The sequence below is a fragment of the Schistocerca nitens genome, chromosome 3, assembly GCF_023898315.1.
Source record: "Schistocerca nitens isolate TAMUIC-IGC-003100 chromosome 3, iqSchNite1.1, whole genome shotgun sequence".
Taxonomy (NCBI): domain Eukaryota; kingdom Metazoa; phylum Arthropoda; class Insecta; order Orthoptera; family Acrididae; genus Schistocerca; species Schistocerca nitens.
In genome coordinates this window covers 886,010,475-886,556,518 of record NC_064616.1, presented here as the reverse complement: position 1 = coordinate 886,556,518, position 546,044 = coordinate 886,010,475, and the positions used below count along the sequence as shown (strand labels likewise).

Sequence of the window (546,044 nt, the reverse complement as noted above, 5' to 3'; positions counted from 1 at the left end):
ATGTGCAGAAAGGAGCTCATTGGGAAGGCATAGCTCCAACAGATTACATACACAATGTGATGAAAAATATCCGGACACCCCCAAAAACATACGCTTTTCATATTAGGTGAATTGTGCTGCCACCTACTGCCAGGTACTGCATATCAGCGACCTCAGTAGCCGTTAGACATTGTGAGAGAGCAGAATGGGGCGCTCCGCTCCGCAGAACTAACGGACTTCGAACGTGGTTCGGTGACTGGGTGTGACTTGTGTCATACGTCTGTAGGCGTTATTTCCACACTCCTAAACATCTCTGGGCCCACTGTTTCCGATGTGATAGTGAAGTGGCAACGTGAAGGGACACATACAGCACAGAAGCGTACAGGTCGACATCGTCTGTTGACTGACAGAGACCACCGACTGTTGAAGAGGGTCTAACGTGTATTAGGCAGACATCTATCAAGACCATTACACAGGAATTCCACTGCAAATACTATGAGAGTTAGGCCGGAGGTGCGAAAACTTGGATTTCATGGTCAAGCGGCTGCTCATAACCCACACATCACGCCGGTAAATGCCAAACGAGGCCTCGCTTGGTGTAAGGAGCATAAACATTGGACGATTGAACAGTGGAAAAACTTTGTGTGGAGTGACGAATCACGGTACACAGTGCGGCGGTCCGATGGCAGAGAGTGAGTATGGCGAAAGCCCGGTGAACGTCATCTGCCAGTGTGTGTAGTGCCAACAGTAAAATTTGGAGGCGTTGGTGTTATGCTGTGGTTGTGTTGTTCATGGGACTTGCACCCCTTGTTCTTTTGCTTGGCACTATCATAGCACAGGCCTACATTGATGTTTTAAGCACCTTCTTGCTTCACCAATTCGGTGATGGCTATTGCATCTTTCAACACGATCGATCACCTCTTCATAATGAACGGCCTGTGGCGGAGTGGTTACATGACAATAACATCCCTGTAATGGACTGGCTTGCACAGAGTCCTAACCTGAATCCTATAGAACACCTTTGGGATGTTTTGGGACGCCGACTTCGTGCCAGGCCTCGCCGACTGACGTTGATACCTCTCCTCAGTGCAGCACTGTGTGAAGAATGGGCTGCCATTCCCCAAGAAACCTTCCAGCACCTGATTGAACATGCCTGCGAGAGAGGAAGTTATCATAAAGGCTAAGGGTGAGTTAACACCATACTGAATTCCAGCATTATCGATGGAGGACGCCACGTATTTGTAAGTCATTTTCCGACAGGTGTCCGGATACTTTTGATCACATAGTGTATCTGATAGGATGTTTGTTGAAAAGAACATTTATATTTCAAGTGGGTTGTCGTACCTGTTCCATAACTTTCATTTTCTTTTTAGGTCCTCACGAATTACCCAAAACTGAGAGTTAGGGATGCAATGCCATCAGATCGTGACATATCATCATCCGATGATTCTGATGAAGACTACAACGTCGAAGAAGGACACATACTTTCCGATTACACTACCCACTCTGTATCAGATTGTTATAAAGAAACACTCAACGCAACGGTGACCAAAATTGAGAAGGAATCACCTGTTAAGAAATCAAGAAGAATGCAAAACAGTCAACTACTCGTTACAAAAATACTGGTCTGAAAAAGGTACATAACTCAAGTAGCGAGAATGGTTCAAGGAAGAAGAGTTCCTGAGCAGCTTCCTAGTCGTTAGTCACAATTTCGTCCTCTGGAGACACCTTCCAATACGTCTTCGTGCCATCCAAACGCGAGCTAGTGCCAAAGACGGGATTGGCCTGTCTCGTATGAGTTTCATGTTCTTCCCTGCAGATGTTTTGTAGTAGGAATGGCTCGTTGAAAGAAACAGAGAATAGAAAACGTATTGAGGTTACGAATATCTTTGAACGGTGCCCGAAACAAAAGGAAGAGGAATTTCACACCTCCTTCAGCAGTCCCCAAGGCGGGTCAGAGAGCCACATCCCAATACAGCTCTCTCAGGCTAAAAAAAAGGGCCGCATTTGCAGAGACTGCAGCAATAAGCTGAGAAGAATGACGAAACTCAACTGCGTAACGTGTGATGCACCTGTGTGCGGGGAACATCACAAGACTGTGTGCAATATGTGCCATCAGCAACACTCATGAAGACTAAGAAATTCACATTGTCGGCTGAGCCCGCATCTCGTGGTCGTGCGGTAGCGTTCTCGCTTCCCACGCCCGGGTTCCCGGGTTCGATTCCCGGCGGGGTCAGGGATTTTCTCTGCCTCGTGATGGTTGGGTGTTGTGTGCTGTCCTTAGGTTAGTTAGGTTTAAGTAGTTCTAAGTTCTAGGGGACTGATGACCATAGATGTTAAGTCCCATAGTGTTCAGAGCCATTTGAACAATTGTCGGTTGAGTTACGCGTTTCCCAGAGGATTTTCTTTTGAAGCCGATTTTGTAAGTTCCTCAATGCAACATTTGTAGTAAAGAGGCCATTTGCGATATATAGCCACATTCTTTAATCAAGGGAAGCTTTGGTTTATTTTTTATCTTTTCTCGGATGTTGCATTCGTTTTTACGTCAGCTCTTCTGATTATTTCGTTGGGTATATGTACTTTCTATGTTTGTTTCCACATTTTTGTCAAGTTACTTTTGATTCATTAGATAAACTGATCAAGTATTTTTCTTCTTCTGTTGTTTGTGTAACTACTGTTTGTATTCATTACTCTTGGCACGCGATTATTGGCACTCAGATTATTGTGCAAGAGTTTTCTTTTGGATACGTATTCCATCGTGTCGAGCTGGATGAAAAATATATACCAACGGTGCCTGTTTTTGTGATTTATTGCAATGGAAAGACCGTGTAAACCTTGAAATGTATTTTTCTTCAACTTTCCTTCAATAAAGGGTTTAAAGTTCTACCGTTGCGTCCCTTTTAACCATTTTACAGGCCAAACGTAGGTGTGGTAGTCGAATCGACGATGGTATAGGTATGGAAGGGTTTGAAATCGGTATAGTATTTTCGGGTTATGCACAGACATCTGACAGAATGTGTGTGTCCTCCACACTGTTTTAGGTGGTCTGCTTTACATGCACACAAGTTCCTGTATACATCAACATACATGTAAAGCATCACATCTTACAACTGTGACTGCAGCAAGGAAATAAGATCATTGGGAAGGCACACTACTGAAAGATTAAGTGTGAAATTCAGACAGAAGCTTCGTGGCTTCCACACTACTTTAGGCGGTGGAGTCTGTTTTCATGCTAGTTCATATACACGGTGGTCCACTGATCGTGACCCGTCCAAATATCTCACGAAATAAGCGTCAAACGAAAAAACTACAAAGAACGAAACTTGTCTAGCTTGAAGGGGAAAACCAGATGGCGCTATGGTTGGCCCGCTAGATGGCGCTGCCATAGGTCAAACGGATATCAACTGCGTTTTTTTAAATAGGAACTCCCATTTTTATTGCATATTCGTGTAGCACGTAAAGAAAAATGAATGTTTTAGTTAGATCACTTTTTCGCTTTGTGATAGATGGCGCTGTAATAGTCACAAACATATGGCTCACAATTTTAGACGAACAGTTGGTAATAGGTAGGTTTTTTAAATTAAAATACAGAACGTAGGTACGTTTGAACATATTATTTCGGTTGTTCCAATGTGATACCTGTACCTTTGTGAAGTTATCATTTCTGAAAACGCATGCTGTTACAGAGTGATTACCTGTAAATACCACATTAATGAAATAAATGCTCAGAATGATATCCGTCAACCTCAATGCATTTGGCAATACGCGTAACGCCATTCCTCTCAACAGCGAGTAGTTCGCCTTCCGTAATGTTCGCACATGCATTGACAATGCGCTGACGCATGTTGTCAGGCGTTGTCGGTGGATCACGGTAGCAAATATCCTTCAACTTCCCACACAGAAAGAAATCCGGAGACGTCAGATCCGGTGAACGTGCGGGACATGGTATGGTGCTTCGACGACCAATACATCTGTCATACCCGGGTTCCCGGGTTCGATTCCCGGCAGGGTCAGGGATTTTCTCTGCCTCGTGATGACTGGCTGTTGTGTTGAAATGGTACAGTACCGCACGACATTGAAAATAGGTGAAACATACTTCATTATTTTTGTCAGAACAACACATTTTTTTTGTAAAATAACTCAATTTCAATTAATACAGCGAAGCCGGATACCAGTGTGGGAAAGAATGACAATTTATTTATTTAATTGATCACATGTGCACTCCCACAAAATAAATCCCTACATCCAGTTTGGTGAGATCTGTGAAATGAATGAATGTATGGTCGTCTGCTAACCGCAGATAGTGAATGTGGATATATGATCATCTTTGAGTCGATCCTTTGGCCACCTTTGGTGGGTCCAAAGAGATGAAATTTACCTGAGCTTTGAGCGCCTGAATTGTGGCTGACCAATAAGGTAGCAAGGTGCTTCTCCCACTTCGACAGAGGTGCGAGAGAACCTGAATACGGCCATGTTTCAGCACTCTGCCGCTGGATCTTGTGCTGTTAAGACCTGTTTTAGTTGTGCTCCGTAATGACGAAAGAGTGGAGACATGGTATGCATGTGGAATATTTAAGAGTAGTTTGAAATAATAATTTCTCTATCTCAGGAACTTTTATGGGGAGAATTAAATGTCAGGCAGGTAATATTAATGGGATTGTAGTAATCTTCGGAAGTGACCAACGGTCACAATGAAACCACGTGTAGCTATAAGTTGAAATACTTCCGTGTGCTTAAGTTAAGATGAATTACTAGCGTGAGTACAATAAGTTGAAATATTTAAGAAATAGCGTGTGTACCATAAGCTGAAATATTTAAGAAATGGCGTGTGCAGGACTTGAAATTAGAGACGAGTACTTCCACGTGGTGAGTACTGTGTGAGTCTCAATCTGTGTATGAGACAAAGGATAAAGAGAAGTACTCGTCCATGGTATCAGTTGAGGACTCGCGTGTGTGATGATTATGTTCTTAATGATAAACTGCGTGATATGATTCCGTGTGACGCTAGATTTAAACTCTGAGAGAGAATCAAGGTGAGTCGGCCGTCTATCCAGCAACGCCACTTGGCTTGCATTGCACAGGAAGACGTGCATATATCTCCAGAGTTCACAGTAGGAAAGTAGAATTACAAAGTGGGGCAGTGTCGTGTGAAACTGGGATAAATATTAATTGAAGTGGGAAAGCTGAAAGTGATAATGTTGTAACCATTCTCTGTGTAGTATTTCTTATTGCAGCGTGATGTGTGTCATGTAATTTGGGTATGTGTGGTTTGCATGGGAGAGTAGCAAGGTAGTTTCAAAAGATTTGTGGGTTATGCTTGTTCCTTCTGTATCACTCGATCTGGAGGAAAGTTTCGTGATGATGATTGTGAGAGTCGAAGCGTGAGATATAATAAAAGATCCACCATCCTATCCAGAAAATGCACTGTAGAGTTAAATAGTTACGAGACCATGATATAGAGATTCACCATTGTAAAGCCATGCCCACTGGGCGGAATTTCTCATGTGTTATTGTTGTAGGTTATAGAATTTGTGTGTTTAGGTTAGAGAATTTATCGGAATAAATAAGATAGTGAAAAGAAATAGATTGTTGGACTTTTCCTTCGAATTGTATGTTGTCATGATGTCCCAAATTTATAATGTGTGCGCCATTCATATTCAGTGCGGTGGCCACGTGTTGACAAAAGCCGTTAAATAAAAGACAAAAAGAAAATGTGGTATTGCCAGTGCGTAGTGTACAGTCAGATTTCTGTAAATTACTGATAGTCAGATGCGTGTTTCCGTTGCGTATTAATCATACAGGAGGATAATTTGTAACTGAATTGTGAGTATGAGAGTTAATGTTACTCGATAAATTAAGAATGAATCCACTCGCTTGGCAGACCACTCATCTTGCAGGCCTGACTGCTTGATGCCACAGTATGAGCAAGGCATGTGGGTGCCTCTCATAATTTCGACCCTGCCAGGATATTTTTCTGCCAGGATATTTTTTTTCCAGGATATTTTGCTGTTAGGGTTTGCTGTTAAATTTTTTTTTATTTTGATGGAATATATTGTGATAGCGCTAAGAAGTAAAATTTTTTTTTGTTTGCAATTTCTTTCTGGATTGGTGAGGATCTTTTATTTTTTGTGTAATTAATTGCTATATCGCCCAAGGCTGGAAGATCGTTGTATAATTTTTTTGCGTAATGTCCGTGGTAACTAGGTCGGAGTCGAAAAGTGTAGTCATCATGGAGAATAGCGATTCTGGCGTGAACGTAGCAGTGCAGCAGGAAGTAGCTGTTGACCATGGGTTAATGAGCGAGAAAGACAAACACTCCGAAGGGGCTGAATTGTTCAGTGGACCGCTGCTGGGTGATCCTTTATGCGGCGGGCTTTGTCCACAAATGCGGGCTTTTCCTGACGACGCGGGCGAGCCAGGAGTAGGTCAGGTATGCAGTGAAAGTGCAGCTACCCTTAGCGAAGCTACGGTTTCTCAGGCGAACGAGGTGAGCGCGTCGAAAGTAGCAAATGACAATGTGATACTGCAGTTTTTACAGAGGATGGATAGAGAGAATAAGGAGAGAGATAGGGAGAATAAGGAAAGATTTGAAGCAACTAAGGAAAGATTGGAAGCGATGGATAGAGATAATAAGGAGAGAGATAGGGAGACTAAGGAGAGAGATAGGGAGATTAAGGAAATATTGGAAGCCATGGATAAAGGTAAGAAGGAAAGATGGGAAGCGATGTATAAAGATAGTAAGGAAAGTATGGAGACATTGGATAAGGGAAGTAAAGAGGCAATGAGCAAGCTACACACAGTTATCGATGAGCGTCTGCCCGCAGTTAATAATCGGTTAGATGAGGGGGAGAAGAATCTGGGTGCGTTGATGCAAGTATGTGACGCCGTGAAAGAAAAGGCTAATAATTTGGAGGTACAAGTATTTGCAATAGAGAGTGACACTACTGAACGTAGGGACGTGTTGCCGGATGACCGAATCAAAGAGGTAGTGGTCAGAATGAATACGATTAGTGCAGAGGCAGAAAAGATCAGTACAAGAGGCGAGACAGGTTCTGACAGTACGCAGCGAGAGGTTTATGCCGACCAGGAGGAGATACAATCACCATTACAATTAGAAATAAGTAGGAAACATAGTGAAGAACTAGCACAGTTGCAGTTAGCGTGCAGTAGCGAAGGTGACACACCACCAGGTAGATTGCAGAGGGAGAGTGAGATAAACTCAAAAAGCGAAAATAGGCAGAAAGAGGAAGACGAATTCAGAGAGTCAGAAGAACGGTTGTGTCGGATAAAACAGGTGACAAACCCAACTGGGTATAGTCCAAGGCTGTCTCAATTTCAAGATTCATTACCTTCATCGTTGGGACTGCTCCTCAGAACGAAGTTGGTGTATAACCATTTGAGGGACGAGGGTAGAGCGAAAATGCAGGAAGACATTAAAGACTGTAGTAGCTATTTAAATGAATTCTGGTCGAAAAGTAAGCAGGACCAGCTTAAGCAAAGCATATTGATGATGCCAAATCGTAACGAAGGTGGTATAAGGGATTCAGTGTCGTGCTCTCAGAAAATGTTCAGACGAAGCAGGTATTTGGATGTGACATACGAACCTGGGGAGTTCATTAGGGTCTGTATAACGAAGTTGCCAGTGAAATTGCGCAGAGGTATAGTGATGGCAGGCAGAGGCTTAGACGATTCTGCGTCATTTCAGCACTTGTTACAGGAACTGGGTAATGAGAGCAACATTGTGAACGGCGACATGACTCATAGGTCAGACAGAGTTGAGGATAGGAACGGCAGAAACTATGAGAATGAGAGGAGAGCATGGAATCCAGGCATTTCATTCTTGTCATAATGGATTGAAGGATACGAGAAACTAATCCAACATATCAGCCCTTAGCATCTTACCTTAAAACACATGCAGCTGGCACTGAAAATTGTCTATGTAGCAGACAAACTCTACTAATATGTAGGAATGCAAATACCATACTTCTGATCAGAGAATAAAACACCAGTAATGGCATCTGTTAGGCTGGTCTCTCAGAGCTAAATTTGCAAATTTTGCTAAAAATGTTACGTAATAATGCCAATGAATCCGGTTTAATTAGTGTGATTTGACTATTGCAGGTACTTAACACGTAATGTAAAAAAGTAAACGTTGTGATCTGTATGGAATAGGGTACGTTAATACTGCTGTTACAGGTAACATCTGTAATGTGATCGAAGTTTTTTTAAATTAGATGCCATCTGATGTCATTGTCGTGGTGACAGTTATAATGAAGTGCTGTGTATGGTTGTTCGGAATCTGGTGTTAGTGAAAGAGGCCACTAGCACCTAAGTTTCTAACACTTGGGCTGCCCATTTCTCCCAGCTTGTATATTCTCTGCGCACATTTAATTTTCATGTAAGCTCAGATTCCTAACTAGCAAATTCTTTACTGTGTATAGTGGACCATTCAGAGTGAGGCGGATTGTCCATGAAAATGCTGCACTGATTGAGACGATCAAGGGAAAACAATCGTGTGGGCTTCATCACATTTCTAACATCAAATTATGGAAAAGTTAAGGATAGATCGAAAGTAGGCAATTTATGGTAGATAGTCAGTGTATTTATTTGTGGTGTGTAACGTTGTGCAGGGGCAAATCGAACATAAGAATTTTCAGGCGGGATGTCAGGAAGTATGACGGAATAGACTGGTCGAATGAGTCATGAACAGGAGTCGACAGAGTGGTGTATGTACGTATTTTTTGTCATATGAATAAGGATCAAGCAAAAACGACGTGATGATTAATGAGTGGATAAAGATGGTAGATAGAGAAGCGACGTGATAAATAGTAGCGGATAAAGGGGATATTTAGGGAGAGAAGCGACGTGAAGCAGTGTGATTAATAAAGAGAGATTCGACGTGATGAAACAGTGGTAAATAAAGGTGAGTAGAATTAATAATGTGGAGATGTCTTAGATGTATGTTACAGAGAGGCCTGTGTATGCTGCAATAGTGATTGATGCCAATGGCGAAGGAAGACCAGGAAATGATGGAGTAATGGACGGACGGAGAGCCGAAATACGAATGAAGAGATGAGGACAACTGCACAATGTGAAAGGACATAAAGGGAGTATGAGACCCAGATGGTGAACGTTGTGGAATACTGACGTAAGATGTAATAGAAGTGTAGATCTAATTCTTAGCATAACATTTGCGATTTGGCAAAAATAATATTTTTTGTTGTTGTTGAAGCCTGGTACCAGTATAACTAATCAAAACGGTACCAATAATGTGTACAGTTATTATGCAGGATGAATAATTTGTGTATTTTTTGTTCTTAGATGAAATGTCGCAATTCTAATTTGACATTTAGGAGGATGAATAATCAGTAAAGTGAATGCAGAGGTAAGCCGATAGAGAGAGGTGTCAGAGTGAAAGGACGAACTCGGAGACTGGAATACTATCTCCGAAACAGCTTCATGTGTTATGTGGTTGAGTATAAGGGAGCAAAGGTATGGTATGTTGTCGTGAGTGTGGTGGTGTTATGAGTATAAGGGAGCAGAGGTATGGTATGTTGTCGTGAGTGTGATGGTGTTATGAGTATAAGGGAGCAAAGGTATGGTATGTTGTCGTGAGTGTGGTGGTGTTAAGGTTAGCTGACTTCTAGACCTATTCTGTTAGTGTATTAATGGATTGAATGAGAAGGAAAATGTGATGTCTGGTGAGTGAGAGTCGTAGAGTAGTGTGATCAATGCGCACACTCCTGTAAAGGGGATGCTACCGATCTGTAACTAAAACATTATTATGTATTGTTTGATTGGGATGAACCTCGATGGCAGGTCAGGATCTGACATCATGTGGATGGTTCATACATGTCCTAGAAATATATATAATAAAAAGGTAAAATATATAGAAAGATACTAATTTCAGTCTGTCACAAGCACAAAGGTGCATTGTATGTTGTAGATTTAGAGTCACCAGTTTCTAAAATGTTTATTGTGTTAGGATGTTAAAGTAGTTCAATATTTAATAACATGTGGTAGGTAATAGTGAGCTGTGTAGATTATTTTCTCATTTTTTGTTAGAACACTTTCAAGGGGTTTTAATTTCAGCCTGTCACAAGCACAAAGGTTCATTGTATATTGTAGCTTTAGAATAAACAGTTTCTAATATTTTCACTGTGATAGGATGTTAGAGTAGTTTACTATTTTATATTGTAATTATGAGTTGTATAGATTGTTTCTTATTCCTTTTGTTTTTTATTTTACACTTTCATATTTTGTATGAGGGACGACAGGTACAATCAATAGCACAAGTGTGGGCTGTATATAGAAAAGAGATAAATGTTGATAATGTATGTGTAGAAAACTAGGGTGTATAATTTTATGTTTCTTAGAACAAAGATTCTTTTATTACCAATGTATCTAATAGATCATACATGCAATCAATGAGTATTTAAATACTGTAAGAATATCCTTTTGTCTGTAATGTTGCGAGATGCACGGAAGGGTCTGACTGATTGGGTGTCGTAACGCCCATACCGCTAGCGGGCCGAGCTGACGTCGCCATGGCGACGGGCGACAGAGCCGCGGCACTCCCCACTCCACTGCCGGTCGGAGTACACTCCACGCGCCCGCTACAGCAGGTCAACGGCCTGGGGCGACACGCGCGTACCACTGGCCATTCATAAGTTCCGCCACCCTTACGACTGGGGAAAGTATCCCGCGGAGGCAACAGCGGGTGGTTTCTTCTGCTCAACGGCGCGCGCAGCTGCGCCACGGCAGAATGGACGACGCGCGGCAGAGCCCGACGGGCATTTTTTACCAGCAACTATTAACTAGTACTGGACTGTGGAACCGTGAAACAAGATGACTGCTCGTTACGTCTCCATAAGGTGGAAAGTGAAGGACTGGTGTTCCCACGTTGTGAGTGGTGGAAAAGATTTTGTCTTTAGCAGACAGGACGATCGTTTTGTTTTGTCTTGACCACTGAACGGTGGGATCCATAAACTTTTGGCAGTGACTTGTTAAGTGTGCTTTGTGAATTGCATGTGGGACGCTTGGTATTCTTGAAGAGGACAGTTGTCGTTTGGTGACTAATTATTGTATGAACGCAAGAAACTAGAGTGGGACATTGACATTTGCGTCTGTAGTAGGAGACATTTCTTGAATTGGTGCGGGAATAAGTGCTGTTTGTTGGACCTTACGACTTTTAATTACACCATGAACTGAAAGGACAGAACCGTGGGTAATAGTAGTTGTAGGGCCATTTCTGGACGACCAGATTCGTGTGGATGGTACGCTGAGTGTGACTATGACATTTGTGTTTAATGTGAGATACAGTTTACTGTTCAGTGCATGTTCAAAATGCTGATTTGAGTGGCTTAAAGACTTTCGTCCGGATAACCATGGGAGAGCTTTGACACCGAGACAGTGTTTCTAGGCAACCTGTCAGCAATTTTTTGACCCCAAGAAAATCACAGAATGAAATGTTTCCGTGTGACTCGCAAGATAGGGAATAATGTATTTGTAATTGTGTAAATTTTTTTTATATGTTTCATTCCTGAAGGGACAGCAAGTGTAATTCTATTTTCATTAACATTTGTGTTTAGAATAGTTAGTGTTTGTTTTTTGTTTGTTCTGGGTTATCAAGTTCACGTAGCATGTTTATTAGAATATTTGGTACAATGATGCTTTAATTATTAGCCAGTGGCGTAATACTAACATAGCGGCTCTTGTTGCATAGGTCAGTAAGGTTGTCACAGGGGACAAGAGTTTGCATTGCACAACAAATATCGGAATTAACTGATGTAGTTTGATGTCGTGGACAGTAATGATCTTGTTGGTGTATTGACTGAAGCCACTTATTTTCATTATCGCAGTGGTGATATTTCACATTAAAGTGTAACGAAGGCTAGTCGAAATGCAAGTTCTTGTCGTCCAAATGTGTAACAACAAAGAAATGAGCAGTAGAGTAAGATACGAGAGCTACTGGTGGATTCAAGCACTTATTGCTAACTATTTATTGCGTGTATTGATATGGAGCCTGACTTCTACGTGCAACTAGTATACGAAATTTTTTTCTTTTGTTGATTTTGCTTTGTATTTAGACATTGCCGTGTAAAGATTATTACAACGCAATTTATGAATGTCAGATAACTTGTTCTGTGTTTCGACGGTGAGATATTTAAAATTTCACGAGTACAATTAGTATTTTCTTTTATTTGTCATAGAATTAGTGAAGTTTGGATTACTCATAAAAATAATGGAGATCCCGGTAACTAAGCAATTTTTTATCTCACCATTATTTTTTATTTGTATGATGTAATGTTTTATTTGTCATGTGGATTGTTGTAAATTTGTATGTGTACGTTACTCCGCATTCTGGAGAGTACAATAATGCAACAACTGTGTCAATAATTTGGTAAAGTAACAACATTTGGTCGTCTATTTGAGGTCACCAGGGGCTAAGGTCTCCTCCTGGTTATTATGATGACTTACTAAGTTCGTTCTAATACAGCTTTCTTAAAAAAATGTTCGGGACTACCCTCGCATTGCAAGGATAATACCGTGCCATTTTTTTCTGCATGGGTAGCCGGTGGTGAAAGGGTACAGTACCGCACGACATTGAAAATAGGTACAACATACTTCATTATTTTTGTCAGAACAACACATTTTTTTTGTAAAATAACTCAATTTCAATTAATACAGCGAAGCCGGATACCAGTGTGGGAAAGAATGACAATTTATTTATTTAATTGATCACATGTGCACTCCCACACAATAAATCCCTACATCCAGTTTGGTGAGATCTGTGAAATGAATGAATGTATGGTCGTCTGCTAACCGCAGATAGTGAATGTGGATATATGATCATCTTTGAGTCGATCCTTTGGCCACCTTTGGTGGGTCCAAAGAGATGAAATTTACCTGAGCTTTGAGCGCCTGAAGTGTGGCTGACCAATAAGGTAGCAAGGTGCTTCTCCCACTTCGACAGAGGTGCGAGAGAACCTGAATACGGCCATGTTTCAGCACTCTGCCGCTGGATCTTGTGCTGTTAAGACCTGTTTTAGTTGTGCTCCGTAATGACGAAAGAGTGGAGACATGGTATGCATGTGGAATATTTAAGAGTAGTTTGAAATAATAATTTCTTTATCTCAGGAACTTTTATGGGGAGAATTAAATGTCAGGCAGGTAATATTAATGGGATTGTAGTAATCTTCGGAAGTGACCAACGGTCACAATGAAACCACGTGTAGCTATAAGTTGAAATACTTCCGTGTGCTTAAGTTAAGCTGAATTACTAGCATGTGTACAATAAGTTGAAATATTTAAGAAATAGCGTGTGTACCATAAGCTGAAATATTTAAGAAATGGCGTGTGCAGGACTTGAAATTAGAGACGAGTACTTCCACGTGGTGAGTACTGTGTGAGTCTCAATCTGTGTATGAGACAAAGGATAAAGAGAAGTACTCGTCCATGGTATCAGTTGAGGACTCGAGTGTGTGATGATTATGTTATTAATGTTAAACTGCGTGATATGATTCCGTGTGACGCTAGATTTAAACTCTGAGAGAGAATCAAGGTGAGTCGGCCGTCTATCCAGCAACGCCACTTGGGTTGCATTGCACAGGAAGACGTGCATATATCTCCAGAGTTCACAGTAGGAAAGTAGAATTACAAAGTGGGGCAGTGTCGTGTGTAACTGGGATAAATATTAATTGAAGTGGGAAAGCTGAAAGTGATAATGTTGTAACCATTCTCTGTGTAGTATTTCTTATTGCAGTGTGATGTGTGTCATGTAATTTGGGTATGTGTGGTTTGCATGAGAGAGTAGCAAGGTAGTTTCAAAAGATTTGTGGGTTATGCTTGTTCCTTCTGTATCGCTCGATCTGGAGGAAAGTTTCGTGATGATGATTGTGAGAGTCGAAGCGTGAGATATAATAAAAGATCCACCATCCTATCCAGAAAATGCACTGTAGAGTTAAATAATTACGAGACCATAATATAGAGATTCACCATTGTAAAGCCATGCCCACTGGGCGGAATTTCTCATGTGTTACTGTTGTAGGTTATAGAATTTGTGTGTTTTGGTTAGAGAATTTATCGGAATAAATAAGATAGTGAAAAGAAATAGATTGTTGGACTTTTCCTTCGAATTGTATGTTGTCATGATGTCCCGAATTTATAATGTGTGCGCCATTCATATTCAGTGCGGTGGCCACGTGTTGACAAAAGCCGTTAAATAAAAGACAAAAAGAAAATGTGGTATTGCCAGTGCGTAGTGTACAGTCAGATTTCTGAAAATTGCTGATAGTCAGATGCGTGTTTCCGTTGCGTATTAATCATACAGGAGGATAATTTGTAACTAAATTGTGAGTACGAGAGTTCATGTTACTCGATAAATTAAGAATGAATCCACTCGCTTGGCAGACCACTCATCTTGCAGGCCAGACTGCTTGATGCCACAGTATGAGCAAGGCATGTGGGTGCCTCTCAGGGTGATGTCCTTAGGTTAGTTAGGTTTAATTAGTTCTAAGTTCTAGGGGACTGATCACGATAGATGTTAAGTCCCATAGGGCTCAGAGCCATTTGAACCATTTTGAACCTGTCATGAAATATGCTATTCAATACCACTTCAACCGCACGCGAGCTATGTGCCGGACATCCATCATGTTGGAAGTACATCGTCATTCTGTCATGCAGTGAAACATCTTGTAGTAACTTCGGTAGAACATTACGTAGGAAATCAGCATACACTGCACCATTTAGATTGCCATCGATAAAATGGGGGCCAATTATCCTTCCTCCCATAATGCCACACCATACATTAACCCGCCAAGGCCGCTGATGTTCCACTTGTCGCAGCCATCGTGGATTTTCCGTTGCCCAATAGTGCATATTATACCGGTTAACGTTCCCGCTGTTGGTGAATGACGCTTCGTCGCTAAATAGAAGAGTGCAAAAAATCTGTCATTGTCCCGTAATTTCTCTTGTGCCCAGTGGCAGAACTGTACACGACGTTCAAAGTCGTCGCCATGTAATTCCTGGTGCATAGAAAATATGGTATGGGTTCAATCGATGTTAATGTAGCATTCTCAACACCGACGTTTTTGAGATTCCCGATTCTCGCGCAATTTGTCTGCTCCTGATGTGCAGATTAGGCGCGAAGCAGCTAAAACATCTACTTGGGCACCATCATTTCTTGCAGGTTGTGGTTGACGTTTCACATCCGCCTGAACACTTCCTGTTTCCTTAAATAACGTAACTATCCGGCGAACAGTCCGGACACTTGGATGATGTCGTCCAGGATACCGAGAAGCATACATACCACGCACCCGTTGGGCATTTTGACCACAATAGCCATACATCAACACGATATCGACCTTTTCTGCAATTGGTAAACGGTCCATTTTAATACGGGTAATGTATCACGAAGTAAATACCGTCCGCACTGGCGGAATATTACGTGATACCACGTACTTATACGTTTGTGACTATTACAGCGCCGGCCGCTGGTGGCCGAGCGGTTCTGGCGCTACAGTCTGGAACCGCGCGACCGCTACGGTCGCAGGTTCGAATCCTGCCTCGGGCATGGATGTGTGTGTTGTCCTTAGGTTAGTTAGGTTTAAGTAGTTCTAAGTTCTAGGGGACTTATGACCTCAGCAGTTGAGTCCCATAGTGCTCAGAGCCATTTGAACTATTACAGCGCCATCTATCACAAATCGGAAAAAAGTGGTCCAACTAAAACATTCATATTTCCTTACACACTACACGAATATGTAATAAAAATGGGGTTCGTATTAAAAAAAAAAACGCAGTTGATATCTGTTTGACCTATGGCAGCGCCATCTAGCGGGCCAACGATAGCGCCATCTGGTTTCCCCCTTCAAGCTAGACGAGTTTCGTTCTTTGTAGTTTTTTCGTTTGATTCGTATTTCGTGAGATATTTGGCCCGTTCACTATCAATGGACCACCCTGTATACGTCAGGGTACATGTAAACCACCACACTTAAACAACAGTGACTGCAGCAGGTACAATGATCGATAATTCGAACATTTGTAGGGTATGAACCAAGTGTTACCCATGTATATTTCAAGAAACATATCCACTAAGGATTTTATCAGGAGAGCAAACCACTGAAAGTTTAAGTACAGAAATCAGACACAATATCAATGGCCTAAACACAGTTTCATGCTGTGTGCTTTAAATGTAAGCTAGTATGTACATATATCGGCTTACATGTAAAGCATCATGTCTTACAACAGCGACAGAATCGGTTAGAATAATCGAGACATCAAACACTTGTGAGATACCTACCATGCGTTACAAATGCATGTTTCCAGAATATGTTCACCAAGGTGGTCGATGGGACAGCATACCACCCAAAGATTAAGTATGGACATTCCACACTGCTTTACACTATGTATTTTACTTTTACGCTAATTCATGTATATATCAGCATACCGGTAAAGCATCTCCTTTTATAATAATGAATGCAACATGGGGAATAATCGATTCATCAAACACACCATGTGTTATCCATGTATACTTAGAGACACATATCCAGTAGTAGCTCGTCGGGAAGGCATATCCCTGTGTGATAACTACACAGAATCTCAAAGGCCTCCTCACTTCTTTAGGTGTTGTATTTTAAATGCATGCAATTTTATGTATGCATCAGCATACGTGTAAAGCATCGCTGCTAACAAACGCAACAACAACAGGGACAATAATCAAGACACTGCACACCTATGAAATATATACCACCTGTTATCTATGTATGTTTGCAGAACAAATCCAGTAAGTACTTCAGTGGGACCACAAGATTAAGTACATTGATCAGACAGAATCTCAGTGCTATCCATAATTATTTTGGTCGTGTACATTTCATGCACGCCACTTCCTATATTTATCAGCATACACATAAAGCATCGCCACATACAACAGTGACAGAAACAGCTACAATGATCGACACAAAGAACACTTGTGAGGTACATACCAAGTGTTATCCATGCCTATTTCAGGAAAAGTGTCCACAAAAGGTTTCACAGGAACAGCATACCACCGTAAACTTAAGTAAGGACTTCAGACAGAATTTCACTTGTCTCCACACTGCTTTGGGTGGTGTACTTTACAAGCACACTAGTTCTAGTGTATATCACCACTTACAAGTGTCAGGAACAGACAAATAAGGCGTTGATCGGAGAGGCATACAACCGAAAGATGATATACAGACATCGAAAAGATTCTCTATAGCCTTCACACTGCTTTAAGTGGTGTACCTTACATGCACACTGGTTCATTACATCAAAGTACAGTTGGTGACAGAATTCGCGAGACCCCTCGCTTATTCGTTATGCTCAACTGCAAATTTTTGCTGTCCGGTTCAGAGCATAACGGGCTGGAGGCAAACGCTACCAATATTGTCAATTACATCTAGATCTATTGTATTTTTCATGAAACAAAAGATGAGAGGAAAATAGTTATTTTCGATCGTCACAGCCAGCAGTAAAAATTCGTACGCTTTTTTCTGCGACATGAGGTTGGTATTTCAGACTGGTTTTAAAAACTGCATTGCGTTTTTTCCCAAAATGTTTTAAACTATTTAACGTCAATACATTCTTTTCTCCATCCCTTTGATCATAGCTTCAGTGAACTAAGGCAGCAATAAGAATTAAGATTGGGACTTAATACTAACATACGATAATTTCAAATGAAATAAATGATGTTTGTTAAAAGATAAGCTTATTTATTGAACCTCAAATCACTGGTCTGCAAGTGATGGTTCGAGTACTGTCTTTTTCACATTTTCTTGCATTTTGGCATATTTCTCATATTTTTCCTCGTCGCAAAAACAAACGCATATAAAATTTTAATAATAATAAGTTTCGCAAACATTATGACTAAATTACTGTTGGAATTCAGTCTTGTTCCAAAACCCTGAAAAATCTGGATAGTAAGAAAAAATGTGGGAAACGAAGAATTGGGACACACCAAAGGAATTTCTCGAGGCCATTGTATCGAAACACGTAATCATGTTTTTTTTTCCGTATTTTTCAATAATGACACAAAAGCTACATTTTGAGTATAAGCAGCATTAAGAATTTTAAATAGCCGAGACATCCGCCTCTGTCATGGTCTAATATAATCCGATTTCACTACAATCGGCAGTGGGAGGACATCAAGTTTGACTAGAATTCCAAGTAACGGCTGGCCCGGCGTTCCTCTCTTGGCACTGACAAAGACGAAGGACGTCGTTTGGTATGAGTGAAAATTATTGTCGGTGGTGAACATCGAACACTAGACCATTTGTACCGTAATAAGTAAAAATTCGAGCCTTTAGATTCGAATTTTGAAGTTTGTTCTTCGTAGCAGCAGTCGTACTGTGTCAAAATAAGGGGAAAAACCGGGCAAGTGCGAGTAAGAATTGTGCTCTGACGGTTAAGTAAAGGCTTGATTATATATACTGATAATAATGTGTAATAATTTCTTGTGGCTCAATGTCTTGGTATTCCTATGATACCCTATTACCCAACTGGGGAAGAGGATCCATAGTATACGAACCACGCGTCGTTTCTGGCAACTCTTCACATCACTGAGAGGTGAAAGCTTGGCTAAAGCAGGGACTAAAAATTTCCGTGGGTCGATAAAGACTAATTCCAGTGACCTCTCAAATTCCAGACACGCCCTTTGCCGCTAGATATCCAGGACCGACATCCTCCGAGGATGAGAATCTGTAGGTTTTGAAAGATGAATATGAGAGTGTAAATATATATGTGACGTATTTGGTCGTATCCTTCGGTTGCATTGCCTTAGAAGATTAAATTATTTACCTTGCCAATGGACCGTAGACCTTAGTATTTTACATAAACTTTAATTTGATACTTCTGTCTGTTCCTAAGAGAAAGGGATTTTAACAGACGAAAAGATAGAGAGACTGACAATAAATGTAAAACATATTTTTCATGTGGTATAATTACAGATTAACAGGTTTCGGACTTTTCCTGTTATTTGTACTGTGAAAACTTACTCCTCATCAAATTTCCATGGTTGCAGGCCACTTGGCAGCATCCAACAGGTCTTGAATGAATTTACGAGTATGGAAAATATGTGACATAAATGGCCCCTTATTTTGACTGCATTGGCTTTGATGTGTACGTAGTTCCGCGTAGTCAGCGCGTGCCGGCCGCGGTGGCCGAACGGTTCTGGCGCTGCAGTCCGGAACCGCGGGACTGCTACGGTCGCAAGTTCGAATCCTGCCTCGGGCATGGGTGTGTGTGATGTCCTTAGGTTAGTTAGGTTTAAGTAGTTCTAAGTTCTAAGGGACTTATGACCTAAGATGTTGAGTCCCATAGTGCTCAGAGCCAGAGTCAGCGCGTACACAACTTTCCCAATAGAGCGCGCCCCGCTAAGCACAACAGCGCAGGCGCAGCGCTCGTCCGTCTCCGTACTACGAGATGGCGCTGTCTTAGAGACGGACCATATTCTGCTTCCGCCGATCCGCGTATTAATATCTCTCGCAGCCAATAAGAATGTAGAACCGTTTCTCCTCGCAGATCACACTCGCGCAATGATACCTGAACGCGCGAGGTATTATAACGAGTGTACAGACCTCCGATTAGTCAGTCTGCATTTGTCTGCATTAGTCTGTAGTCAAGTTTCAATCTGCGCCTAGTAAGATTATCATATTCCTGTACATAGCCATGAAGATAAATGACTAGACACTTTGTCAAGTATCAGAGATATGTGAGAATAAGATTAACGTACCAAGACCAAAGGAACTTCAGACTGTCAATTGTAAACAGCATCCACAATCATGTTACGTAATATCTATGCCTTTTTATTATTTTAATAAATGTGTGTGAAAATTAATCAAGTTCTGTTTAAAGTTGGTCACCGTCAATTTGCTGCTCTAAGCGTGCAAGTGGTATTTCTATCGTCTGGCCTAACGGCAGAAAATAAACACGCCACGATAAGACCACGAGACATATTGCTGACACTCGCCTACTTCGTTAGAGCGACAAGTCAACTAATCTGATGGTGTGTGTACCGAAAGTCTTACAGTACGCACACCACAGGCTTAGAAGCTTAAATTTCTCATGCCGCCAAGGGACCTTAGACCTCATGATGTCAAATAAATCTTAACATGTTACCTATACCTGTTGCTGAACAAAACGTGTCTTAAGAATCAGACAGGCAGGCAGGCAGGCAGGCAGGCAGGTAGACGGACAACAAAGTGATCCTATAAAGCATCCGTTTTCACTGAGTGACGTGCGAAACACTAAAAATTAAAAAAAATGAGAGGGTTAAGCCGACACTAATTCTGCTACGAGCACAGATGAAGCAGGAGAGCACTATTCTGCGGTAAGGCACAGTTAGTAGCTAGAAATGTAGACTGCGGCCTCCTGTCTGTGATGAAAGGGTGTGTGGTTCGCAGATGGCGTCTGCCACTTCCTCATAAATACTATGTTCTTGCAGAAAATCGAAAATCGGTAATGCTTTTGCTGACCAAATGCCCCTGCATATCCGCATCGTGTGACGCCTGTGGGATGAGGATGACACGGCGGCCGGTCGGTACCGTTGGGCCTTCCAAGGCCTGTTCGGACAGAGTTCAGTTTTTCTTCTTACAGGAGTAGGGTAGTAAGATTTCTCACCCATTCGATCTATTTTTAAAAATAAATCAAGTTTACGACGTAGACTAAAAATAGACAGAAGGGTAAAATGTCATTTACAGCCAATCTCGAGTAAATCACATTCAAAAATTATCGATGCTTTTCGTAATACATAATACTTTTGGATTATCTTTGGGGATTGGTGGCGCAGGTGTAAACACGATGATGCGTAAAACGAGGTCCTAGGATCGAAACAGTCTCCCAGCTGGTTGATTTTTTAATGTGTACCCTCGTATCTCATATAATATCTAAAAATCTGAAATCTCCCCTCAATCATTTCATAACATGACTCACACAGTCACTGTGAGAACTGTTGGACGAGTAACCAAAACATACTTTTCAGCCGCTGCATAAGCTTGTGTTCTTACTTCACTCCCCACTGCCAATGGAAAATGTGATTGTGCACAGATGTTCTGAGCAGATCGTCACTGCTACCGAAAAAAAGTAACATAGATACTATGAATCATAATGTGATTGTGTTCCATGGACACATCATATTTCTACGTAAAGAATGTTCTTTAACAGAATCTACAGGGCACATTCATTAATATCAAACACAATAGTAGATATAATTTATTATGTCAGAGAAGTGCATATTGAAAGTGCAGGCTAATGTGACCTCACAACGTCGACATCGCATGCACAGGTAGAATGCTTACCACCGAGCCTCTACAGTTCCAGAACGAAAAGCACTTATTCGAATTGGACGTCACAGACATGAATTTTACAGAAGCTGACGGAAAGTTCGCATCCCTCTGCACCCCTCCTTATTAATGAAAATTCAATGGGTGAAAAGCTCATCGTGCAGGGTCCTCTGACTGAGAGGTGTTGGGAATGTGAAATCCAGGGTCCTCTTACTTCCGCAGCCTTAACCAAATAACTGTGGAAAAACTATGAATGGAGATATCTCTCGCTTTAAATTCGTATTATGCTGTTCCTACGAACGTTGAAACGACGAAACAGGTACGAATCAAAATTTTTAACATGGACTTGTTTCTCACAGTATTCTGTCGGGTTGATGACAATCTATCTATAGTCGAAAGGCACATGAGTTAACAGCAGAAGAACGTTGCGCACAACTTAGGACAAAAAGTATATACCTATACAGGCGAACTGGGTTTCTAAATACCCACAAAAAGATATTACTTAGTATGACGAGGAGTCCATTCTACACTACTGACCATTAAAATTGCTACACCAAGAAGAAATGCAGATGATAAGCGGGTATTCATTGGACACATATATTATACTAGAACTGACATGTGATTATATTTTCACGCAATTTCGGAGCATAGATCCTGAGAAATCAGTACCCAGAACAACGATCTCTGGCCGTAATAACGGCCATGATACGCCTGGGGATTGAGTCAAACAGAGCTTGGATGGCGTGTACAGGTAAAGCTGCCCATGCAGCTTCAACACGATACCACAGTTCATCAAGAGTAGTGACTGGGGTACTGTGACGAGCGAGTTGCTCGGCCACCATTGACCAGACGTTTTCAATTGGTGAGAGATTTGAGAATGTGCTGGCCAGGGCAGCAGTCGAACATTTTCTGTATCCAGAAAGGCCCGTACAGGACCTGCAACACGCGGTCGTGCATTATCCTGCTGAAATGCAGGGTTTCACGGGGATCGAATGAAGGGTAGAGCTACGGGTCGTAACACATATGAAATGTAGCGTCCACTGTTCAGAGTGCCGTCAATACGAACAAGAGGTGACCGAGACGAATAACCAATGGCACCCCATACCATCCAGCTGGGTTATACGCCAGTATGGCGATGACGAATACATGCTTCCAATGTGCGCTCACCGCGATGTCGCCAAAACACGGATGCGACCATCATGATGCTGTAAACGGACCCTGGATTTATCCGAAAAAAATGTTGTTTTACCATTCGTGCACCCAGGTTCGTCGTTGAGTACACCATCGCAGGCGCTCCTGTCTGTGATGCAGTGTCAAGGGTAACCGCAGCCATGGTCTCCGAGCTGATGGTCAATGCTTCTGCAAACGTCGTCGAACTGTTCGTGCAGATGGTTGTTGTCTTGCAAACGTCCCCATCTGTTGACTCAGGAATCGAGACGTGGCTGCACGATCCGTTACAGCCATGAGTATAAGATGCCTGTCATCTCGACTGCTAGTGATACGAGGCCATTAGGATCTAGCACGGCGTTCCGTCTTACCCCACTGAACCCACCGATTCCATATTCTGCTAATAGTCATTGGATCTCGACCAACGCGAGCAGCAATGTCGCGATACGATAAACCGCAATCGCGATAGGCTACAATTCGACCTTTATCAAAGTCGGAAACGTGATGGTACGCATTTCTCCTCCTTACACGAGGCATCAAAACAACGTTTCACCAGGCAACGCCGGTCAACTGCTGTTTGTGTGTGAGAAATCGGTTGGAAACTTTCCTCATGTCAGCACGTTGTAGGTGTCGCCACCGGCGCCAACCTTGTGTGAATGCTCTGAAAAGCTAATCATTTGCATATCACAGCATCTTCTTCCTGATGGTTAAATTTCGCGTCTGTAGCACGTGATCTTCGTGGTGTAGCAATTTTAATGGCCAGTAGTGTACTATAACTGAGTATTACACTTTCCCTAACTGCAATGTCATCGAGAAATCTATTTGTTCAAAAAAAAATCTGTTAAGTTCACAAGAACATTTTTATACACTGAAGCGCCAATGTAATTGGTAGAGGTAAAGGTGGATAAATGGGCCCCCACTCTGTTTTTTTTTATATAACACCTTTTATTTTTAGTATAATCACCTGAAATTAACATAAAACATTTCTCTAGTATGTCCTGCAATAGTTACGACATGTTTTGGTCCAACTTTTTAATATTTAAAAAAATTTAATTTTTTTCCTGATACTCTGCATTTTGTTGCGTCAAGAATTTGTGCTGGTAATATGGGCCCCTAGGTAGTTTGAAATAGAAAGAAACAAAAATTTGAAAAATATAATTTTATTTAATTTTTCTGTATAATGAAAGAAGTATTCACTCTGAACATTGTTAATTAGTCTGCTAGTGGAATGATTTTGACTGCCTGCGCCTATCCTATGTACAATAGTCACACACTTAAGGTTCTTTTTCGCATCCAGCACATTCGTTTTGAGCCCACAACTCACAGGCTATACACTGGACCGAAAGTTCACCTTTTGTGTACTTTGAAAAAATCCCTTCACAAAATAGACATACAGCGTCGTCAACATCAGGGACAGAAACACCAACTTTTTATTTCTTGTGCAAAGCTGGTAGGCCATGCGCCTGACGTCATTTCTGGTAAGGCCGTAGAATTTGGATTCCATAATGAGAAGATATTTAACCAGTTCGTCCTCAAGTCCCTGTGGTAAAACCGGTGGAAAACCTTTGGAGCGCAGAACGAGGGACAGAGTACACTTTACCGGTTTTTTCAACCCCATTTTTTTCTCTTTAATAGCTACAATAGCATTTGCCATATTTTCTTTGTCCCACGATTGCCGTTTCGATTTTTTTGGGGGTACAAGATGTGTTCGAGGCATCTGAAACATAAAGAGTAGCAATATCTGATTGATTTTACGGGGCCCATAATACCAGCAGCAAAAGGGGCCCATATATCCACCCTCGCCATCTTGGGAAAAACGATCTTGCCTCCGGTTAGTTTGGTTCGCAACCGACGTTAATTAACGTAAAACGGTATCCCAACAGCAAGCCAAATACGTACCTTACCTTAGTTATACTAATAATATGTTAGAAATTTGAGTTTTATTCAAGTAAACACTAACCTTTCAAACTTTTGATGACAGCGAAAAAATTCACAGCACAACTACTCACAAACCATGACAGCTACTACGTCTGCGCACGGTACAGTGAAGTTTGGCAACTAGTTTTAGTAGTTCATGTGCTCTCCGCTAGAATTCGTGGCCTGTGCTTCCAAATATGTAGGGGGCCCATAATACCAGCAGGGGCCCATTTTTCCACGCCGTGCTAGATCCTAATGGCCTCGTATCACTAGCAGTCGAGATGACAGGCATCATCCAGAAGCAAGTTTAGTCGAAAGAACATTCAGAGAATTGAATAAGTTCCTTAGAATTTACATTGGAAACCGGCACACAAAATGGCATGAATTGATATCTAAATTTGTCGAAATACACAATTTAACACCCCATTCAAGTACAGGATAACCACCGGTAGATATATTGAAAGGGGTTGATGAGACACAGAATGAATGGCTCACGCCTCTCCCGAGACTACCAACCAGGGCAGAAACAAGGGAGGAAAAGATAAAAAAGGTATGGGACAACTTAACCAGTTGTGCCGCCAAGAGGAAAAAGATGTACGACCGAGGTGTAACCAACAAACAGAAATACAATGTAGGGGACATGGTGCTTATTCGTAACCACCCCAAATCCTCAGCGACCCTAAAGCAAAATAGTAAGTTGCAATTGATATATTCAGGGTCCTTTGAAGTAATAAAGGTGCCACACGAATGTAGCTATTTGTTAGCACACGCCCAGACGGGGAAAATAAAAGGGTTGTACCCACGTAAAGATGTGAAATTATTTATTCAATGACCTGTCAGATGTAAATAGTAGCAGTAAGAAGATTTCAATTGTGATTTAGAGTATAAGTATGTTAGCTTTACGAAAGAATTTGTGTGTATTTAAAATTTTTAGAAAGCAAAACATTTAAAAGATAAGCATAGCATGAAAGTAGAATCAGTAAACTGGGCAATAGCATGCAAACTGAAGATTTTGTTTACAGACAATTAGTGTCAGTAAAATACTATATGCTCATCAAGCAATGAGCAACTTTTTTTGTTGACAAAGTAATGAATAATTTCTTGAATCATTTTTCATTTGTAGTGAGTATGTACTGTACAATTAATTATGAGTTTTCATATAGTAATGTAATTGGTGTAATTGTGTTAGAATTAAGGAACCCTGAGAGAGTCTCTACTGGACAAAAAATGACTTTGTAGTACAAAATAATTATGTGGAGTAATGTTACTGCCAATAGTGATCTGACAACGACACTGGAGCAGAATTCAATCAAAAACACACCCGTTCCGAGTAACCTACACTTGGTTAAGTATCGATGCTTCAAGGACGTGTACTTGGTACTAAATGAAGTATTTATTGAGCAATATGCCCAAGTCCAGCTGTCATGCACATGGTAAAATCTGTTTGCTAGATGGGTGATAACCTGGCAAGCTACACCGTAAAAGGAAAAGAAAACTATGTACCAAAAATCAAACACCTTTAAATAATACAAAAAAGCCATATATTCCTAGTAAAAATACTAAAAGTGTGTAATGAACAGCCGGCCGGTGTGGCCCAGCGGTTCTAGGCGCTTCAGTCTGGAACCGCACACCGCTACGGTCGCAGGTTCGATTCCTGCCTCGGGCATGGATGCGTGTGATGTCCTTAGGTTAGTTACGTTTAAGTAGTTCTAAGTTCTAGGGGACTGATGACCTCAGATGTTAAGTCCCATAGTGCTCAGAGCCATTTGACTGGGGTACTGTGACGAGCCAGTTGCTCGGCCACCATTGACCAGATGTTTTCAATTGGTGAGAGATCTGGAGAATGTGCTGGCTGTATCCAGAAAGGCCCGTACAGGACCTGGAACACGCGGTCGTGCATTATCCTACTGAAATGTAGGGTTTCGCACATCTGAAATGTAACGTCCACTGTTCAAACTGCCGGCAATACGAACAAGAGGTGACCGAGATGTGTAACCAATGGCACCCCATACCATTAGGCCGGGTGACGAATACACGCTTCCAATGTGCGTTCACCACGATGTCGCCAAACACGGATGTGACCATCATGATGCTGTAAACGGACCCTGGATTTATCCGAAAAAAATGTTGTTTTACCATTCGTGCACCCAGGTTCGTCGTTGAGTACACCATCGCAGGCGCTCCTGTCTGTGATGCAGTGTCAAGGGTAACCGCAGCCATGGTCTCCGAGCTGATGGTCAATGCTTCTGCAAACGTCGTCGAACTGTTCGTGCAGATGGTTGTTGTCTTGCAAACGTCCCCATCTGTTGACTCAGGAATCGAGACGTGGCTGCACGATCCGTTACAGCCATGAGTATAAGATGCCTGTCATCTCGACTGCTAGTGATACGAGGCCATTAGGATCTAGCACGGCGTTCCGTCTTACCCCACTGAACCCACCGATTCCATATTCTGCTAATAGTCATTGGATCTCGACCAACGCGAGCAGCAATGTCGCGATACGATAAACCGCAATCGCGATAGGCTACAATTCGACCTTTATCAAAGTCGGAAACGTGATGGTACGCATTTCTCCTCCTTACACGAGGCATCAAAACAACGTTTCACCAGGCAACGCCGGTCAACTGCTGTTTGTGTGTGAGAAATCGGTTGGAAACTTTCCTCATGTCAGCACGTTGTAGGTGTCGCCACCGGCGCCAACCTTGTGTGAATGCTCTGAAAAGCTAATCATTTGCATATCACAGCATCTTCTTCCTGATGGTTAAATTTCGCGTCTGTAGCACGTGATCTTCGTGGTGTAGCAATTTTAATGGCCAGTAGTGTACTATAACTGAGTATTACACTTTCCCTAACTGCAATGTCATCGAGAAATCTATTTGTTCAAAAAAAAATCTGTTAAGTTCACAAGAACATTTTTATACACTGAAGCGCCAATGTAATTGGTAGAGGTAAAGGTGGATAAATGGGCCCCCACTCTGTTTTTTTTATATAACACCTTTTATTTTTAGTATAATCACCTGAAATTAACATAAAACATTTCTCTAGTATGTCCTGCAATAGTTACGACATGTTTTGGTCCAACTTTTTAATATTTAAAAAAATTTAATTTTTTTCCTGATACTCTGCATTTTGTTGCGTCAAGAATTTGTGCTGGTAATATGGGCCCCTAGGTAGTTTGAAATAGAAAGAAACAAAAATTTGAAAAATATAATTTTATTTAATTTTTCTGTATAATGAAAGAAGTATTCACTCTGAACATTGTTAATTAGTCTGCTAGTGGAATGATTTTGACTGCCTGCGCCTATCCTATGTACAATAGTCACACACTTAAGGTTCTTTTTCGCATCCAGCACATTCGTTTTGAGCCCACAACTCACAGGCTATACACTGGACCGAAAGTTCACCTTTTGTGTACTTTGAAAAAATCCCTTCACAAAATAGACATACAGCGTCGTCAACATCAGGGACAGAAACACCAACTTTTTATTTCTTGTGCAAAGCTGGTAGGCCATGCGCCTGACGTCATTTCTGGTAAGGCCGTAGAATTTGGATTCCATAATGAGAAGATATTTAACCAGTTCGTCCTCAAGTCCCTGTGGTAAAACCGGTGGAAAACCTTTGGAGCGCAGAACGAGGGACAGAGTACACTTTACCGGTTTTTTCAACCCCATTTTTTTCTCTTTAATAGCTACAATAGCATTTGCCATATTTTCTTTGTCCCACGATTGCCGTTTCGATTTTTTTGGGGGTACAAGATGTGTTCGAGGCATCTGAAACATAAAGAGTAGCAATATCTGATTGATTTTACGGGGCCCATAATACCAGCAGCAAAAGGGGCCCATATATCCACCCTCGCCATCTTGGGAAAAACGATCTTGCCTCCGGTTAGTTTGGTTCGCAACCGACGTTAATTAACGTAAAACGGTATCCCAACAGCAAGCCAAATACGTACCTTACCTTAGTTATACTAATAATATGTTAGAAATTTGAGTTTTATTCAAGTAAACACTAACCTTTCAAACTTTTGATGACAGCGAAAAAATTCACAGCACAACTACTCACAAACCATGACAGCTACTACGTCTGCGCACGGTACAGTGAAGTTTGGCAACTAGTTTTAGTAGTTCATGTGCTCTCCGCTAGAATTCGTGGCCTGTGCTTCCAAATATGTAGGGGGCCCATAATACCAGCAGGGGCCCATTTTTCCACCTTTGCCTCTATAGGCACGCATATTCAGATACAAAATATGTAAACAGGCAGAACATGGCGCTGCGGTCGGCAGCGCCTCGAAACATCTCCTGGCAAAACACATTTGTGGTAAAAAAAGAAAAAAAAATAATTGAACTGGATAATTGTAATTTTATTTCTGCATGGACAATGATTGTGTGAACTTCATGTAACAAAGAGAAACCATTATGTGTCATGTTTTATACTTGTATAGAATTATGTACCGATGTCTTGTTAAAGATAATATCTGTGTCGGCGAGTACTGAAACCGCCACAGACGATACTTATTAAATATCGAAAAAGATGAGAATATGTCACAACAAGTATAAATAGTAGTGACCGAGCATTAATTTCTCTGTCGTCTTCTTGGAGTTATGTCAGCAGGAAGAGCCTGTGACGCTATATTGTATTCTTGTGTAGCATTCTTTTGTCAAGATTGAGAGAAGGACGCCATTAGGTGTTGATTTGTAAAGGTGTGTAAGATTTTAATCTGTCTAAATATTTTGAATAGAGTTACTTAGTGAAAACTTGAATGATGATTTGTAATAAGCTTGCTTGGTATTTTATCCCATCCTTTTAAGACATTTTCAGCTATTTAAATATTATTCGTGGCGCAGAGCAGCGCTACGAACGAACGAGCCGGTACCGCGGCGCATTCAAACCGCATTAAATGAAACCAATCATACCGCAAAGAGGCGGACAGACAATAGTGAACTAAGTGTATTTCTTTCAGCTTTCGGATTTGCAGGGCAGAGCAGCAGATTGTATGATGTGTTTTACAGGTGGACGCGGGCTGCGGATGATATATTATTAACAGTGCAAAAAGATAATTTACCTTCATAACATAAAAGAAATCTTGCTGTGCGTAGCTCTGGTCTGACAAACATTATAGTAAAAACATCCTTTTCTCTGATAATAGTCTCGTGTTCCCGTGTTAGTCGTGGTGCTTATTGGTGTTTTACTGTTAACAAAAATCCACTGCAAAATTTTGATGTTGAACAAACATTGCGTACTGTAACATCAGTACTGATAACGAAATAATTTTCAGTAACCTTTTCAATAACTGTAAAGTAAGGAAGATATGTTGAACTTTATAGCGAGTTACAGCATCAAAACAATGTTCCTTTAATAGAAAGCCAGATCCAGAATAATAAGCACGTAATATATTTTGCTTTGTCGAAAATGAATGATCCAGAGAAAGTCACAGCACAGCACGCCTAAAAAGTATTTCAGTGCTCTTTTCGTAGCAACATATTTTATCTCATATATTAGTTGTTACGCGAGCAATAACAAAGCAGAGAGAGAAAACTGTCGCCCTAAAGCGTGAGGCAGAATTTGCAGTGGCCACGAAAAGAATTACTGTTTTATGTGTTTTCTTTCATTGTCTACTGTTATATATATGTATGTATTTAGTGATAATTGTATGTATGTGTCTCATGATTAATGCCATGTATTAATGAATGTACAAAAATTCTTTCAGGAAAAAAACGCACCACTGCAAGCGAGTCTGATGAAAAGATCCTGATACTACTAAGAAACTGTAAGAGCTACATAATCCGGGGGCAGCCGAACCCCGAAATCAGATAAACTAAAGGTAAGACTACAATTTAGTTGTCCTGTTGGTAGAAGCTTAACTCCAGTGAATTGATATCATAACGCTAGTGGTGTGCGTAGTTTGAAGTTATTATTTACGACAGGGAAAAATTGAGTGTAGATAGTAATTTTTAGTGTGCAGTGTATTGTAGATAAATTACCATATTTTGTGTGCAAGTGGCAAAACTGACAGATCCTATGTTGGAGTAGGTAATTTATGAATATCAATGATGTTGCAGTCAATATAATCATTAAAGGCCTGCAAGATGAGTGGTCTGCCAAGCGAGTGGATTCATTCTTATTTATCGAGTAACATTAACTCTCGTACTCACAATTAAGTTACAAATTATCCTCCTATATGAATAATACGCAACGGAAACGCACATCTGACTATCAGCAATTTACAGAACTCTGACTGTTCACTACGCACTGGCAGTACCACATTTTCTTTTTTTTTTTATTTAACGCCTTTTATCAACACGTGGCCATCGTACTGAATATGAGTGGCACACACATTATAAATTCTGGATATCATGACAAGATACAATTCGAAGGAAAAGGCCACCAATCTTTTTCTTTTCACTATCTTATTTATTCCGATAAATTCTATAACCTAAACACACAAATTCTATAACCTACAACAATAACACATGAGAAATTCCGCCCAGTGGGCATGGCTTTACATTGGTGATTCTCTACCTTATGGTCTCGTAATTATCTAACGCTACAGTGCACTTTCTGGACAGGATGGTGGATCTTTTATTATATCTCACACTTCGACTCTCACAATCATCATCACGAAACTTTCCTCCAGACCGAGCGGTACAAAAGGAACACGTATATCCCACTACCTCTGAAGCAACCTTGCTACTCTGCCATGCAAACCACACATACTTAAATTACATGACATACACCACACTGCAACATGAAATACAAGACAGGGAATGGTCACAACATTATCACTTTCAGCTTTCCCACTTCAATTAATATTTATCCCAGTTTCACACGACACTGCCCCACTTCGTAATACTACTTTCCTACTATGAACTCTGGAGATATATGCACGTCTTCCTGTGCAATGCAAGCCAAGTGGCGTTGCTGGATAGACGGCTGACTCACCTTCTTTCTCTCTCAGAGTGTTATAGTTTGAATCAAGCGTCACACGGAAACATATCTCGCAAAGTAATATTAAGAACATATTCATCACACACATGAGTCCTCAACTGATACCATGGACGAGTACTTCTCTTTATCCTTTGTCTCATACACAGATTGAGACTCACACAGTACTCACCACGTGGAAGTACTCGCCTCTAATTTCAAGTCCTGCACATGCTATTTCTTAAATATTTCAACTTATTGTACATACGCTAGTAATTCAGCTTAACTTAAGCACACGGAAGTATTTCAACTTATTGCTGCACGTGGTTTCATTGTGACCGTTGGTCACTTCCGAAGATTACTACGATCCCATTAATATTACCTGCCTGACATTTAATTCTCCCCACAAAAGTTCCTAAAATAGAGAAATTATTATTTCAAACTACTCTTAAATATTCCACATGCATACCATGTCTCCACTCTTTTGTCTTTATGGAGCACAACTAAGACAGGTCCTAACAGCACAAAATCCAGCGGTATAGTGATGAAACATGGGCGTTCTTCAGGTCATCTCGCACCTCTGTCGAGGTGGGGGAAGACCATGCTACCGTATTGGTCAGCCACATTTCAGGCGCTCAAAGCTCAGGTAAATTTCATCTCTTTGGTCCCACCAAAGGTGGCCAAAGGATCGTCTCAAAGATGATCATTTATTCACATTCACTATCTGCGGTTAGCAGACGACCATACATTCATTCATTTCACAGTTCTCACCAAACTGGGTGTGGGGATTTATTTTGTGGGAGAGCACATGTGATAAATTAAATAAATAAATTAACATTCTTTCCCACACTGGTATCCGGCTTCGCTGTATTAATTGAAATTGAGTTATTTTACAAAAAAATGTGTTGTTCTGACAAGAATAATGAAGTATGTTGTACCTATTTTCAATGTCGGGCGGTACTGTACCCTTTCACTAGGAGTAGATTTTTTCCGTGAGAGGGACGCAGTGATCGACCTCTCCTCGGGAAAACTAAGCATAGTTAATAAAGGTAGGAGGATTGAGTTGTCTATGATGAAATCGAAGGAGGTACTTGTGCCATGTTGCAACCGAATTAATATCAAATGTAGGAACCCCTGTGTACCACACCTAGATGATTATTCACATGTGACAGATCTTTATTATCCTAGTATGGAAGATAGAAATTTTGAAACAAATGTTGAGGCATTTCAAACCAAAGTACAGGAATCTGAATGTTTAAGCAACGTCCAAAAGCAACAGTTAACGCAGCTGCTCTCGGAATATATCATGGTATTTACCGACCGACCAGGAATAATCAAGGGGTACCACTATCACATAGAGGTGATGCCCCACAAAACGTACTGTCGCGCATCTTACTCCATCCCTTGGTCGAGGAGGGAAGAAGTGGCTAAAGAGATTGGTAAGCTGTTAGAGTGGGATATCATTGAGCCCTCTCTCTCCCCATACAGTAGTTCTCTTGTAGCAACGGCGAAAGCCAACGGAAAAATCCGGCTAGTACTAGATGCACGGGACATTAATGAAATTATTATACCTGTCAGAACTCGTCCATAAAATTTAGATGAGCAGATACAAAAATTCCACGGAGTGCAGTACTTGACCTCAGTCGATCTTAAAAGTTCGTACTGGCAAATCCCACTTACGCCAGAATCAAGGAAGTACACAGCCTTCATATTCGGAGGGCGAAGTTATAAATTCAAGGTACTTCCCTTCGGGTTGAATGTAAGTGCTGGAGTATTTATTACTGCTCTAGACACGGTACTGGGTCCAGACTTGTTAGAAAAAATCACAGTATATGTTGATGACCCGGTAATCGCTACTGCTACTTGGGACGAACATATGGAATTGCTGCATAGAGTATTAGAGAAATTTAAACAGGCAGGCGTGACAGAAAATTTAGAAAAGTCAAAATTTGGACGCAATAAAATTATATTTCTGGGACACTTTATCACGCCGCTTGGTATCAGCCCAGACAACAAAAAAATAGAGGCGATCCGAGAATTTCCGAGCCCATGAACTAAGAGACAATTAAAAGCGTTCATTGGACTTACGTCTTTTTTCAGGTTTGTGCCTAATCAGTTGTTAAATGACGAGTCATTGTTAAATCTACTGCGAAAAAATGTGCAGTGTGTTTGGACTGACAAGTGTCAGCAAGCTTTTGAAGCAATTAAAACCGCCCTGTTGGATGCAAATATTTTGCAGCACCGGAACCCATCAAAAAAATTTTGTCTTGCGACGGACTCGTGTTCCTATGGCTTGGGAGCGTGCCTGTTCCAGTGGGAGGAAGGCAACGACCCGGCAACAACAAAGATTATCGGCGTTGCCAGCAGGACTCTAACTAGCTGCGAGAGAGCCTACTCGTCAACCGAACTGGAAGTGCTCGCCGTAGTCTGGGCTGTGAAAAAGTTTAATTACTATTTGTATGGGAAAGAGATTAAGGCGTTAAGTTTTTTGATGTCATGCAAGCTGTTCCATGCCCGACTAAGGAGATGGATGCTTCCCTTACAAGAATACCGAATAAAAATTATGCATATAAAAGGCCAAGATAACATAGTAGCGGATGCTTTGTCGCGACTGCCGGTGGGATTACCGGAGTTAGCAGAAATGCTAGAACAATCCGCCGAGTATAAAGTGCTTTTAGTTCGAGACAATGCGTACAGGAAGGATTTTCTATATATGTGTAAAAATATGTCTGAACTACAGAGATCAGATCCGATGAGGGCAAAAATCATTAGTAATATTGAAAATGGTGCCAACAATAGAGATGAGCAAGGTTTTAAAATTGTGGAAACCTTTTGTACCATAAACGTAGCACAAAAGAAGACTGCTGGGCAGTATGCATACCCAACTAGTCCGTCAAATTCGTAATATGGCACACGCACTTGGCATGAGGCCATGCAGGGATTGGGAAGCGCGCAGAACTCAATGCGAGATACTGCTACTTTCCCCGAATGAAACACCAAATTCAAGTAACAGTTAGGACTAGCGCTATATGGCAGAAAGCAAAACACTATAATAGGTCCACAAAATTTGAACTTCATCCCATAGTTCCACTCCGGCCGCTTCAACTAGTATCTTTGGACATAGCAGGTCACTATCCCATTGCCAGGGGAGGTATGAAATATATACTGGCAGTGTACGATATTTCTTCCAAATACTTGACAATTTATTGTATAAAATCAGCTACTGCCAAAAGCCTAGTCAGACGGATCAATCAAGAATACTTGCATCAAATGGGGAAACCTGAAGCCGTAACATCTGACAATGCCACTTATTTCACGGGTCACACTTGGGAAAATTATCTACAGGAACAAGGTATACAGCATATTCTGGTATCCCGGTTTCATCCAGAAGCAAGTTTAGTCGAAAGAACATTCAGAGAATTGAATAAGTTCCTTAGAATTTACATTGGAAACCGGCACACAAAATGGCATGAATTGATATCTAAATTTGTCGAAATACACAATTTAACACCCCATTCAAGTACAGGATAACCACCGGTAGATATATTGAAAGGGGTTGATGAGACACAGAATGAATGGCTCACGCCTCTCCCGAGACTACCAACCAGGGCAGAAACTAGGGAGGAAAAGATAAAAAAGGTATGGGACAACTTAACCAGTTGTGCCGCCAAGAGGAAAAAGATGTACGACCGAGGTGTAACCAACAAACAGAAATACAATGTAGGGGACATGGTGCTTATTCGTAACCACCCCAAATCCTCAGCGACCCTAAGGCAAAATAGTAAGTTGCAATTGATATATTCAGGGTCCTTTGAAGTAATAAAGGTGCCACACGAATGTAGCTATTTGTTAGCACACGCCCAGACGGGGAAAATAAAAGGGTTGTACCCACGTAAAGATGTGAAATTATTTATTCAATGACCTGTCAGATGTAAATAGTAGCAGTAAGAAGATTTCAATTGTGATTTAGAGTATAAGTATGTTAGCTTTACGAAAGAATTTGTGTGTATTTAAAATTTTTAGAAAGCAAAACATTTAAAAGATAAGCATAGCATGAAAGTAGAATCAGTAAACTGGGCAATAGCATGCAAACTGAAGATTTTGTTTACAGACAATTAGTGTCAGTAAAATACTATATGCTCATCAAGCAATGAGCAACTTTTTTTGTTGACAAAGTAATGAATAATTTCTTGAATCATTTTTCATTTGTAGTGAGTATGTACTGTACAATTAATTATGAGTTTTCATATAGTAATGTAATTGGTGTAATTGTGTTAGAATTAAGGAACCCTGAGAGAGTCTCTACTGGACAAAAAATGACTTTGTAGTACAAAATAATTATGTGGAGTAATGTTACTGCCAATAGTGATCTGACAACGACACTGGAGCAGAATTCAATCAAAAACACACCCGTTCCGAGTAACCTACACTTGGTTAAGTATCGATGCTTCAAGGACGTGTACTTGGTACTAAATGAAGTATTTATTGAGCAATATGCCCAAGTCCAGCTGTCATGCACATGGTAAAATCTGTTTGCTAGATGGGTGATAACCTGGCAAGCTACACCGTAAAAGGAAAAGAAAACTATGTACCAAAAATCAAACACCTTTAAATAATACAAAAAAGCCATATATTCCTAGTAAAAATACTAAAAGTGTGTAATGAACAGCCGGCCGGTGTGGCCCAGCGGTTCTAGGCGCTTCAGTCTGGAACCGCACGACCGCTACGGTCGCAGGTTCGATTCCTGCCTCGGGCATGGATGCGTGTGATGTCCTTAGGTTAGTTACGTTTAAGTAGTTCTAAGTTCTAGGGGACTGATGACCTCAGATGTTAAGTCCCATAGTGCTCAGTGCCATTTGACTGGGGTACTGTGACGAGCCAGTTGCTCGGCCACCATTGACCAGATGTTTTCAATTGGTGAGAGATCTGGAGAATGTGCTGGCTGTATCCAGAAAGGCCCGTACAGGACCTGCAACACGCGGTCGTGCATTATCCTACTGAAATGTAGGGTTTCGCACATCTGAAATGTAACGTCCACTGTTCAAACTGCCGGCAATACGAACAAGAGGTGACCGAGATGTGTAACCAATGGCACCCCATACCATTAGGCCGGGTGACGAATACACGCTTCCAATGTGCGTTCACCACGATGTCGCCAAACACGGATGTGACCATCATGATGCTGTAAACGGACCCTGGATTTATCCGAAAAAAATGTTGTTTTACCATTCGTGCACCCAGGTTCGTCGTTGAGTACACCATCGCAGGCGCTCCTGTCTGTGATGCAGCCTCAAGGGTAACCGCAGCCATGATCTCCGAACTGTAGTCCATGCTGCTGCAAACGTCGTCGAACTGTTCGTGCAGATGGTTGTTGTCTTGCAAACGTCCTCATCTGTTGACTCAGGGATCGAGACGTGGCTGCACGTTCCGTTAGAGCCATGTGGATAAGATGCCTGTCATCTCAACTGCTAGTGATACGAGGCCGTTGGGATCCAGCATCGCGTTCCGTATTACCTCCTGGACCCACCGATTCCATATTCTGCTAACAGTCATTGGATCTCGACCAACGCGAGCAGCAAAGTCGCGATACGATAAACCGCAATCGCGATAGGCTACAATTCGACCCTTATCAAAGTCGGAAACGTGATGGTACGCATTTCGCCTCCTTACACGAGACATTACAACAACGTTTCACCAGGCAACGCCGGTCAACTGCTGTTTGTGTATGAGAAATCGGTTGGAAACTTTCCTCATGTCAGCACGTTGTAGGTGTCACCACCTGCGTCAACCTTGTGCCAATGCTCTGAAAAGCTAATCATTTGCGTATCACAGGATCTTCTTCCTGTCGGTTAAATTTCGCGTCTGTAGCACGTGATCTTCGTGGTGTAGCAATTTTAATGGCCAGTGGTGTATTAGTTGTTACGCGAGCAATAACAAAGCAGAAACAGTGAAAGCCTACATACCTACATATGATAACGAGAGTCTGGCGCAGTTGTTAGATCGGTTACTGCTGCTACATTGACAGATTATCAAGATTTAAGTGAGTCTGAAGGTGGTATTATAGTCGGCGCACGAGCGATGGGACACAGTACCTCCGAGGTAGCGATGAAGTGGGGATTTTCCCGTACGACCATTTCATGAGAGTACCGTGAATATCAGAAATCCTGTAAAACATCAAATCTCCGACATCACTGAGTCCGGAAAAAACCCTGGAAGAACGGGACCAACAACGACTGAAGAGAATCGTTCAACGTGACAGATGTGCTACTCTCCCGCAAATTGCTGCAGATTTCAATGCTGGGCCATCAACAATCGTCAGCGAGCGAACCATTCAACAAAACATAATCTATATGGGCTTTCGGCGCCGAAGGTCCACTCGTGTACCCTTGATGACTGCACGATACAAAGCTTTACGTGTCACCTGGGCCCGTCAATACCGACACTGGACTGTTGATGACTGGAAACATGGTGCCTGGTCGGACGAGTCTCGTTTCAAATTGCATCGAGCGGACAGGCGAGTACGGGTATGGAGACAACCTCATGAATCCATGGACCAAGCATGTCAGCAGCGGACTTTTCAAGCTGGTGGAGGCTCTGTAATGGTGTGGGGCGTGTGCAGGTGGATTGATTTGGGACCCCTGATACGTCTAAATACGACTCTGACAGGTGACACGGACGTAAGCATTCTGTCTGATCACCTGCCTGCATTCATGTCAATTGTACATTCCGACGGACGTAAGCAATTCCAGCAGGACAATGCGACACCCCACACGTCCAGAATTGCTACAGAGTGGCTCCAGAAACACTTCTGAATTTAAACTCTTCCACTGGCCACGAAACTCCCCAGACATGAACGTTATTGAGAATACCTGGGATGCCTTGCAACGTGCTGTTCAGAAGAAATCTCCACCTCCTCGTATTCGTACAGATTAATGGACAGTCCTGCAGGATTCATGGTGCCAATTTTCTCCAGCACTACTTCAGACATTAGTCGAGACCATGCCACGTCGTGTTCCGGCACTTCTACGTGCTCAAGGGGGCACTACACGATATTAGGCAGGTGTACCAGTTTCTTTGGCTCTTCAGTATGTTATGACACCGTGAGTTATCATTTTGCAATTTTACACTAACATATTACCAGTACAGCTAACGAGAAGCATTTCTAAAATCGTTGAGGTATACTAAAGAACATTCCATGAATTTTAGGTGCTGGAGGTTGTCGTGTAAGAACGAAATCTTGTTTATCGCAGCTTGCCGTGTTGCATGTTGGAGTTTGTCCTTAAAGCCCGCGTAGTACGTTTAAGTGTCAAAAGTGGCCAACAACGCACGGTGTCTGGGTGTGTGACAAGCCGCAGCTTCCGGCAATACCCTCGGATGTCCTGTGTGCGAGCGGTGATCTTGCCGTGCAAGATGGCTACTATAGCCGACCAGCTTTTTCTATAAAACGGCGCCCATAAATCGTAATATATTTTAGTTAAAGAGTAAGGCAACAAAATTAGCCTTAGTTAGGAAAGTAAGTCGATAAAAGAGTTCTGAGCATGAAATTTAAAAAGGGGGTTCAAATGGTTCAAATGACTCTGAGCACTATGGGACTTAACATCAATGGTCATCAGTCCCCTAGAACTTAGAACTACTTAAACCTAACTAACCTAAGGACATCACACAACACCCAGTCATCACGAGGCAGAGAAAATCCCTGACCCTTAAAAAGGGGGGAATGTTGGCAGGTTGCTTTGGGGGAGTGTACCAAACAGCGAAGTCATCAGTTGCATCGGGTGATGGAAGGATTGGGAAGGAATTCGGCCGTGCTCTTTGGAAGGAATCGTCGCTGGATTTGCTTGAAGCGATTTAGGGAAATCACGGAAAACCGAAATCAGAAAGGCCGGACGCGCGTTTAAACCGTCGTTCTTCCGAGTGCGAGTCCACTGCGCTACCACTGCGCCACCTCGCTCGGTGGGAGGAATGTTCAGGGAAAGTTTCACAATGATTTATAACATCAGCGGCGAAGGTCGCCATACAAATTACTGGAATATACGGGATGAGCAGAGATACATTCGAGTGTCTTATCAATAAATTATAGACGAGTGTTTGTTATCTGACTAAAAACTTTCAATAGCCGATAAGTGCGGAAGAATAGGTAACCAATGATAAACAATTAGTAATATGTCATAGTAGGTATTTGTGGTGTAACGGTATCATCTGAAATTAGTAATTGCGCTCGGCAATGGTCCTGGGTACGATCCCCGGTCGTCGTTGTACACTACAGCCAATTAAAATTGCTACACCACGAAGATGATGTGCTACAGAAAGGAAATTTAACCAACAGGAAGAAGATGCTGTGATATGCAAGTGATTAGCTTTTCAGAGCATTCACACAAGGTTGGCGTCGGTGGCGACACCTACAACGTGCTGACATGAGGAAAGTTACCAACCGATTTCTCATACACAAACAGCAGTTGACCGGCGTTGGCTGGTGAAACGTTGTTGTGATGCCTCGTGTAAGGAGGAGAAATGCGTACCATCACGTTTCACACTTTGATAAAGGTCGAATTGTAGCCTATCGCGATTGCGGTTTATCGTATCGTGACATTGCTGCTCGCGTTGGTCGAGATCCAATGACTGTTAGTAGAATATGGAATCGGTGGGTTTTGGAGGGTAATACGGAACGCCGTGCTGGATCCAAACGGCCTCGTATCAGTAGCAGTCTAGATGACAGGCATCTTATCCGCATGGCTGTAACGGATGGTGCAGCCACGTCTCGACGACGTTTGCAGCAGCCTGGTGTATCAGCTATGAGACCATGGCTGCCGTTACCCTTGACGCTGCATCACAGACAGGAGCGCCTGCGATGATGCACTCAACGACGGACCTGGGTGCACGAATGAGAAAACGGTTTTTTTTTTTCAGATGAATCTAGGTTCTGTTTACAGCATCAAGATGGTCGCATCCGTGTTTGGCGACATCACGGTGAACGCACATTGGAAGCGTGTATTCGTCATCGCCATACTGGCGTATGACCCAGCGTCATGGAATGCGGTGCCATTGGTTACACGTCTCGGTCACCTCTTGTTCGCATTGACGGCACTTTGAACAGTGGACGTTACATTTCAGATGTGTTACGACCCGTGGCTCTACCCTTCATTCGATCCCTGCGAAACCCTACATTTCAGCAGGATAACGCACGACCGCGTGTTGCAGGTCCTGTACGGGCCTTTTTGGATACAGAAAATGTTCGACTGCTGCCCTGACAACCACATTCTCCAGATCTCACACCAATTGAAAACGTCTGGTCAATGGTGGCCGAGCAACTGGCTCGTCACAATAATCCAGTCACTACTCTTGATGAACTGTATTATCGTGTTGAAGCTGCATGGGCAGCTTTACCTGTACACGCCATCCAAGCTCTGTTTGACTCAATGCCCAGGCGTATCAAGGCCGTTATTACGGCCAGAGGTCGTTGTTCTGGGTACTGATTTCTCAGGATCTATGCTCCGAAATTGCGTGAAAATGTAATCACATGTCAGTTCTAGTGTAATATATGTGTCCAATGAATACCCGCTTATCATCTGTATTTCTTCTTGGTGTAGCAATTTTAATGGCCAGTAGTTTAGTTTAACTGACTGAAATATAATCCTATCACCTGCTACGTTTGGTATGTTTTATCGACAATCTGAAAGTACATTTAGAAGGACTTGCGGAAATACTTGAAGTGTAGACACACCAATGAAATTTCTAATAAAACACAAGATAATAAATTTGATTCAGTTATTGTAAATAGTCGATCTGTGTTTACAACATTCACATACAATATGTACTGTTCTGGACGTATTATGGCATTATGTTTCTATGGAGAAGGTATTGACATTTGCTAAACTCATAGAAATTTGTGAAATTATTTGCTTATAATTACGAAATAAAACATTTTAGAGAAACATGTGCAGCAAATGAGGTGCATGAAATGTATCAAAGTATTCGTTGCGGATTTATAGTTGACTCTTCTAAGTTAGAAAGGTAGTATTTTTGGTGATTTGTTTGCATGTGGTGAATGAGCTTTTATTTTTCGGCGGAATTAGGGGAATTTGTGCTTTTTGATTCCTTTTGCTATTTACTATTTCATTGATGTGGGCACTGATAAACACTGAACACAACAACACTGCACTCAACGTTGATTCAACGAAGCACTCGACGGTTTTGCTGGGGCGGCTGTTGGGCGTGGCCGGGGCTGCAGCGGTGGCCGTGGGCGGGGAGGGCGTGGCCGCGGTCCGCCGCCCTTCCTCAGCTGGGCTCCGTTCACGGGGGTCGGGCAAGCGGTGACGTCAGGAGGGTGGCATAACTCGATAGAAGACTACTTAGAGGGCCATTTTCAGGAAGTTCGAGAATTGTCTTTTTTACTTTTTATCTCTTATGGCGTCATTGTTTTCCTCCCATAAGTATGAAAGGTATTCCATAACGTCTTTGTGGTTATGATCTGTTCCTTCATGGACGATTTGGCCTAAAATCCAGGTGGTGGTTTGTCTCTTTGATGTGGGAATGGTTTTATGTCCGTGACGTCAATAGTTCGATGTTTATTCTTTCTGTTATGTGCTTCTGTTTATGAGTACCAGCATAGTTTTGCGAGTCTCCCATATTTGTTTCGTTTCTCCACATTGGAAACAATGTTCGAAGGTGTCGTTTGCATTATAAGTCTGGCATTTTACTGATAGTCTTAGGTCGACTGCTAATAACCTTTCATTTGTGGGTAGTGTTGTTGGTTGCCTTGTACCATGTTGATTTGACTTTCGTACTGAGTGCGCCTTCGTATACGTTGAGACACACCTGCTTCCTATTGTAATCGGGTTTCTTTGATTCCATTTAGTTCCGTTGTGCCTCTCCTCTAAATTCCGCTTAGAGGTTATTGGTCGTCCTCGTTCTTGGGTCCTCTCCTGTGTCTAAGACGTACCCTTTTTGTACAAAGTGTTCTCTCAGGTATTTGAGTTTGTAATGTATACCCACTACGTTTACTGGTGCGCATTTCTCAGGGCGACTGTCAGTCTGTTTTGGGCTGCTCTCTGTTATGGGGTTCAGACGGTGTATTAGCAGTGCGGCCCATTTTCTAAGGACGTTGGTGAGGCCTACTCCTCCTTTGTGGATGCTTAGCATGCACGTGGAGCGCTGCACTTTCAATATTTCACGACGCCAGATGGGGTAATGTATTGCTCCTTCAATGGCTACTGCTATTTCCTTTGGTGGGTAGGACACCTGTGCGAGGCACCATACTAGACAGAGTTGATCGTTGGTAAGCCTCGCCTTCTGAAATAGGTCTAGCTCTCTGTTGCCAGCCGGCCGCTGTAGCCGAGCAGCTCTAGCCGCTTCAGTCAGGAACCGCGGTGCTGCTATAGTCGCAAATTCGAATTCTGCCTCGGGCATGGATGTCTGTGATGTCTTTAGGTTAGTTAGGTTTAAGTAGTCTAAGTCTAGTGGACTGATGACCTCAGATGTTAAGTCCGATAGTGCTTAGAGCCATTTGAACCATTTCTCCGTTGCCATTCGTTCTGGCGAGACCTCTGCGCTATCATTTTCATCGGACACGAGTACAGTTTCAGCTCTACGCACTTGTGCGTTTCGACAACGTTGTATCAAATGCTTCTTTCGTGTAGCTGTTTACTGCCAGTCGGTAATAGAGCAGCTATGTTGGTGTTTATTTTGGTTCCTGCTGCTTGTGCCAATGTTTGAAGTACTTCGTTTATTCTGTTGAGTTTCTCTTCGTCTCTCACGAAGAAATCAACGCCGCCAGGATAATCTTAGCACTTGATTGTAGTGCCAAGTAACGCGAGCCCTACCACGCTGACGTCCATTTTTCTCAGCAGAGGGTGCAGTACAATAGCGTACTACCTCAACGAGAGGGGACATCCTTGTGCAACCGATCTCTTTATTTTTATGGGTTCGTATTTCGGCCATTTACTGACGCCTGGGATATGGCACCACTTGGGATGTTTTTAACTATTCTGATAAAGGATTCGCCGAGTCCGAATTTTTCCATAGTTTTATGAAAGTCTATCAACACAATCACTGTTTCTGATTTATTCACAGCTGTAATGCCGATGACTTCCCTGTATTCGGCTATAGCATCGAATATTGTCCTCCTCGGTACGGGTCATGTCTGGTGAATGCTTATAATTTTTTCCATGACCGTTTTTACATAGTTTGTCCGCCACGCATCGCGCTGCTATTTTGTAATCTACGTTTCGCAGTGAGATGGGGCGGCACCTTTTTCTTCGGGATCAGTATTACGTTTCCCATCGTGAACACTTATGGCAGTTGTTCTCAGATGACGGTTCAAATGGCTGTAAGCACTATGATGACTGAGGTCATCAGTCCCATAGTCTTAGAACTATACTACTGGCCATTAAAATTGCTACACCACGAAGATCACGTGCTACAGACGTGAAATTTAACCGACAGCAAGAAGATGCTGTGATATGCAAATGATTAGCTTTTCGGAGCATTCACACAAGGTTGGCGCCGGTGGCGACACCTGCAACGTGCTGACATGAGGAAAGTTTCCAACCGATTTTCATACACAAACAGCAGCTGACCGGCGTTGCCAGGTGAAACGTTGTTGTGATGCCTCGTGCAAGGAGGAGAAATGCGTATCATCACGTTTTTGACTTTGAAAAAGGTCGGATTGTAGCCTATCGCGCGTTGGTCGAGATCGAATGACTGTTAGCAGAATATGGAATCGGTGGGTTCAGGAAGGTAATACGGAACGCCGTGCTGGATCCCAGCGGCCTCGTATCGCTAGCAGTCGAGATGACAGGCATCTTATCCTAAAAAAATGGTTCAAATGGCTCTGAGCACTATGGGACTCAACTGCTGTGGTTATCAGTCCCCTAGAACTTAGAACTACTTAAACCTAACTAACCTAAGGACATCACACACATCCATGCCCGAGGCAGGATTCGAACCTGCGACCGTAGCAGTCCCACGGTTCCGGACTGCGCGCCTAGAACCGCGAGACCACCGCGGCCGGCGCATCTTATCCGCATGGCTGTAACGGATCGTGCAGCCACGCCTCGATCCCTGAGTCAACAGATGGGGACGTTTACAAGACAACAACCATCTGCACGAACAGTTCGACGTCGTTTGCAGCAGCATGGACTATCAGCTCTCAGACCATGGCTGCGGTTACCCTTGACGCTGCATCACAGACAGCAGCGCCTGCGATGGTGTACTCAACGACGAACCTGGGTGCACGAATGGCAAAACGTCATTTTTTCGGATGAATCCAGGTTCTGTTTACAGCATCATGATGGTCGCATCCGTGTTTGGCGACATCGCGGTGAACGCAGATTGGAAGCGTGTATTCGTCATCGCCATACTGGCGTACCACCCAGCGTGATGCTATGGGGTGCCATTCATTACATGTCTCAGTCACACCTTGTTCGCATTGACGGCACTTTGAACAATGGACGTTACATTTCAGATGTGGCTCTACCCATCGTTCGATCCCTACGAAACCCTGCATTTCAGCAGGATAATGTACGACCGCATGTTGCAGGTCCTGTACGGGCCTTTCTGGATACAGCTAGATGACGGCTAGCACATTCTCCAGATCTCTCACCAATTGAAAGCGTCTGGTCAATGGTGGCCGAGCAACTGGCTCGTCGCAATATGCCAGTCACTACTCTTGATGAACTGTGGTATCGTGTTGAAGTTGCATGGGCAGCTGTACCTGTACAAGCCATCGCTCTGTTTGACTCAATGCCCAGGCGTATCAAGGCCGTTATTGCAGCCAGAGGTGGTTGTTCTGGGTACTGATTTCTCAGGATCTATGCATCCAAATTGCGTGAAAATGTAATCAGAAGTCAGTTCTAGTATAATATATTTGTCGAATGAATACCCGTTTATCATCTGCATTTCTTCTTGGTGTAGCAATTTTAATGTCCAGTAGTGTACATAAACCTTACTAACCTAATTACATCACACACATCCATGCCCAAGGCAGGATTCGAATCTGCGACCGAAGCAGAAGCGCGGTTCCGGACTGAAGCGCCTAGAACCGCTCTTGCACAGTGGCCGGCCAGTTTTCCTCCTTGTATTATCTCGTTGACGTCTTAGGTGACCGTGTCGCCGATTATGTCCCCGTATGTGATGTAGCATTCAGGTGGAATTCCGTCCATCCCTGGGGCTTTTCCAACCGCACTGGACATGAAAAATGCTGTGTACGTCGTCTTTTCCCGTGTTTTCCTCTAGATTTGTCATGTCTGTGGCTGTCAGAGCGTTCGGCAAGTTGGGGAGGAGGGCGTCCGATGCTGCATCGCTCGTTTCTTCTCGCTGGAAGAGTCGGCTGAAGTAATCGTGTGCTTACTTCAGGATCTCTGCTGGCGCTGCTGTGGTGGTTTTGCCTTCTTTCTGAAGTTGTTTTATCTCTTTTTGTCGTGTCCTTCTGATTATTTTGTGTATATGTTATTTAATTTATTGATGAGATAGTGTAACGTATCTCTGATCATCCCCGTATATTAGAACAATATGTGTTATAGCGTTCATAGCTGAAATAAATAATTGTGAAACTCTCCATGAACATACCTCCCTTTGTAAATTTCAAGGCTAATTTTGTTGCTTTGCTCTTGAGTTGCAGTATTTTGCGATTTACGGGCGCCGATTTATAGAAACAGCTGTTCGGATATCCATCTTGTAGTGGGAGATATTTTTAAATATAATTTATTGGCCTTTGGCATTAGCCATAAAAATGAGTAACTACAGATTTGGTATACAATATCATACATACAGAGTACACATTAGGAATTACATTAATTACAGGTAAACTTCATGGTACAGTCTGTACACATTCAGTAGTCGTAGATATTTGCTCGCACGCAACAAGCGTATTGCTCGATGCTGCGGCTTGTCGCACACCCAGATATCGCGTGTGTTGGTCGCTTTTGACGCATACATGGGCCTCGGCTGTATGCCGATCTCTCTCTGGCAGGAAACGCTGACTCAACGGCGCGACATGCGATGCGACTGAGTAGAGAAAAGTATCGCCTTTCCTCGGCTGCTTTTTGACGTTTGTGGATACTGCTCTTCTTATACTGACAGTCTGCTTCATGAGGACTGGTTGTCCTGATAACGGTCTACCAACGGAAAAATTAAGACCCCTACCTTGGTAGCGAATTGTAATGCTTTAAGAAAGGTGAAATGTGCACTAAAATTGAATGCTGTTGAAAGTGTAAATCAAGAAACTCGAAAGTAGCATCAAGCCACAGTCATGTCTTAATCGTGGTTCAAAATGGTTCAAATGGCTCTGAGCACTATGGGACTTAACATCTGAACATCTGAGGTCATCAGTCCCCTAGAACTTAGAACTACTTAAACCTAACTAACCTAAGGACATCACACACATCCATGCCCGAGGCAGAATTCGAACCTGCGATCGTAGCGGTCGCACGGTTCCAGACTGTAGCGCCTAGAACCGCTCGGCCACACAGGCCGGCTCTTAATCGTGAACCATGACGAAATCATGTCTTAAGTGTGACATGTCGGTTACATTTTACTTGAACATCGCCGCTTTTGCTGCTCTTATTGTTTTTTATTTATTGTCTTTAGCTGCAGACAAACAATTTGAGTACGCAGAAGCTTGTACTGAAACAAAGTGTGGTATTGTATGCACACAAATTACAATATGCTTCGAACTACTTGTCAAGGTGTCGCAGTATCTGCCAGACGTGAATACAGCAGACGAATTCAAACAGTAGCTGAATGTAAGCTTATAAAAGTTCCATGATAACAAGATCTGAATTAATGGCGATTACAGCTTATACCGTCATTAGACGGGAAATGTTACGCTTATATGTCAGTGAAAAGGGCGTCGCAGCCAGTTTCGAAAAAAAAAAAACTTTAAAAATTCAGAACTTTCCCTATGACACGAGTACACTTTTCGACATGAAACCTGGCTGTCGGCCGGCCGCCGCAGAAGTCTAAGCGCGCGCCGAACGCAAGGTTGGACAACACACCGGCTGCACTGATAATTCTCTATGTCCGGCTACCTGCACAATCTGGCAACACTGTAGTAGGCTGCGGTATTTCATGGAGGAAGTCTTGTCTTTAGTTCGACGATGATGACGATGATATTTGGTTTGTGGGGCGCTCAACTGCTCGGTTATCAGCGCCCGTACAAATTCCCAACCTTTGCTCAGCCCAACCTCGCCACTTTCATAAATGATGATGAAATTATGACGACAACACAAACACCCAGTCATGTCGAGGCAGGTGATCTTCAGTTCGAGTCGGTTGTGTTGTCGCCACCCGTGATAAAACGTGTGACATGCGAATTCAGGTCGCTCACTCACTCAGCTCAGCAGACAAAATGCATTTCTAAGCCTGTTAACTTGCAGCTGGGCGTGTACGTACAAACGAGAATTGCATCTTCTACTGGAATCTGCTATTATCAAGTCTTACTGATTAAGCCGGTCGCGGTGGTCTTGCGGTTCTAGGCGCTGCAGTCCGGAACCGTGGGACTGCTACGGTCGCAGGTTCGAATCCTGCCTCGGGCATGGATGTGTGTGATGTCCTTAGGTTAGTTAGGTTTAAGTAGTTCTAAGTTCTAGGGGACTGATGACCTAAGATGTTAAATCCCATAGTGCTCAGAGCCATTTGAACCATTTCTTACTGATTAACAGTACTACAACAGAATTTAATTTAAGATCAATACTCGATATAAACGGCATAACGGCTTGTTTATAGCATTTAGTCTCTTCTGCTTAAGAGTCCTCATTTCATACAAGAAGAGGTGCCTTATGCAACTAATAATCATTTTGGCACGATTTTAATTTTATTGTACCCTAGTACAGCCGTAACGAATTATAAGTAGGCCTATGGACTTCCGATCATTGTAGGACTCGTAAGACTCCATAATAGCGGATTCTAGTAAAAGACGCAATTCTCGTTTGTACGTACACACCTAGTTACGAGTTAACAGGTGTAAAAAAGTATTATCTCTGCTGAGTTGAGCGAGCGAGCTCAGGTCTACCTTCGTGACGTACGCTCCGCGGTCTGTCTTTCTCGTAGGCCTCGTCGAAAACACTATGTGGTTACATTTTTTGTTTAGCGCCTTGTCTGAAGGCTGATATCACGAGTGTAATGATAACTCAGCTACAATGTAGTTCATTTTATGACATACCAGTAATAACAGTTCCACCCAGTAATGTTTTTGCAGAATTTCTGGCAGACTGTACCCTCTGAACATCACAGCTAACCGGGCCCCATTTATTGTCTCCCGGCAGCCATTGCAGCAGCGGAACTTCCCTCCCTCGGTCTTGGTGATAGCGACCACTACCACTCATCGCTTTGGATAGCATTAAATGCTTTACTGTTGTTGAGTAATGTTTCACAAAAAAATCTACTATTTGAATTTAACACTTAATAGCAACGAGGGCAGACGACACATTTTAATATGATGATTTTTCTACTGCACTAACATGCAAGACATGAGTATGGCACGAAACTAATTTTATAGTTTCTGATTCAATTAAAATGCCTCACTACGTCATTTGATGTTATTGGTTCAAATGCCTCTGAGCACTATGGGACTTAACTTCTGAGGTCATCAGTCCCCTAGAACTTAGAACTACTTAAACCTAACTAACCTAAGGACATCACACAACACCCAGTGATCACGAGGCTGAGAAAATCCTTGACCCCGCCGGGAATCGAACCCGGGAACCCGGGCGCGGGAAGCGAGAACGCTACTGCACGACCACGAGCTGCGAACCCCCGAGGTAGGGTTCGAACCTGCGACCGTAGCAGTCGCTCTGTTCCGGACTGAAGCGCCTAGAACCGCTCTGCCACCGCGGCAGTCTAGGGTTCTAATTTTCTGCATAATATCCTACTGAGACATATTATATATTGCCGGTCAAATATTAAAGGAAATTCAAATAAAACTTGAGTCTCATTTCACGTAGGTACACCATTCATACAATTATGGTGGTTACTTCAATCTACCATCGATGTGTTGACGAAAATACAGGTTTAAAGTGGAAGGTAGGCATAAAACTTCGTCCGAATAAAATATGAAGCCGCACACTGTGCCTGGTAACCACACAAAGACGCAGGAAATTAAGAAAGTAAACTAGAATCCTCACAGATGACAGAAAATAAAGTCACTCCTGTTTGAAGCTCGTAAATATAACTCGAAAAAAAAGGTGTACTCGCCTTCTGCAGCAATAATGGAAGGCGCTCTCTCTCACTGACGGGCCAAGTCATACTGACCCAGTCCAAGTAAAACAAACAAACATAAGACCGTATGATACGAGGGTCAATCCAAGTGTCGATACAGGTGGGGATAGTTTACACCACACTGTTATTAAAACGAGAGACTGTGGCTAGTAAGCAGTCAGGCACGCAAGAAATGAAGAAAATTAACTAGTATCCTCACAGATAGCTGAAAATAAGTCGCTTCTATTCGAAGTTCATATACATAATTCACAAACAAAGGATATACTCGCCTTATCTGCAGAAACAGCGGAAGGCGCTCTCTCTCACGGACAGTCCAGCCGACACTGATCTAAGTAAAACAAACAATCAGACAAAAACCCATATGATACGAGGGTCGATAAAAGCGCCGATACGCACGATGATACATTACACTACGCTGCTATTAAAGCGAACTGCCTGGTAAGGCACACTAGCAGTGCGCTTTGGAAAACTGTTCATTTGCTATCTGTCTCCAGGTGCGAACTATTTCGAAACAACAATACAGAGTGGATAACTTGGTTCTGACGTGGCTGCTCCCTATTGCAACCACACCACGGTGAGTATTATAAATCGGTACTGCACAAATTGCTCAAAGAAGCCAGTGGAACGCAACAGTCTTGTAAGTAGATGTTTTTTCTGCTAGTTACTCACAAAATGGTGTAAGAGGAGACCTGCATATCTTTCATCAAAAAAGGTGCAGATTATCCTTAACGATATAAAAAGGTGCAAGGTATGTTCCGGCAATGTCCAGGAACCTACACTTGGTCTGTGAAACGTGTGATCCTGTGTCAGTGGACTAAGTGTGGGCAGACAGAATTTCAATGGCCTCTACACTGCTTTAGGAATGTACTTTACATCCATATCTGTCCACATTTATATCAACCTACATGTACAACAACGTTCATTGTATACATGGAAGAAGCCTGGAGATACTAAAAGGTTGCGAGGTGCCGGGGCTAGCAGTGTATTTATCACTAATTTCTACTAGAATCCACATATGTAAATCATGCTCTAAGCCCCCCCTATTCTAACTCCGACTTTTGCTGTTGCACAAGGATAAAAAAATACGCGAACTGACTCTAATCAACCCTGCCAGTGGAGTAGAAGAGAGTTTGGCACCTGCAATAATTTAATTTGATAAATAAGTTAAATAAACAAAGGTTTCATTAGCATAGTGAGGAATGATAGGGTTGCTCTATCGATTAACAGAATGAAAGTTCTGTCCAAAATAACAATATGATTTATTAAGACTAAACACAGAATAGTAAAAGAAACACAGTAAATATTTATAATACATCAAATTGGCTCACATTGGAGATTCATACAAACACTGTAAAGGTGAAGTTGTCCCTAAACTAGATCGTGAGGTTTAAGACGAAGTGGTATGTGGAGCCAATTCCTTGCCACTCAAATCTCAAGAGAGACACACAGCTAACCCAACAGTAATTGCTGCTACTCAAGACAGAACAAAGAAAAAGGCGAACAGGCGCGCTCTGCTGAGCTCTGATTATCACCTAGGAAAATCCCTGTCTGCCGGTGCTGCGGACATACATTACCGTCTTCTTGACTGCCAGGTCACGATCTGGCGTACCGGAGCCGTTGGCTGGTTGCTTCGACGTCCTCGACCGAAAGGCGACTGCCGACTCCCCAGAGCACCCGTACAGGCCGAACACACAACATTCCCGCCCCCACGACAGTGGCCGTGGTTACGTTCAATCAGCAACTCGAAAACCGGCGGAAATTCCACTCCATTGCCGGAGCACTACCATTCCACCAATGGAGATTCTTGGCGCCAATTTCTGTGCTGATTTTGCTACGTCACGGAGCTATGCCCTGAGCAAGCCAATCACAGTTACTATTTTGCAGAAAGCGCGGGAATTTTCCCGCCACAGCTGCCTGGGTACACAAGTCATTCCCACGCCTCGCTGGTAGCCCGCCAGAAAGTGTTTTCGCTAAGTTTCTCCGAAGTAACGGAACCTCTAGCCCAGCCGCTACTTCACACCCCAGCGGGCGTGTCTCTTGACAATGTCGGCGTCTGCAAAGCATTCACTCGACTGCCTCACACACGTCGGCTTAACCCGCCTGTCACCGGACCACGCGGGTGACGAGAGACGCTGCGTGGGAAGTCCGCGTGTGAAGGAATAGCAACTTCCCACCGCATGCAATTAGAGAGGAGAATCGTAAGATAGAAATATGAGAGGGGGCTCATGCCACCTCTCAAGGTATCAGATGGATTATATAATAATAAGACAGTGATTTAGGAACCAGGTTTTAAATTGTAAGACATTTCCAGGGGCATATGTGGATTCTGACCACAATCTATTGGTTATGAAGTGTAGATTAAAACTGAAGAAATTGCAAAAAGGTGGGAATTTAAGGAGATGGGATCTGGATAAACTGACTAAACCAGAGTTTGTACAGAGTTTCAGGGAGAGCATAATGGAACAATTGACAGGAATGGGGGAAAGAAATACAGTAGAAGAAGAATGGGTAGCTCTGAGGGATGAAGTAGTGAAGGCAGCAGAGGATCAAGTAGGGAAAAAGACGAGCGCTAGTAAAAATCCTTGGTAACAGAAGATATATTGAATTTAATTGATGAAAGGTGAAAATATAAAAAATGCAGTAAATGAAGCAGGCAAAAAGGAATACAAACTTCTCAAAAATGAGATCGACAGGAAGTGCAAAAGGGCTAAGCAGGCATGGCTAGAGGACAAATGTAAGGGTGTAGAGGCTTATCTGACTATGGGTAAGATAGATACTGCCTACAGGAAAATTAAGGAGACCTTTGGAGAAAAGAGAACCACTTGTATGAATATCAAGAGCTCAGATGGAAACCCAGTTCTAAGGAAAGAAGGGAAAGCAGAAAGGTGGAAGGAGTATATAGAGGGTCTATACAAGGGCGATGTACTTGTGGACAATATTATGGAAATGGAAGAGGATGTAGTTGAAGATGAAATGGGAGATACGATACCGCGCCAAGAGTTTGACAGAGCACTGAAAGACCTGAGTCGAAACAAGGCCCCGGGAGTAGACAACATTCCATTAGAGCTACTGACGGCCTTGGGAGAGCCAGTCCTGACAAAACTCTACCATCTGGTGAGCAAGATGTACGTGACAGGCGAAATACCCTCAGACTTCAAGAAGAATATAATAATTCCAATCCCAAAGAAAGCAGGTGTTGACACATGTGAAAATTACCGAACTATCAGTTTAATAAGTCATAGCTGCAAAATACTAACGCGAACTCTTTACAGACGAATGGAAAAACTGGCAGAAGCCGACCTCGGGAAATATGAGTTTGGATTCCGAATAAATATTGGAACACGTGAGGCAGTGCTGACCTTACGACTTATCTTAGAAGAAAGATTAAGGAAAAGCAAACCTACGTTTCTAGCATTTGTAGACTTAGAGAAAGCTTTTGACAACGTTAACTGGAATACTCTCTTTCAAATTCTAAAGGTGGCGGGGGTAAAATACAGGGAGCGAAAGGCTATTTACAATTTGTACAGAAACCAGATGGCAGTTATAAGAGTCGAGGGGCATTAAAGGGAAGCAGTGGTTGAGAAGGGAGTGAGACAGGGTTGTAGCCTCTCCCCGATGTTATTCAATCTGTATATTGAGCAAGCAGTAAAGGAAACAAAAGAAAAATTCAGAGTAGGTATTAAAATCCAGGGAGAAGAAATAAAAACTTTAAGGTTCGCCGATGACATTGTAATTCTGTCAGAGACAGCAAAGGACTTGGAAGAACAGTTGAACGGAATGGACAGTGTCTTGAAAGGAGGATATAAGATGAACATCAACAAAAGCAAAACGAGGATAAAGGAATGTAGTCGAATTAAGTCGGATGATGCTGAGGGAATTAGATTGGGAAATGAGACACTTAAAGTAGTAAAGGTGTTTTGCTATTTGGGGAGCAAAATAACTGATGATGTTCGAAGTAGAGAGGATATAAAATGTATACTGGCAGTGGCAAGGAAAGCGTTTCTGAAGAAGAAAAATTTGTTAACATCGAGTATAGATTTAAGTGTCAGAAAGTCGTTTCTGAAAGTATTTGTATGGAGTGTAGCCATGTATGGAAGTGAAACATGGACGATCAATAGTTTGGACAAGAAGAGAATAGAAGCTTTCTAAATGTGGTGTTACAGAAGAATGTTGAAGATTAGGTGGGTAGATCACGTAACTAATGAGGAGGTATTGAATAGGATTGGGGAGAAGAGAAGTTTGTGGCACAACTTGACTAAAAGAAGGGATAGGTTGGTAGGACTTGTTCTGAGGCATCAAGGGATCACAAATTTAGCATTGGAGGGCAGTGTGGAGGGTAAAAATCGTAGAGGGAGACCAAGAGATGAATACACTAAGCAGATTCAGAAGGATGTAGGTTGCCGTAGGTACTGGGAGATGAAGAAGCTTGCACAGGATAGAGTAGCATGGAGAGCTGCATCAAACCAGTCTCAGAACTGAAGACCACAACAACAACAACATGTACAACATCAACGCTTATAACAGCGATGCCAACAGAGATAATTATCGGGAGACCAAATACTTCTGAGGTACATGCCATTTGTTACCCATGTATGCGTCCAGAAACACGTCCAGTAACGAACTTATAGGGAAGGCATACCACTGAAATTCAGATGAAGAAATGTTGGACATTATTTTGGGTAAGAGTGAGGTGGGAGTGAGAGGTAAGCTGGGAGTTAAATATCACCTGTAGAATCATGACATGGGTCTGGAGAATATAGCGCAGTGAATGAAATCTTCAACAGCAGTGCGGGCAAGTGCAAACACGCGCGCAACCCAGCACTAGGATTGCTATCTTGTCCCAAATACCTGAAAAAGTCCTATTAGCGAAGCACTTGCCCAGGGCAGAGACCTGGGTCACCAACTTCCAGTCGGTATGTGTATCGTCGTCTCAGATTTCTATGTGCCATCGGTGACCCGTTGATGCATTCCTTTGCAAAAGGTCTGTAATAGTTACGACTGTACTTATTATGGATGTGCGAAGCTGCTTCAGGGGCGCCATCACATCTTACTATTACATCTACATCGATACTCTGCGAATCACATTTAAGTGCCTGCTCCGTGGAATCCTGCTGTAAGAATAACAGTTTGTATTGTGATATACGCTGACAATGGCCAAGGGGATGATATTAGCTACTTGCTAAATCGTTTATTTCAAGCCGCCCTGTGTGGCCGAGCGGTTCTAGGCGCTTCAGCCTGGAACCGTGCGACCACTACGGTCGCAAGTTCGATTCCTGCCGCGGGCACAGATGTGTGTGATGTCCTTAGGTTAGTTGGGCTTAAGTAGTTCTAAGTTCTAGGGGACTGATGACCTCAGATGTTAAGTCCCATTGTGCTCAGAGCCATTTTTTTGTTTATTTCAAAATAAAAGAATAGCTTACACGGAGAAAGGGCTTCCTTCAAGAAAGATAAAATTCTTCGTTAGATATTGTGAGTGTCTTTTATCAATTATTCTTTTTTTATTAGCGAAGCCTGGTAAAGTTTGCATAGAGACGAGAAATATTAAATAATGTGTCGAACGATTATTTTTCGAGCCTTAGAGATGAATTAAATTTCCCTAAGATTCTTCCAAAGAATATCAGCCAATTTGTCACCTTCTTGTCTACAACTAGTTTTATGTGGTCGTTAACAGAATAAACGAAATCGTCTGCGTATACACTGATGTGATAAAAGTCATGGGATACGCCCTAATATCTTGTCGGACCTCCTTTTGCTCGGTGTAGTGCAGCAACTCGACGTACTAAGGAGTCAACAAATGGTTTGAAGACCCCTGTAGAAATATTGAGCCATGCTGTCCATAATTGCGAAAGTGTTGCCGGTACAGGATTTTGTGCACGAACAGACCTCTCGATTATGCCCCATAAGTGTTGTCTGGAATTCACGTCGGGCGATCCGGGTTGCCAAACCATTCGTTTGAACTGACCAAAATGTTCTTCAGACCAATCGCGAACAATTGTGCCTGGTGGCAATGCGCACTGTCATCCATAAAAATTCCATCGTTGTTTGGGAATATGAATTCCATGAATGGCAGCAAATGGTCAATGATCGGTTTAATTGGACCAGAGGAACCACTCCATTAGATGTAAACACAACCCACACCATTATCGAGCCACCACCAGCTTGCAGAGTGCCTTGTTGACAATTGAGATTCATTTCTTCGTGGGATCTGCGCCACACAGGAGCTCTACCATCCGTTCTTACCAACTGAAATCGGGACTCACCTGACCAGTCGTCTGCAGTGCAACCGATATCGTCAAGAGCCCGTCACAGAAGCAGCAGGCGATGTCGTGCTGTTAGAGAAGTCACTGGTGTCGGTCGCCTGCTGCCATTGTCTATTAACACCAAATTCACCGCATTATCCTTACGGATACATTCGTCGTACGTCCCACATTGATTTCTGCGATTATTTCGAGTAGTGTTGCTTGTCTGTTAGCAGTGACAACTCTACGCAAACGCCGTCCGGCACTGTATGCGAGGTAATGCCTGAAATCTGGTATACTCGGAGCACTCTTGACACTGTGGATCTCGGAATATTGAATTCCCTAAATATTTCAGAAATGGAATGTTCCATCCCTCTAGCTCCAACTACAATTTTCGCGTTCAAAGTCTGTTAATTTTCAACGTGCGACCATAATCATGCCGGAGACTTCTTCACATGGATTACCTGCATTCAAATGACAGCTCCGCCAATGCACTGCCCCTTTATACCTTCTGTACTCAATACTGCTGCCATCTGTACATGTACTTTTTGTCACCTCAGTGCACATACACAAGTAGAAATGCTCTCGCTGCTGCACCAAGTTACTTCAAACATATTGTACTGCCGTCACAGTATTACACTGCTACGTCTTTCTCTCGATTGTAACGAACATCACAAGAGAGAAATGGTTACAATATTAATCGTTTTATCGAATCTGGCAATTAATGGCTGGCAGTTACGTACACTATGTGATCAAAAGTATCCGGACACCTGGCTCAAAATGACTTACAAGTTCGTGGCGCCATCCATCGGTAATGCTGGAATTCAATATGGTATTGGCCCACCCTTAGCCTTGATGACAGCTTCCACTCTCGCAGGCATACGTTCAATCAGGTGCTGGAAGGTTTCTTGGGGAACGGCAGCCCATTCTTCACACAGTGCTGCACTGAGGAGAGGTATCGATGGCGGACGGTGAGACATGGCACGTAGCGTTCCAAAACATCCCAAAGGTGGATTCAGGTTAGGACTCTGTGCAGGCCAGTCCAGTACAGGGATCTTATTGTCGTGTAACCACTCCGCCACAGGCCGTGGATTATGAACAGGTGCTCAATGGTGCTGAAAGATGCAATTGTGATTCCCGAATTGCTCTTCAACAGTGGGATGCAAGAAGGTGCTTACAACATCAGTGTAGGCCTGTGTTGTGATAGTGCCACGCAAAACAAGGGGTGCAAGCCCCCTCCATGCACGACCACACCATAACACCAACGCCTCCGAATTTTACTGGTGGCACTACACACGCTGGCAGATGACGTTCACTGGGCATCCGCCATACCCACACCCTGCCATCGGATCGTCACATTGTGTACCGTGTTTCTTCACTACATACAACGTTTTCCACTGTTGACTCGTCCAATGTTTACGCTCCTTACACCAAGCGATGTGTCGTTTGGCATTTACCGGTGTGATGTGTGGCTTATGAGCAGCCGCTCGACCATGAAATCCAAGTTTTCTCACCTCCCGCCTAACTGTCGTAGTACTTGCAGTGGATCGTGATACAGTTTGGAATTCCTCTGTGATGGCCTGGATAGATGTCTGCCTATTACACATTACGACCCCCATTAACTGTCAGCGGTGTCTGTCAGTCAACAGTCGAGGTCAGCCTGTACTCTTTTATGCTGTACGTGTCCCTTCACGTTTCCACTTCACTATCATATCGTTAACAGTGGACCTATGGATGTTTAGGAGTGTGGAAATCTCACGTACAGACGTATGACATAAGTGACACCCATTCACCTGACCACGTTCGAAGTCCGTGAGTTCCACGGAGCACCCCATTTTGCTCTCTGACGATGTGTAATGACTATTGAGGTCGCTGATATGGAGTACCTGGCAATAGGTGGCAACACAATTCACGTAATATGAAAAACGAAAAACATTTGATTTTGGGGGTGTCCGGATACTTTTGATCACATAGTCTACCAATAACTTGTTCCTCCTAAGTATCACTGGGTAGATAATTGTAAAACATTTCACATTTCACCTTAGTCAGAGCTTCGTGGCTGTCGGCTGTACAAAATAATAACACACTGTGTTCGATTCTGCCAGCGTATATATGGATCACAAACCCAGCAGCTTCCGTATCCCATATTGGTAATGCACGCTACTGACGGTAGCGCACGCCTAAGGCAGCCGCTCGAATCCTCATGGTAAAAGAAATATCACCTAGATTAGGACTGTAAGGGTAAAAGAGGCAGCAGCAAAAGGTTCCTGTCTGCCAGGCGGTAGGCCGATATCCTAGACAAAGTGCCGAACCTCCTCACATCGTCACGTGGGAAAGGTACGAGACATTGTCGATTGCGCTCCTTCCTGAGGATGGGCACTTGGTATTATTCAGGAGAGTAGTCTGTATGCTGGCATCAGTCGCCTCTTTCTTTCGTCACTTTGCACATGCATGCAGAAATAGTCTCTACACACTCAGCAATCACCTGCACCAAACGGAAACAGCCCCGAGCGAAGTAGTGTAACGGTTAAGGCAATGGACATTGTCTCGGGAGGATCGCAGACCACATCGTTGACCGGTGGTTTCCTTAAATCACTGAAAACTCTTGTGAAAAACTTATACCAAAATTTCTGTTCCTTCCTTGTCCAGAAGGTCTCACAAAAACGGCTTTTTTGTTATAATATTGAATACGATCGCTGTGCTTCCTCAAAGCCATCGAAAATTATTACCAATGTATCGCTTAAGGAAAACGCTGGAAAGATTAAAACAGTACGGAAACAGGTAAAACATACGACTGTTTCACGAAGCAATGGAAAGCTGGCTATAAACAAGAACTTCTTTCAAGAGTAAACGACCATTTTATTTCGTCCATGACACAAATAAAGCCAAGAGAAAATAATAGTGGATGCAGTAATATCGTCTGTATCCAACGAGGCACGAAAACCACAACAGGTAGGCTGAACAACACAGCAGATTATGGTACGCACAGTAATTCCATTCTGTACGTTCTACGTCCAGGCTTGTCCTCACAGAGCCGGTACGTAGACGTAAGAGCAACGTTCACTTTAGGGAAAATGTTCAAAGCAACCACACTTCAGCACTCCCTTGATCATACTTAGATTGGCCCAACGCAACACTCCTGCATCCACCATTGCCGAAGTGGGAAGCACGCGAGCTATTAGGTCGTGTACATCCATGTGAGGAGTATTATAAACGTGTTCCTTTAAGTATCTCCCCAAATAAAAATCTAGTGGATTAAGTTCCGGGGCATGTGGATACCAGAACATTGGACCTCTGTGATCAACCCATTTCTCTGGAAAGGCTTCTTTTAAATAGTTACCCATATTCATTCCAAAGTGTGGTGCTGCATTATCATGCTGAAGCCATAGTTGTCGCTGAACACCAAGTGGAACGTTTTCCATTGTGTCAGCAAAGTACTACAAAGAGACGCACGATACAGGGGCGCATTCAATTTGTCCAGCAATATGTAAGGGCTCAAAACACTCCTCCCATTGATTCCAGCCCACAGGTTTATGTCAAAGCGTGCCTGAAAGCCACGTTCACCGGTGACAAGTGCGTGCGTTCCGACCAACACTTGATGTTATGGAGGTTGAAAATACCTTCACAAACGGAGCTAGATTCATCAGTCCATATGAGGTTATTTATAATATGTTCATTATCTTCCACTTGGTGCAAAAGCCATTCACAAAACTCGTCGAATACGGTCTTCTGGCCGCTGGTGTTGAGTTAACGCGTAATGATATGGATGCAGTTCCTTCTCGTACAACACTTCAACAACAAGTCTTCGAGGTATGTGTAACTGCCTTGCTATACCACGGGTACTTCGCCGAGGTGACTGGTGAATCTCGTCCTCTGTTTGTGGAGTACGTCTAGTCACTGGACGACCCTTGTCCATTACCTGTGAACGAAGATTACCGTTTTCCCGAAGGTGTTGCTGCAGGCGACGAAGAACATTCTAATCGGGATGGCGCCTTATAGGGCACCGTGCAGCATACGCACGGGCTGCAGTACCAACTTCGTGATCGTATACACCCAGCACCAAAAGCATGTGGACGTATTCATTGTTTGTGTACTCCATGGGAAAACCGCCCTACATGTAATTCACAGGACCAGTTATGGTTCAGCACTGCGCTATTAGTTGACACATGCTGGCAGTTTAAGGGGAGCCGGAGGTGGTCAAATCCAAAAAAATTGCGATTTTTTTTGCTACCGAAAATTAATTGGAACATTCCTCTTTAATGTAAACTTTTAATTATTGTTCTACTCGCCCTAGAAGTGGAGTTATTACCATTTTCCCCCACGCCTGCAGAGGAAATGGGCGGACGCTGAATGCATCTAACACCCTTCTCGTGACTTCCTGGCGAACTGCTTGGGATTTTCTCGGCCTTTACGCATGCAGCGCCTTATGTTACGCATACAGCGACTGCAAGGGTTGGCTACATTGTTTTCTGTGACAAATGAAGCGCTAAGATCGCGGAACATCGTCTCTTTGCTGTTTACCGTTTCGAATTAGTTCAGTGTTGCGACTGTTGTTGGTAGTATCATACTTCTTGTGTAAAGCGTTGATCTGGTTACGATGCCACGTTTTAGTAACCGTGTATATAAGAAGAGGAAGAACGTAGGGAAAAGAAAATTAACACTAATACCAAGTTACGATACTACAATTACTGAAACAGTGCGTTCTTCTGCTAAGCAACACATGGCCGGCCATAGCCCTGTGACATCTTCTAGCAAGAAGCTGACTGGTGGAAGTGACATTTCGTGAATATGTTAGTGACAGTGATGATATTAACGAAGTCCTGAATATTGGATTATTATCTTCTGTGCTGAAAGAAAGTGTTCTGTGCAAAATGTGTTCAAGTGTAGGAGTGGGACTAGAGATAACACAGCACTTTGGTTTAACTTGTGAGATTAAGATAATCTGTGCATGTTGCAAGTATCAAGTGACTTTCTACAATTCACATGCCAGTCTCTTTGGTGAAAATGGACGATCTAGAGTGTTTGATGTGAATGTTCGACTTGTGTATGGCCTTTGATCCATTGGAAAAGGGTCTGCTGCTGGTAAACTGTTTTGTGGTATTATGAACTTGCCATCGCCTCCAAGCAAATTTGGGTACTACTGTGAACTAGTAGGATACTCTGTTGAAGATGTGGCTTTGAAAACCATGAAGGAAGCAGTGGAGGAATCTGTAGAAATGAACGGTGGTTCTAGGGATTTGGTAGTGGCATTAGATGGTTCCTCGCAAAAGAGGGGTCATAAATCTCTGAATGGGGTTGTAACTGCTACTTGTGGTGATAGTGCAAAAGTGATAGATGTTGCAATATTATCAAAACATTGTAGGTGCAAAAATAAAATCAAAGGAGAGCACAGTGGAACCTGTGAGGCAAATTTTAGTGGATCAAGTGCAGCAATGGAAGTGGATGGAGTGAAACAAATTTTTGAACATTCAGTTCCCAGATACAACGTTAGCTACAAATACTACCTTGGGGATGGTGACTCCAAAGGTTTCAAGACTATAGAGGACCTGAAGACCATATGGAAATGAATTTGTAGTTGAAAAGTTGGAATGCATTGGGCATGTGCAAAAGCGTATGGGTGCACGGCTTCGAAAGCTCAAACAAACTTTGGGTTCAAGTATGCTCAGTGATGGAAAGACAATAGGAAGGAGAGGCAGGCTTACTGATGAGGTGATTGAACGTCTACAGAGATACTATGGGTATGCTATAAGGCAAAATACTAGTAATGTTAGTGACATGCAAAAAGCAGCGTGGGCATTGTTCCTTCATACTGCCTCTTCCAATGAATACCCTCAACACAGCCTGTGCCCAAAAGATTCCTGGTGCAAATATAATGCAAAAAAGGACTATGATCACAAACATGGTTTGCCAGCAGCTGTGATAAATGCAATAAAACCAATTTTTCATGACTTAGCACAGCCAGAATTGTTACACAAATGTCTACACTGAAAGACGCAGAATCCTAATGAGAGCGTAAACAATTTGATTTGGAAAGTGATTCCTAAAAGGGTGTTTGTAGGCATAAAAACACTGCACTTTGGCATTTATGATGCAATAGCAACCTACAACCAAGGGAACAGCGTGAAGTGTGAAGTTCTGAAGGCATTAGGATTTACAGCTGGGGTGAACACTGTACGAGCACTAAGAAATATTGACAGAGAAAGGATAAGAGGAGCAGAAAGAAGAGAAAGGCATATGAAGTATGATGGAACAACAGGCCAGAAAAGAAGACAGAAGAGGAAGCTTTTGGAGGATGAAGAAGAAGACCCTGATAATCCATCCTATAGTGCAGGAATGTATTGAGAAACTTTGATAGCCATTTCCCGTAAATTAGAATTTTTCGAATATAAGGAACATTTTCTCAAAATCCACTCAAGCTAGAGAGATGAAATTTTTATACAGCACTCCTAGTGGTGAAACTTACATTGTAACACAGCCATTTGGCAATATGTTCAGTAGTTTCAGTTCAGTTTAATTATAAAGCAATTATTTGTAAAAAAATTTGGGTCATTAATAAAAAAAAATAATTGGAAGGAAACTAGAAAAGATACTCCAAAATCCCTCTGTCATAACTGCAATAGTTAACCACTCTATATGTAAAAAAAATTCAAATTTTTCTATTTGGTAGTTTATTCATAGATGTTCCTCAAACTTAGTGATTTTAACATGGGCAGCATACGCACCTCCGGCTCCCCTTAATGGATCCCATTGTCATGTGATAAACCATTGTCATGTGACAAAACGCTTTCCTGCTTATAAACGACGAGAAATAGGGAACGGACGTTGAAAAAAAACTGAAAAAAAGGAACCTTACGAGTATTCGAACTATAACTCCGTGGTGGATGTGAATATCATGTCCCACCCCTCTGCTGATCGTGCTATGACGGGTGATACGGTAGCACGGAGCGATACAATTCGTATTCCTCAATATATTCCGATGCACTGTACGATGTGACAGCGTGGCCAGCTCCTCGTTTGTCATACATGTGTTTTCACAATCCACTCTATCTGATTTTGCCTGATAAACTTTTGTTTTGAATCTGGATGATGAATGGCATGCCGATCTCCAGGTGTGGCTATTTTCTTTCTTTTTTTAACTGGATTCTGCCGTTTAATACAAGAGGTCCCAGTAGCAACTTCTCATCAGAGAAGCATGCAAAATACTGCTATAAAAATCACTAATAACACAGAATCGTTGAATGAGTCTAGTGGGCCAACGAGTTGACTACTGCTACAGTAACTCGGCTGCAATAAAAATAAACTTTTGCTAAGCTGCTCACAGCTTTCATGTTAGTTTCTGTTTCCTGTACATTAATAAAATTCCCTACTGCAAGTGAAAACTTCATAGAGTATGTTTACTTAGAACGATATTAAACTTGTCCAGTCATCTTTAGTACGTTCATCTCCTATATAAAGTTTGCGCTGCGATAACGCTCTCTTGGAGAATACTACTGAGTCGTACATATCCAGGTTGTGAAACTCGCATCAAACAATGACTGCAGAGATGGGCAATTAGAGGTGCTGATTGAGTTCCAACATAAATTTGGTTCATGACGACTTTTTCTTACCGATGTCTTGTCATTGGTCGGGAATCCCGCCACCTTTCTGGACATCGTTGCTCTCGATATACATAACGCCCTGACTGTCTACGATACGCTTGCCCCGCTAGGGGAACCAGCTCTCTTTTTAAGTCAACAGTTGTTCCACTTCGGCTCTCTAAGTCCGGCAAACTGTACGGTTTGCTTCGTTCTGCATCGCCCAACATAGTGAAGACAATAACAAGAGACAGGTGCAGGCTACAAACGCTCATTGTGACGTTCATATGAAATTTATGATGAATGGCCATTTCACTCTGGTCGATAATGAATACTCTTATAAGTGTCAAAGGGTAACGTTTTCCGATATACACAGACTTGACTCAGAAAGAAAGAAAGAAATAGAGAGAGAGAGAGAGAGAGAGCATCCATTGCGCGTTTTTTCGCTTTTGGAAAAGATTTCCTCCAGGCACGCGGGGTGCAGTCTATAACTTGTGGTTGAACTTAAATGCATTACACCTTTAACTATTGTAAGTAGGCTGTTTAGGTTTTTTTATTGGTAACGCCACCTCTGTATGAAAATCACTGGCTGTGCTGTGTGCAGTCTGTGCCTGCTTTGCATTGTTGTATTACTCGCCATTGTAGTGTTAGGCAGCTGGCTGTGAACAGCGCGTAGCGTTGCGCAGTTGGAGGTGAGCCGCCAGCAGTGGTGGATGTGGGGAGAGAGATGGCGGAATCTTGAAATTTGTGACTGGATGTCATGACCTGCTATGTATGTTAAGAGTTTTCAACACTATTAAGGTAAATACATTGTTTGTTCTCTATTAAAATCTTTCATTTGCTAACTATGCCTGTCAGTAGTTAGTGCCTTCCGTAGTTTGAATCTTTTATTTAGCTGGCAGTAGTGGCGCTCGCTGTATTGCAGTAGTTCGAGTAACGAAGATTTTTGTGAGGTAAGTGATTTGTGAAAGGTATAGGTTAATGTTAGTCAGGGCCATTCTTTTGTATGTATTTTGAAAGTCAGATTGCGTTGCGCTAAAAATATTGTGTGTCAGGATAAGCACAGTCTCGTGTATAATTGATAAAAAGGGGACGTTTCACTATTATCGATTTAAAACGTATGTAATAGGTCAGATATCCTGAATACATCGTTGCAAACGATAAAAGAGATAATGACTTTAATAATAAGTATAGTATACGGTGAACTGAAAACTATCTCTGGGAAAACAAGACTGCAAGACTCTCATGCTATCAGTTCTTGTAATATAGTCCAGTAGTCATGAATCCGTACAAAGAGTTGTGCACAGGTCAAAATTCTTATAGAAACCCAATAAGTGTCCAGAATCACGTCAAAGGACACTCTCAACCGTCCGTGGAGTTCTGAAACAATTGCCTTACCTTTACATATATTTCGACCAAGAACATATCATTGAACTGTGCTGCAGAGTGAAATTTATCTTTATTTTCCTTGGTGGTGAGAGAGGGGTAAACATTGTTGGCAGCTACAACCACTACTCTCACACCTGCTGCGACTTGGATAAAATAAAAGGAAGATTAGAGTTGATATTCCCTCGGTGACGACATAATGTCATACAGAGCACAAGCTCGGGTGATACAAGGATAGAGAAGGGTATCACAGGTGTTCATTTCAAGAAAATCATCCCTGTATTCACCTTAATGGATTTTGGGTAGCAACGGAATATCAAAATTTGGATAGCCCGAGAAGGATCTGTAACTTGCTGCCCCGAATTAGAGTCCAGTATCTAAAACACTGGGCCATCTATTGACGGAATAAATATTTACGCTTTTGTGAGAAGTCGCTACAACAATCACTGTGGCTTCTAAGGGCAAAAGGAATTTTATACCCAATGAGGAACACAGTAACGAGATTTCATTTGCAGCACGTTAGTTAGTATTTGTTTTGCTGCTGTACCCTGGCAGAATTCAAGTGTTGATCCGATCTTTCGCAGACACTTTCTCTCCTTGTTTGACCCACATTCCGCCCCTGCCACGTCGGCTCAGCTGCCGCCAAAGAGTCGTAAACTCCGGGACGTAAAACTAACCAATCCGAGACGCTGACTTTGACCTGCAATAAAGAAAGGAAGTGAAGACTCCAGTCGGCACCAGTGTAACCCAATTTAATTTGCAGCGTATTCTGTTTTATTACTAGGCCGTGCCAACTACCAAGTGTTGACTCAGGACGTTTATGGCCCCTCTCCTAACTGCATTCTGCCTTGCTACCGCGGCAGCTGAACTTGCAGTCCAAGCGTCGTAAACTCCGGGACGTAAATCCAACAGACCCGCAGTGCCTGCCTCACTCGAGCCTACCTGTAGCTTCCAACAACGAGAAAGAGCAAAGGGTCTCTAACTTCTCAGGAACCTACCTCACGTCACGGCTGCTTGTCTGCTACAGTAATCTGATCTCACACATCCTGACTAGAAGATCGTGTACCGACCTATGCACCAAGTTTGCAGTCATCGCAGTAAAGATTCATGTTGGCCTACATCCAGAAGCATGGGTTAGTCACAGGTTTTGTACGTGCCTCAAACCGTAATAAGTAAATGTCACATTCCTAGATTATTAAGTATGCTGAAAGGTGTTTTAGGTTGTTTTTCCTTCTATTACTTTTGAATATCTAGCTGGTGTCCCATTTCCTTCACGCAAACACTACAAAGCAAACAGTTAATGTACAAAATCACGCGGAATACATAATGCGCAGTTCAGTGAAATACTTAACTTCCACCAAAACAGGAATAGATGAAAGCAGTTTTTGACTACCTGCTTTACAATACTAACTTCATTCTTCTCTAATGGACTGCCAGAAGAAAGAAAGCGAACGGATTTCTCAATATCTTAGTTGATGGCTGCTCGATAATCAAACATTGTATCGAAATGGATGGTGAAACCTCGAATCAGATGTTAGTAAGCAATGCGGTGGTTGCACAGGACAGTTTCCTGTTGTACCAGGAGGGACAGATCATTCTAATTGTGACCCAATGTAGCAAGTTGTGAATGGAGGCACAGTTCAATAAATAATTTGTCTAAAAGGATACACATATAAACTTGCGGTTGTCTGCTGAAGTAATTGTCGCAGTGTTTAAGTCACTTGTATATTACTACTTTTCTGAAGACTCATACGCAGGAATCAACATGGTTTCCGTAAGTACCTATCGGGGGAAACCCAAATTGCTTTGTTCGGTCATGAGTTCTAGAAAGAGTAGATAGCGGTTTTCAGGTGTAGGCTGTGGCTCTTGGCACCGAGCAAGATGTAGATACCGTCGTGCAGTAAGTGCAGTATGTACAGACAGAATACTCGGACAGATATGTGACTGAAATAAATACTTCCACCAGACAGAACTCAGTATGTCGTTCTTTACGGGGAGGCATCATCAGAAACAAAAATATCGTCCGGCGTAGTTCAAGTTTGTGTCCTTGGACCATTTTTGTTCACTGTCGATAGGAACGACCAGGAAGATAACATTTTTAGCTGCATGAGGCTCTTCGCTGCCGACACAGTTGTGTAGAAGTATGTGACATTTTAGACCTTTTTTCCATTTTCTGGGACACTTCCGGACCATCAGTGCCTGATGCAAAGACTTTGAGCTGGCCTCAAACTTAAATAAATGTTATCTATCATCCGACCGATATCGTTTACATAAAGTCTTTGGAATTTGCCGGACTCAAATCAGGAGAATCCAAAGGAAGCGTAATCCACACATAAACTAAATCACTTACGAGAAACTCGTTAGAGAATTTCTTGAGTACTATTGTTCAGCCTGGGACCGTTACTGTGTTGGATTAACGGAAGAGAAAGAAAAAACTTTAAGTAGTAGTGCACGACTCGTTACTGGTTTATTTACTCAGAATAAGTGTCACGGAAATCCTCACAAACTGTAACGAGAGACATTATAACAGAGATGCATCGCGAACACAATCCTGATAATACATGTGACAGACTGGGTCAAGAAACATACTACTTCCACCGACATAAAACTTGCGTTATGATCACGGTACTAAAATTAGAGAAATTCGGGCCACAAGGACAGTGCTGTTAGTCTGTCAGCTGCGAACTAACTGTCACACACATTGTACGCAGTGAAGATGTAGATGTAGGTGACTGGTATTCAGGAGGTGAGTGGTTGTGATCCCACCAAAGTCAGGGAAATTTTATTCAGTAAGGCCTTAACCGATTTATTGTACCATACTTGTCCAGATGAGATAGAGCTACGACGTTAACGACGTCGATTTTGGTGGTATATTAAACTTTAACCTGCCTTGTTTGGTGGAGGCTGTGGCGGAGACCTTTGGGAAGAGCGAGGATACCATTAAGAAGACATTGACGAGACATAGAGAATATACCCCGTTGTTTATGCTTCACTGGACAATCTTCCAATCATCTTAGAAGATAAAGACATACCTCAACGAAGTTACAATATTCATTCACGAAGTACTGAATAAAATCACGTCACTGAGTTGTTTGCCGCGGATCCATGTAATGAATCTATCACACATAACACTGTAACACACTATGGGTCAGCAGGGCGTCCAATCTAGTGGCAACGCGCTATTATATCTGTCGGCATTAATCCGGTACCTGCCAAGGTCGTTCACCGCCTTTGATAAAGCTGACCTCTGACGCCAGTGCGATGTTAGTGAATCTGAAACGCGCATATCGGACTGAAAACTCGAAAATTTGTTGTAAGGATACGTACATTCGACAGACACGAAAACGCGAGTAATTCGATACACGGCAACATTTGAGACGGGCCCAAGGACGCTGGAAACGGTGACAGCTGCGCGACAAAATATTTACGTGTGTTTTGTGGTTAGTGGTATTGATCGCGACATTTGGCAGCGGACGCGGGTTGTAACGATTGTGCGGGGGCCGGCGGTGGCGGCGCGGTGCGGAATGTGCGCGCGCAGCGGCCGCAGTCGCAGACATCGACGGCGCGGCGCGCGCCTGCCGCCGGTGGCGCCGCTATTGATCGCGCCGCTGCGGCGGCCGGCAGCCGCCGCGGCCGCCAGTAGCGAACATGCCCAAGTCCAAGCCGGTCCCGCCCGAGGACCTCCTCATCCCGCCGCAAGACAACCGGATCTGCGGCACGATATGCATGTGCCAGATGACGGCCGTGCTGTCGAGCGTGGCGCTCGTCTACCTCACGGTGGCCGTGTACATCCCCACGCTGCGCGCCTTCCAGTCGGGCATCTCGGAGACGCCCGTCATGTGCACGACGACGCGCGCCTGGCACCGCGAGTCGTGCGAGTGGGGCACGTGCGGTGAGTGGTGCCTGTCCAAGAGCTCGGGCGCCTGCATCCAGATCTACGTCAACCTGCGCCGCAACGGCTCCGACCTGCTGTTCGCTAACTGCTCGCAGACGGCCAACAAGACGTGCTACGGCATCGACCAGGAGAACGCCAAGAAAAGCCGGTGCATCGCGGACGAGTGCCGCAACCTGACCGGCACCTTCAACTGCACCAGCGGCGAGTGCATCAACATTACGGACGCCTTCGAGTGTGTGTTCAAGGAAGTGGGGCCACCTCTCAAGTGCTCGGGGCGGCGCGGCAAAATAAACTGTATCGACATGGCCGGCCTCCAAACGTGCGTGCGCGGGACTTGTAACAAAATACTCACCCCCTACAACTGCGAAAGGCGCTGTCTCGAGATCCCGACGCGCAACAAGAACATGATCTTGCTCAGTGGCGACAAAGTGTACCTGTCCTCGTGCGAGCGGGCTATACACGTGGACACCGGCCGCGAAATTTGGACCGAAGACGACAATACCATTTTGATGGCGTCGTGCTACACGATCGAGAACACGACCCAGGGCGTGGAGGCGGGCGACTGCATCAACGGCACCCTGCTGTCGGAGAATTTCTTCGGCGACCAGACCAACTTCACGTACCTGTCGCACGTGAGCGTGACGAACGTGCGCCTGCTCGACCGCAACCGCACGGTCGCGCCGCCGGAGCAGGACCTGCTCATCGCCAACGAGTCGCACCTCTTCATCAACATGGAGGGCTGCGTGAATACGCTGCGCGACGAGTGCAAAGAGTTCTTGCGCGAATACGGCAAGGACGGCACCGACCACAACGCCCGCGCGCGCTTCCCCTGCTTCTACGCAGACAGCGACACGTCCAAGGTGGTGGCGCGCTTCGACTTGGCCACCACCTACCGACAGTTCCTCGTTGCTTCCATACTGCCGTCCACTCTCTTCGTTGTGTCCTGCTTCATGCTCATATTCTGCCAGAGGACAGTGGAAGTCGGCGACGACGCCAAGATGCGCTTCAAGGGCTGCGCCGCCTCCGACTTCATCGCGCCCGGCGAGAAGGCCGCCTCCGCCAACAACTTGGGCGATGGTGGCGGGGGAGACTCCGTCATGGCGCTCTGAGATCCGTCACGTAAGTACTCGCGCTCCTCGCTAAATCATTGTATCTAAGAGGCGAACGCGAAAAAATTTAAATCTCTCGATAATCTACAAAACGTATGTCACTGTTCTTACTGCAGTCATTTATAACTATTCGAAAAGCATCCTAAGGCCTGTTCAAGGCTGCATATGACAGTGGACGTACTTTCTTCGCCACTTTTTTCTTCCAGTAACAGTGTCCTCCTACTAAGTAATGAAAAACATGAGAACATAGTAGGCAGGCCGTGATAATGACGAAATCTTATCGGAATATTTACATTACACAGTTATTATTGTCGCAAGAAGTCCAGAATAACGTGAAATAAGTCACGAATACAGAGTAATGAAGTTAAGTCTATAACATACGGAAATGAAAACTGATATAATACGTCTACTGTTACGAATTATCCTTAGTTTATTGTAACCTTTATGTCATGTACGACGATAGAACAATGCCTTACATACTCTCCTACTCAGTTCATGCACTTATTTCGTTTTTATTAGTAATTGTGAAAGAGTTTGACGAAATTTTTATAATGCAAGCGCTTAAAAGGACAAATATTAAATCTGTGCTCCTTGTAGGGTAGCTGCCAGAAATATTACTCAGATGTTTGTCTGAATTTTTTTTAACGTTCCATATAAACAAGTCTAACACAGTGGTATACTAGACAACAGCTGCGTAAAAGTTGCAGGTCTATGATTTCATCTTTATGGATCACAGGTAATTCTTCAATAGCAGCGTGTGCTCTGTAAGCATGCACGGAAATCAGTTGTTTTCGCTTACTAACATACGGCCATTCCACATTCTCACAAGATAACGTATGTTTTTCCGCTGACAAACTGCTCCAACCCGCCACCCGAAATTTTAGCTCGGAGCTGCGACTGTAACCTTATACTATTGATCGGGGAAGGGACAGTCAGTGCTCCGTACTAAGTTTCTGCATTGCAGCGTAACGCGCTCACGCACCGCTTTTACCTGTTTAATTGTGTTTTTTTCTATTTTTCCGGATTTTGAGAAAAAAGTCGTATCTGTAACATCACTAGTACAAACATGTACTCCAATTTTTAAAATTTAAAGTTTCAACCAGTTGCATATGCCCAACTATGAAGTACACTGCACGGTCACAGGACAGTACTGTACGCTACGTAATGTAATACTGTCTACCATTTACAGTTTAACATTTTCGGAGGCATATATGTAATCTTCGTTGTCAGTCACGATTTTTACCCCGAACTGTGTGTTTATAAATTATTTGTGTCTGTGTTCCATTCCAAATTATGATGTGTACTGTACCGCGGTATTATCGTTCTCATACAAGAATTTCTACTGCTCTATATTGATGAATCACTATGGTGCATTAATTCCTGAGATTTCACGTAGTGTGTTCACTGTAACATTGGCCTTACCTTTATAAACATAAAGAGAAGTCTGTCAAAACGACTACAGCGAGATATATTAAATGACAATTACCATCATGTGTACTTTTCAATGTTTTTGATTCTCGCTTCTTCATCAGTCTTCATATATTTTACCTCTGTGTATCATATACAGCAAAAAGTATACACACTAAAAGTTGTCAATGATTGTGTCAGTCGTTCACTTTCTAGAAATAACAGCAGAGAAGAAAGAGCAATTATAGTAACAAAGTCACAAATAACAAAACAAAAGGCTTTAAGGACGTAATAAATTTTACATAACCAGTTGTTACTTATGAGTAAACTGATTTTACATAACATGTTCAATAAGATGTTCTATTACAGATAACCTGATGCTGGCTGTATAGCTGAACTAAACCTATAGTTCAAATAAAAAAATAATACTCGTTGCAGCGTAACTGGTTATACAAAATTTGTCATGTCTTTAAACAAAATTTTTTACGCAGCAGGCCCTGATGATTAAAAAAAGAAAAGACGTTGAATCGTATTAACAATTCTGACCGTGACTGAAATTTTAAACAAATGAACACGAGATTCGAAGAAATTAATTAAATGGAATGGTCGTTTCATTCAGCTAGTGCTATGCGGGACGGTGTAGGTTGAGGGGGTGAGTGTAGGGGAAGGGGCACGGAAGTCCTCTAGTGGATAAGTAACGCCTGTTGGACCCTCTGCCATTCATAAATTTGCGAAACAAACGAGAAATAATAAGCACACCTCAGACCATAAATTATCAATTTTCCTGCAGTACAGACCAAAAAGATAGCTGGGACAAGAAGTATGAAACGCACATCCCTCTATTGCTGAAATATGTTAAAAAATCAAAGGCAACGTGTTCTTTAGGTATCATATGCAGCAATATAAGCTGTAGGACCCCTGACTTACTCATGTTTTGTGTTACATATTTTCGTACTAAATAATTATTTTAACAGTGGTGTCCCTTAAACTTCAATGAAAACTGTGCGCATTGAAAGAATTCATAGGGGGTGTAAACACGTAGTGAAGGTAGCTTGTCGCTTACATTCTCTAGCCATACGCGAAGAATCCAAGAGATACAATTCGATCTTAATTGGCTTTGAATATGTTGTAGTCCAGAGCAAAATAAAACACATTTTTATACGTACCGATGTGGCTATTAGGGGCATGAAAGAGTCGCATGAAAAAAAATGAGTTTAGTATTTCTGAATAAATACCGTTGAAAATAGATAAAAACAGACAAAAAGGTTCAAAGAAAAGTTCTATGGATTTTAAAGTACCTTTCAACGGCGTACCAGGGTTTATTGAAAAAGTCATTTTTGCTTTCCATTTCGATATTTGACTAATAGCAAAACTTATATTATTACTAATACCAATTTCAGTCATATATAATGAAGTATTCCAAAGACGCATGTGCTTTTGCTTGTGCTTCGTGAGCAAAATGAAAGTATATTCACCATTTCTTTGACCCAAAAGTTCTGCACTTTCTCATTATTGTACAGATTTACAATAATGTTACAACAATAATCTAAAAACGGTTTCAAATACAACATAATTACATCTGAAATAGGTTACAAATTGTAAAAAAAATGTAAAAAAAAGAGAACACAAATACAATGCAATATGTTTTATATATCACAAAATTAAAATAATATTTCTTTAGAAGATATCTATATATCTATATGTGAAAGACTTATTAAACGACGCAGCATGACAACTGGCAACTGGCACTGAAGTGGACACATATCGGGTGCGAATACAGCGATATAGAGATATTTCTATCTTACTTCTGACAAACGCGTCTGTCGAATACTGCTGGATCATATATGATTGCATTTGGTATTAATGATGCTACAGTTTTTGCTGTTAGTCAAATTTCGAAATGAAAAATAAAATAGTAAGGGGAGGGTCTTTCGAAGAAAAATCTTTTTCGACAATTCAGGGTGCACCGTTGGTACATCAAAAACCATAGAACTTGTATTTGAAGGTGTTTTATATTTGTTACAGTCCAATGGTATTCAATCGGAGAAATTAAACTCAGTTATTTTCAAGGGTGTGTTTCACCCCCCTTAACGACCTTATGGGCACGAATAAAAAATATGTGTCTATTAGTTGCTCTGCATTACAACATATTCAAAGCTGATCAAAATCGATGTGTATCCCTTGGGTAGGCATATTGGTGAGTAATTTAGACGATCGTAGGAGCGCGTGTAATATTCGGTTTCGTGTTTCTTTGTTTTAGTAGCAATGGTAATGGAAAGGAAGGTTGAAGTTTACATCTCGTTGACAGAGATATCATCAAAGCCAGAGCACTAACCCATTTGGAGAAGTGCTTGAGAAACTATCCCAGCAGTCTCTTGAAGTGATTTGAGGAAACTCTCATGACCGACAGGAGGTTATAAGTCCAGTGTCTCAAACGTTTTGCTATTCGCTCCATGAGTGGGACCGAAATAGCAGAAAACGTACCCTTCCCACTAAGCACAAAAGAATTTCATCGAAATAAATGTTTCCATGTAATAAACGGGTCACTATGATTCGTGATATAACGTCAAATATTAACACAGCATCTGTTAATGACTTTCTCCTAATCGTGGTAATTAAATACTGGCAATTAAAATTCTCTTTGCTATTCCACTTTGAATTGTTTGCATTCACATTGATTGCCACACACCACAGAAATTTGACGGATATTACATCTGCTACACACCATCGTATTGCTAGACTATGTTTAGCATGGGGCCCAGTGGTGAAACACTAAAACAGTGATTGGGAGATCGATTTTTTTTCCAATGACTTCCAGAAAAACAACAGCCATTTCGCTCCACCTTCATCACGATGAATTAATGTTCCATTTCTCAGAAAAATCAAAATGGATGTCGATATACGCTACACGGTAGGCATTCGAGGACAAGCTATATATTTCACTGTCTGAAAGTGAGGTCTGCGCTTTTCCCTTTTTTTTAGATAAAAAAGCATTTATTTTCAACTTCATCTTTATTTAAGTCAATCCGCTGTGCCCAATGAATGTGGCGCAGTGGCTAGCACACTGAACTCGCATTGGGAAGGACGACGGTTCAATCCCGCGTCCGGCCATCCTGATTTAGGTTTTCCGTGATTTCCCTAAATCGCTCCAGGCAATTGCCGGGATGATTCCTTTGAAAGGGCACGGCCGACTTCCTTCCCCGTCCTTCCCTAATCCAATGAGACCGATGACACCGCTGTCTGGTCTCCTCCCCCAAACAACCCAACCCAACCCAATGAATGTAATTCATCCCTAATGTGAGACACAGCAAGACATCTATATTCGCTGCGATAACCTCATTAGGCTGAAAATGTTTCCCAGTCACAAGTTTCTTTACCTCTGCTATTATATGGGAGACAGAAAGTGATAAATCTGGTGATTCGGGTCGATGATCCAGCAATTCGTATCTAATAAGTCTCTGGTTCAGAAGGCTTTCGCGGTATTATCTGATGTGTTTTCTCCACAAATTCATCATTTATACGCGCCTCACAGTGTGGCCAAGCGGTTCTAGGCGCTCCAGTCTGGAGCCGCGCGACCGCTACGGTCGCAGGTTCGAATCCTGCCTCGGGCATGGATGTGTGTGATGTCCTTAGGTTAGTTAGGTTTAAGTAGTTCTAAGTTCTAGGGGACTGATGACCTCAGATGTTAAGTCCAATAGTGCTCAGCGCCATTTGAACCTTTTACATGACTCCCATTTTGTACCCCAGGAAACACTAGTCACCATTTTTTCAGCAGGCAAAATCGACTTCGTTTACTTTGTGCAACATCAGCAGCTACTCCCCACTGCTATGATTACTGTTCCACTTCTACAAAACACGATCAGGTGAACATAATGCAATAAAAATCCCAAGCTATATTCCATTCTGCACATTCACAGCTGTTCAAGGGCATGAAGTTCGGAAGAATTCCGCTAACAGCTAGTAAAATTGTTGTTTATTGAAACACAACCACCTAAAGCTGTATCATCAGGTGCAACCTACATGGTAGAGCAATGTACAGTGTCGCCACTTTGTGGAAATTAAAATTAATAAAATATACTCACAACGTCAAAAGGACATAGGTACATCTATCGCTCCTAGTCAAAATTTACTGTTGTTGTTGTTGTTGTTGTGGTCTTCAGTCCAGAGACTGGTTTGTTGCAGCTCTCCATGCTACTCTATCCTGTGCAAGCCTCTTCATCTCCCAGTACTTACTGCAAGCCACATCCTTCTGAATCTGTTTAGTGTATTCATCTCTTGGTCTCCCTGTACGATTTTTACCCTTCACGCTGCCCTCCAATACAAAATTGGTGATCCCTTGATGCCTCAGAATATGCCCTACCAACCGACCCCTTCTTCCAGTCAAGTTGCGCCACAAATTTCTCTTCTCTCCAATTCTATTCAATACCTCCTCATTAGTTATGTGATCTACCCATCTAATCTTCAGCATTCTTCTGTAGCACCACATTTCGAAAGCCTCTATTCTCTTCTTGCCTAAAATAGTTATCGTCCATGTTTCACTTCCATACATGGCTACACTCCATACAAATACTTTCAGAAACGACTTCCTGACACTTAAGTCTATACTCGATGTTAACAAATTTCTCTTCTTCAGAAATGCTTTCTTTGCCATTGCCAGTCTACATTTTATATCCTCTCTAATTCCACTATCATCAGTTAGTTTGCTCCCCAAATAGCAAAACTCATTTACTACTTTAAGCGTGTCATTCCCTAATCTAATTCCCGCAGCATCGCCCGATTTATTTCGACTACATTCCGTTATCCTCGTTTTACTTTTGTTGATGTTCATCTTATATCCTCCTTTCAAGACACTGTCCATTCCGTTCAGCTGCTCTTCCAGATCCTTTGCTGTCTCTGGCAGAATTACAATGTCATCGCCGAACCTCAAAGTTTTTATTTTTTCTCCATAGATTTTCTTTTGTTTCATTTACTGCGTGCTCAATATACAGATTGAATAACATGGGGGCCGGCCGGTGTGGCCGTGCGGTTAAAGGCGCTTCAGTCTGGAACCGCGTGACCGCTACGGTCGCAGGTTCGAATCCTGCCTCGGGCATGGATGCGTGTGATGTCCTTAGGTTAGTTAGGTTTAATTAGTTCTAAGTTCTAGGCGACTGATGACCTCAGAAGTTGAGTCGCATAGTGCTCAGAGCCATTTGAACCATTTGAATAGCATAGGGGATAGGCTAAAACCCTGTCTCACTCCCTTCCCAACCACTGCTTCCCTTTCGTGCCCCTCGACGCTTATAACTGCCACTTGGTTTCTGTACAAATTGTAAATAGCCTGGCCGTGCGGTTAAAGGCGCTGCAGTCTGGAACCGCAAGACCGCTACGGTCGCAGGCTCGAATCCTGCCTCGGGCATGGATGTTTGTGATGTCCTTAGGTTAGTTAGGTTTAACTAGTTCTAAGTTCTAGGGGACTAATGACCTCAGCAGTTGAGTCCCATAGTGCTCAGAGCCATTTGAACCATTTTGTAAATAGCCTTTCGCTCCCTGTATTTTACCCCTGGCACCTTTAGAATTTGAAAGAGAGTATTAGAGTCAACATTGTCAAACGCTTTCTCTAAGTCTACAAATGCTAGAAACGTAGGTTTGCCTTTCCTTAATCTATTTTCTAAGATAAGTCGTAGGGTCAGTATTGCCTCACGTGATCCAACTTTTCTGCGGAATCCAAATTGATCTTCCCCGAGGTCGGCTTCTACCAGTTTTTCCATTCGTCTGTAAAGAATTCGTGTTAGTATTTTGCAGTCGTGGCTTATTATACTGATAATTCGGTAATTTTTACATCTGTCAACACCTGCTTTCTTTGGGATTGGAATTATTATATTCTTCTTGAAATCTGAGGGTATTTCGCCTGTCTCATACATCTTGCTCACCAGATGGTACAGTTTTGTTAGGCCTGGGTCTTCCCAAGACTGTCAGTAGTTGTAATGGAATGTTGTCTACCCCCGGGGCCTTGTTTCGACTTAGCTCTTTCAGTGCTCTGTCAAACTCTTCACGCAGTATGATATCTCCTATTTCATCTCCATCTACATTCTCTTCCATTTCTATATTATTGTCCTCACGAACGTCGCCCTTGTATAGACTCTCTATACACTCCTTCCACCTTTCTGCTTTCCCTTCTTTGCTTAGAACTGGGTTTCCATCTGAGCTCTTGATATTCATACAACTGGTTCTCTTTTTTCCAAAGGTCTCTTTAATTTCCCTGTAGGCAGTATCTATCTTAACCCTGGTGATACGCGCCTCTACATCCTTACATTTGTTCTCTAGCCATCCCTGCTTAGCCATTTTGCACTCCCTGTCGATCTCATTTTTGAGACGTTTGTATTCCTTTTTACCTTCTTCATTTACTGCATTTTTATATTTTCTCCTTTCATCCATTAAATTCAATATCTCTTCTGTTACCCAAGGATTTCTATTAGGCCTCGTCTTTTTACCTAATTGATCCTCTGCTACCTTCACTATTTCATCTCTCAAAGCTACCCATTCTTCTTCTACTGTATTTCTTTCCCCCATTCTTGTCAATCGTTCCCTAATGCTCTCCCTGAAGTATCTACAACCTCTGGTTCTTTCAGTGTATCCACGTCGCATCTCCTCAAATTCCCACCTTTTTGCAGTTTCTTCAGTTTTAATCTACAGTTCATAACCAACAGATTGTGGTCAGAGTCCACATATGCCCCTGGAAATGTCTTACAATTTAAAACCTGGTTCCTAAATCTCTGTCTTACCATTATGTAATCTATCTGAGACCTTCCAGTATCTCCAGGCTTCATCCATGTATACAACCTCATTTTATGAATCTTGAACCAAGTGTTAACTATGATTAAGTTATGCTCTGTGCAAAATTCTACCAGGCGGCTTCCTCTTTCATTTCTTCCTCCCATTCCATATTCACCCACTACGTTTCCTTCTCATCCTTTTCCCACTACCGAGTTCCAGTCACCCATGACTATTAAATTTTCGTCTCCCTTCACTATCTGAATAATTTCTTTTATCTCATCATACTTTTCATCAATCTCTTCATCATCTGCGGAGCTAGTTGGCATATAAACTTGTACTACCGTAGTTGGCGTGGGCTTCGTGTCTATCTTGGCCACAATAATGCGTTCACTATGCTGTTTGTAGCAGCTTACCCGCATTCCTATTTTCCTATTCATTATCAAACCTACTCCTGCATTACCCCTATTTGATTTTCTATTTATAACCCCGTATTCATCTGACCAGAGGTCTTGTTCCTCCTGCCACCGAACTTCACTAATTCCCACTATATCTAGCTTTAACCTATCCATTTCCTTTTTAAATTTTCTAACCTACTTGCCCGATTAAGGGATCTGACATTCCACGCTGCGACCCGCAGAACGCCAGTTTTCTTTCTCCTGATAACAATTTACCTGTGAATACTATGGCGAACGAAAGGTGACGGAGGCATGCTCCATTCATTTAGGACAAATTGCTGGTATGTGAAACTTGCAGTTACAGAGCCATGTTTTAAAATTTGCCTGCATCTAAACACTATGCTTGTATATCCTCTTTTAGAATACTGCTATGCAGTGTGAGAGAACGTCACTGAAATGATGCAGGATTTGAGGTCGACATCATTTTAAAAAAGGCGATTTTCGTTGTGGCAGAATCTTCTCATGAAATTTCACTCACCAACTTTCTCCACCGAATGTGAAAATATTTTATCAACGCCGACCTTCATAGGGAGAAATGACCATCATAAGGGAAATCAGAGCTCGCACGGAATGATCTAGGTGTCCGATTTTTCCGCTCACTGTACAAGATTGGAATAATGGAAAATTATTGTGAAGGTGGTTCGACGAACCCTCTGCCAGGCACTTAAATGTGATTTGCAGAGTATCCATGAAGATGTAGTTGTAGAAAAAAAGAAAAATATTTTTTAGCGAAAGAATGAAAAAAATTTAAAATTTGTCTTCATCTAAACAGAAAAAAGAAAAATGTTTTGTAGTGAGAGGACTCTAAAAACATTTTTATAATAGCACCGAATTGGCGATAAAAAATTGTCACCGCTAACCTAATTAGTCGTGGCACTATGCAAATTACTGTGTGGAATGTAACAGGTGACAGTGTCTTATCAGTGCGATGGCAGGGCAACCTGGTATTGGACAAAGTGAAAGCGACCCGCCCGAACGACTATCAAGGAGAGGTCCCCAGGGGTGGGATAGACTTTTTGAATCCACCTACATGGTTATGTACTTCAAGATCCCACGAATCACATCCTGCAGCCAGTCACCCTGGTGGGCCCTCGCTCGTGAAGAATTGAAAACAAAAAATCGGAATTTTACGTGACGCTTAATAACGCTAAAAACGACAAAGCGCTCCTAGTCGTTAGTACATATCGTCAAACTGTCACATGGATAGCTTCTGTTCCGCCAGCCAACTACTCTCAGTTGTTCGTGTGGGCCGCTTTTACTTTGTCCAACACCAGGTTGCCCTGCCGCTGCACTAAGACACTGCCACCTGATACATTCTACATAGTAATTTGCATTTTGCCGCGACTTATTATGTTATTAGTAATAATTTTTTATTGCCAGTCCGGCCCTTTTAAAAAAGTACACTCCTGGAAATGGAAATAAGAACACCGTGAATTCATTGTCCCAGGAAGGGGAAACTTTATTGACACATTCCTGGGGTCAGATACATCACATGATCACACTGACAGAACCACAGGCACATAGACACAGGCAACAGAGCATGCACAATGTCGGCACTAGTACAGTGTATATCCACCTTTCGCAGCAATGCAGGCTGCTATTCTCCCATGGAGACGATCGTAGAGATTCTGGATGTAGTCCTGTGGAACGGCTTGCCATGCCATTTCCACCTGGCGCCTCAGTTGGACCAGCGTTCGTGCTGGACGTGCAGACCGCGTGAGACGACGCTTCATCCAGTCCCAAACATGCTCAATGGGGGACAGATCCGGAGATCTTGCTGGCCAGGGTAGTTGACTTACACCTTCTAGAGCACGTTGGATGGCACGGGATACATGCGGACGTGCATTGTCCTGTTGGAACAGCAAGTTCCCTTGCCGGTCTAGGAATGGTAGAACGATGGGTTCGATGACGGTTTGGATGTACCGTGCACTATTCAGTGTCCCCTCGACGATCACCAGTGGTGTACGGCCAGTGTAGGAGATCGCTCCCCACACCATGATGCCGGGTGTTGGCCCTGTGTGCCTCGGTCGTATGCAGTCCTGATTGTGGCGCTCAGCTGCACGGCGCCAAACACGCATACGACCATCATTGGCACCAAGGCAGAAGCGACTCTCATCGCTGAAGACGACACGTCTCCATTCGTCCCTCCATTCACGCCTGTCGCGACACCACTGGAGGTGGGCTGCACGATGTTGGGGCGTGAGCGGAAGACGGCCTAACGGTGTGCGGGACCGTAGCCCAGCTTCATGGAGACGGTTGCGAATGGTCCTCGCCGATACCCCAGGAGCAACAGTGTCCCTAATTTGCTGGGAGGTGGCGGTGCGGTCCCCTACGGCACTGCGTAGGATCCTACAGTCTTGGCGTGCATCCGTGCGTCGCTGCGGTCCGGTCCCAGGTCGACGGGCACGTGCACCTTTCGCCGACCACTGGCGACAGCATCGATGTACTGTGGAGACCTCACGCCCCACGTGTTGAGCAATTCGGCGGTACGTCCACCCGGCCTCCCGCATGCCCACTATACGCCCTCGCTCAAAGTCCGTCAACTGCACATACGGTTCACGTCCACGCTGTCGCGGCATGCTACCAGTGTTAAAGACTGCGATGGAGCTCCGTATGCCACGGCAAACGGCTGACACTGACGGCGGCGGTGCACAAATGCTGCGCAGCTAGCGCCATTCGACGGCCAACACCGCGGTTCCTGGTGTGTCCGCTGTGCCGTGCGTGTGATCATGGCTTGTACAGCCCTCTCGCAGTGTCCGGAGCAAGTATGGTGGGTCTGACACACCGGTGTCAATGTGTTCTTTTTTCCATTTCCAGGAGTGTATTTTCATCGTCCTATCACTATAAAATATTTTTCATTTTTCTTTTTAGATGCAGGCAAATTTAAAAAAAAGACTCTGCAACTGCAACTTTCACCTATCAGCAATTTATCCTAAATGAATGGAGCACGTCTTCGTTACCTTTCGTTCGCCATAGTATTGGCAATATTCACTGATTTCTAAATTCTGACTAAGAGTCATGGATATGGCCTTTTAAGTTTGTGAGCATATTTTAGACATTCCTTAATTTTAATATCCACAATATCTTCACCATGTAGGTTGCACCTAATGATGCGGCTTCAGGCTGCAAAACCGGTTGTGTTTCAATAAACAACAATTTTACCAGCTGTTGGTGGAATTCTTCCTATCATTAACAAAAATCCTCTTCAGTTGTAAGTAATTAGTATTTTTTGTTGCAGTCCCGATTTCGGAAGCTTATAGCTCCATCATTAAGTGCCAACCAGCCGTCAACAAGAGGAGGAGGAGCTAGCTTAGAAGAACTGTGGGGCTGCCATTCCATCGATTTTGGATGTCAGCCCCATAGTTCTTGTAAGCCTCCTCCTCTTGTTCACAGCTGGCTGCACCTGATGGTGGAGGCTGAAACTTCCGAAACCGGTCGCGTATTAAAAACGACGTATTAGTCACAACTGAAGTGGATTTTTATTCAGTCAATATGTTTCGCTCTGATGTAAAGTGGCAGACACACGTCTTATACAGAGTAACAACTCGCCGAAAAAGCTAGTTGGATTTTTTTTAACAACACCAACATTACTTGGAAATTTGTTGTTTTGTGACCCATATCCAACAAATGACACACTTAATTTGCACTTAGGTCTCTCATATTCAGTTATACATTTAAAATGTTGTTCACTCTTCCATTTGACATGGCTATAGTGTCAGGTATTCCATACACATACAAGCGGCCGTCGTCCAATAACCTATTGTCTGATTTCCCTGAGATTTCAATTTTATTTGCGTATTTGGGACGTCCCTCACGTGGATCACCTTAACAAGATGTGCAGCTACATTTAATTCAGCAGTCTAATTCTTAACTGAGGTGAGTGAAGAAACAGAGTATTTATAAACCTGCGCCAACTATGAGTGAACTCCTTTTATGATAAACCGTCGAAAGCAAACAAATTTGTAGGGCACGATATTTCGGTTTATACATTTGAACAACCCATAAACAAATAAGTACTTTGAAATGCAATATAACATGTTCATATTCAAACAAAACATAGACAAAATTCCTTCGATATGAACGCCATCTGTGTCAGAACTTATCACCTTGCTCTTATAAGCACGTGGCGTTTGCTTCCGATGAACACTCTCCGTCGAGGATAATGTAGTGTATTCTGTCAGTATTAGCTATTTAATCACATATGTGTGAGTTTACTACGTATGGTAGTATCTGCGATATCAGTAGATCATATGATAAGGTATTGGCTTCCTTATGGAGCTCTAGAATTATGAAATATGTCTTTTCACTTGTGTCAATAATAATCTGTCACCAACGGAAATTCATCTAAAATTGGTGATCGTTTCCCATCAGATCGATAACCTTGAATGTGCCATCTTTGTGTCCCTTGACACTGAGAAAGCATGTGATCGTGTATGGATATTTTCAAACTCCATTAGTGCGCACTTCCAATAAACTATGTCCACATTCTTGCATCCTTTCTCTCCAACCGTTCATCCTACGTAACCATGTTGTTGTTGTTGTGGTCTTCAGTCCTGAGACTGGTTTGATGCAGCTCTCCATGCTACTCTATCCTGTGCAAGCTTCTTCATCTCCCAGTACCATAAACTGCACTTATTCCCTTATCTTCCATGACACATCATTTTTCCCCATGACTCTTTCTTTTCTCTATTCCTGTGTATCCTCCACACTGCAGATCTGCTTAAACCCGCTCCTCCTGTCAATCCATCCAGTACGTGGACTGCACCACTGCACCACTCCCGGAAATGCCAACGACATCTTCAACCCGATTTCAACCAGTTTACCTCTCGGTGCAACTAGTGTCTCCTCGAGATCAAATCTTCCAAGGTCCAGGCTATAATCGCAGGACAAAATTCCCACAGATTCCGTCCCAATGATTTCCACCACGCCATTTACCACTTTCCTATCTAAGTAACTAACACACTAAAATACCTCAGATAAACGCTCAACGGTAAATTAACATGGAAACTGCTACTACTAACCATAAAATAAAAACACCAGAACAGACTAAAACCACTAACCGGCCGAACATGGGAGTTGCATTTCCTCATCATATACCACACCTACAAAACACAGATCCATCAGTCATCTCTTTTGTGAATGTAACCTGAATTTCAGCTCCATCAAAATTTTACCACTCCCTACCGGTCCTCAAACGACATGCACAGAGTCTCCCATTCCGTATCCGTCTACTCTCCCTCATTAGGATCCTGTATGAGGTTAGTAATTTCCGTCCTCTACTGTCCATCAAACATCTTCGTGAGTGGTAGGTTAGGGGCGCCGAGAGCATAGAGTGCATTGTTGCCAGATGTATCCAAGATGGCTGTGATGACATCATCCAAGATAGCAACATGTAGACTTGGTAACAGCGCATGACATCATCCAAGATGGAGGTCGTGACGTCAGCTGATGACGCGAGTACCGTCATCCAAGATGGCGGCGTTTTGCAAGAAAGTGCCACACCCCATACCATGTTGCCCTTGCGGGGAAGTTTGAATTTTGGCGGGAAATTGAATTATCTGCTTCTACAGATTACCTGGCAGTCCCCCACCCCCCTTTCCGACTTTTTGCATGATGGCGCCTTATCCTCTTGGAAAATGGGTGGGAAAATTTGAATTTTGGAGGGAATTTTGCTCTAAGAGCTTACTCCTGCAGCTAAGGGGAGTTAGTATGGTGTTGGCTCCACTAGAAACTGCTCATGATCTCATTCAGTTCGAATATAATCGGTTTAAATTTTTTAAAATTTGTTTAAATTTGTATAAATTTTTATATATTAGTTTAAATTTGTTTAAATATGTTGAAATTTGTTTAAATTTATTATCTACCTACAGCAGTAGTGGCTTAGTGTGGTGTTACCACCACAAGACTCTGAGATATCATTGCTTGTTGAGCTGTCTGTGTGGAAGGGGGCTGTGTTCAATTAGCGAGATGTTGGTACCAGACAGTGGGAGTTTTAACAGCTGTATTACATGCACTCATTCAGCCAAGGAGTGCATCCACAGCTCACTGCATGAAGAATGGAAGTGAGCATTAATGGTTGAACATATGAAGAGGAAGAATACAGTCCTGGAAATAAATGCTTTCCATCGAGATGCATTAAAGGTGCATAACACAATGCATGGAAACATCTATCTGCTGGAACTGTCTATCATTTCTAAAACCTACGTACAACTTCCCACCACACAAGAGACAACTGCCTCCGATCCAACAGACCAAAGTTCTAGACTATGTTCTCGAGTTCACCACTAGAGGGCGCCGCGATAGGTCACATGATCATGAAATTCAGTCAATAGGAGTACAGCATCATGATGACATCACTTGTTTTTCTCAGCTGCACGTGTGCCGGAGCCTCTTTATCCGACCCATGGTCTGGAGGGGAAATATGGCGTGAAAATGACTCAGCCTGTTCTGTGCTGTTGAAGAGAGGAAGGAGTGTATTTTATTTATTTTTGGAACAATTTACTTAAGGACGGATTTCATGTAGTTTATGTATTATTCTGATACAAAACACTCACCCTGATGTGCTTTGGGTCACAATAAACAGTTCACAGACCTGGAAAGTTCTCGTAAATAATGCAGTACACTGATGTGCAGAGATGCAAACAACTTGTAAATTACCAAAATAATCCATTACACAGCATACAGACGTGCAAACTAGTCGTAGATCACCTAAATAATGCATGTGTAACGCTATGCAAACATGCTCACAATACTTAAACACCTAAAAATAATGCAGTGCACAAACACTCAGTGCATGTAAAAAACGCAACGTATTAGCGACTCAAACCCTGATTCTACTGGATGGAAAGCCTAAGTGCACCCCCTAACACATGGAAACTATCCAGATACAGAAGAGGAAGGTTATGTTACTGTACTTTATTTATTTTGATCGGGAAACTGACGCAAATATCGATCCTAATTATGTAATCACAATGATTGGTCCTAATTACACAGCTATATGAATAGCGCTACACAAGGACGGCAAAAAAGCGCACTACGATGCAAAAACTGACAATAGCATACAACTGGTGTTATCCTGCTGGCAAAAATTTCGCAATACCACTTGATACTGGCGCAAAAATCGATCCTAATTACATAATTAATCACAAGGATCAGGCCTAATTACACAACTATATGCATAGCGCTACACAAGGACGGCAAAAAAAGCGCAATACGCCACAAAAACTGACTATACCATACAACTGGTGTTATCCTACTGGGAAAAAATTACGCAATGCCACTCGAAACCACGCTACTCCTACAAGCTGGTGCGACAAAGGCTTGTGTGTAAGGTACTATCTTTATTCTTTTTGGTGGGAAACATATTCAACTGACGAGATGCTGGTGTTGGACAGAGACGAGTTTAAAAAGTATATTAGCTGTAAGAATACAGCATCTATCGCTGTTTGACATCGGAGTTCGATACAGACGCCTACTAAAAATCACCCCACAACCCAGCTAACCAAAGCCAATACACGCCATCACAGCTGATGGAAAAAATGCGTCACAGCTCTAATTACACTTCGGAATTGTCATGAAAAAACCAGAACTTGTAGCAAACGAGTCATAATGCAACATATGTGCTGGGGAAAAGCGTCATCCTAAAAGACTGCAGGGGGGGGGGGGGGGGGGTGGTACAATCACAAACTGCCGAAAATCGAGACCCTCTACCCTCCAACCACCTACAGGATGGATGGACAGAGGGAGGGAGGGAGCTACTCCACCAGCAGCCTCGCGACACGTGCTGGCCGCTGTCCACCATTAGACGATGATCGTTCGCCAACATAAAAGCAGGTATAGTTAACTAAACAATAGCAGATAAAAGAACGGCCGTCCTGAATGCATATTGGTTGCCCGTTAATGGTTAGGGGGCGCAGCTGCGGTGAAGAACTGTCAAAGACTAGACAGGTCCTCAACGTCCGCAATAGGCCTCTCGTTCTGGGATGAAAAACACTTTTGATTAACGTCACATAGGACGCTCTAGCTGGGACCAGGGGAGAGCCGCGGTCTCGTAGAAAACTCGCCCGCTATTCTATGCAGGACTATTCAACATCAACTCGACTCCTATAATGAAGCAACCATTACAAACGGAAATAATAAATGTCCTCTTCCCACGAAAATAGACAAAGTCCATTTATGAGCAAAATCGGTATAGTTTTTTTACGTTTGACTGCACTCGCATCTCATTATGACGTCCAGTGAAGTGTACTGCTACCGATCACAAATGATCAGCAGAGACATACCCACCCTGCGTAAAATCAGGAAAAAATAACTTCCGACTATTTTGATGCGAAAACTACCGATCACTGCAGAATGTCCTCGTTATTTCGAAATTAAGTTGGTCATGAGTCACTTTGTATGGCAATGAATTTTTGTTTTTGTTTTTTCTGTAGTTGGATTACACTCACCAGGTAGGTCAAATGGGAATCCATGGTGGGAACACAATGTTCTTTTTGAGGAACACTGTTCAGAAATGACATCTGAAGCTGACCACAGAGGGATTCTACAGCCCACAACAAACATTTCGTGTATAGACCATGCAATTAAAAACACGATCGTCGCGACTATGTTACTGTCACCGTGCATAAAAAGTGATCTTGACTCTACAGGTACACAAACGAGCCGCTGATAGTGTTACGCTTTCTGGTAGAAATACTGTCAGCGTTTTGGAAAATAGTCTATCCATTCAACCACTTACTTGCGTTGGATGCTGTAGAGATATCTTTTAATGATTACAGCAACTGGTGAATTATATTCGTGGTACTCTCATATCTCCAAGTGTGTCACTTTATGTCTCTCAGGGTGCATTCTTGTCTATCACCCAAACATATGTGGCCAGCCTATTAAATATACAGGTATTGGTTCATTGGAGCCCGTCGTTCGTGATCGAAGTCGCTTCCACAGGCCATTGTAAAGTTTCATCAGCTGTACTGTAGGATGACCGTATCCAACAGACTATCAGTCACACGAGAGGGTTCCTGTGTTGGTCCTTAATAAGCAGTTTAAAACATTGTTTTCTTTTTCGGTTGTAACACGTCCAATCAGTGTACACTGCTATACACTTTGTTTTTTCTACCATGACTTAGGGACTCGTGTCAGCTGCTGCTAAACCGACATTAACATGCTTCAATCCTCTGACTCTCACAGAAATTTGAACATCACGTGGCATAAACTGTGCAGCTACCACATTACAGCCTGGTGGAAATAAAACATAGACGCGATGTTTGTCATTGACAAAGATGTGGAAGACATCGCAACATATGGAAACTGGAAGAGTTTGCGGTATTTTAGAGTGCTTCCAACAACCATTCGAAGGTGCCGTTAATCTCATCTTCCCATCGAAAGTTTAGCGGATGTCTCAGTGCTCCATTTGTTCCTTCATTGTGCAGTCACGTTAATGATTACTGTTCCAGTGTTGACCATCACGGGAAGGTGCTGTTTGTTCACAACATGCGTGAGGTAGCACAAATAAAAAGAGGTACTGTTATCTTATTCGTGAAAAAAATAAAAATAAAAACATGTGTACAGTATCGCAGCATATATGAATAGACGAGTCTGTAGGAATAAGGAGTCCTTCCAAACAATTGTATTAAGGTGATGACCTCTACATTTAATCCCATGTTCCACTGCGACAAGTAGCAGATATCCAGTGTACCGTCAGGGTTCCCTCCGTCTCAACGTGTCAGTCAATCACTATGTGGTAACCAACAGCGTACCAGTGGACAGATGGGGTGGAAAAGATACAATCGATGTGCTGTAATAATAAGCATCACAGTTGATAGTACGAACAATTTAATCAATTTTACAGCAATTTCAACACCGACCAATGATGTGACAGCATGTTTCCCAATTTCCGTATAATCGCTAAAGTCTCCCTCCTCTAATTTGCGAGTGCCATTGCGAAAGTGGATAGAAGACTGTGTAATGCGTCCATTCATTGTAAATTCTCAAACATATACATCATCAAAGTATACCAGACAGCAGTCTACGTATTTCTAGCACCTCGAGCATAGTGCATAATTTACGATATATCTCTATGCGGTTCGCCATCCAAGTGCACAAGATTTCTCCAGACATGCCCATGTCAAGGAGGTTAGCACGCCTTCTCGGTGTATAATCGTAGATTTGAAAGTACTTTTTTTTTTACTTAGTTATACGTGTCCGGAACATAACACATCTGGTGTAATGTTCTGGTGGTGGAAGGATCTGCCACTGGAATTAGTCCCAGTGTCGCTGATGATGACATGTCGTGTCGTATTTACCCGTTTGTTGTGATCTTCGAGGAGACCCCTTCCGTGTACCCTGAAAGTGCTGTGATGAAATAGCCGACGGTTAAGAAGTACAAGAAACGACTGGTTTTTATGCATGATGGAGCTCCAGACAGATGGAGTTCAAAGCATTTCACGTAAGTCAACTACGCTATCAATTTTAAAGTATTGTTCTAGTGTCTGGGATCAGTGCCAAGAGCGTATTGGTAAGAGGGAACATAAACACACACATTCCTGAAGCTACACAGTTCTGCACTTAAAGCAGGCTATAATACTACACTACTGGCCATTAAAATTGCTACACCAAGAAGAAATGGCTCTGAGCACTATGGGACTCAACTGCTGAGGTCATAAGTTCCCTAGAACTTAGAACTACTTAAACCTAACTAACCTAAGGACAACACACACATCCATGCCCGAGGCAGGATTCGAACCTGCGACCGTAGCGGTCGCGCGGTTCCAGACTGTAGCGCCAGAACCGCTCGGCCACCAGCGGCCGGCCCAAGAAGAAATGCAGAGGATAAACGGGTATTCATTGGAACAATATATTATACTAGAAGTGACATGTGATTACATTTTCAAGCAGTTTGGGTGCGTAGATCCTGAGAAATAAGTACCCAGAACAACCTCCTCTGGCCGTAATACGGCCTTGATACGCCTGGGCATTGAGTCAAACAGAGCTTAGATGACGTGTACAGGTACAGCTGCCCATGCAGCTTCAACACGATACCACACAGTTCATCAAAAGTAGTAACTGGCGTATTGTGACGAACCAGTTGTTCGGCCACCATTGACCAGACGTTTTCAGCTGCTGAGAGAAATGGAGAATGTGCTGGCCAGGGCAGCAGTCGAACATTTTCTGCATCCAGAAAGGCCCGTACAGGACCTGCAACATGCGGTCGTGCATTATGCTGTGGAAATGTAGGGTTTCGCAGGGATCAATTGAAGGGTAGAGCCGCGGGTCGTAACACATCTGAAATACAACGTCCGCTGTTCAAAGTGCCGTCAATGCGAACAAGAGGTGACCGAAACGTGTAATCAATGGCACCCCATATCATCACGCCGGGTGATACGCCAATATGGCGATGACGAATACACGCTTCCAATGACCGAGCGAGGTGGCGCAGTGGTTAGACACTGGACTCGCATTCGGGAGGACGACGGTTCAATCCCGCGTCCGGCCATCCTGATTTAGGTTTTCCGTGATTTCCCTAAATCACTCCAGGCAAATGCCGGGATGGTTCCTCTGAAAGGGCACGGCCGAATTCCTTCCCCATCCTTCCCTAATCCGATGAGACCGATGACCTCGCTGTCTGGTCTCCTTCCCCGAAACCAACCAACCAACCAACCAACGCTTCCAATGTGCGTTCACCGCGATGTCGCCAAACACGGATGCGACCATCATGATGCTGTAAACAGAACCTGGATTCATCCGAAAAAATGATGTTTTGCCATTCGTGCACCCAGGTTCGCCGTCGAGTACACCATCGCAGGCGCTCCTGTCTGTGATACAGCGTCAAGGGTAACCGCAGCCATGGTCTCAGAGCTGATACTCCATGCTGCTGCAAACGTCGTCGAACTGTTCGTGCAGATAGTTGTTGTTTTGCAACCATCCCCATCTGTTGACTCAAGAATCGAGACGTGGCTGCACGATCCGTTACAGGCATGCGGATAAGATGCCTGTCATCTCGACTGCTAGTGATACGAGGCCGTTGGGATCCCACATGGCCTTCCGTATTACCTTCCTGAACCCACCGTTTCCATATTCTGCTAACAGTCATTGGATCTCGACCAACGCGAGCAGCAATGTCGCGATACGATAAACCGCAATCGCGATAGGCTACAATCCGACCTTTATCAAAGACGGAAACGTGATGGTACGCATTTCTCCTCCTTACACGAGGAATCACAACAACGTTTCACCAGTCAACGCCAGTCAACTACTGTTTGTGTATGAGACAACGGTTGGAAACTTTCCTCACGTCAGCACGTTGTAGATGTCGCCACCGGCGCCAACCTTGTGTGAATGCTCTGAAAAGCTAATCATTTGCATATCACAGCATCTTCTTCCTGTCGGTTAAATTTCGCGTCTGTAGCACGTCATCTTCGTGGTGTAGCAATTTTAATGGCCAGTAGTATAGATCGCTTCAGTTTCCGACCTATCAGTCATGTGAAATGCAGCGCTGTTATCGTTCTATTGTAGGAAATACATTTCATGATATACATGCTTCCTGCAGGTTTCTCTACGATAAACTATGGTAACAAACTGTAAAATGAAAAAACCACTTCCTTAAAATATCGATTCTGTGTGATACGTGCACAATGTAGCTTACCGGAAATGTATAGCGTCCACTGTTCACATCCGACCATGGTTCAGAAATTATACTATGCTCGCATCAGTCCTATATAAAATGTTCGTTAGTCACGGAGAATACCTCTTATAAGGAAACAGATAAATGCATAGCAGCAGCGTCCGATATGTGAAAAAACACGTCGTGCCACCACTAACTGTGCAAACAGGACATGCGTCAAGCAGATGTATACATGGGGATTGCAATATCTCATAAACACCGATAATTAACTTAAAATCACCTTAGTTATGAAGCTGAAGTATCGATTTTATATGCAAGATGCAACAAGGGAATGCATTACATCGCATAAATCTTCATTTGTTTAGAGAAATGTGTCAAAACAGGATGGTCACGTTTCATAACACATGAGATGGAATTCCTCTGATGACGGAGAGGTTTGCTGTTAATGGACGCAAGTCGACAGTGCTTTAAGTCAAATACATAACACATATATGTATACGAGTCAAATGTAGGCTATGTCATGCGACTGATGTATCCTGACAGAACAGCAGAAAAAATGGTCAAATGACCTCCGTCAACATCTCCCTCTCTCCTATTGACTAAACTGCATGATCACGTCACCTATTGTGGCGCTCTCTAGTGGTGAACTCACGAACTAGCTCAGTTCTTTGGTCTTGTGTGGTGGGATCTTATACATAGGCTTTAGAAGTGACAGGCAGTTCCAGCAGAGACAGATGTTTCCATGCATAGTGTAATGTATCTTTAATGCATCTCGATGCAAAGTATTTATTTCCAGGACCGTCTTCTTCCTTTTCATATGTTCAAGCATTAATGCTAGCTTCCATTCTTCATGCAGTGAGATGTGGATGCACACTTAAGCTGAATGAGTGCATGTAATACGGCTATTAAAACTCCCCCATCTGGCACCAGCACCTCACTAATTGAACATATGCTCCTTCCACACCGATAGCACAACAAGCACTGATATCTCAGCCTCTTGTGGTGGTAACCCCACACTAAGCCACTACTGCTGTAGGTAGATAATAAATTTAAACAAATGTCAAAAAATTTAAACAAAATTAAACAATTTATATTCGAAATGATTGACATATGAGCAGTCTCTAGTAGAGCCAACACCATACTAACTCCTCTCAGCTGCAGGAGTAAGCTCTTAGAGCAAAATTCCCTCCAAAATTCAAATTTTCCCGCCCATTTTCCAAGAGGATAAGGAGCCATCATGCAAAAAGTCAGAAAGGGAGGAGGGACAGGTGACTGCCAATGACTCGTAGAAACACATAATTCAATATCCCGCCAAAATTCAAACTTCCCACCAGAGGGGCGTGGCACGGGCTTGGCATTTTCCCACCAAAAGCCGTCATCTTGGATAAAGGTACTCGTGTCATCAGATGACGTCACGACAGCCATGTTGGATGATGTCATGCGCTGTTGCCAAGTCTACATGCCGCCACCTTGGATGATGTCATCTACATATCCTTCTCCTTACTTCCCTTCCTCCCATTCCAAAAGCTTAGTTCGGCGTCTCTCCTTCTCTGCCCCACACCACCCACCACCCAAACTTCCCCACCCATCGACGTTCCCAAACAATCCTCCCACAAAAAACTATCGCTCATTTCCATTAAATCATCAAGTAAAGTGAAGTGCTTCATTTCGTAAAAAGACTATCGTCGATTTTCAGTTTTTTAAAAGTACAAAATTTTTCTTAAAATCTACAATACGTTCAACTGCTAGTTTTAATAATTTACAAAATACTTGCATTCATTATACTGTTAGTTTTTTTACAAACAAACTTGTTGAGAGGTCGTGTGATATTATTTCAGTGATACACAATCGCACTGAACTCAAAACGAACTGGCAATATGACCACACTTATCAGTGTGACATTGCACCCCCTTTGACGAGCTGATGTGTTTGGGATGGGTGTCATAAAGCCAGTGTACCCTCTCCTGGGCGTGCTGGTTCACAGTTATTTTAACTCGTCCTTGTGTTGACGTCCAGTCTGGTGCCACAAATGTTCTATTGGGGGCATTCCTGGGAATCTTACTGGCCACTGGAGTACCTCAACATCATTCAGACAGTTCATAGACATGTGCCACATCTGGATGGCCGTCGCAGTGGCCGAGCGGTTCTAGGTGCTTCAGTCCGGAACCGCGCTGCTGCTATGGTAACATGTTCGAATCCTGCTTCGGGCTTGCATGTGTGTGATATCCTTAGGTTAGTTGGGTTTAAGTAGTTCTAAGTCTAGGGGACTGATAACCTCAGATGTTAAGTCCCATAGTGCTTAGAGCTATTAATAATAACAATAACAACATCTGGATGCGCATTGTCGTGTTGAAAAATAGCACCACTATACCGTCGTATGAGGGGTAACACAAGAGGCCGTCAGAGTTCCCTCAGTCACTATCAGCCATGACTTGATGTCATACCTGATGGCTCCTTACACAATGAGAGGAGTAACGCGACTGCAACTCTATGGAACCTCTCCCCAGATCGCTGCCATACTACCCGCCAATGGTCAGGTAGTCCATGGTTCCCGGCCACGTCACCATTCCAAACGCAGCCGTTTGTGTCTAGGTGTCAACGGCAGCCTACACATGGGACAGTAATTCCCTTGTCTGGCTGCCGCTGGTGTCCGACCAATGGTGTGGTGTGACACAGATCGTTGCAGGAAGTCCGTTAACTGCCCTCGGATGTTAGGAGCAGATGTGAAGGAATTACGATGTGCTAATTTCACATTACGGCGATTTTCCCTTGTGGTTGTCACACGTGGTCGACCGGAACGTTCCCATGCAGTCGAATGTCGAGCCACTGTCCCATCCAAACGCCCGCTAACCTTGATATTGCACGACTCGACCATGCGGCCAAATCAAGACCCGATTGAGGCGCCTTTCAAACTTTTTCAGGTGTTGAGAGTTCTCTGTCACACGAGTACGCCGTATCGCTCTCTCCTTCAGTGCGGTCACCCAACATCTGACACTGTTCACGGCACTTACATACACTACCAAAACCGGGAAACACTAATGTACTAAAAATGGTTCAAATGGCTCTGAGCACTATGGGACTCAACTGCTGTGGTCATAAGTCCCCTAGAACTTAGAACTACTTAAACCTAACTAACCTAAGGACAGCACACAACACCCAGCCATCACGGGGCAGAGAAAATCCCTGACCCCGCCGGGAATCGAACCCGGGAACCCGGGCGTGGGAAGCGAGAACGCTACCGCACGACCACGAGATGCGGGCGCACTAATGTACTATCTGTCGCAGAGATTTGCAACTCTAACCATTCACATACCACCGATGATGTGAACTTGTACGAAATTACACTGATATCTGACAATGTCTTCTAGTTGCTCACTTTTTGTGTACAGTGGACTCGCATTTGGGAGAACAACGGTTCAAACCCGCGTCCGGTTTTAACACTCCCGTCCGCTACTGCTGTACCATAACCTTAAAGTTGGAGGCAGGTTGTGAAATAAAACTATCTTGTTAAAGTAATTATGGTATAACGCAACAGAGCAGTGTTACCCTCTGAGAGGAATTTTGTTATATTGACCGCGTTGTACCTAATGGAGGTGGCTTATCGGAAGTGAAAGAATTACGTAAATATTCAAACAGTAACAAATAATGTTTTACCTAGCTACACGCGAGGGCAATGAACTCTGACACCTGTATATGTTCACGGTTAAGATTGGAAGCTGACAGAGCAGGACAGACTATTTGCATCAATATAACAGATGACGAAACACACTATTACCTTCAGGGCTTATTCAAACCGAATAAGTTTTATAACATTACTCTTAAGCTTCAGTGCAGAATCATAAATTGGACATAGGTTAAATATTAATTGTCAAACACTTTCCTAGTTGACATAAAATTATAAATATGGTTCACTGCAAAATTATGAGCTGGCCACAGATTAAGTCTCTATCAGTTAAATACTTTACTATTTAAAATGAAAGTTAATTGGAATTCACTAACAGGTTACTTCTCACTGTCTTTTGAATAAAGAAATTATTGTTTTCATAAATAGTGGTCTTCCCGTTACTTGTTACCTAGCATTAGCACAATAGACAAACTGTGGATCCTGTTATACTATTAATATGCATTTCCAATACACAAGAGAGACAAACACTTAGCAAACATGAATATATAACTTTCCACAATTGCAGTTTTCCACTTTTACTACAGTGAAACGCAATGTTGACAAATTTGCAAGAAACTGACTCACCTTTAAAATTTACTACAGGCAGCACTATGATCATTAACTAAGCAAAACTTTATAGGCCTCAGTTTTAAGAACTTTTAATCTTTAAAAGAAACAGCAAATAGTCTTTATTACCACAGTCTTCTACTTTCAAGTAAATGATTAAATAGGTGACTTTGGAACTTCACAAAACTACATTTACTACCTCCCACAACTTCACTAAATCCACAGTAAATCTGAATATTCCCTTCTTACCAAAGATCAAACAACATTATTTAATTAACTATTTGGCTTTGAGGCTTTCATTTTTTCCACAAACTAAGACACTCGGTAATCATAGTTCAAATGGAGAGGATGCTGAAAGGTGTTGTGATAGGGAAAACATCTAGGTAGGTACATAAATTCAGTTATAAGTTACCTTATATTTGTGCACACTAAAACATCCAATAAGCTGATCCTTCACTGTACATTATTATAGTATTCCGTTACAGTGATTGCGCAATGTGGTGGCAACTGCATGTTGGTAGGTGGATTTGCAGGCGGAATTGTTGGACTCTGCCCCTTCTTGGTGGCGATGATAGATACCAATTCCAGAATAGTTCCAGCTATTTATCCATCCATCCGAGGCATTGGTAAGCGGCAGGAAAAGCCTCTCTCAGAACCAGCACTATATACAACTCTTATATGGGCAGTGCACAGTTTGGTAGCTCGTACCCGACTGACTCTTGTTTCCACCTTTTCTGCCTAGCCAACCACAATTTGCTCGCGCTACACAGTTTCATTCCCGAGGGGAGCCACAACAACTTTGACATAAAAATTAGCTAAGAACCCTAAGTGAAGGTCAGCATTTTACATAACAGAGAACAAACATTTAAAATAAAACAGAACCTTTGCACCTATTGACATTTCTAGAAAAAATTGTTTAAATAAATTCCAAATACATACAGTAGGTTTTTGTCTCCCTCCAATTGGGACAAAGAATTTAAATGACAGATACACTACATTGCATAGAATCAAATCATGACATCAAAGTTTTTACAAAGAAAGAAGTATACAATTTTGCGTTATCGATTCAATCAAACAACATTTACAGAAGCTCAGCGATATAACATTAAATGAAACAAAAGCAAAATAAATCAGTAGAGCATTAGAGTTATGGTGTTACACGGTCATCCAGATTTAGATTTTTTGTGAATTCCCTAAATCGCTTCAGGCAAATGCTGGGATGTTTCCTTAAAAGGGCACTGCCCACTTCCTTCTCCATCCTTCCCTAATCCGATGGGACCGATGACCTTGCTGTTTGGTTCCCTCCCCCAAATAAACCAACCAATCAACATTTTGTGTCGGATAGTGTACTTCATTAATGCTCTCCGCTGAAGAACCGCTATGTACCGCTGGCAGATCATCACCTCATTTAAAATAAAACAAAGATGGAATGGTCTATACGGAGTCTGCTGCTTTATTTGTAAGAGTTCAGAAGTAGGCTGTTCAACCCAAACGTGGCCGTCCTATTCTGAAGGTTATTCACGCAAAGATGACGTTTCAAAACAGCACTCCGAGACTATAAAGTCGAGAAACTGCACTGGACTATTGATGATTAAATATTTGTGAAATACCTGATGTCGTAAAATAAATACAGAAAACAGTGTGATTCATTGTACGACAAAAATTAACCGTAATAAATTTCTAAGTAATATGAAGCCGTATTTGTTGAAAGCTGACCAAAAGTAAATGCATGCACATATGACTTTGTTATCAATATTTAGACCGTTTCAGAAGGAATCCATTTGTCACCGTGTGGCGATATTTTACTGTGTTTAAGACGTAGGTCCACTGCTCCATACCAGAAACGAAACACTAGTCAAGTCAGTGGGTAGTTCTCCAAAAAAGACGGAGTCAATGTCATGTGCCGAAAAAGTTATGGCTAGTATTTTATGGGGTCCAGTATGATTTTTCATTTTCATTACCTTATAAAAATTAAAAAACAATGGCGGAATCTGCGCATCTCTTCCGGAGCTGTTGGATGATACAAATATGTCAGATTAAATCCGGATTGCTAGTAAAATTAAGACTCTTCATGAGGACAATCTACCTACCCCGAAAAGTGATTTGGCAAGACACCAAATGGTGTGTGGCGGAGGGTACCTTCGGTACCACTATCTGATCCCTCCAATCCTGTTCCACTCGCGAATGCTGCGTGGGAAGAGTGATTGTCGGTAAGCCTCAGTATTCGCTCTAATTTCTCGAATTTTTTCCTCGTGGTCAATACGTGAGATGTATGCTGGGGACAGTAATATATTGTCTGACTCCTCCTGAAAATTGCTGTCCCGAAATTTCAGTAGTAAATCTCACCGTGATGCACAACGTCTCTCTTGTAACGTCTGCCAAATGGTTCAAATGGCTCTGAGCACTATGGGACTTAACATCTGTGGTCATCAGTCCCCTAGAACTTAGAACTACTTAAACCTAACTAACCTAAGGACATCACACACATCCATGCCCGAGGCAGGATTCGAACCTGTGACCGTAGCAGTCGCGCGGTTCCGGACTGCGCTAACGTCTGCCAGTTTAGTTTGTTTAGCATCTCCGTTACGCCCTCTCGCCAGCTAAACGATCCCGTGACGAAACGCGCCGCACTTCGTTGGATCTTCTCTATCTCCTCTATCAGTCCTATCTGAGAGGGATCCCAGATAGATGAACAATACTCAAGAATCAGGGGAACAAGCGCCTTATAAGCCACTTCTTTCTTGGATGAGTTACATTTCCTTAAGATTCTTTTGATGAATCTGAGTCTTGTCTGCTTTTCCCACTGTCTGTTTTATATGGTCATTCCACTTAAGGTCACTCTGGATAGTTACGCGCCGGCCGCGGTGGTCTCGCGGTTCTAGGCGCGCAGTCCGGAACCACGCGACTGCTACGGTCGCAGGTTCGAATCCTGCCTCGGGCATGGATGTGTGTGATGTCCTTAGGTTAGTTAGGTTTAAGTAGTTCTAAGTTCTAGGGGACTGATGACCTAAGATGTTAAGTCCCATAGTGCTCAGAGCTATTTGATAGTTACGCCTAGAAATTTTACGGCAGACGTTGTCTCCAGCTGTACAGTAGTGGATTTATTTTCCTAAGTATGTGAAATATGTTACATTTATTTATGTTCAGGGTCAACTGCCAGAGTCTGCACCATTCATCAATTCTCTGCAGGTCGTTCTGCAAATTCTTACTATCGTCTGGCGTTGCTACTTTGGTGTAAACAACTGCATCACCTGCGAATAGCCTTAAAGAACATCCGAAGCTTTCTGCTAGATCATTTATATATATTGTGAACAGCAACGGTCCTGTCACACTTGCCTGTGGTACTCCGGATAGTACCGTTACATCTGTCGATTTAGTTCCGTTAAGAGCGACGTGTTGAGTTCTATCTGCAAGAAAGTCTTGAATCCAATCGCAGGTCTGCTCCGATAACCCGTAAGCTCGTACTTTTTTCATTAAACGGGACGGTGTCAAATGCCTTACTGAAATAAAGGAACACGGCATCAGCCTGAGCGCCGTTGTCCACTGCGCTGTGGACCTCATGGGGGGACAGAGCGAGCTGAGTTTCGCAGGATCTCTGTTTGCGGAATTCATGTTGATTTTTATAGAGGAGCTGTTCATTTTCCAAGAACGTCATAATTATTGAGCATAAAGCATGTTCCATAATTCTACAACAGATTGACGTCAACGCTATAGGTCTATAATTGTGTGGATCTGTCTTACGGCAGCCGGCCGAAGTGGCCGTGCGGTTAAAGGCGCTGCAGTCTGGAACCGCAAGACCGCTACGGTCGCAGGTTCGAATCCTGCCTTGGGCATGGATGTTTGTGATGTCCTTAGGTTAGTTAGGTTTAACTAGTTCTAAGTTCTAGGGGACTAACGACCTCAGCAGTTGAGTCCCATAGTGCTCAGAGCCATTTTGTCTTACGGCCTTTCTCAAGAACAGGAATGACCTGCGCTTTTTTTCCAGTCGTTAGGTACCTTTCGTTGCTAAGCGATCTACGATAAATTACTGCTAGAAGGGGAGATAGTTCTTTCGCATAATCTTTATAGGATCTTATAGGCATCTCATCTGACCCTGAAGCCTTTCCACTACTAAGCGATTGTAGCTGCTTTTGAATTCCACGATCGTTTATCTCAGTATCTGCCATTTCGACGTTCGCACGACGATTGAAAGGAGGGACAGTGTTACGATCTTCCGCGGTGAAGCAACTTCGAAAGACCAAATTCAGTATTTCGGCTTCTCTCTGTTATCTTCCATTTCGGTGCCGGCGTGGTCGCTGAGAGAATGAATAGATGATTTTGACTTACTTACTGATTTTACATACGACCAAAATCTCTCAGGGTTTTTACTCAGGTCGGTTGACAACGTCTTTCTTCCGAAATCATTGAACGCTTCTCTCATTGCTCTCCTTAGGCTCATTTTCGCTTCGTTCAGCTTTTGTTTGTCAGCTAGGTTTTTACTTCTCTTGAATCTGAGATGAAGTGTTCTTTGTTTACGTAGCGCTTTTCTAACACGGCTATTAAACCATGGTGGATCTTTCCCATCCCTTAAAACCCTACTCGGAATATACTTGTCTAGGGCATACTGAACGATGCATTTCAATTTATTCCATTTGTTCTCCACATCTTCGTCCTCATCCCCGAATATTTGATGCTGACTGCTGAGATATTCTGAAATTTCTATCCTGTCACCCTTGCTGAGCAAATATATCTTCCTACCTTTCTTAACATTCCCTGTAGGACCCGTTGTCATAGATGCTGTCACAGCCTTATGATTACTGATACCTTCCTCTACGTTAACTGATTCGATAAGTTCAGGTCTGTTTGTTGCCAGGAGGTCTAAGACGTCACCCTCACGAGTTGATTCTGTAACTATCCGATCAAGGTAATTTTCGGACAAGACATCCAGAACAATGCCACACGATTCCCTGTCTCTGGCACCAGTTTCGATGGCATAACACTCACAATCTATACCTGGCAAGTTGAAGTCACCCCGTAATACAACGGCATGATCAGGAAAATTACTAATGATATTCTGCAAGCTCTGTCTGAAGCGCTCTGCAACTAAGATACTGACTCAGGTGGTCTATAAAAGCATCCGATCACCATTTTTGACCGTTCTTTGATACTCAGTTTCATCCAGATTAATTCACATTCAGAATTCGTGATAACCTCGCTAGATTTTATCGAATTTTTACTGCAATAAACACGCCGCCACCATTGGCGACTAACCTATCCTTACGATAAACATTCCCGTCTGAACTTATGATTTCGTTGTCACTGACGTCTGGCTTCGATCAGCTTTCTGTTCCCAATACTATCTGTGCATTATAACCTAGAATAAGCGATACTAATTCTGGGACCTTTCCTTCGACGCTCCTGCAGGTTACTAAACTCATATTAATCTTTTCCATCTCTGATCTGCGAAGACCAAGATTCTCTGAGGTCGCTGTGGCTGATTTAACAGGCAAATCGTGTTTGCTCCCAAGGGAGCGGTCCTCTAACCTAAAAAGGCCCCATGTGCACGCCACACGTACTCCACTACCCTAGTAGCCGCTTCCTGCGTGTAGCGCACGCTTGACTTATTAAGGTGAACCCTACAATTCTGCACCCGATAGCGGAGGTCGAGAAATTCGCATCCGATACCGTCGCAGAGCCGTCTGAGCCTCTGGTTTAGACCTTCCACTCTGTTCCAAACCAGAGGACCGCGATTAAACCTGGGTACGATGCTACAAATAGACAGCTTAGCCTGCACCCCGCGTGTGTTGCTAGTTGCCTTCACCAAATCAGCCAGCCGCCTAAAGGAGCCGAGGATGGCCTCAGAACGCAAGCGGCAGGCGTCATTCGTGCCGATATATGCCACTACATGCAGCCGGTTGCACCCAGTGCGCTCGATAGTCGCCGGCAGGGCCTCCTCCACATCACGGATGAGACCTCCCGGCAACATACCAAATGCACACTGGAATTCTTTCTCGCCTTCCCTGCTATCTCCCTGCGAGGCTTCATCACCCGCCTAACATTGGAGCTCCCAATGACTAGCATACCCACCCTTTGTACTTGTGCCGACTGGACAGGAAAATCGACCGCTGGCCCAACAGTAGAGGCGTCCCCTGCTGGCTCAGAGTTATCATCAACACTGGAAAGCACCTCGTACCTGTTACTAAGACGTAGGGAGCCAGCCGCACGACCTGCTCCCTCTTTCGCCTTCCGCCCAGTGACACGCGAACCCTCCACTGTCTGCCACCCACTCTGGAGTCAGGACGGACCGGTCAGATGTTGCGTATCGGAAGCCGCAGTGACGTCCGGGCCACCAGTGACACCAAAGGTGTCACAGGTCTTTTCACTGGCTCCCCGACGTCACCACAACCTCGAGCATTAGCTAGAAGCTTGACGACGGTAGCCAACGCAGCTTCCAGCTGTTTACGTCAGCCAACTCTCCTTGTATCCGCTCACAACAAGCACAGCCCCTACCCATATCGCACTATGTATGAAATAGATATGAGGTCTCAAATGGCGCTAATGAGTTTGCGATAATATACCAAAGGAGAATAAAGGAACACTAAAAGTTGGTGTGCAGATTTCTCACTGAACTCTGAGACCGTAAGCTATTAAACAGAAATAAATTTCTCTAGACGGAAAATTGACGCTAGAAAGGATTTACACTAGGAAGAATATTGACAAGACTTACGCAGAAACAAAAACTACGATTTTCTAACCACTAGTCTCCACAGTAAAATACACACGTACAGTTCACTTCTTTGCAGAAGTACGTGAACAAAAAACAAAGACTAAATTAATTTGCAGTTTATCACACAAGTGCCGTTGCTGCTGCTCTGCTGCGCGTCCTCTCGGCTCGGCGGCTGCCACAACTACACAAGTTAGAGACTGGAAAATGTTTTCAATCCAATAGCAGCTGCAGAAGCGTATTTACGGAACAATTCAGTCACAATTTAGGCCTGTAATCTACTGACTGGGAAAATGCTAGACAAGGTAAAGGGACCTTAAACGGCAATTTATGGGAAAAGAAGTCTGTTTTTGCCTGAACCTGTCTTTCAATGCTAGGGCGATATCTTTAGTTGGGCCTCATCTTACCGACACATAAAAGCTATCTGACACAGTGTGCGTACCGGATTCAGTATTCGCTGACGATGCAGTTGTATTCGGTTAATTGAGTACACTGGAGGAATTATAGGGAAATTATGAACGCTCTGTACAAAATACCCGCTTCTTGCAAATGAATGACAGGTTGTTCTAAATGTGGGTAAATGCAAGTCAGCAGGATGAAATCGACTGATGTAAAGGTAGCTTGAGGAGTACGCTGAGAAAGCGTTATGGGACTATTACTATTACGTATGAACGAGCTACTGAATAACGAATTACTTCGGAAACTCCATAAGACTCTTACCAGATGATTCCGTTGTCTGTAGGATGGTTGCAACGTCAGATGACTGTTGCGAAATGTAAAAAGATCTGCAGCGGATTGATGATACGTGCATGGACTTTCATTTGAGCCCCAATGAAAGTAAATGTAAAGTACAGCGCATAAGAAAGTAAGCAGATCGATTGCTACCAATAATAAACCACCAGAAATAGTAACAAGTGCCAAATGCGTAGGAGCGACCGTTCTGGGCGATCAAAAGTGGAAACGAAACTAAATGTAGGAAAAGCAGATACAAGGCCGACAATCACTGGAAGAATTCGTCTACGAAAGACGTGGCTTACAAAATACTTGTTCTATGAATTCTTGAGAAATACTCGTCATTATAAGAAGAGCTTCCGTTACTTGTTCGTTTAGTAAGCGGGAGAGCGGTACGGAAATGCTCATCAGGCACCACTGGCCGACGCTACAAGATATGCCTTGTGTATCACGGAGAGGTTTACTGTTAAAATACCAAGAGCATACGTGTCAACAAGGGTCAGACAACATATTAGTTCTTCCAATAAACATTTCGCTAAATAACTACTATGGGAAAATCAGCCGGCCGCGGTGGTCTAGCGGTTCTGGCGCTGCAGTCCGGAACCGCGGGACTGCTACGGTCGCAGGTTCGAATCCTGCCTCGGGCATGGGTGTGTGTGATGTCCTTAGGTTAGTTAGGTTTAAGTAGTTCTAAGTTCTAGGGGACTTATGACCTAAGATGTTGAGTCCCATAGTGCTCAGAGCCATTTGATTTTTGGGAAAATCAGATAAATCGGAGAAATTAGGGCTCATGCGAAAGCTTGGAGACAGTCGTTCTTCCTTTATGCCACTCACCACTAACTAATTAACTAATTAGGATAAGATAGGGAATGTTACTGCTAATAGAGCGTAAGTTGTTCTTTGCCTTTTTTTTGTTGCGTATGTGGGGTGGGGGGAGGGGGGGTCTGCTACGTCGAGCAGTTCGCAGTGAAAAGGTCCAGCGAGTTTCCTTCTTTCCTGGTTGGATGGAAAGAAGATTTGCTTATCTTCTAAAGTTGTTTCGACGTCCCCTGTAGTTTTCTTCTCCGGCTGCCGCAGATCATAACACGTGAGCAGTGAACAGTGAGTAATGGAATGGCAAGTGGGAATATCTCAGTGCCGCTACAATGAAACACTTGAAATAAGGGACGCCACTTGATTTTAATCTCTCAGTCCCAAAACCGGGAAAAAGTCTTACAGCCAGTCTAACAGCAACGTTTTCGTCAAAGATCGCGGATTCTAATATTTGTTTATGGAGCATCACGAAAGTTCACGAAAATATCTAAACACGATTTTGATGATGGCACGAGATCGTACACCAACGTTTCCCGAGATGTTTCTAAACTTTCACTCTTAGCAATAACATATTATCAGCACGAATACGAACGCTAGACTGGTTGATGAGCTAGCCTGTTTCGCACCTGCCCACTCAAGGCGTGCATGTGATTGATGGTTTAGTCCTCCAATGGTTTAGTCCTCCAATGATTTATACTGTTAAATGAAATCTTTAATCAGGTTTTGAGCGTGAATGTGGAGTTACTGAAATCATAATTAGAAAGCCGTCAGTGTGGATAACGTCATCAGAATAGTTGAAACTGCGCATAAACATTTGAACAACAATTACAAATAATCAAAGTTGTGCGTTTCCCGACAAACCAAGTAATTTAATCACCAAACACTCTATACGCTCTACTCATACCACTTACATCACGCTTCATGACCATCTGCCGCTATGAGGACTGGGTACACCTACTGATCTTGACTGCTTGTTAGCAAGCAGGCTGAGCTTTCATAAAACGTGTGACAAAATATGGTTAAAAGTGGGCTGAAATGTGATATAAATGCCACAGCACCATACGTGAATCGAATGGGAAAGGGGAAACCACAATGAAGTACTCTCCACCACACACCGTAAGACGGATTGTGGAATGAAGATCTCGATTCAGATCAAGAAGTCGATCATCCAGCAAACTTATGTATGTGTCCCTGTGCTATAATTTTTACTACATAAATAACTGCGTAATGTTTTATAGCATGGAAGAAACAACTGTCATTTGCCCAAAAGAATTTCAGGTTACCGCGAAAACGCATGCTAAGGGACAGGCATTACTGGAAATTGTACGAGGGTTGCCAAGAAAGTAATACACCGAATTTTTTTCTTCAACAATTCTTTATTGAACATAACGAGAATGACACACACGAAAGGATGGAGTTTTATCTACACATCCTATTTTTCTACGTAATCTCCATTCCGTTCTATGGCCTTCCTCCAGCGCGAAACAAGGGCGTGTATGCCCTGCCGGTACCAATCCTTGTCCTGTTGGTGGAACCAGTGCTGCCCCGTGTGAATCACCTCCTCATCGTCCTCAAAATGTCTTCCACGAATGGCATCCCTTAATGGCCCACACAAGTGGAAGTCTCCGGGGGCTAGGTCAGGTGTGTCAGGTGTGACAGCCGTGGATGGTCTCCCCGACCCCTGCAAATCGTGGAGCTCCACCGAACAGCCTTCTGATGACCTCACGACCCCGTGGACGGCAACTAACTGTACTTCTGTCGACAGCAGATGTTCCATAGACTTTACACAAGCGTTTGTGAATATTCCCCACAGTTTATTTCTCTGCAGTGAGAAATTCAATGACGGCACGTTGCTTGTAACGTACATCACCTACAGACGCCATTGTCAAACTGTCCTGCAGCTACGCTATCTGTCGAAAGTGACGGAAACTCGTCGACCTCACTCTGGAGACTTTAAATAATACACTACTGGCCATTAGAATTGCTACACTACGAAGATGACGTGCTACAGACGCGAAATTTAACCGACAGGAAGAAGATGCTGTGATATGCAAATGATTAGCTTTTCAGAGCTATTACTTTTCATAAAGCGTGTGACAAAATATGGTTAAACGTGGGCTGAAATGTGATATAAATGCCACAACAAGTTTTCAACCGATTTCTCATACACAGACTGCAGTTGACCGTCGTTGCTTGGTGAAACGTTGTTGTGATGCCTCGTGTAAGGAGGAGAAACGCGTACCATCACTTTTCCGACTTTGATACAGGTCGGATTGTAGCCTATCGCGATTGCGGTTTATCGTATTGCGACATTGCTGCTCGCGTTGGTCGAGATCCAATGACGGCTAGCAGAGTATGGAATCGGTGGGTTCAGGAGGGTAATATGGAACACCGTGCTGGAACCCAACGGCTTCCTATCACTAGCAGTCGAGATCATAGGCATCTTATCCGAATGGCTGTAACGGATCATGCAGCCATGTCTCGATCCCTGAGTCAGCAGATGGGGATGTTTGCAAAAAATGGCTCTGAGCACTATGGGACTCAACTGCTGAGGTCATTAGTCCCCTAGAACTTAGAACTAGTTAAACCTAACTAACCTAAGGACATCACAAACATCCATGCCCGAGGCAGGATTCGAACCTGCGACCGTAGCGGTCTTGCGGTTCCAGGCTGCAGCGCCTTTAACCGCACGGCCACTTCGGCCGGCCGGACGTTTGCAAGACAACAACCATTTGCACGAACAGTTCGACGACGTTTGCAGCAGCATGGACTATCAGCTCGGAGACCATGGCTGCGGTTACCCTTGACGCTGCATCACAGACAGGAGCGCCTGCGATGATGTACTCAACGACGAACCTGGGTGCACGAATGGCAAAATGTCATTTTTTCGGATGAATCCAGGTTCTGTTTACAGCATCATGATGGTCGCATCCGTGTTTCGCGACATCGCGGTGAACGCACATTGGAAGCGTGTATTCCTCATCGCCATACTGGCGTATCACCCGGCGTGATGGTATGGGGTGCCATTGGTTACACGTCTCGGTCACCTCTTGTTCGCATTGACGGCACTTTGAACAGTGGACGTTACATTTCAGATGTGTTACGACCCGTGGCTGTACCCTTCATTGGATCCCTGCGAAACCCTACATTTCTACATCTACATCCATACTCCGCAAGCCACCTGACGGTGTGTGGCGGAGGATATTGCACGACCGCATGCTGCAGGTCATGTACGGGCCTTTCTGGACACACAAAATGTTCGACTGCTGCCCTGGTCAGCACATTCTCCAGATCTCTCACCAATTGAAAACGTCTCGTCAGTGGTGGCCGAGCAACTGGCTCGTCACAATACGCAAGTCACTACTCTTGATGAACTGTGGTATCGTGTTGAAGCTGCATGAACAGCTGTACCTACACACGCCATCCAAGCTCTGTTTCACTCAATGCTGATGCGTATCAAGGCCGTTATTACGGCCAATGGTGGTGGTTCTGGGTACTGATTTCTCAGGATCAATGCACCCAAATTGCCTGAAAATGTAATCACATGTCAGTTCTAGTATAACATATTTGTCCAATGAGCTTTCACGCACGGATATGTCCATTGCAGTCATGTTCGCAGAACCGGAACGCCCCTGTAAAGCCTACGTGACAGCACTCCTGTAGTTGGATGCAACACTATCCGCAGGCCGCATCAAGGCAGCGGTCGCCGTGCTGGCAGTCCGTAATCCGCCAGACGTCTTCGCACTGTCGAGTGTGGGTAATTGTGTCGCTGCAAACGAGCCCACTTCCTGACACAGTGTACGTGACGTGTTTGTACGATCCTGTACGGACAAGTGGGCAATATGTCACTATTCGCGTTGGGCCGTTGAGACCCTATGCAGCGTTGAATGTGGGACTCCTGCAGCTATCGAGTCTATGTTCGTATGGCAGTGGTGGAACATAGATAAAGACCAGCAGCAATATCGCCAAACTACAAACCGTAGTCTCCAAAGAAAACGGTCCTGGTAGTGTCGAATTCCGAAATTCCGACACTTTCTGGTAGCGTTTCTCCTTCCTACACGAGGTATAATATGATTTTCTGACAAACAATAACCAATGAAATGAGATTTTCGAATGAAAAACCCACTGCGTTATATTTCCCCATACACAAAATGTAGATGGCTTTAGTCCTATCTACACTACTGGCCATTAAAATTGCTACACCACGAAGATGACGTGCTACAGACGCGAAATTTAACCGACAGGAAGAAGATGCTGTGATATGCAAATGATTAGCTTTTCAGAGCATTCACACAAGGTTGGCGCCGGTGGCGACACCTACAACGTGTTGACATGAGGAAAGTTTCCAAGCGATTTCTCATACACAAACTGCAGTTAACCGACATTGCCTAGTGAAACGTTGTTGTGATTCCTCGTGTAAGGAGGAGAAATACGTGCCATCACGTTTCCGACTTTGACAAAGGCCGGATTGCAGCCTATCGCGATTGCGATTTATCGTACCGCGACATTGCTGCTCGCGTTGGGTGAGATCCAATGACTGTTAGCAGAATATGGAAACGGTGGGTTCAGGAGGGTAATACGGAACGCCGTGCTGGATCCCAACTGCCTCGTAAAATTAGCAGTCCAGATGACAGGCATCTTAATCCGCATAGCTGTAACGGATCGTGCAGCCACGTCTCGATCCCTGAGTCAACAGATGGGAACGTTCGCAAGACAACAACCATCTGCACGAACAGTTCGACGACGTTTGCAGCAGCATAGACTATCAGCTCGGAGACCATGGCTGCAGTTACCCTTGACGCTGCATCACAGACAGGAGCGCCTGTGATGGTGTACTCAACGACGAACCTGGGTGCACGAAGGGAAAAACGTCATTTTTTCGCATGAATCCAGGTTCTGTTTACAGCATCATGATGGTTCCATCCGTGTTTGGCGACATCGCGGTGAACGTACATTGGAAGCGTGTATTCGTCATCGCCATACTGGCGTACCACCCGGCGTGATGGTATGGGGTGCCATTAGTTACACGTCTCGGTCACCTCTTGTTCGCATTGACGGCACTTTGAACAGTGGACGTTACATTTCAGATGTGTTACGACCCGTGGCTGTACCCTTCATTCGATCCCTGCGAAACCCTATATTTCAGCAGGATATTGCACGACCGCATGCTGCAGGTCATGTACGTGCCTTTCTGGACACAGAAAATGTTCGACTGCTGCCCTGGCCAGCACATTCTCCAGATCTCTCACCAATTGAAAACGTCTGGTCAATGGTGGCCGTGCAACTGGCTCGTCACAATACGCAAGTCACTACTCTTGATGAACTGTGGTATCGTGTTGAAGCTGCATGAGCAGCTGTACCTGTACACGCCATCCAAACTCTGTTTGACTCAATGCTGAGGCGTATCATGGCCGTTATTACGGCCAGAGGTGGTTGTTCTGGGTACTGATTTCTCAGGATCAATGCACCCAAATTGCCTGAAAATGTAATCACATGTCAGTTCTAGTGTAACATATTTGTCCAATAAACACCCGTTTATCATGTGCATTTCTTCTTGGTGTAGCAATTTTAATGGCCAATAGTGTACTTTGTGCGGTTGTTCCTAAATTCTAATCATTTGCATATCCAAGTATTTAGTACACTTTTTGTCAGTTTGACGTTTGTCGCGTGCCGTCTTGATGGTGTTGCAATTTTAGTGCCCAGCAGTTTAAATGCTGATAACCGAAGATCCTAATATCTGCAATCTTACGCCGAAACTTTCCGTACTTCTGAATGACGGATCCAGTGGCAAAACATCATGGAAGCCAAAGATACCATTAAAAATGTTTAACAGGTATTCATTTTGTAAAACTGATCTCAGAAAAATGTGAGGTACGAATGAGAAAGTAGCATGATATCGGCTGACAGCGACTGCCGCGCTACCACAGACCTGTTCCGCCGCTATGAGAAACTGCCCATGCACCTCACAAGATTTAGGCCTTTCCGATGGGAAGTTCGCTACATTAACGTGTGCTGAAAACCTTACAGCCCAGCTTCTGGAATTCTATCACAGTAGAGGGGCAGGCCTTAGGAGAGAAAGAAAAATAGTAGTTTTTTAATTTAATCCTATGGTGATGTTGTACACTATACAGTTGATATAAGGCAAATGATTTTATACAATATACATATGATATTAGACAAGATTAAACCTCGAAGTTCGTGTTTTTCAACCAGTTAATTAAGCTGGGTGTGAGAGTGAACAAGTCATCGGGAACTCCAGGGTATGAATGAAGTGGACAGCGTTGGACTAAAAGTTCAGTTGTCTGTTCTTCTTGATTACATTCACACATTGGTGAACTAATCCAGCCAAATTTGTACCTGTAGTACCTACAACAACCATGTCCAGTCCTTGACCTGTTGAGGCGGCACCAAAGGTTCCTCGGTAGGTCAAAACCTTTTGGCTTCTTTGTGGGGTCAAGGTGATGGGCTCTTGTTACCAATGTTTTTGTTGACCATTCATGCTTCCAGCTTACATTTAAATCAAAACCATCCACGATGAGTTGTCCTGCAGTAACACTTGCTGGTCTTCTTGATCACAATCGTCGCTGTGGCGGATGACAGAATTGCTGGTGCAGTGGTACAGAGGGTGATGCAGATATTTTCTTGTTCTTCCTCAGTAGAGCTTGTTCCCGCCTTAAGTGAGGTGGAGGGATGTGGCTCAGTACAGGTAACCAGTGGCATGGGGTTGATTTGATGGAACCAGTAATACAGCGCATTGTGTCGTTAAATTTTGTGTTTACCTTCTTCACATGTACACTTTCCAACCAGACAGGTGCACAGTACTCAGCAGCAGAGTACACAAGACTGATGCCAGTTAAACGCAGACAGTCGACAGAGGTCCCTCGGGTGGTACCACTGAGTATGTTGTTCCTTGCAGCAACTTTATGAGAAAGCTGGGTGATGTGCTCCTTGTAGCTCAGGGTTCTATCTAGAGTGATTCCGAGGTATTTTGGGAAAGGATTGTACCTCAACGTTTGTCCATTGAGCAGAACTCTTGGTTTGTAGTTCGCAGCACGATTCGCTAGATGGAAACAAGAGACTTCAGTTTTTGATGTGCTTGGGATCAATCTCCAGGTCTTAAAGAAAGTTGACATCTTCTCCAGATCCTCCGAAAGAATTCGTTCATGATCTTCGAAATTACTGCTCTGTGCTACCAGTGCGATGTCATCAGCATAGATGAATTTAGCTGATATTGTGGCTGGTGAATCACTAGTGTATAAATTGAATAGCAATGGGGCTAAAAATAGTAGATCTGTAGCACTGCTGCGATCGCATACGAGCAGAATTGTAAGAGGTCGCACTTTTCGTCAAAAAGCTGGCAGGCACTGAGAAAGCGTGCAGGTCGCACTGCGGCACGGTGAAGGCCAGCGCGCGGTCTATTGATCCGCCCCGACAGGTTGGGGTAGGCGTGATATACAGCTGTGGCTGCGCCCCTAAGCCAGGGTAACCGCGCCCGCCTTCCCTCTAGCGCCAAGGCTATGCTCCGAAATTTATGAACTGACATTGTTTTGCAGAAGTTCTAGATACGCTCGTGTACTGTCGGAAGAAACAACGCAATATGCATGACGATTACACTGGAAAGTAGTAATGCAAAACGTTATATCTGAACAAAAGGGATTTTATATGCCCACATTAATTATTAAAAAATCAACTTAACAATACTTGCGTACTGTATGATTTTCGTACACAGGGTTGATGTTGCTAAACGGGACGCAATACAGGAAACGGTCCCTGAGAGGATAGCTATCTGAAAAGGTCGTACGGACATATGGCCGGAAAGGAGGTACACCCACATGAAGGTGCAGATAGGTGTTTGAGAGTGTAGATTTCAGTCATTTCAGCCACACATGAAAACTCACCAGACAGGTGGGAATGTTCGGTCTGTAATAATTTTTTAGCTCCACTCTCAAGATGGAAGTGAGCTGGAACATGTAGTAGCCTCTGTACCACCAAAGACCTTGTCGATAACATCGTAAGTTCACTGAGGCTTTGTTCGGATGATGCTATAGTATATCGAGAGGTTGTAACAATGGAAAATTGTACTGAAATGCAGGAGGATCTGCAACGAATTGACGCATGGGGCAGGGAATGGCAATTGAATCTCAATGTAGACAAGTGTAATGTGCTGCGAATACATTGAAAGAAAGATCCTTTATCATTTAGCTACAATATAGCAGGTCAGCAACTGGAAGCAGTTAATTCCATAAATTATCTGGGAGTAGGCATTAGGAGTGATTTGAAATGGAATGGTCATATAAAGTTGATCGTCGGTAAAGCAGATGCCAGACTGAGATTCATTCGAAGAATCCTAAGGAAATGCAATCCGAAAACAAAGTAAGTAGGTTACAGTACACTTTTTCGCCCACTGCTTGAATATTGCTCACCAGTGTGGGATCCGTTCCAGATAGGGTTGATAGAAGAGAGAGAGAAGATCCAACGGAGAGCAGAGCGCGTCGTTACAGGATCATTTAGTAATCGCGAAAGCGTTACGGAGGTAAACTCCAGTGGAAGACTTTGCAGGAGCTCGGTACGGGCTTTTATTGAAGTTTCGAGAACATTTTTCACCGAGGAGTCAAGCAGTATATTGCTCCCTCCTACGTATATATTGCGAAGAGACCATGAGGATAAAATAAGACAGATTAGAGCCCACACGGAGGAATACCGACAATCTTTCTTTCCACGGACTATACGAGACTGGAATAGAGGGGAGAACCGATAGAGGTACTCAGGGTACCCTCTAGACACGTCTTCCGGCAGGGGAAGCAGGATCACTCGCAGGAAGAGCAGATATGAATCGCTTATGAGGCGTTGTGGAAGGATGACTGATCCCACCAGCCTATCGCCAATAATCCCCGACCACACACTGAGGCTGAACTGCTGCTGACGTTCCGTTTCCACAATAGCAAAAGGGGGTCTTGAATGTTGACGTTACTGCTCCTCGTAAAAGTATCCGCACCTGTGAACAGGGCTGACGACAGAAATCTCTGCGCCAGCCGCTGTGGCTGAGCGGTTGTAGGCGCTACGGTCGCAGGTTCGAATCCTGCCTCGGGCATGGATGTGTGTGATGTCCTTAGGTTAATTATGTTTTAGTAGTTCTAAGTTCTAGGGGACTGATGACCTCCGATGTTAAGTCCCATAGTTCTCAGAGCCATTTGAACAATTTTAGAAATCTCTGCACCGTGGTGGCCAGTGGAACGAACCAGTGAACAGTCACCCCTGAGGCAAGTCATTATGTACTAGGGCCTGCCCACGTAACTGATATGGGTAGCTGCAGTAGTAGAGAATATTCCACACGGTCGCGTGGCTTGACCCATGCTGGCGGGCTACCTGCCTGGTGCTGACACCACGGTCATTGTCAAAGGCCTTTTATATCCATTTTCAAGTGGGTGTAGATCCCTTGCAAATCATTTACAGCTACATGTCCACATCATATTTTTAGGCCCTTATCCTTTCAGGTATATTCTACTACAGTTTGTGGCCATTTAGCAGTATAACCTTGCATATGCAGGGTGTACGGCATCTGTAGTCCATCGATTGCAACAACAACAGTCCTTATATTCGATGTATTTTCATTCCGTGATATATTGTCTAACCTACAATAGGGTTATCGGGAGGACGACGGTTCAATCCCGCGTCCGGCCATCCTGATTTAGGTTTTCCGTGACTTCCCTAAATCGCTCCAGGCAAATGCCGGGATGGTTCCTTTGAAAGGGCACGGCCGACTTCCTTCCCCGTTCTTCCCTAATCCGTTGAGACCGATGACCTCGCTGTTTGGCCTCTTCTCCCAAACAAACCAACCCCAACCTACAATAGGGTTATATCACTGAATTTGTCTCATATCGATCTGATACTATGGTGCAAAAAATAACATGCAGACTTAAGAAATACTTCTGAACGATTTATTTTTATAATATGTCATTAACTGGTAAATGGGTATCTTAAGCATATAGCTCTTTAGGAACACGGCAACTTTTGCCTGAACCACGTTCCTGTCACATCAAAATTAATTTAAGTCCTGCATGTCACGGTTAGGTTGGAAATCCTGGATACGAGTTTGTTCATTATCTTCAATGTTCCTGAAGTTAAGTCATTCTGTAACATTACTGTAGCGGTACAGTACCGGCAACAAGAAGACTATGTATTTCTCCTGTGTTTTCACTGAATCGAATAATAGGCTCGCTTTTTTTTTTTTTTTTTTTTTTTTTTTTTTTTTTTTTTGTAAAGTTCGACCCATATCCTCCCCAGAGTCATCTGATTAACATATCATTCTGTCCTAACGGTCTCAGCGTCGGCTGAACATTAATTCCCTATCAAATAATGGCAGAACTGACCAGTTTTTGTCTGAAGAAAATATTGTAGTAGTTAGATTGTTAATGTCTGGCTTTATATTGGAAATGTAGGCCGATACATCTAACAAAAGCAAAAAAAGGTCGTACTTCGTATTCAGCTTCAGCATTCCCTACAGTGCAAATTTTCTCTTCATACCTGTGAACTAACTCTAACCGAGCGAGGTGGTGCAGTGGTTAGCACACTGGACTCGCATTCGGAAGGACAGTGGTTCAAACCCCCGTCCGGCCATCGAGATTTAGGTTTCCCATGATTTCCCTAAATCGCCACAGGCAAACACCGGGATGGTTCCTTTGAAGGCGTACGGCTGATTTCCTTCCCCCATTCCTGACACAATCCGACCATTTGCTCCGTCTCTAATGAACTCGATGTCGACGGCACGTTAAACTCAATCTTCCTTATTTTCTGTTCAACTCAACCTAATTAGTGTATCTGTTGGAGTGACAATATTTGTCGCTATATTTCGCTGCCGACAAGAGCTATAAATGTTCAGCGAATGGCTATCTCAAAATCACTTGTACCTTCTTAGACACGGTACTCCAGTTTCACTGACGTAATAAATTGTCACATACGTATGTGTTCATGGATGTGCCACAGGCGTTCAAAACCGTATCTGCAGCCGTTCGCTTCCCGCAGATAGAAATGATACCAGCAGTATAACAATGGGGAAAGCTAACACTTTGTTCATCGTCAAAGTCTTCCTGAAATGCTTTCCTATTTTCTTGCACACTCAATCGATGGTAAGTTTTTCTTCTTTATATCCGGTCCTTGTTTCTCACACTTTGTATAGTGTTCCGTGTCGCCCATATGACCTGTACCTGCTCAGTACTGGAGTAGAAATGTTCTGATGCTGTTTTAGCTGAACAGGATTATATGGCTTTCGATGCAACAGCTGTAAATGGATCTGTTACTGCTATTGAACGCTCACAAATGGGCAGTCAGTACTCTCATTCTAGCAAACAGAATCACTTTGCATGAGAGGACAATTCTGTTTCACGTACTATTAGCATTCTGTTGTTCTTGTATTTATGGATGATATCTAAAGTGTAGTGAAGATGACTGTAACCGTACCGGCCGCGTTGGCCGAGGAGTTCTAGGCGCTTCAGTCCGGAACCACGCGACTGCTACGGTCGCAGGTTTGAATCCTGCCCCGGGCATGGATGTGTGTGATGTCCTTAGGTTAGTTAGGTTTAAGTAGTTCTACGTTCTAGGGGACTGATGACCTCAGATGTTAAGTCCCATAGTGCTCAGAGTCATCTGAACCATTTGAACTGTAACCGTTTCTTTTGAGGTGTATGGTGTTTTAGTGCTGTAGCAATCAGGTAACAACTAAAAGAAGGAAGAGGGTAGAAGTTGCTGCTGACATAGACCACTTCCACGTCTACACCTACATATGTACTCTAGAAACCACTGCGATTTGCGTGGCAGACAGAACTTAACAATGCATTATTTTTTACACCTCCTTTCCGTTCCATTCACACGTGGATCACGGGAAGAATGATTGCCTTTAACGCCTCTGTGCGATCTGCAATTAGTTGAATCTTCTTTTCGCGATGTCTACGGAAGCGATATGTACCGTAAGCTGTTGTATTATCTTCCCAGATTTCTCAGCTAAGGCTGGTTCTAGAAACACTGTAAATTTGCTCTCTCGGGGATAACTGACGCACTCCAGTGGGTCAAACAATCCCGTGACCATTAGTGCTGTACTTCTTTGTGCGAGTTCAGCATCCCCCGTTAGTCCTATTGGCATGTGTCCCACACACTGGAGCAATGTTCTGGTATGTGGTCACACGACTGTCTTGTAAACAGTCTCCTTTGTTGACAGATTTCATTTTCCTACTATCCTACTACTGAACCGGAGTCTGGCACCTGATTTGCCTACGACTGAGACTGTGGGACCGTACCATTTCTTATCCATGCAAATCGCTACGCTCAGACATTTGTGTGAGCTGACCGATTTCAATCTCTACACACTGATGTTGTAGTCATAAATTAAAACATTTTTGTTCTGTTTTTTTGAAGTGCGTGGTTCTACATGTAAAGCAATTTCCATGATTTCCACCGCTTTGAAATCTCACCGCGATCTGAATATATGTGCTACCTTTATCAGACAGTAGTTCATTATTGTTAACTGTATTATCTGCAAAAATCAGAGGTTACTGTTAACATTGTTTGCAAGGTCATTACACGATTAACAGCAAGAGTCCCAACACACTCCCTTGAGGCACACCAGAAGTTACTTCTACATCTGTCGATGTCTCTTCATCCATGATAATATATTACGTCCTCCTTGCCAGGGATTCCTTAGTCCAGTCACAAATTTCGCTTGGCACACCATACGATAGTGTATTCGCTAATGACATGTGGTACTGAATCAAATGTATTCTGGAAGTCCAAAATTCTGCATCCAACCGATTGCCTTGACCCAAGTTTTTCTCTCGAATCGCGATCTGATAGACGGCAGATAGTGTCTTTGTGTTCAATTCACAAGACACTACGGATACATTGGGAATTTTTTTCGTTGCTGCATAATCCTCTGCCCTGGAACGGTACACTGCCGCCACCTTTATTCTGTTTGTCAGTCAATATGGAGATGAGCATTAGCAGTCGATCTCTGTTTGCCTGAGAAGAGCGCATCCGTGTAACCTCAACAAACTAAGTTGACCATACATTTAGGGGATGCTCGTAACAAAAAATCCTACAACTAATTTTATGCTTCATACATGGTAGGAAAAGCCGGACTTACAGAGTGATTTGGTGAAACCTGTCATTAAAAACTCCTCCAGCCATCCATACCCCGGCCACCACCCTCCACACCTTTGTCCTGTCAACTCCCGATCCTGAGTTCCTCGACGCTCGTACCCTCATCGTGGAGATACGGAAGTACTTACCTGGTACTCCCGTCTCCCAACTCATTCCCCACAGGGACTCAGTCGTTATCGAGTCCCCGTCCCCATCCTTTCACACAGACCTCCCTAGAAAACTCCCACGAGTTATGTTTGACCCCCACGCCTCTCTGACACCCTTCCTTTCCGCTTCCACTCCTCGTCAGCCCCAGCCTCCCCGTCGCCCCCCCCCCCACCTACACCGCTGTGATCACCGAGCTCAGCCCGGTGATCATGGAGGATGAAGTGTTGGCAGAACTGAACTCCCACCTGGACTTAGAAATCCGCTCTGCCTGCCATATCCACAATACCTCTGGTCCCACCTACCTCATGCGGGTCTTCTCTGAGTCCGCCCCATCCATTGACCATCTCCTCATCCAGGGTGCCCTGATATACCACCGTCGCCACCCTGTCGAATCCTCCAAATCACATCCCCAATCCTACCGTTGCCAGTGGTGCCTGATGTACACTGACCACCTGCAACTGCAAAAACCCTCCCAACTGCAAAAACCCTCCAACCTGTCCCCATTACAAGGCCTCCCAATTTCATAAGAACTGCCCCAACCTCGCTGCTCCTCCGTCCTGTAACACCTGCAATGGCCCCCATCCCACCTATCTTCCACAAGTGTAAAGCTAAACCCCTCCAGCCACCCCTGAGCTTACAGTCCCTGTTTGTCTCGTCGATCCCCCTGTCCATCCAAACAATTCCCTCTGTCCACCCCCCACGGCCGAGGACATCATCCGGTTCCTTACCCTTGTACTCAAAAACATTCACCCTTTTCAGCGCCCCCACACCTTCCACCAAATCTCCCTTGCCGCTTGCTCCGTTTTCCACCTGAACACCTTCGCCACTTACTCCCACAACCAAGCCCACTTTACTTTCACCCGCCTCGACACCCTAGTTTAAGCCTCTTCCCTTAACTCTCTTCCCCCCCTCCCTCCTTCTCGCCATGGCGCGGCATGAGTATCTCATCCTCTTCCAGAACATTTGCTCCTTCCACTCCAACAAATACCTCCTCATGCACACCCTCTCCCACCACCAGGTCGACACCTTTCTCTTGAACGAAACCTTTCTTCAGCCCCCCCATTCTATCCGCACCTCTCCCTATATCCTCCACCTCACTGACGCTCCTGGTCCTCGTGCGCAGGGTGGAGTCGTGATTAGCCACCTTAAGCATATCCCCGTCCGGCCACAATCTGTCCTCAATGACCCCACTGAACACTTTATCCTCAGTGTCTTCTTCCCCTCCCTCACCATTACCTGTGCCACCATCTATGTCTGCTCCACTACTCATCTTCCTTATGACTTCATCTCGCACATTGACCACACCTTCTCCACCTATGTGATTGCCGCCGACCTCAACATCCATAGCCGCACTCCTGCCGCCCTTCGGCGGTGCCATCAGTTCGTCTCCACAATCAAAGGTGACGTTGTTCCCCTTCCCCAGCACACCCGACCAGAAAGTGACACCACCCCCAATGTTGTAATTGCCTCCGCCAACTTCCTTGGGCGTATTGCTGTCGCCGTCCCTGACCCCACAGGTAGCAATCACCTCCCTGTCCTTCTCACCATAATGTCTGCTCACCGCCCCCCTCCGGCTCCACACCCAGCACCCCCTCCCAAGGTCGTCCATGACTATCACCGTGCGAACTGGGATGCCTACCGGGACTCCATCTCCACCCAGGTCGAAAGCCACCCTCTTACCTATCGCCATCCTGATGACATCATCCATGCCTCGTCCTTCCTTCAGAAGGTAATTACTGACGCCGTGGAGGCCCATGTTCCTACTAAAACCATCCACCCACACTGTCCCACTCTCCCTCTGTGGGCTGTCCTCCTCCTCCGTGAATCCCGCCGCCTCTATCGCTCCTTCCTGCCCACTCATGACAGGGATACACTCCAACGCCACCGGCAAATACAGCGACACGTACGGAACCTTATTACAGCAATGAAACGCCGAGACTGGCGCCAGACCTGCACATGACTCAACGCCACCCTCCCTATCAACTCCTCCAAGTACTGGTCCACCTTCCATCGCCTTACTGGTTCCCTTTCTGCTCCCCACTACCCCCTTCTCCATAACGATCGCCCCCTTCCTGACAACCTCAGTAAGGCCAACCACTTCGCTTCCCATCTTTCCGAGGTCTTCTCCATCCCAGATGATCCCCACTTTGATTATTCTCTTTTCCCCACCGTCATGGAAGGTTCCGATACCTCGGTCGCTCCACTTGCTCCTAATCTCCAGTACTTGGGGCAGTTGCCCCCCTCCAACATAAACACTCCCATCACAGCACAAGACATTAAACTTATCCTCTGGTCCAAATGCAACATGGCCCATGGTCACGACTGTGTCACCTACTGCCACCTTCGAGAAAGCCCCTATTCCTTCCTGACTGTCCTCGCCCATCTCTATAATGTCATCCTCTCTACTGGCTTCTACCCTGACCTGTGGAAGACCTCCTGCGTCATCTTATTCATCAAACCCAAAAACCCCCTTCTGCCACCTCTTCCTATCGTCCCATCTGCCCCACCTCCGTCTTCAGTAAGATCTTTGAATCCATCCTCTCCCACCGTATCCATCAGCACCTTACTCAACTCCACCTCCTCCCCCTTACCCAGTGTGGCTTCTGACCCTCCTTCTCTGCTGAAGACCAACTCCTAAACCTCGTTCACCTTCTGTCCCTCCTGCTCTACTCCCGTCGCTCCGCTATTTTTGTTTCCCTTGACCTCCAAAATGCCTATGACCGGGTATGGCATCCCGGTCTCCTCTTTAAACTCCAAACCTACACCCTGCCTATCAATTTTGTCCATCTGGTCACTTCCTTCCTCTCACACTGTCCTTCCTGTCACCCTCCACAACACCAACTCCCGTATCTTTTATCCCACGGCTGGCGTCCCCCAGGGTTCTGTCCTCTCGCCTCTCCTTTATCTCTTGTATATGGCTGATATGCCCAAGCCACCCCCACCAGTCCACCTTCTCGAGTATGCTGATGACACCGCCTTCCTGGCTCTCTATGCTACCCTTCAACGGTCCCTACGTACCCTCCAAACCCACCTTAACCAGTCACCACTTGGTGTAACCAGTGGTTCCTCCGTCTCAACCCCTCCAAAACTCAGGCAATCATCATAGGCTGCACCACTCGCTCCTTTGGCCTCCGTGATTTCTACCTCACCCTTTATGGTCGTCCCATCCTGCTCACCCCCACCCTGAGATACCTTGGCCTCACCCTCGACCGACACCTCACCTGGACCCCTCATCTCCAGACCGTCCAGCAGAAAGCCCATTCCCACCTCCGCCTTCTGAAACTCCTGTCTGGCCGGACATGGGGATTGCATCCTTCTACCATCCTCCACACCTACAAATCCCTCATCTGGCATATCCTCTGTTATGCCAGCGTTGCCTGGATCTCTGCTCCCACCCGCTTTTACAAGGCCCTCCAAATCCTTGAACACCATGGGCTTCACCTTGCCTTTCATATCCGCCTTCCTTCCCCCACACAGCTCCTGTATGAACTGATCCCCTTCCCCCACCACCTCCTGTTCCTCCAACATCTCCGCATCCCTTACATTGTCTGCAGGCTTGATCCCCCCCACCCTCTGGTTTCCTCCTTTCTCTCCACCCCCCACCCATTGCTGCGCCTCTATCGCTGTATCCCTCCCTCTCTCCACCTCCACACCCTCCATCTCCTTCATCAGGGCAATTTCCAGCGCCTTCCCCTCCCGGAAGACGAACTTCGCCGTGACATCTACCCTTCCTTCCAATTATAACCTGGCCTTGTTCCCCCCCTCCCCAGGGCCCCCTTTTTCCTCTCCCCTCCTTCTCCGAGAGAGGATTTTCCTCCTTCCCCCCCTCCCCCCCTCCCCCCTGAGACCCGGCACCCCATACTTGCCTCTTTCCTTCCCACATCCCTCCCTACCTGGCCCTCTCCAGCGCGCCCCCCACCCACCTCCCCCCCTCTCTTCCCCTCCCTCCCTTCTTCCGGTCTCCCTCATCTCCTTGTGCCTGGCAGATCCTCCGTTCTGATCATCGTCAGTGTGCCACGTCAGTGTTGTGTTTAGTGCTGTTTCTCCTGTGCGTCAAGAGGTGTGATTTAAATTGTGTACTGCCTTGAGGTTCGCTGTCAGTGTTTGTTATGTGCTACGCCTTCCGTCGATACTTTTTATGCTACAGTCATATTGTGCCTTGTGTTCTTTTAATTGTCGCAGTGTGTGGCTTTTTGTTTGTGCTACTTTTAAACAGTTTTTATCTCCATTTTACAGTCACCCCTTTTTTAGTCTATTACCTTCCATGTTGTTCCCCATTTTTTATATCTATGTTCACCATATTCTTTCCTTTGTTATTTTTAAACGTCTTCTATTTGTTTGTTCTATGTCTTTCGGCTGAAGAGCAGCGCATATGCTGTTGCCAGCCCGCCCCGATGGGGAATTGAAATACAATAAAGGAAAAAAAAAACCTAGTCCAGTCAGTCTGGTACTCGCTCTGGATTTCGTTTCTATCTCGGCGGTACTGCGTTTTGGTCGTTGCTCGTTGTTCGTTGTTGACATTTGCCTGGCTCCGGTTGTGAGTGGATTTACTGTTGGTGTTTGGTGTTGTGGTTTCCACAAGCCTCCGTTGTTTATCTCTTCCTTGTTGTGTCGGTCATAGTCGGTCGTGGTCGGTTGTTGTCAGTTGTCGTTGGTCTGTCGCCCGACTCGTCCTGTGTTTACCCGGTGGTGCGTGCTCCACCGCCGGCGGCTTCCCCGCCTGGCGGCTCCGATCATCAGCCCAAGGCGTTCCAGCCGTTGGTTTTGGTTACAACACTTTAGTCATAACTCTGCTTTACGAAAGGAAGGATTATTAGGCTTTCACATTCCATCGACGAGGTGATTGGAGACGGTACAAAAGCTTGGATTGGGGAAAGATATCGGCCGTGTCCTTTCAAAGGATCCATCTAGTAATCTAGTTTAAGAGAAAACACAGACTCTAAATGAGGCGAGGTCACCGTGCGTTCTCCCATATGTGATTCTAGCGTGTTAATCACTGCTTCATCTTGTGCGGCACAGCATTACGAAGCGACAAACCATTTTTTCTCTTCTGTATTACAACGAGAGTAACGTTTTGTACAGCCGTAAACAAAGCGGTATTTACTGAACTGAGGACAACGAATCAGTTTCGTTTCACTGTTGCCATCCTTTTAACGCAGAACGATACCAAAAAGGTCCTCCAGAACTCGCTGAAACCCTTGAATACTAATGCCCAACCGTGAAGCGAAGACATGTCTCGGTACTAGAGAGCGGCATCACATAAATAGGCCAATGAAGAGGATCATCCCTGCCCGTCATTCGCATCCCCGTCGCCGTTTGGATGTAAAGCCCGTCGTGACATAGAAAGCTATATGTCACGACCTTCTCCAGAGTAGAGGTCGCTCGAAATCCAAATCTTCCTTCAACGACCGGCCACAAAGGACGTCACTGAAGGTTGCCAGACACTGGGATTTAAAGTGGACTCTAGAGAACTCGTATCATTTGCTTTGGTGAAGTTTTGTTGCCAAATGTTAATCAAATTTATCGTATATGTAGTTGCGCTAAACAAATCATGAACGTTTTGGTCCCATCAGTATTACTGTTGACAACTTAAACACTAATGTCCATTCCGAAAGACATGCTTTTTTGCAGAGCGGCCACTGTCCGTGTAACAAAGATTTAATGGCGCTACAGCTCTGCGAAGACTATGATAACACATTCCAAATGATTTCCTGTAGAGCGCTTTTCCTTCTGTCATTAGCACTGTATAAGTGCAATGCAGCGAGCGCCATGTTAGAGCTTATAAACTAACTCCTTGTCTCTTCGTAATCTACATAAACGTTCACTGTATTAAGAGCTTGGAAAAAAACGAATCACTTCGAACACATATTTCTTGTGTTCGAAAGATGAACGACCATACTCCCGAGTAGGTGGTCATAACGTTCCTCGTTTTAAGTGTAATAACCCCTATGACGGACTCTCGAAATACGGAGGAAAATCCATTGTCGGATATGGGTTGTAATAGGTACCATTATTGTTTCGGAATTCAGAAAGATTTTTTCCGCAGGTGCAACTCCCACTGCATCGGCAGAAAGTTTTTGAGGAGTTTGGAATTAATGGGCAGAAATCTGTAGCTGAAGCTCTTCGATTCAGTCTGTGATGGTCTCTTGGCACAAATTTGTTAATGCACTCCCCGCAAAAGGCAGGTGTCTGGGTTCGATCCTCGGTGAGAAACACAGTTTTAGCTATTTCGATTACCCCTGGCCATTTCTTGCAGTTCCGGTGACAGAAAAGGATGATGGAATTCATCTGTGAAGGGCGCATTAATCTATAGCCCTGGCCGTTTCTTGTAATTCAGATGACTGAAAAGAATGACGGAATTCAACTATGAAAGGAACGTTAATCTACTAATTCATGATATAATCTCCATGCAGCCTCATCCACAACAAAGGGGCTTGTCTTTCCACTGCAGGTTGCGGAACACGGGCTGACGGACGTCTGATACACAAAGCTTTAAAACTCTGTGGACAGTTCGCTTACGCCATCACCCGCCTCAGTAGCCTATGCGCTCAATTATGAGCTAAATCGGGTCGAATGTTGGTGGTGGATGAAATTTTCATCTTGAGTATTTAGCTCGCTAGGGGTAGAGAGGGATGGCGTAAAGTTCGGGTCACCAGTCTTTACGCCGATTCCATTCCTCTCCTCAGCGTCTCAAGAAGTGAGGGCACGTGACACTGTTGGTGGTGATCCGTGCGTCGGATAGGGACGTTAAGCTCGGCAGCTCCCTTGGTGCTATTCCAGAGGAGCAGGCGATATTCGGCACTGGATTTCACCCTCTCCGTTCTCTCATTATCATCATCATCACATCATCATGATCATTATCACACCACACAAACAGAACACTACGCTATACACGCCTCTGTTACACTTAGCTGCACTTGAAAAGTACACATACAACAGCAGTCTGACGTTGCTGCAAGGAAAGGAGCTAACGTGCGCAGAGGAGGAACACCCTTTTCCACAAGATTAAAATTATAAGGGATATTATCAAACGGGGGGCAGGACAGCCAGTCGGTGTAGAAGTTAGCACAACAATCAAACTAAATCGCAATGTTGTGAGTGATAATTCACATGCTGCGAGTACTTTTAACAATCACTTTCTAAATGTAGCAGCAAAAATAGGATTAAATGTTTCAGTTGAAGCAAGAAAATATATTAAAAATGACAGGCCTCAAAACTGTAAGCCACTAGAACTAGACCCAACATCATTCACTGAAATTAGCAGAATTTTAAAAATTCTAAAAACCAAAAGCTCCTGTGATGTTAATGGATATGGGCTCTTTGTTTATACTACGCATACTAATAGTTATTAATTAAAATTCGTCTACAGATTGGAAGAGGTTGTACAGGAGAAACGATTGCAGTATATGCCAGGGTTGGAACTTTAATAGTGGCAACTATTTATTTACAACTCGTAAAAAATAGATACGTGGTTCAAATTTTACTGACCTTCCAAGTAGTCACCAGCATTGTGTATAACCCGTTGCCAGCCATGTGGAAGTCGTAGGATACTCTTAGCAGCGCCAGTTGTGTTGACAGTTCGAGCGGCGCGGTCTATTGCCCGACGAATTTGTAGCAGTTCTGAAGCGAATGCAGTGAAGTGTTTCCTTCAGTTTAGAAATCGAGTTGAACTCACGAGGGTTTAAGTCAGAAGAGTGCGGTAGATAGTATAGCACATAGCAGCCCCATCAGTCAAACAAATCGGTAACAGCTTGCACTGTACGTGCTTGAGTATTGCCCTGCAAAATGATGGCCAGGTCCTGCAGAAAGTGTCATCACTTCTGTCTTTAAGCTGGCCGTAGGTTGTGTTCCAAAAATGAACAGCATAGAGACAGAAGTGATGACACTTTCTGCAGGACCTGACCATCAGTTTCCAGAACAATGCTCAAGCACGTACAGTGCAAGCACGTACAGTGGAAACTGTCACTGATTTGTTTGACTGATGGGGCTGCTAAGTGCTATACCACCTACTGCAGCCGGCCAGTGTGGTCGTAAGGTTCTAGGCGCTTCAGTCTGGAACCGCGTGCCCGCTACGGTCGCAGGTTCGAATCCTGCCTCGGGCATGGATGTGTGTGATGTCCTTAGGTTAGTTAGGTTTAAGTGGTTCTAAGTTCTAGGGGACTGATGACCACAAATGTTAAGTCCCATAGTGCTCAGAGCCATTTGAACCATTTGAGCCTACTGCACTCCCCTAAATTAATCCCTCTTAAGTTCAACTCGATTTCTAGACTGTAGGAAACACTTCACGGCATTCGCTTCAAAACTGCTACACATTCGTCGGGCAATAGACCGCGCCGCTCGAACTGTCAACACAACTGGCACTGCTAAGAGTATCCTACGACTTCCACATCGCTGGAAACGGATTATACACAATGCTGGTGACTACTTTTAAGGTTAGTAAAACTTTGAAACACGTATCTATTTTGTACGAGCTGTAAATAAATAGTTGCCACTATTAATGTTCCAGCCCTTGTATTTAAAATTTTCTCAGGTATCATACCTTGTGCAACTTATCAAAAATCAACGGTTGCATTTGCTGCAATTCATTTCAGTGGTTATACCTGGAAGTAAATCATCCTACCTCTTGGTATTTTCGCCTTCCTCCTACTATGCTTATTTTATATGAAACCCTCCCCATTAGTCTTCCGAATTTTCAGATTCAAAGAATGCGCTATCCTTGGTTTGACTTAAGCTATTTTGTTATGAATTCTATATTTAAATCATTTACGTTTGATTTTTGAGTTCCTTTATCTATGTTTACCTGTGCTAAGTCCTTTTCGTATTTCACTACTTGTTTACCTCATCCATTCTATGTAGCACTTAGGGATTGTTTTTCCTTATATTGCCTGAGTTTGCCACAATCTCATTTTTTTAAATTTATCTGATTTTCTTGTCTGGTCCAGTACCTCTTGTGTCATCCTGGATATGCTCTGGAGCTACAGTGACCCTTTTCTTATTCCCTTCCAGCATACAGTTTCTTGGTTTATGTTGTGCATCTCAGGTCCAAATTCTTCAACTGTGTCTTCATTTTGCCGGCCGCGGTGGTCTAGCGGTTCTAGGCGCTCAGTCAGGAACAGCGCGACTGCTACGGTCGCAGGTTCGAATCCTGCCTCGGGCATGAATGTGTGTGATGTCCTTAGGTTAGTTAGGTTTACGTAGTTCTAAGTTCTAGGGGACTTATGACCACAGATGTTGAGTCCCATAGTGCTCAGAGCCATTTGAACCTTTTTTTTTCGTCTTCATTTTCTAACCTTTCTTAAATCCTAAATCGCTTATTCGCTATAACTATTCAGTGACCACTATAAAAGTGTAAACGTGGGTACGAGTGAACAGATATAATTGGTTCCTAAATTTTTCTTGTATTTCCCTGTGCTTTAGAGGTTTGCCTTCATATGCTAAGATCCTTGTGTTCGTTAAAAGCATTTCATAACGCTCAACGACTACCCATAACGTTCACATCTGTTATTTGTGTCTCCTCATCCAAATTTACAAGCACATTTTTCATTTATGGTGACTGCCCTCCATCCTTTCTTTAACATAATGACATCAGTTTTACGCAAATGAAGATGGAGGGGGGAGAAAGGAAAGGGAAGGAATTAATGATATCAGCTGCGTCGGGACTTTATGCAGAATCAGCAGCAATGAGTGAAAATGTGTGTCGGGTCGGGAGTCGAACACAGTCTAGACAGTTGCATGATTGAAACCAATTCACTCCTTTTTTGCTCTTCGCGAGGGATGCTATTTCTTAGCTCCATTCTGTACATGGTTATTGACAAGTATCTCTAGGTTTTCAGAAGACGTCTGCAGGAAAACTACAAGACATAGACATACAGAAAACAGACACACATCAGTGGATTGAGCATGTCTCCAGTTTTTAACTCGCATTGGAGGTTCTCAATATGGTTACCGTTTACGCAGCAGCAAAGAAATGTACGTTCAGTTGATTGACGTCGCTGGCACACATTGCCTGCTAAGGTGTGACATCAGCCCATTTTGGCAGGCAGTTCATTTGGTTACTTCTCCTCAGCTGTGAACTATTTCGACGCAACAATACGGAGTGGATAACTTGTCTATATGTTGACACGTCTGCTCCCTACTACACCTGCGCCACGGCGCCTGTTATTGATCGGTACTGGGAGAGATGCTCGATATGTGACCTTTTCCTGTTTGTCTTGTGGCTTTCACGTAGTCGTCTTCTGAAATTCCAGAGGTATTTATAGATAACACTGAATAAATTTCTCAAAGAAACCAGAAGAACGTAACAGTCTTTAAGTCGATGTTGTTTTATACTAGTTACTCGCAAAACGGAGGAACGAGGAGACCTGGTATCTGAGGACTTCTGCAAGAGAGGTGGAGTTTATCCTCGATGACATAAAAAGGTACAAGATGTGTTCGTCGCAGTCCAGAAACCTACATTTAGTTTGTGAAATGTGTGAAAATGTGTCAGTAGATTAAGTGCAGACAACGGACAGAATCTCAATGGCTTCCACACTGCTTTGGGTGGTGTACTTTATATGCACGCTAGTCGAGATCTCATATCAGCGTACATGTATAGTATCACCGCTTAGAACAGTGACTGCATCGGTGATAATTTTTTGGGGTGACCAAAGAGCTATGAGGTACGTACCATGTGTTACCCTTGTATATTTCCAGAAACATGTCCAGTAAGGAGCTCATCGGGAAGACATACCTTCGAAATATAGAAGAAGATATGACTGGAGATGATTTGGGTAAGGGATTAACTTAAATTTAAGACATATCTCGGGATACATCCACCATACATCATGTGACAAAAGTATTCTAGGTATGGGTAGGGTACTTTTAAAACTCTTTAAGATATGTGTGTGTTTCCTGTCAATAGCAGGAAAACATTGGCTGTCATACAAAGACCTCTCAAACGTTATGACTAATAGTTATTTCTGCAGCACCGTGCCGAAAATGAGGTGGGAGGAGAGGGAGGAGGGATGGAGTGGAAGCTGCCTCGAAAAATTTAAGCCTTTCTCAGAAAATTCTTTAAAGTTCAGTATTTCTTCTGGAAACTAAACGAAGAAATGCGAAACAAAATGAACGAATTTTCTACTTACTTATTTCAAAAACGTTTGAAAAATGTTGTGACTTTGTCGCTGATTTTGGGTGTTACTGTGAGAAAAGCAGCTCCTGTACAGCAGTATGTGAGGCGAGCAGGCAGACGCAGAGGTGCTGGCCCGCAGTTTCATAAATGAGCCTCTTTACCTACGACAACGCGTCAGGCCGAGTCGCGAGATCTCGGCGACGTCACAGAAAAGCAGTGCGACTACGTACCAGCCTGAGAGGAACTTCCACACCATTGGGACACAAAGATGCTGATCTGTACGTGCCTGGGAGCGACGTACCCTCACAACAGACGTGCCATTTTTAACAGCCCTTTGATTGTGGTACAGTTATGGGCACTCTGGTAGTACCCTCAGAGACCCCAGGGCCGCAGTGCCATGACACGGCCGTCACTCGTCCAGCACGCCGGCACGGGCTTCCGCAGCTGACGCGGCAGCAGCCACACCACGTGTCTGCAGGGGGGCGTCACCTGACCGTGGCGTCGCATCACTTCCATCATTGTACCACAAACCCGAATGAAGATGTTTTAGCTTGTGGCCGAGTGTTCCTAGCCACCACTGGCCAGCATCACTGCATCAACACCCCACGGCTCCACCATCTCTACAATGCGGTGACTCTACTCACCTTGTATTGCTACAGTACCATCGACAAAATTTCGGAGGTTTTTTAGGGAAATTTTCTGAGTATTTTGGCATAAGGTTCGTCGCAGTGAAATAAATTACTATTTTTTTCAGTTTGTTTCCCGAACTACCGCTGTTTCTGTAAAAGAACTGAGTGATCAAAAAGTCAGTATAAATTTGAAAACTTAATAAACCACGGAATAATGTAGATAGAGAGGTGAAAATTGACACACATGCTTAGAATGACATGGGGTTTTATTAGAAAAAAAAAAGTTCACAAAATGTCCGACAGATGGCGCTGGACAGCAAAACGTCAGTGACTGCGCATGACAATCGTGTATAAAAGGAGCTGTAATGAGAGAGAGAATCAGATGCGCTAGCAGTCGCAGCATGTTGACGTTAGCTGAAAAGGCGCTTTTAGTGAAGCTGCATTATCAGAATGGGGAATGTGCTAGTTCATCGTTACGATCCAATCGCCATAGGAAGGGGATTCGAACGGGTAAAGGTCTCATCTACATCTACATGACTACTCTGCAAGTCACATTTAAGTGCTTGGCAGAGGGTTCGTCTAACCACAATCATACTATCTCTCTACCATTCCACTCCCGAACAGCGCGCGGGAAAAACGAACACCTAAACCTTTCTGTTCGAGCTCTGATTTCTCTTATTTTATTTTGATGATCATTCCTACCTATGTATGTTGGGCTCAACAAAATATTTTCGCATTCGGAAGAGAAAGTTGGTGACTGAAATTTCGTAAATAGATCTCGCCGCGACGAAAAACGTCTTTGCTGTAATGACTTCCATCCCAATTTGCGTATCATATCTGCCAGACTCTCTCCCCTACTACGTGATAATACAAAACGAGCTGCCCTTTTTTGCACCCTTTCGATGTCCTCCGTCAATCCCACCTGCTAAGGATCCCACACCGCGCAGCAATATTCTAACAGAGGACGAACGAGTGTAGTGTAAGCTGTCTCTTTAGTGGACTTGTTGCATCTTCTAAGTGTCCTGCCAATGAAACGCAACCTTTGGCTCGCCTTCCCCACAATATTATCTATGTGGTCTTTCCAACTGAAGTTGTTCGTAATTTTAACACCCAGATACTTAGTTGAATTGACAGCCTTGAGAATTGCACTATTTATCGAGTAATCGAATTCCAACGGATTTCTTTTGGAACTCATGTGGATCACCTCACACTTTTTGTTATTTAGCGTCAACTGCCACCTGCCACACCATACAGCAATCTTTCCTAAATCGCTTTGCAACTGATACTGGTCTTCGGATGACCGCTTACAAATGCAGCTGTGGCGAGAACGATTTCGAACTTCGAAGCCACGGGTTGTTTAGACGATAGACCCCGTGGTGGCCGACCGAGCACAAGGCGTAATGCTGCTGAGACAGTTCAGGAAGAAATGGAGACCGTAGCGGGTTCGTCTATGCACGGGGAAGTCAGCGCTCGTGCAGTCGCACGTCGCACCGGCATTCTATGCACCACCGTTTGGTTGGCATTTACGCGTACCCTCCGATGCTATCCCTACTAAATCCATCGGCATCATGAACTGTTACCTGGCGATTTAGTGAAGCGGAGGGCATTTGCGGTGTGGGCGTTTTAAAAGATGGCGGAAGACGACGATTGGTTGAGTAACGTGTTGCGGACCGACGAAGCTCATTTCACGCTCCGAGGGTCTGTCAACGCCCACAACTGCAACATTTGGGCTACCGAAAATCCTAGAACTGTCGTGGATACTCCATTGCACGACGAGAAAGTCACGGTATGGGTTGGATTTACCACATCTACCGTTATCTGGCAGTTTTTCTTCGAGGAAATGCGTGATTCTGGTTTTGTACCGTAACTGCTACCGTGACGGGTGAGAGGTACGCCGATATGTTATAGAATCGCATCATCCTCAGCCTGGCTGATAAACACCTGCTGGAACGTACGATGTTTATGCAGGATGGCGCTCCACCCCATATTGCTAGACGCGTGAAAGATCTCTTGCGCACGTCGTTTGGTGATGATCGTGTGCTCAGCCGCCACTTGCGTCATGCTTGGCCTCCCAGGTCCCCAGACCTCTGTCCGTGCGATTATTGGCTTTGGGGTTACCTGAAGTCGCAAGTGTATCGTGATCGACCGACATCTCTAGGGTTGCTGAAAGACAACATCCGACGCCAATGCCTCACCATAACTCCGGACATGCTTTACAGTGCTGTTCACAACATTATTCCTCGACTACAGCTATTGTCGAGGAATGATGGTGGACATATTGAGCATTTCCTGTAAAGAACATCATCTTTGCTTTCTCTTACTTTATTATGCTAATTATTGCTATTCTGATCAGATGAAGCGCCATCTGTCAGACGTTTCTTGAACTTTTGTATTTTTTTAGTTCTAATAAAACCCCATGTTATTCCAAGCATGTGTGTCAATTTGTACCTCTCTAAGCCGGCCGGTGTGGCCGTGCGGTTCTAGGCGCTTCAGTCTGGAACCGCGTGACCGCTACGGTCGCAGGTTCGAATCCTGCCTCGGGCATGGATGTGTGTGATGTCCTTAGGTTAGTTGGGTTTAAGTAGTTCTAAGTTTAGGGGACTGATGACCATAGATGTGCTCAGAGCCATTGTACCTCTCTATCTACATTATTCCGTGATTTATTCAGTTTACAAATTTATACCGACTTTTTGATCATCCGGTATATTCAAAACAGTAGAAAAACCTTTAACGCACAGTCACCAAAACGAGCAACACAAAACACCGATTAATGTTACAACCCTGAGACGATATAAATGCAGAACTGTTCTCTTAAAGATTTTATTCAAAATGTCGATCACCATACTCACTGCAAAGAGTATAGCGACATACCATCGACTCTCTTACATGCTCGAGAAACAAAGGACTTCAGCGTACGTCTACAGCGCATGTGACAATCCTTGCAATCAGGTCCACGTGTCATGTAAACTAGGGTCTACACGAGCCCCCAGAGCGAGTAGTCCGCCACTGTCATGTGTGGTGACCAAGTAGGATCATTGCGACGAATATATTGTTTTTCAATCTGAATATCATTATGGTTCCTAACACAGAGCGCAAAGGTCGCCGTCCCACCGTCACATTGAAATCATTTAGGCTGACGAATTCTCACCGAAACATCTTCTAGGAATTATGGGAGGACATTTTTAAGAAACGTGTTATAAGCGATTGCATTAAGTATGTCGGGTAAAATGTAAGGTCCAACACATAACCGTCGATAATAACACCCCATATATTCATAACGAACTTATGTTGATGATATCGACACACCACCACGTGTGGATTTTCGTCATTCGATACATGGCTTATCCTACTTTTTAACATACCCTTTCTTGGAAACACTAATACGTCTGTAAACAAGACGAATGCAGAAAATGGTGCTTTTCCACACGTTTCTGTAGGAACCAATTTGAAAACTCCTTTCGACATGGGATGTCCTCTGAATGCAGTCACTGCATCTTCTGTGGATGATATGGGTGCAGCTGTTGTTTATGTAACATCCACAAAACAGATTTTTGCTTGTTTCCGAACCTATATGACGTACCAACTAATGGTGACACGATTATCGCCCATCCCGTGTAACACGTAACACATTCGCTTCCAGATCGGGTGTTCTGGCATTCTACGCACGGCCAGTATCTTCAATTCCAACACAGAAGTATCTAGTTTTTAGTAGACGGCGTTGAGTATTATGACGTTGGTGTCGTCATTGAGGGTACAGTTCAGCATAGCGTCGCTCTGACGACGTTCCGTTGCATTCAGTGAACCCTGATGCAGGGTGCATATCGACCAACTCTTGATCAGTAATCCTATCTTTACTACTTTGTATCACTTTTAACGTACAAGTAACACTGTCAGACAAACAAACCCTAGACAGAACCGATCAGTACTAGATGCAAGCTTCAGAGCGAAGAGTAAAGTGGGAATTACCATTGTCAACACCAAGTACCGTGAGGAATTCAACAAGTTCTTGTCCAAAGAAGACACGTAGCACATATTGTCGATAATTGTGCTGTTATGGAGATATTTTCAGTGCAGTACTGATTTCAAGTTAAATGGGGTAGGAAATTAATCAAAATGCAGTTACTCTGTAATGGTCCATCGGTAACTACGAGTTCTTATACCAAAATATTCAGAAAAATCCCTGAACACGCTGCAAGTTTTTGTCGATGGAGTTAGAGTTCACACCGTCGCTCGGGTTCGTAATCCAAAGGTCGCCGGATCGAATCTCGCGCCATGCAACCTTTTTTTTAGTATTTACAAAAATCTAATTATAAAAAAAATTGCATGGTGCGAGATTCGATCCGGTGACCTTTGGATTACGAACCTCAGCGCTTACCGCTGCGCCACGACGCTGGAGAAAATTATTAATCGTAGAGAGTATATCACCGCAACGGTTTCTTTTAACTGTCGATTTTCTCGACAACTGCTGAGAAGTGCATCTTGGTGCTTTGCCACATTACACCTCTGGCCATGAGCTTTTATTATGCGCAGTATGAATCGAATCTGAATTTCACAATTGGCGGCCTCCCCTTGTAAGATAAAAGGTTTAAGCACTGAATTATGTGCCGGAAAATTTGTGTAACTGAATAAATGAATAAGGAGTAGATGCAGAATTGGAGAAACAGCTCGCCTCTCTCTTTGCCGACGGTAATAGCTAAGACTAGTCTAATCTGGACAGAATAGTGGCCATCTGAAAACGTAACTATTTTTCTTGGACATAAGTAGCCAGACTCAGATTTGCCTCGTGGAATACAATATTCTCTGTCCGGAAACAGAAATCATTAATCTGTGAATACCAACACTGAAGTCCAACTGGATCCACGGAAATGACTTTACAAACCTTTTATGGTCTCTCAGAATATTTTGGAACATTATTTCGGAATGATTTTATGAAAACTTATCAAAGCGCTCCTTTTTATGGGCCTTTCGAGTGATCACAGATATGTATCTTCTTTAGATAAAGGACCTGAGAAAGACATAACGATCAATATCATTCTTCGTGCAGCAAAAAAAAAAAAAAAAAATACATCCATTAGACGATTATTTCTTTCGCTAACTGGAGATTTATATCCGATTAACTCAAACGAAGTCTAAGATGGAATATTTACAATGGAGTGCTTTTTGCCGTTTATAGCCAACATAAGGCAAATTGATTAAAAGTATGTTACTAAATATTTGAGTTAACTAAGTATGGTCCAGCTGAAGAAAAAAGCCCGCATCTCGTGGTCGTGCGGTAGCGTTCTCGCTTCCCACGCCCGGGTTCCCGGGTTCGATTCCCGGCGGGGTCAGGGATTTTCTCTGCATCGTGATGGCTGGGTGTTGTGTGACGTCCTTAGGTTCGATAGGTTTAAGTAGTTCTGAGTTCTAGGGGACTGATGACCATAGATGTTCAGTCCCATAGTGCTCAGAGCCATTTGAACCATTTGAAGAAAGAAGAAAATAGATGAATGCCTCTGCATACCACACGCCAGGAATTATCATGGGTACAAGAACACCGCTAACAGCCCTTCTTGAGCCCCATTGAAGAGCTGCTTGATTGAGAAGTAGTGGCTCAGGTCACGAACGCTGACAACGGCCGTGAGAGCGGTGTGCTGACTACATGCTTCTTTATATTCGCATCCACTGACGCCCGGCATCTGAGGATGACACGGCGGTCGGTCGGCCCCACTAGGCCTTCCGTGGCCTGATCGGACGGAGAGAGCACCCAGCTGTTAATGTACGTTTGTCCTAACAGTGCACACCCGACAACTCTCGGGCCTTGTAATGATTATTGTATATTAATTATGGGTAGTCATAGACCACTATGACCACTTAGTTTCAGTGTTTCTTATGGCTAATCGCCGCTGTCATTAGGGAAAGTAATTGTCACAAGCTACTGGGGAGAGTAAGACTAATTCAGTAGGTTATATACATAAAAGTAATTATGCACGGTCATTGAGGCGTGGATTTTCCATCGCAGAATATAATACACACGTGAGCTACCCTCTATACTGCCACGAATATGAGAAAATTCTGAAGTTGTCATGATCAGATAAATTACTTCCTTTTATCAGTATTTTGAAATATTCAGTGCACGTTAGTTATGCTGTGGCAAACTTAATTACTCTAACTGAAACCTCATTCCGCTCCAGAAAAGGAAGAGAAATAAAATGATCTAACAGTGTATGAAAGATTTATTAATTGATTAGGAGAGCACACGATGGAGGACAAAACAAATTGGGAGTAATACAGGTTCATACACAATTTTTATTTTCACGCGCACAAGGGGCTATCTATTTTACGAAAGAATCGCCACGCTCCGAAGTATGAAATCGCTAAGAGTAAAGATGCACAACTCGCATGTTATACAATAATTAATCAGAATTTCAGAGAAACAGAAGTCTGGTCTGAAGTATTAGCAGCAACGGCCTCCACGGCAACGACAAATCTCTAACAGTATCGTAACAGTGGCAGTGATAAAGGTAGGTAGAAACCAGCAGTAACATTGGTAGGTTAAAAGTTACGAAAATCATACAGTTTTGTGATGGTTGCGTCATTGTTGTTGGAAACACAATGGTAAATCTTATTTGGATTATATTTTGCTTGTACAGCGAATCGCACAAAATTGTTCAATGTAAATCACAGTCACGGTTAATGTTGTTGTTGTTGTGGTCTTCAGTCCTGAGACTGGTTTGATGCAGCTCTCCATGCTATTCTATCCTGTGCAAGCTTCTTCATCTCCCAGTACCTACTGCAACCTACATCCTTCTGAATCTGCTTAGTGTATTCATCTCTTGGCCTCCCCCTACGATTTTTACCCTCCACGCTGCCCTCCAATGCTAAATTTGTGATCCCTTGATGCCTCAAAACATGTCCTACCAACTGATCCCTTCTTCTAGTCAAGTTGTGCCACAAACTTCTCTTCTCCCCAATCCTATTCAATACCTCCTCATTAGTTACGTGATCCACCCACCTTATCTTCAGCATTCTTCTGTAGCACCACATTTCGAAAGCTTCTATTCTCTTCTTGTTCAAACTGGTTATCGTCCATGTTTCACTTCCATACATGGCTACACCCCATACAAATACTTTCAGATACGACTTCCTGACACTTAAATCTATACTCGATGTTAACAAATTTCTCTTCTTCAGAAACGATTTCCTTGCCATTGCCAGTCTACATTTTATAACCTCTCTACTTCGACCATCATCAGTTATTTTGCTCCCTAAATAGCAAAACTCCTTTACTACTTTAAGTGTCTCATTTCCTAATCTAATCCCCTCAGCATCACCCGATTTAATTTGACTACATTCCATTATCCTCGTTTTGCTTTTGTTGATGTTCATCTTATATCCTCCTTTCAAGACACTGTCCATTCCGTTCAACTGCTCTTCCAAGTCCTTTGCTGTCTCAGACAGAATTACAATGTCATCGGCGAAGCTCAAAGTTTTTACTTCTTCTCCATGAATTTTAATACCTACTCCGAATTTTTCTTTTGTTTCCTTTACTGCTTGCTTAATATACAGATTGAATAACATCGGGGAGAGGCTACAACCCTGTCTCACTCCTTTCCCAACCACTGCTTCCCTTTCATGCCCCTCGACTCTTATAACTGCCATCTGGTTTCTGTACAAATTGTAAATAGCCTTTCGCTCCCTGTATTTTACCCCTGCCACCTTCAGAATTTGAAAGAGAGTATTGCAGTTAACTTTGTCAAAAGCTTTCTGTAAGTCTACAAATGCTAGAAACGTAGGTTTGCCTTTTCTTAATCTTTCTTCTAAGATAAGTCGTAAGGTCAGTATTGCCTCACGTGTTCCAGTATTTCTACGGAATCCAAACTGATCTTCCCTGAGGTCCGCTTCTACCAGTTTTTCCATTCGTCTGTAAAGAATTCGCGTTAGTATTTTGCAGCTGTGACTTATTAAACTGATAGTTCGGTAATTTTAACATCTGTCAACACCTGCTTTCTTTGGGATTGGAATTATTATATTCTTCTTGAAGTCTGTGGGTATTTCGCCTGTCTCATACATCTTGCTCACCAGATGGTAGAGTTTTGTCATGACTGGTTCTCCCAAGGCCATCAGTAGTTCTAATGGAATGTTGTCTACTTCCGGGGCCTTGTTTCGACTCAGGTCTTTCAGTGCTCTGTCAAACTCTTCACGCAGTATCTTATCTCCCATTTCATCTTCATCTACATCCACTTCCATTTCCATAATATTGTCCTCAAGTACATCGCCCTTGTATAAACCCTCTATATACTCCTTCCACCTTTCTGCCTTCCCTTCTTTGCTTAGAACTGGGTTGACATCAGAGCTCTTGATATTGATCCAAGTGGTTCTCTTTTCTCCAAAGGTCTCTTTAATTTTCCTGTAGGCAGTATCTATCTTACCCCTAGTGAGACAAGCCTCTACATCCTTACATTTGTCCTCTAGCCATCCCTGCTTAGCCATTTTGCACTTCCTGTCGATCTCATTTTTGAGACGTTTGTATTCCTTTTTGCCTGCTTCATTTACTGCATTTTTGTATTTTCTCCTTTCATCAATTAAATTCAATATTTCTTCTGTTACCCAAGGATTTCTATTATCCCTCGTCTTTTTACCTACTTGATCCTCTGCTGCCTTCACTACTTCATCCCTAAGAGCTACCCATTCTTCTTCTACTGTATTTCTTTCCCCCATTCCTGTCAATTGTTCCCTTATGCTCTCCCTGAAACAATCTACAACCTCTGGTTCTTTCAGTTTATCCGGGGCCCATCTCCTTAAATTCCCACCTTTTTGCAGTTTCTTCAGTTTCAATCTGCAGTTCATAACCAATAGATTGTGGTCAGAATCCACATCTGCCCCTGGAAATGTCTTACAATTCAAAACCTGGTTCCTAAATCTCTGTCTTACCATTATATAATCTATGTGATACCTTTTAGTATCTCCAGGATTCCTCCAGGTATACAACCTTCTTTTATGATTCTTGAACCAACTGTTAGCTATGATTAAGTTATGCTCTGTGCAAAATTCTAACAGACGGCTTCCTCTTTCATTTCTTCCCCCCAATCCATATTCACCTACGGCCGGCCGAAGTGGCCGTGCGGTTAAAGGCGCTGCAGTCTGGAACCGCAAGACCGCTACGGTCGCAGGTTCGAATCCTGCCTCGGGCATGGATGTTTGTGATGTCTTTAGGTTAGTTAGGTTTACCTAGTTCTAAGTTCTAGGGGACTAATGACCTCAGCAGTTGAGTCCCATAGTGCTCAGAGCCATTTGAACCATTTGAACCATATTCACCTACTATGTTTCCTTCTCTCCCTTTTCCTACTGACGAGCTCCAGTCACCCATGACTATTAAATTTTCGTCTCCCTTCACTACCTGAATAATTTCTTTTATCTCGTCATACATTTCATCAATTTCTTCATCATCTGCGGAGCTAGTTGGCATATAAACTTGTACTACTGTAGTAGGCATGGGCTTTGTGTCTATCTTGGCCACAATAATGCGTTCACTATGCTGTTTGTAGTAGCTAACCCGCACTCCTATTTTTTTATTCATTATTAAACCTACTCCTGCATTACCCCTATTTGATTCTGTATTTATAACCCTGTATTCACCTGACCAAAAGTCTTGTTCCTCCTGCCACCGAACTTCACTAATTCCCACTATATCTAACTTTAACCTATCCATTTCCCTTTTTAAATTTTCTAACCTACCTGCCCGATTAAGGGATCTGACATTCCACGCTCCGATCCGTAGAATGCCAGTTTTCTTTCTCCTGATAACGACGTCCTCTTGAGTAGTCCCCGCCCGGAGATCCGAATGGGGGACTATTTTACGTCCGGAACATTTTACCCAAGAGGACGCCATCATCATTTAATCATACAGTAAAGCTGCATGTCCTTGGGAGAAATTACGGCTGTAGTTTCCCCTTGCTTTCAGCCGTTCGCAGTACCAGCACAGCAAGGCCGTTTTGGTTAATGTTACAAGGCCAAATCAGTCAATCATCCAGACTATTGCCCCTGCAACTACTGAAAAGGCTGCTGCCGCTTTTCAGGAACCACATGTTTGTCTGGCCTCTCAACAGATACCCCTCCGTTGTGGTTGCACCTACGGTACGGCCATCTGTATCGCTGAGGCACGCAAGCCTCCCCACCAACGGCAAGGTCCATGGTTCATGGGGGGTCGAGGGGTCACTGTTAATATCCAATACAAAATTCACTCGAATGAATACAGTGTCATTTCTTTAGCTACATACGACAGATCCGAAAGAAGTAATATTACTTGACTATAGTCCGCCATTAGCTGGGTGGTAACGTGCTCGCCTCCCATGCAAGCGGACACGGGTTAGATTCCCGGTCGGGTTGGAGATTTTCTCCTCTCGGTGACTGGGTGTTGTGTTGTACTCATCATCATTTCCTCCTCATCACCGACGCGCAAGACGCCCAATGTGGCGTCGACTGGAATAAGACTTGCATTTGGCGGTTGAACTTCCCCGGACGGGGACTCCCGGCTAACGATGCCATACGTTCATTACATTTCATTTACTAGAATATAAAACAAAAATTATCGTCTCGCTATTCTCAAAAAGTTTTAAGAAGATACAGAAAGTTTCCTACAAATAAAAGACGGGATTGATATTTCTAGATACGCATAGTAGCAACTGAATAGGTGGAACGTTGAGTACCATACAATATATTCGCCATCTTTAAGCTCAGATGTTATTGAGCACAGAAGACAATACTAGGAGGCGGGAGGATTACACTGATACAGTGATTATACCAATACATATTCTCCCTCCGAGAAGGCATCGGAAGGACCAACGAAACCGACCGACCGCCATGTCATCCTCGGCCGAGAGGTGTCAGTAGATACGAATATGGAGGGGCGTGTGGTCAGCACACTGTTGCCGTTATCACTCTTCGTGAGCAGAAATGATATACAGGGTGGTCCATTAATAGTGACCGGGCCAAATATCTCACGAAATAAGCATCAAACGAAAAAACTACAAAGAACGAAACTCGTCTAGCTTGAAGGGGGAAACCAGATGGCGCTATGGTTGGCCCGCTAGATGGCGCTCCCGTAGGTCAAACGGATATCAACTGCGTTTTTTTTAAATAGGAACCCTCATTTTTATTACATATTCGTATAGTACGTAAAGAAATATGAATGTTTTAATTGGACCACATTTTTCGCTTTGTGATAGATGGCGCTGTAATAGTCACAAACGTATAAATCCGTGGTATCACGTAACATTCCGCTAGTGCGGACGGTATTTGCATCGTGATACATTACCCGTGTTAAAGTGGACCATTTATCAATTGCGGAAAAGGTCGATATCGTGTTTATGTATGGCTATTGTGATCAAAATGCCCAACGGGCGTGTGCTATGTATGCTACTCGGTACCCTGGACGACATCATCCAAGTGTCCGGACCGTTGGCCGCATAGTTACGTTATTTACGGAAACAGGAAGTGTTCAGCCACATGTGAAACGACAACCACGACCTGAAACAAATGATGATGCCCAAGCAGGTGTTTTAGCTGCTGTCGCGACTAATCCGCACATCAGTAGCAGACAAATTGCTCGAGAATCGGGAATCAAAATCGTCGGTGTTGAGAATGCTACATCAACATCGATTGCACCCGTACTACATTTATATGCACCAGGAATTGCATGGCGACGACTTTGAACGTCGTGTACAATTCTCTTGTGCCCAGTGGTAGAAATGTACACGACGGGACGATGACAGATTTTTTGCACGCGTTCTATTTAGCGACGAAGCGTCATTCACCAGCAGCGGTAACGTAAACCGGCATAATATGCACTATTGGGCAACGGAAAATCCACGATGGCTGCGACAAGTGGAACATCAGTGACCTTGGCGGGTAAATATATGGTGCGGCATTATTGGAGGAAGGATAATTGGCCCTCATTTTATCGATGGCAATCTAAATGATGCAATGTATGCTGATTTCCTACAGAAAGTTCTACCGATGTTACTACAAGATGTTTCACTGCATGAGAGAATGGCGATGTACTTCCAACATGATGGATGTCCGGCACATAGCTCGGGTGCGGTTGAAGCGGTATTGAATAGCATATTTCATGACAGGTGGATTGGTTGTCGAAGCACCATACCATGGCCCGCACGTTCACCGGATCTGACGTCCCCGGATTTCTTTCTGTGGGGAAATTTGAGGGATATTTGCTATCGTGATCCACCGACAACGCCTGACAACATGCGTCAGCGCATTGTCAATGCATGTGCGAACATTACGGAAGGCGAACTACTCGCTGTTGAGAGGAATGTCGTTACACGTATTGCCAAATGCATTGAGGTTGACGGACGTCATTTTGAGCATTGATTGCATTAATGTGGTATTTACAGGTAATCACGCTGTAACAGTTCTCAAAAATGATAAGTTCACAAAGATACGTGTATCACGTTAGAACAACCGAAAAAAATGTTCAAACGAACCTACGTTCTGTATTTTAATTTAAAAGACCTACCTTTTACCAACTGTTCGTCTAAAATTCTGAGCCATATGTTTGTGACTATTACAGCGCCATCTGTCACAAAGCGAAAAAAGTGGTCCAACTAAAACATTAATATTTCTTTACGTAATACACGAATATGTAATAAAAAAGGAGGGTTCCTATTTGAAAAATCGAAGTTGATATCCGTTTGACCTATGGCAGCGCCATCTAGTGGGCCACCCATAGTGCCATCTGGTTTCCCCCTTCAAGCTAGACAAGTTTCGTTCTTTGTGGTTTTTCCGTTTGACGCTTATTTCGTGAGATATTTGGCCCGGTCACGATCAAAGGACCACCCTGTATAGTGGTTATCCTGAGATCAAATAAGTGTTCCATCCAAAATTCTTGTACTTAACAGCACAAAGAAAAGTACATAAATGCATATTTACAGATTTAAAAGCTCAAGGTGTCAAAGTTTTTTATAGTAAATTTTTAACAAATTGCACTATAAATAAACTGGACAATTTTGTGTTATTAATTCACACTATTTCTTAAATTTGATCATAAGTGATACATAAAAATAAAAATATGGTTGGTACTAAAACCTGCAGACCTTTCCGTATACTCTCAAGGAAATTAACAATCACTTTGAAAACGCAAATGTCTTTATTAAACGAAATAGAAGCTGACTGACGGAGGCATCAATAACTTCAAAAATTCCAATCTTTCGTAATGAAATTTGAGACACGAGAACAAGATGTGGTTTACATCAGCTCCTAACGCAGAATCACACTATGCAGGAGAACCGTAAACGTTGGTTCTATGTAGTTGTAGAGGAGAAGGGGTGTGGTTGAAGTGGAGTCAAATGATGATGGACTTTGCTGATAGGTCCAAATGTGTCCTCGTAAACCACGACCTTGTAGGTATTTGCATATAAACCACCATTCGTTTATTGAGGCACGTTCCACATCTCGCGTCATTGATGCTTTCCGTGGCTCTAGAACTCATGTAAGTGGTCTGTATAAGACAATTTCAGATCGAGGACAGTTTCTATAGACGCAGCTTGCTTCGCTAATATGTCAACCCCTTCATCATACCGGATGCCAGTGTGGGAATCCACCCACAGCAGATGGACTGACTGCCCTGTTCTTTTACTGCGACCGTATCCAGGTGCCAAATCCAGTATTTAACGGTTAGTGGTTTCATTCCATCTTCGGTGTTGAATGTTATTAATGACACTCTGGCAGTCGGACACGATTAATATCTTTAAGAAAGTGATTAGAAGATACAAACCCGAGATTCAAACTCTCCGCCGTAAAAATTTAAGCGCTTTAAGGTAGTTTGAAGGCTTTACTGACTTGGATCTGAATGACATAGAAGAATAAATCCAGTATAGTTCTCCTGGGGAAAATTCTATTCACCTGTATAAATATCGATATAACCAGCCCACTGAGCTTCAACGAAACGATAAAATCGGCAATTTATATTAACTTCCAAGCTTCTCATATTAAAATAAAAGACTGGAATCTGACAACTGAGTGTGTCGATGTCATATTCAAATAAAGGCAAATGAGAGTAATATCTTTTAGAACGCAAGATGGAAGACCAAATTTCAAAGGTGGTACTCACTGCCGGAAATGCGTTTCTTCTTTATTTCTTCTGTTGAAGAATGTCCGTAATTGGTGAATATAGTCCACACTTTTATGGACAGGACTACCCATGAATGCCATGCCTTCAATGGGAACTTTATGGACAGCATTTGACGTCTCATGCCCAAGGGCCTCTCTCCTGCCTCCACTAAAAGGGCGTTTGTCGACATCGAATCATTGACTCCAAAATGGGTACGAACGGATGTGTATTGAAGAGTATCTAGTTTAGTGCGATAAATCTTAGCGCATTGATATATTGTGTACAAACATAGTACAATCTAGATCGCATAATCCCTCTGTACATGACAAGTAGCATACTTCGATGTGCTACCCACGACACAGGGATCAGTGAGCGAGTTACATTTAATACTTCTTCGCACTTATTAACAGTATGTTGTACACTATCTGATCAAAAGTAACCGGACGCCCCAGTGTAATTCGGCATTGATCGCTAGATGTCACGAGGGGCGGATCCGCCACTGTAAAAGGAGGCCGGGAGAGAGTGTTTTGTTTTGACATCATGGAGGCCAACCGAGTGAAAAATCATGTTTCCCGTGAGTGGCAGATTACGCGAAATCCCGCCACCAAGCGGCTGCTCAACCGACTGCGCAGTGCGATTTCGGCGGCCATTGGCCACCACCGCAATCGGGACTGGGCTGGCAAAATAACCACGCTCAGGATCGACGACGGCAGTACCTGGGCGATGACCGAGAGCTTTCTGCGGAAGGGCCAGTGCATACCGCCGCTACAAATTGGTCGTGATGTTGCTGCAGAGCCGAACATCGAGGCCAGCGTGCTCGCAGACACCTTCACGGTGAACTTTACGCCAGTGGACGACGTCGTCGACGACAACATGATCCGGGAGGTGAATCAGCGACTCCCGTGTACTTGAATCAACAGGACGAGGATAGAAGCCACCTCTGAGGAAGAAGTCCAATGCCAACTGACATTCTTACAGCGCAGAAAGGCAGTGGGATGTGGCAAGATTGACAACGCGCTGCTGAAGAAGCTGCTGCAGTGCGCATCGTCACTGCGATCTTCAAAGCCATCCTTCGTACTGGCGTCTACCCCACTGTGTGGAAACACGTGTTTTGGTTGGCAGGAGAGCCAACACCGTGTTACTAGAAGGAGGCCGAAAGGCACGCGTTTTAGCTCACGCAGGCTGGCGTGAGGTCTGGAACAGGACAAGGAAATTAGAATTTAGAAAAACGGACGTAGCTGGTGGAATACTTAACTTTAATCCGTTAATGAAGAACGTCGGTCTTGACGGTACACGATTCATAATATCAATAGTAACTGATAATGGCGCCTTGCTAGGTCGTAGTAAATGACGTAGCTGAAGGCTATGTTAAACTATAGTCTCGGCAAATGAGAGCGTATTTTGTCAGTGAACCATCGCTAGCAAAGTCGGTTGTACAACTGGGGCGAGTGCCAGGAAGTCTCTCTAGACCTGACGTGTGGCGGCGCTCGGTCTGCAATCACTGATAGTGGCGACACGCGGGTCCGACGTATACTAACGGACCGCGGCCGATTTAAAGGCAAGATGGAACGCAAGATGGAAGACCAAATTTCAAAGGTGGTACTCACTGCCGGAAATGCGTTTCTTCTTTATTTCTTCTGTTGAAGAATGTCCGTAATTGGTGAATATAGTCCACACTTTTATGGACAGGACTACCCATGAATGCCATGCCTTGAATGGGAACTTTATGGACAGCATTTGACGTCTCATGCCCAAGGGCCTCTCTCCTGCCTCCACTAAAAGGGCGTTTGTCGACATCGAATCATTGACTCCAAAATGGGTACGAACTGATAAGTGTGGTGTCTGGCGGTGACACCACAACACGCAGAGGTAGTCGCCATCCCGAAGGCCGGAAACGACCCCAGGCTGGCGCAAAACTTCCGCCCGATAATCCCCCTGCCACCCCTCTCGAAAGCCTTCGAAAGGAAATACGCCAAACGGCTGCAGCGCCACGTCAGTGAAGAAGGCAGTTTGGCTTTCGACACGGTCACTCGACACATCAACTTCTAAGACTGGTGGAGCAGGCGATGGGGGCCCTGGAACGTCGCCAGTACATCGAAGGCCTTCGACATCGTGTGGCACAATGGCCTCCTATACAAGCTGCTGGTATTGGGGGAACCCGTGTCGCGCGTCCGCCTTCTTCAGTCCTATCTGCGTGGGCGTACATTCCATGTGCGAGCTGACGGTGGTGTGTCAACAGCGCGCCACATCCGAGCTGGTGTACTGTAGGGGTCATTGCTTGGCCCTCTTTAGACCGCTGACTTCCTGAAGACGACGCCGAGAGTACATTTTGCGCTCTACGCCGATGACAACGCGCTCTACACGCTCAGTATGAGTGCGCAGCTGCTGCGCAGCCGCCTGCGACTCGCCCGCAAGGAGATCGGAGCTTGGGCTACCAAATGGCTGATCAAGTTCTATGCTGGGAAGAGCCAATCTGTGGTGTTTACACGCAGGCGCATTCCGTGGTGTCGCACTGGAAAATACCTCGGCGTCACCTTGGACCGGCACCTGACCTGGGGACCACACATCCGGGAGTTATGAGGCTAAGCGCTCGGAAGGATGCGCTTGCTGTATCGTCTACTCAACCCCACGACTACTCTGCCCGCACACTGCGGCATCTCGTTCTATTTAGAGCTCATCAGGCCGGTGCTCGACTACGCGGCCGTGGTGTGGGGAAACGGGCAGACACCCATCTGCAGACACTGCAAAAAGAGCACAATAAAGCCCTCCGGCTGGCGCTTTATCTGCCAAGAGACTTTGACATGAGGCAGCTTCACGACATCGCGGGAATCCCGACGCTGCAGCACCGCTTCCGCGAGCTCGCCACGAGATTCTACGCGTCAGCCAGGACATCGAGAAACCCGCTGGTCAGTGGACTGGGCAACCAAATTCACAGGTTCCCGGCCCCAAGATGGCCGCACCTGCTCCTGGAATGATCACCTGGCAGCAAGAGAAGAACGCAACCCAGTGACAACTTAGAAGACAAGCCAAACTGAGAAAAGACAACGAATACACTACGATTCACCGAAGCAGGAAGAGTAGGCTCTACTTAACCTGCATCGCCCGTGCATGGCCTGCAGTTGTGTCACGAAGCAAGCAAGTACACTCATGCTCATAAATTAAGGATAATGGTGATACATGGTGAAACAACGCTCTGGTGGGCGAGTTGAGGGTTTAAATCACCTCGGGGTATGATCATGCGGTGCATCTGACCTGCGGTCGTAGCACGGTGGCGCTGGCAGCAGTCCACATACGCAGAGGTGTGTTGGTGCATGTCAGAGTACGGTGCAGCGAGTAAGTGTGCAGACATTTTCAGACGTGCTAATGGTGACTGTGTGTTGAAAATTACTCAAAGAACACATATTGCTGACGTTATGAGGGGTAAAATACTAGGGCGACTGGAGGCTGGTCAAACACAGCAGGTCGTAGCACGGGCCCTCCGTGTGCCAGAAAGTGTGATCTCACGATTATGGCAACGATTCCAGCAGACAGGAAACGTGTCTAGGCGCTACAGTACGGGACATCCACAGTGTGCAACACCACAATATCTCACCATCAGTGTCCGCAGACGGCCACGGAGTACTGCAGGAAGCCTTGCCCGGGACCTTACCGCACCCACTGGAACAGTTATCTCCAGACACACAGTCTACATACGACTGAACAGACATGGTTTATTCGTCCGGAGATCTGCACACAGTACATGGTCATTGAAACAGTGGTCCCAGATTATGTTCACAGACGAGTCCAGGTATAGTCTGAACAGTGATTCTCGCCGGGTTTTCATCTGGAGTGAACTAGGAACCAGATACCAACCCCTTGAAAGAGACGTGTATGGAGGTAGTGGTTTGATGGTGTGGGGTGGCATTATGATTGGTGAACGTACACCCCTGCATGTCTTTGACAGAGGAACTGTAACAGTTCAGGTGTATCGAGACGTCATTTTGTACCAGTATGTCCGACTTTTCAGGGGTGCAGTGGGTCCCACCTTCCTCCTGATGGATGATAACGCACGGCCCCACCGAGCTGCCATCGTGGAGAAATACCTTGAAACAGAAGATATCAGGCGAATGGAGTGGCCTGCCTGTTCTCCAAAACCTAAACCCCATCGAGCACGTCTGGGATGCTCTCGGTCGACGTATCGCTGCACGTCTTCAAACCCCTACGACACTTCAGGAGCTCCGACAGGCACTGGTGCAAGAATGGGAGACTATACCCCAGCAGATGCTCGACCACCTTATCCAGAGTATGCCAACCCGTTGTGCGGCCTGTGTACGTGTGCATGATGATCATATCCCATATTGATGTCGGGGTACATGCGCAGCAAACAGTGGCGTTTTGTAGCAGCACATGTGTTTCGGGACGGTCTTGTCAACTTATCACCAATACCGTGGACTTACAGAGCTGTGTCGTGTGTGTTCCCTGTGTGCCTATGCTATTAGCGCCAGTTTTGTGTAGTGCCACGTTGTGTGGCACCACATTTTGCAATTATCCTTAATTTATGAGCTTGAGTGTATTTTGTTGTCTTTATAGAAGCAGTAGCAGCAGAATGGGCCAGCCAGGAGGCTTCAGTGACTTAAAACGGGGACCTGAGGAACAAATACATTATGAACATTTCAACCCTTGTAAAGATGCCCAAGTCAACTATTGGTGATGTGATTGTGAATTGGAAACGCGAAGGAACAACGACAGCTAAACCAAGAGCAGGCATACCTTATGTATTGACGGACAGCGACCGTCGAGCATTGCGGATGGTGGCTGTAAAAAGTCGCATGAAATCAGGATTCGCTCGGGAGTTCCAAAGTACTACTAGCAGTCCAGTTAGCACAATGACTGTGCGTAGGGAGTTAAACGAATGTAGTCAATGCAAAGCGACGCTCGAGATGGTGTAAAGAGCGAGACCACTGGGCAGTGGAAGACTGGAAACGAGTGATTTGGAGCTATGAATTACGCTATACCATGTGTCATTCCGTTTGGGTTTGGCGAACGCCTGGATAAAGTTACCTGCCATCATGTGTAGTGGCAACAGTTAAGCACGGAAGAGATGGTCTTACAGTATGGGTGTGTTTTTCGTGGTTACGGCGCGGCCCTCTTATTGCGCTAAAGAAAACGCTAAATGCGGAATAATATTAATACATTTTATATTATTGTGTGCTGCGTACGGTTGAGGAACATTTGGGAGGCGAGACGTACCCAATGTTACTGTCCACAAGCAGGTGTTCGGATGTTATTGATCAGGTAGTGCATGTGAAGGGGGCCAGTTTACCCGTGAGATAAATACCTAATATCTGTCAGCGTACTTTCCACACTGCAGGCGGAGAAACTTGTGTCAGCAACATGGGAGAAATCCTCTGAAGTGCTACTTCAAATTTTTATTACAGTTATGGATGAAACGCGTAGTTAGATATTACAGTAACTAAGAGACTGATTCGCAGAATTTAAGGATATTTTCATTTCATACCCATGCTCTAATGCTGACATGACTGAAATAATATGTATAATGAAAAAGAACTAAACTCTATGTCCAGATGTACGACAATTTTCTCTTACGAAGTTCTTATACTGTAACTTATACGAATAATCCCATTTATAAAACGCTTGTCGCAATTACTGTTTCGATAAATGGAGAGAAACAAAAACCATAAAATGAAAAGGAAGAAGATAAGTATAAAAAGTAACAAAACTGTACTGGGCTGTTTGTATAGTAAAAATGTAAAGTTTGTGTAATAAAAATGTAACGGAGCATACTCGGGAAAAGTATTAATGAGTTAGATAAATATTATACAACACCATGAATTGAAAGATGTCAAAAAATCATGGGAATCTACAGATTATAAATACATAAAATATCTAAACACAACATTTCGTGGAGTCTTGATTACTGGCGTTGGCAATCATTGCTCAGGATTCTGTTGGGTACAAACTGCCCGGGGCTGTTAATGATAATACTTGCTGCATTATAGGGAAAACCGATCTATAATGTTCTCGTTTCTTTTACCAAACTTAGCTTCAATGTTCTACGAGCGGCCAAAAATATTGTTACATAAATCTAGGCCATGTTTTAAAAATTTTCCAGAACAGGTGTAGCAATGTGCAAAGACGACTCGTTGCTCCTAGAAAATAGGTGAAAACCTTTTAAAAACTATTACATGAATGATGCGTGACATTATGCATCTATTAAGATGTAGTAACACGAAATAAGACTTAAAAGAATCCTATCGGTTGAAATAGTACAAAGTTATCAGATTCACAGTTATTTTAGTGTCAGTAATGGACGTATTAAGTCCATACCGAACATTATATCCCACACTCGTGCTGTAAATAGACTTAAAAAGATAACAGTATTAGAACTGGAATCATTCGTATAAGTTCAATAATAATTGGTATATCTACAAATGTAAGTGCATCTACTGGGAAACAGGTAATGTCTGTGGATCACATGAACGGGTTTTTGGCCTGCAACTAGAATGCAATCTTTGGCTCGCCGCGGCAGTAGTAGGGAAGATGGCAAGGCAGTCCTCCCTGCCACCTTTTACCCCAGAAAAGATCCCCTCCCTCAATTTGATAGTAGGCTGAGTGTACCTGGGTCCGTCGTGCAGGGACTGCAACGAAGAAAATTCTTCACTCCTTACGGGGATTGAAACAGAGACCTTTATGGTCATAATCTAAAGCTCTGCCCGCAGAACACCGTGGCCATACCTCTACCACGAGTTTACTTTTACTGTTATACTTAGACTACACAAAAAGTGTCATGTATGACAGTAGCGAGGAATTCTACGTATCTGTTCAAAAACACAGTATACCGATTCAAGTAACAGTTTAAAGGAAACTTCAGAATTATAGACCAGTGCCTTCTTCATAATCCAAACAATGAAAGAAACGGCTAATGGCAGTATTACTTTAAAGTGCCCCACATTCATTGCTTTAGAACATTTGGACGTTTCTTGCTCATACGTAAGTTACGGGAAAATATTTGTTAAGACTACGTACCAAGCGATGGCAAACCCAATTTTCATTGTTACTCAGTTTCAAAGTACATTTACTAAAAATCGATTTACAGGCATTACAGAGCGTAAAATTTATGATCTTTATACAAACTAAAGTATTTAATAAATTGCTAACTTCAAACCTGGATATAGCTTTGCTTCATTTACAGAAAATATTTACCTCTCAGTTGTACCAGACAATTATCTTTGGTCGACAGTGATTGCGAGTTAACGACGCAATATCACTGCAGCCACCTTCATACTGCATACATCGTAAAAGACAGAAATTCTTTGGTAACTTCTTTTTCTATGTTATACAAGCTGTGTGATGGTCTACTTACAGTAAGATCACCAAACAAAAATACAAGGGAACGACAGAAACCAAGACAGCAATCCAGAACAGGTGAGTATTTGGCTACATTAAACACAGGTAAGCTTCCTACCGCACGAAACTGATATTTAATAAAATTCAATCCCTCCGGATTGTCTTCCACGTTAGTAGTGGTTTGAAGAGTGCTATGGAGTCCCTTTTCGATCTTCTAGTAATAATAATGTAAGTCACATACAACAAGTAGCTTAGACAATTAAAAAAATATGGTTCGGAGGGTAATAAGACAGCACTGTGTAAGGCGCGACCAAAAAGTTTCCGTTCGAAGGCCACATAAAATTTTTATCTACATGTTGGTACTCATGTACCCTCATCGGAGTCACTCTGGATTGCACATATGCTACGGCAACGCATTCAAACGGAAAATTTTTGATCACCCCTTATAGTTGTGCGGTATTATGTGTTAACCTCATAACATGTAACGCACTCTTGTTGGAGAACGTGCAGTAGTAAGTGCACAGGACACGTAAGTATACTGATTTATCCTAACACATCCTGGATACTTGTTTTTTTAACTCTATCATTATAGCTACGCAGCCAATCAATTTAACCAAAGGAATATTTGCCGGTCCTGTTTTGGGTGGCATACATTATATGTGCGGTTGTTTAGCATTTGATCAACAGCGTACATCTAACGTATTGCCGCCCCGGACAGTAACTACAGATCACGCTTCCTCAGAACCCTTGAAAGTAATTCTTCCAACGTAAGGTAAGTACATTGGCGTGCTAAGAAGAGCTGATCATCTTGTAAATGAAAATACGATGACTGTGCCTGTGTCAGAACATCAGACCACTGCAATAGCATCATACTTATGTTAGTAGCATAACGGGTACGACCTACGTGTACTAACACCATGTTCATAAGTTAAGGGTTCTGAGAGAGAAACAAAATCGTTGCGTCGTGCGCGACACTGTGCAGGCTTGGCTGTATCGGGTCATAATGGAAACACCTATCATCAAGATGTTTGTGTGAAACAGTCAGTGCGGGGGGAGGTATTGCGTACAGTCGTTCCAATTGCGTGTTTCGTTTATGTTAGGCACACAGTTTTCGATGTGTAGAAGATTAGGATGCTACAATGAACACATTTGCACAACCTTACACAAGACGAGACAACTGGAAGATTAGATAGTCAGTATAAGCTGAGGCAGGAGTTAAAGATTACTCTTAACATAATTTCAAGGCTAAAGATAAAAATATAAATGTCACGCGGCATTCTTGTCTGGGAAACCCCGCGGAATTGTTTCAACCGCCTGTCGGAAAGGGTGTTCTTCCTTCGTGCACGTTTACCAGAGAGAATAGAGTAGCATGTGCGTCAGTGGAGTGTAGGTGAGTGCAATGGGTGCGTATATGTTCTAGCGTTATGTTTGTGTTGTATGATGGTTAGAGAAGGGAGAGGGTGAAACCCAGTCCCGGCACATAGGCTACTCCTCACGAATAGCTCAAAGGGAGCTATCGAGCTGAACGTCTTCATCTGCATCTACATCGACATCTATACTCTGCAAACCACTGTGAAGTCCATGGAACAGGGTACGTCCCACTGTACCAGCTATTAGGGTTTTTTCCCGTTAAGGTCATGTATGGAGCGCGGCAAGAATGATTGTCTACATGCCTTTGTGCCTGCTGTAATTAATCTAACCTTTTCCTTATGATCCCTATTTATGGAGTTCTACTATATTCCTAGAGTCATCATTTAAATACGGTTCTTGAAACTTTGTTAGTAGACTTTCTGGGGATAGTTTCTGTTCTCTTCAAGAGTCTACAAGTTCAGTTTCTTCATCATCTCCGTGACACTCTTGCGTGGGTCAAACAAACATGAGACCATTCGTGTCACCCTTCTCCGTTTACGTTCAATATCCCCCGTCAGTCGTGTGTAGTACGGATCCCATGCACTTGAGCAATATTCTAGGATGGGTTGCGCGAGTGACTTTTAAGCAATCTCCTGTGCAGACTGTTTGCATTTCCCTAGTGTTCTGTCGATAAATCGAAGGTAGCACCTGCTTTACCCCTCGCCGGCCAAATACTGGCACGAAAAATTCATCCGCCATCAGGATTCGAAGCGGCGTACATCCAAGTCGAGCGGCACCACAAAGGCGTGTGATAGCATATATTTTTTTAAATTTTTTGGGACTTCTTTCTTTCGATTTGTTTCTTCGTCGTTATGTCGTCAGTGGTTCTTTGAACATTTGAGCAACAACGTTCAAATTCTATCAATGAGATCGTCACTCAGTTTTTTATTACAGATCGTGGCCAGTCACCTGACTGAAGATGCTGAGCTACCGTGCCAGAGATAAAGCTGAGCGCTGCGATTGCTATGCTTCACAAGGATCCGGAGATTTTAGACCAGCAACATACCTGCTCTGCTAAAGACCTAGACATAACCTCTTGATCACATTTCCCTCCAGACTGATATCACCACGCAAAGACACCCCCCTTCCCCCTCGTGGCGATGCTAAGAACAGTGGGGCATGCCCTGTTCACGGCTGAACTGTGTTGGACATTGTAGCAAGTCTAGATTCTTCAGGGGAAGATGGAAGAGATACTACAGCACAGACACAACTTATTAGTAATTTGTAGAAACTTAATCATGGCAAATACGTAACTTTGGAAACAATTATTGTTCTCACGAATGGAATGTATTTCGTACTGTCGCTGACACATATAACATTTAGCATCCAGTTATTGCATAATGATATTTTCACATCTCATAAAGTTCTGAATAAAAGCAATGATTGCAAGTGGTGGCTGATTGCATCGAGACTGAGCCGAGCGGTACAGCATTCGGACATAAATAAATTTCCGGCCGCGCTGGCGTAAGGAAACACATGGGGACGAGTCTACGCCGATGTCTGGTCTTTACTTGTGGTACCATTATGTGCATGAGGCCTCGTTCTGTAGCCTGTAGCCTCGAGCGATCCTCCCATCCTACGATTACTGGACACGTTACAATCCTACCATAACCGTGGAACGGGACTGATATGGTTGCGCCAGCCTTCTTGTCTGGGACGCCCGAATATTACCACATTAGGAGCATGTAGTCCATTGCATCTAAATCTAAGGCCACTAGGCGGTGTATGGCAGAGGGTACATTGTGTGTCAGTTTGAATTCCATTCCCATACTCCCTTTAGTGTTTCATTTACAGATGGTAGACAGGAAGAAATTTTGTCTGTATCACTTCGTGTGGGGCTAAATACCTCTAATTTTAGCGTCGTAGTCATTATGTGAGATGTATGCCGGAGAAAACAAAGTTCCTTGATTGATGTTCGAAATAGGGCGCTCGGAACTTTGTGATATGCATCGCTTCACGTGTAACGTCTGGACTGTAATTTATGGATATTTCCTATGACACTAACACGCTGAGTTAAGAAACCTGTGACGCATCGTCTAGCTTTTTTTCCCCTATGCCTTTCGTTAACTAACTTAGTAATGGTCTCAAGTCGAGGAACAATACTCAGTAATTGGACGAACGAGAGTCATGTAATGTGACCTGCTTCTTATGTACATAGCACTTATCAGGATTCTTTCAGTCAATCTACACATGGGATGTGCTCAGATCCCCTTATTTAAATTTACGTAGTTATTCCACCTTGAAACACTCTGGAGAGAAACTCGTAGATGTTTGAGGGTTGTGACAAATTACAGCGACAGATCGTCCAATGAGAAGTCAAATGATATCGTATCTTTCTGTCATTAGATTTATTTATGTTATGCCAAACTTTGCGCCAGGTGCTGATGATCTAAAAGTGTCTTTGCATTTCGTAACAAGTCTCTAAAGCGGAAATCTAGGCTTGTTCGGCGAATTTCATTTGTGAAGTCTTGTCAAGCTATCTGCCGAGTCTTGGAGTTGTGTTGTGGCAAGGTTTATGCGAATTCCCTGGTCGTCACATTCAAGGGAAGTGTCGGGTTCGTGCGCAGTTCGTGCGTTTATAGCCGCTGAACCGAAGATTCCTATGCAGCGGACCCGTCGAGTGCGCCAGTCGTATGCCTGCGGGAGGGGTCGCTGGCGGTGAGACGCCCGGCGGGGAGGGAGGGGTCCAAGTATCGATCCCGGCGAGGACGGCGGAGGCAGCGGCCGGGTCAGACAGGCAGCAGCAGAGCTTCACACCCACGCCACCGGCCGTGTAATCTTTTCTGGACATCCGCTTCGCCATCGAGGGAAGAGTCTCTGGTCAAGCAGCTACACTGCGCAAAAAAGTATCTCCGTAACTGACTCCCACTGCGACGCATAAGTTTCAAATCTGGCTCAAGGCTGACTACAACCTTCCACTGTAAAGCCCTCTTTACACCATCCACTTTCTTGTCTCAACTGAAGACTCGAGACAAGTGCGTCTACTGCAGCGCCCCTATCGTTTTATTCCTATACTAAGCCTCGTCTGTTTTGAGTGGTCATTCTCGTTTACACGTCAGCGACAAAATGTCCAGTGTTGCGAGAGCTGTCTGCTGCACAGTTTGGCATCAGAATGGTGGAAGTGAGGATATGAGGAACTATCCTTTTTACGGAAAAATCGAAATATATTAACAAAATTTAGGAACAAGCAATGACAATAGAGATTATTAATGACAAAAGCAGAATTCATACTGGAAGTTCTTGTCAAAGGTCATGTGGTAAATTATTCACACTCGTGAGAACTGAAAGAACAGGAACAATGCCATCGAAACATTTCAGAACATATACATTTATTTGCTCGAGAAAATACGTACTTGCCGGCCGCGGTGGTCTCGCGGTTCTAGGCGCGCAGTCCGGAACCATGCGACTGCTACGGTCGCAGGTTCGAATCCTGCCTCTGGCATGGATGTGTGTGATGTCCTTAGGTTAGTTAGGTTTAAGTAGTTCTAAGTTCTAGGGGACTAATGACCACAGCAGTTGAGTCCCATAGTGCTCAGAGCCATTTAAAAAAAAAAAAAAAAAATACGTACTTCCAAACACATCAGACAATTTGTAGAGCGCAGTAAATTGCGCATTTTTGCTTTATCCTTTGAGCTTATTTCTTGCTAATTGCCAAATAATAACGAAAATTATTTTTCTCGTCCAGTAATTTTCATTAAAACACGTTTATCTATTTGCATTCTTATTTATGCGTAGCGAAAGTTTTTCTTTGTAAAAAGTACTTTCTGCTTTCAGATATTTCGTCTCTCTTGCAGGAGAACACTAGCAGGAAAAAATACCAGGATCTTTATAACTTTTCAGTGTGCCACGGAAACAAAGCAAACAACATAAAAAAGGTTAAAAAGACACGAAAGCAAAAAATCCACTTCTATAATAGGACTGAGCTGAACCAGAATAGATTATAATTTCCGATGTTACCAGATGCCGCTGTAGTCCCTTGTCTCGGCCCATGTGCAGCGTGCAGTGTACTCGGCAACTGAGAACTCCACACCCGGCACAATCTATAGATCACTGACGTCATAGACACACTCGCGTCCTGAATGGTTGCTGATTTACACGCAGGCAATAAAGGCGAGCGCATTTCGAGTAGTCGAATGGTTCAAATGGCTCTGAGCACTATGCGACTCAACATCTGAGGTCATCACTCCCCTAGAACTTAAAACTACTTAAACCTAACTAACCTAAAGACATCACACGCATCCATGCCCGAGGCAGGATTCGAACCTGTGACCGTAGCGCCACACCAGCCGGCGAGTAGGCGATTTTGACCAGAAAGTCTCTCATGTAAAACGGGCTTAATGAGGCAGAAGCGTGACTCCCCGCGATGTCGACCCATGCCAGATCAGAAATTCATGGAGTAAGGTGAGTTAATAATGTCACATTGGCACCAAATTTCACCACAATGCTATCCAATGCCATCGTGGACGTGTCTCACGTTGGGAAGGTTGTTACACCCAGTCTAACCCACATTTCTCCCCTTCTTTTGACGCCCGTGCGAAGGAGGTCAGAACTGCCACATCCAGCATTGAAATTACGTTTTGTTATGGGTGGCAGCGGAAAACATTTCAGGCTCACAGCCGTTCATAATCGACACGGAAAGTCCTCTCAAGGTGGTATAAACGGTGTCAATGAAACCATGTCATTTCCTTGAGGCGTTGGTTCCCACACATTTGTCGGCCTAAAATGACGGTTTGCAGTGCGATGTGTAACAGGACAACGTTCGCCGCTGCTGATATCTTGCCAGACGATTAAGCCCAACACTAAGGATATTGCGGGGCTACAACCCCACTTAAAGTGATCTGGCCCTTTCAGAGTGTAGCACGACCGCAATTTTCGTTCTGGTGTACAGGACGGAACTACTAGGACCATTCAAAACCATTCGACGAAATATAAAAGCTATCCAAAGTAGCTAAGGGTGTTTATACTTTTTCAGCCCTCTAGCTTCGCTCCTTCCTGTGGTGTGATCACGAAGAGCTCCAGAACTGACACACAACGGCAAAGGATCCCTCTGAGACCCCCATTTCGGCAACACACTTGGTGCCACCCATGCACCTTTGTCGATCAGGTTAAAAATTTACCAGTCAGAATTTTATATTAGGATAATTTGATCTCGAAACATGTGTCGTTAAATAAATCACACTTTTTGAACAACTGGTGCGTAATAATCTCCATACTATCTTTCAATAGCGCTGGAAACACGTTTCGAACAAAGTCTAGATAACAAGGCCTTGCACAACAGCGCAGTAATACAACAGGCCCAATCAACTGGTTGTCTATCGCACCACTCCACGTCTTTACAAAGAAGCTTCCAGAATGAGATTTTCACTCTCCAGCGGAGTGCGCGCTGATATTCCTCGCAGGAGAGCTTCTGTAAAGTTTGGAAGGTAGGAGACGAGATACTGGCAGAAGTAAAGCTGCGAAGATGGGGCGTGAGTCGTGCTTGGGTAGCTCAGTTGGTAGAGCACTTGCCCGCGGAAGGCAAAGGTCCCGAGTTCGAGTCTCGGTCCGGCACACAGTTTTAATCTGCCAGGAAGTTTTACGAAGAAGCGTTCTTGAAAACTGGGTTCCACAAAGACATACTGATTTTCGCCGGAGCACCGGTGTAATCACGAGTGTTACTGATACCATGACGAGAGGAAGTGACTTCATCAGTAAACAGCGTTAATCGGACTACTCGGCGATTCGTAGTTAACCAACGACAAAATTCAAATCGACTACGTTCATCTTCTGCTCGAAAGTATTGAATCCAATGTAATGTAATTTAGGATAGAGGGCTTTCATGCATAACGTCTGTCATGATCTTCTACGTGGAACACTGATACGTGCAGAAGTTCTCAGAGTGCTTGTTGAATGACTATGTTCTACCAACTGAATACGGTCTTCTCCTTCATCCACATACAGTTCATATTAACGCTCCCATGATATATGACTGCTAAGCACAGCACATTCTCGTGCAGTTTATTGAAAACACGAGTAAAACTCCTGAAGCTGGTACTCTGTGGTTAAGAGATCGTCTACTGTATTCTCCACAACCAAAAGCAGCATCATCAATGTTTCTATTATAAAAACCGTACACAAATAACATACAGCCACACTCAGCATTCGTACATACGTCCGGCATACCTAAATGACACGCCCGCATCTCGTGGTCGTGCGGTAGCGTTCTCGCTTCCCACGCCCGGGTTTCCGGGTTCGATTCCCGGCGGGGTCAGGGATTTTCTCTGCCTCGTGATGGCTGGGTGTTGTGTGCTGTCCTTAGGTTGGTTAGGTTTAAGTAGTTCTAAGTTCTAGGGGACTGATGACCATAGATGTTAAGTCCCATAGTGCTCAGAGCCATTTTTTTTTAACCTAAATGACACAGTAGAACTGACCAAAAAATCACATTCACAGTTGAAAAATTCAACCATATAAACTGAAACACATCTTCACAGCTTGGACTTTAAAAAATTGACAATCGATAAATAAACCCATAGCAACTGGAGTGCCAACACGAAAAATAAAAACTTATCTCTGTAGCCACACGCATCTCTATAACCAATAAGAACTGTCCACATGTTATGCATTGTGGTCTTCAGTCCGAAGACTGGTTTGATACAGCTCTCCACACTGTCCCGGGCAAGCCACTTCATCTTTGAACAACTGCTACAACATACATACATACATACATCTGGACCTGATTATTGTATTCATCTCTTGGTCTCCTCCTAAATTTATTACCCCCCCCCCCCCCACACACACACACACTTCAAAGCCCGTTACTGTCTCTGATATATTTACAACGTCATCGGAAAACCTCAAAGTTTTTATTTCTTCTCAATGGAATTTAATTCCTATTCCAAATTTTTCATTAGTTTCATTTACTACCTGCTCAATATACAAATTGAATAACGTCGGTGATAGGCTGCAACCCTGTATCACTCCCTTCTCAACCAATGCTCCCCTTCCATGCCCCTCGAATCTTATTACTGGGATCTGGTTTCTGTACAAGTTGTACACTAGCTTTCGCTCTGATACCTACAGAATTTCAAAGAAGTTTCCAGTCGACAAAGTCAAAAGATTTCTCGAAATCAACAAAAGCTGTAAACTGATCAGCCAGCACATTATGACCACCGACCTGCTATCGACATAAACCCGTCCAGGCGAAAGCATCGTCACCTGGCGAGGAATCACTGCTAGGCAGAAACATGCATGGTGCTTGTAGTATCAGTGAGCGTGCTATCCGTGTGTAGAAAGGGGAAGGCGCGCGATTTATCTGAGTTTGACCGAGAGTAGACTGTGATGGCCCGGAAGCTCGGCACGAGCATTTTGGAAACTGCGAGAAATGTCGGGTGTGGGAGGAGTCTTGTGGTGAGTGTCTTCAACACGCGGCAAAACCAAGGTGGAACCACGCCCAGGCGTTGTCAGGCTTGGCGTCCACACCTCATTACAGATGTCGGACGTAGTAGGCTGGGCAGACTGGTAAAACAGGACAGGCCATTCCTGCTTAGCCATTTTGCACTTCTTATCAAACTCATTTTTTGACGTTCCTATTCCCTTTAGCCTGCTCCACTTGCTGCATTTTTATATTTTCTCCTTTCGTCAACGAAATTCAATTTCTTCTGCGATATCCAATCATTTCTACAAGGCGTTGTCTTTCTACCTGTTCGATCCTCTGTAGCCTTCATTATTTCGTCTCTAACAAGGGGAAGGCCTCAGACACGGCCCACCGATTCGGCTCAAATTTGGCAGGTCGCTTGTGTACGACCTAAAACAAAATTTTGGGTCAACACCCCCACAATTTTGAGAAAATCACGCCTAAAGGTTATGACGAGCAGTCGACTCAAAATTGGAGGGATCGATAGATAATTGTAAATAGAGCATTTTCATCATCAGGTATGGGGTCCGCAAACGCAAACTTCTCCAGAAATCTAGGAAAGAAACTTTTACAACTGCCGCTTCTGTACCCACATGGTACAGCGCTTGTCCATTATTCAGATTATGCACCTGACAGATGTGAAACAACAAACAATAACTAGTTACTACGGCATAAAGAGACGAGCTAATTACTAAAAACTACATTCAGTACTCGTCATATGTTACTTACGGAAGAACACTGTATTCATTCACAATACGTATTTCATGCGGCGCATTAACGATGGAAAAATCACTACATGTATCCGCGAGGTTCGCGGCAGCCTAATGACGGAAAACAACTCTTTCCCATTGACTTCTATAAGGCTCGTGCTGGACACCTTCACTCTTCCAGGTTCACAACCATGATATGACGAAGAGGCAACCGGGACAACATACCTCTCCCCGCGTGAATTCTGTCCCGTGCCTCGCTGTAAACAAGCGACGCGAGTTTGGCTACCTGTGATCCCTCGGTAGTAATTGGCAGCACTCGGAGTTGTTTTCATGTGACAAGGCTTAAAAGTTTAATACTTTACTAACTCATGGCGTTTGGGAAATTAGTTTACCTAAATTATTAACAGAACAGAACAACATCCACTAGGCTCCTTCGAGTTTCGAACCCAGGTTCTCCCATTCCCAGCCAGTTACCTTCGCCGTTGCGCTGTTTCCCCCCCCCCCCCCCCCTCTCGTTTTGTTCGCTATTGTTCGTTGCATCTGCTCGGGGCGGACGTCGTAAGACATCCGCTTAAGTTCGTTGTTGATCGATTAACTCAGTTTTTTTATTACAGAGGGAGCTAACCCTCTGACCGAACACGCTGAGCTACCGTGCCGGCATAACAGACGCTTTCTCTCAGCTGTCGGTGCTGTCGGCGAAAAGCTATTACCATGTGAGTACAGAAGCCGCAGTTGTAAAGTTTCTTACCTCGATTTCTGGAAAAGTATGCGTTTTCGGACCCCATACCTGATGATGAAAAATGCTCTATTTACAATTATCTGTCGATCCCGCCAATTTTGAGTCGATTGCTGGTCATAATCTTTAGGGCTGATTTTCTCAAAAACGCGGGGGTGTTGACCCAAAATATCTCAGAGTCCTTCGTTTTAGGCTGTACACATGCAACCTGCCAAATCTGAGCCGAATCGGTGGTCCGTGTCTGAGGCCTTCCCCTTGTAAGAGCTACCCATTCGTCTTCTACTGTATTCCTTTCCCATGTTTCAGTGACTCGTTGCCTAATTTTCCCTCGGAAACTCTCAACAACCTGTGGTTATTTCAAATTATCCAGGTCCAATCTCCTTAATTTCCTACCTTTTCTGCAATTTCTTCAGCTCTAATCTACAGTTGATTAGCAATAACTTTTGGTGAGAATCCACATCTGTCGCTAGAAGTGTCTTGCAGTTTAAATTCTGTTTCTGAAATCTCTCTCTTACCGGTATGTAATCATTCTGAAACCTCAGGGTGTCTCCTGGTCTCATCCACGAGTACAACAATCTTTCACTATGCTTACACCAAGTGATAGGGATGCTCTGGGGAAAATTCTACTACGCAGCCATTCCTTTCGTCCTTGTCGATATTCACCTAGTATTTTTCCTTCAATTACTTTTCCTACTAACGAATTCCATCACAATTAAATTTTTCTTTCCTTTAACTATCCGAATAATTACTCTTATCTCATCATGCATTCTTTCAAACGCTTCATAGTTTGTGGCTTTAGTTGGTACATAAACTTGTTTAGCCGCATTCCTATTTTCTTATTCAGTATTAAACCTACTCCAGCATTACTCTTATCTGATTTCGTATTTATAGGTCTGTACCCACTTGACCACAAGTCCTGTTCATCCTGACACCGAACGTCATTAATCCCCACTATACCTAACTTCAATCTATCCATTTTCCTTTACAAATTTTAGAATCTATCTGCACTATTAAGGGCTCTAACTCTCCACGCCTCAACCATAGATTGCGTCTGGTTTTTCCTGATGGCGTCATTATTCCGGAGTTCCGAATGGGAGACTTTTCTGCCTCCGGAATACTTTACCCAGGAGGATGCCATCATCACTTAACCATACAGCAGAGCTGTATGCCCTCGGGATGTAAAGTCTCGCTAAATGCACATACGATATATACTAGGGCAGTTCAGTAAGTAATGCAACACATTTTTTTTCTGAAACAGGGGTTGTTTTATTCAGCATTGAAATACACCAGGTTATTCCCCAATCTTTTAGCTACACAACACTATTTTTCAACGTAATCTCCATTCAATGCTATGGCCTTACGCCACCTTGAAATGAGGGCCTGTATGCCTGCACGGTACCATTCCACTGGTCGATGTCGGAGCCAACGTCGTACTGCATCAATAACTTCTTCATCATCCACGTAGTGCCTCCCACGGATTGCGTCCTTCATTGGGCCAAACATACGGAAATCCGACGGTGCGAGATCGGGGCTGTAGGGTGCATGAGGAAGAACAGTCCACTGAAGTTTTGTGAGCTCCTCTCGGGTGCGAAGACTTGTGTGAGGTCTTGTGCTGTCATGAAGAAGGAGAAGTTCGTTCAGATTTTTGTGCCTACGAACACGCTGAAGTCGTTTCTTCAATTTCTGAAGAGTAGCACAATACACTTCAGAGTTGATCGTTTGACCATGGGAAAGGACATCGAACAGAATAACCCCTTCAGCGTCCCAGAAGACTGTAACCATGACTTTACCGGCTGAGGGTATGGCTTTAAACTTTTTCTTGGTAGGGGAGTGGGTGTGGCGCCACTCCATTGATTGCCGTTTTGTTTCAGGTTCGAAGTGATGAACCCATGTTTCATCGCCTGTAACAATCTTTGACAAGAAATTGTCACCCTCAGCCACATGACGAGCAAGCAATTCCGCACAGATGGTTCTCTTTTGCTCTTTATGGTGTTCGGTTAGACAACGAGGGACCCAGCGGGAACAAACCTTTGAATATCCCAACTGGTGTACAATTGTTACAGCACTACCAACAGAGATGTCAAGTTGAGCACTGAGTTGTTTGATGGTGATCCGTCGATCATCTCGAACGAGTGTGTTCGCACGCTCCGCCATTGCAGGAGTCACAGCTGTGCACGGCCGGCGGCGATGATGACACACGCTTTGCCCAACGACTCACCGTGCTTTTGTCCACTGCCAGATCACTGTAGACATTCTGCAAGCGCCTATGAATATCTGAGATGCCCTGGTTTTCCGCCGAAAGAAACTCGATCACTGCCCGTTGTTTGCAACGCACATCCGTTACAGACGCCATTTTAACAGCTCCGTACAGCGCTGCCACCTATCGGAAGTCAATGAAACTATACGAGACGAAGCGGGAATGTTTGAAAATATTCCACAAGAAATTTCCGGTTTTTTCAACCAAAATTGGCAGAGAAAAGAAATGTGTTGCATTACTTATTGAACTGCCCTCGTAATTTCACTGGTGCCTGTATCATGATGCATATTAACTCACGTTCCAAATGATTGAGGGTGATGCCCGATGAAGCAGGGGTAAATACTTTCAATACGAGGACATCACGCGTCTGTAATGCCCATAGAACATTAATGGGATACTCGGAGCTAAAAGATGGCAACACGAATCGTCGCTGATCTCCAGAAGGTGGCTGTCAGCAGTGGGTGACATTACCACAACCCATGATGCATGGTATGGGGAGCCGTTTGCCATTCTGTATTACCATGAGAAGGCTTATCATCTGATATTCACGCTTTGTGGGTACTGCAAGAGGAGTACTACGCACAGTAAGTGCCCCCACTGTCCAGGACTGTTTTTGCTGTTGTCGTGCTTTATAACATTTGTTACAGAAGTCACCACCCTTGCTTATATTTCTTTTGTGCATCTCGAACACCTATAAAATTATGAAGAGGAGTTTATTAGCACTATTACCTGCAACAAGACAAAAATTCCACTTAAGAACTATCAACTTCCTGCCTTCACGTGCCATTTTAGGATAACATCATAACGATTTTCAAACATTGTATCTAAATTATTTTCATAGCTAATATAAATGACATTAAAGGGAATTAACAATTGACAGTCAAGGACGATTATGACCCTCTCTACACCGACAATAGAGTCGGCCATGTCTGGGAGAGATGGGATTAAAAAATGCTGTTGCTTGAAAGAGATTCGTCATGTATAGAAACATTTTAGAACTAGTGCGTCATTCGCTGTTAAGGTTCAAATGGTTCAAATGTCTCTGAGCACTATGGGACTTAACTTCTGAGGTCATCAGTCCCCTAAAACTTAGAACTATTTAAACCTAACTAACCTAAGGACATCACACACATCCATGCCCGAGGCTGGATTCGAACCTGCGACCGTAGCGGTCACGCGGTTCCAGACTGTAGCGCCTAGAACCGCTCGGCCACTCCGGCCGGCTCGCTGTTAAGAAAAAGTAGTGAAAATGGGTGTTACTGTGTTTAGTATCGTTTGCTCAAAGTAGCTACTAGTATTTTATAAAGTATCAAGTACGTATTGCATTTGATGCGTATTCAAAAGTACATATGAACGATCTGTTTTAATTTATCTCCAAATGAAGGCTGTCGTTTTCGTTATAAACATGACGGCATAGCAGAAAGTTATTATCTAGTGTAGTTCTTTAGTCTGGCACGACTAAAAGACATTTGATGTCTTCTTCGGGAGTGAATAATAGTAAGAGCCGTCATTCTGTGTTTACGGAGGTGAAAATTATAGCCAGTCATATTCGCATAGCTCACGCTACCATCCAGTGACAAGACGGTATTATAGTATTTAGGATTTATCACTGAATAGAGCTGAGAAAGTGAAATGCAGCAGCCGGCCGCTGTGGCCGAACGGTTCTAGGCGCTTCAGTCTGGAACCGCGCGACCGCTACGGTCGCAGGTTCGAATCCTGCCTCGGGCGTGGATGTGTTTGATGTCCTTAGGTTAGTTAGGTTTAAGTAGTTCTAAGTTCTAGGGGACTGATGACCTCAGATGTTAAGTCCCATAGTGCTCAGAGCCATTTGAACAATTTTTTTGAAATGCAGGTAGCAACATTTTAAGGAAGTTCATTCCAACTAAATTGAAACCATTCATCATAGAAAGGACTTCTGGGCCGGTAGGAATTTATTCTATCGAGTCTCGTCTCGCACAGCCTTACTCGAGAAAGTGCACTTCAACCAAATGAAAACTGGAGTTGTATTTATCAACTTTACCCTAGCCTACAATAAGGGGTGGACTACTGGCAAAGATTAGAATAATTTGAAGCAGATTGCCATATAATCTATTAAGAAGTATGCTGATTTCAAGAAAATCCCAAACTGTTGTTAATGAAAAGACCAGTAGCCTAAAGTTAACTATAAGAGTCACCGCCGTCCTTTCTTTCGCTTAACCAGTATACAGCGAACATAGCTGGGAGCTCATAACGTAAACTCGCACACACCTACGACGTGCTCATACCATGCCAGAGGAAAGAGCTGAGCTAATCAATTCACATTCATCGTGGACCAAGACATACCCGAGGTGACAAAACTCATGGGATACTTCGTAGCCGCGCGCGATTAGCCGAGCGGTCTATTGTACTGCAGTCATAGACTGTGCGGCTGGTCCCGGCGGAGGTTCGAGTCCTCCCTCGGGCATGGGTGTGTGTGTTTGTCCTTAGGATAGTTTAGGTTAAGTAGTGTGTAACCTTAGGGACTGATTACCTTAGCAGTTAAGTCCCATAAGATTTCACACACATTTGAACATTTTTTGATACTTCGTAATACCGTGTCGGACCTCCTTTTTCCCGGCGTAGTGCAGCAACTCCACGTGGCATGGACTCAACAAGTCACTGCAAGTCCCCTGCAAAAATATTGAGCCCTGCTGCCTCTGCAGCCGTCTATAATTGCGAAAATGTTGCTGGTTCGAATGGTTCAAATGGCTCTGAGCACTATGGGACTTAACATCTGTGGTCATCAGTCCCCTAGAACTTAGAACTACTTAAACCTAACAAACCTAAGGACATCACACACATCCATGCCAGAGGCTGGATTCGAACCTGCGACCGTAGCAGTCGCGCGATTCCGGACTGAAGCGCCTAGAACCGCTTAGCCACAGTTGGCGGCAAATGTTGCTGGTGCAGGATTTTGTACACGAACTGACTCTCGGATATATTCCATACATGTTCGACAGGATTCATGTCGGGCCATCTGGATGGCCAAATCATTTGCTCGGATTGTCTGCAATGTTCTTCAAACCAGTCGCGAACAATTGTGTCCCGGTGACATGGTGCATTGTCATTCATAAAAATTCCATCGTGGTTTTGGAACATGAAGTCCACGAACGGCTGATAATAGTCTCTGAACATAATCAGGATCCAGTTCATTCCATGTAAACACCGTCCACACCACTATAGAGCCACCACCAGCTTACAGTGTCTTGACAAACTGCCTATTGGCTTCTGTCTCGGGTTCTTCGGCCGACGTTCATCTAATGATTTTTCTGACGTTTCGCCAGCACGAGTGGCTGGCATTGTCAAAGCTTCACCCTCCATTGCCGGTGGTGAACTGGAGCCGAGCTCGCGGCCGCAGACTATATGTACCTGGCGCGCCAACGTCCGAGGGCTTCTCCGCGGTCATTTCCGGTGCGGTTCTCCTCTTGCTACCTGCAACGGTCGTTCGCTGCAGTACGGGAAGCCAGGATCCGTTGACCTTAAGGCTTTCCTCTTTCTTGTTCAAACTGTTCGCGTGTTTTTGTATTTCTACAGCTTCTCTGAACAAGCGCGTGTGATAGTGGTTCTCTACAGCCAGAACTTCCGTGTCGGCGAATTTTATTACGTGGTCGGTCTCATTCAGTGCGTGTTCTGCCACGGCCGATTTCTCCACCTGCCCCAACCTGCAATGTCGCTTATGCTCCTTGATCCTGGTGTTAATGGATCGTCCAGTCATCCCGACATAAACTTTTCCGCATGTGCATGGTATGCGGTATATTCCCGACATTGCAAGTGGGTCTCTTTTCTCCTTCGCCGATCTAAGACACTCTTTGATCTTCCTTGTCGGTTTGAAGATCGTCTTTACGCCATGTTTGCGCAATATACGGCCGATTCTGTCCGTCACTCTGGGAATGTATGGCAGAAAGGCCGTACCCGACATTTCTTTTTCTGGTTCCTTACTTCGCCGAGTGTTTGGCTCAGTTACACTTCTAATATAATTTGTGGAGTACCCATTGCTCCTCAGGACTGTTTCCAGGTGTTGCATTTCTCGTTTGAGGTGTTGCGGCTCACATATTCGTTCTGCTCTCGTTACGAGCGTACTAATCATGCCCCTTTTCTGGCTCGGGTGGTGGTTTGACAGTTTGTGCAGGTATCGGTCCGTGTGAGTCGGTTTTCGATACACGCAGTGTCCCAGGTTTTCGCCGTCCCTTGTGACCAGCACATCTAGAAATGGCAGTTTCTTGTCCAGGTACATATAGTCTGCGGCCGCGAGCTCGGCTCCAGTTCACCACCGGCAATGGAGGGTGAAGCTTTGACAATGCCAGCCACTCGTGCTGGCGAAACGTCAGAAAAATCATTAGATGAACGTCGGCCGAAGAACCCGAGACAGAAGCCAATAGGCAGTTTGTCAACAAGTGGCCACGAAAGCCTCAACAATTTTGTATTACAGTGTCTTGTTGACAACTTAGGTCTATGGCTTCGTTCGTTCTGCACCATAGTCGAACAGTACCATCAGCTCTTATCAACTGAAATCATGATACATTTGACCAGGCCACGGTTTTCCAGTCGTCTCAAGCGCAACCGATATGGTGATGAGCCCAGGAGAGCTGCTACAGACGATGTCTTACTGTTAGCATAGATACTCGCGTCGGTCATCTATTACCGTAGCCCATTAACCACAGATTACACTGCAATGTCCTAACAGATAATTTCGCCGTACGTCCCACATTGATTTCTGCGGCTATTTCACGCAGTGTCGCTTGTTTGCTGAGCACTGACAACTCTACGCAAACGCCGCTGCTCTCGGTCGTTAAGTGAAGGGCGTCGACCATTGGACTGTTCGTGGTGAGAGTTAATGTCTGAAATTGGTATTCTCAGCTCACTCTTGACACTGTGGATCTGGGAATATCGAGTTCTCTAACGATTTCCGAAATGGAGTGTCCCATGAGTCTATATTCAACTACCATACCGCGCTCAAAGTCTGTTAATTCCCGTCGTGCGGCCATATTCACGTCGGAAACCTTTTCACACAAATCACCTGACTTAAAAAAAAAAAAAAAAAAAAAAAAAAAAAGGAGAAAGGAGAAAGGCAAAAAAGGCAGCTCCGCTCATGCACTGCCTTCTTTTTATACCTTCTGTACGCAATACTACCGCCATCTGTATCTGTCTGTGCATGTCGCTATCCTATGACTTTGGTCACCTCGGTGTAGTATATAAACATTACATCAAACGAAACTTGGAGCCTGAGCTAAATAAGAAAGTCAGTTCTGTGATGCACGTAAATAACATGGAGGAAAATAGAAAAGAACATTGGTTTATCAATGCGTAATTCATAAAGCATGAGAAGAGGCCGTAATATCGCGAAGAAAAGAAAAGTTGTATGGAACGATGGTGAGAGTTAAGCTGGAAGGGATGAAGCAGAAATTGAATTCTGACTAAACTAACTTGATTTATTGGGTTGTGGAACAGACATATTAATGTCTCCTCATTTGATACTAGCGAATGGCTCCTGAAGATACGAGAGAATTAGAAACAACAAACGAGTGTAAAAACATGAAGGGCAGACCCGACTTTTTCTGTACACACAGTAGCCCACTCAGATCCCGGCTATGGCAGACAGATGAGACGTGGGAGGAACACGACTCTAGAAAGGCGTGAAACATGATTGGGGCACATTCAGTTTTAACCCTTTCAGACCCTCTGGCTACAATTGTGCACATTAACATTTACAGTCTGTTAGCTGCAACAAAAGTATTTCTTCCCTAAGCGAACCTGAGCTACACACTTGTAAATGTTCAACATTTTCATCACGCTCAAATGCTGCCAACCGTTGGGCATCACTATAAAAAAATCAGCAAGTCAATGTAGCAGTGCGCAGCAACTCGTAACCACCAGAATACATGGTTCGCTATATTCTAGCGTATAACTGAATATTGTTGTTATTTTCCATGGAAATTATTGAATGATCGTTTTACTCTTTATTACAATAGAGAATATTTCATAATTAGTTATTTTAGTCCTTAAAGTGAACCCAAGTGAACAAAGTACGTTTTGGAAACGGGTACATATTTTTGTATAAATCTTGCTCCTAAAATCATTAAAAAATCACCTAAGACCACTACCACATAAAGAAAAATTTTTCTTCCTCCAGAAAAAATTCGGGTCTGAAAGGGTAATAGTAGGACTGACAGCTTCAGCCACACGAGGAAATTATGACGGCTGTTGTACTGAGCGAGCACTATATAGACCGACCATGCAGAACGAAGGCAGTGCGGGACCTATAAGATGACGCCTTATGTAACTATAGCCAGGCGAAATCCATGGAACACCAGCTGGGAACTGGAAACTAACAGAGTTGCACAGTATTGTAACTGCAGCGCTGTGCTATATGGAGAAACAATCGTTCGTCGGTCTTTGGTGCCTTAACCCCAGCCGCGTTTGTAGAATAGGCCAGTTCGATAATTATCTGAAGAAAAATTGTGCAGTAGGGTAGCGTAAGAGAATCTCACTTTGTGTTCTGAATTCTTTTCTTAAGTGATACTGCGGGGAATCAAGAAAATTTTTTTGTTATTATTATTACTGTTATTATTACCACGTCCCGTCAAGAACCAACGAAGACTTCATTTAACGTTTATCAGTACTGAATAAAATATCTGGGAGTTCCATTGGCTTTCCACAGATCATTCCGGTTTAGGACACGCAATTTTTCCTGTTTACTCGTTAACACTTCGACTTGGTAGTCTGTAAGCACCCGTCTGATGGACCCAAAATGACGGAAGAGGCATTTTATGAACGTCCGCTACAGTGAAAATTACTGACTGCTTTACTTTCTTATGGAATTTCTAAAGGAATCTGTGAAACACGACCAGTAGATACTTTAATTAACGATATGGTTCAAATGGCTCTGAGCACGACTTAACGTCTGAGGTCACCAGTCGCCCAGAACTTAGAACTACTTAAACCTAACTAACCTAAGGACATCATACACATCCATGCCCGAGGCAGGATTCGAAGCTGCGACCGTAGCGGTCGCGTTGTTCCAGACTTATGCGCCTAGAACCGCACGGCCACATCGGCCGGCAATTAAAGATGTTCCTCGTGATACCAACTGCGGACGTATTTCACCAACAAGCAGCGGCTTTAAGGTCTACAAAGCCCAGGAGAGTGGCATGCTGGCACCAGTCTTTCCATAACGCATCCCCATGACGCACATGACAGAGGATGACACCGCGGTCGGTCGGTCGGTCGTGATTGACCCGTAAGGACCAGAATACGGAGCTAGAGGTAGAGAGAGAGACATAGAGAGTGAGAGTGACACCTGTGATGACTAATACTAAGAGCCGATATTTTGTGGTAATATTTTATTACGTGTCTTCTGTGATCTCACGTTACTCCAACGCACCTGTGTGGTCGATCTGTCTCTTTACTGATAAACCACCAGACATACTCTCTACATCTCTCTTGAATGTTGAAATACTTGAGAGAGCTTCGAAAGGACGTCATGTATGTCGAGGTACCTCCATTTTCATGTCGATATTCTTCTTCTGTCACTGAAGAGAATGTTGTTACAGTAGCGGAAATACCAGCAGAAGACTGAGAAGTTTCTGTACAACACAAAGAAAAATTCTTGGGTCCACTTGCACTACCAATTCACATCATTCGGGAAGTCCATATTAAAGTTATTTGTGGCTATTAACACGTTCGCCGCCATCGGCCGATACTGGTGCACATGCCGTGGACGCGCCTGCGCGGCGAGAGACTCAGCTGTTGCGAGGCACCACTATTTAGTTGGGCACAGCCATTCGGTGTGGTTTATGTACAAAAACTACCGGATGCGGATTTATTACGAATATTAGAAGAAAGCGATTCGGAAACGAAATTGGCCAGTGGGGAGGACGGATGGGAATCCAGTGAAGAGTCTGACGGAGCCGAGTTTGCTTTAGATGAGACTGTAGAAATGGCTGTGAATCCAAGCGACAGGGAAAGGGCAGAAGGAGTGGTAACGAGTGCTAACGTAGCTGATACAAGTGTTGCATGGGAAAGCGAGCCAGTTGGAATGGTTAACTGCCCGTTTATAAACAATGAGCGACTGCTAATTCAACCAACGGGTAACACTCCCTTCGATTATTTTCGTCTTTTGCTGACGGACGAATTTCTATTGAAAGTTGTAGAAGGAACAAATCGAAACGCAATTGAATTATTCCTTCCTGTGGGACCAAAGTACTATCACGAGCCCGCATCTCGTGGTCGTGCGGTAGCGTTCTCGCTTCCCACGCCCGGGTTCCCGGGTTCGATTCCCGGCGGGGTCAGGGATTTTCTCTGCCTCGTGATGGCTGGGTGTTGTGTGCTGTCCTTAGGTTAGTTAGGTTTAAGTAGTTTTAAGTTCTAGGGGACTTATGACCACAGCAGTTAAGTCCCATAGTGCTCAGAGCCATTTGAACCATTTTGAACTATCACGAATAAATTGTTGGAAATATGTGACAGTTAACGAATTGTCTGTGTTTTTGGGAGTTTTCCTTCACATGGGAAATGTAAAGATGAGGAAGTTGCAGGACTATTGGAAAAAGGACCCTTTTTTCGCGTGAAAGGAATTGCCGATAGTATTTCACGAAATCGTTTTCTTCTAATACTTATTTATCTGAGTGTAATCGTAAAGTTTTTGATTGTATCTTCTCTGAGATTTGGCATACATTGTATTTCAGAAGTTTCTTCAAGATCTTGTGTTTGTTTTTGAATACTGTTTCTACTATATTTTTGTTCAATAAATACACTCCTGGAAATGGAAAAAAGAACACATTGACACCGGTGTGTCAGACCCACCATACTTGCTCCGGACACTGCGAGAGGGCTGTAGAAGCAATGATCACACGCACGGCACAGCGGACACACCAGGAACCGCGGTGTTGGCCGTCGAATGGCGCTAGCTGCGCAGCATTTGTGCACCGCCGCCGTCAGTGTCAGCCAGTTTGCCGTGGCATACGGAGCTCCATCGCAGTCTTTAACACTGGTAGCATGCCGCGACAGCGTGGACATCAACCGTATGTGCAGTTGACGGACTTTGAGCGAGGGCGTGTAGTGGGCATGCGGGAGGCCGGGTGGACGTACCGCCGAATTGCTCAACACGTGGGGCGTGAGGTCTCCACAGCACATCGATGTTGTCGCCAGTGGTCGGCGAAAGGTGCACGTGCCCGTCGACCTGGGACCGGACCGCAGCGACGCACGGATGCACGCCAAGACCGTAGGATCCTACGCAGTGCCGTAGGGGACCGCACCGCCACTTCCCAGCAAATTAGGGACACTGTTTCTCCTGAGGTATCGGCGAGGACCATTCGCAACCGTCTCCATGAAGCTGGGCTACGGTCCCGCACACCGTTAGGCCGTCTTCCGCTCACGCCCCAACATCGTGCAGCCCGCCTCCAGTGGTGTCGCGACAGGCGTGAATGGAGGGACGAATGGAGACGTGTCGTCTTCAGCGATGAGTCGCTTCTGCCTTGGTGCCAATGATGGTCGTATGCGTGTTTGGCGCCGTGCAGGTGAGCGCCACAATCAGGACTGCATACGACTGAGGCACACAGGGCCAACACCCGGCATCATGGTGTGGGAAGCGATCTCCTACACCGGCCGTACACCACTGGTGATCGTCGAGGGGACACTGAATAGTGCACGGTACATCCAAACCGTCATCGAACCCATCGTTCTACCATTCCTAGACCGGCAAGGGAACTTGCTGTTCCAACAGGACAATGCACGTCCGCATGTATCCCGTGCCACCCAACGTGCTCTAGAAGGTGTAAGTCAACTACCCTGGCCAGCAAGATCTCCGGATCTGTCCCCCATTGAGCATGTTTGGGACTGGATGAAGCGTCGTCTCACGCGGTCTGCACGTCCAGCACGAACGCTGGTCCAACTGAGGCGCCAGGTGGAAATGGCACGGCAAGCCGTTCCACAGGACTACATCCAGCATCTCTACGATCGTCTCCATGGGAGAATAGCAGCCTGCATTGCTGCGAAAGGTGGATATACACTGTACTAGTGCCGACATTGTGCATGGTCTGTTGCCTGTGTCTATGTGCCTGTGGTTCTGTCAGTGTGATCATGTGATGTATCTGACCCCAGGAATGTGTCAATAAAGTTTCCCCTTCCTGGGACAATGAATTCACGGTGTTCTTATTTCAATTTCCAGGAGTGTCTGTCGTTTCTCAGCAGAATTTTTCGTTTTATTTTTGAATATAAAATAAAAATGTAGTACTCTAAACTGTCACAGTTTTCAGAAAAAATAAACGAGACGCCCTAGCGCGTCCATGGCCACCCGCTACAGAATATGCCCTGATATGCCACTGATGCCATAGTGCACCTTAAAAAAAAAAAAAAAAAAATGATTCACGAGAGTAAAGTTTATCTTTTACTTATAAAATCAATACTTTTATATTAAGTTTAGCAATACAGTTTGAGATTCTATTAAAAAATAATTGGTTACGTGGCAACGCAAGGCCAATTGCAGTGGCAGCGAACGTGTTAAGCTCCTTGGTGGAGAATCTGTGAAGCACTGAATCTCTTGATACAATGGTATGCTTCAGGAAGCCAATAATGAAGGAGCTAGTAACATGAATAATATTTTTACTTACGGCGAATGTGGGTTTTTACTATTAATCCAACCAAGTTGTAAAATAAAAAGTGAATATTTAGAGATGAGTGTGCGGCTGTGCAGATAACGCCCGCCCCCACACTACCACTAGGACAAGGGCTACGCTTTAGTGATTTGGTTGGGAAATACCGCAACACCCTCCGTACAGCCCGGATCTTCCACCGAGTGATTTTCACATTTTTGGCGACCTGTAGATAGACATGCGTGGACGCCGGTTTCAGTTCGACGAGGAAGTGCAAGAGTGAGTGCGTTTGTGGGTTCGTCAGCGACCCACTGCATTCTACGAAACAGGAATTGATCGTCTCGTTTCCCAGTGGGACACATGTCTTAACTCCAGAGGTAATAGTTTTGAATGGAGCCATCCCGTGGTCTCCTTGTGGCAGGTGTTCAGTTTCCATTTAACTGCCCTCATAGCAGCGGTCCAAAGTACCAGCAGTTAATAAGCTGCCGGTAGCAGCCTTGCGAGATGTCTCACTGCGCTGTGTGCATTGCTACCTCCAGATGTGTGGACATTTAGAATAACCCAATTTGCCATTCGCTTATTTCCCTAAAGTGCCCATTAGGGTTTTAATCTTATGTGACGCTTTTCTCTTCAAATGAATCCATTAAGTAACGCGTATGACTATGATTTTCTTTTGACAGATGTCATCGTCGTATGAAAACAGTTAAACAGACACACAATACACGGGACGATATTCATACCACAAATCTGTCGTGTCTAAGTCAACGTATATCAGGTTCAAGTTGTTACCATCTAAAGATAACCCATACACCAGACTGCATTGTGGGAAAATTACATGATGGCTCTACTGGCTAATACGTACTCTTGCTAAGCACATGCACGCCCGCCCACGTAATCAATGAAAAATGTCAATCCGCACTCCAATATTCAGACCAAAATTAGTATATACTTGGTGTCCAGAAAATTACTGTACTCTGACATGTTTCGAACGGAAGCAAACAGAACTGTTTCCGTGTGCAAGGTAAATGAATAATAAATTGCAAGCTATAAATGTTGTGTTTCAGTTGATTACCCTCTTCAGAGTAGAAGTAGAAGAGAATAAACTGTAAACTCGTGTTGGACACAATGCTTCTAAGATAGGCCCCTAACGGGCCACTGCTCTTCGCTTGGTCGGCGTGCACCAAACTTTCTCCAGTTATTTAATTTCACTGTAGCTTATACTTGCCCCAGATTAAACCTTTTTGCCAATGAGTCCGTGTGCGGCGCTGGTCAGGAACATGTTGAAACAGATGGACAGCAGTTCCTCGACAGCAACCGCCGAACTGGTGTTCAACTCGAACTTGGAATCTTTAGATTCCCTTACCAGCTGTGCCTACACTACATGTTTTCTCTCTGATGACACCCTTCTTGGAGTTGAGGAAAAACTTTCTAGCCGTTCACGGTCTCCGCATTATCAAATACTCGTCAGTCCTGTTGTTTGCCGGTCAGGGTTAAACTCTTACTACCTAGTAAATGATTATTTCTGATGCTGTGCTCTACAAGAATGCCAACGAATTTGTCTTGTATAAACATCCGATTAAGCTTACAGGTTTTTGAAGTTGTTGTTATTCAGTGGTCACACAGCCTACGTCACCCATCAAGTTGAAAACTTAACCTAAGTGTTCAACTTTGAGCATAGCAATGTACGACGAGGCTTAGATGACACGAGAATGGTTGGGTGCTGACATCCTATTGGAAAGTGTTACATGTGAGTACAAAATCTAACAGAATGTAATCATTCCTTGTAAATAAAACTCATTTCAAGCAGTATGGTTATGACACAGGCTAATACTCACCTCGGACAGCTATAATAGGATTCCTGTGCTCCTTACATACACTCGTATATGTGAAAATTTTGCAACACCACATATTGTACAGAGTGTAAGACTTACAAGAATTGTAATAATACACGCTATGTGATACGTTGCCTCGGTGCTCAAGTGCAGAGTACAGGTTTGAAGCTCGATCTTCGATCAGTCCTAGTATTTTAGCTGTCACTTATCAATTGTGTCACCTATTCCAATATTTCTTAACATAAAAGATGCTGGCATCTGTAGTGTTTCGGAGTCTGTCAAACTGTAGTCCCCTTATAACTGGCTGGATCAGTCGTTTCAAAGGTCAGAGAAAAGCAAGAGCGTACCAACCTCACTTGGAGTTAAAACCGACCTTCAACTTGATGACAGCCCTACCGTTTCCTGCATGTGAAGCACTGGCTGAGAACGTCGAACCTCATTGCATCTCTCACTCTCGATATGGGGTTGGACATCATTCTAAAATCAAAGGTATCATTCCATCATTCGACTTCAGGCAAACCAATGGATACATAAATCCAGATGACTCTGAGTTTAACCCATCCTCTCCAAACAGTGGATCCAGACTGCAAATCACCCCAGGGGGCTCACGGCACTTTCGTGAGTTCGTGCGTGGCACACACGGGGCCCCGAGCCATTGCGGCCCTTTCTTCCTACCAGTGTTGCATTCCCTTCCCTTTACACATCCCTCCTCGTCCTCGCTCCTTCCCCTGTGCCCCTCCTACCCCTGTCCCACTTTTCTTCCTTATGTCAACTATCCTATTCTCGTCTCGGTATCCTCGTTTAAGTTGGCCCAGCTATCCTAATAGTTTCTGCTATCCCTTACGGTCTTGTTCCTCTTGAATTTTTTTCACCTTTCTTTTCTAGCGTTATTGGTCCTCCTTTGGGGCTTGATATCCTCTTCAAAATTTTGTCTCCATAGTGTGGGCCAACTCGAGAAGAACACTTTACTTAGCGTCTTCGGCGTGTGGCCTTACTGCTTCTTCAACCTTTTCCTCGATGACAACGTCCTTTTAACGTTATACGAGCAGCATGGTAGCCAGTCCATGTGGTGAGTTCGTTACGTACCCTTTTGGTTAAGGCCTCTGACAAAACAGGGATCACACTTCAGGTATCTGAACTGCTACCTCCCCGTGTATGCCTAGCAGTGATTGCTTGTCATTATGGAGCACCAGAGCACTTGGCAATGACCGCCTTGCTGAATGGCCCATGTAGTGGCTAGGTGACGACTACAGTGAGAGGCCCTGATTTGAGTGGACGATTTATGCATGAAATGTGTTAAGCTCTAAAAAACTGGCCGTTCTTCTACAGCCATCTCTTCATTTCGGAATGGATCCTTTAATACTGCTCCTTAGGACCCTGTGGCCTTCCATACCATGGCTGCCCTGTGAGAGGAGTGCTAGGTTCACCAGCTTGGGGTGAAAATCTTTCCTTCCTACCTGGTCTGAACCAGGACTGACCGCGACACTTTTACTTCCATAAAGCCGTTATTTTTCGTGGCAACGATCGAAGACAAGTTTGACGAAGTCGGATCTGTGAGTAAGATGCGAGCGAGTTCTCTGTTGATAGAAACTTCTTCTGCCGCCCAATCTGCGGGCCTTTACGCCTGTGACCACCATGTCGACATCCCGGTTTTTATTACTCCTCAGCAGTCTCTGAATACGAATCAGTGTGTCATATTTCAGAGGACTCTCGTCTCTCAACTGATCAGGAAATCAGTGCCAATCTGGAACAGCGGAGCATTCATTTTTTTCAGCATTTCCAGAAAGGCCATCAGGACAATAGCAGCAATGCTAGCGTCATTATTCTGCCAAATAAGGGGATACTCTACCAGAGAAGGACAAGTTTATGGTTTATCAGTGTGACGTGATGCCATATATTCTGCCACCGATGGGTGTTTCCGGAGTTTGCGTTTCAGGTACATGTCTTTCTGCTGTACAGCAGACCTTCTGTGTGATGAATGCAGATGCCCACTCTATGAAGGGAGCTCCTGTGTTCCGCTGCCCATGTACATTAACTGTCACTGTCATTATTTTCCATGCACACTGTATTGCCCAGTTTATAAGAAGGAAAAAAGATGCAGGAGGATAAGTCCCTTGATCGTTTTATCCTATTCTAAGGCTCGTCAGTAATATGACCATCTTCACCCCCTATCTATGACATCTAATTTGCGTCTGTTTTGTCCTTTTCCTCTTGTCCCTGCTCCTTACCCCTGTCCTAACCCCCCTCTTCTCTCCCACTCCTGTGCAGCTGCGGTCCCCTCCCCTCCACATGTCGCATCTACTACTTGGCTAGAAAAGTGTCCCCCTCCTTTGGTTTCTGCCAGTGATGGGGCCCCTCCTGGGACTCGTCTGCCCCGGATCTTCCAGACCAGAGATATGCTGCCACACGTCGGCCGTGGGACCTACAGTCCATGCAGAGCAAGGTCGGCTGCTCTCTCATTTCCATAACTCGCTAAAGTCTACTATCTATCTGGGCCCTACCCTCCTTAATCACTAAAAGAGGAGAAGAAGAAGAAGAAGAAGAAGAAGAAGAAACATAAGCCTGAGGACAAGGTCCCTCTGTCCCTCTGGTGCTCCTGGAAGTCTCGACACCCCCCTGGAAACAGAGTCTAACCTCTTGTCTATGGATGTCGCCCTGTCTTTGTTGGAGATGGATGGTGACTTGGTGGCATGACCAACTTTGGCCCATTCGCCTCCTATTTGAATCACCGTTCCATACTTATTCAATGGAGTTGTAACGGATACTACCTTTTGGAGGTGCAATCCCTTATTTTGTTTTACTCCACAGCTTGTGTCATTCTACAGGAATCACATTTTACTGGTGCTCACTCACTAACCCTTTGTGGGTTCCATGCTTTCCCTTTGAACCAGGTCAGCCCTCAGAGGGCTTCTGGTTGCATTTGCACTTTGGTCCATACCGACGTTGTTAGTACATGGCTCTCAGTTCATACCACATTGGAACATTCGAAATGATTGCTGCTGCCTGGGTCCATTTGGACTCTACAGGTACACTTTTCAATCTCTGTTTCCCTCCTTATAGGCCAACTATATCCACTGCCCTAACTGCATTCTTTCAGCAACTCCACCCGCCCTTCATCCTTGTTTGTGATTTTAATGTTCATCACCCTTTTTGGGGCAGTGCTTGCTCATCTAGTTTGGGGTCTCCTCATAGATCAGTTTCTTGCAAACCAAAACCTGTGCCTTCTAAATGATGGTTCCCCAATCCAATTTAATATTGATTATGTCACTTTCTCTGCCACTGACCTTTCTCTCACATCCCCTCTTCGTGACACTGGTCGCCATCCAATTACTTCTACAATGAAGACCGCTTCCCATTGATTCTCTTGTCCCCTTCCTGCCTCCCGATGGCCAGGTTACCCTGTAGGACTTTTCAGTCATGCTGATTGGCCTGTATATATCTCCCAGTTCGTGTTTACCCCTGCTTTTCGGGTTCTACCGATGAAGCTTATGGCTCAGCTGCCTCTTCCACACTGCTCCTCTGGGACAGAATCCACCATCATGGTAACTGTTTGGCTACCGATTTACACAAGCCCTGTCTATAGTCTTCTGGGTGATGCTCGGATTCTTCCCTTTTCGGTTTGATGCTCCCACCTCCTGGTTTCCTGTCATATCGCTATCTGTTGTTTCCCTGCTCACTCTTCCTATCCTATTATTTTCACTTCTTCAGGATGTTGCCAGCCCACTGTCCACCCTCGTGTGGGTTTACTGGTTGGGCTCTGCCTCTTTTCTCTCCACCGAGATTTCCATCTTCCCCTTTTTCCTCGTTCCCACTGTTCTCCCCCAAGAGTGAGCCCTCTTGGTTAGTTCCTCAGCCCTGGATTCAGATGAATTTCTCCAGAGGTCTGAAAGAGGTGTTTCATTGTTTAATCCTCCCCCTTATATAGGAGTTTCTGGGTGCTGTTGTTTTTTGTACCAATGGCTCTAGATCCACTGATCATGTGGGATATGCCTTCATGTCTTCCGTTGGTACGAAATACCGTCTCTTGCTTTCCATGTGTGGGCTGTTTGCTGCGGAACTGATGGTCATTTACTGGGACCTCTGGTTTATTAAATGGTCCTCCCTCACCTGAGGTTTGTTATGCACAGACTCGATGAATGGCCTTCAGGCTATCGCCGATTGGTGTCTGCCATCCACTGCCTTCTTGCCGATCTTGACAATGCTGCTTCGTCAGCACATTTCCTTCAAGTGTCCTGGACAATGAGCTTGCCAGTCATCTGACTAGTGGGGGCAGCTATCTACCTCTGTTATCCGTCGCAGCTCGGGGATGAATTTACGGTTTTACATCAAATTCCTTTTAGCTCAGTCATGGGCCAACTCTTGGGGGGAGGGTGCGAGTGAGCGGCACATTCTGTCTAATAAACTTCATACGATGAAGGAGACTCCTGCCACTTGGCATTCTTTCTTCAGCCTCTGCCTGCAGGCGTCTACCATCCTCTGCCACCTTCATATAGTAGAAACCAAGTTCTCTCATTTTTTTAACTCTGCAACGAACCCACCCTCTCCCCTTTTCAGTTGCTTGTCACCCCTCAAAGTGATCCATATTTTTCTGGACTGCCCCCCCCCCCCTTTTGGCACTTCACACTAAATATGCCCTCCCACACTGATTATCACAGGTGTTAGTCGATGACCCTTGCATGGTTATGTCCATCCTCTGATTTCTTCGTTAAAGTGGTTTGTCCTCCAAGATTTACATTACAGAATTTCCTTCTGAAATTGGAGTCCATTGGTAACAGTTGGTTTGGGAGGCCTTTGGCCTTCCCTCCACGCTTGTCAGGTTGCCTCGCCCCCCCCCCCCCCCATACTCCCAGTTTTCCCTACATGTTGTCTGTACTTCTATGTAGTTTCATTCCTCTTTTCCTTGTATCCTTCTTCTCTGGAGTTGTCCCCATTATGTTGGGATCATGGTATGATGTGGGGATCTGGATGGGTATGTGGCTGTGCCAGCGTCTCATCGCTCACACCGCCTCTGTCACGCCCCTTGCTCTCACCCCCGCCCCTCCCCCTGCCCACCTGTTTTTTACTCTTCCTGCCACCCCAACGTTTCTTCTGCATCTTTTTAATCCTTCTTCCTTTCCCATCAACTGGACTGTGCTGCTGATTTTGTTCCTCCCTTAGTTTCTTCCACCTTGGGTCATGGGACTGATGACTTCACTGTTTGGTAGCCTCTCCCTCCCCGCATCCCCCACAATCAACCAATCAACCGACCAACCACCCAGTTTGCAACTCATTGTGCCCCTTCAGTAGCATAATACGCTCTACTTCATTGTCCAGTCACTAGATTTGGATGTTAAATTTCACATTCTTCTTAATATCATTCACAGGAATATACCATATGGGGTCTCACCTTCTCCATTTGTTCTTGTCCATACTAATGCGAGCAGAATACGACATTTCGACAGAACTTGTTGAAGTCGTCTATAGTTCATACTTATATGCTAGTTAAATCTACTAAACTCTGGAAGAAACAAATAAATGTTTCAAAGGAAGCTATGGCATGTAAACTGTTGAAATTATTACTATGAAATAGATATTAAGCAGACGCTTGAGGTTAAAATCGTTTCAACCACGCCCAGGAATGGACACACAGTGGTTCCTGCTATACACTGTTCGACGTTATTTGTATGTATGCAGCTCTACTGAATTAGGTTTTCGCCTATGATGATATCTAAAATAATTTCTGATTTATAATGTTTTTAAAATTCTGCATTCTTCGTAGCTATTCAGTTATCGCGATAACTGTAGTGCTATGACTGTGCGGTGTCTCTCAATGTGCTGTAACAGTTACTACACCGTCATAATGCTCGTAAAAATCTATTGGTGCCCAATATGACCAATGAACAGCGTGCAGTAACCATCAAGGGCAATTTAATTCCAAACAGAGAGTGTACAATTAATATTATTTTCTCCTCGCTCTTCCCATTATGAACGTAAGTTCTGCACAGGGTTTTAACTACACGCAAGTACTTCTTCAGTGAGCAATGTAATTTAATCAGATAGATTCGCGACTCTTTCCACAAGAAATATGAGCACAATTCAGAAACTATACAGTTACGTACACCTACATAAAACAAAAGTGCAGCTTTTTTACTTGTTTTAGTTAGTATACTGTATATGCTTGGTTATTTAATTATTAATACGGCGTATCTACCACTCCAAATAGTGAATACAGCTTAAATTCCCACAGAAAAATCGAGCTGTTATGAGTTACGGATTACCGTACTGAACTTCACTTTATGGAAATGGTACTTTTGTCGGCAGCAGACAATGAACATTCAAAAGTCTAGAATCACACATATAACTGATTCAAGTACGAATCGGTTCTGCGACCCTTTAATACTCTGCCCATATTTCTGTTCCATTAATCTTGATCTATCAAGAACATTTCTAGAGATTCGGTAAGTCATTATTGATAAACATCATGTTATTAATCGTAATAAAACGTGAGGAAAGCCATAGACACCAAAGATAACCAGTTATATACCCACTTCAAGCGAATGCCAGGATGGAATGTTCATCAAGACCCCAAATGTTCCTGCTGCCGACCTTGCAGGCGACGAAACGTTTAACAAAGAAAATGTGACTATGTGACTAAACGTATCCTCAAGTGGATGTCATTCTCAGCGATACACACTCATCCTTACACACGCATCGTGATTTCTGCAGACGTTAGTACTTTTCGTCGTGAAATGAAATTCTTAGTTCTTAGAAGTTGGAGCCACTCACCAGATGCTTCTGTATTCTGCAGTACTGCTTAACGGAGCGCATTAATTCTTAATTTACTGATAGACCATTAATTCATTCACTCATTCTGTTGGGTAGATTTTAGTGAAGTTTATAAGGCTCCCCTTACTCTGGGTAGCATTATATGTTTTCAACTTTACATTTTATTGGGTTGCTGCAGCTAGCAGTAGTAATTCACTCCCTAAAGCTTGTGTCACTCGAAGCTATTTCTGTCGCTACTATTACTGGCGACGAGTTGTCGTCACTTCGTGTAGCCGCTGCTACCTTGTAACACTGAGCTGTTGGTTTGCAGGCGTAGGTAGTAGTTATTGGACTGCCGTACAGACCTCATTCCTCCTTTATAATGTCGAACAAACCATTTCGTATAGTTTTGAAACGGTGATTCGTTGGCGTTGTGCTGGTTTGGGTAAACATTTCTAAATAAATTTTTTCGAAGAGAAAGAAAATGACTCCGCGATTGGAGTAGTCGGAAAGAAGTTGATGTTTCGGCTTGGAGGACCCACTTTAACACGGAAATATTCTACGGTTAACTGAAGAAAAGTTCGATGCATTTCTTGAATTGGTTACTCCCTACTTACGAAAAGCAATAAAGTGCAATGCCACTTGAGACCAAACTATAAATCGCCTTGCGTTACTTGTCAGGTGGTGACAGCCTTAAATCTTTGCAGTATTTATTCACAGTTCCTGCAAACAATTTATGAGTTTCTGCAATATGTTTACAAAGCTAGTCACAAGACATTGGCGCCATTTATCGAGGTAAGGTTCATTTGTTTACTTTCGTTTATTCTAGGTATATCACGCTAGATGAAATGAAGCCATCCATTTGAATACTAAACATTATTACTGTGATTAAGACTTTTATAAGCTTTACAGTTGAGTTTTCAGATCTACATTAAGAAACGAATAGGCATAATTAAAATGAAATTGGACCATAAAGATATAAAATCACTTAGTAACAATATTATAAAATGTACAAATCGTCTGTTTGATGCGGTTGATAGTCGTTTGACTAAATTGTGTGTGTTCACCAACATCGAGAACAGTACTCTCATCAGTCGTACCCTGGTCAACTTCGTATTGACCAGATGGGCCGGGCTGCCGTGTAGGGGCAGGTGTCTGGCAACCAAAGGTGAAATTATGTCTACACTTTCGTGCTGAGAAAGCAAGGTGCTCAGTCTTGAGGAATGGAGTCTTCGGATTTGGTCCTGAAGCACAATAAAGCTTCTCGTCGGTAGTTTGCTAAGCTGAGATGCAGAGTGCATTTTAGACTGGTCGTATTTATCTTGAGTAGCGTTTTGTGAGGTCATTGCTGCCATTTAGTGAAGTTTTGCAATATATTTATTCAAATTTGCCAGATAACCAGATCGTCCTTCCAACTTTTTTTCGGTAGCTTTGGTGGTGCCGTTAACCGCTCGCTGTTGGCTGTGGAAGAAAAAACTGATGAGACGCTTCAACCATGTTATTTCCTTGAGTGGCAGGTAGGGGACTCTCATTGAGAGGAACTTCATTGCTGTTGGCACGGTCATCTGTCATCGCAGACACATCGACCAGCGAATAAGTAACTACATAGCAGTACAGAATCACTTTTACAGTTATCAGTCGGAATGTTAGTAAGCAGTCGGGAAGGAAGCAGGATCGAAGCATGCTATACCAAGTGGATAGTTAAACTGCCTGAGTCAGATAAAAACATAACTATAGATAATCAATTGTTGACTGTAATATTAGATTATGGTTGTAACCGTTGTGTTTAAGTATTTGAGGTTAACAAACTGCGCGGTTAATTGATTGATTTTTATTTGGTCCTACAAAACTAAATTTTGTTCTAGGATTGTACTCTATTGTAGGGCATGTAAGGAACTGAATAGAATAAAATATGTGCAAAAGAGAAGAAAAACAAACAATACTGTAAACAATTTAATACAAGATAAACAATATTATATCCAAGGTTTCAACAAAAGCAACAGTATTGCAGATAATATACATACAAAAGAGATATACAATATTACAGTTAGGTTTTGAAGGAAAACAACATTACTGGAGACAATTTACATACATGACATAAAATATTATGTACACTGGAATACAAATTACATCTTTCAAAATATAATACATCTACCACAAATCTAATAGCTCCAGAAATTGATTTAAATTATATACAATATGGTTTGTGAGGAATTGTTTCAGTTTGTTCTTGAATACATGAGGGTTGTCAATATAATTTTTATATAAAGTGGGATCTTATTGTAAATTCTCATTCCACCTTGGATAATTCCTTTTTTTAACTATATGAGAGTAGCTGAGTCTTTTTCAAGGCTTTGCTTCCGCCATGTGATATGAATGTGAATATTACAGTTAGCTCGGAAACGTTTTTCGTTGTTGATTACAAATATCATCAGCGAGTAGATGTACTGACTTGCGGTTGTTAGTTTAAATAGATCTAGTAAGAATTTTTATTTGTTTCAGTTTTCTTGACAAAGGCAAGCCGTCCAAAACTCTTTTGAAACGAAACCGGACGTTCTTAATTGCTATGGTGCTTCAGATAGGAAGCATATTTCCATAATGCGTTCCAGAAACAGCACTTCAGTATTTTACAATTACAAATACTTTTACGGCATTGTGGTCTTTGCAGTAGTCGGTGCAGGGTACTGCGTCAGATACACAGACGTCGGAAGCTATGAAAGAACTTCCGACAGTACTCTATTCCGAATGTCTCAGTTTAATATTGCACCTGAGAAGAATTTGCTCAGTTAGCATGAAGGTGCACTGTGTTTTGATGATGACGCTTTTCCTCGTCGAACAAACTTATTGGGACAGCCAGTTTTCATTGAAACAAAAAATTTTTAACTATCGCTTGTCAAGAGCGCGACGAGTCAGTGAAAATGGCTTCGACATACTGGATTCACGATTTCGTATCTTTTGAAGGCCAATTGCTCTGAAAGTTGAGAAAAGATGTGCTCGTAAAGGATGCGTGTGCCCTGCACAACTTGCTACACATGACAGATGCGAGAGATTATTTCCCAAGCAGATTTGTTGATGAAGACGATTTGAATACAGGCGAAATTAACCCAGGACATTGCATGCAGGAGGTGATAAATCCCCTTTCATCAGGTACTCGGACTGTCGTGGGATTTTTATCCAAACACTATTCCAATTACGAAGAATCAGTGAGGAATTGTTAAGCTAGGACCTTCACAACTGTATTATCTGTGCCCTGGCAACAGAAGTCAGAGTAAAATTGTTAACATCATTGTTAATTAATATTTAAGAAATACGAACACTTTCTTGTCAAGAACAGTACATGAATAAAACGATGCCAGTATTGAGGTGAATAAAATAAGGTGCCGCACTTTTGAGTTGACCGATTTCAGAGGGACGTGAGGCGTACAGAGCAAGAATATCATGGCTGCAATGGGATGAGGTGGCGCGTGAGGGAAAATGTTCTAGCGTTTCCCTCCCAGGGTTAGCAGCTTAAAGGTGTGTGCACCTCGGACTGATGAGTTACTAAACTAAAGATTACACACCTAAACAACATGGATTAATCAATGCGAACTGGACCGATGGTGACACTTCTTTATTGCAAGCAATATGTAATTAAAATAATGTTGATGAAATACCACTCAATTAATAGTGTTACGTATGACCGTTGTTGGCAGTAATAGGGCACAGAAAGCAGTCGGCTCGAAGTGTTAGCCCTGTTTCCTGCATGTGAAGATCACTTTGTGGCCGCAATCAACCAACTAAAACTGCGACAGCTATAGAGTATAATTCTTTGTATAATGTATAACTTATGTAATTATAGATTATAGACGCCACATTTTTAGTTGGCCAATGCAGCCCACAAACTGATCGTGATAAGCTGGAACAAGCCGGAACACTTCGAATCGACTGATTTTTGTGCCTCATTGCTGCTAACGTCTGTCATATAACAGTTGAGGCTCTATTAACTGCGTATTATTTCAACAGTCTTATTTTAGTTTCATATTCCTTGCTACACATAAATGTCACATTTGAAGATGACAGTCGGTACAGTGCGCATTGACGAATCCACGTGGCTTACATGTGTAATTTTTGCTATAGCGGCGTATCAGTACGAGGTGCACACGCCAGGAAGTTGTCAGCCCTAGCAGGGAAACGCCAGAACATTTTCCTTCTCGGGTCCCCTCACTCCACCGTAGCTATGCCAATTTTGCTCTATACGCCTCACGCCCCTCTGGAAACCAACTAAAACTGCGGCAGCTATATTTTATTCGTCTCAGTACTACCACTGTTTTATTAATGTACAGTTCTTGACAAGAAAATGTTCGCATTTTTTAAATATAAACTAACAATGATGTTAACAATTTTGCACTTACTTCAGTAGCCACGGCACAGATAATTCAGTTGTGAAGGCTCTAGCATAATGTTTCCTCACTAATTCTGTGTCACTGGAATGCACTCACTCCGTCTTCAGGCCACAAGTGACCCATCGGGATCATCCGACCGCCGTGTCATCCTCAGCTGAGGATGCGGATAGGAGGGGCGTGGAGTCAGCACACCGCTCTCCCTGTCGTTATGATGGTATTCTTTGACCGGAGCCGCAACTATTCGGTCGAGTAGCTCCTCAATTCGCATCAGGAGGCTGAGTGCACCCCGAAAAATGGCAACAGTGTATGGTGGTCAGGATGGTCACCCATCCACGTGCCGGCCACGCCCGACAGCGCTTAACTTCGGTGATCTGACGGGAACCGGTGTATCCACTGCGGCAAGGCCGCTGCCCGTCACTTGAATGGTGGTTAGATAAATATCCCACGACGGTCAGATAAATTTATGAAAGCGGACTTGTTGTTGGTGTTGTTGTTGTTGTGGTCTTCAGTCCTGACACTGGTTTGATGCAGCTCTCCATGCTACTCTATCCTGTGCAGGCTTCTTCATCTCCCAGTACTTACTGCATCCTACATCCTTCTGAATCTACTTAGTGTAGTCATCTCTTGGTCTCCCTCTACGATTTTTACCCTCCACGCTGCCCTCCAATGCTAAATTTGTGATTCCTTGATGCCTCAAAACATGTCCTACCAACCGATCCCTTCTTCTAGTCAAGTTGTGCCACAAACTTTTCTCCCCAATCCTATTCAATACCTCCTCATTAGTTACGTGATCTACCCACCTTATCTTCAGCATTCTTCTGTAGCACCACATTTCGAAAGCTTCTATTCTCTTCTTGTCCAAACTAGTTATCGTCCATGTTTCACTTCCATACATGGCTACACTCCATACAAATACTTTCAGAAACGACTTCCTGACACTTAAATCTATACTCGATGTTAACAAATTTCTCTTCTTCAGAAACGATTTCCTTGCCATTGCCAGTCTACATTTTATGTCCTCTCTACTTCGACCATCATCAGTTATTTTGCTCCCTAAATAGCAAAACTCCTTTACTACTTCAAGTGTCTCATTTCCTAATCTAACTCCCTCAGCATCACCCGATTAAAGCGGACTTATGACTTCCTATCTCAAATGTCCGGGGTTAATTTCGCCTGCATTCAGATCCTGTTCATCAACACATCTGCTTGGGAAATAGTCCCTCACAGCCGTCATGCGCAGCAAGTTGTGCAGGGCACGTGCATCCTTTACGAGTACATCTACTGTCTCAAGTTTCAGATCAATTGGCCTTAGCCAGGACACCAAAGCCATTTTCACTGACTCCACGCGCTCTTGACAAGCGATAATAAAATTTCTGTTCTTCCAACGCAAATTTCCTGTGCCTGTATGAATTTATTTAGGTTGTTCGAGCTGGAACAGAGCACTCTAGTACTGATGGTAGTTCTTCCACAACTTTGGACGTCTATATATCTGAAGCAGTACCCAGCATCCACCACTGTAGAGAGCGCTGTGCTGTAAAACCCTTTGTAATTGCAAATTAAGTATCAGGAAGTCATTTCTGAAAGTATGTGTATGGAATGTAGCCATGTATGGAAGTGAAACGTGGACGATAAAGACAAGAAGAGAATAGAAGCTTTTGAAATGTGGTGCTAAACAAGAATGCTGAAGATTAGGTGGGTAGATCACATAACCAATGAGGAGGTATTGAATAGAACTGGGGAGAAGAGAAATTTTGGGCACAACTTGACTAGAAGCAGGGATCGGTTGGTAGGACATGTCCTGAGGCATCAAGGGATCACCAATTTAGTATTGGAGGGCAGCGTGGAGGGTAAAAATCGTAGAGGGAGACCAAGAGATGAATACACTAAGCAGATTCAGAAGGATGTAGGTTGCAGTAGGTACTGGGAGATGAAGAAGCTTGTACAGGATAGAGTAGAGCTGCATCAAACCAGTCTCTGGACTGAAGACCACAACAACAACAATTGCAAAATGTCGGAGTGCTATTCCTGGGGCGCATTATGACAATATTCTTCCCATCTGAAGCACCACAGCAATTAGGAGAGCTTCATTCATGACTTTTGGGTGGCTTGCCTTTCTTCATCTCTATCAGCAACCTGAAACGAATAGAAATTAATACTAGACTTACGTATCACGCAGTTTGTTCATCTCACGTACCTACATACAACATTTATGACGATGATGTAATATTTCACTCCCTCCCAGGGGACACCGCCTTATCGAAGGCACCTTCAGTGCCGGGCGGGAGGGTTTGCGTGCTCCGACGACGTCAAGGGCTGTGCCGGCGGTAGCTTAGCTACCGGTAGCCGGAGTGGTCTTGACAGAGGAGCCAGACGAAGTGTGTCCCACAACATAGGGAGGAGAAAATTCAGCAATATAATAATAATAATTATTATTATTATAATAGCACACACACCAACAGTGAAAGCAGAAGGAGCAAAGAAAGAACAATTTTATAGAAACCTTGAAAGTTATGAATTGAAAAATAACCGTGCACCTGGCGCAGATGGGACAGTGTCAGAACTTTTAATATTTGGCGGTCATCCTTTAATACGAATAATGCATGTACTAATAAATAACATTGGGAGACAAAGCATGCTGGAGGACGGAAAAGCTGGAATAATGTGCCCTATATATAAGAAAGGAGAAAAGTTAGCTTGTGAAAATTATAGACGCATAACTTCGTTGAACATATCCTACAAGTTATTTTTCAGGGTGCTAAATGAAAGGACAAAGAAGTGCGCTGAAAAATCTTCGGGGAATACCAATATGGCTTCCGGTCAAACAGAGGTACTTATGACTAGTTATTTGTTACTAGAGAAATATTGGAGAAAGTTTATGAGTATGACATAGACCTCCACTTCCTGTTCTTTGATTTCAAACAAGTTTTTGACAGTGTTAACAAGCTAGTACTGTATAAAGTACCAAAAGAATTGGGCATCTGTGACAAACTATGATGGTTACCTGATTTAACAATGAAGGCCAAAAAGGCAAAAGTAAAAGTGTGCAACAAAATGACCGAGAACTTTAACTTCACAGGTGGAGTGATTTAGGGTGATGGTCTCTCTGCAGACCTGTTCAACTTGGCATTGCATACTCTGACTCAAAAAAACAGGTAAGAGGAATCCAGCTAGATATATTCATATACAGGTGATACTGCAGTTGTGGCAAGAGATGTACACACCCCTAAAGAAATGTACGAAATAATGTAAGTAGAAGCAGCAAAAATTGGACTTACTGTAAATGAAAACAAGACCAAATATATGTTGATACCCAATTCTAAGTCAAGAAGAACGCCACATGACCTCAAAGTTGCGAGGTGCCGGGGCTAGCAGTGTATTTGACACTAAATTCTTCTTGAATCTACATATGTAAATGATGCTCTAAGCCCCCCCTATTCTAACTCCGACTTTTGCTGTTGCACAAGGATAAAAAAAAACACGCGAACTGACTCTAATCAACCCTGCCAGTGGAGTAGAAGAGAGTTTGGCACCTGCAATAATTTAATTTGATAAATAAGTTAAATAAACGAAGGTTTCATTAACATAGTGGGAAATGATGGGTTGCTCTACCGATTAACAGAATGAAAGTTCTGTCCAAAATAACAATATGATTTATTAAGACTAAACACAAAATAATAAAAAAAAACACATGAAATATTTATAATACCTCAAATTGGCTCAAATTGGAGACTCATACAAACACTGTTAAGGTGAAGTTGTCCCTAAACTAGATCGTGAGGTTTAAGACGAAGTGGTATGTGGAGCCAATTCCTTGCCACTCAAATCTCAAGAGAGACACACAGCTAACCCAACAGTAATTGCTGCTACTCAAGACAGAACAAAGTTAGAAAAAGACGAACAGGCGCGCTCTGCTGAGCTCTGATTGACTAGGAAAATCCCTATCTGCCGGTGCTGCGGACATACATTACCAAACTGTCTTCTTGACTGCCAGAACACGATCTGGCGTATCGGCGGCGATGGCTGGTTGCTTCGACGTCCTCGACCGAAAGGCGAGAGCCGACTACCTAGAGCACCCATACAGGCCGAACACCGAACATTCCCGCCCCCACGACAGTGGCCGTGGTTAAACGTTCCAATCAGCAACTCGAAAACCGGCGGAAAATTCCACTCCATTGCCGGAGCACTACCATTCCACCAATGGAGATTCTTGGCGCCAATTTATGCGCTGATTTTGCTACGTCACGGAGCTATGCCCTGAGCAAGCCAATCACAGTTACTATTTTGCAGAAAGCGCGGGAATTTTCCCGCCACAACTGCCTGGGTACACAAGTCATTCCCACGCCTCGCTGGTAGCCCGCCAGAAAGTGTTTTCGCTAAGTTTCTCCGAAGTAACGGAACCTCTAGCCCAGCCGCTACTTCAGACCCCAGCGGGCGTGTCTCTTGACAATGTCGGCGTCTGGAAAGCATTCACTCGACTGCCTCACACACGTCGGCTTAACACTCTCGAGATCAGTGGAGCCCGCCTGTCACCGGACCACCTGGGAGACGAGAGACGCTGCGTGGGAAGTCCGCGTGTGAAGGAATAGCAACTTTCCACCGCATGCAATTAGAGAGGAGAATCGTAAGATAGAAATATGAGAGGGGGCTCATGCCACCTCTCAAAGTCTCTCATAATTTTTTTAAAGTTGTCAGTTGATTTCATTATTTAGGTGTTGTCTTACCAAGCGATAACAATATAAGACAATGTATTAGGGAAAGAAGACAAGCTGGAAACAGGACCTGTTATGCAAACTTACAGGTAGTCAAGATTTCTATAATTACAAGATCAACCAAGTTAAGAGTATAGTATTCCCTTGTACGATCAGTTGTCACACATAGATCGGAAATGTGGACAATTACTGAAACAGAGATGAACAACCTAAGGACATTTGAAAGGAAAATCCTGTGAAAAATTTATGGGCCCGTGAGAGAGGCAGAGGGTTGGAGAGTAATGTACAACAAGAGTTTATACTAGGGAAAAATATAATGAAGCCTGTCAAATTTCACAGAATACTCAGGTTGCCCAAACGAATAATGAAAGGCAGATGGTATTCCATCCAAAGGAAGTAGTGGCTAAGAGCTAGATGGTTGGACATGTTAGCTGATCTTGACGGGATGGAGATCCGAGGACGGAAGAGAGAAGCAGAGAACAGAGATGTATGAAGGAAGATTATTGAGGAGGCCAAGGTCTATCAAGGGCTCTAGTGCCGAAGAAGAAGAAGAAGAATATATTTCACTCAACAATAACTTATTTATAGTTATGTTTTTATCAGACTCAAGCAGGTTAACTTTCTTACTGATTGCTTTCTAAGATTTTGTGTATTAACAGAATCTTCCGTCGGTTCTTGGTAGAACAACATTATAATAAATGAAAAGCACCATTTGCTTTTGTTCTACAATATTACTTTTATTATAAACCGGTTTTCGGCTTACAAAGCCATCTTCAGACATTTACTGAGTATTATCAACAAAAATGTGATAATACTCAGTAAATGTCTAAAGATGGCCTTGTAAGCCGAAAACCGGTTTACAATAAAAGTAATATTGTAGAACAAAAGCAAACTGGTGCTTTTCATTTATTAAGATTTTGAGTGATAATTGTAAAGGTGCTTCTATACTGCTATATTGTTATTTATTCACAGGACAACGTGTCTGTGATGCTAGATGACGGTGCCAACAGTGATGAAGTTCCTAACAATTGGGGGTCCCCTACCTGCTACTGCCAATCAAAGAAATACTATAGTTCAAGTGTCTCAGTCAGGTTATTCTTCACCAGTTAACGGCGAGAAGTTAACGGCACCACCAAAGCCACCGAAAAAAAAGTTTAAAAGATAATAGGGTGTCCATGGCAACTCTGAATCAATCTTTTGCAAAAATTCACGAAATCATAGCAATGACATCTCAATATGAATACGACCTTTTTGCAATGGGAACGTTTTCAATACGTTCCGTCTTGCAGCTCTCAAATATTGAAGACAAAACAATATACACAAAATCTGTTGTTTATTTACTGGCTGACCAATTTCGAGATTTGCCCACTTTCGCAAGCAACCTGTTACAGAGAAGAAAATTTGGTGTGAGTGGATGTGTAGCTTGTGGATAATAAAGCCATCAGTGATGAAAATGGTTCATATTGTAACTACGTATGTATTTGTCTTCAGGACATGGTTGGTGTTGACAGTTCAAATGGCTCTGAGCACTATGGGACTCAACTTCTGAGGTCAGTAGTCCCCTAGAACTTAGAACTAGTTAAACCTAACTAACCTAAGAACATCACAAACATCCATGCCCGAGGCAGGATTCGAACCTGCGACCGTAGCGGTCTTGCGGTTGCAGACTGCAGCGCCTTTAACCGCACGGCCACTTCGGCCGGCTTGTTGACAGTTCTGTTTATGTCGGCACACTGAAATGAATCACGTATCTGCATTAAAAATGTCACTGATGTTGTTACACCTTCATTATCGAGCCTGATGTGATCCAACGTGACAACGATAATTGATTCATAGTGGAGAATTTTAATCAAAGTATGACAAAATTATCGTAACACTCACGATAAAAAAAGCCAGCGTGACACAGCGTAATCCAGTAAGGATAGTACCTCCACTGTGTATAAAATATCGTTGTCTAGTGGATGACGTCAGGCACCGCAATTAACAAACACATATAATATTCACATACATTAACATAATGCTGTGAAGTGTAACTACATTTGTGACATCTTTTAATGCAGATATGAGATACATTTAAGTGTGATGACATAAATAGAACTCTCCACACCAGCCTTATGCTGAATACAAATACGAGGGTAGTTACCATGTGAACCATTTTATCACCGATACCTTTACTAACATTCTGTAATGCACTTTGCATCTCAACTCATGAAAATTGCGACAAGAAATCTCGTTGTACCTCAGGACATAATCCAAAATCTCATCACTCAAGAAAGATTGAACACTTTCGTTTGTCCGCACTAAAGCGCACACATAACACCATCTCGATTTACTCGCTTGTCATTAACATGTACTTATATCACTGATTGCCCACCACCTGCCCCTACATGGCAGCCTGTACCACCTGGTCAATTCGAAGATAAACAGTGAAACACTAATGAGACTACTGTTCTCGATGTAGATGAACGCACACAGTCCAGCCAAACAACTATCGAACAAATCCAACAGGCAATCCTGAATATTTTGCAATAATGTTATAAAGTGATTTTATTTGGTCATACCCCAAGTTTAATTATAACTGTTTGTTTCCTAATGCAGACTGAAAACTCAACTATAAAACTTATAACAATGTTAATAAAAGCAATAAAGTTACGTATTCAGATGGACGGCTTCCCTTAACCAAGAGTAATATATCTAGAACAAAGAAAGTAAACAAATAAACCTTACCTTCATAAATGATGTCATGACATTGTAAATGGCTTGATAAACTTCTGGTAGGAAGGTAGATACCAGGCTATCACTACTTGACACGTAAGGCAAGGCGGTTTCTAGTTTGGTCTCTAATGGAATCCCACTTCATCAGTGTATCTTTTTTCATAAGCTGGGGGGGGGGGGGGGGGTATCAATAAAAGTAATTGAGGCAGTGAGAACGGTTAGGGCCTAAAGCACCCTGTCATCAGGCATACATTTAAATGAGTATCAGATAAACCCGTGAGAAAGCTTTTCGTGAATGTTCATGTACACCATGTGGGCCTACAGCACAGATAAACCTGAAACTTCCTGGCAGATTAAAACTGTGTGCCGGACCGAGACTAGAACTCGGGACCTTTGCCTTTCGCGGGCAAGTGCTCTTGGTAGAGCACTTGCCCGCGAAAGGCAAAGGTCCCAAGTTCGAGTTTCGGTCCGACACACAATTTAGTCTGCCAGGAAGTTTCATATCAAAGCACACTCCGCTGCAGAGTGAAAATCTCATTCTGGACAGATAAACCTGACTCATCATAAGATCAAGAGAGGTCAGAAGCGTGAATAAATGCTACAATTTCAGAATCGATGATGATGATGATCTTTGCTCCCGTATGATTCTCAGCGCCCCAGTTCATCAAACTTAACTTCAGTTAACCGTAGACTATTTCTGTAGACAAGTGGATCCTCCAAAGCTACTTCTCTCAGAAACAAATCAGGAACCCCCACGTTTTGTCTTCGACTAATCCAGTACCGAGGCCTTTTTCTTTGGACCAGCGATCTATCACTTTTTTAAAAATATATTAAGGATTAAAAATTCTCGAAATCAAGATCTCAAACAAATCCTATTGTGATTAATAGTTACAGCTATACACGAGCCATATCCATAATATAGAAAGTTATGTAAGTTTTTATGGTCTGAAGGTGGCTCGTGTCCAGCTCACACTAGCAATCACAAGGAAATTTGTTGGTGATCCTGAGTTCTAGGATTTTTAATCTTTAAGTTAAAAAAGACCTATACGAATTGGTTTGTTTGACATACAAACGAGAAATGAGGTTATACGACACTCCGCTAGCTACTACCTGCTTCTTGTACAATCGAACAGCACAGTTTGACCAGATTCTAGCGGCTACATGAGTTGGCACCACTCGCCGCGACTAGTAAAAGCGAAAAACTTGCCCCGTGTGACACAAGCTTTACGCACAACTGCAGAATACAACAGCACTGAGTGAGAAGCTGTTCCTCACAAAGGCATCGATAACGAATGTACCATATTGCGCGGTGGTAGGGGCGTTGATTGTTTTTCTTCTGGATGGGGTTGTCAGTTCTGTTCAAGTACAAGACGTTTATTTCGATCAGCGACCCAAAGTACCAGCAGCTGAAGTGTCGTAAACTGTTTCAACGTTTAGATATGGAACAGAAGTTACATCTACTGAAAATTATGATACAAATTAATGGAAATGGAAGCACTGTAGTAGAAATGTCACAAAACGTTTGATGTTGGTGTAAATCGCTTCGATAATCGAGTGTATTTAGCGTCTATAAACTGCATGTTACGCGACAGTCCACTTCAAATGCTTTCTTTCTCACCATACTTACCCATACAATATACTACTTAATATTTCAAATCACTGTAACTGCTTCTATGAAAAAACGAAGAAATGTCATTTTTCGCAGATGAAGTGGGAAATGGAGAAACGTTAACACAAGCATACCCTTCTTCTGAACTGACTACATGAGATTGATTCCAGTGTTTTTACTTTTCTTTGATGCTTGCAAGAGTTTTTTGAGCTAATGGTTCCGTGATTGTTCCTTAAGGAGTCAACATGTGAAACATTTAGTGTTGAAATGTTGTGACATTGTAGTGCTAAAACAATCAAAAGTACTGGGTGTTAAATAGTCCAGTCAACGAAGGAAAATTAGGGGAAAATTTCGCGTAGTCGCCAATTTTTTTGCACGGTGTTAGGGGAAGTGTTAATCTACATATACATCTACATGGATACTCTGCAAATCACATTCAAGTGCCTGGCAGAGGGTTCATCAAACCACGTTCACAATTTTCTATTATTCCAATCTCGTATAGCGCGGGGAAAGAATGAACACCTATATCTTTCCGTACGAGCTCTGATTTCCCTTATTTTATCGTGGTGATCGTTCCTCCCTATGTAGGTTGGTGTCAACAAAATATTTTCGCATTCGGAGAAGAAAGTTGGTGATCGGAATTTCGTGAGAAGATTCCGTCGCAACGAAAAACGCCTTTCTTTTAATGATTTCCAGCCCAAATCCTGTATCATTTCTGTGACACTGTCTCTCATATTTCGCGATAATACAAAACGTACTGCCTTTCTTGGAACTTCTTCGATGTACTCCGTCAGTCCTATCTGGTAAGATTCCCTACCGGCGCAGCAGTATTCTATGTAAAAGAGGACGGACAATCGTAGTGTAGGCAGTCTTCTTAGTAGGTCTGTTACATTTTCTAAGTGTCCTGCCAATAAAACGCAGTCTTTGGTTAGCCTTCCCCACAACATTTTCTGTGTGTTCCTTGAATTTACGGCTTTTAGATTAGACTGATTTATTGTGTAACCGAAGTTTAACGAATTCCTTTTAGCACTCATGTGGATGACCTCACACTTTTCGTTATTTAGGGTCAACTGCCACTTTTCGCACCATTCAGATATTTTTCCTAAATCGTTTTGCAGTTTGTTTTGATCTTCTGGTGACTTTATTAGTCGATAAACGACAGCGTCATCTACAAACAACCGAAGACGGCTGCTCAGATTGTCTCCCAAATCGTTTATATAGATAAGGAACAGCAAAGGGCCTATAACACTACCACGGGGAACGCCAGAAATCACTTCTGTTTTACTGATGACTTTCCGTCAATTATGAATTAACATACTAAACATCCTGACCGGTCGGGTTTGAGCGTGGGGGTTGGGGCGCGAGGGCGGGGGGACGTATGGACGCCATTTTTCTAAGCTTTTCTTGAATATCACGAAAACCGTTGCATCTAGTGAAAATGTTTCCCTGTGCAAAATTAACCTCATTAGATTGTGTACAAAAATGTTTTATTTTTTTATCTAAGACTACTAGTTCCCGCGTTGCAGTGGATGGAAAAATCGCAGATGATTATAAATAGTGTTTTAATGGTATAAAATTAATGTATAGTGTTAAATAACTGGTGCTAAGAACAGCTGTTAAATGTTTGTACCACATCTAACTGAAGTAGAGGCGGATTAGGGGATAAACTGTGTTCTGGTGGGATAACAAGGTGGTAACAGGGTGGAAAGGTGAGGATCGATGTTAGAAGTGTGAGAGAAGGTAGGTCGTCAGATTGTGGTCATGCACTTCTCTCCTTTCAACATTAAGAAGTAACAGGTAATTTCCCATTCTCTCCACAGAACTACGTCACAAAAAGCAACTACAGGCTGTTATACTGTCCCTTCCGCAGCTAGCCTTATCAATTCTGCACTTCGCTCTACAATGTTGGAGAGAAATTGATTCTTAGTCATCCTGTACAGCGGCTGTAGCGTCCTTCCAGCAAAGGTAACTTCCCCCACCACGAGTGCTGCTTGCTTTTCAGTTTACAGCCAGGCTGTACCTTCTCAGCAATTTCTGTCCAGTTCTCTCACGTGAGTAGACAAAGTCACTGAGCTCATGTTTACACAGGCTAGTCCACTTAAGCATTTCAGCAAAAATATCTCTGGAATAACGATAGATATTGAAAAACGACTTTCATGGGTAAGAATGTAAGGCAGGGGCTCATGAAAGTAAATTCTATCCGACATTCTAAAATGTAAGCAAATATTATTTCTAACGCAAACTTATGATTTTTTTTAATGGACACCTCGTAACCCCGTATTATTTTTTACGCAATCAGTAATATGGAAAACCTCTAAAAGAATGGCGTTGGTTGCATCGCAATATGTCAGTTATATCCCGAGATATTGCAAAGTGAAGTTGACACTTGAAATATACACTACTGGCCATTAAAATTGCTACACCACGAAGATGACGTGCTACAGACGTGACATTTAACCGACAGGAAGAAGATGCTGTGATATGTAAATGATTAGCTTTTCAGAGCATTCACACAACGTTGGCGCCGGTGGCGACACCTACAACGTGCTGACATGAGGAAAGTTTCCAACCGATTTCTCATACACAAACAGCAGTTGACCGGCGTTGCCTGGTGAAACGTTGTTGTGATGCCTCGTGTAAGGAAGAGAAATGCGTACCATCACGTTCCCGACTTTGATAAAGATCGGATTGTAGCCTATCGCGATTGCGGTTTATCGTATCGCGACATTGCTGCTCGCGTTGGTCGAGATCCAATGACTGTTAGCAGAATATGGAATCGGTGGGTTCAGGAGGGTAATACGGAACGCCGTGCTGGATCCCAACGGCCTCGTATCACTAGCAGTCGAGATGACAGGCATCCTATCTGCATGGCAGTAACGGATCGTGCAGCCACGTTTCGATCCCTGAGTCAACAGATGGGGACATTTCCAAGACAACAACCATCTGCACGAACAGTTCGACGACGTTTACAGCAGCATGGACTATCAGCTCGGAGACCATGGCTGCGGTTACCCTCGACGCTGCGTCACAGACCGGAGCACCTGCGATGGTGTACTCAACGACAAATCTGGGTGCACGAATGGCAAAACCTCATTTTTTCGGATGACTCCAGGTTCTATTCACAGCATCATGATGGTCGCATCCGTGTTTGGCGACACCGCGGTGAGCGCATATTGGAAGCGTGTATTCGTCATCGCCATACTGGCGCATCACCCGGCGTGATGGTGTGGGGTGCCATTGGTTACACGTCTCGGTCACCTCTTGTTCGCATTGACGGCACTTTGAACAGTGGACGTTACATTTCAGATGTGTTACGATCCGTGGCTCCACCCTTCATTCCATCCCTGCGAAACCCTACATTTCAGCAGGATAATGCACGACCGCAGGTCCTGTACGGGCCTTTCTGGACACAGAAAATGTTCGCCTGCTGCTCTAGCCAGCACATTCTCCAGATCTCTCACCAACTGAAAACGCCTGGTCAATGATGGCCGACAACTGGCTCGTCACAATACGGCAGTCACTACTCTTGATGAACTGTGGTATCCTGTTGAAGCTGCATGGGCAGCTGTACCTGTACACGCCATCCAAGCTCTGTTTGACTCAATGCCCAGGCGTATCAAGGCCGTTATTACGGCCGAAGGTGATTGTTCTGGGTACTGATTTCTCAGGATCTATGTACCCAAACTGCGTGAAAATATAGTCACATGTCAGTTCTGGTATAATATATTTGTCCAATGAATACCCGTTTATCATCTGCATTTCTTCTTGGTGTAGCAATTTTAATGGCCAGTAGTGTACGAATCGCGCCGCTATTCCACGTCCTGAAATGCTTGAAACCTACGTCGCTCGTAATTGCGATGTGCTTGGCGTACTACGATGTAACAAACGCTGCAGTTATTGCTATTTACACTGTTATGAACTGGACTGGAAACACACAGATACGTACAAATATCATCAACCCCTCCACAGGACCAATTCTCAGCCATTAATTATGTTTACCCTGGCCGGCGATATTCGACTTTTCGTTACCGTTATGTCCATGCTATTACTCTAGTAAAGATCAATAAAGCACAAACGAGCAAACCCTTGCCTTGCTTTTCATTGTGTTGACTGGACATCTCTATCGTTTCCAGTACACTTAATAACAGTGTAAATAACAGAACTACAGCGTTTGTTGCGTTGAAAATATTTGCGTACGTTTTTAAATATCTCTTAGTATTTGCTCTCATGAGCCCCTGCCCTACATTCATACTCGTGAAAGTCGTTTTTCAGTATATGTTGTTGTTCCAGTGATATTTGAGCTGAAACCTTGGAGCGGACCACTCTTTATATTGGAATTATTTCTAGTTTGTTGATTGTTTATTTGCAGTTGTTTAATGAGTTATTATCTAAAAAGCTCAACAGCTGGCGCTGTCAACTGTCTGCTACGCTGAAGAGCCTGCCCAAAGTATAACATTGCGTCAATAATTATTCGTCGATGCCAGTTTCGTTGCCTCAAATATCACTGTCTGGAATACTTTTCACCTTATGAGGGGTATCAAATGCAGCACCCATCCTCAGCTTTCCCAAAATCTGAAGAAGTCTAAAGGCTTAAATTGCTTTCCTCCACAACAGAAGCATGTCACCTAGGTATCACGGAACACAAGTCAAGCCATGCATTACAGCAGATTACTCTTCTAGATCCAAACATGATCAGTCCTATTCTATCGTAAATATTAACACCAATCTTGCAAGTTAATATTGTGGACGTGTAGTAAGTTGCTCCACTCAGTGCAGCCCACTTCACAAGTGCCAGCAGTTCCTGAAAGGAAAAGGTTTATGCATTCTACCAGTAACGCAATGGTGAAACTTTATGTTCATTCATTTATTCTCCCTTTCCCACCAAACAACATAGGTCACAGACAATATCGCACTTCCGAATGAAATAGCTCTCTGCCATTGTGTAGAGCAGGGCCGCACAAGGTGCATGCACCGGTGCATCGCTCAGTGCAGAGTGCAGGAGACGGCTGCGCTATGTTGACGACAGTGCAGACCCCCCACTCCTCGGCTTTGCGCAGCAGCGATGCCTCTCACTTCCTTAACTTGTGTCGCTCGCGCCGGCTGTCTCGACCTTTTTCAAAGCCTTTACCCTGTTGTCTTCGTCGTTGCCAAATACTAATGTACACTAGGTGGAGAGCTTAGTTTGGTGTACCGGTACAAAAGGGATTTATATAATAACTGTAATGGCAACAATTTTAAATTTGGTTTCAACACAAATGTATCTTCCTATGTGCTCTTTTTTTATTTTTCCAATTATGCTACTAAGATCTAAAACAAGAGATTGGCTGACAGCAATTCTGTGAGAATTTTTAAAATTACAATTAGAAATACTCGCACCCAATCTAGTTTTTGTACAAGACAAAACAGAAAAAAACCTTTCACATACACAAGTGGAACCAAACATAGAAATAATCTTCGCTGCTTCTCTGTGTAACTTGGGAAATTCTTCCTTCGGCAAATTCTGGTAGAATTGGAGCAAACCTTTTGTATTGTAAAACAAATCAATTAGTTCGAATTGTAAATCTGAAGGCGCACTTTCAATATCCATCGAAAAAGGTTTCACAAAAACATCGAGAATTGGCTGCAGGTAGGTAATTTCCTTAAACAATAACAAAGCCAATGTTAATAAATGAAAGTAATGTAAGCCGTTGTTTCGAAGTACTAAAATGCGATAGATTTTAATAAACATGTAATGTGTACTATTGGTTTTAATGTAATGTTACACTTGCATATGTAACCCAATCTCCTTTATTTAGCTGTATGTCATATACTGGCACATTACCTGGAATAGGTCGTTAAACGCATTTTCAAGGGATTGTAGCACCTCGACGTATTTTTCAAAGCGCGCTCCTTCCTGCACAGATGCTGTCAAACAAAAACGTAGTACCGTTTTGATTAGAGCGGTTATAAAAATCAGGCTGTTTTAATAAAGGTACAATTTATATCTTGCTTACCTAGTTCTGGGAAGTGTTGCGTATTTTTCTCTGAAAGGTTGTTTTTGAGGAGCTTCAGTTTATACTGGAAAGCGTTTACTTGGCTGATCATATCGTTGATGAGATTGCTTTCTTTTTGAAGTTTCAGACTTAAATCATTTAGGAGAGCCATAATGTCTGCTAAAAATCCTAAATCAGCTACCCATTCAGGATCATGAAAAAGTGGCTCCGGACGTCCTTTGCTCTCCAAAAACTAAGCCACAGTGTGGCGTAGTCGAAAAATTCGGGAAATCACTTTCCCTTTGCTCAGCCAGCGCACCTCAGCGTGGTAGGGAATATCTGGATACTCCTCTTCAAAGGAAATCAAAAATTCTTTGAATTGGCGATGAGTGAGTCCATGAGAACGAATGTAGTTCACGATACGCACCCCTACCTTCATCACGTCTTGAAGACCGATAACTTTCGCACAAAGAGCCTCTTGGTGTGCAAAACAATGAACGGTAGGTAAATTCGGCATGTTAAGTTTTTTACGCAGTAGGCCAATAAACCCTTTTGCTTTACCGCACATTACTGGTGCCCCGTCTGTGGTTACGGAAAACAGCTTCTCCCAAGGGAGTCCTATTCCTTCAGCTGCCATTTCAACAGCTGCTAAAATATCCGCCCCTGTAACAGTGTCCTTCAACGAAATCATATCCAGGAGCTCTTCCGTTACATGTAGGTCGTCGTCCACGCCACGCAAAAATATTCCTAACTGAGCCGTGTCGTTAATATCCGTGGACTCATCAAGTGTGATGGAGTACGCTACGAAATTTTCAATTTTGGCTGCCAGTTGTTCATGCAAATTCTCAGCAATGTCGTCGATTCTCCGATGTATTGTCATTCTGGAAAGTGGTATTCTGCTGTAAGCGGGGGCTAATGTGGGATTCATTGTCTCTACTACGTCCAACATAATGTTTTTTTATTAATGGCCCGTCCATAAATGGCTTCCCAGCTCTTGCTAAACGTAGAGCAACTTTGTAACTAGCTCTGAGAATCCTTTCGCAACACCCCTCACCTTCTTCACCCTAAAGTAGAGAAAAAAAGATATGTTAGAAATAATTTATGCGAAAACGAAAACTAAGGAATCTAAACAAATGTTATTTCGTTTCGTATGACCTTTAACCAAAATATACATGCTAAAGTACTTGCAACAAACCTCGCTTGTAGATACGGAATTCTCTTTTGCAAGAGTTTGCAAGTTCCGTAATTCTTCCTCTCTGGCATCCCCTGTTATATCACAATACTTTTCTGAATGCAGTTTGCTATAGTGACTTTCAATAGACGATTTTCTGACACACGTAATTAGTGTACCGCAAATTAGACATTTAGCTTTATCGTCACAACGCACAAAAAAGTTGGAGAGTTCCCATTCCGGTTTAAATTAACTTTCGGCAATTTTCCCTTTTTTTGGAGCAAATGGTTCCATTATTCCGGTAATTGTCTTGCGCTTACGTATTCCAATGCTGACTAAGCCGTCTGGCAGCGCATTCGGCAGCGCACAGCGTCGGCCTCACCTAGCAAGCCGAGTTGAGGCGAAGTATGCCGAGTTGAACCGATGCACTGTGCAGGCACTTGCTGCACCTCACTTTGCACGCGTGCGGTTTTCCGTGTTTGTGCGGCCCTGGTGTAGAGAAACGTAGCTTACATAAAAGCTCACTCAACAGCCGCAAATAAGTACTCACTTAATAAACAGAAAATGATTCCGCTGCATAAACATGAGCTCAGTGAATGTATTTTGTCTATTTACATAAGACAACTGGACCAGAAATGATAGGGAGATATAGTCTGTCCGTAAACTGAAAAGCAAGCAGTGCTCGTGGTGGAGGAAGTCGCTTTTCCCAGAACAGTGTGCAGAGATTTACGTACAATCTGCCCATACGATTTTCTTGCGTTTCTTTGGTAGCAACCTACAGGTCTACCCAACACTATTCCGAAAATAACAACCCCCATCTCCCCCCCCCCCCCCTCTGGAGTATCTGCGAACTCTGGCGTCAGTGATTCATAAGGGGAGCTGCGGAAGTGTCAGTATAAATACGTAAAACACGCTGTACTTGCTTTTTCTGACATAGTGCAGTAGAGGGAACGGGGAAGCTCCTGCTCGCTTTTAATTTTGCTGACCCACATAGGAATGAAGTGGGTGACCACGATCCGCTGACCTAACTTCCCTCACACTTCACACCTCCCCCCCCCCCCCCCCCCACACACACACACCTTTCTACCCGGTTACATCCCCACGTCAGAATTCTTCCTTCTTCCTGTCCAAACTATTTATTGTCCATGTTTCACTTACATACATGGCTACATTCCATACAAATACTTTCAGAAACGACTTCCTGACACTTAAATCTATACTCGATGTTAACAAAGTTCTCTTCTTCAGAAACGCATCCCTTGCCATTGCCAGTCTACATTTTATATCCTCTCTACTTCGACCATCATCAGTAATTTTGCTCCCCAAATAGCAAAACTACTTTACTACTATAAGTGTCTCATTTCTTAAACTAATTCCCTCAGCATCACCCGACTTAATTCGACTACATTCCATTATCCTCGTTTTGCTTTTGTTGATGTTCATCTTATATCCTCCTTTCAAGACACTGTCCATTCCGTTCAACTGCTCTTCCAAGTCCTTTGCTGTCTCTGACAGAATTACAATGTCATCGGCGAACCTCAAAGTTTTTATTTCTTGTCCATGGATTTTAATACCTACTCCGAATTTTTCTTTTGTTTCCTTTACTACTTGCTCAGTATACAGATTGAATAACATCGGGGAGAGGCTACAACCCTGTCTCACTCCTTTCCCAACCACTGCTTCCCTTTCATGCCCCTCGACTCTTATAACTGCCATCTGGTTTCTGTACAAATTGTAAATAGCCTTTCGGTCCCTGTATTTTACCCCTGCCACCTTTAGAATTTGAAAGAGAGTATCCCAGTCAACATTGTCAAAAGCTTTCTCTAAGTCTACAAATGCTACAAACGTAGGTTTGCCTTTCCTTAATCTTTCTTCTAAGATAAGTCGTAAGGTCAGTATTGCCTCACGTGTTCCAAAATTTCTACGGAATCCAAACTGATCTTCCCCGAGGTCGGCTTCTACCAGTTTTTCCATTCGTCTGCAAAGAATTCGCGTTAGTATTGTCTAGCTGTGACTTATTAAACTGATAGTTCGGTAATTTTCACATCTGTCAACACCTGCTTTCTTTGGGATTGGAGCCGGCCGAAGTGGCCGCGCGGTTCTGGCGCTGCAGTCTGGAACCGCGAGACCGCTACGGTCGCAGGTTCGAATCCTGCCTCGGGCATGGATGTGTGTGGTGTCCTTAGGTTAGTTAGGTTTAACTAGTTCTACGTTCTAGGGGACTAATGACCTCAGCAGTTGAGTCCCATAGTGCTCAGAGCCATTTGAACCATTTGGGATTGGAATTATTATGTTCTTCTTGAAGTCTGAGGGTACTTCGCCTGTCTCATACATCTTGCTCACCAGATGGTAGAGTTTTGTCAGGACTGGCTCTCCCAAGGCCGTCAGTAGTTCTAATGGAATGTTGCCTACTCCCGGGGCCTTGTTTCGACTCAGGTCTTTCAGTGCTCTGTCAAACTCTTCACGCAGTATCGTATCTCTCATTTCACCTTCATCTACATTCTCTGCCATTTCTATAATATTGTCCTCAAGTACATCGCCCTTGTATAGACCCTCTATATACTCCTTCCACCTTTCTGCTTTCCCTTCTTTGGTTAGGACTGGGTTTCCATCTGAGCTCTTGATATTCATACAAGTGGTTCTCTTTTCTCCAAAGGTCTCTTTAATTTTCCTGCAGGCAGTATCTGTCTTACCCCTAGTGAGACAAGCCTCTACATCCTTACATTTGTCCTCTAGCCATCCCTGCTTAGCCATTTTGCACTTCCTGTCGATCTTATTTTTGAGGCGTTTGTATTCCTTTTTGCCTGCTTCATTTACTGCGTTTTTATGTTTCCTCCTAGCATCAATTAAATTCAATATTTCTTCTGTTAGCCAAGGATTTCTACTAGCCCTCGTCTTTTTACCTACTTGATCCTCTGCTGCCTTCACTACTTCATCCCTCAGAGCTACCCATTCTTCTTTCCCCCACTGCTGTCACTTGTTCCCTTACGCTCTCCCTGAAACTCTGCACAACCTCTGGTTTAGTCAGTTTATCCAGGTCCCATCTCCTTAAATTCCCACCTTTTTGCAGTTTCTTCAGTTTTAATCTGCAGTTCATAACCAATAGATTGGGTCGGAGTCCACATCTGCCCCCGGAAATGTCTTACAATTTAAAACCTGGTTCCTAAATCTCTGTCTTACCATTATATAATCTATCTGATACCCTTTAGTATCTCCGGGATTCTTCCATGTATACAACCTTCTTTTATGATTCTTGAACCAACTGTTAGCTATGATTAAGTTATGCTCTGTGCAAAATTCTAACAGACGGCTTCCTCTTTCATTTCTTACCCCCAATCCATATTCACCTACTATGTTTCCTTCTCTCCCTTTTCCTACACTCGAATTCCAGTCACCCATGACTATTAAATTTTCGTCTCCCTTCACTACCTGAATAATTTCTTTTATCTCGTCATACATTTCTTCAATTTCTTCATCATCTGCAGAGCTAGTTGGCATATAAACTTGTACTACTGTAGTAGGCATGGGCTTCGTGTCTATCTTGGCCACAATAATGCGTTCACTATGCTGTTTGTAGTAGCTTACCCGCATTCCTATTTTTTTATTCATTATTAAACCTGCTCCTGAATTACCCCTATTTGATTTTGTATTTATAACCCTGTATTCACCTGACCAAAAGTCTTGTTCCTCCTGCCACCGAACTTCACTAATTCCCACTATATCTAACTTTAACCTATCCATTTCCCTTTTTAAATTTTCTAACCTACCTGCTCGATTAAGCGATCTGACATTCCACGCTCCGATCCGTAGAACGCCAGTTTTCTTTCTCCTGATAACAACGTCCTCTTGAGTAGTCCCCGCCAGGAGATCCGAATGGGGGACTATTTTACCTCCGGAATATTTTACCCAAGAGGACGCCATCATCATTTAACCATACAATAAAGCTGCATGCCCTCGGGAAAAATTACGGCTGTAGTCTCCGCTTGCTTTCAGCCGTTCGCAGTACCATCACAGCAAGGCCGTTTTGGTTATTGTTACAAGGCCAGATCAGTCAATCATCCAGACTGTTGCCCCTGTAACTACTGAAAAGGCTGCTGCCCCTCTTCAGGAACCACACGTTTGTCTGGCCTCTCAACAGATACCCCTCCGTTGTGGTTGCACCTACGGTACGGCCATCTGTATCGCTGTTAACCAACCTTATTTAACAACTTTATACCATTAAAACAATATTTTTAATAATTTGCGATTTTCCACGCCCGTCAACGCAGAAACTATTATTCCTAGAGAAAAAAAAATGAACAGGGCCTTCTTTGTACGAAATTTAATGTAGCGTAATTTTTACAGCTAAATATTTTCGATAGATGCAGCGGTTTTCGAGGTTTTCGAGACAAACCTAAAATAATATTACTTTACATACTCCCACGGCTATAGCCCACCGGTAAGGATTTCTAGTGTGTTGTTCATGACATTCCCCCTGCTGCTGTACAAAAATTTGCGACTACGCGAATTTCTTTCCTCCAGTCGACATTTTTAGGTCTTTGTTGTCTGGGCTGAAAATAATGAAAGTTGTCTAAGTAAGGTGATTTTCTAGAATGTAAGTTTTGTAATGCGTAATGTGAAAACTGTGAAATTACATACAATGAAATATTTAAAAGTTCCACAGACTGACTTTGGTAGTACTCCAGAAGATCGACCCGTTCAAAAAAAGCACATCACCGTATTTTATTTTCATTATAACAAGATATGTGAACCTTTAACTTGATTAGCTACATAGAGTAAATTAAAGAGCGTTACTGGAATGTGGCGAGTTAGGTTTGTATGGCATCCACTTATATTTACAAGTTTTTTTGGTTTAAATTCAAATCTCTGATTGCCGTACCACTATTCACACGTAACACAGGTATTTTTTAATTTTATTTTTTATTTAAAATCAAGAAGCTTACTTATCTCAGTGAAAGTAGTGGACGTGCAAGTTACCATTCCCGTTTCTTTCGCACTCACGTAGCGGGGATCCAGGCAATTAACCCGCGTCGAACCGTAAATGTTGGCATCAGTTTCTTACTTTGTACGCTAGGGGCCGCTGCATTAGCATAACGTGATTCCACAATATAGCTTGTCCAACTTAACGTGAGACAATGCCCCCTAGTACTGCTCGGGATTCGTCGATAGAATTCTGAAGTTTTCGTGACGTTTGCCACCATGCTTGCCAATCTGTACCAGCTGACAGTACGTGGTTCTGCACTAGTCATTACGTGGTGAACTGCTTGACCTTGAGCTGTGGCATTAATTTGATTTCATTTCATGTTCATAGCTATAAACAAGTACAACATGCGAATTTGGACGTCGCTGTAACGAACTTTCACGAACCCTTTTTACTTCCTTGCGTAATTTCCATCACACCAAGTAGTTAGATCGTAGCGCCAGCTGCAAAATGTTGTCAGCACTGCTGGAGGTTTCCTTGCCCAGATTTCCACTGAACAAGCTATACTGCTATTGGCTTATGGCAGAAAGAAAAAGGTTTGTGATACTGGATTTACTCGATGCCGTACTCAACAGTTCCCCACACAATGCTCTCAGTTTTTGATGTTTTCCAGATGAACACAGTTGCTCTCAGAACTGAGTGTTTTAAGACATAATTTGTAGGAGTGTCATATCAAGAAAAGGATCGGAAGCGCCTTTGAACTATTACCGAAATGAAATGGGAATCGAAAGCAAAATTACTTATTTAGGTATATCAGACTATACGTTGACTTTTCGCCTTCTCCCTCTCCCCCACACAGCAGGCCCTGTGAGCATTCAAATTACGCCCCTGTAATTGAGTAACAAAATATTTCCGTTCGTTTACGACCCATTCGTTACAGTACATATAAAGCCATATTTCCACTCTGTCTTTTTTACGCAAGAGCATTACTCTTATTTTTAATACGTTTAAGAGGCCTCTAGAAACAGAAAATTTATGAATTATTTAAGTGGTTACCACGTAACTGTGATATTGAATGGATGTTGTAAGAGTTACATTTATTGTGATGTAAGGTTAGCATAATTAAACTAACGCAAATATTTAGTAACTCTTCACTCTTCCAAAATATAAATAAAACACTCACGGTGAAATATCATTTTAGGTGAACTGGAAAAGCAATACAATCTCAGTCACGCTAAGTACTGTAGCTCCGTTCTTGCTATCAATGCGACGAAACATTTTAAAACTTCATAAACTCTGTTCGTCGTTTAACCCTCATGTAAACAAACAGTCGATGACAGGTCAGTGATCCTATGACACTGCCACCAGGTTTTGTTACGCCGTTGGAAATAGGTCCAACTTCTATATTAGATATACTCAAGATATACTCATGGGGTTCCACAGAAATTTTTACAGGGAGGGGGGGGGGAGGGGGGGGGAACAAGAATTCAAAATTCCAATTTTTTATATAAATGAGTTAGTCAGTTTCGAGACATACCATGGTACCGGAACTTAAATGAATAGGTGACACAAAAAACTTACTATATCACAGACAATTCACGGTTATCCACTTAATATGTGAATAAAATCTCGGTCCTCCAGATTCCAAGGGTCTAAGTGCCCCCTCTTGGCTCCCCTCGCGGACGCCTATGGGTATACTGTTGTTGCATCACAAAGAAAGAAACTCTGAAATGATGCTACTCTAGGCACGTACGTGCAGATAATCAGGAGCTATGATATAAATTACATGCCAGATAAACAAGGTTATGTGAATGCTTATCATAGGGTAGGTCATGTTGAAACACACACAAGTTCGTCCCGCTATTATAATACTACAGCAGTTAATCACTAGAGTAGACAGCAGTCGTAAACGTAAGGTGGTCGACACGAAGCGTACAGACATATACTGATAGCAGATAGGGAGCAAAGCTCAACTTAGCATCGACAACTTAGAGACATTATGCTACTTCTTGCTGCTGCTAAACTTTGCACTCCAACAATCACCAGCAAAATTTAAGCCCATATTCATTACAACTAATTACTGCCATATTTTAGTGTGAGTGACTTTAAACCCACAAAAAAAATTGTGGCGAGGGGTGGAGTGATTTTCGTCCTCCTTCTCTTGCCGCCTATCTACGCCCCTGTCCGGTACTTAGTGGAGTGTGGAAATGTAGGTGAGCCATAAAAAGGGACCTTGTCTGGCAGTCTGTAGTTGGAGATCCGCCAATACTCAGGTGCGATATCTAAAACTTCTCTTTAATAAATATCATTTATTAGAACAAGTTTGTTTGAGTGGCCATCATCCGCAGCATGCACAGAAATATTCGTTTTGTAAATAAAAAATGTATTTTTCTTGCTGCAGTGTTTCTTGTTTGTTCCATACGCGTTGTTGTAGATTAAAAAACAGTTCACGTCTTATTTGTTTCTTAAATATGTGATTACTTACAGTTTTTGGCTGGAATCTGCGTTTCCTGTCATTTGGTCCCATGCTGAAGATCGCACTATCATTTCACTTACGAAACCTAATCATTTTTCACGTTACGAACACTTTTCTTCACAGTTTGCGTGTTCTTTACGCTAACTGTTGTGGAACACTATAGTTCTTCTATCACTTACAGCATATGTTTAACTGAAAACTGTGATTTAAAGTAACTGCTGTGTATTCACTTTATGTCTCTTCCTATTTTGTGTGTTTGTATGCATGTTGCCAACCTAACGAAGTATATGAAACTTCAGGACAGATTAGAACTGTGTGCCAGTTCTGCAAGGGTCGCAGAAGAGCTTCTGTGAAGTTTAGAAGGTAGGAGACGGGGTACTGGTAGAACTGAACCTGTGAGGCCGCCTCGTCAGTCGTGCTAGGGGGGCTCGTCGGTAAAACACTTCCCTGCGAAATGCAAAGGTCTCGAGTTCGAGTCTCGGTCCGGTATTTCACAGTTTTAATCTGCCAGGAAGATTCACATTCGCACACACTCCGCTGCACAGTAAAAATCTCATTCTGGTAACGAAGAATATACTGAAAACTAACGTATCTCCATTTGCGTTCGCTATATCTCTCTCAGTATATATACAGGGTGGTCCACTGATCGTGAATGGGCCAAATATCTCACGAAATAAGCGTCAAACGAAACTTGTCTAGCTTGAAAGGGGAAACCAGATGGCGCTATGGTTGACCCGCTAAATGGCGCTGCCATAGGTCAAACGGATATCAACGGCGTTTTCTAAAATAGGAACCCCCATTTTTATTACATATTCGTGTAGTACGTAAAGAAATATGAATGTCTTAGCTGGACCACTTTTTTCGCTTTGTGATAGATGGCGCTGTAATAGTCATAAACATATGGCTCACAATTTTAGACGAACAGTTGGTAACAGGTAGGTTTTTTTAAATTAAAATATAGAACGTAGGTACGTTTTAACATTTTATTTCGGTTGTTCCAATATGATATATGTACCTTTGTGAACTTACAATTTCTGAGAACGCATGCTGTTACAGCGTGATTACCTGTAAATACCTCATTAATGCAATAAATGCTCAAAATGATGTCCGTCAACCTCAACGCATTTGGCAATAAGTGTAACGACATTCCTCTCAACAACGAATAGTTAGACTTCCGTAATGTTCTCACATGCATTGACAATGCGCTGACGCATGTTGTCAGGCGTTGTGGTGGATCACGATAGCAAATATCCTTCAACTTTCCCTACAGAAAGAAATCCGGGGACGCCAGATCCGGTGAACGTGCGGGCCGTGGTATGGTGCTTCGACGACCAATCCACCTGTCATGAAATATGCTATTCAATACGGCTTCAAACGCACGCGAGCTATGTGTCGGACATCCATCATGTTGAAAATACATTGCCATTCTGTCATGCAGTGAAACATCTTGTAGTGTTTTATGTATTAATGTAAACAATGATTTGTTTGTTATGAATACTGGATCATTCAACAGGGTTTTCTTTTCTGATTTAGTTTCTTTCAGGGTTGGAAGGTTATTTTTATTGTTTATTCTCATTACCTTAATGTCTTCGTCTCTAGAGGTTGGCTTGTGATTGTGTTCTCTTAGGTATTCTGCAAAATATGGTTTGTCCCATACTTCCAGGCTCTCATGTGTTCTGTGCCTCTGACATCAAACGTTCTGACCGTTTGCCCTACGTATCTGCCATCGCAATGTATTACACTGTAATTCATATATGCCTGCATCCTGGTATATATCTTTTGCCAGTTCTGGTTTGTATTTTTGGATATAAAAAAAAATGGCTCTGAGCACTATGGGACTCAACTGCTGAGGTCATAAATCCCCTAGAACTCAGAACTACTTAAACCTAACTAACCTAAGGACAACACACACATCCATGCCCGAGGCAGGATTCGAACCTGCGACCGTAGCGGTCGCGCGGTTCCAGACTGTAGCGCCAGAACCGCTCGGCCACCAGCGGCCGGCTTTTTGGATATAATTGTCTGTTGAATAAGCTATGTCTATGCCCTGTCTTTTGAAAATGTTGGTCATTGTATGTGTGACTTCCTGTTTGTATGTCATCATTTACCATCTTATCTCTTGTCTTATATTTTCCTGATTATACTGTGTAGTTGTAATGGCTTTCAGTGTTTGTGACAGTGTTTGTTTCTGTTGTGTTGTTGTCTCTGGTTTTGTGTATTCTGCTTTTATTTTAATTTAAATGTTCTTGCTTAGCCTTGTGACTACGTTATTATTGTAACCATTGTTTCTGGCTATCTACATCTTTATGTCAAGTTCTTTCTCGAAGTTTTCTTTGTTTAGTGGCACTGTGTTGAGTCTACGGAGAAAGTGTCGAATTGCTTTTTTAAGTGTGGGTAGTTGGAGGGTTGGGGGATGATAATGTGAGCTGCTGTGTGGCTTAACGGCAAATTTCAAACATATGCTTACTGCTTTTTTGTGAAGAAAGAAGTTGGTAATGTGAAAATGTGCTTATGTTCAAATGGTTCAAATGGCTCTGAGCACTATGGGACTTAACATCTATGGTTATCAGTCCCCTAGAACTTAGAACTACTTAAACCTAACTAACCTAAGGACAGCACACAACACCCAGCCATCACGAGGCAGAGAAAATCCCTGACCCCGCCGGGAATCGAACCCGGGAACCCGGGCGTGTGCTTATGTTTCGTAAGTGAATTTATAATGCGACCTCCAGCATGTTACCAGATGAGAGGAAACGCAGATGCCACCCAAAAACTCGTATCACTGTAAGTGATCACCTATTTACGTAAAAAAATGAAACTGCTTGATAATCTACAAATGCCGCATATCGAAACAAATTGCATAACTCTTGATTCCAATGACGATCCTTAAAATTAAATACGAAATGCCTCTGGAACAAATAACATACATTGCTGCAAGAAAAAGACTTTTCTTATTTACAAAACGAATTTAACTATTAGACTGTGGTGCAGTCGATGGTAGGAGGAGCCTAATTGTCGTTAACGGTTAGAGACTACAATACAACTTCGCAGTAAACCCGTTAAACCTGAAAGCAAATGAAAAATTGTTAATATACCAATCACAAGCGAATAGCTACGAAGTTATACGAAGTATGCACGAGATTTCCGCTGCATGCCAGTCTCATCGGTCGGCGATAGGTTGTAACCAAGTCTCTTCTTTGTACTAGTATCTTTAGTAACTTTTGTGGTGAACTGTTTCAACTATTCAACAATAAATTGTTTAACGGTGTTCGTTAATAGTTTCACCATAATGGCATTCCGGGATTTATTTCAAATAGATTAGCTACCCGCACTGACAAATTATAGCCACAAAGACTGCCTGCTTATGTTTCCAAATGAATCCAATATGCTACAAGAACAGCTTTAAGAGACTACTGCAACAAGAGACCTATGGAGAATACGTAAGAGGAAGTCCTAAGTGCCGATTCATTAGGGTAATCCAGGAACAGGTTAACTTTACTTTTGCAGTCTCAAGTGGGGAAGTAACAATCAGATGTACTCCGCTAGCCACCAAGCGGTGTGTGGCGGAGGGCACAATTTGCGCCCAAGTCATATCTCCCCCCCCCCCCCCCCCCCCCTCTGTTCCACTCGCGGACCACGCGAGGGAAAAACGATTGGCTGAACGCCTCAGTACGAGCTCTAATGTCCCTTATCTTTGAATGGTGATAATTGCGCGATATATCGCCTATACTGCTTTCTAAGTACTCGAGGATAAACTGAGAAACATTAATGGAGTTTTGGTACCACGAAGGGCTCTTGCAAGTTTCACCAATTTGTTCCGCAATGTAAGACTGTTTCATATGTTGCTTGACCCTTATTGGGGCGTGCGCTCTCTAGATTTAGCAATCTTACCCAAAGCGTCTCTGTCGCTGGAGACTAATCAACATTTCCCATGCTCTTGCAATGAGTAAACGAATCCTAGAAGAAACATGCAACTCATATTGGAATATTTTCTACATCCTTTATTAATCCTGGCTGGTAAAGCCCATATACGGGCGATAAATACACGACGGTCATTACAACGAGAATGAAGTACGTTGGGAATATTCTGAGGAATTGTATTTGAGTCTGGTTTCCTAAGTTTCACGTTGTTCATTCTCCTTAGATCACTCCCGATGCATACCTAAGGTATTTTAACGTCAGTCTTGAGCCTAGATTTAATGGATGAAAAGTTTGTATTGGTAGTCAGTGCACTTTTCTAGAACGACATAAGATTAAAATACTAAATTTGAAACCTAGTGTTATTCATCAAACTTTTAGAACATAATCAAATTCAATACTATTTATGTGAAAAAGTAACTGAAATTTGTGCAATAGTTAGAAAAGTCAAAATTAAACACCTAAAAATAATGCCACTGGAATGCGAAAGGATAGGTCGTTGGCAAATATAGTCCCTGGTACATATCAAAAAATATATCGCTATATTGTTGTAGTGAAATAAACACTCATTTATTTGATAGTATAGGGTATATAAGAATATTACAGCATGTTCTAAATACATTCTAGTTAAAAATTACTAAAGATAAACAAAAATTATCTTTACTCCTCGAATAAACTGCAATAATCAGCTTTTTTAAAGCACGTGCTGCAGCCTCTTGGGAACGAGCAGAATCGAAAACAAGTGATGCACTGAAAGCACATTGTACAAAGTACGTATTACAAGCAAACATGTTGAGTTTATTTTATTCCCTGAGCCACAAAAAAAAAAATTAGATGTAGCATACATGTATGCTACACTGGGACTGTGTAGGCTAAAAGGCGTATTTGACGATTCATTGCCTATCAAGCAGTGATGGATCATTTTACCTATATTGTATATAGGACAAGGCTGATTCCTTTCACGTCCTTTTCCAGTCTGAGCTAGTGCTCCATCTTTATTGACTAGTCGGCAACGGCACGCTTAACCGTAAACGCCATTCCTTTCTTATATGTTTGTTACAATCTTCTGACATTATAACATCCCAATATACAATACCATATTCCGTGAAGAATATCATGGAGCTTCCGATCTTACGTCAGGTTATTAATATCGGGTCATCGGGTGTTTGAAATTATTTGCATCAAACATCTGCGGCTGATAGAATACATCATGGGGAACAACTTTTGTTAGGGACAAAATGTTCGCTGATGTTTCCCAGCGACAATAAGCGTCCTTTTGTATTGCTTATGTCCCTGAGAGGCTGCAGGGTGAAAGCACACTGGGTATGTTATCTACAGTCCAGTGTTCCTCTCAGTGTAAAAGAGCTAGGCAGAGCCAATAAAAGTTACTGATTCTCTTCTAAAGTATCTTCTTCCGCTTAGACACTCATTCTCAAAGGGTTTTATTGTGAGATATTATTCCATCAATTTACTAGCGTAGGTAGTACTCAGCACGCATACTTAGTAGATCCTGCTCCGTAACTCCGTCCGAACAGACCTCGGAAGGCCCAGCCGTACCGACCGACCACCGTGTCATCCTCAACCGACAGGTGTCACAGAATGCGGATATGGAGGGGTATTTTTCACGAGCGAAGCCGCTACTTCTCAATCTAATAGCTCCTCAATTGGCCTCATAAGGGCTGAGTGCGCCCCACATAACAGCACTCGGCAGCTCCGGACGCTCACTCATCCAAGTGCTAGTCAAGCCCGACAGTGCTTAATGTCGGTGAGTAGATCCTGCTAGTTGGGTGAAATCTCGTTGTTCCTGGGCCAGCGAATACTGAAGTACGCTCAGCGTCGCCGGGAAGTGCAAGCGAACGTTTTGTCTCCGATAAAAGCTGTTTCCATGACTTGATTTATCTCCTCTAGACGTTTAATGCAAAGACTTTGAAACATTCTGTATATACACTGATGAGCCAAAACATTATGACGACCTACTTAGCAGCGCACTGATTCACTTTTGGAACACGATACAGCAGCGATTCATCATAGGCATGGGTTTCACAAATGTTTGGTAATTTCCTGGAGGTAGGTAGCACCAGATGTCTGTGCACAGGCCGCACAGTTCCCGTAAATTAAGGGTCGGTGATTTTTGGGGGCGAAGTGTTCCAGATGTGTTCCATCGAGTTCTAATCAGGTGAATTTCGTGCCCAAGACATCAGCTGAGTTCACTATAATGATTGTCAAACAGCTGTCACACGATTCTGGCTTCACGACTCTCGTCAGGCAAGACATCAGACGTGAAATGATAAAGGCGGTCCTCAATAATGTGGACCTAGCCCAGCACAATGTCCCCTACAGCATAATACTGCCCATACGGTCCGTGGTGCATGTTTCGAACAGCCGTTCGCATAGATAACGACGTATCCGGGCAAGAAATGTGACTCAACCGACATGTTTCCATTGATGCACTGTCCAATCTCGATGGTCCCATACCCACTGCAATCATAATTGACGATGTCGTTGGAACAACACGGGGACACACAGAGATCGTCTGCTGTGGACCTCCATGCTGAACGATCTGCGCTGAACAATATACTCTGATACACTTCTGCGTGCAGCAGCACTGTACTGTACTCAGGTCTCCGACAAACAGCCGCGTATCCTGCTTTACAGAGAGGGTAAGCCTCCGACGTTCACGTTCTGTGAAGAGACGAAGAATTGCAACGCCCTGCGCCTACTCGTTGTTTCGCCGACTTAACCACCGTACATGTTCACACAGTAGCACGCTAATATCCTACCACCTTCATCGTGTCCCAGATGCTCAACCCCATACTCAGGGGCATATCGTATTTACACGAATCTAGTGCGCACTTTTTTTTTAACATACGAAATGCCGGCCGCTGTGGCCGAGCGGTTGTAGGCGCTTCAGTCTTCAACCGCGCGACGGCTACGGTCGCAGGTTCGAATCCTGCCTCGGGCATGGACGTGTGTGATGTCCTTTAGGTTAGTTAGGTTTAAGTAGTTCTAAGTTCTAGGCGACTGATGACCTCAGATGTTAAGTCCCATAGTGCTCAGAGCCATTTGAACCATGCGAAGTACTCAAAATTGGGGTGCGCATAAGATTCGATTGCGCATTAGATTCCAGTGCAAACTTGCATCGTTCACCGGTATTTCTTACGCTATGTGATCTGAAGTAGCAAGACGTTTATTAAACTCTAGCAAGAAAATATAGGTACGGTATGTGTGAATTAAAGGAAGGGGGACGTCAATCGGCTAAAAGGTTATCGAGTTAAAAGAGCTGGTATATATTTACAGTTCTGAATTCCGTTCGCAGGCGTCTGAACAAAATCCATTACTGCCACGAAAGGAAATTTTCTTTAGTCGTCGGTTCAAACAGAATGTGTCTTTTTTCGTTTGTTTTTTATTTGCTCGTTGAAATTTAGGTACTGCCCCGTGCATCACAACGCATTGTTATACTTTTCAACCTCGTTTCATTATTGTTAGCCTACTACAGTACTTCGCATTGTGTTTGCATTAGGTAGTCACGAAATGGAAGGCAAGCAGAGAAGAACATTGTATGAAGCTACTTTCATGCGTAAAGTAATTCTTTATGCTGAAAAATATGGTAACAGAAGGGCAGAAGAGACTTTCAACGTAGCTGAGGGTAACTTTCGTTTGTGGAAGAAACGCACACTCCGCTACAGAGTGAAAACCTCATTCTGGAAACATTCCCCAGGCTGTGGCTAAGCCATGTCTCCGCAATATTCTTTCTTCTGCATGGTTCGCAGAAGAGCTTCTGTGAAGTTTGGAAGGTAGGAGAATTGAAGCTGTGAGGAGGGGTCGTGAGTCGTACTTGGGTAACTCAGTTGGTAGAGCATTTGCCCGCGCCAGGCAAAGGTCCCGAATTCCAGTCTCGATCCGGTACACAGTTTTAATCTGCCAGGAAGTTTCATATCAGCGCACACTCCGCTGCAGAGTGAAAATCTCATTCTGGAAAAATTGAGATTATTTGCAACTATTGCTACTAGAAAGAAATTCACTGTACCTCGCAAAGGAAGACATCCTGACGTTGGTGTAAATGTTTTGGAATTCGTCCGAGAAAGGAGGAAAAATGGGCAGCATGTGACCAGTGACACCATAATAAAAAAAGCAAAAGAGGTGGCTGCAGTTCTTAATATATCGAAGCAAGAGTTTAAGGCTAGCGGGGGAGGGGTTTATCGCTTTATGAAACGAGCGGGCTTATCTCTGCGACGCCGTACAACAATATGCCAAAAGCTTCCACAGGAGTTTGAGAAGAAACTTCAAGAATTTCAGCGATATGTTATCACATTTCGGAAAGAGAAGAATTTTTCGATGGGCCAAATAGGCAACGCTGATGAGACTCCAGCTTGGTTAGATATGCCACGTAATTACACGTTTGACGAGAAGGGAACAAAAGAAGCTACCATTAAAACATCTGGATGTGACAAACAGCGCGTAATAGTGATGCTGGCAACCACAACAGATGCGAACAATCCTCCTCCTTTTTTAATCTTCACGCCATAAACAGGCCCCAAGACTCCAAAAAATGAAAAGCTATTCCCTAATGACGTCATTGTATGGAATCAAGGGAATGAATGGATGACTGAAACTTTGATGCTTGACAGGCTCCGAAACGTGTGAGAACTCCCTCCTGATGGGCTTTCCAAGCAATCATCAATGATTTGTCTCGATGCATTTCGTGCTCATCTCACTGACAATGTGAAAAAGAGGATCCACAGCCTACCCAGTAACCTTGTTATTATTCCTGGAGGAATGACTTCTGTACTACAATCCCTGAACTTTAGTATAAATAAACCATTCAGAGGTTACGCTCAGGAACAGTACAAAAATGGTTTTGTAAACTAAATCGTGAATTGACTCCGACAGGAAAAATTAAACAAGTTCCACCCAACATTATGGCCCACTTGGTTTCGGCTGCCTGGAAACGCATCGAAGCACCGATGATCGTAAAATCATTCAAGAAACGCTGTATTTCAAATACTCTGCATGGAAGTGAAGATAATGTGCTCTGGAACGACACCGAGGGTGGCGGGGAAGGAGGAAATGAATCTACACTCCTGGAAATTGAAATAAGAACACCGTGAATTCATTGTCCCAGGAAGGGGAAACTTTATTGACACATTCCTGGGGTCAGATACATCACATGATCACACTGACAGAACCACAGGCACATAGACACAGGCAACAGAGCATGCACAATGTCGGCACTAGTACAGTGTATATCCACCTTTCGCAGCAATGCAGGCTGCTATTGTCCCATGGAGACGATCGTAGAGATGCTGGATGTAGTCCTGTGGAACGGCTTGCCATGCCATTTCCACCTGGCGCCTCAGTTGGACCAGCGTTCGTGCTGGACGTGCAGACCGCGTGAGACGACGCTTCATCCAGTCCCAAACATGCTCAATGGGGGACAGATCCGGAGATCTTGCTGGCCAGGGTAGTTGACTTACACCTTCTAGAGCACGTTGGGTGGCACGGGATACATGCGGACGTGCATTGTCCTGTTGGAACAGCAAGTTCCCTTGCCGGTCTAGGAATGGTAGAACGATGGGTTCGATGACGGTTTGGATGTACCGTGCACTATTCAGTGTCCTCTCGACGATCACCAGTGGTGTACGGCCAGTGTAGGAGATCGCTCCCCACACCATGATGCCGGGTGTTGGCCCTGTGTGCCTCGGTCGTATGCAGTCCTGATTGTGGCGCTCACCTGCACGGCGGTACGTCCACCCGGCCTCCCGCATGCCCACTATACGCCCTCGCTCAAAGTCCGTCAACTGCACATGCGGTTCACGTCCACGCTGTCGCGGCATGCTACCAGTGTTAAAGACTGCGATGGAGCTCCGTATGCCACGGCAAACTGGCTGACACTGACGGCGGCGGTGCACAAATGCTGCGCAGCTAGCGCCATTCGACGGCCAACACCGCGGTTCCTGGTGTGTCCGCTGTGCCGTGCGTGTGATCATTGCTTGTACAGCCCTCTCGCAGTGTCCGGAGCAAGTATGGTGGGTCTGACACACCGGTGTCAATGTGTTCTTTTTTCCATTTCCAGGAGTGTATTTCTGATGTAGACTCTTCCGAGGATTCCAGTAATGGTGACGTTAGTGAATAATAATGAGTAACGCCTGTAATTTACAGTATGTTTCTTTGTATGTCATGTAGATAATCAAGTTGGGCGTTCTTTTTTAATAATGATTTTTTTATTACAATCCTACTGACCAACTAGGATCACGTTAAGAACTTCAGTTCTTCTTTTTCCTTTGTTGTTGTTTCCTATTTTTCCAGTGTTCCCTGGTTTTCTCCCCATGAAATCTCTTCCTTTCTTCTGCCCATATTGTTCCCGATTTTTTATTTCTTCTGCTTTGAAAGACTTCCAAATTTAGTATTTTATTTTAAAAACAGTCTGTTTCTGGTATTTCTGATTCTTTGATAATGTTCCTTTCTAAATCTTTCCTTACTTCTGTAATCCATGCTGTTGTCGATTTCTTCTTCCAGAAATATAGGAGTATTTGTTTTGTTAGTCTATTTTCGCCGGCCGCGGTGGCCGTGCGGTTCTAGGCGCTGGAGTCCGGAACCGCGGGACTGCTACGGTCGCAGGTTCGAATCCTGCCTCCGGCATGGATGTGTGTGATGTCCTTAGGTTAGTTAGGTTTAAGTAGTTCGAATTTCTAGGGGACTGATGACCTCATAAGTTAAGTCGCATAGTGCTCAGAGCCATTTGACCCATTTTTTTTAGTCTATTTCTATCCATTCGGTAGAGGTGTCCTAAAAAGGTTAATCTTAGTTTGGCCATTACTTACGATATTTTCTCTATACTTTTGTAGATTTCCGTATTACTTCTTACTTTACTACCACCTGCAGTTTTTATTGCACTCATTATTTTTCTAATAATCCTTCTGTTCCAGTACCTCTAGTTTGTCCATCCTTTTTTTTTTTTTTATTAATTTAACTTTTAAAATTGGGGTGTGCACTACATTCGATGGTGCATTAGGTTCGTGTAAATACGGTAACAATCTGCTTCTTGTTCAAATTGGTTATGCCAGTCTACTTCTCTATTTGAGGTCCGTATCGTCGCTAGAACGATTCTGCGTTCGTCTCCACTCAACCTATATAGGGTGGTCCATTGATAGTGACCGGCCCAAATATCTCACGAAATAAGCATCAAACGAAAAAACTACGAAGAACGAAATTCGTCTTGCTTGAAGGGGGAAACCAGATGGCGCTATGGTTGGCCCGCTAGATTGCGCTGCCATAGGTCAAACGAATATCAACTGCGTTTTTTTTAAATAGGAACCCCCATTTTTTATTACATATTCGTGTAGTACGTAAAGAAATATGACTGTTTTAGTTGGACCACTTTTTTCACTTTGTGATAGATGGTGCTGTAATAGTCACAAACATATGAGTACGTGGTATCACGAAACATTCCGCTAGTGTAGACGGTATTTGCTTCGTGATACATTACCCGTGTTAAAATGGACCGTTTACCAATTGCGGAAAAGGTCGATATCGTGTTGATGTATGGCTATTGTGATCAAAATGCCCAACGGCCGTGTGTTGTGTATGCTGCTCGGTATTCTGGATGACCATCCAAGTGCCCGGACCGTTCACCGGTTAGTTACGTTATTTAAGGAAACAGGAAGTGTTCAGGCGGGTGTGAAACGTCAACCACGACCTGCAACAAATTATGATGCCCAAGTAGGTGTTTTAGCTGCTGTCGCGGCTAATCCACACATCAGTATCAGACAAATTGCGCGAGAATCGGGAATCTCAAAAACGTCGGTGATGAGAATGCTACATCAACATCGATTGCACCCGTACCATATTTCTATGCACTAGGAATTGCATGGCGACGACTCTGAACGTCGTGTACAGTTCTGCCACTGGGCAATAGAGAAATTACGGGACGATGACAGATTTTTTGCACGCGTTCTATTTAGCGACGAAGCGTCATTCACCAACAGCGGTAACGTAAACCGGCATTATATGCACTATTGAGCAACGGAAAATCCGCGATGGCTGCGATAAGTGGAACATCAGCGACCTTGGCGGGTTAATGTATCGTGCGGCATTGTGGGAGGAAGGATAATTGGCCCCCATTTTATCGATGGCAATCTAAATGGTGCAGTGTATGCTGATTTCCTACGTAATGTTCTGCCGATGTTACTACAAGATGTTTCACTGCATGACAGAATGGCAATGTACTTCTAACATGATGGATGTCCGGCAGATAGCTCGCGTGCGGTTGAAGTGGTATTGAATAGCAGATTTCATGACAGGTGGACTGGTCGTCGAAGCACCATACCATGGCCCGCCCGTTCACCGGATCTGACGTCTCCGGATTTCTTTCTGTGGGGAAAGTTGAAGGATAGTTGCTATCGTGATCCACCGACAACGCCTGACAACATGCGTCAGCGCATTGTCAATGCATGTGCGAACAATACGGAAGGCGAACTACTCGCTGTTGAGAGGAATGTCGTTACATTTATTGCCAAATGCATTGAGGTTGACGGACATCATTTTGAGCATTTATTGCATTAGTGTTGTATTTACAGGTAGTCACGCTGTAACAGCATGCGTTCACAGAAATGATAAGTTCACATTGGAACAACCTAAATAAAATGTTCAAACGTATCTACGTTCTGTATTTTAATTTTAAAAAACCTACCTGTTACCAACTGTTCGTCTAAAATTGTGAGCCATATGTTTGTGAATATTACAGTGCCATCTATCACAAAGCGAAAAAAGTGGTCCAACTAAAACATTCATATTTCTTGACGAACTACACGAATATGTAATAAAAAATGGGGGTTCCTATTTAAAAAAAAACGCAGTTGGTATCCGTTTGACCTATGGCAGCGCCATCTAGCGGGCCAACCATAGCGCCAGCTGGTTTCCCCCTTCAAGCTAGACAAGTTTCGTTCTTTGCAGTTTTTTCGTTTGACGCTTATTTCGTGAGATATTTGGCCCGGTCACTAATAATGGACCACCCTGTATACACTGTGAAACACTATTAAGGGATCCTTTTCTCGAAACTCCGTAACTGTCTCCCATTGCGACGTAGAAGTTTGAAGTTTGGCACAAAGCTGCCTAAGACCGTCCTCTATAATGGGCAAAAAGATAAAGTCATGTGATGTCACCTTCGGGCTAGGCGACGCTTCAAACAGCAACAGCAAAGTGCCGCCAAAGTAAAAAAAAAAAAAAAGAAATGCCAGGCCGCAGGAGTTCACATGAGGTGTAGGGTTGGTTAATTTTGTCACATGGGCACCAAACTTTACCACTATTCTCCTGAACGCCGCCGTAGACGTGTCATATGATGATAAGGTCGACAAAACCCCTCTTACCCATTTTTCACCTCTTCTTTTGATGCCCTGACGGAGGAGGTCAGAAACGCGGTGCACAGCGTTGAATCATCGGCTTTTCATATGGATGACCGAGGAAACATTTCGTACACACAACCATTCAGAAACGACACGAAAAGGTCTTACGTGTGGCATAAAGAGTGTCAATGGTTAGTTGGTTAGTGTCACATTCCGTGGATCATTTTTACGATAAATCGTAATAATGTGGAACGAGTCAACTTACATTCACATATTCACACCACCTCTTTCCTTGTGGCGCAGTGTGATGAGCTACAGGACGAAGTTCTTGACATTTTTTGACACTGCTGACACCCCCCCCCCCCCCCCCCAAGATTCATCCCTTCTCTAAGGCGATTGTGGGCCATTAACCACAATTAACCACACTGAACGTGAACACACCCAGTGCAGTGTCGTACAACCACAGTTATAACTCTGGTTTACGGGTTGGAACCACTCAATAAAATCTGAACGGAATCCAAAGCGGCAAAGGGTGCTTATGTTTTTTCAACCCTCATGTTTTGCACTCTCCTGTGGCGTAATCATCGGTGAATGCAACATTTTCACATGCGTGAATAAAACCACAAAGGAAACCTGTTACCTCCTTGAGTTCAGTAACACCCTAGGTGCCATTATCCCTATTTGTCGAGCACTTTAGAAATGTACCTGTAGAGAGACAAATTGTTACAAGAGTTCTAACTGCTCAACGAAGGATGGCGGGTGACACCGAGTGTGTTACCAAATTGGGGATCTAAGAGACACACTTGCCATTTTATTCACACATCTGTCAATGTCTCCTCGCACCCCCAGGGGGCTCACGGCTCTTTCGTGAGTTCGTGCGTGGCGCACACGGGGCCCCGAGCTAATGCGGCCCTTTCTTCCTTCCTGGGCTGCATTTCCTTCCCCGTATCCCTCCCTTCCCGTTCTTGCTCCTTCTCCTCTGCCCCCTCATATCCCAGTCTCAGTGTCCTTGCTTACGTCAGCCCTCCTATCCTCCTGGTATCTCCTATCCATTACAGTTTCATACTTCATGTTTTCTTTTCATCTTTTCGGCTTTTTTGACACCTTCTTCTATATTATGTCTCCGTAGTGCTAGATAAGTGGGGAAGAACACCTTATTTAGAACCTTCAGCATGTGAACTTACCGCCTTTTCCATCTTTTGCTCGACGCCATTGTCCTCTTAACGCTATATAGCAAGCACGGTAGCCAGTCCACGTATTGGGGTGATTATGCACCATTTTGGTTGAGCACCCTGGCAACACAGGGATAACACTTCTGATACCTGAGCTGCTAGCTTCCCATGTATGTCTTGGAGTGGTTGTTTGATTCTGGAGCATTGGAACTCCCGGCATCATCAGCTGTTCCAAACTGTCCTTTTCGTGACTGGGTGGAGCACATGGAAATGGTTCAAATGGCTCTGAACACTATGCGACTTAACTTATGAGGTCATCAGTCGCCTAGAACTTAGAACTAATTAAACCTAACTAACCTAAGGGCATCACACACATTCATGCCCGAGGCAGGATTCGAACCTGCGACCGTAGCGGTCGCTCGGCTCCAGACTGTAGCGCCTAGAGCCGCACGGCCACTCCGGCCGGTGAGCACATGGAGAGAGACTATGATCAGAGTGGGTAGTATCAGAGCAAATGCTTTGGGTATAAAACTCATTAACCTAAAAAAAAACTGGCCGTATGATCCTTTAATGCTGCTTCTTATGATACTGCGGCCTTCCCTTCCCCGTTACCCATTGGAGGATGGCCAGGCTCGCCTCCGTGGGGTGAAACCCTTTCCCCACTACCTAGTCTGTACCAGGAGTGATGGGGACGCAAAACCCTTATTTATCATCAAAATTATTGAGGAAAAGATTGACGAAGTGGACTCTCTAAGTAAGATGTGGTCAGGTTCGCTGTTGATCTAAACCTCTTTGGCCACAAAGTCTGCAGCCCTTCAAGCCTTTGACCATCTTCTCGACGTCTCCATGTTTATTACCTCTCACCTGTTTTCCATTATGTTTCAGGGTGTGATTTTTCATAGGGACATCATCGTTCAAACTGATGACAAACTCCGAGCCAATCAGTAATGACGGGGCGTTCATTTTGTTTGGTGTGTTCAGAGAGCTGTAAAGACAATCGCATTGATACCGGCTCTTTTATTCTGGCATTTAATGGGGTACCCTTTTGAAGAAGGTCAAGGTGTGATGTGTAGCCGTATGTCTCGCCACCCATGAGGAGTTTTCGGTGTTGCAGTTTTTGGCACAAGTCTTTCCACTGTACAGCAGACCTTCTCTGTAATGAATGTGGGCACCTGCTTCATGAGGGAAGCTCCTGTGTTCCTCCATCAGCGTGCATTAATTGTCATGACCATCACTCTCTATACTCGCCAGATTGCTTGGATTACAATAAGAAAAAGAAAATAGACAGAAGTACGAGGGGCATTTGAAAAGTCCGTGCAAAGTCCGAGAGGTGGCACCACCAGCGCGTATCGAGGTCATGTTTAGTTAGTAGCATCTTTGGAAAGAACGCACACCAAGTTTCAGCCATATTGGCCTATTTCTGTGTGTTTGGCATTCGTGTGAATCAAGGAAGTCGAGTGATTGTCAAAAAATGGACGAAGAAGAATTTCGTGTGGTGATTGAACTTTATGAAAAGCAAAACGCCTCAGGATACTAAACAGAAGCTTGATAAACATTACGGTGACTCTGCACCTTCGATTAGAACAGTTTATAAGTGGTTTCAGAATTTTCTGAGTGGCCATATGGGCACAAGTTATGCTGAACTTTCTGGACGCCCTGTGGAGGTAACGACTCCAGAAATCATTAGTAAAATCCATGATATGGTGATGGATGACAGAAGAGTTAAGGTGCGTGAGATTGCTAGTGCTGTGGGCATCTTGAATAAATTGGTACATAATATTTTGCATAAACATTTGGACATAAGGAAGCTATCCGCAAGATGGGTTCCGAGATTGCTCACGCTTGACCAAAAACGGAATCGTGTGAAGTGTTGCAAGGATGGTTTGCAGCTGTTCAGAAAGAATCCGCAGGAGTTTAAGCGTCGTTTCGTCATTGTGGATGAAACATGGATACATTACTATACTTCTGAGACCAAACAATCCAAACAATAGGTTACCATGGGAGAATCTGCACCAAAAAAGGCGAAGACCAGTCCTTCGGCCGGAAAGGTTATGGCGACAGTCTTTTGGGATTCGCAAGGGATAATCCTCATGGACTATCAGGAAAAGAGTAAAACTATTACAGGTACATATTATTCATCGTTATTATACCGTTTGAAAACCGAGCTGCAAGAAAAACGCCGGTGATTGGACCGCAAAGAAGTCCTTTTCCATCACGACAATGCACCAAACACACCTCAGCAGTTGTGGTCGCAAAATTAATGGAAATAGGATTCCAACTCGTTTCACATCTCCCCTCTTCTCCAGACTTGCTCCCTCGGACTACTACTTGTTCGCCAATTTGAAGAAATGGCTGGCGGAACAATGATTTTATTCAAACGAGGTGATTGCAGCAAATAATAGCTATTTTGCAGACTTTGACAATTCCTATTATTCGGTAGGGATCAACAAATTAGAACAGTGTTGGATGAGGTGTATAAGTCCAAAAGGAGACTATGCCGAAAAATAAAAAAGGTTTACCCCAAACACGTAAGTAGTTTTTATTTTTGCACGGACTTTTCAAAGTTCATTGCTTGTTTATCCTTACCAGAGGCTCATCAGAATTGTGACCATTTTCACCCTGTGCCTCTGTTACGTTCTTCCGCCCTCCTCCTTATGCAGTCCCACCCCCTTCCTTCTCTCCCACTCCCCTGCGCTGCCATGTGTCAACCATGGGACTCAGGTCCATGCACCCTAACACCGCCTGCTCTCCCTCAGTTCTAGATCTCGTTAAAGCCTGCCTTCTCCGTGCCCTGTCCTTCTCGAACTGCAACAGAGAAGAAACGTAAGTTCTGGACAAGGTCCCTATAGACCCTCTGAGGTGTCAACTCCCCTTCACAGTCTGAGTCTGACCACTTGTTTAGGGATGTTGCTCCATCCCTGTTGGTAACAGATGGTGACCCAGTGGCGTGGCCAAGTTTGGCACTTTCACGTCCCATCTGGATCCCTGTTCCGCGCTTATACAATGGAAATGTATCGAATACTACTGTCACCTTATGAACTTGCAATACCTTATTTCCACTTGCTCCACAGCTTGTGTCGTTCTGCAGGAATATCATTTTACTGATGCTCACTCACCGATCCTTCTTGGGAGCTGCTCTTTGTCTCGGCACTGGGTTGGCCCTTTGGGAGCTTCTGATGGCGTTTGCATCTAGGCCCATACATACATTTTAAGTACATGAATCATCCTTCGTACCACATTCCAAGCAGTTGCTGTCTGGGTCCACGTGGACGGTTTGTAACCTATATTTCCCTCCTGACAGCCCACCTATGCTCACTGCCCTAACCCTCTCCGTTCCTCCTTCCTGGGGATTTTAATCCCCATCACCCGTTGTGGGGCAGTGCTTTTTCATATAGTCAGGGCCTCCTAATACACCATTTCTTGTGGACTACGACCTGTGCCTTCTTAATGATGGCTCCCCTACCCATTTTAGTGCCACTTATGGCACTTTCTCTGCCATTGATCTTTCCCTTACTTCCCCTCCCCCCCTCGTGTCATTACACTGGTCACCACACAATGGCCTCCCCAATAACTACCACTTCCCACTGATTCTCTTATACTTTTACCGCCTCGCGATGACCAGGTTACCCCACTGGTTATCCCATGATGCTGATTGACCTCTAAATGCTTCCCAAGTTATGTTTACACCCTCTTTGTTGGATTTTTTTGAGGAAGTCTTTGTGACCTGTCTGATACAATGATTTGCACTGCCAGCATTGCTGTGACCCGCTCAACAGGTCCCTTTTGTCACCAGCTGGTCCTGTGGTGAAGCATGGCAATTGCCATCGCCATCTGTGATCGCCGTTGACCTATGCAACACCTTAAGCAGCTTCCATCCTTTGCCGGTCTTATCACCTTTATGCGCCTTCACGCTAAAGCACGTTACTTAATCAAACAGAGCAAGGTGGGTGTGTTCGGAACTCTTTGTCTCCTGCCTAGATTCTTCTGTCCCTTCATTACAAGTGTAAGCTACACTCTGTACCCTCCACAATTACCAAATTTACCTTCGATTCCAGGGCTTGCCCTCCTGGGTGGCCTTTGTACAGATCCATCAGTCCTTGCAGAACACCTTGCAACCATTTTGCAACCGCATTGGTGTAGGCCTCGTTTTCAGCCACCACCCTTCTCCGACACAGTGGGCCCATGTCTCCACTTAGGTTTTACCGTAGTCAGGTGGAGTCGTACAATGAAGCTCATACTGAATGGCAACTTTCTCTGGCCCTTATCTCTTTCCACAATCCAGCCCCTGGCCCCAATCCCACTCATCACCAATTGCTTCATCACTTCAGTCCTCCACAACGATAATGTCTCCTCTGGGTGTTTAACTGTATTTGACTCGAAGGTGCTTTTCCCTCTCAGTGGAGGGACTGTATTGTGGTTCCTGTCCTTAAACCCTGTATGAATCTGTCGTCCCTCGATAGTTAACGGCCGCTCGATCTAAACCAAAGCCCCTGCAAATTAACTGAACAGATGACGGCGTGTTGATTCTGTTAGGTTCTCGAATCTTGGAGCCTTTTGTCTCATTACCAGTGTGATTTTTGGGAGGGATGGTCTCCAATCGATCATCTAGTCTGGTTGGAAACTGCAGTTAGACATACCTTTTCCCAGCGCCGCCATCTTGTCGTATTTTTCTTTGATCTTCGTAAGTCTTACGACACTACTCGTCGCAATCACATATTACTTGCACTCCATGAGTAGGGTCACCCTTCCCATTTTTATTTGCAAGGCCCTATCCCATAGGATGTTCCAACTTCGATTTGGTGCCTTTCTCAGCTCCCCCCTGGGAGAATGGCGCTCCACAGGGTTCCGTGTTAAGTGTCCTTCTTTTCCTCATCGCTATCAATGGACTCGTGGCCTCTATCGGGTTGTTGGTCACTCCTACTGTGCTGGTGGATTATTTCTGTATCTGGGCTAGCTCCCACTCGCTGGCCTCTGTGGACCGAGATCTCCAGGGTACCATCCGGCACGCTTCTGCATAGACTCTCTCACATAGTTTTCAATTCTCTCCCCTTGAATTGTGGGCGTTGCATTTCTGTCGCCATACTAGACAGAAAGCACTGATGCTCAGATCGTTATAAGCCGGAGATAAGTTCAGCTGAAATTTTTGGAAGGACTTGACGGTGTCCAGAAAGAATAGGCTAAACACGTTGGCGGTGGCGTGTTTGTTGCTATAGCGAAATTGAAGTAAATAGTTCCTGTGAGTTGATATGGGTAAAGGTCATTCTTCGCAACCGGAATAAAATAACGATTGGATTCTTTTATCGACCTCCCAACTCAGATGATACAGTTGCCGAAAGTTTCAAAGAAAACTTTAGTCTAATTTCAAACATGTACCCGACTCATGCAATTATAGTTGCTGATAACTTTAATTTACCTCGATATGTTGGCGAAAATACATGTTTAAATCCGGAGGTACGTACAAAACATCATCCGAAATTGTCCTAAACGCATTCTCTGAAAGTTATTTCGAGGAGTTAGTTTATCAGCCCACTCAAATAGTAAACGGTTGTGAAAACACACTTGACCTCTTTGCGACAAATAATCCTGAGCTAATAATGAGCATCCAAACGAATACAGGGATTGGTGAACACAGGATTGTCGTAGCGAGACTGAATATTACAAGTCCCATACCTCCAAGAAATAAACGAAAAATATACCTACTCAAAAAGGCAGATGAAAATTCATTTGATGTCTTCGTAAGAGACAATCTCAACTCCTTTCAAATTAACGGCATAAGGGTAGACCACATGTGGTTTGAATTCAAAGAAATAGTATCCACGGCAATTGAGATATATATACCAAATAAAGTAACAAACGACGAAGCTGATCCCCCTTGATACACAAAACGGGTCAGAACACTGGGACTGAAACAACGAAAAAAGTATGCCAGCTTTAAACGAACGAAAAATCTCAAAGACTGGCGATCTGTTACAGAAGCTCGAATTTTAGCGCGGACTTCAATGCGAGATGCTTATAATAGTTTGCACAACGAAACTTTGCTTCTAAACCTGGCAGAAAATCCAAAGAGATTCTGGTCGTATGTAAGACACAATCAGTGCCTCCTCTGCACGATAGGAGTCGAAATACTATCTATGGCAGTGCTGCTAAAACAGAGTCACAGCCTTCCGAAATTCCTTCACCACCGAAGACGAAGAAAATATTTCAGAATCCGAATCAAGAACAGCTGCTAACGTGAGTAACTTAGAAGTAGATCTCCTCGGAGTAGTGAAGCAACTTAAATCCAGACTGTACACCAATTACATTCCTTTCAGAGAATGCGGATACAATAGCTCCATACTTAACAATCAGATACGACCGTCCGCTCGACGAAAGATCCGTACCCAAAGACTGGAAAGTTGCAAAGGTCACACCAATATTCAAGAAAAGTGGTAGGAGTAATCCATTAAATTATAGGCCCATATCATTAACGTCGATATACAGCAAGATTTTGGAACATATATTGTGTTCGAACATTATGAATTAACTCGAAGAGAACGGCCTATTCACACATGGCCAACACGGATTTAGAAAATACCATTCTTGTTAACGACAGCTAGCTCTTTACTCACACGTAGTGTTGGATGCTATTGTCAACGTTTTTCTAGATTTCCACAAGGCTTTTGACACTGTACCTCGCAAGCGGCTTGTAATCAAATTGCATGCTTATGGAATATCGTCTCAGTCATGTGACTGGATTCGTGATTTCCTGTCAGATAGGACACAATTCGTAGTACTTGGCGGAAAGTCATTGAGTAAAATAGAAGTGATTTCTGACGATTTCCAAGGTAGTGTTATAGGCCCTCTGCTGTTCCTTTTATAAGATTTAGGAGACAATCTGAGCGGGCATCTTAGGTTGTTTGCTGATGATGCTGTCGTTTATAGTCTAGTAAAGTTATCAGAAGATCAAAATAAATTGCAAAACGATTTAGGAAAGATATCTGTATGATGCGAAAATTGGCAATTGTCCCTAAATATTGAAAAGTGTGACGTCATCCACATGAGTGCTAGAAGGAATTACATTTCGGTTACACGATAAATCAGCCAAATCTAAAGGCCGTAAAATCAACTAAATAACTAGGAATTATAGTCATGAACAACTTAAATTGGAAATAACTCATAGAAAATGTTGTGGGGAAGGCTAACCAAAGAGTCCATTTTATTGGCAGAAAACTTGGAAGATGCAACAGATCTACTAAAGAGACTGTCTACATTACGCTTGTCCGTCCTCTTTTGGAGTACTGCTGCGAGGTGTATGATCCTTACCAGATAGGATTGACGGAGTACATAGAGAAAATTCGGAGAAGAGCAGCACGTTTTGCATTATCGATAAACAGGGGAGAGAATATCACTGCCATGGTGAAGGATTTGGGGTAGACATAATTAAAACAAAGGCGTTTTTCGTTGCGGCGGAACCTTCTCATTAAATTTTAATCAGCATCTTTCTCCTCCGAATGCGCAAATATTTTTTTCATGCCGACCTACATAGCGAGAAACGATCATTATAATAAAATAAGGGAAATCAGAGCTCTCACGGCAAGATATAGGTGTTCGTTTTCTTCGCGCGCTGTTCGAGATTGCAATAATAGACAATTATTGTGAAGGTAATTCGATGAATCCTCCTCCAGGCATATAAGAGTGATTTACAGAACATGCATGTAGATATACCATGATCCATCCCAATCTGAAGCTCTACCTCGATTCACAAGGTCTGACCATGAATCCCCAGTTCCGGTTGTAGGGTCTTCTTTTTGATAACAAGCTTACTTGTTGTTCCCGTATCTGCCTTCTGAAGATCGTCAGTTTGTGTAAACTTAATGTCGTTCGCTTCCTTGCTCACACTTTTTGATGTGTGGATCGCTCGACTCTTCTTCACTTCTATTACCTTTGTTCTGTCCTATCTGGGCTATGGTTGTCAAGTTTATGGCTAAGATGCCCCTTACACGCTGCTCCTCTTGAACCAGGTCCACCATCGTGATATCCATTTGGCTACCAGGGCCTTTTGCGCTAGCCATGTTGATAGCCTCGTTGTTGACACTGGCATCCCGCCTTTGGTTCAGTGGTCCCAGATTCTGGTTTCCTATGCCACCGCTATCTGCCCTTTCTCCGCTCACCCCCCTACTCCATTTTTTTTGTGACTTTGGGATATCAGTTACATGCTGCCCATCCTCCAGTGAGTATACCGGTTGGGCTCCGCATTGCTTCTCCCCACTGCTTTTTCTGCCTTTCCTCTTTGTCATGTTCCCCATGTTGGCTCCCTAGCTGCCGCCCCTACTTAGTTCCTTGTCCCTGTATGCAGGTGGGTCTCTTGTGAGGTCCAAAAACCTCCATTGCTCCAATGGTTTCTATAGTTTGTACATGAGTTTCTACCAGAGATTTAGCATGCTGTTGTTTTTCATGCTGCTGGTACAATCATGTGGGATATGCCTCCATGTCTACTGTTGGCACAGAACACTCTTGTCTACCTCGTGTGGGGTGTTTTTTGTGGAAACGATGGCCATTTACTGGGCCCTCTGCTTTATTAAGTCATCCTCCTTCACTTGAGTTGTGTGATATACAGGCACAATGGGTGATGTTCAGGCTACTGCCCAGTGTTTACTCTGGCACCCCTCACCGATTTTGATTGCGCTACTTGTTGGGTTGATTTCGTTTTGGTTCCCAGCCACATGAGTATCCAGGGTAATGACCTTGCCTATCATCGTATGCTGGATGGGGAGGAGGGGGGGGGGGAGAGGGGTACAGGAACAGCCACCTACCCCCCATTCTCCATGAACCCTCTGGGGGCAGATTTGCAGCTCCACATAAAATTCCTTTTCTCTCAGTCGTGGGCTGAATCTTGGGGGGGGGGGGGGGGGCACTGCCGTCTTCATATCGGCTCCACTAGTAGGGTCCCTCTCATGCTGATCCATTTTTTGATGAACTGCCCCTGCCTTTTGATCATTTACGCTAAATACGCTCTCCCACTCTCCTGGTCAATATGTTAGTGGATGACTCTCACATGGTTATGTCCATCCTCTGTTTTCTTTGTAAAAGAGGTTGCGCCCCTCCCCCTCAATCAGATTTAAGTACTTGAATCTTCTTACAGAATTGGAGTCCTTCAGTTAGCATTGGCATTGGTTTGGGAGGTCTTCAGCCTTGCCTCCACGCCCACCAAGTTTCTCTCCCATTTTCTCCTACGTTTTGTATGGTCCTCTGTGCAATTTTGTTTCCCCTTTTGTTGTGACATGTTTTCCTGGTATTGTCCCGGTTGTATCACGATCATGGTATGGTGTGCAGATGAGGATGGGTTGGCAGCAGTGCTGGTGCTCCATCGGGCATAGCACCCTTGGGTGCCCCCTGCTCTCGCCTCTCCCACCTCCCCACTCCTGTTCTTTACTCTTTCTGCCACCCCGACATTCCTTCTCCCTCTTTGTCTGTCCGTTATCCCTTCTAATCGACTAGAATGTACTGTTGATGCTGTTCCTCTGTTAGTTTCTGCCAGCTAGGATCATGTGACCAATGACCTCAATAGTTGGTTCCTCTCCCTAGTCCCCCTTCCCATCAACCAACCAACCATTGTCGCAATCCTCCATGATCACGCGATGGAGAGAGCGAAACAGAGAGGCTGAAAAAGCATAAGCACCCATTGCTGATTTGAATGATGTTCATATTTCATCAAATGGTTTTGAATGGTCCATAGTGGCTCCACCCTGTACACCAGAGCTGAAACCGCCGTCGCACTACACTCCAAAGTGGTCAGATCATGTTCAGTTGGTATGCCGTCCCACCATGAACTTAGAGAAGAGGTGAATGGTCAGAAGGTTGCTGGCAGTGTCAAATGTCAAAAACATCGTCCAGTTGCTCATTACACTACGAACTGTCAGTTTAGACAGTAAAATGTGTCTGCAATGTTTTCCTTGACCTGCCAGACGAAAAGAGCTTGATATGAACGCTGGGCGCTGCGGTTCTGACCTCCACCGTGGAGATGGCTAAAGAAGGAGTGAAATATGGGTAAGAGGGGTGTGACACGACCGAGGTGGCAGCGGGCAGAAATGGTGTGAAATTTGATGGAAATTTGACAACATTAACGCACTTTACATCTCACACGAACTTCTCAGCTCTGGCCTTTCTCCTTGCTGTTTGGAGCGTCATCGAGCCCGAGGGTGATTTGACAGGGTGCTACACTTTTGCCCCATTACAGAGGAAGGTCGTAGGCAGCACTGGGCCAAATTCAAAGCTTCTACGTCGCAATGGGAGACAATTACGTCGTTTGGGAAAAGAGATAATTTAATTGTGTTGCGCAACAGATTTTCCTTTCTGCGTCACGTGACCGCAACGCCAGCTGACAGCATCCAGTATCGTGGTTGACAGTGGCCATAATGTTTTGGAGCATCAGCGTATGTTGTGACAGTAACGGCCCTGTACCACTGACTTGGGGTACGCCCGAAGCCACCTTCAGATCCAGCGATTTCTTTCGATTGAGCGATATACCGAATTGTATTTGATAGCAAATCTCAAGTTCAGTCATAAAGCTAGTCCGTTTTTCCGTATCCTCCTATATTGTTTACTAGACGATACCGAGGACCGTATTGAGCGTTTACAAAAAGCCGAGAAACGTGGGTGTCGCTGTCGTCCTCCTAATGAATCTCCAGAAGGAGCAGATCAGCTGACTTTCACTCGAAAGTAGTGTGCAGAATGCACTAATGCCTGCAGAAGAGATTTGCGGCCTGCGGAAGAGTCTTATAACAAAAGAAAAGTACGTGTTCCATTATGAGACAACATATTAACTTCTGCGCTACAGGTCTGTAGCTATGTGTGTATGTTCGACGATTAGTGCTGCGCTCTACCAACGCTATGGTTTGGTAATTTTGGTACAGTACGTAAATCACTTAGTAAATGGTAGGATTACCGGCAGTATTGGTAACATCGGTAGAGAAAGAACTAGTCAATGTGTGAAAGAGACAATGGGAGCCAGTGGTTTCTCGTTGTTTTTTGTTTATTTGTTTGTTTTGCGCTTAATTGGAACCACAGATCGTTCAGAGTTAGTACACTGTGTATTTTATACCCTTAAAAATTTAACTGCATTTTATAAGTAATAAAAATTACTTGATTGCGTAACCTTTGCTCTTTTACGGAACCTTTTGATGCAAGTACAGTTTACATGCACAAACACAAAAAATTCTATATAATTATTGTTGTTATTTTATACTCAACATAACGTTCTTCTCATTCTCAAAGGCAAGAGTTTCCTGTTATTAATGATAAGTTTAAAAGTTATTTATGAATAACAGAAACATGTTTTATGTAAGCTCGTTGAAGTAATGAACCAAATTTTGTTTTTCTTTTTTTTGTTTTGTTTTTCATTTTTTTGAGGAAATTGCATTTTCTAGGACTGTATGATAAATCTGTGTTGCTTTTTTTGTTTTTGCTACAACATCCCTCTGTTTCGCGTTACAAATAAACTATTTTCAAATAGAACCTGAATTAAATTTTGGCAGTTTCAATTTTGCTATATATACCGTGTATTTTTAAGTAACAGACAGGAGGATAAATATGTAGAACAAAAATTTTTCGTAGGTTATTCGGTCCTTTATATATATTCACTCAGTTGCTAGGTGGCTCTACACTTCCTTGTTTGAGTAAGACACTGATCGCATTTGCAAACAAAGCAATCGAAATGAGGTAAGCCTGATAGGTATGCAACACGACTAACGTACAGTTACGAGATTACAGCCGTAACTGACCAAGGCTGCTAGGAAAACTACCGTAGGACACGCTGAGTTACGATACTTTAGAATAGCCTACGGTAGTTTTACAGCTCTGTCGACGACCCTTCTTCAAGATGTAGATGAACTGCACTTTTCTCAAATCGTTTCGCTGCTCCAGTTAAAATCGGTGGTTAGGAGGGAAGGCAGAGAAAATCGTACATTTGACCCATCATGTTCAGTAGCATATCCTCTATTGAGCGACTATTGTTGAATTTTATTTCGTCGATGACTTAGCACCAGAATATTGGCATTTGTGTGACTTTTGAGAGGAAGCACTGTCGAACGATGTTCTTCAGTGAAAAATTGGAAGACAGAATTCAGTAATCCGGCCTTCTCTCGCTATAAATATCCGTTTCGTTGTCAGTATGATCAAAGAGGATTTGGAAGCAATGTCTGGTGTTCAGGAATTTTAACCCACCATCTCTCCGCCCCCTGCAGGACAAGTACCGGTGGTGAAAATTTTTCCCACCACCAAGGTTCGGACCAGCTATCATCGACTCGAACGCTATCATTGTGGCTTGCGATCGCGACCTCGGCTACTAAGGTAGTTCACATACCGAAAATTCTTATTACTCTTAAAATTAATTTCCACTGACGGGTGGATCGAACGTGATCGCCGGCTTCCCTTGCTGCGCAAAACTAGCGTCTGCTGGCAAGCAGTGAAGTCCCATGTTATTACTGTGCCCGACTGTACTGAGCCGTGTTGTGCAGCTGCATTTGATCCTGAAGGTTATTCTAACGAACCGAATTTTCTTATAACTTTTATTGCATAGCCAGGTGTTCAAAAATGGCTCTGAGCACTATGGGACTTAACATCTGTGGTCATCAGTCCCCTAGAACTTAGAACTACTTAAACCTAACTAACCTAAGGATATCACACACATCCATGCCCGAGGCAGGACTCGAACCTGCGACCGTAGCAGTCGCGCGGTTCCAGACTGAGCGCCTAGCCAGGTGTTGATCGAGAAGAATTTTTGGATGTATGCTGATCATTTGCATCTATGTAATCTTATGGCGTATCTTTGGAGCGCTTCGCTAATCATTCTACCGCTTACACATCGATGCAAAATTTTATGAACAGCAGTAGATTGCGAAATGTATTCACTTTATGCTGGACAATACTCGCGAGTCAAGAGAAAACAGCGGGTGCTAATTTAATATGCAGTGAGGCCTGACTCCAATAAAAAAAGTAAAAAAATCTGTTCTTATGCAGACCGGTAGATTAACGCAGGCCCATGTGTTACATGATTTCGCTGCATTGTGCCTCACTGTTTGCATTGCAATATCGAAAAATATATATTACTCCCTTTCGAAAGCTGTACTGGATCTACATAGAGTGGCACGACGGTGTACCCAATCATGTAAATAGTGCGTTCAAGAAATAGGTTTTCCGTCGGCCGCGGTGGCCGAGCGTTTCTAGGCGCTTCAGTCAGGAATCGCGCGACTGCTACGATCGCAGATTCGAATCCTGCCTCTGGCATCGATGTGTGTGATGTCCTTTGGTTAGTTATATTTAAATAGTTCGAAGTTCTAGGGGACTGGAACCTCAGATGTTAAGTCCCATAGCGCTCAGAGCCATTTGAACCATTTGAATTACGTTTTCCGTGATTTCCCTAAATCGCTTAAAACAATTGCTGGCACTACCGATGTTCTTCCACGTTCTTGCCAAATCTGAGCTTGTGCTTCGTCTCTAGTTGCCTCGTCAGCACCTCGTGGTTTCCTGGTTAGTGCGATCATGGGGCCCCGGTTTCGATTCCCAGGTGTGTAGGGGATTTTTCTCACTGGGGACTGGGTGTGTGTGTTGCCCCCACCATCATTTCTACAAGATCAATGCGCAAGTCGTCGAAGTGGTGTCAGGTAAAAACATTTGCACCAGACACCTGAACTCCCCAGAAGGGGTTTTCAGCTAAATATGCCGTACTCACATTTAATTTCTATGTCATCGTTGTCGATGGGACGTTGAACTTTACCCTTCCTCCCCTTTTTTCCATGTTTTATTCAATGTTTTTATGAGTCTAGATCCAAAATGTGATGGCTGGCACCACTGGAGAAGTTCTTTGATGATTTATATTTCCTACTTATATGTTCTCTCAGGCTCTATAGAACCACCTGAGCAAAAGTTACTTCGTCATACAGGGCTACATATATTTCTCAGAATGCTGATAATTAAAACAAAAAGCACGACAAACCACAGTTTTACGCCATAGTATACACACAAAAATAATACGTTAGACGGATATTCTCTAACCTATTCCGAAGAACTCTTGTACGGAATAAAAGGAGTGTGCCACAAAGAATTCTTCTAACTTTAATTTTAAAAAACTGAATTTTACCTGGTAAATTTCTAATTTCTTTTGGATACCTATTTAAATAGAATCTGCGGCGTTCTGCACACTTTTCTGTGTGAAAGTTAATGAACTATTATCCATTTGAGCAACCTCCTTCAATGATTCCTCGATCATTATGAGTTAATCGATCAAGAAAGCATTATTCATAAAACCAATAGCTGTTATCAAAGTCCGAATCAATATCTGGCATAATTTTTAATGAATTCTGTAGTGCCTTTTGACCGAGTTATTTACGAGCAGTAATGCTTGAAAGTATCAATACTGAATTACAATGTTAGATTTCCGAATCGCTTGAATAGCAGCCTAGATGAAGATCGTATGTCGCCGCAACCGTTTTACATGGAAGTTGTGGTTTACACGTGCAGCAGTATATACTGTCAACCTGTTACCTAAATGATTCATCGGAATTGTATGGTAGGACATTCAAGACGCTTTTGTTTCTGGGATTTTATATCGCCGATGAGCTCGGACTCATGCCTCACTATTGGAACCTTTTCGAGACATATATGTCCACGTTATCCGCAGTTCCTTTATAATGCCGCCGATAACATGAACAACAATGACTACATTGTTTTTGCTGAGACATTTTATATCAACACTTGTTCAGTCGACGCGCAACATTTTACACTCCTGGAAATGGAAAAAAGAACACATTGACACCGGTGTGTCAGACCCACCATACTTGCTCCGGACACTGCGAGAGGGCTGTACAAGCAATGATCACACGCACGGCACAGCGGACACACCAGGAACCGCGGTGTTGGCCGTCGAATAGCGCTAGCTGCGCAGCATTTGTGCACCGCCGCCGTCAGTGTCAGCCAGTTTGCCGTGTCATACGGAGCTCCATCGCAGTCTTTAACACTGGTAGCATGCCGCGACAGCGTGGACGTGAACCGTATGTGCAGTTGACGGACTTTGAGCGAGGGCGTATAGTGGGCATGCGGGAGGCCGGGTGGACGTACCGCCGAATTGCTCAACACGTGGGGCGTGAGGTCTCCACAGTACATCGATGTTGTCGCCAGTGGTCGGCGGAAGGTGCACGTGCCCGTCGACCTGGGACCGGACCGCAGCGACGCACGGATGCACGCCAAGACCGTAGGATCCTACGCAGTGCCGTAGGGGACCGCACCGCCACTTCCCAACAAATTAGGGACACTGTTGCTCCTGGGGTATCGGCGAGGACCATTCGCAACCGTCTCCATGAAGCTGGGCTACGGTCCCGCACGCCGTTAGGCCGTCTTCCGCTCACGCCCCAACATCGTGCAGCCCGCCTCCAGTGGTGTCGCGACAGGCGTGAGTGGAGGGACGAATGGAGACGTGTCGTCTTCAGCGATGAGAGTCGCTTCTGCCTTGGTGCCAATGATGGTCGTATGCGTGTTTGGCGCCGTGCAGGTGAGCGCCACAATCAGGACTGCATACGACCGAGGCACACAGGGCCAACACCCGGCATCACGGTGTGGGGAGCGATCTCCTACACTGGCCGTACACCACTGGTGATCGTCGAGGGGACACTGAATAGTGCACGGTACATCCAAACCGTCATCGAACCCATCGTTCTACCATTCCTAGACCAGCAAGGGAACTTGCTGTTCCAACAGGACAATGCATGTCCGCATGTATCCCGTGCCACCCAACGTGCTCTAGAAGGTGTAAGTCAACTACCCTGGCCAGCAAGATCTCCGGATCTGTCCCCCATTGAGCATGTTTGGGACTGGATGAAGCGTCGTCTCACGCGGTCTGCACGTCCAGCACGAACGCTGGTCCAACTGAGGCGCCAGGTGGAAATGGCATGGCAAGCCGTTCCACAGGACTACATCCAGCATCTCTACGATCGTCTCCATGGGAGAATAGCAGCCTGCATTGCTGCGAAAGGTGGATATACACTGTACTAGTGCCGACATTGTGCATGGTCTGTTGCCTGTGTCTATGTGCCTGTGGTTCTGTCAGTGTGATCATGTGATGTATCTGACCCCAGGAATGTGTCAATAAAGTTTCCCCTTCCTGGGACAATGAATTCACGGTGTTCTTATTTCAATTTCCAGGAGTGTATATTTCAAGTCCCTCCTCCCCTAACAGCGGCTGGACGAGAAAACGGTAGTTGTGTCAATGCATCTGTATGTGAAGTTTTTGCCAAACAACAACAGAGACACGTTATTGCACTAGCAGAGAGTTATGCTTAAAGATATAAATACAACTTCATCACTGCAAATATGAATTCAAAGGCGGTATTTGCGCTATTAAATAAAGTATCTGATGTTGCTCAGAAATAACTACCGTCTACTCACTGCTTACGTTACACGATGTTGTTCGAGCAATTTACTCGTTCAGTAGAAACGAAAACTGCCAGTTTCACAATGTTCCGGAGTTGTGCATCAAAATCTTATTACTTTTATGGAGTGTGAGCGTAGGTCCGTTCTACTCTGTGTCTCATGCCCCTGTAAATTATTGTACGTCCAGGTGACAGAGAAAGACGAACTCACACTTGGCGTACTGTTTTTACATACCTAGTTTTCATCCATGGGTTCAGCTAAGCATTTAACTTCATGAAACGTCATCTTGCATCTACTATAACAGAAAATCTCTATTGTATCACGTCTTTGCATAAAAAAAGGTTAGGGCAAGTAACACGGCTGGTATTTTAGAAAATGATACGGAAAATAAACTCATTAAACGTTGACATGTCAACGGTGTAATACGTTTATTGTTGTCTGAAGGGAATGTTACTTAAGTTTCACAAAGTTATCTCTCTGCATCACTGCTTTATACATGCCTTAACGGAGATTTAGTTTCTGGTCAACTTAAACAAGTTAGTTCAGCTGAAAAGAGCTTTCTTCATTATTTGCTTCAGTTTAACTTCTCAACTAGAAGAAGGATGTAGAAGTCAGACAAGGAGTAATACTAGAACCACTTTCAGATGTTGCAAAAGAATATATATTAAACTGGAGATGTGTTCACCCTGAAGCGAATAATAGACTTTCTGTAAATGCTATTGAGTATACCCCTAAAGAAACAAACATATACCAGCCTTTCCCGAGATCGGATGAACCAGTTATGACACAAAACAATTCAATAGGCTTAACCCATGATGTAGATGAGTTTAATGATGTTTAATAAACATAGGTTACGTATTGTACATTATTACGTTTTTGGTAATTTTGATAGTAACTAGATAAAGACTGGCTGTAGTTACGTAAGATTTCTTTTTAAATTTCGCCTTTATATTCATTGTTTCAAAAATAAATGTGTCCTCGTTCCTGTATGTACGCCCATCAGAAATGATAAAGTGAAATATTATTAATGAAACATATGTTTATATGCTCCATCGTCTGCTACATAAACATTATCGAAATGTAGAGTTTCGGTCTATATGGATTATCATTTGATTCTGAACAAAAAGTCGTTTTAACATATCGTTTTCATTTTTGTCTAGTGCCAGAAAATGATCAACGTAGTCGGAAACTTTCCAATAAACTTTATACAGCAGCTGATGATATATATAAACATGTTTACATTAAACATATTGTATATCTGGAGCACCACCTCGCAGGTTGCCAAAAGAAGAAGTCAGTTACTGAAATAATCTATTATTCCTTTATAATTCTGTCGTATTTTATGTCCATTTTCTCAAACAGAATAGTGAAATTTTTTATACAGACAAAACTGAACGCTTTCTGCAAAATATATTTTCTTACTCATAACTGTGGGACAGAACCAGTTTCACCGTTAAAGGTCGTCTGTTTGCAATACACATTTGAAGATCCATATTGGTGTCACACTCGCTTTTAGTATACAATAGCAGTGTTCTGGATAGTGTTAGGCACCGTTTCACGAGACTCATATGTTAATATTTCACTTATTTATGTTCATCATCATGGTTAATAAATATAAGACTATTTTCTTGGTTTTATGGAAATGAACCAGTTCGTCAATAAGAACATAATATGACTGCAGAAACACAAAAAAAATTCGGACTTACGTCATGAAACAATCACTGTCGGATAACGACATCCGCCAGCAAAATTCAGATATATTATTATGTGACTCGAGTTTAGACGTAATATAGACACATTGATTTTTTTTCAGGAGGAATCTTAGATGTGCTCTCCTTCTTATTTCCTTTGCCTCCTAATATTTCCTTTTGCTTGAAATGTTACAAAACAATCTGTTTACTCCGACTTGTGCTATGCTCTCAAATTTGGTTTAACGTAATTATATAGCACACACACACACACACACACACACACACACACACACACACACACACACACACACGCACGCGCGCGCGCGCGCGCGCTAGTTAACGCACCACTAACGGAAATGGGAAGTGTAAAATTCTTCAGACTCTCATGGCAGCAATTCAATGGAAGGCGACCTGGAAAAAAAATTCAAACGCTCTCATACTACTTCGTAAATCATTTCTAGCACTTAAAAGAGATTAATACATCTCAAAGCAAATTAGAAACACGAAGGGACAGCTTTTCAAAACGAGATTATCGATGCGTTTGCGAAAGGAGTCAATAAACTAAAAATAACCCTATTGCCTGACACACAAAAGTCAGTTTAAAAATTATTGAAGCAAACGGTAACTGAGAGAAATGAAAATTATCAAATAGGTACAAGGAATTTTCTTCGACATCGTACGATACATTTTTTATATTTTCTTTAAAATTTGTAGTCATTTGCATGAAACGTAGCCATGGCCTTACGAAAAAATCTGTAAATTTAGCATAAAATAAATCCTAAATTAACGTATCAGCCATGATTTTGTTTATGGTGTGCGCGCAATTAAAAACTAACCTTAAACATTTTTTTTTCTCATTTTCGTGTAAAGGGTAGAGTTTGAAGCCTAATTTCGAAGTACATTGTGAAACTCATTGTTGTATTTAACACCTCGTTTTATCTCTGCTTACACGTTTTCTAGTCTGACAGTCAACTGTTTTTATGTGGAACTTCGATGCTTCCTGCAATGTTTGCGTAAAGACTAATAAATTACAAAAAAAAAAAAAAAGAAAAAGAAGTTTGTAAAGAGGAAATATAGTTCCCGATCACTCGACTCAATTACAGTGAGAAAAAGGCTTGTACATGTGTGTATGTACATGTGTGTGTGTGTGTGTGTGTGTGTGTGTGTTTCGAACGACCTAATTGTTGGTCAGATATTGCACACTAATCTTGTTGTTCACTTTAAGACTGCATCTAAATCCGAGTTGTATTAAACGAAGTGCAATTAAAGCTGTTCTAAACCGGAGGGCTGCTTTGAACGCCATAGAGCTTCAGTAAGTGACATTGTATTGGGGGGTAGTATGCCCTTGCCTCTCATAGACTTCTGAACTGACTTACTCAACCAGTAATACTTGGAGTTACAGGTTAACGTTGACTTCGGACCACGGTGCAATTTTGAAATTTTACCCCAATAAATCAACGCCAGAAGTGAAATGACAGAAAAAATTCTAGGAAACATTGAGAATTGATTCCTAACCTTTGTATACTTGCCCGTAAGTCACCTATGCACACACCAGAGACACATAATCCCCTACCTGTTGACCAGGAGTAGATTGGCATTTTGCGAAGTTATATAACTGTTTATTTATTTGTGCAATTATTTCGCCTGGCAATATATTACAATTTTTATAGTACATGAGAAATATATACTAAATAATAATACTATGTCTGGTAACGAGTATATGGGATTTATTGAAAATTATTTGCAATTATATTAAGCAAATTCATCAGTGTGGTTTTGCCGAATCTAAGTAATAGCATCTAAAAGTATCATATCCTTACAATACAGAAGGAATCAATGTAGATAACATGACTGGTCGGAGGAACAGCGAAAAATAATAGGGCAAGATTAGCAGATGAGGAAGAAGGAAGAAAACAGGAATATAAACGAAAATGGCTGAGAAAAGCATAGATAGTTTACATTGTGACAGAGATACTCGATCCCTGTTAGAGATAAAGAAACAAACTTGGATGTGCTAAGAAGGAAGTTAAGCCTATGACAACAGATAAAGTTTTAATTTCCTCTTGAATGCATAGTGGTTTTGGATAAGGCGCAGATTGCAGGGCGATTTGTTCGAAAGTCTCGTGGCTTAAATGGAGAAAGAGATGGAGAAAGATTTGGTGTAATGTGAGTGTACAGCCAAAGTGCTGAATGTATCCGATCTGGTACTGCAGTTATAGAACGATGATAAGTATATAGTCTTTGTACTAAGATTCTCTCCTGTTGATGCCCTCATTCTGTACTCCTGTTTTGGAATCTCACTCGTGAACATCATCATCATCATCATCATTATTATTATTATTATTATTATTTTAAAAGGTCTGCTTTATATGTACGCTTCAGTAGATAGTAATATTAGTGTACGTGTAAAGCATTGCCGCTCCGAACAACGACTGCATGCAGGATATTCTCTGAATTCCCAAAAGGCTGTTGGTTCTGGTTAGAGTAGTTACGTGACTGCACTGAGCTGTGACTACGATTTCAAGAGAGATTAGAAATAGAAATAGAATAGAGCGTCTGCCATGTAAGCAGGAGATCCCGGGTTCGAGTCCCGGTCGGGGCACACATTTTCAGCTGTCCACATCGAGGTATAACAACAACACCTGTCGGCAGCTGAGATTGTCAATTAGTCATCATTTAGAATGAAGTTCGTTTTAGGCATCTCCACTTCTTTAATTCTACATGAGTTTGGTAAGGGGAGGTGTGTAGTATCTACATCTATATCTATACTCAGCGAACCATCTTGAACGGCACTGTATCAGTTATTAGGGCTTCCTTCCGTTCCATTCACGTATGGAGCACGGGAAGAATGATTGTTTAAATGCCTCTGAGCGTGCTGTAATTAATCATATCCTTTTGATACCTATGGGGGCGATATATAGAAGAGTTGTAGTATATTGCTAGAGTCATCATTTAAAGCCGGTTCTTGAAGCGTGGTTTATTAGACTTCCACGAGATAGCCAGAAACTATCTTCAAGAATCTTCCACTTCAGTTCTTCCAAACAAACCTATGATCATTCGCGCCACCCTTCTCTGAATACGTCCAATATTCCCTGCTAACCCTACCCGGTACGGGTCCCACACACTTGAGCAATATTCTAGTATGGGTCGCACGAGTGACTTTGTAAGCAATCCCCTTTGTAGACTGATTGCGTTTCTTTAGTAACCTGCCAATATTTTGAAGTCTGCTTCCTGCTTTACCCACGGCTGAGCCTTATTTAATCGTTCAATTTCATTTCCCTATTAACGAGGTAACATCACCAATGTGCCCTCATATTTTAAGAAGTAAAAAGTACACTCGTAAGATATTATCCCGAGCAGTCGACACCGCTCGAAAATGTGGGCCATAATTCCGATAGTGCACAGTTATGACCTTCTGAATTTACAGCCTTTAAACTTCGCCCGCACAAATTGTTTCTCACTCGCTCCGCCCCATTGCAGACGTCTAATGCTCGAGAGCGTTGGACTATACAGCGAAGTGACAACCAGATCCCTAATATTCGCGGGAAGTTGAAGGCCGGTGAAGAGGAGGGGGACGGTCAACGCATTTGCCCAAAGTGTTTTGAAATCTTCTTAGAGACAACACGTTTTTCTGCGCGGAAACTGGGTATGTAATATGAGTATGTAATACGTCAACCTCGCACGAAAAGTAGGTAAGTGACCTTACGTACATAAACGTTCAATATTAGTCTGACAATATTTCCTTACCGATATTCTGTCTTGGTATAATTTAATCATAGCAATCACGCTGAAGAGCAAAGCGTCTGCAGCAAACGTACTTCACTTTGTGTCAGCTTGACACTCACTCACTGACTCACTCACAACAGCGATGTTAATAATCAAATAGTGCTTCGCTACTTCTTTAATGGCACGCTCTTTCGTTTCATTAATTTACGCAGCATTTGTGAATCGAAACATAAAAATCTCTGACACCAGCCACACGTTAGAAATTGCGCACTTTGATCAATGAATGAAGTATATTAGTAACGTCAAAACTGTATTACACAAATCTCTTACTCAGGCCAATGTACAGTAGTTCGCACTCAGGTATTATGCGGCTGCAGTGCGGCTGAGCTAGTGACAAACGACGAACGGTGCGCTCGTACATTCAAAAGCTGTACGTTCAGGTCATAACTGCGTAATATCAGAACTATTGCCGAAATTTTCGCTCGAGATCAAGTGACGGGGCTGATACCTTGAGAATGAGCTCCTTTCTCCTTAAAATATGAGGTCATGTTGGAGATGTTTTCTTTTAAGAGTTACGCCCAGGTATATATGCGTTTACCGATTCCAGCTGTAACTCACTGTGTTTCTTCGTTTTGTGAAGTGCACAGTCTTATATTTATGAACATTCAAGTCAAGTTGCCAATTTTTCCACCAATTTGAAATCTTATCAAAGTATTAGTAAATATTTATGCAGCTTCGTTCACACTGTACTTTAGTGTAGATAACTCCATCATATGCAAATAGTCTGAGGTTGCTATTAATATTACCTGTGAGGGCAATATGAACAGAAAGGACCTAACACATTTTCCCATGGTACGCCCTATGTATCTTCTGTTTCTGTTCCCTCCAGGGGGCTCACGATTCTCTCAGGCTTCATTCCCTTCCCCGTGTCCATGCCTCTCAGTGCTCGTTCCTTCCCTCTGCCCCGTCTTTCGCCTCTCCCAGTGTCCTTGCATACGTCGGCCCAGCAATCCTGGTTTATGCTATTTCATATGATTTTGTTCTTCTTGATTTTTCCCCTCACCTTTTTGGTGCCCCTTTGAAGTTTGAGCCTCCCCTTCTAAATTTTGTCACTGTAGTGTGAGCCAGGTGCCACTTATTCGGTTCATTTCCTTTGCATTCCTGGCCACATGTGTATCTCACGTGTCGAGCTTTCCAGTCATCTGGCTGGGGCGCAGCCACCTACTATCCATTCTCCGTGACCTCTCTGGAGTGGATTTGCAGCTGCAGTCAAACTTCCTTCTTTCCGTCATTGGCCGACTCTTGGGGGACCATCTCCCCTATCTAATATACTTTGTGTGATTAAGGGGACTCCCACCACCTGGCATTCTTCCATCCATCTCTCCCACTGAGAATTTACCATCGTCTGCGATCTTCATATCGGCCGTACAAGATAGACCCATGGTTTATTACTCCATAACCAGCCAGCCCCCATTTGTATTTGCGCCCTCCCCCTTATGGTGATCCATATTTTGTTGGACTTTTCCCTCCTTTAGCCCCTTCACACTAAGTACACCCTCGCCCTCGCCTTGTCTCCTTAGAGGATGACTCTCCCATCGTTATATGCGCCCTCAGTTTTCTTTGCAAAAGTGGTTTGTTCTCCCAGATTGAAGTACCTGAATTTCCTTCCAGTATTAGAGTCCCTTGGTCAGCGTTGGCGTTGCTTTGGAGGCCTTTACCCTTGCCTCCATGCCGGCCACGTCCCCCCTCCCAATTTTCCCTACTTTTTTCTGGCCTTTTGTTCCGTCTTGCTTCCCCTTTTCTTGTTTCTTCTTTCCCTGGTGTTGTTCCCATTGTATAGCGATCGTGGTATGGTATAGGGATCGGGATGTGTCAGTGGTGGTGCTGGCACCCTGTTGTACCTAGTGCCCATAGCTTGCCCCCTGCTGTCGCCCCTCACCACCTCCCCCCCCCCCCCAACCCATCGTGTTCTTTACTCTTCCTGCCATTCCGACGTTCCTCCCGCCCCCTTTGTTTGCCTGTTTTCCCATTGACTGGACTGTTCTGCTTGTGCTGCTCCTCCCTCACTTTCTGTCACCTTTGATCATGGGACCAATGACCTCACTGTCTGGTCTCTTCCCCCACCTCTCCATTCAACCAACCAACCATCTGCATCTGTAGCTGCCTATCCATACAAGGTAACCTGCTGCCTCCTTCCTACCAAACATTCCTCAATCCAGTTCTTCCCAGTGTAATCTTTGAGCTAGAAAATCTTGCTACATGGGATCTGTCACACATGCGTATCAATCGCTCAGTATTGTAGTTACACCATTTGGACACCATCTTAATTATATACAGGACGTAAAAAAGAATACTGTGAAACTTCAAGGAGTTGCAGAATTCGTCTTTAGGAACGTATGGAGTACAGGACTCCATATCGTAAAATACCACCCAACGACACTACACAGCATCCAAGTCTGCCACTAAGTAACCCCTTTCGCAAAAAACGAGAGTTGTTTTTTAATTTGCTTTATTTGACCTTATAACACTTACTATACCCCCACAGAACAAATAGTCCTGTCACAGGAAAAGCCAGATATAATGTTAACTGCCAAACAGATAGTACTATAACGGGAAAAGCCAAATATAACACTATACTGCCCTGTTTTTTATACCATATTACCAAATGTGGTATTATGATGCAGCAAATGTTACCCTCTGGGAGGATTTGAGTAAATTGACAGTGAGTTGCCTAATGTGTTTCGATTATCGAACCTGAATGTAATATAACAGTAGAAACCAGAAAGCTAAGGATTGAAATTTGGAAAATATCTTAAGTAACCAAGTTTACTTAAATGAAATAAAATACGGTCGCCAGCCTAATTAGGCATAGTAATATGAACATTACTTTTAAATAATCTGTATAGAATTTTGGTAAAGAAAAGCTACCATTACTTCTTTCCCAAAGAGGCGCAGTGAAAGTGTACTATAATCAGATAAGTGGTACAGTGAATACCAGCAGTTATAAACAGTATGTGCAAGCTCTCACAAAAACAATTGATCCTTTATCTCTTCTCAACAGTAATACTTTGTCATATATAAGTTATCTCATGATCAAATGTTGTGAAAGACACTACTAAACCAAAATTGGACATGGACATAGTCCTGTTTCAATAGTTACTTTTCATACAGTACAAATATAGGATTTTTACACTCTCTATGAAGCACTCTTGTTTTAATTTTTATGAATAAAAGCAATTACAGTAACTTCATCTTTCATAGGCAAAGACTTAGATGGAGGCCCTCAAACGGTCTTTCTAATTGTTACTACCCAAAGCATACAAAACACTAAAATAACTCCATAATGCAGTTAGTATATTCATTATTCAGGTAGGTTTATTCATTTTAAACAACTCAAAATTTGGGAACCCTTAAACCGTCCATTACCATAAAGCAAACTAACACACTTTTCTGAGCAAATTGGAAGATGCAAATTTTGGTATTATTCTTTCACTAATTTCACTCACCTTGCATGGGTTTTAAAACAGTTAATTTTGGCAATTTCCTCTATATAATTTTAAGTATAACTTCAAGTGTATTTACACTCCAACTAACTTCAAAACAACGTGCTGTCTTATTGCCATTAATACAACCGGTAATTTTCACTAACAGCTTTTCGTCATCATTTCATCATCATCATTACGCGACAGCGGTTCGATTGCACTGTGTACAGATTGGGACTTCCCAACTCGGCCGGGAATCGAACACAGGACGGCGTGATTCAGAGGCAGCTACGCTAGCTACTAGACCACGAGCTGCGGACCCGGGCGCTGATGTTCGCGCAGTTGAGAGACCCACAAACCATACATCAATCATCATCGACCTCGCGCAAGTAGTCTGCATACCGAAATTTCAAATCGAGGACAGTGCCTACAGATGCAACTCGCTACGCTCATACATCAAATTCGTCATTATTACTGGTGCCAAAGTGGAAATTCACCCACAGAAAATGTGTTTTCTGCCTCATCCTGTCCCTTCCGTGTACTGCAGAAATATTCCAATGCCAAATTCAGTATAAAGGGTGAGGAACTAAAAACTCTTTGTCGGAATATTTGGCGAAATACACATCGGATTAAAAAAAAGTGGTAATAAACGTTGTTCAACTTGAAGAGCGACATCCATTAACATAATGCTCGACCCCCTGCACCACCCCCGGTGGTGGTAAGGGGGGGGGGGTAACTTTGAGACCTTAAATAGGAACCCCAATTTTATTGCAGATTTTTTGGGCGGGCTGGCAGCAGCATATGCGCTGCTCTTCAGCCGAAAGACAGAACAAACAATAGAAGACACTTAAAAATAAGATAAAGGAGAAAACATGGTGTACATAGATATAAAACAGGGGGAACATCATGGAAGACAATAAACAAGAAAGGGGCGACTGTAAAATGGAGATAAATACCGTAAAAAGTAGCGCACACAAAAAAACCACACACTGGGATAATTAAAAGAACACAAGGCGCAGTATGACCGGAGCGTAAAAGTATCGATGGATGGCGTAGCACATAACAATCACTGACAGTAACACTAAGTACAAGGCCAGCACACATTTAAAATCACACCTCTCGAAGTACAGGAGAACAGCACTAAACACAACACTGACGTGGCACACTGACGATGATCAAGACGGAGGATCTGCCAGGCGCAAGGGGATGAGGGAGAACGGAAGAAGGGGGGGAGGGGAAGAAAGGGGTGGACATGGGTGGCGAACACACCAAAGAGGGCCAGGTAGGGAGGGACATGGGAGGGAAAGAGGTGAGGATGGGGTGCAGGGTCTCGGGGGGGGGGGGGAAGGAGGGGAGAGGAAAAAGGGGGCCCTGGGGAGGAGGGGAACAAGGCCAGATTATGGTTGGAAGGAAGGGTATATGTCACGGCGAAGTTCATCATCCAGGAGGGGAAGGCGCTGCAAATTGCCCTGATGAAGGAGATGGAGGGTGTGGAGGCGGAGAGAGGGAGGGATACAGCGAAAGGGCGCAGCGGCGGACAGGTGGTGGAGAGGAAGGAGGAAACCAGCGGGTGGGGAGGATCAAGCATGCGGACAATGTAAAGGATGTGGAGATGTTGGAGGAACAGGAGGAGGTGGGGGAAGAGGATGAGTTCATACAGGAGCCATGTGGGGAAAGGAAGGCGCATATGGAAGGCAAGGCAGAGCGCATGGCGTTCAAGGATTTGGAGGGCCTTGTAAAAGCAGGTGGGTGCGGAGATCCAGGCAATGCTGGCATAACAGAGGATAGGACGGATGAGGGATTTGTAGGTGTGGAGGATGGTGGAAGGATGCAATCCCCATGTCCAGCCAGACAGGACTTTCAGGAGGCAGAGATGGGAATGGGCTTTCTGCTGGGTGGTCTGGAGGTGAGGGATCCAGGTGAGGTGACGGTCAAGGGTGAGGCCAAGGCATCTCAGGGTGGGGGTGAGCTGGATGGGACGACCATAAAGGGTGAGGTAGAAATAATGGATGATTGCCTGGGTTTTGGAGGGGTTGAGATGGAGGAACCACTGGTTACACCAAGTGGTGAACTGGTTAAGATGGGTTTGGAGGGTGGATTGGGTCTGTTGAAGGGTAGGATATAGAGCCAGGAAGGCGGTGTCATCAGCATACTGGAGAAGGGGGACAGGTGGGGGTGGGTTGGGCATATGAGCCATATACAAGAGATGAAGGAGAGGGGAGAGGACAGAGCCCTGGGGGGGACGCCAGGAGTGGGATAAAAGATGCGGTAGTTGGTGTTGTGGAGGGTGACAAAGGAAGGACGGTGTGAGAGGAAGAAAGTGACCAGACGGACAAAATTGATAGGTAGGGCATAGGTTTGGAGTTTAAAGAGGAGACCAGGATGCCATACACGGTCATAGGCATTTTTGAAGTCGAGGGAAACACAAATGGCAGAGCAACAGGAGATAAGCTGGAGGGAGAGAAGGCGAATGAGGTTAAGGAGTTGGTCTTCAGCAGAGAAGGAGGGTCGGAAGCCACAGTGGGTAAGGGGGAGGAGGTGGTGTTGATTAAGATGCTGATGGATACGGTGGGAGAAGATGGATTCGAAGACCTTACTGAAGGCAGAGGTGAGGCAGATGGGATGATAGGAAGAGGCGACAGAAGGGGGTTTGTTGGGTTTGATGAATAAGAGGACACGGGAAGTCTTCCACAGGTCAGGATAGAAGCCAGTAGAGAGGATGACGTTATAGAGACGGGCGAGGACAGTCAGGAAGGAATAGGGGCTTTCACTAAGGTGGCAGTAGGTGACACAGTCGTGAGAGGGGCCATGTTGTGTTTGGACCAGAGGATAAGTTTAATGTCTTGTGCTGAGATTGGAGTGTTGATGTCGGAGGGGGGCAACTGCCCCAAGTACTGGAGACTAGGAGCAAGTGGAGTGACCGAGGTATCAGCATGTTCCATGAGGGTGAGGAAAAGAAAATAATCAAAGTGGGGATCATCTGGGATGAAGAAGGCCTCGGAAAGGTGGGAAGCAAAGTGATTTGCCTTACTGAGGTTGTCACGAAGGGGGCGGTCATTATGGAGAAGGGGGTAGTGGGGAGTGGAATGGGAACCAGTAAGGCGATGGAAGGCGGACCAGTATTTGGAGGAGATGATAGGGAGGATGGCGTTGAGTTGTGTGCAGGTCTGGCGCCAGTCTCGGCGTTTCGTTGCTGTAATAAGGTTCCGTACATGTCGCTGTATTTGCGGGTGGCGTTGGAGTGTATCCCTGTCACGAGTGTGCAGGAAGGAGCGACAGAGGCGGTGGGATTCAGGGAGGAGGACAGCCAGCGGAGGGAGAGTGGGACGGTGGGGGCGGATGGTTTTAATAGAAACATGGGCCTCCACGGTGTCAGTAATTAGTGGATGATGTCGTCAGGATGGCGATAGGTAAGAGGGTGGCTTTCGACCTGGGTGGCAAGGGATTCCCGGTGAGCATCCCAGTTGGCACGATGGTAGTCATGGACGACCTTGGGGCGGGGTGCAGGGTGGGGAGCCAGAGGGGGTCACTGAGCAGACGTTATTGTGAGAAGGACGGGGAGCTTATCACTACCTGTGGGGTCAAGGATGGCGATGGCGATACACCCAAGGAGGTTGGCGGAGACAATGACAACATCGGGTGTGGTGTCACTTTCGGGTTGGGTGTGCTGGGGAAGGGGAACAAGGTCACCTTGGACCGTGGAAAGGAACTGATGCCACCGCCGAAGGGCGGCAGGAGAGTGGCTATGGATGTTGAGGTCGGCGGCAATCACATAGATGGAGAAGGTGCGGTCAGTGTGCGAGATGAAGTCATAAGGAAGAAGAGCAGTGGAGTGGACATAGATGGTGGCACAGGTAATGGTGAGGGAGGGGAAGAAGACGCTGAGGATAAAGGTGTTCTGTGGGGCCATTGAGGAGAGGTTGTGGCCGGACGGGGATATGCTTAAGGTGGCCAATCACAACTCCACCCTGTGCACGAGGACCAGGAGCATCAATGCAGTGGAGGATATAGGGAGAGGTGCGGATAGAATGGTGGGGCTGGAGAAAGGACGAGATGTGCACAGTTCGAATCAGTGAAGTAACATGCACAGTCTGACCGCAGACTGAGCTATGATCATGGTATGTGCTTCATTCGACTGTATGAGGTGTCACATAATAACACAATCAAAAATATCAAAAAAGTACTTCTATTGTCTTAATCGGATGTGTATTTGTTTGAGATAGTACCGTATTGCAACAATTCTCACCTCGTTTCCATGTTTGCCGATTGCAGCGCCATCTATTCTGAAACGAAAGAAATGTTTCATACAAAAGTTACATATTTTGCACAGAGAATCCAAATCTGCAATAAAAAATAGGGTTTCTTAGTTAAGACTTCAAAGTCAGCCCCCTCCCCTGCCGCCCCCGGGGGTGATGCAAGGGGTTGAGGGTTATGTTAATGGATGTCCCTCTTCGAGGTGAACAACGTTTATTACCACTTTTTTAATCCGATGTGTGTTTCGCCAAATATTCCGACAAACAGTTTAAAGTGCCTCACCCTGTATGACGGTTGGTTATTTTATCCCATCTCTGGTGTTGAATATTTTTAAGGACACTGACAGTCGCAGAAGATGAATACCTTTAATAAGGGATTTGAAGACACAGATTTGAGTGTTTCCAAAATTGCTACTGTTTCCATCGTAGTACGTGAAAAAATTTTAGGTATTGTGGAGGGTTTACCGACTTGGACCTGAGGACATAGAAATGCATGTCCAGTATACTCCCCTTGTGGAAGATTTGTTCTGTCTGTGTATATACAGATGTAACCAGGCCACTGGACTTCAATGAGATGATCAAATATGCATTTTATATTTAATAGTTTCCGAGCTTTTCGTATTAAACCTAACTTGAGTGTAACGTTGACGGACCATCAGCCGCACTCTTCACAATCAGCCTTACAGTTTTCAGGATGTTGGATGATGTGTAACTCATTCATGCCTGCCGCAACATGATGGCAGAGAGCGGTTAAGCGCAGTGGCGGCAGAGGCGTCGACGCTACAATTCTCGTTTGCCGCTAACGGCTTGACCTACCGGCAGGCGGTTTCTGCGTAACTTCTGCTCTGAGGCGTTGGACAACTTTACGGACATGGGATCCACTCTTCAGTATATTTCTGAAGACACCCCTGTAAACCCCGAAGTCTATCGGCATACTTTTGTTGGACCACGTATATTGTATAGATAATGGGCTGCATACACTCAGATAATTATATCTAAGTTGGGCTGTGAATTTGGAGTCTTATCAAAGTTCTCACGATAATTCCGTTCGCAGTATTATAGAAACTTGGATATTGTTTACACTGTAAAATGACCACATTTCGGTGTAGAACCGCTGAAACCCGGGCCTGATGACCAGCTTGTGAAACATACAGCAGTAACCAAACCAGCAAGGTGGAAGACGCTCGTCTTTAGTGTATATGCAAAATATCTCTCTTTTGTATTACAATTAGCTGCTACAAATGGCTGCCACCATTTACGTGCCTAAAGCTGTACTGGAGCATAGAAAATGTAATTACACTATTCATCATTGATGGTTACAGAGCCTGTCTTTATTATCATTATATCCGAAAGGTGTCAAGTGTCGGTTTTAATACGTACGAGTATGCTGTGTAATGCTGTATATATATGTACAACTTTCCCAGTAGTTTATTTCACGTAAATAAAAACGAATCTCGTCCACAGTGAGATGTAAGCCATCAGTAAATAGCCACAATCATCTCAGAAGTTGCCAGTTCCACACGTCATAATTCTGTTGCGTTCTCGAACTGACCAATGCTGTGCTGTTGTCACACTTCTAGCAACACACACCTCCACTCCACTGTCCGCCGGGGGCTCACAGTTCTCTCGTGAGTTCGCGTATGGGGCATACGGGGTTCCAAGCCATTGCAGCCCTTTCTTCCTTCAAGGCCTGCATTCTCTTCCCCTTGATCCCCCCCCCCCCTCTATACGTCGGCCCAGCTTTATTCCTGGGTTATGCTACCCCTTACAACTTTGTTCCCCTTGTTCCTTTCTCACCTTTCCTTTTCGGAGTTTTTGTTCCCCCTTGGAGTTTGACCTCTCCTTCTAAATTTTGTTTCCGCAGTGTGAGCCAACTGGGGAAGAACACCTTACTTAGTCTTCGACGTGTACGTAGGAGCGGTCTGTTGTCATTCTGGAGCACTTTCACTCCTGGGATAGGCTGCCGTGCCAGAAAGCCCTTTCTGTGGCTGAGTGGCGCCCGTGGGGTGAGCCTCTGATAGCTTTAAGCTTTGCGTACGAAATGTATTAAGCTTAAGAAAACTGGCCATTCTTCTAAAACTGTCTCTTTTTTTTTGCAATGGATCTTTTAATACTGCTTCTATGACCCCGTGGCTTTTCCTTCCCTGGCTATAGCCAGGGAGGAGGGCCAGGCACGCCGCCTTGGGGTGAAACATTTTGCCTGCTGTCTCTTCTGCAACAGGATTGACGGGGACACTTCCACTGTCACCAAGTCGTTATTTTCGTGGGAGCTTCAAAGACAAGTTTGGTGAAGTGAACACTGAGTAAGATGCGGTCAGGTTCACTGTTGATCAAAAATTCTTCTGCCAGACCATCTTGGCAACATCCCTGTGTCCATTACACCTCACCAGTTATTGATTATGGTTCAGGTAGTCACATGTTATAGAGGCCTCATCCTTCAAACAGATGAGGAGCTCTGGGCCGGTCTGGAATGGGGGGGGGGGGGGGGCGATCATTTTGTTAGGCGTTTTCAGAAAGAATGTAAGGACAATCACGTCTATACCACCGCCTTAATTCTCCCAGAGGAAATCAAGGTTTCGGTTTGTCAATGTGATGTGAACCTGTACGTCCCGCCACCAATGAAGTGTTTCGGTGTTTTGCGTTTTTGGCACATGTCTTCCAGTTTCACAGACCCTCTATGCGGTGAATGTTGATGACCACTCCATGCTCCATGAGAGGACCAGTGTTAATTCTCACAAACAGCATTTCCTACGCTCTCCAGATATCAGAAATATTACTGTCTTAACCATGTGTCTATGACGTCAGACTTTGTCTGTGTCATGTAATTTCTCCTCCCCCTCCCCCTTATCCCAGTCCTGGCCCGTTCCTCTCCTCTCCCCCATCGGTTCCCACACCCTTTCCTCTGGATGCTGCTCCCCTACGTGGCTGCAGAAGTTTGGCCCTTCTTCAGTGCCTGCCAGCGATGTGATGCACTCCTGAGACCCCTTCCCCAGCATCTCCCTGACTGGAGACATGCTGCCACAAGTTGGCTGCTGGACCCACAGTCCATGTGCCGCAATGTCACCTGCTCTCTGTCAGTGCCATATCTCACTGAAGCCAGTTCTCTCTCCAGGCCCTGCTCTCCTCGACCTATGAAAGAGAAGAAGAAGACAGACGTCAATGGTCAAGGCCTCTCAAGTGCTCCCAGAGGTACCAACTCCCTCCTCACAACCTGAGTATGAGCTCTTGTTTATGGATGTCACCCCGTCGTTGTTGGTGATGGATAGTGACATGGCAGCATGACCAGCTCTGACCCATTTGCCTCCTATTTAGATCCTCATTCTGGGCTTATTCAATGCAATTGTAACAGATACTACCGTCACCTCCTGGAGTTCCAGTCCTTTATATCATTTCACTCCACAGCTTGTGTCATTCTCCAGGAATCTCATTTTACTGATGCCCGCTCACTGACCCTTTATGGGTTTGTACTTTCTGTTGGAAGCAGGTAGTCCCTTTGAGGGCTGCCAGTGGCATTTGCACATTGGTCTACACAGACGTTGTTAGTACATGGACCCACCCTTCATACCACATCAGAAGCAGTTGCTGTCCAGGTGCAGTTTCACTCTGTGGTCATTGTTTGCTAACTCTATCTGCCTCCTGACAGGCTACCTACGCCCCCTGCCCTAACTTTCCTCCTTCAGCAACTCCCCCATCCTTTCCTCCTCCTTGAGGATTTAATGCCCGTCACCACTTGTGGGTTTTTTGTCTAGTTGGGGTGTTCTCATAAACACGTTTCTTGTGGATCATGACCTGTGCTTTCTTAATGTTGGTTCCCCTACCTATTCTGGTGCCACTGATCTTTTCCTCACTTCCACTCCCTTTCGCCCTTCGTTACACTGATCCCTGCATAATGACCTCTGTGATAGAGATTATTTTCTGTTTATTCTCTCGTTCCCTTCCCACCTTCCAATGGCCAGGTTACCCTACTGGGATTTCCATCCTGCTGATTGGCCTTTGTGTACCTCTCAGGTCGTGTTTAACCTCTTTTTCTCAGGTTACTTGTGCGATATGATCATTTGCGCTACTGGTATTGCCGCCCCCAGTCGATGGGCACCTTTCGCCGCCAGCCATTCCCTTGCTGGGGCATGGCGATTAGCGTCAGTCCTTGGAATGGCTTAAGCAGTACCTGTCCTCTACTGGTCTTATTACATTTAAACACCTTCTCGCAAACAGCTGTGTTCGGATTGCTGCGTCTCCTCCCTAGGTTCTTCTGTCCTTCATCACAGGTGTGGGCTATGGTCTGTACCTTCCAAGGATGCCAAGGGCTGTCTTCCATCCTGAGACTTACCCTCCTGGGGGTTCTTTCCAGGAACCCACTGCTGAACACGCCGGTGGCGAAATGGTCCCAATCTAGTGGGAGCAAAAATCCCTGCGCTGCGAATAATCGTGTCAGACACGTCACATCAACCTGATAAATGGGGGAAAACACAACATGGGAGGTACATCGAGGCCAATCAGCATCATGGAAACCCGGTGGGGTATTGCGGCCATCAGGAGGTGGAAAGGGAATGAGAGAACCAATGGAAAGTGCTCGCTATTGCAGAGGTCATCATGTTGTCACCAGCATAATGAAAGGAGGAGAGGGGAAGTGAGTGAAAGATCAATGGCAGAGGAAGTGGCCTAAGCGGTAAGGTTGTCTAGGGGAACCATATTTGAGACTGTACAGTTTGTAGTCCACAGAAACCTGGTCTATGAGAGTTTGTTCTCTCATTTTTGTGACTGTAAAATGTTGTCTGGTAGTCTGTAGCGCAGTTTTCGTTTCTGCTGAACAGCCAGCTTCGCAGCTCATAAGGCATCAGCCTCCATTGGCGGTATGTCAGCAGGTTAACAAGCCGCATACCTAGGTTTCTGACTGTGCATTTATAATCAATTCTTAAGTTAATATTATGGGGATGGGTACAATGTGTGCATGTTGTGTGCGGAAGAAGGAGGAGCTGGCCACAGTTCACGAACAGCAAAACGTGCTTTTGGCTATGGTTAGTCGTCTTCAGGCTGCTGCCTCTGGGTGGCAGAGAACCGGAGTATACGAAGCCTTTGGTGGAGACCCTCTACACTGTACGAGACTAAAGGACCCCAATCGCTGCTGGGAACAATGCTGCAAATTGCGAGCTCCGCTTGTACCCTGCATGAAAAGCCAGCAGCCTTCACCAGCTACGTCAGCCGTCTGTAGACTATGAACTGAGGATGGTCTCAGAACACAAGCGACAGGCGTCGTTGGTGCCGACGTGAGGCACAACTTTCAGACGACTGCACCCTACACGGTCGATAGTCGCACGCAAGACCTGCTCCACATCTCAGATGAAGCGCCTCTGCACATTCACAAAATGCACATTCACTTCCTTTCCGGCCCTGAACGCAGTCTGCCTAAGCGGCTCCATAGCGCGCCTAACATTGGAATTCTCAGTAACTAGTAAATCCTCCCCCCCCCCCCCCCCCCCTGCCGCTATGTTTACCAGCTCGCACTTTGCTGAAGGAGCGGACACCCGCCCACTCACATGGTGGAAAGGCGAGGTCAGACTGCTGGGTACCATATTGGCCCTCCGTCTCCAGCGAGCCGAATGTGTGACCATCTGCCACTCACCCTCCTGTGAGGACAGATCCATCACATCGGGTACGCTGGGAGGTACTCCGACAGCAGAGCCTGTGGGCAAAAAAGCAACACCTGAAGTGTCTCATGCAGAACACCAGACGACTCACTGATATACGAAATCAGACCGCGTTCAGAGTAAAGATGCTTCGACTGTCAAAATTTTATTAGTAAATTGTCGAAGTATTCGTAACAAAGTACTATAATGCACTGCCCTCCAGAAAACTTCTCAACCTCAAATTATTCTCGGGACCGAGAGCTGGCTGAAATCCGAAATAGGAATCTCTGAGGTATTTAAAAATTCATGGAACATATATCCAAAAGACAGATTAAACGCTATAGGAGGGGGTGTATTCATTGCAGTTGGCAAAAATCTTGTCTCTACTGAGATCGAATTTGAGTGTGACAGTGAAGTTATCTAATTCTCGTATAACAGGTCTAGGTGAAACAAGGTAATCGTTGGATATTGTTACCGGCCATCCGATTCCGCTGTGACGGTTTTAGAATCAGTGACAGAAAGACTACGTTTAGTAGTGCGGAAATACCCAAATCATAAATATTACCTGAAGGAGACTTTAACCTACCACGTATAGACTGGGCCGTCTATGGAATCATTGCAGGGTACAGAAAGTCTTGAGACGTTCTTCTGGACACATTTTACGAAAACTGTCTTCAACAGCTATTTCGCCAGTCCACAAGCAATGGAAACATTTTAGACCTTGTAGCTACAAACAGACCTGAGCTAGTCGACAGCGTCAGTATAGAAACAGAGATTAGTGACCGTGATGTAATCATAGCGACTTTGGTTACTAAAGCTAATAAAGCAATCGGAAGTCCACGAGGATATTTCTGCTAGAAAGAGCAGATAGGCAGTTGTTAGCATCACACTTAGACAATCAACTGACATAATTTATGTCCAGGGCGATGAACGTAGAGGAATTATGGGCAAAGGTCAAACGGACTGTAAATCATACTCTTGAGAAGTATGCGCATCGTAAGTGGGTTAAGGACGGAAAAGACTCATCATGGTTTCACAACGAAACTCGAAAAATACTATGGAAGCAAAGGCTGTTGCACGTTCAGTTCGAAAGAGAATGTGCGAATGACCACAGACAAAAGTTAAGAGAAATTCGTGCATCTGGAAAATATCCATGCGTGAAGCTTGCAACAACTACCACCGTCGTACTTCTGCAAAAGATCTTGCCGAGAACCGGAGAAAATTCTTATCCTAAGTAAATTCGCTAACTCGGTCTAAAGCTTCTATCCAGTCACTCGTTGAATAGTCTGGTGTGGCAGCAGAAAATAGTAAATCCGAAGCTTTAAATTTCGCATTTAAGAAATCTTTCACACAGGAGAATCGTGCGAACATACCGTCGTTTGACTATCGAACAGAATCCCGTGCGGAGGACAAAGTAATAAGCGTCACTGTTGTAGAGAAACAACTGAAAGAGTTGAAAGAAAACGAATCGCCAGGTCCTGATGGAGTCCGAGTTCGGTTTTACAAAGGGTACTCAATAGCATTTGCCCCTTACTTAGTTTTTCATTTATGGTGAATCTCTCGCCCAGCATCAAGTCCCAAGCGACTGGATAAAAGTGCAGGTGACTCCTGTTTATAAAAAGCGTAAAAGAACGGACCTGAAAAATCACAAAAAAAAGGATGTGTGTGAAATCTTATGGGACTTAACAGCTAAGGTCATCAGTCCCTAAACTTACACACTACTTAACCTAAATCATCCTAAGGACAAACACACACACCCATGCCCGAGGGAGGACTCGAACCTCCGTCGGGACCAGCCGCACAGTCCATGACTGCAGCGCCTAAGACCGCTCGGCTAATCCCGCGCGGCTGCAAAATTACAGACCAGTATCCTTAACATCGGTGTGCTGCAGAATCCTCGAACATTATCTTAGTTCAAATATAATAAATTTCCTTTAGAGGGAAATTGCTTCGCCCGTGCGAAATTCAGCTTGCACTTTTCTGATATTAGATCCTGTGAACTATGGACGAAGGGCAACAGGGGAATCCACATTTCTAGATTTCCGCAAAGCAATAGACACGATACCACACTGTCGACTAATTAACGAAGGCACAGATATATGGAATAAGTTCCCAGGTATGTGAGTGGTTAAAAAACTTCTTAAGTAGCAGAATCCAGTATGTGGTCCTCGACGACGATTGCTCATCAGAGACAAGGGTATCGTCAGGAGGGCCACAGATAAGTGTGATAGGACCGCTGTCATTTTCTAAATACATAAATGATTTGGCGGACGGGGTAAGCAGCAGTCCGCGGCATTTTGCTGATAATGGGCAGATGTCGTTGTTGAGTGACTCTAGGAGGATACAAGATGACATAGACAAAAATTCTAGTTGGTGTGATGAATGGCAGTTAGCTATAAATGTTGAAAAATGTAAGTTAATACAGATGAGTAGGAAAAACAAACCCAAAATGGTCGAATACAGTATTAGTAGTGTGCTGTTTGACACAACCACGTCGATTACATATGTAAGCATAACGGTTCAAAGCAATATGAAATGGAATCAGCATCTAAGAACTGTAGTAGGAAAGGCGAAAGGTTGCCTTCAGTATTGGGAGACTTTTAGGAAAGAGGGGTTCACCTGTAAAGTAGACCGCATAAAGGGCACTAGTGCCACCCACTGTCGAATGCTTTTCAAGTGTATGGGATCGGCAGCAGGTCGGATTGAAGGAAGACATCGAATATATTCAGAGGCAGGCTGCTAGATTTGTTACACGTAAGTTGAAAAAACATACAAGCATTACGGAGATGCTTCAGGTATTCATATGGGTATCAAAAGAGGGAAGGCGATGTTCTTTTTCGAGAAGCAGTATTGAGGAAATTTAGAGAACTGGCATTTGAGGCTGACTGCAGAACGATTCTGCCGTCAATGTACATTTCGCATGAGGACCATGAAGATAAGAGAGATTAGGGCTCGTACAAAGGCATATAGACAGTCATTTTTCCCTAGTGAGGGGAACAGAAAAGAAAAGACTAGTAGTAGTACAGGGTGCCCTCCGAGACGCATCATATGATGGCTTGCGGAGTATGTATACAGGGCAATTCAAAAAAATGTTTACAAACTGAAAAAAGCGCATCAGACGTTCAACAAGCATCAGTAAATACATAAGAACCGGGGGTCATAAAATCCATCCAGGCCTACTAAATGCCGTTGCAGTTATTTAGTCACATGCTACAAATGAATGTCCACTACAGGAGATCCTCAAAGTTTTGTCCAGATGCCTCAAGACACGCCTGACATCGACGCTGCGTTGTACAGAGCACACTCTCAAAGATACCTGGTGTATCTCAGAGACATCCTGCTGCCGCAACGATCCTGCCTACTCTGTTCTCTGCTGAAAAAACAGGTGTTTCGTACACAAAACCCTTCATATACGCCCACAGGAAAAATTGACTGAGGACAGATCGGGTGACCGTGGTGGTAATGTGCCTCGCCCACTGCCATCAGCCCAGCGGCAGGGAAAAGTTGCCTGCAGATATGCCCTCACCTGTGTGCTGAAATGCAAGGGGGCGCCGACACGCAGAAATCGAATGCGGTGACGAATAGGCATGAGAACGTCATTCAGCATGTCCAGCAGGACCTCTTTCAGGAATACGAGATATGTGCGACCATCAAGTCGGTCCAAGAAAATGCATGAGCCAATTAAACAGTCCCCAGTGATGCCAGCCGACATATGAATAGTAAATCAACATTTTGAGGCATGCACACGTATAGCACGTGGGTTCAAATCCGCTCATGTGTGCAGGTTGTGAACGTTCATCACACCCTTGAGCGAGAATGCATCTTCAGTCAAACAATAGTGGAGAGGACACTCGCTGTGAAGCATAAGTTTTGTGACTGAAGATGGCACCAACAAAGATTGGGCGACATCTATAAAGAAGAGGTCAGATTCATTGTGCAAGTGGGAAATCGGCACATCTGGGTCACTGGATGGATTATGTCCCATGACTTATGTTTCGTCTTCTCTTTCGTAGGTCGACCAGGAAAGGGCCCAAAGAGAGCGTGAGCAGACTCTAGCGAGTTCTTGAACTGAGAAAAGTGGGTGACCTTGGGGCACAGACTGTGGGTCTCACAGCTGATGCTTGCCACCAGGCCTCCAGTCTGTGAGACACCAGGGGCGGGTCTCAGGAGGGGGCCCCAACACTGGCAGACACTGGAGAAGAAGGATTCTTCTGTGGCTGGGAAGTGGGAACGGCACCCAGATGAGAGGGTGTGTGAACTGCAGAGAAGTGGCAGAGGAGAGAGGGGTGGAAGTTGTATGAGGGTTGGAACTTTAATAGGGGCAACTATTGATTTACTGCTTGCAAAAAATAGATACGTGTTTCAAAGTTTTACTGACCTTCAAAGTAGTCACCAGCATTATGTATAACCCGTTTCAAGCTATGTGGAAGTCGTATAATACTGTTAGCAGTGCCAGTTGTGTGGACAGTTCGAGCGGCGCGGTCTACTGCCCGACGAATTTGTAGCACTTCTGAACCGAAATTAGTGAAGTGTTTCCTTCAGTTTAGAAATCGAGTTGAACTCACGAGGGCTTAAGTCAGAAGAGTGCAGTAGGTACTATAGCACTTAGCAGGCCCTATCAGTCAAACAAATCAGAAACAGCTTGCACTGTGCGTGCGTGAGCATTGTCCTGGAAAATGATGTTCAGGTCCTGCTGAAAGCGCCATCACTTCTGTGTCGAAGCTGGTCGTAGGTTGTGTTCCAAAACTGAACAGCACAGAGACAGAAGTGATGACACTCTCTGCAGGACCTGACCATCATTTTCCAGGACAATGCTCAAGCACGCACAGTGCAAGCTGTTTCTGATTTGTTTGACTGACGGGGCTGCTTAGTGCTATAGTACCTACTGCACTCTCCTGACTTAAGCCTTCGTGAGTTCAACTCGATTTCTAAACTGAAGGAAACACTTCACTGCATTCGCTTCAGATCTGCTACAAATTCGTCGGGCAATAGACCGAGCCACTCGAACTGTCGACACAACTGGCACACCTAAGAGTATCCTACGACATCCACATCGCTGGCAACGGATTATACACAATGCTGGTGACTACTCTGAAGATCAGTAAAACTTTGAAACACGTACCTCTTTTGTACGAGCTGTAAATAAATAGTTGCCACTATTAAAGTTCCAACCCTCCTATAAGGAGGAAGGAGGGGGGAGAAAATATGTAAACAGGTAAAGTTAGACGTCATAGACACTGGGCAAAGATGCTCATATTTCTGACGAGCGTCACTGTAGGATAAACAAACAAGTAATGTATATTCCGGTATTTTCTTTTTCCTTCTTATAAACTGGGCAATCTAGTGAGCACAGAAAGTGATGGTTGTGTCCACTAACATACATAAACAGTTGAACAGAGGAGCGTCCCTCATGGAACAGACATCTACATTTACTGCTTAGAGGGAGCGCTGTACACCTCATGGTTAGTAGGACGTATAATTTTCCATCACGCTGATAAACCATAACCTTGACCTTCTCTGGGATCGAATCCCCCTCAATGCAAAAAATAAAGGATCCGCTGTCCCTCGATAGTTACTGCTGATCAGTCTTAGCGACGTCTCCTACAAGTTATCTGAACAGATGGTGGCTTGTCAGCATGATTGGGCCTCGAATCTTGGGACCTTTTGTGTTCTTACCAGTGTGGCGTTCAGGAAGTGTGGTCTCTGAGGAGTCATCTGCTCTGGTTGGAAACTGAAGATCAGCAGACCTTTTCTCAGCACCGCCATCTTGTTGCTGCTTTCTTTGAACTGTGTAAGGCCTATGATCTGGTTTAGTGTCTTCACATCTTACTTACACTCCCTGAGAGGAGTCTTAAGGGCCCCTTCTCCTGTTTTATTCCCCAGTTTCTGTCGCATCAGTCGTTCCAAGTTTGGGTTGGCACCATTCTCAGTTCTCCATGGGTCCTGGAGAGTGGTGTTCCACAGGGTTTTGCATTAAGCGTACTTCTTTTCCTCATTGCTACTGATGGACTCGTGCTCTATGCTGTACTCTTCACTACCCCAGATCTGTACGTGGATAATTTCTGTATCTGAGCTAGTTCCCACCTGGTTGCCTCTGCAGAGCAATGATTACATAGTGCCATCTGGCACACTTATGCACATGGTTCTCAGTTCTTCGCTTAAGTCGTGAGTGATCCATCGTGATCCAGAGCTCTGTCTTGACTCAACACCTGACTGTGGTCCCCTACTTCCATTTATTGGGATTTGTTTCTGTTAACAAGCTTACTTCGTTGCCCCATATCTACCTTCTGAAGATTGGTTGTTTCTGTAAACTCAATGTTCTTCACTTCCTTGCCAACACCTCTTGAGGCATGGATCAAATGACTCTTCTCCACCATTATTGGCCTTAGTTCAGTCCTGTCTGGAGGATGGTTGTCAAGTTTGTGGCTCAGATACCCCTCCCACACAGCTGCTATTGGACCCAGTCAATCGGTGCGGTATATATTTGGTCACAGGTGCCTTTTGCACGAGCCCTGTCAATAGCCTTCTAGTTGTCACTGGAATTCCCCCACCCTCATTCAGTTCATCACTCTCAGCTCCCCGTTTCCGATGCTATCGCCACCCACTCTTTCCCTGCTCACTCCTCTTATTCTATTATTTTTGCGGCTTCTGGGCATCATCCACCAGCTGCCTGCCCTCGAGTGATTTTACTGGTTGGGTTCTGCCTCATTTGTCTCTACCATGATTTCTATTTTCCTCTTTGTCCTGTTCCCCATGATCCCTCCCAAACACAACATCCCACTGGTTAGTTCTTCAGTCCTGGATTCAGATGGATGTTCCTGGGGTCCAAAAGCTTCCATTGCTCTGATGGTGTTCCCTTGTTTGTTCCACTTGCTTTTATGGGAATTTTGGAATGCTCTTCTTTTTACACTGAGGGTTCTAAATCCGCTGATCCTCGGCTATGTTTCCACATCTTGGCATGGAACACCATCTCTTGCCTGCCATACGTGGGGTGTTTGGTGCAGTACTGATGGTCGTTTACTAGGCTCCTTGCTTTGTTAAACGGTCTTACCTCACCCAAGTTATGTTATGTAAGGATTCGATGAGCAGTCTTCAGGCTATCGCCAATCTTGACCGTGATGCATTTTCAGTTGATTTCCTTTGGGTTCATGGCCATATGGATATCCTGGGTAATGGATAATGAGCTTGCTGATCGTCTGGCTGGGGGCAGCCACCTTCTTCCTATTTGATGTGACCTCTCCAAGGCGGATTTTGCTGCTTGATGTCATATTCCTTTTCGCTTAATCGTGGCCCCACTCTTTGTGGCTCACCCTACTGTCTAATAAACTTCATGTGATTAAGGGGAGTCCCACCACACAGCATTCTTCTCTCCACATCTCACAGTGGGAATCTATCAACCTCTGTCATATTTGTATCAGGCATATGAGGCTGATCCATGGTTTTGTACTCAATAATGAGGCGCCCTCCCTTTGTAATTGTGGGGTCCCCCTAACACTGATACGAATTTTGCTGGACTGGCCCCACCTTTTGGCCTTTCGCATTAAATATGCCCTCCCATTCTCCTTGTCTCCTTAATGGATGACCCTTCCATGGTTAAACTTATCCTCAGTTTCCTTCGCCAAAGTGTTTCCACCTTCCAGATGTAAGTACCTGAGTTTCCTTCCAGAATCGACGTCTCTTGGTCAGCATTGGCACAGCTTTGGGAGGCCTTCAGGCTTGCCCCCATGCTGGCCACATTTCCCCATTTTCCCTATGTTTTGTCTGGTCTTTTGTCTTCTTTTGTTTCCTCCTCTTTTATGTCTTCTTCCCCTGGTCATGAGCCCATTGTCACTATCATGGTATGGTGTAGGGATCAGGATGGGCCGGCAGCAGTGCCGGTGTCCTGTCATGTGTAGTGCCTCTGGGGCATCCCTTGTTGTCATCCCTCCACCTCCTCTCCCCTCCTGTTCTTTACTCTTCCTGCCACCCCAGCGTTCCTTCTGACTCTTTGTTTGCCTGTTTTCCTTTCTCATCTACTGGACTGTGATGTTGGTGTTGTTCTTCCTTTAGTTTCTGCTACCTTGGATAATGGACTTGATAATCTCTCCGTTTGGACTCCTTTTCTCCCCTCTCCCCTTCCAATCTACCAATCAACCATCCCCCTACTGCCACCCTCTCCACATCCTCTCTCTACAAAATTTAAATACCCACATTGTCCCAGATCCGGAAAACTACGCTGTGATTACCTCTGCTCTCCATCATATCATTTTACGAACAATTCATTCCGACACAAATTAGTCAATCAGTATCGTTTCTCTTCCCATCAACACCTTAAAACTACTTCTTAAATTACATCTACTATTGTTCTATGCAGCCCTATACGTCCCACACGCCTGTAGATCTCCTTTTTACTATAATCTTTCATTATAGCCGCTGTCATAAGACAGCACTAGTTCTTTTTTGACATCAACTAACTCACCTGAAGAACCAGAAAATATGCATCTGACAAAGAAGTGAAACTTCCAGAAAACATGATTGGATATCAATGTAACTTCGCACATGTACACTCCATTGGTAGGATATAAAAGACCAGTTACAACAATTGTGAGCCAATTTGCCTCTAGAGAGGGTACAACGAATCTATGACACTCTTCCCAACCGAATCAGCGCATGCATCCAGGATCCAGGCCAAAGGACGGTGCAATGTCCTACTGAGTTCTTAGTAAATTTGATTTGATATTTCATTCAAACTCAACCCGTGAAGTTTCATTGCATTTCCTCATTCCCTACTCCTATCACTATCATTCATTTAATAAATCATTATTTTAGCAGAGTAAGTATTAGTAGGCCCCCTTTGTAGGACGTAATTCGTAAAAAAGAGGTGGACGCTGAGAATTTGCTTCTGATAATCTTTTCCATCTGGAAAATTAAATTGCCATCAAAATAGAAAATAATTCTTTACGCCATCAATAGATACCACTCACGAGCAATAACCTATGAGTCGTGTTCTAAAATACCGGGTGATCAAAAAGTCAGTATAAATTTGAAAACATAATAAACCACGGAATAATGTAGATAGAAGGGTAAAAATTGACACACATGCTTGGAATGACATGGGGTTTTATTAGAACAAAGAAAACTGCAAGACGCGTGAAAGATCTCTTGCGCGCATCGTTTGGTGATGATCATGTGCTCAGCCGCCACTATCGTCATGCTTGGCCTCCCAAGTCCCCAGACCTCAGTCCGTGCGATTATTGACTTTGGGGTTACCTGAAGTCGCAAGTGTATCGCGATCGACCGACATCTCTAGGGATGCTGAAAGACAACATCCGACGCCAATGCCTCACCATAACTCCAGACATGCTTTACAGTGCTGTTCACAACATTATTCCTCGACTACAGCTATTGTTGAGGAATGATGGTGGACATATTGAGCATTTTCTGTACAGAATATCATCTTTGCTTTGTCTTACTTTGTTTTGCTAATTATTGCTATTCTACATCTACATCTACATCCATACTCCGCAAGCCACCTGACGGTGTGTGCGGAGGGTACCCTGAGTACCTCTATCGGTTCTCCCTTCTATTCCAGTCTCGTATTGTTCGTGGAAAGAAGGATTGTCTGTATGCTTCTGTGTGGGCTCTAATCTCTCTGATTTTATCCTCATGGTCTCTTCGCGAGATATACGTAGGAGGGAGCGATATACTGCTGGACTCTTCGGTGAAGGTATGTTCTCGAAACTTTAACAAAAGCCCGTACCGAGCTACTGAGCGTCTCTCCTGCAGAGTCTTCCACTGGAGTTTATCTGTCATCTCCGTAACGCTTTCGCGATTACTAAATGATCCTGTAACGAAGCGCGCTGCTCTCCGTTGGATCTTCTCTATCTCTTCTATCAACCCTATCTGGTACGGATCCCACACCGCTGAGCAGTATTCAAGCAGTGGGTGAACAAGCGTACTGTAACCTACTTCCTTTATTTTCGGATTGCATTTGCTTAGGATTCTTCCAATGAATCTCAGTCTGGCATCTGCTTTACCGACGATCAACTTTATATGATCATTCCATTTTAAATCACTCCTAATGCCTACTCCCAGATAATTTATGGAATTAACTGCTTCCAGTTGCTGACCTGCTATTTTGTAGCTAAATGATAAGGGATCTATCTTTCTATGTAATCGCAGCACATTACACTTGTCTACATTGAGATTCAATTGCCATTCCCTGCACCATGCGTCAATTCGCTGCAGATCCTCCTGCATTTCAGTACAATTTTCCATTGTTACAACCCCTCGATACACCACAGCATCATCTGCAAAAAGCCTCAGTGAACTTCCGATGTCATCCACCAGGTCATTTATGTATATTGTGAACAGCAACGGTCCCATGACACTCCCCTGTGGCACACCTGAAATCACTCTTACTTCGGAAGACTTCTCTCCATTGAGAATGACATGCTGCGTTCTGTTATCTAGGAACTCCTCAATCCAATCACACAATTGGTCTGATAGTCCATATGCTCTTACTTTGTTCATTAAACGACTGTGGGGAACTGTATCGAACGCCTTGCGGAAGTCAAGAAACACGGCATGTACCTGTGAACCCGTGTCTATGGCCCTCTGAGTCTCGTGGACGAATAGCGCGAGCTGGGTTTCACACGACCGTCTTTTTCGAAACCCATGCTGATTCCTACAGAGTAGATTTCTAGTCTCCAGGAAAGTCATACTCGAACATAATACGTGTTCCAAAATTCTAAAACTGATCGACGTTAGAGATACAGGTCTCTAGTTCTGCACATCTGTTCGACGTCCCTTCTTGAAAACGGGGATGACCTGTGCCCTTTTCCAATCCTTTGGAACGCTACGCTCTTCTAGAGACCTACTGTACACCGCTGCAATAAGGGGGGCAAGTTCCTTCGCGTACTCTGTGTAAAATAGAACTGGTATCCCATCAGGTCCAGCGGCCTTTCCTCTTTTGAGCGATTTTAATTTTTTCTCTATCCCTCTGTCGTCTATTTCGATATCTACCATTTTGTCATCTGTGCGACAGTCTAGAGAAGGAACTACAGTGCAGTCTTCCTCTGTGAAACAGCTTTGGAAAAAGACATTTGTGTTTCGCCCTTTAGTCTGTCATCCTCTGTTTCAGTACCATTTTGGTCACAGAGTGTCTGGACATTTTGTTTTGATCCACCTACCGCTTTGACATAAAACCAGAATTTCTTAGGATTTTCTGCCAAGTCAGTACATAGAACTTTACTTTCGAATTCATTGAACGCCTCTCGCATAGCCCTCCTCACACTACATTTCGATTCGCGTAATTTTTGTTTGTCTGCAAGGCTTCTGATCAGATGAAGCGCCATCTGTCGGACATTTTGTGAACTTTTGTATTTTTTATTTCTAATAAAACCCCATGTCATTCCAAGCATGTCTGTCAATTTGTACCTCTCTATCTACATTATTCCGTGATTTATTCAGTTTTCAAATTTATACTGACTTTTTGATCACCCGGTACTTTCGAAACTGAGATGTGCCGATCAGAGTCGACAACAAAGAAACTTGAGGTCTGAGACTATTTTCACTTGAGAGCAACTGAACCAAAGACAACCACTTAGTACTGTGCAGCACCCATTTTTGACCAAATGAGGCAGTACGCTGCCATGGCTAGGACACAGAAACGCCGAATATTGGGAATCCATCTAGCTCATATGCAATCCACAACTCAGAGGGACTGGTTAGGTCTGGGTCCAAGGCACACACACCTCGCTCCTTGGCGTCCTAGGTGAGCTTAGCAGGATTGAGGTCACGTGTCGTTGGCGGAGGGGGAGGTGGAGGAATGACACTTACACAATATTGTCATGCCAGTGAAGTGTCTGTCAACCATATCGGCAAAATTCGGGTCAATGATGTGGTGAATTATCTTGCTAAGAGTACAGTTCACCCATGCAATGTTATTGGTGGTCAGGTGGACGCACATCATGAGACTGCTTAGTTATCTGGTGTGAGACCTGTAAACGTCCTGCCCGAGCATACTAACATAACCTGCCCCTGCTGTAAAGTGAGATGCTTAGTAGTGCCTTGCCATCAGTTTGCAGCAACGAGTACCATGGCTCCTCACTACAGGTGAGCTTTTTCCAAACTTCTAGCGTCCATTGATAGCGTTACTGCGCCCGTGCTAATCTCTGCGCACTGTAACGTGCAGTAATCAGATGTACACGTATAGGGCCGTGGTTTTGGGTTGTACAGCTGCTCACTAATAGTTGTCCAGCATTTGAGTGGCAAGTGATTCCTTTGTGCTTCATCTGGACGTTCGTTGTTACAGTCGGTGATATTCACGTACGCCCTTGACATGGAGGCACTTGAAAATTCCAGTGTCCGCCCAGTGTCTGAGATTGAGTGTTCTCTGCGTGTGGTACCAAGAGTCTAACTGGAATCATGCGTGCTAACACTGTGCAGCTTACCAGTCCTGTACTTGACTGTTACGCTGACGGCTAGTTCGAAGTCTAACGACATCAAGTAACTTCACATGTCGAACTACACTCCTGGAAATTGAAATAAGAACACCGTGAATTCATTGTCCCAGGAAGGGGAAACTTTATTGACACATTCCTGGGGTCAGATACATCACATGATCACACTGACAGAACCACAGGCACATAGACACAGGCAACAGACCATGCACAATGTCGGCACTAGTACAGTGTGTATCCACCTTTCGCAGCAATGCAGGCTGCTATTCTCCCATGGAGACGATCGTAGAGATGCTGGATGTAGTCCTGTGGAACGGCTTGCCATGCCATTTCCACCTGGCGCCTCAGTTGGACCAGCGTTCGTGCTGGACGTGCAGACCGCGTGAGACGACGCTTCATCCAGTCCCAAACATGCTCAATGGGGGACAGATCCGGAGATCTTGCTGGCCAGGGTAGTTGACTTACACCTTATAGAGCACGTTGGGTGGCACGGGATACATGCGGACATGCATTGTCCTGTTGGAACAGCAAGTTCCCTTGCCGGTCTAGGAATGGTAGAACGATGGGTTCGATGACGGTTTGGATGTACCGTGCACTATTCAGTGTCCCCTCGACGATCACCAGTGGTGTACGGCCAGTGTAGGAGATCGCTCCCCACACCATGATGCCGGGTGTTGGCCCTGTGTGCCTCGGTCGTATGCAGTCCTGATTGTGGCGCTCACCTGCACGGCGCCAAACACGCATACGACCATCATTGGCACCAAGGCAGAAGCGACTCTCATCGCTGAAGACGACACGTCTCCATTCGTCCCTCCATTCACGCCTGTCGCGACACCACTGGAGGCGGGCTGCACAATGTTGGGGCGTGAGCGGAAGACGGCCTAACGGTGTGCGGGACCGTAGCCCAGCTTCATGGAGACGGTTGCGAATGGTCCTCGCCGATACCCCAGGAGTAACAGTGTCCCTAATTTGCTGGGAAGTGGCGGTGCGGTCCCCTACGGCACTGCGTAGGATCCTACGGTCTTGGCGTGCATCCGTGCGTCGCTGCGGTCCGGTCCCGGGTCGACGGGCACGTGCACCTTCCGCCGACCACTGGCGACAACATCGATGTACTGTGGAGACCTCACGCCCCACGTGTTGAGCAATTCGGCGGTACGTCAACCCGGCCTCCCGCATGCCCACTATACGCCCTCGCTCAAAGTCCGTCAACTGCACATACGGTTCACGTCCACGCTGTCGCGGCATGCTACCAGTGTTAAAGACTGCGATGGAGCTCCGTATGCCACGGCAAACTGGCTGACACTGACGGCGGCGGTGCACAAATGCTGCGCAGCTAGCGCCATTCGACGGCCAACACCGCGGGTCCTGGTGTGTCCGCTGTGCCGTGCGTGTGATCATTGCTTGTACAGCCCCCTCGCAGTGTCCGGAGCAAGTATGGTGGGTCTGACACACCGGTGTCAATGTGTTCTTTTTTCCATTTCCAGGAGTGTATATCATTCACCGTGATTTCAGGAGCAAATTCTATCCAAACCAGCTGCTATCTCTAATTCAGTTGCTCGTGATAGCACATGGCTAGTTTCCTATAGTAACCATAAGTGAACATAAAATTGTCTTTAATTATGTTTAGTAAATATTGATTGTTTTTTATATACAAGTACCCAAGATTAAATACATATTAGTCTAGAGAAGGCTGCAGCCTTTGTTGTTGTTGCAATTATTATTATTATTTCAACAGATATTTCATTTCAAGTACTTTTGCTTCCAGAAGAGCTAAATGTTCTCAGGAAAAATTTCTATGAATCGCGCGTAGTTATAGACCGATCATCTTCAGCGTATTCTCTAGATCAATACTTGCATTCCTGCCTGAGTTACAATTCATTTACCCCCCAGGGGGCTCACGGTTCTTTCGTGAGTTCGTGCGTGGCGCACACGGGGCCCCGAGCTATTTGCAGCCCTTTCTTCCTTCCTCGGCTGCATTCTCTTCCCTCTGCCCTCCTTCCATATCCTTGTTCCTTCCCCTCTGTCCCCTCTTTCCCCTCCCTTGATATCCTTGCTCTCTTCAGCCCAGCTGTCCTCCTGCTTTCTGCTACCCCTTACAGTTTTGTTCCATTTGATATTTTTTTCACCTTCCCTTTTCCGCTATTTTGGTCCCCCTTTGGGGTTTGACCTCCCCTTCTAAATTTTGTCTCTGTAGTATGAGCCAACTAGGGAAGAACACCTCACTTAGCTTCTTCAGCATGTGCCCTTATCATCTCTTCCATCTTTTTCTCGATGACATTTTCCTTTTAATGTTATATAGTGTGGTCAGTACATACGGTGGGGTTGTTATGTACTTGGTGGTACCCTTTTAGTTGAGGCCCCTGACAATACAGGTGTCACACTTCCGATACCTGAGCTGCTACTTTGTGAGGCGTAATCCTACAATGAACAATTTACTGAATAGGAACTTCTTCTGGCCCTCTCATCTTCCCACTATTCAGCCGCTGGCCCCGATTCCATTCATAATCAATTGCTTCAACATCTCAATCTTCCAAAACGACTATATTTCCTGCTGGAATTTAACTTTATTTGACCCAAAGATGTTTCATCTCTCAGTGTGGAAGGGGGTGAAGACAGTATTAAGATTCCAGTCCTTACGCCTGGTAAGGGTCTGTTGTCCCTCTATAGTCACAGGCTGATTAATCTGACCAGCGTCTCCTACCAGATATTTGAATGGATGGTGGCTTTTCGTCTCTGTTGGGTCCTCGAAGCTTGAGACCTTTTGTCTCCTTACCAATGCAACTTTCAGGAAGGACAGTCTTCTTGGTTGGAAACCGCAACTGACCAGGCATTTTCTTAGTACTGGCATCATGTCACTGTTTTCTTCGACCTTCATAAGGCCTGCAACACCGCTTTGTATATTCATACCTTTCTTACCCTCCATAAGTGGGGTCTTCGAGGCCCCCTCCCTATTTTTAATCGCCAGTTCCTGTCCCACCGATCGTTCTGTGTTCAAGTTGGCACCGTTTTCAGCTCTCTGTGGACCCAGGAGAATGGGGTTCCACAGAGTTCTGTATTAAGTGTCCTCCTCTCCTTCATCACTATTAATGAACTCGTGGCGCCCGTCAGACCGTTGATCACACCTGCTGTGAATGCAGATGATTTCTGTGTCTGAACTACACTCGTGCTGATAAATTAAGGATAATGCTGATACATGGTGAAACAATGCTCGGTGGGTGGTTTGCGGGTTTAAATCACCTCGGGGTATGAACATGCAGTGCATTTGACCTGCGGTCGTCGCACTGTGGCGCTGGCAGCCGTCCACATATGCAGAGGTGTGTTGGTGCATGTCAGAGTACGGTGCAACGAGTAAGTGTGCAGACGTTTTCAGACGTGATAATGGTGACTGTGTGTTGAAAATGGCTCAAAGAACACATATTGGTGACGTTATGAGGGGTAGAATACTACAGCGACTGGAGGCTGGTCTAACACAGCAGGTCGTAGCACGGGCCCTTCGTGTGCCACAAATTGTGATCTCAAGATTATGGCAACGATTGCAGCAGATAGGAAACGTGTCCAGGCGCTACAGTACGGGACGTTCACAGTGTACAACACAACAAGAAGACCGATATCTCACCATCAGTGCCCGCAGACGGCCATGGAGTACTGCAGGTAGCCTTGCTCGGGACCTTACCACAGCCACTGGAACAGTTGTCTCCAGACACACAGTCTACAGACGACTGAACAGGCATGGTTTATTCGTCTGGAGACCTGCAAGGTGTATTCCACTGACCCCTGGTCACAGGAGAGCCCGTAAAGCCTGGTGTCAAGAACACAGTACATGGTCATTGGATCAGTCGTCCCAGGTTATGTTCGCAGACGAGTCCAGGTATAATCTGAAAAGTGATTCTTGCCGGGTTTTCATCTGACCTGAACCAGGAACCAGATACCAACTCCTTAATGTTCTTGAAAGGGACCTGTATGGAGGTCGTGTTTTGATGGTGTGAGGTGGGATTATGATTGGCGCACGTACACCACTGCATGTCTTTGAGAGAGGAACTGTAACAGGTCAGATGTATCGGGACGTCATTTTGCACCAGTAAGTCCGCCTTTTCAGGGGTGCAGTGGGTCCCTCCTTCCTCCTGATGGATGATAACGCACAGCCCCACCGAGCTACCACTGTGGAGGAGTAGCTTCAAACAGAATAGATCAGGCGAATGGAGTGGCCTGCCTGTTCTCCAGACCTAAACCCCATTGAGCACGTCTGGGATGTTCTCGGTCGACGTATCGCTGCATGTCTTCAAACCCCTAGGACACTTCAGGAGCTCCGACAGGCACTGGTGTGAGAATGGGAGCCTATACCCCAGCAGCTGCTCGACCACGTGATCCGGAATATGCCAACCCATTGTGCGGCCTGTGTACATGTGCTTGCTCATCATATCCCATATTGATGTCAGGGCTCATGCGCAGGAAACAGTGATGTTTTTAGCGCATTTGTGACGTTTTGTAGCCCATGTGTATCGGTACGGTTTTCCCAACTTATCACCATTACCGTGGACTTACAGAGCTGTGTCGTGTGTGTTCCCTATGTGCCTTTGCTATTAGCGCCAGTTTTGTGTAGTGCCACGTTGTGTGGCACCACATTCTGCAATTATCCTGAGTTTATGAGCATGAGTGTAGTTCCCACTCAATGGTCTCTTCAGAGCCATCCAGTGCACTTCCGCTTGGAATCTCTCACATGGTTTCTAATCTCCCCCTTTAAATCGCAGGTGGCGCATTTCTGTCATTGTATTACTGTCCATTCCCATCCGGGGCACTATCGCAACGCCTTATGCGCGACTGTGGACCCACAGTTCCGTTTCTTGGGTCCACTTCTTGACAACAAGCTTACTTTATTGCCCAATATCCGCCTTCTGAAGACTGACTGTTTCTATATATTCTATATATTCAATCTTGGGGCATGGATCGCTCATTTCTACTGCACCTTTATTGGGCCTTAGTTCTGTCCCACCTGGACTATGGTGGTCAAGTTGATGTCTCAACTGCCCATTCCACTCTACCCTTCTTGTACTCAGTCCACCATCATGGTATCACACTAGCATTGTCGGTGGCCCTCTGGTTAATGCTGGGATCCTCCCCCTGTTTCGGTTCAGCAGTCCCAGCTCCTGGTTTCCTATGCTATCACTATCTGCGCTTTTCCTGCTTATCCCTTCTATTCTATTCACCGAGCGAGGTGGCGCAGTGGTTAGCACACTGGACTCGCATTCGGGAGGACGACGGTTCAATCCCGTCTCCGGCCATCATGATTTAGGTTTTCCGTGATTTCCCTAAATCACTTCAGGCAAATGCCGGGATGGTTCCTTTGAAAGGGCACGGCCGATTTCCTTCCCCATCCTTCCCTCACCCGAGCTTGCGCTCCGTCTCTAATGACCTCGTTGTCGACAGGACGTTAAACACTAATCTCCTCCTCCTCCTCTTTTATTCTATTCTTTTCACAGCTTCAGGAAGTCTCCTGCCCACTGCTCATTCTAAGATGAGTTTGTTGGTTGGGCTCCATTTCACTTCTCTCAGTTGCGATTTCCATCATCCTCTTTTTCCTGTTCCTTATGTTCTCTCTCAAACACACACACATTCATTTGGGTTAGATTCTCGGCCCTGGATTCAAATGGATTTCTCCTTGAGCTCAAAAGCCTTCATCGCTTGTTTGTTCTGCCCCCCTTTATGGAAGTTTCAGGATGCTCTTCTTCTTCTTTTTTTTTTTTTTTTTTTTTTTTTTTTTTACACCGATTGCTCTAGATCCAAGATCACCTGGGATATTCATTGATGTCTTCTGTTGGCACAGGACACCACTTGTTGCCTGTCATGTGTGAGGTATTTGCTGCAAAACTGATAGCTATTTACCAATTCCTCTGCTTTATTAAATGATCCTCCCTCACCCTAGTCTTGTTATGTATGAACTCGATGAGTTGCCTTCATGCTAATGCCCAGTTTTATTTCCACCACCCCTTGATCTCTGCCATCCATGACCTGCTCGCCAATCTTGACCATGCTGCTTGTTCAGTTGATTTCCTTAGGATTCCCAGCCACATGGGTATCCCATGTAATGAGCTTGCCAACTGGCTGGGAGGGCAACCACTTACCCCAAATTCTCCGTGACCCTCTGGGGCCGGATCTGCGGCTTCTTGGCAAATTGCTTTTCACTCAGTCATGGGCCGCCTCTTTGTGGGCCGCCCTGCTGTCTAATGAACTCTGTGTGCTTAAGGCGACTCGCACCATGTGGCGTACTTCCTTCCACCTCTCCTGGTGGGAACCTACCATCCTCTGCCATCTTTATCTTTTTACTGTGTAATGACCCACTGCCCTTTTTGTAGTTACGGGGCCCTCCTCTTGGTGATCCATATTTTGGTTGACTGCCTGTCTTCCTCCTCTGTTGTTGTCCTCATTGTGTCATGACCACAGATGGTGTGGGGATCAAGATGGGTCTACGGCCGTGCTGGTGACCTGTTGAGCATAGTGCCTCTGGGACCTGTTCTCGCTCCTATCCACCTCCGATCACCCTTCTGTTCTTTACTCATCCTGCCACCCCAACATTCATTTTGCCACTTTATTTGTCAAATTTCTTTCCCATTAACTGGACTGTATTGTACGTGTTGTTTGTCTCTTAGCTTCTGCCACCTTAATGGTTCCTATGATCACGCTGTTTGGTACCCTCTTCCCCCTCCAACCAACCAACCAATCAACCATTTATTTAGATTACAACAGTTAATACTATAAAACAGTCCTGTAGCTGGAATGAGATTTTCACTCTGCAGCGGAGTGTGCGCTGATATGAAACTTCCTGGCAGATTAAAACTGTGTGCCGGACTGAGACTCGAACTCGGGACCTTTGCCTTTCCGACACACAGTTTTAATCTTCCAGGAAGTTTCAGTCCTGTAGCTCTCTCTGCGAATTGGTACACCTGTGGCAGCATACACTACCAGTTGTTCCAAACTGCCATGATAAGAACGGGATCTTTCTGGGCCTCAAACCTTGTGTTCTGTTGGTTACAGAAAGGTAGGATCAAGTGTTTGGAATAACTGTTGGGCTAGGGATTTTCTTGTTGTAACCATCCTACAGTACATAGTCAATTTTTTAATATTATACGTTTCCTCCAACTTAGGCAAAAGGAGCAAATCCGTTGATTCTTTTTGCATTAGATGTTGTCTAAGATGCGCCCTAAGGGGCTTATGAAGGCACCATTTTATTCATGGGCGGTTTCCGAGAAAACCCCTAAAAATGCGTCTTTCACCATTTATTCGCCCTTAGCAACAGATATCTAAATAAAAAACAGCAGCAAAGTTCTCAAATTTGTGACGGTATATTCTCTAGGTATTTATCTAGAAGTACCATCTTCCTGTTTCCAAAATCTTAATTCGTTATCGCCTTGCTGCAGTGGTAACACCGGTTCCCGTCAGATCACCGAAGTTAAGAGCTATCGGGCTTGGACAGCACTTCGAGAGGTGACCGTCCAGACTGCCTAGCGCTTTCGGCAAGCGGGGTGCACTCAGCTTTTGTGAGCCCAATTGAAGAGCTACCTGACTGGGAAGTAGCGGCTCCGGTCACGCAAACTGACAACGGCCAGGAGAATGGTATGCTGACCACATGCCCCTCCATATCCGCATTCAGTGACGTTTGTGAGCTGCGGATGACACGGCGGGCGGTCGGTATCATTAAGCCTTCAAGGCCTGTTCAAATCGAGTTTAATTTTATCCATTATCGAGAAAAACCCAAAAAAATGGTTTTTGCGTACCAAAAGCTGGCCGCGGATCTAAGCAAATAGCTGAAATTTTTGGGGTGTTTCTTCATAACGGATATAACTAAACTCAGTTCGAACAAAGATACCTACCGACCACCGTGTCATCCTCAGCGCATCGATCCGGATCTCGAACAACCTTGAAAATTTTCTTGATATCTCTATCAGTTTCCGAGATACAGAGGTTCAAAGTTACACTACTTGTACACATAAAGTACGCATGTAAAATCCGATGTGAGGCTATACAAGTGTCTCCGTCATCAACAGAAGGGTTCTGGAATGCCCAAATTGTAGTACTGAAGCCCATGCAAAGTTTTTGTTTCTCTCTGTCACTGTCTACTGTCTCACAGCCAGTCTCGTTCGTTCTGTCCTACTGCTACTGACTCCTGCCGCGCGGTGTGCGGGGGCGGTCTCAGGCGTCTTGTCACGGTCCGCGCGGCTCCCACCGTTGAGGTTCGAGTCCACCCTCGGTCATGGGCGTGTGTGTCGTCCTTAGCATAAATTAGTTTAAGTTCGATTAAGTAGTGTGTAAGCTTAGGGACCGATGACCTCCATAAGACCTTACCACAAATTGCCAATTTCCAATTACTGTCGCCTCTCCCTGTCACTGTCCACTTGTTGTTCTCTCCTACTGCTACAACTCACTCATTCCTTCCCACTGTTTCTGTCTCTTCTCACTATCACTATCTCTCTTCCTCGTTGTAATTGTCATATGCTCTTTCTCTCATTGTCACTGGATCTCACTTATCTCCACTTTATCCCTCTCTTTATTCCTCCCCTCACTCTTTTCCAAGAACCGTTCTGTCACTGTCAATTATGTGCAACTGCTGCTGGGTCTCTCTCTTTCACTCAGACTGACGTTGTCTCCTTCGCTCCTTCTATACCAAAACCACTGTCTACAATCTTCCAGTATATATTTATTACTTTTCTGTCCCGGTAGCTGAGTGGTCAGCGTGACAGAATGTCAATCCTAAGGGCCCGGGTTCGATTCCCGGTTGGGTCGGAGATTTTCTCCGCTAAGGGACTGGGTGTTGTGTTGTCCTAATCAATATCATTTCATCTCCATCGACGCGCAGGTCGCCGAAGTGGCGTCAACTCGAAAGACCTGCACCAGGCGAACGGTCTACCCGACGGGAGGCCCTAGCCACACGACATTTCATTTCATTACTTTTCTGCCTTTTCCCCACTGCCACCGTCTCCTTCTCTCTCAGCATAAACAAGAGCGAGTATGTTCACGTCCCAAAAGTTTTGGGAAAATTTTTTAAAGTGCTGAGGAAGGTAGAATAAGGCAGGCTGGTACCCCACTTTTAAGTCAGTCATTTAAACAGGAGCATACCTACCTTTCTTTTGTGCTACGACAACAGTATTTTTCCACTGGCTTCCTTCTTTTCTCTGCTACAGCAAAGAATGTCACTCACTTGAGAATAACTTTATGGGGCACTAAAACCGTGATAGTTTGATTATGTGAAATTATATTAACACAAAACCTCTTTAATACTCAACTAACGTACTAATACGCAAAGACAGCGGTCAGGCCAGCATTCAGATTTCTATTCCCTATGAACAGCATTTTCGTCACCAGTCTATGATGTTCAAGTGTCCATACTTTTGTCTCGGGCGTGGTAAGCGTAGGACACCATTGTTATAGACCGACTAAGTATGAACTTAGAAAGCCACAATTTTGGGATTACATCAACCCAATGTGTTTTTGTTCTGTGCAGGTTTTTTTTATCCCATCTCCAAAGACGACAACCATACCGACTGTAAAAGAAGTCATTCTTTTAAAGTTCTTTTTGTACAGGGGTATCTTCGACAGCCTCCGTAGCTGAGTGGTTAGACTGTCTGCCACGTAGAGGGCGTGGTTTATATTCCCGATACTAACAGATATTTTTCCTCCGTATGAGGACTGGAACGAGCGGAGTTGCTTGCGCGATTTTATCTCCGAAACAATCAGCGCTATTTACTGTTGAATAAAATAATGCATAAAATGACTTCACCCAAGAAGACGAAGTACATAATCCACAATCCGAATAGAAAACAACTGCCAACATGAATAACTTAGAAGTAGATGTATCTATGTAGCGAAGCAGCTTAAAGCGTTTAGTAAAGGCAAGTCTTCCGGTACAGATAGCATACCAATAAGGTTCCCTTCAGAGTATTCTGATGCAACAGACCCCCACTTAGCGATCATATACAACCACCTGCTCGACGAAAGATCCGTACCAAAAGACTAGAAAGTTGCACAGGTCACACCAACACAAAAGGAAATAGGGATAATCCGATTAACTACAGATCCATGTCACTGACGTTGTTTTGCAGTAAGAGCTTGGAACATATGCTGTGTTGGAACATTATAAATTACCTCGAAGGTTACGGTCTATTGACACACAGTCAACACGTATTCAGAAAATATCATTCTTACGAAGCACAACTAGCTCTTTATTCACACGAAGTAATGAGTGATATCGACAAGGGACCTTAAATTATCTATATATTTCTACGTTTCCAGAAGGATTGTAGCCGGCCGTTGCGGCCGAGCGGTTCTAAGCGCATCAGTCCGGAACCGTACTGCTGCTACGGTCGCAGGCTCGGACCCTGCCTCGGGCATGGATGTGTGTGATGTCCTCAGGTCAGTTAGGTTTAAGTAGTATTAAGTCTAGGGGACTGATGACCTCAGATGTTAAGTCCCATAGTGCTCACAGCCATTTGAACCATTTTGAACCAGAAGGCTTTTGACACCGTTCCTGACAAGAGACTTCTAATCAAATGGCGTGCCTATGAAGAATTGCTTCAGTAGTTCAACTGAATCAATGATTTCCTCTCAGAAAGGTTACAGTATGTAGTAATCGACAGAAAATCATCGAGTAAAACAGAAGTGAGATACGCATTCCCCAGGGGAGTTTTTTTTAGGTCCTCTGTTGTTCCTAATCTACATGAACGATTTAGGAAATAATCTGAGGATCCTCTTAGATTGTTCGCAGACGATTCTGTCGTTTACCGTCTAGTAAAGTCATCAAAAGATAAAAGCCAATTGCAAAATGACTTCGACACGATATCTGAATGGTGCGAAAAGTGACAATTGTCTCTCAATAAAGAAAACTGTGAGGTCACTCACACGAGTACCAAAAAAAGCGATATCCGTTAAATTTTGATTACACAATAAATCATACAAATGTGAAGGCTGTGATTTCGACCTAATACGTTGGAATTACAGTTAGGAGCAACTTAAATTGGAACAGTCACATAGATAATGTTGTGGGGAAGCCATACCAAGGACTACGTTTTATTGAAAGAACACACAGAAGATGCAACAGTTCTACTTAAGAGACTGCCTACACTACCCTTATCTGTCCTCTGCTAGAGTATTGCTGTGCTATAACGGTTGCTTACCAGAGACGATTGATAGAGAACGTGGAAAAAGTTAAAAAAAAGGGCAACTCGTTCTGTGTTATCGCAGATAGGGGAGAGTGTGTCACGGATGTGATAAGCGAATTGTGATGCCAATCATTAAAACAAAGGCGTTTTTCCTTGAGGCGAGATCTTTTCATGAAATTTCAATTACCAGCTTTCTCCTCTGGATGTAATAATATTTTATAGTCGCCAACATACATTGGCAGAAATGATCATCGTAATAAAATAAAAGAAATAAGAGCGCGTACAGAAACATTTAAGTGTTCATTTTTCCCACACGCTGTTAGAGAGTGGACCAGTAGATAAATAGTCTGAAGGTGGTTCGAATAACCCTCTGCCAGGCAATTAGGTATGAACTGCAAAGTAGTCATGTAGACAGAGCTGTAGATGACTGTTATGATCTGAAAAGTCGCAAAAGATTGGCAGCATTTCTGTGCGGAGTACATTCACTGGGCAAGCGATTCGAGGTCCAATAGGCAGATGGATCGAGTTATTTGGTTAAAGATACTACCTGATATTATCTGTGAATTTATTTTAAGTTTACAAGTACAAGAGACAAAATAGCCGCTACGCTCCCGCTAACAGCATGTAAGACATCCATGAGTCTCGATAACTGTCACGAAAGGCAGTTTCATTGATTGCATCACTTTGTAACACATTACCACTGCACTGTCAAAGACGGCACCGAGCGAGGTCGCGCAGTGGTTAGCACACTCGACTCGCATTCGGGAGGACGACGGTTCAATCCCGTCTCCGGCCATCCTGATTTAGGTTTTCCGTGATTTCCCTAAATCGCTTCAGGCAAATGCCGGGGTGGATCCTTTGAAAGGGCACGGCCGATTTCCTTCCCTAACCCGAGCTTACGCTCCGTCTCTAATGACCTCGTTGTCGACGGGACGTTAAACACTAATCTCCTCCTCCTCCTCAAAGACGGTATTTATTCTGTGTTTGTACCTCACTTTCTGTGTATAACATATTTATCAGTGTTTTTCATCATTATTGTATCCTCTTTGACTACGATAGCCTTGTAAGTCGAAAATCGATTACGGAAATAAGTAAATACTATAAGCCATCCACAATATTGTTATTTTCATTTGTAACTGTTAAGTTGTTATGCCAAGAAGATCATATTTTAAAATATTTCCTTTTTTCAGAAGCGCTTTCTTTGCTATTACCAGTTCACATTTTGTATCCTCTCTACTTTGACAGTCGTAATTTATTTTGCGGCGCAAATAGCAAACCTCAATAGTACTTTTAGTGACTCATTCCCTAATCTAATTGACGGAGTAACACCTGATTGAATTAGATTGCAATCCACTACTCTCATTTTGATTTTGAAAATATTGGTCTTGAACCACTTTCCAAGACACTGTCCATTCCTTCCAACTGATCTTCCCAGCCCTTCAATGTGAAATCGCCGCATACTGCGTCGTGAGCGTATTGGCGTAGCATTCAGCCAAAACTGCTATATTGTTCCCTCTGTTGCTGGGTGCCTTCATATTCCTCACAATGTTGGTGTAGCCATTTATCCAGTGTTCTTAATCACTCATTTAATGTCTCATTAACTCAGGGTGTTTTCCCAGAGAAACTGAAATATCCCATTGTTAGCCCTCTGTGTAAGAAGGGTGACACTACGAATGTTATAAATTACCGCCCAATGTCACTTCTTACATCATTATCTAAAAATTTTTAGGAGACAATTTACTTTACGGTTGCCACCCGCCGGTATAGTAATGGGATACTTAGCTAATCACAGTTTGGATTTTAAAAGGGTCATTCTACTGAATCAGCTATTTATACATTTACTGAGCACATGATAAAAATTTTAAATGATAAATTGTCCCTAACTGGGATTTTCTGTGCTTATCGAAGACATTGGATTGCGTGTCAGTCATAATATTCTATTACAGGAGTTAACTTATTATGGAATACGTAGTTCAGCACATGCCTGGTTTAGTTCTTATTTAATAAACAGAGTGCTGAAAATTACCCTAGGCTGTTTAAGTAATATAAAGGAGGATGCCCACATCATCTGCATGTGGAGAATTACAGTGAGATCACCACAGGGTTCGATCATTGGCCCACCATTGCTCTTACTTTGTGTTAATTACCTACGATTTTGTTTCAATCAGGAAGCAGAATCAGTCCTGTTTGCAAATGATTACAAGCATTGTTGTGAAAGCGATCACAAAGCATCAACAGCGAAAACAGTAATTGAAGTTTTTGAGCAAGTTACGGACCTGGTTCTGCACAAATAGGCTAGATTTAAACTTCGAATGAATACAGCTCATCCAATTTTGTACTGTTAATAGTATACCACTCCCTATTATCCTAGTATACGAAAAGGAAATAATAAAATGTTGCAAGCTCCTAGGTAGACATACTGATGAAAATTTAAACTTGAATAACCATATAGTACGCCAACCAAAACGTTTAGGTTCGAATACTTTTGCCATAAAAATAAGTACCAACTTTGGGGTAGACAGGTCAATAAGATAACATGTTTTGCACATTCTCATTGATCAGTGGGTTATGGGATAATATTCGGGGGTACCTTCTAACTTAGGCAAAAAGTATTCATTGTCCAGAAGAAAGAAATTAGAATTACGTGTGGGTTGCACACATTTACATATTGCAGGAATCTCTTTAGGCAGGTGGAATTATTAACTATAGTCTCACAGAACATGTATTAACTTATGAAATCTGTTGTCAACAATCCATCTGAGTTTGAGAGTTACAGAGACATTCGCAAATACAAAACTACCCTTCAATGAACCTATCTTTTAAACACAGAGGAGTGAAATATGCAGCTATAGAACTCTTTGATAATCTTTTCATGGAAATAAAAAACTGTAACAGATAGCAAAAGTATTTTAAAATATATATTTAAGATGTTTCTCCTTAACTTAATTCCTCAATAAAAATTAGTTATTTTTACAGAACAGAAACCTGTAAAAGACTTTCCTGTAGCCATATGAGTAATTCTGACACACACACACACACACACACACACACACACACACACACACACACACACACACACACAGTTACCCCTTAAGAGAGCTAGTGACCTTTAGCCAGTGACAGCTTCATTTCCTCTTCCTCTTTTCTTTTCTTCCCAAAACGTCTTCATTAATTTGCTGTTTTTTCTTCCTTTCCTCTGGCCACTTTTTTCCTGTTGTTTCTTTCCTTGAGATTTGTAAAGTTTTCTTATTTGTTAATTTGTTGCGACTTTCTTTCCGTCCTTAATTTATTCTTCTGAGATTTTAAATCGTTCCCAGTCGCCTTCTGTTTCTTTCACCCATGTGGTCTTCAATTTTATACACAGTTATAGACAGGTTGTTACAGACCAATACCGACAAACTTCGAAGGGTTGTAGAGGGTGTCGCGAGGAACAAATTGAGGATAGGAACCCGTGTCTGGGAACTACATCCAACGACGCTACGGAGCGTCAACGTTATAGGCGCTTAAGCCTGCTATTAGGCCACCCCTTCGGCAGCAAATGTGACTTTATACGCTGACGGACCATAGGCGGAACGTCTTAAAGTTTTCTTTTTTCTCTAGAACCCTCTAAAACGTCCAGTGCTTTTCGGAATGCAGGAGAAAAGCAAACCGCTGATGGAGACCTATGTCCGAAACCGTCATCCACCGAGGCAACAGAGCGTCACGTTCACATGAGGCAAGGCCTGTCTACGTAGCAGTTAGCTCCATCTTCTCTACTAGCGATCGTGGAAAGCAGTAGCGGTTACTGAATAACAAACAACTTTTTCGAGACGCTCTGCCTATGATCTGTCAGCGTACAAAGTCACATTCCCTTCCAAAGAAGCAGCCTAGTAACAGGTGCCGGCTCCTATAGCTTCGACGCTTTGTAGCGTTTTTGGATGACGTTTAGCCACACAGATTCCTATCCTCACTTTATTCATCACGACACCAATACAACCCCTTGAAGTTTGTCGGTATGGTTTTGTAACCCTCACTATATACAATAGCAAACCTGGCAATGCTTCACAATTGCTAAATACGAGGTGTGGCTAGAAAAAAACCGGACTAGTACTGGTGAAACAATAAAACGAATGCAATAAGGCTGAAAGTCGCGTGGCCTGTCACGTGACTCTCGCTCCGCCTACTGCTCGAGTTTCATCTGCCTCCTGAACTCAGTCCGCCCGTGGCGTCTGTTTTAAGTAGTTGACGTTTTGTCTGTGCGTCGGAAAATGTTGAGTGTACAGAAAGAACAGCGTGTTAACATCAAATTTTGTTTCAAACTAGGAAAATCTGCAAGTGAAACGTTTGTAATGTTACAACAAGTGTACGGCGATGATTGTTTATCGCGAACACAAGTGTTTGAGTGGTTTAAACGATTTAAAGATGGCCGCGAAGACACCAGTGATGACACTCGCACTGGCAGACCATTGTCAGCAAAAACTGATGCAAACATTGAAAAAATCGGTAAACTTGTTCGACAAGATCGCCGTTTAACAATCAGAGCAGTGTCTGAGTTAACAGGAGTTGACAAGGAAAGTGTTAGGCAGATTCTTCATGAAAGTTTCAACATGAACAAAGTGTGTTCAAAAATGGTTCCAAAGTGTCTCACAATTGAACAGAAGGAACGCCGAAGAATGATTTGTTCTGACATCCTGGAAAACATTGAAAGTGATCCCACCTTCTTACAAAATGTTATTACTTGCGATGAATCGTGGTTTTTTACTTACGATCCCGAAACTAAACGCCAATCGATGCATTGGAAAACTCCTGGTTCTCCACGACAAAAAAAAGCACGAATGTCAAAATCGAAATTCAAGGCAATGATGATTGTTTTTTTTTTTTTGACATCAAAGGGATTGTGCACATTGATTGGGTACCAGAGGGACAAACAGTGAATCAGCATTACTACATTAGCGTCCTGGCTACCCTACGTGAGCGAGTACGGAGAAAACGGAACGATTTGTGGAGAAAAAAGTCGTGGATCCTTCACCAAGACAATGCCCCAGCTCACAGTGCGTTGTCAGTGAAGACGTTTTTGGCAAAACACAACATTCCCATCTTAGATCATCCACCCTACTCACCTGATTTGGCCCCCTGTGACTTTTTTCTTTTCCCTAAAGTCAAGTCAGCTTTGAAAGGAACGAGATTTGAGACTGTTGAAGCAGTAAAAGAAAAAGCGACGGAAGTAATGTATGGACTTACCGAAAATGATCTGCAGCATTGCTATGAACAGTGGAAAATTCGTATGGAGCGGTGTAGAGACCGAGGAGGAGAGTACATTGAAGGAGATAACATGAAATTGTAAATAATTGTAAATAAATGTTTTTTCCAGCATCAGTCCGGTTTTTTTCTAGCGGCACCTCGTATGTGTGGGAATTGAATATACATCCTGACCCCCTTCTCACCTGCTCTCGCTCTCTCTATCCCCTCTCTCTTTGTTTATCTCCTCCTCCATCCTGTCCCTTGGTCCATCACCTTCTCCCATTTCTCTGTCCACCCTCTCCTGCCCCCTGTCTGTCTTCACCTCATCTTCTCTCCACTCTCTGTCCACATCCTCCTCCCCACCCTCTCCCCTCTATCCATTTCCCTTTCACCTCTCTCGCCTATCTTGTCTCTTATTTATTCTTATTGCCAATAAAAAGCTGATTGGGAAGTGAAGTTGCATAAAATAAATGTGTAAATCGGTTGGGATCATTTGGTGTACAGAGTACGACAGACCTCTCCTGCTGCTGGACCTACGAGGATAGTAACTTCAGCGACAGTATTTCGCATAATTTTAACCTGCAAACCCGTATGATTTTGAAGTTTCGGACGATTCAGATTCCATAATAGTATTCTAATCACAGGCCCAAAAGCCACAAATACAACTTTCCTGTTTTCTATTAAAATTGCTCGCGAGGAACACCTAAACAGCACATAGGTGTGCATAAAAGTTTAGTTTAAAATTGCATATAAGGACAAAGGAAATATATAGCACAAATAACTTTTGTAATGGTTTTAATGCCCTCCTATCGTAGTTAAAACTGACTGCGAAAAAGAAAACGAAACCGCACATTTTCACAGCACAGCATATTCTTTCTTGCCGTCAGTTATAACAGAAAATCTGTACATTGTTGTTTAAAAAAAATATATAGCCTTTGTCCGTCTGAATGCTTGTTAGAGTATTGTGTAAAAATTTGAAGTAAATCGGTCAAGAACTTTTCGAGATTTATATATATATATATATATATATATATATATATATATATATATATATATATATATATATACTAGCTGAGAAACCCGACATTGCCTGGGTACCTATTTATTCCAATCTTCTATTAATCCATCTCCTTCTCCTCGCTCCTCTCTCTGTCCATCTCCTCCTTCCCAATGTCTCTGTCCACCTACTCCTCTCTCCCCCTCCTTCTACCCATCCCCTTTCTCTTTATCCAGTTCTCCTCCTTCCTGTCACTATCCGTTCCTCATGTCCCTGCCTGTCACCACGACCCGTTCCTCTTTCTGTCCATCTCCTTCACCCCCTTTCTCTGTCTGTCCCTCCACCCCACCCCCCACTTCCTATCCGTCTCCTCCTGCCTCTCTCCCTGTCTATCTCCTCCTCCTCCTCCTCCTCTCGCCGTCAATCTGCTCCTCTCCCCTCTGCCATCAGCTTCTTCCTCTTCTTTCTTCTCCTGCTTCCTCTCATCCCAAATCCTCTCTCCCTCTCTTTCTCATTCTACTGCTCCCCCTCCCTCTGTGCATCTCCTACTCCCTATCTCTCTCTCTCTGTCCACCTCCTTCTCTCTCTCTCCGTGTTCGTCTCCTCCTCTTGCCTTCCTGTGTCCATGTCCTCTCCCCTTTCTCTATCCGTCTCCTCCTCTTCTCTTTCTTTACCCATTTCCCCCTCCCCCTCTGTCTGTTCATCTGCTCCTCCCCCATCTCTCTGCCTGTCTCTTCCTTCCTTTGTCTCTGTTCATCTCCTCCTCTTTCCTTTCTCTGTACATCTCCCCATCTTCCTGTCTGTACCTCCCTCCCCCTTCTCCCTCACTGTCTATTCATCTCCTCGTCCTCCCTTATCTCGTGACGTTATCTCATTGACACCAATAGGAGGCTCGTCGTTCTTACCTCTACAGTATTTCTTTCCAGACTGTAACTAGTATTTCTACCATATTTGACTGAAATCGTTGCAGGGGTTTAAGGATGAGTTTTTCACCCGTGGCTTTGCTCACATACGTACATTTCCAATATATTTTATACACATTTAACAAATTTCATGCGCGTTTGTGCACATATTTCACCTCCATGTCTAGCGAATTTCGTCCTGTAGTTTCATTTTCACACAGCTTAATGTGTATATCGTCGTTTCTCTTGAACTATGTGCTGCACAATGATATAATTTTGCAAGTACACCCCATTCTATGTGTGCCTACCGTCTGCAAAATGTGTTGTAAATAGAGTTAGGAGTAACGAAGTAATAAAACTTCATGCATAATACAGCAGTTTCACATTCATCTCAGTGTTTTGATATCATACTCCTGACTATGTGTCGTAAAATGAATTTTTCCCAGATTACATTCAGAGGCATATGTGGATGCTCTCTGCGAAATATGTTGCGAATAGCGCTAATAACAAAGAAATAATAAATGAAAACATATTGGATGATGTGGCAGTTTCCACACATCTCAGTATTTCATATCATATCTCCTGAACTATGTATCGTACAATCATATACTTATGTAGGTACATTCAGTGGAATATGTAAACACTGTCTGCGACATGTGTTGCGAATAGATTTAGTAGCAAAGAAGTAATAAGTTAAAACGTCATGTTGATGCGTCACATTTTTCTCCATCTCAGTATTTGACGTCATATTTTCTGAGCTATATGTCGTACAATGTTATATTTTTTAGGTACATTCAGCGACAAGTGCGGGTACTGTCTGCGAAAAGCGTTGTGAATAGGGTTAGTAGTAACGGAGTAATAAGTTTACATCTTGAATAATGCGGTAGTTTTTCATACATTCAGTGTTTATGACACTGTACCTCCTGAACTTAGATTAGTACAATAATATAATTTGTCTGGTGCATTCAGTGGTATATGTCAATTCTGTGTGCAAAATTTCTCACGAATACAGTTAGCAGTAAAGGAATATTAAATTAAAATGTCATGTTTCATGTGGCTGTTTTACTGCATTAACGGCAGAAATATAGCAAGCGACAATTTTTTCTTTTGATCATTTTGTGGGAGTAGTCATCGAGAAAAAGTTTCTAAAAGGTTTGAAATTATGTGTAAAGTTTGTTGCAAGTCTTTAAGTGCTTTCATTCCGAAATACTGGATAACTAAAGTATGGGTATTCTCGCGCATCATGGGCTATGCTGCTTTTTCACCCCCATCCAGACCCCTTTGATAGGTGGGTCTTCATACCGCCACTGTGATTTTTTCCGTCCGGTAAATGATATGCGTACCAAGTTTGGTTGAAATCGGTTTAATGGTTTAGAAGAAGATGTAGTACATACACATGAACATCAGATATAATGCGTGTGTGTGTGTGTGTGTGTGTGTGTGTGTGTGTGTGTGTGTGTGTGTGTGTGTATAGACTATGTCTGTCCACGCGTTTGTTAGGGTATCGTTTAAAAATTTGAAGAAAATCGTTCAAGATTTTATGGAGATTTTTTGCTAACATCGTAAACATCGACTTTTCTTTATATAGTAGTATATATTTTAAATATATATTTATATATCACATTTATTTTAAAAATATGTAGCCTGAGTCCGTTTTTTATTAGAGTGTTGTGAAAAAATTTGAAGTAAATCGGTCGAAAACTTTTCGAGATTTTTTGGCGCCAACATTAAACATCGACTTGTCTTTATATAGTAGTGTAGGTTTTAAATATATATTTATACACCACACATATTTAGAAAATTTGTAACCTGTATCTATACCAATGTTTATTAGAGTAACGTGCAAAAATCTGAAATAAATCGGTCAAGAACTTCTCCTGATTTTTGATAATAACCCTGCGCCATTGCGTAATATATACGTACTTATGTATGTTTAAAAGATATGTAATCTCTGTCCATCCGCAAATTTATTATCGAATCGTGTAAAAATTTGAAGTAAATCAGTCAAGCAATTTTCGAAATTTTCGGAAAAATGTTAAACAGCGACTTGTCTTTATACAGAGTGGAGAAAAATTTTATCACGAAATTTTAACCCTGGATAGTTGATGCCAGTACGAACCAAAATTGCTAATGCTGTGTAGGTCGACAACTCACCATTTTTTAACTACGGAAACTTGGCGCCACGCGCTCCGATTGGCCGTGGGATTGCCCTGTTGCCGTTCGTTGGTCGACGGGCAGCGTTATGGTTGTCGGTTCACACATAGAAACGTCCCTCCCCTTGGATACATCGCGATCTCCAGCAGGCAAAGCATTCGCGGTCATCCGCTGTCCAGTGCATCCAGCAAAGGGCAATCCCACGGCCAATCGGAGCGCGTGGCGCCAAGTTTCCGTAGTTTAAAGGTTGTGCGTTGTCGACCTACACAACATTAGTAATTTGGTTCCTTCTGGCACCAGCTATCCAGGGTCAAAATTTCGTGACACAATTTTTCTCCACCCTGAATAGTAGTACAGTTATATAAGGGTGGTCAGAAACTATCTGAAAAGCTTGTGTGGCCGTTGCAGGATGGGTGTGCTGAGAAATAAATGTTAAGGAAACGCTCGATACGTTGGACCGTTTCCGAGTTAACTTGTATTAAAGTTAGCCATGCGGAAATTCAGGCGTCCCGCCAAATACAGTTATTGTCAGTTGCTCTCACAGCGTAGATCACAACGCACGAGACTGCTCATCCTTCAGTTCGGGTCCGATACTCACTAACGTGCCATGTCCAATTCTCGTATGGCAATTTTGTTTGGTTTTAGGAAACCAAACGAAAAACATGTTTTGTAACACTATCTCAGGTGGGTCATTTGAAATTGCGCGCAACGACCTGATTGACTAACTTCAATGTTAATGAGCTCGAAAACGGCGCAGCAGACAGAATTTTTTCCTTAATAATTGTTTCTCAGCACAATGCACCCTGCAACACGCTGACAAGCGTGTCAGACTGTTTCAGACCACTCTCACTGTCCCGACTGACTGGCTCACTCACCGACTTACTATTGCCCAGCCCAAACCGCTAAGAATAGAAACTTGAAATTTGCAGGGGTGCTGATCTTATACCGTAGGCGTCGTTTAAGAAGGAATTTTTTGAAATTCCACCCATAAGAGAGTGAAATAGGGATTTTTTAAAATATGTCGCTATTAGGATAACTTTGTAGCTAGAGGTACGAAAATTTCTATTTGATTTCTCGGTCAGAAAAAAAGAAATAACTGTTTCAGCATTTTTGTTAATTTAGACCCTATGGGGGTGAAATAGCTGGGGAATTTTGTTTCTTGAAAACATGTCATTATTAAAGTACTACTAAAGCATTTTTAAAGCTCCATCTACGAAAATTGATATTTCACTTCTTACATAGAAATAAAAAACAAAGAAATACGTTGGGTTAGATAGAGCAGCAATCAGTCGTAGAATTGGGTTGCTTTAATATGACATTTATAGTCACAACGCAGATCAGATTTCGACCTGTGTCAGGTCATTATCAATGCTAAAACAAATACAAGAGTATATATTACAATGTGATTTACAAAAGTTATAAGTCCATCACATCGTTGTCTTTTAATGTTAACATTACATACCAGAGCAGAATTGTAGCAGTTGTCCGTGCTCAAGTGAATGCTTACATAGTTCAACCATTACTGTCGTAAAATTATATGTTGGCTACTGCTACAATTCCGCACTGGTATGTAATGTTAACATTAAAAGACAACGATGTGATGGACTTATAACTTTTGTAAATCACATTGTAATATATACTCTTGTATTTGTTTTAGCATTCATAATGATCTGAAACAGGTCGAAATCTGATCTGCGTTGTGACTATAAATGTCATATTAAAGCAACCTAATTCTACGACTGATTGCTGCTCTATCTAACCCAATATAACCACAGTCGTTGCGTGCACCCACCCCATGGAGGGCAACCTGATAAAGAAATACGTGTTGCAGTGTTTTTTGGAAATTCAACTCCTAACGGGGTAGATAGCGAATGAAATTTTTTATGAAAACATTTCGTTACATTAAAACATTTCTATGAAAATTTGTATTTGACTTCTAAATAAATACATGTTACCGGATGAAAGTTTCTGTGGACATATCACAACCTGAACTCAAATGGCAGTATTAACAAAGGTCTCTAGCTGCCATAATCGCTCTTAGTTCGGAAGTGAATTCGTAAAAGACGATGCTTCTATGGCCTTAATTAGCGTGCAAAGTTTACTTGTTACAATTTGCGAACAACATAAAAATTCGATTAAAAGAAAACAATAAAGTTCTGTGCGGACTATAAGGTCAATGCGAGCGAAGCAGCTGGCGCTAAGCTTATATATATTACTGTGTGTTCCCTATGTTTGTTCTATTGGCATGTTTGACGTTTACGGAGCAGTTAACGAAGTTTAAGAGGCTGCGTGTTGTGTGTTGCAGGCATCCCCCTCCTACACGAGAGCCCCGCTCACCACCAGCATATGTTCCCGTTGCAAGAGAACTGAGCTGGCCGCCACAGCGACGCACTCCGCTTAGGAAACACCACAGCCACGTCACTCGCTGCCGCCGCTGCCGCTGCTTGCTCCCTTGTTGCATGTACACCGAGGAGGGGGACGCGGGATGCTGAATCACTTGTGACAGCCCAACACGCTGCCACGGACAATTATTTCCATCTTGAATTATCTTCGAGAGTAGTGTTCTTCGAGACGATAATTTTTTAGATGTCTTTACAAGGAGTTTCAGACTAATTAAAGGATTTACGTATTGAGATTATAGAGTATTAAATCTTGAGCAATACATTATCTGCACCTTTGCTCAAAATATTCGAATTGTGACTGCAAAAGTGATACAAAGTGAAGTATTCGTTCACGTTTCCAGACTGCTAACGAGTTTTTTAAACAGTTGCATAACAAATATAACACTTATAGCACTGAAAGTAAGTTAGTTAACACTCTTCGGGTTTGAAAGAGAAGAGCTTATTACGTTGTTGTTATTGTTGTAGAAACTGAAGCTGTTCGTCATTTGATAAATTTATTTGTAGATATCTAGAAGTGTTCCTATCCTTCTTCCCAGGAAGAAAAGTATAGAATTGTAGACTGTTTGCAATATCGTTGCTCAGCTGCAGTAACTCTTACACAACCTGCCAAATTTAAAGTGTATCTTTATAAGATAGCGCAGCTTCCTCGTTAAACTTTGGCCGTAGGATTACCGTTCTCGTCCGTAAGTTACTGAGGTAGCTGGTGTGAGAGGGAGAGTAAGAAACATAAACTAATTTGCTCTGGGAGTGAGTTGTGCCGGAGTCACTCTCTGCCATGGGTTCCCTCAGCAGGGTGTCCAGAGGCGAGGCGCACGAGTCGTCTCTGGTGGAGAAGGCCAAGTTCTACACGTCGCTGTGCCTGGGCACGGTCGCTGTCGTCTCGGTCTTCGTTTTCCTCTTCCTGATCCCGTTCGTCGTCGACCCGGCGGTGTCGACCATCGTGGCGGACTACGACCCGGAGCCGGTGACGTGCGCTACGACGGAGCACGTGTACGCCGAGGGGCTGCACAACTGCTCGTGGGCGTCCTGCCGCGAGGGCTGCACGTCCGCGGCGCCGCGCTGCCACCAGATCCTCGTCAACTACAGCCGCCGCGCGTTCGCTGCCGGCGCAGACCCGCCCGCCGACTGGGACGTGGTCAACACGCGCTTCTTCGTGAACGCAGAAGGCTGCGGATACCCACCCAAGGTAACGCTCTTTCCCGCCTTCTGCGCAAAGGCCACAATAAAAAAGAGGAAAGGAACGAAAGATAAAAATGAACGTCGCTTATTTAATGGTACGGGGAGGGCAAAAGCTGGTTCACACGAGGTTAGTAATTAAGTCGAGTGGTTTAGTAACTAAACGAGTGCGTGCCTACACTATTGGCCATTAAATTTGCTACACCGCGAAGATGACGTTCTACAGACGCGAAATTTAGCCGACAGGAAGAAGATGCTGTGATATCCAAATGATTAGCTCTTCAGAGCATTCACACAAGGTTGGCCGATATGGAATCGGTGGGTTCAGGAGGGTAATACGGAACGCCCTGCTGGATCCCGACGGCCTCGTATCACTAGCAGTCGAGATGACAGGCATCTTATCCGCATGGCTGTAACGGATCGTGGAGCCACGTCTCGATTCCTGAGTCAACAGATGGGGACGTTTGCAAGACAACAACCATATGCACGAACAGTTCGACGACGTTTATGCAGCAGCACGGACTATCAGCTCGGAGGCCATGGCTGCGGTTACCTTTGACGCTGCATCACAGACAGGAGCTCCTGTGATGGTGTACTCAACGACAAACCTGGGTGCACGAATGGCAAAACGTCATTTTTTCGGATCAATCCACGTTCTGTTTACAGCATCAAGATGGTCGCATCCGTGTTTGGCGACATCGCGGTGAACGCACATTGGAAGCGTATATTCGTCATCGCCATACTGGCGTATCACCCGGCATGATGATATGGGGTGCCATTCGTTACACGTCTCGGTCACCTCTTTTTCGCATTGACGGCACTTTGAACAGTGGACGTTACATTTCAGATGTGTTACGATCCGTGGCTCTACCCTTCATTCCATCCCTGCGAAAATCCACATTTCAGCAGGATAATGCACGACCGCATGTTTCAGGTCCAGTACGGGCCTTCCTGGATACAGAAAATGTTCGACTTCTGCCCTGGCCAGCACATTCTCCAGATCTCTCACCAATTGAAAACGTCTGGTCAATGGTGGCCGAGCAATTGGCTCGTCACAATACGCCAGTCACTACTCTTGATGAACTATGGTATCGTGTTGAAGCTGCATAGACAGCTGTACCTGTACACGCCATCCAAGCTCTGTTTGACCCAATGCACAGGCGTATCAAGGCCGTTATTACGGCCAGAGGTGGTTGTTCTGGGTACTGATTTCTCAGGATCTATGCACCCAAACTGCGTGAAAATGTAATCACATGTCAGTTCTAGTATAATATATATTTGTCCAATGAATACCCATTTATCATCGGCATTTCTTTTTGGTGTAGCAATTGTAATGGCCAGTAGTGTAGTTTACGTGACGACACTAGGTTGCATGTAACAGCGCAACGGGCCGCAGTGCGTGAACTGCGCGCTAGGCGAAGCTCGTTGGTGAAATTAAACACAACGAAATAGATTCGCACTTCGCAATTCGGGATTGTTTTCAGATGTTTGTGATAAATGAAAATTTGAGCCGGACGTGAGGTCCTATTCTGTATCGTTCATACCGATCGGTGTAGTAGGTTAGGCTCGGTAGTGACGTCATTCTCGGTTCTTTATCGAAATATCCTATTCAGTAAGCTTCTGGGACGTGTTAACGAACGGTCGTCCCACCGATTTTACAATTGTACCGAGAGGTTTTGTATTTCGGTCTGGCCCTGTCGATCGGTGAGCTATGGTTTATGTACACCTGTAATTTGTTATTTTAAAGATATTTAGCGGTCAGAATGAGATTCCCACTCTGCAGCGGAGTGTGCGCTGATATGAAACTTCCTGGCAGATTAAAACTGTGTGCCGGACCAAGACTCGAACTCGGGACCTTTGCCTTTCGCTGGCAAGTGCTCTACCAACTGAGCTACCCAAGCACGACTCACGGCCCGTCCTCACAGCCTTACTTCTGCCAGTATCTCGTCTCCTACCTTCCAAACTTTACAGAAGCTCTCCTGCGAACCTTGCAGAACTAGCACTCCTGAAAGAAAGGATATTGCGAAGACATGCCTTAGCCACAGCCTGGGGGATGTTCCCAGAATGAGATTTTCACTCTGCAGCGAAGTGTGCGCTGATATGAAACTTCCTGGCAAATTAAAACTGTGTGCCGAACCGAGACTCGAACTCGGGACCTGGTAGAGCACTTGCCCGCGAAAGGCAAAGGTCCCGAGTTCGAGTCTCGGTGCACCACACAGTTTTAATCTGCCAGGAGGTTTCATATCAGCGCACACTTCGCTGCAGAGTGAAAATCTCATTCTGGAAACATACCCCAGGCTGTGGCTAAGCCATGTCTCCACAATATCCTTTCTTTCAGGAGTGCTAGTTCTGCAAGGTTCGCAGGAGAGCTTCTGTAAAGTTTGGAAGGTAGGAGACGAGATACTGGCAGAAGTAAAGCTGTGAGGACGGGCTGTGAGTCGTGCTTGGGTAGCTCAGTTGGTAGAGCACTTGCCTGCGAAAGGCAAAGGTCCCGAGTTCGAGTCTCGGTCGGGCACACAGTTTTAATCTGCCAGGAAGTTTCATATTTAGCGGTTTTAGCTTTGGATTTAGTGATTGCGTTATTAAAGAATCACCAGAGGACGCATCCAGTTGGAAAGTGAGTTCATAATAGACTACTTTCCTTTGTTAGAAATATGGTTATGTTGGGTTGTTCAAATGGCTCTGAGCACTGTAGTTAGGTTGTTACTGTGAATGATAACGTCCAAACTGAAAACGTTTTCGGTCAATATTCTCTCAAAATACGTGTTATTTTAATGCAAATAAGAGTTTAAAGATCATTAAATAGCAAGACATCGGCTCTGCTTACGTATATTACATGAGTGTGAACTGATGTTACTAGTCACTTTGTGTACTTTTTCCCACAAATGGTTTAGTTAGTAATTATCGAAACGTTTCTACAACTTTCAAGTAACAATGGAAAGCAATTATGTGAAGCCTGACACTAGAAACCTTCCAAACTATTACGCATTTCTGACTTACGCCGGCCGGAGTGGCCGTGCGGTTCTAGGCGCTACAGTCCGGAACCGAGCGACCGCTACGGTCGCAGGTTCGAATCCTGCCTCAGGCATGGATGTGTGTGATGTCCTTAGGTTAGTTAGGTTTAATTAGTTCTAAGTTCTAGGCGACTGATGACCTCAGAAGTTAAGTCGCATAGTGCTCAGAGCCATTTGAACTATTTGACTTACGCAGCATCGTGTGGCAACGAGGTCAGCCTACGTTCCTACGCAATAGTACAAGAATACAGCCACGCGTAGTAGTTGATTAGCACAGCAAAGTGGATGCCGGCACGGTATCTCAGTGTGTTCGGTCAGAGGGTTAGCTGCCCTCTGTAATAAAAAAAAAACTGAGTTACTGGATCAACGTCTTACGACGTCCGCACCGAGCAGATACAACGAACAAAAACCAACAAAATGAGATAAAAAAAAGTGGTTAGCACGTGGGATTACTACGTAAGGACATAGGTTCGCGCACAGATGGGTGCAAATTTTTTTTTCCTCTTCATATATACAACACGTTTTGAGACATTGTTATTCGTATAACTTAAGATTTTTCTGCAATATTACTTACATGTAAGAGCGCACTTCCTCAGTAATGATTTCGTGATTTCTGTGTGTTTAAAATTCGAAATATGAAATTGTTGGAGATGAAATTGCTGTGAGTGAAACAACAGACAGTGACCTTTATATTTTTTCTTGTCAGAAATAATTCACCATTTTTTCCGAATATGTAGTGATTTCCGAGTATGCGGTTAGACAGGAATCTAACAGCACAACATAAATTACAGGGAATGTGACTAGCAGCAATCATCTTCATAATTGTGCTTGTCACAAGTCTTTATCTGCAATCAAATCCTCAACGACAGTAGATAGAGATGAAAGACCTCCGCCGTAATATTTTTAGACTGTAGCACCATATACGAAACATTTTCATTCATGAGATGCATGTTATAAACTTCGACGAACTGCAAGAGCTCTCGAAAACGCGTTTTTTCAATTTTATTTTTAAGACGGAAATCGTTGACGTAACATATAGGGAAATGGGCTACTTCATCATTTGGATCCCTAAGAGCGAGTTATAACAACATTCTGTTTATCTTCTTATTATTTTAGCACAGGCTATAAATACTGGCCAAAACTGTTCAATAATAAGTGCCTCTCCATACCCAGGGTTGCCGTTTTTGTTTCAAATAAAATACCCATAAACGACAATCACAATAGCAATCCTAAACACTCTTTCAGTGTCACTGAACTGTGAACCTACCAACCTCATTTTCGTCCGACATTTCCGCTGGTATTTTAGCAACATTTCGTACTGCGAAAACGCAAGTTCGGTGCTGCAAATTATAGCGCGCCTGTGTCGTCTGCTTGCCGCTTTGTGTTCGTGGCGCTGTGCGCGCTGCAGTGCGCATGCGTGGATGTGCGGCCGCTTGCTTTTGATTGGCTTGCGCGACGCGAATCGTCAACAGCGCTTCGGTTCTGTAGACCCGAACGCTATCGCTACCGAAATGCATACTGAATAGAGGTGGGACTCTAATTCGAGTACTAGACCGTTCGGTGCTCTTGAGTACCGAAACGATCGGACTCGAATCCGGATTTTCCACTTTGGCTGTCCACAACACCTCCAGCGCCGAGTCAGACTTCATTATGTCATGGAGTTCACAACCCTTACACTCGCACATTTCGTGAATCACTCACAGGGAGATAAAAATATTTTTATCGTCATTTTAGCCCACCGAGGCATGGATACAACTGTGATCATTACAATGTCTGTGTGCCGAGCGAGGTGGCGCAGTGGTTAGCATGCCGGACTTGCGTCCGGCCATCCTGATTTAGGTTTTCCCTGATATCCGTACATCGCTTCAGGCAAATGCTGGGATGGTTCCTTTGAAAGGGCACAGCCGATTTCCTTCCCCATCCTTCCCTCATCCAATGGGACCGATGACCTCGCCGTTTGGTCGCTTCCTCCAAATCAAACAACCAACCAATGTCTGTATACACACAGTGTCTGTAAGTTCACATTACAATGTCCTTCAGACACGCATGCGTGATACAGACACTTGAGAATGCTAAATCATCATCGATTGCACCCGTACCATATTTCTATGCGCCAGGAATTGCATGGCGACGACTTTGAACATCGTGTACAGTTCAACCACTGGGCACAAGAGAAATTACGGGACGATGACAGATTTTTTGCACGCGTTCTATTTAGTGACGAAGCGTCATTCACCAACAGCGGTAACATAAACCGGTATAATATGCACTATTGGGCAACGGAAAATCCACGATGGTTGCGACAAGTGGAACATCAGCGACCTTGGCAGGTTAATGCATACTGCGGCATTATGGGAGGAAGGATAATTGGCCCCCATTTTATCGATGGAAATCTAAATGGTGTAATGTATGCTGATTTCCTACGTAATGTTCTACCGGTGTCACTACAAGATGTTTCACTGCATGAGAGAATAGCGATGTACTTCCAACATGATGGATGTCCGGCACATAGCTTGCGTGCGGTTGAAGCCGTATTGAGTAGCATCTTTCATTACAGGTGGATTGGTCGTCGAAGCACCATACCATGGCCCGCACGTTCACCGGATCTGACGTCCCAGGATTTCTTTCTGTGGGGAAAGTTGAAGGATATTTGCTATCGTGATCCACCGACAACGCCTGACAACATGCGTCAGCGCATCGTCAATGCATGTGCGAACATTACAGAAGGCGAACTACTCGCTGTTGAGAAGAATGTCGTTACACGTATTGCCAAATGCATTGAGGTTGACGGTCATCATTTTGAGCATTTATTGCATTAATGTGGTATTTACAGGTAATCACGCTGTAACAGCATGCGTTCTCAGAAATGATAAGTTCACAAAGGTACATGTATCACATTGGAACAACCGAAATAAAATGTTCAAAAGTACCTACGTTCTGTATTTTAATTTAAAAAACCTACCTGTTACCAACTGTTCGTCTAAAATTGTGAGCCATATGTTTGTGACTATTACAGCGCCATCTATCTCAAAGAGAAAGAAGTGATCCAACAAAAACATTCATATTTATTTACGTACTACAAGGATATGTAATAAAAAATGTGGGCTCCTATTTAAAAAAAATACAGTTGATATCCGTTTGACCTATGGCAGCGCCGTCTAGCGGGCCAACCATAGCGGCATCTGGTTTCCCCCTTCAAGCTAGACGAGTTTAGTTCTTTGTAGATTTCTCGTTTGACGCTTGGACGATCAGAGAGTCTCATTTTCTTCTACGCACCGATTTTGGAATTTTCGTCACATGATAACTGTTTTACACGTGACTATGTCACAGTCGTTGGTTTGTTGGTTGGTTTGGGGAAGGCTACCAAACAGCGAGGTCATCGGTCCCATTGGATTAGGGAAGGAAGTCTGCGGGATGGTTCCTTTGAAAGGGCACGGCTATTTGCCTGAAGCGATTTACGGAAATCACGGGAAACCTCAATCAGGATGACCGGACGCGGGTTTGAACCATCGTCCTCCCGAACGTGAGTCCAGTGTATTAACCACTGCGCCACCTCACTCGGTATCACAGTCGTGGTTTATGTACACAATACGCAATGTCACTAATGGTGTCTGTTTCCTATCAGCTATAAAAGGCACGTACACACACACTAACACCCCACAGAGCCGGCACCTTTTACCGACTTCCACCCTCTACCACCTAAATCGTTAATGCTTCAGGGTGACAATTACTGAACTATATGAAAAAAAGAAATAGTTACAAGCTACAGCTAGCACACACTTTATTTAACATGTAAAGTCACGACAGATATTCGGATTTAGGTTAAGACATGTTCGATGTGACTGCCATCATTGGCGATGATGTGGCGCAGACGAATAGCGAAATTCTGCATGACCCTCTGAAGTGTCGGAACATCGATGCTGTCCATGACCTCCTGATTGGCTGTTTTCAGCTCAACATGGTTCTGGGGCTATTGCTGTACACTTTGTCTTTAATATAGCCTCACAAAAAGGAGTCGCATGTGTCCAGATCCGGAGAATACGACGGCCAATCGAGGCCCATGCCAGTGGCCTCTGGGTCCCCAGAGCCAGAATGCGGTCCCCAAAGTGCTCCTCCAGGACATCAAACACTCTCTTGCTTCGATGGGCTCGGGCTCTGTCTTGCATGAATCACATATTGTCGAAATCAGGGTCACTTTGGATAATGGGAATGAAATCATCTTCCAAAAACCTTCACGTAGCGTTCGGTAGTCACCGTTCCATTAAGGAATATCCCACCGATTATTCTGTGACTGGAAATTGCACAACACACAGTCTCGCGTTGAGGGTGAAGAGATTTTTCGATCACGAAATGCGGATTCTCAGTCCCCTAAATGCGCCAATTTTGTTTATTGACGAACTCATCCAAATGAGAGTGGACTTCGTCGCTAAACCAGACAATATTCACATCGTACTAATTCCCATAATACCCCGCGGCCAACCGTGCAGTTTGAACGTCCTAACGCAAACAGTTCGGAAGTTACGAGGATTTTATTTCCTATAGTTCAATAACTGTCGCCTGTATGTACTATACTACTGACGTAAAATGCAATACCATTAAACTGCATTCGCCAGTGTACTGGATATCATTTGCGTGTACAGTGTGCGCAACTATTCCAACCGACAATGTTAATTTTCCCACAAATATCCATGTCTTTATACTGATTTCAGCTACTGTATAAACACAGATATTGTAACCATCAATGACTGATCCATGCCTTGACAGGTTAAAATTACCTTAAAAATATTTCTCTTTCCTTGTACGTGAATCGCGAATATTGCGAGCGTAAGGGTCGTGGACTCGGTAACATATCGAAGTTTAGGTCAGTCCTGGAGGGATGCTCGGATAGTCGAAGCAGTGACAGTCTGCCTTCGGCGGTGCTGCAACACGGACGTCCCTGCCGTGGAAGTTTGGTCGTGCGCGGTTGTTTACCTATTCGGCGTACTCGCACGTTTCGACGATTCGATATAGAATGGTTTTCGAATGAATATGCCAGACTGAAAGCCTATCAAATTGAAAGGTTCCTACGCGAGGAAGTTAAACTTGACTACAACGAACTTATTGGAATACGCCTCGCCATAGTGAGCACTGTCGTTTACGTCAAACTGATTAACGATGCAATGTGTGATAGAATCATTGAGATACTAAACATGGACTCAAATTTCGTCACTCTGATGGACATGTTGGAGAAGTAACTATTGATCACGCAAGACTGGGCTTACGAAGCATACGTACTTTCGATCTTCCCTTCGAGGTTCCGTGTGACTTGGTGATTCACGCCTTACGCCCATATGGAAAAGTGCTTAGCCACGTAGAGGAAAAATGGTCTAACTTCACGATTTACCCTGTTCTCAATGGGGTACGTCAAATCAGAATAAAACTGACACGACATGTGCAGTGGTGCTAAAAAGTATTCGAACGACCTGAATTGCATTTCGCCTGATTCGCATACAACCCTCTTAACGCAGCTGTCTAGCAGGTCCCCTAATCGCTCCTCGGTACAGTCGTTTGACTATTGAAAATGGTTCCAACAAATCACAACTAGAAAACACTGCTCTGTATCCCAATAACTCAAGATGTAAAGTAATACCACGATACTACAAATATCAGCGAACACCTTATCACAGGTAAGACTGCCCTTAAGGCTTGTAAGCTCACATTTATTAGAATAAACGACGTACCTGAAATGTTACCACTCTCATTTTTACGTCAGATAGGTAATGCACGTAGTAAGTTCGTCGTATTCAATATTTCCTCTTCAAAGTAACATACCGAACGTATTATTTAACACAAAATGACATTAAAAATTTAAGTTATTCACGAGCTGCTAGTTGAAAATATGTATGAACTTCAAATGACACGACGAACAGTCTCGTTCTGCATATGGATTCAAACCCAGGTCATGCAGACTAAGCAAAGATTTCGTGATTGACGGAAACTGTCATTCCTGACTAGGCATACAGAGAGAGATATACATCGATTGTAGACAGTATCAATTAGGATATATCACTTCAAATTACATAACGTAAACTTTTTTAACGGACGCGAATTCCTACCCAGCATCTATTGTCCCTGTTAACGAATTACGAGAGATGTTAAATATTGCTTCTTCACAAGTAACTTACTTGAAATGCCGTGAGGTAAAGCTTTGTGTTGGACAGGGATTTTCACCCAGAACCTAATCGGATTGTTATCGAATCACGATCAACTGTGACATAGCGGATTTTCTCGGCAGTAGCAAGATGTTTTAACTGAAATGACGAGACGAATCATCAATTTTTTCCCTCCCAGGACACCAACCCGGCATCTATCGCTGTTATATTCTAGAGAAATCGAACGTTAAATATGGGTTTGATACACCAGCAGTGACATGTGAGCATGTTTGAACTAGAAATAATATGACGAAGGTTTCAGTGATGACTGGTAATCGAACCCCACACATATCGTTGTTGACTATACACAAAGAGACGTCAGCTACCGAGACTACACACAAAGAGACGTCAGCTACCGAATTTTTCTCCACCAGCACCTCGGAATAACATCCTTGTACTTACAGTGATCTCGCAAATAGTTCTGTGTCTCACTGAGTCAAAAACGTCAGATATCGTTAGTGTTGACAACGAATGAAAATACACTGAACATCAAAATTATTATGCACCAGCAAGCAGGTGTTCTCATGCTAGAGCTTGATAATACATTTTGAAAACTTTAGTGCCAGGCGAGGATTCGAACCCATTCACACGCAATATGAGGAGATGTTGAGGAATCTGCAGTTTTTACAAACAATAAATTGCAGTCGAGCTGTATTGTCACGAAGTGATCAAATTCCGTGTAAAGGGCGGTCTGAGTTGCATTCCCAGTTCAGAACCAATTTTATCGACATACAGAAGCTCAAATAAAAGATGGAATAAGTGTCCTGTGACATAAAACATGTTTTTGTGTTTCGTCACTAGAAATAAATAACTAGTATAAGAAAGGTTACTGTTGATAGACTTTCTACATGTCGCCACTCCTGACTTTATTGTGGTTCAACCTATTGTCTAGTTGTTAGAGAAGGAATATCGTGTTTAATGTGAACTTCAGACAACAATGCCATTATACCTTCTTCACTTGACGTAGCCAGAAGAGAATAGAATCTGTCTCTACCTATAAAAAATCATCGGCAGAAGTTGGAATCGAACCCAGGCCATGAGTAGATGAATCTATCATCAATCCAACAGACCACCAAATCCTGGTCCCTGTGGCTCATTTTTTATTGTAACGCCATTGCACCGCACTTGATGAGAATTCTGACAAACAGGCTCCCTGTAGTGGTCTGCAGCATGTTCAATACATTCATTTACTTAGTTGACCGAATCGCCATGAACTAGCTGCCTCGGCTACCCAGTGCATACATCGAATTCAATTTTGTAATCACCGAAATAAAATCACGTATCTGCTACCTACACAGAACTGCCAACAGTGTAGGATGCATAAATTTAAATGGGAAGTGTTCCTTTCGACTAGAGCTATTCTGTTGCGCTATCTGTTTGTCGAAAACGTCACGCAGTGCGAAAGAAAAACTGTAACTGTCTGTCTCTCAGACGTCTACACCCGGCCTTATCCATTATTGTTGTTGACTTCTGGAGCTGCTGTAGCTATGGTTCACCTAGCAGTGTAGCGATAAGTGTAGTGCACTGTAGACAAAATGTCGCGAGTTCAAATACGTTCACTGTTACATTTTTTTAAATGCAATTCTGTGTGCTGAAGTTATCACTCTAATGGAACTTTGAACACAATTCCCCTCACTTCTCAACCCAAAATAGTCGCATGTGGAAAAAGGGCCAACTACTGTGGCATTTTGTTCTTTTCAGATTTAATAGACGGCCAGGCTGCAGATGCATCTCGAAACTTTTGTATTATGTATGGGGAGAGCGCATCATGCCAAAATACGTCAGAAAAGTATTTTCTACATTGGCTGTCGTGTGGTAGTGGCATTTTATTCTTCTTCAAACATTGTTTGACAACTTTAACTCAGAACAAGTTTTCTACATGCATGTAATCAATAAACTGCATGTGCATTGTCAGACTGTTATAGATAACATCAGAGAATTCGCATATATCGTTGATGATTAATTTCTCTCTCATGTCTACTATTGTTTAAACAATACTAAAAGAAACCATACGGAAATTGTGCACTGTATTATAAGAAATGAAATAGAACTACCCATGATAACCTTACGACGAAAGTCTGTTTTAATAAAGCTGAGTATTTGTACACAAGCTTGCCTCTGTCGGACCAAATTAGTAAAATACTACTCACTTAGATTTCGTTTAGGTCTGTGTTTAATTGGTATGCTGTGTCATATTCAAGAGGTATGCAAATGTAGCATTTCATAAATAAAGTTATGTATTCCTAGAAACCCAAAATTTGCTTGTCAGCAACGGAAGAGGCATTACCTGTTGTGCAGCATTGTAAGCTTTTCACCATTGCAATATGTGCCGAAAGTGTTTTCTTGCGTTTACCTTATCGATGTTTGATCTGACTGCTTGTAGCTCTTTCACAGAAGGGATAAAAGCGTTCCATTCAGCGAGACTGGAATCACGAACCAGAACAGGTGTTTTTTTTTTTTTTACAAGAAATTATGCCCATTAAGACAGAAACTAAAGTGCAGATGCGGCCACTGTGCAGATCTGCGCTTTTTCGTCTCAGATCTATACAAATATTGCACACTAACCAGCGTATTCATTGATTCATTGCGTTCGTAATGTTTCCCTGTTGTTTAGTCTTATAATGATGATTGGGATCCACACAGCCCGCATCTCGTGGTCGTGCGGTAGCGTTCTCGCCTCCCACGCCCGGGTTCCCGGGTTCGATTCCCGGCGGGGTCAGGGATTTTCTCTGCCTCGTGATGGCTGGGTGTTGTGTGCTGTCCTTAGGTTAGTTAGGTTTAAGTAGTTCTAAGTTCTCGGGGACTGATGACCATAGCTGTTTAGTCCCATAGTGCTCAGAGCCATTTGAACCATTTGGGATCCACACACGAGTCTGATTGTTTCTTTGTATACTTCCATCTACTACCTTTGTGTGTTATTGCTTGGTGTTCAAAAAGCAAACTGTTACGCCTGCTCCTACGAGGTATTAGAACGAGGTCGCAAGAAGGCTAACGAAGTATAATCAAAATACATTGAGACACCAATTTGTCTGTCGCCATGGTGTTAAATCGACAGAAATAGTTGGGTATTATTGCCTGCATCACCGGCATCCCATTGCTGTCTTCTGTTACTGACATTTTCATATTACCCTGAACACAAGACGCCGAGGTAAATGAGTATATATTCCTTGACGAAACATCCCACATTCCAATCATCCTGATCCATTCATTACATGCATTGGCAGCAATGAGTGATAGAAAAGGTGTTGTGAGGTGACGAATGACAGTAACAAAGGTAGTAATAAGAAACCAGTAATCAAGGATGTTTACTGCATTACAGACAATTGTTAACGATTAAAAAAATAACCAAGGAAGGATGAGTGTTTAATTTGCACACTGCATAGGTGTTCTTACCACTTCGTTACTGAATTCTGTTCTGGTTGTTTGCAGAGGGAAAAGAAAGAACCCTGCAGCCATACATATCGCTAGTACAACGAGATATTACCTATCAAATATCCTTGCTGTAAATCACGAGACGAACATGGAAGCATACAAAGAAACAATCACACTCATGGGTGTGGATCCCGTCCATCATTAGAAGACTAAACAAGAGGGAAACATTACGAAAGCAATGAATACGCTGGTTAGTATATATTATTTGTATAGATCTGAAGATGAAAAAGCGCAGATCTGCACAGTGGCCGCATCTGAACTTTAGTTTCTGTCTTAATGGGCATAATTTTTAGTTTCTTCTCTTCTGAATTTTGAAATGAATTGATTATTACGTGGCACAGAATAATTAGTTAACTGTCTTTCTTATAGCTTCCATTCCCACCAACATTTTTCTACATTCTCGTGCAATTCATGAAATTCTACTTGTATGATCACAAGACTGCACATAGATGCAATCGATTTCGAGGTGCAAAGTGTTTGTTATCTTACTTTTCGTGACAGGTGGGCAAAGTTGATTTCCAAAGACCTTTTATTGTACTGAAACAATCTTTTGTCACAAAGTAACAAGGTAAGTTTGTTATTCGTATATATTTTGTGGGAAACTGTAATCGTGATTGAAGTTTATACACCTGTATGTTTGAAACAACTGGTAGGAGATAATAATGCATATTAACCAAACCCCACACCTCCTCTCCGTATCCTCCTATGACACGAGCATGGGATTCTCCTCACATACCGCTACAGATCTGTTCCTAGCACAACCGAGAATTGGCAACATCCTCACAAAAATTTGGCAACACTGTGACAGTGCAGTCACTTCCACGTATGGTACTGAATTGACTCGCTAGATTCACTTGATATTCTCTTTCCATTTGAATGACTCGTGCTATATAACCCCTAGACACTGAGACAGAAAATTCAATTTTTTTGCTAAAGAAATGCTATTCTTCACGTAAGTGACAACTTCTATTATCTTTCATGATGCGTTATGAGGCTGAGCGACCAATAGCATGATGAGAGTGGTGTGCTGGCAACAGTGTGTGCATAGTCCCGTGACACCGCCCATATCTCTTGTCGCAGCGGCTCAGTGAGTCGTCAGTTCTAACCGTGGCAGGGATCAGTGTATGCAAGCATTTTTTACTGATTTATTTTATGGAGCTGCGAATTTCCAGAAAAAATTCTGTAACGAAATCGGAAGAAAACATTTACACATCAAGTCCTCTTGGTAGCTCGACACAACAAGTTGTGATAATGGTCATAGATCTCGGCTTTTTGACTTCCAAGCAGCTTCACCATACAAGCGTTTCTGAAGAAATTCGAACTGACCGTCAACGGTACGAATTTCAATATTGTTCTTTACTTAAGACTCACATGCCAGGGTGATAAGTATGAAGGGAATGAACCTCTTGATTACTATAGGGCCCCTATGCTAAATTTCCACAGTAGCAAACATTTGCTAACAGCAGCTCTAGCAACTTACTTTTTCTCTGGGTAGCTTCAAATATGGGCAATTTTGTCGCCTTAAATCCAATTGAATATTTTAAATATCACTTTTGAACAGCGTTCACCTCTCCATTAATTAATTTATGGACCTCAAAACAAGCAATTTGCCTGGGTAGCTATAGAGCAGGTTCTCAAAGGTATTGACACAATGTTTCACATCCATTTACCTTAGGGAATCAAAGAAAGAAACAAAACTCATTACATTGCATTTACTCTCTCTGCCTTGACTAACACATATGAATCCATGACAAAAATAAATTATTTGAAGAATCTCTTGTGAAAGGAAAAAGAACAGGATGTGATGCTTTAATTATAGCACACTGGATCAGGAACAATGAAATTAATTCTGTGCCACATTGATGTATTTGCATACTAGTGTAATAAAATACTCATCAAATAAAAACGGTTTTGTGCCTCCGTTGCTATCGAGTATGAAACACAAATCGTAGACAGATTTTATGGGTCACCACTCAACAACATTAAAGCATGTTACACCGTCGGGAGAGAGGAGTGGAGCAGACGTTGGCAGAAGGCGAGGCAGCGAGGTGCCTCAGCCCGCGCCGGTAGCCAGCAAACGGGCCCCAGAGAACTCAGACGCATGCGGTGTTCAGAGGCAGATGAGCGGCCCAGAAATCTCTCGCTAAAATAGTGTTCAACCAAACTGTTATTACCAATGGGACAGAAAGCGAAATATATTGTAGATTCGCTTGAATTGCACTCGTAGCTTCAGCATGGAGAGGAAAGGGGCGATAAAAATTTTGTCGACATGTGCTTTCTGTTGCTAGATGTCGTATTAGATAGTCTCGTGTTTTACCTCAAGACTACGGTCGTGGCCAAGACTGATGTACTCAGACTGCAGTCAAGACTTCCTCTGGGAAGTGCTGTAGTCTACAATGTTGCCAGATTGAGCATATTGCCGGACATAGAATTCTGAGGGGAGCATGACTGTATTGCCCACCTTATGTGAACGATTCAGTGGTCAATTTTTTTGTGTAAGACTGTATCTACAACACATATTGCACGCTGAAGACCCAGAAGAATTAAAAAAGCAAAATTAGTTTATGAGAGCAACGTTAACTATAGCGTTCGAAGTATTCATAGTATGGCACACGTGTTTGTAAATGCCTTCCAATGCCCACTCAAGAAAGACAAGGATACATAGTCTAGCTTCAATATTATAAATACGCCTCAGTTTGTGAATGAACTCAGACTTAGATTGATAATCATTTTGAATATTTAGCAGTACTGTACCCATTGGTGTTAAACTCGTTTTCAACCAGTGATTCCCACAGCTACAGGAACACTACTTGTGATACCTCTTGGACAAAATACTTGTGCGGTGCTATCAGACGGAAAGATCAACCTGACACTAACAGTGGGAAGTTTGTTTTACAACCTTCGTACTTGGATAAAGAGCTTTTCCTACTTGAAATATCTGTCAACGTTGCTGCATAAGACGATTTAAAAAGAAACTAAATTCCTTCAGCTACGACAGTGTCTAAAGAAATCGTCTTAACGGCACTAAATCGTAGTTTGTGAATCGTTTACCAGCCGTGCTCTGCCGCATTTCGCTGATTGGAAGGCAAGAAGCTTACTGACAAATTTCACAGAAGGAAAAGGGGGACGAAATGTCTCCAACTGGAAGGTCATGTTGTTTTATTTAAATGATTACAAAATCAATTGATTTTCTAAAACATTCTCTGTCATACAAAACTTGAAACAAGTCACGTCGACCAAAACATATGGAAGAACTGACAGCGACGTATATCGGAAGGCAGTAAGATCCCTTGGCTTTTGGTTTGGCAGTATTCGACATGTAACGCTGCGCTAGTGCACACGATACTCCTTAAAGCCTGTACTATAGTAAGTTCACGGGCTTCACCTTAAGAGAAAGGGTTTTTGTATAGACATTGACCGCGTGTACCTGAATGGAGGCAAATCAGACTTATACCCACTCAGTAATAACAATGATACGTCAAGCAAGTCCGAAATGCAACTACACGTCAGGACGGACAAGAAACAACACAGATGATGTTACCAATTTGTTAATAATACGGTCGCCAGCCTAATTAGGCATTAACTGAGTTTCTTCCCTGTACAAGTTGATGTACGTTCGAGCATAACAACACGTAGTAACACTGCATAATATGGTAAATTTTAGAACCAGAAAATCTACTGAACTGATAATTTCACTTTCAGTACCAATATGGATAAACCATAAATACACAACATTACACTATAATGTTTACTACGAAACTTCGTACTGCCTATTGACCTGATTAAAACCGGGCATACGTTACCCTAGAAATAGCACTTTCGAAACACACACACAATGTCAATTTTGATAAATGTAAAACACTGATAAAATTTGGTTTTTGTATTGGCTTTAACTTTGCTGGTGTAATCAGTTTAGAACACTTCAGAATTCAAATGAATAAGAAAGAGGGGGGGGGGGGGGGGGGGGAGACCCTGAAACTGTTACGATCACTGTATCAAAACAATTAATTTATTGAAATTATTAAGCACTCAAAATTTCCACTATATGAGTTACTACTCTTTTTAGCTTATTTCCTGCTCATTTAATTACCATTATATCTTCCTCAAAATAATTAAACTTCATTACTAAACCAATTTCAAAATTATCTTCCCACTTTGTCAGACCTTTGTTATTTACCTATAGATTCATTAACAAAACAGTTCTTTAAACATCATTCTAACATAGCTAGGTCTGCAAGTAATTATTATTAACATAAACTTTAAATCTTCATCTCGGGACACTCGGATTGCACAACATGTGGAAAGGACCCTGTCTAGGTTAGTTGTGAGGATAATTAAATGATAGGACAGTTCTGGTAAAATTTAAGTTGTTATTGAACAGTATGGAACAAAAGTAACACTGGTCCACACGAATACAGCACTAAAAGTTTCAACCTGTTCGTATAGATGCGGCGGTCGGCAGACAGCGAGATGGCGAGGCACAGGGCACACATACAATCACAGCAATGGCTCTTGATGTATCGGCACTTTGCTTCTTCTTAGCGTCACAATTCTTTTCCATTTAGTGCCTATGGAATTTTGCCATGCTGTATAGGCGTCGGGACGGCACATCCGAGGCTCAATGAAACTACGTCTTCCAGGAGAGCCTCCTCGATCCAGAACGTGTGGCTCAGACCAATGCCCAACTCCGACTACTACTGCTGAGCCCGTTATGCCGTGCAGCGCCCGTGTGCATTTTCCCGCGCTCGCCTGCCATCCACCTTTTACCGCTCCCCTACAGACAGGGTATTCACCAGAGGTTTTGCATTCTACATATCCCAATACATTGCCTACGTATGGACCAGACGCACAATTACAACTTTAACATCTTACAACAGATTCAACGTTTCTTACATTTCCATTCTGTTACAATATTGTTTGACATTTGACATAAACATTAATATTCACATCGAAATTTGTTTACAGTTTTCTTAACACAATGACATGAAAAGAAAAGAAAAGAAATGAAATCAGAATATCGATTACACTAATTTATCGAAAATCAGAAGAAAAAAAATTATATGTGCAATAATACAGCGTTGTTGTTACAGACAGCCATTTCTAGGCGCAACTAAATGAAGAAAGACAGCGCGTTTTTGTTATCAAGTGATGTCTTCATCAATTACTTTAGTTTTAATGTAATCTACGAGTAATTGCTGATGTTTGATATTAACATGAAAAGAATTCCGTAGACAGGGAAAGAACCTGTTCTTCTTGATAATCATTTTGAATATTTAGCAGTACTGTACCCATTGGTGTTAAACTCGTTTTCAACCAATGATTCCCACAGCTACAGGAACACTACTTGTGATACCTCTTGGACAAAATACTTGTGCGGTGCTATCAGACGGAAAGATCAACCTGACACTAACAGTGGGAAGTTTGTTTTACAACCTTCGTACTTGGATAAAGAGCTTTTCCTACTTGAAATATCTGTCAACGTTGCTGCATAAGACGATTTAAAAAGAAACTAAATTCCTTCAGCTACGACAGTGTCTAAAGAAATCGTCTTAACGGCACTAAATCGTAGTTTGTGAATCGTTTACCAGCCGTGCTCTGCCGCATTTCGCTGATTGGAAGGCAAGAAGCTTACTGACAAATTTCACAGAAGGAAAAGGGGGACGAAATGTCTCCAACTGGAAGGTCATGTTGTTTTATTTAAATGATTACAAAATCAATTGATTTTCTAAAACATTCTCTGTCATACAAAACTTGAAACAAGTCACGTCGACCAAAACATATGGAAGAACTGACAGCGACGTATATCGGAAGGCAGTAAGATCCCTTGGCTTTTGGTTTGGCAGTATTCGACATGTAACGCTGCGCTAGTGCACACGATACTCCTTAAAGCCTGTACTATAGTAAGTTCACGGGCTTCACCTTAAGAGAAAGGGTTTTTGTATAGACATTGACCGCGTGTACCTGAATGGAGGCAAATCAGACTTATACCCACTCAGTAATAACAATGATACGTCAAGCAAGTCCGAAATGCAACTACACGTCAGGACGGACAAGAAACAACACAGATGATGTTACCAATTTGTTAATAATACGGTCGCCAGCCTAATTAGGCATTAACTGAGTTTCTTCCCTGTACAAGTTGATGTACGTTCGAGCATAACAACACGTAGTAACACTGCATAATATGGTAAATTTTAGAACCAGAAAATCTACTGAACTGATAATTTCACTTTCAGTACCAATATGGATAAACCATAAATACACAACATTACACTATAATGTTTACTACGAAACTTCGTACTGCCTATTGACCTGATTAAAACCGGGCATACGTTACCCTAGAAATAGCACTTTCGAAACACACACACAATGTCAATTTTGATAAATGTAAAACACTGATAAAATTTGGTTTTTGTATTGGCTTTAACTTTGCTGGTGTAATCAGTTTAGAACACTTCAGAATTCAAATGAATAAGAAAGAGGGGGGGGGGGGGGAGACCCTGAAACTGTTACGATCACTGTATCAAAACAATTAATTTATTGAAATTATTAAGCACTCAAAATTTCCACTATATGAGTTACTACTCTTTTTAGCTTATTTCCTGCTCATTTAATTACCATTATATCTTCCTCAAAATAATTAAACTTCATTACTAAACCAATTTCAAAATTATCTTCCCACTTTGTCAGACCTTTGTTATTTACCTATAGATTCATTAACAAAACAGTTCTTTAAACATCATTCTAACATAGCTAGGTCTGCAAGTAATTATTATTAACATAAACTTTAAATCTTCATCTCGGGACACTCGGATTGCACAACATGTGGAAAGGACCCTGTCTAGGTTAGTTGTGAGGATAATTAAATGATAGGACAGTTCTGGTAAAATTTAAGTTGTTATTGAACAGTATGGAACAAAAGTAACACTGGTCCACACGAATACAGCACTAAAAGTTTCAACCTGTTCGTATAGATGCGGCGGTCGGCAGACAGCGAGATGGCGAGGCACAGGGCACACATACAATTACAGCAATGGCTCTTGATGTATCGGCACTTTGCTTCTTCTTAGCGTCGCAATTCTTTTCCATTTAGTGCCTATGGAATTTTGCCATGCTGTATAGGCGTCGGGACGGCACATCCGAGGCTCAATGAAACTACGTCTTCCAGGAGAGCCTCCTCGATCCAGAACGTGTGGCTCAGACCAATGCCCAACTCCGACTACTACTGCTGAGCCCGTTATGCCGTGCAGCGCCCGTGTGCATTTTCCCGCGCTCGCCTGCCATCCACCTTTTACCGCTCCCCTACAGACAGGGTATTCACCAGAGGTTTTGCATTCTACATATCCCAATACATTGCCTACGTATGGACCAGACGCACAATTACAACTTTAACATCTTACAACAGATTCAACGTTTCTTACATTTCCATTCTGTTACAATATTGTTTGACATTTGACATAAACATTAATATTCACATCGAAATTTGTTTACAGTTTTCTTAACACAATGACATGAAAAGAAAAGAAAAGAAATGAAATCAGAATATCGATTACACTAATTTATCGAAAATCAGAAGAAAAAAAATTATATGTGCAATAATACAGCGTTGTTGTTACAGACAGCCATTTCTAGGCGCAACTAAATGAAGAAAGACAGCGCGTTTTTGTTATCAAGTGATGTCTTCATCAATTACTTTAGTTTTAATGTAATCTACGAGTAATTGCTGATGTTTGATATTAACATGAAAAGAATTCCGTAGACAGGGAAAGAACCTGTTCTTGGGCAACTACTTCTATAATGACCAAAAGGTATTAAATGATTTTCATGCACATGTGTTCCAGCTGCAGTATGAAGAAAATGAGAGTAATAATGACGGTAATAATCGAATTATCCGGTAACTTCACACTTCACAGTGGATTTTCTCGAACTAAGAAATTTGATGAACTAGTGAAGATTTCAAAATGGCTTCACATCGAGGCCATGATGCCTAGAGGAGTCTTTACATCCTGCTGACGTGAGAATAGCATAATCTCCACGTCAGGTTCTTGCTTCTACTTAACCATTTAATAGATTCGTATTTTTTTCCACTGTGACTAATTTTGCAAGCTAAGCATATGATCCGTTACAGCACACTCCTGGGGTGGGAAATGTGGCCACAATGGTCTGGTGGAACGAACTATCACAGGTTCAGTGCGTGGGTTCAGGCATTTACTTCTAAGAGGCACAAACAGATTTACTTTACCTCTGGTAACCTCAAGAAAAAGACTTATACTTCAGAATCCGCATGAAACATCATGTTACTTCATTACCAACTGGGCAGAGCCGGTTTACGTTGGGAAAGGACATAGGCGGGAGTCATGGTAAACGGAAATACTGTCGCCAACGTAAACTTACTTACATTAGAAAGTTTTATTTTATTTGATGAATCGATAGCCATTTAAAGGAACAGGGCTCTTATTTTACTTGTACTTGATTGAACTACAGACGTTGAAAAATTTTGTGCTGGACTGTGATTTGAATTCGTGTCTCCTCTCTCGAGGATCTGAATCTCTCGGAACAGTATAGTCCAATCATTTCGTTCCTTTTCCCAAGACTGCAATCTTCTCTAGGTCTCCTCCAGATGTAAGCATGTGGGTCCGAATACTGATCCAGTACAAAAATATTCATAATTTCATTTCAAGCCCCATCACGTGCACACCGGCCTGCTAGTGAAAATTAACATGCATTTTTAATGTCTGTTCATGTGTTGCCAACATTCGCAATAGATGTCGTTATTTCTGGTCAAACACGCACACATCTTACTGTTGGTGAGTAACCAATTGATACTTAAGCTATATTCGTGGATGATAAAGAAGGACGGTAGGTGTGCGGTTCGATTGTCGCTCAGCCACAGAAAAGTGTATTCTTATTTTAGAATCAAACAGCTAGCAGCTGGTAAGAAAAACCGATACATAACATTTGATTTTACTTAGTCAACAATCCGATTACATGTTGGGTTCGTATCTTCGTCACAGAACTTCACATCATGCGCTTCATCTTTAATTGCATGCACACTTTGTTACTTCTGTATGATGGTATATCAGACATCTTCCGTGGTTAGTTAACAGGGACGAAAGGGTCTTGATAGGAGTCCCGGTTTATTACGAAAACTGTGGTCTTTTATTTTCAAGTTTAGATTTGGTTACTGATATTGGCGAAAATTTCGGTAATTCATGACTCTTCGTGGCTAGTCAGCAATATGATTAGATTAGATTAGATTAAATTTGATTCGATTAGTATTTGTTCCTTAGATCATGAATACGACATTTCGTAATGATGTGGAACGTGTCATTTTAATGAAAGATTTCTTTACATACCATGATGCAATTTCTTTACAACAATTATTTACTCTCTCTCTCATTCTTCTTTATATTTCTCTCTCTCTCTCTCTCATTGTTCTTTATATTTCTCTCTCTCTCTCTCTCTCTCTCTCTCTCTCTCTCCTCACACACACACACACACACACACATACACACACATACACAAACATTGTTTTTTATTTTTATTTGTTTGTTGTGCTCGACTATCGGCCAGGCACGAAAACGTCCGTGAATGAGTTTCTTAGTTTTGAGTACGAAAGAAATATAAAAACAACTATGAGAGTTACTGATTTATGATGCTTAGTTTACAGTCAGTTCTGAGTACTATTAGTAACTACGCTCCAGTCCCTAAACCTAGTTACAGAAATGCGAATCAGACGCCTTACGTATTCTAGGCCGTGCCAGTCGCATCTTTGAGATGCCTGCTATGGTCACTTCCCAGCCCTCTGTAGGAACGCATCGATTCGTCTTCTTCCTACTGGTACTGTAACTGAGATTTGACAACAAGGCAGAGTATGTTTGGCAACTCAGTGATCGACGAGTTACTTCCTGGTGTGCACGGAATTAAGCCTCAAAGTTCACTTGATTTTTCCTATCATTTCCATTTAATAATCTGAGTTGTTATCGCTTGAGATGTAACAAAAGATTGTAAAATTACGGTTGGTTTTCAGCCCAGAAAAGTCGTTGCACGTCGAAATCGCAACTAATCTTGTCCTTTATATAGCGGCTTACACGTTCTAGTCACTATTGGCCTAGTAACAGGAATCCAAGGCACATACCTCTGCGCTAGCTATGTGGTACGTGCTGTCTCGTAAAAAAAAAAAAAAAAAAGTATGTTATGGTTCGTGATTCCAGTCTCGCTACATGGAACGTTTTTATCCCTTCTGTGAAAGAGCTACAAGTAGTCAGATCAAACATCGATAAGGAAAACGCAAGAGAATACTTTCGGCTCATATTGCAATGGTGAAAAACTTACAATACTGCACAACAGGTAATGCCTCTTTCCGTCGCTGACAAGCAAATTTTGGGTTTCTAGGAATACATAACTTTATTTATGAAATGCTACATTTGCATACCTCTTGAATATGACACAGCATACCAATTAAACACAGACCCAATCGAAATCTAAGTGAGTAGTATTTTACTAATTCGGTCCAATAGAGGCAAGCTTGTGTACAAATACTCAGCTTTATTAAAACCGACTTTCGTCGTAAGGTTATCATGGGTAGTTTTATTTCATTTCTTATAATACAGTGCACAATTTCCGTATGGTTTCTTTTAGTGCTGTTTAAACAATAGTAGACATGAGAGAGAAATTAATCATCAACGATATATGCGAATTCTCTGATGTTATCTATAACAGTCTGACAATGCACATGCAGTTTATTGATTACATGCATGTAGAAAACTTTTTCTGAGTTAAAGTTGTCAAACAAGGTATGAAGAAGAATAAAATGCCACTACCACACGACAGCTAATGTGGAAAATACTTTTCTGACGTATTTTGGCATGATGCGCTCTCCCCATACATAATACAAAAGTTTCGAGATGCATCTGCAGCCTGGCCGTCTATTAAACCTGAAAAGAACAAAATGCCGCAGTATTTGGCCCTTTTTCCACATGCAACTGTTTTGGGTTGAGAAGTGAGGGGAATTGTGTTCAACGTTCCATTAGAGTGAAAACTTCAGCAGACAGAATTGCATTTTAAAAAATGTAGCAGTGAATGTATTTGAACTCGTGACATTTTGTCTACAGTGCACTACACTTATCGTTACACTACTAGGTGAACCATAGCTACAGCAGCTCCAGAAGTCAACAACAATTCCTCCAGAACTTCCGCATTCCACAGAGTTGTGAGATAATGGATAAGGCCGGGTGTAGATGTCTGAGAGACAGACAGTTACAGCTTTTCTTTTGCACTGCACTACGTTTTCAACAAACAAATAGTGCAATAGGGTAGCTCAGGTGGAAAGGAACACTTCCTATTTAAATTTATGCATCCTACACTGTCGGCCGGCCGTTGGTGGCCGAGCGATTCTGGCGCTTCAGTCTGGATCCACGTGACAGCTACGGTCGCAGGTTCGAATCCTGCCTCAGGCATGGATATGTGTGAAGTCCTTAGGTTAGTTAGGTTTTAGTAGCCTGGCACTAAAGTTTTCATTATGTATTATCAAGCTCTAGCATGAGAACACCTATTTGCTGGTAGATAATAATTTTGATGTTTAGTGTATTTTCATTCGTTGTCAACACTAACGATATCTGACGTTTTTGGTTCCCAGTGAGATACAGAACTATTTGCGAGATCACTGTAAGTACAAGGATGTTATTCCGAGCTGCTGGTGGAGAAAAATTCGGTAGATGACGTCTCTTTGTGTGTAGTCAACAACGATACGTGTGGGGTTCGATTACCAGTCAGCGCTGAACACTTCGTCATATTATTTCTAGTTCAAACATGCTCACGTGTCGCTGCTGGTGTAACAAACCCATATTTAACGTTCGTTTTCTCTAGAATATAACAGCGATAGGTGCCGGGTTGGAGTCCTGGGAGGGAAAAAATTAATGATTCGTCTCGTCATTTCAGTTAAAACATCTTGCTACTGCCGAGAAAATCCGATATGTCACAGTTGACTGTGATTCGATAACAATCCGATTAGGTTCTGGGTTCAAATCTCTGTCCAACACAAAGCTTTACCTCACGGCATTTCAAGTAAGTTACTTGTGAAGAAGCAATATTTAACATCTCTCGTAATTCGTTAACAGGGACAATAGATGCTGGGTAGGAATTCGCGTCCGTTAAAAATGTTTACGTTATGTAATTTAAAGTTGATATTTCCTAATTAATACTGTCTACAATCGAGGTATATCTCTCTCTGTATGCCTAGCCAGGAATGACAGTTTCCGTCAGTCACGAAATCTTTGCTTAGTCTGCATGACCTGTGTTAGAATCCATATGCAGAACGAGACTGTTCGTCGTGTCATTTGAAGTTCATAGATATTCTCAACTAGCAGCTCGTGAATAACTTAAATTTTTAATGTCATTTTGTTTTAAATAATAAGTACGGTATGTTACTTTGAAGAGGAAATCATAAATACAAAGAACTTACTACGTGCATTGCCTATCTAACGTAATAATGAGAGTGGTAACATTTCAGGTACGTCGTTTATTGTAATAAATGTGAGCTTACAAGCCTTAAGGACAGTCTTATCTGTGATAAGGTGTTCCCTGATATTTGTAGTATCGTGGTATTACTTTACATCTTGAGTTATTGGGATACGGAGCAGTGTTTTCTAGTGGTGATTTGTTGGAACCATTTTCAATAGTCAAATGACTGTACCGAGGAGCGATTAGAGGACCTGCTAGACAGCTGCGTTAAGAGGGATGTATGCGAATCAGGCGAAATGCAATTCAGGTCGTTCGAATACTTTTTAGCACCACTGCACATGTCGTGTCAGTTTTATTCTGATTTGCGGCTAATCCGCATATCAGTTGCAGACCAATTGCGCGAGAATCAGGAATCTCAAAAACATCTGTGTTGAGAATGCTGCATCAACATCGATTGCACCCGTACCATATTTCTATGCACCAGGAACTGCATGGTGACGATTTTGGACGTCGTGTACAGTTCTGCCACTGGGCACAAGAGAAATTACGGGACGATGACAGATTTTTTGCACGCGTTCTATTTAGCGACGAAGCGTCATTCACCAACAGCGATAACGTAAACCGGCATAATATGCACTATTGGGCAACGGAAAATCCAGGACGGCTGCGACAAGTGGAACATCAGCGACCTTGGCAGGTTAATGTATGGGGCGGAATTATGGGACGAAGGATAATTGGCCCCCATTTTATCGATGGCAATGTATGCTGATTTCCTACGTAATGTTCTACCGATGTTGCTACAAGATGTTTCACTGCATGACAGAATGGCGATGTATTTCCAATATGATGGATGTCCGGCACATAGCTTGCGTGCGGTTGAAGCGGTATTGAATAGCATATTTCGTGACAGGTGGATTGGTCGTCGAAGCACCATACCATGTCCCGCACGTTCACCGGATCTGACGTCTCCGGATTTCTTTCTGTGGGGAAAGCTGAAGTACACTCCTGGAAATGGAAAAAAGAACACATTGACACCGGTGTGTCAGACCCACCATACTTGCTCCGGACACTGCGAGAGGGCTGTACAAGCAATGATCACACGCACGGCACAGCGGACACACCAGGAACCGCGGTGTTGGCCGTCGAATGGCGCTAGCTGCGCAGCATTTGTGCACCGCCGCCGTCAGTGTCAGCCAGTTTGCCGTGGCATACGGAGCTCCATCGCAGTCTTTAACACTGGTAGCATGCCGCGACAGCGTGGACGTGAACCGTATGTGCAGTTGACGGACTTTGAGCGAGGGCGTATAGTGGGCATGCGGGAGGCCGGGTGGACGTACCGCCGAATTGCTCAACACGTGGGGCGTGAGGTCTCCACAGTACATCGATGTTGTCGCCAGTGGTCGGCGGAAGGTGCACGTGCCCGTCGACCTGGGACCGGACCGCAGCGACGCACGGATGCACGCCAAGACCGTAGGATCCTACGCAGTGCCGTAGGGGACCACACCGCCACTTCCCAGCAAATTAGGGACACTGTTGCTCCTGGGGTATCGGCGAGGACCATTCGCAACCGTCTCCATGAAGCTGGGCTACGGTCCCGCACACCTTTAGGCCGTCTTCCGCTCACGCCCCAACATCGTGCAGCCCGCCTCCAGTGGTGTCGCGACAGGCGTGAATGGAGGGACGAATGGAGACGTGTCGTCTTCAGCGATGTGAGTCGCTTCTGCCTTGGTGCCAATGATGGTCGTATGCGTGTTTGGCGCCGTGCAGGTGAGCGCCACAATCAGGACTGCATACGACCGAGGCACACAGGGCCAACACCCGGCATCATGGTGTGGGGAGCGATCTCCTACATTGGCCGTACACCACTGGTGATCGACGAGGGGACACTGAATAGTGCACGGTACATCCAAACCGTCATCGAACCCATCGTTCTACCATTCCTAGACCGGCAAGGGAACTTGCTGTTCCAACAGGACAATGCACGTCCGCATGTATCCCGTGCCACCCAACGTGTTCTAGAAGGTGTAAGTCAACTACCCTGGCCAGCAAGATCTCCGGATCTGTCCCCTATTGAGCATGTTTGGGACTGGATGAAGCGTCGTCTCACGCGGTCTGCACGTCCAGCACGAACGCTGGTCCAACTGAGGCGCCAGGTGGAAATGGCATGGCAAGCCGTTCAACAGGACTACATCCAGCATCTCTACGATCGTCTCCATGGGAGAATAGCAGCCTGCATTGCTGCGAAAGGTGGATATACACTGTACTAGTGCCGACACTGTGCATGCTCTGTTGCCTGTGTCTATGTGCCTGTGGTTCTGTCAGTGTGATCATGTGATGTATCTGACCCCAGGAATGTGTCAATAAAGTTTCCCCTTCCTGGGACAATGAATTCACGGTGTTCTTATTTCAATTTCCAGGAGTGTATATTTGCTATAGTGATCCACCGACAACGCCTGACAACATGCGTTAGCGCATTGTCAGTGCATGTGCGAACATTACGGAAGGCGAAGTACTCGCTGTTGAGAGGACAAATGCATTGAGGTTGACGGACATCATTTTGACCATTTATTGCATTAATGTTGTTGGTTCAAATGGCTCTGAGCACTATGGGACTTAACATCTATGGTCATCAGTCCCCTAGAACTTAGAACTACTTAAACCTAACTAACGTAAGGACATCACACAACACCCAGTCATCACGTGGCAGAGAAAATCCCTGACCCCGCCGGGAATCGAACCCGGGAACCCGGGCGTGGGAAGCGAGAACGCTACCGCACGACCACGAGCTGCGGACTCATTAATGTTGTATTTACAGGTAATCACACTGTAACAGCATGCGTTCTCAGAAATGATAAGTTCACAAAGGTACATGTATCACATTGTACCAACCGAAACAAAATGTTCAGACGTACCTACGTTCTGTTTTTTTAATTTGAAAAACCTATCTGTTACCAAGTGTTCGTCTAAAATTGTGAGCCATATGTTTGTGACTATCACAGCGCCATCTTACATAAAGCGAAAAAAGTGGTCCAACTAAAACATTTATATTTCTTTACGAACTACATGAATATGTAATAAAAATGGGGTTCCTATATAAAAAACGCAATTGATATCCATTTGACGTATGGCAGCGCCATATAGCTGGCCAACCCCCTTCAAGCTAGACAAGTTTCATTCTCTGTAGTTTTTTCATTTGACGCCTATTTCGTGACATATTTGTCCCGGTCACGATCAATGGACCACCCTGTATATGCACGGTCTCCCTATGTCGTCAACGAGTGTGGAGGAGTCGCAGTGTTTGGAAAATGAATACAGCCCACCCTAGGGAACCTGAGTGCAGACGCTTAATCGAAGACTCTTGGCACATATGTGAACGACGACGTTGCAGTGGTGGCTGGAATGCGTGAAGCTTGCCTTGCGGCGAGCGTTAATCGCGTACGGAAGAGAGCAGATGATGTAGAGGCACCACACGACGGAAGTTTATTTTACGATGCTCAGCGAACTATCTGTACAAGCGCCTTCACAGTGTCGGAGTGCTGCTATAAAACGAGCGCAGTTCCAAATAATTTCCATAACGCACCGCCGTCTGGAGGGTGACGCAATCCGTGCAAGGGCCTTTGAACGAGCCTGTGGAGAATCACCGTAGACGTATCACGTTATGAGAGAAAAACAACGTAGCCGCAGAACCTTGATACAGACGGTCGTACTGCCGGATGGTCGCCGTATAGCAATGCAAAAAGACATTTCCAACGCCTTTGTGGAACAATACGGTCATCTCTATGGAGAAGCGAAACACGATCAGGCAGCCTTTCATGAGGCCCGACGAACGCTATCCGCGTGCCTCGACGAGACGGCCAGCCGGGAAATCACACTTGACGACGTAATGGAAGCGCTTGATAAGGGAGCGTCGCACAAATCGCTGGGGCCCAAAGGATTTCCGTTAGAGTTTTATCGTCCATTTAAAGAGCTCGTGACTCCGCGATGGACTGCCATGTACCGCGAATTGATGTCTCCCAATGTGCCTCTTCCACCGTCCTTCGTTGAAGGAATGATCACCCCTATCCACAAACCATCCGCCGGCACAGGGATACAGGCTTACCGGCCACAGACCGTTCTTAATAGCGACTATAAGAGCTACACCAGGATACTTGCAGCACGCTTCAAACGCATACTAGTTTAGTTTAGTTATGTCATGTTCCGTAGATCATTTTTACGATTATTTTATCGATATGATGTGGAACAAGTCAGATTAAAAGTTTATATACACACATGAATAGTGCTAATATTAATATTACTGAAATTTTTAGTTCTACACATGCAACTACATTTAGAGGTAAATTTTTTTTTACCAGTTATGAAACAGAAACTCGTCCGTCGAATAGAAGGAGTTGTACAAAAGAAATGATTTTAAGCTAGATTTAAGACTTGATCTGCTACGTGCCAGACACTTTATGTTGTTGGGCAAATGATCAAAGATTTTTGTTGCTGAATAATGTACTCCTTCTTGAGCAACTGACAGCTTCAATAACAGATAGGAAAGGTCATTTTTCCCTCTAGTGTTGTACGTATGAACATTACTGTTCTTCGCGAATTGAGATGGATTATTTATAACGAATTTCATTAGCGAATATATGTACTCTGATGGTGCAGCTAATATACCTAACTCCTTGAATAGGTGCCTACATGACGTCCTTGGGTGAACACCACTAATTATTCTCACTGCTCTCTTTTGTGCAATCAATACTTTATGTCTAAGTGGTGAGTTACCCCAGAAAACTATTCCATAAGACATTATTGAATGGAAATATGCAAAGTACGTTAGGAGGCTGATCTGCTTATTAGCAAGACTAGAGAGTATACGAAGAGCGAAAGAAACTGAACTCAATTGTTTGAGAAGATCAGTAATATGCTTCTTCCAGTTCAAGTTGGCATCAATGTGAACATCCAAAAATGACTGTGTTAACTGAGCCCTGTTCATATGCTACATCAATTGTCCGTATCACTCTATTCGGTGTACAGAACTAGATATAGTAACTTTTTTTCAAAATTAAGGATGTGTCCATTTTCTGAGAACCACTTAATAATTCTTTGAAAGACATCCTTAACAATATCTTCAGTTGCTTTTTCTGGAATGGGATTTATTATAACACTCGTGTCATCTGCAAAAGGTACTAGTTCCGCATACTGAACGTTAAGTGAGAGATCATTCACATGAATAAGGAACAACAGAGGACCCAAAACCATGTGGGACTCCCTTTGTGATAACTCCTCATTCACTAGAATTTACCACCCTCTCAATATAATTTGTGTTGTTCAGCACAACATTTTGATTTCTGTTTGTTAAGTATGATTCAAACCAGCTGTGTGTATAGCCTTCAGTTCCATGAAACCTGAGTTTTCCTAAGAGTGTACATGATCCACACAATCAAATGCCTTTGAGAGATCACAAAAAAATCAGCTGGCGATAAATTGTTATTTAGGGCTTGTACTAGGGTAAATGTGTAGATAGCCTTCTCAGTCGAGTAACCCATCCGGAATCCGAACTGTGACATGCCGAGTAAATTATTTTCACTTAAATGTGAGACTACTCTTGATTACATAACTTTTTCGAATCTTTTAGAAAATGAAGTCAGCAATGATATTGGTCTATTATTATTTAAGTTACTCTTGTCCCCTTTCTTATGAAGAGGTTCGACAACTGCGTATTTCAATCTGTCTGCAAAAATTCCCTGTGGCGCGAAGCATTACATATATCACTAAGGACTCCACTTATTAATTTAGAACAACATTTCAAAATTCTGTTAGACTTCAACAACATCACATGAGCTCTTGTTTTCAGTATATTTATGATTCCCTTAATTTCAGTGTGGGATGTTGGTGCTATTTCTAAAGGCCTAAAGTCCTGGGGAATGACTTTTTAACATATTTTTTTTGCTTCTTTAACGGAACCCTTTAACCATATTTTTGCTGCTACATTCAGAAAGTAATTGTTAAAAATACTTGCAACTTGTGAATTATCACTCACAACATCGTCGTTTAGCTTTATTGCTATGGTATGCTGTGCACTGTCAGGCTGCCCCGTATCCCGTTTGACAATGTTCCCTATAGTTTTAATCTTATTATCCGTATTATTAATTTCTGTCAGAACACATAAGCTCCTCGCCTTTAATGACTTTCTTTAAAATATTACAGTATCTTTTGTAGTAAGCAAGTAACGTCGGATCCTGACTTATTCTGGCCTGTCCATATATTTCCCTCTTCCTCTTACACGATGTCTTAATTCCCTTAGTAATCGATGACTTACTTGACTTTGTAATGGCTTTTTCGTATAACTTTGCAGGAAAGAAACTCTCAAATTTTGATACAGATTTATGGTGGAATAAACTGAATTTGGCATCAGCATCATTTTCTGTGTATACTTCATCCCATTCGACCTCTTCTAGGCTGCTCTTAAGACTCTGTACCCTGTTCGCATCAATAAGACTCCCTGCCTTGTATGAACCTACCTGTAGCCTGTAAGGTGCTATATGTGTTATTTCCATTAACTGTGCATCATGATTAGATAGCCCATTAACAACTGGGTACACATTAATCGTTTCTGCCTGAGCACTATCTATGAAAATGTAATCGATAAGTGACCTACTATCCTGCTGCACACGAGTTGGAAAATTTACAACAAATACTAGATTGAAACAACCAAAGTTTCTTGCTCACTTGTCCTATCCGTATCTTTTAAAAAAATCTACATTAAAATCACCACAAACCACTAACTGTTTCTTTTTGTCTGACAGGTAGCTCAATAATGCCTATAGATTTTTCATGAATAGCTGAAAGTTATCTTGAGGGGATCTGTAGATTGTTACAATTACTATAGAAGTATATTGCAGTAGCAACTCACAAGCACTTGCTTCAATGATCTGATCTACACAAAACCTATTTGTTTCAATATTTTTGGCTTTGTCCCCAGTATTTACATAAGTAGCAACTCCTCCTTTTTCCATGTTGACTCTACATGAATAAGGTGCTAATCTGTAATCCCTTAAATTTAACTTCTCCATCCCTGCGGTTACATGGTGTTCAGAGATACACAAAACATGTATACCTTCAGAACTTACCGCATTTTCTAGGCATACAAGAAGCTCATATATCTTATTTTTCAATCCTCTAATGTTCTGATGAAACAGACAAATTTTATTTCTTTGGATACTGCTAAAGACATTATGGCACTGTTCTGTTTTAATCTCTTCCAACAGTCTCTGTCTGTGACCTGATTCTAACCTAAAAGATGTGTCCCTCTGACTCCAGTAATCACAGGTATTTTGTCTTGTGTGCATGTGGCCCCTCGTAAATTTTCTGCAAGAAGATCAACTAATCTATCCTTCCCCCTCCTGTTTAGATGCAAGTCATGACTAATGTAACCCCACCTCCCAATTGCATCAACAGGCACAGCTCAGATATGAGATTTAGTTTCTGCCAGCAGTAACCCACCCCCAGCTCTCTGTTAACATGGTCGACAGCCGTATTAACCCAGGGCTGATCATGGCGCTGCAAAACATCCACAAACCCCACACGAGTGCGAACTGTTGCTGCTCCTATTACATCCTGGTCACACCTAATACTATAGTCTGAATTTCTAGCCAGGCTGTTTCCTGCTCGTCCTACTATAAGAACATGGTCCGCACCATCAAAATCTTTGCACAAGGCCTCTAGGTTTTCTATAAACTGGCTAAGCTTAGGACTAGGTTTCACAATGCTTGTGACCTGGTACTCGACTCCTAGCCTATCCTGTAGCAACTGGCCTACACCTCTCCCATGACTGCTACCTAACAACAGGACCCTTTCCTTCCTTTCTGCTTGGCTTTACTCCTGACCTAGCATTACAATTGTTACTACGAGTCCGCTGCACCCTACTTTGCTCAAAAGCTGTTTGAGGCTCTTCTACTTCAGGTAACAAATCAAACTGATTGCTCACTGGAATCTGAAAAGTGATACTACGACTTGTTACCTGTTCCCAGCTCCCATTGTCTCTTCAACCTGTCTAATTCGAAGTACACCATTTCTAGTTCAGCCTGAAGGGCACAGATCTTTTTCTCTGTTCCACGATTTTCTTGTCATGGCTACATAATCTACTACTCCATTGGCGAGCCTCATCTGGCACTATAACAGCTTCCCTGCTACAATCACCCCAGTGAAGCACCAACCCACATTCCTGACATTTCACTCCCGTGCTGACTAATCTACGCCAAGTGGTATTACAAGACCAAACCCAGCTAGGAGGGGATAGCAATATACAAACGGCACTCAGCGACTACCGCGATGTTATCGCTCTGGCCACAACATGTCGTCTCCGGGGTACACTGGTATCGGTAGACTTCGATCGTGCCTTTGACAGGGTGAGCCATGGCTGTCTCATGGAAGTGATGACGCAAATGAAGTTTCCAGAAATTTTCGTCACCGTCGTTATGAGACTACTCTATGGCGCCTCATCCAGAGTGCTCATTAATGGCCGCATGGTGGGGCCCCATCACCATCTCACGATCGGTCAGACAAGGGTGCCCGCTGTCGACGATATTGTATGCTATCGCTGTCGGGCCGCTGCTCTGCGGGCTCCGGAATCGACTCCAAGGAATAAGGCACAACAAGTTTATATGCCGAACATACGCAGATGACCTTGTGTTTTTAGCACGGTCGGGTGACGAGGCAAGAGCGGCCTTGCTTTGGATTAATTTGTATGGTATGCCTACGGGAAGTCGTACGAACATGGCAAAGTCGGGAGCGATGAACATCGGGAGTGGACTCCCGACGGGAAGGGTAGCACCATTACAGCCGATCAATAAGATGAAATGCCTAGGAATTATCTTCACTACAGACGTTCGACGGTCGGCGGCACTGAGCTACAGACATCTTCCGCAAACAATTCGTGCGAGTGTCCGAAGTCACGAGTTAAGAGCTCTGGACATCATACAACGGGTCACCTTTGCCAACACTTATCTAGATTATCACATCCCCCATCTGGCACAAGTTCTTCCTATGCTGGTGGTGTTGGCGCGACGATTTCTGGCAGCATTAGGATACTTTGTGAGCTGAGCTCTGCTTTTTAATATCGGTTACCAAACACTCACCCTTCCTAGTAGTTGTGGAGGTCTTGGACTAGTCCACCTACGCGACCGAGGAGTGGCTGTTAGTAGCAGAGCAAGCGTGTCACGACACTCTGCATTGTTGCCAAATTTATTCAAGATGGCATTGCTGACATCATCCAAGATGGCGGCGTGTAGACTTGGCAACGGCGGTTGACGTCATCCAAGATGGCGGCTTTTGGCGGGAAAATAGGCCAATTGTGCTACGTCCACTAACCTAACCCCCAGAAAAAATGGCACGAATTTTGAATTTTGACGGGAAAATAGGTCAATTGGTCTACATCCACTCACCTAACACTCCAGAAGAAATTGGCGCGAAATTCTACATCTACATACATACTCCGCAATTCACCATACGGTGTGTGACAGAGGGTACCTCATACCACAACTAGCATCTTATCTCCCTGTTCCACTCCCAAACAGAACGAGGTAAAAATGACTGTATATATGCCTCTGTATGAGCCCTAATCTCTCTTATCTTATCTTTGTGGCCTTTCCGCGAAATTTAAGTTGGTGGCAGTAAAATTGTACTGCAGTAAGCCTCAAATGCTGGTTCTCTAAATTTCCTCAGTAGCGATTCACGCAAAGAACGTCTCCTTTCCTCTAGAGACTCCCACCCGAAGCATTTCTGTAACACTCGCGTTATGATCAAACCTACCAGTAACAAATCTAGCAGCCCGCCTCTGAATTGCTTCTATGTCCTCCCTCAATCCGACCTGATAGGGATCCCAAACGCTCGAGCAGTACTCAAGAATAGGTCGTATTAGTGATTTATAAGCAGTCTCCTTTACAGATGAAACACATCTTCCCAAAATTCTACCAATGAACCGAAGACGAATATCTGCCTTCCCCACGACTGCCATTACATGCTTGTCCCACTTCATATCGCTCTGCAATGTTACGCCCAAATATTTAATCGACGTGACTGTGTCAAGCGCTACACCACTAATGGAGTATTCAAACATTACGGGATTCTTTTTCCTATTAATTTGCATTAATTTACATTTATCTATATTTAGAGTTAGCTGCCATTCTTTACACCAATCACAAATCCTGTCCAAGTCATCTTGTATCCTCCTACAGTCACTCAACGATGACACCTTCCCGTACACCACAGCATCATCAGCAAACAGCCGCACATTGCTATCCACCCTATCCAAAAGATCATTTATGTAGATAGAAAACAACAGCGGACCTACCACACTTCACTGTGGCACTCCAGATGGTACCCTCACCTCCGATGAACACTCACCATGGAGGACAACATACTGGGTTCTGTTACTTAAGAAGTAATTCCTACAACATACTGCATGCAAAATCGTACTTGTCTTTATTATTATTCACTATTATTCATTATCATTTATTATTATCATTCATTATCGTTCATTATAAATTATTATCATTTATTATTATTATTTATTATTATTATTATTGACCTACCTCCACTAGAAAATTGCGCCAAACTCAAATTCCAACACGATAATGTCTCGAAAACTGTACTTCTGTTTATTATTATCATTTATTATTTATTCAAGATGTCCGATTTCGGTGGGAAGAAAGCCATTTGCGTTACATCCACAACAAAAAATCTGTTACAAGCTCAAATTCCAACACCATAATCTATCACACGTACGAAATAGCCCACATCCTACGAACTTCCGCTGTCATTTATCCTTTCACCGCTAAGCTATGAAAATCGCATCAAATAATAAAGTGCACTTACAGTAACCTAATTCACATTCTTTGATTCTGTGTGGGGAAAAAAGGGCTGATGTCTTTATTTCAAGCAGTACGGTCATCACTTGTTCTCCAACACAGTCAGTACACATCTTCGAGATCCCAGTCCAGTCGCCACGACGTCCACGCTACAAATGAATTAGTTGAAATCGTCCTCACACCTGGACCCGTCTCCCAGTTGCCACGGTCGCCGAGCGAGCGGCCACATAGAGCTGCGCGCTACAGGTAAGGGAGCAGCCACATCGCCCTACGTCACAGACGGTCCAGCGCTCTCGTCAACAACATGTTTTCGTGGACAGGGGAGTCTGCCCCCACCGACCAGTTGGCGCCAAAGCTGTTCGCTGGACGGGTTCAAACTTGTCGATGCCGACCGTTCGCCATCCACCACGTGTCTTAGTGCGAACTAGAACGCCCTGCTACACTTTTGGCGCCAAAGTTTGCTCGACAGTGGAATCCGCCATGACTGTATAACAGCACATTTGGACGCCACGAGACCCCTCGCTAAGTTAATTGACTCTCTCGCGCGCGCACGTTGTAACCGGACACGCGCCGTGCCGCCGCCCCGCTGACGTCCGACTGCTTACGTCACACACACTCGATCGCCCCCTCCATACACGCGATGGACATAGTCTTCTGTAAATATGCTGACACCCACATCGCACATCTAACCTATCAACTACCTAAGTGCTTAATTCCATTTTAATTTTAATCATAGTAAATAATTCAATTCACAATTTCATATACGTATGCAAAGGTGTTGAACTACCTACTTTCAACTACTTTTCGAGGGCGAGACCACCAGGACTTCCTAGGAACCCTCGCCAAGTTTGCATTCTGTCAGCAAAGAAACGTCACTTGCGCTTTCGCTACCAACCTAAGAAAATTGCGCTTAAAGATAGGGCACTTGCACTAACGTCATCCACCCGACCACCACTTCCTCCTAGGATCAGGCGCCAAGTGTGAAGTCTGCCAGGAAACAAAGCTCACTTGCGTCTTCGCTACCAACGTAAGATAACTGCTGAAAACGAAGCGTACCACCACCACCACTTCCTAGGTGGTGGGTGTTAAAAGGACACATCCCGCACTAGGCTGATGCAAGGAGGAAGGAGTGTACTTTATTTATTTGGGAGCAATTTATTTTTGGGATGGAGTATAGAGCACACGCTCTGACATGCCCCCACAGCATACAGACCTGCAAACTACTCCTACATAACTCATGTATAAGGTTCTACACACTCGCTTACTAATTGTAAACCGTCCAAAAAGTCACTGCACAGCCCACAGACATGTGAAGCAAACCTAAATAATTCAAAACATTCACGCCCATAGAACTGAACAACTCTTAATTTCTCTAAATAATAATCCATCTAAAATACTCTGCTCCCTAATCGTCAACTTTTCAAAATCATACATCTGTCTTTATTTAAACAACTAGAGATAGACAACAGCACCACCCTCAGCATTCGCCACTCACTCCACGGTCCAGCTGACTTAGTACACAAGACAACCCCCCTGACGTCAGAATATGTGAATAGTTTCACATATCTATTTGAAACGTTTGCATGTCATAGGTTTCGATATGCAAGGCTGACCTAAAGCAGGTTCTGAACTCCAGTAGTGAACTACACTTGGCAACACAACCACACGCATCAAGATATTCATTCCAATCCAGGCCTGTAACTCCTCTACAGATAAATTTGTCCAGTTATTTGTTGACTCACTCACTGTCTGCCCGGATTGCCGTTTTTGCGCAAAAACCTCTCAGACTGCGCTGTGCTGCTCGGGTAAGTAAGGAAGGACTGCACTCTGTTTATTTCGAACCCTTTTATTTAGTCATTGAGAGTATTTGTCACAAAACACCCGCACTGATCTGTTTGTGGTCATGTGACACAGCCCACAAACACGTAAACAACTCCTAATTTCGCCACACAGTAGCAAACTGCTCTTAAATAATGCAGTACACAATATCCGCAGACGAGCTCTGTACTCTTAAGCTCTCCAAATAACGCACAGCACAGTGCACAGACATGATCGCAAAATAGTGCAACAAACCCGCCTAAACAATCTCACCCAATACCCTGCCCCCAGCTGCCAAACCGACCAAAAGTCTCTGCTCGGCCTCCCCCAAACATGATCTCCTCACCGTCGCATTCGCGCCTAACACAGGAGAAATTCATATCACCTATGCCCCTTAGATTACGCTCCAAGGCAGGACGCGCGCGCGTACGGCTATAGGGAAGGGGTTGGGGGGGGGGGGGATCCAGAGCCTCCAGCCAAGTTCAACTTCCCCGCGCTCGTGACAGCCGACCAGAAAGGGCACTCTCCTCAGACACATTTGAAAGCTGTATTGTTCTTCTCATGTATCCCGCCGGCGACTCAGGTCTGGACCTGCCTTCACGTCTATCTTCAAAATAGCGCATAGCTCGTTGACACGCCACCGTGAAAACACTGCTCGCCTGCAACTGAGATGGTGACGGAAAACCAATCACTCTGATCTGCACTGCAGGGGCGTGTAATGATTGACGCCACTCAATTTATTTTTTCAAACAACTTATTTAACCATACAGTATATCTATCACACTATCACAAAACACCCATCCAGATGGGCCCTGGGCCATGTCGCACAGCCCACAGACACGCACCCAACTCATAATTTCAGTACACACAATAGCAAACTGCTACTAAATAATTCTTCACACTGATCTGTAGATACGCTCAGTACTCGTAAACTATCCAAATAACGCATAGCAGAGCCTGCAGATCCGCTTGCAAAATAACTTAGCAGACGTGCGCAGGTACCCCCCACCGCACCCTGTTCGCGGGATCGTGAAGCCACGCATCCATCTGATGACAGACGGCCGACAGCCCCAACTGCGCATTGCTCCTGACATGACAGTGCACGGCCCTTTAACTAAACAACTACCCACCCATGCTCTTGCCTCGTCGCGTGACCAGCCATCTAAAACCTTCTCAATATTATTCTTACATGACAACATTTTTTAAAAAATAAGATCTAATTTACTCCCCCACCGCACCTAACATCACACCCGTCCCACCATCAACATACACAAACGTCCTCAACCCTATCTTGACGCTCATATAGCACCCCACAAACCATGTGCATCAATCAATTTACCATTCTCATCCCCTTATTTTCGAATTACAAACGTAGCCTCTATCTAAACACCAATCAACTCATCTTTCTCGCAGTTTCAACTGTAAACTTAATTTTACACACACCCCGAAATACCAAACGCAATTAAAGAGTCAATCTTTTATACAGACCATCAACCACATACCACACTCACACCAATTTTCAAAGCCTGGTCCATATTTATCACCTCCAACTTCAATTAATTATTATTACCATTGCCCCAACATTCTGCCAGCGCTCGATTTTGACCTATTATTCCGCTTTTAACTGTCGTCACTAGCGGTCCAATATTACTATCTACAGATTGCATAAATTTCCACATAAAAAATCTCGTCCAATTATCTATGTCATCAAACTGCACCCTCTCACGATAGCGTACAAACTCATCTTCTCTAGTCATTATACAACTTTTATCAGCGACATGCCTCAGTCGCTATCCCCGATAATGAATACTCGACCAGCGTGCATAAGGTCTGTGGAGACATCGCAGACGCGGGTTTGTGTACTGTAATCATCATCACATTTCATTCAACAACAAGGAAAGACGGGGATTCGCTCGTCCTCGATGTTCTAATGTCTCACTCCTCCCATCATGCATTACACTTCATCCATTCAACATACACATTTATTCGCGCCGCCGTTTAGAGACTCCTATATCCGAACACATACCATCATTCAACAACTATCACTTGCTCTTATCTAATAACTCATCCATCAGGTCTGGGGGAAAGGTCATCCCTTTCTTTGAACAGGAGTTAGCAATTTTTACAGTGGTAGCTAAATTGCGCCATCAACTTAACATCACCAATCGCGAAAAATATCTTCAAATATGTAAACACTCTTACTCAGTTACACAGCGTTCCCACTGAGGAGATGACCTTCAATATTACAGTTCTTAATCCAATAACCACCAAAACAAGTAAAAAATGCTCAAACTAATCATATTGCACTTTACAAAGTGAGCGTCCCTGCGCTGCCGGCGGCATGTCAAAGCCACATATCTCTCCATCTAAACAGCCGTCCACTCAGCCCCAGACCAGCATGCTGAAGTGGGCTCTCTCTATACCTGCTCTCCAGCTATTGTCTAACGACATACACTGCACAGATGGATTCCTGATTAGTGCAGATCTCTATCCTCCCCTGCATCTCCAACTCAACATGTAAACAGTGTCTCCCCCATCCAGCGAACCCGATGTTATTCACGCTACGCTGACAATTTCCACTCACAAATCTTAAAGACTTGCATAAATAAAAGCCTATACACTCCTGCCAAAACTCACTTAATAATAAAAAGCATTCTCCCTTTCTAAGCACAGATGAGTATGCATTTAAACAAATAGACAAACATAATTCCAAGCAGAAGTCATACATGTGATTAAAAGAAAAAAAATGACCTCAATTTAGATTATCCGACATTTATTTGCATGTCCTAATGACACAGTCGTAGATGAGTCGTCTCATCCACTAACTCATTCCTTCAACACGCACTTTCACAGAACTTGTTCTAGTTATATGCAACCCACCCTGTTATAATAATTTTGTACAAGCATTTACGCCCCCACACACAACCCAGTTCAGTAGAACATAATAATTCCTTTTTCCACAGGTAATCATATTCGGTAACAATTAAACGTACTAAATTACGCATACATGTAGCCAAATAAGCAAATACTTTTACCGACATACACACCCCTCTCACTGAGGATAGGGCATTTAATATTATATACTTAAATAAAGACCAATGATAACAATATTCCAACGCACACGTTGTCCTTGTAATAAAGATACAATTCATTTTCCTATAATGTACAAAATAACCATTTTACATCAGAGCACCCTCAGTCGACACAAGTCGCTCTCAGAACAGTTCAGCTAATTCGAGAGCCTTTCCCTGTTGGCAGAAACGTGTCAGTCTTTCTGATCAGAGCCTGCTCCCTTTTCTACAGACATCTCCAGACTCGCGTATCAGAAGACCAAAAATATTTTTAATATAATATTATGAAATTCATCTCGTACTCTTCGATATTAAGCACAGTCCTAGTACTTTAGCGTGCCATAGATCTCTGACTAACTATAATTCCTAACCTGCACTGACATTAACACGGACTGATGCATGGGCTCTCACAGGAAACTATACCTTGCACCTTGTAAATCATATTCTTACAGTCGATAGCATAACATTGGATGATTTTAAATAAAGGACAGCCACAACACAAAGAAACTAGAAGAGCCTGGTGAGGTTGTGGCGAGTTTCCAAACTACCCCCTGAAAGTGATTGACGGCCTCTACATTTAAACTCATATGTCGCAATGGCCCACTAGTTGATAATTCTGCATTCCATTTGTAGTGATTGTTCATTTTGCACACAAGTATGGGATCACCGTTTTCGGTGCTAGCAACCCCAGAAGTTGTGGTCCATCAACCAAAATTTGTTCCCCAACTCAAACAAGCATTGTCACTCAATCATTATGTGGTACCCAATACACGGATGGGATGGATAAGATACCACTGATCTACTGTAATATTATCCATCACAGCTGATATCTCGGAAAATTTTACAGTAAGTCCAACACTGGCCAATCATGTGACAGCATGTTTTCCTAATTTCAGTATCATAGCTAAACCATACCCCCTCTACTTTGCAAGTATCATTGCGAGCATTGATAGATGACTGATCAGTACGTCCATTCACACTTATTTCTCGAACACATAAATACGATCAAAGTATACCAGACAACGATATACATATTTCTAAGACCTCGGCTGGAGCGGCCGTGACGTAGGGCGATGCAGCCGCTCCCTTACCTGTGGCGTGCAGGGCTATGTGGCTGCTCGCTCGGCGACCGTGGCAACTGGGAGACAGGGCCAGGTGCGGCGACGATTTCAACTAATTCAGTCGTAGCGTGGACGTCATGGTGACTGCGATCTCAAAGATGTGTACTGATTGTGTTGGAGAATAAGTGATGACCATACTGCTTGAAATAAAGACATCAGCCCTTTTTTCCCACACAAAATCAAAGGATGTAAATTAGGTTACTATAAGTGCACTTTATTATTTTACGCGATTTTCATAGCTTAGCAGTGAAAGGATAAATGAGCGTGAAAGTTCGTAGGATGTGGGCTATTTCGTACGTGTGATAGATTATGGTGTTGGAATTTGAACTTGTGACAGATTTTTTGTTAAGGATGTAACGCAAATGGCTTTCTTCCCATCGAAATCGGACATCTTGAATAAATAATAAATGATAATAATAAATAGAAGTACAGTTTTCGAGACATTATTGTGTTGGAATTTGAATTTGGCGCAATTTTCTAGTGGAGGTAGGCCAATAAAAATAAATAATGATAATAATAATAAATAATAATAATAATAAATGATAATAAATGATGATAATAATAAATGATAATGAATAATAGTGAATAATAATAAAGACAAGTATGATTTTGCATCCATCATCTTGTTGGAATTTGAATTTCGCGCCAATTTCTTCTGGAGGGTTAGGTTAGTGGACATAGATCAATTGACCTATTTTCCCGCCAAAATTCAAATTTCGCGCCATTTTTTCTGGGGGTTAGGTTAGTGGACCTATCACAATTATCCTATTTTCCCGCAAAAAGCCGCCATCTTGGATGACGTCATGCGCTGTTGCCAATTCTACACGCCGCCATCATGGATGATGTCAGCAACGCCATCTGGAATAAATTTGACAGCAATGCAGATTGTCGTGATACGAACCTTGCTCTACTACTGCTGTTTACGTAAGCAGAAAGATATAGCTGTGGACACGTCACCAGACAAGTCTGACGGGCACCTTGATAGACGAACTAGCTCCACCTTCTAGTTTGGCACCGGTAGCAGTGGCTTACATCTTACCATCGCTTTCCCATATGCGAACCTTTTTTGTGGAACACAGACTGCCAGGACGGCAACGGCACGTGATATATATCGCATTCAGACTCGACAACGGCCGTGAAATGCCGTAGAGCGCCGACAATCAACAGTTAGGTCGTCTGTGGTATGGCGTACAGTGCACCACCCGCACCTTGATACGGAAACGCGTGCGCTGTGGTATCAGGTGGTAAATGGGAAATACGTGACTCGTTCCAGGTTGCATACAATTCAAATGGCGGGTGAGCCACTGTGTCCAGAGTGCAATGTTATAGACACAGAGGAACCACGCCTCAAATGCGGGCCTTCGGCGGATGTGTGGTGTTTGGTCCAAAAAAGTAAGAGAACCACGGATACTGCTTTTCCCAGATATGACCTGCTATCCCTGAACGAAGACAAGCGCAGTAACTTGGATTCGGGGTTTGATTGTGCTTTAACTTTTCCGAGACGGCAGTAAGAATATACTTGACTTTTGGGCCTTACTACAAGAACGTCAATCACTGTTTATGAGACAGCCAAGATATCGAACATATCACGCGTAGGACAATGTAATTATTGACTATAAGTATTCAGAACAAGAAAGGACCAGGACAGTGGAGAGGATCCACCACCTCACGTCAAGACGTACCGGGCACCAACGCGAGGTACAACAGGATTGGCGAGGAACGCTCCCAAGAAGAGGGACTTCGTCCATTATTGTTTTGTACTGACAGAGGCAGTTTATGTTTTTTTTAATGTTACATGATTATGTAAAAAAAATCCACTTATTTACGTTTTCCAGAAATATTTTATTTGATACAGGACATTGTCTTATACACAAAAAAACAGATAGAAGCAGTTTATGTTTGTTATCGTTACACCATTATGGAAAACAAAGTCCACTTATTTACGTTTTCTAGAAATATTTTATTTTAGAAAGAACATCGTTTTATATAAAAAACCCTCATCGAAGCAGTATTAAAAAAAAAAGCAGTTAAGGCGACCCCTCGAGACAAGCGAGAAATCCAGGTTCGAGTCCCGGTTCGGCACAAATTTTCATTTGTCACAAAGAGCTGACTTCAGTCGGGATGCGTGAAATACGAATGAATTTCGTAGTATTTACCACAGCTGTAACTGTCAGAACCATGTTTCATGTATGCATGCATGTCTGAAAGACATTCTAATGTGAAGATACGGTCACTGTATAAACAGACATTGTATCCATTGGAAATGGAAATGAGCGTTTGGACTCATTGGCCGGGAGGCCCCTTACGGGATAGGTCCGTCCGCCTCGGTGCAGGTCTTATTACATTCGACGCCACATTGGGCGACCTGCGCTCCGGGTGGGGATGAATTGATGATGAAGACAACACAACATCCAGTCCCTGAGCGGAGAAAATCCCCGACCCAGCCGGGATTCAAATCCGGGCCCCTTAGGACGGCAGTCCGTCACACTGACCATTCAGCTATCGGGGCGGACATTGTATCCATTGACGACTCTAGTTGCACGAGTCTTGAGGTTAGGTGAAGAAGTAGATTATAAACAAACTGAAATATGAAGTGGGAAACGGAGGAAATTGCTCGCCTTTTGGATATCTGTGCTACGCGTAGGTGTTTGTGGGATTTCAGTGATGATGTGTACAAAAACAAGCAGATACGTGTTGCTGCAACTGAGACCGTCGTACGCGATGTGAACACGGATGGGTTGACACTATCTCAGCTGCAGAGCAAAACTCATTCACTTAGGACTCTATGTACAAATGAATTAAGAAAATACAGGTGAGCAAAACATCTGATTATGGAACAGTCCACTTCTACAAGAATAAAACCCCGTGGTTCTAATAGACCGATTCTTTTTTAAGGAAAATTGTTCACAGGAGGAGAGGTTACACAAACCTGGAAAGCTGAATTCTTTACTCAGTATTCATTTGTTTAAAATGTCACAGCAGTACTCCCCATTCGCAAATTGTGGTAGATATTTTAAAACTTGGAAATGTTGCAACGGTACAGATCCATCTTCAAGTAGGTAGTTTCCAAATCGTTCTCTTCTTAATGCGGCCTACATCAATAACTATTGCTGCCGGATTGCTGCTTTGCATCTATCAGCACCTGGCATCTATGGTTCTCCTTGTTGCTGACTGGTTAAATCCTTTATCGACAAGCTCCTGATCTATTAGCCATAGTTGTGAATATTGTTGGGGAGTTTTTCTGCTCTGTCGGTTATGAATCGCACATGTCGGTCTGATAATTTTGTCAACTATTTGTAGGCGTAGTGACATTAGATTTTCATTCGAGCTAAATTTTGGTAATCGTAATTCCAAACGAATTTTCCACAACGCTGCGAACTATATTCTTTCTTTTAACCTCGATAGACCATGCCTTGAAAAACCGTTAATTAAATGTGGTATTAATAGAAATGTGTCATCACCAATTAATACTGCATCTTCTCAGGCTAAGAGTTTTCGAGTGTGTTCCACGCATTGTGATTTGTACCTTCATTTCTGGCAACAATGCTTCACCCGTTACAGTGTCTTTCTTCCTTGCTGAATTATTAATTCTATTTAGAAGAAACGTGATCTGTTCTGGTGGCCTTCTAAGATGATTAAAACAGCTTCTGGCGTCTTCTACTACAGTTTCTTTCAGCAAGGTCGCTAAGCAAACGAGCTGACATGTTTTCTTTATCCAGTCACGAAACCAAACACGTTTCTTATCTCTTTTCTTATGCAACGATTTCATGCAAAGTCATCACCTCCGTCCCACCTCGTGCAGCTGCCAAACTTTCCTTTCAGGCACGACTGCAGCACACACAAAACGACGAGACTTAACTGTACATTGGTGTCGCCGTGTCAACGTTGATGTATGAAAGCATTAGATCGCAACTCGTTCCATGCAATGAGCAGCGCAACCTAATGTCGTCGTGTAAACTAGCTTTTAGCCAAGTAGTTTAGAAAGAAGCTAAAGAGGGCACGACCCAGTAAGTTGGCGAAAAAATTCTTCCGCCCCCCGCTCCAACTAAATTAAATGACGCTTCCGTTCCGTTCTCGGAGCTACTGTGGCTACCGTGGCGTCGCACTGAACAGCCCCTTTCGACTGCTGTCTGAGGAGGAAGAAATAAGTGTTTAACGTCCCGTCGACAACGAGGTCATTAGAGACGAAGCATAAGCTCGAATTAGGGAAAGATGGCGAAGGAAATCGGCCGTGCCCTTTCAAAGGAACCATCCCGTCATTTGCCTGAAGTAATCTAGGGAAATCACGGAAAACCTAAATCAGGATGGCCGGACGCGGGATTGAACCGTCGTCCTCCCGAATGCGAGTCCAGTGTGCTAATCACTGCGCCACCTCGCTCGGTGACTGCGGTCGGAATCCACACACTCTCGGCCGTGTTGGGAGAGCCAGAGTCTGCATATTTACTTGGAAATGTTCTTTGGTGAACTTGGATTTGTCGTCTTCTCTGCTGTACTATTAAATCAGTCTACGGAAGACACCAGCCTTGCTTTGGCTCGCGAGACGGTGGAAAACTTCTAACTAGTCAAAAGTCAATAATTAAAACCCTGTAGCTGTCTAACTAACTACAAGAAAGAATCCAGGATCCGGCTACTGGAGTAGAAAATGACACCGCTACCAGTTTACAGTGTCACCTTCTACTGGCACTAATCAACTTCCACCTATTGTCTCCACAACAACAAAACATGAAATATTTCAAAGTCAACCGGTAAAAGCCACATAAAAACACCACACTTCAAGTTTCCACGGAAAAGAATGTAATTTATTGGTTTCGATTAAGCGTCGCCAAGTCTGTCAGTTAATAGAACACGACCTCCCAGTTAGCTGCTGTCTCCGTGATTTAGCGTGAGATTTCTGCCTGCCGAGCAGTTCCGTGCACGTGAAACCGCAACATTCGCCTAGAAAACCGCCCACGGCAACGCACTTTCGAATTCTTGTACAGGCTGGGCAAAATATGAGACGCAGTCTAATGAAAACCGAACCTCCGCCACAACTGGACCACGGAATTATTCCATTTACAAGTAATCACCATACGCATTAAAACATTTATCCCACTGGGAAACCAGACGATCAATTCCTGTTTTATACACCGCAGTCGACAGCTGACGGATGGGCAACCACACCCACTTCTGCAGTTCGTCGTCCGACTGAAACCTTCATACACGTATATCTTTCTTCAGGTCGCCGAAGATGTGAACATCCCACGACGAAAGATTCCGGCTGTACAGAGGACGTTTCAGTGTTTCCCAAACAAATCGCTGAAGCGTAGCCTTCACCCGTTTGGCAGTGTGTGGGCGGGCGCTACCGTGCAACATAATGATTCCGTCCGACAGCACGAGGGCAAATGGCAAAGCCAAAAGTCGAAGCATCCCACGTCCCCGCTCCAAAGAAATCCAAAGCTGTTCACACAAGTTCCGGTAAGGTCATGACGACCGTCTTCTTAGACTGCAAGGGCTCTCTGCTCGTCAACTTCCTCGATCGTGGAACCACAATCATTGCGCAGTGCTATGGAGACACTTTGCAGAATCTGCGACGCTCTGTAAGGTCAAAGGCTCATGAATGCTATCAGACGGAATCCTCCCGTTGCAAAATAACGCCCGCCCTCTCACAACCAATCGAACGAAGGCTACACTTCAGCAGTTTGGTTGGGAAACACTGCAACATCCTGCGTACAGCCCGAATTTTTTGCCGTGCGATTTTCACATCTTAAGTAACCTCAAGAAAGACATGCGCGGGAGTCGGTTTCAGTCGGACGAGAAAGCTCAAGAATGAATGCGGCTGTGGATCCATCTGCGGCCGACCGCGTTCTACGAAACAGGAATCGATCATCTCGTTTCCCGGCGGCATAAATGTCTTAAAGAGTGTGGTGATTCTTTTTGAATGAAAGCATTCCATGGTGTTGCTGTGGCGGGTGTTGGGTTTTCATTTGACTGTTGCTTATAAAACATGCCGAGAAAAAATTTCATGCACCTTAAGATAGGCAACCCAATTTACACTGTCCGCAAATGCGGAAGATGATGTAAGTTCTGTTGCCTGTAGTAAAGTGCAGGAAATACGCTGGCGTGCCAAATTTAAGAACGAAAGAAACTTACGCGTGATGGTCACTCCCAAGTGACACAGCTCGCTGAAACTTAGACCATACGTACAAACAGCTGATACTGTGTAGCACAGGTGGTACCTGAAAGAAATACACAGTGAGACGAAAAGAAATGACATTTTTTTTCAAAGACAGTAATTACACTGAAGTCACCACGATTTGTGATAGTCCCCTGGACATTACAAAAGGCGTGGAATGGTTCTTAACAGGGTGTGTGTTCACCACAGACAGCAATGGGTCCTCTGCAACGTGTTCCCATACTGGCCACGAAGTTGGTAAGGAGTGTGAGAGCGCTGCATAAGTCTCCCTGACTCATTACATACGTGATCGATGGGATTTAAGTTGAGGGAACGGGAAGGCCAATACAGTCGCCAAATATCCTCTAGTTGCAAGAACTCCTCCACCTGTGCAGTTTAATGTGGGCGCGCATTGTTATGCAGAAAAGTAGAGTCAGGACCGAATGCACCCATGAAAAGTCGCACATAGGGAAGGAATTGACCGCTATGTGCAAAGATTTGGAGGTCAGTATACTCATGCAACATTCTGTCTCCCCCCATCATAACATCTGGACCACCAAAACGATAATTTTTGACATGTTCCTGAGTGCATTGTATTTTCCCATCTCTTGCCGTATGAGGGGTACGTCCAGCATCATGGCGTTGCTCTCCTTCCCCATATGTGTCTTTTCAGGGTTACTTTCGGTCGTGACTTCATTTTTATGGATGGCGATGCACGACCTCATCGAACAGCACCTGTGGACCAGATCTTGGAATATTCAGTGAATTGTCTGGCCAGCCCGCTCCCCCGACTTAAATCCCATCGAGCACATGTGGGATACCTCGGGGAGATATATTGCAGCACGTCACCATGCACCAATGATCATCCACCAGCTGTCAACCGAGCTCGTAGAGGAGTGGAAAATCCTATCACAAAAACTCCTGACCAACTTTGTGGTCAACAGGGCAGCCCGTTGCAGAACGGCCGTCGTGGTGATCACAGATTCTATGGAGAACCATGTCCGTCTTCTTGTAATGTCCAAGGTGTCGTCATAAAAAATGGTTCAAACGGCTCTGAGCACTATGGGACTTAACATCTATGGTCATCAGTCCCCTAGAACTTAGAACTACTTAAACCTAACTAACCTAAGGACAGCACACAACACCCAGCCATCACGAGGCAGAGAAAATCCCTGACCCCGCCGGGAATCGAACCCGGGAACCCGGGCGTGGGAAGCGAGAACGCTACCGCACGACCACGAGATGCGGGCGGTGTCGTCATAGATCAAGGTAAATGCAAATGAGCGTTTGGCAACCTTGGCCGGGAGGCCCCTTGCGGGCAGGTTGAAAATGGTTAAAATGGCTGAGCACTATGGGACTTAACATCTATGGTCAGCAGTCCCATAGAACTTAGAACTACTTAAACCTAACTAACCTAAGGACATCACACAACACCCAGTCATCACGTTGCGGGGCAGGTCTGGCCGCCTTGGTGCACGTCTTATTACATTCGACGCCACATTGGGCGACCTGCGCGCCGGATGGGGATGAAACAATGATGAAGACAACACAACACCCAGTCCCTGAGCGGAGAAAATCCCCGACCCAGCCGGGAATCGAACCCGGGCCCGTAGGACGGCAATCCTTCACGCTGACCACTCAACTATCCGGGCGGACATAGATCATGGTGACTTCAGTGTAATTACTGTCTTTGAATAAATATTTCATTTATGTTCATGTCGTTGCGTATTTCTTCCATTTACCTTCCGTACTATACTGCAGCAGATCTCTCCATCTGTGGTCCAAGCTTCATTGAACTATGTTACTCGGCAGTGAAACATAATGCGAAAACGACTTTCATCCTTAAGTTTGGCACACCAATGTGTTTTTCATGCCGGTTTTATGTTTCCCGCTTTGTAGGTTTCCCGTAGTGAAAAACTGACCTCGTTGATCACAAAGGATCACCAACTTCCCAACCGTTTTAAACACAAACTCGAGCCTAGAGGGCCAAAGACACGCCTCGTACCATTGCGAGAGCCGTCGGCCAACTCCTCGATTTTGCTGGTTCCGAGCTGCTCCTTGAAACTATTTTAACGTTCGGGTCTTTCTGTCAATAGGCTTCAGGTTGCCATTTCCTGCTCCCCGTAAGAGCACATCTGTGAAATGCTACTTCCAGCCAAGAATCTCAGAATTTTGTTTCCAAAGGTTGCTGAAATGCACCATCTGTTGCGGAAAATCAGAAGCCCTTAAAACAGCCTAGTGGGCTGATTTAGAAGGATTAGAGAATGACCAGCTCATCACCTTCAGTCTTTTACAAAGGAAACAGTTCACCATGTACTGCTAATTGGCTCCAGTATCCACAATGGCGAGAAGGACGAGCATATAGGCGCGGTTAGGAAGCGACACATCACACCTTCACAGGAGCGTCACTACTGAGATTCTGAAAACATCAGTTTAAAAAAAGGCGTCACTTGTTTGTCCTCATTCCGTTTTCCCTTTTCAGTCATCTGTTTTTTGTTGATTCGCAATATGGTTGCGACGGTCAAGTTTGTAATTACGCAGAACGGGACTGCTTCTGGAATATGAAAGGTCTCTTGTACAAAAATAATACAGCCAAGTCAACTACAATCACTGAATCGGAAAAGGCGATGAAAATATTGGGATTTAAAGAGAAAGCAACAAACAGGAAATTAAAAGCATAAGGTTGGGAATAAAGAAACAGCCGACTTCCTTGTCGAAACAGTTGTGCCAGGGTTCATAGACTGCACCCAGTAGCTTGAAGCCATAGCACTGCCTCAGATTTTGTTGCTGCAACTATGGCTTCTGGTTAGAATAAAAGTCTATGTCTTGGTCGCACGTTATTTTATTAAAATAGATTACCGGATTCGACTTTGTAGCCATCACCAGATCTAAAATTTGCTGCCGCTGAAAAGTTCGGATCGGATGATAGTTGCAGAGCGAAAACAGGTAATCATTTTTAATAAAGTAACTTATGACAAGACATACCGTAGACTTTTATAGTCTAATCCAATGTAAAGGTCACCAGTCTCCTCAAGAGATCCAAACGCTCTCATTTCGCTGCATGGCTTTCCTTGGACGAGTTTCAGTGCGCTGAAGTCTGCCTCGTACTTTCTGTAATAGAAACTGAAGTAATTTTCCGACATTCTCACATTATCCATGTGAGAAAGTATTCCTTTGAGTCTTCAGCTGCGAGTATTCGCAGAAGCACATTGGGTGCTCCGAGCAAATCCCTTCGACGAATACATTATCGTATCCATTTTCTCCTATCAATATTTTTAATCTTTTCATCTCCCTCTTCCAGGATCAGCTTTGCTGCGAGATGCAGTGCACATTGCTTGATACTTCCTCTCTTTCCGAAGCACCACAGTCTAACATAACAGTCGCAACATTTCGCCTCCATTTTGTTGCCTACTGTGCCAGCAGCGCGCCAAGCGGTCAGGAAGTAAAACTGTTGAGTTCGGCGCGATCGTGAAAGTCAAAGCAAATAGCAGTCGTTTATTTTGGTTTGTATGATGGTTTTTACAAACTTGAGCATCTGTAGCGCAATAAATTGCAGCAACAACAACAAGAAGATATCTATCGTTTTCTAGATTTCCAAAGGACCCTGAGAGGTATATACCATCATGTTACTAAACTGTAACGTTAGGATTCGCTTGCTAATTACAAGTGTATTTATGATCAATGTTGTGTTTTAGGAGCAGAAAATGGCTATTGAATAGCAAACGAGAAGATCTTGTGAAAAAAGACCCTGTTTACCTTCACTTCGAACAAAACCAGGTCGTGAATGCAGACAATAGCAAAATCGTGATGAATGCAATAGAGTGTCACATATGCCTTCTACCAGACAATCGTCGGAGACCTGTTTGGAGAAAACCCAGTCAGGCTGAACGCCTTAGACACAATGTCCAGTGAGTGCACCAAGGTGGAGGTTCACTGTTGTTTTGGGATGGCATTATGTAGGGTCGACATACGCCGCTGGTGGTCATGAAAGGCGTCGTAACGGCTGTACGATATGCGAATGCCATCCTCCACCTGATAGTGCAACCATATCGGCAGCATATTGGCGAGGCATTCATCTTCATGGACGACAATTCGCACCCCCATCATGCACATCTTGTGAATGACTTCCTTCAAAATAACGACATCTCTCGACCAGAGTGGCCAGCATCTTCTCCAGACATGAACCCTATCGAACATGCCTGGTACATGTTGAAAAAGGCTGTTTATGTTTTTATGGACGATGTGACGCCCCGACTACTCAGAGGGATCTACGCTGAATCGCCGTTGAGGAGTGGAACAATCTGGACCAACACCGCCTTGATGAACTTGTGGATAGTATGCCACGACAAATATAGGGATGCATCAATGCAAGAGGACGTGCTACTGGGTATTAGAGGTACCGATGTGTACAGCAATCTTAACCATCACCTCTGAAGGTCACATGCAATGTGTAGTTTTCATGAGCGGAAATGATGTTTATGTTGATCGCTATTCCAATTTTCTGTACAGGTTCCGGAACTTTCGGAACCGAGGTGATGCAAAACTTTTTTTGATGTGTGTATTTCTCCCACTATTTGACAGTTGCTTGTCCCATTTAGAGTAATATAAATGTGAAGGTCGTAGTTGTTGCAATAGGCGACAATGACTAAAACACAGTAGGCCTTCAGAACGACAAATGGGGTGTCTATCCCTTTTGCACGTAGAGGTATATGTCTGGGTTCTTACGTGTGAATCTGTGTGTCTATATTCTTTTGATATCAACATGATAAGCTACATTTGTATTCAACATCACAAGTGTTTCTTCACAAATGTGTGGTAGTTTGCCACTGGATTCATGACTTTTATCCCTACTTGAGCTTATTTTAGAATTATTTTTAGAAACATCTACATCTTCTGATATTACACATACTATTGGAGGCGAAAAATAACTCAAATATTTCGTAAATCACGTATGAAAGGGATGCAAAACAAACATTCTGCTTACGACGCATGTGCCGTTCTCCTTTCCCGCTGCCTGGAGTGCTTGTGTCGCTCCAGCTGTTAGAAGGTAACAACTTTCACAGCAGTGAGTGTCACGGTTGTTACGTTGGACTGTGGAACCACCTTGCGAAGAACACTCCACAACAATCGACACTTGACCATCCACCAATTAAATTAAACCATGTGTGACTGCACACTCGACAACTAGCAGTTTCCTCTTTTACTGTAACTACTAAATTACTCGCCACTTGGAGAAATTACTGGCCTAGTGTGAACCACACTTAAGGATCGTTTAGCTAAATAGTATGACGACCCAGTGAGTTGGCGTACTAGTTAAGACGCTGTACTTCTTTCGAGACAGGTTCATTGGTTTCCATAGACCATTTTGCGGTGATGCTGCGATGTTCAACAACGCTAGAGGCAAAGGTGGAAAAATGGACCCCCTACATATTTGGAAGTACAGGACACGAATTCTAGCGGAGAGCACATGAACTACTAAAACTAGTTGTCAAACTTCACTGTACAGTGCGCAGACGTAGTAGCTGTCATGGTTTGTGAGTAGTTGTGCTGTGAATTTTTTCGCTGTCATCAAAAGTTTGAAAGGTTAGTGTTTACTTGAATAAAACTCAAATTTCTAACATATTATTAGTATAACCAAGGTAAGGTACGTATTTGGCTTGCTGTTGGGATACCGTTTTACGTTCATTAACGTCGGTTGCGAACCAAACTAACCGTAGGCAAAATCGTTTTTCCCAAGATGGCGAGGGTGAATATATGGGCCTCTTTGGCTGCTGGTATTATTGGCCCCGTAAAATCAATCAGATTTTATGGTACCATTTACAAATATTGCTACTCTTTATGTTTCAGATGCCTCGAACACATCTTGTACCTCCCCCCCCCCCCCCAAACCGCAAAAAAAAAAAAAAAATCGAAACGGCAATCGTGGGACAAAGCAAATGTGGCCAATGTTATTGTAGCTATTACAGAGAAAAAATGGGGTTGAAAAAAGCGGTTAAAGTGCACTCTGTCCCTCGTTCTACACTCCGAAGGCTTTCCACCGGTTTTACCACAGGGACTTGAGGACGAACTAGTTAAATATCTTCTCATTATGGAATCCAAATTCTACGGCCTTACCAGGCGCATGGCCTACCAGCTTTGCACAAGAAATAAAAAGTTAGTGTTTCTGTCCCTGATGTTGACGACGCTGTATGTCTATTTTGTGAAGGGATTTTTTCGAAGGACACAAAAGGTGAACTTTGGGTCCAGTGTATAGCCTGTGAGATGTGGGCTCAAAACGAATGCGCTGGATGCGAAAAAGATGCTTATGTGTGTGACTATTGTAAATAGGCTAGGCGTAGGCTGTGAAAATCATCCCACCAGTAGACTAATTAACAATGTTCAGAGTGAATCTTTCTTTCATTATACAGAAAAATTAAATAAAATTATATTTTTCAAATTTTTGTTTCTTTTTATTTCAAACTACATTGGGGCCCATATTACCAGCACAAATTCTTGACGCAACAAAATGCAGAGTATCAGGAAAAAAATAAAATTTTGTTTTAAATATTAAAAAGTTGGACCAAAACATGTCGTAACTATTGCAGGACATACTAGAGAAATGTTTTATGTTAATTTCAGGTGATTATACTAAAAATAAAAGGTGTTATATAAAAAACAGAGTGGGGGCCCATTTATCCACCTTTACCTCTACTACTGATTTCGTTGCTCATAATTATGTAACCGGAACTTATTCTATGTATCAGACACCAACAGATTGAAAAACTAAAGGAATGTTCGGTAAAAAAGTGATCGATTTCATAAATGTTCTGCCACTTACCTCAACAAATTACATTTCATACAGTTATGTACATGGCGGGATATAACTTGAGTTATAAGAACACGACAAATGGGGGAAATGCAATGTATGAAACAGAGCTCTCAGTTTCGGGTGTTCATATTGACTAAGCTTGCATTTAACCTACGTACGGTATTTCAGTTATATTTTTCATGCCTAACTTTAGCTGCATGTGACTGCTGGATCTGGTGATAAGAATAACAAAATGTTAGTTTAATTTGCATATTTTCATTAATTGTCGTAGTACAGAATGATATTTTTAGGGAAATTCTACACACAGGCGTAAATTATTCATCCCACAAAAATTTTTGTGATCGATCTTGCTGCAGACAACTGTTTAATTAATCAGGTACCGCTATATGCTGAGGGAATTAGATTAGGAAATGAGACACTTAAAGTAGTAAAGGAGTTTTGCTATTTGGGGAGCAAAATAACTGATGATGGTCGAAGTAGAGAGGATATAAAATGTAGACTGGCAATGGCAAGGAAAGCGTTTCTGAAGAAGAGAAATTTGTTAACATCGAGTATAGATTTAAGTGTCAGGAACACGTTTCTGAAAGTATTTGTATGCAGTGTAGCCATGTATGGAAGTGAAACATGGACGATAAACAGTATGAACAAGAAGAGAATAGAAGCTTTCGAAATGTGGTGCTATAGAAGAATGCTGAAGATTAGATGGGTAGATCACATAACTAATGAGGAGGTATTGAATAGGATTGGGGAGAAGAGAAGTTTGTGGCACAACTTGACTAGAAGAAGGGATCGGTTGGTCGGACATGTTCTGAGGCATCAAGGGATCACCAATTTAGTATTGGAGGGCAGCGTGGAGGGTAAAAATCGTAGAGGGAGACCAAGAGATGAATACAACAAGCAGATTCAGAAGGATGTAGGTTGCAGTAGGTACTGGGAGATGAAGAAGCTTGCACAGGATAGAGTAGCATGGAGAGCTGCATCAAACCAGTCTCAGGACTGAAGAGCACAACAACAACAACAACCGCTATATTAAAAACACCTTCATAACACCTTTACTTCCTTATGTAGTTCGATGTCAAGCCATAAAGAATTAGAATACAGCAATCTCATTTACAAATACACATTAGCAATAAGAATTATCTCCATCATCCCCATTTTCACCCTTTCGGGCACACAAAAGGGAAAGTTATACAGCAGAGCCGGCCGGTGTGGCCGAGCGGTTCTAGGCGCTTCAGTCTGGAACCGCGCGACCGCTACGGTCGCAGGTTCGAATCCTGCCTCGGGCATGCATGTGTGTGATGTCCTTAGGTTAGTTAGGTTTAAGTAGTTCTAAGTTCTAGGGGACTGATGACCTCAGATGTTAAGTCCCATAGTGCTCAGAGCCATTTCAACCATTTATACAGAAGAAAAAATCGTTCACTCATGTCCATAGCTAATTAAAGGTGATGACAGAAAAAAAGAACAAATTCAATAACAAACTGAAATCAATTGTATATATGCGTGTGTGTGTGTGTGTGTGTGTGTGTGTGTGTGTGGGTGGGTGGGTGGGTGGGTGTGTATGTGTGTGTGCATTAGTCAGATGATGCACACATGAAGTGTCGTGTAATAAAAAATTAAAACTACTCAAGTAACAGTTGTATGTGAAACCAGATTTCACCAGGGCAAATGTGTTGTTTTTGTCATTTCATACTGACGTATTATTAAAATGACCCATAGGAAAAACTAAGTTAATAACCTCCACTACTTAATGTTAAGCTCTTCATTCCCCTTTTTGTCTGATGGCCTTGCCCTTGCATAGCAGAATCCAAAGTCCACAATCAAGGAGGTAATCCTCCTCATACTGTTGTTTTCTCACTTTGGTTCAAATGGCTCTGAGCACTATGGGACTCAACTGCTGGGGTCATTAGTCCCCTAGAACTTAGAACTAGTTAAACCTAACTAACCTAAGGACATCACAAACATCCATGCCCGAGGCAGGATTCGAACCTGCGACCGTAGCGGTCTTGCGGTTCCAGACTGCAGCGCCTTTAACCGCACGGCCACTTGGCCGGCTTTTCTCTCTTTGCGCAACAGCATGTTTACTGGGCTGTGAAAATGAGTAATTCAGCCGTATTGGTATTACGGTCAGTGATTCGATTTCTCAACACCACAGGACATAATGCATCTAAAATTCAATATTAATTGTTAATTTTACCTTAAACAGTGAGTGACTTCAAAGTAAATTTGGAGAAGGTCCTACGCATGAGCACCATGAATACAGGATTAGCCAATACAACGTTTCGACAGAAGATTTTATTCCGCGTAATACTATAAGAAATGTTCCAAAACCATTAGAAAAGAATGATCATGTGGCTTAATTTCCTGGGAGATTCAATCTGGAGTTGTTCAGCCACTAGGTGCAAAAAATGTTCAAATGTGTGTGAAATCTTATGGGACTTAACTGCTAAGGTCATCAGTCCCTACGCTTACACACTACTTAACCTAAATTATCCTAAGGACAAACACACATACCCATGCCCGAGGGAGGACTCGAACCTCCGCCGGGACCAGTCGTACAGTCCATGACTGCAGCGCCTTAGACACTAGGTGCAAATCTTTGTGTTAGCCACCACTTTATACGCGCCAGAAAGTGGGTCAGTTTACATCACAGTGGAATTCAAATCTATGTCTGTAATTATATGTGTCATATTTATTATGTTTGTATCATTTAGCTCTCTCACTGCCCTGGGTTCTTTTATTTGCTCAAGAACTTTGCTTGAGTCCAGTTTTAGAAATATGCCATCATGGTCAGACAGAGTGGGTTGTCATGGTCCTTCTCCTTAATATTTTTGTAAAATTGGGAAACAGCGCAAAGGAAAGTAAGAATGTGGACTCCTGAGCAAGTGCTTTAGTATTATTTTGTCAATTTATGGCGATGTTAGAGAGAAAAGTCTTTTTGGAAATTATCAGAACATTCTAAGACACGCATAACTGTCATTATCAGTGGGCAGAACTGCACGCAGAGGTTCAAAAATTATATAAATATAAGGAACCTTAATAGGGCTGCCGGTACACAGGGTGGTCCATTGATCGTGACCGGGCCAAATATCTCACGAAATAAGCGTTAAACGGAAAAACTACAAAGAACGAAACTTGTCTAGCTTGAAGGGGGAAACCAGATGGCACTATGGTTGGCCCGCTAGGTGGCGCTGCCGTAGGTCAAACGGATATCAACGGCGTTTTTTAAATAGGAACCCCCATTTTTCATTACATACTCGTGTAGTACGTAGGGAAATATGAATGTTTTAGTTGGACCACTTTTTTCGCTTTGTGATAGATGGCGCTGTAATAGTCAAAAACATATGGCTCACAATTTTAGACGAACAGTTGGTAACAGGTACGTTTCTTAAATTAAAATACAGATCGTAGGTACGTTTGAACATTTTATTTTGGTTGTTCCAATGTGATACATGTACCTTTGTGAACTTATCATTTCTGAGAACGAATGCTGTTATAGCGTGATTACCTGTAAATACCACATTAATGCAATAAATGCTCAAAATTATGTCCGTCAACCTCAATGCATTTGGCAATACGTGTAACGACATTCCTCTCAACAGCGAGAAGTTCGCCTTCCAAATTTTCGCACATGCATTAACAATGCGCTGACACATCTTGTCAGATGTTGTCGGTGGATCACGATAGCAAATACCCTTCAACTTTCCCTACAGAAAGAAATCCGGGGACATCAGATCCGGTGAACGTGCGAGCCGTGGTATGGTGCTTCGACGACCAATCCACCTGTCATGAAATATGCTATTCAATACTGCTTCAACCGCACGCAAGCTATGTGCCGGACATCCATCATATTGGAAATACATCGCCATTCTGTCATGCAGTGAAACATCTTGTAGCAACATCGGTAGAACATTACGTAGGAAATCAGCATACATTGCCATCGATAAAATGGGGGCCAATTATCCTTCGTCCCATAATTCCGCCCCATACATTAACCTGCCAAGGTCGCTGATGTTCCACTTCGCAGCCGTCCTGGATTTTCCGTTTCCCAGTAGTGCATATTATGCCGGTTTACGTTATCGCTGTTGGTGAATGACGCTTCGTCGCTAAATAGAACGCGTGCAAAAAATCTGTCATCGTCCCGTAATTTCTCTTGTGCCCAGTGGCAGAACTGTACACGACGTCCAAAGTCGTCACCATGCAGTTCCTGGTGCATAGAAATATGGTACGGGTGCAATCGATGTTGATGCAGCATTCTCAACACAGATGTTTTTGAGATTCCTGATTCTCGCGCAATTGGTCTGCAACTGATATGCGGATTAGCCGCGACAGCAGCTAAAACACCTACTTGAGCATCATCATTTGTTGCAGGTCGTGGTTGACGTTTCACAAGTGGCTGAACACTTCCTGTTTCCTTAAATAACGTAACTATCCGGCGAACGGTCTGGACACTTGGATGATGTCGTCCAGGATACCGAGCAGCATACATAGCACACGCGCGTTGGGCATTTTGATCACAATAGCCATACATCAACACGGTAACGACCTTTTCCGCAATTGGTGAACGGTCCATTTTAACACGGGTAATGTATCACGAAGCAAATACCGTCCGCACTGGCGGAATGTTACGTGATACCACGTACTTATATGTTTGTGACTATTACAGCGCCATCTATCACAGAGCGAAAAAAGTAGTCCAATTTCTTTACGTACTACTAGAATATGTAATAAAAATGGGGATTCCTATTTAAAAGATGCAGTTGATATCCGTTTGACCTATGACAGCGCCATCTAGCGGGCCAACCATAGCGCCATCTGGTTTCCCTCTTCAAGCTAGATGAGTTTCGTTCTTTGTAGTTTTTTCGTTTGATGCTTATTTCGTGAGATATTTGCCCCAGTCACTATCAATGGAACCCCCTGTATATTACAATGGAAACTACCACGAATTGTCTACTATATATTACATAGTGATACGTGACCGCTAGTGATACATGTAGACTGCCCCATCTGGTCATCGAGGCTGCAGCATAGGGTCCTGCAACACAAAGCAGACAACACCACAAAAATTTAAAATAATATAATATTTGTTTTTGCTCCATGTTTCAGCCTCTGATATATTCGTAAAAGAAACAGACATAATTGTTTTTATTGGCATATTTGGCTGAATTTGTCAGTGGATGGCTCTTATGAATTCAGTGAAGATTTACCTCTCAAACCATGGACTCCCTAGTGCCAATTTACAGTGGCAGCATGTTTAACCCATGGGACTTCAATATGACAACATAGTTTTACATGATGACAGTCTTGAATGAATGCTTTGCAGAGTTCTTGCCACATTAGATTAGCATTCAGTCTTAAGCTTTCGAATATCTTCTCCAGTGTCATAATCAGGAGAATTCAGTAAGCCGTTAGGTACTTTATTTTGTTGGCCACATTATATCGTGCAGACACCATGAAGTCATGGATCTTCCATATTGGTCAATCCACATGAAGTGGTCCAATGAGAGTTGCTTGAACATTTTAAAATATTTTGATTTTTCCCATGTGATTGCCCTATAATTAAGAAATCCAAAACAGTTAAAAAAATTACCTTACATTGTTACTAAATGGCTGCCATTTTTATTTGTAAGTGCACCACGGTTTTTGAATTTGGAGACATCATAGTTAATTTGAATATCTCTACAACATTGCAATTGACATTATTGTTTTTAGAAAAGTCACCTCTACAACGTTGTTTATTATCCACGATACCCTAAATTCCAAAATGACCAATCGAAATGACATCCAATGTTTGGTATTGAAAACTTAGGAAATCCACTTTTTAGACCCAAAAATAACAACCAAGGAATGATTTATCATGATGTGTATTTTTTTGTCTAGCTAGATATCATATAGGTTTACAAAATACGCAAAAATCAAATTTTTATTTTCAGTCCCACCAGAGATAACTAGATCTGAACTTTACAAAAAATAAAGATTTTAAAATTTCAAAACTTTATAAAAAATTAAGGAAACAATTGTGAGTGTTCTTGCACTATATGAGCCTAGTATTTTATGATATGTAGCTACAGAAAAAATATACACAGTGATATATCATTCCTTGGTTATTACTTTTGGCTCTAAAAAGTGGATTTCCTAAATTTTCAAAACCAAATTTTGGAGGTCATTTCGACTGGTTATTTTTGAATTTAGGGTATTTTGGGTAATAAACAATGTTGTAGAGGAGAGTTTTATAAAACAAAATGTCAGTTGCAATGTTGTAACTTAACCAAGTGCAGAGATATTCAGATTAACGATAATGACTCCAAATTGAAAATCCGTCATGTGCTAACAAATAAGAATAGCCACCATTCAGTATCAGACCAAGGTAATGTTCTTTTTAAAAACTGTTTTGGATTTCTCTATTATAGAGTCATCACACATAAAAAACCAAAATATTTAAAAATGTGCAAGCAATCAACTTAATTTTTATTGGGTCACTTCACTTGGACTGACCCATACACTACATATAGGTAGTGCTTATTTTTCAAAATTTTAGACGCCAGAACACACCTCTTCACCCATACGACCCCCCTCCCACCACTAAAATCACAAGTTTAGGTTTTTGCATTAACACTTATAACAAAAAAAAAACATTTTTTTACAAAATACAATTTTTAAAACAAAATTTGTTATACTCAATAAAACTGCTAGATTCAGTATAAACAGCAGGTGCTACTCTCTGTCCCTGTAACAGTGTCACTTTGCTCCCTAGATCTGCTTCACACATATCAGCACAAGTCAGTAGTCTTCAAGACTATGTCATTTGACTATGACATCATGTTTTTTAATTGCTGCCAGCCACAACATTGAAACAGTTGCACTGTAGCTGCTCAGTGAATGTGTGTCCAGTATTAATTAATGAAGCATTTAACAATGAATGACGATGAGGTATTCCCTGCCTATCATCGTCAGTTACAATTACATCTTCCTGAAGAGTTAGATGTTAGGTAAATACTTTAAATGTCAGTTTTCTTCTGCTAATTGAACTGTATTACAACTGTGTTGATTTAAGTTCATATTCATTACTACAAATAAGCAAAACTTTGGAACATGAACTTCCCTATAACATGTCTTCACGAAATGTAAATGCACTTGTATGATACTGTTTTAAACTTGTGGTGCTGATTTGTTCCAGCAAGTTCAAAACAAATTCCCTGGGCAATGATAAATGCTGTTTTAGTGTGATTCAGCCAAAATTAAGCCATGCCCATAGGGAGGCAATGGGCATTCAAGGTCAAATTTGGTCTTTGACTTTTGGGTTGCCTACATGACAGGGACAAATGTATGACATCATCAATTGCCCCTTCTGAATTCTGCCAATCATAACCTATTATATCAACAAACATTACAAGTAAGCAGCCAATTCCCATATTGCTGTTAAATTATGTAAGCTACACTTGAATTACACAAAATGGCGCCATGTTCAAAGATATTTGCCAATACTGCAGTACTTCCAAAAAGTATGTATCTGAACTGTGTTAAATTGTGCTACCATTACCAATACAATAATATTAGCAAAAAAATTCCATAAGCATTACTTGAATTGCATAAAAATGATGCTATGTCCAAAGCTATACAGTATATGTAACCTTCACTTAAACTGATGCCATGTTCAAAAACATTACACAAGCATCTTCAGCTGAATTGCATAAACTGTCATCATACTTCTCTCTCTCTCTCTCTCTCTCTCCACCTCTCCCTCCCCCTCTCCTCCCTCTCCCCCCCTCCCTCCCTCCCTCCTTCCCTCCCCCTCCCCCTCCCTCCCTCACTCCTTCCTTCCTTTCCGCGCCCCCACCTTCCCTCCCCCCTTCCCTTTCCCTCTCACACACACACACACACACACACACACACACACACACACACACAAAGTAATCTATGGTTTTTAATGGTAATTCCACATTCAATAAACCATGAGAGAGAGAAGAGAGAGAGAGAGAGAGAGAGAGAGAGAGAGAGCGAGGGAGGAAGGGGGAGTGAGAGAAGATTTACTGAGGCAGTACAGAATTATATGAAAACATATTTTGTGATGTATGAAATTTACTGGTTACAATGATGAAACCGATGTGTAAATACTGTATGTAATTTTTTGATCTTATGTTCATCCATAGGCAGTATAGCATTTGTCACAAACAAAGAGAGAAAGATGAAATATAGAGGTGAAACATTATGGTGTGTGTGTGAGTAACATGAACACTTTTCCATGAGGTAATGCCAATCATCCTGTAATTGAACATCATTGCCCACAAGGGGTGTGGGGGGAGGGGGGGGTAGGTGATGGAATTGTGATCAACCTGCAACTTTACCATTACTGCTCCTCTCCCAGAGGAAATGATGATCACCCTGTAAACTGTGAATTGAATGTTGATTATCCTGTAACTTGTCCACAGGGTGCTCACCCTGTACACTGACGGCCATTGCCCCCTTCCTCAGGGGGGGAATTGTCGTGGCTACCATGTGAACTGACTATCATTGCCGCCCCAACCCCCATGGGGAATGGTTATAACCTTATAAACTGACTATGATTGAATGACAACAGTTCCCTTCTAGGTGGTAATGATGACACATTAGCAGGGCAAACAGCAATTTCCCTGGGGACAATGGTAGTCAGTTTACATCTTGACCACCATTACGCATTCCCAGCCTGGAAATGTGGTCAGCATTTATAACTGACCAACATTGTCTGTGGTGGAAATGGTACTTACCTTCTAAACTGACTGTCATAAATTTTTGATCTTGCGTTAACACATGAGAGCTGAAATTTAATCGTGAGGCAGTACAGTATTTGACATAAACAGAGAGTGAGAGAGAGAGAGATGAAATACAGGGGCATAAAGTTATGCAGAGAGAGAGAGAGAGAGAGAGAGAGAGAGAGAGAGAGAGAGAGTGTCTGAAGAAAAGGAAACAAAGCTTCCATAAAAACTCACAATTCCTGGATTATTTTATAAGAGAGAGAGAGAGAGAGAGAGAGAGAGAGAGAGAGAGAGAGGAAGATGACATTTGTAAGGAGTACAGTATTGGACATGGACATATTCTAAAGTGAAGTATGAAATACAGGCAATTTACGCAAATTAACTGAAGATGATTACATAATTTGTTTTAATGTGGCACCAAATCAAGTGAAAGTTACATAGTTTTTCAACATGGAAATGCTATAGTATTGACAGTTACCTTTGAACATAGTGCCATTTTTAAACATTTTTCAAGCAAAGCTTATGATTTTTTTTTTAAATACTGCAGTATTGCCAAACATGTCTTCACATGGTGCCATTTTGTGCAACTCGGGTGATGGTTAGATAGTTTTTGACATTGGACTACTGTACTATTGGGAAATCTCTTGGAATATGGTGCAAATTAAGGCACTTCAGGTGTAGTTTACAGAATTTCTTTAGGAAATATTGTAGTATTGTCAATATTATTCTGAATATGACACCCTTTTATGCAATTCGGGTGAATCTTATGGGATTGTCATCATTGTCATCAGCTGCTTCATTTTAATGCTCACTAAAATACTAGGCTTTGACTGGCTGCAAAGGGGGTGAAAGGGAATAGCAAGGGGGAGGTATTTTATGATGTCACATGTTCAAAGGCCCTGATGACATCATGAGGTCAAGGTCAAAATGGATTTATGATATATGTTTGCTCCTCACTTGCAGGCAACTCAAAGGTCAAATGTTAAATTTGAGCCCACATGCCTTCCTACTGTTAGCAGAAATTGTATTGATGCAAATGTTTGAAGACCATTAGTAGTGATGCCGATTTCATTAAATTGTGAATTACTCAGATTATCACCTAGTTCTCTTGCAGCATCTAGTGTTCATTTCCATGCAATACTAACAGTACAGCCACTGCCCGAGTTGAAATTATTGCTGCACATTGTGATGTCAATGGCTTCTTTGATAATGGAATCACAGTAGGTAGATGTGTGGGATAAGATTTCCATTTCATAATTGTATGTTTGTTCTTGAAGCCAACACATACTGACATATCTAAGCACACAAAACTTTCATTATTCAGCCCATAAGACAGCAATTTTAAAGATGTTGATAGACAGGGCTAAAACTGTTTGTGGTAAGGAACACCTGGGAGTCCAAGAGCAAATATCTAACGAACATATTCTGAAAGAACAGCTGTAATGATTGATATATTAAATGAGCCATCTCTAATAGGTAAACACCACAGTACTCAGTCTTCAGAAGATGATCAGCCTACAGTATTCCTTATTTCTTTTGGAGTTCCAGGAAATAAAATACATGGAGGCTTTGGCAGACATGATATTCAGTACATATTCTGACCACCCAATAAAATTAAAGATATGCTGCAACCAGTAAAAGACAGCCATGATCCCAGTGTTCCTGGAATTTATAAGATACTTTGTGAATGTAGTAACAGTTAAATTAGTCAGGCAATTACAATGATTTCAGAATGCTGCACAGAGCACTGAAACTACATTAAATACTGTATTGTGATTTCAATAAATATGCTATTGCCAAACACACCCTCATGAACAAACATGTGATTATGTTTGATGACACAGAAATATTATCCTGTGTTTCTGCCAGCTAGGATTCTATCATCAAGCAAGTTGTTCAGATCAGAGTGTGTCACAACTTTAACTAGGACAGTGGCTACACCTTAAGTGATGTGTGGAAATGGTTGAGTGATGCTGAAAGGCTACTGAGAAATAAGCTGAATCATCCACCATACAACAAAATCAGATTTGCTTACAATGTACTTTAGTAACAGACATCGACATAATCTCTGGTAGTACAGTATAAGGAAGTTCTATGGCTTCTTGATGCCTCCATGACATGACTCAGTCAACTAAATGATGTACCTAATGGCTTACTGAAATATCCTGATAGTAATGACAGAGGAATCCATCAAAAGCCTGAGATCAAATAGAAATCTGATACTGAAAGTTCTGTGAAGCATTTATTCGCATGACACTTCAGTTCACAAAACTGCTAATACTATTTGAAAGAATGGTTACCATAATTCTGGCTGTCTGAGGTGATTTGGATTGTTTGGAAAGCCAATTTCTTCCATATCTTATATCATACAAACCAGGACCCATAAAACATGAGTATTTCCCTGATACAAAGAATTATTAAGAATATACCCACTACTTATTAATGCAAACAAAACTGGAAAAAGTACATTTTCAAACCTGAAGTCAGTCAAACCAAGACTTCAACCTTTACCTTAGAACAAAGGCTCAAATTTTGGTTTTTGCTCTATTATAAGTACCTTCATTACAATGGAGTAAGAGTGCAAACAAATTAACCAGTAATACTTTTTAATATTTTCATTTTAAGGTTGACAATTTGGGGAAATATTGTATCTGAATTAAGGGTATACGGAACGCCCTATGCTTACAATGTTAAATTGAGCTAAAAGTTAGGAACATTTTCTCATTTGTTATTTGGACGATACTCTTGATTTTTTCACAGAACGCAGAGATATGTTCTGCTTTTATGCTGCATTATTAATTTTGAAAAAATAATGTATAGTTTTCAGAAATTTTATTTTTTGTAAATGTTAAAAAAAGTTATACATTTTAACAAGTATTTTAAAATTTACATCCATTAATACAAAATAATTCCACATATCTTTTAATTCAGATATATTAGAAGGTCTTAAGGAACGACTACAGAAAATTTCATCTTTCTACTATAAATAGGCCCTGAGAAAATGTACCTTATACACAAAAAAACTAAAGTTACGGGAAATTAGCTTCAAAGTTTTTACTTCAGCACAAGCCTGCTCCATAGCTTGTATCATCAGAATCGTCCAACAGCTTCCTCTTGATGTCTCTGCAATGCTGTCTAGCCATCTTTGAATATACTTTTATGGCATTATCTGAAGACCTGAGCCGTTCCTTGTCCAAACAAAGCATAGCTGCGGCAGTTTGTAGTCCTACACAGAGCCCCAACTTCTGCAGAACTTTGCACTTTGTTATATTGCCCTGATTGAATGATGAAACAGCATCAAAAACGACAAAGTGAAGAGTGTTTATACCCACAAACACAGTTTTAGATAGTCTATTCCATATCACATGGTTCACACACTCATTTGGATTTTGAGTCCGGCCATGAAGACATTTCTTTAGTAGACTAATATCTTTGAGGTCTCGTAATATTGGTTTTATTTCATCCATTATGGCAGGTGGCAGGTGATGAGGGTGATTGTATTGTTTCTTAGTTACCTTGCCTCTGTTGTACTTGCACCAACTATTGTCTCCTTTTGGACATAGCCCATGTTGGGGATTTTCATTGTTTGAAGCTGTATGAAAAAACAGAGCCCAGACTGCTCTTCTCATTAATTCTGCATCTGCTGTATTCTGTCTTATTGCTAGACCATATCACTTCTGAATATGATCTATTGTAGCATCTGTCAGTCTATTTTTCCCATCCAAAGTTTTTCCATCGCTCAATTTCTTGCCTTTCATGCTAGCCTTGAGTCGTTGAAGTCTTGATCCCATCCTTTTCTGAACATGGCCAACACACTCCAGTTTGGAAATTTTCACATCGTTACCATAGGGTCCCAGTTCCTCAATTTCTTTGAAAGCCTTTGAGTCACCATCTCGAAGATAATTTATGTATCTAATGTTGTACCATTTTACTGAGTGTTGATAAATACTTCTTACACCAGCAACTTCCATACCACCACTTGACCCATAGTAATTTGCCATGCACTCCTCTTCATGTTTATTTTTCATTTTCTCCTTGCATCTGCAATGCTTGGAAAGTATTGCCACATCAACTACCTTACCAGTGTCCACACTTGTAGCTGTTACTACGCCATTGAGAGATGTGTGGCCTCTCTTCTGCCAGCTTCCATCAAAAGCTATGGACAAGTCTCTGCTATTATTATTTTCAACAACTGCTTCCTCAACAGCATCTTTCATGTTTTCCTGTGCCACATCTTCTACAGCAGAGCCTATTGCAATTATGTGTTTGTTAAATTTTGAAGGTGGAGGAGGGAGGTTCATCACACCACACAACACCTGCAGCCCTGCCCTTTCCTATACACCATAATCCATAAACCAGTCTAATGTTTATATCATATAGTTTACCTGTATCTGCAGTAACATGTGAGGAATTGAAGAAAGTAACACAGTGTTTGCAATAACTGCACATCAACTCTAATTCACAAGCAAGTCCTACATGTAAGTTTGTTTTCAATGAAACACCACATTTTCCACATTGCAGCACACATTGTTCTCCAAAACGTCTGATAATAAAGAGACGTTAATTACCTCATATTTTGTAGTCCCAGCATTTAGTTTCTTGTATTCTTCTTCAATTCCAGCTAGTTTTCTTCTTGAAGTACTTTCCGGTGTAGTGGCAGCAGCATCACTCAATGTATCACTACCAGTGTTGAGGTTAGTCGCTACTGGGACATCAGATACTGATGAAGATGAATCAGACGAATTTTTAGTACACTTTACTTTCTTGCACCAATGTACATGCTTTCTAAATACCTTCAGACTAAGTCTTTCCCGGGTTCGATTCCCGGCGGGGTCAGGGATTTTCTCTGCCTCGTGATGGCTGGGTGTTGTGTGATGTCCTTAGGTTAGTTAGGTTTAAGTAGTTCTAAGTTATAAGGGACTGATGACCATAGATGTTAAGTCCCATAGTGCTCAGAGCCATTTGAACCATTTTTTTGACTAGGTCTTGGCATGTTGAAGGAAAGAAAACTCAATGACTTCTCCACATACGACTTTCACAACAATGACATGGATGTACTCACAAAGGAAACAATACAAATGGTGCAGAATCTATTGTCAACTGTCTAGCAGTGTAGCCAACAGAAAAGCTAACTCTCTTGTGCTCAATTATATCTCTGGCAAGGCTGTCTATATCAGATATATTTCACGTCTCATATACAAGGTGCGGAATATTGTGTGTCGAAATTATTTTAAAAAATTATTTAAAATAGTTCTATTCACGTCATCCAAATATTTTATACATAGTATTAAACGGGAGAGTCTAAATTTTTCGAAAATGCATTTACCCAAAAATCGATTTTTTCATCGAAAAACTCATTCTGTATATCCTTAAATATATCATATCTAAAATTTGAAATTTGTTTGGTCAGTACATTCCTTTTGTTAGCTTACATTTCCATTACAAATACATAAGCTTATAGTGATAGTATGTTAGTTTTGAAATTAAAACATTTATTTTTCCATGGACACTCATTTCAGCTGTTTATTGTTTTAAAAATACACAGTAGTTAACAGACATGTTAATAAATTGTGCTCAATAAAATGCTTATATCAGGTTTATTCATTATTATTACCTTATCATTTCATGCAGTTGAATAATAAATCTTAAATGCTGCATTACACACTTTTATGATAATAAAGGAAAAACTACAGAGGGGTCCAGAAGAATGTCGACACTCTTTAATAGTTAATATATTTGGAAAGAAATGACATACTGTTGCAAATTTGCATGGTAGTAGAGTCCATTGTTTTCTCAGCAGATCTTGGCATGCATCTTCTGGCAGATGCAATGCAGCAATGAATGAATTAAGAGTGTTGGTTGAGCAATGCAAGTCCATATTGAAGTGGTTCTGAACGTATGGAAACATGATGGAGGTACAACAGTAGTGGTGTATGTGTATGGAACTCAGCCACTAACACATGCAAAAATTTACCATGTTTGGGATAAATTTGAATCTGATGGTACCATTCAGGATAGTCATAAGGAAAGTTCTGGGTGTCCAAAATCATCAAAAAGCCCAGCTTTGAACACTGCTGTGTTGCAACATTTTACTAGGTCACGTCAAAAATCTGTGAAGCAGTGTGCACGTGAAAGTGGCATAAGCTGAGCAAGTGTACAACACATCCTGAAGGCTGCAGAATGGAAAGTTTACAGACTGAGATCACTGCACACTATGAATGACAATAACCAGGATCAAAAGATGGAGTCCTGCAAGTGGTCTGAGGGCATGCTTCACAAGGATGAATAGTTTTCAAGGATGATTAGCAGGTCTGACAAGGCACAATTCAAAATATCAGTACTGTAAACTACCACATCTGTGTGTACTGGCCTCCTGAAAATCCTCACATTCATGAGGACAAACTTCTTAATACACTGGGTGTTAATGTGTGGTGGGTCTTTCATTGCATGGTTTGACTGGCCCATTTTTCTTTGAAGGTACTGAAACTGGTGAGGTGCATCTTCATATGCTGCAAACATCAATTTTACCTGCATCTGAGAGGTATTTAGAAATGAAAGATTTTACCTACAACAAGATGGTGCTCTGTCTCACTACCACAGAGGTGTGAGAGCCTACTTGGATGAAAATCTACCCAGACAATGGGTGGGTCAATAGGAGCTGTTGAGTAGCCACCATGCTGTCCAGTTCTTACACTACTTGACTTCTACCTTTGGGGAATCTTGAAAAATGAAGTTATCAAAAGAAGCCAGCTACAATGAATGAGCTACGAGAAACTTCCAAGGTGTCCTATATGGCTGTGACACCAGAAACACTGAAAGCCATAGCTCGGTCAACAGTTCAGCAGCATCAGCATTATGGGGGGGGGGGGGGGGGGTCAAAAAGTTATTAGCCTAAAAAATAAAGAATGACAGAAATTTGATAATGCCAATTTATTATTCAGTATAATACTGGTGTATACTAATACACTTGAGGGTATGCTCAGATAACTTAAGCAAACCATTCAAATAAAGGGTCTTTGATCTTGAGTCCAACCAAGCGTTCACAGCATCAGTCACTGCATCACCATTGTCAAATCATCATCCCTTGAGATCCTTTTTTAACTTTGGCAATAGGAAAAAGTATGATGGAGCCAAATCTGGAGAATATGGTGGATTACATAACAATTCAAACCTGCATTCATGCAGAGTTTCCAGTGTTGTGAGAGCTTTGTCCACCGGTGTATTGTCCTGATGTGAACGAAATCTGTGTGCCAGTTTTCCACGCCTTTATCTCTTCTCTCAAATGGCAGAGGAGGGTACAATAATATGATGCATTGATAGTTATGCCCTTTTGCAAGTAATCCACCACAATTACCCCTTCTGCATCCCAGAAGACTGATGCCATCACCTTACTGGCTGACTTTCGCACACATAATTTTTTTGAGGTAGTGGATGAAGAATGTTTCCATTGTTGTGACTGTTGTTTTGTCTCAGGATCAAAGTTGTGAACTTAGATTTTATCCATTGTCACATACCTTACATGAAAGCTATCTACATCTACTTCATATTGATGGACAGTTTCTTCACAACACTGCACATGCTCCCGTCTCTGATCTGCATTCAAGTCCTTCAGGACCCACCAACATGAAACTCTCCACATTCCCAAAATTTCCACAACAATCTCATGAGCATGCCCATGGAAGATTCCAAATGTGGTTTCAACCTATAGAAATGGTGTTTGACGATCATGCAAAATCGTATTGTGAATTGCAGTCACTGTTCATCAGTGGCCATGGTTACGCGCTTTCTGCTCCTTGGTGCTTCTTCCATATTAGTTCTTCCACGTTTGAAGCTGGTAATCCAGTTTTTTCCTATTGCATAAGATGGAGCACTGTCCTGAAGTGTATTCCATATGTCCTATGCAATTTCCTTGGGTGTCATACCCTTCAAATGAAGATATTCAATCATAGTATGGTTCTGGAGTCTCTTGATATTCACCATTTTGCTTACACTGTGGTATACAATGCATCCTAGCGGCAAAACTAATGAAGCTGGAGTCGCAAAATTTGACTTACATACCCACTAAGGGTCCCCATAGAAGTAAGTGATGGTGTTTTTGCAAGACATTATGGTAACTACCTGGGGTTATAAACTTTTCAACCATCCCTCATATTTGGCTGTTGATGGGGATCACTTTGTTGTTGTTGTTGTGGTCTTCAGTCCTGAGACTGGTTTGATGCAGCTCTCCATGCTACTCTATCCTGTGCAAGCTTCTTCATCTCCCAGTACCTACTGCAACCTACATCCTTCTGAATCTGCTTAGTGTATTCATCTCTTGGTCTCCCCCTACGATTTTTACCCTCCAAGCTGCCCTCCAATACTAAATTGGTGATCCCTTGATGCCTCAGAACATGTCCTACCAACCGATCCCTTCTTCTGGTCAAGTTGTGCCACAAACTCCTCTTCTCCCCAATCCTATTCAGTACCTAATTAGTTATGTGATCTACCCATCTAATCTTCAGCATTCTTCTGTAGCACCACATTTCGAAAGCTTCTATTCTCTTCTTGTCCAAACTATTTACCGTCCATGTTTCACTTCCATACATGGCTACACTCCATACAAATACTTTCAGAAATGACTTCCTTACACTTAAATCTATACTCAATGTTAACAAATTCCTCTTCTTCAGAAACGCTTTCCTTGCCATTGCCAGTCTACATTTTATATCCTCTCTACTTCAACCATCATCAGTTATTTTGCTCCCCAAATAGCAAAACTCCTTTACCACTTTCAGTGTCTCATTTCCTAATCTAATACCCTCAACATCACCCGACTTAATTCGACTACATTCCATTATCCTCGTTTTGCTTTTGTTGATGTTCATCTTATATCCTCCCTTCAAGACACCATCCATTCCGTTCAACTGCTCTTCCAAGTCCTTTGCTGTCTCTGACAGAATTACAATGTCATCGGCAAACCTCAAAGTTTTTATTTCTTCTCCATGGATTTTAATACCTACTCCAAATTTTTCTTTTGTTTCCTTTACTGCTTGCTCAATATACAGATTTAATAACATCGGGGAGAGGCTACAACCCTGTCTTACTCCCTTCCCAACCACTGCTTCCCTTTCATGTCCCTCAACTCTTATAACTGCCATCTGGTTTCTGTACAAATTGTAAATAGCCTTTCGCTCCCTGTATTTTACCCCTGCCACCTTTAGAATTTGAAAGAGAGTATTCCAGTTAACATTGTCAAAAGCTTTCTCTAAGTCTACAAATGCTAGAAACGTAGGTTTGCCTTTCCTTAATCTTTCTTCTAAGATAAGTCGTAAGGTCAGTATTGCCTCACGTGTTCCAGTATTTCTACAGAATCCGAACTGATCTTCCCCGAGGTCGGCTTCTACCAGTTTTTCCATTTGTCTGTAAAGAATTCGCGTTAGTATTTTGCAGCCGTGGCTTATTAAACTGATAGTTCGGTAATTTTCACATCTGTCAACACCTGCTTTCTTTGGGATTGGAATTATTATATTCTTCTTGAAATCTGAGGGTATTTCGCCTGTTTCATACATCTTGCTCACCAGATGGTAGAGTTTTGTCAGGACTGGCTCTCCCAAGGCCGCCAGTAGTTCCAATGGAATGTTGTCTACTCCGGGGGCCTTGTTTCGATTCAGGTCTTTCAGTGCTCTGTCAAACTCTTCACGCAGTATCGTATCTCCCATTTCATCTTCATCTACATCCTCTTCCATTTCCATAATATTGTCCTCAAGTACATCGCCCTTGTATAGACCCTCTATATACTCCTTCCACCTTTCTGCTTTCCCTTCTTTGCTTAGAACTGGGTTTCCATCTGAGCTCTTGATATTCATACAAGTGGTTCTCTTATCTCCAAAGGTCTCTTTAATTTTCCTGTAGGCAGTATCTATCTTACCCCTAGTAAGATAAGCCTCTACATCCTTACATTTGTCCTCTAGCCATCCCTGCTTAGCCATTTTGCACTTCCTGTCGATCTCATTTTTGAGACGTTTGTATTCCTTTTTGCCTGCTTCATTTACTGCATTTTTATATTTTCTCCTTTCATCAATTAAATTCAATATTTCTTCTGTTACCCAAGGATTTCTACTAGCCCTCGTCTTTTTACCTATTTGATCCTCTGCTGCCTTCTCTACTTCATCCCTCAAAGCTACCCATTCTTCTTCTACTGTATTTCTTTCCCCAATTCCTGTCAATTGTTCCCTTATGCTCTCCCTGAAACTCTGTACAACCTCTGGTTCTTTCAGTTTATCCAGGTCCCATCTCCTTAAATTCCCACCTTTTTGCAGTTTCTTCAGTTTTAATCTACAGGTCATAACCAATAGATTGTGGTCAGAGTCCACATCTGCGCCTGGAAATGTCTTACAATTTAAAACCTGGTTCCTAAATCTCTGTCTTACCATTATATAATTTATCTGATACCTTTTAGTATCTCCAGGGTTCTTCCATGTATACAACCTTCTTTCATGATTCTTAAACCAAGTGTTAGCTATGATTAAGTTGTGCTCTGTGCAAAATTCTACTAGGCGGCTTCCTCTTTCATTTCTTAGCCCCAATCCATATTCACCTACTACGTTTTCTTCTCTCCCTTTTCCTACACTCGAATTCCAGTCACCCATGACTATTAAATTTCCGTCTCCCTTCACTATCTGAATAATTTCTTTTATTTAATCATACATTTCTTCAATTTCTTCGTCATCTGCAGAGCTAGTTGGCATATAAACTTGTACTACTGTAGTAGGTGTGGGCTTCGTATCTATCTTGGCCACAATAATGCGTTCACTAAGCTGTTTGTAGTAGCTTACCCGTGTTCCTATTTTCCTATTCATTATTAAACCTACTCCTGCATTACCCCTATTTGACTTTGTGTTTATAACCCTGTAGTCACCTGACCAGATGTCTTGTTACTCCTGCCACCGAACTTCACTAATTCCCACTATATCTAACTTTAACCTATCCATTTCCCTTTTCAAATTTTCTAACCTACCTGCCCGATTAAGGGACCTGACATTCCACGCTCCGATCCGTAGAACGCCAGTTTTATTTCTCCTGATAACGACATCCTCTTGAGTAGTCCCCGCCCAGAGATCCGAATGGGGGACTATTTTACCTCTGGAATATTTTACCCAAGAGGACGCCATCATGATTTAATCATACAGTAAAGCTGCATGCCCTCGGGAAAAATTACGGCCGTAGTTGCCCCTTGCTTTCAGCCGTTCGCAGTACCAGCACAGCAAGGCCGTTTTGGTTATTGTTACAAGGCCAGATCAGTCAATCATCCGGACTGTTGCCCTTGCAACTACTGAAAAGGCTGCTGCCCCTCTTCAGGAACCACACGTTTGTCTGGCCTCTCAACAGATACCCCTCCGTTGTGGTTGTACCTACGGTACGGCTATCTGTATCACTGAGGCACGCAAGCCTCCCCACCAACGGCAAGGTCCATGGTTCATGGGGGGGGGGGGGGGGGATCACTTTGAACACACAAAATAACCTTCCCCCCTTGCATGAATTGTCACAGTATATCATTTTGTTCCATTAATATTGACTATCAGAGAGTGTCTACATTTTTCTGGACCCTTCTGTATACAATACTCTCTAACATGAGTCTATAATTTCTTGTGAGAGTAATATACATTACATTTTTTTTAAAATTTTTCATTCTGCACCATAATAGTTTTATTTTGTGTTCCCCAATTCATCTCATACAGCTTTCACACATATTAGTTACAAACCTGTCAGCAATATCACAGGCTCCACACAATAAAAAATCTGTAAGGTGAACTACACATTTTATTGTTATTGTTGTGCTGTTAAGCTCATGGTTTCCCTCCACTTTGCACCATAATGGCAGTTTTTGGAGTCTAGATGTAAGTGTAATCTCACAAAATAAGTATCTCCCTTAAGTTATCAATAATTTGGAGGGTGTCCTTACATGCTATTGACACAATTATTACTGAATCTTGCTCAGTTTATAGTCTGAATTGTTCTCTAAAATGAACCATGTTTTGGATTAAAACTGTTTCCCTGATCAACATTTGAATCCCAATGATTATTTCACATATGCAGTGTTTCTCCATCTACATCTTAGAACACATCACTCATACCTTATCTGGTACCGCACGCCACGGAATTTGAATGCGCGCCAGACGTCATGGACGTCAAAGACCCATAGAGGTCTCTGCACCATCACGCTGTAAGCTGTGGCGGCGCGTGCCTCCTGGCCTGCTTTTAGTGTGAGGGTGCCACAGTGAAACACGTGGTCCCAGTGGCCAATAGTGGTGCCCCCAATAGCATACTTAAGTGCCTGTCTCGCACTCAGCCAGCAGTCTAACATCGCGTTGCGTCTCAGGACATATCGTCTCAGACAGCGTATTGGCTTCGTGTTTATATTTCAGTGGACGTGGTTGTCTTGTTTGGTTCATTACTGTGTTGTCTGCTCTTGTTGTGTTATAAGGTCCTCCGCTGGTCATGTCCATCCTCTCCCGTTGTGTTGTTGTTCGCGGGCCGCTCCACAGGTCCCACCGCATTTCCGTCACTACTACCCCGCGACCGTTCCGGTCGTCGTTACAACACCTTATCATATTACTGAGAATTAATAGAATTAATTTACTGACTAGCATTCATATGTTGTATAACATCGATAAATGATATTTTGTCTGCACTGGAAACATACACTTACAGAAGGACCTAGCAAATCTTTGGTCATTATGCCAAATGAGTCCCCAGGTTGATAAGCCACAATTGAGTTTGTGTTTATTTACATCTGTCTGTACATGGAAGGATAGTCTCTAGCTCAGGTTATTCATATAACTTAATTTTGTTCAGCATAATTGATGTTATATGAAAAGCCTGCCACTGTGTTGTTCATGGTTTAAATAATGAAAAACTGCATGGTGAAGCTTTTCATTAATTAAATCAGTACTCATATAAATACTGGTAGGCAATTAGAACCAAGAAGTGGTAGTTTTGAGCGGTTTGTGATACACTTTCCTTGAAGGTCTCAGAATGGATCAGTGTTTTGAAAGAAAATAAAGGTCTTCAGTACTTGAAGAACATTGTTCTTATTGCTCTTCTAACTTCAGATGGTTGAGTACCAAGGATATCCTCTACTCACATTACCCTTAACTGATTATTGAAGAGTATGTTCCTGTGAGCTGAAAACTAATGGTGAAAGGTAGTGGGTAGTCATATCACCAGACAGAGTAATTCTTGTACCTGTCTGCTACACGGCCTTGCCACAGTGGATACACTGGTTCCCGTGAGATCACCGAAGTTAAGCGCTGTCAGACATGGCCAGCACTTGGATGGGTGACCATCCAGCCACCATGCACTGTTGCCATTTTTCGGGGTGCACTCAGCCTCGTGATGCCAATTGAGGAGCTACTCGACCGAACAGTGGCGGCTCCGGTCAAAGAAAACCATCATAACGACCGGGAGAGCAGTGTGCTGACCACACGCCCCTCCTATCCGCATCCTCAGTGAGGATGATACGGCGGTCGGATGGTCCCGATGGGCCACTTGTGGCCTGAAGACGGAGTGCTGTGTCTGCTACACCAGTTTGCTCTATTATGCAAGATCACCATGTAGTCAGTAAGCATGTTCTTCGCAAGTATCTCACTCTTTGACAGAGAAGCAGATTGTACATATAATTTTGTTGGTGAAGGATAATGCTCTCTTGCATAGTTTCCAGGCAATAAAAAATATGTATGTACTGTGATGATATTCAAACTAGATTACAAAAAAAGGGCTGAATGTTTGAAAATAGGGGTGCACCAGTGGCATCTGTCTTTTTAACTGTTAGAGGTGTGGTAAAATACACAGTGCTGAAATATAAATAAACACTTCCTGATAAGTGGTAGATTGATTAAAGCCTTCCTCAAGTTTCAGGAGTACTTAAAAAGCATCTGGTCAAGGTAGCATCATGACAGTTAGTTTTTTCATAACTGCAGTGCTCCAGCATCAGTCACAAATGTAAACTAGCGTTTCTGGTAAAATGACTTCAAAAGTTCTTCTTAAACACCCTCCCTATAGTGAGGGTCTTGTTCCCATGAACAATACAGTGTTCAAAGTAAAGTGATTTTCTCTGGACAGAGAGCTTTTACAAGAATGAAACAATGGACATTCCTAACAGAGAGAAAACACATGAAAACAGTAGTACAGTGTGTTAGTCCATAGCATGAAGAGTTGTATTAAGTAAAAAATAATTAATTTAAAGAACTGAAGGAAAATGGGCTGTCATGCTGAAATTCCTTATTAGCCATTCCATATTAAGCACTCACTGAATTAAATTTATGTAGCATTGCTTTGCAAAAATGTTTAATGTATTTAAAGATAAAATTATATTTTTGCAAGAGAGAAAGGGAATGATTTCTCTAAAAATATATATCATTCTGAATTTTTCAGGTTAACTGTACGGTTTTTGCCAAGCAGTATGGTGAAGTTGGGAAACAACCATTTCCTTGTTACTACAGCCGCACCTATCCAGAGATGGTTGTTGCACAGTACAGTTGGGAAGATAACTTACGTCAGCTAATATTGTCACTTCTCATACCAAATTTGATATTTGGTGTGTCAGTGGGTGTTTTGTGCTACTGGTACTGTCCTGGTTGTGGCAATGGTTGTGGCCAGAGTGCCAATAAATTCCCATGCAAGGAGGAGTGAGTACCTAACATGTACATTCACCATTTGAGAAGTCTAATGTTACATGAATCTAAACTGTTGCTTGTGATAACTTCAACTTGTGCTGATAACTTGATGCTTCTTTTTGTCACTGAATGAAATAAATAATACATTATAAAAATTTTGAAGTCAGGATATTTTTCTTGGATACTGTTGAGATATATTATATTAAATGGCTTTGAATAAATAAGAAAGGACAGTAGTGAACCAACTGCTGATACAGCTTACAGCTCAAGTTATGAGTTCAGGATTAGTACTCGAGCACCCATAAACAATTAAAGAGAAACTTTTGTGCTTGTCTGGCAGTAAATTAGAGAAACGTTTGCTGTTCTTCATGATTCTTTCTTCATATTCTTACAAATTACGTCACTGTTAGCTAGAAATAATTTTTTATACTCTACCTTAAAATTGTTAAAACAATTTTTAAATTATGTTACGTTGCAAGAATAGTATCAGTTCCATTTCTGTATGTATGTAAATGTCCAGACTTTGTACTTCAGAAATGCATGGATAGTTGTGATATGTGCTGTAAGAATGTAAAGTCCCTTATGCAAGTTTATACACAACAGTGCAATTTGGGGAAAACAAGATCTGCACTTATCATTTTAAATTAAATACAGAATGGCAAACAGAATAAAAATAGTCAATAGTATTTTTAGCTTTTAAATTAATAATTTTCTTCTAAAAAGCTAGAAGAGTAATATGATAACACTGCACACCTCCTTCAACTTCAGATACGTTTCAAATTCTATCCTTCATTTCAGTCACTGAGGATAATCTCCTCAGTCCAAAACAATTATTGATTGCTTTTAATGTGTTTGATTTATGATCAGGATTTACAACATTAACAGGAATAAAGATCTGTTTTCCTAAAATTGTGTGTTTCCCATACTGTATTTTCCAATATTAAACACACAAAATATCGCATGTAGTATTTGTCAAAACCTATCCAAATCTTTAAATACAGTGTAACACAAGGTTGTAAAAATAGGATGCTGTGGACTGGTATGTTATCTGTCTACTTGGATCTTGGATGGTGTATAAATGTAAAATTTGCACATTGTAGTAAATGGTGCATGCTCATTTCGTCCCCTCCAGAATTGTAATCATCATTATTTATCATCATTACCACATCAGAAGGTAATAACACTTTTGTAGCAGACAGCTTTCCATTGAAGTGCACAAACTTTCTCTCCTAAGCCTAGAATTACATTTAATTCCTTTTGAAAACTAGATACCAGTATGTTAATTCTCATGTTGTCTCATTTCATGAGATAAAATGACAGAATACAGATGAGGATCCTCATTACTGAACTATTAGGAGAACCAATAAAGTGTTGTAAAATAAGGTGAATGATATAGTGAGTGAGATGATGAGAGGAGTATTTATCTGTGTTATGGAATTTCAGAAATATTGTGTATGAGTATGCAAAAGTATTCAAAAAATTTCAGAAGAAGGAATGAATGTAATAGATGTCACCAGCATAGCTTTAGATAGGCTACCTTACTATTTGTTGTAGGAAAGAACTTACAAGCACTTTACGCATGGCTTATTGATGTAATTATAACCTGATTAAAAAGCTAGAGAAGACAACAATTATCACAAAGGAACACAGATGTTAAAAGACAACACAGTTATAAGGCATTTGGCTTCACTTACTATTTCTGAATTTTTTAAGGAATTTTCCCAGTTATAGATAGAATACATGCTAAAAGAGTGGTGTATTTGTTTCATCAGTTTCTCTTTCACCATCAATTTTTAACATGGAACTGATCAGAATTTTAGCTCCTTGAAACATGTTTCAATTGCTTTAATTATCAAGGAAACAGAATCATAATTAGTGTCAGACACAATGAAAACAGTGATTTTATAAAGCCCTTCACTGAACTCAAGGTCTGTGAGAACATGCTACAACACATATGATGAAATATATCCTTCCCTTTTTAAAGCTTCTTATAATTTTGACGAATATTTAGTGAGTCAACTCTGCACTACCCACATAATATTATTAATTTGTCTAATCAGAATGACTTCAGTGTTATCATAACAACAGTTTTGAGGATGTTTCCAAAGATAAATAAGTTGACTCTTGTTAATGTTTAATTCACATAATTTTTAACCATATATTTAAGCTTCAGGTCATACAAATGATATTATTACCAGTTTTGACTTATTATGTAGTCATTGTTAGATGATTATGTTATATAGTAACTAATCACCTGTTACAACTGAGAAGGCATTCTCAACTGTGACAGTTGATGAGTTACTGTGTAAGGCATCAAAATCATCAGATGATAGCTTGTTAATAAATCACAACTGCTAATGATACCACTTGTCTGACCTAATGCTGAAATATATAATAAACAATTTTACAAGTCATCACTGCATGTTCCTTAAAGCAGCATATAGTTTTAATTTTAATTTTTTTTATGTATTAGTTCCAATATTTCATACACTGATGTGGCTACTTCTGTGGTGGAGCAACTTTTTTATGCTCCATTTCTTTTACATTTGTCATGAAAAAGTCTTTGATATAGGCATTCCATAATGTCAGGGTAACAATGACTATGTCAGGATCAGAAAACAATATTAAGGTAAGGATAAACTCCTACTCACTGCAAATATGATGCTCTGAGTTGCAGACAGGCACAAAAAAAAAAAAAAAACTGTTGCACATTTAGATTTTGACCAAAGTCTTCTTCAGAAAAGAAAGCACACACACTTTCGTTCAAGAAGCACACCTCACACACAGTGACTGACATCTTCAACAGCTCGGACCAGAACTCAGATCAGAAAAATTTGATATGTTTGCTTAATTTATAATTTCCCTTGACAATACTTTACACTCCTTAAAAATATACATACTGCTCCCGTGTCATCTTTATTAGCTTTTGATCATAGTTTGGCCTCTTCTAACTTAATCACAATTTATAACAGTAGTGGTAATAGGCCTTTGGATAATTTTTCAATATTCATTGAAAAGAACAACACAGAGATTACATGTACACAGGCAAGAGGAACATGTTGCTGAACTGGTTTTACTTATTGAGCCACAGTAGATCTACAACTGAAAATGAAAATGATTACACAGTAATGGTGATGATGATGCAATAATGATGATGGCTGCATTGGCATGTAATCTGAAAACGTGAGTATGTTTTTTCTTTACTCCAATGAAACTGTATGCTTTATGATTCCTCCTTTCTGTCCAGCAGTCTCTCACTTAACCTTACTATGATTATTTTGCAAGATCACCTTACAGAAGCTTGTCTATCCCTCGGAAACATATCACCACCCCTAAATGTTTATGAAAACATCTTTCTGTGTTTTGAGCTGAAGAAAAGCATGTAGCAGTTAAATTCCATGTGCATGTGTGATTGTAAACTGTAAACATAAACTAAAATAAAAAATTAAAATGGAAGAATGTCTCTAAAGTATTTGATAATAGCACATTACTGTTATAAGGAATTTTATGAAACATCTATAGTTATGACAAGGTTTTAAATATATTTTGCAGTGACCACGAGCATCATGAGACTTGTTATGAAGAAGAGGATTACTAAATCACAACTATGTTATCATCAATATTTAAACACTTCTGGAGACATTATTCAGTACTCTTTCAATTTTAGTCTTTTTTTCATTCTTCAAACTATGTATTGGATAAGTAAATGTATGATTTTTTGCATATACAAGACCATGGATTCTAGATTTCTTAAATCTGGGTCTGTATCAATTTATTATATTTTTGGGTGTAGTTTGCCACCATCATAAATGGTGCTCCATGTGCTGCACAACATATTCAGTATAATTTATACTGTCCACATTTTTAATAACTGTAAGTAAATGTGAAGTACTTGTTAACTTTTGTGACAATTGATCAATTTATTATATTGTTGTAGTCTTCCTATAATTTGTTCTACAAAAGAGAAACTATAAATGTATATGATAAATATTTTTATTTCATTATCAAAGCATGTTTAATCTTCCTTTTAAAAGGAAAAGTACTAGCAGAACATGCTTAAATAAATTATGATCTGTGAAGACAATACAGATACTGACAAAATGAAGTTATAAAGCTATCATGTTCTTTGCTTCCTATTCATGTGTTTGTCATGGTTGTCCTTCTGTGAGTTTATAAGGATAACTATGGATTCACTTATACTTCAGCTGTTATGTATCACCATATCACCTAACTGAGTTTGGTTTCCATACTTTCCATAGATACAATAAACATCTTTGTGACTACTTTCTCAATGAAGGTAACTTTTTCTGAAAAGTGTAGGAAATATTTATCAGCAAGATTCTGCTCAACTGTATAACTGATTTGTACCTGACAAATTAGCACAGTAATTAACAAACAGTCTAATTTTATTCAAAGCTTCTGTCTCACGAATAATCCATGAAATATGAGAGACTTAGGCTCTATTATGTATATTATAAAAACAGTAATCAGAAAAAAATAGCTGGTATCCTTAGAACAACATATACATTTACCTTATGGTCAGTGTATTAGCTGATTGTTCTCATAGCAGATGTTGGACTAACAATCATTACTGCATCTGTGAAGCTAACATAAAACAGAACTTGGTTTGAAATTTTTCATTCATTTGTAAGTGAGCAGTGATTCATGTTGTGCAAAAATAAAATATTTAGGGAAACTATAATGTTTTCATACAGGTTAAAGATGACAATTTCTTAAAATGTGTCAGTTAGAAAAATTATTCTTTCATGCTGAAAATGCTATAAATGCTATACCACAGTGTTTCCCTAAATAAAAAAAAGTAAGGTAAGAAAATTTGTACTTTGATCATATGAATTATCAGACAAAAGCTTTCTGTACATAATAGTCACATACCAATGGAAATGCTTATAATAACAACAAAATTGTCACCTGGATGTATCTAAATTTTTTGTTGAGAAGATATGGAGTACCATATCTTCTAAATAACTTAGTAGCAGGGAAGACAGCTCACTGAATAATAGAAGCATTGAGCCATCAACAGACAGACAAAAATAATGAAAACTTTGCTAGCTTTCAGATGAGGACAAACACATACATGAATGCACACACTTTTGCGCATGTGTGTGTGCGCGCGCCCACACACACACACACACACGCACACACGCACACATGCACACACGCACACGTGCACACATGCACACGTGCACACACACACACACACACACACACACACACACACACACACACACACACACACACACACACACACACATTGTGACAGCTAAACACATTACTCTGGGACTGCAGTTTGGCAGGTAGACTAGGGGTGAAGGGTTGGGTTGAGTGTGGGGTTTACACAGAGAGAAAACGCAAGAGTGGTAGGGAGGATTGGGGAATGACGGCTGATGGCTCCAAAGTAGGCAACAGGCATGTGGGATAGCAGCACGGGACAGAGACAACAGACACACAGGACAGAAATGCAGCACATGGGCTCTGGAGCTGGTGAGTTAATATAGTGCATTATGACAATGATGTGGAGAAGTGGATCATTAGGTGGTTCAGGACAGAGTAAGGGAAGAATGTTGGGTAGAGGATATGGGAAGTAGTCAGCAGAGTTTGAGGCCAGGAGGATTTTGGAAATGAAGGCTGTGTTGCAAGGATAACTCCCATCTACAGAGTAAATAATTTGGGAGTAAAGGAGGTTTCTCACCAAATAGCAGAAGCATTGAGTCATCAACAGGCACAAGCAAAAAATAAAGAAGCTTTGCTAGCTTTTAGAATCAATCCTTTCTCGAGTATGAACACGCACACAAAACATACATGTGTGCAAACATGGACACACCCCAACATAGTGCTGGCACTATGTAGGGGCATAGACAAGTCAGAGAGGAGAGAGAGAGAGAGAGAGAGAGAGAGAGAGAGAGAGAGAGAGAATGTGCTTGTGTGTGTGCATGTATTGTGTGCGTGGATTTGTATTGTAGCTCAAGAAAGGGTTGGTTCAAAAGCTAGCAAGTTTTCTTTCTCCTTGTGTGTATTGCCTGTTGACAAGTCAACATTTCTGCTAATCGATGAGTGGTCTCTCTTACTCCCAAGTGATTTACATTCTACCAGAACTTTCCTTCTATGCTCATCTCATATGTGTAGTTCAGAAAAGTTGGTGCTGGGGTAAGTATCCAAATGGTATGGATTCTAAAGCAGCCATTGTACACAAGTATGTTGTGATCTGCAGGTTGTTCCTAGACTGGTGAGCTCTGCTACTCTAACTCATTAAAGGATTCATCTAAAAGCTAGAGATGTTTTTGTTCTTTCTGTGTGCATGTTTATGACTCAGTGCTAATTCTATGGGTTGACCTATACTCCTAGAGCCTTCATATTCTGCTGAAACTTTCCCTGACATGTTCATATCCTCTAATTTTCATTTAACTGACAAACATTTGTGAGTAAACTTCAGCCTACTTAATAACTAAACTGTTAAAATGATAATCAATAAGTGACTTCAGCAGCAAACAGTAAGCTTCTAGCACTGGTAGCTGTAGAATTTGAGTGATTAATAATAGAGCTGCAGTCTTCTTACCTGAATCTTAAATAATGGAGCACGTCTATATATTTTCAACTTTCATATTGCCTCATTTACGTTCTTACATTTTGTTGTGCTCTCTCTCTCTCTCTCTCTCTTTTTTTTTTTTTTTTTTTTTTTTTGAGTTCATATTTTGGACTAAGTTCTGGAGGGTATCCCATTACTTTTGTGGCTTCAATTCAGTAATTAATATAATCCATGGCCACTGTGTTTGAAGTTAAGCATTTTCACTATGATTTAAAAGATTCTTGTATGTAATGCAAGAATCCATCACCAGTTTCAAATTCCTTTTTTCCATGCACTTCTCACATTTTCCAATACTAATCCATTGATGATGCACAAGAATTGTATTTTCTCTTAATTTTAGTTAACATGCTTCTCTTTAAGATTTGTTTTCTGTTATCTTTTCACAGAGCTGCACTGATAAAAATCTGTTTCGTTCTGAACCTTAATAGTGCAAAGTGCACCTAGCAGTATTGAAGTTTTGCATTGCTGTTCCTAACAGCACAAATGAACAGTCCACCGGTAACATTCTATACCTCAGTCATTGAGAAAAGCCTATCCTTACTCTTCAAACATAGTGTGTACTACAGAACTGTATAAGGCATACATCAAGTTAATCTATCAATGTCCAAGCTGATTCCAATTAAAAATAACTATGGGTAGCACATTGTATGTAAAATAGGTTATGTTACTCTACTGACACCTTGTTTCAAGCAATCAGAAGTTTCCAATTGTCCATTTGTAATGCTTCATATCCCTCATTTTCACTGGATTAGTCTATTCATGAAACTGTGTCCATACCTATATTTTGGTGATGAAATTCTGAATATGCTAATTATTAATATTACATGTAGTTCAGTCAGTTTAAGATACTATTTTAAAGTATTTTTAATTGACATTAGCCTTTTACTTCAGGTTTTAGTGTGGATTTTATTTTCTTGGTAATAAATTACTTTATATGAACCAAAACATTCACTTTCATAAACTTAACAAAGGCATCTTTGTTTTCTGAAATATCTCACAATATTGTTTGTTTTAAAAATAAATTTATCCAAAGTTATGTTACTTCTCTACTTTTTCAATTCTGTAGAATCCAGTTTATAATATAAAATATTTTATGATATCTATGTAACAGACTGTTCTCCTTTATTACCATTGGATGTTATGTATATTTAATATAATTGAAGGATTGTGCAATGGTGTTTTGATCAAAAAGTTTCTTGGTTTTATAGAAGCAAACAAAAAACCTGGAAGCTTTCATGAAAGGATGGCAGTATTACATTATAAATACGTAAATAAAGCAGCTGTCACTACACCCATGAAAGAAAAATGGTCTTTTCTTTCTTATTTATGTGATATATTCAGTATTATATTGCCTTTGTGATACACATAGCAAGCTGTCAGTCACTGGACACAGTTCTGCAGTTCATTTCGTGGGATTTTTATGTAGCCTACTCAGAAACTATAAGTGGAGAAAACAGTATGTATTGTACCATACCTAATAATAAAGTTATTTTATTATTGCATACTTGTTACTAGAAATGTCAACTTTAGAATCTACAGCTATAGTCATTTACTGGTGAGATGAAGTTGTGATTTGTTGATTTACCTATAGTCCTTAGGCCAACGGATGTGTCAGATACATTATAGAAATAATGTATACAACATAAAAACATAAACAATGTAGGACAGGATTAGGCGAGGATAGGGCAAGAAGTCGGCCATTGCCCATCAAAGGAACCATCCCAGCTTTCACCTAAGCAACTTGAGGAAACCATGGGAAACCCATGTCAAGATGGTTGAGCAGGGAATAAACTCTACTCCTCCTAAATGCAAGTACAGTGCCTTAAGATTGTCATAGTCACCTCTCTCAGTACATGATTCGAAATGGAGTCACAAATACATAGTCTACATTGAGACTGCAATATGCACAAGAAGTAAATCAATCATATAACTGGAACTTCTGAAAATAAAAACACATGAATACATTATATAACACTGTTGTAAAGCATAACATATGAACACACAAAATCTGCTGATTCTTTATCCATCACAACTAACCTAGCACCAGATTGCTTCTCTGAGGAGGTGTATTGCTCTGCATCTGAAACAGAGAAAACAGAAAACCAACAGCAGAAACATTGTTTTGCTAAGAGAAACACAGCACAGAATCAAATGAATTCAACAGTAAATGGTGGCCAAGTATTCCTGTAAGCTAACATATTCACTTACATTGTAGAAACACTTCTCAACAAGAAATGGTTTTAACTCTTCCCTAAAACCATTTCCTTCTCAAACCACTTCATGTCATTTGGCAGTGCATTATAAAGAATGAAACCAAAGTAGCTCACATGTCTTTGAGTATGAGTTTCTTCAATTGTCAAATATGGAGGGACCAGAGTTGTGAGTATTACGACAGTGGTAACTCTGGTTGGTTTGCAGGTCACCAAGTCTAGCTCTTATCATCAGCACACATCTGTGTATGTACAGGGAGGGTACAGTATGCAAACTAGATGTTTTAAGCAGGGGCTTTCAGTGAGACCTAGTAGAGCTATGTGACAATATTCAAATAGGCCTTTTCTGTAAAGTAAAAATTTCTTTTAACTGACTATTAATTTTATCTCAAAAAACTATCCCATAAACTACAAAGACTGGAAGTAATGAAAATAAGTCATTCTAGCACCATCTGAGGAACAAACTATATAAAATCATTCCTCAGAACAGAACATGCAGAACTAAGTCTCTGGGCGTGTTTATTTACTTGGTCTTTCCAGTTTAAGTCCTGATCAACACACATTCCTAAAAGTTTTGTATATCATCCCCTTTGTAACTCATTTCCATCCAGTGCGAGTTGGAAATCTTGGTTTTCATTCCTCTTTCCTAATGGAATATAATTTGTTTTCTTCATATTAATGGATGACATGATCATGTTTGAAAAACTGCAAGTACCATACATATTTCTGCTTCACAAGAGAAAGGATGGGACCAACAGGGGAGTAGCACATACCATTTGGGGATCAGTTTGCAAACCACTGGCTCAAAGACACATTATTAATACTCATCAAGCTTCAAAGTCTGTATCTGTTGTGAAAACTTTGTAAAAATGAACATTCACCTCAGTGATTATAAGAAATATTCTCAAAGATAAACTCATACTTATAAGCAGACCAAAGATTTCATATTTTCATACAGAGAGCTGCCTTATCTCCCAGATATAGAGATCACATAAATGACATCATTAGATGTCCTAGTAAGTGTTTGATATACAAATTAAATCTTTGGTCTCCATAATTTTCTTTTGAAATCTTTTTGTTGGCAACTTAAAAGTCCACTAATCACATAACATACTCATCACATAATACACTGTATCTTACCGCAGTTTGTGCACTTATGAGGGATATTTCTCAGATGTCGGCAGAAATGATGAGGAAGAAAATTAATTTGGTTGTACATAGCAGCAGTAATATCTCTTACTTTTAAAAGTGAGAATGACATTTTGTTTTTTCAGTCTTCTAATCCTTTATCCAGTTCATTAAATGGATACAAACTGGACTTACATCATAAATTGGATATTTTTGTCTCTTGGGACTGAATAACATTGTTACATAATGACTAATGAGGTTCAGAAGTTACTGTGAACCCAAAAATGAAGGTATACTAACTATGGTAAGGAAAATATCTGAAAGCTATGCTAGTGATGTAAACAGCTAACACACCCACATTCACATAATAGTGAGCCAGAATGTGTGTAAGAGTGAGTAAGAATGAGAAATTTGGAATGAGTTAAGGAAACAGAAGAAAATGCTTTTCATGGCATGTTGTATAGGAAAATAAGAAAATTCTTAGTATAATGATGAGTAAACAATATCCATATCACCAAAGATTTAATATAATGAGAAGTAAAATAGAAGCAGCATATTGTGGCTAGAGGATGGCATGATTATGATTGACACAATTGAAAAAAAATGTTGAAGAAGGACAATACTGATGTAGATTGATACAAGATGGCTATAAGAATTGTAAGTGTGTGGGATGAAATGAAATTCCATTTTGGGAACTGAAAGAGCTGGGATGTATGAGAGAGAGTGGTACAATTGGGAGGTTAATTTGTTTGATAATCTTTGGCTGTGGTAGTAGATGCCATGTTGCTGTGTTCTTTCTTACATATGCATTTGTTTTGCTGATAATATCATAACTTCATCTACCATATAAGTGATGCGTTAGTCGATATCATAGATACCAATAATGTGTCTTTCGTTTGATAAAGGCTGTGAATGAGTTACCTGCACATTAAGTAGGTATGAATAGCAATGCTATTCAGAAATAAATAATAAAATCAATCATACCTAATTTATATTTCTGATTGCAACATGATCCTGTTATATTGCAAATTGTAAGATAATTGTTATTATTGTTAGAAGTGTGCAGCAGAGTGTGATATTAGGTAATATTAACACCATGAAAGTATTTGAAAAAATATTGTTTATAAACACTGCCACTTACTTCTGTTGACAGCCTTATTTGCAAATGGCTACCTTTTTATTATAATGAGACTATTACTTGATAGATAACAATTAATTATATTTGTCACACCACATTTTTGAGCAACTTCATTTAATAGTTAAAAATATAAAACACATTGAATGTGTTTGCATAGTTGCAAATACTGTGTTCATAAATATTTTTATAAATTTCATAAGTATACTTATAAGCTTCAGTACTTCTGCACTCGTTCTATTGGGAACAGTTTTAGACAATTAACACCAATAACTGAAATAATAGGTTCAGAATTGTATCATACTACATATTAAAGAGATCAGTCATTTTGAGAGCACAACATTTTCTTCAGTGGCAAATGACAGGAAGGTGTGGTTATTAAAGCTGTAATTATTTTTATTACTGTTGGTCCTATCATCCTACACTAATGTACAAGAAGTAGAATGAATCATTCATACATAAATTTTACAAACATAAAACAATTGCATAAAAGGATGCAGTCTGCCATAGGCATTAAGCATTGCAAAATTAGCTATTTCACTCAAGTAACTGTTAAGTGTATTACACAACATTTGTCCATTCCAACAAGTATCTCTAACTATAATGTTTTTACTTACATTTATAATTTTTGGATTACATGGGAGCATTTGTAACAGAAATGTTTGATAATAAATAAGCAATGTTTTACTGCAACATCAGCTACATATTATGTTTTGTTTCTACATCTAGTTTTGGGTCACACATTTTCCATACCTTCATTGAAATTGATTTTAAAGAATGTATGAAGAATCCATTTAGATTTAATTTTGCAACTGCTACTGTACCACTCATAAACGACATAGTAAACCAGTTCTAATCTATCTTATATGTGTGAGCATTGTCCCAGGTTTGCAATTAGACAAATGCACTTAACCCAAACAGCAGTTATCTGCTATTTCTGCAAAGTTCAACTCTGATTAATATAGCCCATATGTATTAGAGTTAATGAATCTTATTCTTTGCAGTTAAATATTTCATATCAGCCAGATAAGTTTATAAATATATGTATCAGTGTCAGACAGTATCATGTAATCTTAGGTGAGTTTGTTATGAGAATTGGGACATATTGTAACAAATCGGTATTTCCATCCTATCATACTTCCTTCAGCCTAATGCAGCATTACTGAAATTGATGCAAATAAAATTTTGTTCTCAATCCTCTCATGTGCTATATGTACATTTTCATTTAATAGAGATATCTTTAGTGATAAAACTGTATGTAGCATGGGAATCAAATTTAGATTGTGGCCTAAAGCAATGGATTGGGTCTAATCCCAGTCTGAAACATTGTTTCAACCTATCAAGTCTATTTGCAGTACTTATTCTACAACAGAATGATAGTTTTGTTCTGAATCCATTCCAGTGTTTGCATAAACCTGCAGATTAAATCTGGGCAGTAGCCTCACACAATTCAGAGCACATAAAAGTTATTTCATGTTTTTGTACACCACATCACGATTATGCAACATTGATGTTGGCTAGGTACATATGCTGTGGATGATTAGTATGATGTAAGGAGAAAAATATAGATAGATTATTTTTTAAATAATTTCTTCAAAATGGGGTCCACAGAATGTATAAGATTATTAAGTGGCATAATTTTTCGCTTTATTGGGCTGTAATTATTAGATAAACGTCTATGTGCTTAATAATAACCAGTTAATTTGGCCTCTGTGACTATTTTCAAGTTAGAAATGCGTACAAGTAATTCAGAGCTATTTCCTTTATGTGCATTTTTCGGACTTATTTGTACATACTGATAAAATAAATATAACCATAGAGGCCAAAATCAGCTGATGTTATTAGATGTAGAGACTTTTGTCAAATAATCCACTACTTAACAAAGAAAGATAGAAAGACATCACTTAATACAAGAAGATGAACCTAATCAAAATATGTAGATATCCTTTGACATTATTCACTTGTAGTAGGATGTAGTTAATATTCCAGTTATAATATTTCTTTGATTCAGAGCCCATGTTACGCTGTATCTATGCCAATAAATGGCTGGTTAAGTCAATTCAAAGGTATAAGGGAAGCAATGCCATACCACCTTCAGTATAACAATGCTTAGTAAGGGAGTCTGGTGTTAACCCAGTCTTGGAGCTGAGGACGCTTTCAATTAGTCTAATTTACCTTTGTACATACACTTATAATGATCTCAAATTCTGTGAAATATTAAACTCTTTCTGGCCACCGCTGTACCATACATGGCAGTGTTATGTTATAAGAGTGCCCTTATTTACTAGTGAAATATTTTCATCTAATATTAATGAATGTTGTTAACAAAACAACTGTTAAGGCTTTTTAAGTGATTTCAAAATTATATCCTGGGTTGCATCCAATAAAATACAGTAAGCCTAATTATGGATGAACACCAGACAGTGATTCTACCAATTTTATAGGATGCTGAGTTTTCAACACTGCAAGTTCTTTCTTGTACAAAACAAGGAAAAAAACTAAACTAAGTACTTAAAAAAGATGTTGAATGCTGTAGAGTACAGCACATGAAAGAATTCAGTCTTAAATCTTTTCCAAGGCTGAGAGTAGAAAATGTGCATGACTACATATAAATTAATGTATAAGAACAAATGAGGTAGATAAACTATTTAGTCTGTACAAAGAGAAAAATACGTGACAGTTCTGTGAAGGAAAAATATTAATGGAAAGAAATATCAGACACTGCAGTACCATTAACATTTTTGTTATATCTTTTCTATCTACTCTCTCTCTCTCTCTCTCTCTCTCTCTCTCTCTCTCTCTCTCTCTCTCTCTCTCTCACTCTTTCTAATACTTGTTACCTAAAACAGATATGAAATTCATTTTCATTTAATATCCCATATTACAAAAAGACTAAAGATTATGCAAATTGCCCATAGTGAGCATGGTTTCTAAGGTGGTCTCTCACACCTGTGTAGGTTCAGTCTGGTCTTGTTTATCATTTTTGCAGTCAGCTTTCATTCCCTCCAGGACATGGCATACAGAGCATTTAACACTTTGTTGCCTGAACTATCAAAAACACATTTTTTCACTTTTTAATGGAACACAGCAGTAAATAGTAGAAAAATAACAGTAAACATTATTCATAATTTTTATTTTGACATTTTTACTGTTTTACAAAGTTCATATAGTCTGGCCCTCCAGTAACTAACTAAACTACAAGACTCAGAATAGTATATATTGAAACTAACAAGATAAAATGAGTTACAATGCACAAAGGCTACAAATTATTGAGTGTCTAGAAAGTAATTACACAGTAACTAAATGGAATTGAGTAAAATAACTTTTCTCTTCAGTGCAGCAGAGAAATTCTTGAGTGTGGGCTAGCTTGAACTGTACCTAACATCTTTGTATGTTTGCTGCAAAAGTGACAAAGTGAACACTATTAATTCCTAATCTTACATCTTTTGGGATTAAATATTCTAATTTCTTCCTTTTGTTTTATGTATTACTTTCTGTCAGAACTTTCCTTGCAGCTCTTGGACTGGTGTGGTTTACATTTGTGTGGAGTAACATGCCTTGAACAACACTTTTCCTAAACTCCAGCAGTGGAATCATTCCATGCAGTTCGCACTACCATACATAATGTTTTACAGATGCTATTCCCATCATCTCCCAGAACAGGCAATGCTACCACTTTCTGAATTTTGTTCTCACTCCATGAGAAGATTTAGATCTGTCCACATGGTTCACACTTTCCACATTACAGTTGCAGTCCTTTACTACAAAGGGGCATTGAATGTTTATTATAGTGTTGTTCATCTGTTTTCTGGACACAAAATTTACTTATGTTCCATGGCAATTGGAAGCCGGACACACAGATTTGTGGTCTTTCCACAAACATACCCTAATTCTGGAAGAATACATCCTGTGACAGAAGTCACTTTTTTATTTCCTTACAAAGTGAAAAGCCTCTTGAGAAATCTTGATGTTGATCATCATTGTTTTCTCCACCTTTCAAGCAAGCCTATGAAAGTAAAAAATAGTTTTGAAGGACAGTCACCTGTTTTCACCCTAAATTGTCTATGATAACAAAAAACTACACTTTCTCATAAAGCATAATTATCATATTCCCTCTCCAGAGCTCCATTTCTCTCTTTATAAGTATCAGAAGCAATTATGTAGCCTATCTGGTCTGCAGTAAACCACAGTTTGACACCGCCTTTCACTAGCTTCATTGAATTGTACTGTTTCACCAAGAAAAATGGTAGCCCCTATTTATTTGTCAAAAAATTACAAAAATGATTATTGAGCTTACATGTAAAGGAGTACTGACTTTCATGCTACTGATCAACAAAGCTAGTAAAATACAACAAAAAACATCAAAGGAAGTAACAAACTGCACTTCTGTAGCAGTGCAACATATACACGCATTACCAGATGTAGTACCACAAGTTTTTCTGTTTATTTCATAAATAAAAACTAGCAGTTTTACGAAAGAGGTTTGTGAGAAGAAAATAACAGTTAATCTATATGTCATCAAAGTTGGTAAACCCAAAAATTACAAAGAATTGAATGACAATATACACAGCAAATATGCTCTCTCAATAGTTGCTGTTAGCTGTCACCATAGATTATACAGACATACTTTTTGAACTGCAAACTAGGTCTAGAAGACACTGAAGTGTTCCCCACATAGATGAACCATCAACCCAGGATATATATATATATATATATATATATATATATATATATATATATATATATATATATATATATATATATATATATATATATATATATATATATATATGTGTGTGTGTGTGTGTGTGTGTGTGTAGTAGGAATAACTGAGGACTGAAAGAGGTGATACTTAGAAGTACCAACAGGCAACAAAGGGTTAATGCAACTGGCTATCCTGTGAGATATAATTCATTATGTATTGATATTCCTAATGATTTGAAATTAATGAAATGTCATTAATATTCTTTCAGTTTGCCATTCATGCAAAAGCCATCACAATGCTTACAGCAGTCACTTCAATTGCTACTGAGACTATGTGATTTTTTTTTCTACACAAGTTGTCAAATGAAAAATAAATCAGTTTCAACTTTTTCTCCAATACACTACAGGTCATTCATTTCTCTTATTAATTAATCTCACACTTCTTCTTCTCTGCATCTCATTTAAAACTTAGTTTAGAGAGACATACTGTTAGGACATAACAGTGCACAAAGTTTTTTTTTTTTTTTAATTGTACATATTTTCATATTAGTTGCTCCACATTGTAACAAAATATTGGTCATTTTGATATTATGTGTTGCTTATAGTCTCATAAATGTGACAAATATTTAATGAAAACTTCAGAACCTTTAACATATTTCTAAAAGGACATGATTTGTTTAGAATGATGTTAAGGAGTTTTCAATCTGACAGTTCCTATTTAAAATGGGTGTAACCATGTATGGTATGGAAAAGGAAAATATTTAGAAGATTAGCTACAGCATTAATGAATTAATTTGAGTTTGTCATGTATGATATGTGTTATGTCACACATAACACATTAGTGCAATACGTTTTATGATATCATCTTTCAAAATTAATTTTTTTACACATTCAAGACTGGGAGTATGGACAATTGCTTGTCTTCTTATTGAAACTTGGAGAAATATGCAGAAACTGCTTACACTAAAAGAAGTGCTTACTGAACTGTAATGAACTGGAGCACTTGTAACTACTGACTGACACAAAAATTTCTTATTTATTACATTCATATAATAACTCACATGAACATGTTTCTTTGAAAGGTTGTTAACAATCATTTGTACTATGTGACTGTTTATATGCCTCCTGACTTACAAGAAAAGATGATAATAAATATTATTTTAATAAGTTACTCAAAAATGTCCAGAGGGAGAGCTTTTATTGTTACTGACCCATAGTCGAATTTTTCTTTTTACTGTCTTCATTGTGGATTTTTTAAAATATTTAGTACATTACAACATTGTTCCATGTTATCTTGGTACTGCCATATCTGTTCTGTGAAATTGCAGCAGTGTATGAAATATTTTATACTTGTTCCATATTGTATTTTCAAAATTAAGGGCAAAATGTAATAATTTAATTTGCATTGCTCCAGGAACTTTATTATAAGTTCTCACATCTACTTATGTTCAACTTACAAGTATTATCTAATAGTCAGAATTGTAAATAATTCACAGTCCGGGAGTTTCATCATGGATTGTGGACCCACTGGGGAAATCACAGTCAGTATTAAGTTTCTTTGTTCTTATATTTTTGTCTACACCTTTATTTAAGTCATATTGATAAAAATTTACTTAATTCTTTTAAAGATTATGATGTCGTGCTCCTGTTAAAAATATCACTATGTCATATTTCTCTGCTTTTGCTGAAAAGAATTACAGACATTTCATTAATACAGAGGGTGAAGGCAGTTTGCACATTTAGTAACCTTCATGCTTGTTTCCTTAAAACTATATTTTGTAGAAACATTGTGTAGACAGTGTCTTATAGAGTGAACAGTTTAATAATTACTGATTGATCACATCGATATACTCACATTTTGCCTTGAATTTCAGCTGCCCATGTATATTTTCAAAATAAAAATATGGAAGAAAACAAACTTGTGTTTAACTAATTTCATTTTGTGTAAACTCAGAAAACCCTTAAAATAGTAAGATCCAACAAATTCAGTTTTGGAAGGGAAAATATTCTGTACCTTCTCATGATTTTCAAGGGGTTGTCTGCAAGTGCTGTACAATAGATTGACAGTTTAATGAAAAATACTGCATTTCTTTAATTGGACATGATTACAAAATAGTTTGTACAGCAAAGATAGCATGACAGAATAGATATAATTACATCTGAATTATCTAGTAGTAAAGCAAACCATGAGTATGAATGAATTCTCAGCAGGTACATTCCTTCAAAATTTAAAAAGCTAAAATATTCGGGAACTTGCAATATCAATACAGGTAAGCAAATGACACAATTAAATGGATTCATGCTAATATAAATTTATTATCAATCACAACAAGAAAAGAGGAGCAATAAGCCATACAATAAATTCAATATTGTGAAATTAGTGAAAATCATATTGATCCATTCTTTAAATGTGACATCAAACTAGTGGCTCTGGAGATGCAGAAATTAGCAGTAGTGGTAGCTTGCAGCTCATAAATTAGAAGTATCATTAATTTCATCAATTGCAAAAAATTATTCTAGTGTTATGTGTAATTAACTGGAGACTCCATGTTAAAGTTCATTTTCAATCAGATAGTACTGACTAATGACAGTAAGTATTGCTGATGTCCAGATTTGAACTATTTTACATTGTATGGTGAAGGACATTGATAACCTGTTTTTCAGGTCTAGCTTCATGGACATACCCATTGAGGGGCAGTGGAGGGCAGCTGATGTCCTCCTGCCTTCCCTTCCCCTCCTTCCTCTCTCTCTCTCTCTCACACCCACCCACCCACCCACCCACCCACCCACACACACACACACACACACACACACACACACACACACACACACATACACATGCAGCAATAAAAAAATCTTCTCACAGCATACTTCCAATGTTCTCTCCAAAACAAACAGATGTATGAATTTAGTATCAGCTTGAGGGAAGCAAGAACATGCAAGAACTTGCAATGTCATCTCAAGAAAAAGAACATATAATGTGTATTGATTAGCGGCAAGTGTAATCAAAGCCATTTATTGTGAAATCTAAAAATTTGTTTGTCATTTACCATGAAACTAAACACCAGTTCTCCCCCTATCCCCACCCATAGCTCAGATTTTGGGTATGCTCTTGCCAAGCTAGCACTGAAGACTTATATTTAAAGCCAATAATAAACTAACTTACATTAAGTAATTAATAAATTAGTTTTGATTAAAAGATTAATTAATTAGATATAAGCAGACAGAATTAACAAAAAATTACATTTCTTAAAAATATAGATACAACATTTAGAAATACTTCCCCAAATATGGACACAGATAAACTTAAATGGATGCAGGAAGAAAGAATACATACCACAAGGAACTGAAGTATGGAAGGGAAATTTTGTCTAATTAAAAGACCAGGACTTAATGAAGGGTAGACATTATGTCACATAAACTAACATAGCAATATAGGTTGACAGAGGCCACTATGGGTGAGAGAGTAGTTGGGTTCTACATCCAGAGGTATCAGTAACACAATGATACCTGGAATAACATTTTGTTGTCATGATGAATACACAGAGCAATGTAGCTGTTTCATAGCATTGTGTGGCACACAGGCCTCAGGGATGCACTGGGTAGAATAGCAGATGTGCGTCATCAGTGAGTCATCAAGCTGGTGCCACAAGTCGATGAGCAGTGGTCAGTATGAGGGCATGTGGGCTGCAGTGGGGCAGGTAAGTAGGCGTTGTCTGTCACCAGATGTTTCATAGCGCAGAGTGGTTCTACACCTCAGCAGTCTCACGGCAGCCTGCCGCGCACTTAGGTGAGTGTAGCCGAATCCACAGTCCGAGGTTGTCGCAAAGGACAGGCCCTGGGCTTCCACCGTGGGATGACGACTGCAACCAGTGGCGGATTTACATATAGGCATGGGCCTAGGGCGGCACCTTAAGGGGATGACGTTTTTTGCTCTGTACTCATTTTAACCTTTTATATTTTAAAATAACTGCTCTTACAAATGACAAAATTTTTTAATATTGTTAAACAACTTGCTATTTTAAATAAGCCTTAGGAACAAAATTCAACAATAAAACCTTGGAAATATACATAGTTTACTTGGTGACTGAATGGAAATTTAACATTGGGTTTATGTCTGGTATCATCTTCATGATTGTTCAAAATATTCTGAAGCAAGCTGTCAGTACAGCAGTCTAGAATAAAATGTTTGAAACAACATTATTCTGAAAATGTTGTCAGCTTCTATTTGACACTACCATATTTTCCCCATGAAAATACCGGGACCCCTGAAAAGCTGTGACAAACTAATCATCAGTTTTTTAAATACTGTAACATGTGTGAGCCTCAGTATGCAAAACCTGACTCTATTTAAATTTCTTGTAGAAATTATGGGGAAGTATCAAGTCAACCCTACATTACTGTAATTAACGTGAAAGCTCTGTGGTCTTCAATATCTGAGCTTTGATTTAATGACAATCGTTCAACAATATATGTTGATATTGGGAATATTTTACATGTTTATATGAAAAGAACATAAGCAAAATATCTAATAATATGTGAAATAAACTTCACAACAGTTCAAAAATTATATTTATTTATTTGCTTAGTAACTTTTTTGGCAAAAAAAGAAGAAGCTGCCAACTTTCGTTTTTCTCATTTATTGTACAGCAGCCTGCACAATATCAAAGTTCCCACTTTGTGCAATCAAATAGTTCGTGGCATTGCAAATTTTACATTAAACTTCTTAACTAAGTTTTTTCTTTGAGGAATGGTTATTTTTATTATATGTTAGAACAAAAGGTGCATTTGTGTGCAGACATAACAGCAGTGTTCACACAGATGACAACACACCACATCAACTGTCAACAAGACTACTTAAACTTTGTAGTCCGTCTTCTCTGTCCACAGAAACTGCTAAAATGTTATAAGAATTAGTGGGATAAGAGTCGATCCAGCACATCTCACTGCCAGAAATTGCAAAAATTATTTGCTCTATAAATTAAAAAGACAATATCAAGAATATTCAGAACTTATTTGCACCCTAGCTAAAATTCCGGCTACGAGGGAAACAGAAATCAAAAAAGGGACTGTCCCACTTTATTTATGAGACAAATTTCAGGTGGCAGGTGTGCTTCTACTGTTCGCTGACAACAGAAGAACAGGCAACAATGAAATTAAATTATTCTGCATTGTCGCTCTCTCATAGCACAGTTACGTTAAGTAATCTGAGTTGCTCAGTTCATCGTTCCGTACTTAAAGGAAAAACCTTTGTGTTCATGTGCTGTGTTTAATGGAAAAATGTTTGGATTGGAAAAATATCCTGGATGCCTAGAGACCGGGCTGTACGTGTCACATTGTTTTATCAAAAGTAAAGCTCAGAGTACCTTTTTGTGGAACACACGTGGAAACCATGGGAGCCATAGCGGAGCGGCTGATGCTGCTGCAACAGACAGTGAATGCAGAGCAGAGGCGCTTTGACTCACTCTGCAGACAGAACAACACTAACGAGAAAAACTCCACACAAGCGACATTGCGGCAAGTGAAATTAACAAGAACTGTCCTGCTCGGTGCTCAGACCAGAACTGGCATCTGAGCTACCCATGCACGACTCACGACCGGTCCTCACAGCTTCAGTTCTGACAGTATCTTGTCTCCTACCTTCCAAACTTCACAGAAGATCTTCTGTGACTTCATCTCCTACATTCCAAACCTCACAGAAGCTCTTCTGCAAACCTAGGTTCGCAAAAGAGCTTCTGTGAAGTTTGGAAGGTAGGAGAGGAGATACTGGCAGAACTGAAGCTGTGAGGACGGGTCATGAGTTGGGCATGGGTAGCTCAGATGGAGCTGGACAGTAACTCCATGTGTTTGGTCAGAGGGTTAGCTGCCTTCTGTAATAAGAAAACTGAGTCAACAGCTCAACACTGAACTTGAATGTGTGTCATGGGACATCCGTCCACAAAAGACAAAGGTCATGAGTTCGAGTCTCAGTCCAGCCAGGAAGTTTCATATCAGTGCACACTCCGCTGCAGAGTGAAAATCTCATTCATGTTATATTATGATTGAGCACGACTAGACCGCTGACAAGAGTAGCAGAGTACGGAAACAGCTCACAGCACTCCCACCCAAAATGGCAATTGTGAAGTGATCGGGTAATAGTTATTACTTAAAACATGTTTCTTTTTTTTTTTGTGGGGGGGGGGGGCACATATAATATGGTGTGCCTAGGGGGACAAAATTTTTAAATCCGCCACTGACTGCAACAGATGCTCATGGAATGGTCAAAGGGATGCATAGATGCACCACACCTAGATATGTGGATGACAGCTTACATATCACCCAGGAATGACCATCAGTATGTGGAAGGCTGGTAGCTCACCAGTCTTCTCCTCATCTGTGATATTCAAGTAGGCTCAAATGGCAGACTACAGCTGTGGCTTGTGTCAGAATGCCTGCATCTCAGTGTCAAAGTTAACAAGCAGGTAACGGGCAGTCCATCACTGGTCAGCTTGTTATTGTTTCACTGAAACTCAATAGACCATCATTCTCTCTGGTAATGGTAACATGACTATAAAGGGTGACATGACTGAATGTGTTCCAGAGTTCCAAAAACATGCTTGTTGAAGAAGCAGATCTCATGCCTGTGATGTGGTGGCTCTAGGTGGATGAGTAAATTTTCCCTTGTTTATTGGAGTCATCAGCATTCCTTGTCTCTATTCTTGGTTGTTGAGCTCAGGCCATTGTGTTTGACTATTACAGTGGCACTTTGGTGTTTGGAGTTACAGAGCATACTGCCCTGTTATGGTGTATTGAAATGTTTACTCTGCTGCTTCCCTCACTTGAACGTTATATGATAATGTTTGAATAGTGCTTTCCCTTCTGATACGTTGGCAGTATGCCATGTGTTACCCACTGACACATCAGTCCTCAGCTGATCTGATTTTTTATGAGCTCATGCAGTACAAACTTCAAAAAATTTATGTGTTCACACTGGTTGTTGAGCTCAGATTCCTCTCAGATTTTCCTCGGGTTGTCCTCAGAACACTCTCATGCATTAATATGTCTAACTGCGTGTTTTGCACATTTCACCAATTTTTTACTCATGTGAGCTTAACCACATAGGGCCTCTTTTTGTTTCTTATTTCTATAACATTATTCCTATGTTTTCATTCACTGACCCCTTTTATCTTTATGCTATACTGTCTCCATTTGATCACTTATAACCTATCAGAAATTTACATTTTTCTCTGTTATATACACTTCCAGATTTATATCAGTTGGCCATTCAACAAGTATTTGATATGTTGGTAGGTCAGGAGAATGGATAATTTCTTGTCTGGGACAAAAGTAAATTATGCAAATTGGTATCAGAAACATGGCATGACAGGCGATTCTGGTGCTCATGGATATGATGTTTTGACATCATTTTTCATTATACTTCTTAATATGTTGGAATATTTGTCCAATGGAAATGTTTGTTAACTGGGATGCAATTAATAGTCTACAGAATGCATTACATCAAGATTTAGAGATCTGTTAAGGTAAGTTATGTTTTAGGTTGGTAGCACCTCCTCTGGCTAATACAGTGTAGAATGGGTTAGTTTGAGTACAGTTGTACAAGTGGGTGCAACTGGGAGGCGAAAGTTAATCCCAGATATCTCATAAGTTGTGCCATTAAGTAAAATATTGCTATTGTGTAACTCAAGCTTTACCAATATTTCTTTCTGACATTTTGTTGCTTTCATTTTCTGTACAAACTACTGATTTATTTTACATATTTGCATTATTTAATAACTGAGCTATGTATTTCTGTATTCAGTGGTTGGTAGTATGATTGTATTCTTTGCCTTTGTTGTGTGCGTTTTGCCTTTTTTCAGTAAGGCATATGTTTACATGTGTGTAAATGTTCCTTTTTTATGCAGTAATTTCCAGCAGGCTATGGTCCCAAGTGCATGTTAGAAGTCCATTTACAGGAAAATGAAAATATAACTCTGTGCTACAAGTTTTTAAAGTTATTTCTGTGAAGCTTTTTTTTTTTTTTTTTTTTGGGGGGGGGGGGGGAGGGAGAGGTTATTAAGTGCATGCAAACTACAATCGATTTGATGAGAATTATCAACATTGGACTTCTGGAAGGAAAACTGAACTGGAATGCTTTGAAATACAAAATAAGTATTTGTCTATATGGAATTCCTGGTGCAGTTGATCTTTTGGAAGGCAGGTTAGTGAAACCTAACACACTTTCGGTGTGACCACTGAACAAAGGGTGGCATACAAAAGTGCATTAAAAGTTTTCAACAAATCAGATAGCAATGCTTTACATGTTTTAACTACGAATATGGAGGAGGAAACTTTGTAGGAAATAAGGCATCTGAATCAGCTTATGAAGTCCTGACAGAATTACAGAAAATATTTTATGGTGGCTCTGCAGACAAAGTTTATAGCCTTTGTTTTCAATTCTTTATTTACATAAAGGGTCCTGAAGATGATACTGCAGCACATATTTCAAAACTGAAATATCTGTGCAATGAATTGAAATACAAATTCCTAACATAAAGTAAATAATCCATAAAAATGTGATTTTTTTTGTTTTGTAAAATATTGGGTACTCTACCAAACAACTATTTCTCATTCAAATCTAGCTCGATGCTAATATCTAGAGATTACAGAATAACTGACAATCTTACAAATTAATTGTATGCATTTGAGAAAACTTTGATGATAAAGGAGGGTGATTTTAGTAAACAAAAAGCTGTCACTGCAGATTCATCAAGGCAGTCATTTCAGTAGATAAATCCAATGGAGAGGAAGAAGAAAACAGAATTAATTTCTAGTTACTGTAAGAAACCAAACCAAACAAATTAAACTGTGCAGAAAATGGCCAGCTGATGCCAAATGTCTGACAGAAATATAATGGTTTTTGCTGTTTCAGAAATGATAACTAGTACACAGACAAGTGGGAAACAAGTCACTTTACAAGTCACTTTAAAAATGATAGAAATTGTCTCAAGGGTTTTGAAACATTTTTAACAAAACTTTCAGTAACTACAGGTAATGGTGACATAATTGCAGCAATTGGAAAAGGTGAAATTGAAATTAAAGGAGCAGTTGCCTCAGAGTTGCCCTATAAGATGTATGCTATTTACCTCAGATTCACAAGAATCTAATCTCTGTTCAGGCAGCACAGGATACAATTCCAGAAGGTACATTCACATCAACTGCAGAAATTTTTAATTTCAGTACTGGTCAAGTTACTAAATTGATAGGTGTCTGTGATCAGTTTCAAGGACTAAAACTGGCTGTGAGAAATGAGAAACCCAGAGATAATCTTTTGCAGCTTTATTATGAAAGATAAGAACACCAAAACAAGCACCATGTGAAGTCATTAATTAGCAGTGAGCTGAATAAAAATATGAAAATGGACGGTGAACTAGTGCTGAATTTATAACAAGGCTCATCATTTACTATTTGGCACCAGGAAGAGGACAGTGGAACCGGGATAGTTTATTCACACAGATCTGAGTGGTCCATTTCACAATTCATTGTTGGAACATCGGTATTTTGTACTTTTCAAAGATGATTATACAAAGTTTAGGACAGTATATTTCATCAAAGAAAACTCTGAAGTTGGAGAAAAGTCAAGTCAGCTGAAAGCTGAAGTTTCCTGAATGATTAAGGTACTCAGTAGTGAAGCCGCTTTATAAAAAGGGAGAAACTGATAATGTAGACAATTTTAGACCTATTGCTATGCCATCAGTGTTTGATAAAGCTTTTGAAAAGGCTCTGTATGTAAGAATAATTGAGCACTTCGTTTCACATATTTTTCTATCAAGTGTACAGTTCAGTTTTAGAAGTGGTCTAACACCTAAAAATGCTATATTCTTTTTTCTCTGTGAGGTAGTAGAGGGATTAAACAAAAGGCTTCAAACACTAGACATCTTTTTTGATTTAACTGAGACATCTGATTGTGTTGATAACAAAATATTGCTCCAGAAGCTGGACCATTATGGAATACGGGGAGAAGCTCATAAATGGTTCACCTCTTACTTTAACAACAGAAACTGAAAGGTCATTATCCACAGTGTTGAGAATGGCTGCAATGTGGGGTCAGAGAGGGGCACAGTCAAATGAGGGGGGGAGTGGGGGAGGGGGGGGGGTGCCTGAGGGATCAGTGCTGGGACCTCTGCTGTTCCTTATTTATATAAATGATGTGCCCTCTAGAAATATAGGTGATTCTAAAATATTTCTGTTTTTTGATGACACTAGGCTGGTAGTAAAGGATGTTGTGTGTAACACTGACACTGTTTCAAACAGTGCAGTTCACAACATAAGTTCATGCCTTTTAGAAAATAAATTAACACTAAATCACACTAAGACTCAGTTTTCACATTGTCGAACATGCAAGTCAACAAAACCCAATGTTTTTATTTCACAGAATGGGTGTATGATTAGTGAAATTAAACAGTTGAAATTTCTTGGTGTTCAGATAGATAGTAAACTGTCATGGAAAGCCCACATTCAGGATCTTGTTCAAAGACTTAATGCTATCATTTTCACTATTCAAATGGTATCTGAAGTAAGTGATAGTTTGACATGAAAAGCAGTCTACTTTGCTTATTTTCATTCACTTATGATATTTGGTGTTACATTTTGGGATAACTGTTCCCATTGTCAAAGGATATTTGTAGCTCAGAAACAGGTAGTTCGGGCAATAAGTGGTGTAAGTTTATGAACCTTTTTTCGACCCCTGTTCATTAGTCTGGGTATTCTGACATTTGCTTATCAATATATATATATATATATATATATATATATATATATATATATATATATATATATATATATATATATATATATATATATATATATATATATATATATATATAACAGAGGGAAACATTCCACGTGGAAAAAATATATCTAAAAAGAAAGATGATGAGACTTACCAAACAAAAGCGCTGGCAGGTCGATAGACACACAAACAAACACAAATATACACACAAAATTCTAGCTTTCGCAACCAACGGTTGCTTCGTCAGGAAAGAGGGAAGGAGAGGGAAAGATGAAAGGATGTGGGTTTTAAGGGAGAGGGTAAGGAGTCATTCCAATCCCGGGAGCGGAAAGACTTACCTTAGGGGGAAAAAAGGACAGGTATACACTCGCACACACACACATATCCATCCACACATACAGACACAAGCAGACATATTTAAAGACAAAGAGTTTGGGCAGAGATGTCAGTCGAGGTGGAAGAGTAGAGGCAAAGAAGTTGTTGAGAGACAGGTGAGGTATGAGTGGCGGCAACTTGAAATTAGCGGAGATTGAGGCCTGGCGGATAACGAGAAGAGAGGATATACTGAAGGGCAAGTTCCCATCTCCGGAGTTTGGATAGGTTGGTGTTGGTGGGAAGTATCCAGATAACCCGGACGGTGTAACACTGTGCCAAGATGTGCTGGCTGTGCACCAAGGCATGTTTAGCCACAGGGTGATCCTCATTACCAACAAACACTGTCTGCCTGTGTCCTACACCCGTACTCTCTGCTGGAAATATCACTTTGCCACGAAGAAAAATGATCCTAATCCTACTCCTAATGATCCAACTCCCCAAGACACCATCCAAATTGAACCCCGCCTGGAACAGTTCCGTCCTCCGTCACAGCGGGACCCACCTCCTCTTCCTCAAAATCACCCTCTCCAAACCTTCCAGGAATTTCTGACTTCCAGCCTTGCATCTCAATCCTTCTTAAAAAACCTTAATCCTACACCCAACATCACCACTGCTGAAGCCCAGGCTATCCGTGATCTGAAGGCTGACCGATCCATCGTCATTCTTCCGGCGGACAAGGGTTCCACGACCGTGGTACTTGATCGTCGGGAGTATGTGGCTGAGGGACTGCGTCAGCTTTCAGACAACACCACATACAAAGTTTGCCAAGGTAACCCCATTCCCAATGTCCAGGCGGAGCTTCAAGGAATCCTCAGAACCTTAGGCCCCCTGCAAAACCTTTCACCTGACTCCATCAACCTCCTGACCCCACCGACACCCCGCACCCCAACCTTCTACCTTCTTCCTAAAATCCACAAACCCAATCATCCCGGCCGCCCCATTGTAGCTGGTTACCAAGCCCCCACAGAACGTATCTCTGCCTACGTAGATCAACACCTTCAACCCATTACATGCAGTCTCCCATCCTTCATCAAAGACACCAACCACTTCCTTGAATGCCTGGAATCCTTACCCAATCTGTTACCCCCGGAAACCATCCTTGTAACCATTGATGCCACTTCCTTATACACAAATATTCCGCACGTCCAGGGCCTCGCTGCGATGGAGCATTTCCTTTCACGCCGATTACCTGCCACCCTACCTAAAACCTCTTTCCTCATTACCTTAGCCAGCTTCATCCTGACCCACAACTTCTTCACTTTTGAAGGCCAGACATACCAACAATTAAAGGGAACAGCCATGGGTACCAGGATGGCCCCCTCGTACGCCAACCTATTCATGGGTCGCTTAGAGGAAGCCTTCTTGGTTACCCAGGTCTGCCAACCCAAAGTTTGGTACAGATTTATTGATGACATCTTCATGATCTGGACTCACAGTGAAGAAGAACTCCAGAATTTCCTCTCCAACCTCAACTCCTTTGGTTCCATCAGATTCACCTGGTCCTACTCCAAATCCCATGCCACTTTCCTTGACGTTGACCTCCACCTGTCCAATGGCCAACTTCACACGTCCGTCCACATCAAACCCACCAACAAGCAACAGTACCTCCATTATGACAACTGCCACCCATTCCACATCAAACGGTCCCTTCCCTACAGCCTAGGTCTTCGTGGCAAACGAATCTGCTCCAGTCCGGAATCCCTGAAACATTACACCAACAACCTGACAACAGCTTTCACATCCCGCAACTACCCTCCCGGCCTGGTACAGAAGCAAATAACCAGAGCCACTTCCTCATCCCCTCAAACCCAGAATCCCCCACAGAAGAACCACAAAAGTGCCCCACTTGTGACAGGATACTTTCCGGGACTGGACCAGACTCTGAATGTGGCTCTCCAGCAGGGATACGACTTCCTCAAATCCTGCCCTGAAATGAGATCCATCCTTCATGAAATCCTCCCCACTCCGCCAAGAGTGTCTTTCCGCCGTCCACCTAACCTTCGTAACCTGTTAGTTCATCCCTATGAAATCCCCAAACCACCTTCCCTACCCTCTGGCTCCTATCCTTGTAACCGCCCCCGGTGCAAAACCTGTCCCATGCACCCTCCCACCACCACCTACTCCAGTCCTGTAACCCGGAAGGTGTACACGATCAAAGGCAGAGCCACGTGTGAAAGCACCCACGTGATTTACCAACTGACCTGCCTACACTGTGATGCATTCTATGTGGGAATGACCAGCAACAAACTGTCCATTCGCATGAATGGACACAGGCAGACAGTGTTTGTTGGTAATGAGGATCACCCTGTGGCTAAACATGCCTTGGTGCACAGCCAGCACATCTTGGCACAGTGTTACACCGTCCGGGTTATCTGGATACTTCCCACCAACACCAACCTATCCAAACTCCGGAGATGGGAACTTGCCCTTCAGTATATCCTCTCTTCTCGTTATCCGCCAGGCCTCAATCTCCGCTAATTTCAAGTTGCCGCCACTCATACCTCACCTGTCTCTCAACAACTTCTTTGCCTCTACTCTTCCACCTCGACTGACATCTCTGCCCAAACTCTTTGTCTTTAAATATGTCTGCTTGTGTCTGTATGTGTGGATGGATATGTGTGTGTGTGCGAGTGTATACCTGTCCTTTTTTCCCCCTAAGGTAAGTCTTTCCGCTCCCGGGATTGGAATGACTCCTTACCCTCTCCCTTAAAACCCACATCCTTTCATCTTTCCCTCTCCTTCCCTCTTTCCTGACGAAGCAACCGTTGGTTGCGAAAGCTAGAATTTTGTGTGTATATTTGTGTTTGTTTGTGTGTCTATCGACCTGCCAGCGCTTTTGTTTGGTAAGTCTCATCATCTTTCTTTTTAGATATATATATATATATATATATATATATATATATATATATATATATATATATATATATATATATATAATTTACTGTCATTTCTTGTTAACAATAGCACCTTATTCCTGAGAATTAGCAGCTGTCGCTCAGTTAATACTAGGCAGAAATCCAGTCTGTGTTTGGATTGCAATTCCTTGACTTTTGTGCAGAAGGATGTGAAGTACACTGCTGCATCCATTTTCAGTGAGCTACCACAAGAATTCAAAAATCTTAGAAGCAGTCCACAAACTTTCAGATCAAAGCTGAAGAGTTTCCTCATGGGTCACTCCTTCTATTCTGTCAAGAAATTCCTTGAAAATTAAGCTGATTCCATTGTTATAATGTTAAATGTGTTTACATAAAATTATGGCTTGTCCTTTTTTGGGTTCATAAACATTTTATTTTATCTGTTATTACTTGTAATTTTATGTACTGACACATTTCATGACCTTGGAGATTTGCTCCTCAATTTGGTCCTATGGAATTAGATGTGTAAAATAAAATAAAAATCTTCTGGATATACCATCAATGAACTTCTGAGAGACAATCAGAAACAATCTGACAAGAAAGAAGTTAAATAAATTCTTTAGAAAGAATATATAATTCATTGTGTCACAATGCCATACCTTCCAGAACATAATGGATGCATTGTAACGGTTCAGTCATAGAAACTGCCAGAGTCATAAGTCATGCACATGGAAACATTCCCCAAAAGCTTTGGGCAGATATAGTAAACACTGCAACCTACATCCTGAACCAAACAAAGCCTTCAACTACTCCATGAAATTCTCCATATGAACTGTGGTATACCAAGAAGCCAAGCCAAACATTTGTGGGTCATAGACTCCACCTGCTATGCCCATATTTTGAAACAACAGAGGAGGTAGATGGATAGGAAAGCTGTGAAAGGAATACATGTTTTATTGGATATGATCACAGTGTAGGTTACAGAATTTACTGTGAAGTGCAAACTTCTCAGATCTTTGAAGAGAAGCCACTGAAGCTTGGAAAGATTCAGTTCCTCTAGTGACTGTTTCTAATCATCCAGTGGCTCATACTGATGACCAGTCCATTATTAATATTTGGAGTGATGAGTATAACAGATCCTTGAATGTAAATGAAGACTCTCAGAACAAGGCCGACCATATGATAGTTTGACGAGGTGGGGAGGGGGAAGGCAAAGGCAGGAGGGTGGGGGGGGGGACTGGGAGACTAGACCTGGGGTTATGGTGGATTTTTATTGTTTTGGAAGACAAATGGTGACTTATAAGCAGCCATAAAAAAATTTCAGATCTGACCATGATAAAAACCTGTGCAATATTGACTTTTAAATCATTTTCTTGAAAGAAAAACATTTGAATACACTATATTTTTTCCTTTTCCTGAGAGCTAGAGGGGGGGGGGGGGGAGGGGGCATGGGCCCCCTTGCCCATAGGTATGGGTGCCCTTGCCTCAGGAGAAGATCAGGAAGACATAAATGAAGAATTCTTACCATGTCTGGATGATCAATCAAGTGTTAGAGCTACCTAAAACTTTAGGGACTCTGTGATGCATCTCTCAACATTTCCTGAGGAACTGGAAACATATAAGGAAGCCTTGAAGTCTGTTCAAAAGGATTTCTTGAAGAAAGCCATGGTTTGTGAAATAAAAGCTCTTCAAGAAAAAAAAGTTGGATCTGAATGAATTACGCAAAGGAAAGTGTGCCGTTCCAACAGATGTGTGTACAAAGTGAAAACAGATTCTGATGGGTCAATCAACAAAATCAGGTTGAGATTGGTGGGTTACTTACAGTAGAGAGGAATTTACTATGACCAAACCTTTTGTCTTGTAGCTAGAGTGCCTACCATTTAAACACTACCCAGTGTTGCAGTAAATGAAAGCATGAGAGTTTCACAAATTGATGTTTCAATAACTTTTGTTTATGGTGATTTAGTAATCATCTGATTAAACTGGGAAAAGCTGATCTCTGACTTTTCATGAGACAGAAAGGCTCTATGAAAATATTATTTGTGCTTTACAATGATGATGGTTTGACTGCAGCTATTTATGTGATTTAAGAGAAAAATCCAAATTATTTCAACACTTGCATCATTTTTCATAGGACTGGAAACTGACTAACAAGGAGATGGATCTGTTCATGTAAGTTGGACTCATTATGCAGAGAATATACTAGAAAGCTTCAGCATGAGTAGCTCCACAGATGTAGCTACTCCAGTTATAAAGGACAATTATGCAGAAGAATGTCCTCATGCTTCTGAGCTTTCATACAAGGAGGCTGTTGGGGCACTTTCTGGGACACCCATCTCCTGGATTAGTCGAAGGCACTCTCCTGTTGCCATATTGACAACTGAAGCTGAGGCTCTAACTGCCAGTGAAGCTGCTTGAGAAATAATCTGGATCAAGAAGCTTTTGACAGAACTGGACCAGTTGAAAGAAACACGAGATTTACAGATTGACGAAGAAGCTGCTATCCAGCTTGCCCAGCATCCTGAATTTCATTAAAGAACTAAACATATTCATGTAAGGTACTTCTTAATCCATGAGTTGATTATTGCTGGTAAAATTATAATCTCAAAAGTTGACACTGAAGGACAACTTGCTGATATATTAATGAAACCATTGTTTTCAGTAAGATTTCTACATTTGTGGAGTATCATTCAAATTTGCAAATTATATAAGGGAGAGTGTTTATGTATTTTGCACCTTTGCATTATTTAATAACTGAAGTCTGTATTTTTGTACTCAGCAGTTGATGACATGAGCAAGTATTTGCCTTTGTTGTGTGTGTTGTGCCTTTCTTCAATTAATCTAGTGTGTACAAATTTGTAAATGTTCATTTTTGATACAGTAATTCCCAGCACAGCTATACTTCACATGTCTGCATGTCAATCTGTAGGCCTACTCCTCTGGCTGAACAAATTGTGATGCTTTTTAATTGACATATCCATAGGCCCCCTAATGACATAAAAGGGTCAGCCTCTTGATGCACAGAAATTGTCAATATCTTTCACATCCTCTTTAATCTACTTATGGCTGCCATTGTTTCCCACCTTACCGGTAAGGGTGAATTGTATAACACTGGTAACTTGTGTTCATTACTACTACTCGTAATTAAACTGATGCAAACAATCTTGCTCTGTCCTTACTAATGTCTACAGTTGCTATGTGGTAAAATATTGCCAAGTCCTTTTCTGTCACTTCTGTCATGTGTTGTTGTTCTACAGGAAACTCTTTTTCCACTAGATACGACCCTGCCAAGAACTTTTGTGTTGGCAATAGTGCCAAATTCAGTTGCCTATTTATCACATGGTAAACTGCTTCTTGTAATAACACTACTCTGACTCTTGCATCATTGAGTCTATTTGCTACTGCTGATAACAACATGGTTACTGTCATTTTGCACTCTAGCCTACTCAACCAATTCTCTTTTTTTCAAATTGCTGTTTACTTGTTTTATTGTATCCTATGTGTACTGTGCTAACTCTGTGGTTAACTCACATATGATCTTGGTGTTGTTTAGAATGCTTTGTTCTAAATTTGACAATTGCATAGTATGCCATCTCACTGCAGTTTTGGTGGTGCCCACCATCAGTACTTGACCGTTAATGTCATTCAGCTTCTGTATAATCTCATTATCCACTGTTCCAAATACGGTCTTCAATATCTTTCTCTTTTTCATTTTTTTCTTTTCAAATGGATGTTTACTGTTTTTATTGTGTCCTGTGTATACTGTGCTAACCCTGTGGTTAACTCACAAACCATCATGGTGTTGTTTAGAATGCTCAATCCTAAAATTGTCATTTGTGTAGTATGCCATTCTGCTGCAGTTTTGGGCTACCATTTGTACTTGCCCATTTGTGCCATCCAGCTTCTGTGTATCCTCATTATCCACTGTTCCAAATAGTGTCTTCACTGTCTTTGCTCCTGTGTCCTGACACCCTCTTTCCTTATAAAATAGCATACATGGTACAATGTCAGTTATTTTCACCACCTGAGCTTTCAGTTTTCCATATGATAACTTCAATGTTTGGTATTTGCTCTGTATTTCATTGAGAACTTTATTCTTTTGCACTTCTCTGTGTGACTCTATGAATGTATCTTGCAACCTGTGAACTTGATTACTTATTTACCACACATTAAAAGTCAACCTCAGTGCCCACTTGTGGGGCGGTAGGTAGTAAATCAATGGTCATTATTGTTTGTTATGTTGTTATGAAGAGACACTGAAATTGTCAGTGCTTGCTACTTGTCATTTGCCTGAAAACTATTTTTACAGTCAGCCAGGAAGCAATGGAGAACATACTGACAATAATTTCCAATTTACAAGACTACATTACTCTTTGTGCTCACTAAAAAGAAATGTTCCTACTTGCTATTTACTCATCAGGATCAGGAAATATGACTACAAATATAAATTTTGAGTTTTAACTGATGGATATATTCTGTAAAAGTTAACATCCAAAAAATGTAATAATATCCCTAGTAATAATAATAATAATAATAATAATAATAATAATGTCCCTAACCGAAACAGCACTATTAACAATTCAGTGGCAATCTCTACAGGAAGATCCAAGTAAAATGGTCTAATGCCCTGACTTCTAATCACCAAAAACAAAGTCCTCATCTTTAAAACTGGAAAATAATCTTGCCACTTGCCACGTGGTTTCATCAGCATTGTGGGTGGCACACAAACAGTTACTTCCATGAAATCTAAGCAATCCAAGATGGCATGCAGTCCTTGCACGCTCACTTCCTACTTTACAGATTCGTGGTGGCTCTACACCTCAGTGCGCTCATGGACAGCTCATTACGGACTTAGGCATCTCTAGCCAACTTTGTGGCCCTCAGTGGCAGTTATTGTGAAGGACAGGTCCTGGTCTCCCACCATAGGATGACCAAGACTGCAGCAGATGCTCACAGAATGGCCAGGGGGCTGTTATGGGAGCTGTTATGGAACGTTACTTCATACTGCTCTGTTATGATGTATTTCTGTGCTTGTTATTTATCTTACTTCACACAGATGATAGTGCTTGAGTAGTGCCTTGCCTTCTGCTACATTGATGGTACATTGTGTTGACTTACTGATTGACACACTGGCTCTGTGGTGGCCTGCTTGGTTCTGATCTTCCAAGTAAAAATGTCAAAAAATTTAGGCATGCACACTGAATTAATTGTGGGGTGCACTGCTATGCACAAACGTGAACTACTCTTAGAATGATCTGGACCATTTATTTATTTATTTATTTGTCCATATAAATCCCTTTTTTCAGTACATATATTGTATACAGGATACTGGACAGAAAACCTATTTAGCTATTGGTTTTTCAAACGTCAAACATACATTATTATTATTATTATTATTATTTATTTTATGGCCTTCATTGGACCACTGTAGTCAAAAATACAAAGTTCTAAACAAGTTGTTACACATGGATACAATTTGGTTCGACAATAACTTAATATGATATTTAGGTAATATAATTATTAGAGGCTATTCTTATATGAAAGGTGTTTAGCTCTTCTGTCTGCCCAATATTGCTTCATTCTTTCAGATATTTTCTTTCTTTCTTCATCTGAGACAACTCTTCCTGTACTCCTTTTATTGATTTTCATTTGTAGTCTGGTTTGCGGGTCTTGCAGTATTATAGTTTTCTCTGTCTTGTTTTTTAGGTCATCTACTGTAATTTGAAGTTCTTTTATATCTTCCTTAATTTCTGTGATCCATTTAATGTCGCTCTTGCTATTCCACAATTTTTGTATAATTTTTTTACTAATTCTATTTTCTGGAGTTCTCATCAGATGTCCAAAGAATGAGATGCGTTTCTTCCTGATTGTGCTCATGACTGGTTCTATTTTCTTATATACTGTTTCATTTGATGCTATTCTCCAATGTCCATTTATTTTATACTGTTTATTTATACATGTCCTAATTATTCTTTTTTCTATTTTTAGTATTCTGTCAATTTCTGCTGTATTAGTTGTTTTGAAGATAGTTTCAGCTGCATACGTTATTTCTGGTTGTGTAACTGTTTTATAGTGTTTTAATTTTGCATCTATAGATAGGCTTTTTTTGTTGTATGTAGTTTTGGTAATGTAATTTGCATATTTCAGTTTTTTTATTCTATTTTGCCATGATGGCTTCTCATTTAGATTGTATGTTATTATTTCACCAAAATATTTAAATTTATCAACAATTTTGATTTCCTGTTCTCCTATTGTAATTTTGTTTGCAAGTGGTGGATCAGTTAGCATAATCTCCGTTTTTTCAAATGATATTCTAAGGCCTACTTTCTCTGCTATTTCTTGTAGTGATTTCACTTGTTGCCTGGCTTCTTGAATGGTGTTGGCTAGGAGAGCAAGATCATCAGTGAATCCCAAGCAGTTTAAGCTTTTGCACTTCCAATTCTTATCCTCTTTGGATTGTCCTTGTACCATTCTCTCATTATGTATTCCAGTGCACAGTTGAAAAGTAATGGTGATAGGCAGTCACCTTGTCTTAAGCCTGTTTTTATGAGGAATGGTTCCGAAATTTCTCCTCTAAACTTCACTTTTGATTTGGTGTTGGTTAGAGTGAGTTGTATTATTTTAATTAGTTTTGGATGGAGTCCTAGATTTCTTAAAATTTTTAATATTGATAGTCTGTGGAGACAGTCATATGCCTTCTTAAAATCTATAAATGTTATTGCCAGAGGTTTGTTCTGTTTCTTGTAATATGCCATAATCAATTTTAAACTAATTATCTACCCTGCACAGCTTCTCCATGGTCTGAAACCTCCCTGATATTCCCCTAACTCCTGTTCTAATTGCTCCTTGATTCTTTCATACAGGATCTTGGATAGAATTTTATATGTGCAATCTAGGAGAGAGATTCCTCTGTAGTTGTCTGGGTTGCTCTTATCTCCCTTTTTGTGTAGTGGGTGGATGATAGCTGTGGTCCAATGTTTGGGAAATTGTTCTGTTACCCAAATTTTTGTTAGAGCCATGTGTAAGGAGGTCTTGACTGTGTCACTTGCATATCTCCACATGCCTTATAATTTTTTTGTTCTTTAAGAATTTCTTCTACTTCTCGGAAAGTTGGAGGGTCTAGTTTGTTAGGTTTGGTTTTTATTGGGGTATTTATGTTGATTTGTAAGGGTTCTTTGGGTTCCTTGCAATTCAGAAGTTTGTTAAATGCTTTTGCCATTATTTCTGCATTTTCCTTGTTACTGTGTGTCATTCTTCCATCTTCATCTTTCAGTATTAGTGTAGGGGCCTCATATTGTTGTAGTTGTTTCCCAAAGATTTTGTAGTAGTTCCTGGAGTTGGTTTTATGATAATTACCTTCTATAGACTTTATAATATCTTTATGAAATCCTCTCTTGATTCTTCTAATATTTTGAGTGAATTTTTTTCTTTCATTTTTTAGGTTGATGGCATTTTCTTCAGTTTTATGTGTTTGAAACTTTAACCATAGTTGGTGTCTATCTTCATGGAATTTGTCACATTCTGATGTCCACCATGCATGTTTCCTTCATGGGTTCAAGGGAGCTAGATTCCCTGCTTCTTTTTTAAGATTAGGCACTAGTTGTTCTAGATCATCTGTTAATTTGATGGTTTGTGTTATTTGTTGGTACTTATTATTTTTAATTAGCTGATGTGGGTCAAACCTCCTCTTTATTTTATTAGTTTTTCCGGTCCTCTTCTTTAACGGTGTGAATTTGATTTTAATTTTAACCATATAATGGTCTGAGCCTGTGACTACTCCTCTCAGTACTTTAACATTGTGGATCTCCTTATGAAAATTTTTGTCCATACAGACATGGTCTAGCTGCCACTCGCCCTTCCTCCAGTCTGGATGTTTCCATGTTTTAAGTTTACTTGGCTTCCTCTTAATGTATGTTGATTTAGATATAAGGTTGTGTTCTCTGCAGAGTTCTACAAGTCTTTGACCGTTTTTGTTTGTAAATTTATGTGGACTCCATTTTCCAATTATATCTTTATATGTCCTTTCTTTTCCCAACTGAGCATTGAAATCTCCCAATAAGATTTTTACATTCTTTTTATTTACTCTGTTCACAGTTTGTTCTAGAAGGTCCCAAAATTTATCTACCTCTTCCTTTGTTTTTGTTAGACAATTTTTTTCATTTGTTGGCACATGAGCATTTATTATTGTGTAGGTTTTATTCATTGTTTTAAAGCTTAGAGTCGCAGTTCTTGGAGATACTGCTTGGAAATCCGTTACTGAATCTATTATTTTTATGTTTGCTAAAAACCCTGTTCCAAACTGGGGACATCGTTTCATTGCCCTCGGTCCTGGTTTCCCATTATAAATTCTGTATCCTTGTGATTCGAATGGGTCCTCTGTGGTGTTTCTCATTTCTTGGATCCCTGTTATTAAAATTTTTTGTTTATTTAATTCATCTGTCAGCTCCTTGAGTTTTCTGGTCTGAAGTAGTGAGTTTATGTTGTGTGTTGCTATACATTTTATTTGTTTGTGTTTAATCTTCTTTTTGTGTTTTAGTGTGCATTTGGATGGTTGAAAACGCTCCGATTCATTGCTGTCTTCTAGTTGACTACCCACCGAATCTGATGTAGCCTTTTCCTGCCTTTTTGAGCAGGATGGTGGAATTTTTTTCCTAAAAGACCTTTCCATTTTTGACTGTCGAAGGTTGTCAACCTTAGTTGGAGCAAGCTCCAATTTACAACTACGGTTAACAACCGTAGTTGTAAATCGAAACATACATTATTTAAATTTTTATAACAAATTGGATCTATACAGTTAATAATTGCAAATTTTTGAAATGCTGTATATTTATAACTTATTTCTACAGTTAAAGATACAAATTACATTTTTTCTTGCATAACATACTGTGAAATTGAATAGTAGCAGTTTTTCAGAAGGTAGGCTGTCATAGTTTTTAAAGCTTTGTAGTTCAGGAAGAGATTTTATATGTCTTGGTAATCTGTTGTAAAGTTTTGTTCCTGCATGATATACACCCTTTTGGCATAATGTGGTGTTACGATTAACATGTATGTCACTGTCTGACCTGATACTGTAATCATGGACACTTTTGTTTTGATGAAAAATTTTTCTTTTCTCAATATGATTTTTTTGACTTGCACGACTACTTCCAATATATAAATGCAGGGAAGGGGTAGGATCTTTAGATCTTTAAAGAAAGGTTTGCATGGTTGTCTGCTGCTCACTTGTTTCATAATTCTTATAATTGCCTTTTGTTTCCTGAAATCTGTTATGGCCTGGTGTACATTTCCCCAGAAAATGATACTGTACTTCAGTATTGAATGCACATGAGCAAACTATACAGCCCTAACTGTTTCTGCACTAGTATTGTTGCAGAGAATTCTTGCTACATAGCTCATTTTTGCTAGTTTTGAATTTAGGGATGTGATATGAGTGCTCCATTTAAGATTTTCTTGGATATGAATCCCAAGAAATTTAGTTTCATTGACAGTACTAATGTTTTAGTTATCTATACATATTACAGGTTGTGCCGGATTTTTATTTTGATCAGTTTGGAAATTCATGAGTACCATTTTTTGGGGATTAACTATTAGCCTGTTTCTGCTAAACCATTCAGACTCTCCTTTTGTAATATCTTTTGCAGATGCAGTAAGATTTTCTTCTTTATTCCCTTCAATCAATAGACTGGTGTCATCTGCAAACAGTACTAGTTCAGTATTCCTAACGTGTAATGGGAAATCATTAATGTAGACCATTATTAAACAATTAATGAATATAACCACGAGATTAATAAAAGTAAATTTTTGTGGCAAAAATGATGAAATTATAAAATCATTCTCAACAAAAAGTCATTGATTACTTCCTGACAGTAACAGGAAAAATCAACTTACTAACAAACAACCATATGCAGACTCATCAGATTTGCTTGTGTAGATAGTGTATATACCATGGACATGCTTTATTTTAAAATACAATTAGTCTGAAGATTAAAACGATCAATAGGTTTCTAAATATGTAGCAATTATTCCGGGTATAGTGGTGTTTCTAGTAATGAGTTATATCTTGTTCTGAGTTGATCTGGCAACACTTGGGCTACCTTTCACAGCCAGTAATTCACATATTTTCTAACAGACTTATATATGCTACAGTAATAACAATCTATAAAGATGGTGTTAAGAAAACCACCTGCAATTACAGACACATTTAACTCCTTCAATTCTTCACTTCCCCCCCCCCCCCTCTCTCTCACTCTCTCTCTCTCTCTCTCTCTCTATCTCTCTCTCTCACACACACACACACACACACACACACACACACACACACACACACACTTTTATTGGGTTATGTGACTTCTTCCTTCTGGAGGAAGATGGTCATGAAATTGATTTAGAGTGCTTGTACATTATGACCATCACCAAATTCTTGACTATATGGTTGGACAATAGGTCTGAGAGGCATCCAATGCCCAAACATGATACCAGAACAAAACCTGGTTAACACACTTCCATGCTGGACCTATTTGATTGAATGACTTGAGACATGCATTGGTATCTCACCACCTTGACAGTCTTATACACTGATTATCGTGTGTTAGCCAAATCCTGCACTCATCAGTGAATAAAGCCAAGCTCCACTGACTGAGGTTCCATACTGGGTATTCCTTTGACTAATTTCCTTATATACCATGATGCTGGGGTGTTTGTACTTTTTTTCATAAGTGATGCCTGGATGCCAAATTAATCATGTGGAAGTGGCAGTGTACTGTCTGGATTGACACAGTTTTCCCAGTTGCCTCCTCCAATTTGCAGTGTGCAGTTCTCTTGTATTTTTAGATAGTAGTCATCACCTGGTGTTTTCATCACAGATAACCTCTATGAAGCAGATTGACAATGTTGTGTGCCTCAGGGTACTAAGTGAATGTTTTAATGACATTTATGTGCAGTATGCCGATCCACCAGACAACTCCCTGAGCTGACTCTACTTCTTGCCATAAAGTGACACTGTGCATTGAGCTTTAATTGAGTCTTTATGGCATGTAGACTGAGCGAACACTGAATAGAAATCTCACTACATTGTGCATAATCGAAGATACAGCAGGCTCTGCTGTACTGCACAGACAATGTAGGTTTGCTTTTGTCAGAAATACATGGGTACATATACACTGGAATTTTCTGAGTGTTGAGAAAGAGGCTGCCACTAAAAGCACAAACTATGCAAGTCATGAGGGTGGTTCGTAACTTGTTGATCAGTTCATATTATGTATTTAACCAAAAAAAGTGAACAATAAGAAAATTTAATATGGTAGGTAACTCTAAATCCTGGAGCTGGTTTTTTTAGTCTCCTTGAATTTTTCAGTCACTTCTTGCTACATGTCCTCCTTACTGGTACTGTTTGCCCTAATGAGAATCTGTTGCAGATGAAATATGAATTACAGGATCACACAGAAAGACATTTTACTTTTTTATTTATTTTACAGGTGTAGTTCCATAGGACCAAATTGAGGAGCAAATCTCCAAGGTCATGGAACATGTCAGTACATGTAATTACAACATAAAAGTAATAACAGATAAAATACATCTACATCTACATCCATAATCCGCAAGCCACCTGACGGTGTGTGGCGGAGGGTACTTTGAGTACGTCTATTGGTTCTTCCTTCTATTCCAGTCTCGTATTGTTTGTAGAAAGAATGATTGTTGGTATGACTCTGTGTGGGCTCTAATCTCTCTGATTTTATCCTCATGGTCTCTTTGTGAGATATACGTAGGAGGGAGCAATATACTGCTTGACTCCTCAGTGAAGGTATGTTCTCGAAACTTCAACAAAAGCCCGTACCGAGCTACTGAGCATCTCTCCTGCAGAATCTTCCACTGGAGTTTATCTATCATCTGTGTAATGCTTTCACAATTACTAAATTATCCTTTAATGAAGTGCGCTGCTCTCCGTTGGATCTTCTCTATCTCTTCTATCGACCCTATCTGGTACGGATCCCACACTGGTGATCAATATTCAAGCAGTGGGTGAACAAGTGTACTGTAACCTACTTCCCCTGTTTTTGGATTGAATTTCCTTAGGATTCTTCCAGTGAATCTCAGTCTGGCATCTGCTTTACTGTCAATCAACTTTATATGATCATTCCATTTTAAATCACTCCTAATGCCTACTCCCAGATAATTTATGGAATTAATTGCTTCCAGTTGCTGACCTGCTATACTGTAGCAAAATGATAAAGGATCTTTCTTTCTATGTATTCACAGCTCATTACACTTGTTTACATTGAGATTCAATTGCCATTCCCTGCACCATGCGTCAATTCGTTGCAGATCCTCCTGCATTTCAGTACAATTTTCCATTGTTACAACCTCTCAATATACTACAGCATCATCCACAAAAAGCCTCAGTGAACTTCAATGTTATCCACAAGATCATTTATGTATATTGTGAGTAGCAACAGTCCTACGGCACTCCCCTGTGGTACACCTGAGATCACTCTTACATCGGAAGACTTCACTCCATTGAGAACGACATGCTGCGTTCTGTTATCTAGGAACTCTTCAATCCAATCACACAATTTGTCTGATAGTCCATATGCTCTTACTTTGTTCATTAAATGACTGTGGGGAACTGTATCGAACACATTGCAGAAGTCAAGAAACACGGCATCTACCTGGGAACCTGTGTCTATGGCCCTCTGAGTCTCGTGGATGAATAGCGCGAGCTGGGTTTCACACTATCGTCTTTTTTGAAACCCATGCTGATTCCTGCAGAGAAGATTTCTAGTCTCCAGAAAAGTCATTATACTCGAACATAATATGTGGTCCAAAATTCTACAACTGATCGACGTTAGAGATACAGGTCTAAAGTTCTGCACATCTGTTCGATGTCCCTTCCTGAAAACAGGGATGACCTGTGCCCTTTTCCAATCCTTTGGAACACTACGCTCTTCTAGATACCTACAGTTCATAAAGTGTTGATGAAATCAAAAAAAGATAAGCCATAAGTTTATGTAAATTCAGTCAACAATATAACACAGGAATCAGTTTAATTTTTCAAAAAGCTCCTCAACAGGATAGAAGGAAAGACCCATGAGAAAACTCTTCAGTTTTGATTTGAAAGTGCGTGGATTACTGCTAAGATTTTTGAATTCTTATGGTAGCTTCTTGAAAATGGATGCAGTAGTATATGGCACACCTTTCTGCACAAGAGTAGAGGAAGTGAGATCCAAATGCAGATTGGATTTCTGCCTAGTATTAACAGAGTGAAAATTGCTAATTCTTGGGAATAAGCTGATACTGTCAGCAAGAAATGACAGCAAAGAATATATATACCGAAAGGTCAATTATTATTCCATGTAGGCCATGCCACACTGTCTGGGGCTAAGACCGAAGTTCAGAATTCTGTTGCAAAGGTCTTCACCAGTTAGCTGGTAGACACAAAGCAGGCAATAATTTGGGAAACTCAAACACTCTAAAGAAAATTATACAAATTATATAAAGTTAAATTTGAAGATTTAAGTTAGAGGGACTACACACAAAAGTGATCTTTTATACAGTTCTCCATTCATAAAGCATGTACAGATCTGTCATTCTTTGATGGTTTTCAGTACAAGTACATAAACATTAAGCAAGCATTAATATATAAACAGCAGCTACACAGTACAACCTAAGTAACCTCCTGTTATCTAATTTCTTTTGTTCCTTTTTATTTACAAAACTAGAAATTTTCTTGTCTTTTTTTTATTACATGTATAGCTTGTGCACATCCAGGTACTAGATAGCAGTTTAATAATAACTTACTGGTACTTGCTTCATTAAGTCATCATCAATTTTTAATTGAGGATACACTCTACAAAATTAGTTTCTAAGAATTTTGTATATGTATATCTTGACATAGGTTACACCATTGAAGGCTCTTCTTTGTAAATAGATCTGTGGTCCCTGTAAGGTGAGTGACTAAAGCATTTCCAGTACCAGGACAATTTACTGCATCTCATTCTTCACTTCAACATTATTACCTGAAGTGATGCGGTTTGGCTGCAGAACATGATAATAGCAATAGCACCACATAAGTTGATCTTGGAACACATTACTGGACGAAATTGCCTGTGAAATATAGCAGGCATTTTGATCTATTGAGTCTGTGTTGTAGTGTGTGTAGAGAAACTGGGTACTGGGCATCCTCAAGGTGAACAACACTTCTATGTCCATTATTGTGTTCAGTCAGCTTAGTTAAGGGAAATTTTTATGTACTAAATGTCAGTTTGGAAACCACCTAAGTGGTTTAATGCATTACCCTGTCTTTGTTGTTGCAGATTTAGCAGTTATGGGGCTGGAGCAACTTGTAGGTGGTTGCTGCATAGGACAGGTTTTATAACAAGAATGATTGCAGGGGTCAGCCACATTGGTGGTACCGATAACGAATGGTCTGTAAATGTCATGGGTGGTGTGCTATCAGAGAGAGAATATCTTATTTTTGTACTAAACTTGAGAATTTTAAATCACTGGAACAATCTGTTGAGGCATGCAAGGCTCAGGTGGTACCTGCCGATGAATGGAATGCTCCTCTTCCATGTCTCTATTTTGGTAGAAAGAGCAACAATTGTTAGAGAGTCAGAGAAAGAGACTATCTGGAGATCTGTTTTATGGAAGACCTAAACGGCAGCTAAAGGAGAGAAAAACCTATGACAAATTATTGGAATAGATGTTGAGGGATTTGATGTTAGAGCAAGGGTTGGTAGTGAAACTTCCTGGCAGATTAAAACTGTGTGCCCGACCGAGACTCGAACTCGGGACCTTTGCCTTTTGCGGGCAAGTGCTCTACCATGTGAGCTACTGAAGCACGACTCACGCCCGGTCCTCACAGCTTTACTTTTGCCAGTATCTCGTCTTCTACCTTCCAAACTTTACAGAAGCTCTCCTGCGAAACCTTGCAAGGTTTCGCAGGAGAGCTTCTGTAAAGTTTGGAAGGTAGGAGATGAGATACTGGCAGAAGTAAAGCTGTGAGGACCGGGCGTGTGTCGTGCTTCGGTAGCTCAGATGGTAGAGCACTTGCCCATGAAAGGCAAAGGTCCCAAGTTCGAGTCTCGGTCGGGCACACAGTTTTAATCTGCCAAGAAATTTCATATCAGCACACACTCCACTGCAGAGTGAAAATCTCATTCTGGAAAGGGTTGGTAGTTTTTGTAGTGGAGACAATGGTGCTTATTGGTTAATTTAATATGGTCTGAGTTCTGGATGCAAGCTCAATGAGTTGGATGTCAATATTCTGGACTGTGGCTTTTAGGTTTTGAGAAGGACTAGCTGAATTACTGTCAGAAAAATGGGTAAAGATGCTACAGAAAGTGGAGGAAGTCTTCTTCATCATGAGTCTGGACTGCAAAGATATTGTCAATAAATCTGCACTAAATCAGGGAAGGCAGTTTTTGAGAATTGAGGAGTATCTGTTCCATGCAGCCCATAAAAATCTTGGGATAGAACAAGGCCATCTTGGTACCTATAGTGAAACTTCATTTTTGTTGTTTTAGTTCTGGCCTTCAAAGCTGAAGTAGTAATGTGTGAATAGTGAATAGTGATTTGACATAATGCCTGTTTGCTTCTGTCTCATGCCTTCAGCAAATGTTTGTTTAATGATTTTCGTAATGTTTCACCAACAAGAGGTAATGGCATGGATTGTCCTTTCTTTAATGATTTTCCTGCTGTTTCACCAACAAGAGGGACTGGCATTGATTCTCAATGGTTCATCCCCCCCCCCCCCACCCCCCTACACACACACACCTCCCTGCCCCCATCCTCACCAAATTGCTGATAATGGACTTCAGTTAATCCTGTGGTCAGAGATTTTATGTAACTGGTGCATCAACCACTGAGCACTTTTCCCTGATTGTTATCACTATAATTTTTCTGATTCTGCTTGCTATGGATGTTTGTTCCAGCACAGGAATCCAGTATCCTTTTATCTTGAGTGTTACTTCTTTCTTGTAGAAACTATTGTCATGTACATGAATTATTGTGGCTTTCCTGAACAAGGAGATGAGATACCCCTTCTCCCAGCAAGAACCTCTATGTCAGTGAATTTTAGTGTGTGATCAGTCTCGGACAGTGCATGCTCCACCATGGCTGATTTCCCCATGCATGTGGTATGTGGTATATTCCCAACATTATGAGTTGACCCCTTTTGTTTTTAGCCAATCTGAGACATCCTTCAATCTTCTTGATCAGTTAGTAAACAGTCATTATATCAGGTTTGTTCAATTTATGACTCATTCTATCCATCACCCTGGGAATGTATGCACAAACCATCACAAAGACTATTTTCAAACTGATCAAGAAGAACAAAGAGTGACTAAAGAGGCCCATCTGAAATGTTGGGAATATACTGCATACAGTGTCCATGTGGAAAACCCTATGATGGAATGACTCGGTGACCCATCAATACCAGGATGATGGAACATAAATGGTATTGCAGGGTGGGACATGTGGAGAGAATGGCTGTGACAAACTGATCACTGTGTGAGACCAGTCACATTGTAAAATCTGCTGATGTGGAGATTCTCAATGTGAAAAAGAGCTACCCAATCCACTTGTTCATGGAAGACATAGGAATTTACAAACACAACAACAGTCTTAAGAAGAAAGAAGAAAGCTCAAGATAAACAGATTCTGCATTCTGTGCTGCAGTGAATGACCTTTGCAGGTAGCAAGGGGAGAACCACAGTGGTAATGTCCAGGGAAAAGTCCCCAGACAATGGCTCAACAGGTATATATGATCTTGAGCCATGGGCTCAACTTCTACTGGCAAAGGAGGGTGAACCTCTGACAATGCCAGTCACATTACAGGTGAAACATGAGGAAAATTGTTAAACAAATATTGGCTGAAGATCCTGAGACAGAAGACAAGGGGCAACACATAAGCATGTAAACACAAAAGGTTTAATAATTTCCTATTATGTCTCTATGGGAAGAAGATTTCAAGATTGTACCAATGCCTTGACAAACAGCGGAAGAGAAAAGCCCATTTGCTATCCTCTCTCGCCGATTTATTGCCATGGCAGGATGAAGGCACCACACTAAAGTTCCTGAAAAGTAAGCATCTATTCACTACCACCTAGATGCAGCATATCTACCACAAGATGGAATGAGGTTTTCTTCATGAGCAAATCTGTGCAACATGGAGGAACTTTGTAAGAACTGGTGAGCAGCTTTTTGACATTTTCTGTCAAATCAGTAGCAGCATGCATCAAGATGATTGGAATAATATCAACAACATCAGCCACAGGAGCAAGCAGAACAAACTTGACTACTGCACTGAACAACAAAGAAAAAGTCTGACAGATGCTGAAGGTAGATTGACAAATTAATTCACAACATATCACACACAGTATTGAACCTAAGTGAATGACCACTGATATTAAGGAACTGTCTATCTTTCAAGAATGAAGGAATTTCGTATACTGTGCCAATCAAATTCACCTGTTTTCAACCTGAAAAAAGAAGAGCTGTAAGCTACAAAGAGCTTTAACACTGACAAGAGCATATTGGTATTGCCTGCTGACAATGAAAATGCGACAATGGCAATGAAGACCATAGGTTATGAATGAAAGATATGTGACGCACTAGATCTGATTATTTACTGAAAGCTAAACACAGGTCAAACATAGGTCACATAGGATATGAATTGGCAGACATGCTAAGGAACCTGTACAACACAGAAGCCATACCACCTTGAAAGTGCTGCTAGCTTAGTGACATATTGGGAAAAAAAAAAAAAACAGTTGGTCTCTGGTTCAGCATGTGGGAAAGACTGACACACACATAAAAGATATGGGACATTTCATTGAGAAGTTTAAGATACCAAAAGTTGGTCCAAATGAAATGCTGGACAGATTTGATGTTTCTTTGCTTACCAAAGTGTCACTCCATGACTCTGAGTAGCTTATCAATTCCATTTTCCCACAGGACATTACTAATGTCACCTTGAGATATTTCATGTGAATAGAAAATTTTATTAACAGGTGGTAGGTGTCATTATGGATAGTCTACTTAGTATATAGACTTGGCATATTGTAAACCTAAGGTGTGGCGCAGGCATGTGTGACATGTACTTCATGTGAAGCCATGGTGGATCATCAGAAAAGTCTCCATTTAGGCATAAAATTTACTACAGAAGTAGAACGTTAGTAACAGCTATCCCTTCTAGATATGATGTTTATGAGGAATGGTGAGAACCTGGGAAGCTGTGTGTACTGAAAACCAACTCACATCAACTGATGCCTGCATAAATTGCCAAGTTAACAACCAAGACAGAAAAAAAAGAATGATTAATAATTTCATAATGTGCTGTAACATTTCTACTCTCAAAAAACATAAATAATCAGTGCAATGTTCTAATTATAGGTTACATTTTCCTCAATATCAAAATGTGGTGTTCTGCTAATTATAGAAGTTTTAGAGCAGGAAATGTTACTTTTATGGTGGACACTTGTCTTGAGGAATTTGTAAGTGATGCTCATTGTTGTTCATTTATGTTTGCTGCAGATTTCCATGTTTCATTTCTTATTTGGGGAATTTTGAATTCTATAACCATTCTCATAGGTTAATATTTTGAAATAAAGTACCTGACACAGATGTACTGATAAATTTTCTTCATTTATTCATTCCAACTGTAACTCCATTACAACTGTTTCACACCTGTGCTGTCATTAACGACTAACATCAAGTAATTGACAACTTCCTGCTTTGACCCAGCACCTTCTCTTATATTGAAAAAATTCACTGTGAGAAATATGTGATTAGTACTGGTAGTTTCATAAAGGTATAGTGAAAAATTGTATATTCACAAATACTTTATTGTGCCAGTATGTTTTACAATAATGAAGGAAATGTTGGACATAGTTTGTTTTCTTGTATAATTTGTTTTTTAAATAAAATTTTGCAAAAGTAGAATTGACACAATTACTTTTGAAAAACACAAATTTCTACTAAATTACTCAATTATTTTGATGACTAAAACTTACATATGTTCCAACTTACAACAACTCTATTCTTTTCCAGATATGAACACCCAGCTCAGCAAACAAATAATAATGTCAACTTTTCAAATCTTGTACTTTTATTTGCAGCTGGTAGAGCAGTTTAGCATTATTTACAACTATTTTACCACATCAATAATCAAATTATGAAAAGAGAGTGCTGTTATGTTAATATGTTTTGGTACTTACTGTAGTAATGCTGACTTGAGGTTCTGTAAGGCTCAGTCATGTTAATTTTGGTCTAGGGGCTCCCGTGTTATTTTACATGAAAATAAACACTGTTTGCCTAATATTCTGTTTATTACTTCCCCAAATAATGACATCTTCTAAATACATTTCACAAAATACTTTCTTTCACCATACAACATAGGATATCATTGTAATAATTATAAACTGAAGAACACAGTTGGTGGACTAAAACAGACAATCAATATGGAGTGACTGCAAGCATTGATGGATGCAAATTGCTATCAGAACACTCTTAAAAATTTTTCTGGCTTTGAAGAGTGCCAAAAACTGTGAGGGCCATTCTTTGTGTATTTATGGATCTCTCCCTTCATGAATTGGGATACAAAGTAGATGCGGTCACAGCTGCATGGATGGATAATACAATTTGTGTTGCTGTGTATGAAGTTATGGCAGGAGGCCCCAGACACAAGGCCCAGAAGCAGAACCATCCATGGGGCTGTTGATGAACAGACTAGCCAGATTAAATGCTAGGCTAAAGAGGCATCTGACAGTGATGGGGTTCGAGGCAAGAATAACCGGTGATGCAGAAAGTTGTGTTGGTACCATAGGTGTTTTGCCAATGCAGTGAGGCAGTGCACAAACTTCTGCACATATCCAAATGTCAGTGATGCATGCCAGTAGGTATGTGCACTCATCAGGATTTTTCACAGTGCCTAGAAGGCAGAAAGGATGCAAAGGTGTCACCTGCTACAGGTTCCAGTCCATTATTTATTAAAGACAGAAAGTCTGGTGGACTTTCCCCAGTTGACAGTGGTTCAGAAATCAGAGTTTATCCAAAACGGTAAATGAGATTCCAACCACCTCATTGTGGAGTGTACATGTGTGCATTATGTGAGAAGACCACAGACATATATTTGCATGAAACAATTGAACATTCAGAGTAGAGAAAGACCTCCAAGGTGCTTGAAGCACAAATTTATTAGATACAAGGACTGTGTTCTATGGAAAGGCTGACCACTTGTGAATTACAAAATGAAAATGCTAAACTGAAAAGGGGGATTTTATATCACAAAAAGAGCTAGACTGCACATGTGAACAATTGCAGCATCTGCACCATGCTGTTCAAGCATCTGATGGTGGTCAAGCTTCTCCTCCCTCTTCCTTCTCCAGGGCTACCTGTGCATTAGGCAACAATCTTGGACAACAGCTGCTGCCTGAATTTCCTGTGCTGACAGATCCAGTGTTGACCAACAGGAACAGAAGACATTCCACTCAACATTTTATTATTACAACACAGGATCAGCCAGTGACTTTTAGACCTTTGCACTTGCCTTCTGATAAATTATGTGCAGCAAAACTGGAATTCAATAGCATGATCACTGATGGAGCTGTAGCAAGCTCATATAGCACATGGGAGACCCCATTGCAAATGATAAAAAAAGAAAATGGATCTTTGATAATTTGTGGAGACTGCTGGAGTTTCAATGCCAGCACTATTCGAGACCAGTATCCAGTGCCTCACATAGCTGACTTTCATGTACCCTAGATGGTGCTTGCTATTCCAGTGTTGTTGACTGTGCCAAGGCATTCTTAAAAATACCTATGGCTCAGAAAGACAAAAAAGAGATGGCTGTGACTACACACTTTGGAATTTTCAGCACAATATTATGCGTTTTGGCCTGAAACATGCTGCACAAACTTGGCAGCATTTTATGTATGAGGTCCTGCATGGCCTTCCATTTGTGTACTGCTACATGGATGACTTGTTACTTTTCTCAGAAACAAAAGAGGAGCACATTAAGTTATCTGTATAATTTTTTCAAAAGACTAGAGTGCTTTGGTGTTATGATTAACAAGAGAAAGAGTGTTATTGCAAAAGAAGATGTAAAGTTTCATGGCTACACTGTATGACAATACAGTATCTCACAGCTCTCCAGAAAAGTGACAAGTGTTGGTAACATGCCCCCTCCCTATATTTAAAGGCCTTAAATATTTTCCTGGGGTGTTAAATTATTACAGAAAACACTTGCCATTTTTGGCAGAGCTGCAGAAGCCACTTAACAAACTGTTCACTGGTAAAAACACGTCTGGTAGCGGGAATATTCTGTGGAATCCTGAAGCTACATCTGCATACAGATATGCAAAAAATGCAGTGGCAAATGCTACTCTATAGGCACATCCTGTGCAAGTCACCTTGTGGACTGATGCAAGTCCGACAACACTGGGTGTGGTGTTACAACTACATGTCTCAGTGACAATAGATTGTAGCAAAATGGCAAGTTCTGGCTTTCTTCTCAAAAACCTGTTGGTGCAACAGAAACAATGGAGCATGTTTGTCAGGGAATGCCTTGCCATACATCTAGCTATCAAATATTTCTGACCATTCCTAAATGGATACATATTTACAATTTTCACATATCATAAGCCTCTGACTTCCACATTCCAACATGTTACTGAATCAACTCACCACAGCAAATTCACCAAGCAGTGTCAAATGTCCAATTTCCCATAGATTTGCAGCACATTGCAGGGCAGGATAATGTCATGGCTGACTCCTTGTCATGCAACTGTGTGATATTTTCCATCATTAACTGGGCTGAAGTCACAGCAGAGCCAGATATGGACAGCTTTCTTCAACTGTGGTGGGCTGATCCTGCACAGACATGCCTACACCTTGAGCACCTGCCACTGCACAACACAAGACAAGGGATTTTATGCAACACTTCATGGAACAAGCTACCCCCACTTAAACCAGCAAAGTGGCAATGCTCAGTGTTTGACACCCTTCTCAACCTAGCACACCCAGGGATAAGAGCTACTGCTAAGTTAGTATCAGACAGGGTTGTTTCACCGGTAATACAGAAATAATGCCACTGATGGGCTTGATGTTACAATCAATGCTGAAGTTGTAAAATCTCTCACCACAAATTTTCTTCTCCATTCAGGGACATTCTCACACTTACACTTGGATATTGCAGGTCCTCTTCCCCATTTAGAAGGAATTCTTTTTTTAGACAGATTCACTAGGTGGCCTGAGGCTGCCCCACTATCAGATCTTTTGGTAGTTTATGTCACCCACTTCTTGAACTCTACTTGGTTCTCCATGTTCAGCTTTCCTGAAATTATTACTACCGGCATGGGTAGGTAGTTTGAACACCAGCTGTTCAAGGGGTTCTTGAGATTATGTGAATGCAAACAATTACAAACTGTGAGCTGGCATTCTACCAGCAACAGGATGATAGAGTGAATGCACCACACCTTGAAAGGTGCCTTGGCGTACCACCCAGACTCCTGGACAACAGCACCACCATTAGTACTTCTAGGCCTTGACAAGTAATTAAGGAAGACTTAGGGTGTTCCTCAGTTCAGTTAGTTTATGGAGAGAAACTGAAAATACTGGTTGGATTTTTCTCACCCTTCCCTCTTTCCAATCTGTTGGTCAGGAAATATGTCATATTTTAACACACCCTACAAACTCATATGCAACTCCTCAAGTCTGTCAGTCCATTTTGAAATGTAAACAAACAAATTTTCTTCTGAGGAGACTTGTTCAAATGTTAGTATGTATTGACAAGAGATGATGCTACTAGACCTCCTCTTTGCCCTCCATATATGAGGTTCCACATATGGAGAGCAAAGAGTAGATCAAGCAGCATCATGATTGACAAAGTGACAAATCATTTGTAGTTGAAAAAATGGCAAAAAAGACAAGGTGTCGGTTGACTGCCTCAAGCCAGCATTTTCTGAAGTATTTCCAGATGAACCGTGCAATGAAAGAGCCCAGTTGTTATATTCTGCACATGACATGTCGGCCAAGGACAGAACAAAAAGTTGATTTTGTTCACACAGTCTCTCTGTCAACATCCCATGGTCTGGGGTGCTCAGGTTTCAAGGTCAATTCATGTGGTGGAGCAACAGATCATGTGAGTAAAAGTGCTACACACGTGAATTTCTGAGCTACAGCTCCCCCTAAAGGGAGAGGGGGGCTGATGTGGTGGACTAAAATGGACAGTTGATATGGACCAAGTGCAAGCATTGATTCGTGAGTTATCTGTGATATAAAAGCTAGATTTATCTTTGTACTGGAAGATATGCCATATGTTCTTATGTTCTTTGGTAATTACTGTGGTGTTTTCAATTATGTGTGTTGTACGAGTATTCTATTTATAGTGAGTAAATGAAATAAAGTGTTGACTACTATCATAGTTATGTGTACTACACATGGCTGTAGAGTTTGCCAAAACAACAAAACTAAGCTCCACATTGCACACACAAATGTCCAGTTTCTGCGAGCTCATGTTAACGTGTTCCATCATATACTTCAAGACACAGGCATCCAGTAAGACGTCTGTTGGAGACCTGGCTCAAGTATTCACATGAGGTCGGTAACGGCCACATCTTTCTAAGCCATGACAGATGTAAAAGGTGATGGGATGGAGTAATGGTGTACATACGCTCTGATATCAGTGGTTATGAACTAGCTACACATATGAGTAGAGAGAATAAGGTGAGAGGAGGAGTTGCCATATATGTCAAAAGTTATCACTGTGTAGAAAGCTTAGATACAAAAAAGTTTTGTCTAGAGCAACATATAGAAGTGTGTGCCTGTCAACTTAAACTGAAGGAGGGCTCTTTTATAATTGTAACAGTACATAGGTCCCCTTCAGGAAACTTTCATTTATTCCTGGAAAACTTGGATGCCTTGTTGTGCTATCTGTCAGATAGGGGAAAGCAAATTATTATTTGTGGGGACTTCAATGTTGATTCACTGAAAGAGTGTAATAGGAAGAATGACCTGGAAGTCTTACTCGGTTCTTTCAATTTTACATCTGTCATTAATTTTCCTACTCGGGTAGTAAAGGACAGCAGCACATTGATAGATAACACTTTTATAGACAAAGATAGGTTTAAAAACATAAATTCTTGTCCTGTTGAGAATGGGCTTTCTGATCATGATGCTCAGCTAGTTACAGTATATGACATAGCTCCATTCAGTAATTCAAAACTACTCTTCAAAGTTGTGCATTCAATTAATGACTCAACAATTAGAAATTTCAGGAAAAATCTTCAGCAGTTATACTGGGATGAGGTGTACAAGGAACCCAATGCTAATTTAAAATATAACTTATTTCATGATACACTTGTCAGAGAATTCGAAAACTGTTTCCCCAAGAAAGTAGTTAAATCTAATTATGATAAACTATACAAAAAACCTTGGCTTACTAAAGGAATAAAACTATATTGTAACCACAAAAGGGAACTGTATCTAACAACAAGAAAGAGTAATGACCCAGAAACAGCCAAATATTATAAAAACTACTGTGCTACATTAAGAAAGTTTACTAAAAAGTCTAGAAGCATGTGCATCAAGTCTGAGATTAATACCTCTGATAACAAAATCAAAACAATTTGGAGTATTATTAGAAGGGAGACAGGACAACAAAGAGTACAGGATGATGGCATCACCATCAAAGCAAATGGAAACTTGATATACAACAAGCTGGAAGTCGAAAACATTTTGAAGAATTATTTTTTAAATGTTGTAGAGAAAATTGGCTCTAAATGTTCATTAGAAGAAGAAAGACAGTTAATGAAAGAGGCCTAACCCACACAGTTTGATACAATTGATATTCCACCCACCTCTCCTTCTGAAATTAGGAAGATAATAAACTCTCTCAAGAATAAAAGCTCACATGGAATTGATGGCATTTCCAGCAGGATAATAAAAGCTTGTTCCCAAGAGACAAGTGGGATTCTTAGCCACATATGTAATAGCTCTCTGAAGCAGGGTATTTTCCCAGATAGACTGAAGTATGCCATTGTTAAACCACTGCATAAAAAAGGGGTTCCGTTTGATGTCAACAACTACCGTCCAATCTCTCTTCTGACTGCCTTATCCAAAATTCTTGAAAAAGTTATGTATTGTAGAGTAGCTTCACACCTCTGTAAAAATAAAGTTTTAACAAAATGTCTGTTTGGTTTCCAGAAAGGTTTTTCAACAGAAAATGCTATATATACTTTCATTAATGTAATATTAAATGCTCTGAGTAACCAGAAGTCACCCATCGAGATTTTTTGTGATCTCTCAAAGGCTTTTGATTGTGTAAATCAAGGAATACTCCTAGATAAGCTCAAGTACTGTGGTATGAATGGGAGAGCATTCAGATGGTTTAATCATACCTAACTGGAAGAGTGCAGAAAGTTGAAATAAGCAGTTTACATAATATGCAAAAAAACTGGTGATTTCTCAAACTGGGGAACAATGAAGAATGGGTTACTGCAAGGTTCGGTCTTGGGTCCTCTGCTGTTCTTAATATATATTAATGGCTTGCCACTCTATATTCATGAAGATGCAAAGCTGGTACTTTTTGCTGATGATACAAGTATAGCTATCACACCCAACAGACAAGAATTAACTGATGAAATTGTAAACAATGTTTTTCAGAAAATCATTAAGTGGTTCTCTGCAAATGGGCTCTCATTAAACTTTTACAAAACACAGTATATACAGCTCCAAACAGTAAATGGAATGACACCATTAATAAATATACATTTTGATCAGAAATCGGTAGCTAAGGTAGAATATTCAATATTTCTAGGTGAATGCATTGATGAGGGGTTGAACTGGAAAAAACACACTGAAGATCAGCTGAAACGCTTGAGTTCAGCTACTTATGCTATTAGGGTCATTGCAAATTTTGGCGATATACATCTCTGTAAATTTGCTTACCACACCTATTGTCATTCTCTGCTTTCGTAAGGCATCATGTTCTGGGGTAACTCATCACTGAGTAAAAGAATTTTCATTGCACAAAAGCCTGTAATCAGAATAATTGCTGGAGCTCATCCAAGATCATCCTGCAGACACTTATTTAAAGAGCTAGGGATCTTCACTGTAGCATCACAATATATATATTCACTTATGAAATTTGTTATTAACAATCCAAACGAATTCAAAAGTAATAGCAGTGTACGTGGGTACAACACTAGGAGAAAGGATGATCTTCACTACTCAAGGTTAAGCCTAACTTTGGCTCAGAAGGGGATAAATTATGCTGCCACAAAAGTCTTTGGTCACTTACCTAATAGCATCGAAAGCCTGACAGATAGCCATATAGCATTTAGAAGGAAATTTAAAAAATTTCTGAATGGCAACTTCCTCTACTCATTAGATGAATTTTTGGATATAGTAAGTGGGTAATTTCCCCACCTCAGCCTTCCTCCCTCTGCAACCCCTCCCCAAAAAAAATATTAGTGTCATCTAATATTTTGTGTAATGTAATATCTAGTTTAGACACCTTTTATTAGCCTGACACATTCCACATTATTATGAAGTGTTGTATTCATGATCTATGGAACAAGTACTATTCTAATCTAAACTATTCATCACCTACTGTGCTACACATATCAAACAATAATGAAGATAAACAAGTGGAATGTATGTTTATAGAGGCTGCATCCCTTACAAGAAAATGCCTGATATGCAACTTCTTCAAACCTCCTAAAGTTTGCCTGCTTTGAAACTGCTCTTTCAAGTATGTAACTGACATACGAGCAAATAATTATAGCAGGTGACACTTACATAAGTTTTCTATACAGTAGAATTTCCAGTGTGAAACTTCAAACATGTCTCTTCTTCAGTGTGCTCCTGCCCTTTATATGAACAGTAGTCACAGTCTCCTAGATTTATTTGCAACAAAATACGCAAACAGAGTAATTTGTACCTTTCATATATCTGAATCTGACATTTCTGCCCATGACATTGTTTTCGTAACATACTCACTAGAATGTCCCAGAAAGAAACTATAACAAAATACATACCAAGATTTCAGATGCACTGATTTATCTGAAATTTGAACTGAGACAGAAGAAACAGTTTAGGGGACATCTCTATTCTCTTCTTAGATCTAAATGAAAAGTTTCATGGATTTATTAACAAACTTACTGAACTATATGACAAATATGCCCCCTACAGACAGGAAAAATAGGAAGGAAACCTGCACCTTGGCTAACTAAAGAACTAAAGCAGCCCATGAATCTTAGAGATGCTGCACATTGGGCATACAAACTGTGCCCCATGCCTAAAAATCATACTGCTTACAAGCAGAAGTGGAGCAGAGTCACTCAAACTGTGAGAAATGCAAAACTCAGGTATGTCCATACTTTAACTGACAACAGAAATAGATCAGCTGTCCTATGGAAAAACATGCATAGTCTTGATACAGACAAAGGAAAGGCTGCATTTGATTCCATTGTTCCAACTGAAGAACTGAACCAGTACTTCACCTTACCCACAACCACAACTGAATTGCAAATAAATTAGAGACTCATCAATTACTTTATGGGGAAAACTGTGAAAAATTCTATCTAATGCATGCTGGTTGCAATACCATCAAAAGAGCCATCGTTCATATCAGATCAACATCTACTGGAAACAGTGGCATCACGATCCAACTGGTGAAGCTTACTACTAACCCACAACTGCCCACTAAAACAGATTCTCATATCTTCAACCACTCCTTCATCACAACTGTTTTTCCTGAGGCCTGGAAACAGAGACTAGTTAAGCTACTGACTAAAAAGGACATTGTCACTGCACCCTCTGGTTACCAACCTATTTGTGATCTTCCTGGTCTGTTCAAAATCTTAAAATATATAGTTGACAACCAGGTACCAAACTTCCTCACTACAAACAACCTACTAAACGAATACCAGACAGCACAACATCTGCCTTAGTAAATGTGAAAAATGACCTGAAGCTTACCATGGATGCACAAGAGGCAACTGTCATTTACTTCTTACAGTTCAGCAAAGCCTTTGACACTACTGAGTTTGACATTTTACTTACCAAACATAGCACCCTAAATTTCTTACCAATTGCAGTGCACTGGTTTCGCTCATACCTCATGACTGAAAAACAATACGTCATGTCCAACACCATAAAGTCACACTGGAGGCAGGCAGTATCAGGTGCTCCCCAGGGTTCAACATTAGGTCCTATATCCTTTTCATTGTATGTCAATGATGTGTCACCCGTTTTGCCCTACCGCAAATACTGTGGTAGTGTGCCCACATGGTCCACCACCACTGTATTTGTATACAGCACCAGGGGCAGACTTTGTCAGCAGCTGTTATTAAAATGCTGGTGTCATCAGCAAATAAAATTTGCTTTTTGACATTAATAAAGTCATTTAAATCACCAACATTTAGATGAAACAAAAGAGGTCCTAGGACAGTGCCTTGTGGCACTCCATCCTTTCTTGGCGATTAAAATCACTGTTTGCTGTTTATTTTCTAGGTAAAATCTTATCCCCTGATTTGGGATCCCTCTGATACCTTTTTCAGCTAATCTGTGAAAACGAAAGTCATGGTCAATTATGTAAAATGCTTTTGAGAGATCTAGGATAATACCAGAAGCTTGTTCTCTGTCATCTAGTGCTTTAGAAAGAACTTCTAAACATTCATACACAGTTGTTGAAGTGGACTTGGATTTGCTGAATCTGCACTAATTTGTCAAGAGTAATGCATTTTTTGTAATGTAGCTCTGAAGCCTATTGTGGAAAACTCTTTCAGATATTCTGGAGAAAACGGTTGGTTACTGGGCAGTAGTTATTTACATTTTCAGTGACCCCCTTTTCTGAATAGAACAAGTTGCTTTACCTGCAGCTGTTTCTAAGCTATTTGGAATGGTTCCCGCTGATACGGATGCATTTACCATATACATTAGTGTTTACTATTTACATTTTTTAAATACATAATCTGGCACACCATCCAGCGTACAGGAATATTTGTTTTTGAGTGACATGATTATTTGTTTCATCTCTGTCTCTGTGACTGCTTGAAGGAACATGAACTTAAGACTAGCATTTAAATAATTTGGTAGCTACATAGTTCTGTCTTAATACTGATTCTGGATTAACTAATTTGCTGTATTTGTAAAACGTACATGAAACTTGTCAGCTACCTCTTCTGGATCTAAGACTCGGTTATTTTCAATTTACAGAGAAACATTCATTGATGATGACCATTCTGTGTGAGTTTCTGCTCTAATAATCTTCTAGACAGGTTTTTTAAATATTTTTTGAACTTACAATGTAGTTATCATTATTTTTTCATTTGGCTTCTTTTATTACTTTGTTGAATCTTTGATTATATTTTTCATATTTTAAAATTCTTGATTAGTGTTACTGTATTTGACAAAAGAGTGCAGAATTTTTTCTTTCCACTGGAAATTGTAATACCTTTTGCTGTTCAACATTTGTTTCTAACCATCTTAATCCTTTTCTTTTTCATTGAAATTCTGTATGTAAATAATGTGAATATACATTTGTGGAAACTGTCCAATATGCTGTTTACTGAAGACATCCTCCCACATTTCCCTTGACAGCACAAAATTAAACACTCTGCTGTTGTCACCACTGATCTCTCTCTGTTCAATTACTTCAGTTTTTGGTCCCAATTTACTGCTGTTATTTAGTTCAATAGACATTTATAATGCTGGTGTCATTGTTAAAGTCACATAGTCAAATTTGACCAACAGCAGTATTACTTTTGGTAGTAATCTTAGTTGGAGAGTTGACTGTTTGTATACAACTGAAACTTTTGACTACATTTAACATCTCATTTCTATGATTTCAATCTTGTACAAAGTCTACAGTTAAATCTGCACTTTATTTATATCATGTTTTATATTAATTATCAGCCTTTTAAAATTTTCAATGAAAGTTTTCCAGGTCCCAGACCTATTGGGTGTTACAATTAAGTATTAACATCTGCCAAATCAACTATACATAGTTCAAAAATCTTGTCACTTGTGACATTTTAATTTTTTTTATGGCTGTAAATTTTAAATAATCTTTTACAAAAAATACCTGTTCCTGAAAGCACAGGTTATGTTTGCAATTGACAGTTTAATGCCACACTATCTATCTCAACACCTGAATGAGTTTTTATAAAATCAGCATGAAAAACATGTTCAAATTTTATGTCAAGTTTTTTTTCTTAAGTTTTTGAAGTAAATTTACATACTGATAATGCTCATGATTTTACTCTAAGACAAAGTAAAAGCTGGGAGTTGGCTTATATAACTAAGTACAAGTAAATAAACATGTGAATTTCAGGGATTTTGCCACTTACCTCATTCCTCGATGTCTCAGGATGCATTCTATCAACTGGTCCCTTCTTTTAATCAAACTGTGCCATTCATTTCTTTTCTCTTCATTAGTTATTTAGTCTACCCAATAATCTTCAGCACTTGATATTAACAAATTTTCTTTACAACCACTTTTCTTGTTATTAATAGCCTGCATTTTATATCATCCCTACTTTGGCCATCATCAATTATTTACCCCACAAATAATAAAATTCATCTACCGGTCCTGCCTATAGCCTTGCCATAGTGGTAACATTGGTTACTGTCAGACCCCAGAAGTTAAGCACTGTCAGACTTGGGTAGCACTTGGAGGGTCACCATCTGAGTCTGCCAAGTGCTGCTGGCAATTAGGGTGCACTCAGCCCTTGTGAGGCCAACTGAGGAGCTACTTGATTGAGAAATAGTGGCACGGGTCACAAAAACTGACAACAGCCAGGTGAGTAGTGTGCTGACCACATGCCCTTCTATATCCACATCTGGTAACGCCTAAGTGCTGAGGATGACATTGCAGTTGGTCAGTACAATTGGGCCTTCACAGTCTGTTTGGTCAGTGGTATTTTTATCTACTGGTACAACTTTAAGTGTCTCGTATCCTAATATAATTGCCCTAGAATCACATAATCTGATTTGACTGCATCCCATTATCTTTGTTTCAGTTTTGTTGATGTTCATCTTATAATAGAATCTATTACCAAACACTATCCATTCTATTTTACCATATTCTTCCAAGGCCTTTGCTGTCTCTGACAGAATTATTATGCCATCAGGAGACTAAAGACTTGATTTATTCTCTCTGAACTTTAATTCCCTTTCCAAATATCTCTTTGGTTTCCTTTGGTATCCAGTGTGCAGACTGAATAAAATTAGAGATAGCATACAACCCTGCCTCAGTCCCTTCTCAGCTACTATTTCCTTTTCAAGTCCTTCAGCTCTTATATCAGTCATGTACTCATCAGGATTTCAAATAATGTGTTACAGACAATATTGCCAAAAGATGTCTCTAAATCCACAACATATATTTACCTTCCTTCAGTCTTTTTTCTATAATAAGATATAGGGCCAGTATTGTCATTGTGTTCCTACATTGCATGAAACCCAAAATAATCTTGTACTATCATGGCCTCTACATGATTTTCCATTATTTTAAAAATAATTTTGGCCAGCATTTTGCAACCACGATTCATTAAACTAATGGTGCTGTAAAATTTACTCTTGCGACAACCTGCCATCCTTGGAAATGGAATGATTACACTCTTATTAAAGTCTGAAGGTATTTTGCATGTTCCATATATTTTGCATCCTTCCTTGAAAAGTTTTGTCACGGTATTTTCCCCAAGTATCTCAATAACTCTGAGGGAATGACATCTTCTTCTCTTGTGCCTTTGTCCCACTTCATCATAGGGTCAGCAAGATTAAGAACAGATTTGGCATGGTTAATTTAAAGGGTGGACAGATGTCCTTCCTATCACCACACTGTTATCCCCTGAGGTGGTACCGGGATACTAGCCTGATATTCACCTAGTGGGATGTGTGATACCGCTTAAAAACCACATCCGGGCTGGCCAACACCCCAACTCTCACTGTTAATCTGCCAGGCAGGTTCAGCCTGAGGCATGTACATCTCTCTATCCTGGAAGCAGCACTTCGACACTCATGGCCATCTGGTTGGGTTCTGAGGGAATGCCATATAGTGAGGTTATTTCTTTCAGTGCTCTCCTCAAAGTATCATATCTCCCATCTGATCTTCATCAGTTCCCTCTTTCCTTTGTGTAAAGTGTTCTCAAGTACATTTTTCCTGTAAAGCCCTTCTATATATTCCTTCCATCTTTCAGCTTTCCCTTCACTGCTTAGTCCTGGCTTGGCATCTGAACCCTTGATATTCATACACATATTAATTTTTCCCTCTGAAGGCCTTGTTAATTTACCTATAAGCAGCTTCTATCTTTCCAGTAGTCATCCATGCTTCTGTAGTCTAGTATTTATCCTTTATCTATTCCTGTTTTGCTTTTCTGTGCTTCTTTTTGACTGTTTTGTTGGATTTTTATATTTTCTCCTGTCGTCAGTTTATTTCAATATCTCATGTATTATCCAAAGATTCCTACTGGATCTAGTGTTTTGCATACCTGATCCTTGGCTACCTTCACATTTCGTCTTTCAAACATAATCATTCATCACTTACTCTCTACTGTATTCCTTTCTGCTATTTCAGTCAATCAAGCTCATTGAAACCCTTAACATCATCTGATTCTTCCAGTTATCCCACCCACTCGATTTCCTGTTCTGCAGTTTTAATCTGCTGTTCATCACCAATAAATTACAGTCAGAATTCACATCTGCCTCTGGAAACGTACTGCAGTTAAAAATATTTTTTGAAGTTACTGCAACACAGTCTATAGTGGTATCTCCAGTTCCCTTCCATGTATACAGTTTTCTTTCATGATTCTTAAACCAAGAATTAGCATTGATTAAATTTTGCCCTATGAAAACTTTTACCAAATGGAATCTCCATTCACACCTCTCCCCCAGACTATGACCTGAAACTGTTACTATCTTATTTTATATACCCATAACATGATAAGTGTATTTCATCATTTACCTTCTAACACATTACATTCTATTACATTCCACTCAAGGTAAAAAAGAAGCATTAGTGTTCTCCTTCTTGCATTCTGCTCATATCTGGACAAGGTAACTTATGACCAGCTTTACAGAAAGTTGTAAAACTACTGTACAATACTGTAGACCATCTTAAGTAAGCATAGACTATGGTAGTTTTTCTAGCAGCCTTGATCAGTTAATATCATAACGGTGTCACCTGTACACTTCGTGTGTTTGATACCTGTCAGGTCTCACCTCACTTTTATCACTTTGTTTGCATATGCAATCAGTGTCTTACTAGATTCCCCTAGCAACCGGAAGTGTAGAACTATCTACAAACTGATTGAGGATATACAATGAAGAGACAAAGAAACTAGTACACTTGCCTAATATTGTGCAGGGTCCCCGTGAGCATGCAGAAGCACCGTGGCACAACATGGCATAGATTCGACTAATGTCTGAAGTAATGCTGGAGAGAATTGACACAATGAATCATGCAGGACTGACCATAAATCTGCAAGAGTGTGAGGGGGTGGAGATCTTTTCTCATCAGCATGTTGTGAAGCATCCCAGATATGCTCAACAATGTTCATGTCTGGGGAGCTTGGTGGCCAGCGGAGGTGTTTAAACTCAGAAGGGTGTTCCTGGAGCCACTCTGTAGCAATTTTTGACATGTGTGGTGTTGGCTTATGTATGTGTCACCTGTCAGAGTTATATCTAGACATATCAGGGCTCGCATATCACTCCAACTGCACAAGTCCCACACCATTACAGAGCCTCAACCAGCTTGAACACTTCCCTGCTGACATACAGGTCGATGGATTCATGAGGTTGTCCTCATACCTGTACATGTCCATCTGTTTGATACAATTTGAAATGAGACTCATCTGACCAGGCAACATGTTTCCAGTCATCAACAGTCCTATGTCAGTGCTAATGGGACCAGGCGAGGCATAAACCTTTGTGTCATGTAGTCATCAAGGAGATGCGAGTGGGCCTTCGGCTCCAAAAGCCCAGATCAATTATGTTTCATTGAATGGTTCACACACTGACACTTGTAGATGGCCCAGCATTGAAATCTACAGAAATTTACAGACGGGTTGAACTTCTGAAAGTTGAATGATTCTTTTCAGTCATCGTTGGTCCCATTCTTGCAGGATCTTTTTCTGGTCACAGCAATGTTGGAGATTTCATGTTTTACCAGATTCCTGATATTCACAGTACACTAATGAAATGGTAGTATGGGAAAATCCCCACTTCATCGCTACCTCGGAGATGCTGTGTCCCATCGCTCATGTGCGAACTATAGCACCACGTTCAAACTCACTTAAATCTGGATAACATGCCATTGTAGCAACAGTAATCAATCTAACAACTGTGCCAGACACTTATTGTCTTATATACGCATTGCTGACCACAGCACTATTCTGCCTGTATTTGAATATGCATGCTTCAGTGTGTAAAGGGCCACATAATCTACAGAACACTTTTGTTCTACATATTTTTTAAAATTGTCATGCTGTAGCATGAAACAGAGGGATGTTTAGTAAAAATAAAAAGATACTACACATTTATAATATAGTGCTAGAAAGCACAATTTTCTCAAAAAAGATAAAATTAAAAAAAAATGCAAAACAAAAACACTTCAATATTTCATTGAGCTTATATAAAACATATTTCTGCTATTCACAAACAACCTTGCACTTATCAGTAATAACAGGAAACTCTTGCTTCTTTTTGATTGCATAGATTATTTTTGTTTGTGCATATAAAATGTGCTTTTATCAAAAGTAATTGCTTTGGTTACATGAATGTGTGGAAGTTTTGCAATCAACTAATTTTTATTACTTATAAAATGAAAATTACGTTTTGTAAGGATATAAAATACACAGAGGACTAACACTGAAAGATTTCTGGTTCTAATTACGTGCAAAAGAAACTAAACAAAAAACAAAGAGAGGCATTGGCTCCCAATTTTTCTCTCACACACTCATTGATGTTAACAAACCATAGTTTTGGTAGAGTGCAACTCTAGCCATACTAGATGTGCTTCATTTTGGTGATTCTTAACTGTCACTCTTCATTGTTTGCTTTGGTATATTTGATACTTTGCTAAAAATGAAGAAACTGACTCCAGTTTGAACACAGACGTGGTCCAAAGACAAAGTGTTTACATACTTCACCAATCGAGGTGTGCTATCATTGGTATCCTGTGTGTCTGTCATCTGAAAGTCACTGCCTTCATTATCATGGCAACTGTTTATGCCAGAATAAATGCTCACTTTAGGCAGAGAAACAATATTGACAAACAGTATCAATCTATACATACACATTCATAGTATCTACAAGATGTACAACTTTGCTTCTGCCGTTTGCCAATAGGTGGCGACAACGGTAAGTAGCGGTCAAAAGAAACATATCGCAGACATCAGGCAGTTAGCTTGGAGCTCGGTCAACATAGCCTCATTCAAACATTAGTCGATTTGTGTCTGCATCATAAAGTTGTTCTTGATTGAAAATGTCAGTTTACGAGCCTAATTCTCGTCATTTGAGGGAGGTGTTACTGTTTTGTTTCAGTATGAAGAAAACAGCAGCTAAGTCTCATCAATTGCTCTCAAGTATGTATGGTAAGAACACTATTAGTGAAAGAACATGTCATGAGTGGTTTCAATGCTTCAAGAACAGTGATTTTAATGTCATAGACTGGCATAGTGGTGGAAGTGAGCATGTTTTCGAAAATGCAGAATAGGAGACAATGCTGAGTGAAGACTCACGTCAAACTCAAAAAGAACTGGCACAATTAGTGGGAGTGACACAACAAGCCATTTCAAAACGTCTCATGGCTGTGGGCATGACTCAGAAAGAAGGAACTTGGGTTCCGTGTGAGCTGAAACCAAGAGACATTGAACAGCATTTGTGTGTTTGTGAACAGTTGCTTCAGAGGCAAAAACGGAAGGGATTTCTGCATCACATTGTGACTGGGGACAAAAAATTGGTTCATTATGATAACCCTAAATGCGAAAACTCATGGGGATATCCCGGCCATGCTTCCACGTCGATGGCCAAACCAAATATTCACGGCTCCAAGATCATGCTCTGCATTTTGTGGGACCAGCTCGGTGTCATGTTCTATGAGGTGTTAAAACAAAGTGAAAGAATTACAGGTGCTCGTTATTGAATGCAATTAATGTGTTTGAGCAGAAAATTAAAAGACAAGTGGCCACAATACAACAAGAGTCACGATAAAGTCATTTTGCAGCACGAAAACACTCAACCCATATTGCAAAAGAGGTCAAAACGTACTTGGAAATGTTAAAATTGGAAGTCCTACCCCATCCGCCATATCCTCCAGACATTGCTCCCTCTGACTATCACCTTTTTAGATCAATGGTGCATGGACTGGCTGACCAACACTTCCGATCTCATGAAGAAGTCACAAATTGGATCGATTCGTGGTTTGTTTCAAAAAGTGAACAATTTTTTGGTGTTGTATTCATGCACTGCCTGAAAGTTGGGAGAAAGTAGTGGCCAGTGATGGAAAATACTCTGAAAGATACATGTGTAACCAATTTGTTTCATTAAAGCCTCAAATGTTATGGAAAAAATGGCAGAAGGAAAGTTGTACACCTTCTATCTTTGTATCAGAGCTGCTCATCTTTGACATGTACGGTTACTCCTGACAAAATTTTTCTCAACGTTATAAATATGTCTTCTGACTTTTAAATAACCAAACACTTATAATATAAGATTTGTAGACATGTATAATTTTTGAAGTTATCCTTTACTTGTCAGGTACCCCACAAATTATGTAACGTAAATTGTGTTACCTCACTCTTGTATTACTGTCACATGACAGGCAGAGTCATTTCTATGTAGATAATACCCAACCATCCATTGGAAGATCTTGGCTGCAAGTGACATGTGCCTAGTTCATTTATAATTTACCTTCAAACTACATTGGCAGTACACTGATGTTAAGATCTGAATGTACGAATGTTTTGGTTTTACAGCTATAGCACTGTATCATATGTTTAGAGTATTCAAAAAATTCTGTTTGTTTTAGCTCTGATGATGGTTCAGTAACCAAAAGTGGTTACCACTGAATAAAATTGATAATTTTAACTCTAGACTTTTTAATTACCTTGTATAGGTATTCGTCTGGAGGACCTGCTGGAGAAGACATCAGCATATAACAAACATGTCTGTTTGTTGGAGACATCAGCATTGGCTCTTTAAATAATAGCAATAGTTATTTGTGCTATATTGACTTAATTCAGTGTTATAACTATTATCACATAAACTCAGAACCTACAAGAATTACTGTAGAAAGACAGACATGCATTGACCACATTCTCGCAAACATAACAAAGCAGAAATTAAACACAACCACTGTAGAAAATGACATATGACCACAGAGCCCTTACTATAGAAATTGATGTAGAGAATGAAGATATAACTAAATGTTATACATCTATGTATAAAAGAAAATTTAATTATAATAAACTTATGAGTGCATTAGGCAATGAGAAATGGGAACCAGATTACAGTGCAACAAATGAGAATGATAAATGGGAAAATTTCTATAAACTATTCAAGAAAACTTTAAATGAACCATGTTCTTTAATAAAGCAAGTAAACAAAGCTGTCAATCACAAAGCTGAGAATTTCCCTCCAGAAATCACTGAACTGAGAGAAAACATGAAAGACTGTTACATAATAATTAGAGATACTAAACTACAATACTATTTAACAAAATACAAACTGCTCAGAAAAAAATAGAGAGATTTCTTAACTAACCTTAAAGCTCAGAAATATGTCGATCAAATAAGCAACTGAATCTGTGTTAGTAAAACTGCCTGGAATATAAAGTATAAAGAATGTGGGAAATACCAATTTCATAAACACACCAGCACAACATTAAAAGAAAATGACAATATAAAAGATGACCAAAAAGGAGTCCACGAGAAATTCATGCAGATGTTTAATACAACTGGCACAAGTGAAACACATGACTGGGCACCCAATTTAAATGTTACAGAAACTAGGCAATCTTTTTCATCCATGGCATTACTGAGAGCAACCTCCTAGTAATCATTTCAAAACTTCAAACTAAACTGTGTTGTGGCTGGGATGACATTTCACCTAAGCTGCTAAAGGAATGCAGAGGAGAATTATAGGACCCTCTGACACATCTAATAAATGTCTCCCTCTTCCATGGAGAATTCCCTGATATTTTTAAAATCAATGAAATCCTACCACTGTATAAGAAGGGAATAAATCTTACATTTGAAACTATACATCAATATTGTTAACTTCAGAGCTTGTGAAATTATTGGAGAAGGTAATATTAAGTCAATTTAAGGCATATTTCATCAAACAGAATCTATTTAACAATCTGCAAAATGGTTTTAGAAAAGGAAGAGCTACAGTAATGGTGGTAACAATTTTATACAAGAAATATTAAAGAAGCTGGATGAAGAAGACATGGTAACAGGCACTTTCCTGGCTATGAGTAAAGTTTTTGATGCTGTGAATGATACAATTATATTGCATAAATTAGAGGCGTGTGGGGTGAGATGGTTGGCCTTACAACTACTTACCTCCTATTAAAAAGACAGGAAATAATGTGTCAAGCTAACTTATTAAAGGAGTGAACAGCTGGTAACAGCTAAATAAACCCACAAGGCACTTCAATGTGGGGTGCCCAAGGAAGTTTATTGGGAGCTTTTCTGTTTCTTATGTATGTAAATGATTGAACTGAACTCCAAAACTGCTGGGTTGTAATCTATGCTGATGACACATCTTCTTTCAGTTGGGACTGTGATATGGAAACTATGTGAAATCAATTATGATTTTTTGTCAAGTTATCTTACTGCAAATAAGGTACTCATAAATAAAGAGAAGATGGTGATAATGCAATTTATGCTTGGCTATTGTCTGAATTTGAATAGAACTCTATCTACACCTTTTTTGCCTTTAGCTACACAAACAAAGACAAATTTTTGAACATAATTGTTGACAAACACCTGTCATGGAAAGAATATATAAACAATATATGTTAGAAAATCAGTAGAAATGTATATCTACTGAAAAGGCTCTCAGCCTTCCTGGACCATGATAGCTTGAGGCAAATATACTTCAGAGTGATACTTCCATATCTTCAGTATGGTACTCAGATATGGGTTGGGACACCAGCTGTCTATACAGACAGCTCTTCAAAATAAAATAAAAAATACAGTAAGAAAGGTAGCCAAAGTAAACAGGAGAGAGCCTTATAGAGAAATCTTCAGAAAATGTAAAACATTAACCATCTACTCTATGTACATCCTGCAGGCAATAATTTTTGTGAAACAAAATCCAGAATATAATGTAACAAACAGTAATGTACATTAGTACAATACATGACGAAGGAAAATTTTCACAGACTTGCAAGTAATAAAAGTCTGCAGATCATAGTCCACATACAATATGCACCATCCTTTATAACAGACTTCCACCTGACCACAAGACAGTTAATTTAAACACTTTAAAGAATAAACTTAAGCATTTATTAATAGAGAAAGCTGTTACCTTCATATCTGTTGTACTTTACATGGTTTAAGAATTCTGCCACTGAATAGAAGCAGTGATCTAATGAGAATGCCCTTATGGATTTGTGAAACAGAGAAAATGAAGAAATAACTTTAATTTCATGTAGCAGACTACTGTACATTTGTATTATGCTATTTTTACTGGAGGTTTTAAAAGCCTGTTGTCCTTACTGACTGAACATGGAGTTTGTCTTTTTGCCTGGTATATGTTCATGTACATTACAGTTTTTATTTATCCCTTTGATATATTTCCTCACATATTTACAATTTTCTAGAATAAAAAGAAAGGTATGATGGAGAAATGGAAGACTTCTGAAAGAAGGGCCTACATGAGTCAGTCTGTTTTGCATGGTGCATTGCTCTTCTAGCTCTTTTTTTGGCTGTGGAACATTACTGAGCTGGCAACAATGTTACCCAGAATATAATTCAGTACTGTGGAACTGGGAAAAGTAGTGGTATGCAATTCTAACAGTGTGGAAGCTTGCTTTGTGTGCAATTAACGTAGGCTGTAGCATACTTTTTTGAGTGTCGTATTCATTTTTGTTAGATGTGTCTGCCATTTAAAATCATTTTGAAGCAATATGGCTAAAAATTCTGTTTCCAGTGAGGGTGTAATTCCACTGGCATTTGTTGTCACAGAAGTGTTGCAGGCTTCCCTATCAAACAAAAATTAAGTTGTTTTGGAAGTGTTTATTATTAGTCTATTTCTTCCAAACCAATCATTTAGCTGGTCTGTAGCTTTATTTACATTTTCTTGCAACTGTGTTTGTCTTTCCCCTGTAAGAAAGATGCTTGTGTCATCTGCAAACAAAATATTTAGTTACGACTCTATGCTTACATCTAAGTCATTTATATATAGAAGGAAAGGAATAGGCCCAAGAATGGATCCTTGAGGGATTCCAGTTTTGATTATTCCAGCTTCTGAAAAATATGTTCTAGTGCTGTCATTTAGTTCATATGTTACTACTACTTTTTGTTTCCAATTTGTTAAGTATGAGGAGAACCATTTTAATGCGGTTCCTCTAATGCCATACTTTTGGAGTTTTTCCAACAGTATTCTGTGGCCCAAAATGTCAAAAACTTTGCTTAGATGTAAGAAAATGCCAGCAGCATTTTGTTTATTATCCAGTGCTTCTAGAGCATTTTGAAAGAAATTATATATGGAACTGGTTGTAGATTTACTTTTCCGAAAACCAGGTTGGGCATCAGTGGGAATTTTGTTCTTATTCAGAAATTTCATTAATCTGTTACACATGATTCTTTCAATAAGTTTTGCAAATGCTGATAATAATGAGACTGGTCTATAGTTTTCCAAATTTGCTTTGTCACCTTTTTTATGAATAGGGATCACTTTGGCAATTTTAAGATAGCCAGGAAAGGTCCCAGTTGAGAAAGATGAGTTGATTATCTCTGCAAGGGATGTTGCAATGTTTATAACACATTCTTTTATGATTAAGTTTGGAATACCATCAATTCATGAGGATGTTTTCCTGAAGGGTTTTGCTATGAGATTGATTTCATTCACAGATGTGTCATAGAGATAGTTTGAGTGGAGGCAAAAATTTACTTTATTCTGTTGGTTAACTGGGCTATCTTTCTTATTATTAATTATTTGATTTTTTGTATTGTCTCAACAGTACTGCCCAAAGAGATTTGCAATCTGCAGCAGGTTAGTAATTCTCTTGTTGTCACAGTTCAGTGTGATATTTTCCTTTTTACTACTTCCTCCCTGCTTTATTACTTCCCAGATTGCTTTTATTTTCTGACTCTGATATAAACTTATCATTGGCCATTATTTTTGCCTGACATATGACGTTTCTATACATCTGAATATATTTTGTGCTATAAATCTTAAGAAAAGGGGATGTGTTGCAGTTTTTTCTGTAACTGAGCAATTTTCTTTTTGTGTTGCGTGAGACTTTTATGCCTCTTGTTATCCATGACTTCACTTTTATGTTTGTGTTCCTTACCAACCATGTTTTGAGAGGAAATACTGTTTCAAAATAATAGTTGAAGATGCCAGAGAACTTTTCAAACTTTTTGTTGGTGTCATGCAACTGAGTAACTTCTTCCTACCTTTCTCTTAATAACAAGTGATTGAATGTTTGTATGCTGTGTTTGTTGAAACGTCTTGCAGTCACAGTCCTTTTATGATTTTGTCTGGGTAGTAAACAGTCTGACAGGGTTACCACTTCATTATCACTAATATTTGTATTTACATATTTTGCTGTATAGGGTGTGTTAACAAATATTCGGTCCACAGTAGTGACAGAAGTTTTTGTAATTCTTGTTGGGGCTATAATTGTTTGTTTTAAATTGAAAGTATCTGTTAGGTTGAGCAACAGTTCTTCTCTCATGCTTGTTGCAAGAAAGTCTGTGCCGAAACCCCACACAATACTACTGATGGCAGGTTATCATGATTTCAGAGAGTTTAAGTGTGGTGTTATAGTCAGCACACGAGTGATGGAATGCAGCATCCCTTATGACCATTTCAGTGTACTGTGAATATCAGGAATCTGAAAGAACCTAAAATCTCTGGCATCAGTGTGGCCAGATAAAGATCCTGCAAAAGCGGGACCAACAATGACAGAAGTGTACCGTTCATTGTGACAGAAGTACAACCCTCTTGCAAATTGCTGCAGATTTCAGTGTTGGGCAATCAACAACTGTCAGTGTTTGAACCATTCAATAAAATATCACCAGTATGGGTTTTTGGAGCCAAAGGCTCACTCATGTACCCTTCATGACTTTACAACAAAAAGCTTAACACCTTGCCTGGGCCTGTCAGCACTGACATTGGACTGTCGATGACTGGAAACATGTTGCCTAGTCAGATGAGTCATTTCAAATTGGATGGATGTGTACATGATGGAGACAGCCTTATGAATCCATGGACCCTGCATATCAGTGGGATATGACTCTGACAGGCGACATATACGTAAGCATCCTGTCTGATCACCTGCATCCGTTCATGTCCGTTGTCCATTCCTATGGATTTGGGTAATTCCAGCAGGATAATACGACACCCCAAACAACCAAAATTGCTGCAGAGTGGCCCCAGGAACACTCTTCTGACTTTAAACACCTCTGCTGGCCACCGAACTCCACAGACATGAAATTATTGAGCATATCTGGAATGCCTTGCAATGTGCTGTTCAGAAGAGATCTCCACCCCTCATACTCATATGGACTTATGGAGAGTCCTGCAGAACTCATGGTAAGGCACTTCTGCATGCTCATGGGGGCCCTACACAATATTGGGCAAAGGTACCAATTCCTTTGGCTCTTCAGTGAATATCAATGTGTGCACTTATGTATGTTAAGTAAACCTTTTTATATGTGAACTAAAATCTATGACAATGTCTGAAAATTGATTCTGATATGGACAGCAAACAAACAAATAAATAAACAAATCATCATAATCTGTGGAGCTAGTAGGCATATAAACTTGTGATGTACACTCCTGGAAATGGAAAAAAGAACACATTGACACCCGTGTGTCAGACCCACCATACTTGCTCCGGACACTGCGAGAGGGCTGTACAAGCAATGATCACACGCACGGCACAGCGGACACACCAGGAACCGCGGTGTTGGCCGTCGAATGGCGCTAGCTGCGCAGCATTTGTGCACCGCCGCCGTCAGTGTCAGCCAGTTTGCCGTGGCATACGGAGCTCCATCGCAGTCTTTAACACTGGTAGCATGCCGCGACAGCGTGGACGTGAACCGTATGTGCAGTTGACGGACTTTGAGCGAGGGCGTATAGTGGGCATGCGGGAGGCCGGGTGGACGTACCGCCGAATTGCTCAACACGTGGGGCGTGAGGTCTCCACAGTACATCGATGTTGTCGCCAGTGGTCGGCGGAAGGTGCACGTGCCCGTCGACCTGGGACTGGACCGCAGCGACGTACGGATGCACGCCAAGACTGTAGGATCCTACGCAGTGCCGTAGGGGACTGCACCGCCACTTCCCAGCAAATTAGGGACACTGTTGCTCCTGGGGTATCGGCGAGGACCATTCGCAACCGTCTCCATGAAGCTGGGCTACGGTCCCGCACACCGTTAGGCCGTCTTCCGCTCATGCCCCAACATCGTGCAGCCCGCCTCCAGTGGTGTTGCAACAGGCGTGAATGGAGGGACGAATGGAGACGTGTCGTCTTCAGCGATGAGAGTCGCTTCTGCCTTGGTGCCAATGATGGTCGTATGTGTGTTTGGCGCCGTGCAGGTGAGCGCCACAATGAGGACTGCATACGACCGAGGCACACAGGGCCAACACCCGGCATCATGGTGTGGGGAGCGATCTCCTACACTGGCCGTACACCACTGGTGATCGTCGAGGGGACACTGAATAGTGCACGGTACATCCAAACCGTCATCGAACCCATCGTTCTACCATTCCTAGACCGGCAAGGGAACTTGCTGTTCCAACAGGACAATGCACGTCCGCATGTATCCTGTGCCACCCAACGTGCTCTAGAAGGTGTAAGTCAACTACCCTGGCCAGCAAGATCTCCGGATCTGTCCCCCATTGAGCATGTTTGGGACTGGATGAAGCGTTGTCTCACGCGGTCTGCACGTCCAGCACGAACGCTGGTCCAACTGAGGCGCCAGGTGGAAATGGCATGGCAAGCCGTTCCACAGGACTACATCCAGCATCTCTACGATCGTCTCCATGGGAGAATAGCAGCCTGCATTGCTGCGAAAGGTGGATATACACTGTACTAGTGCCGACATTGTGCATGCTCTGTTGCCTGTGTGTATGTGCCTGTGGTTCTGTCAGTGTGATCATGTGATGTATCTGACCCCAGGAATGTGTCAATAAAGTTTCCCCTTCCTGGGACAATGAATTCACGGTGTTCTTATTTCAATTTCCAGGAGTGTAGACTGTCTGAAAACTGAAGAGTGAGCAGCAGTCATGGAGGGGGAAATGGCCTTCAGCAGAAGAAACCTGTAACTGGTCTTACCCTACAGGCACACCAAAAATCAGTTGCCTGTTTCATATCTTGCATAGTAATGCAGCATGCAGTAATATACAGCAATTCCGTTTGTGTGCCTTTCTTGTATACTTGCATTAGTTAGCAGTGTCTATCAGTTCTGGTTGTATATTTAATGATATACTTAGTGAAAAGTGTACTCTATGAGGAGGAAGTATTTGCAGATTAAAGTGTGCTTGGTCATCTATAACATGATTGGAGCTTTTATTAGAATCAGCACAGTCCCAATCAATAGACTGCAGTTTATTCAAAAGTCAGGCTTGCCATAACAGCTTGCAAAATAAACTGTATGTTTTACTGGAATCACCCAGAACAATTGCTAAAAATTTTGGCAGGAAACACATCATAATAGGTAGCTTCAATCAATTAGTAATTTGATAAAATATTGGGGACTTTTACATAAATCAGAATATAGTGCCAACATTATGTAAGTACCTTATTGCTGTGAAACCAGAACTCCATTTTTCATGGCAGGAAGATGTTTTGCACAACACACTGCATGACATTGCATTAATCTCAAAGAGACCTGTAAGTGAAAGAATGATTATGGAGTACAGAACTGGCCTTTTTTTACATGACAACAGTTAATTTAAAAACAGGTTGTTCAATAGGGAAAAATTGTGGCCAAACGAATTATGAAAGTTAATTAAATTGGCTTTCATGGAAAGTAATTCCATCAATTGTGGTCATGCTGGGTAAGTTTAGGAAACATGACTGTGTGGAGCATCTATTTGTATTTCTCTGCTAACAATCACAGTTATATGACTGGTAGCAGACAAATATGAATAACTAAAGTAATTCAAAGTTTGGCACTCAAGAGTGTTATTGTAATTGACAGTGCTTCATACCGTAACAAGGGGACTTAAAAAGATAAAACTAGTTCCTAAAGAAGAGGGAAGTGATAGAATGATTGTTAAAAATGATATGCATGCTGACAACATCATTTGATTCAATAGTATAATGTAAGTCTAAAAGTAAAATATTTCAAATTAATCCTTAAGTACCTGTGTTATGGGAAGTAATGTACCTACTCACATTTTGTGATGGTCCAAAAAGGCTTTGTGTTAATGGTATACAGCATTTTTTTAGTATTAGATTACATTTCCTTTCTTCTGCACATAATAATTCACAGTGTCATTAAAAGATGTTGAGTACATGCTGTTTTTATTCATTTATGTTCAGGTATTGTCCATAAATCATAACATTTTCTTTTTTCTAAGACTAAACACATTTATTCAGCAAACAAAATATAAATTTGGTCATCACATAAACTGTAAGGAAAATGTAATGTTTGATCAAGATTTCAATCAACAACATGGTGGATGCTGCCGTCCCCCCCCCCCCCCCATTTTTTTTGCAAAATAGAAGTAAAAAAGTGCTTGTGCCACATCCGCAAGGACAGTGATTGGAATAGCAAAAAGCACAGTAGAAAGTAAATACATCTAAATGGCAATACATCACAAGATAGTATAGTAGCTAAACAAAGTTATTTTGCACAGGGAAGCTAGAAGCTGTAACATCCAATTTGCCATAAATGTTGCAGCTACATACTGAGTGAAGTCCCAAATATGTATTACACTTACAAGATGGATGAAATCCCATAATGCATATTAACTTAAAAAAAAAATACAGAACAAAGTGGCTGGTAATTGTATTTATTAAAATAATATACTACACAGCCACATAGCTCAATAGTCAGTAAAATGGATAAATTATTGTGTTATTATTTACAAACCATTTCACTAGAGAGTACAATTAACTATGCTCCTGCAGTAATTAAATATACACACATCAAGAAGAAGTTTTGCGTCACCTCAGTTTCAAGACTTCCGGAACCTGTACAGAAAATTGGAATAGAGATCAACATAAATATCATTTCCACCATTTTTGTTGCTCATGAAAACCACACATTGCATGTTGTACCATACAGCAAGACCTTCAGAGGTTGTGGTCCAGATTGCTGTACACACCGGTACCTCTAATACCCAGTAGCATGGCCACTTGCATTGACACATGCCTGTATTCTTTGTGGCAAACTATCCACAAGTTCATCAAGACCCTGTTGGTCCAGATTGCCCCACTCTTCAATGGAAATTTGACGTAGATGCCTCATTGTGGTTGGGGGCTCACATTGTCCATAAACAGCCCTTTTCAATCTATCCCAGGCATGTTCGATAGGGTTCATATCTGGAGAACAGGCTGGCCACCCTAGTCAAATGATGTCATTAACCTGAAGGAAGTCATTCACAAGGTGTGCATGATGAGGTCACGAATTGCCGTATATGAAGACGAATGCCTCGCCAATGTGCTGCTGATATGGTTGCACTATCAGTCGGAGGATGGCATTCACATATCATACAGCCATTACAGCACCTTACATGACCACCAGTGGTGTACATCGGCCCCACAGAATGCCACCCCAAAACAGCAGGGAACCTCCAGCTTCCTGCACTCATGGGACAGTGTGTCTAAGGCATTCAGTGGGTTGTCTCCAAACACGTCTCCGATGATTGTCTGGTTAAAGCCATATACAACTCTCATTGGTGAAGACAATGTGATGCCAATCCTGAACGGTCCATTTGGCATGTTGTTGGCCCCATCTGTACCATGCTGCATGGTATTGTGGTTGCAGAGATGGACCTCGCCATGGATGTGGGAATGAAGTTGCGCATTGTGCAGCCTATTGCGCACAGTTTGAGTCATAACACGACATTCTGGGGCTGCACAAAAAGCATTATTCAACATGGTGGCATTGCTGTCAGGGTTCTTCTGAGCCATAATCCGCACATAGCAGTCATCCACTGCAGTAGTAGCCCTTGGGCGGCATGAGCGAGGAATGTCATCGACAGTTCCTGTATCTCTGTATGTCCTCCATGTCCGAACAACATCGCTTTGGTTCACTCAAAGATGCCTGGACAATTCCCTTGCTGAGAGCCCTTGACTGTCTAGGCATGGTTGAACTACAGACAACATGACCCATGTACCTCCTTCCTGGTGGAACGATGAACTGATAGGCTGTCGGACCCCCCCATCTAATATGTGCTGCTCATGCATGGTTTTTTTTACATCTTTGTGCAGATTTAGTGACATCTCTGAACAGTCAAAGTGGCTGTGTCTGTGATACAATACCAACAGTCAATGTCTATCTTCAGGAGTTTTGGGAGCTGGGGTGATGCAGAACCTTTTTTGATGTGTGTATATTGAGAAAATTATTTTTGATATTTTAATTTGCCATTGTTTGTAACAAACATAAATGCCTCTCCCACCATGCACACACCTCAAATGAAGAGGCCTGCACACAGATGAGCTAGTTGTAATGTATAACAAGGGTAAGGAGTAGGAGGCTCTCAAATCTTACTGAGTCTCTTGGCATTTTATTGTGCTCCCATTCACTGAGAGAGATGAGGAGGATTCTCCCACTATTTTATATCACTAATGAATCCACTTCCTAAGGTTCATGAGTGGAACCATGTGACCAGTATCAAATTTCATCACATCATGACTTTGAATATATCTTGCACAGTTGCCTGAGGTGTGTGGAGGATTTTCTGCAGTGATCTTGATCAATTCCCAGTGGGTCCACTGAATGACAGGAGTGTGGGATAACCAAGGAGTCCAAATGGGTAACCTGACACCAGGTATGTAACCTGATACTCCCCTTACCTTCTCATCGATCAGAATGGAATGTTTCTGAACCCACAGTGCTAACTTGCAGGGTGCACGTGCATGTTGACCACAAAAACTGCACAAATGCTATGGTTTCATTTGTCAATCACATTTTTCACCATTTTGGGCAAGGTGCATGGCCAAGTGAACAGTTTCTCATCGACACTATGGTTGAAATCAGTGTGTACTGTAGCAGCATGAATGAGCCTACAGGAGAAACTTCATATCCCCAGTTGACAATGGCCAATGATATGGAAATTTCCACGTACAGGATGAAGATGTTCGCCTTGCATAAAAATGATGGATTCTGGTGTGTGTGGACTTTTGTGGTGGCCGACATGGGTGGTGCTGCAATTCTCACTGATTTCCTTTGATGTTTTCGGCTAATGTCAGCTCTCACAAATCAGTGTTAACTCAATGCAGAATGCACACATGTGCATTACATGAGAAGAGCTCAGTATCTCACATGTAATGATATGCTTTACCCGAATCTTATCCAGAACAGCCCTTGAATTTCTGGAACATATACCATTCACTTAAAGTCAACCTCAGTGAAATCAAAGTGAATTATGGTGTGGTATAGGGAGAAAAAGAGGAATTATACAAAGAAAACATGTCCTTTTGATCATGGTTGTCTGCCTCAACTAAGGAATTGGGAGGTGCTATGTAGGATCTGCAACACTTGCACCACAAAAACTGTCTGCATGAGCAACAGAATGGGGATACAGATGTGTAGTCCACTAAGGTCACTTCATCATTTGTAAAAGGCTTTTTTCTAGGGCTGCTACAGGAATTTCCCAGAGTGACTGACCTTGTTGTGACAAGTAAAAGACATTGTCATTCTACACAGCATCACATACAGACTGCACCAGGACAAACAGTTGCTACTACATTTGGTATGCAAAAAGGACAGATCTCAGAGGTTATGAGCAGATTATAGGGCTTTAAATACCCTCACCATCCTCAATAGATATCCTGTACCTAACATAGAGGATTTAAGCAGTAAAGTGGTGAGTGCTAATTTATTTTCAGTGTAACTGACTGTTCAAAGCCATTTTCACAAATTCGTGTGGACATGGTCAGTAGACATAAAGTAGCTGTAACGATGTTCTCTGATTTGTTTGAGATGCCGATGCACCATATGTGGGGCGGCGGGTAGGGAAAATATGTTGCTGTTATATAAATATTTGTACGTAGAAACACTGCATTTCCCGGCCGATTAACGATATGTGCGGCGGCGAGTAGAATTATTGTTATTAAAAATGTTCCTATTATTTATGCTGTCTTTCGCCGTTCTTAACACTGGCTCTCTATCTACAATATTGGCAACCAGAAAGTGATTAGCAAAATGTGAAGCCTGTAATTAGAATTCCTAGTGCCCACTTTATCTGAGAATACACTTATAGTTACAGCTTATAGCTCTGATGAATTAGGAGATTGTATGGGATTTATAATCAAAAACGATTTTCTAAAATAGTTGAGTATATTCTGAAAGTCACAGATGAAAAACAAAAGAATCCACACCATCTAACTAACCGAGCAGTTCAGAGTCTAATGCACTGATGCCACTATAACTGTCTAAGTTAAATATTTAAATGAATGCTCGCCATAACTTGATGATTAGGTTCATCAAACGCCACGCTAAATAATGGTAGAATGTATGTCCCGCGACGGCACGTGAAAATACGACATACGCAAACTGAAGCTAGATAATGAAAATCATCCCAGAATTAACACTTCACTCGAAAATGATTTCATGGTTACGCGTATCTCGAGTAACCTAATACGGCATCCGAGGCTGTTTGTAGCAATGATACCGACGCGACGCGACTCCCGACACATATGGCGTGCTATTCAGCGTCTGGAGAGAACTGGGGCCTTCGTTCCTCGTACCGTGTGACTCACGTGCAATTCCCTGCACGATTTGAAGCAGGTTAAGTAGGTGAACTGCTGTTCCTGCATGTTGGATTCTCTAGATGGATGTGGTCCTCACCTTATTGTAGGTCTTCTCGTATTCACAAATGTTGGTCGTCCTCACTGGGTGCATGGAGTTATTCCAGCAACCGGTCCGGCCATCTGGTCGCTGGACGCCAGTGGAGTTGGTTTCGCAGTCCACTGACCAGCGGGTTCCTGGACGTCCTCGCCGACACGTAGAAGTTCCGTGCGAGCGCGCGGAAGCGGCGCTTCAGCATCGGAACTCCCGCGATGTCGTGAAGCATACGGGTGTCGTAGTCCCTTGGCAGGTGGAGCGCCAGCCGAAGGGCTTTGTTCTGCACCCGTTGCAGCGTCTGGACGTGTGCGTTGGCGGCATTTCCCCACACCACGGCCGCGTACTCTAGCACTGGCCTGATTAGTGCTAGGTAGAGCGTGAGGCCGCAGGGGGGGGGGGGGCAGTGTCGTCGTGGGGTTGAGGAGGGGGTAGAGCGAGCGCATCCGTCCAAGCGCCCGGCCCCTCAGCTCCCTGATGTGTGGACCCCAGATCAGGCGTCGGTCCAAAGTGACGCCGAGGTACTTTCCAGTGCGCGACCACGGGATGGGGCCTCCCATGATCCGCACTTGCGGCAGCGCGTCGGGTATGCGGCGGCGAGTAAACACCACCGCCTGGCTCTTCCCGGCGTTGAACTTGAGCCGCCATTTGGTGGCCCAGGCTCCAATCTCGGTGCAGGCGAGCTGCAGGCGGCGGCGCATCAGCTGCGCGCTCGTGCTGCGCGTGTACAGCGCGGTGTCATCGGCGTAGGGCGCCAGATGGACCCTCGGCATCGTCTTCGGGACGTCGGCGGTGAAGAGAGAGTACAGCAGGGGGCCAAGGACGGACCCCTGCGGCACTCCAGCACGTATGTGGCGCGCCGTGGACACGCCACCGTCTGCACGCACATGGAACGTGCGCCCTCGCAGGTAGGACTGGAGAAGGCGGACGTTCGACATGGGTACCCCCTGTACCAGCAGCTTATACAGGAGGCCGTCGTGCCACACGCTATCAAAGGCCCTGGAGACGTCGAGGAGTACCGCCCCAAGGTACTCTCGACGCTCCAGGGCCCCCATCGCCTGCTCCACCAGTCGCAGTAGTTGGTGCTGTGTTGAGTGCCCACTGCGAAAGCCAAACTGCTCGTCAGGAAGCAGGCCTTCTTCTCTGACGTGGCGCTGTAGCCGTTTGGCGAGTATCCTCTCGAAGGTCTTCGAGAGGGAGGGCAGCAGGCCTATTGGGCGATAGTTCTGCGCCAGCCTGGGGTCCTTGCCAGCCTTCGGAATGGCGACCACCTCAGCGTGTTTCCACGCATCGGGGTAGGCGCCTGTGCGGAGGATGGCGTTGAAGATCGTTGTGACAATACGCACTGCTTCCGGTGGCAGCTTCTTCAGCAGTGCGTTGTCGATCTTGTCGCAACCCCCCGCCTTCCTGGGCTGTAGGAAGTCGAGGTGGTTTTGCACTTCCTCTGCAGTTGTTGGTTCGATGACGTCGTCCGCCTCCTGATGGGTCAGGTACAGCGGAAGACGCTCTTGCACCTCCTGGATGGTCTCTTCGTCGACAACATCGTCCACGGTGGAGAAGTTCTTGGCGAAGGTGTCCGCGAGCACGCTGGCCTTCATGTCCGGCTCTGCGGCGACGTCACGGCCAACTTGAAGCGGCGGGATGCGCTGCCCCTTGCGCAGAAAGCTCCTGGTCATGGCGCAGGCGCTTCCGTCATCGATCCTGAGCGTGGCTATTTTGCCAGCCCAGTCCCGATTACGGTGGTGGCCGACGGCCGCCGAAATCTCCCGGCGCAAGCGGTTTAGCAGCCGCTTGGTGGCGGGGTTTCTCGTGATCTGCCACTCACGAAAAAACCCGGTTCTTCTGTCTGATCAACGCCAAGATGTCCGGCGGAAGCTGTTTGGAGTTGTCCTTCGGCTTCCGCGGTCCTCGCGGCGCTGCTGCATCTGCCGCCGCAAGTGTGTAGTAGGTGAATGCTGCTAGTGCTGCATCCACCCCCTCCTCGTCAGGATCAGGTGTGGCTGCGACCGTCTCCGCCAGGTGCTGCTGGAAGTGCGCCCAGTCGGTGTTGAGGCGGGCGCTGCGGTGCTCAGAAGGCGCCGTACCGTCTGTGTCCAGGTCGAAGATCACTGGCAGGTGATCGGAAGACAGGGCACAGCGAGTGCTCGCGATCGCGCTGTGTGCTGCCCCTTTCACAATCGCGATGTAGAGCACGTCGGGACGGCCGCGCGTCGGGTAGTGCGTCGGGTCGAAGGGACCCAGCACCACGGCGTCATGGTCGTTAACGACCCGGAGAAGCCGTCTGCCGCTGTTGGTGGTGACCCTGGAGTTCCACTCCGGGTGTTTTGCATTGAGATCGCCGCCGATGAACAGGTTCCCGCGCATCGACAGCAGCGTCTCAATGTCCCCGGAGTTGAGGTGTCCTGACGGCTTCCGGTAGGCCGCCACGAATGTTACGTGGCCCACGGAGGTGTTGACCACGACGCCGGTCGTCTCCAGGGTTGGCGTCACCGGGAGCTGCACCTGGTGGTGGCGCAACGACGTCTTCACGTACACCGCCGTTCCGCCACCGTGGGTGACCCGGTCGGTGCGGTAGCAGCGGAAGTTTGCCGCCCGCACGTCCACGCCCGGCTTCAGCCAAGTTTCTGTGACGAGACAGACGTCCACGTGTTCGTCTCGCAGAAACTGGCGGAATTCTCCCGCTTGGGAGCGTATGCTGTTCGCGTTCCACAGGCAAACGGTTAGACCCTGGATGTGTCTATCCATGATTGGGTGTGGGAACAGCTGGTGTGGTGGTGGCCTGGGCGGCCGACTGCACTGCAGACGCGATCATCTGCGGGAGTTGTTGCAGGAGCAGCTTGAAGTCCTCCCTCAAGGCCCTGACATCGTCCGCGACGCTCGCTGCGGATGTAAATTCAGTGCGGGGAGAGGATGCTGGCTCCTGCGCTCAAACAGCTGCTGGCTCGCGGGGAGGGCGCTCCCTCCGTCGGCGCGGACGGCGGCCGACCCTGGCTGGCGTTGGGTGCTCTCTCGGCGGTCCGCGCCCGCGCACGGCTACCGCCGCTGGCGCAGGCTCAGACTGGTGCTCTCTCGGCGGTCCGCGCCCGCGCACGGCTACCGCCGCTGGCGCAGGCTCAGACTGGCCTTCCGCAGATGATTGCGTCTGCAGTGCAGTCGGCCGCCCAGGCCACCACCACACCAGCTGTTCCCACACCCAAACATGGATAGACACATCCAGGGTCTAACCGTTTGCGTGTGGAACGCAAACAGCATACGCTCCCAAGCGGGAGAATTCCGCCAGTTTCTGCGAGACGAACATGTGGACGTCTGTCTCGTCACAGAAACTTGGCTGAAGCCGGGCGTGGACGTGCGGGCGGCAAACTTCCGCTGCTACCGCACCGACCGGGTCACCCATGGCGGCGGAACGGCGGTGTACGTCAAGACGTCGTTGCGCCACCACCAGGTGCAGCTCCCGGTGACGCCAACCCTGGAGACGACCGGCGTCGTGGTCAACACCTCTGTGGGCCACGTAACATTCGTGGCGGCCTACCGGAAGCCGTCAGGACACCTCCACTCCGGGGACATTGAGACGCTGCTGTCGATGCGCGGGAACCTGTTCATCGGCGGCGATCTCAATGCAAAACACCCGGAGTGGAACTCCAGGGTCACCACCATCAGCGGCAGACGGCTTCTGCGGGTCGTTAACAACCATGACGCCGTGGTGCTGGGTCCCTTCGACCCGACGCACTACCCGACGCGCGGCCGTCCCGACGTGCTCGACATCGCGATTGTGAAAGGGGCAGCACACAACGCGATCGCGAGCACTCGCTGTGCCCTGTCGTCCGATCACCTGCCAGTGATCTTCGACCTGGACACAGACGGTACGGCGCCTCCTGAGCACCGCCGCGCCCGCCTCAACACCGACTGGGCGCACTTCCAGCAGCACCTGGCGGAGACGGTCGCAGCCACACCGGATCCTGATGAGGAGGGGGTGGATGCAGCACTAGCAGCATTCACCCACTACACACTTGCGGCGGCAGATGCAGCAGCGCCGCGAGGACCGCGGAAGCCGAAGGACAACTCCAAACAGCTTCCGCCGGACATCTTGGAGCTGATCCGACAGAAGAACCGGGTTTTTCGTGAGTGGCAGATCACGAGAAACCCCGCCACCAAGCGGCTGCTAAACCGCTTGCGCCGGGAGATTTCGGCGGCCGTCGGCCACCACCGTAATCGGGACTGGGCTGGCAAAATAGCCACGCTCAGGATCGATGACGGAAGTGCCTGGGCCATGACCAGGAGCTTCCTGCGCAAGGGGCAGCGCATCCCGCCGCTTCAAGTTGGCCGTGACGTCGCCGCAGAGCCGGACATGAAGGCCAGCGTACTCGCAGACACCTTCGCCGAGAACTTCTCCACCGTGGACGATGTTGTCGACGAAGAGACCATCCGGGAGGTGCAAGAGCGTCTTCCGCTATACCTGACCCATCAGGAGGCGGACGACGTCATCGAGCCAACCACCGCAGAGGAAGTGCAACACCACCTAGACTTCCTACAGCCCAGGAAGGCGGGGGGTTGCGACAAGATCGACAACGCACTGCTGAAGAAGCTGCCGCCGGAAGCAGTGCGTATTGTCACATCGATCTTTAACGCCATCCTCCGCACAGGCGCCTACCCCGATGCGTGGAAACACGCTGAGGTGGTCGCCATTCCGAAGGCTGGCAAGGACCCTAGGCTGGCGCAGAACTACCGACCAATAAGCCTGCTGCCCTCCCTCTCGAAGACCTTCGAGAGGATACTCGCCAAACGGCTACAGCGCCACGTCAGAGAAGAAGGCCTGCTTCCTGACGAGCAGTTTGGCTTTCGAAGTGGGCACTCAACACAGCACCAACTGCTGCGACTGGTGGAGCAGGCGATGGGGGCCCTGGAGCGTCGCGAGTACCTTGGGGCGGTACTCCTCGACGTCTCCAAGGCCTTTGACAGCGTGTGGCACGACGGCCTCCTGTATAAGCTGCTGGTACAGGGGGTACCCGTGTCGTACGTCCGCCTCCTCCAGTCCTACCTGCGAGGGCGCACTTTCCATGTGCGTGCAGACGGTGGCGTGTCCACGGCGCGCCACATACGTGCTGGAGTGCCGCAGGGGTCCGTCCTTGGCCCCCTGCTGTACTCTCTCTTCACCGCTGACGTCCCGAAGACGACGCCGAGGGTCCATCTGGCGCTCTACGCCGATGACACCGCGCTGTACACGCGCAGCATGAGCGCGCAGCTGATGCGCCGCCGCCTGCAGCTCGCCTGCACCGAGATTGGAGCCTGGGCCACCAAATGGCGGCTCAAGTTCAACGCCGGGAAGAGCCAGGCGGTGGTGTTTACTCGCCGCCGGATACCCGACGCGCTGCCGCAAGTGCGGATCATGGGAGGCCCCATCCCGTGGTCGCGTACTGGGAAGTACCTCGGCGTCACCATGGACCGACGCCTGACCTGGGGTCCACACATCAGGGAGCTGAGGGGCCGGGCGCTTGGACGGATGCGCTCGCTGTACCCCCTCCTCAACCCCACGACGACACTGCCCCCCCACTGCGGCCTCACGCTCTACCTAGCACTAATCAGGCCAGTGCTAGAGTACGCGGCCGTGGTGTGGGGAAACGCCGCCGACACTCACGTCCAGACGCTGCAACGGGTGCAGAACAAAGCCCTTCGGCTGGCGCTCCACCTGCCGAGGGACTACGACACCCGTATGCTGCACGACATCGCGCGAGTTCCGATGCTGAAGCGCCGCTTCCGCGCGCTCGCACGGAACTTCTACGAGTCGGCGAGGACGGCCAGGAACCCGCTGGTCAGTGGATTGGGAAACCAACTCCACTGGCGTCCAGCGACCAGATGGCCGGACCGGTTGCTGGAATAATTCCAGCACCCAGTGAGGACGACCAGCATTGTGAAAAGAGAGGACCTACATAAATTGAGGACCACATCGATCAGAAGAATTCAACACGCAGGAACAGCAGTTAACCTGCTTAACCTGCTATAAACCGTGCAGGAAATTGCACGCGAGTCACACGGTAGGCTCAGACTGGCATTCCGAGTCGTGATGTCGTACAGACCGGCCCGCAGTGAGGAAGCGGAGGGTGTGGCGGATCGCCGTTCGGCAGAGCCTGCTCTGTCGGCGGCCTCATCCGGCCCCCCAACGGCAACAACCCAGCAGACGCCCCAGGACGTCGAAATGGATTGCAGCACGGACCAGGGCGGTCGTTATGCGACCCCAGCTTCGGCTGAGGCAGCGAGTGGCGCGGCGGTCGGCCGCACGGCGGGGCTTGCCCCGACGGCTGTCACAAACCGCCGCCCACCTACGACCGACCGGTCCAGACGGACGGGCGTAACCCAGAGAGGCAGGCGCGCACTTTCGGCGGATGGGGGCATGCCCCTGCACGCCTTTGCCCGCGCACTCGATGTTGGTGGCATGCAGGCCGTACCCTCGGCCTCATGCGCGCCAGAGCCGACGGCCTTGACACCTGAGGCTACCAGTTCGGCGGAGACAGCGCCTTCTGGGGACCCAGCCCATACGCCAGAAGCGGAAAGGCAGCTCGCCTTCCTGATGGGCCTCATCCCAGGCGCCAAAATATCTCCAGATACCATGAAAGTTGCGCAGCACTCGCGTAAGCGGCCAGCTGACGCGAGCAAGGAAACAGGCAGCAAGAGGACCGCCACTAGCACGTCTAGTAGCGCGCACACGCTCCGCACCCAGCGGAAGGCGTCGCAGAAGGGACCCAGGACCCTTCCCCCGACCGTGGACGACGAGGGGTTCATGCAGCCCTCCCGCAAGCACACTGCCAGGGCTATGGTGCTTGCGCAACAGTCGGCGGTGCCCACCGGCAACCAGTTCGCTGGCCTCTCCAATGATGCCAGCGAGCCGATGGACAGCCAGCAGCAGCAACAGCAGAAGTCGCCCCCACCACCTCCTGTGGTCATCAAGTGGACTGGCGACTTCCGAGAATTCAGGGAGAAAGTGAAAGCTGTCGTGAAAGGGAATGTGACGTTCAGAGTCGCTGGGCGTGACCTGAACCGAGTCATAACGAAGACGGCAGAAGACTACCGCGGGGTCATGGACCTCGCAGAGAGAGAAGGGCTACACAGCTTCACCTACTCCTCGGAGCCGGTGAAGAGGCTGAAAGTCGTGTTCCGCAAGCTCCCGTTCAGTATGGACCCTGGGTACTTGCAGGAGCTGCTCGAGGACCTGGGCTTCCAGATAAGCGCCACGGCGCGTATGAAATCACCCAGGGACTTCTCCGACATGCCGCTATTTATGGCGGTTCTCGACGACACCGTCGAGAACCGCAAAATATTCCAACTGACCCACATGGCTGATGTCGGCGTCACCGTGGAGAAGTTGCGCAGAAGACGTGGCTCAGCGCAGTGCTTCAATTGCCAAGGCCTGGACCATGTGGCGAAGTACTGCAAGATGCCTCCCCGCTGCGTCAAATGTGCGGGGGAGCATCCCAGTCGGGAGTGTAAAATCCCGCGGACCGACGCGCCCACATGCTGCCATTGCGGCGAAAAGCATGTGGCGTGTTACCGCGGCTGCACTGCCTTCCGGCGTGCCGCATCAAGAAGAGGCCAGCCGGCGCGTTCCGCGCGGGTGCAAACAGGGAGGAGTTACGCATCCGCTACCACCGACATGGCACCCGCCAAATCGGTAGAGCAGCGCCCTGTCGCCCCCGCAGACGTCCAGGAGCGTGGCAGTCAACCGGAGTCTGCGCCAGCGGCGGTAGCCGTGCGCGGGCGCGGACCGCCGAGAGAGCAGCCTGCGCCAGCGGCGGTAGCCGTGCGCGGGCGCGGACCGCCGAGAGAGCACCCAACGCCAGCCAGGGTCGGCCGCCGGCGCGGACGGCGGAGGGAGCGCCCTCCCCGCGAGCCAGCAGCTTTTCGAGCGCAGGAGCCAGCATCCTCTCCCCGCACTGACTTTGCATCCGCTGTGAGCGTCGCGGACGAAGTCAGGGCCTTGAGGGAGGACTTCAAGCTGCTCCTGCAACAACTCCCGCAGATGATCGCGTCTGTAGTGCAGTCGGCCGCCCAGGCCACCACCACACCAGCTGTTCCCACACCCAATCATGGATAGACACATCCAGGGTCTAACCGTTTGCCTGTGGAACGCGAACAGCATACGCTCCCAAGCGGGAGAATTCCGCCAGTTTCTGCGAGACGAACACGTGGACGTCTGTCTCGTCACAGAAACTTGGCTGAAGCCGGGCGTGGACGTGCGGGCGGCAAACTTCCGCTGCTACCGCACCGACCGGGTCACCCACGGCGGCGGAACGGCGGTGTACGTGAAGACGTCGTTGCGCCACCACCAGGTGCTGCTCCCGGTGACGCCAACCCTGGAGACGACCGGCGTCGTGGTCAACACCTCCGTGGGCCACGTAACATTCGTGGCGGCCTACCGGAAGCCGTCAGGACACCTCAACTCCGGGGACATTGAGACGCTGCTGTCGATGCGCGGGAACCTGTTCATCGGCGGCGATCTCAATGCAAAACACCCGGAGTGGAACTCCAGGGTCACCACCAACAGCGGCAGACGGCTTCTCCGGGTCGTTAACGACCATGACGCCGTGGTGCTAGGTCCCTTCGACCCGACGCACTACCCGACGCGCGGCCGTCCCGACGTGCTCTACATCGCGATTGTGAAAGGGGCAGCACACAACGCGATCGCGAGCACTCGCTGTGCCCTGTCGTCCGATCACCTGCCAGTGATCTTCGACCTGGACACAGACGGTACGGCGCCTCCTGAGCACCGCAGCGCCCGCCTCAACACCGACTGGGCGCACTTCCAGCAGCACCTGGCGGAGACGGTCGCAGCCACACCTGATCCTGACGAGGAGGGGGTGGATGCAGCACTAGCAACATTCACCCACTACACACTTGCGGCGGCAGATGCAGCAGCGCCGCGAGGACCGCGGAAGCCGAAGGACAACTCCAAACAGCTTCCGCCGGACATCTTGGCGTTGATCAAACAGAAGAACCGGGTTTTTTCGTGAGTGGCAGATCACGAGAAACCCCGCCACCAAGCGGCTGCTAAACCGCTTGCGCCGGGAGATTTCGGCGGCCGTCGACCACCACCGTAATCGGGACTGGGCTGGCAAAATAGCCACGCTTAGGATCGATGACGGAAGCGCCTGGGCCATGACCAGGAGCTTTCTGCGCAAGGGGCAGCGCATCCCGCCGCTTCAAGTTGGCCGTGACGTCGCTGCAGAGCCGGACATGAAGGCCAGCGTGCTCGCGGACACCTTCGCCAAGAACTTCTCCACCGTGGACGATGTTGTCGACGAAGAGACCATCCAGGAGGTGCAAGAGCGTCTTCCGCTGTACCTGACCCATCAGGAGGCGGACGACGTCATCGAGCCAACCACCGCAGAGGAAGTGCAACACCACCTCGACTTCCTACAGCCCAGGAAGGCGGGGGGTTGCGACAAGATCGACAACGCACTGCTGAAGAAGCTGCCACCGGAAGCAGTGCGTATTGTCACAACGATCTTTAACGCCATCCTCCGCACAGGCGCCTACCCCGATGCGTGGAAACATGCTGAGGTGGTCGCCATTCCGAAGGCTGGCAAGGACCCCAGGCTGGCGCAGAACTATCGCCCAATAAGCCCACTGCCCTCCCTCTCGAAGACCTTCGAGAGGATACTCGCCAAACGGCTACAGCGCCACGTCAGAGAAGAAGGCCTGCTTCCTGACGAGCAGTTTGGCTTTCGCAGTGGGCACTCAACACAGCACCAACTACTGCGACTGGTGGAGCAGGCGATGGGGGCCCTGGAGCGTCGAGAGTACCTTGGGGCGGTACTCCTTGGCGTCTCCAAGGCCTTTGATAGCGTGTGGCACGACGGCCTCCTGTATAAGCTGCTGGTACAGGGGGTACCCGTGTCGCACGTCCGCCTTCTCCAGTCTTACCTGCGAGGGCGCACGTTCCATGTGCGTGCAGACGGCGGCGTGTCCACGGCGCGCCACATACGTGCTGGAGTGCCGCAGGGGTCCGTCTTTGGCCCCCTGCTGTACTCTCTCTTCACCGCTGACGTCCCGAAGACGACGCCGAGGGTCCATCTGGCGCTCTACGCCGATGATACCGCGCTGTACACGCGCAGCATGAGCGCGCAGCTGATGCGCCGCCGCCTGCAGCTCGCCTGCACCGAGATTGGAGCCTGGGCCACCAAATGGCGGCTCAAGTTCAACGCCGGGAAGAGCCAGGCGGTGGTGTTTACTCGCCGCCGCATACCCGACGCGCTGCCGCAAGTGCGGATCATGGGAGGCCCCATCCCGTGGTCGCGCACTGGGAAGTACCTCGGCGTCACTTTGGACCGACGCCTGACCTGGGGTCCACACATCAGGGAGCTGAGGGGCCGGGCGCTTGGACGTATGCGCTCGATCTACCCCCTCCTCAACCCCACGACGACACTGCCCCCCCCCCCTCCGGCCTCACGCTCTACCTAGCACTAATCAGGCCAGTGCTAGAGTACGCGGCCGTGGTGTGGGGAAATGCCGCCGACACACACGTCCAGACGCTGCAACGGGTGCAGAACAAAGCCCTTCGGCTGGCGCTCCACCTGCCAAGGGACTACCACACCCGTATGCTTCACGACATCGCGGGAGTTCCGATGCTGAAGCGCCGCTTCCGCGCGCTCGCACGGAACTTCTATGAGTCGGCGAGGACGTCCAGGAACCCGCTGGTCAGTGGATTGGGAAACCAACTCCACTGGCGTCCAGCGACCAGATGGCCGGACCGGTTGCTGGAATAACTCCAGCACCCAGTGAGGACGACCAACATTGTGAACAAGAGATGACCTAAAATAAAGTGAGGACCACATCGATCTGAAGAATACAACACGCAGGAACAGCAGTTGACCTGCTTAACCTGCTACCAATCGTGCAGGGAATTGCACGTGAGTCACACGGTAGGCTCAGACTGGTGCTCTCTCGGCGGTCCGCGCCCGCGCACGGCTACCGCCGCTGGCGCAGGCTCCGGTTGACTGCCACGCCCCTGGACGTCAGCGGGGGCGGCAGGGCGCTGCTCAACCGATTTGGCGGGTGCCTTGTCGGTGGCAGCGGATGCGTAACTCCTTCCGGTTTGCACCCGCGCGGAACGCGCCGGCTGTCCTCTTCTTGATGCAGCGCGCCGGAAGGCAGTGCAGCCGCGGTAACACCTCACATGCTTTTCGCCGCAATGGCAGCATGTGGGCGCATCGGTCCGCGGGATTTGGCACTCCCGACTGGGATCTCCCCCGCGCATTTGACGCAGCGGGGAGGCATCTTGCAGTACTTCGCCACATGGTCCAGGCCTTGGCAATTGAAGCACTGCGCTGGGCCGCGTCTTCTGCGCAGCTTCTCCACGGTGACGCCGACATCAGCCACGTGGGTCAACTGGAATATTTTGCGGTTCTCGACGGTGTCGTCGAGAACCGCCGTAAATAGCGGCATGTCAGAGAAGTCCCTGGGTGACTTCACACGCGCCGTGGCGCTTATCTGGAAGCCCAGGTCCTCGAGCAGCTCCCGCAAGTATCCAGGGTCCATACTGAACGGGAGCTTGCGGAACACGCCTTCGTTCCTCGCCGCTGCAGCTCTTCAAGGAGGTATCTTCGTTACCTCGGTGGTGTAGAAGTATTTGCATTTCTGCATCACCTTCTGCCTAGAATTGTGTGTGGATTGATATGTTCAAGGGAGTTTTGGATGCACAGGATTTCTTGCTGCGTGAGAGGAATATGGTTGCTGTTGGAAGGTGGATTGAGTATCTTAGGATTGACTTTTGCCGTTTTTTTAAATATATATATATATATATATATATATATATATATATATACATATTTTTTTTTTAATTGAAAAGTGTGAGTAGTGAGAGAATAGACAGACAGAGCGGATAGTCGGAGATTTTGATGATGATGGGTGTGGTTTGGAGATTTAATGATAGTGATTCTTAATTCTAGGATGATGATGTTAAGTGGGTGTCCATACGACAGTTTGCTGCTGTGACAGGCTTGTGGACATTTGATAGCCTGGTTGAGTAGTTATGGGTGAACTTACTATGGGATTCGGTATCATAGTTTTGTACGCTATGTGGGGTCGTGGAGGTGAGTTTTGAATATGGTTGTTATGAGTGTTGTGCCCTGGACAATTTTGCACAATGAGGGACGTGCGGGCTGGTCGAGCATCCGATATGATGGTTTAGGCATTGCTTATGGTTATTTCTTGGTGGTGGGCTTGTTGCCTCTTGCTAGGTGTTTTGGAGGGGGTGGCTTATATGCTAGGGGCGGGAGGGGGTGACTGGGTATTGAAATTTACTGTATTTACATTTATAGGGGAGTTCACTATTGCTAAGGGGGGGCTGTGTTTATAGTGATGGGGGTCTCGCATTCATTCATCTGTGTTTGATCTCATTCACTCACTCTCACTCACACAGTAGGTCTGGCCATCTGGTTGTCGCCAGTCGGTGGACTCTTTGTCTTAGTTCTTGTATGAGTGGGTTTGATGACTCCCTGGTTCGCTGGTAGAAGACGGTTGCAGACTGTCTTATTCTTGTCGTTAGGAGTGGGACGTCCGCCATCTGGTGTACATCGGCCGACGGGAATCTGCGCTGGAGGTGCAGCGCCCTCTTTAATGCGCAGCTTTGCACCGTTTGGAGCCTCTTCAGGTGTGTGGGTGCTGCGTTTCCCCACACTACTGCGGCATATTCGAGGACCGACCGCACTAGTGTGAGGTATAAGATGACTGCTAGTCGTGGTGGCAGTGTCGATGTTGGATTGATAAGAGGATATAGTTCCTTTAGCCTGGCGTAGCCTCTTTGTCTTATGTCCTCGATGTGTGGTCTCCATGTTAGGTACATGTCCAGTGTTACGCCAAGATATTTGGCTGTTGTTGTCCAAGGTACTGGGGTTCCTCTTATTTGTATCATCCGTTAGTTTCTCGGTACTGGTCTCTGGCATATGGGTATGGCTTGTGTTTTTGTTGCATTAAACGACAGGCGCCATTTTGTTGCCCAGCTTACCAGTTCGTCGCAGGCTCTTTGCAGTCTTTGTTGTAGGTGGTTTGGGTTTGTACTGCGAGAGTACAAGGCCGTGTCGTCGGCGTATAGAGCGAGGTGTACCCTGTCGATTGTTGGCGTGTCCGCTGTATACATTGTATACAGTAGTGGGCCAAGCACGCTCCCTTGTGGCACGCCTGAGTTTATTCGTCTGATGGTTGATGTTCCCTCTTGTGCTCGCACGTGAAAGGTTCTGCCTTCTAGGTAGCTCTTGAGTAGTTTCACGTGTGACACGGGTACCCCCTGCACTAGTAGTTTGTACAGGAGGCCCTCGTGCCACACTGAATCGAATGCGCGCGATATATCTAGGAGTATCGTGGCGAAGTATTCTCTGCGCTCTCTGGCGTCCAGTGCTTCTTCTACCAGTCTCAGCAGCTGGTGTGTTGTCGAGTGCCCACTTCGGAATCCGAATTGGGCGTCCGGTAATGTACGTTCGTCTTCAACATGTTGCTGTAGTTTCTTGGAGTATATTCTTTCGAATATCTTCGAAATCGCTGGCAGCAGACTTATTGGTCTATAACTGGCTGGAAGTTTGTGGTCTTTACCCGGTTTGGGTATGGCTACAATTTCCGCGTGCTTCCATGCTGATGGGTAGTGGCCAGTGTTGATAATGTTGTTGAAGGATGCCGTTAGCAGTGGTATTGCTGTGGGTGGCTTCTGTTGTATCAGTAGGTTGGTGAGGAGGTCTGGTCCTCCTGCTTTCCGGACGTTTAGACTTCGTATTTGTGCCGCCACTTCTTCTTCTCTTATCGGTTCGATGGTGTCATCCTCTGCCTGATGTGCCAGGTAGGCTGGCACTCTGGTGGCCACCAGCGCTAGGTGTTCCTGGTCGACTGGATGGTTTATTGGCTGGAAGTTCTCAGCGAATACATCTGCTAAGGCGTTTGCTTTGTCGTCTGGGCTGCACACTATGTTGTTGCCTATTGTCAGCGGAGGTATTCTTTGAGTCTTGTTGAGTAGGTAGTTTTTCATCTTCCAGGCGGATTGGTCCTGTAGGTTGAGTGTGGCTACTTTCTGTGCCCATTCTCTGTTTCTATGTACTTGTACTGCGGCTTTTATCTCGCGTTGTAGTCGGTTGATCTCTCTCTTGGTGGCAGGGAGTCTTGTTACGTGCCACTCTCTGATTAGCCTGTTTTTCTGCGTGATTAGGTCCAGCACTTCCCTGGGTAGCTGCCTGTGGTTGTCCCTATGCCCTTGTCTACGTGCTGGGGTAGCTGCTTCCGCTGCCTCTATGACTTGTGTTGTTATGTGCAGGAGGGTAGCTTCTGTTCCTGCTTCCGTAGGGTCAGGGATCGTGGTGAGTGTTTCCTCCAGCGTTTCTTTGTAGGTTCGCCAGTTTATCCCCTTGATGTTGATCCCTCGTTGTTGTTTCTCTGTTCCTTGGAGGTCTACACTGTGCGTACAGGCATGTGGTCTGAAGACATGGCGCGGATGGATGTTGCCGCCATGTCTGCTTGCATGCCTTTCGTGATGGCGAAGTCTATGGTGTCTGGCCTTCCTCCGTTCCTCGGGTAAATGGTCGGTTCGAAGGGGGCAGTGGTCATTGCATCGTTCCTTGTTACTGCTCTCAGTAGTCTTCTCCCACTGACGTTGGTGTACCGGCTGTTCCAGTGTGTGTGTTTAGCGTTGAAGTCGCCAGCGAGGAAGATTTTCCCTGGTAGCGCCAGTATCGTGTCGAAGTCTTGGGGCTCGAGGGGTCGACCCGGTTTTCTGTATAGTGAGATGACATTGACTGTACCAACTGCTGTCTTGATTGCCACTCCCGTGGCCTCGGTGGTCGTCAGTACTGGTAGGTTGATGACATGGTGTTGCAGTGAGGTGCGAACGTAGATCGCGGTTCCTCCCCCTGCTGTGGGCCTGTCGTACCTGTAGCAGTTGAAGTTTGCCGCTTTGACATTTACTCCTGGCTTGAGATCTGTTTCTTGCAGCAGGCACACGTCGACCCTCTCGTTGTGCAGGAATTCTCGGAACTCTCCTTGCTCGTTCACGAGTTTCCGTTCTGCGTTCCAGGTTACTATTGTCAGTTCCTGTTGGTGTGCAGCCATGTTAATGCTGGTGGGTTACGTTCGACATAGCCCCGATGGCCGCCAGGACGGCGGTGTTTATTTGCTGGGGTATGTTTTTCAGCATGGTTTCCATGGCTGAGGCGACGGCGGCTGCGACTGCTTCCTTTAACATACTCATTGTGACTGGTTGGTCGTCCTCTGGCAGTGTTCTCGGAGCAGTCGTTGGTCGTGATGGCTGTGCTGCTGGTACTGGGGGGGCTGGTCGGTGTGGTCTGTTGATCCTCCCAGCTGCTTTCGACGTTGCTGCGGCGTAGGTGGTGCCGGTTCGTCGGTCTGACGGAGGGCGTCTTTGTCTGGCGATGTGTGCTTTTACAACTTCACATCCCATGTAGTTGGCTGGGTGTTGCTGTGAGCAGCGCGCACAGGTTGGTGGTGTGTTCGCATCTTTCTTGCATTCTTCAGCAGGGTGATTACCTGCGCACTTGGCGCATTTTGTCTGCATGGTGCAGTGCCTGGCAATATGGTCCAGGCCCTGACATCTGTAGCACCTCCTCGGTTCTTTCTTCCTTCTTGGTTTTTCCATTGTCACATCTACATTTCCTAGAGACGTCAGGCTTCTAAGTCTCCTGTTCTCTGGCGTGTCGGTTGCCACTATCTCTAGTAGTGGTGTGTCCTTTTTTGTTTTTGGTGACTTTACCCTTGTAATAGTGCGCGGGATGATCTGTAATTTTTCCAGTTCCGCTTTGACTTTGGCGATTGAGGTCTTGAAGGGGAGACCTCTCATGACTAGGTTGATTGGGTTATCCTTCACCGTGGAGTATGTGTAGTATCCCCAGTTTCTCTTTTCAAATTCTTTGGTGGCTTTCTCGTAGTCCTCTAATGTTTTGGTGTGCAGCCGGTACGTGTCTTTCCCCGCCGTCTTGAATTGAAATGGCGCGGTGGCGACTGTGCTGATGGCTTCCTGGAGCATATCGTACATTTCTTCGCAATGTACAATGATCGGTGGTGGTTTCGCCGTTTGCCTGGTGGGCGGTGGCGGAGGTGGCTGTGCCACTCCGTCAGATGTCTGCAGCACCTGGAACGTGTTGTTTGTAGGTGTTGCTGGTGCTGCTGCGGTTCTTAGTTGTCTGGCTGGAACGGTGTGGGTGGCTCTTGTGAAGCCTTCCTCATCTGTGATGCCCTTTGTCCGCTTCCTTCCTACTCCCGGGAGTAGGGGCGGTTGGCGAGTCCTCCTTCTTCCTTTTTCTCGATTCCTCCTCGACATTCATTTCCTGGACGGCTATCGCTATAGTTTTATAGGTATCCAAATGAAACTTTTCACATCCTTATGGTGATAGCGGATCTCCATTCTACTTAAATATAAACATCCTAGCCTTATTTATTAGCCTACTTAATCTATCTTGCTTCCTTAAGTTTTAAGACGAAAACCAGAAAATCATGAATTTCTGGTAAAATTTTAATTTGTGAAACCCAAAGTACTGTTTTTATTAAATTATTATGAAAGATGAATCTACATATACAAAATATAACGCTCTAGCTTTCTGTTGCGCCAATGATTTTTGCAGAAAAACGTCCAAATTTCGAAAATGGCTAAAGTTATCGAACTGATATTCAACACACATTAATTTAGTATTACTCCTGACATGCTAGAAATGTTTTAGGTTATTTGCTTGATTTTTAAAGTATTGCGCAACATTTATGACGTCAGAGCTAGTTACAGCGGACTGGCTGGCACACAATGGAAAGACTTATGTGAATTTACTACGGCATGAGTAGGCTGCTTCCCTACATCACCCTCTACTTAAATTTTTTTTTGTTTTATAAATGTTAATGAATGACAAAAAAATTTAATTACAAAAAGGGAAGCAAGAGTACAGCTTAACTTCCTATGAAAATTTAAAATTGAAATGTAAACATATAGAAACATTAAAAGAAAACTGATTACCTACATTAATTATTTAAATTGCGGGCATGTTCACTGCCTCTTAAGCAACATTATTACTCAAAATTTTTAAGCAAAGTCCATGAAACACTTTGTCATACATATTGCCTTAGACAAACAAACACATAAAATATGTAAAATTATGAAAATCTTAAATCCATTAAATACATGTTTACATACACAAATTCAGAGAAAATATAACATGATACATAAACAGATGATTATCTCTTAGCAGTCTTTTCTAAACCCGAATGAAATTTTCACAAATCATTTTTACACACGTGGTTGTAGCCGCTTTGGCTGGCGTCCTACACTTCCATTCACAAGGGTAGAGGAGGGGAAGTTGCTATGGTGTGCGTCCTTCACGTTCACTCTAAATTACATGGGGAAAGGGGAGGGGTCACTGTGAGTGGTGTCCAAGTCACTCCACGCTTTCACGTAGCTACCAGGCTGCCATCATCTGGTTTGTCCTGTAGAACAAACAAAAAGAGTGCCTCAGACTCTGTTCACTTAATATCTAAGGGTGGGTCACAATGAAATGGGGATATATACATTTTATCCTTCAATATGTTGCTGGAACAAAGTTAACAGAACATTTTCAATTTTACTCTTACGGTTACTTAACTGTCATAAAATCGGTAAACAAATGGCTCAAAACGCCGTTAGTCACGTACTAGAGAAAATTAATGCTCAAGGCATACAATCATGAATCCTATTTAACATCAATTTATTATTTCTGGGCCGGAACACTGAACCAATGCTCGGTACATTCCTAACAAATCTGTATTTTACTCACTTAGCTGACTCATCTTCGATTACCTTATTCTTACAGATAGTATGAGTATATTTGATTAGTAGTTTTCTCAGCTTCTTTGTACATATGAGTAACTTTTGGTAATAGTACAGTTCTGAGTGTTCAAAACACACTATGTTTAGTTGACTACAAAATCCACTTATTGGTTCTCTGCTGCTGTGTCAGTTCCACATCTGCAATTAGTTACTTACTTACTTTTAAGTGTATTTATGCTGAGCTAAAAATAATGTTTCACGTCTGTCATTACGTTATTCAATTATGTTGCTAGTGTATGTACTTATTTAACACTCACTCTATTAACATTTAAAGCACAGGATAGCACATTTATTTCATATCCATAGTGTATTGCAGCTGATCAGTTTGCTCACGTGGCAATCCATTTCCACTCGATCGGACGCTGAAACCACAGGTAGTCTCTCTCGACCTACCACTAAAGTGCATCAAGTAATTATGGACGAGCGAAATGCTAAATTCCTTAAACCTATAGGACACCATGAGCTTCTCTGTCTCATCTAAGATAAGGGTACCTATGGTCGCATCCACGCCTCCAACTCATAACCTCAATACGTGTAGGTGTGTCCTGTCACACACTATACCAAAATAATGGCCAGCTCCAACCTTTTAAATACTTCAGGGACGTGTCCTTCACGTCTCAACCACAAACACTGTTCAATTCTATTACACTGCCATTCCTTGCTACACAAGGTGAGTTTATTCTTACAATTTATCTGCATATTTTTCATAAAGGAACCTCTTTTACTATTTATTAGTTGGCTCTAATGCATACACTAGGTTTCACTACCACTTCAGATCCTGCTTGTACACGAATTTGTATATCTTTTTTAAACTACTGTTGGTGGACCATTTCAAATAAAACAACACTTTGTACCTACAATATTACCAGGGTTCTATACATACTTGTTACTCAAATACATTTGTATCTTAATTACGTCATACTTCTCTATTGTTTACGTTACTGTTAGGTTTGTCACATTAGGTATTTTTCTTCACTAATCGGTGGATAGAATGGTTCCAGAACTCATGGCTTGATAGCCATGACGGAAAATTTTAGTATTTGAGAGTAAGCGCCGAAATTTTTGTGGATAGGAAAGATGAAGAATGAGTGAGACCTGAAAAGGAAAGAAGATCTCACACAGCTGGGACTGCACAGCTCCCACACTGTGTAGAGTTTACAGAACAACCTCCTCCCTGCAGCATTCATTCACTACCTATGAATTTCTTTAGGTCGATCACGTTCCTGAGACCTAATAGCTTTTTACTTTTAGGGTACTCTAGCCTATATGCATTGGCATGTGGTTTTCCTATGATCCTCAAAGGTCCTTGGTATACGAACATCAATTTCTTTGTTTCTGCATTTACTTTCTTTGGTTTTTCCTTGGTTTTGACAAGGACTAACTGACCTATTTCAAAACTAGTAGGTACAGCTTTTGCGTCATGACGCTTCTTCCTTTCCAACGCTCTTTTTCTTATATTTGCCCTAGCCTTCAACTTCTTCTCGTCTGTGGATATTTGCGTTAGAATAGGGAATTCTACCATATCTGCAATCACATTGTGCGGTTCTTGGCCAAACATCAGTTCGCAAGGTGCAAAACCAGTTGTATCATGCTTTAAGTTGTTAATTACATTCTCAAAATACTTAATGTGCTCTGCCCAACTTGAGTGTTTCCGAGCACAATAAGTTCTGCAAAGCCTATTCAGTTCTCTCATAATACGTTCACTCATATTTCCTTGGGGGAAATACGCAGATATTTTCAGATGTTTCACTCCGGCCTTATCTAGACATTCCTTAAATCTATCAGAAGTAAATTGAGGCCCATTGTCTGACAGCAAATTCTCCGGAACGCCAATGTTCACGAAGAAATCTTTTTCCAACTTTTCAACCAATGTTTTTGCATTTGCTCTTTTAATTGGGTATAGCTTAACATATTTAGCTACTGGTACAATGTTACCACACGAAGCTCTAATTCCATCTGGAATTAAGAACAGAGTAACCAACAACTAGTTTTTGTAACATATTCAGTTACAACAAACAGAAATGCAGCAAAATAAAAGTAGTTGGATGTGAATGTGCTGATTTTTACCAAAATTAAGAAATGACAATAGTTAAGAGTGATGTATGAATGGCAGGAGGCACAAATACAAAAATAGTTACAGAATTATTACTGGTGCAAAATAATGTCCAGGGATTAAATGAAATTATACTAGTTGGTAGCAAAACAAACACAAACTGTTAAATTTGCAGTTTTGCTCGCCTTGCAGTATTTAATATTATTCAGTCATTTTCCACTGCAGTCTTAATAATTGTTTTGTAGAGTTTCATCCACTTATTCTGGAGGCCGATAAACGATATGGCGTTGTTAAAAATATTTAGTCGTTAGCATGTCACATCATTCCTTATTGGTCAACCAGCTTTTGTTAATTTCTTCTTCTGGCTAAAGATCTCCGTCATTATTTGAAATGATACAAACTTTGTATCGATTTCTTGTGACCCTCACTCAAATGATTCCGTTGCTTAACAGTTCAAAGAAGACCTGAGTTTTATCACAATTGTGTGGCCGGCCGGAGTGGACGAGCGGTTCTAGCACTACAGTCTGGAACCGCGCGACCGCTGCGATCGCAGGTTCGAATCCTGCCTCAGGCATGGATGTGTGTGATGTCCTTAGGTTAGTTAGGTTTAAGTAGTTCTAAGTCCTAGAGGACTGATGACCACAGATGTTAAGTCCCATAGTACTCAGAGCCATTTGAACCATTTCTTAAATTGCAACAATCATGTAGATAATGTGGTGGGGAATGGAAATCAGAGACTGTGTTATTGGCAGAGCACTTCGAAAAGGCCGCAGATCTACTAAAAAGACAACAAAACTATGCCTATTTGTGCTCTGCTAGAGTACTGCTGCACTGCGTGTGATCCGTACCAGACAGAATTGACAGAGGACATCGAAGAAGTTCTCAGAAGGAGATCTCGTTTTGTATTATCGAGAAATAGGGGAGAGAGTGTCACGGATATGATAAGCGAGTTAGGATGGCAATCATTTAAAAAAAGGTGTTACCCATTGCGGCATGGTCTTTTAACGAAATTTCAATTACCAACTGTCTTCCTTGAACGTAAAAATATTTTATAGTCGCCAACCCACATAGGGAGAAATGATCATCATAATAAAATAAACCAGAGTTTGTATATAAAGATTTAAGTGTTCATTTTTTTCCGCACGCTGTTAATGGAAGGATAGAAAATAGTCTGTAGATGGTTCGAGAAACATACTGCCAGGCAAATAAGTGTGAACAGCAGAGAAGTCATGTATCTATAGGTGTAACTACTGGCGGTGTTTCGTCGCAACCGATAGCTCCTCTCAATATATTTTTTTGTGCGCAGCCTGCTTGAGGAGTTTGTGTTCCATCTCATTTTGGGCTACATCTGAAAGAGGCAGGCTACTTTGACTTTTATAACGTTCTAGTTCAACTGTGTAAATAGACTTTTTTACTTCCTTAATCTTTTGTCTTCTTTTCATTCTAAAGACCATTCATTTCAAGTCACTAACTTCTGCAGATCGTTCTCAACGATTTCTCGAATTTCGACGAGGACTGCTATCCTTACTGCGTTCTTGGCAGTGCACCCAATCAGGTCGATAGTGTTTTTGTAGTGTACCACACCAATCTCCAGCGCGGAACTCCCTCTATCTGGATTCCAAACAGAGGCCTCATCGTCCACACAGGGCATTTGCTTGTGCGCCGGTGCTGCATCTGTTGTTTGTTTGCTTCCGATTTGACATTTTTTCAGTGTAAATTGGTGGTGTTAAACTGTACTACTAGAATGTAACGTCTTTCAGAGGATCTTCGGACGCTTGCTACGCCACAGTTCATATTGTGCGGGTGATCGAAAGACAAGACGTGGACTATGAAGACGCTGATTTTGATGATTGTGGAGTTCTTTCTGTCATCGAGGAAGTCACCAGTATTACGAGGCATTCTGATAAAAGGGTAATTATGAGTCGACTTCATAAATGATGGCAGAAAGATACGGATGGAATACAACCAAAAGTGGAAGGTACGGTAACTTACAAGTAGTAAATACAAGGTCTTGCACGAAAGTGACAAATCGGAATAATCAGTCAGCGTCATTTAACTATGAAGTAGGCATAGTTGATTTAGAATTTGTTACCTGTGGTCTTCAAATTACGCACAACACCGATAAGGAGAAGTTCTTGATGACTCTTAGACTCATGCTTACTGAGATGACATTACCTTGCGTCGTATGTTTCAAGGGGTTCAACAACGGTAGGTAAATACAAACCGTATTTAAGTTATGTTTGCTATATAAAGAGCAAATATAACAACTGTACGACTTTCAAGTCCAACTGTGTCCTTGGAAACGGAATTGTCCGTGTTTATACGACTACAACTGATGTAATCGGAAATCACACAAATCAGGATAAAAAATTCTATGCCCTCAGATGTACCCAGAGGAGAAGGATGAAAAGTATTCTTTGAGACGTCGCCCCAAGGCAGTTGTATCTGGAATTAATTACCTATGCGATGAAAATTTTGCTTTGTGCAATAATATGGAATATGTACGGAAATTATGTGTTTTGCAGAAAGCCAGATTGGAAGCTTTTTGTGATCGTGATTTGGATGAGAACAATCATCTTAATATGGTAAAACGGTACCTCAGTCAAAATGCAGAAGATAAGTACATTCAGCGTGTATAAGTTCCGCTTCAGGTGTTCATGTTTTCCTCCGAATAGGTTACTTTGTTACCACCATATAAGGCTACTTCATTCTGCGAAATTCCTCGGACTCCTTTCTGACGAAATGTCAACTTTGGCAACTGTTATTGCAGATGTAATACTATGTTTGCTTTGTTTATCGTTGCCATTGTTCTGCTTTGTATTAACACCACTAGCACTGTAGCACTTTCATGAGCTACTTGCCTACTAAGCATTTGCACTACGCTCCGTAGCCTCATGCTGTGCACACCTATGAATGATACCTCCAGCCCCGTGACAGTCACGTGTGCAGAAATTGGATGTGCTAAAGCAGTTTCACATGAATGACCATTGGCTGCACTGTACAGATGCCCCCGAAAGCGAATCAGATCATCATATGCCAGCATCAGCATTGTACGAACATAGTAGATATTACTGATTTTTCAAAACCAAGGTAGAACAAAAAAGAGACGAAATATTTCTTGGAAATCATACCGCCCAGAATACTTTCCATCAGGAAGATTTTGTTACGCATACTTTAAGGAGACATGTGCCATTTGTGCCTTTGCGGTTTAGAACTGTCACAGATCTCCTGCCCAGTGGAGAAGACATCAAGAGGTGCAGCAGTGGAGAACAGGTTCGGACAGATGCAAATGAGACCACTTTTTAATGGGCAATTCTTAGAGATCATGGATACCCAAGTACAATCTGTTTTCTGGGACTTTAAAATCAGTAATTCACATTCACTGGAAGAAGTTGCAGTAGAGTCAAAAGGAAAGAGAAGACAGAAGCAATTTGAAAATAATGTTGGGCCAACTGCAGAGGAATTCTGGCAAAAAAAGAAGACAACGTTTTCTTATTTCAGATTTAATTTTGATGTCACAGCCGTTCAGTGTTCTGTGAATGGTTACAAAGAATTTGAATGCACGGAAAGCAATAATCTTCCAAACTGTGTAACAGTAGGGCCTATGTTTAAACGATGGCTTGCTCAAGTATCTAGCCCACTATGAAAAAAGATGTAAAGCGGATTTTATTGTTGCTATTTTCCGTGACATGGTTAAACCACAAAAAGAACAATTCTTGCTAAGTGAGAATTGTAAATCTCTTTTTGGTAACAATGGTCTGACAAACGTTATTGTAGATTATTGTGCAGAAACTATTTTTCATGGTCATGAGAAAGATTTCTACATTGGCTCTCAGACAGCCGGCAGCATCCGGACACGTAAAAATTGTGGGAATAATCTTACGTATCAGAAGAATCTCAATGATTTTGAAAGGATTTTCATTCCAGTACATGTAAATGGAAATCACTGGTGCCTGTTTGCTGTTTCATTGCTACAGCAAAATGGGAAAGGTGAAGATTGCCCGTCAATGTTCACAAACTTTTGTAGGTGTTAAATTACTTGTCTATATTCGATAAAATGACCTGCAGGAACTTGAAGGTGGTTGAGGTGGAACATTCAAGCCAAAAAGAAGCTTGGAGCTGTGGATTGTTTGTCATAACTCATTTGAATAACATTGCTGTAGGAAAGTCACATACCGAAGGGGTATAGCCTATCCATCTGATACGAGATAGTTTTGGCAACCAAAGCTGTTAGAGATATCTCTAAATGTACACAGTAGATGTATTTATTGTGGTTTAGAAGCAAATATTCACCAAGGCGTGTACTGCGGAAAATGCAGGCGACTGCTGCCTGACAAATTCTGTGATGGATTATGCAGTCTCAATAATGCAGAAAACTTTCAGTTCATTTGGAAGGTGTGCAACGCTGCTCCTCTTTCTGAGTGAAAAATGTGTTTCTCCATCTGTCTGCAAGCAGTGTGATTAAATGGCTACTGGTAAATTCACCAGTTATTGAAAACAGTACGGTAATGCACTGGGCTGCGTAGGCCTACCTATTGGGTGATGTGGAAACTGCATTAATTCTGTTACAGTTACTGTGTTTGGAACTACTATTTTCAACAGAGTAGATGCATTCTCAGTAATACCAGCCACATAAGTATTCCTACTATCCGTGTCATTAAGTTATGGGATGAAATCTGGTAAAGTATCGAGTACAGAGATCAATTATGTTGGAAAGATTTTGAATACTGCCATTGCTTACACTGATTTCTCATAACAAATTTGGGAAACTCATACTCGTCAACACCAAAGCACCGTATTGCTTGAGTTGTGGCCAGTGACGGATTTAGATTCGTTGGGGTCATGGAGCAGCAAAAATTATGGGACACCTCCCTCCCTCCCCCACAAAATATTGCAAGAATGCATGGTAACAGTATTTCGAAATACATGAAAATTTTATGTTGTAATAATATTTAATCTCCATTATAATTTAAATTTGATATCTGTATAATATTTTTTCTTCTCAGCATTTGTCCTACTTTAGATCAGGGTCCGCCTGTCTGCATGTCTTCCACTCAATGATGTCTTATGGAATAATTTTCTCCGGTGACCTGACACTGAGAAAGAAAGTACTGATTGCTCAAAAGCGAGCATTAAAATAATATGTGATGTCCAACCACGTACGTCAATGAACTAGGCATTTTAACTGTGCAGTCACAGTACATACAGTAGGCCTATACTCGCTAATGAAATTTGTTGTAAAGAATCCATCGCAATTTAAGATGAACGGTTAGGTCCATACCTACAACAGTAGCTAGAAAAATGGCCTTTATTACCCATTATTAAATCTGTATAATTTAAACCCTCTGATAGACACTAAAAGAGAGGCATTGTACACAGCAATGTGTTGATTGTTACTTTCCTAGAAGAGTCAACCAGCGTATTGCTTCCCCCTAGTCTACACATTGCTCACACAAGATCGTTATTCAAAATTTATAGAGATTAGAGCTCACATACAAACTATCAACAGGCTTTCTTTCTGTAAACCGTTAGCGGCTGAAACAGGAAAGGGAGGAAGTGGTCTACTGAGTACCCTGCGTCCCGCACTGTAAGATAGCTTCCGGTAAAAAGAGATAATATATGTTCCCGATTATTCTGCGACTGTTTCTCATGAGCACGTTTTAGTGAGACTGTAGCTGAGATCGAGATAGTAACTGTACATATGTTTCTAGTATGGAAAGGAAGGGTTATAAATAGATAATCAAATAGGGGTAATGCAGGAGTAGGTTTAATAATGAATAAAAAAATAGGAGTGCGGGTAAGCTACTACAAACAGCATAGTGAACGTATTATAGTGGCAATACTGACCTTACGACTTATCTTAGAAGAAAGATTAAGGAAAGGCAAACCTACGTTTGTAGCATTTGTAGACTTAGAGAAAGCTTTTGACAATGTTGACTGGAATACTCTCTTTCAAATTCTAAAGGTGGCAGGGGTAAAATACAGGGAGCGAAAGGCTATTTACAGTTTGTACAGAAACCAGATGGCAGTTATAAGAGTCAGGGGGTATGAAAGGGAAGCAGTTGTTGGGAAGGGAGTGAGACAGGGTTGTAGCCTCTCCATGATGTTATTCAATCTGTATATTGAGCAAGCAGTGAATGAAACAAAGAAAAATTCGGAGTAGGTATTAAAATCCAGGGAGAAGAAATAAAAACTTTGAGGTTCACCGATGACATTGTAATTCTGTCAGAGACAGCAAAGGACTTGGAAGAGCAGTTGAACAGAATGGACAGTGTCTTGAAAGGAGGATATAGGATGAACATCAACAAAAGCAAAACGAGGATAATGGAATGTAGTTGAATTAAGTCGGGTGATACTGAGGGAATTAGATTAGGAAATGAGACACTTAAAGTAGTAAAGCAGTTATGCTATTTGGGGAGCAAAATAACTGATGATGGTCGAAGTAGAGAGGATATAAAATGTAGACTGGCAATGGCAAGGAAAGCGTTTCTGAAGAAGTGAAACTTGTTATCATCGAGTATAGATTTAAGTGTCAGGAAGTCGTTTATGAAAGTATTTGTATGGAGTGGAAGTGAAACATGGACAATAAATAGTTTGGACAAGAAGAGAATAGAAGATTTCGAAATGTGGTGCTACAGAAGAATGTTGAAGATTAGGTGGGTAGATCACGTAACTGATGAGGAGGTATTGAATAGGATTGGGGAGAAGAGAAGTTTGTGGCACAGCTTGACCACAAGAAGGGATCGGTTGGTAGGACATGTCCTGGGGCATCAAGGGATCACAAATTTAGCATTGGAGGGCAGCGTGGAGGGTAAAAATCGTAGAGGGAGACCAAGAGATGAACACACTAAGCAGATTCAGAAGGATGTAGGTTGCAGAAGGTACTGGAAGATGAAGGAGCTTGCACGGGATAGATTAGCATGGAGAGCTGCATCAAACCAGTCTCAGGACTGAAGACCACAACAACAACAATGGAAAGGAAACCATGCTGGAGAGCAATCGCAAATGGGCTGAAAAGACACCAAAGGGCCTTACAGATGGTGAAAGAATATCCTTGAAAGATAATAGGAAAGCACATATAGCTACATTTTGCTTTTACATTATCGTTCAAAAGATATTAATTTTATTCTTCATGAAAACTGTAGTAATGGGTTGTAGGAGTTAAATAAGAAATATGAACCAAATGTGGTTTGTGTGTTTTAAGAGACCAAATAGCAAAGGTCATTAGACTCCTATTCATCCCCCACGGCAGAAGCAGTGTACACATTCTGTGTACATAGAGAGCAAATTTTGTCTGCAAGTGTGAGAAAGTGTTGTCAGTGTTTGCATAGGTCCCATCTGAGGCAAAACATCGGAACAGGCCCAGTATTTTGCTAGTGGGGTGTGGAAAACTGCCTAAAACTCACATCGAGGCTGGCCATCACATCGACCCCACACTGCTGAAACCTGGTATTCACCTAGTGGTGTGTGGAAAAGCTCCTGAAACCCACATCCAGACTATCTAGCCCACCAACCCCACATATTTTTCAATAACTCACTTTCATGGAAAATTAAAGAAATTTATGTCTTCTGATATACAGACATATCCTATATTGTTATTCAAATTTGTATATCCAATCCAGTCATTATCAATTGCCCAAAGTAGTCATGTTGTTAGCACTGTCAGTCAAGCAAGTGAAATGTTTATTCAAGTTGTTGCCAAATTTCAGTTTTAAATATTGATTTGTTAGCTCTGAACAGGGCATCTTCCCCCTTTTCTTTTATATTTATCATACTATAGTAAACTGAATACCATGTATAGTCTATAGCTGTGATAATTAATTGTTTTCAGACAGAGGACCCACACCTCATATTTTCTGCTCTATTTTGTTACAGATATCTCACCCTTGGACAGTCAAGCTGGCTTCATGTTTTGTTACTGAAATAAAGGAAGTATGTTCTCTGGATGCTAAAAGTGGAATATTGCAACGACAAAGATTTATTGACTTACTGACCTTTGAATTTAGCAGCCGAGGGCACCAAGTGTATATTTTCCACCATATCCAGCTGCCCATAGCTGAGGTCACCAGGTCCATATTATCTGCTGTATTCAGCTGCCTATATCTCCTAATCAGACTGTACATAACAGGGAGTGTTCTCTGGATGCTGCAAGTGGAAATATTGTGGTCCATGGGGGAAAAAGAAGCTATCTGTTCACCAATTCATATTTTCAGTCCTGAGAATATGTGGGGTTTTAATAGCAACCTTTTTAATATGATTTCGAAACTCATTGGATAAACAAAGTCAGAAACTTGAAACTTGAAAAACAGCGGGAAAAATTAGACTAAAAAATTGATTGTTTGGATAAAATTATAAAGAAGCAGGGTCAAGCACTAGAATGTGTCAGAGAAGATTTAGATGATCTCGAAGTTTAGGTACAGAAAACTGTAGAGATAACTGGGGGACTAGAACTGGATTTGAAAGTGTCTAAAACATATGTAAACACAGAGCTCAAATAAGTTTAATAATAATAATAGTGATAATTACACAATCTAACAACGGAACTCACCAGTCAAAAGATCTCGATCCTAGCGCTACAAGAAACAAGAGACACGGATTCAGACACAATAGACTACGGAAACTACAGATTCTTCAAGAGTGGAACCAACAGGAAGATCGGCAAAGGAGGAGCACTCCTTGGCATGGCCTTCGCAGTAAACAAAAACATCCTAGACTCAGTAAAAGAAGTCAACGCGATCAACAACAGGCTCATGACCATGCGAATCAAACACGCCAACAAGAACTACACCCTCATCAACGTACATGCCCCCACGAACGCAGACAACAAGGACAAACCAGAAGAAACAGACAAATTCTGGGACAAACTCGAAACCACCCTGGCAAAAATACCCCAAGACAACGCGAAAATTCTACTAGGCGATTTCAACGCACAAATCGGCAGAGAAAAACGCTACAGAAAAACAGTAGGAAATTTCCCTGCACACAAATTCACCAACAAAAACGGCACCAGACTGATCGAACTCTGCCAGCAAAACAACCTCAAAATCATGTCAACCTCCCTGATGAAAAAGCTCAAGAAACAAAAGACGTGGCGATCACCAGTCCACTCACTAGGCGAATTCCAGATAGATCACGTGGCAATCTCCTATGACTACCAGAAAGAAATCCACGACGTCCAAGTGAGAAAAGGCGCCAACATAGATTCGGACCACTACCTAACAAGAATCAAAATCAAACTCACACCAAGAAGACAACACAAAAAGAAATTGACCTCACCGAAATTTGATACAAGAAAGGTCAGAGAATCGAACATCACAGAACACTGGGAAAAACAAGAGGCGAAAGATTGGACCAGCTTTAAACAAAAAATTGTGAACACAGCCAAAGAACTGATCCCGCTGACTAGAAAACCCAGGCACCCTTGGTGGAATACTACCTGCGAAATCGCCCTACAAAATCGAAGAACAGCTTTCACAAACTACAACAGCAACAAAACACAAGAAACACAGGACAACTTCTATGAAATTCGAAGACAAACATCGAAAACAATAAGACAAGAGAAACGCAAATACATAAACGATCAGCTAAACTCCATCGAAGAGGACTTCAGAAATTTCAACACACGTTATTTCTACAGGACGTTCGCCAACCAAGTCAAAGGATACTCGCCACAGAACCTCTGCTTCAGGAAATAAGACGGAAAACTGGCACTTACCAACAAAGAAAACTGTGAAGAGCTCGCGAAGTACTTTTCAAAATTACTAAATTGCCCGGAACCTAACTCAACCTTCGAACCCCGAGAACCGGCCAACACACCGGAAGACTCACCATCACCAACAAAAGAAGAAATCCTCCACTGCATAAAGAAACTGAAAAACAACAAGGTAGCCGGTGAAGACGGAATAACTGCAGAACTGCTGAAGAACCTAGGACCAAACTCGCTAAACGAAATCACACAAATCATACAGAACACCTGGACAACCGAAATCATACCTGACGACTGGAAGACCGCACTCATTCACCCGCTACACAAGAAAGGTGACAGGACAGACACAAACAATTGTAGAGGAATTTCCCTGCTATCGGTCATCTACAAAATTCTATCAACCTGCCTTCTCACCAGAACGCAAGGACAACTGGAACCCGCCATCTCGGAATACCAAGCGGGTTTCAGACCCAACAGAGCCTGCCCCGAACAAATCTTCAACCTGAAATCAATCATAAAATCCCACATGACAAGCCCCAAAAAAATCATCTGCACTTTCGTCGACTTCAAAAAGGCTTACGACTCGATCGACAGAAAGTCCCTCATCCAAATCCTCAGAGAAAAAGGCCTAGACCAAAAGACCCGAAGACTAATCGAACAGACACTAACCAATACAAAATCCAAAGTCAAATTCATGGGCGAAATCTCGGACCCCTTTGAAATCCACACTGGCCTAAGACAAGGAGATGGACTATCCCCGCTATTGTTCAACATCGTCCTGGACAAAGTAATGAGCGAATGGGAAGCTGAAGTCAGGAGACAAAACACCTGGAGACCAGTCACATTAGGAAGGAAAAGACTGGAAATCCCTTACCTAGCATTCGCAGACGACCTAGCGATACTGACCTATGACCCAACATCAGCAAAAACACAGATCGAAGTCCTGAAAGAATGCGCCGAGAAAGTCGGCCTACAAATCTCTTTTGCAAAAACGCAAGTCCTAACAAGAGAAGGCGACGACATCACACCCAAGTACGGCAAAATTAAAGGGGTCACACACTTCAGATACCTAGGCGAAATCATCGAACCGACCGGAACAGAGAAACTGGCTTACGAAGACAGACAACAGAAGACACGGAAATCACTAGGCATGGTACGAAACGTCTACAACAAACAATGCATTTCCAGAAACACCAAGATCAGACACTATAACACAGTGATCAAACCCGCCGTACTGTATGCCAGCGAAACACTAGCACTCAACGGGAAAATCAAAATTGAAGAAATCAAAAAAGAAGAACGCAAAATCATGAGGAAAATTTTAGGAGGAAGACCCACACCAGATGGCTACAGACTACAGAAGAACTTAACAGTAGAAGCATATTCGAACATCGAGAACGATATGAGAAAAAGGCGCCTTAAATTCTACGGACATTTAGATAGACTCCCTGAAACAAGACTCACCAAGAAAATTCTAGAACACATCAAGACACTTAAAGTCTCGACACCCTGGATGGAAGGAGTCCGAAAAGACCTACAAGCAATTGGCACCACAAACACCACAGACAGAAGCACCTTCCGAAAACACATAGACAATTGGGAAGTAAAGTCAGAAGCGCTAAAACAGCGGACCAAACAAGAATGGTCTGAGGAGAGAAAAGAGGCCCTCTCCAAGAGAATGAAGGAGTACTGGAAGGACAAGAAGAACAAGCCTTCAAAGTCATAAGCTTAACGATTTCCTTTTAGGGAAAATTCGCCAACAACAATAATAATAATAATAATAGTGATAATAATAGTTATTATTATTCAACATCAAATAAACAAGTACAATCCTTAGAAATAATGTAATTTTGGGACATTCTACAGATTATTCTTGTGAATATGTCAGTTTATGAGTTAAAAACTAAAGATTTGTTTGTGTATAAGGGGTACAGGCCATACAATCATCATATTAAAAACCTGAACATCGCTTGGTATATAAACTTTATATTTAATAATAACACTGTACACAACACACCATCACATGCTAAGCACCAGAATAAGACTAAAGGAAAAACCGCAATGGGGGCACACATTTGAAATGTCATAGATTTTGGTAGTTCAAAGGTAGCATGTTACATCGACACTCGATTCTAGTGGTCGATGAGCGCCACAGAGCCGTCCCCCCACCATGGTACAGAGCACGGGGAGACGTGGTAATGGAGGTGGGCGTTGTGCTTGGTTTGTGGTTGTGGGGAAAGAGGGCCCATGGGTGTACATTGCATTAATGATGAAAATGCATTGCCACATCCATGGGTGGAGCGGGCAGCCATACCAGGAAACTGGGATCAGGCGGCCCAGTGATGTGGGGTTGTGGTGCACCATGAGTGGTACACGAATAGAGAGATGGCTGTTGTCCTCAATTGAGGTGGTCATTGATGTCTCCTCTGCATCTGGAGGGATCACAAACACACGGAGGAGCATGGCGTGGCCAATCGAATCATCCAGTTGCGTGGATGTGCACGCAGGACGAACGGTGTGTCATCACATAGCTGCAAAGACAGGTCCTTGATGGGAAAGGATGAAATTTTGACATGGAAGATGGCAACACAGGTGTCGTCAGATGCTGTCAGCCGGTCAGTGGAATCACTGTGGCGGTGGGAACGTGAAGGGATTCATTCACACGCAACATCACGTGCAACCTCCAAGCTCGGTGGAAGACACGATGCACTAGTGTCACACACAGTATAGGAGCCAGAAAGAAAGCATGGTTTGTTAGGAACACTGGTAGCAAGTGGTGATGTGGAAGTGGGGTTGGGGATGGGAGTGGGAGTTGTCCTCCAAATTTCTATCTTCGTCAAGCTGACAAGCTGGTTTGATGCATGAGATAGACACTGTTTGTATTTTACCGTTTTCCGGTCTGTGATAGAGAGAGGATGTGGATTTCTGGTTAGGTCACTAATAATGTGAAATACATTAATACTTATAGTACAAAGTCAACTTCATTTACTAGTGCCTTATTTCACCTGCTCTATCTGTCTGTCTCACCAGTATCTGTAACTGGGCGCTATAACATTGTCCACAAAGAGGATGAGGAAGTAAATAATTTCAAGCCTCGAAGAGCTATCATCTAATAATCCAGTACTATATGTTACAGTTTTTTGCATACATAAAAAATCATAATCCTAACTGTCTGCAGTGTGTGTCACTGTGCAAAAACTAGTTGAGGCACATGCTCCCAAGTGAACGCATTGTTGTACCTATTGTGTGGTGCCAGAAAATTTCCATTTAAATTATGGGGAACTGGTCATACAATTGTCATATTAAAAACCTGACCACCACTTTGTATATAAACTCTATATTTATTGAGAACACTGTACACAACACACAATCACATGCCAAGTGCCAGAATAAGACTGAAGAACAAATTGCAATAGCGGCACACATTTGAAATGTCAAAGATTTTGGTAGTTCAAAGATAGCATGTTGCATTGACACTCGATTCTGGTGGTTGATGACTGCCAATGTTAGTAAATTTTACATTTTAATGCATTTTCCATTAGGAAATGTACAAATAACAATGTTACAAACATTGCTGTTATGAACATTAGCTCAGTTCTGAGATACTTAAAACTATGTGCTTGACACACTTACAAAGCACTTTTCATAAAGATGAAGTACTCATTTAGGGAATAAAAAGGGTTTTCAATTAGAATTCTTTTTATTTGGTCTTTTAATTTGTTAATAGAAAGACCTGTGAAAATGTTTGGTAGGGCATTGGCATGAAGTGCATTTTTTTTCTGTATAAAGCAGTTCTGTGGCTATTTACATGGTATCTGAATTTTTGTCTTGTATCGTGCTGGTGCAGGTCGCAGTTGAAATTTGGGTTTATTGTTTTCACAACCAATATAACTTTCAATATGTATACGAGGTGCAACAATAAAGTAATGAGACTGATGTGGAAAAAAATTTTGATTACCATTTTAGTCAAGTTTAGTGTTGTCTCATTCAGAGTAGTTCCCTTCTGATTGAACACACTTTTTCCAGCGCTTCTTCCATTGATGGTAACATTTCAGGAACTCATCTTCTGTAATATCCTCCAACACAATCGTCACAGTTTTTTGGACATCTTATGTTGTTTGAAAATGGTGTCCCTTGACTGCCATTTTGACTCTTGGAAATAGAAAAAAGTCTAACAGAGCAATATCTGGTGAATAAGGTGGCTGTGCTGGTACTGAAATTTGTTTTGAGGTTAAAAATTGCTGTACTGGCAGAGCAGTATAGGATGGCGCATTATTGTGATGCAGAATCCTATTATTAGCACTGTTGGCATGGACACAAAGAACTCTTTTACGAAGTCTTTCTAAAATTTCTTTGTAGTAATATTGGTTAACTGTTATCCAGGAGGCACCCCCTCTTTATGAACAGTTCCCTTGCAACAAATCAAAGAAGCACACAAGCACGCAAATTAACTTTTGGCTTTGACGTGCGAGCTTTTTTTGGTCTGGGTGATCCCTTTGAGCACCATTGGGAACTTTGGCATTTTGGCTCTGGATTGTACTGAAAAAACCAACTTTCATCACCAGTGATAACATGGCTCAACAACTCTGGATAGATTTCTGTTTGCTCTAACAGATTGGCTGCCACATTTTTCTGTGTTTCTCGCTGTTGTGGTGTGAGATTTTTGGGGACCATTTTTTCACAAATCTTTCTCATACCAAGATCTTCAGTTATGATGAGATGAGCCGTTTTTTAATTGATGTTCAGTTCTTCTACAATAATTTTCAGGGAAAATGTTTGATCAGATCATACGAGTTCACGCACCCTGGCCAAGTTGACATCTGTCTGTGAGGTTGATGGTTGTCCACTGTGGTCTTCATCTTCAACATTCGTTCTGCCTTCACTAAACATTTTATGCCAACAAAAAACTTGAGCTCCTGATATAACCTCCTCTCCAAAAGCCTTCTGAAACTTACCGTGATTTGTTGTCACATTTTCACCCAGTTTAATGCGAAAAGAAATGGCATACCATTGCGCAATATTATGCGGTTCCATTTCCATGCTGAGAGACACAAAAACATGTTAACTTATCACAGCACAACTCACAACTGAGCAGTTGCATCGATGTGCTGCTTGGACTAGAAGCAGCTTATAGACCAAGGTCAAAGATATTGTGCCTACAGAAGCCAGCAGGGTTGCCACAGCTTGCAAAGAAAATCAGTCTCATTACTTTATTGTCGCACCTCCTACACCTACATGGTAAGCACACCTAATTTTGGGAACAGGTTCTGACATGATTCTCTAGATTTGACATCACAAATAATTCTGAAAACTTGTTTCTGTAGTGTTAATAATGTGCTTAGGTTGACTTGACGTGTTGCACCCTATATTTCTACAGCATAGTTTAAATTTGATGAGAATAGTTTGTGATAAGCAGTCTTTAGTACACACATTTCTGTACAATATTTGGTAATCATGTTTATGGCAAATACATTCTTTGACAGCTTACAGAATAAGGAATCTGTGTGCATGTCCCATTTGAGGTTGTCCTGTATTGTGATTCCCAAGAATTGTATCTATTTTTCCTTTTTTACAATGTCATTTCTTATGGATAGTTTTGTGTCAAATTCTGTTTGTTTCTTTGTGTTAAATTCCATTATTGCAGTCTTTCAAGCTCTTACATTTAGATGGCTTTCATTGAAATACTTCACTATGGGTTTCCTGTAACTGAAGTCAAGACTGAAGATGCCACTGAAAAAGTAAAATTTAGGTTCCAAACAAGTTCTATTGTTCTTGAAGACAAATGGTATCTTTCTTTTGTGCAGGGATTTTTAGTGATGACTGAGGATTTGAATGAAAGTTTAATCCATGGAATGAATTGGATTGTAAAGGCTAAAGTTGTTTTAATTGAAATGAGATGAAATTGTTATTTACTGATCCTAAGAGGGGAATTTCTGGGAGACAGATATTGTTATGATAAGTAAGATTAACTGCAATCATGTTGGGGGAGGGGGGAGAGGGGGCGGAGTAGAGGAATTTAATGATAGAGGATACTATGAAGAGCGTAAAGGATTTTGTAATGGGGAAACAACTAACAATTTTTCCAGTGAACTTGTAGTAAAAATGATAGGGGAAGCTGAAGTTTTGAGTACTAGGATAAAGTGGCACTAGAAAAAATTATATGGGGTTGTAATGTTATTTTTGGGGAGAAACCAAATGCAGTGAAGGATGATGCAATGTAAACTAAAGCTAAAACCTCATGATCACTTTTCATTAAGCTGTATGGTGTACCTGCCTGTAAGAGAAAAGCAGTTGAAAAAGGAGTTACAGGAAATGCAAAAGTGGAGGGTAGTGGAAAGTGTTTAAAGAAGCTGTAATCGATATAATAACCTGTTGGTTATAGGTTCTAAATGACATGGGGAAATTAGGTTAGTTCTGGACTCTAGACATCTGAACAAGTACTTTGAGAAAGAGAGGCTGATCACCCAGAAACACAGATGAGTTACTGAATATTTGAAAATGTAAAATACATGACTAGTCTTTACTTAACTTCTGGTTTTTAACAAAATGAATTAGAATATGTCTATAGAAGTTATTCTGCATTTTTATATGATGGTAAGTGTTTTCAATATTGTTTGGTTCTATTTGGGTTGGATGTTTCTGTAACTGAACTGGAATTCATTTTGGGGCAGAAAATTTTAACAAGATTGTCTATTTATGTAGATGACGTTTTATAATCCACTAAGACCTGGGAAGAGCATATGAATGCCTTAAGGGAAATTGGGGAGAAACTGAGACAGGGAGGTAAGTCTTTCAAGTTAGAGAAATGCAAATCTGCTGTGTTCTTGGCCACAGAATAACAGAGGAGGAAATTTCGTCTGATAATGGAAAAAATCCAAAACACTGCAAAATTTCCAAAGGCTTTGTCCAAGAGGGAACTATAATCATTCTTGAGTCTTGTAGGTTCCTACAGAAAGTATATCAAGACTCATGCTTTAAATGCACCTTGCTTAAAAAATCCATTCAAAAAGAATTCTGTATGGCAATGGAGTGAGAAGTGTCAAATTGGAATGGATTGAGAGTATTAGATTGCCCTTCATGAAATAAAAGAGATACTTAGTAAGAGTGAGATTCTACACAGACCACATTTTTCTTTGCCATTCTGTTTAGTAACTGATGATAACGATTCAGGCTTGGGTGTTTGCTTTTTTCAGGAAAAATTAGACAGGGTGATGCAGAACATGATTCAAGTGAATTTGAAACCAGAAATGTATAGAAACATGAGAAGAATTACCTTATTCAGATAATAAAATTCTATGTTATATTCAGGAATGTAAATTGTATTCAAGGGAGCATCAGCAGGTGGGAAGTTTATTTACAACAATCTGATTACTCAACAGAGTACATTAAAGGAAGGGAGAATGCTATAGCTGATGCTTCGTCTAGATTACCTGAGCAGGGGGAGGGGGGAGGGGGGGGGGCACTCAACGTTACATAGTTTCTGCATTGCATGGTCTGATGAATCCTGATATCTTCTTCATCATGTCAGTGGGAGGTCTCAAATCCATCCTGCTCCAGGGGAACAGCTCCTTCACATCTGTACTGAGTGACAGAGACAAACTGATGGCAGCTCCACAATGCTCTGGTGAACATTCACTTGGGCATCCATGGATCCAGTGGAGCTTGTGCAATGCACCATGATGTCCAAGGAGTATCACACACTGGTGCACTCCTCTGAGAAAATGCCAGTTAAATATGGTGTTCCACCAGGCTCAATCCTGGGACCCATACTGTTTCTGTTATATATTGACGACATTAACACAAAGCATACTTCAGGGCATGCTACACTATTTGCAGATGACACAAGTATTCTGGTAACAGGTGCAGACAAAGCTAACCAAGGTCAAAACATTAAACCACTTATGTCATTACTGAGTGAATGGTTCAGTGAGAACAATCTCATTACAATTGTGCAAAAAACAATCTTTAGCAACAGTGTAAATGAATCAGGTCTTGCGTACTAATGTCATGCTGTTAGTAAAAATGTACAAAATGGCCACTAGATGTGCAGTCAGCTATTGGGAGAACAGAAATCAGACAAAGCACCTACGTTCAATTGCCGCTGGCATTTCGGAACACACACAGTTTGGTGCAACGTTGTGCACGTTCCCCAAAATCCCAGTAGTACCAGCACATGACCTACTGTACATCAGGTGATTGTACAGGCGAGTGGGGGACAGCCCTGCTATGGGAGTGTCTCGTGTATTTTGGGCAGCTGTGATCTCCACAGGTGCTGCAACATGCTACCAGCCAGCTAATCTGTTGCATCAGTTGATCAACCTTTGCTGTTAATGCATTGTACTCAGCTTGTGCTACTGTGGTGGCTGTACTTGTGCACTGCCTGGCTGATAGCATTATAGGCACTGGTGAGACGACATCCAACACCTTGTTCATCAATTCTAACACGGCGACTAACTGTGTCACAGTAATCACATTGTTAGATGGAGATAAGCGACTGCTCAAGATGGTATGCAGCAGATGACTGGGTATGATAACAGTGTCAATTTTACTTCTAAGATATCACAGATATTGTGACGGTCTTCATTCTCCAGTATCTTCTTCATTACCACCTGACAGATGTGCTCTTCTTGTGATGCAGATACACGGCAGATCAGTTCTATCTTCAGCTGCTCATATGCATTCCCTTCAGGTGGTGTGATGATGATATCTTGCACATCTGCTGCATATTGCTGCTTCAAATGGCTCACCACCAATGCAAATTTAGATGCATCTGCAGGAACGCCTGAGTAAAAGTAATTTGCCTCTACGTCTGCAAATGATAGTGCTGGATTTTGTGGCAAGAATGGTGACATCTGCCCAGGTGATTATTGACCCTGACGATGAGTACACCGCACTATTGAAGGACTTTCCAGTATTAACAAATCTACCGGGCTTACCGGAGGATGTCAGGCACAACACTGTGCACTATATTAAGACAACTGAGGGGTGCCGAACTCCTGCCGACCACAACGACTGGCGCAAGAGTCCCCCATACCTCTGCTCAACTTCAACAACGCATTGAGTGCCACTTGTATGGATAGTGTACTAGATTGCGCCAAGGCCTACGCACAGATCTGGTGGCAGATGAAGATATACCGAATACTGCAATTATTACGCTGTTTGGCTTATTTGAAAGCAAATTTGAGACTCTGAGTCTCCAAAATGCAGCTCAAACATGGCAAAAGTTCGTCGATTCAGTGTTGGGAGGCCGTCATTCTGTTTCGCTTACCTAAGCAACATTTTGCTCTTCTCAGCCTCACCAGAAGAACATCGCTTGCATCTTGTTGAGATTTTTCATTGACTAAGTGAGTACAGAATTGTGTTGAATGTGGCAATGTGTATCTTTGGACAGTCACAAGTTGATTTCCTAGGCCACCGCATTTCTCATTCAGGCTCGCTACCATTGCTGGATAAAATAGAGGCTATCCGCCAGCTGCCCCGGCCGGAAACACGTAAGGAGTTAAAATGCTACCTAGGCATGCTGAACTTTTATTGGCGGCATCTACCGCATGCAGCCGAAGTTAGAGAGCCACTGACAACCACGCTGGTGGACCTGAAGGCTAAAGGCAATATGCAATTACCTTGATGGATGACTTGGTCGAGACTTTTGGAAAAACAAAACAAGTGGTAGTGGATGCACATCCTGAGCCGAATTCACTGTTGGCTGTGGTTGTAGATGAAAGACAGACAGCAATAGGTGGTGTGCTTCAACAAACACATTCGTGAGGCCTGGCAGCTGCTAACTTTCTTCTTAAAAAAGCTGACCACCTCGCAAAAGAAATGGAGTGTGTACGACCACAAACTGCTGGCAATGTATGAGGCTGTCCAAATACTTTTATCCTCATGTCAAGGCCCCACAATATTTACAGACAACAAGCCACTGACATTCGCCTTCCAGCAAAATAATCTGAACTGCTTGCCAAGGCAACACACATTTCTGGGATCGACAACATCATGGTGCACGGTCTCTCTTGCGTCGGCAGTGTCTCTACACTGGACTGGATGGCACTCACAGAAGCACAGAGGTCAGACCAAGAGCTGCAAGACCACAGGCTCCATTACGACTACAACCTGTATACATTCCATGCGCTGACGTGCAACTCTATTGCTGTGTGTCCATACCTGCCTGTTAACTTCCGATAGCAAGCGTACGAATCCCTACACAGTCTGAGCAACCTAGGTGCATGATCTATGCTCCGTCTGGTTCTAGATCGCTCCGTGTGATGAGGAACAAAGAAGGATTGTAGAGAGTGGACGAAGTGTTGTCTCCAGTGCCAATGCAGTAAAGTCAGCAGACACGTACATGCACCACTAGGTTATTTCCACGATGTCACAGTGTGATTCACACATGTTCACATTGACATCATCGGACCACAGCCACCTTCAAACGCTGAATGCTACCTGCTCAGCATCATCGACAGATTCACTCGTTGGCTGGAAGCAGTACCAATTTGTCACACTGGATATCGCGGTTTGGCTGCCCACTCCATGTTACAACCGACAGAGGCAGACAACTCAAGTCAGAATTGTTCACAAAACTGTCAGTACTTTGCAGCATGAACCATCTCTGGACAGCCAGCTACTACCTGGCAAGCAATGGAATGGTGAAACAATGGTAATGCACCCTAAAAGCAGCCCTGATATGCCATGCGACTGGGTGGACTGAGCCTTTACCAATCGTCCTACTCAGACACCAAAAACGCATACAGACCCAAGCTGGGCGGTTCCTCAGCTGATCTAGTATATGGGGAAGTGCTGAGACTACCTTGTGATTTCATAGAAGCAGCATCAAGATGAGAAGAGGTTCCTTCTATGCTTGTTAGGTGTGTCAGAGAGCTCATCCAGTAGATATGCACCCCACAGCCATTCAGGCCTGGCACTGGACAGTCTCCTGAATGGAACACGTACCACTGTCACTTTTGACAGAGTCAAACCGGCATATATTTTCCACGAGCTACCCCCAGCAAACAGACAACTGCTGCCTCACCCACTGCCTGTTCGAGCGCCAACCCAAGCAACAGAACAACAGAAACGACCCAGAGGCCCACACCAACTATGACAGCATCTCCCACCTACATATTGATTGTGTGTGTGTGTGTGTGTGTGTGTGTGTGTGTGTGTGTGTGTTTGTGTTTGTGTGTCCAACAGTGTCGCGATAATCAACTTGATAGATGGGGGTAAGCGACTGCTCCAGCTTGTACGTAGCAGTTGATCAGGTACTGTACCAGAGTCAATTTTACTTCTAAGATACTGTGACAGACTTTGGTCTACAATTTCTTCTTGAGTTAATAACTGATGGATGCGCTCTTCTTGTGATGCAGATAGGTGGTGGATCAATTTTGTCTTCAACTATCCGTGTACGTTACCTTCAGGCCCTGCGACCTCTCACACAAAATGCCCATTGGCTGGCAGGAGAAAGGCAATCAGATGAAGCGCCTATGTTCAATTGCCACTGGCATTTGGAAACATGCATGGTTTGGTGCAGCATTGCGCACATCCCTCAAAATGCTGGGCTACAGGTCGCTACAAACCTACATAAGTTTCAGCCTTTCATGTCAGAAATGAGAAATCTCCAACTCGCTCCTGAACAAGGAAGAGCTCAACAGTGCGAGCTCCATTACACTTCTTGGTATATGGCTTGAAGAAAATCTTAAGTGGAACACACATGTCAATTACATCTCAAATAAGCTATCAACTGTGTGTTATATTCTAAGATTATTCACCAAATCAGTCACCAAATTAGTCCTCACACAGGTATATTATTCTTACTTTCACTCCATACTACAGTATGGGATCATGTTCTGGTGGGAACTCACCCTGTAGCAGAGATATCTTTAAAATTCAAAAAAGGCGATATGTATAATATGCAGCCTGAGATATAATAAGTCATGTAGGCAACATTTCAAGAAACTTGCTAATTGACACTGCCATCTATTTACATTCACAGTATTATATCATCTGTTACAACCTATCTATTAACACTGACAGCCCACTAATATTAAATGAACACATTCATAGCTACAAAACAAGACAGCAGTCTGACCTACATATGTTTCAGTCCAGAACATCTTGATACCAAAAGAGTCTCCTGTATGTTGGGATATGGATGTATAATAACCAATCAGCTGAAATAAATAATAATAATAATAATAATAATAACCAGAAATATCAAGAGTTTTCACATTTAAATTAAAAAAAAATTCTTTTGGAGTAAATCTTTCACACAGTAAATGATTTTTTTAAAAAAGGTGATAAATGTTAATAAATTTCTTAATAACTGATCACTTAGCTCATGTTTCTTTCCAGTATGAACAAGTAAAAGTACAATGTAATGTCTATTATTTTCTTGTAATATTGAACAAACTTTCATGAAACAATTAAAATTGCAAGAATATAATTGTAAAAATTACTTGTAAAAATGTAGGCTCACTTGTCCAAAATTATACATGCAAATTGCACAATATTATGATTACTTGGATTAGTAAAATAAAATCAATACTGAAATCATTCTATAGGGAATATGCACTACTTATGATTTGCTACATATTGGAAAGAGAGAACTGATATTTTACTTGAAGTGCCCTGCCATAGAAAGGAAGAGCACTTATACTGACATGCTGTCTGTGGACAGAAAATATGTATTTGGCTGCAAATGATCTGCATTGGGATATACTGATAGCTTATTTATGTGCTTTTAGCAAATGGGGACGTACTTATGGTTGATCATCTGAGATTAGAGTACACAGGGGGAAATGATAACTGACTATGAAAACTTGTACAGGGAGATCTATAGTACTGTAGTGTGTGTCATGTTTGAAGTGAAAGACTGAAATGTCAGTTGTGCTTTCCTGCCTCGAAAGGAAAGTTAGGATAAATGTTAGATTTATCTGCCTCATTTCAACACTACTGAAAATGAGTTATGTTAAAGAAAAAGACTAATCCTGTATTAGATGAGGAAAAGTTGAAAAAGTTTCATTTCTATACATAATATTACTGTTTCACATGACCAATCACTTCTGGAGGATGTGTTGTGTGTGTAGTAATTACTGTCATATGTATGAATGCATAAGTTCTTGTGCTCTGTTAGCTGTTTTGTGGCTTGCCTGCAAAAGTTTTGTCCAAGCTGTGGTTTTAAAATATTTCTGGAGGGGGTTCGAGCAAGTGTTATCAAAATGTAACAGCTCATTTTTCATAGGATTTCAAAGATAATTTAGATTGCTTGTTTAACTGTTACAGGGGGATGTAATGGATTTTGATCCAAAACATCGATTTTTCAAAAATATCATTTTCGTGATCTACACAGTTATCTCCTCATTCCAACACTACTGAAAATGAGTTATGTTAAAGAATAAGACTGATGAGGAAAAGTTGAAAAAGTTTCATTCTATACATAACATTACTGTGTCACATGACCAATCACTTCCAGAGGAAGTGTTGTGTGTGTAGTAATTTTATCATGATAGCGGTTTTAGAAATACCTTTAAATTGTTGAACTGATTAAGTCTGCACTGGCAGCCACTCCCACCTTTTCCGACATTTGGGAAACGGCTTGCTTCAGTGGAATTTTTGTCAGTGTGAAGGCCATTTTTTTTGTTGACACCTTTGGCTGACATCTATATCTGTGGCTGGCATCTATATCTTTGCCTGAAAACTTTCTTCCACGTTGTTTATTTACGTTTTGAGAATAGTAACTAATATGAGTCAGTGGGAGGTTGGATTCACAAACCATTAAGTGGAAGTCAAGATTTATGCATAATGGGTGGTGGAATAACTGTGTTTAGGAAATGGAAGTATCATGGAAATTGGTTTACCAACAAAAAAGAGGAAGCAGCTCAAAACGAATGACATAAGCACTCAGCTTCAGCATCGAATCTCAGGACAGGAGAATTGTACAGGTACTTGAATAATGTTGATATGGATTCCACTGGATTCTGACTTTTTGATTTAGAGCTTCTCTGCCAAGCTATAAAGTTTCTACATTCATGTGTTAGCTGTAAAAATTTATTTATTTATTTAGCCATCGGTGGACATTTTAAAATGTATGGATGTTGTCAGTTGTATACATTCCTATATTTATACATTTTTGCTGCTTATCAAAATTTTGTGAAACAAAAGCTATTTACAATCATTTTGTACTAAGGAATTCACTTATAGTGTAAAAGCAGTGTTCCTGCAAAAACAATTTGAGATTTTTCCTAAAGCAGTACATGTTATCTGCTTCTTTTATTTTCTGTGACAGTTTATTATACAAATTTACACCTTCATACAAGAAGCTATTTTGACTCTTAAGTTTATTCTTCCTGTCTGGGTGAAGACAGTGACTTGTTCTTGTACTATAGTTATGAAAACTGCAATTTGTGCTATAATTTTCTATATTTTTCTTTATGTACACTATGGTTTGCAATATAAAGGAACAGTTGGAATTTCTAACATTTTGAAAAGTTCTCTGCAGTGGGCCCACTTACTGCTTTTTGTTATAATACTTACTGCTCTGTTTTGCATTTTAAATACTCTTTGTAAATTCTGAGCACTGTTTCCCCAGAAAATAATACCAAAACTGAGATCTGAATGAACATAACTAAAGTATATAGTTCTCAAACATTCACTACTGCATGCGGATACAAGGACTCTAAGTGCGTAACATGTTGTGGATATCTTTTTCGAGAGTTTCATAGCATGTTCATTCCACTTCATTTGGCTGTCAATGTGCAACCCTAATAATTTTGTTGTAGGTACATCATCTATGGATATGTTATCTAGTTTTAAATGTAAGAGACTCTGTTTTCTGTTCATTTTAAAGCATATTGTATTTGTTTTCTTTTCGTTGAGAGTTACTTTGTTTTCCTGAAACCATTTGTGAACAACCCTCAGCATTTCAGTAGAATTTTCCAAGATTTGTGCTGGTGTCTTACTGGTGATTACTATGTTGCTGTCATCCGCAAACAATATCTTCTCTCCATGGCTGATATGTTGCAGGAAATCATTTATATATGCCAGAAATAATACAGGGCCTAGTACACTTCCTTGAGGTACCCCAATATTGATATATTGTGGATCACATATATGTTTCTCAATGTACTTTGATTCACTGGAGACATGTGTGATCTCTACTAACTGTACTCTGTTTTTTAGATAAGAATGAAACCATTTGAGAATCTCTCCTCTTACTCCTAGTGCCTCTAATTTATGCAACAGCTTCTGGTGGTCAATGGTATCAAACGCCTTAGACAGGTCTAGGAAAAGCCAGTTACATAGCTGTCCTCATCTAGTGCTTCTAAAACTGTTTTTGTAAACTGTGCTATTGCAGATTCTGTACCTCTACCATGCCTGAAACCATGCTGGTCATTGCAGAGGAGATTGAATTTACTTAGATAGCTCAAAAGCCTGTTTTTCATTATTGTTTCTATCACTTTGGAAAAGCATGACAATAGGGCTATACAGAATGCATGATTGTTGTTGAAGAAAGAAAGAAGAGTGGGAATAGCTTGTAATTCTAAATTAATTTGTAATTCATGTGGCCATAAATTTTCATTTTCCTCCTCCAAAAAGCTGTATTTTTTTAAAGCAATTTTAGGTTAGCATATGCTCTGAGATGCCTTGGACAGGGCAGGGAAGAGGGTAATTTATTGTGTGGTTTTCTGAACATGCCTCCATTTTGTGCAAGGTTTGAAAAAATAAATAAAGAAATGTCTGATGCTGTATGCAATACTGCCCAAGTTTCTCTGAAGAAAGCAGTGGAAGAATTGTGGAAGTAAACCAAAAAGAAACAGATCCTGCGGCAGATATTCACGACAGTGAATCTCCTAAAATGTTACTGACCTGTATGAGTCTGTAGACAGGACCTGGATGAAAAGGGGTCACACATCTCCATATGGTGTTGCATCTGTTATTCGTATTGACTCAGGTAAAGTTTTAGATGTAGAAATTATGTCTAAATACTGCCACCAGTGTGCAACAAGGAAAATGTCCAACAATGAAGACAGTGAGAAACAGTGACAAGATAAGCATGCAGCAGCATGCTCTAAAAATTACAGTGGCTCAAATGGTGGCATGGGGGCTGCTGCAGTTATGAAGATGTCCTCCAGATCTGAGGACCAGAATGGTGTTAGATAATCTAAATACCCTGGTAATGGCAACTCCTTTTAGTCAAAGGTGTAGCAGATAAAAATCCTTACAATACAACAATAGAAAAGCTGGAATGTGTTGGCCACATCCAAAAGAGGTTTGTGGCAGGCTTTGTCGCTTGCTGAAAGAGAAGAAAGGTGAAGTACTTGAGAATGGAATACCACTAGAAGGAAAAGGCAGACTTACTCTGTAAGAGATTGATACTCTTCAGTTATTTTAGGGAAGAGCCATCAGGAAAAACATACATAATTTTGAGGCAATGAGGCATGCTTTGTGGGCCATTTTTTTCCGTAAACTATCCACTGACCAAACACTAATGCACAATCTGTTTCTGAAAGAAGGTTGGTGTAAGTTCAACAACAGAAGTGTGACGTATTCCCACAAACACTTATTACCAGCAACTGTTATGAATGCAATTATGCCCCTGTTCAGGTTTCTTGCAAACCCTGATTTATTGAGGGAGTTCCTTTGCAGAAAGACACAAAATGCAAATCAGAGCCTCAGTAATTTAATTGGGATTAGATGCTCAAAAAGGACATTCTGTGGACTTGAAGTACTCAAAATAGGTGTCTATGATGCAGTTTTATGTTACAGTAATGGAAATAAAGGCAAAATTGAAGTGCGGAAGAGAATTGGTATAGATCTTGGTGTGTTTGTAACAAAAGTGTTTTACACAATCAACGAGAGCAGGATCAAGGAAGCTAACAAATCAGTTTCTTACTTGTAAGTACAGGCCAGGCAAATTCAAAGAGGAGAGAAGACAAACATGGAGAATTAAGAGTATCAGTAAATTGAGGTAAGCTTAGTACATGTAGAAGTATGAGAAGAAAATCTTTGAACCTCATTTCCTCTGTTTTTCATTTTGTATATTATTAGAAACCTTTTCTCAAAAAATATATTCGCTAATGCTGTGAAATTTTCAGGAACAGTTTGCAACATCTTGCTGTCTCTCTGGAACTAAAAAATATGAGATCCTGCAATTACATTCTGATTTTTAGATGATTGTATGTACAAAAAAAGTTAATTTTGGATGTGCAAAATTAAAAACTCTGTTAATGATACAATTTGTACCATAAATTAATAACTTTAGTTCAGTGGTCTTTTAACCTTCTCAGGACATTACAATAAAATTTTCAGGTTAATTGCATCATTATAATTTGAGTTATGGCTTTTTTTTTATAAAAAAGACAATTAAAGAATTAAAAATTAAGTTTTCTGACAAAATGTTAATCCTGCATACTTTATTATATTTTTCTATTAAAACACAGCTTTTTTGCTTTACACATGCAAAATTTTAGATTTGAACATTAATAAATATGGCTGTAATGATTTTTTAAATAAATGTTTATTTTCCATCACATTCCCCGTTAAGTCATTAGGCAGGACCTATATGTGTCTACTGAGGTAACAAAAGTCATGGGATACCTCCTAATATCATGTTGGACATCCTTTTGCATAGCACAGTGCAGCAACTTGGTATGGTATTGACTCAGCAAGTCGTTGGAAGTCCCCTTCAGAAATATGGAGCCATGCTGCCTCTATAGCCACCCATAATTGCAAAAGTTTTGCTGGTGCATGACCCGTTGACTTTGTTCCATAAGTTTGATGGGATTCATATCGGGTGATGTGAGTGCCCAAATCATTCATTCACATTATCCAGAATATTTTTCAAACCAATCGAGAACAATTGTAGGCCAGTGACGTGGCATATTGTCGTCCCAAAAAATTCCATCATCGAATGGCTGCAAATGGTCTCCAAGCAGCCAAACAAAGCAATTTCCAATTAATGATCAGCTCAATAACGAACTACTGCAAAATGGGAGTGTTGTTTGGTGTAACCGACCTGAACTTCCTCCTCACTGGCGACCCTGAGTTGAACCATCTTCCATTTTCGCCATTTTACCATGTTGGTAGCCTCCACGTCGGGTATTTTCACGTGTTTTACATGAACACGGCATTCGAACAATGACGTCGGCCCAATGCCTAACGCCGGATTTTGTCATCGACATGCATCGTGTTGCGGGCAATGTACACCCGCCAGGAATGCAACATGATGCATCTCACTTGACGATTACAACGATTTCGCCGGACGTTTTCGAGCCTGCAACAATAAGTGAGATTAGGAGTGTGCATGACTCTGGCTATCAGACGCCCTTGTTCCCACCACATGTGCCCTCCCTCATCGACGGTTCAGTTCCCTCTTATGGATCTCCGTGCAGTGCGGGACCAATGCCGATTTCTGCAACTGCTTCGTTGGACAACCTACCACCGCCAGGACAACGATTTGCCATGCCGCAATCCGTCCAATACCACGCGGATATCGGCCACATGGCCAGAACTGCTTCGTTCACAGGTCAACCTACTCAGCATCTGACCATGCCCGCACCTGCCTCGGTTCAGCATCAGCACTTACCTTCCTACTTCAGTACCTTGGCCTGCAACAGGAACAATTACTTGTTATCTGTGCCTGACCTCCACCTCCATTCTACTACTATGCCTGTGGTCTGTGCTATGACATTCACCTTATCCGCACACCGTTTTGAGTGGAGTGACTATGAACAGTGAACTTTCACACATTCCACCCCATGTTCGACATCATTTCCCACACTGTGCTTCTGGACAGCCCGCACCTCCGCAGCCTTCCTGCAACACAGGTGGTCCCAGCTCTGATCATACGTCGAGCTTTCCGCGGACTAACACGCGCTCTCCAACTTTGAACTTTATCTCACCTGTCGCCCACGTGCCAGCTCCAGTCGAGCTTCAGCTACCGTTCTTGGCACATCTTGGTGCCTCATCCACGTTGGTCTTCCAAAGCGTGACGGATCGCGATCAACCACAACGTGTCACCTTCACGCTGCCACCCGAACAGCCGTCGTTACCACATCCCCTGGAGGCACACTCTCCTGGAATACTACAGCAACAACAGCTCGTTTCAGGCAGTGCCTGACGAACTCAACTCAACCTGTTCTTCCAAACATTCTCTAATGTTTACCGACGCTGCCGCCATTTAATCCCGACACAGATACAACCTGGTTCAAAATTGTGGACGAAGTGTTCGACTATTACAAACTTGATAAGTCAGCCAGGTTTCTGTGCCTCATCACCCACCTGCACGACCAGGAGGACTTGATTGCTGACCTGATCGACGCCCCGGACTCATCTACCCGGTACACTCTAGCCAAAAAGACAGTTCTACGTTGGCTTGAACGCTCAGCAGAGGTGGCAATACGGCAAGTGCTCCACGTCGAGCAACTAGGCAATGACAAACCTTCCCAGCTCTGGAGATGGCTACATGCCCTGGTCAGTGCTGATCTCTATTCTCTGACACAGCTCTCCTGCAACCGAACCTGCTGCGACCAGTGAACCTCAGCCACCGCCACTGGCAACGAACGTTCCACAGGAAATGCAACCGCACCACCTGTACTGTTACTTCCACACACGGTTTGATAGGGCAGCACAGAACTGCAGACTACCCTGCTACTTCCCAAACGCCCCCAGTGCTACATTCTGTCTGGGAATGACCGGATAATTGTGGACGAGTTTACAGTAAAGACATTTCATCAGGATACCTTTTCCTAGTGGACACAGGCTCCGATGTTTCACTGCTGCCTACGTCCTTAGCGTCGTCGAACCTCTGCCCTCATCAAACTTCACTGCAAGCCGTGAATTCAACTAAACTACAATGCTCGGGTTCAACTTCACATGTCGTCTCACTCTCCGTAAACTGCAAACTCCAGTAGACTTTTTTAGTGTGTGAAATTAAAGAACCTATACTAGGTATTGACTTCTTGCGATACCACAAACTTTCACCGGACCCAGTGCGAAACACCATGTTTCATCACCCGTCCAAGACTCACTTCCCCTGTGCTCCATCGAGTAAACCCCCCGTGACAAATCGATCCTGGCTCATCTCATCCGTACATGCTCGTGTCTGCCGACGACGTTACAAGAAATCACGCATAAATGCCTTGTCGAGCTCAAAAACGTCGCTCGCCTACACAAGGAAAACTTCAAGCTCTTCCTCTGGCTCCACGAAACTCAGCTCCAGCTCTCCGACGCAGCAAAGGAATTACAGACACTGCAGCAAGGACAAAGCGAGGTCAGTAAGTGCACCGAATCTGCTTGTAGTCCCAGCAATCGAGCCTTCGTGTGCCTACCTCACGCTACCCCTCGCAACTGTGCTATCTAGTCTACCATAAAGTGTACTGACAGTTCCACAGGACCACACCCCCTTAACACTGCAGCATTTGACACTCGGCCGGACACGACTGCACATGCGCGACAAGCATCATGTGTTCCCGAACTGACAGCTCCTACCCCTCCCCTCGCGGACAGCACCTCAAACTATGCAACTTCGGCTCCTGCGCGTCACCGTGCGACCGCCACTGACAACACAAACAGTGCACTCGCGCCTAGCGCTTCGCCTGTGACCGTGCTGCCATAAGCCGCGCCCTTGGACAGTTGACTCACTAACGCTTCACGAGCTCTACTGAGCTCACCCGACCATGGTGTCACTGCTTCGTGCCGGTGGCCATCTTGTCACGTTGACTCCTGGGACACTTCACCACCTCGGCTCCCGTCGGATCTGCCGAGTGGTTCCGAACACCATGACCACGCCTCGCCTGCCCCGCCTGCCACACATTGTAAACAAACCGCCTCCTGTGCTGCCGGCAACATTTCCGTCGTCACCAACGGCATGGTTGACAAGCTTCGCCACACGCCAGGCCCCCCAATCTCCGGTAAACCACATCGACTTTGTCTCGAGCGCCTCTCCGACCTTAAAAAACAGATTTCTGAACTACTAAGCTCCGGTGTCATTGAACCCTCTGCCAGTAGCTGGTCTACGCCCATACATATGACACCCAAGAAAGACCGGTCATGGCGCATGTGCAGATACTACCATCGACTAAACATATGAACTATTATGGGCACCTACCCCATACCCAACATTGCCGACTTTACCAGTTCTCTCACAGGTGCGACCACGTTCTCTGCCATTGATTGCAAACGGGCATACCACCAGATGCCCATGGCACCTGAAGACATCGAGAAGACAGCAATCACCACCCCGATCAGTTTATTTCAGTTTCAATTCATGCCCTTCGGTCTGAAAAACGCAACCCAGACCTGGCAACGCTTCATCAACGAAGAGCTATTCAAACTAAAATTCTGCTTTGCATATCTTGATGACATTCTTGTGTTTAGCTCCTCCATTGAGGATAACATTCGACATGTGCAAACTGTTATGAACACTCTCACGGCAGCAGGCATCAAGACCAACCAAGACAAATTGCAGCTACATCAACCCGCTGTCACGTTTCTCGGTTTTCAGGTCTCTGCCGATGGCATTTCATCGCCCCCTGAGAAAGTACAAACAATACTAAACCTACCTAGACCTGCATCATTCAAAGAGTTCCGGTGCTTTTGGGCTGCAGAGATTCAGACTCCACTGATGGACGCCTTGGCAGGCACCCACACTTCTGGATCTTAGCCCGTTCCATGGACCCCTGCTATGACTGACTCTTTCACTGCCATCAAAAATCTTCTTGCCGAGACTTGCAGCATTGCGCATCCTCATCCCAATGCACAGCATTTCATCACCACAGACGCGAGTGATGCTGCCATCGGCGCTGTCCTTAGCCAGACAATCGGTGGCCAGACTTTGCCTCTGCAGTTCTTCTCACCCAAGCTCACCAATGCACAATGGAAATATTCCGCGTTTGACAGGGAGTGGCTCGCGGTCTACGAAGCGATCAAACATTTTATGACTGACATATAGGGACGCCCTTTCTATGTTTTAACAGACCAAAAACCCCTGGCTGCGACCATTGCAAACCCACCAGCTGACCTGCCTCCTTGCCACTTCAGATACAGGGACTTCATATCTCAGTTCATTACCGATGTCATACACATAAAGGGTGCTGACAATATAGTTGCTGATTTCCTGTCATGAGTCGATGGCGTCCATTCGCTGTTAGACCTCTCTGAACTGCCTAACCTCCAACCCGCCGACGAGGACGCACAAAGCCTGATTTCAGACCTTAACTCTTCACTACACTTCGTCCACACCACCTTCCCTGGCATTTCTGGTGAGATCTGGTGCGACGACAGTACGGGCACATTACGCCCCCACATCCCAACCACGCTCCATCGAGCTGTCTGCAATGCACTGCATAATTTAGCCCACCCTGGTGTTTGTGCATCCGCCCGCCTATTAGCAGAGTACTTTGTGTGGAGAAATGTCAACAAGGATTTCCAGCAACGGGCACGTTCCTGCGTCACGTGCCAACAATGCAAAGTACACAAGCACACTTCACCCCCCATTCGGCGCCTTTTCGATCCCTCCTGGGCGTTTCCAGCATATTCATATTGACATTGTCGGCCCTCTACCCCTTCTAACGGCTCTTGTTATGTTCTCTCATCTATCGGCCAAACAACTTTGGGTCAAGGCTGTCCCCCTCCCCAATATTATGGCAGAAACTGTTGCTCGAGTTTTTGTCGAGTCATGGGTATCGCGTTTCGGATGTCCAGCTATCATCATGACTGACCAAGACAGACAATTTAAGTTGGCCCTGTTCAATGAGATTTGTAACATTTGCGGCATCAGGCGCATCCATACCACAGCATATCACCCGCAAAGTAACGGGCTAGTTGAGCGCTGGCACCGCACTTTCAAGGCAGCTCTTTGATGCCACGACTCTCTATGGATGGAGGTCCTCCCCTTGTGCTACTTGGCATTCGTGCGATCTATAAGGAAGACCTCAAAGGCACACTAGCTGGCCAGAACATTGTTCTCCCTGGCGAACTTGTGAGCCCTTCCGCTTCTCTCCCTGTCTGACTTACCTACCTTCGTGGACCGCGTCAGACGCCACTTCACCAACCTCCATATCCCTCTGCCTGCCAGCCACTCCCACCCTACGGTTAAAGTCCCGAAATCTCTGGACAATTGCGAATATGTCATGCTCCGAGATGACACTCTCCATGCTCCCCTCCAACCTCCATATACCGGCCCATACCGCGTTCCCCAATGCTCAGCCAACACCTATGACAACCAGATAAAAGATTCAGCTGTTACAGTCTCTCTCAACAGACTTAAGCCTGCTCATGTCGAGCCTGCTTCTACCCCCCTTCAGGCCACGACTACGCCTCTCACTGTTGTGGCTCACAACGCTCTGACCACTCCTTCCACGTCGGACTTACACACTCGGTCAAGTGACTTCCAGCTCCAATCGTCGAGCACTCCTCCGACCTAGCCCCCTACTTCGGTGTCACGCACTCTGTCAAGTGATCACATGCTCCCCACGTCAAGCTTACCTATGATCACGCCCTCGCCGCTGGACTCTTCGCCGGTCCCTTCGGCCTCTACACTGTCCCCTGCCTTGCCCTGTTGAGGTTTCTCACGCCCCCCCCCCCCATCTTGAACGTGCCCTCACTCGAGGTGCTTGTGCCTGTCCCCCAGACATAATCCACAACATCTCTATAATACTACACGATGATACACGATGCCCGGCGCGCTTCAACAACTTTCAGGTTCTGTCACCGAACCTTCCTTCACGACATCTACCTACACAGCTCCCCGACGATGCTGTCGGGCTGACCGTGGTCCGGCCACCACAGACCACCCCTGCTGATGCCATGATGCCATAGTCACCTTCCCCCCCCCCCTCCCTGGCCTCTCAAGAGTACTCCATACTGCAGGGGGATGGGGGGGCCTATGTGGCGCCAATGAGGTCGACACCAGAATCGATCTGAGTATCGTCTTTGAACTAAGCTAAACATTATCTTTGTGCAGTTCCGCCATGTAAGTTCTGTGTAAGCCTTTGATATGTTCAGGAGCAACTACTGCAAATTGGGAGTGTTGTTTGGTGTAACTGACCCAGACTTCCTCCTCACACTCATATTTCAAGCAGGAAGCAAGGGAGGAATACTTGGACTATGTCAGTTTCAGTAATTAATAAAAATGTAATTAGCCTTGTTTATTTGAATCGTTTCACTTATTTTTTCATGAAAATGACAAATATGTATTTGACTTTGTGTCTTATTTCATGTATTTCACTTGCAGTCTTGGAATGATAACCTTTTCCATAATTTTGAACTACTTGTATGATTGTAATTAATTAAATTACTATGTGCAATGATTTTCAAATAGTTTGAGAGTGTATAAGACCCTTGAAAGATCATGTAGGAGAGTCAAAACAGTGTGAGATTTTGAGCTGCACTATGTGATGTGACGTTAAATAAATCTGTGTACACCTGAATCTTCCTTTGTGACTTTACACATTACTGAAACAATGGTGTTGTCTGGACCATTATCATTTAAGAAATTTGCAGGAAGAATCAACTGCAGCTGAATAACAAAAAGGAGCAAACTTTTCAACTACAATTTTTTTAAACAATCCGAGTTATCTGTGATTTTCAAGATTAACATTCATAATGAATTTTATTTTTATTTACTTTTATTTGACAGCTGTTATCACACTGCATTATAGTAAGCTCTTTAACCAACTGGACATACTGACAACAATCTTTTAGTAGAATTACTCCATATGAAGTTTATTTTCAACAGCCAACCACAATTTGGAAATAAAATTTTCATTTGTAAATCTAATACTAGGAGCAAAAAAGACATACACTCTTTCACCCAGCCATAGCATGTAACAGTAACGAGTGTTGTATTTAACCATAAGTGTCTTTGAACACTTCTAAGTGATGTAAAAAAGTGTAATAGACAATAAAATTTAAAATTAGCTTCAAACACAGACGGAAGTCATATCCACTTGATGTTACACTCCATAGGAGAATTTTTGAATGCGCAATGAAAAGATTTCTCTCTCTCTCTCTCTCTGTGTGTGTGTGTGTGTGTGTGTGTGTGTGTGTGTGTGTGTGTGTGCGTGTGCGTGTGTGTGCGCGTGTACGCAAAAAAGAGAGAGAGGGGCGGGGGAGAGAGAGAGAGAGAGAGAGAGAGAGAGAGAGAGAGAGAGATTGAACATAGCTAAGTATAAATGTAGCTCAAGAAATAGGTAGTATGTTTCAGAATTTCTCATTGAAAAAGTGGACTGTAACTTTAAAGCTGACACATTACATATCCTAGCAATAGGTTGCAATTATGATCCAAGCAACATAGAAATAACAAAGAAAAATATTTATGTGAACTGAAGATGAAGGGGGGAATGACAGGAAAGGGAAGGAACTATAGATGTCAGTTGCATCAGGCCATTTTGCAGAACTAGCAGTGACAAGTGAAAATTTGTGTCGGAATGTGATTCAAACCCAGGATCTCCTGCTTACTAGACAGTTGCATTAACCACTGCACCATCCTGCCACAGTATTTATTGCAATTGTGTGGACTATCTTGGTACTCCTCTTGGCCAACCCACATTCCAGCCTAGTGCCACCCATTCACAGTCCCCCTCCATGTCTTCCACGTTCAGTGCTTTGAGATTTTCACGGGAGTTCAAATGTAATTGTGCATCTGCACTGAAGACGGTGTATTCATTGTCCATCAAGGCGAATCAGTCGTATGAAAGTGTGGTGTGTGTTCTTTCTGGCATGTCTGAAAGAACAGACACCATGTATTCATACAAGAATTAATTGCTAACTGAATTTAGTTATTAGTAAGAGATGTTATAACATGTTTAATCTTTCTCTGTTTCATTTCCTTTACTGATATTTTTGTCGCTCTGGATAACTGTAAATTTTGTGTAAAATGTTTTATGTGGGCACTGTCAATCCTTTCTCAGTCAGAAGTTATGTTGCAATTCTTTCCGATGGACTGGTAACTTTCCAGTTTAATAAAATCAATATGATTTAATGATTAATCAGTAAAATCTCTGTTGAATGTTCCATTTGGAGTCTCCTTAATGAAGGACCATTCTCTTGTTGATTTTGAGATTTGACTCTGTTGTCTTTATCAAGAGCAAGAAGCAGTTCTGTGGTTAATGGTATTGCAAGTTTTCTACAGAGTGACCCTATTTACTTTTAAATAATTTATTCCTTAAATACAGTAGGGAAAGTTCTGACAGAATTAAAATGATTAAGGATAAAGGAGACAACTCACCAGATGCCAGAAGTGTTGAGTTGTTGACAGGTATATGAAAAAGAATAAATACTTTGCTAGCTTTCAGTCGAAATCCTTTGATGATGTAGTGTATTACGTATCATAGACAAGGAGGCAAATTCAGTATGAAAATAATTTCATGTCTTCTATTACACTGAGTAAACTGCAGGTCGTCTGAAGCTGATTTTTATTACCAGAAGTAAGTACCATTAAGAACTGAAAGTGTAGGAAAGTCAGCTTTAGTATTCCAATATTCTTTAAAAGACACCAGTAAGTTGTGCAGTGGTCTACATTACAAAATGTTCTTTCTGTTCACTCTTATTAAATTAAGAATTGACTTTCTTAGCTACAGTGCCTCAGAAGAAAATTTTATAAACACCAGGGAGTGAAAATGTGCTAAATAAGACACCTCTTTTGTCTTCAAATAAATGCAGAATAAGATAATTTCAAGTGTAAATGAGACTGGACCTAAATTATTTATGTGCTGAATTGGAGCTTCTTATCGAACTGCACAGTAAGGAATTTCACGCAAAGTATTTTATTTAATATTCAGTATAGAGATTAAAATCTATTTCTGGTACCAGCAGATTATGTTTCTTTGATTTCACTGCATGATATGATGCTTTGTGGGGTTAACATTTAAGTGGTTTGTAATAAATCAGTTTATGTTTGTTCAGTAATCATCTCAGCTGTGTGAGGTATGGTTGATTTCAGACGACCACGCTATTGTGTTCTGTCATCAGCAAACAATTATTTATCCTCCTTGTGAGGTCATTTATGTAGACTAAGAGCAGTAGTGGATGTGGTAACAAGTTTATGGGACTTTGTATTTATCCATTTCCATCATGAGATTAGATTTATGCATATGAAACAATCTGTCAGTGTGTCTCTCTACTTTTTGTCACCATTATTTATCTCAAACCCAGATTGTTACTTTAGTATTATGTTGATTATGTAAAGTGTTTTTTAACTCCTTTTTTGCTGTTTTCTAACAGGGCATCACAACCAGCAAAATAAAGAGTTAGTCTCTTTCTTTCTAGTTCTCAGACTTTCTTTATAGCTTACTTTGTGTACTGAGACAAAAACATGAGAGCCTTTGCAGCATCATTGACAGAAAATATATTTCCAACTATGAAGACAGATTCATAACTCCAGTTGATCTCTTCAGCATTTAAGTGCCTCGCATAGCAGGCAATAAAAATGGTTGAAAGCATTGCTTACATTACCTGATGCAAACGACTAGATAGAGAGTTCACCTTACTCTCCTGAATACGACTACATTGAGATTGCATTTCACTTAACATTCTCAAAGGCCTTTTAATGCAAAGAAGGCTCTTCATAATAGATTTATTCACCCATAAATATTCTGTTATATTCGTTTATACATCAGTATTGCTTATTTTATACTACAATGCCTGTGTTATAAGGTTCCCACAATTTTGTTTTAAGGGATTCAAGTCATTAATTACGAAACAAATTTTTGAGGCTCTTAGTTCTGCAATCATCACATAAGAAAGTTATTCTTGGATTTGGGGATGTGTAACACGAATGTCAAATCAATATATTTAAATATATTACATTTATTCTACTGTGTACATTATTGCAAGCATTTTTTCAAAATGACTTTAATATTTTTAATTGGATATTGCCTACAACTAGTGTTTTTTAGCCATTTTGGCTGTCTTTCAAATTCTGTTACTCAGCATCTATCATCTTCCTGAACATTATTATAATTATTTACAAGTCTGTTAATTGAATTATTTTCTACTGTAGGTATGTATATACATTTTGCCTTATATTCATAATTCTTTTCCCATTTACTATGATTTTCCAATGTTCTCCTCGTATAATTTTTAACTTCTTTACAATTTTATTGGTGCCTCAAAAGTTTCTTTTCCTACATGATTCATTTCTCCTTTTTTCCATGTTAATTTTTTCCCATGTTCTCCTTACTCAAACAAAACTGGTATTTTCTTTATTTCAATTATGTATTTTCAGTAGGTCTTAAGGTGTGGAGAACTACTTGGTATACTGTACTGATACATCCCCCACAGCATGTGTTTAGTTCTTGTTTTTTTCTGTTTGTTCCTCCAGCACCTTTCTTTTCATTTACTATATTTTCCTTTTTTTGTAATTTAAATTTTTTTGGCTTATGTCTTTGCTGAAACTTCATGACATATGCTTCTTCTTTCCTGGATATGATGTCACATCATGAGTTCTATTTTCTGTCTCCCTTCACTTTTCTCTGGTCTGTCAAAATCCTTCTCTTTTTTTTTTTCTAACTTTTCAGATCTGTTGCTTGCTAGTTTCCACCTCATGACATTATAGCACATTTACCACAAACTAGATTGCTGGGTGATTTGTCAAATCAGTCACTGATTTGTCTCTCTATTTATTATTGCTGACATCTGAAAAATAAAACTGTTTTCTAGGCTATGTCTGTTGTATTGCCTGAAATTAAGAATTGCCTCTGCAGCTACAGATTTTGAAGTATTTCCTAACACATTTTAAAAACATGGTTTTGATGCTTTTGTTATTTTTTCAGTGAACGTCTTACATTTCTCATGAATGGAAGTTCTATTCTCAATAAATTTTGGCTCCATGAACATATTTTTAAAGAGCTTTTATCTTTCTGGTACTTTACATCCTTTCTGTTCTTTACAGTCAGCTCTTGAACACATTTTGGTTGTGATTTGAGTTTACGTTGGATCTTGAATGAGTTCAAATTGCTTGTCTTTGATTCCTGAAGATAAATCACATTGATATATATGTTAACAGTTGCCATCACCGACAATTATATGTGTCTATCTCCTTCTGCTTCACTCGTTGTGCTGGGTTGACAGGAATGAAATCACATGTCTTTAAGAATTCTTGTAGTCAAGACCTTAATTTATTTTCCTCTTCAACATCATATTATCTTGTTTATTCTCTATCTCCGCCCTCACCAAATATTGCATTCTAATCTCTTAAATTTATAATACTTTTCCTCTATACCATCTTTTGACATAAGGATAGAATCAACTGGTAAGTATATGTCATCCATCTGTATTTCTCCATAATTGTGTAAACCTTGATAAAACAGTATGTCTTAGATCTGATCTAATTTTCAGGTCCTTTGTGATACTTTTGAATCTTGAAAGCCTTTGTAGCTTAGAAGCAACTTTTTCCAGTATACATTCAAGTGTTCCTTGGGTCATGCCATACTTTGCCCTGACACACATAACTATTACATAACAATTTTCCTAGTCTTTCAGTTTTCTCTGGAAGTGAATAATGAATGTGTGTGTGAGAAAAAAAAAGATTGTAACATTATTTTTTTGTTTTTATTTTTACTTACAATATGGAAAATGCAAGGTAGAGCAAGATCTGTATATTTTGATATGAAACAGAGCAAAAGTCACCCTATTTGGTGACAGTATGCAGGTTTGATGCGCAGGCAATAAATGGTTCATGCAGTGATGGATCTTGAGACACTAAAAGCTAATGGTGGAATTTTTGAAATAATCACACAAATTAAAAGAATACCAAGAATTTATTTAAGTGACAACGTGTTATAGGCTGATTTGCAATAACTATTGTGAGTTATTAAAAGAAGAGAATTGTAAAAAATATAAAACAAGTGACTCTGATGAGCTAGTTATGAAAAGTAATATTTAAAAGAAAGACTTTGTAGATGAAGTAAAGGTATCATTGTACAGAAACAAGAGAACAGTGCATCTTAGCTATGTACAGAAAATCACATCATAACGTAATTTAGCTATTTAATACTAGAAAATTTTAATAAAAATGTCAGTTTCCATTTTAATATTGGTTTAAATACAAATATTTCTCATCACCATAGTGGTAAGTAAACTTAAATCTAATCTTTTCTTCCCATTTATAGAATTTCTATATTAGTGCACTAGTATAAAAATAAATGTTTGTTTCAACACCCATTTATGGTAAGTTTATGTGGTTGTAGATGAATGAACAATGTAAATATAAGTGTTGCTGGACTGTGAACTTTGCATTGGTGGGGTGTCTTATGTGCGTCAGCGATACAGATAGCCATACCATTGGTACAACCACAATGGAGGAGTATCTGTTGAGAGGCCAGGCAAAGGTATGGTTCCTGAAGAAGGTTGGTAGCCTTTTCTGTAGTTGCAGGGGCAACAATCTGGATGGCTGACTTATCTGCTCTCGTAACATCAGTCAACATGTCCTTGCTATGCTGGTACTGTACATAACTGAATTAAAGGGAAACTACAACCATAACATACCTTGAAGAGGTGCAGCTCTGTTGCATGGTTAAATGATGGTGGCATCACCTTAGACAAAATATTCAGGAGGTATATCCCCCCATTTTGATCTCTGTATGTGGACTACTCAGGAGGGTGTCGTCATCAGGAGAAACAAAACTGCATTCTACGGGTCAGAGCATGGAATGCTAGAGCCCTTAATCAGGCAGGTAGTTCAGGAAATATGAAAAGTGCAAATTGTTAGGCTGAAGTGAGATATAGTGGGTAGTAGTGAAGTCAGGTGACAAGAGGAAGCAAACTTCTGTTCAGATGAGTACGGGATTATAAATGCAAAATCAAATACAGATAGTGCAGAAGCATTTCTAATAATGAATAAGAAAATAGGAATGGAGATAAGCTACTATGAACAGCATAGTGAAAACAGTATTGTATCCAAGAAAAACACAAAGTACACACTGTAATGGTCGCCTAGTCGTAGATATTGCTAATAGCTATAATCGCACTATTTCACTCCCATTTACGGAGCTTGTTAGCACTTGATGTTAGGTTGGCACCATTGAAATATTGTGGTAAACGCTGCTGCTTGCTGGATCGATGCTGTGTCTCGATGCTGATGCTGGCTCTAAATCTGGTAGTCTATGGTTAAAAACATGAGGTCCCGTGTTTTTTATGTGCTGTTGATGATAAAGAACGAGCGAAACCAACAAATATGTAAACATCAAATATTTATTACTCTGGTGCCCATCTTAATTCCACTGTCCACCAAAGACCATGACACAACACAAAGTAGTACTTCCTTTACATGTTCTTTGCATTGTTTATCCACCTCAAACAATAACACACGAACACACTTTACCAAAGTGACATTCTGACTGTGCACCGACCCTTCTTGCTGCTTGTATTTGTAACATTGTCAAAGAACTACTAAAAAGAGATATAGTTTATAAGTCACATGTACATCTGTTATCATAATTTGTGCAGAAAAGTTATTAATTTGCATCGAGTGACATAATTTAACATGTTATTAAAATGACAGACAGATTTGTTGACTTGCCAGAATAATTCTTTGTTACATAAAGGCCGTTTTATAGAAGTTTGTCAACTGACTTCTCTAATTTGCATAAAAAAGTAAATAACATGAATTATTAAGAACTACATTGGTTTTCGTCTAAAATAGGATTGATTACTTGAATACTGAGTGAAAACGCTCCTAGTGAACAAATAGGTTTCACTGGGTGATTTTTATTTAAGGATTTCCAAAATACCTAAGTTGGCCAGTATTTTTCGTACTTCATATTAATTATTTAAGATGAACTTAGTGTTTTTACATGATGACATTTGCTGTATCAGTGATCAAGTGATATTAACTTTTGTGTGGGTCATTTATTCAGTATAATTTAATGCTTTGACTGCTTATGGAGACATGTTATGCAATCATTGTTAACATACACAATAACTTTTCTATAATCATAAATACTCGTTAAACTGGTTGAATTTGGAGGGTATCGCATAATTCGGTAAAGTAAAGCCTTTAATATGTTCCGTTACAACACCCACCACAATAACATAATTCAATATGCCAACTAGTTCAGCATTTACTGAAGAAATTGAGGAAATGTATGACGAGATAAAAGAAATTATTTAGATAGTTAAGGGAGATGAAAATTTAATTTTGTTGGGGACTGGAATTCAATAGCAGGAAAAGGAAGAGAAGGTAAATAGTAGGTCGATACAGACTGGAGGAAGGGTATGAAAGAGGAAGGTGCCTGGTAGAATTTTACACAGAGCATAATTCAGTCATTGCTAACACTTTGTTTAAAAATCATGACAGAATTTTGTATACACAGAAGAGTCCTGGAGGCACTAGAAGGTTTCATATTGATTATATAGTTGTAAGACCGAGATTCTGGAACCATATTTTAAACTGTAAGACATTTCCAGAGGTGAATGTGGATTCTGACCACAATTTATTGCTTATGAAATGTTGATTAAAACTGAAGCAGTTGCAAAAATGTAGGAAATGAAGGAGATGGGACCTGGATAAATTGAAACAATAAGAGGTTGCTAAGAGTTTCAGAGGGTAAATTAGGCAACAACTGACTAGAAGAGGGGAAAGGGATACAGTAGAAAATGAATGGGTAGCTTCAAGAGAAAAAAATAGGGAAGGCAGCATAGGATCATATAGGTAAAAAGAAAAGGCCTAGTAAAAATTTTTGGATAGCACTGAAGATATTTAACTAAACTGATGGAAGGAGAAAATATTAAAAGGCAGCAAATGAAACTGACAAAAGGGAATAAAAATGTCTAAAGAAGTGAGATTCACAGTGACCAATGAATATCTAGAGGACAAATGTAAGGATGTATAAGCATACATCACTAGGGGAAAGATAGATACTGCATACAAGAAAATTAAAAATTAAAGAGGCCTTTGGGGAAAAGAGAAGTGGCTAAATGAAATCAAGAGCTTGAATGGATAACCAGTACTAAGCAAAGAATGGAGAGGTGAAAGGTGGAGGAAGTATGTAGAGGGGCTATGAAAAAACTTTGTGTTCTGCTTTATAGCAGGTCTTGTCATGGGGGAAGCCTCATCAGAGAGGTCCACCACCTGAGCGTCTAGGGAAGTGCTTCCAGTGGTGGTTTCCCTTTGCCTTCCACTGATGATGATGAAATGATAGTGAGGACAACATAACACTCAGTCCCTGAGGAAAGAAAATTTCCAACCCAACCGGGAATCAAAGCCAGGCCCCTTGGCATGACAAACCGCCGTGCTGACCACTCAGCTATCGGGGCAGACAGACGGGCTCTACAAGTGAGATGAATTTGAAGGCAAGATTATATATAGAGAGATAAGATGGGAGATATGATGCTGTAAGAGGGATTTCACAGATCACTGTAAAACGTAAGTCAAAACACGGCCCCCTGAGTAGACAACCTTCTGTCAGAACTACTAATAGCCTTTGGAGAGTCATCCACGATAAAGCTATTCCATCATGTGTGCAAAATGTATGAGAAAGGCAAAATACCCTTTGATTTCAAGAAGAATGTAATAATTTCAATTCCAAAGGATGCAGCTACTAACAGATGTGAATATTAGTGAACTACCAATTTAACAAGACATGGTTGCAAAATATAAACATGAATTATTATATAAGAATGGAAAAAAACTGATAGAAGCTCACCTCAGGGAAGATCAGTATGGTTTCTGGAGAAATGTGGGACATGCAAGGCAATACTGACCCTATGACTTCTCATAGAGGGTAGGCAAAGGAAAGGCAAATCTACATTTATAGCATTCTTAGACTGAGAAAGCTTTTGACAATGTCAACTGGTATATTCTCTTTGGAATTCTGAAAATAGCATCGGTGGAATACAGGGAGTGAAAGGCTATTTACAACTTGTCTAGAAAGCAGATGGAAGTTATAAGTGTCAAGGGACATGAAAGGGAAGCAGTGGCATCAGAGTAGATGACATGCAATGAAGCTAGCTCATCATCTTTTGCTGGTTGTGACACACCAGCAGCCTCTAAGTGTTCATAAGCTCAATTCAAAGCACAGAAGTATGATCCCAAATCATTCCCCTCCCTGGCCACACCATGGGAGGAACATCAGGCTAAGTATGCCAGTGGATCTTATTCGCCCCGGTATCTTGTATGTTTGAGAGTTGATGGGGAATCTTTCATGATGATGAAGCCTCAGTTTTTTGGTAAGCATTTAGAGGACAAGTTTGGGGAGGTGGAGGAATTGTCCAAAATGACATCTGGGTCAGTCCTGATCAAAACAGCACCCTTTGCGCAGTCACAGGCATTACTCACTTGTGACAAGCTGGGAGATCTTTCTGTAACCATCACGCTTCATAAGAGCTTAAATATGGTCCAGGGTATTGTATTCGACAGAAACCTTTTGCAGTCTGATAATGAGTTGAGGGCCAATTTAGAGTGGCGAGGTGTACATTTCATCCAGTGAATCAACCGGGGTCCGAGGATTAATGAGGTTGCCACCGGTGCCTTCATCTTGGCCTTTGAGGGTGATACATTGCCCGAGAAGGTCAAGATGATGGTCTACCACTGTGTAGTAAGGCCCTATATCGCTCCCCTCAAGCAGCTACTTTAAGTGCTGGAAGTTCGGCCATATGTCTTTCAGCAACACACAGGGAGTTTGTGGATGCCCATCACATCCCAATACTCCACATGCCCTACCTCCTATCTGTGTCAACTACGGAGAGCACCATTTGCCTTGCTCGCTAGACTGCAGGATTCTCCAGAAAGAAAGGAAAATCATGGAGTAAAAGACCCTGGACCAACTAACCTACATTGACGCTAAGAGAAAATTTGAACGCCTGCATCCTGTATGTAAGACATGGTCTTACGCCGTCACTACAACAGTTCTGGCACTATCAGCTCCGCTACACCCAGTCACCTCTCAGAGCTGGAATACTACACCTGCACCCTTGATTGTGCGGGGCATTTCCCTCCCTGTTGCTTCCACACCACCTACTTCGGGAGCAACATCCACCAACCATCAGGGACGTCCATCCCCACTTCTAAGCTGGAGAAGCGTAAGTCTTCTTTGGCTTCTCTTGCTAGGAAGGGGTCCCTTGGGTCACTCCGTTCCCAGGTTTCACCTAGTGGGAAAGATGACACCCACCAGTGTTTGAAGGGCTCAAAAGCAGCTGGTCATAAGGCATCACGCTCATCCTCAGTCCCAGAACCTGAGCCAGTGAAGTCCTCCCAGTCAGGGAAACCCAACGAGCAGCGAGAGAAATCCAAAAAGGAGACCCCTGAGACCAAGGAAATTGCTATGGCACCCACACCACCGATACCTAGAAGCTCTGTGTCTGAGGATGGTATGGAGATCCTGGCGTCTGCTGAGGACATAGATCTCGCCAGACCCTCAGATACAATGGATATAGACTGTTCAGGCAATACTTACATGGCAGCAAGTTACCCTGAGGTGAAAACTGCTTCATTGAATGTTCCATGCCTTCCCTAGTCTCATGATGACGTCATCCTCCAGTGGAACTGCTGTGGTTATTTCCACTGCCTGTCTGAGCTACAGCAACTGTTAAGCTTTACACCTGCTATCTGCATTGCCCTCCAGGAATCCAGGTTCCCAGGAAGTAACTGTCTGCAGTGTATATTTTCCTCCAGATGGTGCAGTACACCTGAATGCATTAGCTGCACTGATTGATCAACTCCCTAAACCTTTCCTACTTTTGGGAGATTTCAATGCCCATAACCCGTGTGGGGTGGCGCTGTGCTTACTGGCCGAGGCAGAGATGTCAAAACATTACTGTCTCAGTTCAACCTCTGCCTCTTAAATATTGGGGCCACCACACATTTCAGTGTGGCTCATGGTAGTTACTCGGCCACTGATTTATCAACTTGCAGCCCAGGACTTCTCCCATCTATCCACTGGAGAGCACATGACGACCTGTGTGGTAGTGACCACTTCTCCATCTTCCTGTCATTGCCCCACCATCAGGCCCATGGACGCCTGCCCAGATGGGCTTTAAACAAGGAAGACTGGGAAACTTTCACCGCTACTGTCACCATTGAAGCTCCCACGAATGGTAACATCGATATGGTGGTTGAGCAGGTGACTACAACAATTGTTACTGCAGCAGAAAACACGATCCCTCGCTCTTTAGGGCGCCCCCGGCGTAAGGCAGTCGGTTGGTGGTCGCCAGAAGTCGCTGAAGCAATTAAGGAGCGTCGGCGAGCTCTACAGCAGCATAAGAGTCACCCTTCTCTGGAGCCGTCCGTGCCCGCATTCGCCAACTTATCAAACGATGGAAACAGGAGTGTTGGGAGAGATACGTCTCGACCATTGGGTACCATACATCACCTTTCCAAGTCTGGGCAAAGATCAAACGCCGTTTCGTGTACCAGATCCCAACAGGTGTACCCAGTTTTACCATAAATGGCGTGTTATCTACCGACGCAAACGCGATTGCCGAGCACCTTGCTCGAGCCTCTGCATCGGAGAATTACCCCCCAGCCTTTCGCACTCTCAAATGGCGGCTGGAAGGGAAAATCCTCTCATTCACTACATGACTCACTGAATCCCATAACGCTCCATTTACAGAGTGGGAGCTCCTCAGTGCCCTAGCACATTGCCCCAACACAGCTCCTGGGCCTGATCGAGTCCACAGCCAATGATTAAACATATCTCATCTGATTACAAGATTCAATCAGATCTGGTGCGATGGCGTCTTTCCATCGCAATGGCGGGAGAGCAGCACCATTACGGTGCTCAAACCCGGAAAAAACCCGCTTGATGTGGATAGCTATCGGCCCATCAGCCTCACCAACGTTCTTTGTAAGCTACTGGAATGTATGGTGTGTTGGCGGTTGGGATCGGTCCTGGAATCATGTGGCCTACTGGCTCTATGTCAGGGCAACTTCTGCAGGGTCGTCCGACCACGGATAAACTTCTGTCCCTCGAGTCTGCAATCCAAACAGCCTTTTCCAGACGCCAACACCTGGTTGCTGTCTTTTTTGACTTACGTAAAGCATACGACATGACCTGGCGACATCATATCCTAGCCACATTGTATGAGTGAGGTCTCCGGGGCCCGCTCCTGATTTTTGTCCAAAACTTTCTGTCACTTCGTACTTTCTGTGTCCAAGTTGGTGCCTCCCATAGTTCCATCCATATCCAGGAGATTGGAGTTCCACAGGGCTCTGTATTGTGTGTATCTCTAGTTTTAGTGGTCATTAACGGTCCAGCAGCAGCTGTCGCGACCTCTGTCTCACCTTCTCTGTATGCAGACGACTTCTGCATTTTGTTCGGCTGCTCCAGTACTGGTGTTGCCTACAGGGAGCCATCCACGAGGTGCAGTTTTCCTCCATGAAGAGGTGTGTCATGCATTTCTGTCAGCTTCGTACCATTCATCTGGTACCAGAACTTTACCTTAACGACGATCCACTCACTGAAGTGGAGACATATCGATTCTTAGTCCTGGTTTACGACGCTCATTTGACTTTGCTTCCCCATCTTCGTCAGCTTAAACGCAAGTGTTGGCAGCACCTGAATGCGAGCTCAGGTTGAATGCTGGCTCAGGCTGAATGTAACTCTTTACCTCGTCGCTTTGTCTGTGATGCAAATTTATCTCAATCCTTTTCGAAGTGCCCTTTCAAACACTTAGGATATGTATAGTTATCGTTCGTGGTTGTACCATTTCCATAACACAGGAACAACCTAGAAAAACGGTGTATTCCAGTCTTCAGTCTCTCTGGAGTGATAGTATGATATTTGTTTACGATTGCACCCGTAATTGACATACTACTAAATTTTCGACACTACTGTGGCTCTAATCTTTCTCTGGCCGCCTCAAGTTGCTAAACAATACTCACATAGCTGAAATACGAGTAATAGTAAGTATTGGATGAATAGTAGGGCTGGGAGAGATCTGTGACAGCCTGCATTATTTGCAGATTTCCTGGTGGAGTCACTGTGTAGTTTTTGTGGGTTCCTGGTCAAATCGGTCTGTCAGGAAACGAGACTGCTGACGCTGCTGCCAAGGCTGCAGTCCACGTACCACAGCCTGCTAGTTCATGTATTCTCTGCGATGATCTGTGTATTGACGTCTGTCAGCAGGTAGTGTCCCTTTGGCGTCGCCAATGGTCCTCCCTTCACGGGAATATACTCCAGCTTGTTTGCCTCTCCCAGCAGCTTGGACGACCTCCTATCGGCCCTCCCGCCAGGACGAAGTTATTTTAACTACACTGCATATTGCACACTGCCTTATTAGCCATCGTCATTTTATAATTGGCGCTACCCCACCACTGTGTACAAATTGCGCCCAAGTTTTAACTGTCCGCCACTTCGTGACAGAATGTCTATTTTTTAGCCATTTGTGGTCCCACTTGGGTTTGCCGTCTGAGTTTTCGTCCATTTTAGCAAATGATGCATGGGCTGTCGACCATGTTTTAATTTTTATCGGCCAAAGCAACATGGTGAAGCCTATTTAATTTTTTGTTTTGGGTCTGTTTCCGTATGGAGCCTCTTTAAGCCCTTTCTACATGCCCCTGTTCTAAACTGCCTTCTCTTACGTCAGTAGGGCCTGATGTATAGTCGTTTTTAATCTCCTCTCTGTCTTGGTGTTCTACAGTTTTGACTTGCACACTTATGACCCTAGTTGTTTCTTGCGCCCTAAAGCAAAACAAAAGAAAACCAAACCAAAACCGATGCTCCAGTTGGAAGCTCAGTGCACTGTGTCGCTTCCATCTGCCGCTGCCGTCGCCGTCGCCCACCGCTTCTGCTTCTGCTGATGGCCGTCCACCACCTCCTGCCCTCTGTCCACCGTGCACCATATCCTGCCTGGCACTTGTCGGTCTGTGCTGGCTGCGCGTCATCACTGTGCTGTATCTTTCTCTTCATCTTCCCCTGTTCTGCATGATCTCCATGCCCATAATTTCCCTAACGTGGTGACGCCCGTCGATGGTAGGCACATTCCCATTTCAACATGTACTCACCACCACCATCTACACGGCCCCCTCCCATTCCCCCATCATCGCTTCATGGAGTACCTCCTATGCCCCCCGCTCCTGATGCCAAACCTCCTATTATTACTGTTCCATCCTCCACATCCTTCCCAATACTATATACCAACACATATCAGTCCACTACTGCTCCCCCTCCCAGCTCCACCCCCTCCCCTGTCACTGCCGTCACCATCCTTCCTCATGAGATACCCCTCCCCAGTTGCCCTCCAAATCCAGCCTGTGAGGCCACAGTCACCATCCCAGACAATTCGCTGACACCACCTCCTGTTGGCACCTCTGCACCCCAAGAAACGCCTGCCTCCCCTGACCTTCCACTTAACCCTACCCCTCACCCTTCTACCAAGGCTGCCCTCAGCAAAAAACACCCTAAACAACATAGTGTCAACTCCACTCCTCCCCTCCACGAAAAAACCGTCTCCATCACCCACCATTTCTGACAACCCATGGATACACCCCCTATTCCCACATCCCAACCACCTGCCATGCACACCTTCATCCTCTCCCGCCGCAACCCCCAGTTCCTTCCTGCCCATGCCCTCACCTTATAAATCTGCAAAAGCTTCCCCAGTGCCCCCATTTCTCAACTCATTCCCCAAAAGGACTCCATCCTTATCGAATACCTCAATCCCTCCCTCGGCACTGACCACCTCAAAAAGATTTCCCGTGTCACCTTTGGCCCCCATGCCACCCTTACACCCTTTCTTATCCCATCCTCTATCCCCACTATCCCCAAACCCCCACTACCCTCCGACCTTCACCACCATGACCACAAAGCTCAGACCTGTGGTCATGGAGATGGAGGTGTTGGCGGAACTGAATGCCCATACTACACTCAAAATATGCTTCGCCTGCAGTATCTACAGTGACTCCGGCTGCACCTTCTTTATGCATCTTTTCACCAAATCCCCCTTCTCCATCGACCACCTACTCACATAGGGAGCCCTTATTTGTGACTGCCAGAACCCTGTTGGCTCCTCCCACTTCCCCCCCACAGTTATACCTATGCCAAAAGAGCCTTGTCTGTAACGTTAGCCTTTCCTCTGCCAGTGAAAGTCCTCCCACCTGCCCCCACCGCAAAACCTCTCATTTCCTCAAAAAGTGTCCCAACCTGGTCTCCCCTCCTTGCTGAAATACATGTAATGAAGCCCAGCCCACCTAATCCTCTAAATGCAAGGCAAACCCCCCGTGAACCAAACTAGAGCTCACCGTCCCCGTTTGAACCATTGATAAAACCCTCCACCCTAACACTTCCATCTACCCATCCTCACCTCCACAGACAAAGACATCATCTGTTTCCTTACCATCGTACTTCAAAACATCCACCCCTTCAAACGCCCACACACCCTCCAGCAGATCTCCCTCACCACCTGTTCCATTTTGCACCTGAATACCTACACCACCTACTCCCATAACCAAGTCACTTTGTCTTTACCTATCTCGACACCCTCTACAAAACCTTTCTTCCACTTCCACTCTCTCTGTCCAGGCACAACGAGAGTATCCTTTATCAAAATATCCTCCCCTTCCCTGCAAACAAGCCCCTATTCATGCTTACTATGTCCCAACACCAGGTTGATGCCTTCATCCTGAATGAAATCTTCCTACAGCCTTACCACATTGTCCACACCTCTCCCAATGTCCTTAACCATACTGATAATCCGTGCCCCTTAACATGAGATGGGGTCACTATTGGCAACCTGAAGCATATCCCTGTGTGGCAACAGCCACTGCTGAATGATGGTACCGAACGCCTGATCCTCAGTGTCTTTCCCTCTCCCCTGCCCTCACTGTCACCTGTTTCACAATCTATGTCTGTCCTCCAGTGCCCATCGCCTATGAATTCCTCTCCCTTACTGACTGCACCTTGTCCACCTTTGTGATTACTGCAGACCTTAACATTCATAGCTGTGACCCTGCGAACCCCCTGGTGGTGGTATCAGTTCCATTCCACCATTCGAGGTGACTTTGTCCCTTCCTCAGCATACCTGTCCCAAAAGTAACACCATCTCCAATACTGTCCTCACTTCCCCCAACCTCCTTGGGTGTAACAATGCAGGAGTCCTCGATCCCATTGGCAGTGACCACATCCCAGTCCATCACACCATCCCTTTTGTCTGTCGCCTTCCCCCAACGCCCTGCCCTGCCCCTGCACCCTGCCCTACCCTGCACCAGCTCCATGTTCTGCCTCACCCCGCCCTCCCCCTCCCCCCTTCCCTGCCCTCCACCCCATTGCTCTGATATTTTTTTTCCCTTAATCTCCAGAATGCCTATGACCGTGTATGGCACTTAGGACTCCTTTTCAAGCTCCAGACCTACACCCTTCCTATGTACTTTATCCATCTCACTGCCTCCTACCTCTCCACCATCCATCCTATGTCACCATTCACAATGCCAATTCCCATATCTTCTACCTTACCACAAGTATGCCCCCAGGGCTCCATCCTTTCTCCTCTTCTATATCTCCTGTAGACCACTGATATGCCCAAACCATCCCACCCACGATCTCCTTCAATATGCTGATGACACCGCCTTCCTTGCTCTCTATCCTAACTTTCAATTGTCCCAGCGCTTCCTCCAAACCCACCTAAACCAGTTTACTACTTGGTGCAGCCAGTGGCTCCATCAAATCAATCCTTCCTAAACCATGCACTCATTATGGTATTCTCTTCCCACTCCTTCTGACTCCCTGATTTCTACCTCCCCATCTATTACTGCCCTATCCTAACCCCATCTTGAAATACCTTGGCCTCACCTTGACCGTAACCTCACTTGGACTCAGCATCTCTCTACCATTCAATGCAAAGCCCACAGCAGACTCCACCTCCTGAAACTCTTCTCCAGGTGGACTTGGGGATTGCATTCTTCCTACCTAAAAGTCCTTGATCTGTCCCATTCTTTGTTATGCCAGTGTCACCTGGATCTCTGCCCCTCCTAATTTCTATAAAATCCGCCAAATTCTTGGATGCCATGTGTACTGCCTCACTTTCTGTATCTGTCTCCTGTCCCCCATGAGGATCCTGAATGACGTCATCCCCTTCCCACATCTCCTCCATTTCCTTAAACATATCTGTATCCTCTACACCAACAGCTGCCTCGATCCCCCTCACCCCCTGGTGTTCCTTTCCTCTCCATTCCACACCTCCTACTGTACCTTTACTGATGTGTCCCACCCTCTCTCCAAGTCATCACCCTCCACCTCTTATCCAAAAGGAACTTCTAACATCTCCCATCTTGGATGATGTGCTTCACCCCAATATTTATCCTTCCTTCCAAGTCTGAACCTGGCCTCCACTCTTCTCTTCCCTTGCACTTAACCTCCTTCCCCTCCCTATCTGCTGTTTTCTCCCTCCTGACCCCCCCCCCCCCCCCCCGGCATCTTTCTCACTTTTCCTTTCCCAGTCCTTGAGCTCTTTCCTAGGCTGCTCCCTCCTCACCCTCCCTGTCTCCTGCCAATGGTGTGCTACCGGCTCTCCCCTTGTGTCCCTTCCTGCGCCCTCCCCTTATGCACCGACCATCTTTCTATCTTTCCTCTCTCCCTCCTCTCTAACCTCCCATCCTTTGGCAGGTCCTTCTGATTTTAATGTAAGTTATGCTATCGCGTTTCGGCGCTCGCCGTGTGTGGTCAGTGTCGTCGTCCCGTGTGGCTCTTATTGCTGTGATCAGCGTATTTAATTGTACTCTTCGTGCCACCAGTGATTATGTGCTCGTCTTCGTCAAGTGTCATTTTAGTTATATGTGGATTTTATATAAACATGCCTCGTGAAACTACCCCTGTTTTGTAAATTTTAACGCCCTTTGTTCCCCCTTTTCATGTGGAAACTTCATCTTTTATCTCCATAGTTTACGTACGTACCGTTACTTCTGTGTTGTTTTATGTAGTCTCTTGGCTGAAGAGCGGTGAATTGTGCTGCTGCCAGCCCACATGAGCAGGGTTATTAAAAAACAATAAAGGAAAAAAAAAGAAATGTAAAACATAATTACTTCTGACTGTTTTGTCCAGAGAATTTTTTTCTGTGCACAAGCGTAACTTTTGTATATCATGTAACAAATGAGGAAGAATAGTTGCAAATATAAACAACACGATCTCACGTAAATTTTTGCCCCTTTGGTAACGGAAGACGTTAATCTTAGGTCCTGACAAGTACTAATAGTTGTATTGACAGGCGAAAACATATCATTTGGTTGCACTGGCATTGTTCACCTGGCCAGAAATACCAGTTAGCAGATAAATAGTATTTTACTTGCAAGTGCTTCTAGTTGTTACTTGCGATTAATTTACGTTGGTAAATGGCAGTTAGCATTAACAGAGGGATGTAAGACGCGAAATCGTTGATTGCGATCAAGCACTTCTTAAAACCACCATTAACGAACAGAAAACACCATCGCAAAGACAGAAAAGAAAAACGCTGCAGATGAGTAACGCTATTGATCTCCATGACAAACACCATATTTATATTCTGATTACGGCCACAGATCACATTTGATCAGAGGCCTCCAAAAATTGAGATATGAGAGTAGACTCGGAACCTAAAAGGTGTAATCTTCATGCTACCATCTACGACCTATAAAAACAATCCTTTACGATTCTTGAATGGGTACAATTTTTTTTCTGCATTCGGTAATAATTGTGTACGTTCCCAAGGGAGCTTATACGCTTACTAATTTTGATTGTAAGCAATTTCTTATGAGGTAACACATGTAGTTATGCTGCGTAAGCTTGTAGATTTTTATTTTCTGTGTCATAGCTGAGAAGTAATGGTGGCGCTGCACAGCGGTTATACAGCGAAGTACTTTGCCGCCAGCCCGGTTAAAGAGATGGCGTGGCTATAGTCTGGGAGACGAGTCTTTGGTATTGACAGCTCGGCAGCGTCTTTCCGTTGCCTAGCGACCTCAGGCAGGCAGCCAATGACGGCCTGACTTTGAGCGGATAGCAAGAGCCACGTTGTCCCTCTGAAACCCGGTCGCGCGCGCTTATGAAACTTACCAGTGTCTCGCGTGCAGGCGGACACTCCATCGAATCATTTCCCATTGATGTTTAGGTTTTTAGGGGTTCTTCTGGCCTCAGATTGTGACATTACCATATATTTTGTTTTGTTTTCATTTACTGTGAGGCCAATTTTTAAGGCTTCTGTTTCCATTGCCTGGTATGTTTCTAGGAGTGTAGGCCTATTGGTATTTCTTCCCACTGTAGCAATGTCATCTGCATATGCACATATCTGCCTAGTTTTCATAAATATGGTGCCTCTTTTGTTGATTTTATGTACCACACTATGCAGGGCTATATTGAATAGCACAGTGGAGAGACTACCCCTTGCTTCACACCTTTATTAAAGTCAAAGCTTTCACTTGTTCTGCTAAGGACCTTTACTTTTGCTCTTGTCTCTGTCATTGGCATTGTCATTCTGATTAATCTCATTAATTTAGCACATATACCAACTTCTTTCAGTACTCTGAGGCTTGTTTGCAATCGATGAATAGGAAATGCAGATCTATATCATATTCATAGAACTTTTCCATCATTTGTCTTATCACAAATATTTGATCAGTTGCTCCTCTGCCTGGTCGAAAGCCACACTGATATTCCCCTAGTATGCCTTCTGCACACTTCTGTATCCTTTCCTTTAATATACTTGTGAAGATCTTATAAGTTGTATTTAGGAGTGTTACACCTCTATAGTTTTCATATGCTGTTCGGTCCCCTTTCTTATAAATGGAGACTATTATTCCAATTTTCCAATTATCTGGCATAGTTTCTGTTTCCCATATATCTGATATTAATGAGACCTCTTGCAGTGTTGGCTTCCTTGCCTCATTGGTTTCATTGTCTACTTCCAGCTCCACTCTTCCCTCCTGTGTGGCTGTCTCTTCATCTTCTTGGCTGGTGCTTAGTTTATCTTTGAAATACTCTGCCCATCTTCCCACTATCTGTTCTTCCTCCCTTACCATTTTCCAATCTTTACTGGAACAGGCCATTGTTTTTGGTTGGAGTCTATTCTTCATTTTGCCTATGGCATGATAGTAATTTCTTATTTCACCCTGTTCCTTTAGTTCTTCTAGTTCTTGAAATTTCTTCTTATTCCACTCTCTTTCCTTTCTCTTGCACAGTCTGTTAGCTCTTCTCCTTAATTCTCTATATTGTTCCACATTATTTCTGGTTTCTCTCTGTAGCAGTTTTGTTCTTGCCCTGTTGTTTTCCTCTATTGCTGACCTGCAATCTTCATCAAACCATTCCTGGGTTTTTCTGTTCCGTCTTATGCCTATTATTTCCTCTGCAGCATCCTTAATGGCTTTTTCAAACCTGTTCCACGTTTCATCTACTCCTACTGTGGTCTCTTCATTGCTCAACTTTCTGCTTAGTGTTACTTGGTATTTTTTTTACTTCATCGGGGATGTTCAGTTTGTCTGCATTCCATTTCATCATCTTCCCCATTCTGTTGCCATTTGTTAGTGACAGTTTCTCTCTCAAGACTGATTTTATCACAAAGTGGTCTCAATCACAGATTGGTCCTCAGTTAATCTCACTATCAAATTTCATATTGTGTGAACACTACTCCAGATCAAATGATGGACATGGTAGGGTTGCTATCTTCATAAAACAACACATTGAATACAGCCCACTTCCTACCCTAAAGGAAATAGGAACAGAGAAGTTCTTTGAATGTGCAGCCATAAAGCTTACAGATCTAAATCTAATTGTAGCCACAATTTACCGCCCCCCCTCCAGTACTATTAATGATTTTGTGTTACAAATGGTCTTGTTTCTATCCAAAATAAGTCAGTGGAAACAGGATGTAATTATATGTGTTGACTTTAATATAGACTTTCTCACCCACAACAGAAACAGGGAGACATTGATTAACATTGCAAAAACTTATAATCTGCATGGCCTTGTAAATGAGTCCACTAGAATAACACCCACATCCAAGACACCTCTAGATCAAATTTTTGCAAATAGGAATAAACTTAACCCAACATTAGAAGTAGGCCTTTACAATGCACGATTCAGCGACCACCAAGCTGTCATTCTAAAGGTCGATGTTAGCAAAGATACCTCAAACCCAGTCCCACCTAAAACTTTACGAAGGTTTTTAATTCATGATAACTTGAACAAGCTAAATGCCCTCCTTAGTAAAGAAAAGTGGACAGCGATGTACACAGCCAATGATGTCAACATGAAATTCAACATATTTCTTGACACAATGATCCACCACTTTGAAGAGGCTTTTCCACAAAAACCAGTAAGAATAAATAATAATAAGGAAAACAAGACTTGGATTGCACCAGCTATAAAAATCTCTTGCAAACATAAAAGAATACGCCACATGTTATATAAACAAACTAGTGACTCCCCTCAACTAACAGAATACTATAAAAACTATGCACGTATCATAAGAAGAGACAGGCAAAAAGGATGCAAAATGATGAATACATTGACAAATCCAGCAATAAAGTAAAAGCAATGTGGAATATTATAAAAAGGGAAAGAGGGGAAAACAAAGCTACAAACAAGAACATAGAAATCAAACTCAACAATGAATCTATATCTAATCCCTTAGTTGTGGTTAACTCTCAACAAATTCTTAGCAAGCATAGCTGGAAAATTAATCAAAAATAATCCTAACACAAACTACCGACCAGCAAACCAAAAATATCACACATGTGCAGAGTCAATTTTCATTACCAAAGTCACTGAAAATGATGTTGCAAAAGTCCTCAGAGGCTTAAAAAAGGCATATTTAGCTGGAATTAATGTTATCCCCGTAACGGTCATCAAAAATTGTGTACACACAATTACTGAACCATTAACTCATCTCTGTGACTGTTCTTTCCAGGCAGGTACTTTCACTGAAGCTCTGAAACTTTCTAAAGTAGGCCTAATTCCTGTCTTCAAAAAAGTTAATAATAATGGTATGAATAACTACAGGCCTATCTCAATCCCATACTGCTTTTGTAAAGTTTTTGAAAAAATTATGTGCAAAAAACTGATGGATTTCATTGAAAAGAAAGGTTTACTAAGTTTAGCTCAACATGGGTTCAGAAGCAACAAATCAACTGAAACTGCAGAATATGATTGCATAAATATGCTATTAGATCTGTTAGATAAAAACAGGCCATAACAGGCATATTTCTGGATCTGTCAAAGACTTTTGACCACAAAATATTGCTAAAAACATAGAACACTATGGTATCGGAGGAATCCAAAACAATTGGATTGCTTCATTCCTAACCAATCAGATGCAGAGAGTCAGCATGAAATTCACTAATAGACAAACCAACTCAATAACCGAAATCCTATTGAGTAATAATACTGTAAAGCAAGGTGTACCACAGGGCTCAGTATTGGGACCTCTACTTTTCCTCCTGTATATGAATGACTTGAGCCTGAATGTAGATGCACACAAAACAATAATATTTTCTGATGATACAACTGTACTCCTCAAAGGGGAGAATACAGAGTCTGTGCAAAAACCTGTGAACTTGGAAACTGGACAACTTAGCAACTGGGCTAAAATCAAGAGATTAACTATCAACACCAAAAAGACAGCTTCCATGAACTTTTGCACAACACAAAATGCAAATTCCTTTCAGCCACATGTCACTGTAAATAACCAGCCAATAGGTACTGACACTGTTTTCAAATTCCTGGGTCTTTGGGTTCAAGATAACCTAAATGGAATACACATACAGGAAAGGTAAATGCCAGAGTGGTAAAAATAATGAAATACATAAACACAACACTAGGAAAAACTCAAATCTGCATGTTTTATGTACAAACACCAACTGTGTAAAAAGGAAGCTTTCCACATGGGCCTCCAACAGTTCAATAATCTTCACACTAGTATTAATTCCATCGAAGACAACATAAAATTTAGCTAAGCTGTGAAGTCATATTTGTTGTGTAGCTGATTTTACTCTGTAAATGAATACCTAATCTTGCTATTTATGTTAAACTGAAAACATTGAGCACTGGAGTGAAGTAAACTTAACCAATATAATACATTAGGATACTGTAAGCTAATATATGTTAACAATGTTAACTGATATTTTTCGACACCGGTAACACACTGTGTACCATCAGATCACATGGAATAAATAAATAAATAAAAAGTCATGAACCAACAGTAACAAGTAACGGAAAAACACACAATATCAGAATTAGGTATTTTATTGTGATGCAGTTTATTTTATTTTAAAGTAATGTACAACTACCAGTTTTTCCGAATTACCCGCCCCCCCCCCACCCCACCCCTACACCCACCTCACCAGCGCCCCGTCCAGACTGGGGTAGCTCTGCTTGTAGAACTGCTGAGCTAGCAATCCCTACACCCACATATTTCCTAGACCTAAAATACATACCATTAGAAAGTTAAGCCTCAACAGTGCCGTCAATCAATGAGAATTGAGCTACCATCAACCAACGATACCGTACAGCGTGAATCGACTGTTAATTTATTTTTTGCGTTAACAAAACTTTTATTGTGTGATAGGAGGCATAAAACGAATATTAGTTACGAAACGGCTGGGAGTTGCAAAAGGTACAATTCGTACCCGTTCGGCAAATAGTGAAACTTTGTTTGCTGCCTCCTTTTATGCCCAAAAAGCCATGATATTCAGAGATATTTAATGTTTTGTGTTTGCTTGTTGATATTGTAATGTGGAACTGGTTAAATGCCCTGTGAAAATTAACGTCTGCGGCAGTGTAAACGTCATGTATTAGTGAAAAATATATGAGAATTCATATCCCCACAAAGCAAATATTCGCCATGAGCTTTAATACAGTGTTTTGTATATGTAGGCCTAACTTGATGTTGTATGGTGGAAGGTATTAAAACCTTGGGTATAGTGTGTTTGCAGTGTAGGGTGGGTTTTTTCCATAACTCTTGCAAAAACTTTTGAATTTATGCCCTCTGTAAATCTGGTGAATTTCTGAAAGGCTGTTGTTAAAAAAAATCATTGATTGATACTTTAACTGTGCATCACTAGTGTATATACAACTGGGGATGAAATGTGTGTCATTAATGCTAGGAATTACCGGGTATGTAGATACATAATATCAGTTTATTAGTTACTGCTATAACAATCATGGGGTGAGAAAACAAAAAAAAAAAAAAAAAAAAAAAAAAAAAAAAAAAAAAGTTCCAGGTATGATTATTTAACAATCATTACTTCAACACCCCTCACCTCAATTTGATACTTCCATTAAGTATCTGCAAATTTCACTAATCCCATCTTTGGACACGGTCTATTGAACTGTGCACTCATAGTAGCTTTTGTTGAATATCTGCGTCTCATTCGTCATAGCTGATGTGTTGAAAATTCAGATGTCTTTCGTGAAGCAGCTGATGTATGAGATCGAATTTAATATTCATATGCCTCAATCCTCCAAGTTCCCACTTCTGTAATAGACATGCGTGATACAGTGTTCAGTTTTCATAAATATTTTAAATTCTTCAAGAAGATTCGTCAGCCACAGGGTGTCTGTGTAGCTGTTGCTGAAGCAATATGTTATGCTCCTGCCTCCTTTTAGCCCAACAAACAGTATTTCGAAATACCTGGACTATGTATGCTGTTGTAGATATTCAATCGTCTTCACTTGCCCAGTCAGAGACGAACACTTGAATTTCCCTTTTTGTGACACAGATGAATGTCAAGTGTTCCTTTAATATACTTAATTTTTACTACTTCTTAGTATCAATGATTTTCCAGCAATTCGAATATAATCTACATACAGTAGCAAATAAGTATTATATCCATCAGTGTTTTTAACAGAGAGACAGCTATCAACTTCAGATTTTCGAATCCTGATTTCCTTCATTAAACTGTCAAATTTAAAGTTCTAAGTTCTTGATTCCTGCTTCTGCCCATATAAAACATTGTTGAGTTTGCATACAAGTCCTTCCTTACTCTTTACAACTTGTGGAACTTTTGTATAAATTTCTTCAGTCAGTTCTTCATGCAGGAATGCTTTTTGTACAGCCATTTGTTCCATAAATAAATCATGTTCATTCACCAGACTAACAAAAGTTCACACTGTTGGGAGTCAAGCAACTGGAGCATATGTCTCCTCATTGTCTTGTCTTTTTACCTGAACACAACCTTTAATAACTGAAGGTGCCTTATATTTTTCAGTATTTTCAGATGCATCTCTTTCTACTTTGAACACCCACATACTGTTAATGACTCTCTTATTTGCTGGAAGTGGTGCAGTTCCATTAGATGACAGAGTCCAGGTCTTCCTTTATTGTTTTTGTCCATTCTTCTTTATCATGGTGACACTTCACATTTTCAGACTTCTGAGATAAGTTATTCACAAATGCTTCTGCATTCAAGGCTAATACCACATAATCATCAAAGTATCTAGGTTTTCTTGTTGTACTACTGCTTTTCTGCAGTGGCTTCTACTTTCTTCACTTCTTCTGAAGTGAAGGGCTCTGAGTTATCTTCAACAGTTTGTTCAGATTCCTCAGGGTTAGTTTCATTCTGATGGTATTGTCATCTGCTATATTCTGTGTTATGTTGTCCATCTGAAAAGTCTCCTTAAAGATCCAGTCACCACTACTTTGACCCTCAAATAGAAAATTACCTTCTTCAAAAATTACATCATTACAAATGCAATCTTGTATTGTATGGGACACTATAATCTGTAACCATTTGGACAATATCTCATCATTAAATATTCTAATCACCTGGTGCGAAAGTTACAAGCCCCTAGTTCCTTTGGAATGTGCAAGTATGCATTACACCCAGACACAGACAGTTCCTTCAAATTTGGCTTCCTTCCATACCATAGCATTGCTGGAATTTCTCCGTGTATAGCTGAGGTTGGAATGCAGGTAATGATAGAAACAATTGGCAGTACCATTTATGACCAAAATTGCTTTCCAAGTTTGCATCAAATGAAACTTTTCAATGATAGTATGATGCGTCATTCTGCCACTCCAGTTTGCTGAGGTGTGTACCTTATGGTTAACTAGAGCTGCACCTCGATTCCTTCAAAGAATTTCATCATTTCATTTGAAATGTTTTCACAACCACTGTCACATCTAAACCTGCTGATCTTCTTCTTAAAATGAGCAGTAGCCATCCCATAGTATACTTTAAAGTAATGAAACACCTCAGGCTTGGCTGAAGAGAGTAATCTGTTGTAAAGTGAGTACAGTCATCAGTGAAAGTCACTATTTATTTATTTCCATCAAAAGAAACAATCGTTATAGGACCAAGCACATTATTATGTATTCATCCAAATGGTTGTCTGGCTCAAACACGAGACTGAATATGTGGTAATTATGTCTGTTTACCATCCGTGAAGGTCAAACATTTGTTTATGGGTTTATAAAACTTTACGATAATGCTCGGTCCATTCCCAATGCTAGATAATTAAGTTTCTTTAGATTTTCAAGGTTCAAGTGCCCTAAGCACATATGCCACAGCTCTACACCACTGTCAGAAACACAGCGATGCTAAATAGAACTCTTAGTATGTTTGAACAAAAGGGTATACATGCCTGAAACTCTTCTTTGAGCTACAACTTTATTACCCTTTTGAATTGAATACACTGAATTTTCCAAAGCAATGTAGTGTCCAGTCATCTCTAGTTTACACACTGCCAAATTATTTAGAAAACATGACACTGTAAGAACATCTTTTATTTTTATTTCAAATTTATTTCCAGATAAATGCCTTCACTATCAACTACTACAACATTTCTGGCAAACAAAATTGTATCTGTTTTGGCAACCTTTGTTCTATTGGATTTTCCAGTTCTTTCACATGCATCATAGGAACAGATTCATTAATTACATGTTCTGTTGCCACAAGTTCAGAAACGACTCTACTTTGCTATCTGCAAAACCTCCAGTAACAGCTGAGAAAGAAAAATTATTTTCACTTCCACCTATCTCTTGCACATTTTTTGCTACGTTTGCAGAATTGTTATTTTTATGCTTTTGGGACAATTTAACTGTGCATTGTGCACTAACATGACCTGGTTTCCCAAATATGCAACAAATATATTTAGACCGAGCTTTGGTTGAATCATACATACCTTGAGACATGGCTGTAGCTTGATACTTCCTTTGATGTTTCTGAGAGACAATATATGTAAAAAGTATGACTAGTAGGACTGTAATCACTGTTTCACTGTCAATACCACCCTGATTCAAATAATCTTTATCTTTTCTTTGTTGTGTTATCTTCAACAGAACAACCTGAATCTTCTGAAGTTTGTGGATTACTATTTCTTGTTGATTACACTACAACCATCACATGTGGGTGGAACAATAAGCAAACAATGGAAACTCCAGGTTGTAATATCAACAATATAAGGTAAAGGACAGACTGCTGCTAACCATAAAGATGACATATTGAGTTGCATATAGGCACAACAAAGCCATCTTCTGAAAAGGAAACACACACAAGCAAATACACCTCACACACACATGACAGGCACCTTTTACTGGAGAAGGCTTTGACTGAAAGCTGAAAATGTAAACTCTTTTTGTTGTCCTGGTCCACAGTTCAACATGTTATCTTTACAGTCAGTAGCAATCTATCCTTTTCCTTACATTGTTGGTGGAAGAACAAGGGTGTGTTGGTGGCTAGTGCGGTTAGAGGTGACACAAACATGATGCTTGCTTTTGGATACTCGAGGTCATTGTATTTTCTATTGGAAGTGAGGGACCACTTCATAGCAGATTCAAATGTAGGACAAAAATTGCCACGGACTCAAACCTGAAGAAGATTCATGTGTGCCAGAAGCTTTATGCAGTTGCAAGATTTCATGCAGTTGTAGGCTGCCAGCACTTCGCTGTTATGTTTCATTGATCCTATGTGCTCCAATGGAAAAATCATTTAACGTATAGTAGTTTTGACAGTTGAAAAGGAAATATTGCTAATCATAGGCCACATATTGTACCAAAAGTCGGAAACTGATGACACATGGTTTTACAGTGGCTGAAGATCGTGTCATTTAAACATTGCTTTAGAAGTAAGAATGAACCTCTACAAGATGCAGTAAGCATCATGAGTGCTGTTTTACACCACAGAGTGTGAACTCTCCCATGTTTGATGTTTAGTATGGTCATACCGTTGTTCCGAAAGTACAAACCATTGCAGCGTCATTTCCTGTCCATGCTTCATGTCTATCCTCTTGCTACTTTTTGTGCCTCTTCTTTGGGGAACATGTCTGGAATGTTTTTGGAAATGAGTTCTGCATTTTCAGTAGCTGATATCAGAACAGTCTCTCCACTGTTTTTCGTTCCTTTTTTCTTTCTTTATTCCCCTTCTCCTGCCCTTCCTGCGCTTCAGTGTTTGAGGTCCTTCTTCTTCTTCTTCTTCTTCTTCCATGTGCACTCCTGAAGGTCAGCCCACACATCTGACACAAAACAGATGACTGGGTAACGCATATGTCCTGCCCCAGGTTGACTGGTGAGTTTTGCACATACCCCCTGTTACAGGCCAAGCCCAGGGAAAGGAGATTGCCTGAGTTGTTCAATTTGGTCCCTCTGTCAGATGTTCAGGAGGTGTGAACTATCACCTAAGGTGAATGAGGCCCCCCCCCCCCCCCCCCTCTGTGAGAGAGGGTCTCCTAGTTGGAAGGAGCATGCCATCTGATATGCTGGCAGTCCAGGGGATTTTCACACAATGAGCCAGTCACCTTCTTCACAGCCAATGTCTACTAAACATAAACTGAATGAGGCTAACGATTCAAAGACTCTCCCAGCTGTTCCTTGTGTTTTCACATACTGAAGACAGTCAGTCCTTTCCTAAGGTAAATCCATTTATTATTCAGAAAAGTGCTGATGAAGTTGCTGGCACTGTGCAATCTTGTTATTGTTTACACAATGTCACTTTGCTTTGGGAGAGTACTTCTGATTCTCAAGCACAACAACAGCTTGCAGCTGCACTCATCCATGGCTATCCTGTTCGTGTGGAGGCCCATAAAACGGTGAATTCTTTCCATGGTGTTACTGACCCTAGGCTGCTCAGTGGCCTGACCAAGGCAGAAATCCAGACATACCTCTCTGATCAGGGTGTTGTTGCAGTCCATTGGGTAATGAAAAAGGTAGATGGACTCTTAGTGCCCACACACAGTCGCTTTGTGACTTATGATAGAGTGGTGCTTCCATCAAAGATCAAAGCAGGTTATGAAGTTATCACATTTCAACAGTACATTTCAAACCTGGCACTGCTACCAGTATCATTGTTACAACCACAGTTGCATGTCCTGATGACAACCGGCCAAATGTGTAACCTGTGGTAGGGATACTAATGAGGGCAATTGTCCACCTTCTTCTCCCCACTGTATCAACTGTAATGGCGATCATGCCACCTCCTCCGAAGATTGTCCCATGTATCTCAATGACTGGGTTGTCCAGGAGATCCAGGTGAAGGAAAAAGTGGCTTTCCCTGTTGTTCGCAAGTTGTTGGCTAGTCGTAAACTCTATGTTCTACCATCTGCCACTTACAGTACTGTTCTTGCTGCTTCTCGCTCCATGAGGGACATGGCCATGCAAACATGTGACACAAAATTCAGCACAATGGTTGTAATATCTCTGTGTCATGGTAGCATCCTCATGTCCTCCTCCTCCAGCTGTGCAGCAAGCCACCAAAGTTTCACTGCACGGGGCAATGTCACCTGCTACACAACCAGCGGGCCCGAATGGACAGAGGGAATACTCCCACAAATACTTTCTACGTCCCTCCAGCCAACTAACATCTGAGTCTTCCCCTGCCAACTGGAAAGGCTCCAAGAAGTCAAACAAAGGCATCTCCTTCACCATCTCGGAGATCCTCTTTGATGGTGTCACCACATGAAACACTCACCTAGCCAGCCTACATGTCGCCAGTGCACACTGCCAACCTTTTTCTGGCCTTGACTGTGGAGACTGACAGAAGGAGAATGCCAACACATCTGCAGACCTCATGGACCCAGATCTTCTAGTCTCTGTGTCATGTAGCAGTGAGTCATCAAAGGCTGGCACTCGGGAGCTGCCGATATGGCATCCCTTCGTTTTCCCCCCTCCCCTTTCCTCATCATGACTCTCCTCCAATGGAATGTTTGTGGCCTTCAATCCAATGAAGAGGACTTGTGGCTGCCCTTCGAAACGCAGTGTCTGTGTGTCCTCTGCCTCCAGGAAACAAAGTGGGGTCATGATGATAGCTTTCACCGGCCGCATTTCTTTCTGGTCTACTTTGACTTTCCCCTGATGGCATTCCAGCTTGTGGGGGAGTCATGCTGCTCATCGAGTATGACATTCACAGTCAACCCATCTCCCTGACTAACCTGCTTCAACTTGTAGCAGTACATATTTTCCTTCCTGACTTCATGTTTTCCGTTTGCATCTTTTACATCCCTCCATCATTCAGTGTCATCAAGGCAGACTTCCTCCATCTTACTGGGCAACTCCCTCACCCATTTCTGCTGCTCATTGACTTTAATGTGCACCATCTCCTTTGGAGTATTCCCAGGTGGCCTGATGGCTGACCTTATCAGTCAACTTCACCTCATCTGCCTTAACATAGGAGCATGCACGTTCCTTTCAGACACCACACACACCTATTCCCATTTGGACCTCTCATTCTCCACTGTGCAGCTTCCGGTAATCTCAAATGGTCCATTCTTTCTGACATGTACTTGAGCAACCATTTCCTGTGTGCTGTCGGTGTGCTGATTTCTATCCCACCTATGTACCTATGTGCACACCCAAATGGCAGCTTTCTAAGGCCAACTGGAGGTTTTACTCCTCCCTAGCGACCTTAAATGAAGTGCATTTCCCCAATAGTGATGACCAAGTAGAATATCATACAAATGTTATCCTTACCCCCACAGAATGTACCATTCCTTGCACTTCCTCTTTATTGCACCATGTCCAGATCCCTTGGTGGACTGGGGTGTGCCAGAATGCTATTCGCACATGGAGACATGCTCTCCATGTTTTTAACTATCATCCTATGGTGGCAAACTCCATTCAATACAAACAGTTTCATGCACAGTGTCATTGCATTCTTTGGGTTAACAAAAAAGCTAGCTGGATTTCATTAACTAGTTTCTTCAACAGTTCCACTCCCTCTTTCATCATGTGGAACAACCTCCAACAGCTTTCTGGGACCAAGGTCCATTTCCTGATTTCCAGCATGACAGTAGCAGCCAATGTCATTGTGTACCCTATTGCTATCTCAAACACCTGAGGCCAATAATTTGTGGAGATTTCAACCTCCTCACACTAATACCCTGCCTTCCTCCATCGGAAATGAGTGGAGAAGGCTTGGGGAATACCAGTCTCTTCTCAGAATGGTGAATGCTACAGTGCCACCTTTACTGTGCTGGAGCTATATCTTGCTCTCATTTCATCCCGATCCTCCATCCCAGAGCTGGGCGACATTCACATTCAGATGTTACAGAACTTTTCTCTTATGGGCAAACACTTCCTCCTTCACACATACAATCACATCTGGGCAGAGATCACGTTTCCCAGACACTGGGATAAAGCCACTGTCATACCCATACATAAGCCCAGCAAAGACAATCACCTTTTTTCTAGTTGTAGCCCCATTTCTCTTACCAGCTGTGTTTGCAATGTGATGGAACATATGGTTTGTGCCTGGCTGGTATGGTGGCTCGAGTCTCAAAATTTTCTGACCACTGCGCAGAGTGGATTTTGAGTATGCTGTTCTGCAGTTGACTATCTCGTCATTTCCCCCACCCTCACCAGACAGTGGCTGCCTTTTCTGATTTGGAGAAAGCCTATGACTCCTGCTGGAGGACTGGTATCCTCCGTATTCTCCACATGCAGAGCTTCTGTGGCCACACGCCCCGTTTCCTTCGGGAATTTTTAAAAGCCCATGTTTTCATGGTACTTGTGGGTTCTGCCTTGTCAGACACCTTCATCCAGGAAAACGGTGTGCCTCAGGATCCTGTGCTGAGCTTCATCCTTTTTGCTATCACCATTAACCCTATTATGGCTTGTCTCCTGCCAAGCATCTCCAGACCCCTTTCAGTTGACGATTTTGCCACCTATTGCAGTTCTTCACAGGCTTGCCTTCTTGAGCAGCATCTTCAGCGATGTCTCAATCATCTTTACACATGGTGCATTGAGAGTGGTTTTCACTTGTCTGCCAACAAAACCGTTTGTATAAATTTCTGGTAGCTCAATTGATTTCTTCCACTGTCTTTACATCTTCGGCCTGTTGCTCTTCCACTCATTGAAACTACGAAATTTCTGCAGCTCATGATCCATAGGAAACTTTTTTGGTCCTCCCACATGTCTTATGTGCCAGCCTGCTGTATGAGGTCTCTCAAAATGTCCTGTGTGTTCTCAGCTGTACTTCCTGGGGAACGTATCAGACCACCCTCCTCCATTTGTACCGGTTCCTTGCCCATTCAAAACTAGACTATGGGGTTTACGTTTATGCAGCTGCACATCTGCCCATCTTACACTGTTTCAGTACAGTCCACCATCTTGGCATCCGTTTGGCCACTGGCACCTTTTACACTAGCTTGGTCGAGAGTCTGTGTGCAGAAGCTGCCAAAATATCACTGTCAAACCACTGTGACCTCCTCCTCAGCAGATAGGCAAGTCATTTGTCTGTCATGCCAAGCCACCCATCCTATGCCTCCTTCTCCAATGTCTCCTTTGATCCTCAGTATGAGGCGCATCCCTCCTCTCTGTTACTTCCTGGAGTTCACTTTTGGCACTTGCTCCAGCAGCTTAACTTCATGCTACCTGCCACTTTCCTGATGGGTGTGAAACCCCTACCACGCTGGCTTTGTGCAGTGTCTTGTGTTCACCTTGGCCTTCATTCGTTTCAGGAGGATAATACTCCATCTTCACTCTATCGCTGTAAGCTTCACGACATTCCCATGGAACTTGGCAATAGTACCTTTCTGTACGCTGATGGCTCTCAGACTGACCACCATGTTGAGTGTGCCTTTGTCACTGGCACTGATGTTTATCAGTATCAGCTTCCAGAACACTGTTCAGTATTTACACCAGAGCTCTTCACCCTGTGTAGGGCCATGCAGTACACATCCCGCCTCTCCCTGTGCCATTCAGAGCCTCTGTGTGCGGTACATTATGCATCCTTTAGTGCAAAGATCCCAGGAAAGCTATCACTTTCTCGCTGTTGGTGGAGCCACTTTGATGTTTATGTGGGTCGCTGGTCATGTTGATCCGATGGGAGACAAGGCTGCTGATGCTGTTGCCAATGCTGCAGTCCTCGTGCCTCGGCCCCCTAGCTCTTCCATTCCCTCGAATGATATCTGTGTTGCCGTCTGTCAGCAGGTAATGGCACATTGGACTCATCACTGGTCCTCCTTTCATGGGAACAAGCTCCAGGAAATTTAACCTCTCCCAGCGGCTTGGACGACCTCATCTTGGCCATCTTGCTGTGAGATCATTTTAGCTAGGTTGCGTATTGGGCATTGTGTTTTTAACCATCACCATTGTTAAGTGGTGCTCCTCCACCACTTTGTGCTCATTGCCCTCAACCTTTGACGGTTTGCCATTTCCTGACAGAATGCCCTTTTATTAATCACTTACGTTCCAATTTATGTTTGCTGTCTGAGTTACCAGCTGTTTTGGTGAATGACATGTGGGCTGTCGACCGCATTTTACTTTTTATCTGTCGCAGCAATATGGCGAAGGAAATTTAATCTTCAGTCTATCACCTCCATTTCTCTATGGCGTATTTTATGGACCTTTCTACAAGTATCTGCCTTTAGCTGTCTTTCCTTTCGTTGGTTGGGCTTATCATGTAGTCTCTTATAATTCCACTTTTAATGCCTTACAATAAGACAAAAACAAAACCATATACTGCAATATGTCTATGTTGTGAGATAAAACTGGTATCAATTTATGTGATCCATGTGTGCTGGCTTGATGGACAGAGTAGTGCCTCTCTTGTTGTCAATGGTCACTTATTACTTAGTCCTCCAGTCAGAGACACTGGTGTGAGGGTTTTTGAGTGGACGGCTATGTAAAATGTAAATGTGTGTAGCATGTTGGTTACTCTTGAGTCCTTAAAGTTTGGTTCCACGATAGTGCAAGGCACTCAAAGAGATGGCGGGTCACGCAGCTGCTGGTATTGTGAGCGGTTGGTGCAGTGAGAACACGTTGCCTGCCGTGACTGTGCGTAGCTGTCTTTGTGACAGAGTAAAAGTCAAATGAGAGCTGTGTATTCGAATCTGAGGGGCCAGTTTGCACTGGTGTTCACAAACAGTGGTGACTGTTTGTCAGTTTAGTTGGTTTGATGTCTGAGTTGCTGTTTAAAGCATTAGTGTGTCCCACACCCCAGTTATAGAGGAAGTGTGAATACAGTTACACTATTATACATTATTCTGTGATGTGACTGCACTACCAAGGGTATATGTGTTGAACAGCTGGTTGGTGTAAGTCATTTGATATCAGTAATTTGTCCACATTTTGCTGTTAAAGTTTCTTTTGCCCATTAAGAAATCTTAGCTTCAGTTGGCTGTAATTTAGCATGGTGTTCATATTTAAAGAACAATAACATGCTGTTGTTGTTATTCTACTGTACTTTAGATATTTTATGCTTTAAATGGAGATTCGTTTACTCAATCATTACTTAAAAATTAAGTGGGAGTATGATCACTGAATTGTTTATAATTTTAGTATGATGAAGTGAGCTGACCCTGTTGTTTCTTTTAAACTGAGGTGGTGTTTGTGAATTAGCTTTTGACTTACTGAGTGTGTGTGGAAACATGAGTAACTGGCTTAAACTGTTTGCACTGCTGCTGATCCAGAATTGTTTCATGAAGTCAAATGCTCTTGTTTGCATTGTTCAAATACTTACTTTTTACTCAAAGTGTCTGGAAGTAATTAAGATTGTTGGTTTGTTAACTCAGTTTGAGAGGGAGCAATCATCAATTGCTGAATTCACAGATGGCTAAACTAAAATATTAAAATTAAATGGGTCAGTGGCTTGTAATGCCAAGTGATAATTTTAATACTTGTCATTGTTTTTCATTGCAGATTTTGTGTGCGCATGCACACCGGGTTATGTATGTTTGCTGCCATTATTACATATCTTAATTAAGCACTGTGACTTCTTGTCTATACATGGTGCTAACAGGTTTATGTTACATGTACCGCAAGTTATTCAAACCAGAAGGGCCAAGTTGTGGACTATTGTAAAGAGAGAGGCCAGCAAGTGCACTGAAGTACCTACCATTTTTAAAACTAATACCAATATTGTGGCACATAAACACTCCCTTATCCCTTACCCTTACCCCTTGTACCCCACCCCCACCCCCACCCCTGACCCACATGTTAAGTACTGTTGTTTATCCCTTGGTTATGAATGTATAAGCAATGATTGTAACTGTTGTTCAGCTCATTGTCGTGACTGATTTCTCAAGTCAGCCATTTGTGAAATTATGAGCTGTAAGTATTTGTTTTAAGGAGAAACGTCATACTTTCTTTGTACATATTGTTTATTGTTAATATTATTTTACTACCAGTAATCAGAGTTGTAATGTTAGTAATGTTCTCTAATGCCAGTTATCAGAGCTTGTTTAAAGTTTTCTGAACTGATGATCTGTGTTAAGGTGTGTAAATTTTTGAAGAGACTAGCAACAATTTTGTTTTTAAGGTGTGTTTGTAAAGTGGCTTAGCACCTTACCACTACCCTCCTGCTCCTACAATTTCATTATGGAGACACAATTTGCCCTCATTATGTAGCTCTAATTGTAAAATAAATACTATAATACTCTCTCACATAAACTTGGTGTCATGATTTGCTCCAAACATGGTTGGCAGAAAACTCAGGTCTTGAGGTTCTTAGATATTATCTCCCACAGCAGTACAACATAACTTTTGTTTTACTCTCTTTGCATTAAGCCCCTGACTGAGTGAACAAAAGTGTCAACTACTAATGGCAGTTGGAGCCACAGTATCATCTACTGTTCAATTAAACATCTCAAAAGGAACAGTGTAATATACTTCAGGTACTGTACATGCAAATGTGTATTTAGAGCATTTGTTCTGGTACCACTTGTGTGTTTTACATATGCAGTCAGACAAATTTTATGAAATATTTAATTTATTACCACGATTGGCAATTTGGTATCAATTTTGTCCAAGTTTTTGCAATAATTATTATTCTTCAATGCATTGAAACCATCAAAACAGAAAAGCAGCACCAAATGAAAGATATACTAAATATGGTGAAATTACTCTTTATTAAAAAGCTGGCTGACTGTACCAATGTGAATAAATGATTCCTCATTTCTACAAAAGTGTTAATATATTACCAGTTTTTCAAGTCTACATAAACCTTATGTATGTAAATACTTGTACACACTCTATGGAAGATGTTTGTTCAGTCACAGCCGCCAACTCAAAAAATGGCTCAAATGGGTCTGAGCACTATGGGACTTAACATCTGAGGTCATCAGTCCCCTAGAACTTAGAACTTCTTAAATCTAACTAACCTAAGGACATCACACACTTCCATGCCCGAGGCAGGATTTGAACCTGCGACAGTAGCGGTTACAGACTGAAGTGTCTAGAACCGCTCAGCCACACCAGCCAGCCTGCCAATTCAAGTGCTGTATCGCTTTCAGTTGGTGAGTTAATAGAAGTGGCTGCCAAGTTCCTCACATACATTTACCTGAATTCACATATCATTTTACAATGGGAATACATACAGCGTATTCAGTACTCAACACCAATAATAACATTAGTTGGGTTTTTCTAGTGTATATGTGCATCTTTCATAAACTTGTTCTATAGTGAAACCTAACATACTTTCAGCAATAGTCATAATGTGTCACTAATGCTTTGTTAGGATTTAATAGCATTATTAGGTTTATATTTGAATATACTTCAAGCATATGAAGACCAGTGTCAACAGCTCTGCTGCAGTGATAAGACTGGTTCCTGTCAGATCACAGAAGATAAGCACTGTCAGGCTTGGCTAGCACTTGGGTGGCTTATCTTCCAGGCCTGCTGAATGCTGTTGGCAAGCGGGCTGCATTCAGCCCTTGTGAGGACAATTTGAGGAGCTACTTAATTGAGAAGTAACAACACCAGTAATGATAACTGACGACGACTGGGAGAGTAGGGTACTGACTAAATGCACCTCCATATATCTCTCTCTACATCCCCATCCATTGACGCCTATAGGCTGAGGATGACAAAGCAGCTGGTCGGCACCATTGCCCCTTCAAGGCCTGTATCAGATGGTGTTTGCTTATATGACACTGATATGCACAGTAAACTATTACAGGTAATGAACAGAAATTATGCTCTAATTCAAGGATAATAATTACACTGATGTCACTGTGATTTGTGGTGGTCCCCTGGATATTGCAAAGAGCAGGACATGGTTCTTAACAGTGTGTATGATCACTACAGATGGCAGAGCATGCTCTGCAATGTGCTCCCATGTTGGTCAAAGATTGGTTACAAGTTCTCTTATAGTAGGGCATTCCATTCCTCTACCAGTGCAGTTGACAACTGCTGGATGGTCATTGGTACATGGGGGTGTGCTGTAATACATCCCCCCATCACATCCAATGTATGTTCGATGCAATTTAAGTTGAGGGAATGGGCAGGCTAGGCCATCTGCCAAATACACTGGTGTCCAAAATTAAA

The 546,044-nt window shown here is 42.6% G+C and overlaps 2 protein-coding genes, 1 long non-coding RNA gene and 1 other non-coding gene across 5 annotated transcripts; 3 read left to right on the top strand and 1 right to left on the bottom strand.

Moving 5' to 3' along the window:
- The first annotated feature begins 68,343 nt into the window (after positions 1-68,343).
- Positions 68,344-294,457, top strand: LOC126248935 (uncharacterized). The gene is made up of 2 exons (XM_049950439.1): positions 68,344-69,709; positions 294,319-294,457. The coding sequence occupies exon 1, from the start codon at positions 68,344-68,346 to the stop codon at positions 69,697-69,699; it is 1,356 nt and encodes a 451-aa protein (XP_049806396.1). The 3' UTR covers positions 69,700-69,709; positions 294,319-294,457.
- Positions 156,788-156,862, top strand: Trnap-cgg (transfer RNA proline (anticodon CGG)). Its single transcript has one exon. It is a non-coding gene; the product is annotated as a tRNA-Pro (tRNA).
- A 721-nt stretch (positions 294,458-295,178) lies between the features above and the next one.
- LOC126248936 (protein tipE) lies at positions 295,179-377,533 on the top strand. 2 transcript variants are annotated; one of them, XM_049950440.1, is made up of 3 exons: positions 295,179-295,601; positions 373,654-373,907; positions 377,448-377,533. In XM_049950440.1, exons 1-3 carry the CDS (start codon positions 295,191-295,193, stop codon positions 377,491-377,493), a joined length of 711 nt encoding a protein of 236 aa, XP_049806397.1. In that variant the 5' UTR covers positions 295,179-295,190; the 3' UTR covers positions 377,494-377,533. The 2 variants fall into 2 exon arrangements, with proteins under 2 accessions (XP_049806397.1, XP_049806398.1); XM_049950441.1 differs by lacking the exons at positions 373,654-373,907; positions 377,448-377,533 and adding an exon at positions 301,163-301,429.
- Positions 377,534-382,321: 4,788 nt separating this feature from the next.
- Positions 382,322-385,043, bottom strand: LOC126248934 (uncharacterized). Its single transcript, XR_007545563.1, has 2 exons — positions 382,537-385,043; positions 382,322-382,438 (listed from the first exon to the last, which is right to left on the bottom strand). It is a non-coding gene; the product is annotated as an uncharacterized LOC126248934 (long non-coding RNA).
- Positions 385,044-546,044: the final 161,001 nt, after the last annotated feature.

Coding starts and splice junctions, on each gene's coding strand:
- LOC126248935 (XM_049950439.1), top strand. CDS start 68,344: ATGCCCAAGTCCAAGCCGGTCCCGCCCGAGGACCTCCTCATCCCGCCG.
- LOC126248936 (XM_049950440.1), top strand. CDS start 295,191: ATGGGTTCCCTCAGCAGGGTGTCCAGAGGCGAGGCGCACGAGTCGTCT. Junction 295,602..373,653: donor GCTGCGGATACCCACCCAAG/GTAACGCTCTTT, acceptor TGAATTTTTCAG/GTTAACTGTACGGTTTTTGC. Junction 373,908..377,447: donor AAATTCCCATGCAAGGAGGA/GTGAGTACCTAA, acceptor TATATTTTGCAG/TGACCACGAGCATCATGAGA.